At 48.5% G+C, this 503056-nt stretch overlaps 7 protein-coding genes and 1 long non-coding RNA gene across 14 annotated transcripts; all 8 read right to left on the bottom strand.

The window, feature by feature from the left end:
* Window positions 1–4308: 4308 nt before the first annotated feature.
* Window positions 4309–44404, bottom strand: LOC125720535 (storkhead-box protein 2-like). 4 transcript variants are annotated; one of them, XM_048996057.1, is made up of 5 exons: window positions 44090–44404; window positions 43449–43903; window positions 15695–15847; window positions 8850–11136; window positions 4309–6970 (listed from the first exon to the last, which is right to left on the bottom strand). In XM_048996057.1, exons 2-5 carry the CDS (start codon window positions 43771–43773, stop codon window positions 6766–6768), a joined length of 2970 nt encoding a protein of 989 aa, XP_048852014.1. In that variant the 5' UTR covers window positions 43774–43903; window positions 44090–44404; the 3' UTR covers window positions 4309–6765. The 4 variants fall into 4 exon arrangements, with proteins under 4 accessions (XP_048852014.1, XP_048852015.1, XP_048852017.1 ...); XM_048996058.1 differs by lacking the exons at window positions 43449–43903; window positions 44090–44404 and adding an exon at window positions 28729–29497; XM_048996060.1 differs by lacking the exons at window positions 43449–43903; window positions 44090–44404 and adding an exon at window positions 21544–23307.
* Window positions 44405–47566: 3162 nt separating this feature from the next.
* Window positions 47567–67208, bottom strand: LOC125720537 (solute carrier family 22 member 5-like). Its single transcript, XM_048996061.1, has 13 exons — window positions 66990–67208; window positions 66531–66640; window positions 63731–63847; window positions 57710–58998; window positions 57525–57628; window positions 55814–55968; window positions 54425–54596; window positions 53839–53977; window positions 50870–50964; window positions 49743–49957; window positions 49387–49569; window positions 48897–49083; window positions 47567–48760 (listed from the first exon to the last, which is right to left on the bottom strand). Exons 4-13 carry the CDS (start codon window positions 58055–58057, stop codon window positions 48658–48660), a joined length of 1701 nt encoding a protein of 566 aa, XP_048852018.1. The 5' UTR covers window positions 58058–58998; window positions 63731–63847; window positions 66531–66640; window positions 66990–67208; the 3' UTR covers window positions 47567–48657.
* A 3196-nt stretch (window positions 67209–70404) lies between these two features.
* Window positions 70405–79676, bottom strand: LOC125720538 (solute carrier family 22 member 5-like). The gene is made up of 10 exons (XM_048996062.1): window positions 78826–79676; window positions 78643–78746; window positions 76524–76678; window positions 73592–73763; window positions 73275–73413; window positions 72049–72143; window positions 71517–71731; window positions 71161–71343; window positions 70858–71044; window positions 70405–70710 (listed from the first exon to the last, which is right to left on the bottom strand). Exons 1-10 carry the CDS (start codon window positions 79171–79173, stop codon window positions 70635–70637), a joined length of 1674 nt encoding a protein of 557 aa, XP_048852019.1. The 5' UTR covers window positions 79174–79676; the 3' UTR covers window positions 70405–70634.
* A 2908-nt stretch (window positions 79677–82584) lies between these two features.
* trappc11 (trafficking protein particle complex subunit 11) lies at window positions 82585–92875 on the bottom strand. The gene is made up of 30 exons (XM_048996056.1): window positions 92744–92875; window positions 92119–92346; window positions 91865–92034; window positions 91705–91775; window positions 91146–91260; window positions 90954–91053; window positions 90782–90855; window positions 90416–90512; window positions 90092–90225; window positions 89589–89739; window positions 89289–89382; window positions 88894–88973; window positions 88597–88675; window positions 88395–88449; window positions 87718–87863; window positions 87466–87527; window positions 87165–87297; window positions 86890–87020; window positions 86637–86768; window positions 86358–86545; window positions 86115–86263; window positions 85805–85926; window positions 85602–85721; window positions 84971–85036; window positions 84699–84855; window positions 84352–84463; window positions 84052–84137; window positions 83696–83829; window positions 83241–83408; window positions 82585–83006 (listed from the first exon to the last, which is right to left on the bottom strand). The coding sequence occupies exons 2-30, from the start codon at window positions 92320–92322 to the stop codon at window positions 82962–82964; spliced, it is 3375 nt and encodes a 1124-aa protein (XP_048852013.1). The 5' UTR covers window positions 92323–92346; window positions 92744–92875; the 3' UTR covers window positions 82585–82961.
* A 1632-nt stretch (window positions 92876–94507) lies between these two features.
* Window positions 94508–97918, bottom strand: LOC125720541 (inhibitor of growth protein 2-like). The gene is given in 3 exon segments (XM_048996072.1): window positions 94508–95860; window positions 95862–96235; window positions 97573–97918. Coding segments are annotated over 3 exon segments (849 nt in total). The 5' UTR covers window positions 97712–97918; the 3' UTR covers window positions 94508–95524.
* Window positions 97919–110073: 12155 nt separating this feature from the next.
* Window positions 110074–136326, bottom strand: LOC125720544 (protein WWC2-like). The gene is made up of 24 exons (XM_048996074.1): window positions 136192–136326; window positions 126951–127060; window positions 124225–124428; window positions 124067–124143; window positions 123895–123974; window positions 122964–123093; window positions 122561–122701; window positions 121053–121126; window positions 119400–119642; window positions 118767–118856; window positions 118099–118634; window positions 116843–116954; window positions 116459–116539; window positions 115948–116023; window positions 114534–114544; window positions 113805–113997; window positions 113461–113619; window positions 113157–113263; window positions 112785–112971; window positions 112219–112374; window positions 112019–112111; window positions 111579–111821; window positions 111268–111395; window positions 110074–110245 (listed from the first exon to the last, which is right to left on the bottom strand). Exons 1-24 carry the CDS (start codon window positions 136317–136319, stop codon window positions 110179–110181), a joined length of 3426 nt encoding a protein of 1141 aa, XP_048852031.1. The 5' UTR covers window positions 136320–136326; the 3' UTR covers window positions 110074–110178.
* An 18829-nt stretch (window positions 136327–155155) lies between these two features.
* Window positions 155156–157338, bottom strand: LOC125720545 (uncharacterized). Of its 3 annotated transcripts, none has more exons than XR_007385495.1 (3): window positions 156950–157338; window positions 156380–156833; window positions 155156–156181 (listed from the first exon to the last, which is right to left on the bottom strand). It is a non-coding gene; the product is annotated as an uncharacterized LOC125720545 (long non-coding RNA). The 3 variants fall into 3 exon arrangements; XR_007385496.1 differs by having other exon boundaries at window positions 156380–156804; XR_007385497.1 differs by having other exon boundaries at window positions 157008–157338.
* Window positions 157339–168405: 11067 nt separating this feature from the next.
* On the bottom strand, window positions 168406–471762 carry tenm3 (teneurin transmembrane protein 3). 2 transcript variants are annotated; one of them, XM_048996054.1, is made up of 36 exons: window positions 471670–471762; window positions 471495–471538; window positions 438391–438436; window positions 366882–366960; window positions 288649–288973; window positions 283483–283764; window positions 244737–244943; window positions 237746–237968; window positions 229938–230036; window positions 227961–228199; window positions 224265–224381; window positions 218949–219154; window positions 217258–217468; window positions 215233–215334; window positions 214934–215128; window positions 213800–214000; window positions 211719–211904; window positions 207170–207196; window positions 206242–206259; window positions 205188–205334; window positions 203095–203311; window positions 199609–199728; window positions 198197–198458; window positions 195803–196070; window positions 194548–194691; window positions 188407–188656; window positions 186897–186917; window positions 184768–185000; window positions 182891–183045; window positions 180794–181668; window positions 179751–179926; window positions 178685–178920; window positions 177230–177526; window positions 173761–175372; window positions 173439–173569; window positions 168406–172878 (listed from the first exon to the last, which is right to left on the bottom strand). In XM_048996054.1, exons 5-36 carry the CDS (start codon window positions 288878–288880, stop codon window positions 172123–172125), a joined length of 8445 nt encoding a protein of 2814 aa, XP_048852011.1. In that variant the 5' UTR covers window positions 288881–288973; window positions 366882–366960; window positions 438391–438436; window positions 471495–471538; window positions 471670–471762; the 3' UTR covers window positions 168406–172122. The 2 variants fall into 2 exon arrangements, with proteins under 2 accessions (XP_048852011.1, XP_048852012.1); XM_048996055.1 differs by lacking the exons at window positions 229938–230036; window positions 244737–244943; window positions 283483–283764; ... (3 more) ...; window positions 471495–471538; window positions 471670–471762 and adding an exon at window positions 263775–264106.
* Window positions 471763–503056: the final 31294 nt, after the last annotated feature.

Raw genomic sequence — 503056 nt, 5'->3', positions numbered from 1 at the left:
ACTCGCATGGCGTGCTGTGCCTGCGCACCTGCGTCTAAGAGACTGTTGCTGCTCATCTACCCGGTGAATTCTTTCCTGCTCCTTCACCACCTTAGCAACTGCGTGGTGGGTGCTAGAGAGACTGTGGTTTATGCTGGACAGCGAGTTTTTCCATAGTGCAGTAATCAGTCACGTTTCAATGATAAAATTTGAAAGGGTAATACGATCCATCCATCCGTTTTCCAAACCGCTTATCCTACTGGGTTGCGGGGGGTCCGGAGCCTATCCCGGAAGCAATGGGCATGACGCAGGGAACAACCCAGGATGGGGGGCCAGCCCATCGCAGGGCACACTCACACACCATTCACTCACACATGCACTCCTACGGGCAATTTAGCAACTCCAGTTAGCTTCAGCATGTCTTTGGACTGTGGGGGGAATCCGGAGTACCCGGAGGAAACCCCACAACGACATGGGGAGAACATGCCAACTCTACACACGTCACCCAGGTGGAGACTCGAACCCGGGTCCCAGTGTTGTTGTTGAGGCAACAGTGCTAACCACTGCACCACCATGCCGCCCAGGGTAATACTAACTAACTGGAATTACACCATGCTTTACTATGAAACTGGTAACAGTTTCATCCCTACTGTGAATAGTTAAAATAACCCTCCATTTACCACATTTGGGATGTGAAGTATCACCGTAAGTATATAGAAAAAAACTCTTTGCAGATCTTTAGCACTTCAAATAGCAAAACATCTCCCTTTTGAAATATAAGACGTCTGACATTTAATCTTTATCTATTCCAAGTCAGCAGCACCTAGTGCTATTGGAGGATCAGCCATTTTTTTCCCTAGTGGAGGACGAGAGATTTCGTTGGCTCTTTAACCCCTTATGCAACAGTCTAAAAGGTTTAGAATTCATTATTAAATCTGACAGATCAATCTTTCGTTTTCCATAAAATAAAACAGTCATTCTGTTTATCTGTAAGGGCAAGTTTAACCACTTTTTCTAAATAAAAAGGGTCCGGATTTGTTGCGGAAATCATGATGGCAAACATATCATAACTAAATTGTCTTTTTTCATAATTAGTTACCAGTTTTCTACACTATTTTACTAGACAACAGCCCTTGCAAGTCAGTTCTTGAGTTGAGGAAGAATGGTAGCAGTGGGGACTTACAGGTGAACACACAGCTTCTATAAAATTCTGCGCTTACTGCTGTTGGGCAAGGGATGGTCACGGTGAGGATTAGATAAGCCTAGTGAAACGCAGAGTAATTCTGGTTTCATTCAGGACAGGAATATAGGTCAAGTATAACTTCATACCATTCAGGTCATTTTCACTTTTTTTTTCAGGTATGAAAATGTGATTATGCCTCATGTCTGAACTTTCATGGAAAAGCTGAGTCATCGTGTTCGATGCATAGCACTTCCTCCCTGCACACTTCTCGTTTTAGTGGCATGGCATGTGAATTACTCACCTTTCCACGGCAACACAGATCAATATATCAAAAATGCAATTTAGTACAGAGAACATCTTCAGATCATAGGAAGCATCTAGGTAGTGTATTTAAAAGTTTGGTACATATTAAAACTCAATTTTGAAAAATGTCTGACCTTTCCTTTGGGGAATACCTAACTTGATAGCAAATTTCAGGCCACGCCTGGGTCCTGGCTATTGATACAGCCAGATGACCACCTCTTCTGCTATGTGTTGGACATGCCCAGCACTTGAAAATACACATTTGCCTGAAAAAAAAAATCCTTATAGAAACAATAGTGCTCCTTGCAAACTTGGTGCTGGAAACCCACAAATACTTCAATTACATTTATGATGTAAAGTTTCCCATAACAACCAACAATACAGGAATGCATGAAGACCTTTGCTGTGAATCCTCATTCCTGTCCTGGTAACCTTAGCCCAGTTTGAGTAATCAGCCATGTTCCTTAGTACCGGACAGGCATCCAGTTGGGGAGACTCTCACAGTAAAGGACTTCGTGGCCATTATTATATTGATGCCTTTTTAGTATATAGTGCCATATGATTATTCTCTTTTTGAATGTGCTATTTTGTTGCTTTCTCATTTCAGTAAATCTCTGATTCTGGTCAATTGACAGCCTTAACACACTGCAATGTACAATCTTGCAGTACTGAAACTGGTATCCGTGACATAAATAGTATTCAGTTTGCTAAAAGAACGATCAGTGTCACTAAGAAACTAGCAAATGACTAATGTTTTGCCAATGGCTGTAGGTGGATACCTACAGTGCACACGGACATTCCCAAAATAAATGTTTAAATCACAATGACTACCCTTCATTTTCAGTGAACACTTTCATTGACGGAGTTATTTGCTTTGCAGAAACATTTTGCTTTGATGAAGTTGTGTAAGATAGCATTTTGCAAACTGCTCACAGAAATGCACTGATAATAGTAGATACACACAGTAGTTCCATTTTTGACCAGAGGGGGCACACTTCTACACACACTACCTATACACACATTTTTGTCTGGTCAAACAGCCCATAGGGACATTTTGCCATTTTCAGAGAAGCTTCAGTAGGCATGCAAAAATTTAATTTTCTATCATTTGCAATAGTTGTGACGGTGGGCACGGGGGTAGCCCGAAAATGGTCCCCACCAGTTTGTTGTGTAGTCAGGTTGTGGCGAGCGAGCGAGCAAGCGAACGCACGCCTCCTGTGCTCAGCACTCTCATGCACACACCATTTACATCGTGGTGAGTGGCTCAGCCTCTGCGCTCATGATCACCAAAACATAGAGCAGACAAAGAGAATCCCAACGTACCTATACTCATGCTATACTGATTCCAACACATATTTCTTAAAGGTGAAACAGAAACAGCCCAACCTTTCACAGTACCATCATAACATTCAACAACCTGTCAAATTCAGGCTTGCTATACACCAATGGTGCTGGGGTTACCAGTTCACCCTCCACACTCTGTCATGTGCCACATACATGCGTGAAGACAGTGACAGCATCCAGAATGTCTGGCATACTCGCGACTCTTCACTACACCCTGAAAAGACAGGGTGCACGCACTGGGCATTTTCTCTAAGTTTATTAGACAGTGCGACAAGTCAGAGGCTTCACTCTCACAGTCCCCATAGATTTCAGAAGCCTCCTGCTTCCTTCCATCTTCTCTGAAAGGTCTCCGTCGCTCCACCGAGGTCCACCTGTGGAAAATTTACAGCGTCAGACACACGGCTGCAAAGCCAAAGGCAGGTGGGAGGACGCCACAGGAGAGTCACCATCACTGTGCCAAATACAGGATCAGTAGCACAATGTTCTTCTCGCTTAAACATCTATTTTGCCTTAGCCTTATACTCAGACTGCATGTTTATGCTTCTCCATACCCAATTAAAACAGCACTTACATACAAAACCCTTTCTATTTGCCCCCTTGTGGTAACTTTGTTAAAACACTGCTTTTACCACACGGTGCACCGAGGGAACAGACTTTATCTTGCCCTGTAACACTAGCAAAACTGCAGATGTTTCTCTAGTAAAGGCTCTTCGATAGCCCAATAATGCATTCTGACAGGCGATTCTACACCAAGTCCTCAAGTTTCCTGCAATACATACAACAAACACCCACATAAACTTTGACACATTACTGCTCAAACAGCTGTCACATAACACCAATACTGACTACACTTAAAACGATAATTACATCATCTTTACAGCCAAACAGGACTCATTACAGTTAACCCTATAACTCCTGCGGTGTTCTTGATGTTACCCCACGTCTGATGATCCTTAGCCTTTTCCGCTTCCCATTCAGGTCGGATCTCACCTCTGACTCCTAACTGGTCCCCATCCACCCTTCCTGTGGTGACACCACTTTCATGTTCAATTTCATTTTACCAGTAGCACATACCTGACTGAGGACCGGGCCAGCTCTCACTCCCCACATTAGGTGCCCACATTTGCTGGGGTGAACGTCCCCCATAAGCCTTCAAAAGCTCCCAGTACACACATCACTGACGCCAACGTTGGCTTGTTTAGCGCCATCCGGCATGTACGAGATCAATACTGCTGTCACATATGAAGCAGCATGTGTGAACTCACCTGGGATGTTGAAATCCCATAGGGCTTGTTGCCTTTGAGCCCCTGTGCTCCTGTTTAAAAATGAACACCTTTTCACAGAAGAAACACAGTAACAGACATAACATTTTGCCATATGTGCTCACCTCGGAGGTCCCGGCGCCATCGACGACACATCTGCCAATGTAGTCCATGGACAAATGGGAACAGGGCCGGGAGGAGGATGTGCCAACAGGCCACGAAATGACCACGGCCACGTAACCAAACATGTCATTTTATTGTCTTAAAAAGTAAATGACACCATCCCCAGTGGGCTTGTCACATACACTACGAGAACAGGGACCAGCACTACTACACAAATAGGGACCTTCAAATATTATAGACATTACAAAAGAAATCCCCCATTCCCTCGGCAGTTATTATACTAAGCATGACCCAGCGACAGCATTTACAATATGGTACACATTCACAATTAAAAACAATGTTATTGGACGCTGTTAGAAATCGATTATGTTGAGGGAAGACATTTCATGGACCGTCATCATTTCATATGAAATATTTTACATATTCACAGGCCATCCTTCCTGAAGGACGAGAGGGTCACCACCGACCGGACTTTTCAGTGCAAACATGTTTAGTTGAGGCAGTCCTATCTGCGATTCTCCCCTTATATTTCCAAAGAAAAAACAGCAAAAAAAATTTTTTTTTTTTTAAATTCAGGATTCCAAAAAAACAATGCAGACAAAAATAAAGAAGGAACCTGCGATGCCATGGCGTAGGCGTCCTCGGGCCTTCGGTTCTTTGCATTTTTCACGTCGTCAAAAAGACAGGTCATTAATGAGTCCCAACAAAGTGGAGGCGGACAAAACAAAGATGAAACCCACACGGGCTCCCTCGGAGGCCCCTCTGGAGAACACACGCGTGCCGTCACATGCGCCCGCCACTTTCACTCCATCGTATCACATGAACGACCAAGGCTGTACTCCTTGAACCTCTTTCGACTTCACTACGTCTCACAAACTCATTGAATCGTCACACCTTTTTCTTGTGCTTTCCTTGCGTTTCATTGGCACTCATAAACAAGTTAAAAAATGAAGCATCGTCAGGGTAGAATTTCACAGCTTCTCTAGAACCAAAGTACACTGATGGTCACATTCGGTACAGAGAAAACAACACACACACCTTTCGCATCAGGGTCATCGATAGACACTCAGGCCTAGCCAGAGACGACTGGTAGAAACTGAAATCTAAGAAGGTTGCGTGCACCCCCAACGCTTTCAACTCAATTCCGGGACAGATCCCTGAGGCTATCATAGCTGCAAACGTGTGAAGAACAGTCACTAAAAAAACTGGAACCTTCCAAACTGATCTAGGGTAAGTTGGTGACCAAGGAAGTGACATGGATTTTTACCACTAAGACAGGACATTCGTCCCAAGGTGGCCGAGCATGCGTGACATCGATGCTGACAATTGTATGCTTGTTATGTGCTATTTTCTTGACTCGTATGCAAGACTGCACTGGGGAAAAAAAAAAAAAATCGGCCCAGGACTTTGGGGTCCCCTATGAAAAACTGGCTGGTCTACAAACCTCCCACCCACTGGGAAGACGCCCAGTACGCCAGACGGCCAGTCCAGCCCTGCTCGTACATCACTTTGGATGAGAGCATTTCATCCAAATAAAGTTCATGTAAATGTGTCAGCTACACGATTGAGACAAAACCTACACTGCGTCAACACAGACACACCCCCTGATTGGGGGGGCACTGGCACCAGTTGCCTGACTAGTCTGTAACCAGTTCACTGGCTGGGTTATACGGTGATGCCCTTAAATGACAAACTACAAATAAAAGGGACAAAAAAACAACCAGCTTCCCAAACAAACCTTCCAACACGGTTAATGTGCAAATAATGCCGAGCAGTTTCAATCAAGCATTCCCAGCCACATATGACCGTGGGACCCAGGCAAGACACCCTATGCCATGATTAACCATGAGACCCCCTCAACCCCCCACTAAAGGGGCCATTCTTGGTACGGCAGGGATGTTTGAAATATGGTCTGAAATCACAGGGTGCCCCCATCCAGACAGACGAACAGCCTCCAAAGGAGACCCGGAACACTACATTCTTCACTAAGCTTGACTCTGATCAGCTCACAGTTGCAGGACGGACGCGAGTATAAAAAAGCCAAACTTCATGGTGTCGCTTTGTGACGATGGCAGATGATTCCGTCAGGGTCAGATCAAGTGAGACATCCATGCGAAAACTCCTTCGTGCTATGTGATACAAACCACACTGTCACCATGTCCTCAGGCTTCCCTTGTGCATTCACAAAAAAATAAATAAATAAAAAAATGACAAATAGATCAGCTGTGATACTTCACCCAGAGAATATTCCATATTTTAGGGAGATTGTTTTCTTACCTGACTAAGTCGGAAACAAAAATCAGAGGAACAAATCGCTAAAAAATAAGTGAAAATTCTAATTTTTGATTGAAAATGACGGCTCACGTGATGGACATCCCTCCTTTATTACCGTGGTCCAAAATTTCTGGGGGAAAACGTTCTAATAGAAACTAATCCATTTCACTGGTTTTACTTGAGTCTTATGACCGGGGGAGCGACGGGACCGTTTCCAGGGTTGTGGCTGGGGGAGAGGCTAGAGGCGTGGCCTGGGGCATTGCTCGGTCTCCAGTGGGCATGGTCTCCCACCACCTGTCAAACACTCGTGATGGAGGCCAGACAGTTGGGCGACTTCTGCAGTTTCTCCGGCTGCGTGCTAGGTGGCTCCGGGATGGCACGGAAGGTGAAGGGCGGTAGGCCAGCTGCCACGGTACCCATGTGACCGGGGCTCAGCGCTGGATTCTGCCGCCGGTTACTCTCCACGATGCTGGAGGTGTTGGATGCCAGGCTTTCCCGGGTGCTGCCGCACAGACAGCACAGAGCCGGGGTTATGGGCAGACCAAGATGGGGTTAGGGGTGGTAGAAAAAAGGGCAGGGAAAATGAAGGTGGCGGGGATTAGGGTTAGATGGGCCAATGGGGAATGGGTCAGAGGGAGTGTGGCAGAAAAAGGAGACAGAGAAAGGGAGGAAAGCACATTAAAGTGGGCTTGCCACACCAACACATCACTCTACCGAAGACTGAACCGACCAATGTCTGCCCACCCCCCAGCACTGTCCAAGCTACCTGAAAGTGTGATACGAAGAATTTACGCCCAGGTGAGACCTCCGCAGCCAGCTAAAGTAAGTAGCCTCAATACTGACAACCTGATAGGGTCTCAGTCAAGAAACCAGGATAACAGGAAAGAGTAATGGATGACAGATCACGTCACACACCCACACATCAGCATAACCATCAACACAGGACCATAAGAAGTTTCGCTGGCTTACCCAAACAAAGGTGAAAAGCCAAACCCAAAGGAGAGCAGAATACTCTAACGGTGGTGCCCCTGTCCCTCTACCGCAACACAGCATTGGCACTAATGCCCCCCCCCCCCCGGTCTCATGCGCTACAGCACTTTCCATACTGACTGAAGCTGAGGCGGCTGGTGTGTTCTTTCTCCTTCTTCCATGTTGGCTGTTTTAGCACAAGGAATCGACTGCTCACGTTCTCTTGCTGCCTTAAACCGGGACCCGGACACAAATCCAGGCCACAGCCAAAAAGCAGATCGGATGCCTCCATCGTTGGTGGGCTGGTGGGCTGATCACGCCTCCCACCTCATGCACAATCACATCACTGTCCGCTAAGAAATCTTCATCTGCATCACAGCATTTCCAGATACTGGGAAGACTAGGGGGGTGTTGGTTCAGCGGGGACTGACATCATCGCGGACGATGACTCACCCAGGAAACGGTGAGTGAAGTGAACCAGAGGCAGTGAAATTAGCTGCAGTCTGCTGGGGAGCCGGTTTGGGGCCATTAATTTATATATACAGGTCGGCAATTGGCCAGGCATCACCTGCCAGAGTCGTGTCTAAATCTTGCTATCGCAGAGATATGGACAAGTTTAAAAAGATTAGTAAACAGCCAGAGCATCGCTCACACCACCAGAGCTACCATCTGCTGTGAGAAAACAGCACGTAAATTTTATGCACACTACATAAACCATATTCCCATTTAGCCAGCACTTGCCCACACATGAACACACCTACAAAGCTCCCAGTCCAGGGGGTACAGATGATCCTTTGAGTGGGGGTGGGGGGGCACCTGCAAGCCAAGAACAACGGTCGTTTGACCGGATCGGCCAGGTCATCAGTGATCTAAGCATGGGCTCATGGACACACAGGTGAGACAAACACTGCATCTCTTTAATTGGTGACATTTTAAAGATCCACAAACAGGTGTTTCACAAAAGTCACATGACCACAGGGTACCAAAGGACCTTACCCAAATCGCTTATGATTTGTTCCTTTTTAACATACTGTCCATGACACCTGTCCATGGCCCATAAAGGGCGCTCTGCCAAATAAACCACCTCCTCTGGCGATGGCAACACTACTCTTACATGGCAGAGTCACATGGCTCAGCCACTGCCACAGTGTCTGTCTTGTCCCCCCGTAAGACTGGAACCCAGATTCAAATCCACACCACAGCCAGAATCACAAGCCTCCCCCCAGTCACAATCACAAACAATGAAAGGAGGATGGCAAATAACATTGGCACTACACAAGAGCATACAATACAAACAATGGATTAAAAAAATACACAAACAAAAATGACACAATAAACATAGCCAAACTTGCACAAGTGACCTCTGACGAAGCAAATGTGTCCGATAAGCTCCTCCCCCAGGAAGTCCTTACCGTGGGGAGTTAAAACCGCTGTCCACAGTGACACTGCTGCTGTCCATGCTGTCGAGCCGTGCCGAGTGGGCCGATTTCTGGCTGCCGCCCATCTCCGTCTCCCGGGGGCTCAGGAGACTCAGGTTGCTCTCAAACTTGCGCTGCAGGTCTCGCTCTTTCTCACGTTCCAGCAGCCACTGCATGGTGCCACCACCCTCACGTGCCTTCCCGTCCTCTGCCGATGCCTTGCGCGCTGCCTCCTCAGAGTCGTCGTCATCTGACACGTTATAGTAGTCAAATGTCGCCTCGGCGCTGGGGGGCTGCTCCTGGCCTGGTGGCACTGGCACTCCCGTGGAGGCCGCCTGTGGGTCTGGGCAGTCGGGGACCTCCGATGGCTTGGCATGCGGAGACTTGCGCAGTGTGCCCGGCCTAGAGTGGCCGCCATCCGCATAGGCTGCCGCTGGCGTGCCATGCGGGGGCTTGAACAGGGTGTCCTTACTGAATATCTCCTTCCTCTTGTCCACATTGGCCTCCGGCGTTTGGCTCGGCGCTGGTGCCCCTCCGCCGTTTTGCGCCTTGGCAGTGGCATCCTCCTTGTACTCCAGGGGATGTGGCGTCTGCCGCTCACAAGGCGAGCTCTTACGCACGGCATCCGAGGATGTCGGCGTCTCGCGCTCAGGCTTGCCTAGCGGGGATGGTGCTGTGAGCACAGTCTCGTTGGATGTATTGCACTGGAAATAATCATCCGCGGCAATGGCGGCAACTACAAGGGCTTTCGGCGAGCAGGCTTTCGGGTCTCCATATGCTGATGCTGCATCCCTGCTCTTGCTCTTCTCTGACAGGCCACATGGCCTCGGGTCCTCAGGGCCACCCTTGCCTAAGTCGGGCACACACATCTCAGAGCCGAACTTGGTGCCCGACAGCACCATCCGGGAGTAGTGCGGTGTGGTCTGCGAGGCCCGCAGGGTGCCATCGTCCGTGTAGTATCGGCTCCGGTCATCAGTGGTGCGGTCAAAGTCGTCGGTTGCCCCCACTGAGGCTGCACCCAGGGGGCCCTTGGAATTGTCCATAGAGCGCGACCGCTCCTTAGCCTTGTCAGAGCGCTCGTTGCGTGACTTTCTATCCTGCGTGTGGCTGTGGCTCCGGTGCACCTTAGAGTGCGACGTGCCCCTTGATGGCTCAGGGAAGGGCATCTCTGTCCGTCGCTTGGCCAACTCCCCGGAGACGTCCCACTCGGGTGTGACGGGAAAATGTGACTCCACGATGTTGGGGTTGCTGTGCACCAGGCAGTTTCCACGGCCACGCTCCACCGAGAACGTGCCCTCCCGTGGCGAGCGTACGAGTGATGAGCTGTACAGCCGGTAGTCCCGCTCGCCTGCCAGGTCCAGGTTGGAGCCCTCGGATGGGTCGCCCCGAGATGCACGTGTCTTGCTGTGCGACCGGGTCTTACCATGCGCCTTGCGGTGAGCCCGGCTCCGCCGACTGCGTGCACTTTGCTGTGCCGACGAGCTTGCCTTGCTCCTCTGGGCACGCTCCTCCTCCAGGCGCTTCATCACCGCTGTGTGCCGCATCACATTGCCCACCGTCAGGTCCGGGTTGATGCGCCGGATGATCTCCATCTCCACATCACGTGGGATGGCTGTGGGCGTGTCCTCGTCACGGAGCGGCCACTCCTCTGGGGGAAACTGGGCTGAAAATGTGGAGAGGTGTTTCGTCTTGTCCTTCTTGAAACTCAATCTAAAGAGCTTCAGGCCAAACTTCTTTGACTGCTTCTCGCTGCCACCCCCTCCACCACCGCTGCTGCCCCCTCCCCCCTCTTTGCGCTTCGTCAGGGTGTCCGTCTTGTATGACACATTGAGGCTACTCTTGCTCTTCTCTGTGGCAGGGACAGGGTGCGGGGCCGGGTGCGGGGCCGGAGGCTGCGCAGGTGGTGGCGGCGTCGGGTACGACTCCTTGGGCTCCTTGGGCGACTTCCTCTGGATGGTCGAGGCATGCAGGCTGTGCAGGTCATCGCGGTACGAGTTGTATGAGTCGCAGTGGTTTTTGGAGTGCGGCCGTTCCCGGACGCAGCCTGATGTCGATGGTGTGATGGTTCCCGACTGTGGCGAGGTGCACTGCTGCTGTGGCCGCTCAGGGATCCGCTCATCCAGGTGGTACCACTTGCTGTTAGTCCTGATGAGGGAGGGTGTTATGAAATATGTCTGCGGCGTCACAATAAAGTACCCCTCCGGGGTGGGGTAGATCTTCCTCTCCCGCACCAGCATGTTCAGCGTATGCCGGAGGATCTCCGGGCTCGGAGTCGGGACACCTGCGAGGTGGAGAGAGGTAGGAATGTGTAAATGAACCTCAGTTTGGCACTCTTTTGTCATCTGAGATGTTTCACGTGCTTGTGGATGACCCAGCAACAAGGAGCAGGATGCTATAGGGCTATCAAAAGCCTTCCACCTCTCAGCAGACATTCTACACGGGAACTTCCCCACATGAACTTTCTGCTGGCATTCTCTCTGGTTATACACAAAAGACGCCAGGAAACCATCCTGAAAAAATCTTATTTCTTATTATAATATCTAAATCTTCATGTGAGAATGCAGAGCGACAGCAGTTCTTTTTTTCGGGGTGGGGGTAGGGTTTCTGAAGAATCACATGTAACATCTCATTTTCAACCGCCTCCTACAGGCTAGTGACGGATGTGCAACGTTGTCAGAATGGGCCAGAGGAGCATAGGGCTGACGTTAAGAAAAGCAGCCTCTGCGTCACAATGCCCAGTGACGGTGCCCATACCTCAGTGCTGCAAAGCTAAATTTGGCCATTTCATTTTTGTGGTGGCTGTGGGTGCGTGCTAGGAGGGAGGGGTACAGTGTCTCCAAAAGTCACGCCTCCAACCTGCCACACATGTTCAGCTTCCCCCGCCTAATCCCTGCCATGTCGAGACATCGCCATGGTCACCGCAACATTCCAGACGCCTGCCTCTATGCTGGTCAGGAAAGACCATAGTCTGATTTCACCCTCACCGTGGAATTTGCGGTGGGGGGGCATGGTATCCCCAGGTCTCCTTAGGGTTAACATGTCAAATCAGGACGCAGCTATCTTGGCTGTTTAATACAGTAGATTACCCTTAACTAGACAGGTTTAAATGTTGCCTGCCATTACATCATACTGAGTTAGTTGCCATACCAACATGACGCAACTTTTTTTTTTTTTAAATCCCTCCTCCTTTCCAGAGAGCAAGCGCGTCACTCCATGAATGGAGTCCAATTCTATCTCATTGTGAGATGCAGGCATCTATGACACGCAAGTGACAACGAGTGCATTGAGATTCCTGAACACGAGGTGGCGCCCTCCACTACTGAGCAGACCCACTTCTGACGCAGACCACTGCCAGGCCCCTTAGGAGCAACTGTCAGCATCAACATGCTAAGGACTGAAACGCAACCCCGTTGCCTTGTTCCGCAAAGGGTGTCTGGGCTTGGGCTCTTTACTGCATCTTGATGCATCAATGAGAAGATACAGACTGCCATGGCCACCCAGGCTGCACACGGCACCAGCCTTCCCCACACAGGGTTTCCCCTACAGACTAGATGGGGGTTCCAGCCTCCACACTGCCCCCCCCCAAACACCACCGGTGGAGTGCTGTCGTCTGTAAAGTCATATAGCAGAAAAGGAGCAGAGCGACAGAGAGCTGGAAAAGCTGGCATATTTGCATGGAGTGGCACTGAGTAGCAGGTCACATGACCCTTCAACCCATCAACCACAAACATCACAGACAAGGATCAACAGAGATTAAAAGTGCTCAGTGATGACATCCATCCGTCACCAACACCCAGATCAGATGCCCGGGTGCTACACAGCAAAGACTTCAGCAAAAGCATCAACAAGTCAAGACACAGCATTCTGATCCTTGAGTGTAGGGCTACATGATATGATTTCTATTAATATAATTGCAATTACATGGTACATGTGCAATAATCACAAAAATGGCACAAAACATTTGTCCGGACACTGGCTTTTCGGTACTATATGCACGTTTACTTACGCCCACAATTTGGTAAGCAGATAAGTAGTACGCCTATAAATATATTAATGTTTTTGGGTGTATTGTGAATTTGTATAAATTCGGTGCATCCTTATGTTTAATAAATTCAGTTAGTAGAGCACGTCACATAATACTGATTCGGTAGAAGCAATAAGCACTGAAGTGGTGGTGAAGAAAGGGACAGCTCAGCAGCCACAACATTTTTCAAAAGAGGAGACATAGTGGTAAAAAGACGTTGGTCGTGTGGCGGTACTTTTTGCAGTTTAAAATCCGATACATTTACTAAACATAAGAACACACAATTTACTAACTTTTGGGTGTCACAGTATGCCTCTCATTAATATTTCAGGCATACTACTAATCTGATTACCAAGATGTGAGCGTAAGTAAACGTGCATATAGTACCGAAAAGCCAGTGCTTGGACAAATTTTTAAGCCCGTTGTCTAAAGTCCTGGTGATTATTGTGCTGGGCCATATAATCACGATGTAATATGATGCAGCTCTACTTCCCAGTCTGTCTTGTGTATTACTGGGGTGTTGCTGTTGGCACAAGTCTCACTGTCCAGTGGAACAAAGCTCTGTCAACTGGTCAGCCTGTTAGCCCTCTCATAACATTATGTAACAGCCTGTCAGCTAACAGTTTACAAGACAAGAACCAACCACTACTCTCACTGGCCGACCAGAAAAACAGCACTGGCGCAGTGACAAGCTTCTTTGAGGACAGTACGGTGTACTAATTACACTGGAGCAGTGACAGGCTGTTTTGAAGATCCAGTGCACTATCAATACTAGAGCAGTAACAGGCTGCTTTATGGACAGCGTGGTGCAATAATAGCACTGGGGCAGTGACAGGTTGCTTTGAGGACAGTGTGGTGCAGTAACAGGACCGGCACTGTCACAGGCTGCTTAGAGGACAGCACCGTACAATAAAAGCACTGGTGCAGTTACAGGCTACTTCAAGGGCAACCTGGCCTGATAACAGCACTGGAGTAGTGACAGGCTGCTTCAAGGCCAGCACAGTGCAATAACAGCACTAGAGCAATGACACTACTGAGCTGACAACATGGTGGGTTTATTGTGTTGCCAGATACACCCCTCTTAGCTGAGAGCACACTACAATAACAGCACTGACACAAGGATGTCTGTCTTAGCCTGTCTTACCTTAGACAGTACAAAAAGAGCACTGGCCCTGTGATGTGCCTTTTAGCTGAGGGTACGGCACAGTAAGAGCACTGGCCCTGTGATGTGCCTTTTAGCTGAGGGTACAGTACAGTAAGAGCACTGGCCCTGTGATGTGCCTTTTTGCTGAGGGTACGGTACAGTAAGAGCACTGGCCCTGTGATGTGCCTTTTTGCTGAGGGTACGGTACAGTAAGAGCACTGGCCCTGTGATGTGCCTTTTAGCTGAGGGTACGGGACAGTAAGAGCACTGGCCATGTGATATGCCTTTTAGCTGAGGGTACGGGACAGTAAGAGCACTGGCCCTGTGATGTGCCTTTTAGCTGAGGGTACGGCACAGTAAGAGCACTGGCCCTGTGATGTGCCTTTTAGCTGAGGGTACAGTACAGTAAGAGCACTGGCCCTGTGATGTGCCTTTTTGCTGAGGGTACGGTACAGTAAGAGCACTGGCCCTGTGATGTGCCTTTTTGCTGAGGGTACGGTACAGTAAGAGCACTGGCCCTGTGATGTGCCTTTTAGCTGAGGGTACGGGACAGTAAGAGCACTGGCCATGTGATATGCCTTTTAGCTGAGGGTACGGCACAGTAAGAGCACTGGCCCTGTGATGTGCCTTTTAGCTGAGGGTACGGGACAGTAAGAGCACTGGCCCTGTGATGTGCCTTTTAGCTGAGGGTACGGCACAGTAAGAGCACTGGCCCTGTGATGTGCCTTTTGGCTGAGGGTACGGCACAGTAAGAGCACTAGCCGTGTGATATGCCTTTTAGCTGAGGGTACGGGACAGTAAGAGCACTGGCCCTGTGATGTGCCTTTTAGCTGAGGGTACGGCACAGTAAGAGCACTGGCCCTGTGATGTGCCTTTTAGCTGAGGGTACGGTACAGTAAGAGCACTGGCCCTGTGATGTGCCTTTTAGCTGAGGGTACGGCACAGTAAGAGCACTGGCCCTGTGATGTGCCTTTTGGCTGAGGGTACGGTACAGTAAGAGCACTGCCCCACTAGCTCAACATACTGCTGAGTAGACAGCAAGGCAAGATAACTGCACTGGCGCATTGATGTCCTCTCTAGCTGAGGGTGCAGTGATGTCACTGCAAGCTGAGGGTACAACACAACAGCAGTCCTGGTGCAGTGATGTCCCTCCAAGCTGAGGGTATAGTAGAATAACTGCACTGGCGCAGTGACAGACTACTGAGCGGTGACCTCATCCTGCAGCTAAAAATCAAGCCACACGACCAATTCTAAACTGTGTTGAGACGTCCATTGTGAATCGGGGCAGACTCACAGACATGCATTAGGCCCTGTCGCTCATTTGTACATTTCTGCATACTTGACAATATCATGTCCACCGTAAGAAGCTTCTAATTAAAAACCAAAGTTTGACTGTAGAGCTCCAGACTGTGGCTGAGGTTGCAGGAATTTTTGCCTAACCTAATTTTTGGGAAAATGTAAAACAGACCAGGTGAAATGCCCCTGCAAGGCTTAAAAAAACACGTTTTGAAAAGTTGAAAGTCAGATTTGAAGGGGAGGAAAACAACAACGTGTGAAAACGTTCTTTGTTATAGGGTTACAAACATAGGCTACCCAGCATAGTGAGTCCAGAATTTCATTCACACCGTGCAGTTGCTGCCAAATGAGCGCGGCATGCTGGTGTGGGCCCACCTGGGAAGCAGGTGGCCAGGTGCTCCATGAGGGCATCCTGCGTGACCGGCTTGCGTGTTGCATTCATGGCTGAGATGGCCAGGCACAGGATCTCGCCCAGCGGGATGAACTGCGACTGACTGATGGGGGACATGCTGATCGGAGACACATCACCTGCAGGGAAGAGGAGAACAGCAGGGTCACACACACAGAAAACAGGAGGCGAAGGAAACCTCAATACCCTCGGACACTGGATGTTTGGGAAATTCCAGACACCTGACCTGTCATCCACCTTAATCAATGTTCACCGGATTCTCCTTAAAAACAATGAGGAAATGACAGAACACAGTATTTCGTCGTAGTGTCAGCAGCACGCAAAGTTAAAGACAAGGAAGCGAACATAGGGCCCCCAACTCCCGTGTCGTCCCCAGGCCTAGTGAATGAACTCTGTGACCCTCTAACCACTCTGACTGGGATCACCGAATTTCAGCAGAGAAAGCCCCCCCACCCTCTTCAGCCCATCCCACAGTGGTCCATTGAGGTCAAGTGCCAGGAAGGGGTGTAGAAAGGGGCATTCGCAGTGGGAGAGGGACAGACTGGCAGTGACTTCTTGGAGCCCTGGGCACAGACAGCCACACAACCACTGCCAGCAGTCGGCAGGGCTACCAGAAGACTTAGAGAAAAGTTTGACACATAAAAAGGGAAACGTGACTGTGTTTTAATGGGGGTGGGGGGATGGATCGGAACTGGGAACTGCCAAGACATAAGAGGCCTTTTCAGGGTTGAGGCATGTGGCTCTGAGGATGCCAAGAGAACAGGAAGGGTCAGACAGGACCAAGAGGAGGGGGAACTGGGGGGCGCTGAGATAGGCAGGCCAGCAACAGACAACACAGTCAGTGAAAAGCCCAGTGATACAGCTGGAGTTAACATTACACTTAGATGCACGGACATATGCACACTCTCTGGGACCAAGAAGGGGGCACATTCTGACCAGCAGAGCAAGTTACGCAGAAACAGAGGAAAGTCACCATGGGGATATGAGGTGGCAGCGTCAGTAAACAGGCCGTGACTGACTACATTGTCAGGTGCAGAGCATCAGAACGTGTGAGTGGCGGCTCACGACCGCCTCCAGGGCACAGGCCACTCTGTTCCATCCTGGCCAATAAAAACCTGAGAGCGGCAAGAAAGAAACACCTGTAACAGAATGGCCATTCAGAGTTGGGTCATGTGACAGACTGACTGTGGTTATAGGGCACAAATTCAACACAACCCAATGTGCAGCAGAAATCAATGCAAACAACACCACAAAAATGCATTATTCCCGTGCCTAGTGGAACCTCCTGTCCTCAGAGACTAGGGTTGCACACTTAACCGGTACTGAAAAAACCACGGAACTAGAGTCGTGAAAATGGTTCAATACCAGCATTTTGAAAGAAAAAAAAAAACAACACTTATATTATGTACATGGATATTTGATTGGGCTAAAAGGAATCTGTCTCTTCTGTCAGAAGTTCACCTATGACAGCGGTGACATAGCCTTAGCAGTGTGTATGATGTTGCACAAAACAACATAGAGCAATGGCAGAAAGACTGGCGTACTTTTCCTAAGGTTAGACTTGAAGAGATGGCAGTGACTTCAGCAACACATGAACTCATTGAAAAAGGGGGAGGCCCAGGTGAAATGTGGAGATATTTCAGCTATAAAGCTGGAGAAAAATGCAAACCCCCTAAACATGGCATCACCTCTCGAAAACAGAGGCAACACGTCTAACCTGGTCAGACCGACAGGTGATAATTGACTCTCCTATTATGTCCATGAAATGAATCAGAGTGATCTCTGTAGCAGTAATATTCATATTCATACATAGTCTATAAGCTTAGAGCCCGAAGGTCAAAAATGGCTTCGATATCAACACTTGAAAAGCCGGCTTTCCCACTTTGGAACATCTCTCCATCCGGGTTTCAAAGGGCTGTGGCTTAAAGAGTCAGAACTTTAGAGTGTTTCCACAACAGCAACAAATATGCACACCTTCCTTTTGCCATAATGGAACACAAAGAAAGAAAGGAGGATTAAACCCCACAACCACACTGCACCATGCGTACCGGGTGAAATGACTTACATCCTCTGATATACGAGTGACAATGTGGAATAAATAAAAACAGACAATGTGGTAGCACTGGCATGGCAAAAGGTCGCTTCAGTGATGGCACCCAAGAAACAAGTGACCTGGCTGTCGGATCCTTAAAGGTGTTGACACACACCTGGTCCCGCATTCAGAAGTGGACCAGAGAGGCTCAGCCAAAGATGGGGGGCAGGAATCCACACACACAAAAAAAAAAAAAACGGTCGCTCACGAAACTTTGATTATAGATCATTGTGATTTAGGGACAGAGCCTCCCATCCCTAAAAGTGGGAAGGTGCAAGTGTTTGGGGTGCTGCATGTTTCTGCAGAATACGGGGCACACATGCATACAAATGACAACAGATGCAAGTGCATACCCTTTCACACACACATTTTGGAATACATTTAGTTAAATTTGTAACTAGCTAACCCAGATCGGTTTGTTTTACCGAAAGGCTGACATTTAATTAAATCCGTAACTCGCTAACCTGGATCAAGTTGTGTTACCAAAAGACAGGACACCTCACATCAGATCGCCACCTTACAGCCCAAACACACAAACAGAGCCCAATTTTGCCTCAGACCAGCCTTGATATGAGGCACAGAACGAAGAGGACGATGACACAGAGTGTGAGACGTGGCAGACTATCTGTCCTCCTAGCGAGCACTTGGAGCTCAGAATGTATGTTCACGTCCATATTCTTGGATTTAAAGGACGCCACGAGATGCAGATGGGGTGGGGGTGACGTCATGGCTGCCCATGTCCTCAACAGAGAGAGAGAGAGAGAGAAAGAGAGAGAGAGACGAAGGGAAGGTGGTGTGCCATAACACTTGCACCAAGGAGGGAAGCTCAAGCTCATTCAGACAGTCTGAGTGCTGAGGCCAGAATTGCCACCAACAGCCCCTCCCACACAGCCACCCACAATGGGGGGCAGAGAGAGAATCCAAAAACTTGCTGGGGGGGGGGGTTGAGTTTGGGGGGGAAAAAATCAGTCCAAGAGGTTACGGGGGTAAAACAGAAAAACCACAAAGCCTCCCCCCATCCATGTGAGACTGGAGATGGGGCTCTGCTGGACGGCACCCGGAGCTGCCATAAAACGTGGTGGGGGTGAGAGGCGGGGGTGGAGGGAGGAGGACAGTCTCAAACACAGGCAGATGACCTGAGATTCTTGCTGCATTCTTTTTAGTTTCAGCTCCACAGTCATGGATAACAGTACTGACACACGCGAAAAAAAACGCGAGACAGATTCCTCTTCTGACGCTCTGCTAGTAAACAAGTCCTCACTGGCAGCAGTCTTTGTCCACGCACCTTCAATACAACCCCACCCCCATCCTGTTTCATAACTCAGTCGGAGCCTGTGCTCCAAATCGCTGCTAATTAATGCAAACAAAACGAGGAGGGTGCAAAAACAGAGCTGGGGATAGCCAGAGCAGGCGGGGGGGGAGTGGGGGGGGGGGGAAGCGAGCGGGCGGGCGAGCAAGAGCAAGAGCGAGCGATAAGATATTCAGTACCTTGGCCTGCACTGGGCTCCTCTGCCAAATCCCAGCAGACTCTTCAGATTCAGCAGCCCTCAGACAAATGAGCATTCACTCTGGGGTCTTACCCAGCATGCTCCGGTCCACACAAAGACGAGAGAGGTGTGACCAATCCCGTGCAGGATAGGCAGCCACAGCTACTGTGAGCTCCCTCCCCCAGTAATGCCTACTGACACACGCGCACACGCATTTACGCACGCACGCGCTCCCTCACAGAAGCTACGGTAGGCAGCCCGCTAAAACGGTAGTCATGGTGACGCTTCCCGGTCACCGCCCCCCCCCCCACCCCACTTGTTTCCTTAGCTGCCGCTTTCCTCTGTAATAAAAAATGGAGAAGCGCGCTTGGCACGCCGGACTTGACGTCACACGCACACACGTCGCCCCAGCAGGTGACCGCTGGGGGTGACTGCTGCCTCTGCGTGTTTGGGGGGAGGGGGAACCAGATCCTCCTTTGTTATCTAATTAGCTAAGGACAAGAGACCACTGCCCCCCCTCCCCCAGCTCCCCAGGGACAAAAGTGAGAGCAGTTTTAATGACGACAGGGCAGTGGGGGAACAGAAGCTAGATGGGGGCTGATGACATCATCGCTCTACTAAACACGGACGGCAAAACGTTGCCCGAGTGGCTTTGATTTTTTTTTTTAGTTTGTTCCATGCGGCTGTCTCTCGCTCTTCTGGGGATGACATCATCCTGGCTGCGGAGCAGCTGCTGATGTAGGGAGCGAGTTGCAGAGGGGAGGGGGGGGGTCGTGTTTACTTCATCACGGGGAGCCTGCGGGCTGCACCTGGCGTGAAGAGCCCGCCGGACACGGACGCACGCTTTCCCGGTTAACTGCCCTGTGTGTGCAATTCTCATCATTTTACTGAATTTACATGAGAAAATTCTCTGACACAGCAACAATCCTGGCCACTCAAAGAGAGGGTGCCATGACAGCGCACATAAAACAGCCCTGCCTTTAGATGCGCCCCGCGAAATGCCTGTGACCATCAGCAGAATTCCTAAAGGATCTAATGTGGGACACACCCGGAGAGGAAGAAGGCCTCCAGCAGTCACTCAGAGCCCCTGGAGAGACTGTGAAGTTGATAAAGACAGACACTCCCAGGTTTCAGGTGGCTCCAGCCAGCTTGGAAAACAGGAAAAACAAGCCAGGAAACCGGAAGGGAATATGGGGGCTGTTCGTCCGTCATGACCTGGAGACACACCAGCCAGTCTCAGCTTCGGCCACCTTAGGGTTGTCTGTGCTCTCAGACACCCCTTATACCCCCTCAGGTCTTTGGAGGAAATCCGGGGCCTTAACCAACACAATATCTACAGAAACTGGTGGATGTATGTCACAATGGCTCAGAGCCCGTGGCATCATGGGTCAGAGTCTCCGAGCCAGGTGGACCCTCAGTTATCACAATTCCCTCCTCCAAGCTTGCCATCCCTGACACAAGTATCACAAGTGTCACATGGACAATCAAACAGCTGGAAATGAAAGAACAGAACAAAGAAGGTCTGAAGTAGCACCCCCACCCCCACAGCAGAAGATAAACGTTCCGGAGCTGACGTGAACATATATATTTAGCTGCTATACATGAACGTGTGAATGATGTCATCCTAATTATATCCTGCTTCCCGGTGCTATTCCACGTGAAGTACCACTAGGTGGTAGTAGGAGCCCAACCGGCACTCAGAGAGCAGTACTGAAGTGGGGAGGAGGGGTGCACAGTTCACAGGGAGGTGAAGGCTAGCAGCACCATCCTGACACCCTCTTCGGGCACTTCTCTCCGTCCGCCTGGAACATTGTCCGGCAAGAGCGTCGACCATATCACTGGGAAAACAGGTGCAATCATCCCATAGCAAACACCAATGTGAGAGAGGGACTTAATGCATGACACAGCACTCTGCCAATTGCTGATTTATGGCAGCTCCTATCCAACAGGAGAAGCCGGACTGAGGTGACAAAGGATTTTAAGGATGGCACTCAGAATTTTAAATAAAATCCGTTTTTCACAAACCCACAGTCATCATTACAAACTACACAGAATATGGGCTGCGATAGACAAACACACAGCACCTGGGGACACAAACCCACAGCAACGGGACAGACCGGAAAGTCATACACAGGGAAGCGGTCACAGCCCGTATGGGGGAAGCTGACGCTTGAACCCCCCACCCCCCCCACACTGACTTTCCTCAGAGGTACCGCCCTCGCCTTTTTATACTTGCCTGAAAACGGCTGTTCTCGTGCCCCCTCTTCTCATGAGCGCTGCCCACTCCCATCCAGGATTATCACTACGCCCACGATGACGCCTGTGTCACCAGTCAGAACAGTCAGTGTGTACCACACACTATGCCGGGGGGGGGGTTAAGCTGCTCTGTCGACACCCTGATGACGATCCCATCCGGAGTATCAAACTTGCATCCTTTACTCTACCTTAAAACATTTCTGACAACAGCTTTACTTTGATACCAGGTCACGTGGCTAACAAACATCATATGCCAGCCGGATTATAAATGCAGTCTATTTTCAGAAGGGCTGAACCCCAGAGGATATCCAGTGAAATTAAGAAAAAAAGAGAGCAGGCTGTTGACATGGAGGGCTGCAAGTAAGTAGCTCAGGGTACAAGTGTCCCAATCCTAATCTGCCAAGTGTGCGACGGCCCAGGTGCACTCTATACGGCCCCTTTCCTGGATGTAGTTACCCAGAACTCTGTGTGATATCCAGAGCTGGATCAAAAGAATCATTATGATAAAAGATTTTCATATCCAAAACCTCTTCCTGTGAATGGTGTACTTATCTGGCAGAAGGCATGACACAGTTGGTCTGAGATGAGTCTGAAGAGCTTGTGACCCCCCTGTAAACTTCCAAAAAACTTGTCACAAAAGGGATCCTTTCAAAGTTTGTGCAGTCGAGGAATGGAAATGGGACACAGTTAATGGCAGCCCTACATAACCAGTGTTTTAAAAGGGACAGACATCTTTGGGCTGATAAAGGGCCTTAGCCTTAACTTTATGAGACAGAGATCCACAGCAGCACGCAGGGAAAATGCAGATTCCTCCATCCCCTGGTTCTGGATGGTATTTGTTCACAGACATGTTAGACATGCTTTATTCTTGAGGAGAGCTAGCCGGCTTTACCAGGAGACCCACGCACGTAAATTGTGTCCTGGTCAGGCAGAACACAAGACGCCTAAAAAAAATAAAAGATGACAAAGTGGAGAGGAGCAGAGATAAAATATGGGCTGAGCAGTTATTAATCTACCATTACACTATTAAAAATAGTCGTTTTACATGAAACAGGCTAATTTTTCTGTGTCTACATACTACAGGAGAGGAATTAATGGGCAAAATGGGTCTGGAGACTGAGATGGCCGCATTATCCCAAGGGTGTGACCGCAAGCTAGGGCACATGGACATTAAGGAGAGTCAGGAGAGGTTAAATCGAGCAGATCGCTAGGGGGAAGCCAGGATCCCAAGGCTTACGACCATGCAGGTGAAAGCGCAGTGCTGAGGGAGGACAGGAAGGTGTTTGCAGCTGAAAACGAGCCGTGGCGCATGGCGCTGCAGGTAAGGGTATTACGCAGGGGCCAAGAAGGGCGGGGCACCATGCATAAGACCCCTGCCAGGAAAAGAAGCAGGCTACGTAGAGCACAGCAGCGGCATTTCTCTCTGGCATCGCCTTCCCATAGAAACGCCAGCCAGCAGCATTCACACCACCACCCTCCATCTTCACAGGATGCTCAGGTCTGCTACGAGTCCACAAACAAATCCGCTCTCCGCACAGAAAGGCTGCCAGCATTTATGACGGCCGGCTATGAACCAGGGATAGTAAAAGCGTCAAACACATTCAGATTTTCCTTTAACAATATGGAAAACGGACTCTGACTTTCTGCAAAGTCGACGGGGAAGCACAGGTGTGATTAGAACTGAGCCATCAGGCCAGAAGCGCAGGCCTGGCAGGACCCTGGGATGACGGTATCGGATTCTCTGCTGGAGCGCCTGCTCCAGGCACTCAGCTCGCACTGCACTGACGCCAAACTAAGACCCCCAAAACCACCCCCCCCTACTTTTTGAAATTCTGCAGCACCAAAGTGGCGAGGTTACAAAACCCCCTCTCCAACCTCCCACAACATTCTACACTCCTGCTGTGGTCGTCAGGCCCGGCCAGGAATCCTTCCCATCGGAATCGTGCCGGCGCTGTGAGGCCCACCGCAGGCGTCCAAGAGCAACGCCAACGTTCCAAAGAAAACAGGGGCGAAAATCTGGGATTAATCACTGAGATCCACATGACCCGGTAATGCCGACTTGGAAAGCAGAGCAGTAGGAAGACCCGGGAAAACCTGAGGAGCCCAAATCCAGCAGAATGCTAGCGTCTCTCCAAATGTGAAGTTCACAGAATCTACAGAACATGTGGAAGGAAGGAGAGAGGGGAGGAAAAAAAAAATACACCAACAAATGCCCCCTGTCTCCTAAGTCGACAGACAGCACCAAATCCCGCCGCATTTAAATCCCCCCTATTTGGGCGTCTCACACTATTCCTTCAGCTGCTTTCACTTAAGGACGGCACAGTGCCCTTGCCCTTCACAAGTGCCCAACAGAGGGGCGACCTTCCCCGCCCCTGGGCCCGGGCCTGGAGCTCCCGCTCCTACTGGCAGAGAGACAGGCGGCCATTCCCCAGTGGAATTCCTTTCCATTATGGCTTCCGTCCCCGCAATGAGACAAGCCACTCTTAATCTCTCTACTCTCTCGACCCCAGAAAAACAAACACGGCCCCCATGTTGCCCCGCTTTGTGTCAGTGGGGCCACGGAGGCGGTGGGTGGGGCAAAGAAGAACTGCATGGTGCTAGAGACACCTAATATGCCTCATGGTGTAAGGTCACACACACAACAAACAGCTACCCCGTTGTTGCGGGTGACGGGAATAACCATGCTACTCAGGGCTTCGCTAGTACATTCAAAATGCCATTTAATGCCAGTTAGCCATTGACGCATGGGCATTAAACTGGACACTGACAGCATGCAGACCCAAAGGGTACTGGTTGGCGGAACCTAACCTTCCAAACGCTCTAGGGACCCCAGAATCCACAAAAGCATTTTAGAATTAATGAGGAACCCCCCCCCCCAAAGCCCTAAACATAAGCTCAGAAGTCCTCTCATTTTTCACTCCAAAATCATTTCTAACAAAAGAGAAACAATCTGTCTTGAGGGGGAAAAAACTCAGCATGCTCTTTTTCCAATAGATGTACTCTGCCAGAATAAAATGCTCAAGTTTCTCAAAAACAAACATGAGATGTCTATTACGAAAAAGCCTGAGGAGTCACTGACACTCTGTGTACTCTCTACCATCCCACAGTCACTCCAACCTGTGGGCAGCAGCACCACATGAACAGTCTGCCTCAGCAGTGTAAGATGAGGGCCCTTTCTGGGGTGTAGATAGACTGCATATTTACATGGCTCGACAGTTTACTAAAGGGTGCTGCATCTGCAGTCCAACATTGGAGTCACATGCTCTTTCATATCCCAAAAAATCTCTAACACCATAACAAATTGTTCTTCCTTCCCTAAAATTATCATGTAGTTTAGTAATACCATCTATATGTACCATGTAGCTCAGTGATGCTGTCTATATGAAGCATGTAGTTCAACGATGCGAGCATGTAATTTAGCAATGCTGTCTATATGTTGTATCTAGCTTAGCGATGCTAGCTATATGTAGTTTGTCCGAGCTTGACCATGCAGTTGGCTATGTAGCTTAGTATTCGGACCTGCATAACTAACACACCACACCAAAAGACTCAGACCATGACAATTAGCATAGCAGCAGCACCATGTAGGGCAGTGTATGCAAAAGTAGGCCAGCATGGCTTAGTGTGCTGACGGACAGGGCAGTCTGAAGCAAGGCTGCACCGGGACACACTAAGGGGGACACACTAGCTGCATTCTCTCAGCAATCAGCTGTGCATGTCAGAGCAGGGTTGCTGATCTCAGCTTCTGGGATGCCCAAAGCGTAGCAGCTTATTTTTAGCTGGTGTCATGGGCACAGGGGGCAGTGGGGCTGTGACCGTGTACTTTTGTGAGCAAGAAGATGCTCACTGCGCCTGAAAGCACTCCCAGGTAGAATGAACGGAGCCCCATTCCCACACAGCAAAGGGCTGGCTCCACACAACCTGCACACAAATCAGAAGGCGGAGGCACCTGAAGACGGTCTCTTGGCCAGAGTCTGACTGCTTGTGGTTCGAAGTCAGCCTGATTAAGAGGTAAAAGGACAAGCGCCTCAGCCTGCAAGTAATTTGCTGTAATGCATGTAATTTGGTCTCTGTGGAGTAGAAAGGGCTGAAATGCTCCCAGGGAACAGATCATATCACCCTGAGATCTGCAGAGTCACCCCAAACAGTCTGCCCCTCTTACAGCGCTCGGTCAGTCAGCGATACAAGCTCTGCAGAAGACATGGAAACTAACTCCCCATCCTGGAAACAAATCCAACCATAAGCATCAAGCCATCATCAGATGTACCCTTTCCTCTCATCTGGAGCATCTCAGAGCAGTAGTTAACCCGCACTACTAACAATGATTCATGGCTAATTAAATCTCTGTTGGCCTTTCTGATTGCATACAGTTATTTGTTCCAAAGCAGAGAACCAAAGGATGTCTTTGTTTTTTTTTTGGGGGGGGGGGGGGGGGGTTAGGTTTGTGAATAGTACAATGGTAAGACTACAGCCACCTGTGTGACAGTATACAGAAGAAAGGTCAGATAAAGTTGGGGTGAGGACAAAAACGTCCCACTCAAGTGGGATGTCTGATAAGTTTCCTACTCAATGGAAGAGGGCAGAGGTGCCCCTGAGTTGACGTTAATGGGCTAGGGGCCCAGCTGAAATGAGGAGATGTGCTGAAATGGGAAGGACCACATGAGAACTGGAAAATAAAGAGCCGCCGTGGGGACCCTCAGCCTGAGTTGACACGAGTAGATGAGAAAATGTCCTACCTTCTCTACACACTTTAATAGCTCAAGAAGGGCTACCCTGTGAACCTGGTCTGCTATCTCCCCATCCTTCCATTGAGTTCTCAGGTTGGTGCTGCACCCCTCTGATGTTCAGATGGAGCCCTAGTAGGATTTCTTTGCACACCACGATTCTGACTGACTGAATTTTCAGTTTTTCCATCAGGTAGCTGATTTCACGTCAATGGAAAGTGACTATGAACTCCATGGCCTTCTGTACCCTCCCCACAGCCCATCTACTGGACTGCGAGACCTGTCCACCAGTGAATGCGTCTAGCGATGATTCTCCACTAATTAATGTAAAGAAACGCCCACAGATGTCAGAAACAAGCTCTCACAAGCCCTCAAGTTGGCCAGAGACACCACAAATAAAAAAAAAAAACAAAAAAAAACAAAAGCGTGCCAGGAGAGACCTCAACCACTGAGAGAAGGGCTCCCAGAAGTCTACAGAGGGTGAATGCTGTCCCCCAGGTGCTGTAATCCATGATGATGCTTCTCTATGTTGTGGATATTGTCAGGATGAAGCAACACATTCACCAGAGAAAGAAGCTGACAAAAATAATATATTTACAGCCCCCAAATATCCCCCGTGGGGACAAATATTCACGCAATAGGGATCCAGTCCTAGCATGCCTGTGTGCTCAGTGAACACACCCTCACACACCCCATTAGCCTTCCATTCAGGCTGGGTGACGCCACAGAGAAGTGTCTTGAACCAGATCACTAATCACAAGGGAGACCCACATGTTATGAACATCACAGATCTATACAGCAGTAAGAGGTAGTCTGTATCACCACAGAGATCTGTTCCTCAGTCAGAGGCAGTCTGCATCACCAGTCACCAGAGATTTATACCTCAGTCAGAGGTAGTCTGCATCACCAGTCACCAGAGATTTATACCTCAGTGAGAGGTAGTCTGCATCACCACAGAGATCTGTTCCTCAGTCAGAGGTGGTCTGCATCGCCACAGAGATCCATTCCTCAGTCAGTGGCATCTGCATCACCAGAGAGATCTACACACCAGTCAGTGCATCACCACAAAAATCTATACAACAGTTAGTGCCAGTCTACATCACCACAGAGATCTATATGGCAGTCATGGCCAGTCTGTATCACCACAGAGATCTATATGGCAGTCTGCGGCAGTCTGCATTACCAAAGAGATCTATACAGCAATTAATGCCAGTCTGCATCACCACAGAGATCCACACGGCAGTCAGGGCCAGTCTACATCACCAGAGACATCTATATGGCAGTCAGTGGCAGTCTGCATTACCAAAGAGATCTATACCTCAGTCAGCCTGCATCACCAGAGAGATGTATACAGCAGTCAGTTGCAGTCTGCATCATCACAGAGATCCACACAAAAGTCAGTCCCAGTCTGAATCAGCACATAGATCTATATGGCAATCAGAGGCAGTCTGCATCACCAGAGATCTATACGGCAGAGATTGCTACCACAAACCGTGCTACATTTACAGACTCATCAGCCTACTCCAGAAAAAGTGTTACACATCCTGAAGACCTCAGTGTCCCACAGCACCCTGCCCCCACCAGCACCCTAGATACCTCACACCCACTGAGGAGAGCCTGGACTGGACAGATCTGTCAGCATCTGGCACGAACACCATGTCATATTTACCGTCTGGGCCCCATGTGTGTAAATGCACAGTCCGAGAGTTGTAATGTGAAAGAAAACCGTAAATCATGCTCGACCGCAAGATATGCCCCGTTTCTCCATGGCACCTGGACACCCACCACCAAACAATCACAAGATCACACACATATATTGCATACATAATTTTATCTGAGAAATATTGTTTGTTTTCTATTTACTTCCTTCTCCTCAAAAGTCAGGGAAAAGCTACCACCAGGGAGGCTTCTGGCCCTCAAGCAGTGACTATGTCCGAGACCACAGCTCTATCTGTTCTGTCTACATTGCACTGGACATGGAGCCGTCCCCCGCAGAGACATGCTCATCGGAAAAGGAGGCAACAGCATAGGACCGCAAAGCTGCCGCAGGGAACCCCCACAGCAACCAACCCCCCCCTCCCCGGCGGGTCCAGTCCTTGTCCTCGGCCCTCAGCTCTCCCTATCATCTGAGACAGACTCGGGGGTGTGAGTTAGGGTTAGAGATAGTTAGCAGAGGCCAGCTCTCGACCGGTGCGCCTCCTTCCTTGCGCATTAGCATCGAGCAGCTGAGACCCCCCATACCCGTGTCGCACAGCAGGTAATAGTAGGAGATAACAGAGGCCCTCTTCCACAGTCTCTGTGCTGATCACAGCCCATCACTGTTTCAGAGACTACAACCATTTGCAACCCACTGGCAAGAGGTAAGAGTGACTGGAGCTGACATACAAATACAAACAAGCCCCCTCCGCCCCCATCCCACAACCAGACAGAACCACACTGACCTGGCGTCACGAATCCCCGGGGCGACTGTGAGGAGAAGGGCACAGGGTGCTGCCTGTGCACGCGGTAGTCCTTCTCGCTGCGCGAGCGCGTGCGCTCCGAGGTCCGGTCGGAGAAGTCGGAGCTGGGCCAGGCCCGGCGCAGCACGGTGCTGCGGGTCTTCTTCATGGCGCCGGTCGGCCCCCCGCGCGTCGATGGGGCCCGGGAGGGGCCTGGACGGGAGGGGGGTCACGCTGGGGACATGGCGGAGAGGACCGGAACCCGCACTGTCACCGTGTCGCACAAGCACGCACACACACACGCTCACGATCACACCCGTGGCTCCCGCTGGCCGCCACGGAGAAGGCTCGGGTCCCGCTTCCTGCTCAGCGGCCGATCCGCTGCTGCATGCATCCCACAATGCATCAGCCTCACGTCCTCAATCAACGTTATCGCTCCCAGACTCACACGTGAGGTGCTAAAGGTGGTGGTGGTGGTGGAGGGGGGGGGCAGCTCTCTGGCTGGGAAAAAGAAGGTTTGGGGGAGGGGTCAGGGGATCAGGAAAGGACGAAGCAAAAGGTGGCTGGGGGCCCCAGAGAGAGAGCAGCAGAGTCAAAGACCCAAGGACTCCAACAATAGCCTGATGCTACTGACGGTGGGGGGAGCGGGGCTGTGCACCAAGTCGAACGGCAGCTGGAAACACAAAGGGCCAAATCGGGGGTGGGGGGGGCAATCCACAGGCCTGCGCACTGACCTGGAACCGGGTCAGCACAGGTCGCAAGGGGAGAGGGGTGGTCGGATGGGGGTTGGGGGGGGGGAGCTCGCCGCTATCCTTCTGCAATCAGGGACCCGCCTCCGTCGTCCATACACCAGGAGGGTGAGAAAGGAGGAGATGGAGGGAACAAAAAGGAGGGAAAACAACCCCCCCCCCCAAAAAAAAAAAGAAAAAAAAAAAGAGGAAGAAATCCTCGTCTCGACGTGTGTTAATCCAAGCCAGGTGCAGACAGCAGTAAACGGCACGTTCCCCACACGGTGATCTCCAGCGACCCGGTCCTCCGCCGCCGCCGCCTCCTCCTCGCCGCTCCGCGCAGAAGGGTGTGTGCGTGAGCGTGGACGGGGCCGCGCACGACTGTGTGCGTGAGGAAGACGGAGAGAAAAGCACGGAGCGTCGCCAGGAGACACAGAGCAGGAAGGAGGCAAAGAACACAAACAAAAACAGCCGGAATGACAACAAAAGAGCGCCGTTATGGAGATCCTGGAGGACGCTCCTTCCTGCGGAGTCCAGCGTTGCTGAAGACGGGAGCGCTGCCTCTGAGGCTCATGTTGCTTCTCGCTCCCTCGCTCCGTCTCTCTCTCTCGCTCGCTCTTACTCCCCCCTCCCTTCCTGGAGGAGGAGGAGCAGCGGCGGCAAGTCACGGCCCTGTGTCTGTCAGGCAGCCAGGCCGCCTCCCCCGTTCCTGGCTAGCAGAGCAGCGTTAGCCGCGCGAACACGCCGGGCTCACGTTCCAACACAAAACAACCCCGGGGCCAGACTCCACCCCTAGGCTGCCTGCCTGACCAATCAGAAGCTGCAGATACATTTACATACAAAACCGTACTTTTAAAAAGCGGTTGTCCTGCCCGCCAACCCCCCCACCACTACTTAAAGGGTTCTTATTTCCCTTGCCAACACACACAGGCTCAGCTACTCAGCCCTCTTCTTCTCAGACCCTCCCCCTTTCCAGCCCCCCCGTCCCCCCAGGATCAGTGTGAGAAACAGCTGCAAGGGGATAACCCCCACCCCGATCTCCACAGCAACGGGAACACTGCCGGAGGGGGCGGAGTGGGCCTCTCTGGGATCAGATCTCAAGACTTCCTCACTCCCCCTCCCCCCCCCCCCCCCCCCGACCCCACATGCATTCCCGTGGGAACGTAAGGAGCGGTTACTCTCAATGAGGGTCAGAGCCCGACTCCAACTGAAATGCTAAAAGGAAACAGACTAGCAGATCCGAGCCACTCAGGACAGATGGGAAGAGACGCCAACAACACGCAACATGAAGCGGAGCATGGGGAGGGGGCCCCAACCAGCCTGACAGGCACCACAGATGCCGGCGATTAACTTCAGGACTAACCAGCTTGTGGGTCGGGTTTCACTTTTTAGGGAAGGAACAATGTGAATACCACAAACACCATCTGACTTCCCCTGTGGAAGCTTCATGGGAGTCATCAACCGAAGACAAGGCTCTAAATTCACCCTGAAGGTTAGAACCAGACCGATCAGGTTGATCATCTCCTCCCTCGCCACACCCTCCCACACAAACTCATACAGCCCAAAGCCCAGAATCTACTCCCGGAAACTATAAACTCTACCAGGGTGAAATTCAATATTTACGTGTCATATAAAAACCCTCTGGTCCTCCAGGGCACCTGACGTCCGGCAGCCGATACAAAATGTGTCCTAAATTACAGTGAAATTGCAATGCATGTGTGCCCTCAGACCCACCCCTCACGGGGCTCCCAAATGAGCTCGTACTCTGCACTGCACATGATTCTGGTGGCCCTACCCACAAACTGTAGGCTTTGCAGCCAGCGGGATTTCCTTTTGGCACATGCCGGGGTTGTACGGAGACGCCACCTGTAATAACACTGACACCCCGCCCCCCAGGGCAGCAGCCTGGAGAGCTCCAGGGGTAATCATATTACACATTTCTTTACCCTAGCCAAGGCTTACGCATTTCGTTTTTACGTATCAGTTCACTGGAATCTGGTATCTATGTATTGAGGTAAAGTGCACCCCCTTCACAAATACAACAGCAATGCGCATGTCTCTGAAAAACCCCATCACTCCAATCAGTAGAAAGAAAGCCATATGACAAAGCCTTCCTACCGCAAGGAATTTCTGCAAGCCAAGTGTAATTATGTCCCTCAGAAAGCGGACATGCGCCAGACAGCCAGGACGGTGCGGAGGCCCTGATTCCGCTTCCATCCCAGATCCCAGAAACTGCGTGCGCCATATATATATAATCCGCAGCATCCCATAGCAGACATTCGAGTCACGGCACCATATCGCAAGTCAGGGGACTGCTCCCCTTATTACGTGACATGAGTCGGCCTGCAGGAAGGGGCAAACTGTGTTTTTGGGTGTCCAAGGCCATGTTCTACTCCAAACATATATGAGGTGGTGTGTGTGTGTGTGTGTGTGTGTGTGTGTGTGTGTGTGTGTGTGTGTGTGTGGCTTGCCTGCACATGGGTCAGGTCACAGGCTTGTTTTGGCTGCCTGGCGCCCAGAATGCCTAAGTTCCACAGGTGGGATGGCAATGGGATTTCACACGTCTGTCTCCTTTGGCACTGGGCTCAGCCAACTACACAGTGGCTAGCGGGCTCAGGGGAGAGGGGGAGTCACCCCTTCCCTGGCCCAGGGCACCTAATGTGGACCAGGTTTCTGCAGCCCACACTCACAGCACAGAGTCAAAAGGACAGTGTCATCAGCCGACAGCCGATCCAACAGTTTATTTAATGGTGGGGGGCGGGGTATTTAGGAACTCGGATAAGTAGGTCTGATTAGAGCTGGGGGGGATGAGAGTTTAGTCCAAGAGTTCTCATTAAGTCTTGATAAGAATCTTAAAATGGTCACTGTCATCAAAGGAAACCCCTTTACTCATCTTAAACGCTCAGTGCACGACACCACCTACATTTGGCCTGTAGATGGTATGACAACAAAGGAAAGTTACGATTTTAGGAAGGAAATCCTGGTTTTGTGCCATGGACCAAGTTGCTCAACTCAAACTGGCCCAACGTCCACTTGTTTTAAAGGATGAGCTACAGCACACAGGGGAGAGTAACACCATCTCTTTTGAGACAAGCACGTTAAATCAGCACACCGTCATGTCCTTCTTTTCTTCTCTCTGTCAGTCAGTCACATGCGAAGTGAGTGAACCTCACATGCCAGAAGTTGTGGGAAAACCTCTGTTACATTCAGAAAGTTTGCCCCCACCAAAAACCGCAGGTAAAGAATGGCATAAAACAGGGAAATATGATTTAATTTTCATCGGGTTAATAACTTAAAAGTACCAGAGTTAAGAACAATCCACAGTTCACATCACATTTCTAAACACTTGTTCTGAACTCAGTGGGAATGCACCATCACCTTTGACCCCAATCATACATATGGTGCACTGGTGGCACCCATTGGTATATGTGGCAGCACCTCACTCTAATAGTCAAGAGAAAAATTGATCCGGAGGGACCTGCTGCCCGTCATATAGCTGAGCGGCCCAGTGGCACAGGACTGCCACCTACAGGCCAACAAATAAAAATGACAAAATACACAAAATGGTACCAAGGAATAGGACAAAAATTCTCTTCATTTACAAACTGAACACAATAATTTCTTAGTCAAAGACCTTCCAAATATGCTGTTGCACTTCATTTTCTGAAAAATCATACCACCTACAAAAAATGAATCAGACAAACAGAAAGTGGTGTAGAGTCAAATACAGGGTATAAAAATTCATGCAGGGGCCGTGGATGTTGTGTAATTACATAAGATTACACACGTGTGGACACCCGTATGATAAATCTGATCACCCCAAAAGCTGTGCTTCAGCATCAGACACACCACGGCCACTCTGACATCACCCAGCACCACCGTCACAGACAAGGAGCAAGGTCACTTATCCAGTTACCTGCCATTTCAGACATCCACGGTAAAATGAAGCTTCCTGCACAACATAAAAGCTCCAAACGGATCCGCCACTCCAGTCATACAGATTTAACTCCATTTATTCCTGTCACTTAAGACCAGAATGAGCAGTTTTCACACCACAAAGAATGCGTAAAGCATATAAAAACACACGGCCATGAGAGTAACCATTTCATCAGGTGAGTTTTCATACTACCCAGAATCCTCCAAAAATCATGTAGTTATGTAAATATCCAGGACTCTCCCCAACTCTGACCTCTAGTGGTAGCAGGTAGATCTGGAGGGAAGGGGACTGAACACGCCTGTTCAGTTATGACGTCATCGGCTATTTTTACCTGACACCAAACAGACGTTCGATGCCGAGTGGGGCTCACAAAGGGAACCCTTTGACGCCTGTCACCCGTTATGAGTCACTGCTCCTTATCGGCTCCTGCTCAGCTACGTTACCGTGCACAGCATCCCCAAAAAAACCACACAATCCAAGTCAAACAGGCCGATGAGAGGGCAACGGCAACAAAGGGATTCATAATCCACCCAACACCCCCCACATGCTAACTCCACCCCCTGTGTGGCAAGTCGCTGGGAGTCACAACAGAGCATCGGCTCTGTACTGCACGACCACAGATGCCCGGACTTAGGGAGGAGGAGCCAGAGTCCCTCGTGTTCATTCACACAACTCGACAGCCATTTTATCCCTGCGCCACACATGCACGCGCATGCACACACGCGCATACACACACGCGCATACACACACATAGAACCCAGCCTGTTGCCATGACGACAGCAAGGAGCACACCAGACAGGGGTCTTGCAGATATTACGTCGCACTGGAAGAATCAAAATAAAGCCTGATTTGAATGGGCCCAGTCCATTTTGGGATAGTTGTCACAACTACAGTAGCTCAGGTCACCCACCTCCAGCTCCCAACACTGGTAAAATGGCTTAAAATGCAGGAGAAGCATTGTCATAGCAGTACTAAGGAACATGACCTCTTTTCATGGGAGTGTGTGTTTGTAACCCAGTAAGACCATGCTGCCATAGATTTCCTAAACTGGGCCAGGCCAAGGGGATGCAGGACGCTGGTGGATTCTGTGCAGCTCCAACATGTACTCCACCATAAACAGACTTGCTCCACCTTTTCACAAAAAGTCACTTCAGGTCAGCCATGCCACCCGCGACGTCACCCTGTTTATAGTGTCATGCTCGACTTTGCTAGCCTCCCCCCAGCTACGTAACAGGGGGCATTCCCACAACGCACAGCAGAGCGCTCCTACCATACGGCCGTGACAGTGACTAACTGGCTGATTACCAAACCCCATCAAGGCCCATGTGCACCATACACATGGCACCCCCTGCCATGTGTTTTCCAGCTGAGTGAGTTAGGGTCTAGCTCCCCTTTAAATGAAGGAAACACAGCCCAAGCAGAACTGAATCCCAGTGTTCCTCAGGCCCCATGAAGTTCAATCTTCTGCCGCTAGAGGGCAGCAACGGAGCAGCTTCTTCTGCTCAGTCAAAGACCACTGCCTCCACAGAGCAAACCAATCAGATGTCAGCCTGAGAGAACAGGACCAGGATATTTACTATAAAAATGACAAAGCCGACAAACCTGTGAGCCATTCCATGTCAAATCATCACACTTTCAGACCTCATCATCACGGATTTTCACGAAACTTGGCATGCTGATTTAGTTACATGAATAACTCATGAAACTGAAACTGGGCGTGTCTGAGATCAATATTAAGGGAGATTTAAGCAGACAAGGTTATAACTTTTTTTGGGGGGGGCTGACTTTGAATGGCTATATTTACCTTAATGTAAGCTGAACAGAAGTGCTCCTCATATTGTTTTAAAGCTATTGTCCAGCTCTGTAGATTTATATCATGAATACGCCATCCCCATATGAATTACTACGTAATAACTGATTAAAATATTAAACATTCAATAACAAAAATACCAATATTTCAAAATTGATCAATTTTTTACTAAAGCTAGATCATAATGTTATGAACATCTCTTTGGTTTTTGAGTTGTTGCTGCGATATCTTGAAGTGTCTATGTGAAGTGTGTATCAAAACCACAGTTCTTTACAATGCTGTTAGCAGTAGCAGAATAGCAGTTAGTGATCAATGCATTATACAGGGTTATTATTTTTCATGACAACTAAAACTATTGCCAGAACTAGCTGTGGAAATATTATTTAAATTATATTTTTTTAAATAAATTTTTAATAGTAATTTAAGACAATACTGCCAAAGTAACTGAAAAAAAGAGAATTAATGGTACAATCAGTATAGTTTATTTTCCTCTTTAGTTTACACTTTTGACTAGACACTGGCCTACTTAAAAGGGCCTTCATTTGTCAAAAACCTGAAAAACTAGCAAAAATAAACAAACTAGATAGGCTTTTATGCTACTACGGTAAGAAAAGCATTTTAACATTAATGTAGTAATGCATAAGTAATATACAAGCAGTACTATTTAAAGGGAAAGTGGGAATGTAAGATCATAAACAATTGCTATACAGTCAGACCTCGGACATTCGCGAGGTTAGGTTCCAGAACCGGTCACAAATAAGGAGGATTCGCGGATGTTTGGTAGAATCGCTAAAAATGGTAATATGTACTTATTTCTATAGTTTAAACCCCAAATATGACCCCAGTCATGCTCCCAAAACATTTTAATGTAATTTAATAGTTAGCTTAATGCAGTACCTTTAAAAAAAATGTTTGATGTAAAAACAGAGTACAGTATCGCCTAACGGATATTGGTCACATTAATATACTGTGCTGCAAATGTGCTAATGTTACCCCTACTAATTCTTAGAACACAGCATTGGCTGCCGTGTTCGTTCGCATTCACAGTAAGGTAAAAGGAGTAAACGAACGGTATTGTAAACTTATTGACAGAAGTCATATACATAACCAAGGTACAATTCAATATAATACATAAAGGAAACATGTACATGTTATTTTTGTGGATCTGTGAATTTGCGAATCATGAATCGCTTAGGCACAGGGGCTGACTGTACCCTCAATTTATAGTCCATCAGAGCCTTTGATGCAGCTATTGTGTCTTAGCTTGAAAGTGTGTATGTCAACCCTGTTGCTGTCACAGGTTCAACTACTAAAAGCACATCCTGATGATCCATAACAAGTCTATCAGGACGGCATGGGAGTGAATAGGTTGGAGATGGTCCATGAGGATGTAAAAAGTTCAGTCTCAACTCTCCAGTGCTGGGCATAGTTTCTTCAACACATCCCAGGTACCACTCATCATCATATGCAGCCACGACATAATCTTTGGTGCTTGCAAAGTCAAGCGATTCCCTCAGTGTGCACTTACACTGGACCGATTAGCACACCTCACTCACCTCTGATGAATGCGGGGCATTTATTAGCCATATTTACTAGCCAAGTGGGCCTTTTCAATAGTGTGGCAAGTACAGCTGTCTGCAATGACATTAATGAAGCTTTCCTTAAATGTCAGTGTATCATATTTGTAACCTTAATTAATGTTATTACTTACACTTGTGCTTGTTATACTACTGTATACTCATGTAAGTTTGGTTCCCACTAAAAAGGCCCATTAGTGATATGAAACCATGTCTAGATATCTCTTATAACTTAAAAACCAAAGAAAACTTTCTTGGAGATGTTCATAATATTATGATCTAGCTTTAGAAAAATTTGATAAATTTTGAAATTTAGTTTTTTTTGTTATTGAATTTTTCATATGTTAATCAGTTATTACATAGTAATTATTCATATTGGGATGACATATTATTTGTTCAATCTATAGAGTTGGACAATAGCTTTAAAACAATATGAGGACCACTTCTGTGCAGCTTACATTAAGGTGAATACAGTCAGTCAAAGTCCCCCCCCCCAAAAAAAAGTTAAAATTTTGTTCGCTTAAATCTCCCTGAATATTGATCCAAGACTTGCCCAATTTCAGTTTCATGAGATCAAAATCAGCATGGCAGGTTTTGTTAAAATCCATGACAATGAGGTGCGAAAGTGTGATGATTTGACATGGAATCACCCCTGTCAAAAATTTCAAAACAAGCCACATCTCATCACTATGAGTTTACCTATTTGAGGGAAGTTTAGTACAAAAGTTGACCAGCAGAGGCACTAAATTGGGTCATAAAGAGCATGGAAACGGTGAAGAACTCGAACCTACAAACTCAAGCATCGCCCTGGCGGAATCTGCTGGGAGGCTCGACCCTTTGTGTGCTTACTTCAAAGCTGTTTGGCTTAACCAGGGACACAGCCCATCGCATCCCACTGCAGACCAAAGCCCCACATGGTATACAAGGCCTGGTGGACATTCTTAACCAAAGCACAAAAAAGGTCATTCATGACACCACACTTTAAAAGGCAGAGTCAGCTTATTAACTGACAGGTCGTTGCTGTGGAAACAGCATTCCTGTTGCCCCATCGGCGTGGGGACTTCTTAAAAGTTGTTCAGTTGGCCCCCCAACAAGAAAAACAAGTAGATAATGGGAGCACAGTGGATTTCAGTCTCTGCGGTGCCAACAACTTGCCAGTCGCCTTCCCCCTTGTTTAAACGGTGCAACAGGAAATTTGTAATGCACTCGAGAAAGACCAGCCAATAAACATGATACAGATAGGAAGACAACTATGTCAAGATGAATTCAGTTTTTCATTTCAATCCTCAAGCAATAAAATTCCCCATAATAATTTGCTTAGGCTGAGTGAAACATCAAGCCATCTTCAGGTTGTCACTACAGGCCACGGGACAAGCAATAAAGAACATGATGGCTCTAGCTCCACCTCCATAAAGGTGACTTGCTATGATGGAACAAAATAGCACCCAAGACATATAGATAACTTAAGCAGTTAAGTTAAACCACCTTTTCTAACAGTCATGGCACAGTCACCCTCACAGCAGTCATCAGCAGCTATGTGCTTGTTGCTATTAGGAATCACAGATGGGACTGACGAAGGTCCCTATTCATCTCACGGTACAACTAAGCCAGGCAGTCCGCATTCCTGCCTCGTAAAACAAGATAAAACAAAGCTAGCTGGAACAGTACACTCGACCAAGAGCGACTTCAACCAATGCTGGCCCAACAAGGAGGCAGTGGGAATAAGGAAACAGGAGCACTGTAAGAGATCTTGAGGTAGGGGTTGGGATGGGACAGGGTCTGGGTGTTTTTCGGGTAACACCAGGCAGATAGGCACACAGAGATCTTCCATGCCAGCCAATACTATTAGATGATTTATATGAACTTCTATGATATGATATTGATGTTCTAATGCTTCCTTCCTGATTCACTCTGAATACTTATAAAATGCAACCAGGCTATGCACAGATTTCAAATACCCAGTAAAACAGGAAATCCAGAGACATGCTAATACTATAAACCACATCTGAAATGGTGATGACCATGATCCACAGTCCAGGCAGCCCAGCTAAGGAGCTGAGGAGGTGATATATGGGGAGGGCAGAGACCCCAGACCAGCAGATAAGTGGCACATTGGTTGCTTGATAAGCTATGTTGAAAGGTGCAGGTTAACTGCTGTCGGACATGCAGATGCCGGTTTTGGGTGCCGGCAGAGATTTTTCTACATCCTTATCCAACAGTGCTGGAGGGGGAGGCCGTCAGAGCCTGCATGGACAGGGTCCTCACTCACAGCTGAACTGGAACAGGGGGCACAGCAGTCTTTCCTGGTCCCTGACCCTCAGACAATCCTGTTAGGCAGGGTCTTGCCGCATGACACTAAAGTCAAGAGAAGCCCAGTCCACCGTAAAAAAATAATAATAATAATAAAATAAATAAATAAAACAGCTCCAACTAAAATGACCTCAGCAGATAAAAACTTAACATTCAGACTTGAAACAAGAGTTTGACGAGATCAGAAATTAATCATGCTGACTTTTGGGTAGGCAGGGCTTAGTGAAGGCACTTTGGCTGCACTTAGGGCTGTCGCGATCACATCAAAATGTAATCGCAATTATATGGCACAAGCGCAACCGTGCAGGGCTTTAGATGATGGGTGAAACATGTGTCTGGACGCCGGCGTTTCGGTACCATACAGACGTTTACTTACGCCCACAGTGCGGTAAGCAGTTTAATGGTGTGCATAAAATATTAATGAGATGCATAACGTGACACCCAAAAGTTAGTGATCTTTATACATTTAGCATACCCTTACATTTAATAAACATGTCAGATTTTAAACTGCAAAAATAACCACAGTCATCGTTTTACATGCGCCATATAATTGCCATTACATCGAGACATGCATACGACAGTCCTAGGTCCACTTGTGCTGCATAGTGTTCACCTGCAAAGAGGATGCTTCCCTCTGCTCACCCATGACACCATCAAGAGGGACACAGAAGGATCTGTGCTCCTCTTAACCAGACTAATAAACACAGCAGAAAGCTGTCTAATTAAATAAGATCGGGCTATCTGAACAAGGCCCACACTTCTAGCCCCTGGGATACAGGTACCAGGACACCCTCTGGTGAAACACAAAAAAGGCTCTCTAACAAAACAATCAAAGCTTTCCCTCCACCCGTTTCCTGCCATTGAGTAGAAAGTGGCGGGTGGGGTCTCCTTCCTGACAGGCTGTGCTTCCCCTCTCCTTGCCTCCAGCCTTCCTCTGGGCCTTTGTTTAGGTGCTAGAATGGAGGCCACAGCCACGTCGGATTGCCGCACTAGGACAGAGGCTAGCACCTTATGACATGCCTGGACAGGAATGATTCCACGACTGGGGTCACCATTCACTTAGATGTAGCCTTTTCAGATCTGGGGCAGATGATTCTTGCACGTCTTCCCATCTCTTCCTCAAACTGTGCCGGTTCACAGAAAGCAATGGCAGAAGCGTGGTGCAGAAGTCTAAATAGACTGGCATGGAGAGCCAGCATGAATGGAGATGCTTCCCAGGTTATGACCACTACCCTTTCCATTACAAGACAGTCTGGTTAAACTAAAGTCTATCTGAGCTCCCTAGAATACCTAATTACCACTTTGGTTAAAACCCACCAATAGCCAACACCAGAACCGCTGCACACACGGCTTTACGGCTCGATCCGGCCAAAGGTGAGAGAGCCGTGCTTCCTGTTAAGGCAAGTTACCTTGGCAACAAAGAGGCAAACATATCTAAGTTAGGGGATGGGTCGGGGGACTGCTTATTACAGAGGAAGGCAAAGGGATATTATAAGGAATGACGTGAATTGTTTCAGGTTTTGGCTAGATAGTGAGGAATTATTCCCAGTTAAAAGGTACAGCCACTATGGGTTCTCATAACAGGCCTAATAATTATGGCTTTAAGAATTTAAACTATCCAGAGAATTTTAAAGGTGGGGGGCATGTGGCCTTGATCTGAGTGCCAATACCCCCACAAGCCTCCAACTAAACAAAGACCAGCCTGACAACCCTGAGTTATTCTTTCCCAAAACAACTTACATTCATCCATCAGTCAAGCATTTGCCGGCCACCCACATCTCAAAACACCAGCGCACACTTCAGGTAGAATGAATGGAACAGGACTAATACTATGACCACTATAAGGGCTTGGCTCTAAGCCTGGGTTTAGGGGGGTTATGAAAACAATAATGAAATCAAAACGCACAAACCCCAAAAAAAAGGCAGAGCTAAACACACACACACACACATAGTGTTGTACAATCAGCACCACCTACAGGTGGACTGGGATATCAGAATAACTTGTTTTTTCCCCACGGAGGACAGTAATAAAGCATGAGGGGGAACCCTCTGAGATCTCTCACATCCTTATATTAAAGGCATAACAAATTCCTCCACTGATGTCAGCAGAATGTATATATGCAAAATTAAATGGAAAAACAGCAATCTAACAGCCTGATTCCATGGTTAAGTAGTGGAGTCACTTTATTAAAGGAGTGCAGCACCAAGCACGCAATCTGAGTCATGTGATGAACACTCAAATGCAGCATGCAGAGTTCGTACATTGTAGTAACATATTAACCCAATCGTTTGCCCAGCTCATGGGCAGGGTGGGTCCAAGCAGTTCTGACATCCAGCTTAATGTGAAAGAAGCCCTATGAGAGTGCCCGCGCATTCCCCCTATCTGCCGGTTAAACATTATAAGCCTTATCAGTCCACCATTCAGAGCCTCAACACTCCGGAACTCCCAATGCAACGATATCCGCAGACTGGACATAAGTGTAGGCAGACAGTCTCTACACAATGGACAGAACTTTGCGATAAGAGAGCTTGAGAAGTTTGGTGGGTTTTTCTTTTAGCGGAGAGCCGACTGCTCGACACTGCAGCCCTTGACTACACTGTGTTTACTCATCCCTGAGTAAGCAGACAGCTGACGGATCGCCAGAAAAGCCCCCTGGGGTGTTTTTACCCCCTCCCCAGCACACTCTCTAATTCTGTGGAGCTCACCTCCAATCAAACACCACCATCCAGCCTTTTTGGCTGCAATTCTGAGGAATTCCAATTCCTGCTTCACTTGTTCAGAATAAGAGGCACAGAGAGCACCACTGAACCCCAGGGGGGGCCGGCATGGGGGGGGGGGGGGAATGGGACATCCAAACATTGTTCAAGGACACAGGAAGCTGCTCAAGAGAGAGCTATGCTTATCAGATGTGAAGCAGTATGGGATATTGCAGCAGGGATGGCTATAACTGACCAAAAACCTAAAACAGTCCAGACTAAGTAACCACAATTTTAGGGCTGTGCAGCCCTTGAATGAGAAGGTACACAGACACACACACCGCAGACACGCGCACACTGGCCTGGGCCTGTTCAGCAGAGCTGCAGGAGAGCAGGCAAGTATTTCCAAAGAGACTGTGCCTCCAGCCTGCTGTCGAACTCCTCACTGGTGTGTCAAGTCTACACAGGACCATGTCCAAAAAGAATGGGGCAATATGGGACTCAGTGACCTCATAGCTGGGCAAACTGCACGTTGTTGAGTCACATCAAAAAGTTACCTAACCCAGTGTCTTCAACTAACAAGTCTGGCTGTAAACACAGAATTCATTTATTTTGGGTAAAGGTAATCTAAGTGACTATTGCAGCAATTACTATTCCCACGATTATAAGTATTGAGTGGAGGCAAGGACACTGGGATCAAACAGCTGAAAAAGCAGAGACTCTGATGTGTGTAAGAAGAAATCACAAAATAATATCCCGAAAAGAGCAGAATGAGAAAAGTCAGCCCTGGAAAGATTTACTCAAATTATAACCCAAGATCACAAGGATTACGGCAAATGAAAGGTATGGCAGAAAATGTCATCAAAACACTCACCGCATTGGGGGTCTGATTTGAGTGAAAATACCGAAACTTGATTTTAGACAATATTGCACTGAGTTGGACATGCCTGCTACAATACAAGCTTTCTCCCATGATTTCAGGAGTTAGTAGGACCTCTGGATAAAGATGAACCTGATGTAATTATACTGATTTACACTGACCCTTCCATGAACATGCTTGTCCAAAGCAATATGCAGGCAGGCATTTAAACCACGAAGCATACAGCTGTCAAGGAACCAACTTTGGCACAAGAGCTACTGATGATATGCTAAAGATATCCCTAAATCTCTGTTGCTTGCCTTATACCATCTCATCCTCAACACCAAGCAGGCTAACCAGTAATGGAGCAGGCCAGGCAGAATCTGAAGAAATGCTTACATCAGTACCAGGTCAGCTTCAAGGTATTCACCTGAAGATTACAACCACCTCTCAGGAACCTCCAGTCACAAGGAGAAGCTCACAAGATAGAAAAAAAAAACACTCGGGGATGGTGTAAAAGCACCTTTCATAAAAAGCTAGCCAACCAAATCAAATAAAGGAGGACAGGCAGATCAGGTGATCAGCATTGTGCCACCAATAAACTCACACATTGGCAGCTGGGATATGACATGGTAAGATAAACAATAGGATGACCATAGGGAGCGCTCAGACCTCTGGAGATCCCATCACAACTCCAATGCAAGAACGAAGTCAAGGTGCAACATGGATATGTTCAGCAACCAAGGTCCTGCGCAGTTCTCATCAAGTGGATTTACAGCCCCAGAGGAAAGGCATGTTCACTTACCCAGGCACTTGATCTCGAAACCCCGAGGCGGCTTGAGGGATCTCCGCATCCAGCCCTCTCTCAGCACCTCCAGGTGGTCTTCCTTGCCCTGGATGAGCAGCACATGCTCGTCGATCCAGCCCAGGAAGAAGGTCTCTGAAATAGCGTCCGTCACTTTCTTATTCCAGAAGTGCTGCATGTTCTCCGCTTTGAAGTCCGCGAAAATCTCGTAGCCCGTGTGGTGGTGCTGCAACTGTTCGGTGACGGTGGGGGAGCCCTCATCGTCGCCTACCCGACACAGCACTATGGCCAGGGAGTGGGGGGCAATCTGCAGAAACTCATCCATCTCTTAGTGCATCACTCGCCGCGTCCGCCGCTACCCGTCTCACATTCCCGGCTCGATCGCATGGTCCCGACGGCCCGGGGGGCAATTAAAACCGACAGTGATCATTTGGTGTCCGTCCACCGGATCCTATCTGCATAATAAATCAGATGCGTAACCGAATTAGAAAGAAATAAACTGAAGCAAGCTCAGTCTATAGCTGACACGGAGACATGTCTTCAGACGCGGGTGAACGCAAAGGCATAATCCAGCAAAGCCGGGCAGAGACAGCTGTCCAGAAATCACTGGGGCTTGCGGGCGACCGCTGCTCCGCACCTACCCGTCAGGACTCTGTGGTTCTGATCTACTTCACGGTGTCGTCTGCAGTCGCTGGAAGCTCCTCCGGTGAAGTGTATCGATTTGCATTGAGATGAGTCCTGGTTTGGCTCCGTCGGTCTGCAATGACTTCATCGATCCGTTCTCAAGCCGAGGCTGAGCATACCTCTTTCCCGAAACGGAGGTGTCCCTCACGAATGCGGCTCTCACAGCCGCCGATTTAGGTGCCGAGCGGGGTCGGCGGTCACCGCAGGTAGCAGCCCGAGTCTGAGGTGAGACTGCCGGCGAGAGAGACGCGCTGCGTGCTTCCCAGCCGCCGTGTTACGCGAAGGAGACGCGGAGCCGCCAGATGTTTCTCACGACTCCACCTACAGGAGGAGGCCGCCGGAAAACATGGCGAGCGCGAGCCGCCTGGATCCCGGCAGGTGAGCCGGCGCGGGGACTCGCGAGGAGCCGCGAGTTGTTACGGACGTCGGGCGGAGCGCGTTTCCCACACCCCCGGACCTGGCTTAAAGGAGGGGGAGTACATGTCAGCCACTAAAACGTCTGCGGTTTCTGTCATTTCTAACAAAATAAACATTTACTTAAGAGGATTAAATACTAAAAACAGACCCTTTCACGTCAATGTCTTCGGTTATATCAGTATTATTGCTGTATAATTTCATAGTTATTTCTCCTGTGTCAAATTAAAACGTTGACAGACATTGCCCGAGTAAATTATTCAGAACTAAACCTGCTGCGACCGACCCACCGGCCGCGGTTTCCATAAACGTGCGGTCCGTCGTCGCAGTAGATAAACAGTAAGGATCTCAGTAAAACCATTCATTATACACATTTACTGAGGGAATTGTCGGCTCTCACTTTATACCTGAACCGCTTTCGAGGAAAAAGTTTGTAGTGAAGTGAGGGGGAAAGTACACGGGGAAACGGAGCGTTTGGGGGCACTGGAACCAGCCCAAAAACACCAACCGACTTCAGACATGCTGGGACCCGGACCCGCAAAAAAAGATCCAAACCGGACCGACTCTCCGCGAGGAACTATTTACTAGGCCAGATGCGCGCAAGAGCGCCACCACCCGTTGGAAGCCCGGCACCCGAGTTTTCACCAATAAGAGAAATTGATTGTTCGGCAAATAAAAATCATACAACTTTTAACTGTGTTTCTCCTTCATTCACACTTACAAATAGATAGGGGCACATGGTGCGGTTACTTATAGCTGTACCAACGGCTGTGAGGTTCAGCCGTGCTGTGCAATGACGCACACAAAAATGTACAGAAAAGAAGTAAAGCATTTATGGCTTCTTGGAAACCGACTGGACCACCCGCTCATGGCAACAATGCAGCTAGCAGTTATTTGCGGATACTGGGGCAGTTCGTTACTGGTTTTTGCTATTGTAGGCTCATTTCATACAGCACTGTGGCATCTATTTCACCGGAGGCAGGCATACAGGTGGCAGACCTGAGGGCTTAATTCAGTCAAACTGCACTGAGACTGTACCTTACAACCAAGGGTGTAACTATGGGATGAACATTGGGGGGGGAAGGTTAAGTTCTCCACCCATCCAGGGGCAAGCATTGGTTTTAATTCTTGGGGGGGTTACAACCCCCCATCCCCTTCATATTTTATGCGCATTTTTGTAAAGAAATATGCATTTAATCTGTAAAACGGCAATGTATGGTTTGTGGCACACATTATGACAAGCTGGTCTTTGATAAATTTGTATATAATTTTTTTCAGTAGGCAAAAGGAATAATGACTTGCCTTGAAAGTCTGAACTTTGACCTTTGGAGGTAGAGCATTCAGAGGTGAAGTGCTGGCCAGTGACCTTCTCCAGCCCACGACCCCCACTGGAATTTTAACATAGACCTTACAAGACTGTTAGATAACATTTACGCCCCCGACCTGTTTCCATATACTACACTCCCTAGCAGCGTACATAAAAGTGCGTGTGCCTGTTTGTTTTGCTACTGCTTTCTTGTTTTCATCACTGGGTGTGAGGTCCTCCTCTTTTTGATCAGTGCCAGGCCACGCCAGTTAAGGCATCTGGAAAAGTAACAAAGGCCTTTTGTTGTCATTTTCAGTGGGATATCAGTGCTACCCTTGGGACCGCTTGACTGCATGAATCACCATCAAAAATCTACCAGAATCTTCACCATCAAATTCCAGAGTCCAAGCCACTGTGATCTGCTTGCGTAACGGATATACTTGTGTCTCTGAAAAACGAGGAGAGTCGCACCCATTTGGCTGGTATGAAACTATTCTGCGAAGAGCTGGGTGTGATTTACTCTCCTGGGGTGTCTAAACCCCCCCCCCCCAGCTTGGATGTTTCACGAATTCTCACTGGCTCTCTGCCTTGTTTTTAATGAATGATACAAAAGTACGGAACTTTCTGTGTCCATCAGCGACATTTCTGTGGTACCAGAATAAAGATAAAAAAAATTAATGTCTGGAGGGGGGGCAAATGCTGCAGAAACACAACTGCATGTTTAAAGAAGCCATCAGCCTGCAGGGCGGCGCACTCTGCACCGGCCAAGTGACCCCAAATCTCCTGCCGGAATGAGAGACTGCAGCCAAGTGTAAGACATTGTAGTAGAAAATGGGAGAGGTGATGGAATGCGGCTCGGATTATTCGGTGGGACACCTTCTGCTCTGCTGCCCTGCCCCTGCTGGCTGTCGTCCCAGACTCCCAGCATTCCTGCGGGGTTGAGATTAGTGTGTCACCCAGAAAGTGCCGGCCTCTCAGGCAACCTCAACTACCTCGAGGTTACAGCCCAGCGGCAAGGGGAGGAGCCAGTGATGTTGACAGACACATGTGCATACACAAGCTTCCAGGGACAGAGAAAGTTCTTGGGGTTAAAGGTGAGCCTGTTGCATGCTGACAGGTTTGCTCATTGGGCCTGCCGGATAGGCGCCCCAGAGTCACTGTGTCCCCCATCATGGCCGGCACCAACCTAACCCTACCCCCCATGTCATTAGTGATGAAAATGATGCCACTGTCAAGCACCTCTGCTGATCTGTGACTGTGACCTTTGAACCTGCCATTGCGTGGAATAAAGGATTCAGATACAGGACAGATGCCTTTCAAAGGAGACCCCAGACATCAAAGGTGATACTCTAAGACCCTCGGGCGACATGAGAGCAGAATAACACAGAAACACGTATTTTGTCAGTGTCATCATGGGATAAGGGGTCAGTCAGAAAGGTCACACAGAAAGTGAACAAAAAGCAGCACCATCATTCATGTTACATATTTTACGTTGCTGCTAGATTATGTACAGATAGTCTGTCCATGTATGTAATGTGCATGTGTGGTCTGAATACAGCCCCCGTGTTTGCATTTGTGTACTTAATCTGCGTTTTACACCTGTAGTTGTGTACATGTAGCCCCCCCCCCCCCCCCCCCCCATGTGTCTTATGTTGCACCGTGGTCTGGGGTGAACAATGTCTGGCACGACAATAAACTTGACTTGACTTGGTGCTACTGGGCTGATTTTGTTTATTGTTGGTATTATAATTTTGTTGGTAGGGTAGAAGTGTTTTTCCACTTAACAGAATTATCCATAAAATGAGTTAAGGCTGGTAGCCTTTCTGATTGGTTGATGAATCTGCATGGCATTTAACACAGCTTTTGGCTCACAATTACATCCTGCTCAACTTGGTCCCCATGCAAATTAACGCAAAGGGCGCTAAACTCTTTAATTTGCCACAATGTGGTGGTTACGCTCCAGGCAGTCCAGAAAACAGGTGAGTTAATATTTAAAATGCGTGGCTGTAGCCAAATTCCCGACACCTTGTAGCCCTGGTCTATATTTGAGTGTGAGTTTTCACTTATTTATTTATTTATTCATCCCAGACAGCTCCCTCTGCTGGCCATTTGCAGTCATACATAGATGAGAAGTTCTGACTGAAGAATTTATTGACTGTTTGCAGTGGGTTAGGAGATGATGAGCAACAGGACCTTCAGGAGAAAGGCCCATCCAGAGTATGTAATGGTGAGTTCCAGAATGTTCTAAATGCCACACCAGGGTCGATAGATATGACTAAGTCCTGCAAGCGTGACTCTCGCATAGCCACGTGTTATGAGCCAGGCATGCATCTCCATGAGTGCTGCTCAGCAATCCTGACCCTGTCCATACATGGATAAATGTGTTTGTGGCAAAAGGTTCTGATTATGGAAAAAAAAATATTAAAGGTAAGTTTTTAAATAAGTTTTTACCAGGTCTGTGGTAAAAAAAATAACATTTTGTTAATAATGTCCGTAAGAATTGCTCCGGCGATGTTGTAAATTCAGGAACTCGGTGTCATTCGGCACCGAATTTCTCCTCGAAGATGCTCAGCTTTTATGGCTCTCCAGTACGAAGGGATTGGCCTGATCTGGATGAGTCAACAGACACTGAGACTGGACAGACTGAACCATCACTATGACAGACAACCAAAACCAGGCTCTGGTGAGACGTAAGACAGGAAAAATGGAACAGACCAGAACTAAGACACAAAAGCTAGTCTCCAGTCCATAGGAATAATATTGATTGTCAGCATCATTCCAGCGGCTGTTCTGGACCCGTGACATTTAGTCATGTGACTTGCTGTCATCTCGGCCTGTCTCGACCACTCCAGTCTCCAGCTTCGGGATCTCTGTCCAACAGCTGTCTGAGTCTTCTGATACACATTTGCTGGGGGAGAAAGCACACAGGGACCACCATCATATGGAGAATGCATCAGACGTGTCACAGGTTTCCATGGATATCATACATCACTGCATGTTTTAAATTCATCATGCAGGTTCATTTAGAAAAAGCATAATCTGACCTCAATAAAGTCTGCTTATGGAAACACGACGGGCGACTTTCTGAACCGCACCACATGATGGGTTTGACTTGGCTGATGAGCTCTGGAAGCTCACTGTCTTTGGTTTCGGGAAGCAGCAGACTCAGGAAGGCCACCGAGACGGTGACGCTGCCCATCAGGATGTATGGGGCGACCTTGTTGTAATCTCCTAAGGACCGAAAGCAGAACAATCCTTGACTGAATCTGCACAGCATCACTGGTGGATTTGGTTAATTAGCTTCTGGGAGGAGAACGTTCATAATGAACATATTGAAACAATATAAAAAGTTTCAAAATAAACCACAAAACACTGTATAACAACAGCTTACGGGGGATAATCCATTTTAGGACTCAAGAAAGTTCAAACTACCATTATAAATGAGGCTACAATATGGCTGCTGTAAGCTCTTGTCAGGGTGGAAACGAGTTGGGATTGAACCAATCGAAAATAAAAAGACGGCAAGAGACGTACCGATGTAGGCGACGTAAGGGGACAGGATACTGGCAGTGTGTCCGGCGGTGGAGATGAAGCCAACGCCTGTGTTCCGCAGTACAGTGGGGAACATCTCCGTGGAGTAGACGTAGATGAAGCAGTAGGCTGCAGTGATGCCCCCCTTACCCACCATGACCAGAACCAGCACCACTGCGTCCAGCTCTGAACACAACAGTCCACCGGTTACTGGTCGAAACGTAACAACAACACAAACGTACTAGATGGTGCTCTGAGTTCAGTGATCACCGTGTAAATGCGGTCACCAGGACAAACAGCCTGTACTACTTCAGGCTGCAGATTTAAGAGATTCAAAACACAAGGTTCTGAACCGGTACCATCAGGGACGAATTTGATGATGAGAAGCGTCACCCCCGACAACAGGAAGAGGAAGATGAGGGTGAAGCGGCGGGCGGTGTATCTCATGAAGAACCACGTGGCCACGTAGGCCACGATCTCTGACACGGCGGAGATGAAGCAGTTCAGGTAGGGGTCCCCACCCATGTTGGGGGTGTTCAGGGAAAGGCCGTAGTAGGTCATGGACGTGACAATCCTGTGTGTTAGGAGACACAGGAGAGGGAGTCACCTCCAGCAGTGTCAGGGTCAGCTCCTGTTGCCTCAGTCTTTTGTGTCGCTTCCCCACTTGGCCAGCAGGCGTCACTAGCCATCCTGTCCCTCCTGTTACCCTTTCTATTCCCCTGCTCCCTATCGGCAGCTATTTTAGTTTCTGAGATTCTTAAACTAATTAATAATTTAATAATTAGTTTCACCTGTTGCCTGTTTTCTTACATTAGTCCTTGTGTGTTCTCCCTGATTGGTTATTTGTTTCACGGTTCACTCCTGCTGTGTCGTTATCCGGTTTAGTTTCAGTATTTAAATCCCTGCCTCTGTTCAGTTCCCTAGTGGTTCATTGTTTGATGTTTCCTACCTGCCCCATTTGTAGTTAGTCTTTGGTTTTCCCCTTTTACTTTTGACCCCTCGTGTTTGGTTTTTGTTTTATAAGTGTGTCTAGTATTTCTTCCGTTTGTTAATAAATCCCCGTTTGTCCTCTGAGCTGTCAGTGGGTTGTCCACTTTCTGATCCCCACCTGCATGATGCCAGGCCCCCGTGCCAAACCCGCCGGATCCGTGATAAGCAGAAGTGGATAGTTCAGATCCAGAAAGTAAATATCCAGACCAAGATTTTGCTTCAACCAATCAGTTAACTACTCTGTGACTGTGACTCTTTTTTCCCGACTGGCTGGTTAAAGCAAAATCTTGGTCTGGCCTTTTACTTTCTGGATTTGAACTATCAACCTCTGACCTCCAGGGGCCAGATGAAGGACAGCAGCTCAGAACGGATAGCCCAGCATGTAGAATTTCTCATTTTAGAAACTTGATCTAATTGTGAGAATATTTATATACAGGTCATTTCATTATAAGCTTTTTTTTTTAGATATTTATACATATATAAAAACAGTATTTACCAAACAATGGTGTTCAGGATAGTGATGTTCCTGATATTAGCTGTCCTGATGAGGTCGATAATGGTGTACACCCTCTGAGGCTCTGTTTTTCTCAGCTGCAAAAAAGCCCAGCTGATGAGAGTCCTGCAGCACATCAGAATTACATCCAGAAAAGAAACATCAAGCAGTTAAATAATAGCAGTTACCACAAAGTAGGATTTCTTGCTTAGCCGGATAGCTTGCTGGATTTAAGGTAGTCTGGGCTAGACAGACTTCTTTATTCACTTACCTTTAGCCCAGACCACTTTAAATCTGACTAAGCAAGAACTCCTGCTTTGTGGAACACCCCCTGATGTTTTAAGACATCAAAATATTTAAATTATATACACACGTGGACAAAATTGTTGGTACCCTTCAGTCAATGAAAGAAAAACTCACAATGGTCACAGAAATAACTTTAATCTGACAAAAGTAATAATAAATAAAAATTCTATGAAATTTAACTAATAAAAGTCAGACATTGATTTTCAACCATGCTTCAACAAAATTAATAAAAAAAAAAAACTCATGAAACAGGCCTGGACAAAAATGATGGTACCCTTAGAAAAGACTGAAAATAATGTGACCAAAGGGACATGTTAATCCAAGGTGTGTCCACTAATTAGCATCACAGGTGTCTACAATCTTGTAATCAGTCAGTGGACCTATATATAGGGCTCCAGTTAGTCACTGTGTTGTTTGGTGACATGGTGTGTACCACACTCAACATGGACCAGAGGAAGCGAAGGAAAGAGTTGTCTCAGGAGATTAGAAAGAAAATTATAGACAAGCATGTCAAAGGTAAAGGCTATAAGACCATCTCGAAGCAGCTTGATGTTCCTGTGACTACAGTTGCACATATTATTCAGAAATTTAAGATCCATGGGACTGTAGCCAACCTCCCTGGACGTGGCCGCAGGAGGAAAATTGATGACAAATCAAAGAGACGGATAATACGAATGGTAACAAAAGAGCCCAGAAAAACTTCTAAAGAGATCCAAGGTGAACTTCAAGCTCAAGGAACATCAGTGTCAGATCGCACCATCCGTCGTTGTTTGAGCCAAAGTGGACTTCATGGGAGACGACCAAGGAGGACACCATTGTTGAAAACAAGTCATAAAAACTTGCCAAACTACATGTGGACAAGCCACAAAGATTCTGGGAGAATGTCCTATGGACAGATGAGACAAAAATTGAACTTTTTGCCAAGGCACATCAGCTCTATGTTCACAGACGGAAAAATGAAGCATATCAAGAAAAGAACACTGTCCCTTCTGTAAAACATGGAGGAGGTTCTGTTATGTTCTGGGGCTGCTTTGCTGCATCTGGCACAGGGTGTCTTGAATCTGTGCAGGGTACAATGAAATCTCAAGACTATCAAGGGATTCTAGAGAGAAATGTGCTGGCCAGTGTCAGAAAGCTTGGTCTCAGTCGCAGGTCATGGGTCTTGCAACAGGACAATGACCCAAACACACAGCTAAAAACACCCAAGAATGGCTACGAGGAAAACATTGGACTATTCTAAAGTGGCCTTCTATGAGCCCTGACCTCAATCCTATTGAGCATCTTTGGAAAGAGCTGAAACATGCCGTCTGGAAAAGGCACCCTTCAAACCTGAGACAACTGGAGCAGTTTGCTCATGCGGAGTGGGCCAAAATACCTGCTGAGAAGTGCAAAAGTCTCATTGACAGTTACAGGAATCATTTGATTGCAGTGATTGCCTCAAAAGGTTGTGCAACAAAATATTAAGTTAGGGGTACCATCATTTTTGTCCAGGCCTGTTTCATGAGTTTTTTTTTTATTAATTCTGTTGAAGCATGGTTAAAAATCAATGTCTGACTTTTATTAGTTAAATTTCATAGAATTTTTATTTATTATTACTTTTGTCAGATTAAAGTTATTTCTGTGACCATTGTGAGTTTTTCTTTCATTGACTGAAGGGTACCAACAATTTTGTCCACGTGTGTATAATGCCATGCGGTGATGTGATGGTTTTTTATGTTATTGGATATATGTGGCTGCTTAACAGACACATAATTAGCTTAAGGCACAGCAGCTAGACCAGGGCTGCCCAATCCTGCTGCTGCAGAGCTACCACCCTGCAGAGCTTAGGTACAGCCCTGATGCAGATAATCAGGCACTTCAGTATCAACTCAGTATTGGAGTCAGCTAAGTTGAAGTGAAGCTGGTTCTCATACTGAGGACCTGACTATCTGTATCAGGTGTGTTAAGGTGATTTGCATGGGATTACCCTGTCACCCCGCCTTCAAGACTCCGCCCAGTTTAAGGTGATTTGCTTGGGATCGCCCTATCACCCTGCTTTCAAGACTCCGCCCAGTTTAAGATGATTTGCTTGGGATCGCCCTATCACCCTGCTTTCAAGACTCCGCCCAGTTTAAGGTAATTTTCTCAGGATTACCATGTTGCCCTGCCTTTGAGACTCCGCCTAGTTTAAGGTGATTTGCTTGGGATTACCCTATCACCCCACCTTCAAGACTCCGCCCAGTTTAAGGTGATTATTTTGGGATCACCCTGTCACCCTGCTTTCAAGACTCCACCCAGTTTAAGGTGATTTGCTTGGGATCATCCTGTCACCCCCGGCTTTGAGACTCTGCCCAGTGTAAGGTAATTTGCTTGGGATCACCCTGTCACCCCCGGCTTTGAGACTCCGCCCAGTGTAAGTTAATTTGCTTGGGATCACCCTGTCACCCCCGGCTTTGAGACTCCGCCCAGTGTAAGGTAATTTGCTTGGGATCACCCTGTCACCCCCGGCTTTGAGACTCCGCCCAGTGTAAGGTAATTTGCTTGGGATCACCCTGTCACCCCCGGCTTTGAGACTCCGCCCAGTGTAAGTTAATTTGCTTGGGATCACCCTGTCACCCCGCTTCCGACACTCCAGTTTAATATGATTTGCGGCAGTGCCCGCTCCTGCAGGGTCGGTTTCTGCTCACCGGCTGAGAGCAATCTTCCGTCTTGAAGATAACCTCTGGAGCGCTGACACCATTTTTCTTGCCGATGGCTTGGATGATGGCTACAGCCTCCTCCACGTGACCACGAGAGAGCAGCCAGCGAGGGGACTCCGGGATGAGCCTGAAGGAAGCAGCGTTGAGGGGAAAGGACCCCACCTTCTTCCCGGAAAGGAACTTCAGTCTACTAGTTATTCTAGAACATTCTGAGACCAACTTAGTCCTGATCTAAGAATCCTGCTGAAAAACACAGCATAGACCAGTGTGATTTCCATGCTGGTCTAAGGTGGCTATAGTGCTGGTTTGGTGCTGGTGTAGGTGGAAGACCAGCATAGGTGCACATGAAGCTAATCCACCAGCAATATTTCATTAATGTTGCTGGTCCACCAGCACCAAAACACAACCTATGCTGGTATAACCAGCATGAATTATAATAACTAGCTACACGATCCTTACTGTTTTTTTCAGCAAGGAAGAATAAATCTAGGAACCATGGAGCATCAGGGCTGCAACAGTCAGTGTCCAAAACAGAACCTTAATACTGAGTAGGATGAAACCACTCTGAACTCACCACCACAGTGGAATGCAGAAGAACCCAGGAACCGACAGGGCCATCTGCAGCATCCGCCAGTCCCGAATCAAGTAGGCAAAGATGGGGAGACAGGTGTAGCCGAGAGCGTAGCAGATGCAGACCCCCAGGGAAGAGAACAAAACTCGGGTGGACTTACCGAGCAGCTCGGAACCTGTTGGAACATGAGAAGGAAAGTGTGTCTGTGTGTGTTTACTCAAGGCACAAGATAGGCATGTGCTCTGGAATTTCTCTGGCCCTGCCGCCGTTTCTCTGCTCCCTTCTTTGGGTGCTCGTCACTCCGCATCTCCATTGTTGGTTTCTCAGTGTATTTCGGTAGATCTCAAATTCAAGTTTGACTGTATGATGTTTCTAGCACATCACCCGTCTCCATCCTACACTCCTTGCGCTGACCTGAGAGGTTCTAACAAGCCAGCACTCGCAAGTCAGAAGCCTGAATTTCTTTTAGTACTGTTACTAAAGCTGCTTGCTTGACTTTTTTCCCATGTCGTAGTAACCTGGTCTTTCACGCTGAAACAGTTTAGGTTATAAGCCCCAAGGGCAGATTCATAAAGATGTCAACTGTATCTAGGAAATCGGTGCCCTGAACTCCCTCGATCTGATCTAGATTATTCACAAATATTTGTTTGGTGTATCATAGATTCCAGGGAAGTACATGAAAACAATGTGATGAAAGGGTTTCATAGTCTGACGAGCTGTCCTGGAAAAGTAAAACACATGGAACAGGTTGTGCTCTCTGATCAAGTTTACCACTTGACAACCAACTAATTAACCAACAGGAAACATTTTAGGCTGGTGGACAATTGGATATGGTTGTGGCGAGAGCTAAGTAACCTCTTCCTCTCAGTCGTATGATGTGGAGATTATTTAATGCTTAACTTGACTTAGGCTGCATGATTTTACATCACAATTATGTGGCACATGCACAATAATCACTAGGGCTTTAGGTGATGGGCGCAAACATTTGTCCAGAAAGAACTATATGTTCTGTACTACACACTCATTTACTTATGCTCATAGTTTGGTAAGCAGATTAGTTTAGCGGGCCTAAAATATTGATGAGATGTATATTGTGAAACCTGTGTAATCTGTATAAATGCAGTGTTTCCTTATGTTTAATAAATTCAGTTAGCAGAGCAGGCCACATAATATTGGTTTGGTAAGTCATGGAAGCAACAAGCACTGAAGTGGCGTTGAGGAGAGGGACAGCTTTGCAACCACTGCATATTTTGGAAGAGAAGATATTGTGGATAAACAAGGTAAAAAAAAAAAAGATGTTGGTGGTGTGGTGGTACTTTCTTACAGTTTAAAGTCCAACACGTTTATTAAGCCACTGTTGTTATATCAAACACTGGACAGAAAGGAGTTTACCAAGAATGAAGGCAGACATGTAGCTGGAGGTGCATGCCATTCCAACAAAGAAGTAGAAGGTGCAGTACCACTCCCAGCTGCTAGAGAGCGCCTGAAGCACTGCAAATGTGTTCTGCAGCACCAGACTGACAAAAAAAACCAGCTTCCGGCCAAACCTGAGGAAGAGAGGAGTGTGTGCAGCAGAGGTGACTGGGAGAATCACGCATGACAGCAGGTGATCTGGTGGCTTGGACTTGAACAGAACCATGTAGCGCAGGAGTCACCAACATGGCACCAGGATGCCCCCAAGGATCAAATGAGTCGCCCCCCCAACCCAGACCTGTTCTAAAAATAGCACAACTCACCAGTGAGCAGCATCTAAAATTAAATTTTATCCTGCTGCTATTCTTCTTTAATCACATTTGCATTTATATAGATTTGAAAATGACAATATCTAAAAAAAGCATTTAAAACAGGTTTATTATACATGAAATTTGTAAGCAAATTTGTTATCAAAACTGGTAGCCCTTCGTATGGCTCAGTACCACTGAAGTAGCTCTCAGTTTCAAAAAGGCTGGTGACCCCTGATGTAGAGCAATTTTAGTAGGAAGAAACAATATTTCAGTGACAGTAAATTCGAAGTAACATATAGCTGACTTTGGGTTTGGTTTTAATTCAATCATCGTCCATAATTGCTGATGCAGTCCAGGGTGATGGGGAGCACACACTGACTGTCACGCACAGGGAGCACACACTGACTGTCACGCACAGGGAGCACACACTGACTGTCACGCACAGGGAGCACACACTGACTGTCACGCACAGGGAGCACACACTCACTGTCACGCACAGGGAGCACACACTCACTGTCACGCACAGGGAGCACACACTGACTGTCACGCACAGGGAGCACACACTGACTGTCACGCACAGGGAGCACACACTCACTGTCACGCACAGGGAGCACACACTGACTGTCACGCACAGGGAGCACACACTCGCTGTCACGCACAGGGAGCACACACTCCCTGTCACGCACAGGGAGCACACACTCCCTGTCACGCACAGGGAGCACACACTCACTGTCACGCACAGGGAGCACACACTCACTGTCAGACACAGGGACCACGCACTCACTGTGAGTACAATATAAGGAGACCAGCCACAGGCCCAAGCTGTTACATAGTTCAACTAAGGGCAACCTTTGGACTGTGGGAGGGAACCAACTGAAGTATGGGAAAAGCATACACACACACACACACACATGTTTGTAATTACATCTTTGTGGGGACTCTGTTTCCTTTCTATGGGAAAACTCTAATCCCAACATGACAACCTTAACCCCTACCCAGCCATAACCTGAACCATAAGTAACCAAGCAAAGTAAGAGGCATTTTTAGTTTTTTGACTGCATTCAGACCTGAAAATTGGTCCCCACAATGTAATATAAACATAATCCACACACACACACACACACACACATACACATACATACCCCTCTAAATACACCACAATAATTAATTCTCTTCTAAATGATTTGATTACTTTATGCTGTAAAAGGGATTAAAGTTCTTGTAGAATGGCTCAGGTGTCTGGAATGCATATATTTCACACCACTCCCAAGTCCGAGGTTGTAACTCTCGCTCACCACCATGTACTGAACAGGAGAAATGGTGATTTGCCAACATGAAGTGTCTATCATACTGTATGACGTGACGCCACTGTTCCTTACCTGTCAGAGATCGGCCCAGATATCAGCAACCCTGCCACTACCCCAAAAAATGATAGAGAGGTGGCGAAAGGCACTTTCCACGAATCTTCGCACACCAAGCTCCACTGCAGGTTTGCATCAGAGACATAAGAGAGACATGAAGAGCGGTCCCACTAAGACAGCACTGCCCCCCAAAACCCCTGTACCTCCGTCACGATGGTGGACTTGTACGTGTCGGCGCTGAACCTCCATCCGTCCAGGCATCCCTCCGTTTCGTTTGCCCAGCCGGCCGCGGTCCGATTGAGGTGCTTGTATCGCCTGCACCTGCTGAGTACCCGGTCCCTGCTCGTCCCTTCGTGCGGGATGTAGTCGCTGATGTTCTCGCCGTATGTGGAGGACACCTCGCAGTGGTGTTGCGGCGTGGCAGCCAGAAATACCACCGACAAGCTCAAGTAACCCTGAGGGATGAAGGTTAGACTCAGCAGAAAGAAGACGCACATCTGGAAGCGCCCCCACTCCCCTAAAAACGACGTGATTTCTTCGTAATTTTCCATTTCAGTGTTGGAAAAGTGTGCAAACAGGCTGAGACTCTCTCTGTCAGATGAGGTGTAAATAACAGTGTGCAGGCATTTCACATTGTACTCTGCACTTATCTCACTTTATTGCATAACCATATAGATGCCTATGCACCCAGCAACATGCCACCTGAAATGGCTGGGTTTTTTTAAGTCATTAAGAGGTCATCGTTTCCTTTGAAGGCTTCTCAGACTCATTATCTGCACACCTCACTCTGTTTAGTTAGCGTGTCAAAATAAACAACACCAATGCCTTTTCTTTGAAATGGCGTTTTATCTGACCGACATGCCCTGTGTTAAACAAACACCAGGCTTTCAGTGTAAGTAGCTATGTAGCTAAGTGTGGGTAGCTGGGCTCGGCCCAGCAAAACGTTCTGTGGTAGAAAAATTATAAATCAACCTCTCTGATAACACAAAGAATCACTTACAATAAAAGTCTGGACGTCTCAGTTTGGTGAGTAAAGGACATTCCAGCCATCCAGCAAAGCGCTCCCGTCACACTCTCGCAATTTGTACCACGTCACATAGAGCACACAGAGCAACCAGTTGATAAACCATAACTCCCAATTCCCAATAAGGACTTCTAAGTCCTGATTGGTTTGTGACCAATCTCTACTTGCCTAAGGCCTAAGACATAACAGACCCAATATGCCTCCCTCCCGGTCCTACCAATGTCCAATTTTACTTCCACACTCCCCCCTTTTGAACACGCCAGATCCGGGCTGTTCACAAACAAGTGAAGTGCGCAGTGGGTCGAAGCGGGCTGGTGGCGGCTGGATGGAACAGGAGTCACCAGCGGTGTTGGCGTCGCTGGTCACATTGATGACAACCTGGGGCTGAGGGTCGTAGAGCCAGGCGGGAAGAAGAGGATCATCCGCGTAGGGAAGAGGGGGAGCCCGTAGGAACATAACAGAATTTGCCTGGGAAGACAGAATACTAGAACAACACCTAAACAGCAACAAGATTAGTAGTGTTGGAGTATGCCGGAGGTGTGGATGAGTTGTCAAATAACCTGCAGATCGATCTGGGAACTCTGCGACGCGGTGTACCCCCCACAGAGTTCGACTTCCTTGTTGTTCATCGTTTGTCTTATACTCCTTCTACAAGCAGCCCCCGCCCCTCTTCATACTTTTCCACTTTCTGGCAATTTCGGCCTATCTGGTGCACCATGTAATTCTGTACGTTCCTAGTTATTGCGTCAACCCTATATCATTTGCCTAGCGACTGTCACGGCAGCCTCTGTCAATAGATTAACTTTGGTGCGCACAGAGCCTCCCTATATGTCCTTGTTCCCCTGCAGATATCGCTCTCCACATAGCAACACTCAAAGTAAGATCACTACACTAAAAACTAAGGGTCTGAACACCCCAGATAAACCCCGAATCATTGAGGAGAACCAATAGTCCCAGCTGTACTCAAACAGGCCATGTTATTTATGTATTGCAGACATCTGCTTGTGCACCACATCCACTAGATCCTGCACAGCCTGAGATGAATCAGGGATGTACTTGCAACATTCTCTCCCCACAATAGCACAAACTCCACCTTTCTCAGCCAACAGGAGATCCAATGCCATATGGTTTTGCAGAGCTACCTGCTTAACCACAGATAATTCACCCGAGACGACCATCAAGGTGTCAAGCGTTTGATTGGCCACCTTTTCAACTGCAGTCTGCAGGGCAGCTACCTCCGTCTGAATGTGTAACCCTTGAAGGTGTAACAGTGTAACCCTTAAGAGAGTCTTTGTGACCACAGATAAACGCAGAACATGGTGGTGAAACTAGCAGGACATCACCAAGGACAGAGAAGTTATTAATACAGTGTACAGGTGGATGTACAGGCCTTACAGTGTACAGGTGGGGAGGAAAGGGTTCTAGACTGGGCTGAATTAATCAGACAGAAACACACAGTCCCATTTACCCGGATGACAGCTAAGCCATCCTCAGGCGGGGTCACTCCCTTTACCACCATTAGATGGACAGGACACAGCAGAATAAGTACAGTCATCAGGGCTTTGTCGGCATTGCAGTGCAGTTACAGTCACTTCTCGCATCCACGCCCCGCAGCGTGGATCCTCACTTGACAACCAACTCCTCAGCCTCCTCAGGTCCTCAGCCTCCCGTGCCTTACCAACAGCCCGTGTGATAATTACCTGGGCTGAGCAAACCCAGCCCTCTCCTGTTTTATTCATGCCTACTAGCAAATGGACTGTAGCGAATCCCCAGTGATTAGATTGGATAGAGGATTGGACTGTTTTCAGCATACTCGTGTTGTAATCGGTCGTGCGTGGCCACAAGGGCCTCCTCCACTGCCCGCGACTTAACAGCAACACCAGAAACGTGACATATAGATGGTGGTGGAGTCGAGGACAATGACCTCAGTCCAGCCATAACAGACAAAGGGCCGGAGCAGGTGTGATTTAGGACCGCCATGTCATGAGATGTGTACGGAATCCATGCTGCAGAAGTGTGGGGTATATAATGACGAACCCAGCAGTCTGAAACATTTAGCTCAGCAGTCACTGCTCGGGCTAAAAGCTCCACAGCACTGGCATCCATCACTTCCCTTTTCCCTTTCGTTTGGCACTGTTGGAGTACAGTGGGTGACACAGCTGGAAAAAGCAGTTCTCCATCACAATATAGCATCGATCCCACATACAACTGTCACAACAAAAATGGCTATCATGGAAAGAAAACACAGTTTTGACCCTTTCAGGGGCCAATCTCGAAAGAACCACAAGGGTTGGACACGCGTCTGCAGTGGACTTGATGGACCCAGGCGTCGATTCCCTCCACTTTCACTGCGTGAGGGGTCACCATCAAGACCTGGTGTGGTCCCCTCTATTTCGGCGTGTTCCATCTATTCATCCTCAGATCACGAACCAACAACCAGCTCCCTTGTTTAAGCGATGTCACAACTCCTAATGGCTTACCCTCTGGATTCCTCCAATCAGCACAATCCGGGTCCCAGGCTGCACCTATCACTTGCCGCAAATCTGTAAGATAAGTCAGTAAATCCCCATCCACGGTCTCCAGTGGTACATATCGTGAGGGAGACAAAACACGCATCGGCTTTCCTGTCAACACATAAGGAGCTAACCCTGTTTGGTGATGTGTTCTGGCATGCATGAACAATAAAGCCAGGGGCAGGGCATCCAAATTTTTACCAATTTCAGATTAAATGTCTGATTTGCCCTCTCAACTATCCCTCTACTCGAGGGGTGATAAGCACAATAATGCTTCAAATGAATTTGCATCCAATGGCACAATTTAGCCTGTGTCTCTGCAACAAATGCAGGACCATTGTCTGTGGTGATTTTAGATGGAATGCTCCATCGAGGAATCACCTCCTTTAGCAGACATTTTGCCATGCTTAGAGCATCAGGGCGACGACAAGGAAATGCCTCCACCCATCTGGAAAACAGATCTACAATCACTAAGCAATACTTGTATCCCCTGCACAGCGTTAGCTTAATGAAATCCATCTGCAGGTGATTGAATGGGCTTTGGGGACTCGGGGTCACTGCAGGGTCGGTTGGAATGCCCTTTCCCACATTAAATTTCATGCACACCATACACTTCCCGCAGAATTGGGCAGCAGCTGCGGCAAACCCAGGGGCATGCCACACCCGAGTCACAGCTGCCACCAACCCGTCACGAGACACATGATCCAGGCCATGAACGGCTTTGGCCATCCCTGGATACACAGATCTAGGGAGATAAGGTCGGTTAGTCCCAGAATGTCACCACCCAGTGGAGTCCTTAGCTAAACTTTTAGCCCACTGGTCTGCGAGGTCATTCCCCTGACTGATTTCATCAGTCTGCTTTATGTAGGCCTGGCACTTCACTATTGCCACCTGTTCGGGTAGCATGAGAGCGTCCAGCAAATGTTCCACTAACTGATGATGCTGAATGGGTTTTCCAGTGCTGGTGCGAAAACCTCTCTGCTTCCACAATGCACCATGATCATGACACACCCCGAAGGCGTATCTTGAGTCTGTGTAGATAGTGACTTTTTCTCCTTCAGCCAGTTTGCAGGCCTGTTGCAGTGCAAACAGCTCAGCCGTCCGTGTGGACCAATGTCTGGGCAGATGCCCTCCATCTACAAGTGATCCGTCTTGCAGCACCACGGCATAGGAGGTCGCTGGGGATCCGTCCTCCAGCCTCAAAGAACTCCCATCGACAAACACGATATTGCCTCCTTCCAGTGGGATGTCAGTCAGATCCGGCATAAGTCTGCACACACAGTCACCTCTAAACAATCATGTGTCTCCCCGTCCACCTCCGTGGGAAGGAGGGTCGCCGGATTCAAAGCAGAGCATCTTTCCACAGTCACATGTGCCAGTGTTAGCTAAACATTCAGATAATGCACCGATTGCGCAGGCGTCAAATGAGATGCCCTGACCTGTGTCAGGATTGCATGCACTGCATGGGGAACTCAGAGTTTCAGTGGATGCAACTGGACTAGATCTGCACTCGCCATCACTGCCTCTGCTGCTGCAGCCACCGCTCGAAGACAAAGGGGTAATGCTCGAGGCACCGAGTCCAAACGCCTTGAGTAGTATGCAACCGGTTTGAACTTTTCCCCATGATACTGAGTCAGAACTGAAGTCATGAACCCTTTTTTTCGTCCACATACTGCACAAATGGCTTTCTATAGTCAGGCACCCCCTAAGAAGCTGGGGCTGACATTATCGCCTGTTTTAAATCAATCAGGGCATCATCAGCTTCGGACGTCCACGTCAGTCTGTCTGTCAGTCCTAGCCCAACTGTCAAATCAACCAAGGACTGTGACCTCTGTGCATATGGTACGTTCGATTATTTCTCTCCAGCTCGGACGAAAACGTCACGAAATGTCACTTCCCGTCGGAAACATGCCTCTTTTATGACGTTTATGTCGGACGGAATTTTCTAGTCCGAGTTTCCCCTGTGATGTAATTTCAACATGGCGGCTTACACAACCCAACAGTAATTCTATTTTACAAATCTTTAAAAATGTTTATTTTATTAAATGTATTAATAGTTATGAATGTAATTGCACGTGTTCGATTTAGAGAATACCATATCGTGACCGTAAACAGTATCCTAGCATGCTTTGTCAGATTTTTACCAGACTTGTTTTTGGTTTGTTTATATTTTGTTTGCCTCTCGAAAAAAGAATATCACTATGAATATAGTAAAATATTTTATAAAGCTTTTAATGTGGTTTGTCAAACTATGTCTAGTTTGTGTTTCTTGTTTGTTAGTCTCTCTGAAAAAATAATCTTACTCCAAAACTGCTAAAATATAAAGCAGCAACACACAGCAGCGTATTCATGGAGACAGAGATTGTCAGACGTGATGTCACTCAACTGGAAATTTCCTTGAGTTCCAAGAGATGATTGAATGCACCAATAGTCCTGATTTCAAGGCCTGCAATAGCCAATCATGCCTAGGACTGAAAGCAATTGCTGTTTAGTCTCCTGTATGGAGGCCACTCGGTCTGGTCCTAATGACCTTCCCTCACTTGTCAACACATGTCCAACGTATTTAACCCTTTGTGAGACCAGCTGCAGCTTTGTGCCCATTTTTTGCCAGGAAGTCTATCATAGCTCTGGTGTCCTGTTTACAGGACTCGTGAGTGTGAGAGGAAAGCAAAAAATCATCCACATACTGTACCAGTGCGCTGCCCCTGGGCGCAGAAAACCCCTCCAAATTTTTCCCAGCTCCTGCACACGCTAGGTGACTCTGTGTAGCCCTGGGGCGTCACTGTCCAGGTCCATCTCTTCCCCTGAAAGGTGAAAGCGAACCAGTACTGGGAATCTGGATCTACTGGATCTACTGCATTCACCAAGTCAATGACAGAGAACCATTTAGCCTCCGCTGGTATGGAAGCCAGAATCATAACTGGATTGGGTACAATAGGAACCCTGGGGTGTATGGCTGCATTGACACCCCTCAGATCTTGTACAAACCTCCAAGTAAAATTCGCCTTTTTCCTGTGTAAGATAGGAGAATTAACTGGAGAATAGGCTATTTCATTAATAGCCCCCCTTTCACCAGATCTGCATGTACTTCACTCACTCCCTCCTCTGCTTCTCTATATAAGGGATACTGGGCCTTGTGAGGCCGGAAGTCAGACTTGGGGGTGGACCACCAAAGCCTCAGCTGACACCACTCTGCCAAAATCATTTGCCCACAAGCAATCAGGTGCTTCCCCTAACCAGATGGGCAGAGGATCATCACCTTTTTCCTTATTTCCCTCTGCATCCCCCTTTTTCTTTACCTCTACACACTGATCTATTTTGTACCTTTGCACCTGTCCATCTTCTCTCATCCACCTTCCATCCTCCACACAAACACTCAGTCCTTCTCTCACACTCTGTCACCCAGAGTCCTAAGTCCTTCCATTCTAATGACCCCTTTTTCCCATATGATACATGGGGAACCGAACCTCCCACATACCACTGCTCCTGGCCGACTGACAAACAGACAGATGCAGCAGACCTGTCTTCTGCCACATGGACGTAATCAAGCACAACAGTCTCTCCCAGTTTTCCTGCAGCCTCAAAATCCTTTATGCACTCAGCCCCTCCTTTTCCAGCAAACTGAGCAGTGCAATGCAGTCTTTCATGCTGCTCTTGTCCTTCAGGGATGCGGTCTCTGAGAATTGTGTCATCTGCCACCAAGCGGCAAAGTTTTATTTCTCCAATAAGCAAAACAGTCCCAAAGCCTCTGAAGTCACTGTGAAACCGTCTTCCCCCATTTCCACCTTCATCCCCAGCTTCCCCATTAGGTCCCTCCCCAGCAGGTTGACAGGACAATAGGGGGAAACTAGGAACTGGTGCTGACACACAGGGGCTCCTGGGCTCCGTTCCACTAATAAAGGTTCTGTTTCTTCTAGGAATCTGGGGATTCCTGAGGCACCGATTATTTTCACAGTTCTGCCAGTGGTGGGGACTCCCGACACCTCCTCCTCTCTGATTGTTGACCTTGTAGCTCCCATATCCACAAGGAAAGGGATTTCCCTTCCCTCCACTCTCAATTTAAGCATTGGATCATCTGCTAGGCATCGGGTTAAGGCGATGAACCTCCTATTGGGTAGGAGGTATAGGCCACACGGGGCCTTGTGCACTCGGGCTGGGAGACTGGTTGGCGAGATGTCCCTGCTGTTTGCAAACATAACACATCACAGGCCCTGGTCTTACTTCTCCCCCTCCTCCAGCTTGATTCACCTGCACAACCTGAGGCAGAGGGCAGTTCCTGTAGAAATGATTGGGATTCCTGCAGTTCCAGCATTTCTTGTCCCCTCCTCTAGGTGGACCAGGTGGACCCTGTCTTCCCCCCCTTCCTCTGCCTCTGCCTTGGGGTTTCCCTGTAGCCAAATTAGCCACTGCCTGAAAGAGCATTTCATGTTCCTACTCCCATTTTCCTTCCTTCTTCTCTTCATGGATGCTTTTCCTTCTCGGATCTTGGGCCGCATTCCTTCCACGTAGAGCTTATCGTACTGGGTCGCGGGGGGTCCAGAGCCTATCCCAGAAGCAATGGGCACGATGCAGGGAACAACCCAGGATGGGGGGCCAGCCCATCACAGGGCACACTCACACACCATTCACTCACACATGCACACCTACGGGCAATTCAGCAACTCCAATTAGCCTCAGCATGTTTTTGGACTGTGGGGGGAAGCTGGAGTACCCGAAGGAAACCCCACGACGACATGGGGAGAACATGCAAACTCCGCACATATGTAACCCTGGCGGAGACTCGAACCTGGGACGCGGGTACAACAGTGCTAACCACTGCACTACCATGCCGCCCCTTTACCACATACACATTCTCTAAAAACCACACACCCTATCGACATACACCCTTATACTCCCGTGGGACCGAGAGTGGACCAAACCCCAAACAGTCCCTCAGCCTGGTGTTAGGGGTCTGCGACAGTGCCTGTCTTAGGATGTCCCTGTCCACACACTGGAATCTTACCCGTCCTCGGCCTGTTACACAGTGCTGTGCTACTGCATGCAATGCATTCACTGTCCAGCCTCCACCATACAATGCCACACCACGCAGTGCACACATCACCCTGCCCTCTGCCCCGGATGCACCAAGCATTCACCGTCGTGTCTGGCCCACCTGTGGGTGATGGCTTCCCTACCGCCTTGTGCCCCGTCACACAATATACAGTGGAGCCACCAAAATCACAGACTTTCTCAAGGCCTCATGCATCCACCTAACCCACGTAATAGGTCACTCAGGTCTCCACTCGGACCGCACCCTTTCCCTATCACAGGTGGATGAGCGCTCTCCCAACGGCCTTCCTATCCGCGTTCAGCGCTTCCCCATGCTTGGATTCCCACAGTCACGGCGGACTCTCACACACTCAAACGCTACCAAAACATAACCTTCAGCAACAAGCAAAGCAGCAGCAAAAAATAAGAAGGTAAAAGAATAAACAGAGAAGCCTTTACCTCACCAACACAGGTCCGGCCAAATCAGTCTCAGGAATGTTCAGCTCTGGGACAGCGTGATCTCCGTTGTTCCTCAATGAGGGACAGTTCCAGGGGATGGAAGCTGCTGCCTTGATGAGGGAGAATTGGAACTATCACTGGCCCCAGTTATGACAGCTATAAGGTGCCAGTGAAATAGTACCATGAAAGCCTGAGCTCCTTGCTAAAACCCAGCCTGCTTCACGGCAGTGTTTCATCAGGCCTTCAGCAGAGCCTGACGAGGTGAAAGCTCCGCCTTCAGCGCTGGTTCGAGTCCTCGTATCCCATGTGCTCTTAAAAGAACTTACACAGTTGAAAAGGAGTTTTACAGAAGAGAAGGGCTTCAGAGCACTAGAAGCACATACCCTGTGCATTGTGGATATTTTATGTTGCTCACTAAAACCACAGGTGTCTTTTTTATTGCTTGTCTACTGTACTTACATAGACTGGTTGCTGTAAATCCAAAACAAAAATCTGAGCACTAGACAGATGAGCAAGAGGGATAAACTTTCACACAGACTGACACTGGGTACTGAACTCTGGCTTTTAATTATTGCACAATCTGCCAGAGATCTGTGCCAATCTGAGCGCAAACAGGTTATTTCAAGTCATGTGCTCATAAATCCTGATTTTATAAGTAGCATCTTAGTGTGTGGTGAGTGTTTGCCTGAAGGGTTCGTGATAATTGGTATACTTACTCACTTCAGTCTGGAAGCAGTCTGGAAGGAGCACATTTAGCTTCAGAAATGGTTTCACTGCAGACTTCGGACTATTAAGACAAATCTTTATTATACCTTTCCTTAAAACAGTGGTTTTTGAGCTAAACGCTACAGCCCTTGTGATGTGAAGCAGCTGGTTGGACAGTGCGAGGCCTGTCCACAGCAGGGACCTGAGTGCAGAGCGGTTGGTATCCTGACAGCCAAATAAGGAACCTGGCTTAAAAATTCCCTGCTTGCTGGGGGGGCGGAATCTTTGGCCATGTGCCTAGTGTTTTATAATCTAATACTCCAGACTGATGACGACCGCTATGGTTCAAATTTCCTGTGAATTTCAGCAGACAATAACATTTCAGAATGTAATTCATAGAATGCAAAACATTAGTGATATGTAGACCCAGAGCGCCTCCTGGCTGTGATGTAACAGTGGAATGTAGACCCAGAACTTCCCCTGGCTGTAATGTAAAAGTGACATACAGACCCTGAACACCCCCTGACTGTGATGTAATAATGACATGCAGACCCAGAACATCCCCTGGCTGTGATGTAACAATGACATGCAGACCCAGAACAGCCCCTGGCTGTGCTGTAGCAGTGACATGCAGACCCAAAATGCCCCGTCTATGATGTAACAGTGACATACAGACCCAAAATGCCCCGTCTGTGCTGTAGCAGTGACATGCAGACCCAAAATGCCCCGTCTGTGATGTAACAGTGACATACAGACCCAAAATGCCCCGTCTGTGCTGTAGCAGTGACATGCAGACCCAAAATGCCCCGTCTGTGCTGTAGCAGTGACATGCAGACCCAAAATGCCCCGTCTGTGATGTAAGTGACATGCAGACCCAAAATGCCCCATCTGTGATGTAACAGTGACATGCAGACCCAAAATGCCCCGTCTGTGATGTAACAGTGACATGCAGACCCAAAATGCCCTGTCTGTGATGTAACAGTGACATGCAGACCCAAAACGCCCTCTGGCTGTGATGTAATAATGACTTGCAGACCCAAAATGCCCCCTGGCTGCGATGTAATAATGACATGCAGACCCAGAGCGCCTCCTGGCTGTGATGTAATAATGACATGCAGACCCAAAATGCCCCATGGCTGTGATGTAATAATGACATGCAGACCCAAAACGCCCCCTGGCTGTGATGTAATAATGACTTGCAGACCCAAAACGTCCCCTGGCTGCTATGTAATGACATGCAGACCTACAGTGCCCCCTGGCTGTGATGTAATAATGACATGCAGACCTAGAGTGCCCTCTGGCTGTGATGTAATAATGACATGCAGACCCAGAGCACCCCCTGGCTGTGATCGCTTATGCCTCCCTGCTTGAACTGTGGTGTAGGCTCACATTATGAAGGCAGGCATGTACAGAACACTGCAGATGTACAGTATGTTTTGGGGAGTTAACGCAGCTAATCTCCGAGCACTCACCCAAGTGCACCCTGCTGAAAGCCATACTACATCTATCAAGGCTGCTCTTCTGAATGTCCGATCGGTGTCTAACAAAACTTTCATCCTGCAAGACTAAAACTCTCCTCAGTTGTCATGTCGCGGAGGTGGAATAGCAACTGTTTTTAAAGGTACTTTTGTTTGTAGGAGCCTGATAAAGGGACCGTTCAGAAGTTTTGAACTGCGACTTTTTGAAGTATGTAGCCAATCTGGCTTCAGACGCTTCCATGGTGTTGAGACAGCTCTCCTGAAGGTGCTCAATGACATCTCACTCATTGTTGACTCAAGTGGGGCGGCAGTTCTTGTCCATCTAGATCTCATTGCAGCTTTTGATACTGGTGACCATGGCATTCTGTTAAGAAGGCTGGAACTACAGTTTGGACTGTTTGGACAGTTTGGTGCTGCTCTTAACTGGTTTAAATCTCATCTCACTGGTAGACGATTATTGGTGTCATTCAATTCTACTGTCTCATCTTCAGCGCCTGTTAAATGTGATGTTCCTCAGGGATCTATCTATATTGGGCCCTATCTTATTTTCAATTTATCGAAAAGCAATAGGTGCTATCTTCAGGAAGTTCAACATCTCGTTTCACTTTTATGCAGGTGATACACAGGTTTACATTCCTGTCAGTAGCTCAGAAACAAACCAGCTGAAAAATTGTCACTGTAAACTAAGATCCTGGATGGCTGATAATTTTCTCTATCTTAATCACAACAAAACTGAATTGTTAATTATTAGTCCTTCTGCTAAAATTCAAAAAGGTCGTGAACTCCTTGGCTCCTTTTCAGATTCTAGCAAACCACATGTCCGTAACCTGGGGGTTATTTTTTGATAGCCACCTCTCATTTGAGAAGCTGATAAAACCCTGTAGTAAAGAGTTGTTTTTTTTCCCCCAAATTCGTCTTTTAGCTAAGGTGAAACCTTTTTTATCTCATGGGGATTTTGAGAAAGCGACTCGTGCTTTTATTTTATCTTATCTGGATTTCTGCAACTCACTGTACAGTGGAACCAATAAATCCTTCATATGTAGGTTGCAGTTGGTGCAAAGTGCTGCTGCTCACTTTTTAGCTGGAGGCTGGAGCAGGAAAATACGATTCTGTTTCTCCTATTTTAGCTTCACTATATTGGCTGCCTGTCAGTTTTAGAATTGATTTTTAATTTTTTAGTTTTTAAATCCTTACACAGGAATGCGCCTGCCTGCCCGCTTATGTGGATTTGTGTGTTCTGTACCAGTCATCCAGAAATCTAAGACCTTCTGCTCAGGTGTCTCTTATTGAACCCCATACCAAATGTTAAACAAGGGCAGAAGGGGCTTTTGCAGCTGCTGCACCACGACTGTGGAACTTCTTACCACAACTTATTAAGGAGTCTCCTTCAGTTCACATATTTAAGTCCAGATTAAAGACATATTTTTATTTTCTTGCTTTTTGCGATCGCTGATATTCATGTTTCTTTTCTCTTTTGTATTTACGTCTTAACATTATTAGCTGTATTTTGTTTTAGACTTATTTGATTACTTATTGCTAGTAATTTTATTTTGTTTTTTATGGTTGTTTTATGTAAAGCACTTTGAAAATGTTTTAAATGTGCTACATAAATTGACATTGACATTGAAAAATTAAGTGGACTGCACAGCATTCCTTCGCTCTCCAGAACAAGAAGCACATTCCAAAACAAGTCTGTAAACATATTTATATCTGGTTTTGATCTGAATGCCTTTACAGTTCCAGCTAGGTGAACAGTGAGTAGAAAATCAAAGAGGGTACCCAGAACTGGACTAGAACCAGAACCAAAACCCACAAACCCAGCCCAAGAGACACATCCCAAACATCCTAGACATCACACTGAGGGTCAGGTTACGATCCAGGTGTGTCTGTGGGCAGCTCCCTGGTACCGTTAGACGTCCCACTACGATGGTGACACTTCGCTTTCCCTGCTAAGGGAATCGGTGCAGGCCCTTTCCGACTTCTTGGAAGCACATTTGCTGTGGGAAGACAGAAATAAGAACTGGAAAAATACTTCCAACACGAGGCTATCACAGTTCTCATAGAGATCTCACATTATCATTACTTAAATAACTGTTCACACTTCATCTGGCAAGTTGACTTAGTTCAAAGGTTCATAATCTGACCTTAATAAAGTCTGCTTATGGAAACACGACGGGCGACTTTCTGAATCGCACCACATGATGGGTTTGACTTGGCTGATGAGCTCTGGAAGCTCACTGTCTTTGGTTTCGGGAAGCAGCAGACTCAGGAAGGCCACCGAGACGGTGACGCTGCCCATCAGGATGTAGGGGGCGACCTTGTTGTAATCTCCTAAGGACCGAAAGCAGAACATTGGTTGTATCAGGCATGCCTTCATGCACAGATGTTCAACTGACACTTTTAACCAAAGAAACTTCTTGGTGAATAGACTCAGTCAGCTGACTCACCGATGTAGGCAATGTAGGGAGAGAGGATGGTGCCAACACGGGTGGCTGTGGAGATCGCCCCCATGCCTGTGTTCCGCAGTACGGTGGGGAACATCTCCGTGGAGTAGATGTAGATGAAGCAGTAGGCTGCAGTGATGCCCCCCTTACCCACCATGACCAGAACCAGCACCACTGCGTCCAGCTCTGAACACAACAGTCCACCGGTTACTGGTCGAAACGTTACAACAACACAAACGTACTAGATGGTGCTCTGAGTTCAGTGATCACCGTGTAAATGCGGTCACCAGGACAAACAGCCTGTACTACTTCAGGCTGCAGATTTAAGAGATTCAAAACACAAGGTTCTGAACCGGTACCATCAGGGACGAACTTGATGATGAGAAGCGTCACCCCCGACAACAGGAAGAGGAAGATGAGGGTGAAGCGCCGGACGGTGTATCTCATGAAGAGCCACGTGGCCACGTAGGCCACGATCTCTGACACGGCGGAGATGAAGCAGTTCAGGTAGGGGTCCCCACCCATGTTGGGGGTGTTCAGGGAAAGGCCGTAGTAGGTCATGGACGTGACAATCCTGTGTGTTAGGAGACACAGGAGAGAGAGTCACTTCCAGCAGAGGTGGATAGTTCAAATCCAGAAAATAAAAATCCAGCCCATGTACTGTTGGTCCAGTTCAGTACTCTGTGACCGTGACTCTTTATGCTCAACTAGTTGGTTGAAGGAAAATCTTGGTCTGGAATTTTACTTTCTGGATCTGAACTATCAAACTCTGACCTCCAGGGACCAGCTGAAGGACAGCAGCTCAGAACACAGAGCTCAGCATGTAGATTTGTAGATTTTTAGGAATTTTCAATATTTATATACAGGTCATTCATTCTAGACGGTATTTACCAAATAATGGTGTTGAGGATGGTGATGTTCCTGATGTTAGTTGTTCTTATGAGGTCGATAATAGTGTATACTCTCTGAGGCGCTGTTTTTCCTAGCTATATGAAAAACAAAGAAAGTGAAGTTCAGTAACTGACAGCAAGGAATATAATATAATAAATAATAAAATTAACCCTACTGTAACCTAACCAGTGGGGAGCGGGCTTCTGCTAATCTGCTAACTGCTAATCCGTGAAGCTAACTTTTTCGTTTGTGGATTAGTGTTTCTACTAACATTGAAAACCATTAGCAGACCAATTAGCTTCCACTAAATTTAGTTCCACTTGCATGGTCCATCAGCAAAAAAAAAATTCACAGATAAAGTAAATAAATTTTAACCTAATCCTAAAATCCTAAAATCACACATATTTGATGTGACTGGCAAATTCGTTGTCATATTGAATGAAGTCTGTGCTGCATGTAAGTGAATGAAGATAAAGTCCATTTAAATGGGGGTAGCCTGAACTAAGCGGAAAACTGGGGCCTGCATCACAAAGCTCGATTTCTTACTTAGTCGCATAACTTTTCTGATTTCCGGTACTCTAGTTTAAACAGTGACCCAATAGGATAAGCGGTTTGGAAAATGGATGGATGGATGGATAGTTTAAACAGTGCTAAAGACCAAGAAAGAGCTAAGACCCTCCTCCCTAGTTCTGGGTAAACGGCGCCATGTTTGTAGTTCCCAATCGGCCTCACTGAGGGCAAAATATCTGACAAAAACTCCTCTGACAAAAACTAAAACATATATTAAAAATATATTTCAAAACTTATATTTCACAAAAAATATATAATTGAAAGAAAATTTATTCCGGAAGCCAATGATCCCAAATTGGGTAAGTCCTAAAAATGCCCTGGTAAATGCTCCAGCGCTGAAAAACTAATTTGCTAAACTGGTTAGAATTTCAGCCCTCTAGGTTTCACAGCCCAAAGCCAAATCGAAGCTAAATTCATATAATAAAGGTTAGTGGATATCATTAGCTTCCGCTAATTATCTTTGTGATTCTGAGTTAGCGGATTAGTGGATATCAAAGCTAACTTTTCAGTTAGTTGTGCCCACTACTGACCCTATGCCTACCCTTTACATCACCCATCTTTTCCTCCACAGCAACCTCTGTCTCAAATCTCTCCACAGCTTCTCTGTGTGACAGCCACTGCCGATAGTCAGTCACACCATGGTACCTTCTGCTCACCAGCTGAGAGCCGTCCTCCGTCTTGAATATAATCTCAGGGGCATCAACACCATTCTTTCTGGCGATGGCCCGAATGATGGCGTCAGCCTTATCCACGTGTCCGTGAGAGAGCAACCAGCGGGGCGACTCAGGTATGATCCTGAAAAACCATCACTGACATTTAGCCTCAAGGAACCAAATCAGTGAAGAGGAAATGGCCAGCTCCACCTTTCCCTGAAGAGATGGCTGATCTACTACAAAGAATTTTATTCTACTCGTGATTTTAAACGGATGCTAATCTAGAACTATTACTGATCTAGACAGAATCTGAAACTCACCACCACAGTGGGATGCAGAGGAACCCAGGAATCGTCAGGGCCATCAGCAGCATCCGCCAGTCCCGGATGAAGTAGGCAAAGATGGGGAGGCAGGTGTAGCCCAGAGCGTAGCAGATGCAGACCCCCAGGGAAGAGAACAAAACGCGGGTGGACTTACCGAGCAGCTCGGAACCTGTGGGAACATGAGAATGAAAGAGGTCATACAAAAACACACACGAACTCTATGGCTTTAATGATATTCTGATCGTGCCAACATCAGCTCAGAAAGTGCTGGAAAAAAATGGTTTAACATGCAGCTAGCAGCTTGCAAGTGTGTTGACAGGACAGTGTGGTCCTTGTGTAAAGTTCAGCTAAAAAGTAAGTCATGTTCATACAAATAAGAGAGTGAAAGTAATCAGTGTGAAGGTCGGTGTCAGCAGCAGACTGACGGTCATTGGTGTGAAAGTCATTGTCAACAACAGAGCACGCTCTTCCACCGCACCAGGTACTGTACTTTCGGTACTTCCATAAAGTACCAAAAGTATGGTACTTCTTTTGTGTCGGTTTTCCACTGGCGTAAAAGCTGGTACCGGTATGTGTTGGTTTTCCTGCCGGTGCCACTCGTGTTATGATCCTTCACTTTCCTGTAGTCCTGCTTAAGTTTTTTGATTTTCAAGCGCCATTGTTCGGTGTTTCGCGTGTGCCCCATTTCTTCCAAGCGGCTTGCTATTACGGCAAATAAAGAAGTATTTCGAGTCGTGCATCTACATCCCGCTGGATCTGTTTATCCGACTATATGGCGATTAAAGCCTGTGTTTCCTCGTTTGTCCATCCTTCCATTTTACTTTTCTTATATTTTTGTTTCTATTGCTTTTTACCTCGTCTCTCGCAGATGGCGAACAGCGATTGTTTTTCAGCGGCAGGCTATTTGCATAACCCATCGACAGCAAATACGTTTGCAAGTCCCACCCCAAAGTACCGAAGTACCAAATAAGTACCCCAGCTGGTTTGGCACTTTCGGTACTGAAACTTTCAGTACTGGTACTCGAAAGGAAGTCAATGAAAAGTACCAAAATTACCGTACCGTAAGTACCGTACTTTACGCAGTGGAAAAGCACCCAGAGTGAAGGTCATTGGTGTGAAGGTCTATGGTGTGAAGGTCATTGGTGTGAAGGTCTATGGTGTGAAGGTCATTGGTGTGAAGGTCTATGGTGTGAAGGTCGTTGGTGTGAAGGTCATTGGTGTGAAGGTCGTTGGTGTGAAGGTCTACGGTGTGAAGGTCTACGGTGTGAAGGTCTACGGTGTGAAGGTCATTGTCAACAACAGACTTAAGGTAATTGGTGTGAAGGTCATTATCATTATTAGTATTAGTGATGTGTTGCTAGGGGAGCCCCTTTTGCCTGAACCATTGAAAGGGCCTCCCTTTTAAGTCCTGAGTGCCTCAAAACAGGGACCAACCCCCCTCAAGCATCTGCCCCTTGAAAAGTCTCTGGTCATTCTTAGCTCTAACAATCATCAAGTCAACATTCTCATTACGAGGCTGGCGTTTGATAAACTGGCTATCAAAGTCTCGGTACTGGACGCCATGGTTTTCCATTTTCCCAGTTTGCAGGCCCAGGTGATTCACTGATGCAACTCAAGTCAAAGGCCTAACCGTGATCCCAGAAGGACGGGGAATATTCAGGTTATCAAAACACAGGATCAAATCCTACCCTAGCTCTGTGACTGGGGGGGGAGGGGTTCCATCTTCTATGTTGTATAAATTAAACTGGCATTTCTAAAACACTCATCATATGTGAACATGTGACCCCTGTCAGGGTCTAGCATCCAAGTTTGGGGAATACACCTATCATATACACTATGTCTCCTAAAATATCTTCCACTTCCCCAACACAGATACCTGCTTGGAAGAACTGATATCACAATGATATTAACTAATCAACCACTAGATGACACTTCAGTCATCCAAAACAAACGATAAGTGATGAACCTGACAGGGAAACAGCTGAACCTGTTTATTTCACTCCTGAAGCTTCATGACTATGCAGTCTTCTTGGAAGTAGTTTCGAGGCCCGGGATAGACGTCACATGATTTGCCGGCTTAAAGCTTGTGATGGGCAGCTCTCTGTCAGGTATCGCATTACAGGAAAACAGAATGCAACATCTTTCAGGTGAGTTGATAGCTTTGGATAATTGCATCAAGGGCTTTGGTCAAAATGGTTAGGCTGACCAACCATTCATCAACTCAGGAAAAAAAAAGTCTTTTGGAAACCAAGTTAGACATTTCCATTCCAGAAATAAAATGCAGATAATGCTTACAGAAAAATCTATTTCAATAAATAAAAAGACAATTTCAATTAATTAAGTTTCAATTAATTTATCAAGTCTACAAAATATGATGCAATCTTTTATAGACACTCAAAAGATACTGTATGCCAGAGAACAATATTCACACAAAGAACCATGTCAGACTAGCAATAAAACAAGGAATGTGAATGATATACGATCTGCCTACACTAGCAATGGTGGGAGCTTGATTTAATGGTAAAGGGAATTGATGATGAGTGACACTGATGACATTTCTCTCCTCACCAGGACGCTGGGTAAGTATTTCTGGAAAAACAAGTTGTCTGATCAGCATGAGACTGTTCACTTTGCATCGGCGGTGCATCAGTGTTGGATCAGGCTTCACCACAAACATGCCCCCCCGTAACATCATGTGAGCAACGCCATTGCAGCCTGATTGCTAAGGGCTTGATCTGCTCTACAAGACCTGGCATACAAGTCCCTGACCTTAACCAGCAGGACACCCAAAGTACACAGACTTTCCCGGAAACATTCTGATGGGAGGCGTTTTTCTGAAAGATACTTGAATGTTTACTATGGTTGTAAGTTCGGTTAAGACTGAGCAACTACTGCTACATTTTCTAAGATGGCAAACGGGTGACTTTACCGAGGATGAAGCCGGATATGTAGCTGGAGGTGCGCGCCATTCCCACAAAGAAGTAGAAGGTGCAGTACCACTCCCAGCTGCTAGAGAGCGCCTGAAGCACTGCAAATGTGTTCATTAGCACCAGACTGCCAAAAAAAACCAGCTTCCGACCAAACCTGAGGAAGAGAGGAATGCGAGAAGACCTGGTCACCTAGAAAATCACGTGGGACAGCGGGTGGGACCTGGTGGGCAGTAGATCTGGGTTAAAGTCCATAGGTTAAATTCTCATGATGCAAATCAAGTTACACACCCACTACATTCTACGCTCTACACACTAGGGTGCTCATTAGCTAGGATTCAAAATTTAAAATAACAGTTTTTCATGCACTCAGCCTTTAATCCAGGGATGTATTGTATTTTGTAGTTTTATTCATGTTTAAAAGTTGCTCAACAAGGTCAAAGATTGGAGAAATCGTCCTATTAATCAGATTTTAGTCTTGCTTCTAGCACCTTCAGCCATCGCAAATTCAACTAAACTCGTGCATTTAACTGGAAATTATCCAGATATGCAAAATTTCAGCCAAACTTTGCTAAAAACAAAATGGCCGCACCAACAAAGAACTTTTTTTTTTAACTTGCAATATTTTTTTCCACAAATAAGAACAAAAACAAAAGTGCAGTTTGTAATCAGTGATCAATAAATTTACACTACGGTGAAATACTACTGTCAGAAATCACCTACTGTCAGTACTCCTCATTAAACTCTCAGGTCATTTATTCGATTATTAGCAAAAATGTGCTAAACATATTTTTCTTTTTTTTGCAGTTTAGCATGAAGGGTGCTCTCTACCACTCTTCCTCACATTTGGTCAATTTAACCACGGCATGGTGGTGCAGTGGTTAGCACTGTTGCCTCACACCTCTGGGTCCCAGGTTCGAGTCTCCGCCTGGGTTACATGTGTGCGGAGTTTGCATGTTCTCCCCATGTTGTTGTGGGGTTTCCTCCGGGTACTCCGGTTTCCCCCCGCAGTCCAAAGATCTTGTGAGGCTAATTGGAGTTACTAAATTGCCCGTGGGTGTGCATGTGTGAGTGAATGGTGTGTGAGTGTGCCCTGCGATGGGCTCGCCCCCCATCCTGGGTTGTTCCCTGCCTCGTGCCCATTCCTTCTGGGATAGGCTCTGGACCCCCCGCGACCCAGTAGGATAAGCGGTTTGGAAAATGGATGGAAACACCATGTAAAAATACGGAAATATTCTAGATTTAAATTTATGACAAAATTTAAGAACAACTAAAGGTGATATTTTAAAAAGTTCTTATTGCATGGTTGTTACTTGAATTTTTTAAATAACAGTATTTTTCATGGCCGATTTGTATTTAAATGAACCAAACATTAAGAAATATAGTTAAAGCAATCGTGAAAATAAAATAAGTACAGAACAATATGGTAGACGACACCCTTGACGCTAAACTGGAAAATACATGATGCAACACATTTTTTAAAACAATCAGATGAATGCCTTGAGAGATTAACGAGTTTTACTGGCAGAGGGTAAACTAGTCAAACTACTTAAGCAACCTCGAAACATGCTTGTAAAAAATCCTGAGATGTTATCTTATATAACAAAATTAGGAATGAAAACTAGCATTTTAAAATTTTCATTTTTAAGGACCACCCTACTACACACATCACATATGAAATAGCAGAATCAGAACTCGTTTTATTGTCAGTATGTACAAACACACGACAACTGTTTGCGGTCCGGTGTAAGTATATTAACAATATTACGATACATACAGATAAGAGTTCAGAAATGAACAGAATGCGATTATACAAAAGACATAGTGCAAGACATCTTAAGACAGTACTTCAACAGAGTGCAAAAACCATAAATCAAATATTGCAAGATCAAAAAAAGGTTGTTTTTTGTAGTGCAAGTTGAAATTATATTGCGCGTATACAATGTCCGACGATAGGAAGAAGGGAATTTTACCTGGGTGACGGGATTACTTAGTAGGATGCATATAAAGGATAACTTATCGGGACATAGTTTACTATATTTCTGGGGCACAAGCAGGGGTGGAAAAAGTGAATGCACACATAAAAATGAATACATCAGCAGAACAACTTGTTTAACTCACCTGTCAGAGACCTGGCCAGATATTAAGGAGCCTGCCATCACACCGAAGAACAAGACGGAGGAGGCGAAAGGCGCCTTCCACGAATCTTCGCACACCAAGCTCCACTGCAGGTTTGCATCAGAGACGTAACAGACATGAAGAGCGGTCCCACTAACACAGCACTGCCCCCTGAAACCCCTGTACCTCTGTCACGATGGTGGACTTGTACGTGTCGGCGCTGAACCTCCATCCGTCCAGGCATCCCTCCGTTTCGTTTGCCCAGCTAGCCGCGGTCCCATTGAGGTGCTTGTATCGCCTGCACCTGCTGAGTACCCGGTCCCCGCTCGTCCCTTCGTACGGGATGTAGTCGCTGATGTTCTCGCCGTATGTGTAGGACACTTCGCAGTGGTGTTGCGGCGTGGCAGCCAGAAAAACCATCGATAAATTCAAGTAACCGTGAGGGATGAAGGTTAGACTCAGCAGAAAGAAGACGCACTTCTGGAAGCGCCCCCACTCCCCTAAAAACGACGTGATTTCTTCGTAATTTTCCATTTCAATGTTTTAAAAGTAATGTAAAATAATAGTAATAAAGTAAATGTAAAATAATACTCCAAGAGCTACAATTGTAATACTAAGTTCAGGATGGTGCGGTCGCGCTCAGACTCGCTGAGAAGTCCTGTAAAATCCCAAGACGCGCACCATCTTCATAGCCCCAACCATCATCATCCTCATGCTCAAACCGTCTCAGAGACCCTTCATCCGGTAAGATCTGCAGGGGAGTCCTGCTTGGAGCGACTTTTAAGGACCATGACGGGTGGAGTCAGCCACATGGGCGTGTTACTGGCCGGTACTTGGAAGGAATGAGCATCGCTCAGCTATACACGAAAGTGCTAGATTTATTAGACTCATTAAAACGCTCAAAGGTACGGAGTGCCGTTTATCACCGAATTAATACAACTTTGAAAACCAAAAAAGTCATAAACTGAAAATCGGAACGGACACCAGAACATATCGCAGTCCGGGATCAGTTAGGAAGTGGCGTAGTTACAGGACCGGAGGCACACTCAATGGCCCGGGGCCAGAGCCCGTTCTAGGCAGGGCCACGGGAGGGGTAATGCCCCAAACAAATGTACCGCCTGCACCACGAAGATTAAACATAGGCGGAGATTTAGCTTTGCAAACGTCAAACAGGGACATTCTAAAACGCGTAACGTGAAAAAGCTTAATGTGGTTTAATGTACCCAAACAGCGAAGAAAAATCACCAAATTTCTGGCAGACATATCTGTTCATAAAAACTTTCACCTGACAAAAAAAAATCAAAACTTAAATGCTAGGAATTTTGGATTTTATCTTATCTTTGTATTTTTTAATTATTTGCAGAACCCCTCTTCTGAGTACAGGAACCTCTGTTTAGGGAACACCCTTGGGACAAGTCGGTACCCAAATTGACGTCCTCGATTAATTATTGTTCGACTGCATAGGAAGTGGCAGACACCCCCTGGAAACTAACGTGCTTGATAAGCAGTGTTTTAGTAGGCAGAAGGGGCGAATGCTGTTGTACTGTACAAGATTTAGGATTTCAGAAGTCTAGCATACTGTTTCCGGAGTAGTCAGTTACTGCGTCGATCCGGGTAATTTCTTGTGGGTTTTTTTTCCGTATATAATCAGTCTAGCACTTAGCAATGACAGTAATAGGTTTAAATTTACCATTCTCCATTAGAACTTGTCAGTATATTAATTAACGAAGAGATAAATTCACCTCACAAAAAAATATTGATTTCTGGTTGATATCAGTTTTGAAGTAACCGATCATTGAATTCCATCAGTGCCATTGGATGAACTGAACTGTCAGTGACACAAGTGAAATAATAAATCGTGTTTCTGACTTACATTACACTGCAGACCAAATTATTAGTTAATGCTACGATGGGGCCTCAGTTATGAGTGGGATCAGGGGTGGGGTCCAGGCCTTATTGCAACAAAAGATAGGTAAATATATTCCCTATATCCACTGCTATACTTACCAGCTGCACTTAGCAGTGCTTCATGCAATGGAGGCAGAACCATGTGCAAAAACATTTTTGAGCTTTCAAGATCACTACACTCCTTGTTCCATCGTCATTACGTGTCACAAAACTATCAAGTCCCCACCCTTAAATGCCTGCTGGAGATTCGGTGGACAAGTTACCACGGTGCGACAGTGTCTTCTGGAAAATCAGGATGCTATCCTTAGTATCCTTTCAAAGATTTTAGAGGACAGTGTAGCAGATGTGAGTATTTGCACAGAGACATTAGGTTTGTTGATGGGGATGAGGAAACAACTTCTTTGAAATTGGCAGATTCTTTCTGAAAGTGCTTGGCGCCTTGAAGCCTGCAAATGCGATTTAACAGGGTCCTTCTGTTGACCATTGCTTTGCTGGCGAAGTAGTCAGTGCATCTCAACAGGCTTAGGAAGATGAGAGATGATGACTCACTGACTAATTTTGGGATAGACACCCCCGTTCCTGCAACTAAATGAAAAAGACTAATGAGTTCACAGCTTGCAAAGTGTCGTTTTATACACTGTAGGTCACACCGAAACCTCTGAGTCCTAGTCGGGATCTTCTCAACATTTTGGACAGAAACATCGTAGAGATGGAGACCAGGTTCTCCAGAGGCATCTTGATCTGATGATGGCAGTGAATTGCCTTCTCCCTCAATCAAGTCATGTTCGAAAAGAAGTTCACCTCAGCTGTTGCAGACCTCTCCACCATTTGCAGACACCTCCAAGAGTTTAAGGAAGCTTCTTCTCGGCTCCATCATCTCTATGTAGCTGCTATTGGGATTGGAGTTTCATCTGCCACACGTGAGAGTTCTCTCTCCACTTTGTCACGTGTCCCAACACCCTTCCGATGCACGATGTTACATGAGAGAAAGAAAAGCTTGGGGATTCTGGCTCATGAGAAAAGCCATAACTAGATATGGATGAATTTGTTAGGGTCTTTGCACAAAGAAACAGAAGATTGATCCTACAATAGAAAACATATAATTAGATATGATCAATGAGTCATTGAAAATGAAAATGGGAAAAAAAACTCTTAAAAAGGAAAATAAATAAAGATTATGCATCATTGGGTTTAAAAATATTAATTATAACTACGGTTTACTTCAGCTTTGTTAAAAAACAAAAACATAAAACAGACCACTTTATAGCTGAAACATACAAGTATAACACTAGATGTTGGCGACCCACCAACATCTCTTACTGCCCCCCCATTGAATGCAGTCTAGAACCGGGCCTGCCCGGGGCCCCGAGCTGGGAGGGGTCCCCGAGGGCGGACAATGGCGTAGTACATTGCAACGACAAATAAGTATTATTTGTGTATTCTATGTCTCTCTCACGTGAGAAAATAAAGGGCTTGTATTTACTAAAGTATCTTTGTTGATATTAATTTAGACTTCAAGCTAAAATAATGGTGGTAAATCATACCATGGGGGCTGGGGGCAAGTTGCAAGGCCCTGTGGAGTTGTCCTGCCAAGGGCCCCCCAGAGTCCCCCCGCAAAGTCCCTAGAATGTCTCCTGCTATTGGAGTTTTTTTTAGATGTTGTTCACAACATAATATAGACATAAGGTCACTGACCATTTAAACTATGTCTTAATATTTTAATGGTTTTCGTCTCACTATTTATTTATAAAGTCACTCAATGCTAAATGTTTAGGCTGAATCCTACATGGTGTATTCATTTAGAAACAAAAACTAAGTGGCCTGAACGTGTTTTTCCCTACTTTGCATTATCAAACCCAACCACACCGAAGTGTGAAGTGCTCATCACCCATTTCACGACTGACGGGTGCCTCAAACAGACCTATAGAAATGAGCTATAAATCGCTTTAAATTAAAGCAAATTAAAGCTCTTTTCCCTTGGGTGACACATGCTCGTCACTATACACTACAAGTAGTGGAAAAAAAATGGCTGTGGCCTTCAGCTGTATACCTCTATTTATTTGACATATTTCACATACATACACACTTCAGAGTGGATCTGCAAGTAGCTATTTTATACGTTATTACATTTATAAAAACATTTCTTCAGCCGTTTTGTTTAAAGGTTACTCAAAAAGCATGCATGTGATTTTTGAATACTCTAGCAGAGCCAAGGAGTCAGTTACAAAATTGTCCCAAGAATAATGCTTTAATGTATCTCTTAGACACAAGTGCACAGTCACTTGTGCGTCACACTGCCCAGAATCCACAGTAATAAAGGAGCCTCGAGTTCAGCAGCGAGTAACACAGACTGCAAATCCCTGGTTACCATGGGGATGCCACCCAACTTGGGGGCAGCTAACGTGTTCTGTTCTCTAAGCAGCTGCGATGGAGGCGTCGTCGCCAAGTCGTCCCTGCGGCTGCAACAGCAAGAGTGGGTGGGGGAGCGGGGGGGGGACATGATCAACAAGTGAGTATTTACTGCTGATCACCTCAGGTTTTAAACTGCGTACATTGTGTTCGCGCATCACAATAAAGTTTCGAAGCTTTGAATCTTGCGCGAGACAGGCCGCAGGGAGCACGCAGGACCCTGCGTTTGTCCCCCTCCCTGACAGTTTAGAGTGCACATCTCGGGAAGGTGAGGGTGGGCCTACCTTGACGAAGATACGCGAAGGCAGAAAGCGCTGCAGGAGCTGGGTGCTGAGCCTGGGGAGACGCAGCAGCTCGATGCTCAGCAGCGGCAGGCTCTGGTAGCCTGCCGTCAGCGGGTAGAAGTTATACAGCATCTGCTGCTCCTCCCCTGGGAGGATTCGGAAGCGCACCTGAAGGGTAATGGGTCAGGAGCCAGCATGTTTTCACTTCAAACAGATACAGATTGTAGAGTGGGGAGTCTGTAGACTTTCAGCATAATGTAAAACCAGATGAGGCCACATGTTGTCAAAATAAGAATTTCAAACCATGAAGGCGAAGGTGAATGACCGGTGACCTGGCCGACCTACAGGGATGGACGTGATTGGCTGACAGAGCTGTCGGCCACACCCACGCCAAGCGAGATATGAAGCGGGAGAAGGAACACAAGTGAGGGCACCGAGATCCAGGGACATCTCACCTGCTTGAGGCCGGAGAACATGAAGGCGTCACTGGGTTCCACAGACATCTCCACCTCCTGTACAAGCCCCGTGCGGTTCTGGATGTGGTACCGGACCGGAAGAGACTCCCGCACGCGTCCAAACGACGGCAGATCTACACAGACGCAGACACACACAGAGCTTGAAAGTGATCCAGTCTCTAAGGAGCTGTCATCGCTCACACAGGTTTGGGTCGTGTTGCTGTTAAACAGACAAGAAATCACATGCTGCACCGGAAAGTTAGTCAAGCTACTAAATGCATAACAATGAGTGCAAGACCGGAGTCTGGTTCGGTGGCAGTGACAGCAGCCAGGTAGGTGAGTCACATGGGCCCTACCAGCATGAATGTACAGAGGGATGGTCTCCAGTGCAACGTGCGGCAGGGGGATCACCGAGCTGACAACCGGGACGTTCTCAGAATCCCTGGGGGGGGGGGGGGAGAGAGTTCATTCTGAATTTCAGGTAATTTACAGTAGTGGCGGAGAATAAAGTGCTGTAGTTTGTGAGGCTAGAGAGAGACACACACTACTTATACACTGAAATCGCCATGATTGCTGGGAGACCCGAGCGAGTGCCGAGCGTCGGCTTGATAGGCACACGGGGTGAGCACACAGCCCCCACTGAAGGAGACACCGACCTTCTCCAAGATATGATGTACTGTCCAGACGCCGCAGTGCTGCCGCCGTGGGGTGTCGGTGGGCACGTCAAACAGAAGCACTCGCTGGCCGACTCGCCCGTCTGGAGGACCACTGGGAAACGGGAAGAGAAGCACCGCCCAGTAAGAGGCTATGCCTTCCCAAGAGAAGTCTGACTCGCCGCCTACCAGAAACCGCGCTCCACTCCTGGAAGTAGTGTGCACCAATCAGAAGCCAGGCCTGAACATAAGCCCCGCCCTCATATTAGAAATTTCAAAAACGGCAACATTGTAACACTTTAGCTAACAGCTCAGCTGTGGACACAATCTCAGCATTAGCCTCCACCTACCGTGCTCCACCTGGCACTGGGGCTGGTCCACGGCAGCCATGGAGGGGGCCAGCTGCAGCCGGCTGCTCAGCAGGTGCAAGGGCCAGGGAGAGCTGCTGAGGATGTCGGTCATAAGCAGGAAGGGCACGTCCACGAACACACGGTCCAGGTGCTCAAACTGGGCAGGGGCACCATCCGCAGTCACAAGGTCACATTTAGATTAGGATTCAGGACGGTGCGCCATCAACATAAAAACACTGTAAACATTAATACAGCCAAATGCAGGCACAGACCTTCGTGGACACAAACTTCACGGCCACGTCGAACGGAACGACGGTTTCCATGGTAACGGTTTCATCCTTGGGTCAAAGAGAAGCAAAGTGTAACAATCACACCACGTTACCATCATACTTATACAAAGCATGTGACATTTGTGTCGTTTTGGTTCCATTTTGAACTCGAGGCGCCTCCCACTCCCACGAACGGAACCCGGCCACAGAATAATGTACACAAACATTCGCTTTGTTTTGCTTTGCTCTGGAACTCGACTCGATGCGTCACCCACTCGCGTTGACACCGGGCGACAAAGACAAAGATTGTTTTACAAACATTCGTTTTGTTTTGGTTTAATCTGGAACTCAAGGCAGCTTCCAATGTCACGCTCACAGGCGGCACACGGACGCAGAGATGTACGCAAACGTCGATTGCGATTTGTGCCGAGCTTCGATGCACCTCCTACTCTTACGCACACAGGCGGCACACAAACACAGAGCTGTACAAACTTTCGTCTGATTTTAGTTTGATCTGGTGCTCGCGGCGCCTCCCACTCTCAGTCTCATGGGCGGCACATAGACACAACTGAGGTTTTGTATTGTTCTGCGAGTCGAGGTGCTCCCCACGCACACAGGCGGCGCACAGACTCACTTTGTGACACTTGCAGACAATGTCTTTGCCCTCTATACAGGCGTTCATGGTATAGGCGACGTGGACTAGGAAGATTCTGGATCCTGTGGTCGAACAGCGGATGTACAGTGGCTTCTCCACCTGCAGAAAGCAGCCATACACATGAGGCCTTGTGAAACACGGGCGTTAAGACCCAGGGGTGCCTTTGGCCCACAACAGGTCACCTTTTCCTGTGGCTGCAGGTCGCCGATGTCGATATCAGGAAGTAGGGCGGGATGGGAGTCGTCACAGGCCTCGGAGCCATCCAGGGTGACGTGGGTCGTCTGGGTGAGGTTGGCATCCTGACCTGGAGATCAAATGGATGAGAGATCCATGTGGCGTTAAGGACTCTCACGCCTGTATGGATGTCCTGCAGGATCGTATGTCACAAAAACGGACGGTAATGTTACATTTACATATATGGCCGCAAACACACACTGAATGTTTGGACTACAAAGGTACTGATTGGAAATTTCACGGCCAACAGGCAGTGACCTGGTTTGAGTCCGGCTGTGAGCTTGACGTCTTGGGCCACCGTGTCCTCCAGGGACTGGATGGTGATGGTCATGCAGTACATCTCGTTGCTCAGGGCTGGCGGCGAGTGCAGGAGCTGCACGGAGATCCTGGGCACCCGGGAGATGATCCTGGGGTGGACAGGGTTACGGTGTTGACAGAACTTCCCAGCCCGACCGAGCGGCCGGCACAGCAAACGAGCTCCTTCGCGGTGGGGCGACTTACATGGTGCTGGCCTGGACAGTCACTGTGTCCCAGTCCACCTGCTGCTCCGGCAGACGGTCCCTTCGCTTGAAGGACCGGGAGGCCTGCAGTGCCTCGTGGGCTGAGGCCGTGTCGCCCCCTCCACTCCGCCAGTTTAGGAAGACGCAGCGCTCGCTCTCCCGACCCAGGATGAGATCCACGCCTGTGATCTGACAATGGCCCACATAGGCTTTCAGAGACGAACACTACTGGCGCCCTGGACATCACATAAATCCCGTGACGCGACCTACGTCCTCTCACCTCTATCTTCTTGCCCACATCCTCAGTGCGGGCCACGAACCTGAAGGCAAACGTGTGTGTCTGTCCAGGCAGCAGACACAGACCCTGCGACTCAGCGGAGCCCTCAGACACACAGCAGTACTGGTTGTACTCCTGGGGCAGAGACAGAGTTCACATGGTGTGCGTCGCTTAAAGGCCTCCTCATGTCTCTTTCATTTAAATCCATGGACTGTTATTGGATGAGATCTGAACGGGGTGGGGGTTCGAGACCCACCTGGTTACTGAGGCTGACGCACAGCTTGGAGAAGTGGACGGGGTGGGGGCAATCGGCCCGCAGGAAGACGTGCAACTGCACGGGGACGTCCAGGTGGAAGCTGGGATGGAGAAACCTGGCCTTGCACTGCACTGTGAGAGAGGGAGGGGCAAAACCATCAGAACATGCCCACATGACCCTGCGGGTGACCTCACTAAGGAGGCGGAGCCCAGGCCAGTCATTGGGGGACAGGCACCAAAGGGCGGAGTCCAAGCCGGTCATTGAAGGACACTCACCAAAGGGCACGCAGTCCTGCGCCTCCACCATGACTTCATCTTCAGCAGCCTGGGCGGCCCGCTCGCTCCACAGTGCGTGAGCCGCTCGGACCGCAGCAGGGTCACAGTCCGGCTCCGCCTCTGGCACCTCTTTCTGGAAGGAGTCAGCGGGGCCCCTCATCGTCATCCCCATCATCACCATAGGAAAGCAAACTGCAGACATCACTTTGAAAGGGCTTCAGGATGCCCTCGGCTCACTGGACACCTCCATCCAGAGGTAGGTGGCATTTTTGCAAATTTTTCACAAGAAACAGCCACTCACCATCAAAACCTTGAACAGGTTCTTCTCAATCCTTGATTTCTGGTCCTCAGGCAGAGAAGAAGCTGGATGGGCATGGACGAGAGACATGATAAGTCCTCATCTACTGAAAAGGGGCCAACTCAACATATCAAGGTTGTGCTCAAAGCTGCTACGACCACAGTCATAATCAGGTCTGATATTGCTGACCCGGGGAGTAGGAGTGTCACACAGGGGTCGCAAACCCAGGAATTAGATGGTGGCAAAGCAGCATACCTCTGCCCACCAGCTCCATGCCGTACGCCACGTAGTCCTTCACCTGGGCCATGAGGTAGGAGCAGCGGAGGGCGGTGCTGAGGATGGAGGTCAGTAGGTTCCACCACCGCTCTGTCCGGTAGTCACACATCACATAGTCCAGCAGCCTCAGCACGCACAGAGACACACAGTCAGAGCCAAAGCAGGAATACACCAAGATCAACTCGCTCATTCACCACGTGCCAATAACCTGGTGCACGCTACATTTACAGTATTTGGCAGACGCCCTTAGCCAGAGCGACTTACATAAGTGCTTTAAGACGCTGCGATGAATTTTTCTGATACTAGCTCAATAAGGACCCAAGCTATGAATACCATCTATCCGAACACTGTTGAGAACTGTTGAGTGCAACAAATTTATTTTTTTTTGGTACACACACACACACACACACACACACACACACACACACACACACACACACACACACACACACACACACACACACACACACACACACACACACACACACACACACGGAAAAGAGCTGAGTAAGAATACAGAGTACTACTTCAGGTATTTCTGAAAAAGACATGGGTGAGAAATGGGTGAGACACTGCTGCCTGCTGCAGACAGTGCCTGTCAGCACTTGGCCCTTAATTTGCTCCTAAGCCCAATCCTTCAGGGAAGAACAACTCACTTCAGGGCCTTGGCGTAGTCCTTGGTGTGGTAGTACTCCTCACCCATCTGCACCACTGCGGGAAGGGCGGATTCAGGGTGAGAACAGGGCTAAGGGAACGGCCTGCCAGCCGGCGTACAACCGCGCGGAAGACTCGTCTCTGCCCAGTGTGTGAGCGGGTGATGTCAGCAGGGGCGCCTGTGTGTGCGTGACACACACTTACTCAGGTGGCCCTTCATGCGTGGACACTTGTACTTCTTGAACTGAGCCACGGCATTGCTGAGCAGGGCGATGATGAGCTCCTAGAATCACACAGGTCGAACACGGGTCAAGGAGGAAAGCCAGATCCTGTACCGTTGCTGTGAGTGCGGTACATCCATGACACTCCCCAGTCAGCCCCAGGCACCTGTCCATTTACACTCTTACATTTTAACCCTTTCAGCTCCAGCCTAGTCTTTCGTTAACTGCTACGCCCTCTGGTGTCTCCTCGTTTACCCCATGTAAAGAGGGCGGCGCTTACCGAATGAGGCACCTCTTTCTCTTTTCCCTGAAGACCCAGAATGCCTCTCTTCTCCTTCTCTGGATCAGGAGGGTCAATACCTGGACAGAGCGGTGAATAGGGGTCAACGGTGCTCCACCACAATCAAGTCTCCACAGGACAAAGGTGAGTAGCATGAGATCGGTTCAGCAGAGGGAAGAGAGGCATCTCTCTGATACACACAAAGCAAACAACTTGGAGGATGCAATGCAAAGGAGAGGCGTCATCTTCAGACTGATTACAGTAAAACTGAGATGACAGGGGTTACAGCTGATATGTAATGGTGTCATTTGGCTGCTGATAGTGGGTGTTTATGCGTGCGTGTGTGTGTGTGTGTCCATGGTCACACACAGTGGCGGGTCCAGACAAACACTCACTCTGGTGTCCCTGCCTCCAGGCCCGCTGTCCATAGAAGTCGAGGACGGCAGTGGGGGTGTCCAGGGGGTCTGGGGGCGGGCACCCCGTACTCAGCTGCGATAGAAACGAAACAGTGAGGAGCAGCCAGACAACAATTCTCCAGGAGCCCCCCCAGCAGTTATATAGCATAGTAACTTATTAATAATCAAGTGTACAGCGTGTTGCAGCTGGGAGAATAACAGCTGAACCACATGAGCTCAACCAACCATTACGAGACGATCTCCAACTATGCTCAGACCCGCTCGCCCCCACCAACCCACCTCCGGGCTGCCACAGAGCTGCACCGCCTGCCGCTTGCGCTCCTGGGCGTAGTGCGCCGCCTGCTGGTAGTAGAAGCCCGGGTTCTGGGTCTGGATGGCAGTCAGGCCCAGCTTGATAGCCTCGTCGAAGAGGTCGCCGAAGGACTGGAACCTGGGGGTAGGACAGCCAATCAGAAGCACTTTTATGCTTACAAGTTTGTTCCTATAGGTTAGAAACACCGCCACATGCTTTATACATTTGTTCCTATAGGTTAGAAACACCGCCACATGCTTTATACATTTGTTCCTATAGGTTAGAAACACCGCCACATGCTTTATACATTTGTTCCTATAGGTTAGAAACACCGCCACATGCTTTATACATTTGTTCCTATAGGTTAGAAACACCACCACATGCTTTATACATTTGTTCCTATAGGTTAGAAACACCGCCACATGCTTTGGAACAGCAAGCACTGTCAGGCTGCAGAGTAACATTGACTGTATTACTGTGCCACCCTTACTGCTTGGACATCCAGGCCGCGTGCTCGAACGCTAACTCAGCGCTGCCGATCTTCTTCTTGCACAGGTCGATGTGCTTCCTAAACTGTGCGATGGCATCCAAGGGTGTGTTGTGCTGGAAGCAAAGCCGGCAGATCTGGAAGAGAAGGACCCTCACTATCAACACCACCACCACCATCATCATCATCAGTAATTTTTCTGTAGAAGAGAAGGGGAATTTCCCCTAATTACAGTTAAATCAGTCAGCTGACAAGTTACATCCTCTCAGTTATGTGCTGAATAGTTCAATGCAAACAGTTGACAGCTTAGCCATGAACGCAGGTCACCTTGTAGTTGATGAATCCAGCCAATGTCTTGATCTCCAGGATGTTGGTCTCATGGGCTCGCAGCTCGTGCACAAGGCTGTAAGCCGTCTTGTAGTGCCTAAGTCACAGGGACAGAGCATCTCAAAACGGCTAAGGGGGGGCTTGCCGATGACGGCAGTCTTCGTCTCCTTAAGCAGAAACTTGATTTGAAACCTGGATCTTAATTTGGGTATAAATATTACACAACAAATGCATTCAATTTAATCTTAATTAGCTCTGCTCTCATTGTGCGTTTTATAAATTAAGGCCCTTAAATGGAGACATGAGCTAAAATGTGCATGTGTGCACTGCAAAAACACTGGAGAGTACAGTTAATGAAGGTCTTACTTCAGTGCGTTTTGCGTGTCCTGCTTCAGCTCACTAAAGAAAGCAATCTTAAACTGGTGTCGCACAAACAGCAACTGCAACACACAAGAGAGTCGCCCCCAAAGACGAGGCATGAAACCAAGGCCTCGCAGATGCAGCCCCACAGCACTGAAAAGCTGAAATGAACCCCAACCTGATGGGTGGTTTTGTTGAGGAACTCCTTATGAGATTTCACCCTCCGTATCTCAGTGTGGTAGTAAGTCTGAGCGTGCTCATAGAAGGCGTTCTCCAGCCTGCGGTGAGGGTTCACACAAGTGCCGTCAGTAATCATTGCAGCGACCTGCGGGTAGACTGGTGCCAGAGGTCATGCGGGGGTTACGCTAACCTGATGATGTAGCCCACGAGGTGATCAGTGTGGGGGAGGACGAAGAGAAACTTGCCCGAAAGGTCACAAGCGTTACAGAGAGCACTTGCCCGCTCTGAGGCCATGACGTCTTCTCCTTAACATACACGCACAAAGAATGTGCACAAAGGTATATACACCATACAGACACAAGACAATACTAAGCAATGGGATATCCTGCACGGCACCTTCGGATACTCATACTGTACGCATTGCAGTGTCTCCCCTACCGTTATATTAGGGGGGCGCCCCACCCCTCCACCCCTTGAAGGTCGAGTTAATTATATTTTCTATATAGCGCCAGATCACAACAGAAGTCATTTATGGTTACCTTACCTATAGAACAGGTCTATACATTGTCCTTTTATTAAACAAACTAAATAGCCTTATGTTATTTATCTTATTTACACAACAGCTTGTCATTTTTGTCTCTCCACGGTCGCGCGTTTACAGTTCTCCTCTGCTCTCTGTATCGCGCATGGCAGAGCTCTGCCCCAGAATTCTTCAGCACGGACAAAAGACTTCGGCCATCTGCACCTACCAGGGGGAAGAGGAGTTTTCTTTTGAATTAACACCACTGCGACCTTAGTGTTCCGTCCTTGCAGACTTGTCCTGTAGAAACAACCAGTCCAAACGTCTATTTGTGGCAGCAGAGTGAGCCCAGGCGGGCCAAACAGACCCTGCAGAAGCTGGTAGATTACCTGACAATTTCCACCTTGGTAGCACACTCCAGCTGCTTTTCCTTCCACTGAACCTCATCCCAATCCAACTCATAAAACAGCACTACCAGCGCTGGGACCAGGTTCAAATGCTTGTTCATCCAGCTGGTCTTCAGGATGCCTTTGGGGATGTACCACTCATAAGAGGTTCTCTGAAATGAAAAGAGCACACACCCATGTCCATACGACACATAACGTAATGAAAGGCACATCGGGGTGAGAAAAAAGCACCACACCTTGGTCCTACATTTCGGGTACTCATGGTCCCCAGGAAGGACTTTGAAGGAAATGGGCACCCTGTCAGCCCTCCTGTTGGCACAGAAGGCATCCCAGATAGCCCTGTGAACGGCGTTGTAGACCACGTCCAGTCCCGTTAGAGCCACAAAGGCCATTGGCCGGCAGCATAACTCCGGAGGTAGGTCCCACTGTGTTGGGGTCATCTTCTTCTCGGCTACGCAACAGCTCTAAAAAAACATCATCTTTATTTGATGCATGGGTTTTAAAACATGGATCCATAATAATTAACACGGCCCGTGAGAGAAAAAGAAAATGCACGCCATTTAATACCGCTGGTTAATAATTACTGCTTTGATCGTCGGTACGATGTTCAGCATGAAATTCGCCTGGCCGTCACTGACAGTCACGTTTAGGCCAAAGTATGCACTTCAGCCTTTACAGACATGTGTATTAAAACACTGATAAAGTTCAAGAGAATCGGCAAATGTGTTTTCTGGGGCGTATTCTCTTTAAAACAATATCGGTCAGATCATGACTACCAAAAAGCGTGTCAATGCATACATCAAACGACCGTACATCATTTATAAAATAGTAACCTTATTTAAAAAGAAATCGTGCACATACCGAATGAGCTATCCAAAATAAGTCCCCCGCAGCCACCTAATTTATTTACATGAATAACTGACTTTCCTTATGAATAGTTGTGCTATTTCCCCTCCCAAGTAAGTTCCCGGAACAGGAAAAACACGAGACAACGATTGACAGCGCTCTGAGCCAATCAGGCTACGGCAGCTTTAGGGCCCGCCAATCAGCACATTGAGAGGGAGAGCCCGGAAGATGACGTCATACGCACGCACGAAGGGGGAAGACGTCAAACGTCATCAATCATCCATCTTCCAGCCGCTTATCCTGGACTGCAAAATAAAAGTAATGAAAACGGAATTTCTAATTATAATTAGACCCTTTATATCAGAATATTTTAATCATAGCAGTATAAGTCACTGAACAAAACCGTTCGTCAATATTTTCTTATATTTTACACCCAGTCTCCATCTCTACAATTTAAATGAAAATATATTGTTAATTTTGACGAACACAAAATCATCATGTACGTACAAAACTATTTTCAATGAAAAATAAATATTAAGTTTTTACAAATCTAACTATTATTTATCTAGAATACCTGTCACGTCCAGTAAAATAACAGCCTATGTAAAAACGAATATATTTCTCACCGTTGGTCTAGCTTCCGATCCTGGGTTACTCCGTGCCTTGCGCCTGTAGCTTTGGGAGATGCTCCTGATGCCCGCGAGCAGGGCTATTGGAGGGGCACGGATGCCCAGGCAGATTTAGGGGGCCCAGCAATATAGAAAATTAAGTGGGGGGCAAGGAGACATTTTGTCAGGTGGGCCCAGAATTTTTAGGTACACCCCTGTCTGTGATCCTGCGAAGGATTAGAGGGTGTGGAAAATGGGCTGATGGCAATGAGTAACACTGTAGATGTGTGATGTGTGTGAAGCGGCCATTTAAATGAACACCCTACCTTCGGCAAGGATTTCACCATTTTCAGTCAAGGTTACAAAACTAACCCTTAGTTTAAATAAAATCAAGAATTTAGTTATTTTTTCTCCATTGAGGGGTGGGGGGACAGGTACCTTACAGACAATAAAGAAATGAAAGTCCTATGTGAAATCAACACTGGCATGTGGCCGCAGGTTTGCTTCAGGTTCTCCGCTTAATACAGACATTTAACTGAGCGGAGACACAAATTTAACTGCCCTTTCAGTTCCCGACTGATCTCAGACTAAATTACTGAACTACAATTTGAACTGCCAAAAGATGAGAGCCATCAGCAGGCACCATTTACTTCTGCTTCCAAGAGATCTACTTATATCTAATCAAGAAAAATCTGATCACCTTTTCAATAAAAGGAAAAAAAAAAATCAGATTGATGAATGAATTAAAATAACTTGTTACAATGAGTTGAGTGCAGAAAGGATTAACACTTACAGAAAAATAAATTATTACCAAAAAAGCTATTTAAATGCCCTTTTGTCACTTTAAACCAAGCTCTGTTCCTTCCGTTTTCGTTGAACAGCAGACACACATGCATAAGTTCAAAGGAAACCAGTCAACTATCATGGCTGTGGCACAACAGAATGTGTGAAGATCTCTTTGATCACCAATAACCTCTGAGAAATCATGCACCTTTGCCATTTATTGTCTTTGTCAGTTTGCAGGGCACATAAATGCAGCTCGCTTGCTCACCCCCCCGGAAGATGACCTACCTCCCGCACAAAACCCTCGCACCCCATGGGGGAGGGTCTCCGTTTTACTGCACGCAGGGACCACACAGGTGCAGCTGACGTAGTGACAGGAAGACTAACATTTGTTGGGGACACAGATTTTACTTTTAATGTGTATAAAAGAGAGAATAAAACATTGCTTATTACAGGAGAATTTCCAACCACATATGAAATTAACATCACTGGAGGCATCGGGGGCAGAATCTTACCCAGATTCTACTTTTGGGTGTCCCATCCATTCATCTGTCCCATCAAACACTCAGGGCAGGATGCCCACTCATCACACAGCTTACACAACGACAATGACACAGTTTGGGCAATGTAGACATGCCAGTTAGCCTACCTGTGTGACCTGACTGCAAGAGGCAATCTACACGACACAGGGAGAACATGCAAACCGTCCCCAGACACAGAACGTAGCTGAGGCCTAAACGCCCAAAAAGTTTACGACAGTAAACAAAGCTGAAAAGTTCTGGCGACTCCATCTTAGAAGACAGAGACTCCAGTCAACCAGAACATTTTCCATCTTCAACACAATTAGAGAAATCACATTCATAATCCTTCTAATGTGCTAATGCAACCAAATTAAAGTTACACATTCCACTCAAGACAGCAATGAAGAGGGAAAGTTTCACTTCCGATAACACTCATTTCATGAGGAGGGCACCCAGAGAGACAGACGGATAGACCTTTGACCCTGTGCCTTTAACTTCTGGTTTCACATTGTAGTTAGGGAGACCCCGAACATGCCATCCAGCGACATCTGTGATTTGTTTACATTTGACAAAATAGTATAGTGTTAGGCAGCATTTCTGAAATCACCTATGGGTTTCCCAAAGGCAAGAAAAGGTAGTCTGACCATCTGCAAGTTCTGCTTTAATGGACATGACCATTTTAGTGCTTCTTCAGTACACAAATTTTTCAGTCTTTAGGTTGAGTGCAGCCAGAGAGAGATTCACAGTCACGTCCTCCATCATGTTCCAGAGACAGTCCACAAAGTATTTCAGACGTGTACCATTCCCATAAGATTGTTTCAAAAGCCAAAGAACTACTGGACACATAAAAAATAAAATTAAAAAAAAAAGAGCAGCAGAAATCACTACCTCGACCTTCGGTCCTTCTTGGGTTTTTCGAGACTCCTCTCCATCGTTTTTTCACTGTCTCCCCTACACTTTGGGCAGTACCACTTCCCTTTCGGCTTGTAGGTTAGTCCAACACAGGAGAAGTGGAACCATTCAATGGGACACTGTTCATTGTCGCAGCCAATCATCTCGCCATAGGAGACCTGGTCGCACAGGCAGTAGGTGGGCTCGTCGGGGTCGATGGCGTACTCCGCCGGAGAGGCTTCGCGCTCCTGCTTGGCGCGAGAACGCTTCTTCTTCTTAGCTGACTTGGACCGCTTCTCTCGGACAGGCGGGTGGCGGCGGAGGCGGTGGCGGAGGGGGAGATGGTTCCTTGCCTGGCTCGTCTACGCCGTTGGCTGCGTGGCAGGAGTCGCGGCTCTCGCTGTGCCGCTGGCGTCGGGGCCGCCGCGCTGATGATCGTTCAGGGGGCACAGCCTCCTGCCTGAGCCGTTCACTGGTCCGCTCCGTCTCGGTCGGCTCCTGAAAGCAGTGCACGTGGGAGTCCATCTGGCGCGCTCGATTCTCCACCAGCTCCATCATCTGCGTCACCACGTGTATCTTCTCGTCACCCAGCTCCTGGCTGCAGATGAGGGCACGCTGCAGCTGGTTCTGCAGGCGACGCCTCTGGGCCCCATCTGACTCTTTCTTGTACTTCTCATACACATCGTCCAGCTCTTTCAGCACCTCTACAGGGAGAGAATGGGGTCAGAGAAAGAGGAACATGAAATATTAATGAGAATTGCAGCTTAGATTAACACTGCATTTAAAAAAATTTTAGGACACGTCAAGGACAAATCCCGCCGGTTGTTTTTCTTTCCTTTTTTAAAACTCCAGCTAAAATCAAAACTAATAATCTTAAAAGTACATTACATTAAAATCTGAAATACATTTTTTTCCCAAAGTGGCGTACAAGTTAAGGCAACCAGCACATTACAAACATACAGCTGCCACAGAGTCGACTAGGCATAGCAAGTGTCGCACAACATCTTCCAAATAATCAAGAATCTGAAATGTCTACTTTTCAAATAAGCAAAACATTACGGACATTCAGAGAACATGGAATGGTATAAACTAGTATTAATATTCCTCGAAAAGTTGGGTGTTGAAGCGTTTCTTGAAGGTGGAGAGCCCCAATATACCCAACAAGCACATCTTGACAGAAGTCCCTAAAGCGTCAGCTGAGTCCACGCTGCAACACCACTTCCGGGATCCCGCCCCGGAAGCGACGACACAACCACTTCCGGCCCGACAGTACGTTTATATTTAGGCGTCTTGCGTCGCTGCGTTAAAGCGAATAAAATCCATGTGCAGAATGGGTATCGGGTGTTTTCACAGTAGCCGTAGAGCAGTACCGCTCTTAAGTCATTAACCTGTCCCTCGGCCAATATGACAACTTCTACTGCGCACTTTTTGACCCACACCCACCGTTTTCTCCTCCGCGGTGAAAGAGCCAAGGCCAGAAAAAAACGATACTGCTACACCCATTTTCACTGCGCTTAAAAAAAACATACTTCGCATGTTCAACACGACAAGGAAGGGAAGTTTCAACAAAACGGTGCTTCGGACAAAGACCAGTCTCAGCTTAAAAGGGACCAACAGAAACGACTAGGCAACATTATACAAGGTTAATAAAAAATTCCTTGCCATGATATGCTGAAAAAACGTCACCGAGATACAGTAGGAAAAACGAGGCGACCAGCCATTCAGAGGACATCAGCGAATTTTTAATCACTCACCAAAACGACTAATCCTTAACGCCTGCCCTGACTTCAGAAAACTGCAAATTAATACTTTAGATGCACAGTGAAAACGCGTTTACACCCGGGAATGATTATACAGAGGCTTATTACTGAATCCATAACCAGTGGCATTAAAGAACTAACTCATTCCGCCCCAACACTGACAGATATACCGCAGCGTCGCAGTGTAACACACATACGCATGAAATGATTTTCAGCCGCGGCCGATTTTCGTTTCCAATCCCCCGTGGTACGCGGAAGGGCCAGCAGATTTGTTCGCATACCTTGATATTTCGAGTCGATCTCGCGCAAGATTGAAACATTCCTTTGAATGTCCAATGGCAGTGACTCCACACACTCAAGGTAGTCCTCCACATAGCTGAGCAGTTGTGTCTTTTCCACGTTTGGATAGTGTCCCAACATTGTGATCCCGGTGCATTAAATAGCCCAGCCGCACATGCAAAAGAAGAACCGGAATTTTTTACCACACGAGCATTTGGGAACTCTGATAACTAGTCCTTCAGATCCCTTACAACCCGACTCGCGCTACTGCCTTCTATGTAGCCCAATCCTCCACAACGACTGCGACTGCTTCAAACAAAAAACGTCCTTGGTGCGCATGTACGGATGTTTTCCTTATAAGGTCACACACTGCATGTTCGCGTTTCCCGGGGTTTTGAGCCGACCGTAGCCCCATGGGTCAAAGTTAATGTGCGCTACTCTCTTAAAGGCACAACGCACTCGTTGTACCAGTGTCCGTTATGTGCTCCCCCTAGGACTCCCAACATTAGTTAGCTTTAATGATAAATGTGGTGAACGTATACAAAGTTAGAACTGAACTGGCATCGTGTTCTCGCGTGAGAAAAACACAGTTTGATATTTATTATTGTCACCAGTAAAAGCGGCATTCTGGGAATGAGCCCCGTTCTGTTAATGAACAGACATTACCTGCATTACTATTGCATTGACAATGTAGTTTCGCTGTCACCGGGCTCTGCTCTGGTTGAGCGTCTCAGCCCTGAAAGCGGTGACGCGCGAACCGTCGTGGGCGATCACGCCGGGCACTTTCTGCCATGAGTCCGGGGACTTTCCCCTAGGCACGAGTGAGAAACCAGGTCCTCTGCATGTAGCCTAGCGAACAGGTTTTCAGAATGCCTACGCAAACAGCGTAGGTCAATGTGCATATAAGCCCCCCACATGTGACAGAGAGGAGATTCACGGTGGGTTTAAATATGTCAAATGATTTTTAGGTTGCAATAAAGGAATATGGAGTCAGCGGTTACAATGTAATTAAGCCATGTCCTATAAAGCTCTAAAGAACGATTGGGAAAGTTAGAAGGAGCAAGAGTCCTTCGGATTTCCGCAGATGAATAAATTATGCAAATTATGAAAAGGCGGCGTCCCAGAAGTAACAGAGCAATGGACAACAGACAACACTGAAAAATTGTAGAAATTATGTTGACCAACCGTAATTTCAGACTCCTTTTTTATGGCGTCGACAGCATTTTCTACCTGCCGCATTTAATAAAAGGATCATGGGAAAGACTTTAATAGGAGACGGACAGATTTTTTCACTGCTTAAAAAGCCGAGTTGGACGTACCAGTTTAAAGGGTTTAATTCGGTCTTTTAAGGGCGAGTCATGGTCAACCAGTGCCAATGTAATGTACATTCATGGAAAAAATACATTTCACGGTTGGAATTTTATTACCTTTCGTAACATATATACATATGTTCACTGCATATGTATGTAACTTGTATATTTATATCACTGCAATATCCGTACCTGTATTTGGGTTATTCTTCTGTCCAATATGTGTAATTGTGTGCGCTAATTCTTCTTATTTATTTCTATTTTATATATAGTATCCTTTGGTCAGTTTTTTTTATCTGTAGGCTGTTGTGTGGGATCCGTAAAGTACCCCTAAATCGCACTAAAAGTTTTTAACTGAGTTTTTTCCTAAAACGTATTCACAAAGTGGTTGAGAGCAACGTGCAAGTAAAAATTGCATGAACGCAAAATTAAATCGTGTAGGTAAGAATGTGCGTTCAATAGACCATATAATGGATATGTTAATAGAAACATATAATAACGGTGTAATTCTTTATATAGTTCTATACTGAGCTGTCCGGGGTCTTGAACTCCCGAAATTCATAGCGTTTCGCTTCTTTTGCTTAACTTGCTCCATGTCAGCCATATAATTCAGCATGTCAGACAAAACAATGAACCTCTTCGTCAAAATTTTCAGAAATTTTGAGCTTCCTTGGTTATGATTAAAAGCCGAAATATTATCATATGACAACCAAAATAACGGATTGCAGACTGAACCCTGGGGATTGATTGATGAGAGGCCAGTATATACGTGCTGATAAAAATGTATCATCCCATAAACACGAATACGGTGGAAACCGCTTGTAGTGATCATGGTTATATTGATCAAAAGCTTGGGACGGAATGCGTTGAATTGTATGACGTTCCGTTTGTGCCAAAAATGCGTCGATTGCATATGAGTTTTGCAGTTGTGCCAACAACATGTCAATAGCACACAGTCCATGTCGACTGACCATGTAACAAAAGATTCGTCCGTGAGAAATCAATTTTGACAATTAGCTTGTCTATGTCTATTGCTCACCTGATAAAACATTTGTCCGCGTGAATTCAACTTTACACGGTGCATCCGTCGTCTCAGCGCCCCCTGTCTTTTGACCTGTTATATTGCATGTCATTATGATGTGTCGTTCTCTTCGTCTTCTGATTCAGTTGTTATGCTTGCCGTCCTGATGTGTCGTCTTACTGTGTTGTTATGAATGTTGTCTGGATGTGATGTACTGTGATGTAAAAAACTGCACATTCCAGGGTGGCCTTTTATTGTGGGCAGTATAAGGTACACCTGTGCACTACCCATGATGTCAGATCAGCATCTTAATGTGGCACACCTGTGAGGTGGGATGGATTATCTCAGCAAAGCAGAAGTGCTCACTATCACACATTTAGACTGATTTGTGAGAAATGTTTGAGAGAAATGGTAATATTGTGTATCTGGAATGAATTGTAGATCTTTAAGTCCATCTCATGAAAAATGGGAGCAAAAACAAAAGTGTTGCGTTTATATTTTTGTTCAGTGTATATATATATAGACAAAGTCAGCTTAGAAACATCTCCAAAACAGCATCTGTAAACTTTTAGTTAGTAACTATGTCGGAACACCTTCATTATTGTGATAAATGTGTACGAACAAACACAGGTAATGTGATATACATAAAAGCGATTTCATAAATAGATTGTAATAGAAACAAATTAATTTTGAAATGATTACAGTGTATTACAATTTATACATATTACATGAAATTACAGACTATGACACTATAAAATAACTGGTAAGGCTTTACATTAACTGCACCTTCATAATGCATTCATTATACATTCATAGAACATTCAGTGCACCTTTATAATGCATTCAAAGAACGTTCATAAGCTGGACGGAAGTATACTTTAACATCACAACATACTTTATCATGTATACTGCATGTAAATATATTGTAACACTTTAAAATACCTTAAAAGCTTTAATACTCATTAATAAAGGACATTATATGGTGATAATAACAAAAAATATAATCATATAATGTTTGTTATAAATGTACATTAAAGCTGTTAAGGTATGATAGAATGTTAAGGTATACTTACATGCTGCTTATGAATGCATTATGAAGGTGCACGGAATGTTCTACCAATGCATTATAAAGGCATTATGAAAGTGCAGTTAATGTAAAGCATTGGCAAATAATAATTACAACACTGTTATCATACGTTCAGAGTGGGTAGGATGCCATGTGCAGACACATTCAGTTGTACTGACCCTGAGAAAGTAATGCTGTGTAACATGCAGTGCTTGTGGCTGCTCTGGGTGATGAAACACCAAAAAATGCAGCAGACAGTAAACAGGACAGAGTTAATACTAATTTTCTCGTGTTCTTTGCTTCCACTGTGGTTTTTCCCTCCATCTGAATCGTGACTCATTTTTGAAAAGAAGGGCTGGGGTAGGAACATCCAACACCTGTAAAACACACATAACCGTTTTCCTGGCATCATCTGACATATAACTGTTTGCGACCTATAGGCAATAAAATACTTTGGTTTCCTTGGGTGTCTGCTAATAACTCTCCTTCCTCCCAGAATGTTACATTTATGCAGGTACCGAACATAGTGCTGTATGTTATACAACCGGCGTGTATTCATTTATCCCGCCTGCTTCAGTTTGACGATAAAACATATTTTTTCTCAGTGGTTCTACTATAAAGTGCAATGAAAGCCTCCACAGACCATACATTGCATACTGTACCTAGAGGAGGAAAATGAGCTTCTAACCTGGCCAATGTAGCAGATGTATGAGACGAATCTCTTTGAGTAGCTGAGGCAGCAGCAGGTTCCTTGTGCATTTTTCTCATCCAAGGAAAGACGGAAAACTGAAAGAAAATTGGTAATGCTTCACTTGAGGGGGCACAAGCAATGTAGTAGTACACTGTTACTTAATGTATTAATTAACCAGAAACTACATCTTAGTTACATATAGATTCCATGTTAACGGTCCATGTATTTCATGTCATTAAATGTTTAGTTACGTCAGAAACAGTCGGCTACTAGCTTATAACTTCTTTTTTTTTTTTGTAAACTTCACTTTCACCTTTCAAACATTTTTTTTTCTTTTTTTACATTTTCGTTCACTTTTTAGAAGAATACTCTTACCTCTTAATATAACCTATTCACACGAGATATTAACCAGCCACCTGTGTGGGGTGACAACGTTACAGTGTCCATCGTTACGGGAAGCAATTTGAAACTGTCTCACGACATGGTTCCGTTCGTTTAAAGGTGCATTTATTCAACCTCTTTGACTGAATGCGACCCCAGTTGGGATGAAGCGGTTTCAGATAATGGATGGATGGGTTCCAAATGAAAAACGTTTTGAACTCAAAGGTGACAAATAACATCAGAGGGTGTTGTGAGGCTGCTCACGGTGCCAAGAGGAACCGCTAAGTATTAAAAGAGAACCATTAAAACTTTCCAGTTTTAGCAGTGCATGATAGACCAGTGGTCAAATCACCTAGCAAGGAACCGGGTAAGTGTGTGTATCTAGCAGGTAGTAAGAGCAGATGCTGTTTTTACACTATTACTGACTGACTACCATAGATAATGTGATTTAGGAGGGTACTTTCATTTTTAGTAAGCTTTAAGTATAAAAACCGTCTCTTTTACTACTTCAGGGGCAGTGAGTGGCTCAGCCTGTGATCAGATCAGTCACATGACCATGGACCATGGAGCAAGGCCCTTAACGCCCAGCACCCATTCAATTCAATTTATTTTTATATAGCGCCTTTCACACCATCATTAAGACAGACTAATACAAAAATGGGGAAAAGGAAAGACAAAGAGATGAAAGAAATCAGCCAGATGACAATGGAGCACTGGACAGTGACCGAGCCTGTGCTGTAACCCCCAAGCTATGGAGAGCAAGATGGGGTAGACAAAGAGAGGAATTCCAGTGTACCTGTACTCCTTGGCAATGGCAAATAAGGGATTTTTCATTGTTGCATATGTGATACACACACTTACCTATGACTGACTGACTGCATTTAATTTGTGCAGAAAATGACAAATCAGACTGGTCGGTATGAACCTAGGCTGGTCCTTGTGGCTCAGATTTTAGGTTATCTGACCACTGGTCTATCATGTGTAGCCCATATATTGCCATGGAATGTGACCATTGAGGTAAAGTGATAATATGTATGAAAGTATATCTGTGATTATTGTTTCCAAATCCACATGGATATTGTGATTTAGGGGGTATTTTCATTGTTATTTAGCTTTAAGTGCAAAAACAGTGTATTTTCCTGCTATACCCGCCTAATATACACACTGACCAATGACTGACTGACCACCTTTAATTCGTGAAAGAAATCACAAATCAAACTGGCCAGTATGACCCCAGTTTGGACGCGTCAAGTTTTATTTATTATTCACGTTTGAAAATAAAAAGGCAAAGTACAATGACGGCATCCGAATTCATTGTGAATCATTGTCATTTCCCTGTAAATATCGACCCGCCACGTGTTTGCGTGGTACTTGCTTTATACACATACATTTTAGAATAGCTCTATTTTAAAATTGCAGTCGAGGTTGGTTTTTGTTACATTCTCCCAATTCAGAGGAAGACTCGGGGAATAACCCGGTACGGGGCGCCTTCTAATCACAGGAGACTCGTGCAATTTGGCTACTGCTATTCATATTAGCATGTTTTTGGACTTTAGGGAAAAGAACCCGATGAGACGGGGAGAGCATGCAAACTCCACATACGGGCGGAGACATGCAAAAATGGGGTATGCCGTATATGCGGTGCATGTGGGCGCACCGCCAGAGGGGCGCCAAAACAAGGGAGGGAAAAAATATCATTTACATCTATGTTTTAAAACTGTTCTTGTGCTTTTAACTCATAGCCCTAAATATGCTGTTTAAATATTTAAGAAACGTAAGGCCTGGCCACTGGCAGTAGACGTTGTGAGCAGTGATGTTGCTGCGACAGGCACCGTCTCCGTTACTGTCCTCAGTGTTTGGGCGGGGGGGGCGCTGTTGAGTGTCTGTTTAGTAGTAGCCAGAGTGGTAGTTGCCTGTCGCTCATTGACGTGGTGGGGCATCTATTTGCGGCAGGATGGAGGGAGCAAAGACGTTATCAGGTGCTCAAGGCAGAAAGAGAAAAAGAGAAAAGGTGAAGGCGCGCGAGGGGATGCGGCAAAAATGCTGATGTGGGTGAAAGACAGCAACAGGTATGAACTGTGATGGAAACAAATGTCACTTATGTGCAAGATTGTACCCAGCGTCAGGGATTAGGCTATGAACTTCACAGAAAACTCGGCTAGATAGTGCTGCTGCTGGCTATCTTACTTGGGTTAGGCAAGCTGAAATTGTATAGCGATTTCCTGCTGGTGCACACAGGCTATAGACAGGAGTTAAAAACTATTTTGTATACCTTTCTTTGGGGGAGGGGGGGGGCAAATTGATGTTGCGTACACCCCAAAAAGTGAGTAGTTGCTCCCCTGCATGCGGGGACTGAACCCCCGATCCCCAGAGATGTGAAACTACCCATGGTACAACCGTCCAGCGGCGGAAAACGCCGAACTTCATGGAGCACAGCGGAGTATATAAATAATCGTACCAGTAGATGGCAGAATAACACCACTATTGCAGGGTTGTTTGGCACTAAGTATACGCGCTGAGGTAAGAACGGCCGCCAAAAGAAACATAACGTGATTTATGCATCAGTTTAACGGGATGGCTTAATAGGCACCGTGACACGAATAAACTGTTCCTGAAATGACTCCAGATGCTTAACGTTTTAACTGTAAAATATTGTGTAAATTTCGGCGAGGAGTCCGGGAAATCTGCAGTTTACCTGGAATTAAAGTAAATCATAGACAATTGTATGAAAATGGACTTCAGCAGTATACCATACCGAAAAAATACAATTTCAGTCTGGAGTTTTCTGGCGAGACCCACTATTCCTACGCTTCAAGAGCCTGAAATGGCTTTCTGGGTTCAATAAAAACAGAAATTCATGTCACCTATTTTCGCACTGGACTTGCGATATAATAGACTATCATTTTAAAAGAAATGGTAGAGCCAACAGCCAGACAGCTTATCAACCAACGAAATCCCCACCTGGTCTGCCGCTCGGCCGGTCCCACAGCCCCCTGCAAAGTCACGATACCCCGCTTCCTCGCGGAGCATCTCACCAGTACGACGCTAGCCTGTTTGACTGGTATGAATTAAACACAATTTCACTATAGATGCCCAATTTAGAAGAAACATTTCTAAATTATATATATTTTTTTAAATCTCGACATGTAGTGGTTTGGGAATGCGGGTTTAAGTGAATAGCGTAGCTGTTAGAAGTAGTTTTATTTTGAAATTGTGTGGTGGCTCCTTTCATTCTTACCGATTCTTGGCGAATCACCTTAGTTTTTCATGTTTTTCGCTTTGGAGCTAAAACGCATTTATAAATCTGCTCGCGAAGAGCGAAGGCAGCGCGGCGCGTCACCATGGAAACCTCGCCGGCTTCCTTCGGCAGCCGCGCCGCCGGAGGCCCCTGCCTCTCGCCATGCCTCCATCTGCTGCTGATGGCATTTGACGGTGCCATTTCAAACCTCCGCTACCCCAGCATATTGAAACTGCTATCACTTCCATCTGGGCGCCTTAAACAAAGTTTAAGAAAAAAAAGCGGCATCTGAAGTAAGAGCTTAGTGGTTTTATTATTCAAGAGCTGAGACGTCGCTGGAAACAATCGAGTTAGGTTTCTGTTTACAAAGGACCAGATGGATTATATATATATATATATATATATATATATATATATATATATATATATATATATATATATAAATAAAATACCGGTGCAGCATCGTTCATATCTTGCTGTGATTTTGTCTGACATAAACTTCTCTCACAAATAAGAAATCGAAGAGTCGGTGATGAATTGGGGGAAGATATCAACATTAGTTATAGGAAGTTACCTTATCAGACCCTATTTACATGCAGTGTAGTGCAGGTTAAGGCTAAAGGGATCACTGAATAGCAAACTTAAGCTGTAGAGTCTATGTCATTGGACAATTCCTGCTATACTACCCCTGTATAAATGTATAAAACCATAAGGCTCTTTTGGATGAGCGGTGAAACGTCCTCAAGAAATCGAAAAAGAAGTTCAGTTTCCTCCGATTCAACCCCTAAGCATGATCATGTCTTGGACGACGGAGAACATACACAGACATACGGTCCATCCATTTCTCTGCCAACTGCGTATTCTTACAGGATTGTGGGGAAAATGGCAAGATGTAGGATAAAAAAAGATTCAACCCAGCAACAAAATCTTGATAGTATCAGCACATGGGTGTAACAGCGGGTCACCTACAACCCAATATGGCCGAAATCCTGCCGTGCAGATATTTACTCCGTCAAATTTTGTTTTTACTCCCATTTCTCCTCATGAAGACAAAAGCCTGCGGCAAATCCACCAAAGTGCATCCCACAGCAGTCAACTGGGCCGTGGTGGTTTTGGGCTGAGGAACAGATGCCCTGAGGGTCCAAATCGAGGCTTCGGCAAGTTAGTGGGGGATAATCGGAGGACACACAGTGCAGTCAAGACCAATTTTGGGTTAACGCATGAAAGCGGTACCCTGCACGACCCACGGGAGGCGGTTCTGGTCCTGCTGGGTTTTCCAAGAAGCCTACGTCATTTGGACCGTTACCGTCCAGAGTGCAGCTGGGACAGCCGTGTGATGGCGAGAGGCAGAAACGCAGTGTGTCCTATTGTCACCTATGACACAAATCTCAAGGAAGCTGGGTAGAGGAACAGTGGGGTGACCTTACCGTGCGGAGATTCTCTTGGCAGTGACCTCATTAACGTTACGCTTTAAATTTGCTGGGGAATTCACACAAGCTTATTGCACAGCACGGGTATTGGCTGTGTGTGAAAATGCCTGGTTCTGATAACAGAAGGACTAAATCACACAGAATCACAGCAGTTTTGGGGATTTCAGTTGGAGGATCACCTGCGAGAGGCAGACAACCTTGAAGAGAGGGTGATTAGAAGCGGAAATAACAGCACACACGCTGAGAAATGGCTGTCCCACTGGCTTGCCAGTCAAAGCAACTGATTTACAAGTTGTGAAACAGGGACAAGGCAGCTTTGAATAAAGTGTGTGAATTATGGACCCTCGGTCTGGCCATGTTCCAGACCCATTACAAAAGCTTTTGGAATCAAAACACATTTCACAACAGCTGCCCTAATAGATGAGGCTACATGACAACTAACTTTGAATTAATGTTCTCTTCCCCATCACACTTTGTTAGCCTGCTTGTATGGGACTTTGACAATTCCACCCCCCCTCACTGCGACTTCCTAGCAGGATCCGCATTTTCCTGTCAATTACGGGCGCAATTGGCTCAGTTGGACAGCAGGGGGCACTGCCTGCTGGGGGCTTCATGCTGCTGGGTGATTCTGAAACATTAAAGGCTCCTGGCAGTTCCGTTGGGGAAGCCGATTCTAACGGCGGCAATTTCTGTGTGATATAAACCCAGCATGGCACAAATGAGAGGTTGTGATCCGAGTGAGGGATTATTTATATATATTAAAACTAGCGGCCACTTTCTGGGTTTCTTTTCTGCAGTTTGTTTCGTTTTACCCAGTGACTGGAACGAGGAAAAGGGGCACATGGGTTAACTGGCTGCATACTGGCATCCATAAATCATTCTGCACTCCACTCCTAAACAAATGCACTAATCCGCCAGGCTCGTCATGCAGCTCAGTCGCGACTCCATTTATTCTGAGGTTAGAAGACAGCGAGGCATTAATCAAAAGGCCAGGGTTTTATTTCCCTCGAGTCTAAGTGTTTTCGGTGCATTTGACTAGTTCCCTGCGTGATAACGGCCAGCAGATCCTCCAGGGCTACTGACCACTGAAAGAAAACGCGTGACTATGCCCAAGTCAAATGGGCAAATACACATTACAGGCATCGGGCAAATTATGAAGGGACGATTTCATTCACGTCTGTATTTTTCCACACATTCTGCTTTTTTTGAAGTTAGTTAACACATCATGTACTTACCAGTAAGAACTGAACTCAATATTTAAATAGTGGAATGTATTTTTTTGTGCTTTTGTTTAAAGGTTAAAAGATTTGAGGTCAAACACTGATACAAGTGATACCACACTGACACTAGTTTGCACATGAATCCAAAGCAACTTGCTTCCAGCATGTGTGTGTTTCCTGGACAGTGTTATGCTATCAGGAAGGTCTCGCTGCAACTTTCAGCAATAAATCACAGAGGGAAGTACACTTCGCAGAGGATAGCGAGTTTTATTCAGAATCAAAATAAGGTCCATGCCTATTTCCTCAACAAAGATTAAATAAAACGTCATCATGGGGCCAAGCCTGCACACCATTTCCGATGGTGATTTAATTTGGATTTAAATACTGATTTGAAACCACAGCCAAAGTCAGAATTGCCGACCGTGGAGCCAGAAGCACTAAGGAGTATTCGGAGGAGGACGATTCGCATGTGCAACGCAGGCGGAAAAAGTCGGACAGGTCTCTTACAATTAAGTGGAATCCGTGTCACCTTTATGCACCATCGGAGCAAATGAGCACTAACAGCCAAATGAGAAAAAAGGTGGGTAATTTAAACACGAACCGCGCAAAGACGGCAGCGACAATTCTAGTGACAGCACGACATCTAAAAGGGACTGATCTGGTCTAACACCAGTTCCATCACGGAGGACACATTAAACATGAGCGTTGACAATTAAAAAAAAAAAAAAAAAGCTCTAGAAATCAGCTGTACATAACTACACATAAATACACCAAATAAATAAGGGGGAAAGGATAGGAGAGAACAGATGACGCCAAATACCCCCCCCCCCCCCCCCACAAAATAGGCACCCTCACATTGCTGTTAATTAATCCTTACATGATGCTCAAACAATTCCTTTGAATAGCATCAGGGGGCGCTGTGGAGCAGGTTGGCCAAGCTGGATGGGCACAGCGTGGACGAAGAAAGACTTTGACAGGCACTCGGGCCTGCAAGTACACGCAGCGTGAGCACCTCACGTCACTAAGAAACTGTCACCATCTTCTGTTTTTTCTTTAAAAAGAGGGGAGAAACAGGTCCTCGTTGTTCTTTAGTGCTCAGCCTTGCAGGTTAGACCAGCAACGGAAAACAGTGCTTGTTTATTCCAGATGAAACGAACTGAAAAACAGACTTAAAAAAAAAGAGGATTACAGCAATATATGCTCACAGCCAGCCAATCAGATCAGGCCTGCTGTTCAGATGGAGGGAAAAAGGTCTCTGTCAAACAATCAAAAAACGGTTATGTCCTAAAACAAATTTGCAGTGTAAAAATAAATATCTCAATGTTGACAACATAGTACTAATTTGCAGGATTTCTTCTCTTCTCTGGACATCCTTCATGTGGAAAGTTCTAGGCAGGAGGCGGAATTTCAAACAGTCCCCGCCTGCTTCATGTGCCCCCGCTTGTTATTTGGGGGGAAAAAGAAAATTAAAAAAATCTCCATGCGGAACTGTCTGCGACAGAACATCTCTTAAGCGCACAGCTATATGAGTTTTCGCACCCTTTACGAAAAGAACACTGAAGCGTCCATAGGCACAGGACAGGAAATGACTTTTGATTTTAGCTAATGGGGATTTATGCTAATGTGGCATTACGCTAGCAGACAGAATACTGACCAAGTGGAGAGGCTTCTGTAAAATGTGCAACGTCACAAAAAAAAACAAACAGGACGCAGAGATCAGTGCAGTAATAAAAAGACCAAGGGACCATGGTTTACATTCACAAAGTATGTCTTTCGTTTTGATATTTTGATTAAAAAGGGGGAGGGGTTTGGGGCAAGGCTTCAGGATCCAAACAGAAGGCGAGGCAGCCTCACCTCTCCCACATTCGCACCCCAGACTTAACACTGACACGCTCGCCCACACTGCAGTCCTCGTGTCGGACACCAGGGGGCGACACAGAGCGCTGGAGCAGGCTGTAGCTATCTCAGTTTGTTCCGAGCGACTCAACTTTACGAAACACATCATGACATGTGTGCAGAAACCGTACAGACAAGTCATTAGCACACACGTACCAAAATCTACTTTGGTTTTCTCTTAAAAAAAAGAAAGCCTTTTTTACATGATAGCTTCAATTACAACTTATATAAATACATCTATGGTGTAAAACTATTGGAATCTTTTTTTTTTTTTTAATTGAAGGGGCAACACTATTAAAAAATACTCTGCTATAAAGGTGGAAAAAATACTTTGATATTTTCTATAAAGAGAGGTTCATACATCATCTGCAGGTAGTGAGGGTATGAGTATCTTAGCTCTTGTGAAGTAGGCCATCTTCTCCCTGCGGGGGTGGGGGGGGGGGTGGCATACTATTAGGGATGGGCACCCATTTTAATATCACACGTTACGTCTCCATAACAAATAAGTCCCCCCGCCCAGACGAATTTAGCTAGAAAAAAATTAAACATCCCAAGACACATTCACAAAACACAAGTGATACTAAAAATCAGGTGGGTAGGTGGGGGGTGGGTTACATAAACTGTAACTTACAGGAGCAGGAGGTTATTTCCATTGACCCTGGGGGGGTCTCACTGTGAAACGAGCCAGAAACCTTACATTTGGACCTCTTATTCTCCAAATGAGTCCCCGTTTATCTGAGTGATTCCTGAACATGCCCGGGGGGGGGGGGGGGGGGGGGGTTACAGTATGGTGCTAGGGGGGTCTGCTATGCCAGTGTGCAGGAGTGGGCCTTCATTTGTCACATGGGTAAACAGAAGAGAGAGGCTCCTGAAAGTGGGGCGTTCAGACCACTGCTTCTACCCCTAAAAGCACGTCCATTATTGGTGTGCGTGGGGGGGGGGCTAAAGCTTTCACATGCTGTGAGGGGCGGCCATCCGGTGCCCGCCATTCACCGGGCTCCCTGCTGTGCTCGCCAATCCACCCCCCGGCGGCTGCACCAAAGCCAAGCCAGCAGGCGGCTTGCAGTGGCGCAGCGGCACAAAGACGCACGGAACTGGAACGCAGCCTGGACATTCTGGGCTGACCCCCTGCCCCCCGTGGCGAAGGGAGAGATGAGACCAAATGCCAGGTCACTGCTGTTACTATGGTGACGCCACACACTGAGTCTTCACTGGAGGCACCATTTAACCAATCTGTCAGGTCCTGCCCAGAGGTGAGTGGTTACATGGCCTGGCTTCCTATTGACCTTAAAACACACGGCATGCTGGGACATCTGGCCTTTGTGGTACTGAAGCTGTGAGATAATTAATGTTCTATGAAAAAGGCAGATTTTTGAGGGGGGGGGTATGCTCGTGTAATCTGACCCCCAAACTATTTGGTTGGGAAGGAACCAGACGCACTAACCTGAACGACTGCACCTGCAGGGGCACCTTCTGGCTCTGCTCCCGCAGACGACACACATCCTTGGAGGCCTTCCTCAGAAGCTTCTCTGCCTTCAAGCCCTGCTTCTGCTCCTCCTTTGACTGCTCCGCCTAAGGGGTGGTCAGGGAAGGAGACGGATAAGAGGAGGAGTCAAAAACACCACCGGGAAGTGGGAGGCAGCAACCTGGAAACATGAGCAGACAGTAGCAGTAACGGGAAAGGGGTGTGGTCAGACTAAGCATGGTGAGGAAGTGGGAGTGATCAGAGTGGGTGGCACCCAGGGCGGCACTGGCCTGCTTCTCGGCCTGCTGGAGCAGCCTGTGAAATCGCTCGTCCTCCAGCACGGCGGAGGGCAGCTCCGTCTCCCCACGCGCCTTCAGAGCCTCCAGCCGTATCTTGAGCTCGCGCAGCTGCCGCAGCTCCTCTTCCAGGTGGTTCTGACGGGTCCTCACAGCCTGGAGGTCCAGCTCCAGGTCCAGAGAGGTCCGTGTTGGGCGGTCCGCCACTGGCCCTCGCAGCGTGGGCTGTCGGATGGTCTGGGGACAACACGTTACACAATGAGAATCAACGTAGCAGCGGCAGATGCTAATCCACCATCGGCATCCGCTTACGGGACGACACAGGGGTTGGCTGTGTAGATGCACACATTGGAGCTTGACCCTGTCATGGCCAAACTACCGGCGTAAGTCACTTGAGGGATGCAGCCATTGCGTCATAAGAATGCTGCCCGTACCTGCTTGACTCTCAGGCTCCGTCTCTCTGAAGCATTCCGGATGAAAGGAGACTTCCGGGTCAACGTGGAACTGTCGCTGTCACTGCGGCTCAACTGCGACGGAAGAGAGAGACGGATCACACAGCTGGGAGAAAAACATCCGTCGTCCTGTGATGGCACTGCCAGGACAGGGGGAGGGCGATCGCTGGGAGGTCACTCACCCTGCAGATGTACTGGTTGCGCTCCCCAGGGGAGAAGGTGTGGGAGCGCATTACTGAGCTGTTCCGTGCAAAGGCCCTCGGCCTGGGCCCAGCCCCCCCGCGCTCCTTGGGCCGCACCGCTGCCCCTGCCTCCTCCGTGTTTGTTTCCTTGTCCACCTGGGAGGGAGAGATGGATGGATGGACACACACACGCACACCCCATCAGAGAATGTCTGGCTACCCCCACCCTGCAGAGACAGCGGCTCACACTGCCACAAAACCCCACCCTCCCCAGACCACCCCATGGCCCATATGCCCCCGCGGATCTGAGCCGCTGACTCCCAACTGTTGCTGCCCCCTCACTGGGCCCCCGTCAAGGAGACCACCAACTGAGGAATTACCTTGTTTTTCTCCTAATGAAATTTGACCGTTTTTATTGGCCGCAACATGGGAGTTTAATAGTCACTGCCCCCCCCGCAGGCAAAATGATTTCACCCTGGAAGCTCCCAGTGTGGTGTGGCAGAAAAAAAGCAACTTGTGTTTTTCAATTCCCAGCCCCCCTAGCCAGGCAGAGGGTTACTGCTCACCAGTGTTGGTCCTCCAGCACCTGGGGGGTTGCTCTCCTGGCTCACTTCTGCTTCTCTCTCCACAACCTCATCTTCCTCCTTATAGTGTTGGTCGCTGCAGGCATCTCCCAATAGAGCTTCCTCCGCCTCCTCCTGTTCCTCCTCTCCTTCAACCTCTACCTCCCCCTTTTCTCCCAGCAGCTCCAACCTGGAAGAGAAGATGAAACCATGATGTTAGCCAACAAGCAGGAGGACCCAGGCAAGCCCACTGACGGGGGCGGGGCCGTGACAGCGAAGGGACACCATGGTGATCGGGGGGGGGGGGGGGATGGTGATCGGGGGCGACAGACAACAAGGGGACACCGTGATGGATGACGGGGTCGGGGACCATACCATTTCTCCCCCACACCCAGCTGGCTCTCCCTCTCCTCCAGGGCCAGCTCCTGCTCCACTGCCTGCAGCTCTGTGGAGGTCCTCTGCAGGAGGGCCGACACCGCATCCTGGGAGAAGGAGGGATGCGCACACACACACACACACACACATTCAAACACATGCACACAGAGTATTGGGTCAGTGACTCCATACTTTGAACCGCAAGGCTGACCTGTTCAGGTCTGTGGGCACTAAAAAGGGAGTGACACATGACTGCAACACCCGTTCACACCGTGGATAGAAGGAGATGCTGTCTGGAACCTACCAGGTCCACGGCACCCCCACAGGTGTGCTGCCCCCCATCACGGGGGACAGGCCTGTCCTCGCGTAGCTCCTTGCTCCTTCTGTGGGCATGCAACTCGTACCACTGAGTGGACAGGTCCCCGGAGAGCTGCAGGTCTGATAAGCTGACGAGCGCCCCCGCCTGTGACAGACCACCCCGTTAACCGCAAAACTAGGCCATCAGCGGCAGCCACCCCCCATCGGCAACAAATCAAAAGACAGGAACTGAACACTGGGATATGGAGCTGATCTCCAACACTAAAGGAGGCAATCCTTAATCCTTAAATGGGGGGGGGGGGGGGGCGGGGGATGCCCGCCGGCACTCACCAGGCACTCCTCCTGCCGTGACTGGCCCACGCGGCACAGGTCCACCCGCAGAGTCTTACACCAAAGCGCATCCCAGGTGCCAGTTGCCCGGAAGATGTCACTGAAGGCCATGCCCTCCGCCAGGCTCAGCACCCGAGTGCGGAACAGGCAGCTGGTGTCGCTGGAGGAGGGGAGCAGGACGAGCCGCAGATACCTGCCAGAAGGGGGCATGCCAGAGCGCCAGCTTGGATGGAGAGGTACACGGTATCCAGGTATCGGATCCAGTGAGAAGAGCCTTCCTTACGAGTCCCGCTGGGAACCCAAAAAGCCCGTTTCCTGTCCTCACCTGGGTACAGGTGCAGACACCCCGTTATGGCACCATCTCTCACACAAGAAAACTCCGCAGCACACCGACGCCTCGAGAGCCCGTTACGGGAGAGGAGTCACACAGCTGTCCCCCAGAAGCAGACTCCATGCTCGTACAGCTTAGTCAGGAAATCTGCCACACGGCACATTAATCTCTGCCGTCCCTAGTCGTGCTCTGGGATTCCAGTTCTGCCCCCTGTGATTTATGACCCCACTATGTAGGACACCTGGAACTCACCACGCTCAAGGCCAATTCATACTTCACTTTTCTGTTCGCGTTTTCGGTTGCGGATCAGGGGACGTGATGTAAAATCCGTCATCAGGGGCTGGCTGCGGACGGCGCACATGTATCCCAGATTTTTATGTCTAGCAGAAACCATGTGCATCCGTGTGCACTGACAGTGCATGTGCAAGATAATTGATTAGGTGCTTCCAGTAGGTGGCAGCCTGGACTTCAGTAGTCAACCTCTGGAGGAAGAATATTGTAGCAGTTACGGTGAGCAGCTGTATGAGGACTGGAGGAACCTGCATATTTAATTTGTCATACTGCCTAGACATCATATCGTATACTGAAAGGAAGCACCACTGAAATCGTGGAGGTAAAATTCGCCGAGCAGGTTGGGGTCCCAGCTAATTTTGCCTTAAGGATTTCAAAATACCACGTATACCTTATTACCATAACACCGTCCAAGCCTTGACTGGTAACTTTAAATAAAAGTTCATCCGTTTCACTATACTGCTTGTATTTATGTTTGTTACAATTCATCTGCCCTCTTCTGGCCTGGTGGAGTATCACTGCTATATGCAGCACCGACTGCAACCATCCGCAGCCAAGTGTAGTATGACCATAAGCGACCGCGCGCGCACGACCGTCCGCAGCACGAAACCGCAGCTGGAAAAGTGGAGTATGAGCGGCCTTCACACAGGGACGGGCGCCCGGCTGTTACAGCAAGTCACTATTAAATGTACACACACCTGGTACTGCTGGAACAGCTTTATATCACCACAAAAGCTCCTCTGAAATGCTTCCGTTTAATAGCACAAGAACACTGCCCACTGTAGGATTTCAATTAGGAGCTACTTGGCAGCAAATCCAGCCGCTTAATCACAGCGCCACCTGCTGCTCCGGGGGATGCCACTACATCCAGAGTCATTGCACGATCATTAGCCTGGATTACACCATCCCAGCGTCCCACGGCCTGCGCCGGTTTCTCTGGCGACATGCGGCGCGGGCGGGCTTTGGATTACCATTTGAGAAGGTCCTCCCCCGTCAAGTTTTATCTTATTTTCGGAACAGGCTTCAGCACATGTGGAATTCAAAGCACATTCCCCGCTGGCCAATTTGACACGCGTGTCTTCACAAGGAACACCACCAAGAGGACAGTTTAATGTAGCTTCTATTACCCCTTTCAGCCAAGAAGGAAACTCCACAGGTGAGACAGAGTAAAAATTCAAAGAAAAAAGCCAGCATTAGCTCTTCCAAACTGAGCATGACAGGTACCTCTCTAACAACTCCCCCGCCCTGAAGAATGGACTCTCCCAGCAGATGATTGGCATGGGGAATCGACCAATAAGAATCTTGCATGGTGCCTAAGTGGTGGTACTAAGTGGTCCAGCTCAATTTGGGCCACAACCAGGGAGGAATAACATGTACTCCCTGCGCACAATGCAGAGACTCTACAACCACACACACACAGCCTCCTGAATCAATGAAATTCACAGACATACTCCTGATAAAAACCAGGCTGTGGGGCATCCCCAGTGGACGAGAGCGGTCTGCATACTCACACTTTGGTACCGGAGGAACCGGCACGGCGCCCTGACACTGTAGCTGAATGACGACGATGACCAACCCGGAGTTTGCCGCGTCATACCTGCAGAAGAGAATGGAACCCATCACAGGAGGCGCAGTCACGAGGTCGACCAGTCACTTTCCGGGTGAGGGCGTGAGAGCCAATACCCAGGAGGTAGAGAGAAATCAAGCGGAGGGCGACTGTCTGTTCCACTTAAGGAAATAAGGTCATTAAGCATGGTGTGACATGGTCCGCGTGCGGCTGGCCTCCGGGGGACGCTGGTACTCTGTTTTGTTCCAGTGTGATGAGAGCAGGCCGGTCTGAGGCCGATTAAATTCACATCATTACAGAGGGCAGCAAGTGTGCTACCAGAGGCATGGCCTTTTGAGACTCCTCTGACCTCAACAGGGGTGAGAAGGGGGGCGGGGCCTCAAAATGGACAGGGATAAATGGGAAGATTACGTGGGTCGCAAGCATGAAGGGGGCGTGGCAAAAGATTTAAGAGGCGGCCCTTACTTCAGCCCGAGTTGGAGTTGCACTGCCTCCAGGGGGGTGGGTTCATCCTCAGTGTAGGCCGGGTCTTCCAGCTCATTGGACCTGCCAACAAGAGTTCAGCTAGTACAATGACAAACAGAGCTCTCTCAAGACGGATGGTGTTATGGTCAGAATGACACCCCAAAAAACATTTAGCATGAGTAAACTGGTGGCAGAGTGACATTAAAGAGCATGGAAAACCTCGATGGAGCAAAGTCATCTGTGAAAGCTGTCTCAGATCCACAGAGGCTCCATTAAAGAAACACCAGCTGATTCCACACACAGAGCGGGAGATGTTCACGGCTGTGGAAATGTTCTCCGCAAAAGAACTGTGAGGAGCGTCTAGCTAAATGCTAAGCGGCTCACCGTTTGACCGACGCCTCGTAAACGCCACTGTCACCTGCCACAGACTCATCAGAGATGGCAGCCGACACGCAGGCTGGCTGCTCCTGCAGCAGGGGGTTCTGCAGATCCATGCCTGGGGGGGGGGGAAGATTGCATGAGAGGCTTCTTACGAGTCCCGCTGGGAACCTCACCCACTGAGCCACACTTCCTAAAACCTCACCCATAAGTCATTAGCAGGCCATTAACCCTCTGGGGTCTAGGGGTAGGAAACACACTGTCACTGACTGGGCATCAAATATCATAAACTTAACTCACGGCAAATAAATTATTTCTTATATTTGTTTTGCCATTACACTAATCTTAATCTCAGCGTGCTTCGTAAATATGTCAGATTTATGTTAAGTTTGTAATTTGACATCAAAAGTATAGACATTGCAAAATGCAGGTTGGAACACCTGCAGAAACATTATAAAAGTACATAGTAAGGAATGGTGGCAGATTGGGATCAAAACAAATATCTGATCACCAAAGTCTTGTTTACATGAAGGTGACTAAATGATGTAGTTGCAACATTCAGTTGGATAAATAAATAAGGAAAAAACCGAACGTGTCACTATTTCTGGCTCCCTGCATTGAATATGCAGCAACTTTCATGTGTATGAATGAGCCATTGACACCTGGCCACGTCCCCCCCCCCCTTTTATGGCGCTGATGGGGATGTATCTGGATTGTGTGTCACCGTTGCGTTGCTCATCAAATTACCATGTGAATGCGATTTGAATATGCTGTAATGCAGCTATTTAGAATGTGAATAGCGATCTTCAGGTGAGGGCGGCACTACACACACCCGATGCAGGCAAAGCAAAATAAGGTGAGATGGTTCAACTAATTTTAATACTTCTGACAATGGATGTTTTGAAAAGAAGACAGATTACGGATTTAGTCAGTGTTTTTTTCATGATTCTACAGAAAGATTTCAGCGAGATATAAACTGAAATAGACGCGGAAAGTATGCTGCCTCGCCAATGATGCACTCGACCCCAGAGGGTTAACTAGCACCGTTAATGGCCAAGTTTTGATGCTATTTGTAAGACAGCCAGCAGGGGGCAGACCGGTACAGAATTACAGGGGTAGAAGACGATGGAAGACGGTGGCCATTTGGGCCACTCTGCTGTCAGCTGTTAATCTTTTGGAAAAAGCAGAGAATAAGGCTCAATATGTAGGTATGCCAGGTGCCCCCCCCACCCCACCGGCCAGGTGCCCCCTTTCCTCCCCACCTGCCATTCCCTCCTGGAGAGCTGCCAGCGTCCCCCGCCGCGGAGCATCCCCCGACTCCCTGTCCGCACTCTCGACCTCCCGCAGCGGCTGGCTCTCGTAGAAACTCAGGCCAGCGAATTCGCTGCCAGCCGCCATGGCCTCACACTCCCCAAAGTCGATGGGCAGGTCCCGCGCTGACGAGAAGACAGCATCTAGCACCAGGGGTGACCCAGGGGGCGACAGCGAGGACAGCGAGGAGCGCGAGGACAGCGAGGCCAAAGACTTGGGCGGCTGGTCAGGGGCGGGGCCGTCGCGGCTGCCCCGGACCACCTCGTGCTCGTGGATGGTGGTGATGGCGCCGGGCGGCGCGTAGGAGCCGCCGCGCTCCTGCAGCAGCAGCTCGAGGTCCAGAGGAGGCTCCGCAGGGCTGTAGTAGAGCTCGGCCGAGCTCAGCGAGTTCAGCGAGCCGCGGCTGGACGCGTTCAGGGAGCCACGGCTAGAGGCCAGTGAGCCCAGGCTGCTGCCCGACGACACAGACAGAGTGCTGGCAGAAAGGCTGTGGGGGGGGGCACAGACGGGGACAGCCACCTCATCAGGACAAGGACATCATTCGAGACAGAAAGCCCAGAGGGCAGCGTAAATGTGGGCGTGGCGTTTCCCGTAACCCCGCCCATGAGCTTCCAGCCACCTTTTCAGCTGAGACTGCAGCACCGTGGCCAGCCGGGTCGATTCCTCCAGCTTCTGCACCAAGACCCGCCGCCTCTCCTGCACCTTCAGCCTGCCCCATCGCCACGATGGCCAAGGGAGAGCACCAATCAGCATGCAGTACAAGTAGCTTCATCACTTCCTGTTCTACGGCAGGCAGCAGTGCTCCGATGGCGGAGAGGGGAAGAGCTGCGCGTGCTCGTCACTAAAACACGGGCCTCTCCTAATGGAGCTTCTTCGGCATGCGGCAAGGCAGTTACACGGTGATTAATTATGCAAACCGACGGTATAATTATCAGTGCTTACAGTCTAGCTAATATGTAGAATCAGTGCGATCACGACTGTATGTAATTACAAATTACAGACAAAAACAATGCCCCCCCCTTCTAGAGCTGCCGTTATTTTCCCGCCCATACGTCATGGTTAAGATCTACCACATGCTGGACACAATAATTACTGAACAATTAGCATGCAAATTTAGGGCAATTAGAAAAAAAACCTACAGTGTTTACTCCTCAGAATGCTCATTAAATAAGAAGCAGCAAACGATCTGTCTGTGTGCGATTAGCTCCACCAGGCCCCAGAGCATTTCGGCGCAGCGGGGAGGGTAGCTGACCTCTGGGCCAGAGCCTGGCTGGGGCTGGTTCGGGCTGACAGGAGCTCCTCCTCCAGGCGGAGTCTCTCGGCCTCCAGGCGCCGCAGGTCGCCGGCCGAGCGCCTGCGCGGCGTGACGAACTGCAGCTCCTTCAGCAGCTCCTCCTTCTCGTTGAGCAGCAGGAGGCGCTCACGCTCTGCGTCCAGCTCACCCGGCCACGCCTCCCCATCCAGTTTGGCGAGCTCGATCTTCACGTTGGCCATGCTGCACACGCGCGCACGGGAAAGGGGCACACAGACAGACGGGGACGGCTGTTAAGGTATGATTTGTAGTCCAACCAAACAGAATAATCACACAGTGCTACAGACATAGAAAACAAAGACAATGGATGGTGGCAGTGGGGAGGGACTTTGCTGCGTGCCCTGTGTGTTTTCACGTGTTAGCAGCTGGATTGGCGTCTAGGCCAGTGATTTCCAGTCCATGTTTTTACTTCTTCCCAGCTCAACGTTGACCGTCTGGCCAGGACCTGGGAGGGAGCAAAACCAAGGACCAGCTGTGGGTCTCTGAGGACCGGGTTGGGAATCACTGGTCTAGGCCTTCACTAATTTAACATGCAGTCACTCCTAGCTCAAATCGGACCAGAAGCCCCCCCCCCACACCTCCTACTGCCCAGGCAGCTTTCTGGTCACTCTGCCAAACCACCGCACATCCAGCCGGCCGCGACTGACTGAGGCTGCTGGCTGGGCGTGGACTTGCGAGCAGAAACCGGGCATTCGATGAGGACACCGCTGACCACGCCTGCAGGAAGCGCTTAGCGCACAGTGACCCGGGGGGTGTCAGAGGAGCTGCACCGGCTAGCAGATTCACTTAAAAAAAAAATTTACATCTGTGATATGAAAAGCAAAGGCCAAAATGCTTCATGGACAACGGCAAAAACCACAACAGGCCAGCAGAGGGGGCTGTTGATCAAGGCTTCAGCCCTTAAATCAGGGCTGTCCAATCGTGTCTGCAAAGGGCCGGTGTGTATGCGGATTTTTGGGATAACCTTTAGGTCAGCTGCTCACACCCAGGTGTGAGGACTCTTCAGCCAATCAGTCCTCTAATTCACGATCTAATTAGGCAGCGAAAACCTGCACACGCAGCGGACCTTTGCGGATAAGACTGGACACCCCTGCCTTAAATCCTTAGCTGGCAAAGACTTTTGTCCATTTTTTGTCTTTGGTCAGGACCCTCTAATATTTCATTTAGATCCCCGGCTTGAAGCAGCCAAACATATATTTTTGTTATCGAGGTCCTAGTCTGAGAAGCAAGGCAGAGGTACACGAGGATTATTTGGAGGAGGGTCAATTCTAGGAGGACAGGTCAGTTTTAGGTTTGGTGGGGGCATCTGTGAGAAGCCAACTCAGCTGCCATTGTGGAGGTGGAGGAGGAGGAAAAGATAATGCGTGGGAGAGAGAGAGTGAGCACGAAGAGAGTGGCCTCCAGCCTGGTGCCCTGCCGCTGAGCATCCCTGGGCCTGCTTGGGCGTCAGGGACGGACACCGGCCGGAGGTCATCACTGGCTGCAAGGAGTTCATGGCACCTGACTGGGCAGCCTGAGGGTCAGTGTGGAAGGTTGGGGGGGGGGGCAAGAACAGGAAAGCAAGACGAGGAGAGACTAAACGCAGACAGGTACCTTCTCTTGGCTTCTTCATACTGTAGACTGAGTCGCACCTTTTCAGCCAGAGTGGAGCCACCGCACATCCCAGCCTGTGCCGATGGGGGGGGGGGGAGATGACAGCCATTTAGCCAGCAGTCCACTCGCAATGCTGCGGTGATATCTACAGACTTCACTCAGAAGAACGGTGTGAGAAGCCAGGACTCAGAACATCACACCCTCAACACACAGTCCAAGCCAGGCAGCACCTGCATATCACCCAAGGGTCACACAAGCGTTCCGGCATCCTCTCCGCCTTTCCTTGGGTGTCTCCATTGCACTCATCCTGTTCACGCAATAAGCTTGGCTTTTCACAGAGAAATAACATCATATGATCATATGATGCTGCTTCAAGTGAGGGGTTTGATATCATTAGAAGTATTGCACCCCCCCCAAATAAGCATTCCCACGAGGAGCCCAGGTCTAAAGCCTGCCACACTAAGCTGCTTACCCAGGGCCTAACAGCATACCACGGTGAGTGCCAAGTGTCATAGGTTGTCCCGCTAAAGACCCATCAAACGCTTCCTGAACTCCAACCAAAAACCCATCAAACACCTCCCAAAGACCCAAACACCTCTCGAACACCAACCGAAGTACCGTCACACCGCCTGAAGGCCCAAAGACAGTTTGAACACCTCCTAAAGACCCATCAAACACCTCCTAAAGACCCTTTCAAACAACTCCCAAAGACCCGCCGAAGACCCAAAGACCCACCAAAGCAACACCACACAACTCCTAAAGACTTGCCATAGATCTGTCAAACACCTGCTGAAGTCCCATTAAACGTCCTGACAAGATTCCAGAAGAATCATCTCCATCCAGAATTACAAAACTGTCAAACTCTCTCTGGGAGAGTGACAGAAAACAAGGCCGGTGGTTGCATACAGCCCAGCCACCAACCTGCTTTTCCCGTTGCCTTAATTCTCACAGCAGTACTAACTGCTAATAGCAAGCAGTCTTCTGTGTTTGCTTTTGAAGCACATTAAATAAATGATGTTTTCAGATTAGCGTAAACATTTGATCATGGGGGGCGTGGGGGTTCTTGGAGTTTAAAAAAAAAAAATCCCAGAAAAAAACTAAAGCTGTAACCATGACTATCACTGCTGTGCAGAGAGGACAGTTTAGTAATGTTTCACTGAGTGATTTTGACTGTATGGTTTTCACTCCCGGGAACCAGCATGGCCTAGCATTTCTTCCTTATGTGTGATTTCCTATGTTGCAGAGGGGAGGAGCCCCAGGAGGCCAGATGACAATGAGGTCGATTCCCACAAAGAAGCACCAGAGTGGAATCCATTCTGTCCCTATTCTCTGTCCTTGGGTTTCTACACCCCAAGTTCAAAGACAGGATGAGTACTGACTGAGACTGCTGGCGCATTTGTCTCGGGCTTTTGTGTATTCTCAGGCTCCATCACACCAGATAAGCTCCTCAGCTATAAAATCCCCTACGAAACATCACAAAATAAACCCAAAATGACCGCTCCCCTCACCTCTCCAGAGACGTCCGTCTGGGACCCCACGTCCAGGGTGCGTCGGAACAGTATTTGGGAGGTGGGCGGGTGCCGCAGGTCTGGTTCTGAGAGGCCGACGCTCTGGTCCGGGTGGAAGCGACCTTTCAGCTTGGCCAGACACTGGATGGATCCCACAGAAGCCCACAGAGAAGGGAAGCAGAAGTACAAAAGACAGGAAGGGGATGAGAAACAGCAAAAGCACCAAGCTGGTCGACGTCTGCTCAAGTGTTTCCAAAAAAAAAAAAAAAAGTTCCAGAAGCTTCTCATGGCCTGAACGCTAACCTCCCCCACACCCCCCTTCTGCAAACGCCCATGAGAAGCTTGTACTCCAAGGCCAGCAGCGGGCTGTTAGACCCCTTGCATTCGACGGCCACACGGGTACCTGCATGAGGTCCAGCCGCTCCTTCTCTCCCGTGCTGATGGCTCGCCGGATGGACTTCAGCTCGCTCACGATGGCCTTGGCCTCCTTCAGACGGTAACCACTCTGGCCACCGCACATTTTTTGGTCAATTCTACAAAACAACCAGTCACTATTAAAATCCCATGGATTCCAGTCCAGGTTCAGGTCCAATTATTTAATGATTCAGGAGCACACAGACTGCAGGGACTCATAGAGATCTCTGACTGGACGTGTTAATTAGAAGCCCAGCAAACAGCTCTGTGCGTCTGGAGTCTGCTGTGCTGTACATGAAACCGAATAAAATTTTGAAGGATCCGTCTCCATGACTGGACCCAAACCCACGGCGCAAAGCGCCAACTGCTCCCGGCCTGAGTACCTGTCGAAGTGACGGCTCAATCTATGTCTTCACATCAGGACTCCTGGGCCAGAAGTCCTGGCTCTCTCGCCAGCATCTCTCATACTTGGCTAAGCGGCTAATGACTGAGTGCTGAGAGTGTGTTGGGAGGGGTGGGGGGGCGACTGACAGGTCTTAAAAACTCCTTGATAACCACAGGCAATTCCAGTCACCTGGGCATCCCAACAGCCACATCATATAAATTAATACACAAAGTGGGTGGGGGGGCAGAAAAAAACATTAGGGACTGATTTGACTGTAAACGAATGGAGTTTATCTGTAACCAAAGACTCCCCGGATCGACACGGGTCTTCAAAACCCAGCAGGCTCCTCCTCCATCAGCGAGTCGTTCCACCACAGCGGCGGTGTGATGCTATCGACCGCACCCCCCTGCCCCCAGGCGCTACACCACAGGTACAGAGATGCCACTGCCCGCCTTCGGCCATAACAAGCACGGACCGCGCTGACTGATTTCTCAGGAGCCTGTGCCTGTTAGCAAGGGACTGCTGCGATACGTACTGCTGCAGGGTTTCGAAGCCCTGCTCCTTGTAGAAGAGGTCCTGCTTCATCTGCGAGAGCTCGCGCTTCAGGTTGCTCACCTGGAAAAGTGAGCGAGACCCAAGTCACAGTCGTGGTAAATTGGGGGCCGCTGATAGGGCCCAGGAGCGTGGGAGGGGGGGGGGATACTCACTCGCACTTTCGTGGTTGATATTTCTGCTTTTAAGATGTCCGGGTCGTACTTGGTGCTCGAGGAGGAGCCGGAGAACACTGCAGGGAGGGAGGGTTGGGTCAGAGCTCTGCAGGACCTGGGTCAGACCCACCTACAGGGAAAGTCGCTCCCATACTCACGGCTGGTGCGGGAGCTGGACTTCTCCTTGTAGGCATCATTGAGGCGCACGTACTGATCCAGGGCCAGAGCCAGCCTCTGCTCCTTGACCTGGTACAGCTCCTTCTGGGCCTGCAGTGCGTCCTGGGCCACCGCCAGGTAGTCTTTCAGCATGCGCTCCTGCTCTTTGCGCCATTCTTTGCGGGGGTCCTCCAGCTGGGTGGTCTCTGGGGATTGGGGGGGGCACCAGGTCATTCATCTCATAGGTCACCGCTGAAATATCTCTGCGCCCAGGCTGGCTTCATGGCCCATCTCCTCTCTGCATCATTCGCAACGACGTTCAGAACATTTCAGAACAATCACTTGCACTGAACACAGAGGTTAATCATTAATGATGCACAAATAAAGGAAAAGGGGAGTCCTGGTGTCGCAGCAAACCCACGCTGCACAAACACGCACTGCCGTCGGATTAATGCCTTTCCTTATAACCAGGCACTTAACATCCTGCCTTCCTGTAGGTGTCCAGGAGGTGGAAGTATAACAAAGGAGGAAAAGTACCACAGAAACCCACCTGCAGGACCTGTGCCCCCCCCCCCCCCCCCCGCCCCCAGTACCCCCCGACACACTCTGAGCACACCGGCAGCGAGCAGGTTAACCTCAGATAATTCCCAACCCCCAGATCACTATAGTATCCCAGCAATGCAGGGATCGTCTGGTATGAAGACAAACCGGATTTCTGAGGCTCTTGCAGACTCCACACAATTGCCGTCTTCACCTGTGGCTGTTTCAGGCCTCCGCTTAAGTTCAGATCCGTCTTTGGCGAGAACAAAAACAGCGGGCTTAGGGAACGGAGCAAGCGTGGTACCACGGCGAGGTTCTCTCCATACCGCCGGTGTCAAACTCTGGCCAGGATGGCTGAACTCCCGGTGTGGAGTGATCAGCCAGAGTGGCTGGTGCAGACAGGTGGTGCCCGCCTCTCCACCTCTGAACGACCTGCCTCGATCATGTCTAGGCAAGCATGACACCTGTCAGTAACTATTGGTGACCAAATCCACTGACGGCACAACGCATTACTCAGAACCACCAGTCCCACAGCCTATTTCCCAGCACCCTTACAGGGCTCTTCTGCACGCCAGCAGACACCACCTTCAGAACCCCAAGCCAAAAAAATGCACAACCTCCACCGGTACCATTGGAACGCGGTGACACAGGGCGCAGCAAAAACGCTTGACCAACTAGAACTTCCATAAAACTTGTCCAGTTACCAAGTTCAGGACAGTCTGAAGCGGCAACCTCATGTCGAGCCCCCAAAACCTGCCCCAGGAACCATAGGGTTTTGTGTAAACTGGCCCTATCAGCAGGGTCCTGACAAGGAACGGACATGGTACAAGGACATCACTGCGCTACCACTACAACATCGCGGCGGGACAACCAGCGGGCCGGACGACATACAGAGAGAAAGAAATTATATTTCAAACAATTTTTACAGCTCATCTTACTGAAGCAATCCAAGTGAAATAGGTTTGTGTGTGTGTGTGTTTATACCCAGGCAGCCGCCACAGCAGCAGCATTAAGCAGGAATTGGCTAATAAGGGACAGAAATCTATCCTGAAATCCGTTGTTGTAAATACAGGCTCTTCCTATACACCATTTAAATGTGATGTGTTTACCGTATCATGGGAAAATGCAAAATAAACAAAGCTATAGTGTAAATTACTCAAGGCATCCTGGGAATGAAGGGGGGAAAAAAAAAGTCTTCAGCTGTGGAGAATGCATTCGCCTCAGTGCGATCCAATTTCGATAACGGGAAAATAAAACTATTTCTCTCTCCCAACGCGAGTGGAGGCGGGGTGCTGAAGTCCAATATGCAGTTAAAGTTTGTTAGTCATCTGGCTCTCTGGGGTACATGCAGCTCATGAGCAGGGGCACATGTCCGAAACGAGGTAGACGATCTAAAACAATACACGGTAATCAAACGGAAACGACGCGTCTACGCTCTCAGCGGCGCGCCGCTCTAGAGTGTGATAAGGGCGCTGCACATGGGACGGAGGCAACAGCAATTAATCAGACAACACAGGGTCTCAGGCGTGGCATCCTAGCACAAACGGTGATGAGGAGCCTGCCAACCTGCGGCCAAGCCCCCAGCAGCACAGCCCCTGAATATTTCCGTTTGATTATGGAGAGCAGCCGAGGGGGACTTATTGCTGGTGTGCCCCGCCACCCACCCCGTGACTTGAAGTGCGTCAGTGGTGAAAGAGTAGAAGCTGATCGCGTTGATGGGTTTCCATGCATTGTAACGGCGGAAGGCGACACACTCAGTCACTCAGTTCCAGGCACCATGTTAAACCGCTATCGGGGCGCTTAATGAGTGGTCTCCCCCACCAATGACTTCCTTTAAGCCACAAAGGCCGTCCACATACCCAACAAGGTTACTGTATTTTTAAAACCGTTAACTATGAGGTAACATGGCCAGAGGCAGGACACGAGACTGCCATGGAATTCAAGCGTGCATATTTTCCAAGTCTCATAAGAGAACGCTGACACCAACACAACATGCTTCCCAGTAAATCTACATCCAACCCCACCCATTTAGATGTGACCCATCTGTGGGATCTGTCAGCCTCTTTGGGAGAGGGGCGGGGGTTTAATGTTCAGATGACATAATCAAAGAGTGCCATGGATTTGGAATCGTGCAGAATTCAGGGTGAATCCATGTTCCGGTCAACAGGGAAGAAGCAAGCACACTCACTGTTGATGTGGTCGACGTAGTAGATCCCAATCTGGGGGTCGTAGGCAGCTTCCCAGCCCCATGGGAGCTCGTCCCCTACGCAGTCCGCAAACGACAGGGGCTTCGTCAGCCTGCAGGGACGGGGAAGAAAAACAAGAGTTAGTTACACAAAGAACAAAATCATGACCATGCCAAACACTTAGCAGCACACCAATGCTGCAGTACAATCTCAAAATTCAGTAAAGCGGTGCATTGGTGAGGCTATGTCTGACGTCAACCACAGTAACTCAACATGTCCAAAAGAATAATAACGGGCGGGTGAATGATCCGGAGATACGGCCAATCCCCGAGAGCAGGCGAACAAACTGTCGCCTGCTACCGCAAAACCCAGAGAGCAGGCGAACAAACTGTCGCCTGCTACCGCAAAACCCGGAGAGCAGGCGAACAAACTGTCGCCTGCTACCGCAAAACCCGGAGAGCAGGCGAACAAACTGTCGCCTGCTACCGCAAAACCCCGAGAGCAGGCGAACAAACTGTCGCCTGCTACCGCAAAACCCGGAGAGCAGGCGAACAAACTGTCGCCTGCTACCGCAAAACCCGGAGAGCAGGCGAACAAACTGTCGCCTGCTACCGCAAAACCCGGAGAGCAGGCGAACAAACTGTCGCCTGCTACCGCAAAACCCCGAGAGCAGGCGAACAAACTGTCGCCTGCTACCGCTTGGGAGACTTTTCTCTTTGAGAGCCAGAGACTCTTGTTCATCATTCCCCCTGGGTTGAGAATTTGGTTGAGCTCCAGACAGGAGGCAGCTCACTTCAGTGCCCTCTCCAGCATTCAGCTACACTTGAACCTCCATTCATAGGGGCTCTTCGTTCACATGGAGGTTCTGTTAGATAGTATTTACACCTATGAGCTTTCTTCTAGCTGAAAGCCCATCTCAGTGCCTGTCAAGCCTACACGTCGTGTTGATTTGTTCCTGCTGTCACACTGAGGTGCCAGACTTATTAGTGTGAATTGGGCAGATTAAGAACATCCTTCTATTGGGGAGATGGGGGGGGGGGGGTACAAAAATATAAAAGAAAACTGAGGAGGCAACAGAAACAGAAGGAATGGAAAGGAGTATTATTTCGGGGGGGGGGGGGGGCGACATTTAGAATTAGGCATATGGAGTCACAGGCAGGTGGCCAAGGTGTGACACCTGTCAATGGGTCATAGGATAATTCTTGACGTTGCAGCAGATCTGGATTTGTGCGTCTCGGTGAAGGAGATCCCACTGAAAGATTGGCTAATCTACATTTAACCACCTGACCATGTCACTATGCAGGACAGCACATGCTTCACACAAAATGTACGCGAGTGGGCCATGTCAATAATGCCCAACAAACCACATGGGCGCTATCAAGAGAGGATCCCCAACTCCACCCAGCAAAATATGCCTGACAGAACAAACGCTAAACAGCATTTGTCTCATCTATGATTTTTAAGGAGCTGAGTCACAAAAAATGATACAGGGGCCAACCTAGGAAAAATCTGAGGGGTGGATATTGGCAAGGTAAGTTGGGAGCAACGGCGTACACCATAAATGTTAAAGATTAGACAGTGGGAATGCGAGGAATGCTCAATCGACTGGCTACGCGGATGCCGTCGCCATAGTGATGGGAGAGTGTGCGGACTTCGGACTCCATGGGGGAGGAGACTGATGGCTGAACTTGACCAGCAGCGGTGGCCGGCAGAGACCACAGATCCTGCCCTGAAAGCGCAAAGAAACATGGACAAAACACGATAGTAGGAAGCGACTGCGACACCAAAACCCGCACTAAAAGCTAAAAATCCAGATCAGATACGGCGCTCCTCATCTCCCTGGGCATCTCGCAGGAAAGTGACCCCCCACTTGCACAACCAGGCCCGGGCGAACGTCGGCGCTCTCTCCTGTTGTGTGTCCACCACAGGATGATCTCCTTCAACTCAAAAAAGGCAAGTCCCGGCATGGCTATCACCCAGACCCATAAAGGGGGACGACATCCCAGCTCCTCTGGGCACGAGGAGCAAGAACCAGGACAGATCCAGGCCTTATGTGCCATTAAACAGAACCAGCATGCACCAAAGGGCCCAGTACGAGCCCAGCGGGCTGATAAGTTATCTGCTCATAGACAGAGCCCAAACCAGTGGGCTAAAGGGCCCATTTCCACTGCTTCCAGAACGCATGGGAAAGAGAGATAAGTCACATTTGTTGGGGGGGGGGGGGGGGGGCAGGGAGGAGGTTTCACTGTGATTCCCCAAAGCTGCCATGTCTGTATTCCTCAGTTTCGCTCTTAGGGTGCTTTTCCACTGCACCAGGTGCCATACTTTTGGTACTTTCCCTTTCCCATTGACTTCCAGTTGAGTACAAATACCAAAAATTCCAGTATCTAAAGCGCTAAACCAGCAAGGGTACTTTTTTTTGGTACTTCGGCACTTTGGAGCGGGACTTGAAATGCTTTCTTTGTCGACTGGTTATGCAAAAGACATGGGGAAAAAAACTAAGAACTTGGAAAACAGCAGCGAACAAAGTAATAATAATGGATGCGTGGACAAATGAAGAGACTCCGCCCTTAACTGCGATCTGGTCAGAACAACAGATACAACAAGATCAGGAAGGCAGGACAACTAAGTATTTGCTATAAAATACAGGGCAGTCAAAAGTCAAACTATAATAAGATTGTTGCTAGATAAATATTGGGATATTTATATCATGAAAAATTAGTTCAAAATAAAATTTCACAAACCTAGTAATACATATCTAGGAATGATTTAAGCAGCAAGGGTGAAAATGATTATGATTGTCTCGCTTTGACTAACCCTTTAGGCTACAGCGTCACCTCATAGTTGACGAATGCAGCATTCATGTAAAAGCAGCGGAGGTAAACTTTAAAAAGATTTCTAAACATCCATAAAAGGAAAAATAATTTTAAATTGTCATGCGAAGCAAAACCTGGCAAGTTCAGCAAAGTAAAAATGTTTTAGCAAAACTTACTACCCACCCCTAGGCCATATTGTCCGGACAATATTAAGGTATGGAAAAACTCTGATATCAACCCAGCTGACTACTGCAGTCCTTGTGATGTGAGAACTGGATGTGCATAACATGTGACAGCCCGATAATAAACCATAAACCAGTTTTCAGATGAATTTTGTAAAACCGATCTTGAAATAGGGTATGTTTGGTACATTTCTGAAGTACCAAATGTACAGTACCTGGTGTAGTGGGAAAGCACCCTTAAATTCAAAGGGCATACAGACAACCAATGAAATACTCTTTGGCTCACGGGAGTTGTATAGGAGGTGGGTCAAAGCAACTAGAGGAGGTGGGCCCAAGACATCTGATTGGTTGGTCCCACCTCCTCTAATTGCTTAGTCCCACCTTCTCTACAATTTCATTGGTTCTCTCTCGGAACCAATCATTGTTCCTAACGCTCTCAAACCATTTTTGTGTAAATAAAACTCCCATGAGCTAAAAACAGCCAATGAATGGTCTACAGACACCTGGAATGGAGAAATGAGGTTGGTACCAAAGGTACTAGAGTGGTACGAAGTTCACATTTTGTCAAGTTTGTGACACATCTGGTGTCGGCGCCAAGAGGAACCTGGAGGTTTCCAAACACCCTGCAAAACCAAAGCAAGATGGCGTCTGTCATTGGCTACAGCTTCCAGGTGGGGGAGACCCCACCCAGCAGGACCAGCCCAGTACAGCTACACATGCCTCACACTGCAGGGGCTGCCATGCTTGCAGGTCTCTATGGCGACTGTCTGGCCTTGTTTTTGTCCTCCCCTCCCCCCCACCTCCCTAACTCGCTCATTCAGCTTCACCCAGAGATACTGAACTCCTTTCAGACCACATGATTTACATCACTTCTTAAGGGGGAAAAAAAACCTCTACAAATTCTCCCTCATTAAAACCTGTCAAGCACCATTTAACCACACGGGTTAAAGAATGTGAGGGAACCTGGACAGGAATCTTATCCATTTTCCCTTTTTCCCCCCTAAATCAACACGTTTGGCCAAGGCACTGGGTCATTCAGCCAAGGCTATTAAATATTCCCTTTCTCCGCCTCCTGGCAGCGACACGCTGGAATGCACTGGGTCCAGCGCAAACCGTCAGCCGCAGCCTCCCAGGGCTTAAAATCTGGTATTTGGGGCATCAAGACCTCAGACTGTGTGTGTAGAGATAGAGAGAGAGAGAGAGAGTGAGGGAGGGAAAGAGGGATCCCTTGGCAGAATGTCTCCCTCCACTGACTAGGGCACGTCTGCTTCATTGAGCAGGCCCCGGTTGCCATGGGGACCAGAGGTGGAATTCCACATGGGAGAGTCCCCACTTGGGAAACACATACGTCTGAAAACACAAGGCTGGCAGGTGGCAGAGGCGCAAAGGACCGGAGCCTCGCCGCTAAAAGGTCACACGTTCAAGTCCAAGAAGTATTAGGCTTGATCAGTACCGCTTCAATAAAAATGTACCAAAATTTATACATTTATTATTACTGGTAGGAGAGATGAGAGATTCAGCCATGTAGTTTCCATAAGACGTATTTCAGTGAGTGCCAAGGAGATGCAAAATAGGGGGACTGCAGACAACAAAAAGCCTGTCCTTCAAAGGGCACTCACACTACGGACAATCCAGAGGTGCTATTTCTCATAAACATGTTTGCAGACAACGGGAGAAAGCCCACATGAACACGAGAAGAACATGCAAACTCCACCCTCCTGATCCAGGGCAGGGAACCAGCCCCACAACCCTGGGGATACTGGGACACTTGGAAGACAAATTTTAGACCACAGTGGTACTGGACAGCTTAGAGCTCCTGGCAAATATAGTTGAGGTATGTAAACGAAATGAAATTATCCAAATGTCAGGAACACCTAAAAATAGGCATCATAACGCCAAACATCCAAGACAACACACACCGCATCATGGTTCCAGAAGGTTCATTTCTGCCATTGGAAACCATACGGGGGGTTAGATCAGCTTAGGTTTAGAGACTGAAGTGCCATGGCTGGACCCCTGAACCCTCAGCAGTGATTCCGGGACCATGCCTTGCCGGGGGGGGCAACCTTCACAAAGCCTGTTTAACTAGGATCCATGACACAAGCATCCATTGGGTTCTTGGTAGCCAGAGCCAGCCCTGCTAGGCTGTTAGCGCATACCAGAAAACCCGAGAGCTGAAGTTCATATGGACCACAGTCCTCAGTTCTACCGAGCTTTGTGCCTGCCGCACCTGACAGCGGCCGCACACGCCCAGCCCTGCTCTTAGACTTATGCATTCTCATGACTGAGGGATCACGCCATGCAATCGGGGTGAAATATCTGCGAAGTTGAGAAGAACAAGAGGGTCTCAGCCTCGGGTCTGATTAAGGAAGCCTCTCATCAGGACACAACCTTCACCACTGGGTGATTCCTGACAGATTCAGTCAAACAACAGATGGATGGAGGTTCCTTTGGGGAAGAAGCTTATAACTACCATGGTGAAGTTCTCACATCTACACTCCCCCATTCCCCCCCCAAGCGTCAAGGCCTTTTCTAAGCAGCTGTCAGTCCAACAAGACAAACCAGAGTCTTGCTTCTTGGCACCCCTTCAAAGAGAATCTTGTTTCGTCCTGGTCCGACCACACACCTCCTGCTTCAGGTTGTCAGGAGAACCCCATTGGAGCCATCAGGCTTGCTCACGTCCTAGAAGTATGTTTTGTAAACAACTGAGTGATAGTCGCAAATTTATCCTGAACGAGTCTTCATCCATGTTCAATTTGAATCACTGTCATCATTTCGTCACTAGTACCTGCAGCTACCTACGATTTTATTCAGCTGTATTTCTCCCAGAGAAGCTCAGATAAAATACCTGGACAGGCTTAAGGAGACAAAAGCAAACCCCTATCCACAGCCTCGAACCAACAACCATCAATTCAGAAGTCTGTGTCCTTAACTCACCGGCTGCTTTTACCAAATTGATCCTGACTCTCTCGATAGGCATTTGACCGTGTGTTTCTGAGATGACTCCAGCGTTTGGCCGATAGCCTAGCCGGGGCTGGCACCGGCTTCCCCTGACAGCAGGCAGTTCCTGTTACAGGCCCCCTTTCCACTGCTCCCCCAGGATGAAAATCTCCCAGTAGGCACCCCTACAACACTCCAACTGCTGCAAACCCTGCCAGTGAAAAGATTAAGGGCTGCACCTGTACAAGAGACCATTGCAAGCTATCCGACCAACAGCAAAACCGTGACAAATATTTGGTCAACGGCCACAAAATGCCTTTTGGTGACCAGTTCCTGTGCGCTTTTCTCCCCTCAGTCATTCTGGATAGTTTGATACGTTTCTGAGAAAATTATCTAGAGCAAGTCAAACAGAACGAGTGCTCATACAAAAACAGCAGCAGTAAACTTCAGACACTCGGCCATTTTAAAAAGGAAGGGTCATTACCCCATAATGTTGTTTCCTATGACAGAGCAAAAAAAGTTTCAAACTTATTAATGGTCTCAACCCAACTGACTATCATAGTCCTGGCAATAAGACAACTGCGTATGTCTGACATGCCGTAGTAACATTAAACTAAGCCTGTGCAACATGTTGTATTTCAGACACATAAATAGCCGAAGTTGAACAGAAAGCACCAATAACTACATTATTCCAAAGCTGTTCATATGCTCAGTCTCCTAATTCCAAAGAAAGAGAAATTCCTGAGAGTGAGAAGTACAAGGCAACTCCCAGAGGAGTCAGGAGTCCCCAGTTCAAAAGCACAAGGCGAAATTAACAACATTTTAGCCAAACCTAAGCTATTTGTGCATAGCTGCACAGTACTGTTCACAACAAAGAGCAGAGTCCAAGAAATTCTATTTCTGAGGATGCAGATCTTTGGACCTAAATAAGACCCAGGAGCTAGTCTAGAGAAGATTTCAACTGGGAAACACAGTTTCAGCCAATAGCGAACCAAAAACATGTCACGATTCATGTGAGCCTCATTCATAGGTGATGCACAACACGTATAGATACCAAAAGATGAAGAGATGGGGTTTGGGCTACAGAGCATCAAAAATTCCCAGCTACCAGCAGGACCAGCTTGAAGCCAAGCAAACCGGGGTGTCAAAGCAGGAGGGCTGGACCATCATCCCTGAATGAAAAGATGGCACCAGGTGAGAGAGTGCTGGGCCTCCACAGGGGAGCCGTGACCCCAAATCCTGTAAGGTGTGGGTGAAGTCCATAGTCCAGCCTGTAAGAATCAGGGACCGTGCTGGTAAAATAAAAAACTGCACTGCTGCAGATGTCAGCAGAGCTTCTGTGGCTGCATCTGAACTAGCTACACTGTCACGCTCGTTAGGAAGTTTCAGGAAGTTTGGACACCTATAGGACAGAAACGTCTCTTTTGTAGCTGTTAAGGTAACTGACCGAAATTTCAGACTCTCTTTGGAAATCAAGCAGCCCTGCATGAGTGCATCCTTCCCGATGAAAGCTCAGCAGACTCTTCGATGACTGACTACGACGGGAAATCACGCTCCTATACAACACCCGCCAGCCAGCCTCCCCTGTGGTAACCAGAAAAGGCACACATCCAGAACCACACCGCGCGAGCCGCTCCAAACCCACACGGGTCAGGGAATGACCGTAACGGTGCCATGTGCTACACGCTCTTCACCTCCCTTGGAGGCAAGGTCTTCATGCCATAACTGTCTGAAGCGTTTCCAGCCTACTCCATACGACAGACGCCGGCTTTGTTTCAGACAAAGCCATCATCTGTACACATACCTGAATCTCCTTTTTGCTTATTCTACCACACGTTTTACACCTCACGTTTTAAGTGTTCCGTTTGTAGATTAACAGGTTAGAATTAAATTAAATCACTACATCCAAACTAATGAGTTCATTTGTTTCCAGTTTTAAAAGCCCTACTGAAATTGCGAGGGGTTATGTAAAGAAGGCCGTACAGAGGGGGGTTTATATATAGGCCATTTGGAGAAACAAAACTATGGGAAACTTGCGGCGCCAATGACTGACTGAGAGGAGTGTGTAAGTCCGTGTCCCGGAGCGTCCCCGACTGAATGCCACGGTTCTCTCTTATCAAATCGCTGTCAAAATGTCACGACGAGTCACAATCCCGCTAAAGGCGGCTGTTCCCGGCCGGTATTAAACCTACAGCTGCCCGTTTCGCTGTCAATACGCCCCAGAGCTGGCCGTTCATAACGGGCGAAGCAGTACGGAGCAGGCAGCCGCCCTCTTTTCCGGCGCCTACTTCGCCACCGCTCCGCTGCAGGGACACGAGAGGCAGAAAACGACGAAACCAAGCGCCATTTGGTTTGAAAAGGCCGGCGGGGCCTGCGGAGACGTGGCGGCGGGGAGGCCCGGCGTTGGGGGGACACGCAGCCCGGAGCGCCGAACTGCTAGTTAATAAAGTTAGCTTGACGTTAATCAGCGGCGACACCCGCCCGCCCATCTGAAACGCGACGTAGTCTGACTAGTTAGCCACATGCAGTGTACGGGGCTCCGGAGAAAATAAAGTGGCATAAACTTAAGTTTGAAAAGTATTCAAAGAGCCACTAGACATCTTACACCAACGGGAAATAAAGCAAATAAAGTTTATACTAACGTCCTGGAACTAACTATTCGTGCGATCAAGAATTCCATTCAGCACTATGCATTTTCATAACGGTGTGATACTACAACTACTAGTTAGCAGGTTTTATACCAGGTCAGCCTAAGTTTACCAAAAACTCACAGTGCACTAAAGATTAACTAGGTAGACCAGGGTTTTAATGGTAAACTGCGAATCATCACTGATCCAATCTTGCAAAATATGCAGCGAATAGTCCCGGTGAAGCAAAACAAAGTAGTGGTTACGCCAGAGGGGAAAACTGGGGATGTTGCAGCTCACAGCCCGAAACAGAACCGCCGGGCGGAACAATCGGCCCATTGTGTCGGTGAGAAGGGCTCGGGTCCCGTGCGCGTTCCAGCCTCCGCTCCATAACCCCGGCGGCCCCGCTAGCTGCTCACGAGCTCCGGCCGCGGAATGTAACGCAGCAGCGCAACTTGGCGCTCGTTACATTGTTTCAGAGCCGAAACTACGCGGCCGTGCCCCCGCCGATCGCCCAGCTCCGCGTTAAAAACACCCGTGTGTGCCTATTCATCCAAGCAGAGACCCATCGACATATTAACGCGACGTGAAAATCAAAATACCTCCCGCATTCACTTGGACCACTTTACTTCCAGTTTCGCCTCCGAGTTTAGGATATGCTTGGGGAAAAAATCTTACCTGTCCCTTGGGTCAATCCAGCTGGTTTGTTTAGTGTTATGGTCGATATAAAACACTTTGCCATCGTAATCCCTCGCCTCTTCCCAACCGTCGGGTAACGGAAGCTGTCCATTTCCCTTTCTAGGCATGATCAGCTTCTAAAAGTTCCTCCATAAGTACAACGGGAAACACGAAATCTTCGGGTCTGTCTACAAAACTCTGTACAGATCCATATTTCGCTTTCCCCAGTCCTCCATCTTAGTTCCCAACAGCCTGGATAGACACGGCTCCGTTCCCAACCAATAGCTCATTAGCATGTCATTAGCATAAATCTATTTGCATGCACATTCCTGAGCGCCACATTCCTCCGGCTTAACCCTTCGGGGCGTCACCAGCAGCGCATGTGTGTTGACAAGACAACTTGTTGCGCCGACTGCATCTTTCTCAGCATACAAGTCTCTACCGGCTTATATAGTTAAAAACTACTACCGTGTTTCTTAAAAAGCAACATTATTTATCATTAAAACACAGTAATTATTCCGTAGAAGCAAAAAATATGAAGATGACAGTGAATTGTTTAATAGACAACGGCTAATGCGCGCAAATGAAATTATTTAATCAATAAGCCATTATTGTAGAGTGACCTAATATTAATGTCGATCTATGAATAGCAGTAAAGTAGAATTATATTAATATTTTTTGTTGAAAAAAATTGAAAACTATAAAATACCTCGATGTAATTTTCATATTAATATGTTTAATTAAAACTTTGAGTATAAGTGTTTTTGTGGAGCATTTCAACGTAGCAGGAGCAAACAGCGACGCCATCTCCTCCCTGCTTGCGCACTCCGCGGTGACTTGCGGATTGTATTTCCAGTCCGGCTCGCCTCCCGTCGCCATAAAAACACACAGGTGGGGCGCTCATTCCCAAATAATTAGTAAAACGCTGACTGTGTACGTATAATGACTATCTCTCTAATGCTTTTGTGGTTGATGGACTGTGAAACAACCACTTTGGGTTTCGCTCCTGGAGGAAAACACGTATTTAACGGCGTGTGAACCGATAACATCTTATAAGGAAAAAGAAACTTCGCAGTAACTCGGGGAAAATGCCCAGGGGCGTAGGAACCGGGGAGGGGGCGTGTCCCCCCGGTATTTAATTTGGTTTAATTTACCCACCCAATAAACAGACCTCTGTACTTAATTTACATCGTGCACCCCCCGCACCCGAAACTCTCATACGCCCCGAAGTAGGGTGCTAGCTATTTTATTTTATTTATTTATTTTGCTAATTTTGAGCTGGAGTGGAATTGAAGTAGTAGTATTTACACGTCACGGTCCTCTGGCGTTCCATTAACCGACGGCACATTTCGGGTTTAGGGCCACCGTCCTTCCCGGGGACAAACATGATCCACCTGCGCTAGACTGTACAACGTAGCGGTCGTGCAAGCGGCAAAGGCAGCGAACCTAGGTGACATGACAAATGCTACACTTTCTAGCATATGCGGTTCTAGACCCTGTGTAGTAGGGCTTCAGCCCATATAAAAATATGTTTTCTAAAACCCTCCACCACTGCTCGAGAAATGTAATGGTTGTGGGGGGGGTGTCTTGTATTTCTTCAGGGGGCTGAGCGCCCTAAGGGTCAAATCCTAGAATCGCCGCTGCTTTTCTGCACGCAGTTTCGATAGCATTGCACGATATTGCACTACACTTGCAGAGCAGCCGCAACAACCATACAAACTAGCAAACAGAATCAGCGGTCGCGATAGACTGTATCCACGTCTCTACTGCTCTTCTTTGTGTAACGCTCTTAATAATAATAATAATAATAATAATAATAATAATAATAACAATAATAATAATTGCTGTTATTGTTGGTGTTATAATTTTTTAAAAATAACTGCAGTAGTATAGCTCATTTTCTTTTTAATGTTATTTTGTTTTCATTACCCAGAGGGTAAACTTAACATTTAATGATAAAGTCTTCTCGGGGCATATTTCTGGTGTCTGAGAAAACGTCTGAAACCTAAAGTGTTACCAGATCGGTTGCAGTTCTATGTCCCGCCATACCATGTATCTGAGAGTAGTGTTACATCTGCAGTTCATCGCCCATAAGAACCGTATAAGCAGTTGTTCAAACCAGCAGAAACGACCTGGAAGCCAGCTGCCATCGAGTCACGCACACCCAGTCCCCCTACACCAAGCAATGTCCCCAAAAGGCCCCATTAAAATCACACATAGGTACTCAGACTCCTCAGTGAACAGACTGGTGAGGACACCGTACCCAGGTATGCCGCAATGCGAGGTGCAGCGTTGCAGCGTTAACAGCGACAGACCATGTGGTTGAAAAAGTATCAGTACAAGTCACCGGGACTTCTGGATAAACCATGATGCTGTATAATATATATACTCTGGAAGAATCTGCCCTTGTGGACTGCAGTGTAAAAGCAGAGACCATAACAGGAAAGCCGAACACAACACACAACACTGCAGAGGACTCTACCAGTTTACTGCAAGCTAACTGTAATCAGAGAGGACATCTACCAGCACAAACAAGAGGATTTATAGGTGCCAGAGGTGCACAGGCAGTCAGATCCTATTTACTGAGACATCCTGTTACAGATCAATGTGTGTATGTGTGTGTCGGACACCACAGTTTGTTTATAAAGGCACAGTGTCGGCCTGCAGGCCGGGCAGAGCCGTGACCCAGAGAGGGATGGCCAATGAGCTCACAGCAGACACGGATCCAGAGAGGAAACAGGCGCGTGACAGCTCAGGGGGGGGTCCCCAGCGAGGAGTGGTCGAGCATACCTGACACATGCTCTAAAAATGGCCGCAGGTTTTCTGAAGGGGCCATAATTCACAGGATAATATTCCTCCCAGGCCACTGGTGCAGCTTTAGAGCAGACAAAAATGCTTTCCTGTATGACAGGATTACTTTCTTCTAAAAGACAAGCATACAGTTGTGGAAACATACCGGGGGACTTGTTACGGCAGGAGGGCGGTGCTCTGCAGCCGGTGGTGAGGATGGAGAGGATGGGAGTCTTTGAGCCACGCTGACAGGCAGCTTCTCATCATGGAGAACGGCTTTGGCACCTCAGGGGGCTCATGTGCGCGGGGAAGGGCAGGTCAGATGTCCAGGGGTACGTGCCAGTGCCAGGATGGCCTCTTTGAAATTTGGACCTGGCCTGGAGAAGGGGGGGGGGGGGGGTGCGGGGGCGAGAGAGCGAGGAGCGGAAGGCATGATCGAGGGGAAGGGGCAGCGCGGGTCGCAGGGAGAGAGACCCCCCAGAGGAAAGAGACGCGATTCCAGCCCACAGCGGCTGCATGGAGGGAGTCCGCGTCTGGAGCGCGGTTCTCTCCGTTAGAACCTGCCAAGACGATCCATCCTGTCGATCAAATCCGTCATATGCGCCAAACCGATGTTTACTTATGCGATTTGATAAAGCGGAGGGAACGCAGACATTCTGTGGCAGCACAGAGAGGCAGTGACTTTATATTAGAGATGGTCGATTTCGCACGGACTCGGTGTGTGTTGGACAATTTTGTTAGGGATGGGAGGGAGCAGCCCAGCTCGCAGTCAGCGAGAGCGGAGGCTCCTTCAGCCCGGCCGCCGTGCCGCGCACAGGGCGCAAGTCCAGCAGGTTCATCCTGCTGTTTTAATTCCGCACACCTCCAAGGCTTGACTTTATTTTTATTTTTTGAAGGAAGGAAGTAAGATTGGCATCGGGGTTGAAATACTCGGGTGTGGGATTAAAATATACGGGGCTATAACCCTGAGTAACCGGACCGGTGCGTTCGGAAACGCCGAACTACCTCGCCAATAGCCCGCCATTATGGTCACTCCACATGCACGCTGTACGCCGGCTTCGTGGTTGCTCGTTTGATGATCAGCCGGCCACACCGTCAGCGTCAGCAGCTCTCCGAGCTAAAGCCGCAGCCGACTTACATGTCCTGCTGCACGAGTGCAGCTGTTAAACCAGCCTGATCCTACGGGAGTTATCGGGGTGACAGGCGGAGGTCCGGGCCAGCCGATAATGCACACGATTTATGTTGGGTCTTCCTGGGTCTCCTGTATGAAATACTCTGGGCTCATGGAGAAAGGCAATGCCGGGGGAAAATAAAGCAAAATGATCACCAGGAGAGCAGCAAGTCAGGGGCTATGGTGAGCACGCTCAGTGGACAGGGACCACTCTCCTCCAGTGCACGGTACAGCCCGAGTCACTATGGCAACCCTCAGGATCTGCGGGAAGGGGGCCACACTGGAAGCTCGGTCATGCTGGTGCTCTGTCTACGCATCGGTTAACCAATGTCATATAAAATACATCATAGCGGTGGGTCGGGGGGGATTTAAATCACGGTTCCATGTGATTTTTCAAATGTCAGCACAAGTAACCTGAACAAAGCGAAAACAACTCAAATTTAGTGAAACATCCATCCATTCATCCATCTAACTGCTTATTTTGATTAGGGTCGCGGGGGGGCTCGACCCTATCCCAGGCACCATAGGTAGTGAAATATTGCCCGTATAATTCTTACCAGACAGAGACAAGAAAGTGTAGAAAGGAACATATAAAATGATGTGGCGCGGAGGTTTGGGGTGTAAGCGCGGTAAAGGATTAATGCTGCGAGGTGGGCGCTTTAGCGAGCTGCGTAAGTAACCAACAAAAGTCTCGGCTTATATATAATAACCATAAATGTTCAGAACTGTAGCCACCTGTAAAGCCGATTTGGACAAAACACGAAATGATCGACACGTGGTAATGTGCTGTAAAGCTTGTAAAAGCCGATGTACTTGCAGAGCCCGTCACCAAAATGTGATTCTTCTCACGGCGCTGGAGTTATACGTTGCTGCGGGTGACGGGCACTTTATTTCTTTCACTTTAAATTAGCACGGCTCCTTTATTATTATAGGCCTACTTACGTTTTATTTGGGTCTCCAGTCTCTCCTGTTTGTGCACGGAATGATATTAGTGTAAAGGTACAGCGAAATATCTGTCAGCAAACATCCGCCATGTTTAACAAACTTCTCAAAAGATAATTCATAACTTTGGTATTAGAAGGTATGGACGAATGAATCAATTAACCAAGCTAATCCTTTCGCTTTTTCTAACACGGCATCTCACTTTCTTTCAAACCACACCACTGCCCCATAGCGGCAGGGACAGGTATCGCATCTGTTTAAAATCCTCTTGCAAAGTGCTCCGCAATTGTGCCCATTTCGGATTCCTAAGCACGTAATCATAGATTTATACTTGCCAGATATAATTCGCACAAACGTCGATTAAATAAAACACTCGAAGCATTATTATGCTAATTTTATGTGTACACCGTTCATTGTTACACCATTTTTTTTTACAAAGTTAATATGTTGTTCATATACTGTAGACTTTTTGTCTGTTATTGTTGATAGTGTCTGGGAAGTCAGCAGAATTCAGACGCAGAATGTTCTACATTCCTCTCTGGGGTCTTCATGGGTTCCATGAAATTTTACCGAAGGTATCAATAAACCCACCAGCCTCAGACCTCAATGATGCCGCTGGGCTTTGTAAAACAGCCCCAGCACCACCCCCCTCCATTTCCACCCCCCATTCCAGTCTCTGGATCTGTAAGAGTTATACAAAACAAGACCTACGCCTCCTACTCTCTAAGTCCCAACAAGAAAGGTATCTTTTCAGAAACGGCAGATTTACCTGCGTGGGGTGAGAGGGGCCGGACTGCTGCTGGATGACTGGGAGTTGAACGCTGTGTTAGGGGCAGGGTGTGAGATGTGAGACTGGGGGTGGGGGGGTGGGGGGGACAGATTCACCACCCACAGCAGAGCAGGCATAGAGGAGCAGTCCCGAAACGCCTGCGGGGCTGCGAACCACAGCCACGTCTGGCCAGCGCATTTACTGCGATTTGCTGCCAGTAGGACTGCAGTGTGCACGAGCTTGGAATGGAAAGGCGTGTATTTTTAGATGCGATTTGTAGCAGACCTTTGTGCCTAGCCCCGGGAAATGGTCGACAGAATGCAGTGGTTTCATTTCCCTTTTACTCTGGGTATTTCCGTTGTGCTCCATTCGTATCCCAGGGAAATTCATAGCGGAAGCAGCTCTGACACCAGAATCATGCTTAATGTGAGAAAGTTAAAGGTTTTTTCTTTCCCTCCCAGCGTTGTTTTTTGGAATCTCTCCTCCTGTCTGATTTCTTTTCCTGGTCATAGGTCTTTAGTAAACTAGTACATTTTCCTTCTAAACTCACCACGAGGGCCCCCGCGGTCCAGGCCATGGGCTAACGAGGCGGCACACCCCTACGTTAAGCTGCACACAGATCTCCTTCCCCCCCCCCCCTCCGTGGCCCTCAGACATGACCCCAGCCGGCTGCCCATTTGCTGTTTAGGTTGCAGCTCACGGACGGCCGCGCAGGGCATGCCTGAGTGGTCATTATGGCTAAACCCGACCAGCTCCACCCAGCTAACTAGCTGTGAGTTTGGGAGGCTGCGTTCCCAGGTGGCCTGACAGATCAGTGGGTTCATTTAAGCTGACACACACCTGTGCTTTGGACCGCCATCTTACCAACCAGAAAACAGTCCTCCCGCTTACTAAAGAGGCCCATTTTAGGGAAGCTTTTCCTTCAGACAGCAGTAGAGGATCCTTATGTGGTGTGTAGAAATCTGCATACAGTGATCGCCTGCTATATCACGGATTTTTCCCCGATGCATCACAGTTCTCTGCGATGTGTGTATATATATTCATATACATTAAATATTATTATTATTATGTTACTCACATTCTTAGCCCGACATCCACATATCATATGTATTTATTAAGTGTGTTTTAATAAGTTTACATGTGTTTAAAGCATGTGGGAAGGGTATTTTAAGGGTTAAACTATAAAAAAAATGTTTACGTATATGGTCTTTCTGTATCGCGGATTTTCACCTATCGCTGATGGGTCTGGAACGTAACTTCCACGACAGGCGGGGGATCACTGTATTCTGCTGGCTATTTGGAGTGGAATTTGAACCCACACTTTTTAGGCCTGATGACCACTAAACACACCAACAGTACATTTGCAAACGATCGTTCTTTATGCATTTTGATTTACTCGCTTTGCTGGATAATTGAGTGAAGACTCTCAAGGTAAATATTTCACTGAACAGAACCACAGTCCTTCCCCTGGGATTCAAACCTGCAATCTCCTGGTTTTGAATTCTTTGTGTATTATATGTGTATATGTTGTGTTTATTACCTGGGGTCTGTACCTTGCAGGAGATTCTACAGCTGAAACCTCAAACTTTCTCCATTGCTTGTTTTTTCAATTCAAATTCTCTAGTTTAATAGATGGAGAACTCAGGGCCGACAGGGAAAGCTGTATGTATTGAGGATATGTTCGCAGTTGCTTTGGTCTAGATTAGTTTTTCAGGCATCAGGCTGTCAGTCTGTCCTTCCGTATCGGCCCCTTCTGTTTGTCCTTCCATATCGGCACAAACTGGAGAGACCGGACATTCCCAATCTTGCAGTACCGCCACACACATTCTCCCACACTATTCCAGAGGGTGCGAGGGACTCTGAGCCACTTCCCTGGAATAGCATGAAACTGCCGGAGACCCTATGACTGTCTGACGCCTGTTCTACACGCCTTTGTATGTCAGCGGCTGAATTAAGGATGATAGGGGACCCCAGCCAATGTGTGAACACCGCTGCCCAGTTGCGGCAGGGATTCCAGCCAGTGAGAGACCACTGCTGCCTAATGGGGGTGGAGACTCCAGCCAATGAGTGACCACCGCTGCTCAATGGGGGCGGGGACTCCAGCCAGTGAGCGACTTCCGCTGCCCAATGGGGGTAAGGACCCCAGCCAATGCGTGACCACCGCTGCCCAATTGCGGCGGGGATTCCAGCCAGTGAGTGACCACTGCTGCCTAATGAGGGCGGGGAATCCAGCCAGTGAGTGACCACCGTGCCCAATGGGGGCGGGGATTCCAGCCAGTGAGTGACCTCTGCTGCCCAATGGGGGTAAGGACGCCAAGCCCGAAAAAGGGCAACTTTCTGGGTGTGTCTTCCTGGTAGAACTGGGTCCCCATGGTGCCTGGGGAGTCACCATGTATAAGCATGACCAAAACGCAGCCAGAATGCATGGCATCCCGTGTTCCTAGGGAAAGAAGATGAACGGGTCCATCTGGCATCACTGCCGAACTCAGCTGGGGGCCTGGATCCAGTGCCACCCAGGACACTGCCGCCTTCCAAAGCAATACAGGAGAGTACAGGAGTCGAGGGTAGAGGTGTGTTTTTCAGATGGGGCACTTTAACTCTCTGTGAGGTGTGACTCCGCTGCTTAAATCTGCTTTGCATATGAGTCGAATCGTGTGATGGAGCCATGATGAACAGGAGGCTGCACGTTTGGCCCCAGGCTCGTGTCTAGTGTGGGATTGGCAGCGTCCACCATTGCTCAGGACCATGCGGTCCGTCATCTTGCTAACAAGGCTCCCCAACGTGCCTCAGCGACAAGCCTGAGCGTGTGTGTCAGCCAACCCCTGAATCTGGGCAGCCTGCATGCCGGGCGGGACGTCGACCTCAGAGGAGGCAGAAACGTGCACCAAGACGATGCCAGGCCCATTCCACAGCTCAGGCTCCGCCCACAGAGGCCCACGGGACCCTAGCATTCTCGGCTGCCTGCTGCTGGTTACCAGGGAAACTGAAAGCGCAGAGGATTCTGTGTGCGCCCCCGCCGCAGCGGGCCGCATGCTCCCGCGGAGAACACCATTTGCACCCCACATCTCCTGCCGTGTGCAGTGTCATGTTCTCGACACCCCAGCATAAGCGACAGTCCGAAGGCTGGGTAGAAAGGGGACAAAGGATCAAGACCGGTTGGATAATGGCAGGGGGGGCCTGGATGCTGCTACTTACCCACCCTGCCCGTTCCGAACACCCATGGTCCAGAAGACGGAACCCTCAGCCCGGCTGAAGAGCGCCGCCCTCCTGGGGGGGGGGCAGCGATGGCTGTAATGTCATTGAGATGATGGGGAAGCAGCTTCATGCCCATCAAGGAAGAAAATTGCAGCTGTTGTGCTGGTACTGAGAGAAATAATGTAGTTTAAATGGCCTCTGCATTCCAGATCTTCACTCCTGACTAAACACGGGCAGCGATGAGGGAACAAACATTTTCTTTAAATTCAGAAGGTTCTGGTCTGGACGGAAGATCCTTGATCGCTCAGCTAGGAAAAGGATATCTGCTGCCTGAGTCGTTTGGAGAAGTGTCAGCTTTTGTCCTGTAGAGGGCGCTGGTCCCCAAAATATTCCAGCAGAGATCAATAAGCACCGCTTAGTCTGGCTTGTAGTTCTGTCGCTGTCTGCAGTGTGAGTCTTACCCGCATCCCTCCTCCTCCACAAGCGCTTCTGACCTCTCTAGATGTTTCCCATTTGAGTAGGATGTGTGCCAAGGTGACACAGTTGCAGAGAAGCAGCAGCAGACAGGCAGTTTTGGGGGAGGGGGGGGGACATTAGGTTGACATGACGTTAGTTTGTGTTTGTCCAAAGCAACATGCACTGAATGCAGCTGTATACTCAACTCTGTGGATTCCAGGCTCAAAGGTACAACAGATGCGATCCTGAAGGTCTTTGCAGCCACTCCGTGGGATGTCCCCCAGCCCTGTCATCTCCAATCAGAGTCCCGGCTCCCGCAAGGTCACTCCCCAGCTGCCGGTCATGGATAAACCATTAAGTCCGATTCATGTTGGACAGGCGACTTACGGTTAAACAGATAACGAGACTCCTGGATTCCCATGGCAACCTGCAGGTGTCGCTACGAGAAACACACACTTTCACGCACAGATACGTAGTTCAGACTTCAACCAAGACGGCGAAGTGGCGATGCCAGTGGCAATACGCTGTCGTCGGCTGTGCCTGTGCATGTCCAGCAGGGAGATGAGAGGTCAGCCACAACGCACCACACCACGCTGCACCATGCCACACTGCCTAGCTCTCATCCAGTGCTGTAAGGCTGGACCCGGCCCACTCGCTCCTCTGCTGCACAGCGCCCCCTAGAGGAGGATGCAGAAATGCGGGTGAAGGAGCGGACAGCCCGGAGCGTACTTACCTGCCAGCCGCAGCCTGCATTCATGCACTGCCTCAAACGCTGCCTTGCTGGGCTTAAGGCGCTGTAAGTATCGTCACGGTAACCGCAGGCATTTCGTATCATCAGCCCTGGGTCAGGAGCATCGATGGCGGGACCGTGAGCGCAGAAATCCCCTGAAGAAGTGCAGATGATTCAGCGGGCTCTACTTGGGACCTTGTTACTTGGCCGGAATTTTATAAAGGTCTCCTCCGTATGTTTACCGGCTCTCATTCGAATGAATGCTTTTCCAGATGTCCTTCCCGCTCCACCCAGACGGCCCCAGGTTCTCCGGTGGCTGCCAGGGGTGTAGTTTTTGGCGGGATTTCCCAGTTCCCATGTAACTTGGTAACGGCACATTAGCGGCGGATACAGAACCTACGAAAATGTAAAGGCTATCACAGAGCCGGCACCGTGACCTGCTAACCTACCCTAGCTTTGCGCTTTATTGCTCATTGCCCTTGAAATGATTGGACTGGCTCTTTTCAGACTCAACCATTCCTCCTTCTGAGAGAGGTGGGATGAAGTCATGCGAAAGTCCACAGACTGGCCCATGTGGCGGCGTTTTAGGGGCGCCTTCTTACTGTAAGTGCACGTGAATGCCGCTCACCACACACACTGCCCTCGTTAAGGGAGCCACCAAGTCAGTAAAAGGCAGGTGATGATGTCATCAGTCAGCCACTGTCCGGGCCTGAACTGGTGCCAGTTGGCTTCTGGCCAGAACTGGCCGGTTTATATGGGGTGACAAGGCAGTTCATTTTTTGACAATTAGTGGCTTAACAAGCAAAAGTGTTTCTCCTTTAACACAGCTGGTAGCATCTGAAGCGGCTTATTTTGCAGAACGTCAAACATGGCCCCCCGACACAAGAATGTGTGGCTGCTGATTGGCTCGTGCTGGATTGTTTAATGGGTAGGAACCACTGAAATGATCCGGCTCTCACTCCCCTACCCTGCAGCCATGACGGTGCCATATCACCACTTCCTCCTTCCTCCATTGGGTGGGATGATCTTGAGATTTGGATGTTTCTTTGACAGCCTGACCTTGATTGACCGCTGGTCCAAAACAAGCTCTCCATACCAGCAGAAGGACTGCCACCCCAGGCTGTAGGTTGCCATTGACTGGGACTCTCCCCCCCAGGCCCTGTCCCGTGCGCATGGAGCCCCACCCTCATTAAGGTTTGCTGCTCCTTCTCTCCGACACCCCCCTGAATCCCCCCCCCCCCAGCCTCCGCCGTGCGTGCCGCCATTCCAGATGGAGCTCATTATGTGCGCCCTTCAGCTCCCCCACCCAGTACAGTGCCTTTTTTCGGGCCGCCTTGTTGTGGAGACGGCGCCACCACTACTGCCACCCCCCACCCCCCCCAGCTCCAGCGAGGACGCGGTGCGTAGGCCGGCGAGGAAGGAGCGCTCGCTGTCAGCCCTGCTCTCCATCGCTGCCTCGCTCGCCTTCCTCTGCACCTCATCACAAACGAAATTCATCTGAAAAGAAAACAAAGAAGCAGTGGAGAGCCCGCTTAACCGCCGCCTGCTCCCTTCCCAGATGTTCCGCCTGCAAGCCGATGCGAGCCGGCAGCCTGCCAGCAGCCTCTCACTGCGCCATAGTGCGCTCGGACCTGGGGGCAGCTCGCTGGGGGCAGCTCGCTGACTGTGCAGGCCGTGTCCCTGCAGCACAGAGACGCACACTGGACCCTGAGTGCTTTAACAGTGCAAGAGTGGCCTGAAAGCAACCGCTGACAGATGAGTGGACTCTAGGGGGCGCTGTGGCCTCATCCCTGTATTTAAGCTGGACCGCCTGACCCCTCCCATCCACTAGCAACCCTGGGTGCCTTCGATCGACGTTTGACCACATCTCACAAACGATTTGTTTGGAACTGGAGTGAAATGTATTGTGTCCCCCTTCACGAAACCCCCCCCCCCCCCCCCCCCCACACACACGGGACTCTTTATTTTTAATGTTCCCTGTTACAAAATCAGCAGGGTTCACCCTGTCTCCCCTGCCACATGAGGGCGTCACTCGTTCCAGCCCTCCGGCATCGTGCTCCGTTCGCTTCCGAGCAACGGGGCGGACAGTCATAACTTGTCACGATCGTTTAGAGGATAAATCACACCTGATACAACGGCGGTGAGATAATTAGCGCTGCTGCATGATAAATGTTTTCTCTGGCTCTGGCACCCGCGCTGAGCCCGGCCCCCATCTGTGGCGGGTGTCTGTTTGGGTTTCGGTGATCCAAGTGTTTTGGGGGGGCGGGGGGGGTGAGGCTGATGGCATCTAAACACCTTTAGTCCCGCCTCTCAGCTCCAGTCTCCCTTAGAGCTCCTGTTAGCCAGGCGGCTGTCTTTGTGGGTTATTTTTGATAACAAAATGAAAACTATAAGAAAACACGTTTGTAAAATAAAGACAGGGAAATAAAATAACAAACTACAACTAAACGAAAACTATGCATTTTGTTTCCCATTAAATAAACTAACCGAAATAAAATAGATACAAATATTAATACTTTCAATCGCCGTTTTAGATACTATTTAGCTAAAACAAATCATTCCTTATCTTCACATTGCAATTGATAACACCTGGAACATGTTTTGCCCGAGGACGTTAGTTAATAATGTACCCTGATGGATCAGGTAAGATTCTCTAAAGATCAGACATTCAACCTTCAGTCTGAAGCTTTAACTAAATATAAATATATAAAAACTGAATAGAAATGCATTTTAAAAATAAAAACGAATAAAATATTTAAAAAACACAGTGAAGACTAACTAAAACTAAAGTATTTCAAATGAAAATTGGAAATATGAAAATATAAATTAAAAATCTACATTAAGTAAAAAAACAAAACAAAAAAAAAGAATTAAATCTGTAATCCCAGCAGGAAAATGCCCTTTCCTGTTGGGCTGGGAGGTGTGGCTCCCTCCTGTTAGGGCCCCCACCCCCTGGCACTCACATGTACATTCCCACCATGCTGCCCATTTTTGGGAATTGAGTTTGGAACCACTGAGGTTTGCTGGTAAATCCATCCTCTGCTTGGAGCCAGACAGATGTGTCAATGCTGTAATTCTGCCGCCCCCAGCAGGGGGCAGTGCAGTGGGTGATTTTGATATCCCTTGGGGAAGATACTGCACCAATCTTCTGTGCTCAAGGGCAGGGCTGTACTGCAGTGGTACAGTCCGCTCCCCTCAGAAAAAAAGGGGGGGGGCAGTCGTGTGATGGTTTAGCCCATTGTTCCTTTGTGGGTGTGTCAGAAACCACAGTACTATGGGGCAGAGCGATTGGGTAAGGTCATCTACCCCCTAGAGAGGTTTGGAAATTGGCATCTTGGACAGGGCATTAGGAGAAAAGACACAAGGCGGGAACAAGGAGTGGCTGTTGTAGCCTTTGTTCTAGGGAATGGTGGCGGTGGCATTATGTCTCTACATGAATGACTACCTGAGAAGTCACCGCGGTGTGTAGCTGAGAAAACACATTGGCTGGGGTACAAAACGTGACGAACAGCAGCGCATTAAACATCCGTGGAGATAAATAATAATTTCTCACAGGTTTGAATAACAATCCCTTCGGCTCCTTTGTTGTTCTCCCTCCTGGTGCATTTGAAATCTATTAAAAACGGTTCCCTATCTGTGCAAAAAGCGCTGTGAAGATTTCATTAATGGGCTTCATTTCGGATATAATGCTTAATTAACATTTCTGCCTCTGCAAGTAAGGAGTAAAATAAGGAAGCTAATTAGGTCAACAAAAGGGATGCGTCCATTTAAGGCACTCGTGACGCATAATGTGGAAAACAAAAGTGAGCCACAATGGCTCTCGGTGCGTGATAATTCATGCTGATGTGTTCGTTGGTCCCCTCTTTTTCTAATTAAACTGCACCGAAAGGCTCGCTGGAGCGCCGAGCGGGTCGCCTGCCCCCTTGGCCACGGAGTTATGAGCGCTGCACGGAGCAGTTACTCAATGGGGCTGTGATCCTATTGGCGTGCTGGAGAAAGTCGCGGTCCATTATTGGGTGCGGAGGTGCCCCCCGCCAAATCCCCCGCTTCCTCACTTTGTCACCGCCGGGGTCTCTCTCGTCTGTGATGTCACGTGTTCTTCTGTGAATGGGGGGGCAAGTGAGAAGGCCTGACACACACGGTAACGGGATTGACAGACACTGACCCCTACCTGAAAGCTGGACCCTAACCCTAACCCTCAGCCATCAGTGTGTATCAGGGGCACTTATAGCTGCTGGTAAAACATTCACATTCCGGAAATTCTGTGTTCCTTTTGCGGGCGTGTGTGACGGGAGAGTGTGTGGGGGAGCACAGGGCCCACACGGGACTTTCAGGAAGGCGTCTGAAGGAGGCGCCGCTCCACTGTTTGTGTCCAACTTTTCCTGCAGTTTGTAAAACTCAGAGGCCTCAACAGATCAGAGGAAAGATGGGAAAAAAACGTAAGACTGGCTGACACAGACAGACACACAGACAGACAGACAGACAGACAGACTCACACACACAGACAGACAGACAGACACACAGACAGACAGACAGACAGACAGACTCACACAGACAGACAGACTCACACACACAGACAGACTGACAGACAGATAGACAGACAGACTCACACAGACAGACAGACTGACAGACAGACACACACACAGACAGACAGATACACAGACAGAGACAGACACACAGACAGCCAGAAACATAGATATACACACAGACACAGATAGACAGACACACAGACACACACACACACACAGGCAAACACACAGAGACAGACACACAAACAGACACACACACAGACACACACAATCAAAGACAGACAGAGACACAGACAGACAGGCAAACACACAGAGACAGACAGACAGACAGCCAGAGACATAGACATACACACAGACACAGATAGACACACACACACAGACACCACGGCTATCACTGGTGACAGTACCAGGGCTACCGGCAACAGCAGCCTCAGCCTTGAGACTCCTTGGACATGGCTGTTACCCCATGAACAGTGTACGTGCTTGAGAGCATGTGGGCTGTTGACTATCTGCTGTTTACATGCGTGACAGCGCACGGGCTGTTGACTATCTGCTGTGTACGTGCATGAGAGCGTGCGGGCTGTTGACTCTCTGCTGTGTACGTGCGTGAGAGTGTGCGGGCTGTTGACTATCTGCTGTGTACGTGTTGAGAGCGCGGGGGCTATGGACTATCTGCTGTGTACGTGCGTGTGAGTGCGCGGGCTGTGGACTATCTGCTGTGTACGTGTTGAGAGCGCGTGGGCTATGGACTATCTGCTGTGTACGTGCGTGTGAGCGCGCGGGCTGTGGACTATCTGCTGTGTACGTGCGTGTGAGCGCGTGGGCTGTGGAGTATCTGCTGTTTACGTGCGTGAGAGCGTGCGGGCTGTGGACTATCTGCTGTGTGCATGCGTGAGAGCGTGCGGGCTGTTGAATATCTGCTGTGTACGTGCGTGAGAGCGTGCAGGCTGTGGACTATCTGCTGTGTGCGTGCGTGAGAGCGCGCGGGTTGTTGAATATCTGCTGTGTACGTGCGTGTGAGCGCGCGGGCTGTGGACTATCTGCTGTGTGCGTGCGTGAGAGCGTGTGGGCTGTGGACTATCTGCTGTGTACGTGTTGAGAGCGCGGGGGCTATGGACTATCTGCTGTGTACGTGCGTGTGAGCGCGCGGGCTGTTGACTCTCTGCTGTGTACGTGCGTGTGAGCGCGTGGGCTGTGGACTATCTGCTGTTTACGTGCGTGAGAGCGCGCGGGCTGTGGAGTATCTGCTGTGTGCATGCGTGAGAGCGTGCGGGCTGTTGAATATCTGCTGTGTGCGTGCGTGAGAGCGTGCGGGCTGTGGACTATCTGCTGTGTGCGTGCGTGAGAGCGTGCGGGCTGTGGACTATCTGCTGTGTACGTGCGTGTGAGCACGCGGGCTGTGGACTATCTGCTGTGTACGTGCATGAGAGCGTGCGGGCTGTTGACTCTCTGCTGTGTACGTGCGTGTGAGCGCGCGGGCTGTGGACTATCTGCTGTGTACGTGTTGAGAGCGCGGGGGTTATGGACTATCTGCTGTGTACGTGCGTGTGAGCGCACGGGCTGTGGACTATCTGCCGTGTGTGTGCGTGAGAGCGCGCGGGCTGTGGACTATCTGCTGTGTACGTGCGTGAGAGCGCGCGGGCTGTGGACTATCTGCTGTGTGCGTGCGTGAGAGCGCGCGGGCTATGGACTATCTGCCGTGTGCGTGCGTGTGAGCGCGCGGGCTATGGACTATCTGCTGTGTACGTGCGTGTGAGCGCGGGCTATGGACTATCTGCCGTGTGTGTGCGTGTGAGCGCGCGGGCTATGGACTATCTGCTGTGTACGTGCGTGAGAGCGCGCGGGCTGTGGACTATCTGCCGTGTGCGTGCGTGAGAGCGCGCAGGCTGTGGAGTATCTGCTGTGTGCGTGCGTGAGAGCGCGCGGGCTGTGGACTATCTGCTGTGTACGTGCGTGTGAGCACGCGGGCTGTGGACTATCTGCTGTGTACGTGCATGAGAGCGTGCGGGCTGTTGACTCTCTGCTGTGTACGTGCGTGTGAGCACGCGGGCTGTGGACTATCTGCTGTGTACGTGCATGAGAGCGTGCGGGCTGTTGACTCTCTGCTGTGTACATGCGTGTGAGCGCGCGGGCTGTGGACTATCTGCTGTGTATGTGTTGAGAGCGCGGGGGTTATGGACTATCTGCTGTGTACGTGCGTGTGAGCGCGCGGGCTATGGACTATCTGCCGTGTGCGTGCGTGAGAGCGCACGGGCTGTGGACTACCTGCCGTGTGCGTGCGTGTGAGCGCGCAGGCTATGGACTATCTGCCGTGTGCGTGCGTGTGAGCGCGTGGGCTGTGGACTATCTGCCGTGTGCGTGCGTGTGAGCGCGCGGGCTATGGACTATCTGCCGTGTGCGTGCGTGAGAGCGCGCGGGCTGTGGACTATCTGCCGTGTGTATGCGTGTGAGCGCGCGGGCTGTGGACTATCTGCCGTGTGCGTGCGTGTGAGCGCGCGGGCTGTGGACTATCTGCCGTGTACGTGCGTGTGAGCGCGCGGGCTGTCGACTATCTGCTGTGTGGGTTTTTTCTGTCCTTTATTTATGTTTATATATTGGGTATAACTCTATCTGCTGCCATTAGACCTTCTTATCACGCAAATCTCCATGCAGGCCCTTGTACCACAGCACAGATCTACTGAATGAGCTACATTTTATACTGGGGGGCAGGTGTTCCCTCACGCTCTCAAACCCTTGCCTGACCTAGAGACCTTGAGAAGAATATTTGGCTCACCAAGGGTTTGTTGCCTGGTCCTGGATGTTCCTGTGGGTCTGAAGGTGTCGGCTGTTGTACCCTTGAGGGAGATCTGCAGCCTGAAGTTGTGCTATGAAACATCCAGCTCCATGAGGAAGGTTTAAGTCTTTAGGCTGTGCAAGAAATTTTGAATAAAAAACTTTGCTAAGGAACTATGCACAAATTGATCACTGCAGCATCCTAGCTCTGAGTTGTGCATATTTATTCAAAGTTCATAGTATGGGGGATGGAGCTTAATCTGGTTGGCCACACAGCAGCTTATGGTGACCCCCGCCTCCACCCTGCCGCGCACGATCTGACTTCCCCCCCCCCACCGCCACCATTGGGAGAGCGCCAATTTTCAGCCGCAGGGAAGTCATGGTGCTATCAGATGGGGAGAGGCGCTGGAACCCCCCCCAGAGACGGAAAATAGGGTCTCGTGGGCCCCCCCAGCTCACTGTCACCTTGGTAAGATTGAAATCTCATTTTCGCCGATGACTGCCAGGGCCGGGGTTATATATAGGATCCAAACTTTTCATTTCAGACTCTATCTTTAGGCAGCTGGGAGGCGGTCCAAGCCGGTAAGCTCGGATCATGGCGGAGAGGGGGTCTTTGCTGTCCGTGCGAGGAATGCAGAGGCGGCCCCCAGGAGAAGATGCGTCCCGGCCCACCTCTGTGTGACCCTGGCTCCTAAAATCCTTTCCCCTAGCCGTTTCACTCGCGATCAGTGGGCTGAGCTGAGAGGTATCAGAATTCAGCTGCATCGCGACCGAAACACCCTTCCCCCGTCCCCTAAATGTATAGCTGGCTGACAGATTGTTTAATTAACGTGATATTGCAATACTTTTCTTCTTCTTCTTTTATCATCATTTCATTTGCCCACGGTTGGTCTGAAGATGGACAGATGACCCGGGCTCTTCCGAAGACCGGAATTTCATATTTCGAAAAGCTGGAGTGTGGCTGAATGTTAAGCACCGTGAATCCGTCTGAATGCACGTCCCATAAAAATAAAGGTCTAAGACTCCTACTGTGCATGTGGCTTGAAAGCAGCCCATCAGAGCCGCAAGAAGCATGAAAGTAAGAGCAGAGAGAGGCTTTGGAGGAAGGTCACCTCTGAAGACAGAGGCACGCAGGACGGCCGCCTTCACAGTGCCGGTCGCCTGGAGACTTCCCTCCACTGGTGAACCTTCTCAGAACGTCCTGCAAGCATCTGGTGTTTCTGCGGCTCCTGATGCTGGTCTGGTGCCAGGGTTTCGGTTCACATGGATCTCATGGTTGGCTTCATGTTGAAGGGCTACCCTTCATTCCCCCATTTAAGGCCACTCATGAAAAATTTCCTCCGTGGCACGGCTGACGGATACAGTGAATTACATTCGCAGGGATGACCGATCAGGAATAGAATGGTCCAGTACGGCCCAGTGCAGCATCAGATTAAGGGTAGGGTACTCCAGCTCACCACAGTGTGGCGCCATGGAGAGATGCGAATCTAAGTTGCAACTAATGGATAAAATTACCTCGGTCTAGAGCTCCAGCAGATGTTATGACCTAGTCCATATGGTCAAGTTATTAATATAATGTTTATTTAACCAACATGATCTAACCATGTGAGACCGGTTGAGAACAATTCTTACTGGAGGATTACTGAGGACCAGCATGCATTCAGCCAATCAGATGGGAGCAGGGAGAGAGAGTTCATGAGCTCCGGGTGAAGCATATATTAGACACCCAGAGAGCTGGGAGGGGGGGGGGGGGGTTCGGCCTACAACAACAAAAGCCAGCGAGACATCGTGCTCCACAGGGGGATCAGCAGTCAACATGACAAGGATAAATGAAAATGATGTATTACCTTCTGCTCATTGTTCGCAAGCACTTCATCAAAACAAGGCAAAAAGTCTGCATTGAGTTTGAATAAAATAACTAATGATATCAGACAAAACAGGAAGTCCTCATAAGCTTTCTGTACTGTAAACGGAAAGCATGACAGAGAAATCAAAAGTCTTCTTTCATTACAATTGTCATGTTTTTTTTTTCCTGCGTGTTTTTCCTTTCCGTTCTTGTTAAGCAGATTGTTGATCATTTAGAAGGAAATTAAACACTACAAACAGCACCATGTGCGGCCCGACTCTCAGCTTTACATTCCTGCCGCGTCCCCCTGCCAGTCATGCGCTGCCACGGTGGAATCAGGCGAGTCGCTCTGAAGTCCAGCGTCTTAGGATATTAGAGGAGACTTCTGGGGCCGTGTCACGGAATCCTTACATGAGGTCATTCCAAATTAGAATTTCAGAAGGAGTCTGTCTCACAGAAGAGCCAGGACCACATGTGGTGCCGGTGCCTGACATTTCTATCGTCTCCAACCTTGGAAATGAAGATAAAGAATAATTGATCAGCAGAATATTACCTCAGGATTCACAGAGTTTGTTGAAGGCCCAGGAGAGGCGATCTCAGGAAGCTTCTGTTTTCCGTGCCCGTCCTTCCCGATGAGGTTCGAAGGGCCCTTGTGGTTTCTTCAGACGCCATTTATTGTGCACGCGCTCATCCCGACGGACCTGAAAGCCTCTCAAGGCTCTGTGAAGAGTGGCTCTCGTCCAGGTGACCTTTCTCTCGGCCACTGGCTGGATGTCACTGTGAGTCAGGCCTGACAAAGGTGGCAGGACACCGGAATAAAAGCAAGAGTTAGACCAACTGAACAATAAGTCCACCTGTAGCACACAACCTGCACAGTCAGCGTTTGACATCCGCATAATGAACAAACAAACGAATAAATAAATACAACAACAACAACAATTATTACTAAGTCAATAATAATAAATAAGTGAATTAAATAATGACTTACTTATTTACTAGATATTTTGCTAAAGTAATTCAGGAGAAGTGCATTGTTCCAAAGTACAACACAAGGCTCTTAGGGGTTTTGAACTTGTTGCCATGTCCTGAATGCTCCAGACTGCCCTCCTATGAACAGATTGCCCTGATATCGCCCTCTGAACATGCCCAGACCTGAAATCGCCCTCTGAACATGCCCAGACCTCAAATTTCCCTCTGAACATGCCCAGACCTCAAATTGCCCTCGGAACATGCCCAGTCCTCAAATTGCCCTCTGAACATGCCCAGACCTCAAATTGCCCTCTGAACATGCCCAGACCTCAAATTTCCCTCTGAACATGCCCAGACCTGAAATTGCCCTCTGAACATGCCCAGTCCTCAAATTGCCCTCTGAACATGCCCAGACCTCAAATTGCCCTCTGAACATGCCCAGACCTCAAATTGCCCTCTGAACATGCCCAGACCTCAAATTTCCCATTGAACATGGCCAGACCTGAAATTGCCCTCTGAACATGCCCAGACCTCAAATTGCCCTCTGAACATGCCCAGACCTCAAATTGCCCTCTGAACATGGCCAGACCTCAAATTGCCCTCTGAACATGCCCCAACCTTGAACTGTCCTCTGAACATGCCTAGACCTCAAATTGCCCTCTGAACATGCTTGAATCTTGAACTGTCCTCTGAAAATGTCCAGACCTCGAGTCATCCTCTGAGCATGTGCAGACCTTGAGTCATCTGCTGAGCACGTCCAGACCACAAGCTGTGCTCAGAGCGTAACAGACAGTCCATGAAGTTTCAGCAGAAGTTCAGTCACGTCCATATCTTCCACTTTCCTGAGTCCCGGTTGACTCAGTGCCTCTTCTCTTTTCTCCCCTCCTTTGTTGTCTTACTGTATGATCACCGTGCCGACCACCCGGACAGCTTTCCCCGCCACCCTGCCATTCTCGTGGCACATTTCTGTTATGGCAGGAGGCCGGCTCAGTAGCAGCCAGTCCTCCGGACGACTTTAGAACAGGGGGGCAGTCGGGGGGGGGGTTATTAAAGGATATCGTTTGGCTCTGAGAGGCAGCGTGATTTGCGCACAAGCTGCCTGGGCGGGAACGACCTTGAGAACAAACCCGACGGGCCCCTGAGGGTCAGCCTGTCTGGAGGGCCGGGATGTTCCCTGGGCTGACAGGAGCCAAAAGCTCTCATGACTGACACTCTAGGCCCGCCTATCTCGAAATCAGGCTGTCGCCATGCGAAAAAATGGGGGGTGGGGGGAGGCACGCTGCAACTTTCAGAGATCATCAGCGACGTCTCCACCAAACTGCTCGGCTGGAAACTACACTGACTGTCAGCTCTTTATTTGCAGCGCTTGACAGCTGACACGGCTCGCCGCGGACACGCGGGGATAAGTGTGTAATGATGATCATTTCTGCAGCACTTTTCCACTTCCTGTTCTCAGGGAGGGACGCTTATTGAAAATGTCATAAATTGGTAGCCTGCGCCTGCCGGCCTCCCAGCGTGGGGGAGTGTGGCCGAGTGTGCGGATCACCTACGGGCGGGGGCTGCGGCAGGGTGGCCAACAGCAATTGGACACGACGCTTCTCCAGCTTATAATTGTCTAAGATTAAAAAATGTGACAGGTTGTGGACTCGGAAAAGGCACCGTCCTGCTCCGTTGTCATGGCGGGGCAAAGGGCACCAGGCGGTTAGTCAACGCGCTATAATTCTTTTCCCCAAAGAGACCCTGAGGCGACTGCCAAATGGTGCTGGGTAACGGCGAACACAGCGAGTCAGGACTATCTTTACGGGCCTACATCTTCCTTGACAGTTGCGTGTTGCAAGCAGGAGCTAGACAAAGCCGACCCCAGAGATCCTTCCAATGTTTGTGTCCCAAAACCTCTAAAACAAAAAGGTTAGATTCTGTCAAGCCAACGGTGTGTTTCCAACACCCTTTGCAGCATGCGCCCCGGAGCACGCCGCACTGACACATGACGGTGTTAGTGTCATGCCGTCAAGTCACGCCACTCGGATTTACTGTCAGGCGCTTCCCCAGAAGCCGTGATCCCGAGTTCCCCGGCATGCAAGGGGCTTGCAGGCACTCAACCAATTAGGGCAATGACCAAAGTTTCTCAACTAATCAGATTGGTTAAGCTTTCGTCCGTTGACTTCAACGGGGCCCCAATGTGGGCCGTTCGGCCTCGGGCTGTTTTGTGTTCTCCTAGACCGTTGGGCTCCTGCCGATCTTCCATTCCTGATGAACGACAGGGCTGATTTTTGGGAGAAGCAAACAGTGACAGCCAACAAGGACTGGGCTGGACAGAAGATTCAGAGTCTTTTTTTACCAAAAGTTTTTCACCCTTCTAAATGTTTGATTTCAAGGTTCCTGTGCCAAAAACCAACCCAGATTCAGCAGAGGAGCACGTTCCCCTAAACCGGTTTGTTCCGATTCATGAGGCGGCAGCGACGGAAGAAGGGGGTTATGCCTCAAAAAATCGATCCACCTTTGATTCACATGTCCCCTGGGATCTCGCTCAGAGCCTTTGCACAATTGAAATGGAGATGAAAGAAGCTTTGAAATATCTTTAGACTCATGATACTATGCACTCAAGTACATTCCCATACATTGTCAATAATTTATCTGTGTTATAAAAAAATGTCTGCACTGAATATTTTATTGGAGGTTTTAGTGTTTACATTGATACCCGAGAAGGTAAGATGCCCCTGCTTGGACTGCATCAGTAAAGCTGAATATTGGCGGATTGACTGTCATTCTGGACGCCACCTTCTCTTCTTATACCTAGGTTTAGCACATCAGTGGGAACAGACTCACACAATGCTAGTTCAATGTGCGTAACACACACTAGTTGTCGTCGGTTATTTCAGTACTAAAGTGGAAGGCAGCGGCCTCTAGCGTAGTGGAGGTGTCAAGGGTCCACAACACGCTAGGATGAGACTGACAACTACACCGTCGACGCATTTGAGCAGAGAAGGTGACACGCAAATGGCGAGACCTGCTTCACAAATGGGTGGCGGAATGTCTGGAATAGCTACTGTGTGTGGGAGTCTGCGTCAGCAATGAATGTTTGCCTACTGACAGCTTGCATTCAAACGTCAGTGATGAAAAGGCAACCTTTCCCAAAGGTAACAGTTGAAAATTATGGGGATTTAGATGTAGACTGTTTATCGCACCTGTTCATGGCTGAAGTGTTACCAGACCTGAATTTCGTGGTTTGTAAACCTTTAATATTCTTTTTGTGTTCTGTCAAAAGGCTACAAGAAAAGAAAATGAAATGGCTTGTTTCTGATTGATAAATGACTATATATAAGTATCCTCCCAGCTCTATCACCTCAGCTGATGAGAAATAATTTAAAGGATGTTTAAATGTACCGATTGAAAAACAGAATGTGTCACATGACTTTCCTGCAGAAACGTACCAAGGATCCTCGAGGTCTCCGAATCCTGCGTCTAAGCGGGACGCATTTGGCGGCGAGGCGAGCGTGTCAGCGGCTTTGCTTTTTGTGGAGGGGTGGGCAGATGGAGACGGAGGGAGGAGAAGGGTGGTACTGCTGCATCCATGCACGTCACGTTTTCCTGCTGTCTGCCACGCAGCCCTGAGATGCCGCTCATCCCACGAGGACCCTGCAGGCTCTCCTCCAGGCCGCGTTGCCGTGGCGAGAACTCACTGCGCCACTGACAGCTCTGATGTGGTGTCATACTTCATGTAAATGGGATATGACGCCGTCTTGGGGCCCCGCTTGAAGTCGTCGCTGAACCCAGAGAGTCCTGAAAGGTCCTCCCAAGTAGCTGGCAGGGTAGATGGCACACGCCTCGTCTGACTCCAGAAGGGAGCTGGTTACAGGGGCTCGGCAGGCAGCGCAGTGATTAAGGACAGCGAGCGGAAATTACGCTCCCAAGAGGGCTGCTTCTGTTGTACCCTCAAAAAGGTACTTAACCTAAAAATCCAGCTGAAAAATGAGTAAACACTGTGAAACCTTCCAGAAGAGATTGTCAAGAAAGAAGCTACTGCTCTGGAAAAAATGAAGAGGCCAGTATATAAATTTTTTTTTAAAAATCTGTAAAATTCTGGTTTAATCCTGGTTCTGCCGGCAGGATGCTTCATGGCTCAACGTTTCTAAGACAGCAGTACACAAGAAGAAGGAGAGGCAGGGGAGACCACCAATGACCAAAAACCAGTCAGGTAGAGGGCAGAAGCAACTTTTCTATGCTAGAGACGACCGTCAAATTATTTTGGCAGCGCCTCCTAAATTGGAGGATGACCTCAGGTGACCTTCAGAAAGAAAGGGATACATTAAGTGGTGTGAAGTGCACTGCTAGGACAATTCACAACAGGCTCCTAGAAGCAGCACTGAAGTCCCACAAAGTAAGGAAGAAGCCCTTCATTAATGAGAAACAGAGAAGATCCAGGCTGCAGTTTGCAAAAAAAAAAAAAAAAAACGTATTTTATACAGGCGCTTAACCCATCAATTGAGAAATGAGTGAAATTGATCATTTTGCTGTGGTCTCTTATTTTTTTCCAGAGCTGTACATGTAACTGACATAAAATGGTTCAGGATGCAGTCGGGAGCAGACGGTTGCTGGTGCAAGTCTCTGCAAGGGTCCGGCTGTGCCTTTGGCTTAGACCACAGACTACATGCTGGAAAGAACTTGGGAGGCCTTCCCTGGTCTCTTATTTGTTGTGTGTATTTTCCTTTTTGTCCTTTGTTTTGTATTCCTCTGTAGTAAAATATAAGAAACCCAGCTTCAAAGTAGGGGAAGTCTAAATATAAAATTATGAGAAGGGAGAAGATCGTGATAAATTTCATCCATCCGTTTTCCATAACTGCTTGTACTGCACTGGGTTGTGGTGAACTTGGATCCTCCCCCAGGACGACAGGGCAGAGGACCCTGACAGTTAGTCCATCTCAGGGCATATGCACGCTATGCAGACAGTTCAGAGGCACCAATTCATCTGAACTACTTTTGGACAACAGGAGAAACCAGAGGAATGTGGAGGTAACCGGAGCACGTGGAGGGAACCCACATGAACTCCAGGAGGACAGAGACGGGCAGAGAACTGAGCCCGCGGCTCTGGAGGTGTGACACCACAGCCCTGCCCTCATCACAGATGTACAGCTCTAAGGGAAAAAGAAAGAATTAGGAATCTTCGAATAGGTTTCGGGGAGTTGCAGTGGAGATTCCCTAAACCCAAGTGGCTTCCACATGTGGGACATGCTTCTTCAGGGTGACACTTCTCCCATCTCCTCCTGGGCATGGTCTGCCGCTCTCCGGGGAGCACCCTCACACTCTCCACATGCATTGACATTTAGCAGTTCCACTTAGCTGTCAGTTTCGTCTGAAGATTTCGTTCTACATGGCTTCAGCTCACATGCACAGCCAGATCTCCCTATCGGAGCAGCTCTGGCAGAGTGCCGCACTCCAGTGAATGATGATGCCGCTCCTACTGGTCACATGCCTGGCCCTGCATATTTGCTTGGTGTGAAATACGGACTCGCTGGGGTACCTCAGTCTTTTGATGAGAGGAATGGTGAGTGGTGAGGGATTTCACCGGTACAGGCTCCGACTGCATAACTTTGGGCACTGAACGGCCTCGTGTTTGATGGGCACACTCTTTGTCTTTTCCTCTCCTGTCTTAAACGAAACTAAGTTTGCGGGCAAATTCCCAGAAAGAGGCAGCCAGGTTTGATGGTTTTTTTAAACAAAAAAATCTTCTCATCCCTTTGCTCTTTAGCAGTTCGGTCTGCTCCCAGTTACAAAGAGCGCGTCTCGATCACACAGGCTTTGTAGATGTCTGTCTGCTGATTGTGTGTTATTTTGGCGCCCTTCTGATATTTCCTGGAGTATGGCCCATCTGGGTAGATCAAATTGGGGGTCTAGCCTCGCTTTAAGTCCTCAGTTTGGCAGAAGATGTGTGTGTGATACAGACAGAATACCGTGTGTATGAATTTAGGAGATGTTGGGTATTTGAGAGATTTTCTGGATGGCTGTGACATGTCATGTACGAGTGTATGTGTGTGACAGATGTTTCTGGTAAGCCGTGCTTTTTGCTGTGCTCCGTGTGACCTGTCAGGCAGAGACTGGGATATCTCCAGCTCAGTGGTGTGATCGCCCGCCCCCCCAGGAGGCTGGCTGTAGCTGCCTCGCCCCCACCACTACACTCCCGTTCCACGTGTCTGCTCTTGTTGGTTAGTGGGGTGGGTGCTGTCCTGTGTCACCCCCCCCCCCCCCCATTTCAGGCCTTCCCAGTGCTTCCAGTGTCACCGTTGGAATTTCAGATCCGATACATTCACAGGAATTAAGACCCCAGGAAATTTTTTTTACGTGTCTTTTGCCCTCTGTTGGACATGAAAGCGACTGTTAACCAATGCAGACCTTTGCCGCGGACCCCCTGCCCCTGCTGTTTAAATACTCCTCTGACCCAGCTCCACGCACAGGGCCACCCGGCCGGCTTCCTGTCGCGAGCAACTGACACACGTGCGATTCGGGAAGCCGCAGCGGATTATCTGCCCTCAGCGTGCCCTAACGGACAGGCAGCACAGGCTCTCTTTGAGATATGAACTATAAAGGCAAAATGTCGGACGCCACTTTAAAGGATGGCTGTGAACAGGAAGATGTGGAGGACCTGGTGCTACTGATACCAGACCAGCCTAAAACACAGGCAAGTGCAGCTGGGGGAATATCATTTAGTCATAGTAGCTTGGATGATAATAAATAATAATAATAACACAGCATACAGTGTTACGGCGTGGGGCTGGTAAATGCGGGTCGCAAACCCCGCAGCTCACCTTACCCCCTCCCCTGAGTTTCCAAGTGACCCCTGCACCCCCCACCCCACGCCACAGAGCCCCTGCGTCTAAAAGAGCGGGGAGACGCCTTCTTTGTCTCCAACAGAAACGGCCATCAGAATCTCAGCTCGGCAGATCGATAGCGCTGTTGTCCTGGTATCGCCATAGCAACTGCCATCCCTGTTATGAAAAACCCACGTCCGTCATCGCACAATCAGAACGGACCTAAACGCCTCACCGTGAAACTCGCTTCCTGGGCACAGCAGGGTACACCCTCCCCCAGGCTGAGAGAGGTAACGGGATTGGCTGGTTGAGGCCCTCAGGTACGCGCACACGCTGACACCAGAGACGTGGGGTGACACGCCACGGTGCCCCCAGCTTCTCAGACGTGCCACTTCACTGCCACGCCTCTGCAGTCGGTCCTGGGGCAGGTGGCAGAGATCAAACGGAGCAGATGTTCGGGCAGGGGGGGCGGCTTGCTGTGGAGACCTGGGACGTCCAAATCGGGGGGAGGAGCCCCTGCGTCTCCTGGCAGAGGAACGGCGCCAATAAAAGGTGGTTATTCGGTTCAGCGAGCGTGTCACCAAGACGTCCCTACTGTTGACTTGACAACCACTGTTACCGGGGCATGTGAGAGTGTGCAGGGCGGGGGGGTTGGGGAGGGGGGGGGTGCTGGGCAACATCTCAGTACATCCTGTCAAGCTCTGCACACTCTTGAGCGCATGCGATTCATCCATGACGTGGAGCACACCGGCGTTCCGCGGGTTCAGCCTGGATGCGGCCCGCTCCAGTGCCGCGCTCTGACATGGCTTGATGTTCCCGCTCCTACGGTAAACAGCAGGTATCTGGCCAGGCATTAACCTAACTACTGGAGTGACGGCAACTCGCTGACACTGCCGTTCATCCCCTTGTGCCCCAAACATGCCAGAAAAATGCCACAGAAATGTACTGCTGGCCGTCTGGAGACTGCAGAGCTGTGCCCCGAGCAGGACTCTGCAGCGCACAGATAACGAACTGCAGAGCTCCCGTGGACGCCGACCTGTCCTGGCCGTCCACAGTCGAGCTCGCCCCCCCGAGAGGAGAAGGCATGGCTGCAGCCCGAGCCATCCACCCCCCCCCCACGACTCCATGCACCAACATGCCTGCTGGATGGTTCCTGCTACATGGGGGAGATGGTGTCCAGGCCTTAAAGGAACGGGGACGCGGCTGGGAACATGCCGCAGCCAGCGACGCACAGAGCCAACATGCAGAAACGCAGCCTTCGTGGCCTGCAAAGGAGGCTCTGTCCTCCAGGTCTCCAGGCAAGTCAGGGTGCTTGGTTCAGTCCCCAGGCTTACGGAGGCAGTCGGATTCAGGGGTTCAGCCGAGGAGCGGCAGAGGTGCTGGAACACGTAAACGTGGTATTGCTTCCTGCGCTAATGGCTGACGCTCGGCACAGACGGTCCCGGAGTGATATTGCTGCGTGGGCGGCAGTGAGGGCGGATTCCTGACATACATCAGCGGCTCCTTTATGCCATGAGCCACCGCTTACGCTCCACTTTATCCCGGCCGTTCTCTTCCGCTTCGCGCTCCAATGGGAGCAGCAGTCTCAGGAGAGCATCAAATTCCATGGCTGGTTCTGCTTTTCTGCAGAGACTGACCTGCCAGAAGCGGGCAATTTATAAAGGGGGTGGGGGGGGGGGGGGGAGATAAAACCCACCTGCCAAGCTGGGAGGTGAAAGTAAGGCCGGGATACCAAGCTGAACTATTTCTCTTCCTTGATAACTCAGTCCTGTCAAGAGACCTGCGAGCACAGATTGTGTTGAAAAGCCGTAAAAACGCAGCAATCTTGCATGTCAAGGAGAGGCTGTTTTGTTGCGGTTCTCTGTCAGCTCTTCAAACAAATCGCTTCATGCACACCTACAGATCAACACCTTGTTCAAAGTCAATGCTACAGGAATGTGTTGAAAGGATCTGACTTTTTCCTTTTCGGAAGAATCGAATTGCATCTTTTGGTCAGTGAAATAATTATGATGTCACATCTATTGAATGTGAGGGTGAGAAAGTCCCTCAAACGAAGACCAAAGCAAAGCGGCGGCAGCCGGGCTCTCCTCAGGCCTGCACAGGCAGGCCCACCTTTCCCAAACAGGCCTTGGTGAGCATATGGTCATACATGGTCCAGCTTGATGGCGTCTGCAGTTCCTGAATCTTCGAACAGGATTGTGGAGCACCACGTTAACACAGATGCCACATGCGGCTGGTGCTGGACCGCGAGAACGGCACATGGCTCGGTCCGAGTACGGCTGGTGCTTCCGGGGGAGTCCGGGCTCTCGTCCCGAAGTCGGTTAGCTCCCATCTGGGAGTAGAATGATATTCTGCAGCAGAGTCGGCTGGAAGGCGTCCCCCCAGCCCCGCTCGCCCGCCTTCGGGGGGGGGGGGGGGGGGGGGGGGGGTGTTCTTCAGGCATTTTGTGCTGAATGATTGGCTGCCTAAGTGCTGTGAGGACAGGGGCGCTACTGATAAGTGAGAGCATTTACAGGAAGGAGTGCAGCTCGCCAGCACAAATGGGCTGTTACTCAATAAGCCAGAGTCAGTCAGGCGGAGAAAACACTGGAACGAAAGACTTTCAGGTATCCTAACACCATATAAAATGTCTGGCATTCTTCTCTGGCTTAAGCTCTATAAGATTCAGAGTCACAGATTATATACTGACGTCCTTCTTTTCTCCAAAAAAGAGGGATACTGCTGTCCTGTCCACACCACTGAGCTGAGCCAGCCAGCACACTCACCACCATCCTCTGCGTTTCCATAAATTTCCATGAGCCTGTTCTCACCTGCAGGACGGCCTTCCTCGTCTCCGAGGCTTGGCGGCCACGTCCTCTCCCGTCAACGGTCTGACAGAGTCGCAGTCCGGTGCGATCAGGCGGCGATGTCTGCGCGCTGGAGGGTGTCGTCAGGTCTGGGGCCCGTTAGCAAGCAGGTCTTCCAAACGCTTATACATTATTTATCGCTCCCTTCAGTTTCAAATGTAATTAAATGGAAGAGCTGTTTAACTAAGGCATCGGTCAGACAGACGGAGACATAGTGTGAGTACAAGTTAGCTTTCCATGATACCGAAATAAGGTCTGCACAGGTGCAGGGAGAGGCTGCCATCTAATTAATTACAGCTGCGCAGACCTCTGTTATTATAACCACCCACCACTACGGGGAGACAAAAAGATCACATGACCGGGAAGATGCACACATATTCGGCCCTGCAGCAGGCCTATCCTGGGGAATTGTGGAAGGTAAAGAAAGGAAAGTGCCAGCCAATCAGCTGTGTGCCCAAATTCGGGGGGCGGGGAGATGTTGGCCAGATTCTACTAGAAACCAAAGGCCCTCTCCCCCATGATGATCAAAATGAGCCTCATCTGGAGGGGCTGTTTATATCTGGACATGTAAATGGCAGCCAGCTGTAGAAAGTCGGGGGGCGGGGCATGAGCCCCCTCGGAGCACAAGACTTGGAAAAATCTGGGCTGCGGGACCTTCCGTGTCTCGAGGCCACGCAGCCAGCTCTGTGGAGCGCTCCGTCGCTCCAGGGCGACACTGCAAATTCATAGCCGTGAGCCATAAGGCAAACGCCGAGGTTCAAAGCGAGGCTCTGTGCAGCACACGAGATGTAAATAGCCGCCGGTGGCAAGTTCGTCACGCCGGGAGACACGCAACGGCTCGTAATTTGGTTAGAAAAAAAGCTGTCAGCGTTTCAGCACTTCAACAGAGACGACGACCAAGCTTTAATGGCTTTGGGCCAGTTCATGTGCTCAAGGTTCCCTCCACCCTCAAGGCACAGGGAGGGATCCGCAGACACACAGACAGATACACACACACAGCCACACACACGTCGGGTAAACATATCTTTATATGTTTCATTTCTATGGGAAAAATGCTAACGCTAACTATGATAACCTTAACCCCCACCCAGCCCTACCCTTAACCATAAGCAAGCAAGCAAAGTTTATGCATTTTTAGTCTTTTCATTGCAGTCACAGATTTTTATTAAATTTAGTTTTCCTTTCCTGGTTCCCATAAGGGAAAAAACAGGTATTCACGTTGTGGGGACATTGTGTTCCCATGAGGTAAGGTATATCCGCTCACACACACACATACACACACACACATACACACACACACACACACGCATACAAAGACACACACACTGGTAAAAGGCCGAAGTGGACTGTGAACACAGAGGCCCTGTACAAAAAGGGATTGGGATACTTCTACTTCCTGAGGAGACTCCGGTCCTTGGAGTCTGTGGGTCTGTTATAGCAGTTCTGCCAGTCTGTGGTTGCAGCAGCAATCCTCTCTGCTGTGGTGTGTTGTGGCAACAAGAAGGGACTCAAACAAACTCAATAAACTGATTCTGAAGACGGCTTCTGTTCTGGGAATCCACTTTGATTCCTTGTAAATGACCGTCCAAAAGAGAACATTCAAGAAGATTTTCTCCAAACTGGACAATGCCTCACAGCCCCTGCATCATACCCTGGTCAAACAGAGAAGCATTTTCAGCAACAGACTCACACAGCTGTGCAGCTGCAGCGACGCCATCCGAGGTCTTTTCTCCCAGGGGCCATCAAATGCTACAATAAGGGTCCCCCTGACCCCTCTGCCCACTCAGTCACCAGGCCTCTCGAATAGTATTGTACTTAGAGGTTGCACACTTTATTTTGCACAAAGCAAATTAGTACAATATTTTGTCTTTTGTACAGTATTATGTGTTTTGTATATGTACAGTGATGTCACTTTTCTGTGTGCTGCTGTAAGCTTTGGAATTTCCTTTGGGGTCAATAACGTACTACTAATACATACACACACGTGTGAGTGGCTGAGGTGAATGAGTGTGAGGGTAAGCAGTGCCGTCTCACAAAAGATGGGAGGGTCTGCTTAGCCGATGGACGTGTCAGTGTTGGGGGGTTGATACTTAACTGGATAAGTCAGTCCGGAGTGTTTGTGGATACTGGACCTTAGTGTGCACACTCTACGCTTCCCTGCTAGGGGCAGTGTGGGCCAGCGGCTGGAGGAACGAAGCTACATTGGGAGGAGCAGCCCCATGTCATCAATCAGCTGTCTGACCGATCCCAACAGACAGCGATCAGGCAGCCCATGGGAAGCGGATCTGGCCAGCAGGGGCTGGGGGGGGGGGGGGGGCCTATCTGAAGCTACCTCCCCATCTTTAACATAAATCACTCACTGCAGTAAGGAGCAAAAATCAACAGCCAACAGCGTGTTCAGAAAGCTTTACAGTATTACATTTTATTTGTATGATTGATCTCGCTGGACCAATAACACATCGAAGAGTCTCAGAAATGACTGTTTTGAGATTACATTAAATTGCACTTAATTGCACTCTAAACAGCAATGGGTATAGAAAACAACATAATAAACGGGGAGATGCTGGTTGGGAACAAATAAATCTCCGAATAAATTAAGATGAATCTGTAACTTTGTTACAAACAGGACTGACACGTTATTGGCTTACAGTTGAGTCGTTTCCCACGTGAGCCGAGACTCTCAGAAAGATGGAGACCTACGAAGCAAAACAGCATTTTTTTCTCTGATTTTCAGGAAGCAAAAAAAAATATAACATCATTACCAAGTTCCCTTCATAACCAAATAGAAAAGAAAATACCAAAGAAGTCTATAAGCGACATAATCCACACAGGATAGCTATGAACAAGACAAACGGTTCATCGTTAAAATTCTGCTCACCGCCATAGGTGTAGGAGCCCCATTCACGCGGGGCCCTCCAACCTGTCAAGATCTCAACACCTTTGCAACTGATGACGATGGTGACGATGAAGGTTGCGGGTGGTAAACCTGCGTCAGCTGAGTGACGTGTGTCCTGTAGGCCCACTGCTGAAAACGGGCGCCCAGCTCAGGACATGTGATGAATTCTGCCCCCTATTAGTGCCTGCCTGCCTCTGTTACAGGCTACGGGATGCAGGCTTCACTAAGAAACGGAACGATTGCGTAACGCCTTTAACTCCTCCCACAGCCCCGTCGGCCCGGGGTGCCCCGAGCGGGACCCCGTCAGACAGGTCTATTTCCCTGTGCTCCCCCCCCAGTCACGGATGCTGAATGTGACATGTGGCTAGGAGGGGGCACGGTGGGTCGCAGATGCGTTCCCGCTGGGCGGGATCTGCCAGCGCTCGGCGGTGTGGCAGTGAGCATAGCGACTTACTGGCTTCATACACTACAGCACTCATGGTGCTCTGTCACACACAACACAGAGGACTGTTCCTGAAGGGGATTTGCACAGAGAGGGAACAGAGCAAAATGCACATTGTCACATCTCGAGAATGAGTGTAGATGGCCATTACACAGTTTAGGCATGCAAACAACAAAAGTGTCTCTCCTTCACCTTCAGCTTTCACACTCCTGCTATCCCTCCCTCCCTCCTTCCCTCCCTCCTTCCCCCCATGACCAATGGCACCTTTTTCATTCCCATGGCAACCAGAGGGAAACAAAGCACTTTCGTGCAGTGTTGCAAGTTGGTTTTTTTTGTTTTTTTTTTGTGCACATTCTTATAAGTCAATTCCAAAATAAAACAAGCAAAGAAAACCTCTGTTTTCTGCAAAATGGCCTCCTGTCAGTACACACTGAATGATCTCCTTTCCCCCCCCCCGTGACGGTCCATACACAGAGAGCCTTTCCTCCCGAAACTCGCAGGTTGCATCGCCTGGACGGCACAGATACGGGGCACTGAGGTGGGGATCAGTGGCACTTCCTGGTCCCAACGTTTAGCCTACTTCCTGTAGCAGTCGCTGGAAGCTGCTCAGAGAAGCAGGCCAGTGTGGCTAACAGCTACTGGTCGGCTCTGTCAGTGGTAGACCAGTAACACCTCCACCCATTGGGCGCCATAAAAATAGCTAAATACTGTACAATCTGGGAGTGCTGCTGTCACACTCAATCCGATGGTCCGATAGGTATATAAAAATATTCTAAGCAATACAATTCAACAGCTGAAAATAAGCAAAAAACAAACAAAAAAAAAAAATCATAATTCTCAGTCTGTACACACAGTTGCACAATATTTTATAAAGAGTATTTACAAGTATTTCCCTGTGGGTAAATTCACACTGATAAGAAAAACATAGCAGTTAGTAATATGTGTTGCCTTTTCTGCATAAAGCTAAGCTCGCATCTCCTGCACACCCTTGGCACACTGGTGTAACCTCGAATAAGCTCTGCCCCACCCATGGTGTTACTGTCTGCTGGTGTCAGAGTATTGACGGGCCAATTCTCAGCCCCCACCCCCCAGAGGCCCGCCCACCACTTCATCACACGAACAGGTGCTCGCTTTTCTGAACACACCACAACATGAGAGTATATGTGAAAGCTGGAGCTCACATGAAATACATATGTAGCTGACCATGTGTCCTGGATACTGAAATGGCAATGTTAATGGTTAGCAGTAAAAAAAATGCTAATGCTAATAGTTAGCATTTAAAAAACGCTAATGCTAATGGTTAGCAGTAAAAAAAAATGCTAATGCTAATAGTTAGCATTTAAAAAACGCTAATGCTAATGGTTAGCATTAAAAAAATGGTAAGATATTAGACGCATTTGGTTGCTCTGCGAAGCTCTCAGAGATCCTTGTTGATTCTGGGCAGCTGTGGAACTGGCAAGTCTCTCTAATTTGACAAAACGTAGGGGAAGCCAATCACTTCTGAAATGACCAGGAACACTTTCGTCTAAACAAACAGTGGAACCGGCACGCGTGAGTCCTGCACACACAAACGCAAAATGCTTTGAAATGTTTCAATTCTCTTTGTCCAGACAGCAGTTTCTCTGAGGGAAGACCATTTACTCCCTACAATTTAATCAGAGGCAGTGGCTTGGTGCTACCAAACGGCAAAAACATTTGATAAGCTCCTTCGGATATTTTATTCCCCCTGACAGTTATTTAAAAGCCGGATAAAGAAATGATAGAATTATACTTATAGAAACATATTTCTGTAAATTTTAGTTGCAACCATTCAGCTCCACATCCAACATCAGCGATCTGTACACCAGAATTAGCCGCGACGACTGATAATTAATAAAAATGCTGAATAGCAGTACCCCTGTAGAAAGTACCATCGATTGTTTATTTTCATTTTCGTTAACATTACCGTAAATTTTAATAGACTAAAATATTTAAAATTTATGAAGAGTAAAAACAGCAATGTGTGACAGGAAAATCTGTTTTTACCGTATAAACACTTTACAGTAATTACCTTCTCGGAGACTAATATCGAATGTAGGAGTAGGTGGGAATTCATACAAAAACCCGCTACGGATCCTTTCTGGGATGAAAGGGCTTTTCTGAGACTCTGCCGGATACGACGGCCTGTCCTTTACTCCTCCGCCTGGCCAGCTCTGTTCCTGCCCCATGATACCGCTACAAGCACACCGACGCGCTGGGCCACAGGCCCTGGCCACCGCTGACAGCATCCTTAGACAACAGCCAGTGGGATGAAGGGACCGCAGTGGTTCCCAGCATTTACCTGGGTTTGGAGAGCGAGACTACTGGCTTTATAATCGTTTTTTTTTTTTTTTTATATAAGCAAAGGTCAACCATTGGGAATGAGCACAAACAGCTGATTATAGACACCATCTCGTAGCAAAAATCAATAAGCTTTATACGCATCAGTCCGCATGAGTGCCGTGATATGTGTATGTAAACCTTTTCTATTTTATTCTTTACTTCTCTTTTTAAGCGGATCACCAGGGTTATTCTCAAAGACGCCTCACTTGTACAAACTGTTTGCTTCTTATCCGGCAGAGAGTCTGCGCAGTTCGATAGAGGCTGCACTCCGGACAGAAATGTGTGTATCGTGGGCCGCCTTGAGTCCAGAGCGGCCGGTTGTTCTCTGCGTCCAGTGCGTCGCGGCTACGGCCCAAGGCACACGGAGGACTCTCCGAGCCGTGAGCGGTCTCTTTGGCAACTGGTAACAGTCTGTTACCTCCTCCCGATCTCACTTTGCCTAAGGAACTGGATGTTGTTGGCGCTGTCGGCCAGTTCGGGGTACTGCTCCACGGACAGTATGTAGTAGCCGTCATAGCCCAGCACCTTCCCGCTGCTCAGCAGCTGCCTCTTCTCCCCCTCGGTCCACAACCGCGCCCCCTCCTCGCCGTCCCGCACGCGCCGCTGCTCCCGCGCCCACGCGGCTGCCAGTGCCCTCTGCCGGGCCTGCTCCAGCACGCGGGCCTTCTCCTCGTCCAGCGTGACGCCATAGCGGACGTGCAGCGCCAGGGCGCCGTATTGCAGCTCCACGTCCACGAACCTGCGAGTCCTGCCATTGACCACGGTGGTGGACTGTGACACAGTGACATTGACGCCATTCTCCAGCGCCTTGCGCCCGCTGGTCAGCCGCAGCGCCCCAAGGTCGCTCTCTGGCAAGGTGGTCTTGATGAAGTAGTGGGTATCCCGGCCCTCTACTGTGTAGTGCAGGTTCTCCAGGTAGAAGGCGTTGTTAAGCACTGCTGCCACTTTGATGCAGTCCTCGTTGGCGATGTTGAGCGCGTTGGTGGTCACCAGGCCCTGACTGATTGCCAGCATCACGCCTTTGCCGATTAGGGACTTGACCGTGGCGAACCACAACCAGGACTTTTCTCGGCTGGACCGTCGACGGCTCATCTGGATCTCCGGAAGCCTCTCAAAGGACAGGAAGGCCTTGGCCTGCCGGATCACTTCCTGCTGGACCCCTGAGATGGTCTGCGGAATGGAGCAGAGTAGCCATGTGAAAAACAGTAGAGACTGACCGAGGCATGCCAACTGAAGTGGGAGATGGTGATTAGTGCCCAGACGGGCTAAATAATGGCAACCCAAGTGTACTATCTAACATTGGCATCAGGATACAGAGAGAAGCAAAAAAAAATACACACATAAGACATATCTAGGCCAAAAGAACAGATTTAGTGCACAATGATCAGCAAAGAGTACTTTCATTTAAAAATGTGGTGGCCTTTCAGATCGAGAACGAGTGAGCTTTTCATCGACTTCATTTGATAGCAGCCGGATTATCATTATCAAACTGCGTTAATTTGCACTTCAAATACATGGAAAAGATCCAGTGTTGGAGAATAATTGGGCATTTTACTAGCCCAGTAAAGCCATGAAAAATCTAGTGTTTATTCTTAGAAAAACCTACAGGCTGAAATTTACCGAACACTAAGCGCTGGGGCGGTTCATTAGCATTTTATGGATTTCTTTTTTTATAAGAAGCCAAAAAAAAAACATGTATAAAATGAGATGTTAAGTTTGTGAGAGCTTACAGGCAGGTCATCCCAAAGCTGACTCTTCTTCAGTTCCAAGGAGGGCTGCATGAGGTCAAATTTGGGAATGGGGTAGCCGGGAATCACGTTGTGCAGGTGGAATCCAAAAGTCACCAGCCAGGTGTTGATATCTGCCAGGAGTGAGGAAAAGTAACTATTTATCACGTGTGACTAACAGTGAGAACCCATATGGCTCGAGTCAGTAGTGTTTCACACAAATGCTGACCTGGACTTTTTTATTTTAAACAATTAATTAGAAATAGAACATTACTGATGGAAGCTTTGTTGAAGTGAGGTAATGCGTCCAGCACCACTCTCTCACCTGTGACGTACTCCTTTACTTCATGCACCTTGCTCACTGGGTCATTGTTCCGGAACATGTAGAGATTAAAGGGTGTGGGGTCCCTGCCTACTCGTTTCCATGTCGAGATGTCAGGGGTAGTCCACCGACCCGTTAAGATGTCATAGTCCCGCTCTCCAAAGTGGAGCAGCTTGGTCAAGGGGTCGAACAGGCCCCCATGGAAGCCCACCACTAGCTGGAAGTCTGGGTTTGAGTCGAAGTAGACCTCGCCGTATGCCGTATACTGGACCTGCTTCAAGAGGAGTCCATTGCTACTGAAGACGGCCAGTGGGGTGCCGGTGTTGTCACAGGCAATGTAGAACTCCTCGCCGCTGCTGATCTCCATGGCAAAGAGGTGGCCCTGTAAGTCGTAGTACAGCGAGGTGATCTCCGAGCTGGAGTGGTTATACACGTGGGTGATCCTGGTCGGGTAGTTTAGGTCAGCGTAGAAGAACTGTAGATGCTGGCCTAGACTGGTCCGGGTGGCCACACGCCTGCCTAGCCCGTCATAGCGGTACTGGATGGTCCAGCCGTTGCCCTTGCTGTAGACCCGGACCAGAAGACCCTTGGAGTTGTACTCGAAGATCTCAGTGCCTCGCTGCCGCAGGAAACCGTCCTCATCCATGCGGTACTGAATGTCCCCAAGCCGCGTGATCCGATCGCGAAGGTCATAGCGGAGTGGGAGCAGACGAGCGTAGTTACTCGGGTTTAGCAAGTGAAGGTTTCCGTTGAGGTCATAGTTGTACCTCCACACTATCTTCTCGTTGAGGTACACGGTCTGGAGCTGTCCATCCACGTCATACTCATAGCCATACTTGGTCGTGTTGGCAAAGGGCCCAATTTTAACCTCTCTCTTGGTTACTCGGCCCATATTGTCATACTGTATGGTTATCCAGTACATCAGAGAACGGAATATTTCATACTGAATCTCCTTGATCCGGCCATGGGCATCAAAGTGCTTGGTGTAGGTCATGACTGCAGTGGAGATGATCTGGTTGATATCGTAGTAGATGACACCAAACTTGCCAAACTGTTCGACCTTTCCGGAAATGTCATCGAACTGGTAGAGGTCGATAGGCAGCGGCGTTTCATTGATGACGCCTTGCATGCTGGTGACGCGGAAGCTGTTGTCGTACGTGTAGTCGAAGCGGGCATTCACCATGCCGTCCTCGCTGAAGCGGAAGATCTGCCGGTCGACCAGGGGCCCGATCTGCCGGTAGCGGATGGTACAGATGAATCCCTCGCTCTGCAGGTTCACTGTCTTCAGGACACCTGCTGTCTCGTCGTAAGTAAAGCTAACGCGGGTGCTGTCGTACAGAATCTCCGAAAGCTTGTTCTGTCTCCGGTACTTGTATAGGACCCTACGGCCCGTGCCCAGGTGGGCCACCTGTAGCAGCTGGCCATCCTCACTGTAGTCCACCACCACGGATGCATTGCTCTCCGGGGGACTGTAGATGTTCCGGTAATAACCGATGGAGCGGATGGTCTGCATGGTGTGCCGGGCTACGCTGGGCATGGTGATGGCTGACAGGTGGTCCTGCAGGTCGTAGTCAAATATGTACTGACGCTGACTGTGAAGCAGCAGGACCATGGACTGGAGGGAGAGAAGGATGGTAGAGATTATGGCAGGAAAGAAGAATCTGACACCGGAACAGCCACCGATACTCAACGTTGGCAACAAAATCCTTTTTTTAACTCAATTATCCTCAACCTGCACATGGCGTGTTTAATATGCTCGGATGGATAATTCTAAGGCACTCTGCAATTATTAACTCGGACCTCATGGCGTGCCACTACTTATGGCGTAACGCGGGCGGAAATCACAGCCACTTAGCAGAACAGCGGGTTCCCATATTCTCAAAGATGAACGGGATATTATTATAAAATCAAAAGGCAAACGGTTTATTATTACAGAATGTCCCCCCCGTTTAAAAAAAAAAGAAAGAAAGAATGGAGCTGAAACGCAGGAAGGTCAGGGAGTTATCTTTATCGCAGCACGGAGACTCGTATTCTGACGGAGAAGCGGAATAAAACACCGGGAAATAGGCCTGAAGAGAACAGGGGCCGGTGGCCTGCAGCAAGGAAACCCATCCTCGCTGTGGCCTATCTAAACGGGGCTCCGTGCAAAGCTGTACAACATGGTTTGGGCTTTCATTCCCTGTTTGTTATTTTAGAAGTGAGGACTTTTATTGGCCTCTCTAAGTGGGTGCCTGCAACACCGGGGAGTACCGTTCACCTTGTCAGGCCGACTGCGATGGATTTCACCCACCATCCCCAGACGCCCGTGTTGCAGATGTTGCCTCGTCAATATCCCTCTTCCTGGTCACGCTACCCGCATCGGTGGCAGCCGATGAGAAGAGGGGGAAATCTATGTATATTTAATACTTGTGTGGAGACATGCGTGCACACACAGGCACGCTATTGCTCACGTCGGGCGAGATACTGCCTAGATCCTCTGTGGCACCTTCGGGTGAGCAGGAGGAAGGCTTGGAATGTCAGACGTCTAACACGTCCTGTGCCGGATTTGAGGGAGCCCCACTGGGAATGGTGGTCGGTCATTTTCCCCCCGCTGGATGCTGGGAACAGGCCTCAGCTCTGACCCTCATAACACCACCACCCCCGGATTACGTTCCGCTTCCCTGCCCAGGCTGGGCTGATGGCTGGCCGATAATTCTGCTTTCATAATCCCTCAGATTCCTGTCAGTCAGCTTGACGGTAAACCCAACAAAAGCCATGAGTTATTCTTCCGTGGACCCTCGAGGCTGACAGACTGCCTTGACAAGAACAGCCAAATGAAGCCGCTGCTGTTTGCTATTGACTCTCGCAGTGTGTACAGTGCTTTCAGGGCAGCTCTGTGACAATAAAGCCATTTCTGTCCTTTTCATTATGTGGATTTTCACCCTCTTCAACAAAAGCTCCTTCCTTTGATCAAGGCAGGAAACAATCCCAGCCTTTGTGAGCTTTAAATTTTGGTTTCTACACAATCTCATAGCCATAAAACATCTCCGATGTGCTTTCTAATGATGTTCTCCTGTCCTGCATTGTTTTCTTGGGCATCTTTTTCTTCCTAAGTGTTCCATTTCACTTAAGTATTTCATTTTGTCCTTAAAAAAAAGAGACCAATTTTCAGCCCCCGCATGCTGCAGCGCTGGTATACTCACAGATCATGGAAGCGTGAATAAATTTTCCTTTAAGCCACGCTGTTCAATTATGTGATACCTTTGCTGCTGTGTGTGTTTATGTAACACATCTGCTTCGTAAAATGTTTAAAAAATAAGTTTCAGATTTAAACGTAATCAGATAAACAGATCTATACAGCTAGTAAACAGCTACAGTGAATTTAATTGCAGTCATATGACATAGATTAAGGGGTCAAGGGCTGCCAAACACGTTCCGCTGCTGAACACGTCCTAAGTGTTCCTCGCTTACGATGCAGGAGATAACATCTCACCTTCTCCAGGTAGGTGTAGCTCCAGGTCTTGCCGTCAGCGAAGGTGCGGGACACAATGCGGCCCTGGCCGTCGTACTCCACCCTCTCGGTGGTGGGACCCCGTTGGACGCTGGTGACCTGGCCCATGGACGAATAGTTGAGGTTCACCGACATCAGCTTGCTACTGGGCACCCAGAGAGTCGGGTGGCCAGAGGAGTCATAGACAATCTTCAGAAGAAACTTGCGGTGATCGTCGTATATCTTCTCTGTCCGCATCGCCCGGTCGTAGTCGACAGACAGGAGGTTCCTGCCGTTCACCTAATTTTTCAGATGGGGGGCAATGGGGAGTAAAAGTGAGAGAGATCCAGCTGAAGCCTTTGATTTGGTATCGATGACAGTCAGACATTTTGTGTGAAGCCTTTGATTTGGTATCGATGACAGTCAGACATTTTGTGTTGCCCTGAAGCCCCACCAACCATCCAAGGATGCCTTCCCAGCACCCAATACAAGGCCCCCAGAGAAGCTCGAGAAGAATAAAACAAACAAAGGGGCACGAGAGCGGCTCGACGTGAGCCTCCCTTCAGCGGCAGCTATTCATTTGGAGATGACAGGCTTTAGAGGAGCGGATCCTTTCCTGACCTCAGCCCAATTTATTTCCCATAAATCAGAAGCGATGTCACTCTGCAGATGCAGAGGGAGTTACGCCACCGGCCGGCTTCGCAGCCACCGCGGAAAAAGCACCACAAGGCAGCGGTAATGGCCTCATGTTTCTTTAAAGGAGCTGCCGGCCTCTAAGACACTTCAGCATAATGACTCGGATGAAGCGGCTGATTCAGATTCATCTTCTCCCAGGTGAGAGTGAGTGCTTTTTAAATTCTGAGCAATCATCGCGGCCTAATATTAGGCATGCTAAATGCAAATTCATTACAATCCATCCGGCACTGGGGGCAGGCTGCGGGGCTGAGCACCTGCGGGGGGGTGGGGGAGATGGGGTCGTATTTAGCATAAACACGGCAAATTGGAAACAAACCCAGCCCGTGCCCCTTGGCGATGCTGCACCGGTCGGCGTCAGGGTCCTTGACGCGGTTCTCCAATTTATGGGAGACGCCGACGGCGACGCAGAGTGCGGCAGCGCGACTGAGGAACAGAGCGCTAACAACACGCCGCTGCTAGGCTGGGCTCAGCCGGGGTTCAAGCACATCGGAAAACGCTACCGTTACAGCCGCGCCTACATCCCGGGGTCACACATCCATATTTTCGGTCTAATTGGGGGGCCTTAATTGCCGTTAGCTGTCAGAGAGTGGCCTGCCTTTCCCTGCGTACGGAATAACAATCGTCTGGGCGATGTGGCTCCCGCTTGTTTGTGTCTGACAGTTTAATGACCGTCCATAATGAACTCTTTCTATCAACCTGCGGACCAACTAAGGCGGCGCTATAAGCGGCTCGGCGCCCTGGTGGGCTGGAACTGCGGCTCACCCTCAGCTTACGGCCGAAGACTGTCACCCGGCCCCGAGTCTGCTCCTTTCGGAACCGCCACTCCACCAGGTTCTGCCCGCTTTCCCCGGGCAGCGACATGTTGCGGCGGGCCACCGTGGGATTGGCCGTGCCGGCCAGGATGTGCGGCTCCGTCTGGTAGTGCGTGTCCATCCCGTTGGCGTAGATCACCCTCAGCGAGTTGTCATAACCTACCTGGTAGCTGTTCCTAAGCTGGTCTGCGGGGGGGAGGCACACACAGGAGAGGAGGAGTTAACAGCAGGTACGCATTCACTCCTATTTTACCACTGAGGTTTTCTTTGTGCGAAACAGATGAGGAGAGATTTCCTGGCAGCCTTGCTAAAGGGCAAGGTGGAAGCGCAGAGAGCTCTCGGGTACAGAGCCAAGGTCGGCGTCTTTCTCATGCTCATGACAGGAGCCGCAAAACATGCACGGAGTAACAAAAGCTTACAGAGCTTTTTCTTCCCGTCGTCAAACCCGCCTTTGATGGGCGCCTCGCCTGGCAGCCCTGAATTCGCAGCGGCGATGTCAACACCTGAGGTGGCTTACAGCTAATCGGTGTTCCTCCCTCGCCTTCCCCAGTCCCCAGCCACCCGCCTGATGGCTCCTCGCTCTGCTTTTGTCGCCCGTTATGAACTGCCAGCCCGTCCAATTGTTTGGGGGGGGGGGGGCACGTGTAATTACCACCAAATTTCTGCCGCCCGGTTCTCGAAGACCGGAAGACGCATCCTATTGTCTGAGGCCATGTCGTGGAGCAAGGAATGAAATTGAGTTCACTGGCTGGGTTGGGGTGGGGGTGGGCGTGGGGGGGGAGTAGGTCAAAGTCACTGCTGCCGCCTTTATTGAAACAGAAATGACTTTGACTTTGCTGAATGACGTGGGCATCAGTGAGGGAGGAACTGGGCACCCGAAATGTGCTCTGAGTGGACCTGCACCGGAGAGAATTTTGCTGCTGGCTGGAGTATGAATGGCTGGGAGCTGTTTTTCTAGCCCCCTGTACACGCAATTTCGGGCATTTCCGCTTGACTGAACAAGCAACCGGCCCCACCTTGAACCAGAGTATAGAAGGACTCGATGGAGGAAAGATTAGTTGTGATGCTGACGTCGTCGTCCCTGCCGGATGTTTCGATGTCCACCGTGACTGCCTTCTTCATCTCACTGTGGAGGCTGGTGACCACGCCGGTGGGGAAGGTGACGTTGGTTAGTCGGCCTTCGCCATCATAGCTGGGGGGCAGAAGTCACCGTTCACAGATAACAGAGCGACCAAAGGCCACAGCAGCCCAGGGACAGACAACCGAAAGATGAAGGTGATAAAGTGGGAAAAAATCGCAGAAAAGCTATATCTCAGTGGTGGTTGATACCAGCTCAGTTTTGGAGATAAGAAACACTGAACAGAAATGGGCCCTGGATCTGACTCCATCTCATCAACTGCTGCTCTCACTCCTCTACTCACAGGACGGTCTTAGTGCTTTTGACACAGGGACGCTTCTTTGCGGCAAGCGCTCTGCCGTGGAACACGAGCCGCTTCACGCATGCAATACGACTTTATTTAACATCTCAGTACATGACAGAAAATATGACGTTTCGGGATTTAGCCTCGTAATCTTTCTCACAGCCATAGGTTTACAATGGCCGCTTTCAAGATTCAAGATTTCAATGATATGAAATGCAGAGACATAAAGCTGATGTTTATATGTAGGCCTGTATAAGTTGGTCAGGGTGCCTCCACTGAGCACTGTGGGGTCACGTTCCACCCCTGAGCCCCTTTCAGCAGCTCGCCTGCCCACCCCCCAGTGTTGTCCCTGGAGATTCATGACAGCTCCTCTCTCTATCTGCTCTCTCCTCCCAATCCCTGCCAGGGAGGGCAGCAAGACAGCCAGGGGGTCTCACTAACAGTCTCTCCTGCCTGGAGCATCACCACACCGGGCCCCTTACCTCCAGCAGCACTGTGAGGCAGCCTAACCTGGAGTGGAGCCCAGTCAGACCCCCTTTCTGGATGAGTTCCCCTATTGTTTCGAAAATTGCCACTACATGTGCGAAACCAGCCATTCCAAGATGAACAAAAGAAAGCCCCCCCCTCCCCGAACTCACTCGTAGAAGGTGGTCCAGCCGATCTCAATGCTCTTGGTGGCCAGTAGGCCGCTGTTGCCGTGGTAGGTGAACAGCACCAGCTCTTGTCCCTGGGCGGTGAGGGTCTTTAGCCCGCCGTTTGTCCCGATGGTGAGCCATATCACCTGGTTGTCCGGGGAGACGATGCGCACGGGCATGCGGTTGGGGTCCCGGCGGATGCGCAGAGTGTTGCCGCTGCTGTCCGTCACCGCCGTGATGTCGTTCTCGTTGCTGTAGCTGAAGTTGTATTTATAGTCGCCGGTGACCAGGCTGGTGGTGTACTGATGGGTGCCGTTGACATCGAAGATGTAGAGCTCCTGGGAGGCGGGAGAGGCCACCTCGTAGAAGTTCATGGAGTTGAGCTGCGGCCGGTTCCTGTAGATGGCGCGGATGCGGATGTTGCCCAGGTCGGCCACATAGAGCGTGCCATCCGGGGACACCACCAGCGAGGACGGCGAGTTGAGCTTGGCGTCCTTGGCGAAGCCGTCTCCGCTCTGGTAGCAGTCACAGTTGGCGTCGTTCTTGCAGTCGCACTCGGATGGGGCGCCCGCCAGGTGCGAGATCTCGCCATCAGTAGACACCTGGCGGATGCGGTTGATCTTCTTCTCGTCCGTCTCAGCGATGTAGAGCACACCACTGTACGAGATGGCGATGGCGCAGGCGGACTCCAGCGTGGTCTGCACGGCCCGCTTGCCCATGGAGTACTCCACACCGGGCACCTGGCAGTGCATGGGCCGGCCGGCCACGATGTGCACCTGCCGGTTCTCCGTGATCTGCAGCACCACGTTGTTGTCCAGCACATAGATGGAGTTATCCATGGGGTTGATGGCCAGGTCCGTGGGCCACTCCAAACGCACCTGCGGCACAAGCACGGTGAGCACTCGCCGTCGGAAGCCCCCTTATCCCCCCCCCCACCCCGCATGGCTGCCTGACACTGATGAAGAGGGATGCTTCCCCACGATGGTGGAATACGCTTCACCCTGATTCGATTTGCCTGCCTTCATGCCATTCATTTCCTGACCGGGTCCTCGTCTCTGGCTCTACATTAAAACCACAACCAAAATAAATGTGAAAGCAGCCATAAGAATCCTGCGGTGCTTTGGACTAACGGAGACCTCCTTTATTTTGTCTGCAACATCCGTTACATCGTTGCCTTCACAAATCAGCCTCGTAAATCTTATCTCTGTGCAGTGGGGGCTAATTACCTCCCCAGTGATTAGGGACAGTGGCTTGTCTTAACCAATGGCCCAAAGGTTCTAAAAGGGTCACCGTTTGTGAGGCGATGCACTAACTCCCAATAAAGAAGGAAAGCACGACTAATCGGCAAAGTCAGCATGTGATTTTGAATCTGCTTCACGCAAACACAGTATGTTGTAATGTTAAAATGCCAGGGAGCTCGGTTGCAGGTCTGCTGCCTCACAGCCTGTGAAAGGGGCCCTTTTTGGGGCTCCTGCTGTGTCACGTCCCTCAAAGTGGTGGCAGACAACCTGAGCAGAGGTCACTGTGCCTTATGAAGCGTCTAGCTCCGCAAAGGGGGCGCGTGTGTCTGTGTGCGTGTGCAGCGTCCTTATGACGGTGTGAGGTGACATGGCATCGCAGCAGAGAGGCGGCTGGGCGGGGAGGATGCCATGCATCATTGCTTAAACCCCGGTAAGAGAGCGCACTATGGCCTGACTGTAAACGTGCTGCAGGACGGCGGCTGAGGGGCTGAGCGAGGCCTGCGGCGGCTGGCTGCCTTCTGCAAGGCATAAGCACGCTACATTTAAGGCACAGGACACCATTTTTTACAGTCGATTTGCGTTGATTGTTTTCCTTCGCTTATGGCCCGGTGTTACACAGAGCCGTATTTGTGCCGGAGCGGGGTGAGGTCAGAGACGTGCGGTTCATCTGTCATCTTGAGTGATTAATGGGTCACATCACTATGCACCGGCGGTGCCTGACAGGGTTTGTCGCTACAAAGAAGCTGCCACCAGGGGGAGCTGTAACCCTTTCAGGTACTGCTGTCTTAAACTGACGCTGTGGATACAAAAAAAAAAATACCCAAAAAACAGACAAAGGACTACGAGTCCCGAGGCTCACCTGACGGATGTGCATGCTGGTGTCACAGGTCAAAGGTCGGGCAGAGGTGAGGTCATTGGATCCCAGCAGTGTGGAGATGATGCCATTTTGGTCCACCCTTCTGATCATCGTCCCGTCGACAAAGTATATAATTCCATTTTTGTCCACGGCGATACCTGGGGGTGGGGGTTGGGACAGTCAGGGACCGGGTTTGAATCCACACCGGGCTGATTCTAAGAAGAAATGCTTTCAGAATCGACATCCGGCTCCCTAGTATTGAAGGGTCCCGCGGGTCGGCATGCGCAATAAGCTGCGATCGCTTTCAGACCATCTCCTAACCCGAGGTGTTAAAGAAGCGTGATAAGGTTTACACTTAAAAGGATCCTATTCTAGAAGTAATTAAAGACCAGGGGGACCCTTCCACACACTCAGGCAGCTTTCGCTGTTTTACATATGACAGAGAGGCGAGCGGCAGGTTTCCATGGATACAGGCCCAGGTAAAATGCCAAACCATGGCTGACTTTGGGGCCGAACGCTTGCGAGAGCCAGGGAGAGGGCTGCTGGCTGGCGCTCTGGGAAGGGCGACCCACAGCCCGCGGTGACGGGCCTGTTTACGCGGCGCTGGGCTCGACGCCCCGCAGAGACACTCCGCCTCCCTCAGGCTCAGGTTAAACTGGAAACAGGCAGATTGGCAGGGCGGCCCCCTGACCCGCCGGAGGCTGCAGAGGGGCTCGCGTGAGTTACGGTCTCCGCTGAAGCGCGTGCGTCTGGCTAATGGGCGGCTGGACCGGCGCAGAGGGATAATGATGAATTCTAGAGGGCTGGCTTTTCGACAGTTTCTGGAAAAACGGACGGATAAAAAGTGTCATTCTCGAGTCCACAGTCCACTGGCCATCTGGGGGGGGGGGGGAATCTCAGCCATCTGGTACTGACATGTAGACCGCTCTCTCTCTCTCCCTCACAGACCTTCTCTCTCTGCTCGCCACAGTGACTCTCTCCATGTCGATCCAACTCCCAGAAAGTGCTGTTTCAGAGAGCAGGAAGTGGCCTCTTTTTTTAAGGGAATCGGAAGTTCCCTGGGCCCAAATGGACACGGGGCCAGCGCTGCCCGCCCATTCACCCTGTTCCCGAACCTCCCCCCAAATCCCTCCCCCTGGGCTCAGCGAGGTGTATCACAGACGTGCCACAGGGTCTGACCGGGCCTGTGTCGACTGTTTCTGAGGTGGTCTTCTGGTTTTCCGCTGTTCCAGATGCCGATTCTGTAGTTCCAGGATATTAGATCCAACTGCTCAAACTCTGCATGACGTCCGATGCACACGGAAACAGCTACCCTCTGCTGAGCACATTAATTATGGGATGTTGCCTTAGACTCCAAAGGTCAAACCCCACATTACGCGGTCAGAGGTGACTGAAGGGAACAATGTTTGCCAGACACTAAATCTTGGGATGCTACTGAGTTCGACGCAAGGCGGGTAGGAGGCAGGGGGTGTGACCCCCCTGATATTTCACTTGGCTTCATTCATCCCCCCGATAAACACACCTTCATATGTAAATTATTAAATTAGTCCCTCCAATATCAAACTGTCATTTGTTCGATGCTTTTAAACATTCTGAAATGGCTTCGTTTGTCTTCTGGGGCGGGGGGTAAGCAGAGGCATCTCACATATATATTGTGTCTGTACATACTTTATTATCCTATTCAATTTTATGCCTCAGAATCTATTTAATTGTAAATATACTGTGCATCTGGTCGGGTGTTTCAAACTAAGTCTCATTGTACTTACAATGACAATAAAGCATCTGTCTGTCTGTCTATCTATCTATTCTATCTATTGAGGTGACGCTGTGGTGTGGTGTGTGAAATTACAGGCACTGAACGGACAGCCCCGGGGTCCTACCTTTGGGCCCCATGAGCAGGGCTTCGGTGGCCTTGCCGCCGTCGCCGCAGCGCGCCTCGTCGAAGGGTAGGCAGTGCTCGCCCGTGCCCGCCACCACCTCGCTGTTCTGCAGAAGGTCCTTCACGCCCATCAGTAGCTTGGGCCGGTATATCCGCCGCGAGTTGGTGTCAGAGACGTACAGCTGGCCCGTCACGGGGTCTGTGGCCAGGTAGTACCTGTGGGCAGGGTTGTTGCTGGGGGATGGAGGGGGGGGGACTGTCAGTGTCATCCCAGAGAGAAACAATAACTCCTGACTAGCTCACACCTCCCCGCACTGCCTGTCCCAAAACGACGTGTGACAAACAAACAAAAAAAAAAGGAAAAGAAGGAAAAAAAAAAATGATGAAGACCACAGAGTAATGATGAGCGACACCACGCTCAGCAGGCGATGGGAGTCCCTCATCGGCATGGTGAAAGAAGCCAAGATAAGAGACGAAAGGCTGCAGTATGACAGGGCATTAAAGAGGTCCTCCGACGTGCCACACGCTGGCCACCAGCACCACCTTTGGTGGGACTGCGCCGCGATCGGCACGGCTGAGTGATAACAACGCCAGCGGACCGTCGTCCTGGGTCCGTCTGCGTCGGTTATGGCTGTATGACGTGCCGAGGGCCGGGCTCGGGCAGGTGGGCGCCCGCGGTTTTTTATTCTTACGGGGTGTAAAAAGGAGCCACAAATAACAGCCACACCAGCGAGGATCCCTTACCTATTATGACGGCTCATTAACTCCTTATTTATTATTGTTATCTTAGCAGAAAAAGCAGATGGCGAGAATGGGGAGCGTGAAAAGAGAATAAAATAAGGTGAGTAGAACGCGACGTGCGTACAGACGGGGCTATAAGCGGCTGTCACGAAACGGCCACCCAGCCCAGGGATAAACAGTGATCATTAGGGAAGCAGGGGGATGGGGGTCGACGTGGCTGGACGGTGAGGGGCCCCTCGGCGGGCGGATCAGGCCGTAGTGGCGCCCAGTAGCACACGCGCAGATGGAGCAGGGTGACAGCAACGCCGCGGCGGTCGCATGCGTCCCAGTGACGCCGCATTAGGCATTCAGCGGCCATGCAGCTCCCGTGCGAAAGCTTGCTCCGCTCTGTTGATAATTCATTACAATTAATATCGCATGAGGAATTATCTCCACAGCCAACGCCTTAGGAAAATGAGCCCAAGAAGCTTTCTAAAAATACATTCCTCCCTGACACCTACACTCACACCGCCAAGTGATTGGTTAATTTTTCTTAATCCGTGGGGGGGGGGTGGGGTGCCGTGGGGTGCTGTGGGGGCAGGCAGGCCTGCAGTGAGACGGACATTCCCCGGTGACTCAGTGCAGGCCTCAGCAACACTCACAAAAAGAAAGACACCCTCCCTCCCCCCATTAAAACACCCCCTTTCCAAAAAAAGCCAATCAGTTGGGCAGGGCTGCTGCACATCAGGCTGCCGTAGCGAGGGGGGGGGGTGAGGGGGCACGCACTGAAGACCTTTGATTAGATCGCTCCCCTGTCGCGTAACCAACATGTCCACTTCACCCTGACAGCGGCTTCCCGCGGCCAATTAAACCGAAAACACTGTGCTGAAATAACAGCACTGTTACCACCACTAATGAAAATAATGATATAGATTGTAAAAATTATGAAATAATAATCCATCATAATTACTAGTTAAATCGAAAATGGAACGTGATGGGAAAACTATTTTCACAAAATGTCACCCAGGATTGCAGTGCGTTTTTTTTTTTTTTTTAAACAGAATATCTGTAGAATTTTGCTAAAAAATACAATCTGTTAAATTACTGTTGGATTGTAATGCATTACCAATTACATCAATTTATTCTGCGACCCTAAGGGAATCTGTCCATTTTGACAGATTGACCAAACTAATTGTAAAAATGATGACTGATTTACTGTCAGGCCAGATTCTATGTGAACGTGGGCCCTACAGTAATCAATTCTGGAAAAGTAATGGATGCTATTGAATTTCGCTGAACGCTGAGGTTACCTGCTAGATGAATGGGACATTTTTGTGAGGGGAAACCACAGTAAATACTGACCCCACTTAACAGACACTGAAGGCACAGATACGCACATGTGGTTCTTACCTGTGCCTGAAATCTTTATTTCTTGCCGGAGAAGAAGTGGAGAGAGGGAGAGGCAGATGGAGAGAAGACACACTTTAGTGTAAAGTTTAAAGATTCGTGTGGACAAAACGATGAAGAAGGCTGTTAGCAAAGATGTTCCCTTTAGTCCCAGAGCAGCTGAGAATTATTTCAGCAATAATTCTTTGCTGGAGAGAACGGCATGAATTTTACACCCGGGAGATGACTGCCATGTTAGATCACAGCTTCCGCTAAGGTTAACAGGCTCATAATAGCTTATTGATTATGTCAGAGACAATAAAAATACACTTCTAAATCACTTTTTTAACATGCGTGCAGAATGCCGGCCGTCTGAGTGCAGGAATGGCCGCCTAATCTCTATACGATGAGCACATCAGAAGGGAACGGTTTTGCTGTCCAGGTCACTGTGTTTCCTAAATAACATTTAGCAGACGAGCGGATAACCATCCCTGCGTCGCTTCCTGGTAAATACAGTGTAAAGCAGGGATGACCAACCTCATCCGCAAAGGGCCGGCATGAATGCAGGGTTTTTGGGATAATCTTTAGCTCAGCTGTACAAACCCAGGTGTGAGGACTCTTCAGCCAGTCAGTCCTGTAATTAGTGATCTAATTAGGGAGTTTGCAGCAAAAACCCACACACGCAGCGGCCCATTTCCGGATAAGATTGCCCACCCCTAGTGTAATGGCTAAATGACACAGCGCCCTTATATTCCAGCCCGACTAAATTACACGTGTATCAACAGTCAGTTGGTAAATAGGTGGTAGAGTAAAGCACTGTTTAGTTTATCATCTATTTCTTCAGCTGTCTACTCTGACCTGTGCCTCACCAGAGTTGATTTAATAGGCCATTTAAAAATCATTCTGGATCAGATGGACTGTATGCATGTAGTCCGGGAAAGATATTTAGGTCTGGATATGCACACTAGCATATCTATATAATAATAATAATAATAATAATAATAATAATAATAATAATACACTCTGTTGTTATAAATATATATATATTAATATTGACCCAGCATAAATATACCAGGTGGCTCTATAATTTAAACAGCATACATATTATTTGAATTAAACTCCAAGAAAGATGCACATTGTAATGAAATCACATTTAATAAGCTGGCTGTGTGAAAACCCAGTTAGGTACGTAACAAATGTATTTTTAATCCCCGTCTTTGACGGGACGGCCATTCCCTGCCGCAGTCCCCGTGCCGTCGGCCCAGATGTGCGGCCCCCTGCACCCCGCCGCCGCATTGAAGTGGACCGACTCTACTCTGGCTGGCCGGGCGGGGCCCACAGGGATAGCTGGCAAACAGGGCCGGCGGCCTTTTGATGCGGCCAAGACGCGACACTGGGCCATCCGCCGGACACAGCCCGTCGGGAAATCAGAGGCGGGACACGCCACGTGGCATATCCGGCAGAACAAACCAAATTCATCATAGGGGGAGGCCAGGCTGAGCCGGGGGTGGTGGCCCGCTACCATGGGACCTACCTCAGTTCCATGACGCTGGTGACGTTCCCGGAGGGGAAGATGCGGCGGATGTAGTTGAAGTCACCCACGAAGAGGCTGCCGTCGCCGCCGGAGGCCAGGGCCACGGGTGCCAGCAGCTTGTTGCCGTCTGCTTGGCCGTTGCAGCTGGGGCATGAGATGCTGCGGCGGCGGCCGTTGCCCATGATGGTGCTGATCACGGCGGGCTGCTGGGAAATGAACTGGTTCTCGCCGTCGCCCTTGTAGAGGATGCCTGCAGGGTGGCAAACGACCGATTTCAGCTGCATTGCTGTGGCGGGAAGGCCCTCAGGCTGCACCCGCACCATTCAAATTCCCAGCGTGAGACAGAGGCAGACTGGGAAAAAAAATCTATTTCCGAAAGCTGAGGAAAACTTAATTTTGACACCAGTAGAAGTACAAGCTCATCTCAGAGTAATTTCACTTTGATATCGCAGCCTTAGCCACATTCTGAGTGCGCAGGAACGTGACCGAAATGCTGCAAGACTGAATCAATTTAAACACCATAGTTCTTTTTTCAATCAGGGGTATTAATAATGCTAATTTATTCGTTTTTCCTTTTAAAGAGTTTATCTTGAAAAGCAAAGTCATTCGTTAAAATCGATAAGCCCTTTTACAATGGGTAATTGTTTTCATATTTACACTGCTGAGTGAATCCTTTAAAAACTAGCAGAACATAAATTTCACTGCAGGATTTACTTGTAATCTGAATATCAGGGTATTAAAAAAAAAAGAAGTTGTTTTATGTCCTGGATTTTAACAATGTAAAAAACAATAGAAGACATAGCAATTCTAATAAGTTCGTCCATGGTAGCACTAGTCGCAGTCATATTTAAATGATGTTTAATTTTTAAATATGCTTACATGAAGCTTTACGTGAAAGCTAATGCAGGAAACGCTGAGCATTACTAAAGTGTGAAGACAAAGCGAGCGCCGCTGTGTTTCCGAGTCGGCTGTGGCTGCGGAGACCGCCGCCTCACTGCGATCACAGCCAGCGTCACCTTCCAGGGTGAATGAGGCACACCGGGGCGTTTCCGCTCCCAGGAGGTCATGCGCTCTTATCCTCAAGACCACGGAAACAATCATGTACTGTTACAATGTAACATCAAGCCGCTCGAGCGTGTTAAGATTCTTTACGTCTCCAGTCCGCAGGAGTCGCTTCGAATAACTTGCACAGCAGAATAATAATCTAATGTTTTTACTTATTACATTCATAGAATGGGATTCCCGCAGTGATCTACAGACCTTATTTGTCCAAAGTGACCCACTAATAGGTTCAAAAAGCCGGATGATTCACGGGCTAAATAAACGAAAGAAACCTTTTCGGTGGGTCCCGAGCTCGCAACCTTAGGGCCGCGACTCCGCTCTGCGAATTAATAGGCCGGAGTTTCAGCGACAATCATGTGTCACGGAGTCCCAAATCAAATTAACTCGCATCCCCCGCATAATCCGAGCCGCGACCTCCTCGCTTTCGCGGGGGCCGCCGGCTGCCGCGAGCCACGGGTTTTCGGGGGGACGGCGAGCGCGAGTGAGGGAGACACGCGCCCTGAACACAGCCCGCTCGAGGACACGGTGGCAGGACTTCACTACATCATAAATAACAGTAATTAAAAGGGTGTACTTTCCCGCAAATCCTTAACACGCATTTTTATAGCAAATTCCTGGCGTCGGGCTGTTTATGGCTCTGGTTTTTCTTATCTCCCGAAGCACACAGAACAATCCAGAAATGGCGAGAAAAAAAGTGGCGCGCGAGTGAACAATGGGAGCGATAAGGCGACTGATGCCTGTTCTTACTCAGGTGTCGATAAGCTGCGTTCACCGCGATAGAAAAAGCCCACAGGCGCCAATATGCGGTGCCTTTTAGTAATTCAGAACAAAAACAGCATAATGTTAAAATTGCATTTGTAATTATATCTAGGCTCAAGTGTAATTATCAATTACAGTAAAATCGCTGTCTTATTATCCAGATAATTCAGATCTGTTGGTAAGTGTGGTGGATACTATTTTTTGTAATTTCTTTATAATGATCTAGACATGATTTCGCATGTGTGAGCTTTTCTTTAAAAATAATAATTTCACATTTACATCACATTAATTCTGTTTTTATCCCTTTGAGTTGGAGGCAATACCGCATAATATTAATATACAATATGGGACCGCGTGTGTGTACACACGTATTCTTTCTATATTTATTTATGTATTCCGGTAGATTCCACTAAGAAATCGAACGCAGGAACAGAGAAAAAAACAGCATCCGAACGTGTCTCACTTTTCCCCCACAGAGGGAAACTGTGAATAAAAATGAAAGCTTAAATTTCAGCTGCGCAGCTCTAAGATATAAAAAATCTATTCTCCCAATAAACATTCATTTTAAGCAAAACTAAGAAACGAATCACTGACAACTAAACATTTTTGAATGTTAAATATTTAATAAGAATAATAATTAAAATATTTTTTGTCACAATAAAAACATATATGTTTCTACCCATTTAAACTACAGCTAAAAGCCAAAAATAATTTTAATAATTAAGCTTAAATGAAACATTAAAAATATATTATAGTATTAGAAATATAAACCAGAAAATACAAACTGTAAACAGGAGAAACTATTTACAGCATAAACTGCATATTTTCAACTTTTTTTCCAAAATAATTTTCCACATCAGTCCACTGGTTTGCACAGAAATCAGAGCCCCTGTACAATCAGATTATTTCCCACTGGTGTGGAAATAAAAATTTTTATTTTCTCTTTTGTGCAGAAACGCCAGGGACAGAATATTTCACAAATGACAGCTCTCACAACAGCCGTCACCCAAAACCCCCAAAAACAGCCTGACAGTCACAGGCAGCAGCAGATGGTACCTGAGCGCATTCATTTTTTAGCACACCTACGAAAAAAAGGTGTTTTTTTTTTTGTTTTGATATCTGGGTCGCAGCGGCGGCCTTGTGAGCCATTCCCACCCCCTCCGATGACCGTCCCTTTCGTGGGGCGGTCCGAACAGCCAAAGTCATTACAGATAAACACTAAAATACCACCGCAAAAAGGAAGTGTATTTTTTATTTTTTTTTGGGTGGGGCGGGAGTGCGGGTGGGGGCATCAAAGAGGGGACTTCAAAGGACAGCTACATGCTGAGAGTGTTAAATTATTCACACTGAGCAACATGTTGGTATCCGAGACGCTAACTCCGTGCTAATTACTACCTAGATCAATGTCGGCACTGACGCCGGCAAACCTGCCCTATCACCTCATCCCCCTCCACTTCCTGTGCGGCACCTCTGCCTTGTCTGATCGATTCCCTGTTTGAGGGTATCTTCCATGTGACGCCAGGGGCGGGAGTGTGCCACCGCGTCCAGCCCGTGTTAGGGAGTACACCAGCGCAGCGAGAATGAAGCGACAGCAGTGTGGGCTGCCGGGACGGGATGGCGCACCCCTTCACGTGTCACTGGGGGACGTGTGTGTTTTGAAGGGGGAGGGAGCTGCCATTTTGGAGCTGAGATAGTGTGCAGGGAAAGAATTTAAATAAAGCAAAGATGGCGGAAGGGAAGAGGCTCACAGGCTCAGCAGGCGCCTTGAGCCTCCGGGATTCCCTCCTACTCCTCCGGGCCGTAGCTGGTGTGCAGGGGGCTCATGTGACCCTACAAGAGCGTCGATATGTGTGTGCCGCTGTTGTGGGGTGACAGTGAGGCCCGCTTAACCCCCTTGCAACCCCCCCTTTCCCTTCCCTTATCATACCTAACGTTGCTCTAAGTACATCTGCCATAAATATTTCATGAAATAGCGAGCACTTTCTTAAATCTGATTTAAATAATGAACAAACACTCCCCCTGGGGGCCCGAGTAAAAAGCCGGAACTGGAGTTTGAAGGAGCCTCACGCAAATATCGACCCCCCCCCCCCCCCCCCTGCCCACCCCTAAGTCTCGGATAATCTCTGGGACGCAGGACGCAGCAGCCCGGTGTCTGCTAACTGCACCTTTTCCACCGCAAAGAAGGATGGGGAAGGAATGAAAGGAACGCAGGCATGGAGGGGGCTTGAGGGGTCGGGCGGAGAAAAGCAGGCGGATCGGGGCTCCTTCAGAGGCCTGTCTCTCAGGGACTCCGCTTGGGGCGTCTGGGGACACCTGCTGCGTTTGCCATTATCGGAGCCTTCTGCCGATGGCACGCTGTCTCTGAGCCCCTCTGATAAGGGGACATGAAAGGGGCGGGGGCTGCGCTGACATCAGAATGCTTGGGAGGAGTTCAGTTGCATGGTGGGGTGTGGGGGGGTTGATACCGAGAGGCGGGTTCTGGGAGTTTCAGAGGCTGGACGTGCATCGAAGACTCAGCTGAAGGTTTGACATGAGAATGGCCACCCCTGGCGGGTGATAGGCGGGAAGACAGCGGCTTTTTCCTGCCCTAGTGCCCCCCGGAGGACAGCAGGTGTGTCGCATGAGGCTGGCACTGACCACAAGCTTGGCATCTACTCCAAGGGAGGGATCAACGGGGAAAAAAAAACCCCACCAGGAGGCCTGCTGGCAAAGATCGCGGAACGTGTGTCCATTGGCCCCAGCCAAAGGACAGAGAGCTGGGATCAGGTGACGGCTCTCCGATGAAGGTCATGTGATGCAAATGAACAGGTGCTCATTAGCATACAAACGAGCAGGCCAGCCGGCCGCTGCCGTGGGCCTGACGACGATGCCGCCGACCTGTGCCGGTCCCGCGACGCCCGAATACGGACACTCCCGCAGACCCACCACGGCACGCAGCCGCCAGCCAGCGAGCGGCTCCCACAATTAACGCTCCCACAGAGGGAATCTTCAGGGCTGGCTTTTTAGGTCAGCTCCGCGGCGCTCTCACCGCACGCTCACCATAATTACCATGACATTAACCCTATCAGCCACTCATTCATTCCAATTTCCTATTTCGCCTTTTTCCCACGGGGGCCCCGGTTTCATGTATCCGGTGAATTTCAAATCGTATTTGGATTTTTCTTTTTTTAACAGATAACATAAAATGACCCAGATATTAATAATAAAATTAATAACTTTATTTTATGGGCAGGATTTCAGTGTTCCTAATGAAAACTTTTTCACCACTATACATATGGTAGAAAATACATTATGATAAAATGATAAAATATATATAGAAAGGAAATATATATTCAGCCCTGCGGTCCTGGGTCCGAGCAGGAGAGCAGCAGGGAGCTGGCAGTGAGGAGCGATTACTGGCGTTACGCGCTGCCTGCTGGGAGACTGCAGGCTGAGGGATGGGCCTGCTCTGAGGGCCGCAGATGTCACTGAGGTGTAGCTCCGTGAGAGTTATTTATTGTGGGGGGGGGGGGGGGGCTCTGGAGATTAAAGGATCCCAAAATCCCGGAGACAACTGGCACTAAGCCAGGGAGGTCCGGGTGTGGGGGGGTCTGCTTGAGGACCTCCGCGGCTGACCGCGTAGATTTATGTCTCTGTTAGTTCGGTCAGGTTGCGGCTTCTAGAAGAAAAGTAGAACAAAAATGGGGGGAGGAACAGTCACGCGACGGACGTGTTGGGGATCCCACCGATCGGCACGTGCGGTACAGCCCAGCCTTATGCCCCCCGCATACCCACGGAAACCAAATTCCTCGGAAGCTGCCGATTAGGATATTTCTGGGCTTCAGTCAGGGCTTCTGCTGCTGCCACCGGTCAGTGGTGCTGTCACCCGTTACCAATCCGTTTGTACCGCCTCACACGGTCTGTCATTAAGCACCAATCATTTTGTTTATTCAATTAGACACCCGTGGCTTTGACGAGCTCCCACCTGTCACAACTCCGTCACAGTGGCGTCCTGAACGCAGTGTTCCCGTGGCAACTGGCTGTCCACAGATTGCGGGTGGCCAGTCTGCTGACACCCTCTCTACACGCCGTGCATGACGCACTGTGATCATGGTGCAGTGAGGGCGTTACGGCACGCCCCATTCTGTCAGCCACTCAGCATTCAATTATTAATGCTTATTCATTCAATAAAGATGAAATATGCCTGCAGACCACATTTTTCTTACCATCTTATTTTTAAATCTGGTATAGACATTGGTGCCGTTTGTCATTTCCGCTGGTGTTTTTATTGCTGTTATTATAATTTTAATCGAGATGAATATTTGCGAGCGCCCCGCTCACCGTTCTGCACGTCCAGCATGTGGTGCTTGTCCAGGGTCCACCCGCCCATGCTGGAGGCGTCCAGTTCGTAGCCCTGCAGGACGGCTGTCCGCTTCTCCCAGAGGATCAGATCCAGGCAGGACTCGTACTCGAAGCCGACCGACACTGCAATGGCACGGGGGGGGGGGGGGGGGGGCGAGGTGCCTGTGTGTTTATCCCATCGAAACTCCGCACGCTGACACAGGGGTGACTTTGGCCCCCCTTTCGCCGGCGGCGATTCGTTTTTTTAAAGCGCGTCGGCAGCATTAGCAGGACACCCCGACGCGCCAGGACAATCAATATCCTCGCTGGGATTTGGCGGGATTGAGAATTCCTGATGTAAGGCATCCGGAAATAACACGGGGCAAAGGCCACGGGAAGAGCTACGCGCTCACCTTGCCTGAAGACGAGGCCGCTTCCAATCAGCGCACACAATCTGGCATCTTAAAAAGCTGCTTTCCACAGCTATTTTCTCTCCGGGTGGGAGTGAGTAAAAGGACCCCACCGTGCGGCCCTCATGCTCGCCTACTCCGCGTTTATTTTAAAGGGGGGAGCACACAGGCATTGTCTTCCTGACGACCCCCCGAGTAAAAATACCACCTTCGGCTGTCTGCTGTCAGAAACGTTTAGCCGAGACAACCTTGGGTTAGGAGCGAAACGGCCGTCAGATTGCTGAACCGGGTGCATTGCATTCTGGGAAAAACGTGGGGTTCGGAATTAGTGAGAGTGCTCTGTCAGCGAGGGGACGGGGGCCATGAAGATATGGGAACAAACAGAGCCGACTGCTCCTCGCTGAGGCCCATTAGCGTCGCAGGCTGCCAGCAGCGACTCGCAAGGCGTCAGGAATAGGCCGTTTGGTGGGGGGGGGGCTTCGTGAAAAATACCCACAAGCCACCTCTCTGACAGCTCTGAATGTGTGTCCAGCTAACCTGCATGGCGTGACAGTATGGACTGAGAGAGGCATCAGCTTGTACGGGATCCGTCTCTGTCTCCTTCTGTACTAATTACACTTTCGCTGGGTTTGTTTACGCGTCTCCGTGCCGGACCTGACTGATGACATTTTCCTGCACCTCCTGCTCCTCTCTGCTCCTATCCTGAAAGTCACTCTGGACATAAGCATCTGTCCAATGAATTATAAGAAAAATAAATGCAAATATATCATAATTCTGGGGTTTTTCTGGCTGGCACCTGTGCTAACGGCCGCCTGGGAGGACTGCGGGACGACATGGGGACTCACCCACGGCCTCCGACAGGCCGTAGACCTTCTGGTTGTAAGCATCAGTCTTGTCCCAGATGTACGTGTAGGACAGATTGGGGGAGGCGGGAAACCACTTCTGGAAAAGCCTGCCCACCACAGCCACCAGCAGATGCACCTTCATCAAGTTGAAGGGGATGGTGGCCTGGGTCATGGTCACCTTCAGGACGGCCTTGTAGCCCGCCGCCCGTGAGCTCAGGTAGAAGAGGTGGAGGTCGCTGCCCGGGATGGCTGTCTCCTCCTGCAGGACCTGTCCGCAAGACACGGCAAGGTGATTCAGGCCGGAGCAGTGACCGCCCATCGAGCACAGGGAAATCAGCATCTGAACCCCCCCCCAGCTCACATCAGTGTGACACACCTGGGGGCCCCTGCTCTAATTTACATTATTTCAGTGTGAAAATTAAATAAAATAAGCAGTGTACCACGGCTCTTAATGCCAGGGAATATTACCATGCCTCCAACACACATATTTAAATATAAATAATGTCCCACAGACATCAGTCTCTCATTTTCTCTTTTAAAGAAAAAAGAATGTAAAAATATATATTTAAAATAGCAAATGTATATTAGGTTTCCAAGGGAGTTTTGGGTTAGTAGTAGCAGTTCACACACCCCCCTGAACCGGCGCCCCCCCCCGGAGGGCGACACACTTGGGATGGCACACTCCTGCCGACGGGTGACATGCCCGGGATGGCACACTCCCCCAACAGGTGATGCGTTTGGGACAGCCTACCCCTACCGACAGGCAACACACTCGGCATAGCACATCCCTGCCGGCGGGTGACATGCCCGGGATGGCACACTCCCCCGATGGGTGATGCACTTGGGACAGCACACTCCCCCGATGGGTGATGCACTTGGGACAGCACACCCCCCGACGGGTGATGCACTTGGGAGAGCACACCCCCCCTGATGGGCTACATGCTGTGGATGACTCCCCCCTTGCCAATGGGTGACAATGCTCGGGACAGCACACCCCTGCCAATGGATGGCGCGCTCGGGACAGCACACACACCCCCGTCGGGTGACGTACATTGGATGGCTCCGGCGGAGCCCCAGGGGTCAGTCCCCTTTAGAGGTGCATGTATAGCCATATGATCAGGCAAAGCTGCACCATGGCAGCACAGTTAAATGCACCGTTTGTCTCTTTCCATCTATTCCTGAAGAAAAAAAAATACACCCCAGTGGCTGCTAAATAGCCCATAACCCCACCCCCTCCCACACCGGGCAAAACACCCTGTGGCAAGGGGACATGTGATTCTACAGGAGGAGGAGGAGGCGGGCTGGGGCGGGGGTGTCCGTGACTGCAGCAGAAGGCCGTGCGCTTGCAGGCATTCCCTGACAAACCCCGATGTTTATCTTACTCTGACAGAGGAGGCGGGGGTGGGGGCAGCTTTCCAATTAAAGAACCATTCAGCGGAGCGGGAGACCCTCACAATCAAATGTGGTGCAGCGCCCTCGTCTTGTGGGCACACCTATCACTCCTGCACCTCTCTCCCCCTGAGGGCGGCACGTGGTCCGACAGGCCCCAGACCCCTTCGCATGCTCTGGTCTGCTTTTACAGAAGTACCATTACCTTTAACGTCCAGACATAGACTTCCATACGTGCTCCATCCTCCTTTGTCTAATGGGCGCCACAAAAAAATGGGGAACCCAGACACCCGAGAGCAGGGAGGGCCGGCAGGAGGGCGGGGGGGCAGGCAGGCGGGTGGGAGGGCCGGCAGGCGGGTCCACGGCTCACATCCGCATCCGCCCACCAGGTAGAGAGGATTCTGAATATTTATGAGCAGCGACTGTGGGGGCTGTGAAATCCTGACAGGCCGCCCCAGGTAGTAAAATCCCGAGCCGCACCAGCCTGCCGACGTGCCGCAGGACGGCAGCGACACCTCGAAATAAACGTGAAGACGGTGCATTCCAGGCCTTTCTGTGACATGAACCCGACCCAAACACAGTGGCGGTTATGCTTGCTCTGACGTACTGCAAGCCCACATTACAGAGACGACCAAACTGCTGTCACCTGGGAATTATGCAAACATTTCATGCACGAAAAAAGAAATGAAACAAGATCGGATTACTTCGGCTTTACAGGAAAGCAGCGGGGATATTTTTGTAATTTTGACAGAAGCACAGTGTTGATGATGTTGACGGTACTGGTTTGGCTGGTGGCGGCCAGATAACAACAATGAAACCACTTCCCACATGCTTGAGATTAATCACTGAAATATGAATGGGTACTCGAGAGGTGCCTGTTCATGAGTTGACCTGAAGGGGGCACCATTCTGGACACCACAGTCATCCAAGGGAATTTATCAGGGAATTTACGGTTGAACTTCCCAAATCCTGGGGTTTGTGCGCTGTAATCGATGCCGTTCTTACCTGCGTCTCCGGGATGAAGGGGTTTTCCTCGGGAGAGGACCTGTGGAAGGTGGAGAGGGGCGAGGCCACGACGAGGGGGCTGGACGTGACGAAGCCACTCAGGTCGCAGCTGGGGATGTCGTTCTCCTCACGCTTCATCACCAGGGTGTCCATGACATGGAAGACGCCCCAAGGGATCCACACGGTGCGCCTCTGTGGCAGGAAGGGGGCGCGCTCGAAACTCAGCGTCAGCGAGGCGCCGCCATTGGCCAGCAGGTCGAACCTGCCAGGGTGCGAACGCTCGGTCTGAGAGATCGACGACGCGCAGACCGGAATTCTGCGAGATGTCCTGAGAGGCTTAGTTCTGTTTAGTGTGATTCTGTTTGTTTTCCTGTCCAGCCAGAAGTACACATCTGTAATTCTCAGGCTCTGAGAGCGAGCCAGCTGCCCCCCTCACCCCCACCCGCCCCATGCTGGACACAGGATGTGGCTTGGGGACGGTTATCCGGACTCATTCCCTACATCTTCCATCAAAGAAAGCCTTTTGGGGATGGAACATCTGGACGGCTCGGCGTAAGCTCGGACATGACACGCCTCTGCACCCGCACGCTCACGCCGGACTGGATGCCAGTCCATCTCGCCATCTGCTCAGCCGCCGCTGCGGTACTCCCGCGCCAAGGCAATTAGGCACCAGTTGCCGGGCAATGGGCCGCAGCGCGTGCGGAGCGCAGGTCAGCACGCACCCCACGCACCCTTGTTTACCTTCTCCACACCCCCACCCACCACTGCAGGACCGCCGGCAGCTCCACTTACACTCTGCAGGAATGTTCTGGAGCCCTGTGGTCCAAATGAGGCTCTGTGCGAAACCACAGCGCAGCTTCCGCAACAAGAACCAAGCGCCTCGTCTGCTGATTGATGTCGTCCTTGTAAATTCAATGAATTTTTAAACGGGTCATTTTAAGCCTGCATTTCTCTCGGCCGAAATGCGACGGTTGCGGGGGCGGGGGGGGGGGGGGGAGGCGTGGCGGCGGCGGCGGCACCGCGTCCGTGCATTAAGCACGCTGATAATGAAGGAATCGGGTTACCCCATTTTGGGAGCACCTGCAACTGGGCCGCGGGATACGCGCGTTTCGGGATGCCATGTGGGCAGGGACAGCCCCCTGGCGTCGTGGAGACCGCGGGGAGGAGGGGGTGGATGCCAGATTCAGCCTAAAGGCGGCAGATACGATAAGGCGTGGAAGAGGGATGGGGGCCATAGTGTTTGTCCGGTGAGGTCAGTATCAGCAGAATGTGGGGATACCATGTGGGAATGTACCCACAGTCGTGTATGTGTGTGTGTGTGTGTGTGTGTGTGTGTGTGTGTGTGTGTGTGTGTATGTGTGTGTGTGTGTGTGTGTGTGTGTGTGTGTGTGTGTGCGCGGTGGGGTACATACATGCCGTCCTGTCGCGTGATACTGTATCCGTGCTCCGGATAATGCAGGAAGGAGACATTCACTCCGATGAGTGGAGTCCCATCTGCTGTCAGCACCTGACCTCGGATGATGGACACCAGGCTGAAGAAAGAGTAGAGACATTGAACCCACCCCAACTGTCAGTATCCGCTCCCTGTAGGTCAGCAGGGGCATAACACACAGCCGCTTCTGCGGAAACAGCTCCAGCGCGTACGGGAATCATGCGGACTCACACACAGGCATGCAGAAACAGCCACCGGCACACACAAGGACAAATTCCTTCGGCTACCTTGGTGCTCCGAGCCCCCATCTTTAAACCACACACGGTGCACCGAGAACGATAGCACTCTCAGATGACATCGGCCGCCGGCTCCCTGCTGACTTGCGATTGATCTTTGGCTGGCGAGATACTGTAACATACATCAGTCCTCGGCTTCGCCGGATGCACGTGCCTCAGCTCGCCCACTGACACCCAAAGGGAGACTTCACCTGCTAATGAACTTACTGTAAAGCAAGGAGCAAAGCCATCGACGGTTGTCTTTCGGAAAGTGGCCTTCCCCCTACCTGCCACAGACTGCCTGTGCCATTTCAGTTTACATCCGTCACTGTCAGCAAACCGGAGGCTCTGTATGGACACTCTCAGCCACCATAGCATGTGACCCAGCTTGGCCTTAAAGGACCCTCAGCGTGTTACCATCACTGTGCCCCCCAATCCTCTGCGGATTGTGCTTTCAGGGCTTTCAAGGCCTCAGAGAAACTCACAGCCGTGATCTGCTGATCCCCGCGTACAGCCAGAAAAACGAAAACATGCCGCTAACAAAATAAATTTGTGCTCTGAAAGGACGGCCGTTTGTTGTCGGCCTAGCCTGCGGGCGATGGCGCTCCGGAGGAAGATGTAAAGGCACACGCTGTGCTGGCTGGCCCGTCTACGCCCACCGCGAGAGGAAGAAAAACAAGAACCGCCGATGAATCAAGAGGCGCTGGAGAGAGAGGAGAAGAAAAACTCCAGCAGAGGCGTGCAGCCATTTACAGCTCCTGAGAGAGACAGCGGTGTGAGGCTCCGTACCATTGCACGCCGCATACAGCTGGGGGGGGGGGGGGGGTCACACAGCACTCCAGGCCGAACAGACGGGTTGCCATTTCAGGAAGGAGCATTGTTCATCCATTCAGAAGAAGAAATTCTGGTCCAAAGAACAGATCCTCCATGTGACTGATGTATATTTTGCTCTGAAGGACCATACATGTCATTTTTTCAGGTTTGTCTTGACGGCACCAGAATAAACAGGGTGTGCAACCTAAAACTCATTTAGACCCCTAAATAAAAGGATTCCTGGCTGTTCAACATGTTTCTGCGTGAATTTGCACATCAGGACAGACAGAAAATGTCCTGTCGCAATGTTGATCCAGGATAGGACAGACAGAGAGTCACCTCTAGTAATGCTGATCCGGGACAGGACAGACAGAGAGCATCCTGTAGTCATACTGATCCAGGGCAGGACAGACAGAAAACGTCCCTTCGCAATGCTGATCCTGGACAGGACAGCCAGAGAGCATCCTGTAGTCATACTGATCCTGGACAGGACAAAGGCCCTGTTCAGAGACCGTTTCAGGGCCGCAGGGCCCAGCGGTGCCTCATATCTCAGGATGCATGGCCCAGTTTTATATGAATGTTTCAGCCCCGCGGTCTCCTGCTCTGGTGTGACGGGGGTGTCTTTGCCCCACAGCCGCTGGTCTCCGTCTCAACGTGGCTACTTGGGCCAAGCGGACGCTCCCAAAAGACGCCCTTTGCAGGCCTCAAGCCCCAGGAACGGGGGGTTAACAGTGCAAAGAGGCGAGTGGCAGCTTGTTTAGGCCTTTACGGTGGAGGCTGATGCTTAGCATCAGATTATGGCATGTTGTTCGGTGGGCTGTGGGGGTCAGAGGTGGCTGACCCTCCTGCCTTCTGCTATCTCCCCGACAGGCTCTGCACGGCGAATAACACATACGTGGCCATGTCTCATGTTTCTGATGTGAAACGTTTTCTTTTTCAACGCAAAATCATGCACTTAGGCCAAGGTGTTAATTACACACTCATTACTGCTTCTGTTTGAAGATAAGCAGAATCATGCTCCTGAAGAAGCAAAGCAGTGGGGGGGGAGGGGGGGGGGGCTTGGATACAGCTGGCTTACAGCGCTGCTGCAAAAGCTTTTTAAGTTGGGGGAAGATTTTACAACTGCCCTGTGAATCTGCTCACTGAGCATAGCGTTGGAGGTTGGTGCTGATTAGGGAGACGAGTGTCTAAACAAACAGCAAAAAGAGCCGGCTGGTGTGTTGGTACCACCGCTGCGTCGATACACCATCACACAGAATGATTATGTCCATTTTTCCACGGGGTGAAACCGAGCTCTCAAGGCAGCCACAGAAAAGAACACAAGCAGCAGACAGCAATGAGGTCAGCCTGCAAACAGCTAACAAAAACGAAAATCAAACAGACGAGTCCACAAACAGCTAACAAAAACAAAAACCGAATGGACGTGAGTCCACAAACAGCTAGCAAAAACAAGAGGGGCCAGCTGGTGAGCACTGAGCGAAAACCAAAGCAAAACAGACGTCCGCAAGAAAACAAAACAAAGATGAGATTGTGCACAGCTAGAAAAACAAGACGAAGATGAATCTGGCGAACGGACTGACGAAAACAAGACGAGCCTAATACAAAGCATGGTGGAGATGAGTCTGTGGAGTTCTAAGGAAACGCAGTGCAGCGACAAGGTAAGATGCGGGTGTAGTGGCACTGGCATTTTCTGACCTTGTCGGTGGAACATTACACTGCATAACGACCAGAAAAAGCCTGCCACATTTCCCCGGTGTCTACAATACTATTAGATGACCACTTTTCCCAAGTCCCACTCTCAAAAATAGCGAGAGAATGACCTCTGATTGGATTACAGGAAGGACGTGACTGGGGTGCTCACACACTCCTACACTTACCATTTCATCACAGAACCGCACCACATTGTCTGCAAACTTATAATTCTGGCTTTCTCGACCCTACCACACAGCGGCCCCTATATAACATCAAGTTCTCTGACATACAGAGAACAAGACTGAACGGAAACGTATCGGTGTCCAGTGAAATACACCGAAGAAAGTGTTTCTTATTGCAGTGGTTCCCAACCTGGTCCTCAAGGATTCTCAGATGGTTCATGTTTTTTGTGGAGCTGGGAGGAAACAAAAACGTGGACCGTCTGCGGGTCCCCGGGGACCAGGTTGGGAAACACAGTCCTATTGACTTCACTGGATTTTACAGAACTGGTTTGGATTTAAAACCACATGGTTAGGAATAGACCACAGAACTGTAACCTGAAAGCTCACAATGCAAGTCCTGGGATCGTCCTTCTGTCGAACCCTTAAGTATTTAAATTTATGGTGTGCGAACCGGTACAACAGCATGTTAGCCATGCATAATCAGGTGGGAGCTGTAGTCCGTACCTCTGGTTGAAGGGGTTCTCCCCGGGGATCACATGACTGCCGTCAGGCCCCAGTAGGAAGCTGACACGCTGATAGAAGGAGCGGGCGGCCTGCGGAGTCAGCGAGGGCTGGGCCTGGGCGAGCAGCTCGGCGGGTTCAGGAGACCCCTGGCAGTAGGTCTGGCTGCGACACGAGCTCTGCAGGCAACAGTCGGGATCCATGCAGTCTACCAGGCCGTCTGCAACAGTGAGGACACCTGCTGGTGAGGACGCGCCCTTGCACCTGGCGTGAAACCTTCTCAAATAGCTGTCAGTCTGATTACTGCGGGACTTTGAATGGGCAGCGGGACGAAGAACATCAGGTTTGTTTCAGAGCAGCTGACATCCAGCATGGAGATGCCCGATGTTCAGCCGGTCTGCCTCAGCGTCCGATGCTACCCTCACTGCCTCCGGCAGTGCCATCTAAAATCATCTAAGCGCCCATCGTGAAAAGATATTTTCGGTCACTTAAATGAAATGTAGGCCCGTAAAAAATAAAAATAAAAAACTCAGAACAGATTACAAAATCATTTATTTATGATGCTGTTCACTGGAAAAAAAGTGCTAATGTAGCAAATGTTTCGACCACCTACAGACTTTCATCACCGGAGAAATTTTTGTGGTAGAATCATTTTGCTCCCCCCCCCAGTAAAAATCCATTGGATACCTCGTAAAATGGAGCCTTTCGTCTTGGTTAGTTTATAAAAACGCAGCGCTTGTCTGGGAGGAAGGTTTATAAAGCAACATGCGAATGACATCCCCATCTGCGGGACACGGGGTTTTTACAGGGCTGTTCCATTTGCGTCGAGGAGTACTGCAAATCTAATTTTCACTGCTTGTGATGGGGGAGGGGGCTAAATCTGTACCCTTTACACAAACTTGGTTGAATCATCTCTGTAACACGGGGAGACTGGGATTAGGTTTCTGGGTACGTCTTTGGTAGGACGGAGCAGTCTGCGAAGGATGGCTGCTCTCACACGAGCGCTGCTTGCCTGGGTGTGCCTCACGTTTGCGTGCGGGGAGTGCAATCCCAGCATCCTTCAGGAAAATGTACGGCGGGGCCCACCGCAGCCAAAACAGATACTAGAGCTGACATCTCCTTCAGAGCAGAACGCTGCTTCAGAAATACCCCCTCCCCCCGCTTTCTGCCCCCAACATCCATCATGCCACTGAGCACCACGGTGCCACCAGACAAGCGAGAACTGGAGTGTAATGTGGAAGGACAGGGCGTGAGTGCGTTTGTGCTGGGGGGGGGGTCGCTACCACAAAAGGGTCCGAATTGGTGGAAGATGACAGGGGAAAATTCAACACCACTGGATGCAATATGAGAGTGGTGGGTTTTTTCATTATTTTGGGGTGGAAATAATTCATAGCAGGGGTGTCCCAGCCTACCCTGACCCTGCTAGAGTTTAGACATCAGACCATGACCTAACAGTCTCTCATAGGCTAACACTGTTCCATGCTCTATCGCTCTCCCATAGGCTAACGCTGTTCCATCCTCTATCGCTCTCCCGTGGGCTAACACTGTTCCATCCGCTAACGGTCTCCCGTGGGCTAACACTGTTCCATCCTCTATCGCTCTCTCGTGGGCTAACACTGTTCCATCCTCTATCGCTCTCCCGTGGGCTAACGCTGTTCCATCCTCTATCGCTCTCCCGTGGGCTAACACTGTTCCATCCGCTAACGCTCTCCCGTGGGCTAATGCTGTTCCATTCTCTATCGCTCTCCCATGGGCTAACGCTGTTCCATTCTCTATCGCTCTCCCGTGGGCTAACACTGTTCCATCCGCTAACACTCTCCCGTGGGCTAACACTGTTCCATCCGCTAATGCTCTCCTGTGGGCTAACACTGTTCCATCCGCTAACGTTCTCCTGTGGGCTAACACTGTTCCATCCGCTAATGCTCTCCCGTGGGCTAACACTGTTCCATCTGCTAACGTTCTCCTGTGGGCTAACACTGTTCCATCCGCTAATGCTCTCCCATGGGCTAACATTGTTCCATCAAACATTCACCAGCATAGTGGAACCAAGCTGCACTTCAGCCCTGCCCCCCAGAGGAACACTCCCTCCATCTCACCTCCCTCATTGTCCTTGCCGTCCGTACAGAGGGTCTCCATGGCGACATCGCACCCTGCCCCCCGCCACCCAGACTGGCAGAGGCAGTGCCAGCCATTCTGGTCCAAGGTGCACCTCCCATTGTTGTTGCACAAACCGGGGCAGCCCTCTGTCGAGACAAATAAGTCAGTCAAATGTGGGAACCAATAAGAAAGAGGCAAAGCAAAAAGGGAGGGGTTTCAAAGAATACCATTCTCATTCAAACGAAACAACAAAACGAAAACCAAAAGCATATATCAAAAATAACAGTCTTTGGTGAACATATACTGACAGAACAACTGACAGGCCTTGAGAAATGCACGGATACTGCAAGTTCACATGAATGTGGACCACTTTCAACAAGCCTGTTTTTATTTCTAACTGAAATAATTTGCCTCACTGTCACTGTGGTCAAATTTAAAATAAACAGGTAAGTCTCGTTCCTTTCCAGAACTTTCCAGTTCTTCGGCTGGGTCAGACTGTTGACAGGCCTCATTGTGTCGTACCGAGGGAGACACGTAAGCATTCAGCTCCAGATGATCAAATAAATAAGGAGAAGCGAAAAGGCCCCTTTCTGGGCTCGAAGCAGCCACACATCCATGTGGAGTCGCAGCACATTTCAGATACGAGCACAAAGTATAGGATGGGTTTCTGCTTGCCTCCAGCTCTATACTTTATGCAGAAAAGAGAGACATTCCTCTTTACAACATAAGCCAAGCCCAAGAAATAACTACAGCAGCCCAACATCTAGCCTAACATACATCAGGATTCAGGCCGCAAGTGCATGGGCCAAGACCAACAGGATTCCCAAAGACTAAACGAAAGCAAATGAAATGAAATCAAAACAAAAAGCAAGAAAGTAAGAAACAAAGAGCCGTGTGTGTCTGATTAGTCTGGACGGACAAGAATGAGGTACCAGGAAAGAACCACAACAAAACATTGAGAGACTGAACAGACACGTTCACGCCGTGCTTCAAGACAGAGAGCGGAGAGAGCGGCTGCTACTGACGGTCTCCCTGGGGCCCGGGCGCCGTTACCTTTATATCCTATCCTCTCTGCGATTACAGCCCCGGAGGAGGGAGATTTGGGAAAGAAAATTAAAATGCTCAGAACTCATCTTTGTGAAGGACGCGGCAGAGCGAGCGAGCGACAAACACGGAGGGCGGGGAGCGGGGAGGGAATGAGGCGCGGCAAACGGTGTCGAACGAAACCCCGGTAAAGCAAGATCCTTTAAATTACTGCAAACGTAGATCCCATTTCTGCCTGGGCTAGTGCAGACGATGCATCTGGGCAATGAGATAATGCTGTGATATCACTTACAATACAACACAAGACTCTAATGTATGTTCTAATTTAGCAGGCATATTAAAAAGTATCAGTAAGGAATGACATGCAGTTTTAAAAAGGGTGATTGAAATATACTACTTAATTAAAAAGATTAACTGTGTTAATAATTGCTTTTTAAATCTAATTCGGGGAATTAAAGACAGTATAAAGAGACATTAATTGGGACAAAAACACTGTATATATCATAACCACAGTACTGTCCAGCTGAGAAACATTAATATTCAATTTATGTGCTGGATTTACATACACACTGGAGAAAAATCTAGTCACATGTCAAGAACACTGCATGCTGGGAAATTATACTTGCGATCAATCATTTGAAAAGTTCACAGTCCTGCAGCCTTACAGGGGTTTGTGGATCCTCCTGTTTTGCACGCTGACTTGTGCCCCTCCTCCCCCTATATTATGTACTATGGAGTTTGTCTCTTTCTATGTGCAAGCTTCAAGATCAGAGAGGTGAGCAATGCTGTCAGAGAGGTTAAGCAGTGAGATGGCTTTCTGGGTCTGACAGATGGGCAGCAAAGGAAAGGGAGGTGGGGGGGGGGCACTGTCTGGAGGGGAGGGGTAGTGCAAGGATGATGTGAGGCACAGCACGAATAAAGTACGGAAGCACAGTACCTGGTACTATCCTCTCCAGGTTTTGATCTTGAGAGAATGAGAAGGGGAAAAGAAGAGAGAGGGAGAGAGAGAGAGAGAGAGAAAGAGAGAGAAGCAGAAGTTTCAGAGCAGGGAATAGAAATTCGCTGACATGACAGACAAACGCGAGAGAGGCAGCCTGTGCAGTGAGGGACCTGGTGAAACCTTCATGATGGAAATGACACCGGCACTTTCATTTTACCGGGCCCTTCTGCCGCTGTTGACCCAACTGCAATGGGCCGCCGTCCTCCAGGATGTCCCCCACGGACACCTCGGAGAGTGCTGGGGCTTGTCCGCTTCAAATTAAAAGGCCCAATGAGACGGCCTCTCTCACTCTCTCTCACTCTCTCTCTCTTGGTAATGCCGTTATCTGGCAGTCGGCTGCCTTGTATTCACTTAAGCGGGGCCTGTGGAAGTCTGTCATATCCAATCTAACGCCTGCGATCTGCACCGTGACTCTGTAATCTGGGCCGAGATCAGCACGGCACAGCGGAATCGGGGCTGTCAGCCCTGTAACCTTAAAGAGCGTAAGCCTGGCCTGCTCACAGAAGCGTTCTCATTGGATGATTTCAGCATGCAGCCAAAAATAAGATTTAATGGCACTGATGGTAATGCGACCACTCTAAGGCCACATCGGTGTGTGTGCATAGCTCAACAGATTAGTCAGCCTCTAACGGAAGTGCCCAGAATGTATCAGTCTATGTCTGAGACCAAACAAATGGCTTCAGCTCCCGGCAGCATGCCTCCCCTCCCCCCCCGAGCATTAAATACGGTGCACAGACACAATACGACCCGCCTCTTAATCAGGTGGAGAAGCTGCCCCCATTTACAGGTAGAGGAGCACAGGTGAAGCGCAGCTTCATGCACTGCGGTACCAGGCTCTGTCTGCTGACTAAATGACATTACTCTTTGACCAGATACACCCGACACTCAAACAGCCTCCCTCCGCGGAGACGCCCTGGGCCCCAGATTCATTTTATCTTAATTACCGGCTAGACCACCAGGCCTTCACCGCTCCTCAGCTGCACACAGAGCCATGACAATCCAGGGCTCCGCGTCAGGAGGGGCATCGATCAGCACGAGCCAGCGTTAGCATTTAGCCAGTTAGCATCCTGCGACCGAGCCGCGGGACACCAGTTCAGGGACGATTTGGACAGAGACTGGAATATTCGTTTTGTTTTAGCTTCTAGGTTATGATTCTTTTATTCAGAATGCGTAGAAAACCCAAGTGTGAGATACGTCACTATTAAAAACGACATTATTAAATAAAAAAATGCAGGTCTTTCTCTCCACCAGCTCGTTTGGAAACCTGCAGTCATTGTTTGTGGGTACGGTATGACGTGTGTGAGCCGTCTGAGGGAGGGTAAAGGTTAGGGAAGACAGGAGGACCGGTGATGGGGGCGGGACGGCGGCTCAGGATGCAGTGTAGGAGCCTCCTGCAACCTGACACGCTGGACCTTACTGAACACCCCCGTTCGTTGTCCCTGAATGGCCTGCAAGAAGCTCTGTGATTAATACCCTTCACACATCTACGTCCCGCCACGAAAGCGCGTGCCAAAGGAAATAAACAAACACAAAGCCTCTCACAGAGTGAACAGCGGAAACATGCGACACGCAGCTCAAAGTGGCCCATCAGCGATTATGCTGCCCATATTTTTTTGTTGTCCTCTTGTGCTGCGACTCTCCCGCTTCCTTCCTATTCCACTGTCAAGGGGAGAGTTCCCCGCGCCGCTTAGCGTAACCCTGGCCATCGAGCTGTTTTACATCGGCAAAGAACGCAACAAAGGTTTTCCGGCTGAAGTCACCGCGCTTAAACACGTCATGCTCCTGATAGACGCCGCTGTCTGAGGCCCGTAATCTTTACAGGAGGAGATGAAAGCGGCTGTTTGGGCCCCGGAAACGAACAGCCGTGTCTAAGCCGTGTAACTGTCGCTCTGTGGCATCAACGCAATGCCGGTATACAAAAATAAAAAAAAAAAAACCACGCCAGGGAGGCAGTGAAAGGAGCCTTTAGAGATTACCACGGCGATGCGGCCCAAAGCGTTGTCATATAATTGGATTAAGGGCGCTTTGTTGGGGCAGAAGCTATTCAGAGCTTGAAGGGGAAACGCTGTTCAGGTTCAGTGTGGAAAAGCCCCTCATCAGCAGCACATCTGATGCAACATGGAGTTTCGTTACTTGGCACAGCGGAGATCATTTCTTACCAGGGCACTGCTACCTGGAGGGGGGGGGGAGTGATGTAGCTCATAATGAACCCCCCCCACGCCCTCACAACTCGCCCCCAGCTGCTTCTACTTACAGGGCAGTCGGGTGCTCGGTGTACTCCCCGTACCCCCGATCTGACCGGGGGCTACGTTAATACTTGATTAATTGGGGGGGGGGGGGGGGTGCAGCTATGTTTTGAGTGGAGTGCATCACAGTGCAGTGGGAGGGCAGTGCTGAATGTGGGACACTGAGGGGGGGGCTAGTGAGTAGTGCGGGGGTCAGCAGCGGATCTCCCCAGGACCAGTGCCAATTTCGGTGCGGTTGCGGGGCAAGACGGCGGGTTGCGAAGTCAAAGCGCGCGAGGAGACCTCATTAACCCGGCGAGTGCGCTGGACCCGGACCGGTCGCTCTCATGCAGGCCGGAAGATTACCCCCCCTAACGTTTACCGGGCCAGCAGCTGACCGCCTACCCCCCCACCACACACACACATACACACACACTGAAGAAGAAGAAAAAAAAAACGCCCGCTGTCCATTGGGGAGATGCATGACACACGGTGACGAAGGGTCCAACGTGTCCAGAGAAAAAAAAACATATATTAAAAGTATATTTCAAGGACGCGCAGGAGGGAGGGGAAGGACAGGCATCTATTCTGGGGGCTCCTGAGGCAGGAGGCCTGGCGAGGCAGCCGCTGTCCCTTTACACTGCGCCTTCCGTCCCACATACTCGTGTGCGACACCATGCCAAGGCCAAATCCGAGTGGCCTGACACACTACCCCCGCTGCCCCCCCCCTGGACCAGCACGTCTCCTGCCCAGTGTTTTATGTTAATGATTCCGCCTGTTTAAGCAAAGAGCGTAATCCTGATGAATTTCAACGACCCTAACTATTCAAATTTAATTTAACCGGTTTACAAGGGGGGCTGATTATAAATGAGCAGCGCCGCCTCCGCCGCCTCGCCCCCGCCGCCTCGCCCCCCGCCGCCGCCTCGCCCCCGCCGCCGCCTCGCCTCCGCCGCCGCCTCGCCTCCGCCGCCTCGCCCCCGCCGCCTCCGCCGCCTCGCCCCCGCCGCCTCCGCCGCCTCGCCCCCCGCCGCCGCCTCGCCTCCGCCGCCTCGCCCCCGCCGCCGCCTCGCCTCCGCCGCCTCGCCCCCCGCCGCCGCCTCGCCCCCGCCGCCGCCTCGCCCCCGCCGCCTCCGCCGCCTCGCCCCCAGAGGCCTGGACACGTCCACTAAGCTGACGGGGATTTCTCCCTGACGAGGTGCTCCCCCCCCCCAGCCTGGTATCGAGTCCCACACTGTGAAATGTCACCAGGCTCCGCAAGTACTTTGCCGCGCCGGTCCGGTTCCAGTCTAGCTTCCTAACAGGCTGTACGGGCTTCACCGAACCAGCTGCAGTGAAAATAAGCAGCTTAAGTTAAGACTCGGTGTCGAGCTCCGCAGGTCTCTGGGCGACTCCAGGGCTTATCCGCCGGGAAGGACTCGTGACTCTCGCCCCGGCTAACAGGCGGCGGCGCCGCTACGGTTAACGATCCCGATCCCACATCTCGGCCTTCAAGGTGCCTCGCGAGTGGCGAAGAGCCACCCATAACCCACCCGGTGCAGCCGCGAAAATCCGGAGCGCGGCGCGCGTGAGAGCCTGCGCTCGGAAACACCGCGAGGTAATACCACCCGTCCAGCCTAACGGACCCAATTAGCTGTACGGTGATGAAGAAATTCTCAAGATGCTCGATGAAACAAAGCGCTCTTTTCTGTTTTGAAGGGTTTACAATTATTCCTGATGACTAATTGGACACAGCTGAAACCTGCCTGCTGTTAAATGGGGGCCGAACTAAATGAGCGCTAGTGAAATATGGTGAGTACAGTAGGGCAGTGGGGGGTGGAGGGGGGGGGGCAATAAAGGAGGTTTGTTTGTGCGGCATGGGTCCATGTTTGGCACAGAAATTCAGACCCCCCCCCCAAGATGTCCTAATTGGACAACATTCCTCTGTGGGATTCACAAATCCACCTCAGTCCTGTGGTCAGACATCCACAGAGATTTCAGGAGCCCGGAACGAAACTATGACCAGGACGAGGTCCCATAAAAACCAGCTCAAGGACCTGAACCTGGGAAGCTAGGAATAAAGTCCATCCAGCAGACCTGCTCTGTGGCAGGGGGGAGGGGCACCGTCTTTGGAAGCCAGTAAAGTAGCTGAGGTAGTTGATTAAAAGGTCCCTGGTTCAAATCCCGGGGGGCTGTCGTCACGCTGGGAGATACGTACCATGCTTTGCACAAAGAAGGCCCGGTTCTGACACAGTGTGAGAGGCGACGCCAGCAGTGAGACCTACCCATGGTGCAGTGCTCTCCCGTCCAGCCCTGGTTGCACTCGCACTTGCCATCCCTGCAGGTGCCGTGCTCGGTGCAGCGCGGGTGGCATGTCCGCTGGTCGCACACTGGGCCGCCCCAGCCCTCCTCGCAGCGACAACTGCCGCCGATGCAGACGCCGTGGGAGCCGCAGTCCACCTCGCACACCTCTGTCACATGGGACACAAACGAGGGGGGGGGGGCAGTGTGCTTAATCAGAAACACTCATACAGGGCCAGATGAGACACAAAAACCCCCCAAAAAGTCATCAAAATCGACTTGCAAATCCCACAGCCTTTCGCCACGGCATGCAGACCCCCGAAGTCTGCAGTGAATCTCGGGGAGTGGCCTGGTCATCATAGAATAAGGAGACTTCCTGGGTGTGGCCTAACGTGGGCGGGGTGCGGGGTGGGCAGTACAGATCCGGAAAACAGCAAACATATGTGCCGGAATCAATTAATAAAAGCACAATGTGAGTTGGGCTGTGCATGTGTCAGAGTTTGATTCATCTCCAAAGAATCTGACAAAGATCTGACAAAGAAAAGCGCGCAGGCCTAGCAGAGGTGTCCATAAATCACTGCAGCTCCCAACTGCAGGAGGAAATTACACTTCTGTCCACAAAAAGCCTCTATTACTGTAACTGAAAGTAAACAAGAAAAACAAATTAAAATAGAAAAAAAAAACGACATCCATTTTGAAAAGATGAAAGAGGATTCCTCTCGCCAGCTCGAGCGCAGGATTACAGAGCACAGCCGGCTGCAATGTCGCCGGACAGGACAGACTCTGACTTAATTTAGTGCGAGTGTCTAACATCAGCTTTAGGGGGAGCTGGGGTTGGGATCATAAGGTAAAAAAAAAAAACATGAATTGGCCTGTAAGGAGACTTTCAGCTGTGTGGTCATTGAGGAACACGCTGCATCTTACAGAAGGGCATCAACAGAACAAAGTGGGACCGTGAGCATTTGTGAGCAGACAAAGCAACTAAATAGTCATGTGACCCAGTTAACGAAGGCTGAAGCAATTAAGAATGCTTATGTAGCATTATACATGCGGTAAGGCGTCCCGCTTCTTGTGCAAGGTGACCGAAACAGTCATAAAGTACACCCTGGGGAGTTACATAAGGGCCGCGGAAACAAATGCTTTTCATTCCTTGTTTCCATCAGCGCACCAGTGAGGAAAATCGATGGCAGCCCCAAGTGCTTTGAGTCATGTGCCTCGGCGGAGGACTGATGACGCTCCCACGGAGCATGACTACATCCTGCTTATTTGTGCTTAGTGTGTTCTCTCCCTGCCTCTTTGTCCGGTTCCCCACATCACTATCAATCTCCCTTCTCCCGCCTCCATCTCCTTTGCAGGGGATCTCGGACTTTTCTCATTCGCACTGGCTTTTGTCAAAGGTTGCAGTTCCTTGGAAGGGGGCCTTGTGCGAAGCGATGTCATCAATATTCCATTAGTGTGGGAGGTGTTTACCAGAGCTGGGGCGGGGGGGGGGGCGAGGCACACCACGCTGTTTATTAATTAAAGTGCGGTTAACGGGAGGCTGAATCACAGCGTTTAATTAATAGGAGTCTCTCCACCCAGCGACTAGGAGGGGCCAGCGGGGGCTGGCTTTCACATTGTCTCAGTAGCTGTGGCAGTAGCTAAAGGGGGTGTGGCCTCAGTGTGTCACCCTGTGTGAAAAATGGCCTCGTTATGGTGCGGCATCATGGAGAAGACGAGCGTTCCCGTTGAGTTCTCCATGTACTATGCCCATGCCACAAGCCCCAGCCCGATTCACATTACCGCCCCCCCCCCCCCCAGCCCACATACTTAACGTTTTATGGCCCACTTGTTGAAGAGAGAACGAATAAAGGATTTTTATAGCCTCCAGAAAATATGACAAACGCCTGAAAATATCTGATGCAATACGATCGCAGCCGCTTAACGCTGGGACGAGCAGAAGGGCCTTCCAGGAACAGAGGGGGAGAGGGTGTAAAAAAAGAGCCACAAGTGATTAGCAGCTGTGCGGTTCACCGAAAAATGGACCAGTATGGGTGCTACAATTCGGTAGGGGGGGAGCTCTTACCGACGGAGCAGTCGGACCCGGTCCAGTTGGCGTCGCAGATGCAGGTGCTGCTCTCAGCCTGGTAGGTACCGTGGCCTGAGCACTGGTCCGGACACATGGTCTTCAGTATCTCGCAGTTAGAGCCGCCCCAGCCTGGGCTGCAGTGGCACTCGCCGTGGAGGCAGACGCCATGTGCTGAGCAGGACGGGTCCAGGCAGTCCACTGTGGGAGAACCAGGAGGAGACGGAATGGGCGGAGCTGGAGGGTAAGGCTGGAACGAGGGCCTTGGCTCCTGAGCGAGGTTAAGGTGATGTTCAAAGACCTGCCCAGCAGGGAGCGCACACCAAGCCTCCTGTCCTGTACTCTTAGTCTGAATGAGAGTGGCGGCACCCCTGTTAAAGCGTGACTGGGCTCCTGACAGACGCTCCATTAGGGACAGAGACCCAGAAAGGGCAGGCCTAATCGCTCAGCTGAACTCATAACTTTATATCTGGAAGAAGCACAGTTCCAAGGACCAAATTGTATTACTCTCTTAATGAAGCAGATCAATAAAATCTGCTTTACTGAGGACCAAAGGTAAGGGATTCCCAGATTGGGAAGAATGCCAAAAATGTGGAAAATCTTCAACAATGAGAGAATGATCTCAGCAGTTAAAAAAAAATAAATAAACAAAAAAAACGGATGTTAACTAATCGCACAGAAAATCCATTCTGGTCCGAAACTTGTGATCCTGACGAAAACAGGACTTTGGGTTGAGAGGAACCAGTATATCAATATGGACATCGATGCAATTATTTGCTCTGCTAAGTAGAAAACTGCGACTGTTTCTGGAATATTGAGCCATTAACTGGAAGTGAATGACTGTAACGGAGCCAGCGAGCGCGGAGTAATCCCGGAGAAAGTGGGTGGCGTGGCAGCAGGTGCGGCACGTTAGCTCCTCATTAGGCTGCGGGGGAGGCCTTCAACACCCCCCCACGCCCCCCAGAAGGTGGGGGGGGGGGGGGGGGGCTGTCAGGAGCAACACCTGAAGCTCTCCAGACGGCAGAGTTAGGAAGCAATTCAGTCGGTAAATATACAGAAAATGCATGGTACTGGGGGGGTAAATGTGTCTGTCGAATGAGGGGGGTTAGGAAGCAGAGATGGGGCGGGGCTCACCCTCATCGCAGTTGTCCCCTTTGTAGCCCGTGTTGCAGACGCAAGCCCCCATGATGCAGAGCCCGTGGCCCCCGCAGTGGACGTCGATGCACTGGTTACTGGGCACGTCGCACTCCGTCCCCTTCCAGCCACTGAAGCAGAGACAACGGCCCCTGGAGTACTGCCCGTTCCCACTGCACAACACGGGACAGGCTGCTGCGGCGGGGATGGGGAGAAGGGCGACGATGTCATCAGCATGAAGTGGGCGGAGCACGTCCAAGCCGGGCAACTGGGAGAGTGAGAGCCAGGGAAACACGTACCTCTGGAACAGTCGGGGCCCAGGAATCCTGGGAAACAGTGACACGCCCCAGAAAGGCAGTCGCCATTTCCATGGCAATTGTGAGGACACTCCATGACGGACTCTGAGGGGGAAAACACACACACACACACACACGTCAGGTAAACAAATCTTTATGGAGACCGCTCATTCATTTCTATGGGAAAAATGCTAACTATGACAACCTTAACCCCCACCCAGCCCTAACCATAATCCATCCATCCATCCATTTTCCAAACCGCTTATCCTACTGGGTCGCGGGGGGTCCGGAGCCTATCCCGGAAGCAATGGGCATGAGGCAGGGAACAACCCAGGATGGGGGGCCAGCCCATCGCAGGGCACACTCACACACCATTCACTCACACATGCGCACCTATGGGCAATTTAGCAACTCCAATCAGCCTCAGCATGTCTTTGGACTCTGGGAGGAAACCGGAGTACCCGGAGGAAACCCCACGACGACATGGGGAGAACATGCAAACTCCACACACATGTGACCCAGGCGGAGACTCAAACCCGGGTCCCAGAGGTGTGAGGCAACAGTGCTAACCACTGCACCACCATGCCTCCCCTAACCATAATCATAAGTAACTAAACAAAATACAAGAGTTTCTGCATTTTTAGTTTTTTATTGCAGTCACAGATTTTTATTAAATTGAGTTTTCCCATATGGGGACATTTTGTCCCCATAAGGTAAGGTATACCTGCTCACACAGACATACACAGACATACACAGGCACAGACACACACACAGACACACACACACACACACACACACGAGTGAATGCAGCACTAATGGGGAGACTGATTTAACGCCCCCCGCTTTGCTTTTTGAGATCCCGCTCCCCTATCTTTAATTAAGCTGGTGCCAGATGCTTGATTAAGGCGAGCGTGCGCCTCTCGGCTCCCCGTAATGAACCAATCAACAAATTGTTATGACCAATTATCAGCTGGCAGCCTGACTAAACCTCTCTTTCTCACATGGCTAGATGGTCATTAATCGTCGGCAAAATGGGGCTATTTTCCTTTTCTTTGTTTTTTTTTTTCCAGGCTTGAGCGAAAGGAGTGACGTGTGACACCATCGGCGTGGTAAATATCATCCATGCCCCACCTCCCGACAAACCCACCCGCGCGCTCATTTTTCATTTACACTGTTGATCAAAATCGATGTCGTAGAGGGGGTAAAGGGGGCGCTTCGGTGAGAGAGAGGGCAGAAGGTCCGCTTTGTTATTGCCCCCCTAGCCCCCTGCCCCCCGGACATATCGGATGTTTCAGCGGGTGTTTAAAGTTGGCCGATTATGACATCACCCATCAATAATTTCATTAGCAGGCAGACAAAGGGAGTAGCGGAGCCCCGCAGTCCTGGCATGGCAATAAAGCGAGGTGGTAGCTGGCGGTCTTACCGGCAGCACCGCTCGATGCTTATGAGGCCGTGGGGCCCCGAGGGGCCACTAATCAATTCTAATTTCTAAAGTTAAAGCCTAACAAGTCAGCCCACAGAGCAGACACTTTCTGATGTACCATCTAAGGTTCTTCCGTAAAACTGCTTGTTTTGCAAAGTTTAATGTTTCAACTGGGAGGGGTGTGCGGGTTGGCGGGATGGTTCATGGCTAAGGGGGTCTCACTAGCCTGGGGGAGACCAGCGCTGGATGGGGGCTCTGGGTGGGGGTACGGTGCTTTGACAGTGAGAGCCGAAGACGAGGCCGTGGTGGGAGCCTGTCTTGCTTTGATGTCAGATCTGAAAGACCTCACTGGAACGCCCCCAAAACTCAAACTCAAACTCAGATTTTGGTATTTTGCTTGCTCAAACAAAACTCTGAACAGGATGGAAAATTTCAACGAAGTGTAACTGAGGTAATGCACATTGAGAGGGCTTCATCAAGCCCAATCACGCGATTCCCCTGCCCCCAGCTGGAGCCTGCAAAGCCTAGCCCATTACTCTACCTCCGTCTGGAGCTGTAATCCGCCCCCTCCCACCGCCCCCGTCTGAGAGACCGTCGGCGCTCACCGATGACGATGGTGCTGTAGGACACTTGCTCCACATTCTTGCCATCGTTGTAGAAGGCCAGGTGCCAGGTGCCCGAGTCCAGGTACTGAATGAATCCGGCCTCGTGCATGTTGACGGAGCGTGCCCTGCGGCCCCTGCCCCCTGGCTCTGCCAGACCCCGTTTCTCCTTCGCGATCAGCCGGCTGCCATCCAGGAGCTCCACGAAGTCGTACTGTGAGGTCAGCGGGTTGGTCCATTAGTCCACACAGCTGACTGTACTGTGCAAAGTGGGTCCACCCCTGGGCGGTACTTGTGTGGGTTTGTCTCCTAACAGCAAGGCATCACAAAGCCAACGCTACCCCTCCAGCCTGTCCCGCTAAAGGTCGAGGCCGTGTATCGAACAAGAAGCCACCCGGCAGAAAATGGGCACCACTACCCAGAAACAAGAGGAGAGGCAGTCTCTGAAAGGGACATGACAGCATTACCATCTGGGATAGCATGATCTCCAGGCTGGAGCCCTCGGACCCCCATCAGACTCCCGACAGCAAGCCTTTGTGGGGAATGAGCAAGGGGGGCCTGGCCCTGCAGGCTGGGTCATGTTCTCCTGGAGATCTCCCTGCCTCTAATCCTACAATATTCAATCGCTCTCAAATGAGGTTTTTAGACAGCTGCTGCTCCAGCCTGCCTTTGTGCCTGGATATTTGTTGGTGTGCGACAGAAGAGGGAGCCTGTACCGATCAATCAGCTAAACCAGTGAATTTACTGGTAAGAAAGCCAGACCTGCTCAGCCGTCCAAGTGCCCATTTGGAGCCGCTCGATACGACTGGTATTTACAGAGCGGATAGTCTATGCCAGCTTCCAAATTGGAGCCTTGAAGAAAACTGGCGTCTACCTCAGAGGTCAACAAAATCCTTCCCTGTCTGTGAGACCGGGGCTGCTGAGGGTGATGTCTCTGATGGCCAGCGTTGAGGCGTGCTCAGAAAGAAAACGGGAATTTACTCCGATATCGCCCACATGGTGCTGCTGTCGATGCCCCCACGGTGCTCCCTGTGCTTCCTCAAAGATGTGCATTGATTCATCCGCCGATATTAAAGGCACGATTCTCTGCTTTACCATCACGTATTGACCTGCGTCATGCTGATGCTTGTCACCAATTAATTCCGTTAAATGAAGCTGCCGCCCTGTGAAACGCCAGTTCTGCGTGTGACCTTGTCACGGCGACCTTGCCAGCTGCCAGATAAACATGCTGGATCTGTGATCCTGGAAGGCACTTGTTCAGAGCCCAGACTCCCTCACACTGCCACCATTTATGTATAATATTTCACATGCACTACCTGATTCAGCTGCTAATGGGTTTGAAGGCCAGCTGATTGGATGGCTGAGGTCCTTCAGTAGAAATTTAGGAGCCACTGGCTAACTTCACTTAACGTTTATTTATTTATGAGATGCACAAAGAAGGATCGGCGAACAGGGTCAGCCAGCATCCCCAAAGCAGTTTGGGTTAAGGGAGCAATATAGACAAATGGTCTAAAAGGCTAATGTTTACTGTGCTGGATCTGAACACACAACCTTCTGATGGCATGCAGCTCCATAATACGTGATACTACACACCTCCGACGCTTAATATGCAGTTTTTTGTTTAATGTAAATATCAACATACAGTCTCCATGGTAACCCTTACCCTTGACACATGCCCTCCTGCCACCGCGTACCTGCGTATGTGATGGCGGCAGGCCCTTCCTCCCATAGACGCCCACCAATGCATCCCTCTGCACGGAGATGTTGAACTTGAGGAACTGCGGCTGGTCGATGAAGAGCTGCGAGCGCCAGAAGACCCCGGGGGGCACGTCCTGCACTGCCCTGCGGCCCACGTCCACTTCACCCGTGTCGATCGTGTTGTTCTCCTGCTGGGGCTTGCCTGGGAGCGGAAGAAGTAGAGGCCAGGGAGAGGTCAGAGGGCAGCAGTAAGTGGGGGGGGGGGGGGGGCAGGCAGACACCTTAAATATCTCAGCGATACAACCAGGAAGTGAATAGGGGCAGTTTTCTGTGCATAACTCCAGAAATAAGCTGAAGAAGAAGGAGGGGGAGCGCACAGGTGGTGGCAGGACACATGAATCAGCCAGAGCCTTCTGGGGAGCCTGCATGGTTGATCACTGCTGACCTGGCTGAGGAATATGCCTTTCAGGAAACCCCACATTTCACAGATCAGAGGCTGCTTTATTTCATCTAGAATTGTCTGTGTTGACACGGAGCCATTTCGCCTTTCTTTTAAACCAGCTGCTCTCACCCTCTTGCACAGCCAGCCCTTTAAACCAACCACTTTCACCCTCTCACACCGCTGGCCCTTTAAACGAGCCACTTTCACCCTCTCGCACCACTGACCCTTTAAAACGCCGATTTCACCCTCTCGCACTACAGGCCCTTTAAAACGCCACTTTCACCCTCTCGCACCACTGACCCTTTAAAACGCCACTTTCACCCTCTCGCACCACTGACCCTTTAAAACGCCACTTTCATCCTCTCGCGCCGCCATCCCTTTAAACCAGCCGCTCTCACCTTCTCAAAGCCATCCCTTTAAACAGGCTGCTCTCACCCTCTCACACGGCCATCCCTTTAAACCAGCCGCTCTCACCTTCTCGCGCCGCCATCCCGTTAAACCAGCAGCTCTCACCTTCTCGTGCCGCCATCCCTTTAAACCAGCCGCTCTCACCTTCTCGAAGCCATCCCTTTAAACCAGCCGCTCTCAGCCTCTCGTGCCGACATCCCTTTAAACCAGCCGCTCTCAGCCTCTCGTGCCGCCATCCCTTTAAACCAGCCGCTCTCAGCCTCTCGTGCCGCCATCCCGTTAAACCAGCCACTCTCACCTTCTCGAAGCCATCCCTTTAAACAGGCCGCTCTCAGCCTCTCGTGCCGCCATCCCTTTAAACCAGCCGCTCTCACCTTCTCGAAGCCATCCCTTTAAACAGGCTGCTCTCAGCCTCTCATGCCGCCATCCCTTTAAACCAGCCGCTCTCACCTTCTCGAAGCCATCCCTTTAAACAGGCCGCTCTCAGCCTCTCGCGCCGCCATCCCTTTAAACCAGCCGCTCTCACCTTCTCGCGCCGCCATCCCTTTAAACCAGCCGCTCTCAGCCTCTCGTGCCGCCATCCCGTTAAACCAGCCACTCTCACCCTCTTGCGTCGCCATCCCTTTAAACCAGCCACTCTCACCTTCTCGCGCCGCCATCCCTTTAAACCAGCCGCTCTCAGCCTCTCGTGCCGCCATCCCTGTAAACCAGCCGCTCTCACCTTCTCGCGCTGCCATCCCTTTAAACTAGCCGCTCTCAGCCTCTCGTGCCGCCATCCCTGTAAACCAGCCGCTCTCACCTTCTCACGCCGCCATCCCTTTAAACCAGCCGCTCTCAGCCTCTCGTGCCGCCATCCCTTTAAACCAGCCGCTCTCAGCCTCTCGTGCCGCCATCCCGTTAAACCAGCCACTCTCACCCTCTCGCGCCGCCATCCCTTTAAACCAGCCGCTCTCACCTTCACGCGCCGCCATCCCTTTAAACCAGCCGCTCTCAGCCTCTCGTGCCGCCATCCCGTTAAACCAGCCACTCTCACCCTCTCGCGTCGCCATCCCTTTAAACCAGCCACTCTCACCTTCTCGCGCCGCCATCCCGTTAAACCAGCCACTCTCACCCTCTCGCGCCGCCATCCCTTTAAACCAGCCGCTCTCACCTTCTCGCGCCGCCATCCCGTTAAACCAGCAGCTCTCACCTTCTCGTGCCGCCATCCCTTTAAACCAGCCGCTCTCACCTTCTCGAAGCCATCCCTTTAAACAGGCTGCTTTCACCCTCTCATACCGCCATCCCTTTAAACCAGCCTCTCTCACCTTCTCGCGCCGCCATCCCGTTAAACCAGCCTCTCTCACCTTCTCGTGCCGCCATTCCTTTAAACCAGCCGCTCTCACCTTCTCGAAGCCATCCCTTTAAACAGGCTGCTTTCACCCTCTCACACCGCCATCCCTTTAAACCAGCCGCTCTCACCTTCTCGTGCCGCCATTCCTTTAAACCAGCCGCTCTCACCTTCTCGAAGCCATCCCTTTAAACAGGCTGCTTTCACCCTCTCACACCGCCATCCCTTTAAACCAGCCGCTCTCACCTTCTCGCATTGCGGACCCGTTCAGGTCAAACAAGCAGCTCAGACCGTTTCCAAGGGCACCAGGTTGTGGATCAGGCCGCATTCATCCTCCATGGAGGACCCACCCATGCCCTCTACCCGCCTTCCTTTTTTACAGCTCTTTAATGAAGCCTCAGCAGTCAGGTCTGCCGCACAGCCCCTCTGTCCCTGGCACAGTTTCCCAGACGACCCCGTCGGCCCGCAGCCGAGTCACACGTTGCGATGGTAGCAGACAGAAATAAATGGAAAAATAAGAGCAGATCAGGAAATAACTGCAGCCAAGAAGAGAAAAGGCTCCCAGTTCAGCCTTTAGCCTCGTTAGTGAGTGGCTGGCAAGCACCAATTAAACGGCCGACACATTCACACCACAAAATATGCTGACAGCTACCAGCCGGCCCGTGCAATTGGGCCCCGATGTCGCGTCATGCCTGCACCACCTGCTTTTCTGGGGCGATGCAGTTTGTGCGCCTATGTGTCTGCCCTGGTCAGAAAAGATCAGGAAGTGGCGGTCCAGCCCTAATCAGGCACTTGACAGAATAACAGGGAATTTCACTAATATCCTGATGCTGGTTGCTTGTGGAAGGCAGCAGCATCTTCAGGTCCTTCCCATAATGCTCTGTTCTGAAAATGGGTACAGAGGCACGATCGGGAATAAAAACTAGGGATTTATGAAATGAGCAGTGAAAGCAGGGGTGCATCAGTCAGAGACCGAGCCCACACCATGACGGTTGAACCATCCAGGGTGAGCCACGTGCTATCCCACAATGCCCTGCAGCTTGGCAATGGAATGGTAGAGCTTGACAGATCCCACGCATCTGAAACTTGGGAGGCCGGTTCCCTTGTTCTGTCAGGCCTAGGCTCACGGACGGAGCAGTGAGAAAACGCGCAGTTTACTAAGCCTGCCTGACTGTCTGGAAGGAGACTCGGTGCCCATCAACAACTGAGAGCCCCGTTAAGCACATCCCTATTGATAGAGGAGATGATTGGCAGTCCATATGCGGGGAATATTATGGCTAAAATATGAATTATATTTTTAATATGAATGACACCTGACTCATGTTTAGCACACAAAAGGCAGGATAAAAACATGAGGGCAGTCCTGGTGACACTGAATGGTGATGCACTGCCAGACCGTCACCTAACGGGCACTGCCCCGACCCCTCGGCCCGGGCACTAGGAGCGAGGCCAGGGCCAGCTATCGGGTCTCTGGCACAGGCAGTGAACCCAGGGGGAGAGAAACGGGGGGGGGGACAGAGAGCTTAAACATGACAAATAACCTCATTAGAAAACCAAACAAGTTGGCGGAGCAGATGCCGGGGATGATAATGTTGCAGCCCTCAGAGCCTCAGCGCCAAAATGGCGCGTTACGCTGCGTGCGTGAGCACGACACATTCCGGCACCATTTGGCTCATCCCTATGACTAACAAAACATAACTTCAACTGTTCTGATCCATTAGGTCTGAAATTGCAGCCTGAATTACATGAGAAGCACGCTCATTTGACTGCTGAAAAACATCAAGCTCCATAATCTCCAGGGGAAACACCGTAATTGCGGCTTTAGGACCACGCAGAGCCGGCCCACCCAGCACGCAGGTGAGGTAACGGCCTTGGCTACTCTCGTTCCGGATGTTTCTCTCTGATGAGGTGGCTGCAGCTCTGCGATGGGTCGGCGGTGTCACCCTGGGAAGGCTGCAAGCCTAATGTTGCACGGCTAACGTGGTGCAGACCACATCACGGTGACCCCACACGTCCACCGAGTGAGGAAGCGAAACATCACTGCGCTGTAAACAGAAGGACAGCTGCGGTGTGACGGCTGCCTTCTGGCAGGTTCTGAACAGCAAATGACAAGCTGACAATGGGAGGCCCCCCCCCACCACTCTGCTGAATTAGGGACTGTGTGCGTGCACAGTCATGTTACAGGGAGCGGAGATATCCGGGGATATTGGGGGATCAGTGCAGGGTGGGGGTAGTAGGCCATCTATTCTCTCTCGATCCTCTGCCACTGCACCGGCAACACCCCCATCAAGACGGGGAGCCCCAACTTAACCACCCGCAAAGAACCTTTGCAGCGTAAATCCTACTCAAGAACATGTCGATGTGAGCGTGTGCCTGTGTGTCGGGCCTGGGTCACTGCAGCATTCCCCTCGCTTCTGTTTTACATATATCATCATCAGGCAGGTGCAGGAGAATGCAAACCACATCTGCGGACAGGGAGCTCACGCAGGGTCCATCGGACGCCACTGCTGTCACCTTAGTGCCGGGCGCGCTGCCGTGTTCGGACCAAAGCCCTGTTTTAAAGGTCAACCCACGCTGGCCAATGGAAACGGCACTGAAGGGATGGTGGGGTGGCTGACTGACAAGGGGGGCGAGACGGGCTCATTAAAACAGCCGAATGTGCAAATGCTGGAGCATGCTGTCCACCTAACAAAATGCGGGGATAAGATAGCAAACACGGGGGAAAGTGATTGGTTGGACAACATCTGTCACAAAACGGTAAACCATCATCGAACAGTGAATCAAACTTCAGGCTACAACAGAAATGGCATGGGGTACACCTTTTAACCACATGTTGAGGAGACATGTCTTCCTCATTAGAGAGGAAGCTGACAGTCCTTGTTTGGCTTGATTCATTGCCACCCCCCGCTCCTGGGGCACACACACATACATCAGTGTTGTGCTTTGACAGCCTGCGGGTGAGTATGCGCTACGTGTTTCTACACCATTTTTCCATTTGTTTACATTTTGTTGCACTGTCACCCCCTAAAACCGAACCCCCCCTCCCTCCCCAAACACAGACAGAGAATGCTCTGAAGCCCAAACCGATTCACCTAGTTCCCCCCCCCCCCCCCCCACTTTGTCCCCGTCTCTTACCACCGTCGAGCACGGTGACAGCGTTCGTGGGTGCGGTGTCCGACTTGGGCTGTCCGTTCTCAAAGGCGACGTTCTCTGCTTCCTGGAGTTGCCAGTTCAAGCCGAGGAGGTGCATGGCTATGGGAGAGAGGGAGGACGGGAGTGTGCAGATGAAAGCAGTAACTTAGCAGAGCCATAAAACTCAGTTGCTCTTCTGCTGGGAGAATTAATTCAACAGCTCATCAGCGACGTTTCGTAAACGACATTAAACTATGTCTTGCTGAGTATGATTTCATTACAAGTTTACTGTTAGAGTAGATTACATTAAAAGGTCGGCCTTTTGGGCTGGTGTCGGTGTGTAACTCAGTGTATAATGCTGCCCCAGCCTTTAACTCTTACAGCATTACATTCCGGCATGCTTAGGAATGTTCCGGAAGGTGGTGGAAGGTTTCGGATTTGGGGCCGTGAAGGCAAACGGCATCTCAGGTACGTACGGAGTAGGACAGACTGTGGGATGAACAGGACAACCCTCGGTGATGATAATTGTGATCTGCATGTGTCCCAGGAGTGGCGGGAAACAGGCTATTAATCAAAGCTGTGTGTGCGGTAGCACATGGAGACCATGCACTCTTCAGACCCTGACGACAACACCACTAAGGGAGGATGTGGACACTCTGTCAGGATAGTGGGGGGGGGGGGGTTGGTGGCCCAATTATCGTGGGTTTGGTGGCCCCCCCCATGAAAGCAGAGAGACACAGACTCTCACACATGGCAAAGCAGGCCGCAGGGGAGGGGCTGGGCCAGGCAATTCGGACATCCATCAAACCCGGATTGCCAGGAGCTCAAATCGCAATGAGACTGACCAGTGAGAGAGCTGATGTGGAGCTCCCCCCAGGAGGGACATGTGACAGCTGTAAGCTTCATAATTACTCAAACAGTACCAACAATTCATATGTTTTTAGCAAGAACATCAGCAGACTCACCAGATGCTTTTATTCAGCACGGTTACTAAACACAGGTACCAAACGGAACGGCTATACCGCCGCCGCGGACGCAGAGCCCCACCCTCTCGCATGGGGAGGGACTCTCATCACATTTGATAAGAAGCAGATGCTTCCCAGAGAAATGAATGAGCACGTTAACGCCCCTGGCGTGCAGAGCCCAGGGAGGGGGGATAATCAGCCGGTTTGTAACAAAGACTCTGGAAAGTTTGGCTTAGGCTGCCCCCCCCGATGGGGCCCTTAGACTGCTCCCCGGATGACTAATGCGAGGGGGGGGCTCTGAGGAAGACAGATTCGGTGAGGCTGAGAGAGCACGTGGGAGAGAGAGGAGTCGGCTTGCTCGGAGCGGGATTCCTGGAACAGGAATAGCGATTCCGCATTCCTGTTCTACGGCACAAAGCCGGTAAACGCGTGTCTGCCAGGGGGGGCTGGGCGCGAGCCCTCACTCGGGGAAGATGGCACCGTCAGCCTTCGGATTGGCTGCGGAGATGGCGAGCGAGCGGCAGCATCTAGGTGAGCAGGCCAGAGCAGCACTGAAAAATACGACAAGGAAGCACAATGAGCGGCGGGAGAGCGGTAATGCGCCGGTTAGTCCTGACAGATTGTCTTGAGCTTCCCCCACCCTGCCTCACAGGGTATGGAAGACTGACTTTCTCTGTGGTGCAGGAAGAAGAACGATCTCCAAATGAGAGCGGACAAAACCCAGTGGAGACATCGCTTCAGAGGAGGAGAAACATAGGAGTCACCACGGTGCAGTGTGGCGCTCCGCGACCACGGGTTTGTGCACGAGGGCCGCAGTGACACTCGTGACGAAATGCTTACGTTTAATTAATGCTGTGCTTTTGCACACGACTTGCAGTGTTTTTAATCCCATCGCTAACCTCTGCAGCAGTGCAAAAGACAGTGAGTGAAGACAGCACGGATACAGCGCCCCCCGGCGCATCCTCGGAGAAGTACGCCCCCTACACCATACGTTTTCCCTCCACCATGCAGCTTAGTGTCATGTGAGTGGGAGATTTCGGCAGAGGATCACTGGGACGACAGACAGCAAGGAGAGAAAACGATGCAAAAATCATCAAAATTGCCAGGCGCCGCTCTCTGATTGGTAAAAAAGAAAAGGGCGTGGAGGGAGGCGACCGACCAATAGAACGAGCAGAACATGTGGCTCATCACCCCAAACGCCAGCTAGGGTGAGCAGTACACAGAGCTACTGCTGGGCTGTGGCATTCAGTGAGACCCAGAGAACACCCCCGGAGGGGGCCATTTTTATTGTGTTAAATGAATCACCAGCTTCACAGCTGCTCCCCCTTCATTCGCTGTTTTTTTCATACAATAAGCCAGCTGCACATCGCACCAGAGCGAATCAGGTTAAGTACTTTGCCCAAGGGTACAACAGCATGGTCCCTTGAGATGTGACCTAGTAACCTCCTGGTGAGAAAGTTGCCCTCCTAACCGACACAGATTCCCGGGCTTTTAATTCAGCCACACGAGTCAGAGAATCATGCCCCTCCCCTCCTCTACGGCAGAGTCCGCGTGACACCGGAAGGTGATGAAGTCTCGTAATAAAAGCTGGACTGGTACCAAAAAGAGAGCTGCCAGATGAGAGCTGCTGAATGCGTTGTGTTTGTCCCCCGCAGGCCTCTGTTGTGATTAGGAATCCATATTTTTCCATAAATTATCCCTCCTCCCCATTGTGCTACTGTTCAAGTCAATGGTGCTCAATCAGTGCTTCCCCCAGACCCCCCTGTGACTGCGATGCACTAACCTTGGGCGTCCAATGGTGAGGCGGGCATTGGCAGGAGGGGCCGATGTGCCCCCCCAACCCCGTCCTCCGCCCGGTCCCTTTAAGCATCCCGTCCCCATTAATTACGGCAGCCATGTGATTCCTGTGTCAATATCCGAAACCTTATAGCTCACACTTTCAATTAGTTATCGACCAGCCGCTGGGCGATAAATCTCCTCTATTCTGGGAAGATCTCTGTTATTCCCGTCGTATCACGTATCCCGCGCAGGTCGGTTTATCTGAACGCGCATCCCGAGTAATGGGAGCCGTTCAGAGGACGCCTTCGCAAAGATAGTGGCCGGGGGCGGCGCTGGATGAGGGTGCCGTGGCCGGCCGGTCCCCGGTGACGCCACAACACGGTCAGGCCTGTTGCCAATCTGGAGCTTCCCCCTTCGTACTCTACTGAGGTCTATTTACATTGATTTCCTTTCCTCTGGTCAGGACCCACTGTCTTTAACCACTTACACAGGACACACTCATCCAAAGTCCCCAATCCCAGTCTCTCTGCGATCACTTAGCCCCGACGCACCGGACTTCTTGACTGAGGCATTTGGACAAACCATCCACACAGACATTTCAAAGCGAGCGATGGTAGGACTCAGCCAGTGGCGTTTTTCCTGGCCCTGAAACATGAGCCATATTGACAGCGTGTCCGTAAGTCTGCACTCGGACAGCACTAGGATTATAGTGTTCACGTGGGTGCTGAGCTGACAGTCCTCGGAATGCACAAGGGAAATCTAATTTGTTCAGCCCGGTGTGATCACACAAGGGAAGTAGTGGTATTAAATGAAGGGGCGGGGCCAGGGAAGGGGTGGGGTCTTTCGAAGGGGCGGGGCCAGGGAAGGGGTGGGGTCTTTCGAAGGGGCGGGGCCAGGGAAGGGGTCTTTTGAAGGGGCGGGGCCATTTGAAGGGGCGTGGCACGTGGATGGTTACCTATGCAGTAGCAGAGCACGACGGACAGCAGCACGGACACGGCCACGGCGCTCAGGGCGGTACACCTCCAGGAGCACATCTTGGAGGACTTCTTGAACTTGAAGGCACTCCTGGAGAGTGTGTTGCGGGGCAGGGGCCGGGTGGGCGGGGAGTACACGGCCCCGGTCGCCATGGTGTAGCCTGGGGTTGCCGTGCTGAAGAGAGGAGTCGTGCCGGTACCTGTCTTGAAGAGAAAGTGCCTGAGAGAAAAAGGAGAAACGAAAGAAATTCACATCGATTAAGGCATTCGGATGACAAGGATGACACTTTCATTATAAAATACATCCATGGGGACACAAACAACGTGTCTCAGAGTGACGGCGACGTGCCCCCCCCCGTTCTCCATTCCTACCTCTCTTACAAATTATATAGTAATAAAACAACAGAAGGCTTATTCCTAAATCCCCCACTGCCCTCCAGTAAAACTATGATTGACTAATAGACCATGGGGCCTATGGTAATTAACGAGGTCAGCTATTTTAATCAAATTCATTAGTTGGCTGCTTTCTATTAACTTCTGCACCCCTGTGAGAGGCGCCGTCGCTGATGGAGGGGAGGGGAGGTTTAAAAAAAAAAAAACCTTGGCACCAGTTGGGCGTTGTGCTCCCGCACGCGCGGCTAGCGGCCCAATGCGGGACTTAGTGGCCAGGCCCGGCGACGAACAGCATCCCGTTGCGGAGCAGGAATGGCCCAGGCGGGGGCGCTGGGGACAAGAGCGTCTGCATGAGCTGCCGCCCTTGTTAAAAGCACTCTGATTGCTTGCCGCTTCACGCTGTTTGGATATGTACTCTCATTTCTTCCTTTTAATTGTTTAAAATCGTTCCCATATGAAAGCGAAAAGAGCTCTTTGCACACACTCAGCTAGTTTTGGCTTTGTTTATGTGCCAAGCTGAGGGCCAGCAGATGCCCCCACACGGCACGTGGCACTAAGGGCCGGGAATGAGGGCCCGTCACCGCCGCGCCGTCAAAGACGAATTAAACGCAATTAAACGTGCGGCTCCTTATATTACGGAACAGGCTGACGTCTTAATGAGGCTGTTTGCGGCGTGTTAAATAAGACGGCACCCGGATTCTGAATTACTTATTGAAGACAAAGCATTTCAATCAATAAGACAATTTGTGAGACAAGGATGAAATATGCGGCTTTACGATAATTAGAAAAAAAGCCATCAGGCTGTCATTAGTATCTGTAAGCCATTTAAGTAATTAAACTTTTGAAATGGTTTATCTCCAGTACAATGCTTACCACTCTTACGCTGTTAACTTTATCTTGCCCTGTGATCACTGAGGAATGATTTAAATTTCCACATAGTGTAACATGAAACTGGCAGCTTCTTCTGTGAAAATTCAATTAGTTGTCAGTCAATAAGGTTTAATTATCAGATTCTATTCCTGCATCCCGTCACTGCAGGCTGGGTGGGTGTAGCACCGGGAGGTTCCAGTAGGGGGGGGGGCGCTCTGTTCCCTGAATGCCCTTTTTGGAATGTTCTAGGTATAAGTTGTACACACTCTGTGTGTTTGAGTTGCTCATCTGCAGCCAGTAGAACGTCTCACCCGGGGTCAGGTGACTAATCAGAGAAATGTACTGAATTGAATGCCTTTTTGAATATGTAGTTGTCAACTTTCTGAATCGAATGAACCAAAATAAGGACCCAAAAACTGCATGGAGTGAAACTCTTAACACTGAAGCGTCGCCTCTTAAGATTCACAGGAAACGTGCGAGTTTACAGCCGCTCCACTCGCCCACCTAAAATCCCGGCTGAAACACAAAGGGTATTATGTAAGCCCCCCCCCCCCCCACCCACTACCCCCCCCGCCCAGCCGAACAAACAAAGCAAACAAAACCAAGAACAATGGGAAGAGAAGGGGGATCTGCAGCGCCGCGTGTGCCGGGTTGGCACCGACACCGGCCTCATGCAGACGCTCAGCAGAACGTACCCGTCCTCACAGCCGCCATCGTGGCACGCCGGAGTGAATACGTCCATCTCTATAAGGCTCTCGTGCCCGTTTTCGAACACTGCTTGCTTTGCTAATTTTCTACATGTGGGGGGGAATGAGATATAGAGACAAAAAGTTAGGGGGTTTGTCATCTAGGTCATCAACCCCCCTCCCTCCCCCACCCAACCCTCCCCTCCCCCACCCCACAATTCCATGCCATAGTACATCCTGAGTCCAGGCTCACAGTGCAGTCCCTATTAACAGAACCCGATTTCACAGACATTACCAGCAGCACCAATTCACACCACTGTTACCACACATGAGATCAATAACAAGCTTCATCAATATCTGGAGGTCTGGGATGCTGGAAACTCTGTAGCCTGTTATTTGCTGTTATTGGGTTATGTTCAGATCATTGCAGGAATCATCGGGCAAAAGATTCTGAAGACAAAACGATGGCCCGGTGGAGCAGGCGTGAACCGGTGCCGCGCACCACAGCACTTCTCTGGTGTCCTGTTGCTGTCATCGGTTGTGGACCCAGCTGTGGGGATGCTTGCGAATGTTCACGTGCTACGATCGCTGAGGATGGTTTTAAAGTACAAAGCGCCTGTGGAAAGGTCCGGGGGTATAAATGACAGGATGAAATTCTGCACGGGCGCTGAACGGTTTGGGCTACGCTTACAGGAAAAACAGGATGCAGAGCTTACGCTCTGGCTGACCACAGCGCTTACGGTCAGGCTCAGGCACAGTGAGGACCCAAATGACCCGGCAGACCGCTGTCTCCCCGATTACAAAGGCCCAGTCCATCGGGGTTAAGCCTGAAGTTCTGCTTGGACCGGAGTTTCTGCCTGCAGACAGCCTGCGCCGGATCACGAGATCCCGCCGGGCCGATACCGTGAGATACCTCTGTTATCCAGTGAAAAGAGCGAAGAGAATCCATCGATTTTGTTTCTAATCCTCGGCTCACGCCTCTCTCAGTACAATTCAACACCCTTTCCATGGCTGGAACTCCAGAGCCCCTCAGACGCTGCACGGCCAACAGGCAGCCTGACCTCAACGCCCTTGCCAACCCGATACTGGATCTTGGCGCCTCTGGTATCACTGTAGACATACCCCCAGGCTCAGGGCAGGGCTGAGGAAACAAGTCAGACACTCAGACCAAATGATAAACAGTTCATCCAACGGTACCTGCGAATGCCGGAATCGCTAAATGAGAAACTGGAAAAAGTGGGACGCTGGAAGGTAAACGGGACGGGTCAGCGGCTGGGAAAGCTGCAGCGGGATGCCGGGTGTAGTGGGGAGCGGGTGAATGCTGAACAGCTTCCAGTAACAGTTCGGTAACACAAACATGCTGATGCGACGGGATTTTCATAGAGCCGCCCCCAAAGGGCCCGAGCCTGGAGCGGCATGCCGACCATTAGCCCATACTCCCCCCCATCAGATGATAAAAAGGTAATATTGCGCTTGGAGACATTAGATTTGGTGGGTATGAATCACATTTATCTGTGTTCATCTGCCATAATAGGGTAATAAGTGATAGAGCTGCACTGTATGTATGTTCCCAAAATTACTCCAGGACCTGGCCGCTGCTCTGTGGCCCTCAGGATGCGACGGAACGCCGGTGCAGAAACAAGCAGCACTTCTGTGGCCAAACTGACTGCAAGGCCTCTGTGGGCTGATTAGAGATGGCGTGAGGCTCAACAGGAAATTACTGTTCTAATCCGTGGTGCCTCTTTTCATGCTGGTTCGCGTGGAGCAGCGCCTCTAGAACTGCCCCCATACGAAAAGTCCAGATCTTCCCTTGGCATCGCATGAGGAAGAAACCCAAAGAGATTATGGGCTGTTAGCAATAAGCATTAAAATGCAACCCTTGCGAAGGGGACAGCTGCATCCCGGGCCGCTGCCGCGGGCAATGAACACGTCTCAGAGACACCAGCTTCTCCAAATGCTCCATGTACGAACATGTGTGCAATCTGTCACTTCAGTGTCTGGCATTGTGCTATTTACATACCCAGAGTGATTAATGATGGTTGTTTGTTGGTGTTTTTACTTTCTACCAATTAAAGTGAAGTTTCTGTGCTCAAAGCAGAGAGATGCTGTAGCACCTATGGGACACCACATCTCTCTCAGTTTAAAGCAAAGCTGGGAAGCCAGAAAATGCAATAGTCCAAACTTCCACGAATACAATCTTCTATAGCTGTACACAAAACAATCCAGGCTTCCATGACTAGTATTCCCATGCTGTCCAAACAACAATCTAAGTCTCCATGGCTACAATGTTCTCATGCTGTCCAAACAACAATCTAAGTCTCCATGGCTACAGTGTTCTCATGCTGTCCAAATAACAATACAAGATTCTATGGCTACAGTGTTCTCATGCTGTCCAAACAACAATCCAAGTCTCCATAACTACAGTGTTCTCATGCTGTCCAAACAACAATCCAAGTCTCCATGGCTACAGTGTTCTCATGCTGTCCAAACAACAATCCAAGTCTCCATAGCTACAGTGTTCTCATGCTGTCCAAACAACAATCCAAGTCTCCATAGCTACAGTGTTCTCACGCTGTCCAAACAACAATCCAAGTCTCCATAGCTACAGTGTTCTCATGCTGTCCAAATAACAATCCAAGTCTCCATGACTATAGTGTTCTCATGCTGTCCAAATAACTATCCAAGTCTCCATAACTACAGTGTTCTCATGCTGTCCAAACAACAATCCAAGTCTCCATGGCTACAGTGTTCTCATGCTGTCCAAACAACAATCCAAGTCTCCATAGCTACAGTGTTCTCATGCTGTCCAAACAACAATCCAAGTCTCCATAGCTACAGTGTTCTCATGCTGTCCAAACAACAATCCAAGTCTCCATAGCTACAGTGTTCTCATGCTGTCCAAATAACAATCCAAGTCTCCATGACTATAGTGTTCTCATGCTGTCCAAATAACTATCCAAGTCTCCATAGCTACAGTGTTCTCATGCTGTCCAAACAACAATCCAAGTCTCCATAGCTACAGTGTTCTCATGCTGTCCAAACAACAATCCAAGTCTCCATAACTACAGTGTTCTCATGCTGTCCAAACAACAATACAAGTCTCCATAGCTACAGTGTTCTCATGCTGTCCAAACAACAATCCAAGTCTCCATAGCTACAGTGTTCTCATGCTGTCCAAATAACAATCCAAGTCTCCATGACTACAGTGTTCTCATGCTGTCCAAATAACAATCCAAGTCTCCATAGCTACAGTGTTCTCATGCTGTCCAAACAACAATACAAGTCTCCATAACTACAGTGTTCTCATGCTGTCCAAACAACAATCCAAGTCTCCATAACTACAGTGTTCTCATGCTGTCCAAACAACAATCCAAGTCTCCATAACTACAGTGTTCTCATGCTGTCCAAACAACAATCCAAGACTCTATGACAACAGAGTTCTCATGCTGTCCGCACAATATTACAGTGTCCCGTCGCTCTCCATGAAATGATTTACATCTCCACAAGCTTGTTTATGCTTCTGGCTTAAAAAAACCTAAACAATGATAATGACTGCTTCCCCCTTGGAAAGACACCTTGTTAGGGTAAAGTCAGGTAAACACTTGAAGTAGCAGTGCTTATTTATTTTGCATGTATATATTTCACTATTATGCAGTTTTACAGCTGTTTAACAAGGTGGACAAGAACGAAAAGCTTCAGTGTACCCAAGAGTCACAGCTGTTGACATGTTATGGTGGGTAGCCACAGCAGCAGACTGCACTGCAGATTTCATAATTCAGCCCATCTATTCCAGGCACTGTGAGCAAGGCTAAATGTGCCACCTGTCTGGAGCCATGAGAGAGCATGGGGGAGGCGGGGCTGACGTGGGTTTCAGGAAGGTCACCAGACCCCCCCCCCTCCTCCCCACATCCCCCACTCCAGAGCTCACCCAAACAGCAGAGTTCATTAATCTGCACTTGCCTTGGATTATCGCTCTTAACTTTAACACCTTTAATTGAAGCCTTCAGGGACCCACATTCCTGATATGTTGAAAACAAAAAAGGATATTTCAAGATCAGCCCCGTCTGGGGGGGTGGAAACCATATGCAGAGAAGCTGAAGTGCAAACAGGCGCTGTTTGAACAGCCCCAATGACAAAAGGAAAGCCGGCATGATAAACCTGGCATGGGGACGAGAAGCTAACGCTCGTCATTGTCATTCAGCGGCCGCCGCTGGCCGTCACGTCGCACTCTCTTCGCCACCCACGATGGCCTAATATTTGCCTGTCCTCTATCCCTGTCAACCTTTAAAACTTTTACACGTGTCTGATGACTCTTTTGTTATACATGGCATTATTTAAGTGTCTAGCTGGTATCATAACTCCAAACCTGCTCCTTGCTTTATGTTTATTTACAGATGTTCTTATCGGGGATCGGGGGAGGCAGCTGAAGACCTTCTGGGCCCTAAACCATAAACCCCACAGTCCATTTCCTGCTACGTCTCCTGAAGAACAAACGCTAAACACCTACTACCACAGCACAGTGTAATGATTACATGAGGTACATGTACACACGGTGAAAGACAATGCAACGCTGCTCTCTAATGGGTCCCTCGACTGGTTCTCCTAACCTTGGTTAAACCCAACAACACCGGTCCTGTCTATGATACTATACGAGGCTAGAAAGACAGAGGCAGTGAAGAACTAGCATGGACCTCACAAGTAAAGGTGAGCCTGTCAAACGAGCGGGCAGGGAGAGTTTCCAAGCACAGGGAGATAGTCAGAAATAGGAGTAGCGTAGACTTTAATTTGCCACTTGTCAAAAACCTCTCCCTCTATCTCTCTATCTGTATCTAGAGTATGACATTTCTGTGTGCGGAGTGAAAAATCATTTGCAGGAGTGGAAGAGACTGGGTGGTCATTACGATTCTCTGGCTGCCTATCTGCCGGCCTCCCCCTATTTTCCATTGAGGCATTAGGGTGCCATTATTCCACTTCTTAGTAGTAATGCGACTCCTAAACATCCACACCTTCCGCATTCTGTTTCAGCAAAATCTCCTGAATTGTGAATGTTTTATTGCACCTCTCCACATGCCTGCAGCTACTCCCGAGGAAACAAAGCGGAAGCAATGTCCAGCTAATCCTTCCAGAATGCCAGGGGTCTAGTTTTGGCCAACAGCTACTAGAGCTTTGAAAAACAGGCTCTGATAAAAATGCATCTTCTAAATTTGTCTCTCCTATTAAAAATCATCAGTGAATCCCTGTTAATCATCTCATCCTGTCTGGGGGGTGGGGTGATAGGGCGGGGGTGGGAGGGGGGGTTGGAAAAGTGCCGGAAGGAGGCTAAGTTTAGCCATTGCGGTTGTGAGAGCCGGCGACCGACTTGGAAGCTTAAGACAAGTGTGAATCACAGATGTCGGCGTGTGTGAGCCGTCATCCACAGGGAATGGGGGGGGGGGGGGGGGGGGGTGGAGGCAGGGTCGTACGTAGCACCACGTGTGATCTGCCTGCTTCCTGTAAGCATGGGCCATCAGTGAGCGTGTTCGGGATGCTGTGACCCACGCAGGTCCTGAGATGATGTCCCTACTTAAGGAGATTCCCCAGGGAAGCCAAGAGGTGATGTAATTTGCTCAATCTCAGGGACAAAGTGAAGTTTGGGACCTCTCCTATTAAGCAAGCAGCACGCAAGGTTGCCATCACGCTCCCTGCAGGACCAATGGACCAATGTGAGCGGTACATGAAGGCGTTGGAGGTGAGATGGCGAACTGGCTACTGCAGACTTCGGCATGGAAAACTCTGGTAGAAAGAGGGAGGAGGGGTTGTAAGGCAAAACATCCGTCTGCCCTATCCAAGGCTAGGGTATCCTTCCTCACAGATACCTCTCTGCCCCTTCCGAGGCCGCTGGTCTCCTTTCTCACAAAACCATGTTTGCCCCATCCAAGGCTGCGGGTGTCCTTGCTCACAAACACCTGCCTGCCCCATTTGAGTCCACAGATCTCCTTTCTCACAAACACCTGTCTGCCCCATCCGAGACTGCAGGTCTCCTTTCTCACAAACACCTGTCTGCCCCATCTGTGGCAAAAGGTCTCCTTTCTCTCAAACACCTGTCTGCCCCATCTGTGGCAAAAGGTCTCCTTTCTCACAAACACCTGTCTGCCCCATCTGTGGCAAAAGGTCTCCTTTCTCTCAAACACCTGTCTGCCCCATCTGTGGCAAAAGGTCTCCATTCTCACAAACACCCGTCTGCCCCATCTGTGGCAAAAGGTCTCCTTTCTCTCAAACACCTGTCTGCCCCATCTGTGGCAACAGGTCTCCTTTCTCACAAACACCTGTCTGCCCCATCTGTGGCAAAAAGTCTCCTTTCTCACAAACACCTGTCTGCCCCATCCGAGGCCGCAGGTCTCCTTTCTCACAAACACCTGTCTGTCCCATCTGTGGCAACACGTCTCCTTTCTCTCAAACACCTGTCTGCCCCATCTGAGGCCGCAGATCTCCTTCCTCAAAAAACAAATTATCTGACTGAGATCATTTCGCTAAAGTGAGCTGCAGGACGATTTCTGCCCTACGGTGTGTAAGCACATGGTGACTTGAATGTGGGGGCTTTCTGAGTGACTGCTGTCACACCAGTGGCGTGATAGAATGTGGGGGCTTTCTGAGTGACTGCTCTCACACCAGTAGCGTGATAGAATGTGGGGGCTTTCTGAGTGACTGCACTCACACCAGTGGCGTGATGTGCTGGGTTACTGTGTGTGTCAGTGCTCACATGGAGAGGAAAGGACGGATCGATTAGGAGAGAGAGACAATCAGCTTGTAGTAGGGTTTGTGCGGCTGGTGGCCCCCCCACCTAAAAAGCCATTGTTTTTTATCCGCTGCCTCAACAGCCCTGCTTGTTTTATTTTGTTTTGTTTTTTTCTTATATTCAGACTCTCGTTAATAATGGATGTTTAAAAATTGCTCCATCGATGGTATTTAGGAGAGTCAAGGTCAGGGAGGAGGGAAAGGGCCAGACATTGCAGAGGGGACATGCGGGTGGGTAGGCAGTAATTAAGTAGCTGTTTGTCCTGAACCTGCTCCTATATGGCCATAACCACCGTGGCTCCCACATTCCCGCCCTGTCAAACACCTCCTCTAGGCTTCTTTTTCTGCTCTTTTCCCCAAAAACAGCCTCTTAGCGGCGAGGGGAAGGTCCCTGGGATGTAAAGGAGAGCACAAATTAGAGCGCGCTCACTCACTTCCCAAGGTTAATGCTGCCCGGGCTGAGAGGCACGTGGGTGCTGTCCAATGGGCTAAACCAAGACGATTTCAGTCAGGGAGGGGCGTCAGCTGCGGCCAAAATCACACAGCGTTTCTCCCAAAGCCACAGAGCACCTGGCCTCTGATTCGTCCCTAAAAAGAGGAAACCTCTGCAGGTAGCTGGATGATGAGATCATCCAGAGAGCAGCCAAAACATCAGCAAGGAGCAGCCTCTGAATCCAGCGCCCCACCTCCACTTCGTCACATGCATGTATCAGAAAGGACTGTCTTGTCTTACACACCGATCTGGCTCACTGTTGGCATACGGCATCCGCCACGGGCCCTCAAACTGCCCGATGGGGTTCTGGGTGTCTCCTGCCCCTGCCCCCCCCATCCCGGGTCCTCAGACTGCCTGATCGGGTTCTGGGTGTCTCCTGCCCCCCCGGGCCCTCAGACTGCCTGATCGGGTTCTGGGTGTCTCCTGCCCCCCCGGGCCCTCAGACTGCCTGATCGGGTTCTGGGTGTCTCCTGCCCCCCCGGGCCCTCAGACTGCCTGATGGGGTTCTGGGTGTTTCCGGCCGCCCTCCATGACGCCCCCCCCCCCACACCTGCTCTCCAGCGGCGCATTGCTGCCCAGGACCCAGCTGTCCTGCAGCGGGACGGACTCCGGCGTGGTTTGCAGCTCGGCGGGCAGTGCGGCCGGCGGCGCCGGGCTGTGGTTCCTGCGGCGGGTCAGCGAGTTGTGGTTCAACGCGGTGACGGAGGGTGGCGGCTTGTGGGGCGGCGGCACCGGGGGCAGCGGGGGCTGGCCCTGGTGGATGGGAGGCTGCTCTGGAGACAGAAGAAGAGAAGGAGGAACATTACAAAATGGCAAGGAGAGAAAGAGAGGGAGAGAGAGAAAACGAGAGAGGGAGGGGGAGAGAGAGAGCATGGCAACGCCCTGAGGAGGCGGGTAACCATCAGTCTGGGTCATTAGCAGCCCTGGCTCCTGCTTGGACAGAACGCAGCGTTACGGTGTGATGCCTGCATGCTGCAGTCAGTGAGCGGCCATCGCTGCCACCGTAATCCAAACAGCAGACAGGCCCCAAAAAGGCAGGGGTGACACTCCTCTATGCCCCTGCCTTCCGCCATTTCTGGGGTATAATTATGCCTCCAGTCTTAAGTGACTAATGATCTTAATGTCCAACAGGATGTGGAGAACAAACAGTGCACCCCCCCCTTCCGAACCCCCCATTTACCACTACAGGCTGTGGCCACCCTTCTGCTCCACGTCGATAGCGGGGACCCGGCACGCAGGAGACGCAAAGTGCTCCGAGATTGATGCTAACGATCAGGATGTTTTACATTTAAAATTTAATCAGCGGCGGTGGAATCAAGTGACTTGCAGCTTTTTCTGTAGCCCCTGTCTATTTCCATTTGGGGGGGGTGGACGGATCGGTTTACCCATCCCTGCATGGTCACCTGAGCCGAGTTTATCTGACCCCATATCGCTGAACAGGCCGTAAAAATGTGCATGAGTAACACGGCCGATAGCCGCAGCATCGGGGGCCGGACGCGGCACAAACAGCATTAGTGGGGGGGCAGCAGCTATTACATCAGTGGTGCTTTGCTTTTCAGACAGGCCCCTGCCCTGGTTTAAAAAAAAAAACTCGTAAAATAAAAATAATAATGAACAGTAAGACAGTGATGGCTAAAAGGAGCTTCTGTCCTCTTCATCCAGCTCAGCACGTACACACTGGTCAGGTGAGCAGCAGAGGCCAGAACCCAACCAACTGAAATCCACTGGCATGTCGGTGCGTCTGAAGAGGCTTCAAGGTGCCTCGGCCGGGATCCGGCCTCACCGAAGACACCAGCTGTCCCAGGGCACGGTGACGAGCTTCACCCGTAATCACCGGAGCGTTAGAGGCCCAGAAGATAATTGGTCCTGGTTAAAACCCTTTAAGACTTTTAACTGTGGCTCTGAATTATTTAGCTACATCACTTAAGGGCCAGAAGATGTAAACAAAGCCAGAGCAATTCCGCCCAGCGCAGCTCTCAAGTGCATGTGGTACATTTCTATCGATCAGTCATCTTACGTATATCTTTGGTCAATTTTGCTCCGGCTGATTCCCTCAACAGGCGTGCTGGGGAGCGGAGACGTTTCATCCCTGGATCACTCCTCCGCATTACCGCGTCCATGTCGGAGACAGACGGACGCCCCGCAACTGGAGACTTGGGTAGGGCCCCCAAAGGAGACAGGCAGAACTGCAGAGGCCGCTCCGAAACCTGCGCCAAATGGACGACCCCCCCCCGCTCAGTGCTTTTAACCCAGCCAATGAAACGTCTTTCTTTTTTTCTTGTTTTTTTGACTGGCCTTGATTTGATCCTGGCTGTCGTGTGAGACCCAAAGCCATTTCCCAGGGCTGTGGCAGGTGTTTAGGTGAGGAAAGGGCAGGGAGGTGGAGCCCAACATGATCCCTGATGCCCCACCCACCATCACCACGCGGGATTCAGTCCCGTAACCCCGGTGTGCGTAGCAGAGGGACAGGTCACCTCCCCGTGTCATGGGCTCACCGCTGATCTGGCATAGAGGCCCCTCATTCGATGATTCTTTAATATGAATCCAAGGCCATAAAATCGTCTCGGCTGCTCCAGAGCTCTGTGGGTGTCTGGCCTCCATCCACCAGCTATTAAATTAGCCATGGATGCCCGACCCCCCTATCCTGGACAAGGCAAACGACGAGCATGGAGCGTAAGACGTCATACAGGCTGCATTTTATTGGTCTGTGTGCGTGTGTCTGTGTGTATTTGTTTGTGTGTGTATCTGTATGTCTGTGTGGCTACGTGTCTGTGAATGAAGAGAGGCAATATAACATTTTTCAAACGGGCCCTCAGTGAAGTGTGTGAGCTCACATCTGTCTCTCTCAGTGTGTTTCTCTCTCGCTCACGCACGCACACGCACACACACACACACACACACACACACACACACACACACACACAAGGCGTGCCCTACACCCACGCGCTCATGCGGCTGGCACATAAAACCGAACCCCAGCTGTAAAAAGCAAGGCCGCGTGTGACTCAGCGAGCTGTAAATTGTGCAAACCCGCGTAAAACAGTGCAGAATGCAGCTGGGTGCATAGGAGCCACGCTGAGTGTGAGCGCGGCCGTGCGGTGGGCGTGGCAAACCCAGCGGGCAGCGGGTGCAGACGGAGGCCTCCGTCGGGACCCAGTCATCGCTCTGACTTTGTGGGAGTTGCTGGCATTCTGCACTTGGGTCGAGTTCAAACATCCTGCAATCAGCATCACAGTCCCCTCTCCAGGGGCAAACGTGTCACCTGCCGATCCCTCCCCCCTGCACTGCTCAGTGCTATTCCAGGACAGGCTCCTCAGCCCCCCTTTCCAGAACACCGCCCCCAGCCTCAAACAACCCCCAAAGTACACAAACCTGGCCCCTGGCTGGTGGGGAAGGGGTGTGATGTCATTGTAGCTTCTCCAGCTGCTGTTAATGCTGGACCTCACTATTAAACCTCAAAAGGGACCGACCAGCGCTCCTGTGAGAAAATAATCAAACCCTGTCAAAAATGATGAAAACCTTTACTTACCCCCCCCCCCAACCCGAGTCACGACTGACTAATCAAACCCGCCGCTCGGCCACAGATGGTCCCCCTGGAAGTCGGGAGCGATCAGAGGCAGCGGCGGAGGATCACACAGAGTCTCCGAGACGCATGACGTGTGCTGCGTGATGGACTGCGGACGTCTCCACCTGGCCTGGCCTTTTTAAAGGCAGGCAGTAATTACCCAAAGCTGGCATCAAGCAAACCTCTGCGATCTTAATATGCCTCCCAACGGGCTGCAATTCCATAATAGCAGACCTGGCGCTGTGGATACGAAGACCGCCCCCAGCCCTGGGAACGCCGCAGCCTTCCATCAGGATGGCGTTTCTCCCGGATGGAGCAAAGCCACCTTCTTCCCTAAAGGTATGGCCTTTATCTGCAGCGAGATTAATGTCAGTGATCCTCAGGCTGCAGGTTCGAGCCCCCCCTCCAACCCCCGCAGGTGGAGATCCTAACTTCACTCGATCTGCAGTCAGCAGCCATGTTACCTAAGGGAGTGATGAGCTGTCTAGATATGTGGTGACTGTCTTTGGTCAGTCCTGTGATCCACGTGTCCCCCAAGCGTGTCCCCCAAGCTGGGCGGACAGGATGCCGCCACCTGCTGGCTGCAGAGGGCCTCTGTGCTGCCGGACCACCCTGCCATACTCCGGGAGTCTCAGGCAGCCCCCCCCACTCCACTCCCCAAACTCAACAGCTAATTGAGTTTCCAGTTTCGGCAGAAAATGACCTTTTGAGCAGAAGAAAAACAGAAACCCCGGGTCATGTGACCAGGGGAGGTGGGACGTGATAGGTGCGGGGGCGCCCCCCAGAGGCGGCCTGCACGTCTGCATTTCGCAGAACAAACCTAGTACCTTTCAGAGCCACCAGAAACATTTATAAAAAATAAATTAAAATATATAAAATATGACATTGGAAGAGGAGAGAGAGCCATGGGCCTAAGTCACATGAACAGCCCGCTTGGCATGGAGGGTAAATATCAGCGGTTATGACATTTATAATGGAAGCGGTGGGCGATTCCCTGGCAGGGAGGCATTTTTAAATATTGACGAAGTAAAAGCAGAGTACTGGGGCGGTCGATGGGGGCCAGGCAGGGACGGGGCGGCACACTTGGCCCCTCCGGAGGCTTCCGCCAATTAGCGGACAGTGGCCTAATCAAACAGCGTCAGGGCAACCGCTGAGTGGCGTGCATGTTCTTTTCTGTTTGCTCTTCCATAACCGCGGGAAAGCGAGTGGCGTGTTGAATACAGTGTATAAAAATCACCTCGGCTCAAGCAGGGTTGTCCTTTACACTTCATTCTAAGGCAGCTGCAGATTTTGCAGCCCAAACTTTCGATGTGATATTTTTTTCACTGGAAGCCGAGCCCTCGTTTCTCTCCCACCCGGTGTGCAGTGGTCAGCTTGGGGGGGGGGCTGGGGGGGGGTGATGAGATCAGACGGCACAATCAGACAGCGGCGTCAGGAGGCACCGGCGGGGCTTGTCTGATGGGGCTGGTTGGCTGGGCATGACAGACACCTGCTCCTCGTGTGGAAGCGGAAAGCAGGCGGCTGTCGTGTCGTCCCCCCCCCCCCCCGAATCCAAGCAGCCCTCCAGTTATTACTGTAATTATCCAAAATCTCAGGAAAGACTGCACTTATCTTGCACTTTATGTAGCGCGATGACACAGACAGATAAGCACAGGCACACAGACGCACACACAGAGACACAGAGACACACACAGGCAGACACAGAGACACACACACAGACATACACAGGCAGACACAGAGACACACACACAGACAAACACAGGCAGACACAGAGACACACACACAGACAAACACAGGCAGACACAGAGACACACACACAGACAAACACAGGCAGACACACACACAGACAAACACAGGCAGACACAGAGATACACAGACATGCACAGAGAAACACACCAACACAAACGGGCACATAAATGCAGACACAGAGACACAGACATAGACAGGCACACAGACAGGCACACAGACACACACACAGGCACACACAGGCTCTCACACAGGTGATGGGAGGCAGGCTCCATGTGTGGCTAATCAGTAATTACTCACTTTTACTGGATTCTTACACGTCCAAAAATACAGACTGCCTGAATACCCCTGGCAGCGAGCTGGTCCAGGCCCCCCCCTAGCCGGCCGCACAGTGTACAGGCTGCGGGGGCCTTCACCCCACCGTCTGGCCTGTCTGTGATACACCATTAAGGGGGCGGGGGGCGTCGCAGATGGTTTTATCTGATGTTCTGACTAGAATCAGTGCTGGTTTGATCACACGGACCCCCGGAGACACTGGCGCTGTGTTTCTGGTTCAGAAAAACCAGCCGAACCCCCCCCCCCACCCATCGGCCAGATTGCTCACACTCTGGACCGCGTGGTTGTAGATGCATACAGCCAGGGTTGTGCCTCAGTGGGGCCTACCACTGCAGCAGATGGGGCCAGGCCTGAGAACCTGGGGGATCTCACCCCCCCAACCCCCACACGCCTGGCAGCATCACTTTGAGCCCCCAGATCATGTCACCAGAGCCACTGTGCAGTCATGTGATTTTAGGACGGGGGAGGGGCTCTCATCAATTCCAAAGTTTTTGAGCAGGATGACTGCGGCTGTATAAGTCTGGCTCTCAGAGAGAGGGCTGGTGTTATGGGAATCCCAGGCATCTATCGCCACATTCCGCCGCTCTAAATAGGATACGGCTGCAGATAACTGGGCCCCCCTTACAGATGTGTGGCCCCCTGGGACTGGTCCTGCCCCCCCCGTGGAATCAGAGAGCGGCTGAGGGGCCTGGATCACTTCCCCCGCTAATTGGCCTCTGATTGCATGTTTGATTACAGGTCATGCATGGAACTGAATGGAAACCAGCCGCATATGCAGGCCTTTAAGGAACGAGCCAACTTCTTAACGAGCCAAATCCTTAACGAGCAAACCCTCAAGGAGGGGAGACTGGCGGGCACGAGCATCGCCTCACAGGCCGTTATCTCTCTCTCTCTGGCAGGACTGACTCTCCGCTGCTGGCCAGGCTGGTGGAGGGATCTATTCTGCCAAAATGTCCACTCCACCCACATCCCACAGTATGTGGGGACAAAGCTTGCTGCGGAAGCTCCAGTAAGTCCAGCAGGCGGCACAGCCTTCAAGGATCCAGACGGTGGGCAAAGTGTAGCCAGATCCCAGCTGCCACTTCAGACGACTCCGTCTGAAGCTTAAATGAGGCGACAACGCGTCAGGAAGGGCACTCTGCCTGTGAGAGCCTGCTAATCAGGGCCATAACCTGCACAGGCGGCAGCCGAGAGATGCACTGTGGGTGAGACGCGCTCTGGGTGAGACGTGCTCTGGGTGAGACGCTGTCTGGGTGAGACGCTGTCTGGGTGAGACGTGCTCTGGGTGAGACGCTGTCTGGGTGAAACACGCTGCTTTCCTCACGTTTGCTCGTCCAGCTGCAGCCTGTACAGACGTTTGTGTGCCACCATGCCGATCTACATCACAGCAAAGCTGAAAGTCAAACTACTACTTAAAGTGCCCTTTCAGCAGCCAGCTACGTCCCATTAAGGTGTACTTAAAAGGCCCATTTCCTAAAAAAAAGCTCTCTCTCTGTACTATTTGACAACAGTGTAAACATTACCGTCACGTTCTATGTCTCTATCATATGCTTAGAGTACAGGAACAAGCAGACTTCCTGAAGAGCTACACCATGCGCTCTGTGATGCAGGTGTGTTCCATGTTCAGTAGTGTGACACGGCGGATTTGTGTAGCTGTTACCAGCCACATTACAGCTCACCGGAACCTCCATGGCTCGTTAATCCACATGACAGTGATCGCTGCGACGCAGAATCGTGATCATCCTGCTAATTGTAATGCACTTGCCCGTCCGTACAGAATAGGCTGAGTGCCCAAGGTATAATCCTCATGCAGCGAGCATGGGTCCTCCGATAAGGGGTCATGCAGCGCGTGCACAATCGCACCCTAAAAGAAAGAGATTGAAAGCAGCCTTACCATCAGCGGCAGAGCCCCGGCCCGCCTGTGCTACCGGGATAAACGCACGGGCAGCGAACTCTTCATCCGAATCTGAGCCTCGAACCGGCTGGGTGCTGTCATTACTTAGCAACGGCCTCTGGTTGTCATGGAGATTGGGTGATGGAGGTTGGGAAAGTGAATGCCTGGCAGCTGATGGGCTGGATAGGGGGGATGGCATGGAAGAACCTAAAGGAAAGAAAATAACTGTAAACAGGGCAACGGAAAGGGGGCCGAGGCAGGGCAACAAAAAACGGACTGTAATGATGAGGAGGCGGGGAAAGGGCCCGGCATGGGGGAGCAACCCGTGACGCTGCGACTGACTGTACAAAGCCGTCTCACAAGAAATCAGAGCTGCGTCTTTAAGGAGTGACGAAAAGTAAATAAAAGTGGCAAATGGATCGCCGCAATCTACAGCAACAACTGGAGCACGCGGTCCGGAACGTGGATTTGCGGTCGTCTGTTCATGTCAGTTTTGTTGGATTTTTGGGTAAAATCATACCTCAAACTATATACTGCATAGATTCCTTAGCAATTAAATATTTACCTTAATTGATTTATATTCTATGTAACCGCAAAGTTTTTAGCATTTATTAAAAAATCCATGCATGATGATGGGCCTTGTGTTCTACAAACAAAGTGGGCAATGTTCCGGTGAGACAAACAGGCAGATAACCTTAGAAGTTTCGACAAAATATGTCAGGAATTTGTCCGGAAACCCGATTCATGGTTACATCTCAATGTCCATGGTGTGTTGGACGGATTCCACTTGAATCTGGCTTTAATTTAAGCAGAGCACTGCTTGTTTTGCAGTTTCCCTGACTAAAATCAGCCATATGTTGCAGTGTGTTTTGCCACTCAGTGTTCCGGTGGGAAAGTGACGTCACTGCAAACCCTGCATGCAGGCACAGGCAGACTGGCGGGAAAATGACTTGGAAATGAATGAAAATGGTCCAATGTTCAACTGCGCTAGTGAGTGCTGGTGGGGACGGGGGTGGGGTGCTGGCTGGATGAGGGTGGGGTCCTGGCTGGATGAGGGTGGGGTGCTGGTGGGGTCCTGGCTGGATGAGGGTGGGGTCCTGGCTGGATGAGGGTGGGGTGCTGGCTGGATGAGGGTGGGGTGCTGGCTGGAAGAGAGTGGGGTGCTGGTGGGGTCCTGGCTGGATGAGGGTGGGGTGCTGGCTGGAAGAGGGTGGGGTGCTGGCTGGATGAGGGTGGGGTGCTGGCTGGATGAGGGTGGGGTGCTGGCTGGATGAGGGTGGGGTGCTGACTCGTAGCAGGTCACAGATGAGAAAAAATGCATGGAACTTGTACATGCGTGTCCCCATGTCAGGATTAATCAGCTAAAATCCACACAAACCCGCCGTTAAATGAGCTCTGGGGTCATCACAGAGGATAAGGCGGGAAAAAGGGTGGCTTGCTGACAGAACTCCCCCCCACCCCACCTGCTCAGTGACTACATGACATCACAGTGGTCAAATGTTCCTCCAGTCTGGATCTCAGGGTGGTGTAATTACTTTTCCCATTTGCATCAGCTACACTGTGAAAAGGCAGACAGACACCCTCCTCCAGGAGTTTACAGGAGGAGCGTGTTAATAATTCAGCACATATACACAAGCACAGAGATTACTGGGTGGGGGCAGCAGATTTCAGGAAATGACCAATGAGGAATCAGTTAGTATTTTGTTGTGGGCGGCTGTGACCCCTGGGTGCCACCTGACACTGGGGTGCAGCTCGGGACCCGAGCCGGAGCTTTGATCAGTCGCTCTCTCTCCTTTTCTGACATTGAAACTGGATGAAAATAAGAGCCCAATAGCAAACAGTAAGGAAAACAAGATGGGCTGTCATGTGACCTGTCATGTGACCTTTTCGTCCTCCTTGGATGTCTCGCCGCTCGGTGCCAAGGTAACATTGTTGGGAGGCTGTTCCACACCTACAAAAATATCAGTTTGTGCCTTTTCCTGTACGCCGCTGAGAACACACACACACAAACAGACACACAAGGAGGCACACACACACACACACACACACACACACGACATTGATCCCCCTCTCCCCGTGTATGATTCTCTGTGAATCATAGGCAGCTGTCTTGTCCTGTTCTAGGTCAAAACAAATCAACACTTTCCTTGCAAGTGCTGCAGAGAAACATGATACAAAACGGACGGGAGATTAGCAACACCCTTCTCCTGATCGAGCTCAGACACCAGGCTTATGTTTGTTTTTTGTTTTTTTTTTTAAACATGTAAATCCATCCCAAGTAACGGCTGCAGCAGTGACCTGTGTTTTTCCTGAAATGCAAACACACATTTCCATTACACTTTCATATTTGTTCAGCTTCCGACTCTATCAGAATTCGAAAAGCGTCACTCGGCGATGTCTCTCAGCCGCAGTCACCAAATGAGGAAGGTATTGATCGTCTTCATATTAGGGAGGCTGAGAAGGGGTATTAGACAACTGTATAATCCAACGCTGGTTTTGGTACCCAGGCAATACAGTAGAAAAGGCTTCTATACGAAAACTAACAGTGAGCTTCCCATCTTTGACCGTCTCCTACTATTTTATCAATCATTCCTGCACGACAGAGAATGCCAGGAATAATAGTAGTAACGGGAGGTCGGGCATTTCTGAAGGTTACCTTTTCATGCTTGCCAGATCTACGTAGCTTCACCCTGCTCCACAGCGCCCCTGTCTTCAAGGGGGAACACGACACCCCCATGCCCAAGGGCCCCCTTGGTCTCTGACAGCTCTGTCGAGCGACCCGAATACACAGACCCTATCCCGGAGGAGATAGATAGATCGATGATGAGACTAAAGAGAGCAAGATAAGAGAGAGACAGCGAGATGAAGTGGAGAGATAAATGGGCCGTAATGTTACTGCGCAACTGTGAAGCAGACAGAGAGCGAGGGCTGGCCTCTGAGGCGACCTGTCAGCACAAGCATCGTGGCCAAGGTGTGTGTGGCTGGGGGGCTCAAGGCCCTCCCTTGGCTAACCCATCTGGGGTGGCTGAATGGTACCCCCCAAGGGGAGAAGTCCCGTCACAACGTGTTAGTGCCACGTGGCTGTGTGCAGTCTCCTTTGACAGCATGCCCCCAGACTGAAGAGAGGCATGAAGGCCCCACTCCAGAAGAAGTAGAGGGCTTCTGCTCCCAAAGGGCTACTGAGGGCTAATGCACTGGGGTGGGGGATGCAGAGGTGGGGTAGAGGGTGAAAAATCCCACACAAATACAGTTTCTATGAAGAGATGGTCAGACAAAAGGTTCCACCAAAAGTGTTCCCACCCCCACTGCAGGGCAGGGCAGGAGCCAATAGCGGGGTAGGGGCTCAGCGACCCTCGCATCAGTCATGCTGGCCAGCCATGGACCATGCACCCCTTACCTTGGGTCAAATACGTGGAAGGTGCCATGGAAGCCATGGAAAGAGGGGCCTCACTGTATTACTGAGCTACCCTGAGGTCCCTGCTGACCTGGGACAAGTGGCCCTACGCATTCCCAGATGAACTTAGGTAGCCAAGACCCACCGCCTATTAACCAAAACGCTGTTAACCAGCTGACAACATGGGCTGCTGTTAACCAGAACTGCGTTGACTAGCTGCTAACACAGGTGGCTGTGTTACCACTGCTGGACACCAGTTACTGACGCGTTGAAAGCAGATGTTTCAGGAAATCGCCTCCTCGCCCCCCCTGCCAGGCGAGACTCTGTGGTTGCTGATGACAACCATGGCCGAAGCGGTCCGGAAGATGCACTGTAGAGCTTCAGCCTTGCCCTGCATCTGTGCTGAGGGCTTCACTCAGATCTACTCTGAGATCTCCTTCATTTCAGGATCTCCTATCCTTCATTGCGGCTTTCACCAAACTAATCACGCAAGCTGCCAGAAAGTCTACATCTTTTCCACCACACTCACAGAATTTTCTCCCCCCCTCTAAGAGTGACTAGCTCCATGCTGTCTGAATCTGCAACACCAGCCTTTCTCTGATTCCAGAGAAACCACACGCCGGACAGTTATTGGGCACTAGGAAAACCCAGTGAGGGCACCACTGTGCCAGGATACCGAGCAAGGCCACAGGGGTCCAGAGAAACTGCACGCCGGACAGTTACTGGGCACTGGGAAAACCCAGTGAGGGCACCACTGTGTCAGGATACCGAGCAAGGCCACAGCAATCCAGAGAAACCGCACGCCGGATAGTTACTGGGCACTGGGAAAACCCAGTGAGGGCAGCACTGTCAAAAAATAATTCCTATTCTGACGTTTCACAACCAAAAGGCTGTGTGATTCATATGTGAGGCCCACAAAGCAGAAAAGCACCCCAGAAGCAGGATGGCTGTGTGACAGGACAGGGGAATTACAGACTCAGTGTGTCATTAATGCGTGAAGAAGTCAACTGCAAAAGAAAGCAGCTTATTTGTCTCTGAGCTTGTGAACAAAGGTAAATACCCACAGCTCAGTGCAGGGTGCCATTTTGTGCAGGTTTCACATACCAATAAACCAGAACCACGTTTCCAATCCATCCACAGCATGGTCCAATGTAAAAGATCTGTGTGCACCTACATGGCTAAAATAAATATAATTCTTTCATAATAACTGCTTTATTAAGGAAATCTACCCTAAAATATCTATGTGGAATATATTTAGCAGAGTAATCCATAATGGATCGTCACGTCCCAGTTTCTGAAGGAATCGTGCAAAAGGAGATGGTGAATTAGGCCATGTCACTCAGCAGTAGGAGAGGCCAGGCAGAGGCGGGTCCCCGCGACGCGGCACCAGGCATGATCGCGACCCGCCATTGGGGTTTGGGGAAGACGGCGTGACGAGCAGGGGCACAGCGAGGGACGCAGGCCCAGCATGGGAGGGGAGGCCAGGCAGAGGCGGGTCCCCGCGACGCAGTACCAGGCATGATCGCGACCCGCCATTGGGGTTTGGGGAAGACGGCGTGACGAGCAGGGGCACAGCGAGGGACGCAGGCCCAGCATGTGAGGAGAGGCCAGGCAGAGGCGGGTCCCCGCGACGCGGCACCAGGCATGATCGCGACCCGCCACTGGGGTTTGGGGAAGACGGCGTGACGAGCAGGGGCACAGCGAGGGACGCAAGCCCAGCATGGGAGGGGAGGCCAGGCAGAGGCGGGTCCCCGCGACGCAGTACCAGGCATGATCGCGACCCGCCATTGGGGTTTGGGGAAGACGGCGTGACGAGCAGGGGCACAGCGAGGGACGCAGGCCCAGCATGGGAGGGGAGGCCAGGCAGAGGCAGGTTCCTGGATCGGCCGTGCCGGTTTACAGCAGTTAAAGAGTTCCTATTAACAGCCGCACAATCTTCCTCTGTCTGTCTGACTAAATGCAAAGCAGATGGCAGCGTGTGGACTGTCCCCGTACTGCCGGACATGGATACACACAAACACATGTACAGAAAAATACATTCCCCCAGTGATTCTCTATCTGAAAGTCACTATCAGCGATATCATGCTGCTTTTTTGCTTGGATAAGGCGACATAAAGAAAAAACTGTCAGACGCTTCTCCATTGGCAATTAATTCTTTGTCAAAGGATAACTGAGTGTTAAAAAAAAACCCCAAACACAAAGGCCGTATGCTAAGAATCAGTGCCGCGCGCATTCGAAACAAAACAAACATGAAAGTCAGCCGCACGGCTCTTCCAGCTGATTAGAATAATGATTATATTACGGCAGGAAATTCACTGGAACAGGCAACGCTGTGTGAAAACATCGGCTGCAGACACAAAGCAAGCCGCTGTTAATCCCCGCTCTGATGACACCGTAAATTACAGCCCTTTCAGAGCCAGCGTGGCGGTAACAGAAATGGCTTTTAATTGTGTTCTAGTGTCATGGTAACAGCAATGACACTTAATGAGCCCCATTCAGACGGGACTGCATCAGGAACGACACTGAACTGATTACCTAACTGACTGGACTGTAACAGGAGTGATACTAAACAAGTATTGATTATACTGTAACAGTACTGTACTAATTCGACTGCAACAGGAGTGATACTAAAGAAGTACTGATTGGATTGTAATGAGTACTGTGTGGATTGCAACAGACAGGTGTGTGTGTGGGGGGGGGGGGGGTCCTCGGTCTTCAAGCGGGGACACGAGAACATTTAGTGATTTCATTTACATTGTCCAGGTGTGCCTGGCTTGGGGTCTGACTGCTGCAACTCTAGGATCCTTTAATGAACCGTATGCAGTGAACAGCACAGAGTTCCTGCAGGGTCTCTCTCTGGATGGGGATCGATAGAAGACGCACAGAAATAACCACAAGGAAACATTCAGGTGAGACAAACAGGATGGGAGACAAAAGATGCAGAATCTCCAGCAAATGGCGTCACCCTCGCATACAGCAGAACCTTTTAACACTCCAAACGGTAAGGGATCGATCCCCCCAACCCCACACCCATCTCTCCCCGCCCCCCCCCCCCCCCCCAGCTGCCCCTAAAAAATCTCTGTTCTCACTCACTCTCTCTGCACCACAAAAATCAATGGGAAGGAAAAAAAAAAAAACAAATTCCCAAAGTATTTCTTCAGTTTTACAGCCCGGACTGAAAGCGGTTTGGAGACTTACTTAGTCAATGAATAAAGGATCCTTTGCGGTCGTGTATTATGGGATGGTATTTTTATGATCTCTTCTGAGAAACGTGAGCCATCACGGAGTGGCCCCAAGGGAATGAGGACGCGTTGCCCCCCCCCCCCCCCCCCCGCGACGGCACTGACGGGGAGAACAGGCGACAAACTGCAAAGGGTCTGTGTGTGAGAGAAACGACATGAGCTGCACCTCTGAAAATCAAACCGAACCTTCATTTAATCCAGTGTTAATGTGCTGTGACCAGTGTCTGCCTCCTCCATGGGCAAAGTGAGCCTCGCAAGAAATAAGAATTAAAGGGGTCGGCTGTTGGCGGGCAGGCGGCGGTAATCGGCAGTGCGGATGGCACTTAGACGCGCTCTGGAGCGAGCGTGGGATGAGGCACAAATAAACAGCCACGTTCCGCCACGTACAGCCGGAGGGGCGTGGGGGCACATGCCCACGAGAGGGGAGTGCCGGCATGTAATAATTATGCCCACCCCTCCCCCCCACAGTACAAAGGTATAATGGCTGCAAAAGGTATCGCCGCCTTGCCTGCTCCCCCAGCAAGCTCTCGCCGGCCATCCATCTCCACGTCGCCACCAAGTGCAGGGAGACCAATCAGAGAAAGCCACTCACTGTGAGGCGAAGTGCACGGCAAGGGGAGCCATGCAGCAGTGTGGGAGGCCATTAATCATGGATCAACACCCCACCCCCCATCAACCACCGGCAGTGGATGCTCCCCGCAATGCCAACAGGTAAAAATAAATTGGAGTAAAAAGGAAACAAAGACAGGAAAGGAGAGACCAGGGAAGGGGACCCTGCTGCCTGCATGATGGAGCCACTCAAGCCCCCCTGCGTGACACGCGTACCATCGGAATGGGAACTCAGACATCTGTTCCGCCATGGGGCTGGGCTGGGAGGTTACCACGTGGCAGGGAGGGCACATTCTCAAAGGCCCGCTAGGTGAAGATGCACCTGCCCCCTCCCCATAGGTGTCAGATGATGAGAGCCAGTCCCAGAACCCGCGAACGCAGCTCTAGTTGTCATAGCTAATTAAAGTACTAAGAAAAAGTGCAAAAGGAGAATGGACTAAATGAACACAGAACAGACAAAACAAAAAGCTACAAACAAAATGAGAACAGACAAAACAAAAAGCTACAAACAAAATGAGAACAGACAAAACAAAAAGCTACAAACAAAATGAGAACAGACAAAACAAAAAGAGAATAGATGAAACAGCAAGTAAAGCTACAAACAAAAGAACAGACAAACCAAAAAGAATAGACAAAATACAAGAGAAAGCTACAAATTAAAGGAGAACAGACAAAACCAAAAGAGAACAGACAAATAGGAGGGAAAGCTACAAACAAAATATTAAAGCCATCAACAAAAGGTTTCTTTATAATCAGGTACTTCATGAAAATCATGTAAAAGTTTTAGTCTTACTGACCCTAAACCATCCTCAGTGACACCGGTCAGATGCCCCCTTGGTGCTGCTCTGGACTCTACGGGAGAACCTGAGGGATGTTATGGTGTCCAAGTGTGTGTCAGCATTTCTGTAAGGCTATAGGAGTTTTTCACGATGTTGGGTCTGGACAATCCGACCCTGCCAATGACTCCACAGTGCTTCCTTTATTGGTCATGAATCCCTTTCATGGCCAGGAAGCACTCATCTTGCTTTCAGGATAGATTTTTGGGGTATTTTTTTAATCAGATAACTTCCTCCTCTTTCAGCACAGATGCTCACTTACTGCCCTGACTCACCTTTCTCCCCCTCCTTGTTTCATCTCCCATCCTTTTCCGAGCTGTGATAGGCCAACTCAGCTCGGGATTCAGGAAGTGGGGAAAAACAAGCTGTTTTTTTTCCTGTCCTGGCCAATCGGGACAGGTCACTCTCGCTCGCTAACGCTCTTCCTCTGACCGCTTACTGGGATTCTGTCACCACGGTTTGCTTTGCGCTCCCTCTGCTTGCATTCCAGGGGTTAATGGATCGCAACAAAAATAATCCATGTGATCCAGGCCTGGATGGTCCTTTTGCAGTGAATGTGGCAGCTTTCCCCAAGTAGGGAGTTATGCTGTCAGTGTCACCAATTACTGCAAACACACATGGACATGATCACCTTGCCGTCGGGTATCATGCTTCTTTGGCTGTTTTGTTTTACGACAAATATGCATCGGATTACGTCTGTTTAGGTCTGTTACTGCACTTAGCCAGAGCAATGTCGGCCGTAAGCGGGCCCTATACTTCAAAGGACATCCAGAGAAAACTAAATTAAAGGTGCCGGCGAAAATCTGTCGCATGTTTAAAATGGCTCCTCCATTCGTTTTATGTCATCCTACAACTCTAGAGGGCATGGAGTGTTTTCGGTGCAGCAGACCCACAATCAGAGCGCAAACAAACGTATTCTAGCAAGTGCGTGACTCATTTTAATAAAGGAGATGACAGCTCTTTTAAAACGGAAGTTGCTCTCTTTATTAACAGCCACGGCGTGATGCTAGCAGCGGCGCAGAGAGGGACGCCGAAACGTACACGACGCTCAGGGTTACAGGCTAATGAAACACATGCATACCACAACAAACATTACGCGCTTAGGACATTTACTATTTACAGAAATAAAACTAATATAAATATTAATTTACAAGATTAAGTGCAGTGCAGAGCGGTGCCAAGCATGTTGGTAGCTGCATAATTAGCCCTGCTGACCAATCCCACGGTCACATTTATGTCAGCTGAACGTGGACAGTGGGTGTGATCAAAACAGACAAAAAAAGTTTGCCTCGGGGACCCTACAGTGATTGCATGTCATATTGCCAAAACAACATCGATTCTGTTGATTTCATCTGAAATATGCAGCCAACTTCAGTCTATGGTCCAACAGAAGATCTCTCCCATGATCTGAAGCAGGCACTCGATCACAGCGCCACCCATTGTCTCATCATGCTCTTGCAGGGCCAACCAGGCCATCTGTGGTGGGGAAGAGTGAGAGATAGAGGAGGAGGAGTGCACTTCGATCACACCTCTCCCCATGGACTAGAGGTCCCTTTTATCTGTGGACCCGAATATCTGTCATCGAGACCAGATGACCTCAGTATGAAATATATATCTCACCAGGGGTACATTCCAGAGATAATCTATAGCATACTCCCAAGGTTAAACCGCCACGGAATACAATTAAACGTATTCAAGAAACAAATCTGTGTACTCCCTCTCTGCCGCCCTTGATAAATACGAGCGTAATCGCTGTCTGCCTGCACTACAGAGGAGGTCCAGTATGGGACAGAGGCAGCATCACTACTCGACTCCTCGGTCCAATTAGAAGAGCAGCACCCGGCCCCTGCCTGGGTCAGAGTGCATGGGACGGTTCAGAACATCCCAGTTCTCCCGAAATGTCATCTGGTTCGATGCCCACTCCACCACTGCTGTAACTCCGTCACTGGCCCAGCTAAGCTGTCCAGTCCGCCTAGAGCCTCAAACAAAAACCCGACCTTTTCATCGAAGAGATACGGAGCCCCGCTAGAGCAACGCAAGCGAATCCCTCCTGAGATATGAGCCGACCACGCTCAGGTTACACGTATTGGGGGTGTTCTGGAAGGCTCCGCTTCCTACGAATGTTAACGGTGACAGCTCAGCGAGGAGTCACTCTGTGAAGCCAAATGATTTATTACACAGCCAGGACAGGCGCGTGTTTTTGGGGAGGGCATATTTCAGTGCGCGTTTGGGGATTTCGTTATATATATTTATTCACATATCCCCCCCCTGCAGAATGGCAGGAGCTCTCAGTAAGCAAACAGTCAAAGTTATAATTCCAAAAAAAGCGTAAATAAATGGTAATTAGGCATCACTGTCAGATGTGGCACATCTCCATGTTCCTTATCGGTTGTTTTGTAGGACAATGTGTGTTAAATGAAGTATTGAAACAGACGGTAATTAAAACGCCGGCAAAGGAAGGCAAACACGACACGGCGACTCGCTAATGAGACTGGCCGTGGTGGGGAGGATTGACACATACAAACGAGCATCGAGCATACCTCAAGTATGATCTCATAACGCAATTCAAGACTCATAAGGACCCTGTTGGCAGGTACAGGCAGCCTGACCTCCATCCACTCAGCCCTACGCTATGCCCAGTGACGTGAAGGACGTGAAACTCCTGCTGACCAGCCAGGTGTGTGGCAGTGTGCGCCCACTGAGCGCAGCGCCCCCTTTGGGAGCTCAGAGAATTACAGCAGCCAGGCCCAAATCCAGCCCTGAGTTTGGATAAAGGTGGCACTCTTTTGGTGTCTGACAACAGGTACCTTCTAAAAATACTGTGCATCACCCAAGCAGCATTTCTGTGATGGCACGCGTCCTCTTCTCTCCATCCCATAATAAGCCTTCAAATGCATCTGGGGACTGAAGGGCATATGGATTCATGGGTAATCACTGTCACGGAGGCGGCACACGAAGAAACGTCCTGGCGGTGCCGATTACGCGTGAGCATGAGTGGCAGCGAGTATGCAGAGTGACGTGGAAAGGCAGGGCATCACGGGAAGGAGCAGGACCCCAATTCAAAGTTCGGATCCCCCAGGTTTCGATTAAATGCAGCCTTCCGGCCCGCAAAAAAGAGCAGGGCCTCTTTGACTGCAGACACCCCCCTCATCACGACACCGGCATTGGGAGAGTGCCGGGGGCGTGGCTGCTATCAGGCACACGCCACGTCTGATACAGAGGGCACAGAAAATGACTGGCTGGCATTCTGTGAAACGGAAAGGCTGCAAAGCGACTCGAGATAAAAGGCGAGCAGCTTCATACCCACAGCTTATTTGAATAGCTGTGCGACTTTGCACGCGGCCCGGAGCAGGTTGCTGTCGGCAGGCTGTGTGTCAACTGGCCCTTTTTCCATGTATTTTTATCAGTTTAATCAGTGGCCATTCAGCTCTCTGCCAAGGCGAGAATGTGACTAAAAATAACCCGAATCTCACATTCCTCTGCTCCGGTGTTGTGACTCACCCCCGTCCCATGGCTATCGCCCTAAAAGGACAGCATCGGGCCATCTTTTATCAGACTGCGCCCCCAATCGGGTGGGACGAGGACCCCACAGTACAGTGTCACCTGTGGGGCAGGGGGGCATGTGGGAACGCTTACGCAGGAGCTCCGGCTGACTTCAAAGGGTCCCGGAGCGCCGCTACGCACCCCGAGGCGTGATCTCCCCCTCATCCCGCTTTGCCCCCCCATCCTTAATTTTTTTGCTTAGATTGCAAAAACCGAGAAAAGTCCTTTCTGTTCCAGATTCCAGCCTTTTCATACATTCAAATCAAGTGCCCCAACCCCCCCCAAAACCCCACCACCGAGCAGACACATCACAGACCCGTCTAAAAGCAGGACCTGCCCCCTCCCCAGATCCTGGGGACCGCAGGGTCGTCACCCGCGGTTCCTGCGGAGTGCTGCTCCGTCACACAGTAGTGCCCGCCCCCCGCAGCCGGCTCACGCGCAGGGCCTGCATGCCGCTTTATTGCGGTGGCCAGCCCCCGCTCGCATTGTGCGCCCTCGTCTTTATTCTGCCTCGACGTCTATGAAAATTAATGGAGTGTTTATTTATTGGGCCATATGTATTTTGTGTCAGCCTTGCAAAATTACAGCACACACTTCAGTATCTCATTATAAATGTGACTCTCAGAAAGTTAATTTGCTGACTTGAAAATAACATGGAAGTATGCATTAAGGGCAGGAGTTTGGAGGAAAGGCAGGACTAACGGGGACGCGTTGGGTGAACACTGTGAATGTAGACGCCTGATTACTGCCAGGTCTGAGGCAACCTGAGCCCGATCCCCTGACCGGCCAGCGGGGGCCGCCCTCCGCTCTCAACGTGCAGGATTCTGGGAAAAAATACCAAACAGCAGGCCTACGACTATGGAACCACCGTGCTTGATTTGGCGAGTACTGGCACACATGACCCGGGCATGGCCGGGTGGGGTGGGTTACGGGAACCCCCCCACTGTGAGGAGAAGGGGGCTGGGGCCACCAGCACCCTTGGGTCGTCACGCTTCTCGGTGTCACTCGCCGCAGCTGCCCCCATCACCAGTGTAAGGTGTCTGTGCCGTTTGGCTCCCGCTGATCCAGAGCGGGCCCGGGGCAGCGACACAGCTGTCTGCTTCATTCTCCCCCCTCCATTTTTTGTGTTTCTTGAAGATCCAGCTGTGCCCTACCCCCATAACCCCAAAATCGCAGAGGCTCCTTCTCTCCCCCTAACCTGCAGCCCCCACTCTCCTCTTCATGACTGCTGACATGCCATACATGTCTTCGCTCATCATTAAAGCCCAGGTTATTTCGATTTCAATTTCATATATAATACTACAAATAAGCTGATTGAAACAGCGCCTCCTACTGCGTGAGGTCAGCTACCCCAGGTTTTTCCTGAGCAGACATATCCATAAATATCTTTTTGGAAGCCCTCTATGTGTTCTTTTCTCCACCCTCCTCCTCCTGCTCTCTTCCTTCCTGCCCCCCTGTCTTTAACATGAGGCACGGATTACTTGTCCCCCCGCTTGTGTTTCACTTTAACAACCTAAAACACGACACCGCATGTGCGCTGTAACACGCTAATCCCGGTCCCGGCTCTTCCCCTGCGCTTCGGGAATCGGCAAAGCGGCTCTCGTATCAGATGACGCGTGTGTAATTATCCAGGCCTGTAACACGGTGCTGTGTTCTGTTACGTGGGGATCCAGGATCGGTCTTGCGGCATCGATCCGCCAGCCTGAGAGCGAGCGCGCACCCTGGGGGGGGTGGGGAGGGGGGGGGCTCCATCGCCAGGCAGCGCTGAAAAGCTGCTGACATTTGCTTGGCGGGCAGACTCCACCCCCCGAATGGCTGGGTGTTTCCTCCATGTCTGATTCCTAAGGCGTAGTCCTAGATTAAGGTAAAAACAGCAAATTGAACTCCTAAAATCATGGGCACCAGGCATAAAGGGAACATTTGCGAGGGCATGTAACTGGGAATGATCCAGACTAAACCGCCTCACACCCTCGCAGCTCATGGCCAGAGTGTGGCACCTCCATTGGAATCGCTCCTTCATCTCAGGACACCTTTAAATAAAACCCAGGGTAACGTTCTCAGCCGGCCGGCGTGGGGCTGCGTCCCGGGTTCACGCTGGGCGTGCGGGGCGGCCTGCGGCTCTCGCCTGCCGTTGCCGTCGCTTTCCGCAGTCTCTGTGCGCTCAGGCTCCGCCGCACAAACTTCCCGCTAATTAAAACAAGGTAAAGAAGCAGCCCCATGTGCCCAAATCCCCGGCAGCGCTTCCCAGAATGTTCCTCAGAAGTGGCTCCCATGAAAGAGCCACCTTCGGGCCTTTTAAGAGGAGAATAAGGAGCAGCTTGTTGAGCAGGCGCCTTGTGCTGCTGACACACGCGGACTCATTAGAATGTGGCCTCTTCCTCTAATAACAACAAACTAAAAGCAGGAAAGGCATTGGGCAGGGGGGGGGGGGGCACATGGACGTGTCCCCTAAACGGTGATAAATCAGAAACACAGGCAGAGACTGGGACACCCCCCGACCTGGGGACCTCCAAAGGACACTGCGACTGAGAGGGAGGGGGGATCTCCACCATGTGGTATGGGGAGAGGCTTTGATACTGTAGTAAAACCCCTTTTTCAGTAACATTAAAGTCCCCCCTCCCCGCACAGTCAGTGGTGTGTGAAAAACACAATAGCCACATCAACATGGGCTCTGTGCTGACCCACCCACCCCCCATCTGCCTGAGGTCCCACCTACACCCCCCGAAAATCTGTGTGGGTGTGATTCTTTAAAGTGGCTGTCATTCCCACAATGCATTGCTCCTCACCCGCTGACAGCAATGCGCATACGGATGGCTGGGGTCTATTCTTCCAGTCCCCGGTTGACATGGGGGGGCTCCTGCAAGAATGGGCTCAGGAATGATGGTGTCCTGATGTGCTGCACGATCAGAAGCGCTTTCCTGGGTCCAAGACTGCTTTGGGGCCACTCGGCGCTGCCCTGGGTCCTGGGCTCAGCCTCGCGGCTCAGACTATCTGCGTCGTCAAGCCAGACGCCCTTCCCTGCTTTGCAGAAATGACTACGCTCACCTCTATAAATTATTTACCGTCGCTACTGGCTGCTCAGAAACACTGATGGACATCACTGAAATCAGAATAATCTAACCCAGAGCCCCCCGAGCCCATCCCGACCTGCGCCCACAGCGGGACAGGGGGACAGGGCCATGTGGCCCTCAAGTGTCCCTCGCCCACCTCCTGCTTTTACCTATAAATTCTTCCCATCATTTGGGGGAGTGGCGCGGTGAGGATCCACTGTAGCTTTACTCACAGACACATGGATAGACAGACAGATCTAAGGGGGAGATCCCACGGCCAGCAGTGAGCTTCCCCACTTAAGAGCAGGAAAAACGGCTTGTTTTTTCGCTAAGAGCAGCATGGAGCCCAGGCTCCCTGTAAACAAGTGGCCCAGGTTTTATGGGCTTAGCCCGCAGTCATGGGCGGGGCGAGCGAGTGCCACCTCACTGTAAATCACACGGGCTTAACGTCGAGCGGGACGGACCGATGCTCCTGCCCAGGATTTATGTCTACAGACAAAAGGCCGCGGCTCACACATATTTATGCGGGCTGGTGTACTGGACGGGCCGCCGTGAGCCACCGGCTTATCCTCGTGTGATGGATCGGTTCCGCTTCTCCCCAGCCCGCCCAGTCGAACGCAGCCATTACTCTCCAAGCCGGCACGCCACTGAGACGGTCAGTCCGTCAGCGTCTCCGGGGCGGGGGGGCGGCAGGGTGACCCTCCATGAGGCACGAGGAGAGCAGGCCAGCCGAAAAATAAATAAACCGAAAGTGCGGTAAGTTAGAGAAGAGGGTGAGGCCCTGAGCGTCATGAAAATGATTAAAATCATGGACGTAATGAACACCCAGAACGAAGAGAAAACCAGTGAGCAGCTAAGACCGCGGTGCGGGACAGGAGGCGTACAGCGTACAGCTGCCTGCTTCATAGGCTGCTCGGAAATAAGCTGCACAGAACTAATTAATTCATAATTACTTTAAACATGGACTCCTGGGCAGTCAGGAATTATGACATCAAGTAACTATTAATATAAAACAAACTGTATTTTATGTTACGCATTGACTGGAAAACGGGACTGGTATAAAAAACGAATAAGTAAAATAAATTAAAACAAATTAAACAAATAAAATACATAAAATTTAAATAAAATTATAAATAAGCTACAGAGAAGCAAAATATTTTTAAATATTAAAATATTAAATAAAAATAAAAATTCTAAATTAAAAGTTATTAAAACAATTATCTATGATTTATTTATTGGGCTTTTGCTCCGATTCAGTTGCAACAATGACTAGAAAAAAATAATTTCCATACTTCTATAAAATCGCCTACATAATTAATCTTCCATTGTTTAAAATACATCCACAGTTAATGAAATAACGACAAATGCATTTTTAAAATAAAAGCCCTTCATTAAGCTGGTCGACTGCAATTTTTTTTAATGGTTTATAGTTTTTTTTATAGCTTGATTTTAGAATTTGGCATTTCACAAGTAACATTAAAATGACACACTAGTTCCTGATTTAATACACACATATATATACAGATCTAACATGTTCATTAGTCTTAGAAATACAACCAACATAATTCTTTATATTCCTTATATATAACGCAAAAGGTCTTCATATTTTCCATTCGATTTTATATACGGAAAAAAATTCCTCTTATGGCCCCCGATTTACAACGGCAGTAAACCGCCATGACCAGGACCAAGAAAGATGCCATTCAGAGGGTTATCGGAGGGCTGAGCCTGCGACGACTGGCATAAGAACACCCACCCACACTCTGCTACAGCGTATCGCTGCCGCTGCCGGCGAGTGTGTTACGGTGCGTACGTGCTACACACAGGCCTGACCGGCGACGCACACCCAGGCCGTGCCGGCAGACCTGGTCCCGTCCGAAAGTGAGCACGAGGCCCTCAGCGCTGTGCCGGATCGCAGGACCTGCTCGCTGCGAGCTTCCACCTGCAGAAGTGCCGGCAGACCTTTATTCTGAGTTTATTTAAATAACGAATTCCTCACCGTCTTGCTCCTTCCTAAAGGACAAGCAGCTTCGTTTAGTATGCGCATAAATAATGAAGAGAGAAACAAAATGAGATTCAGAGTAGATATTAACTTTAATCGGCGACAGAAAACGGACCCCCCCCCCCCCCCGCCGCATCTGCCCCCCCCCCAGTCTGTGGAGGCCTCGCGGATCAGCAGAACTTCCAAGCTTTCCATCCTCTTTCATGTAGATTCCCACGGAGCTCCGGCGGGATTTACAGTGGACGCGCGTTGCGTAACGGACTCTCGGCGCTCACAGCACCGCGGCCCAAACCGACAGGGCCAGCGGAACTGATCGATTCTCACGTTGATGGAAACAAAAGTATGACCTGACGTGCTGGTGTTCACTGCTCCTCTAGGAGGCGCTCACACTTACAGCAACCGAGGAGGCCTGTTTGTAAAGAAAGGAACAGGAAATGCCATCACTGCGGCAAAGATGACGGGCCTATCATTATAATAAATTATTCTAATTAATAAGGATACCAACTTGCACAGGTACACAATTCAGACTGCCATTCCATAATGCCTGATGTTAAGTGAAACTGAAAAACTTCCCCCAAATTTTCCACGACAGCCCCAGTCCTGGACAGCGACTCACATAGGATCGACCGGCATGTATGTCACCGTCTACAGGGTTCGGTTGCTAGGCGATATCCCACTGACATCCCCTTTTGTGTGCCTCTCACCCCCTCTCAGACGCATCCTGGGCCATTATCTTGGTCTCCCCCAAGCTGATATTTGTGTGAGGGCATTCGGGGTGGGAGTGAGTGGGGTAAAACAGCAAAAAATGGAGGGGGGGGGGTGCTATAAATCAGAAGGGGCTTTTAGAGATGGGCGGTGGAGCTGGGCCACGCATCTCACTGCATGCGTCGACAGCCGCAGCCGTTTGGCTCCGCCGAAGACGTCTGGGGTAATGATCCGACACGCTGATGCTGACCTGCATAAATACCAGTACTGAGTAAATACCTAACGGACTACTCAAACTTCTGCTCTGCTTTGTAAGGCCCCCACACATTGTTATGTTGAATATTATTATTATATTATATTAATACTGTACAAACATATTTCAAATTCTTCCATAAAAATAAACACCCATTCATCCATGCAGCCATCTTCCGATTGGTTATCCCGATCAGGGTCACAGGGCTGGGGGGGTCCGGGCCAGCTCGCCAGCAACAATAAGCATTTCAGCTTATATATACATACACACTTATATCTGTTATATATGTGTGTGTGAGAAGACATTTATGTGGTATTTATTTATATAAGTGTACACACACACACACACACACATACACTCACACAGACACGGGGGGGGGGGGGGTGTTCCCTCAATATTTAATTGGGCTTCATTAACCCCCCCAATACACAGACTTTTGTGGTTGTGTCTCCCAAACTCTGTACCTACGCCATTGCACATACACATACATAAATATGCACGCACGCATCTATTGTATATATAATGTATATATTGTTCAGGCTGTATTAATATTATAGATACACACATGTGCAAACGAATATAATTCTAAATTCATTACATAAGATTTAAATGCTAATTATTCAAATAAAAAAAAGGTATTTGACACTCTGAATCCCGTACAAAGAAAAAAAATCTGACGACACCAAATTGTTCTGACGAGGAAACAAACAAAAGCGTTTAACAAACTATGAAAAGAAGGACTTGATATTTCCGTTTGGGAAGCGGCTGATTTGCGGGTAATGCGATACACAGGGTTCCCATTATCAGCCTGCTCCTACTCACTAGTGCCTGACATCGTCTGCAGTCGTGCGAGAGCCTGGATCCTGAAGATCCCTCCGTCTGACTAACCCACCATCTCCAAAACCCCAACAGCAAAGCCATTACGCCTCTTTATTGTGTCAAAGGCTACTTTTATAATCAATAATTATTATCACTTCATTTTTATATGACCAACATGTTTTTTGCTAATTAAGAAATGCATGCAAAAAAAATTCCATTTTGTTCAAAGACATTTGGGCACATATTCGCCCCCACGTTGCGATTTGCAGCGAGATATTCCGACTGCATTCGACCCTGCGAGATGATTCGGACCATCGATTTCCTGCGACATCTCAGTGACTCAATGTGTTTCTCATTTTTGTTACTTTTAAATTACATGCATGCAACTTGCAACATGCAGCCACTGCCAGACCATCTGTCATCCGCCAATCGCTCATTTGCCATGACAACGGCTCGCCGTGTGCGACGCTTCACGTGAATGAAGTCGGGTCTGTGCTGGCATTTCTGCAGGCAGGCGTTTGCCTTTTTCTCCTGCTTTTTTCCCGGGTGACGAGCCGGCGGTATTTGGACCCCGGGGAGTTTTACCTGGGCCAGATCTGGGCGCTGCTCCTCAAAGGGTTAAAGGGAGACGGGCTGCTCTTGTGCTGGAAGCCGCTGAGGCTCCAAGCCGCTGGAAAGACGCTTGCAGCTCTCCTCACGCACACAGCGAGTTGCGGACGCGCGCCGCAGGGGACCACGACCCAGTCGCCGCCGCCGCTGCCAGCCTCCGATGGGACTTCACACGCCGCCCGCCGGGGGCCCGTTTCATCCCCCACACCCCCGGGGGGCAGGACTGGAAGGTCAAAGTGGGGGGGGGGAGCACCGCCTTGTGCCTCGGGTGGGGTGAAGAGCGATCTCTCCCTCCTAAGTGAGCGCTGGCGAGCTGTAGCCACTCTGCCGTGCTTCGCCCAGCCTCACACGGATCCTCGCACGGCGGCGAGCGGCAGCTCGCCTGATAGGCTGAGCCTTGCTCTGTTTACACCCAGCAGGGGAGGGACGTTGGAGGGGGGGGTTGGGGGGAGGTGGGTCCTGCCTCCATTTAACCATTGAGGATCTTTGTGTTTGTCTTTGAAACACGCCCCCAGCCGCTTAACTCTCCTTCCCACCCCCGCCGGAGCCGCCTGCCCCTCTTCCCCTTTCACCCCCAGCCCCCTCCTGCCCCCAACCCCAAACAGCGCCTAGAGGCAGCTGGTTCACGGGGTAACAAAAGCTCACCTTCACATTAGCTCACCCCAGGACGCCGGGGAGTGGGGGGCTGGGCCTCCGGTTACACAGGTGTCAGCTTACAGCCATGTTCCCCGCAGTTCTGAGTTCTACTCCTGCGTGGTCCGTTTCCAGGCAGAACCGAGAACATGCACGCACACACACACACACACACACACACACACACACACACACACACACACACACATGCGCACGCACAAGCACACACACACACACACACGCATGCACACACACGCACACACACACACACATGCGCACGCACAAGCACACACACACACACACACACATGCGCACGCACAAGCACACACACACACACACACACACACACACACACACACGCGCGCGCACGCACACACATGCACACCATTTGGCTACACTCACTTTCAGATAAAATCTTAATCTCAAACACACTGATTTACATATAAAATCAGTACCGTCATGCAGAAATTTTACAACGACTGGAAAAGTCTGATTATTCATTAAAACAATAAATATCCAAAAAAAAAAACACAATTATGCTTCATGGAGAATTGTCCTGACTAGCAGCCAGGTTAAAAGCACAGCAAATGAATGCATGAGGAAGGTCGGCCATTTCTTGTCAGCGATATCAGCGATGAACCGCATTCCACACCGCGGCCTCTGTCCGGCGAGCCATCTCGCCTGCTTCCGGACTTTCCGTCCGACCCAAGCAACAAAATACCGATTCTCATTATAATTCTTCGGCTCCTTTGGTAAGTAAAACGGCTCCTACGGTCATCTTCTTTCGCCAGACCACGAAGGCGTCCCCTTTATGGTCTATCTGACTCCTGGGAGCAGCTGCCTAAATCAAACCCAGGCAGCGTATGCTATCGCTCCCCCCCGATAAAAGCACATGGAGCGGGGGCCAGAGATGGATGCGAAGATGGGGGAGGGACGCCTACGACAGATAAATGAAGAACAGCCAGATAAGGTGGAGAAATGCCACTGGGGGGGGGGAGTGGGGGGGGCATGGCAGACAGGGCCATCTTTGGGGAGTTAGTCCGCTGCTCCATTTTCCTGCGGAATTTAACAGGCCGGTGACCCGCTGCTGTTTCCTTCGCAGCCACGAGCAGACATTACGAGAGGAGCACAGAGATGGCGCGAACGGGATCGACTAGAGCAGAATAAGCATAGACACCAGAGGTGCACAATGGTGTACGGAGCCGATGCGCGGTGACCTTCATGGCCACGGCGTGCCGATTCAGAGTCCCTCCTGGCTACACTTCCGTCACCGTTCAGAGGCCATTCACTAATGCTCCTCGAGGCCTTTCCCAAGGATGATGGGAAAATGGCAACAATAAAACAAGCAAACAAACAAGTAATGAAACAAAGGCGGCGTGCCCCCGACTGGCTCTGAGCGGGTTGGTTCTCCCGTGCTGGAATCTGTGGCCGCACTCGTCCCGCGTGGAGGCTACCCACCCAGGTGGCGTAACTCCGATCCGCTTCTAACAACACCCTCCCAGAATGTAGCACTTAACAGGTGTATTATGTACTTTTCCATGTTTAATTAATTGGATGCGCCATCTGTCCACACCTCTCCCTGGGGGGCGGGGGGGGGGGACTTCCGTGCCAAGCAGACAGTGAGAGGGACGCCGAGGGAACTGCCATGGTGTTGTGCCATCATCGCGCGCCATGCCGGCTATGTGCACGCTTACATAGCTACCACCTGATCTGCGCTGCGGAGGAGCAGGGGGAGACTGCCTCGTTCCGGAATTTCAGGCCCCGCCTTCTCCCCCTGTACTGCCACCTGCTGGTCAGAGAGCAAAGTGCAGTCAGCTTTAGAGCTTGATGCTGGTTGCATCAAGTCAGACTGACGCCCTTGTTCTACTCGGGGTGGTGGAGAGCGACACAGTTGAACTACAGAGTTTCAGAATGTATCGGGTGACTATGCCAGACTGCGGTCTTTTCCAAAACGTCTCCTATTGCGGTTTGTTCAGAATGTGAAATGTTCCCTGCCAGCTCGTATCGTAACAGCCCGTTGGACACGGACTTTACACTCAGCCTTCAATGGCCTTTTACCTGTTTTTATCATGCATTTAACTGTCCAGCAAACAAACGGTGAGACAAAACAGACCCAGATTTTGACTATGAGAGGCGACTCGACACAGGCAAGAACTCTGACCACGGTAATTCCACACGGTTTTCGGGACAATAATTCACCTTTAAACAATGAAAGCTCCATCAACTTTAAACAACAATGAAGCCATCAAATTATTCAAGAGACGTCCAGTAAAGCGTAATGTGTGTATCGATTCATTCAGGAAATGGCCAGAGAATTAACATGACAAATCGACTTTGATACAGCGAAACATCAATCAAATCCTGAATTTGAAAACTGTGTAACGCTAAAGTGAAAACGCTAAAACGTAAGAGCCTGTCCAACTTCCATGAGTCAACTGGCAGCTGTCAGAGATCCAAGAGCACAGATATGTGGCACATTCAGCGAGAGCAGGAGCAGGAGTCAGAGCGTCACAGAGAAGCAGAATTAATTTCCTCTCCAAACGAACAGAAGCATGTGTTCTCACGGCCCAGGTTTCATATTCAGTACAAAAATATATGCATCCAATGACCAGGAGGTGGCTAGTGCAGACGTGTTATCCCAACATCCTCAACTCAATGATTTAACCATCAGAAAGTAGCAGTCAATCACCATCAAGCCAAAGGAGGACGTCATTACTGGTAAACGGGGGGGATGGGAGGCGGCTTGCATCTCAGCCAGATCTCAGGTGTTTATGGAGAAGTAATCTGCCATGTCTGATGCCACGGAGAATCTCTAATCACTATGAATTAGCAGGTTGGTGTGTCACCAGCCAGGTGAGAGGGGCCCGGGGGTGTGCCGTGGCGGCTGAAGATCCGAGGAGGAGCTGCTGGGGACATCCTGGAATGGTCTGGCACACAGGGACACGCCGCTGCCGACGCACAGTCAGCAGGGGGCGCCTCGTCCCCCGTGTTCTCAGCGCGCTGCCTGGTCCGACATGTGAGCCCTGCTTCTTTGCAAATGGTTGTTTCTGTAACCATGTGGCAAAGCTCTCCAAGCCTGGCAACTCCAAACGCAGCACGTGGTCCAGGGTTTGTGGGCCCCCAGTGCCCACCCCAGCCCCCCCCCCCTCCCCCAACATGAATCTGCTCAAAGCGCGCACTCTCACACGCCCGGCGTCCGTCATACAAGCCTGGATTTATAGAGAGGTTTAATGGCCCCATCTCTCCGGGCGACCCGCTGATGTAATGTTTACAGAAATACCTCTGCAGTCGCAGAGAGATGGGCTCGTTTGGCGCCCCCGTCCGCGAGATTATAATTGGGGGGGGAGGGGAGATCAGCCTGGGGAATAACCAGGAAAGAGAGGCGACCCGGCACAGTCGATCTATTTTCCCGATCAGGCACACTGTGCCCCCACATTGGCGAAAAGACGGCCTCCCCATGACTGGAGCCTCATTTCTCCGCGCACCAGTCGGGTACCATAAGGAGCTCATGGGGAGCAAAAGAAGACAAAAGAAACCCCAGCATGTTCCCGGGGCTCTGTGCATCGGGCACTGGGGGGGTTTTAAATAAAGGGTTTTGTTTTAAAATCGTCCGCGCTGTTACCCTCCGGGTGGGCTGGGCCAGGCAGGGGGGTGTCCGACCCAGGACTCCTCTGTAAACTACGCATGTCTAATGGACGCCTGTGTTTACACAAGGTGACGTTCACAGGAGGAGATGTTTATGTTGAAGGAACGCTTAGCTCTCAGGTGATGGGGGAGGTGGGGGGCACCATATATCCCCCAGCTGCTATCTGACACTACAGGGTCATCTCTGCATTGGGCTTTAAGCTGCCTTTTCCCAGGGAGAGACCCTCCATTCTGAGGGATGCTGGGAGCCCCCCAGGGGGCAACCAAGCCAAGTGGCGCCCAGAACCAGCAGCAGAGGCGGGGGGCTGCAGAGGGGAACAAGAGATCTTTTAGGGGACAAAGACTGAGACTGCTGAGGCCGGGCCCCCTCACTCCGCTCTGCATGGAGTCACATGATGGCGGGAGACCCTCCACCCTGTCATAACGATTTCCACCCAGAGAGAGATCTGAATTTAATGTCTGAGGGCGTTCAAATATGGCGGGGGCTCAGCAGAGGCGCGGATGGGGGGGTCCTTGCTGGAATCAGGTCAGAGGGGCCTTCCAATTGCTACCGGAGGAGCATGAGGCAGCCTGCAGGTCTGGGGGCCCAAGCTAATCAGCAACAGAGCAAACATGGGGCACTGATCAGGAACCACCACAAATCCAGGTAACTATCAGCAGTCAATGAAGTCTGAAGATGCATGCATGGATACACCGGAAAATCCACATGAATTTAAATATGCCTAAATACACCTAAATACACACATACTGCTATTGATTATTAATTCAATACTTGTATTTAGAAGAGAAATTTCCAGAAAATTCTCACGACTTCCCACATGCAGCTAAAACTCGAGAAGATGACAATCTGCTTGCCATCTGCCACACCAATAATTGTTATTCCTTCTCGGGACGCGAGCAGCCAATGTGCAAGCTCCAGAAAGCGTGCGAGACGGTCAATTAAAAGCCCATTAGAGAGTGCGGATGAGTAACACCGCGACCCTCCTCGACACAGCCCCATCCCCAGGGCACGAACTGGCGAGCGGAGTCAGCGGGAAATCAAAAAAAGAGAAACCGCCTTAGAGGCGCTTAAGAAACACCACATTCTCTAGAATGTGACACAATCTGATTACAGAGACCTGAGCCCTTTGGATGGAGGTGAATCACTGAGCTTAAATTCACTCTTTAATACAGAGTGACACGTTCACACACTTCCTGAGGATACTACTGTATGTGCTCGCTATACTCAGGAGCTGCGGCCTCCTCCCTGGGATTTGAACCCACAACAATACGTCCAAGCAGTCTGGCAGTCCTCTGTTGTTTAATGGCACAGTCAGGCTACTTGGCGAGGGACCCCCACAGCCCCCAGAGGATGAGTGATTTGACAGCCTCTGTCTTAAAGTCAGCCAAATGTTTTACATTTCAGATTAGCAGGAAGTGACCAGGATCACTCCCAAGGTTTCGCCTGTGTCTCCGCAGGGTGCAATTGATGTGCTGGCCATGCTGGGAGATCGAGGCCCGGCACGTCACACTGCCGGCTAACTGTTCCACTGATTGATCAAGAAATCAAAGCGCTGATTGGGGCTAATCATTGCTTAGTGTGTGTGTGTGGTTGTGTGTATGCATGAGGACGTCGGGGGGAAGGGGGGGACACATCTCTCACGGACAGCCGTCTTTGACAGACAGAACCAGGACCAGACCTGGGGCAGGGGCAGCTGAAGGGGTGCAGAATGACAGCCCTGCCTGTCCCTGTCACAGCCCAGCAACCCAGCCACAAAGACCCCCGGCGCATTATCGTCTGTTACACTCATCATTTGCTTTAGTTCCACACGGCTGATATAAGGTGCAGAGTCTCACCCAATTTACAGCTGGGGATCATTTTCAGTGTCTTGTACATCGACAAATGGCTCTTGTGGGAGCAGACCTTGCGACCCTGCGTCTGCCTTCTCACTGCTGGATGGGGAGTGATTCTCTGGCTGTGCGGGCAGCAAGAAATGACGTCCCCCTGACGGCGTCCCCACGGCAGCCCCGAGCCGTCCATGTAGTGGGGAGTCTTTGCTCCCTCTCGAGGGCCGTGAATTCGATTGCCGGGAAGAGAAAAACATGACCTGTTTGGTGCGCATCTCCAGCTGCCCGGCTTGGCAGCACTTTGAGAATGTACCGGAAGCTGCCATCATGCATTAATGATGCGTTAATTATGTTTGTGACTCATCTTGCAGAGACCAGGAGCCCTGACAAGAGGAAAGCCCCGAATGAGGACGCAGGTAGATGTGCCTGCATCCTGTCTTCTGTGCTGCTGTCCGCAGAGACATACACCTGGATCTATTCTTCCTTCTGACAAAGGCGGAGGAAGCTCCTGACAGATGCCTGCTTTGCCTTGTAAAATGTGGGGCCCTGTGCAGATGCGGGAGGGTGTATTTTAGTGTGTGTGTGTGTGTTTTGCGTGCCCGTGCCTGTGTGTGTTTGAGTCAGAGACGGCCCCCAAATGGCGTCTGAGTGACAGCTAAGAGGCAACAAGCGATGCACGATTCTCAACAGCAGATAAAACCAGTCCTTGACGCTAAAAGGCGTTAAAAGGATAACCTCTGTATTGGCAGGAGTCGCCCTTCGAAGAGATAATATCGCACTCGGCAATCCAAAGCCAAATAAGCTAGCTGTGAGAGTCTCGCTATCGTGTCCTGAAGCTAAACAAGATGAGCGAGCTGTGAGTCGCAGGAGAGACACATTTCCCTGTTCTGAAGCTGAGATGAGCAAGCTGTGAGACTCACAGGAGAGTTGTATTTCCCTGTCCTGATGCTGAGAGGAGCTAGCCATGAGAGTCGCATGTGCCTCTCCTGAAGCTGAGATGAGCTATACTTGAGAGTCGCAGGAGAGTCGCATTTCCCTGTCCTTAGGCTGAGTTGAGCTAGCCATGACAGTCTCAGGAGACACTCTTTTCCCTGACCTGAAGCTGAGATGAGCTAGCCAGGAGAGTCACAGGAGAGACTCTTTTCCTTGTCCTGAAATTGAGATGAGCTAGCCAGGAGAGTCACAGGAGAGATGCATTTCCCTGTCCTGAAGCTGAGATGAGCTAGCCATGAGAGTTAGAGTTGCAGGAGAGTCACATTTCCATGTCCTGCTTCTACAGTAGAAGAGTCACATTTCCCTGTCCTGCTTCTACAGTAGAAGAGTCACATTTCCCTGTCCTGCTTCTACAGTAGAAGAGTCACATTTCCCTGTCCTGCTTCTACAGTAGAAGAGTCACATTTCCCTGTCCCGCTTCTTCAGCAGTTGAGCAAACTGTGAGAGTCGCATGAGAGTCACATTTCCCTTTTCAGACACTAATGGAATTACAGAAGCTTTCTGAGAAATGGGCCACTAAAGGATGCTAAAGAAACTTAAAACAAAACAGCCTGACTGGGTTAGATGTCTGAAGACCACCAGTGGATACCAGCAGAAAGCTGATTTACAGTTACTGTGAAGCCTGTTATTATTACTGCCATTTCTAACTGAATTTCAGATGGAAGACAATTTGTTTCCCTTTTCCAAATCCTACTCAGTTGTCACATGAGAAGAGTGAGACGGGAGAGTGCAAGCAAACAGGATAAACACACAAATGCACAGAGGTTCCCCAACCTGCCGGCCTCGCGTCAGTCTCACTGCACCACCACTGAACTACAGCAAAAGTCAGAAAACAATCTACAAGTGGGACGACTTTCATATCCTTAAATGGAGAGAGACAGATGCAGAGAAGGAAGAACAGGAGGGATGACTGTAACAATAACAATGATGATGATGATAATAATAATAAAAACATGTATCCAGCTCTGAGTGTGTTTGTTTATTTTAATGTCATGTCTTTCTGCATTTAAAGTGAAACATGTGTGCTGACGAGGGGGCCTGTTCAGCGTCACTTTGAGAGATGGCTGGCAGACCTGCTAGACCATGCGTATGCATGGTGATGTAATAACTGCATGCAGGCACACACGCACGTGCACATGCACACGCTCAGACTGGAAACTGAGTGCTTCTGCACCAGAGATGGACTGCAGGCACCAGAGTGGTTAATGCCTTTCCCTCTGGCCTGTGCCCAACAGGAAGAGGGAATATGATGCTGTCACACTCCACGTTTCCTCCTCACAGAGCTTCTCACTTCCTGGCTGTTCGCCTGGCTCTGGGTCTGGCCTGTGATGTCACCTCAGACCTCACCTCAGATGTGCCCCCCTTCCCAAAATGCCAACATGCCAGAAAGGTTAGCACCTCTGTCCCCCACCCGCCCAATCCCCCCCATCTGTGTGAAGTCTCCCCCATCCGCCAAAACTGCCGCGGACCCTACTTCTCTGCATGTGTCCATCAGTCCTTCTTACCAGCGATTCTGCGTTATGGCAGCGGTAGGATCTGGGCCCAGTCCTCTAGAGGGACAATGCTGTTGTACCCAAGAGAAAACTCACTCCGGCTAAATCCCTCCAGTTGAAGCAGTAACGGCAACACTGGAGCAGAAGATGAAAAGCTAAAGAGGAATAAATGAATATTTAAAAGTAAATATAAAAAACAAGCATGAGTGCCTGCCGCTGGCGCAGATGGACGGTTCAGCATCGCTCAGGCACGTGAGGGTGGGCACTGCGGCCGGGACCAGGTTCACTGGCCCATCTGCCGGGCCACCGTCTGGCCTTAATAAGGTAAACAAACGAAGATCATGCAGGGGGGGAGCGCAGGCGGCCTGTTTGGGGGGGTGAGGGTGCCACCAGGAGCCTCGCTCTAAACGAACACATGCACATGAGTAACCGCGGCCCCCAGCCCATCTGCGAGCGGGAGCCCGGCCCGCCAGCCCGATGGTGCGGCATCTGCGCCGCCTCTCCCTGCGCCTCCCCCCCACCCCCCTGCAAAGCCACCCGAAGTCAGCAGTGGGGGGTGTGTCCATTAAGGGAGCAGGCGGGCAGACCACACAGCACCGAAGTACCAGAACCTGCATAGAGTAATAGTACCTGCATCAGGACACCAGAACCTGCACAGAGTAATAGTACCTGCATCAGGACACCAGAACCTGCATAGAGTAATAGTACCTGCTCAGGACACCAGAACCTGCATAGAGTAATAGTACCTGCTCAGGACACCAGAACCTGCACAGAGTAATAGTACCTGCATCAGGACACCAGAACCTGCATAGAGTAATAGTACCTGCTCAGGACACCAGAACCTGCATAGAGTAATAGTACATGCATCAGGACACCAGAACCTGCATAGAGTAATAGTACCTGCTCAGGACACCGGAACCTGCACAGAGTAATAGTACCTGCATCAGAACCTGCTCAAAGTACCAGAATGTCACTTCAACAACATGAGGGCCAGAGATGGGGATGGTCCGTAAGTTGTATGGGGCCCCCCACACCTCAGATGGTGGGGTGGAGTGGGGGGGCCATAGGCCCTGATAAAAAAGGAATGCAGATATTCAGGGGAGGACTGGGGATGCGGGGGGGGGGGGCAAGTCTCTCACTGCGTGTTTCTGTGTGGTGTACGCCCAGTGTGGATAACAAAAATCTCCGCCACTTTGCTTAAAAGCCAGGGAGGGGTTCCGCAACGTTATAGCGCCAGAGTCTTCATGGATTCTCCACTCTCAGTGGTCTGTCGTGTTCAGCCCACCACACTGAGCTGGATGTGGGGCAGTGATATGGGCCCCACTGCGTTCAGCCTGGCATGGGCCAATGATACGGGCTCCACTGCGTTCAGCTTGGCACAGGGTAGCAATATGGGCCCCACTGCGTTCAGCTCCATGCACAGCAGCGATACAAGTCCCACTGTGTTCAGCCCAGTGTGGGCAGTGATACAGGATCCAGTGCTGCAGCTCCATGCAGAGCAGCGAAATGGGCCCCACTGCTTCAATCTGGCCTGGGACAGCAATTCGGGGCCAGGTGTGTTAAGTGCGGCGCCGGGCAGTGAAACGAGCCACTGGGTGCCTGTCTTACCAAGGCAGCTTGCACAGCCTCATCATCGCCCTGTGCTGCGATGTCAGCCACTGTCATCCCCCCCCATCCCCCAGTGAGGACGAAGCGCTCACAGCACAGCGGCTCAGTGCAAATCCCTCACCATCGGCATGGCGGGTGTAACGGTAGAGCATAAAACACCCACCAGCTGTATCCAGGAGACTTCACACGGGGGGCTGAGATCACGGAGAAGCACTGGATCATCACTGCTGACGCATACTTGGCACTGGAAAGGTCACTCCGTCTCCTCGGCTCCGAGTCCCGCCACGAGACTTTTCCGTACGCATCCCTACTGGAGCTCTGATGGGAACACTGTCTTTTTTCCACCCGGTAATGACACCCAGGAGGAACTGGAGAACACGGGTAATGTATGCAGGGGGCCCGTTCCGTAACGCCGCCAGCTGAGATTCGCTCCACTTTCGTCCTCTTTACAAACTGCTCCACTCCACCCCGCCCTGCTCCGCCCGCCCCCCCCGCAGCCACGCTATACTGAGCAGCTCCACCCCCTCGCTAATGCCACAATACCATCCAGAGGAAGGAGAGGCAAACACTAACCCTAAGACCGATAGCGCCGCGGCACTGTTCTGTTCAGCGTGCCACACCGGCCTGATTTTCGGGTCAATATTTGGGAGGGCGGCACACTTTTATCCAAACACTTCGTGTGTTATTTCTGGTGCTGCAGCAGTGTCATAACCTGTTTGGGATGCAAACCCACACCCTCTGGTCAGGGAACTCATTCGTGTAACCTCTGTGACTCACGAGCCCTCACGTGCACAGCCTGTGCCTCATCATAGGTGGGCGGGGGCCCCGGGCCTGCTGGGGCTGTGTAGCGGGTGCGCGAGGCCGTGGGCGTTCGGCCTATATAACGTTTCAGTGGCGAGGTCTGCTCCAGCTGCACACGGCTCAGAGCGTTGCTGGTGACCTCTCATCTCCAGAGTACCGCTGTGACCGAATGACGCTCACGTTCAGGAATAAATCTCAGCTGTGGAGCCATGGGGGAGGGAAGTAGTCGGCACACTCAAGTGAAGTCATGTCATGTCCCCCAGGCGTTATTAAAACAAGATGAGCGTGGATGCACTGCCCCCCCCCTCCCCCCAAGCTCCTGGTCCGGCCCACGTCGGGCCCAAACTCTCGCCCTTGTAAATTTCTCAGGGCTGTAAATCAGCCAAGACGATGGCTGGTGACAAGCTGAAAACCACAGCGAGACCGCGGCCTGCTGCCCTCAAGCCTGTACCCCCTCCGTATCCATCTCCCTGATGTCTTCCGTTTCCACGGCGACTGTGGCATGACCTGCTACTGGATAGGCCCCTGAGGAGCCATGATCCTGCCATGGAGTGGGCATACCTGAACAGTCCTGGAGAACCCGGGGGCTCCTCCTTTGTCTACCACTAAGGACAATGCAAATGTGTGGGGGGGGTTTGTATCTTGTCATCATGGTCTCTGACGGCACCCTCTGTCAGGCACCCCCCCCCACCTCCCCATGAACACCTGCTGTGATGATAACAATGGGTGTGTGTCTGTCTGTCTGTGTGTCTCTCGGTGTGTCTGCGTCTCTGTAGATCTGTGTCTGTCTGTCTGTGTTTGCGTGTTTCTGTGTCTGTATGTGTGTGTGTGCGTTTCTGTGTGTGTATGGGTCTCTCGATGTGTGTGTATCTGTGCATATAGCTGAATGGCTAGATAAGCCAGTGGGTGTAATTCCGCCTGAAGTCTGAAGCCTGCCCTCAGCAAACTCTCTGTTCTTATCTTGCTACTTGCCATGATCTCTGCATCTATGCAGCCTCCTTGTACCCCCTCGGCCCCGATTTCCGCCAATCAGCCTAGGTGTGATCATGCCGCCCTTAACTCATTGTTCGCCATCACATTCTCTGCCTGCAGTGCACACTGCTAACGAGCTACACCCACGCAGGACAGCAATACGCTCAGGGTGGCGCGTTAGCTAAGGGCTGTACCTGGTAAAACGCAGATTCACTAAACGCTAATTGGTTCTTAGAAACCGTTAGGTGAAAAAGCCACAGATTCTTGCAGCAGAACTGCATGGCCGTGAGTGACTGGGTCTGTTTGACAAACATATCACTGCCACGTGCTAATCGACCTTCATTAGCGGCTGGCTAATGCCACACTACGGCACCGCTGGGCACGAACCGTTTCCAAGCTCACTTCACTTTGACGAGTTGCACAAACACCTCACACACTGCTTGTCCCCGCAGAAAGGAAAAGACATTCGACAGAAGAGCTATTTGTCAAACAAAAGCTCGTTTTAAATAGCTATGGCAATGTCCACCAAGCCGGCCACACCCCCCGCATTCAAGATGAACCGGCAAGTTTAAGGAGAGGTTGTTGCTCTGCGGATTGAGGATGAGACCGTCGTGGGAGCAGCCATATGGGGGCGCGGCGGCTCGGGGGCTAGCCTTGTGACACGCTTGCTGTGGCTCCAGCTCCCAGGAATGATGTTGCTGCCCCCCTGGGTGAGGTAAATAACAGTAACAGCAAACGCATGCAGTGTTAGAAGCAGCAGAATCCACCGGCTTCACCCCCTCGGAGGGCTGTAGAGCAGTAACAAGACAGAATAAATCCTCGCATCGCAATTCACTAGTGGCTGCGTGAGCATTGCTTTCTGCCCCCCCCGGCCCTCGGCATGCGCCTGCCTGCTGGATCAGAAACGCGGGGTGGGGGGGGGGGGGAGTGGGCCTAGTGAGGCCCTCTCATTGTGGCCCCGTCGGGCCGCGTGCCCAGGTGCAGATCTGGCTCCGTGTTATGAAGACGCATGAAAATTTGATTGGCTGGCCCTTCTCGGCTTTAAGGAATGTTATTAATCTCAGCCTTAAGTGACATGCATTTATTTTGACAATGCAGGCTATATAAGAATCCATTAGCGCAGGGAGCGGCTGGCTCGGCAGGCTCCTGACACTCCGGGGCCAGCCGGGCCGCCCTGCAGAGCCAGGATTCAGTTTCACCAGCAGCCATGGGGAAGGCAATGGGATCCAGCAGCCCGATAAGCCCAGAATCATTTTTCACAGAAATGAATATCTGTACTGTGATGTTACACTCCATCATTTTCTCACTCTGAACGCTAATGCAACCACAAGGACCTGTGTTCAGGTCACACAGGAGGTGAGGACACAAATCCAGGCAGCGGTGAGGGGGCAATATGACTGAAGTATGGCTAAAGGAAAAGGGAGGGAACTGGAGAGGAATAATTTGACGTGAAGACGGATATTTTTGGGATCCTGTGTGATCCGATACGGAATTCGACAGAAAATGTTACTTCAAGACACTGAAAATTACCAAAATTCAGTCCGTTTTCATTCACGTGTGAGGGTTCCTGCCCATTTAATTACGGCCACTGGCGTACGAGCCAAACACGCCCAAAGTGCATTAGAGAGAATGGCAGTGTGTAATCTGCCTGTCACGCAGCAACATCATCTGATCGATAAGCGATGATATAAAGGGAGCAGCAATAAAAAAACCCAATAAAAGAGCAATGGACACTGTTTTACAATGTAAGCTGCGTCTTGAGCTGTAAATGATTTTTTTTAGGGTGGTACTGTAGTCAACAGGGCTCTAATTAGTCCCAGCAGGCAGGACGCGAGCTCAGGACTGCTGACGATCTGCGAGTCGCTGCTCTAATTTGTGTCATGGAGATGGCGGTATCGCTGGGGACCTCTCAGACAGCAGGCGTCTCCCTTCCCAGCTGCCGCGTGGATCTGCTGCGAGCCGACGCTGCCGCTGACTGCTCTCTGAGCCGCGGCTGGGAAACGCCACGAGCGGCCGCTGGCGGGGAGAGAGGATGCACGTGGGTCCGCTGCTCACCGCGCTGCCCGTAACCCGGAAGGTCTACAGTTGGACGGCTTGTCCGGCTGTCCTTCCCAGTCAGGTGTCTACATCACATTGCTCCTTCACTCTGTGCGCTCCTTGTTTTGGTTGCCATGTCGACGAAACTACCTCGTTCAAGGGCACGAGCTCCAGCCCCTCCCCCATCACTCCCAGACGGCCCGAGCTCGAGGGCTTGGGTGCCTGCAGACGTTATTCCGCTGCAACTAATGACGCTTTCGAGCTGAGCCGAAGAGACGTGGCGAGAGTGACTGATAGAGACACCAGCATGTGTCTGGGTGACAGTACGAGTCATACGCCTGTTACAGGGGCACCCAGAGCCACCAAGAAATGCACACAAGATGATCAGACTGGAAAATTCATCCCAAGCTCTTTGTTTTAACAGGTAGGCGTGTTTGAAAGAGCGCTTCATTATTGTGCCAAAAAATTGTAACTCAACACTCCACATAAAACACAAGCAATATTTATTTGACTTTGATGAAGACGCCCGTATACCTCTGTAATAAAGACCACACCTACTTGACCACAAATAATTAAAACACTGTCTCTATTATTAGCTTAAGTCAGCAAAATATCCCAAAATAAAGAGAGACTTGAAAATGTTTCAATTCCAAAAAGTGTTAGGGGAGAAAAGTGGAATGAGATTATTAAAGGCGGAATTTCATGGCATGTTTAAGAAGGCAGCACAGGGCTGTCCTTTGAAAGGGGCCACGTCCGCTTTCCAGAAAAGCCTTGGGTTTCGCTGACCCCCCCCCCCCCCCCCCCCCCAGCGGAACAAAGTTCCTCTACAAACGGGCGCAGAAATAAACAGCGATGAGCAGCCGTTTGAAAGCAAACAGTGTCCCATAAAAATATAGGGATAAACCTGCAGAATAATTCAGTTTGCTTACACATCAGCACTGACGATGGGGCTGCATGGCTGAGAAATCTGTGTTCTCTTAAGTAATTAATGCACAGCCGGCCAATTAGCATCGCTGCTGAGGCAGAGGCCGTTCTCGGGAAAGGATCGTAAAAGTCCATTATTGTAGATGTTGGCCTACATCGTGAGGCAAACCTCCTGGGCTCCTCAGTCACCCACCCCCCCCGAAGAAGCCCAAGCCACATTTCTACATGTGAGACCAATTTGAGTGGGATGTGACCCGCCGGTGAGGCCAGTGCCCCCCTCCCTCGGGCTGGCCAAACAGCTACGATGCTGACAGGGGGAGCCAGACACGTTCTTGGCTAAACAGTTGGCTGCCCCAATGCCTCGAAAAGCAGTCAGATAGGAGAAAAAGAGCAAAGGAATGAAAAGCGAGAGATACAAGGTCCTGACGTGAGACACCGAAGAGTCTCCCAGCTTCTTGCTGAAAATGATAAGAGTGACAGAGAAGGGAGGCTTTCCAGGGAGATAAACGGCGACTTGTACCCCGGCCAATTTCTCTTCTCCTAAAACATCTCACACACACACACTGGCTCCGCCCCCTTCTCTGGACTTCATAAATCAGCCCCTAAACAGAATATCAGGAGCCCGGGATGCTTGTGACTGGGATGATGGGTAGGCTGAATTCACTGTCTGCCAGTGAGATCCCCGGGTTGGGGCCCGCATGGATCCATTTGGACTAAGAGCCGCTCCCATGGCGTACCAGCGGCTGGCCCTGGATGATAATGACCTGCCCTCCTCCACATCCTGGGTTTTATAAAATGCAATAAATTGGCCTCCTTTGTTTTCCATCAGGCCACTTTTTTTAAGGAGTAAAACATCACGTGGCTCATTCCGTTAGCAGCTTCGTAAAACCTCACAAGGTACTCCAGTGGGCTTCCCACAGACCCACAGGACGGGGGTTCCAAGAGGAACCAGGACGTGATGTAATCACTACACAGGCCAAGCCTACGTTGCCTCTCAGCTTTCGGCATGTGTGTCTCTTAAACCTCAGATTTTATTCAAGCTGCACCCCCTCCCCCACCCCCGACAAACATACACATCTGCATTGCACGTGGAACCCCGTTCAGAAAGCGCTGTAACCGCAAGCCGTGTTCCCGAGGTCCCTCCCCGCGGGCCCCTGGTCTGTGATTGGCCGTGGGGACTCACCACCACCCGCCTGCTGACCCGGTGAGCTTTGGGCTCCCGTCTGGTTTCCATTTACTGGGAGTGCGGCGCGGCGAAGCCAACATCGCCGGCATTTATATGGGGCTGCGTTTTTGTCCATGACCCCTGACCTCCACCGGCATGCAGGAGGCGTAACAGGAGGCGTAGCAGGAGGCAGCGGTGATGCCACCCCTGCCCTGATGCCCACATGATCTCCCAGCATAGGACACGACGTGGAGTGCCAGGAAAACGACCAGGAAACAAGCAGCCTTTCACTGCGGCAACACCGACAGGTTTACGCTCCCCGGTAACAGGCCGGCTCCCAGGAGCCCCGGCAGGACCATTTCCATACCGGTTCCTTGTCAGAGGATCGACTGCGAGCTGCGGGCTCCCTGTTACAAGGCAGCCGGCCTGCACAGCAAAGCCACACGTGATCCTGCTCGCCGACCCCATAAATCGGTGATTCAATTAGAGCGACGGACGCTTCCCCTCTGGAGTGGGAGAAGCCAGAGCCGCCAGCCCCACGCGATGGCTGTGGGGCCGTCCCACTCGCTGAGCGGCCCGCGGCCATATGACGAGCGCGGGCGTGTGCGTGCGCGGAATGGAAGAGAGTCGGCACTCTGTGGACAGAAAGGCAGCTAAGGGAGCTAACAAATTGGGGATTCCTATGGGAATTGGTGCATGTCGCACAGCGTGGCACTCAGAGCGATGCAAGATGGGAAGCCCTTATCCTTCTTAAAGGAAACCACATACCCAGAAAACTCCACACCATGAAACAGATCAGGAGCCGAGGCTGTCCGTATTTATCCTCCCCCAGGACAAACCATCCAGAACGCCCTGGAGCCTCATCACCAAAGCCTGATGCAAGAGGCCCACTGCAAACTGCAGAAGGGACCAGAAGGTGAAGTGGTGGCAAGGAAATTCCCAAGAGAGACCCTGCGATGGTGCCCTTCCATGGCGGAAACATGTGTGTCAGCGGGTACAATGTAAGCCTTTTAAATCGCTGAAATACAAGACCAGCACGGCGGTCTCCATAGTTAAGGCGATGCATTGGTCTCCATGACAACATAATACCATTTTTGAACTTAATGTGATTGGAGCACATTGATATTAGCTTTGCGGACTAAACCCTATGTGTTTAATGAAATTTAGGGAACCTAAAGTTTCAGGCTTTTCCCTGCAGAGAAGAAGAGGCTTAGCTACGTAAAAGACAGCGGGGGCAAGGCGGGGGAGGGTTACCGGGCAGTGGTAGATTATTTTTCAGCAGACTGTGCAGACCTTCTGCTCTCGCGGGTTTAAAGGCTGCAGGTGAGTATCAGGCACCCAGCCTGCGAACGTCCTTGAGGAGATGCCAGCGAGGGGCCCGCCCAGCATGACATCACGGGGCTCCACCCCGCCGTTCGAGAATCGAGGGAGGTTTCCGGAGGTGTGTTCAAACACCGGCTCGGCAGTAGTGGAGGGTGTAGACACAAACGCCCAGGCGGGTGAGAGGAAGAGTGAAAGCAACCGTCACAGTACAATGAGGCTGGAGTAGAGGCCTGCAGCTTGTGCTGACAAGCAAGCGAGAGACTCCACTGGGGGGGGGGGGGGGGGGGGCACTGTGCGAGCAGATCCCTGCACGTCTGACAGACCCGTGCCAGACACCAGAGATACAATGTACGTTAGAAAATACTTAAACAGAAATTACAGTCACCCAAGCGCAGCCTTTTAACCGTTATAATCGCATTCAATAATCTCACTGGCCCCACCCCCCAGAAGCCTGGTCCAGTTAGGGTGTTCACTCTGTCTCAGCAGGGAGTGGAAGGAAGCACCATTAAGGCCCCCGCCCGCCCGGTTTCCATCCCGCTGGACACGGCCCGTCGTTGCCGTGGAGGAGCGATGGCACGACAGGATGCTGGGCCCTTTAAGTGCGACCCCTTTGTGCATGACGGGGTTGCCCCCCAGCACACAAAAGGCCAGCAAAGAAGGGTGGGGCCCCCACCAGCCTTAACCTGTGCTCTGACCTGCAGAACAGTTTCCGGAAGCTCCTATATCGAGACCCAGCTTACGTTACTGTTTACGCTTCCTGATAAACAAAAGGAAAAGCTGCGGAAGGGTTTCAAAGAGGAGCCGGCTGGTGCCTCAGTGCTGGCTCGCGTTTAGAAAAGACGGGCCGCCTGCCGGGCGACCCCGCACGCACCTCTCTCCTAACCCACAGTCCAGTGACGGTTACATTCGATAAGAGGAAAAATGGATTTTCAGGTCGATTCTCATGACTTCACACATCCTAAGAAATCAGAGAGATATTTAAAAGGAGCCTGCGGACTCCGGTCAAGTCGAAACAGTTGACCTCGACATGCCGCTGAGCGAGGAGACCCAAAGCGCAGGGCTCGTGTCAGATGAGGGCTGCTGCCATTTTGAGGGCTGGCAGATTAACCAATCAGCCGGGAGAACATAACTTCGCACACGAAGTGCTGATTAGCTGCCGCGGGCTCTCAAGGTCAGACAATGGCCGTCTTGCCCCCCTCCGCTAAAGGCACTTCTCTTTAAAGAACATCTCTTCATTTATTCTTGGGACAGCTTTAAGCAAGAGGCGAAAAACCACAGTCAGAAAATAAGAAGATAATAAACAATATTCATCTGCATTTGCAAAGCGCAGCCTCCCCCCCCCCACCCCCCATGGGTGATGTCGGCTAACGATTCAGAACATACACTGACTTCCAGGCACCTAAAGCTCAGCGTTTAGCAAAATTTGAATTTAAAAAACCAGCAAATTCAGCACTTCATCCTTCTCAAACAGAATTAATTAAGAAAAATATCTCTTGCTGTTAGTGATAAGAATTCCCCCCCCACACTGTGTTACTTAATTTACACTGAACATCGGGACAGGGGTCTGCCTGGCTGGATGCAGCAGGACAAAGGCATTCTGAGGAAAGCCGAAAGGACACAAATTTGGCATCTTTGAAAACAATCGATTTTTTTTTCACTGCTGGAATTCAATCTTAAAAAAAATGTTTGAAAAAGTCCAAAACATTATAAATGTAGACTAAGGCTGTCCAGTCCACTGCACTAAAAACACAAAATACACTCCCCCCCAATCCCTTAAAAACGGTTCAAATCCAGAGCTGTGTTTCTCAGTGTCTGGCTTTCAGGCCTGATCAGATTTGCACTTCAGACCAGGAGAGCTTGAGTAATCAGCCATTGTGTGGGGCTGCTCAGCCGTACGACGCCTCCCCAGCACCTGCGAGGACTTGCTATACCAGCACTTGCTCACCATTCTCCGGTTACACTGTGGCCCAGGGGAGCCTTCATCAGAACCGGCTTTACATCGTCCTGGAGCCCCGCTACCCCTGTCCCACACACTTTTCCCCAGTTTCTTCATCAAACGGGGATTAATCTCCACTGCCCATAAACGCAGTCAGCAGCTGCCTGTCAGGGCCAATCACCTCCACAATCAAAGGCCTCCTTTAAGCTCAGACTTTCGAACACGCCCACCACCTATATATTTGGTTTGGAGATGAGGCTCATCTGATGGGGCATTCCGGAAAGCCGCACCACGCCCAGCGACCCGGACCCGCAACAGGACACTCACCGTTCTCGCTGTCGGACTTGTTCTCGTGCTCCGTGTCGGTCAGGGTGAGCGCGGAGTTGGAGCGGCTGGACAGGCAGGAGCTGCGGCCTGGCTTCACTCCCCGACCCCACAGCCGCATGGCGCGCTCCGGCGACATGGGGCGCTCTCCCTCGACGTCGGCGTCCGAGCCTGGGCCCACAGAATACCCGCGGTGCGGCAGGCCGATGTCCGTGCAGAAGGCGGGGGCCCGGCGGGGGGGCGGCGGCTCACAGAGGCTCAGCTGTCGCAGGCTGAAGTTCTGCCCTGCAAGGGGGGGAGGATAAGGGAGGGGGGGGGCAGAGAGACAGACAGAGGATCTGGTCACCGGTGCCGAATCACACCGAGCAGCGGTGCTCCTACCCACGCTGGCGACCCAAGTCTTTTAACAGCTGTGCCACAGCATGGATGAGCGAGCGAGAGAGGGCTGGCATAAGACGTCACGACGACCCAACAGTGACATCAGCGCCGCCCCAGTAACCAGGCTGACAATCCAAGCAACTGCCTTCATCATGGAGCCGAAGCATTCAGCACATTTACAGTGATATTATAACCTTCACACTTCCTTTGCTTGGGATGGGTGCCCATTCCCGCACACGTCCGTGTGTCACTACGCTGCACATTGCTCTGCCCACTGTAACCCCCCCAGGCCCCAGGCTCCTCCTCATCTGCCAGTCCCCGCGCCTGCTTTCTTCGCTCAGTGCCAGTGACTCTGAAAGCCCTTCCAGTAATAAAACACGAAACGGCCTGACAGAAAAATAGGCTGAGTGAGGGGGGCGGGGGTCCCGGCTGCCGGCAGATAGCGTAGATGTCTTATGGGTGGCAGAAGGCGGGCTGAAGGCGAGAGCGTAAACTGCTGCTCTGCAAACACCATTTGCACGCAGTGACCCCCTTGCAGAACCTAAGGGCTGCTGCCCACTATGTGAAGCCCGAGGCTGTCAGGGAGGACCTCACTTTGGGTCAAACAGCCACAAACGCCCTGGTATCTGGGGAAGAGAGGCAGGCTAAGACCCAGCAAACACGCTGACACCTAGGAGTAGGCAGTGTGGCTCAAACACTAAATACAACTTCTTAGAATCACGCTCTATGATACAGATCACAAGTTTTTGTTTGTTCGTTCACAAACCAACCAAACTGGAATGCAAGTAGTAATGTCAAATAACCATTTAGACCCAAATACTTACCCAGCGATTCTATACCCTTACAAGAAACACTGCTTGTGGCACAACAACAATAAACTTAATTAATAAGGTATATAAAATACTGTACATATATGAGAAACTACTTTATACTGAAATTCTATACTGAAATAGTTTGGCGTACAGTTTAACATTTATTATTCAGGTCAATAACTATGCCCTTCTCGACAACAAATACAAAAAGATAATAATAGATCTAACTGGATTAGTTGCTACCTGTTGTACGAACGGCAGATTACAGTAGATTGGTCCACGTCCATTTCGCAAATCCAAATCTTTTGCACATAATCGAAGCAGAACCCCATTTTGCGAAGCGATTCGTCCTCACCAACCATGCCGCACACTTTTTTTATGAACGGTGCATCCGACCCGTCTATGGACCGTTTGCTGGTAATGGCGTTACACGAGTGCAATTGTTTTTTAGTAGTCCGATAGCACATAAAGGTTTTTTTTTTTTAAAATAAAACATTTAAATAACGGTTTAGAAAACACAATTAAGTTTTTACTAAAAGGTCTAGTCATCTGAGAAAGCTGAGATGCACTTAAGCGGGCTGAAATCGCGTAGTTTCACATCGGTCTGTTTAGTTGTCGTTTTGCTGCGGACGCCGGACACGCAAGAATCCGTGACAGTCGCGCGCCGGTTTGCCCTGTCCGTATAATAGGCCTAATAGTGTTAAGTGGGGCACTTGCACATGGTCATTCACTGGAAGATCAGCTCAGCCGCACTTACGGCTAGTTGACTCCTCGACAGCACCTATGTTTGTAATGTGCCATTTGCCTCACTAGAAAATCACTTTGGACAAACGGGTCTGCAAAATAAAATTAACAGTAGAAATTTCGCTGACTGGGATAAATTTTGAGGTAGATTTGACACTCGTGATTTTGCTGTCTGGCTTCATGGTTGATAGGTAACAAACAACACAAAACTGGTCATTTTTTTTTTTAAATCAGGGTTGGTGGTGTTAAAACTCTTTAATACGCAGCTACCTGAAATTATAATCGCCGACGATAAATTAATGTTAGGTTGCCGACCACTACGAGACAGGTCTAATAGGCTATGCTGAGATTCGTCAAAAATAAATTTAATCTGAGGTGCGAGGATCTACAATTTTCTCATGCGAAACTCACTTTCGGAATAAACACAATTTACAACGTCTGCCGGGAAATAGGCTATCTTCCTATTAACGTTTTTGTTTTTTTGTGTTTTTTTTGTTAAAAAAAGGCCCAATGATTTTTTTGATAATGTGCTACTGATATAATTTATGACGGCCCGGATTAAATCACACTGTAACAAACTCAGATTAGCGATCTGAGAATTTCGGCATAGCCTTTTCAATGGTGGACAATTTCATCAGAATCGGAGAAAAAATATTTACTAAGTTTTTTTTCTGTCGAACCTGTTTTACGAGCCCCGACACGGAGGCTGCAGACAGACTGACTCCCGGCTGTTATCCGAGACGCAGCGGCCCGGCAAAAAGACAGCGGTCCGGCCAACGCGTCACGGAAGCTCGCGGGCACGCAAGGTTAACAATCGGCTTAAAGTATAGAAACCTGCCCTTCTGGGTCATTAAAGTCTGTAAAGCGAACACCGGGAACACAGCGTCCGAAACTACTCTACAGCAAGATTTCATTACATGTTATTAAAGGTTTTATATAGATATAATTTAATAGTACATCCACTATTAATTTAACAGTAGAACAACAAAATCATATAATTATATTCCTACACATAGTTTACTAATTACTGGTTAGTATGTGTGTAGTGTGTATGTGTGCATACTGTCTCACACACTCTGTCACACACACACACACACACACACACACACACACACACACACAATCCATTGCATTAAAAACTAGATTTAACCTGCAGCTGTAAAGATAATTAAAACTGTTAATATAAAACAAAACAAATTTGATTATTATATTGAGTTTGAATATACAACGGAAAAGGAAAAAAACCGAACTATTAAAAATGTTTAATGTTCATCTGGTATTCCGCTAGACAATATTACTTAAATATTCACACACAGAGCCGAAAATAAAAATAATTTTTTAAAGAATCATTTGTGATAATCTTAGTCTGTAGCTATGGTTGTCATTTGCGTCCCAGATATAAAATAAAGTTATAAAATAAGGTAGGAGGAGAGCCTTTCACCGCGGCGGAGAGGGAAGCTCGTCTTAATCACTATAAATCTCTCGGAGAGATTTAGCTAAATATTCCATGCAGAGTCAAATGTGTACTATTCTTCATGTGGAGAATAATAATAAAAAAATTAATCCTCAGATGCATAATTCATTCACTTGCATTCCCACAGCCCAAAGTTAATGCTTTTGCGCAAACTATTTCCATTTCCTTAAATACCAGTGATACCTCTTCGCTTTGAGACAGGGGACTGAGTCTCCCTGACACAGAAACGGGGGTTTTCACATGCTGCAGGTTAGAAACAGAGGTCTCTCTAAATCTAAGGCGTAAAGTGTCGCCCCTGCCAGATGTACATAGCTCCATAAAATTAACCGTATTGTTACGCGTGAGCACAGTTCTGCCTAAAAAGCAGAGGGGATAATAGGGGAATGTGAGAAGAATAGGTCTCCGCGTGCGCACAGGGCGGCCAGGCTCCCTGACAAATAGTCCCCATTTCAGTTAGCGGTGCGGGATCATTTTTCAGGTAGACTGCTAATAGCTGGCAGGTCCGACAGCTGCCCGCAGTCGCCGATTCAGTCAGCCCATTCCCCAGTCTCGGCCAACATTTCAAATGAGTTCAATTATTATTTCAACTAATGATAAAATTTGTAATTAAACAATAAAAAACAAGCGAATGCATTACGTTAGAGTTTTGCCCGACGGTGCGGCGTTCATAACAATCAAATTACCGCAGAATACAGTTGCAATTACACGGAAATAAATTACCTCTTACTATCGATATTTCAAGGTGAAAAGGTTCTTCAATTTGGGTTTAATCATTTTCCCCTGCTTTTGCACATTCGGGGAATGTAGATTATTACAATGTATAAATACTAATCTAAATACTAATAATCACATTAGGCGTGGAGCAGATCTGGGAGTCTGTCTCCGCTACTTTTCGGGGTGTAAAATAAGCCGGACTCCGTAAAGGGAGAGCGGCTATCCCGCTGCGTGAAAGCGGAGCATCTCCGTCGTAGGAGGCGACATAGCGGGACAGAACCGCCCCGCAAGAGAGGCAATTACTAAGATACTGAGTGTAGTTCAATTAAAATTCTATTAATTTTAAATGAACACCAATTTACATACAATGAAAAAATAAAGATAAGACAATTAAGTAATTATGCTCTTTCTCTGAAATATTTATGAAGTGTTAACTGGCATTGGTGCTCAACTCATAAACTGGTGACGGACCGAGGGTGCAATTTTTACCCCTTTTAAAATGGGGACCTTGCTAATCACTTCTCGTCATTTTAATCATAATAATATTAGTTTTTAATAGTTTTAACTTCACAGTAGATATGGTTTTATACTTCGTTGATAATTACCTAACCTCAGCCTATGTTATTTAATTGCTAATTGCAGTAAATTAGTTTAGGCAGGTTAATTAATTCTCCTTTTTAATTCGCTGGGCAATTCAATTCGCTGGGAAGTGGATCGCTACCGAAAGAATGACGCAATCGGGCCTCGCGCGTTTTCTTGTTTATTTATTAGTCAGCTAATTCGCCTTTAATCGGTGTCAGTGTTTCGGCTGCCCAGAGTCCGCACTCAGGGCACTGCTGTGGGAGTCACTGCGTCACATACCCCAAACCCCCTCTCCCCCCCACGTTACCGCCCTTCTGAGGCAGCCACGAACCCAGATGATGCCAGAAACCCCTTATGTAATACTACAAATGCCGTCAGATCAACACAGAGTGTCACAAGGACGCCACTCCCGGAAGAATGACCTCGTTGTCTGCTTTTGGGGCTGGGATGGGGGCCTACACCGACCTGGGCGTGCGTACTCGTCGGCCTGGCGGTGCACCAGCTCCTTGATGCGGCTGCCGTAAAGCAGTCTTGAGGAATCCTGCTCGAAGGCCTTCAGGGTCTCGCTGGAGCTGTATGACTGCTGGGTGGCCACGCGGCAGTCCTCGGCCTCGTCCGGCGTGCCGCCGTACCGCCGCTCCTTATCTCTCCGGCTCTTGGTCAGTGAGCAATAAGGCCTTCGCTCCTTCACTTCCATGCTGCTGGCATGCTTTATCCACACACACAGACACGGGGGGCGGGGGGAGGGGGGTCACCAGTGGCTCCGCCCAGCTGTCGGCTCAGGGACTACCTGGTCGGGAGAGAGGACAGCATTCAGACATCACTAAATCCGGACACTTCATCTTCAAGGACTCACAAAGATGCCCCAGCCCGTGTGTCTCCCCCTTCCTGAGGAGGTGTGTGCTCACCTGTATTCAGCTGGCTAAAACCTATAACTGATGAGTGCTGTTTGGCTCCTAAACCAAGAACTGGGGGAGTTGTGGGAGTTTGGGGGGGGGGGGGGCAGGGGTCTTAATTGATTGTTGCTCCACCCCTCCACTTGCCTGTCATATATCCGTCACAGCTGATAATTTGGACACATCCATTAAGCGATCTTCTGAAATTAATCAGAACATCTGATGAGGAATGAGGAAGGAGGGGGCAGGAGAAAACTTTCATTAAGCTCTGCCAGGGAGAATTAATAAAACCTACCTACAACATCCTGGGAACAAAAAAAAACATTAATCCAGGAGAGCGCAGTAATAAGCACTCAGAGGCCCCGGGGTGCATTTCAGATGTTTATTAGCAAAACTTTCTCTGTCTCTAATTCTCCCTTCCGATAATTGCCGTGCTTTAATTTATTTTTTGGCTGGTCGTATTTTTGGACATCTCCCAGAGAGCATGTTTGCTGCCCCGTCCTGGGATTTAATGGATACACACATTTTTCCGGACCCCCCTCCCCCCCCCCCACCTTGAGCCAAGACGTCTCCCCCAGATATGTTGTTTCTTTGGTAATGATGCTACTATACTCTAATGACATCTGGCAGCCCTCTCTGTCCCACCATGGAGCACAGCAGGTGATGCTGGGACATGGCAGCATGATTCTCAGTGTGGAACAGGCCCAGAGCGTCTCCATGCCACCCCGCTCCTACACGCCTCCCCGTCACCCTGGACACGCAGCTCACACACACACACGTGCGTAGGGAACACAAACATTTTCATTTTTCAGTGTCTCCATAAAACAGTGATCCTCTGCACACTTACACTATAATCCAATTTTAAGCACACTAAAGCTCATTTAGGACAGAAACTGGCCATTTGACAATAATTATCAATAGTGATATTAAATATTAGGAGTGACACTGAAAAACTGCAGTAAACTACAGTGTAGTTCGTTTAGTGAGCAGGTAAGAAAAAATGTTTAACTGATGGTGACATTATTTCATGGCGATAAAACTACGTAATTTACACTGAATGTTGTTAATCAGGTTGCATTTCTACGACCCGGATTTCCACTTTTTAGTGGAAGCATTTTTGCAGCTTTAGTTTTGTTAAGGGGGACGGCAGGACCCTCTTCTTCTGCTCTCCATCCTGCATGCGGTTAGAAACTCTCCCGTCATTTACAAGATCACTACATGTACCTCCTTTTAACTAGTACTCTGTCAGAGGGTTAACAAGTGGGTCACCCGAGACAAGCATTAAGAAACACATATGAGCGAAACGTTAAATCCTGCCAACTTTCCCCTCGTTCTCTGAGTGAGGCTAACATCTTAAAAAATGTAATTTGGGCGGGGTGGGGGGGGGGTGAGGGTGTCTAAATCCAGGATACACACAGATTTTTATTTAAGCTGTTCAGGACCTTGTGCAGATGTTGCTCGATTGCTGAGTGCTGGGGTGTGAACGTGACACTGATCCAGCAGGCTTCAGCCCCCCTGGCAGTGGAGCGTGCTCGCGGTGACGTCCAATGAAAAACTGGGAATCATGTTCAAAACTCGAGCCAGGTTCCTCCACATACGTGTAACATGCCAGGAGTTCTGAATGTGAGCAAAGAGCCTAAATAATGGAACAGCATCTAGAGTAATGTGCAGTGCGGAGCGCAGCCCCCGCCTCACTGGCGTGCATAAAAAACCAAACAAACGAACAGAAAGCCCTCGGTGCCTCGCTCCGCCTTTGATTCGCTTGTTTTCCGCGGCTTTCTGCCTTTTCCCTCTGAGGATCCGGGCCCGGATTCCAGCTCGGGAGGAGAGCCGAAGCCCGTTGGCTGTGACCTTGCCAAGGCCCAGCGCCGAGTTAGATTTTAGGCCGTTTGCGGGAGCAGGGGGCCTGTCTGCACAAAGGCCCTGCCGCATAGCTTTGGAAACCCTGTGCTTTCACGGGACGCCCGCAACGGCGACGCCATCGATCCCGCGAATCCCGTGGTGGGTCCCGGCCATGACAAAAGGCAGGGAGATCCGTTTAGGGCAGCTCGTGCTTAAAAGCCCAGGCGCCCCATAGACGGTGTCGACACGATAACAACAATGGTGACGGTCACGCGGCCCTGATGAGGAGAATTACGTGGGATTATGGAGCAGCGGACAAGCGGCGCCGCTGATTAGCATGTGAAAACACAAGAGCGGGAGCAGTAGAAAATTGCCGAGGTCCTCCCTCCGCAACGCAAACAAACGGCGGTCCCCCCCCCCCGCACGGCCACAGTACCAGCGGCTCCCCGCCAGTCATGCGGCAACCAGAGTGGCCCAGATTTGCTGGGAAGTGACGCACGGCCGACCTCGGCCCTGTGACGCCGGGGTCGGAGCCGCCCGTGGTGATGGCAGCTGATTGGATATGACCTTGGCGATCTGGCTGTACCCCAGCAGCCAATGACTGCGTCTTCCTTGTCTCTGCCCAGGTGTCGGGACTGCCCACCACCAGCTCCCCGTCCACTCCCTGTGTGAACCTCCCCTCATATCTTTGACCATTTGGTGAGCAGGGATCTAACAAACCAGCCAGAATTAATGCTTGATGGAGGCTTTTCGGCGAGAAGATCGACCCCATGGGCCATGAAAAGAGTCACGTGCAAACAGTTACAGGTACATAAAGATTCACAGAAATTTTTGGGAATTTTATATGTATATATTTTAGGCCATTTTTATTTTTAAATTAACAATAAAGAAGCTTTAGGACAGAAATAAAGAGAAAGTAATCAGTGTTTTCAATTTGTCTGAAGCACTGTGGGCTTTTCACGTCGCAGGTCTGTTTTTAGTGTTTCCATCGCAATTTCCTCTAAATGAAAGCGCTCGTTAGCAATTTAGAATAACAATTATGTCTCTCCCCAGAAAATGCAATTTAAAGAGGGAATGCTCCCGTTATTTATCACATGCTGAAAGTTTTATGTATCGGCTGGAAGGAAGCGCTTCCCCAGCGCCGGCCCGCTTCTCGCCTGCATGGCGCCGGCCCGGTGGACAGAGCGGGGCAAACAAAACAAGCGGCTTTCTCGCCTGAAGCGAGGCCTCCTCACGGGCGCCGCTCGTCCCGCGGGCCACAGCCTGCTGAAACAGCAGGCCTCCTCACGGGCTGAAACAGCAGGCCTCCCGCACGCAGCTCTTTTGTCTCTAATTACACTGCGGGGGCATCGGTGCTAAATATTAACCTGCCCTCCCCCACCCTCACCCGACCTGACCCCGCCCTTTGACACTCCTGCAGACAAGGGGCCTGGGGGGGTGGGGAATTGTCACTTCTAATTTGACACAAATCCAGATGCGGGGAGCGACAGCTGGTGGGGAAACCCACCGGAACATTTGTGTACCCTCCATCACCCCCCCCCCCCATTCTTGATAATCCCACACATCGGGGAGTCGGACTGAGCTGTCTTTGGCCCCCTGGCCTCCCCATGCAGATCCCGGCGTAGGCGTCATGCAGGCGGAGGGGGTCGCCGCCCGCCCAGCTGCCCCGTGCCGATTCCCACTGATTTTCCCTCCTTGCGGTATTTGCTGCCTTTTATTTTTATTGCACACTAGGCTCAGAACCAATAACGGAACCAAGGTTCCCTAAATCCCTGTACGTGACGCCGGGATCATTTTAGCCAATGAGACACTAAAGCCACGGAATCTGGATGAATGTTTGTTTAGTGCGAGACGCCTCCTGATGCCACTCTGATCCATCATCGGACACCTGCTCATCCTTTACTGCATGCTCACGTCGCCCGTGGAACATCCAGCTGCTTAAAAATAGGACAGGGGAGCAGATCGGAATCAGAACACTGATCTAAGAATGCAGTAATTTGCTGTCTGAAAGCGGAACGTGTTGATCCGTGATGCGAGGATGACACGCCTGACCTACAGTTCGACACAAGCCTGTGACATACATGTTTAGGCCGTGTGGTCCAGCCCAGAGGCAGCACAAACACTAAAGGACAGCAGGACAACCAATCAACTGTCGGCTGATAAAAGAGGGAGGGGAGCCTGCTTCCTAAAAGGGGCGCGTGGCCCGGCCCTGTAACGACGCCACATAGGAGGCACACTGGGAGGCTGCTGTGCTGCCCCCTGATCACGCCACGGGATGCCGCATCACTACCTTCCTCTGCCTGTCTCATGAAATTCAGCCAATAAGCAAATATGTGAAGAACACCCCTGACCCACTGTGTGCGATGCTGTTTTTGGCAAGGTGCCTATCTGTGTGTGTTCAGGCAAGCAAAGAGAGCAGCCATTCCCAATAAACTGACCCTCCTTGGCTTTCCTTTAACACTGTACCCGGCTTCCCCTTTAACGCTGTACCCAGCCTCCCCTTTAACACTGTACCCGGCTTCCCCTTTAACGCTGTACCCAGCCTCCCCTTTAACACTGTACCCGGCTTCCCCTTTAACGCTGTACCCAGCCTCCCCTTTAACACTGTACCCGGCCTCCCCTTTAACGCTGTACCCGGCTTCCCCTTTAACGCTGTACCCAGCCTCCTCTTTAACATGGCCGCCAGCTTCCCCTTTAACGCTGTTCCCGGCCTCCCCTTTAACGCTGTACCCGGCTTCCCCTTTAACGCTGTACCCAGCCTCCCCTTTAACGCTGTACCCAGCCTCTCCTTTAATGCTGTTCCCGACCTCCTCTTTAACACTGTACCCAATCTCCCCTTTAACGCTGTACCCAGCCTCCTCTTTAACATGGCCGCCAGCTTCCCCTTTAACGCTGTGCCCAGCCTCCCCTTTAACGCTGTTCCCGGCCTCCCCTTTAACGCTGTCCCCGCCAGTGGGAGATGATGCCGGGCCAGCCACAGTTTATCTAGAAACCTGAGACTCATAGACCAGCTCCTAATAAATCGGGTTCCGCTCTTCTAATTTATGCCTGGTTTATTTTGTGAGGCCGGGAAGTTGTTTCCAGATGGACTGGACACACTCACTCACATACACACACAGACACACAGACACACACACACACACACACACACAGGCCCGTGGAGGCACAAGGATATGTTAACAGGACACACAGACTGGCAGCAGCTTAAACTTGGCACCCGCCCTCCTGGGGGCCCCTCTGAAGCCGGCCTCCGTTCAAAAGCTGTACAACATCCTAGTGGAAACTGTACACACTCTGATGGCGCAGTGATGGATCCATCCCTGGCTCTCTTAGACACCGTGGTGGGAACCTGCTCCTCTCAGCATTTTATCCCAGCATGCTCCCTGTTCATGAGGCACTGAAGGCAGCTCCCTTCTTGGAGTGAGGGGGGGGCAGCAGGTTGCCCTCCCAGACCCACCTAACTGTTGGCCTCCCCCCCCCGACAAAACTATATGATTAGCTGAGTGGATATAGACTTTTATGGCCTGATGCCACTTGAGTTAATGTCACAGAGCCACTGAGAAAGTCACTGAGAGTCACTGAGAGAGTCACTGAGAGAGTCACTGAGAGTCACAGACGGCCACAAGGAACCAAGAGAGTCACAGAGGACAGCAGATTTAACCTTCAAACGGCCCTTTCATTCATGCTTAACAAAATCTGACGCAATAAGGCTTCAACAATCTCCATGGAAATGCACTTTTTGGAGTGTTTGGAGTTGAAAATATCCCTATGACAAGCATGATTAGTACGCAGTGGATGGTGAGACGCCCTCCTCCTCAGTACACAGCGCAGCCAGCGCAGCAGGAGGATGTGCTTGTAGGGAGGACTGGAACAATTTCACGGCCGGAGGCACGGACTCAATCCAAAGGTGCCTTGGAGATGCTCTCAGATTTAACTCCTCTTCCGTAATGGGCGACATGTTTACAATTTTCCCCTGATTTTAGTGATCACTGGCTAATGCCTGTATTAATGAGAAAAAGACTCGTTTGTTAAATTTGTTTACTTTGCTCCCCCAGCCCCCCCCCCGACTTGAGTGCTCTCCCTGCCCGCCTTACGATTTCTCCCCTTTTCACAAAGACCTCATAACTCTCCTCACATGGCATGTGCTGATGCTACTGTGATAACGATGACCCCCGCTGGTCTGTTTTCATTGGGGGGTGGGGGGGCCTAACAATCAGCTCAGTAAATATCCAGCCCTGTAAAGGGTGAAGGAGTCACATATACGACACAGGGGGGAGCGCTGTGACTCAGCGGCGGACAGCACTCGGCTCAGTAAATATCCAGCCCTGTAAAGGGTGAAGGAGTCACATATACGACACAGGGGGGAGCGCTGTGACTCAGCGGCGGACAGCACTCGGCTCAGTAAATATCCAGCCCTGTAAAGGGTGAAGGAGTCACATATACAACACAGGGGGGAGCGCTGTGACTCAGCGGCGGACAGCACTTGGCTCAGTAAATATCCAACCCTGTAAAGAGAAAAAAGAGGGTCTGGCGAACAAATAAAGGAGGGAAGGACACTGACAATCAAGCATGACAGATAATAAAGCAGCAGCCCAGTGGATTTGTCAAAGAGTAATAATAAACTATTATCCAGCCTGTCTGGCAGGTCATCTCAGAGTTTCAAACGAAAATGCATGTTCCTTTGTGCATTTCTACCTCGTAAATTAAACCCCCCGATTAGTTTTCGTTCCCCTTTAATTATACTTCACTGAGCTCTCAGAACTAGCATGTAATACTTAGATGATCAAGTGTAACTATCAATTGGATGATGGGTCACCATTACCCATAAGCATGTGACCTATGGGGGGTGGGGCAGAGCCCAACAAAGGGAGGCATTGATCAGGCAGCCCTGCCATGCTTCCCCAGATAATGACAGGCAGTAGCTCCCTGTTATGTGCCAGGTCGGACTGTCAGGACAATGAGCCCCATTATAGCCACCAGGGTTTGGATCACTATCCCCTGAGAGAGGCCCCACCACCTGATATGTCAGCAGAAGACACCAGGGCAAGGGGGGCAGACCCTCCCCTTATCGGGGTCGGGACAAGTGACTCTGAGAGGTCCTGGAAGTGGGGATGCAGACCACCTGCTGCCAGAAACTGTGCTGGACACACAGTTAGCCGAGCTGGATTCAGGTCCCGTCCATGCTTACAGTATGGAGCGTAATCAGTGGTGTGTTTCAATGACCAGCACATTCTCCATTATCAGCAGGTAGAGGAGGTCTCGCTAACAAAGAAAGGGGGAGAGCAGGACGGTGGGGGGGGGGCACCCATATCCAGATTAGTGCTCATTACCAGACTCAGCTGTTCTCAGAATCGTCAAATTAATAATTCATGCGATTTGCCAGGTTTTGACGCCGGCGCATTTGGAGCAGAGTCCACAGCGCATTCCTGGCACCCTTCAAGGACATACCTGAGCAGGGACAGGGACAAATGTAAGGGTCTCCCTTAGATGGAAGGGTCATATAACCCCCCCCCCATAGCTGCCTGATACCTGCAAGGTATCCTGTCCTGCGAGTGGCGGCAGCACAGTCACTCCACACACCCGCAGGCCCCTCTGTGTTTATCTCTGTCTTTTAATGCCATGCCCAGGCCATGTGGCTCACACAGTCTCCCGGGGGCCATGGACGGTCGCCCGGGGTAACGGTGGCCAGGCAGCCGCGATGCTTTGCGAGCCAGTATGGTAGCCGCACTGCGAGGGCACTGAGCCGGGAGAAAGGTTTTATCACTGGAAGGCTGAACCGCGGCACGACCAGACGGCAGCAGAGCGCGATCGGCGGCTAAATGCCGGCGTGTGTTTCCCATGAGGGCTAGAGAGAGGTAAAGTGAGGGGGGAGCGGCTGGTTGTGGCAGCAGGAGCAGTGACCCCCACCGCAATCAGAGAATGTCACCAGGCAGGTCAGTCATGAAACATCACAAAAAAAGAAAACCCACATCAGATCCAAAGCACTGTGCTCAAAATAGTTAAAAAATTATTTGCTTCAAGTCTCGGCATAATTATCAGAAAAGAAATAAATATATTTCAGTCAGAAAAATTCATTGTGTGTGCAAGAAAGCAAGCTATAATTACGAGCAAAGCGCATGAACGCAAATCCCAAAAACACATGTTCTGTGATTCTTCAATCACCAATTCTGCATTTTCTTCCCAACAACACGGCTGATGCCACCTGCCTTGCGTGCAAAGAGGTTTGGGCATGACCCAGAGCCCACGCAGGTACGGGCACACGAGCGTGCAGCTCTGCACATGTGATGTTTAACCAGACAGGGCCCCTCAGCTGAGGAAAACCACCTCAGGGAAACAGGGAGCTCCCTCGAGGACCACTGGTGTGACAGCGAGGACCACTCGCACTTCAGGTGTGCCTGGGACGCTCGGGGCCGTTTAGCGATGAGGCGATGCCCCGCCTCCCTCCCAACAAGAACCGGGCACCATCTGCCATCAAAGAGGCTTTTAAAATATAGGCATAAAGACATGGATTTTTTACTTGGACTTTATGCTACATATTACAGCACGTGGGTGACATTCTCCCAACACAGAGATACACACTCATGACCGATGGATTAAGTGACACATGTTTAATGCCTCAGGTTCACAGTGTCACACAGCCGAAGACATCAAACTGACCTTTTCACACCAGTGTGTCGAAGCACACCTTTAAAGACAAGCCAATGTATTTCCCCAAGCCCATATATATTTCTTATTTTGTGTGTGAAGAATAAGAGAAGTGAGTGAATGTGGGAAATATTTTGTTCTTTTGAAATCCACACACCAATCACTAGCAGAATCACATCGATCACTGCGCAGAAGAAACCCGCCAGGGTGCTTGTGATCTTCTGCGCAGTGATACAATCAGTGTGTGGAGTTCGGTAGAAGAAAATAGTTCCCACATTGAACTGCTTGCTACAAAGTCTGTGGCTTATCTTCATAACCGGGTCATGATTTCTGGTAATAGACATTGCTGTTGAATCATTCAAATGTATTTTAATCACCACAGAAATAATGCCATTCGCTTCCATTATATTCTAAAGAAGCTCAACTTTTCTATGGCTGATTTCTCCAAAACTAAACAACAGAATAGCCCAGATGAATAAGTAGCACTATAGCCCCCCTGAAAAACATCTTTTCCAGTTTTGTAAACTGCCCCTTTACAGAAAAAACCCTCCAATTACATACAGTCTGATCACGACTGCTGGAAAAATAAAACTAAAAAATTATGCTCATGCTAACTAAAGATTTTTTTTAAATTCATCAGTAAAAAAAAAAAAAACACACATCTGGCACCTTGAAGAAGGTCAGCGGATGTTACTTATGGTGAGAGAGCTCTGCTCTCAGGGGGATAAATGAACATGAAGCAGCATGTAGTGAAATGAGAAGGTGTTGATCACATACACACATTATTCTGAACTGAGCTGGGTCATAGGGATAGAGATGGGGTTCGGCTACGCTCTGGGCCCATCCCTGGACCTGGTCCTGCTGGGAATACAGCAAGAAGGACGTGGGAGGGTTGGGTTGCCAAAGCCGAGCCTTTAGCCTGAAATAGGCCGGTCCAAATGGTCCATTTGTTCTGGATGTTAACAGAGCAGCCAATGTGATGGAGACCATCGGCACACTCGTCCCCCCAGCCAAGCCTGGGTTAGACCATGAGAGACCCCCGTCACAGTGGAGCCAGGGCCACGGGCATCACAGAGGCAACATCACCTGCCTTATTTATGCGGGGGGGGTCGAGACTGCTGTTCTGTTGCCTCGCTCTCTTTATTGTCATAGGACAGGTCAGCTTCATTCAATGCACCTTTAATTGCATTGCGTACGGGAGGGAAGAGGTGAAAACAAGGGCAGGTGTGTGTGTGTGTCCTGTGTGTGCAGGGGGGTCACAGGTGGCTGGACATCAGAGATGACCCCAGCATGCCGTGTAACAAAAAAGGGAGTCCATCCTGTTCAGAGACAGGAGCCAAACACATGGAGGGTGTAGTCATGCCCAGGGCCTGGCACTTCTCCGGCTGTCTGGCCTTGCATGGGGGGCAGGGGGGTTAAACGCAATTACAGCACCAATAAGGGACCCAGACACATTGCAGAGGGCGTCAGTGAGAGACAGTGGCAATCTGGGCAAAGCAACCAAACTGGTTTGATGGCTAGGAGGGGCGATTCGATGGGGGCAGTTAGGTTGCTCTGACAGCAGACATGACTCCTCCTCTGTCAAATTACACCCCCCCCACAAAGGATTACCAACGTTACACTACAGAAATGGGGGCAGGCGTTGTACTTGGAATGTACTGCGTTACAGCCAGGTTTGATGAAAGACCAAAGCACAAGGCTACATGTTTACAATGTCAAAAAACTAACAACCAAAACAAACATCAGAATTATAACAATATCAACATCTAATTTAGGAAATTAAAGGGATATCAAACAAAGTCTGGTTATGTTCACAGAAATCCCCCTGTATGTACATTACTACCTGGGTAGAGACTTGTCTTTGTTTTGGAGTATTAATCCACCGAAAACGTCAGCTGGGCGATAAAATGACATCAGCGAGAGGCTGCCGAAGGGGACACTAGATGCCCAATCGACAGGCACCTGGGGAACGGCACAGAACGGAATTGAATCTGTTCATCGGTTTGTACATCTGTGCGTGGGAGTCCTCACCCCAGTGCTGGGCTGACTCGGGAGGGGGAGGGGAGGGGGGCGGGAGGAGCCCCACCCGAGTCCCTGGCATCGATTCATCCCACACTTACGGCAGCACGTGGCGGCGAGGAACCTGCAGCGATTACATCGAAACCCGGGGAGGCATCTCTTAATGAAGGACTCTGAAAGCACATTTCATGACGGGGGAGGGGCGGCACCTTGGGTGACTTTCAGAGGCCAGGGGGTCCAAGTGTGACTCGCACCAGAGGGCCCTGACCACCGGCAAGAGGTAAAGCACCTAAAAATAAAAGCAGGCAGGAGGTGTATGCTGGCGGATGGCACCAGCGACGGCGTCGCCTGCGTCAAGCAGCGAAATGCTCATTATCAACACAGATGCGGCGCGTAAGTAAATAAATAAATAAAAATTAGCCCTAAATCGAAATAATTGCAATCTGTGTACTGGACTCCATCCACAAGCCATAAGGATTGTTGTCCATAGTTAATTAACACAGTGAAAGAGAGCCTGCTGTGAAAAATACAGGGATTACAAAACATGCATGTGCGCACATTTTTATATATATGTGTATATATATATATATATATATATATATATATATAGAGAGAGAGAGAAATTGAGTTCTTTGTTGGTTTGCAAACTTATTAGAAGACGCATGTGACTGAGGTGCTCCAGCTGGTATGTTGCCTTAATCCGGTATGTTACGGTCTGTGCAATTGGCCCAAAAAAAGAAAACAACACGAACGGTAACAAGGTAAAACTGGCCCACAAACACAGCCACAGAGCACTGGGAGCACAGCTGTACAGGAAATGGCGGAGGAGCTGCACGATCAGTGTGTTTTTAATGGGGGAAGCGGGAGCGCACAGGCCGTAGCCGTAGTGTTACGTTCCCTGCTGCCAGGCAGGTGTGCACTACACACTGCAAATGAGCACTGCCCGGCCGACAGACGTGTGCTTCAGCGGGGAATGTGTGGCCCTATGAGCACACAGGCTGATCGGCTTTTATATGTACTACGGTGGTTAGACAGCAATGCTTTCTGATGAAGTCATGAGGTTAACTGTGTGTGTGTGTTATCTGTGTTGCCATGGATTTCAGCTCGCGGCCATCGTCCAGAGAAATCGCGAATGCTTTAGAATGACTGCCCCCGGTGTGTGGGAGGCCACCCAGGGCGCCGTCACGCAGCACATGTTCCAGTTAACTGCCACGCTGAGCGCACAGGCAGGTCTTGAAAACAGATCAGCGTTTAAACCTCTGAGACAGCTCATCCCCAGGTTCACAGCCACACACAGCCCAATGATGCACACTGCCATTGCTCATATCCTCTGTATGACATCACTAAAGCATCATTGGTTGTACAGGTAGTTCTCAACTTTACGAGCTAATTCATTTAAAATTCTCGTTAATAGAGAACTCGTAAAGTGGGAGGTATTTTACCCTAAGCACGTTATAAAAGTGTTGACTTTGGTTCGGGCCCAAAAATATTTTTCATCAATATGACAAATAAACAAAGGAAACACAAACATACTACAACAATTAACATTTAATTTAAAATATACGCACATTTAAACAAAAAGCACTTCTTTGCGATAATTGCGACATTTACAGTCAATTTTGGTCACTTTGATTTTCAGCAGATGGGCTGGTTTTTTTCTTCATGTATCCCATCCTGAGCAGGTGCAGATCGCTCACAAACAGTACGTAAAAGGAACTTGGTGTATTAGCGGGATCGTAAAAGTAAATGGCACAAATCGGGCACCATCGGAAAAAAATGCGCCGTGAAGTGTAATGCTGTGCATGTGCAGATGTGCATGGTACTAGTCGGGCATGCAGACTCAGATATTTTGCAAAGCAAAGTTATTTGAGAACTTAGTCGGGCAGTGCCACAGAAAATTCTCGTAAAGATATGAACTCGTAAATCAGGAGCTCAGAAAGCGAGAACTACCTGTACATTATTCTATTCCCGGGAAAGCACCAAGTATTTGTCTATAACAGACAAATTCTTCTGACTTAAGGGTGTGAAAAACACGTAAAGTAGACTAAAATCATAAACATGCTCATTATTCTTTATAGCTGCTATCTAAAGAACAGCTGAGTAAGAGGGACGCCAAGCCAACTGTCGGTGTAAACAGGCATCATTGTATCCAAGACAACACGTTCCTGACTGCGGGTGATCCTCAGTGGTTCTGTGGATCGGTTCGATTCGGCTCTGTCCCAGCTTACGGAGGCTGCCGCGCTAAGCTGGTGAAAACAGCAGGTTGTCTACTTATCTCCTGGGCTCAGCGCTGGCCCAGTCCAGAACATCAGAACGATCCCACACAGCCCTGCCGCCTGGTGTCCTCAGGGATTTCATGTGGACAGACAGTCTTAATGCAGACAGAGCCCAGGACCCTAAACTACTCTGTAAAGACACTTATGTCGCATTATGCTCTATAGTACAGATCTACTAAATAATGCCCCCATCACTCTCACAACTACCCTGGGGTCAAATTGACCCCAAAGGCAATATGTTAGGTGACTTTTCTCATAGTAACAATTATTGAAGGAGCGTGTAAGAGTTCATTTGCATGCAGACACCTTAATGTAAAGTGCACCTCATTACGCTCCTGTAATCAGGTTAAAAGTCAACATTGGTTGACCAGAGTCGGTGTAACTTGAGGCTTGTAACCACTCCAGAGGAGAGCAGGTTATTTTCACACAGGAATCTAGTGGCTCATATGATCCAATCATCAATGAAAAACTCTTTTGGTTCCTCTTCGCTCAAGGCTTTTGATGCAGCCACTGTCGGATTTCTTGCGCCTGTAGCTATCCTGGCCATGAAGACCACAGCCTGGCAATCGACAACATGTCTGACGGAAAGAGGAAATGACTTGCTCCATGTTTGCAATGTGACCCAGCACCTTTGAACATCGTTAGGGGGTGTTATATGGTGGGGAGGTGGGGCTTTCAGACTTTGGAAACATCGCAGTGACTCACTGAACATACAGCGTCAGGCAGGTCAGGTGGGGGGCGTGCTCCCCGTGATGCCCGGATTATCCCCATTTTTGGACGCCCGTTTACAGAGGTCCAGTGGATCTCAAAAATGCAGCGTCCCCCTCCAGCCCAGATGCTTCGGACAGAAGCGCCTTCCCCCCACTGCCATGGTGTCCAGCGATGCTGTCCCCACTCCCCCCGCACTAAGCTGTGAAAACAATGCCCCCTTGCTTTCCTAAAGTAGGAGCGGGGTATTAAAGAGCAGGAAAATGCTGCCGTGATGATTTTATAGCCTTCGGGGGCCATCAAACTCCAGACTATGTGGATTCAGTGGGACTTTGCCGGAATCCCAAAGGTCAGTGCACCAGAGGCGTCACCAAACCCAAATGGCAGGATATTTAATAGGAAATTAATCTTTCGCTGCGCTCCAGAGGTGCTCAGCCCCACCAAAGTGTACCAGGAAGTACCAGGAAGTCTCTTACATTCTGCCCCAGCAGTGGGAAAGCACCAATTACAGATGTAAAGAGAAAACTTTTGCCTGGAACAGCTCCCCCCCCCAATCGCAGCCCGCGAGGCAAAGCTTTTGCACCTTTTGGGGGATCATTTGCGGTTCCGTGAACATGTGTAGCTAATATACCCAACAGCATCGCCATGCCCGAATACAACAGGGCCGCATGTGAGACGGCTATATTCCACACAGCCACCAGACCATTTTGATTGGCGTTCCTTTCAAGCCATTACTGTACTGCGGGTGTCAGTGGCATGTAAGAGGGCACTGCGGAGAGCCCCGACTTTATATACACTACAGTAAGCAATTCATCATATAAGCCTCACTGCAGACTTCGCTCACCCATAAGTTAAAGTTCCTATTTAAAAATTTGTCATGAATCTGCACCCCTTTAATGTCACAGTAACATGAATTAATCAGTAAATATGGCTTTTGCTCCCCAGCTAAAAGCACTTAACGGATTGTGAGAATATTTTCTAAGTCTCATATAGACTCAAAACTGCACAGACCAATTGACTACATACAAGTGGGACCGTCTTTCCAAACCATTTTCAGAAAATAAATCCGATTAAACAACTGGTCTGCAAACATATGAAATTAAGAGCATGGGGCTGTGTGACCGTGTCAAATTATTAATCTTTACCCTGGAAATGAAACAAAGCACGACTGAAGACTATAAGCAGACAGGATAAGTAACTTCACAGGCTGCATACACCTAAAAAAAAAGCACATGTATGGGGAAGCATGCGCCGCAGGTGCATCCCTCATCATGCAGACTGTGAAATGCGATTTCTTTACCCACTAGCTGGGTGTGACTCACTGCATGAACGAAACAGCAGAAACATGTGAAGTGGAGATTGCATTAAAATTCCCGTGTTTTTTTAAGAGCGCGTGACACAGGGTTCCGCCTCGTCGTCCCGTGAGCGTAAACACACTGCTTTAGCTGCCAGGCAAGGCTGGCCTGGGGTGACTGGGCACTGTCCGGGTCATTGCTCACACCCGGCTCTCTTTCAGCGTATATCTCCAAGGTGAAATCACTCATAAAACCGTGTGCCTCTCATTGATAATTAATATGCGGAGACGGATGTGATATATCTTCTCACAAGGTCGGCTAGTGGCCACGCATGATTAATTAAGCATTCATCTCTGATGTAGTGGTCATTACCTCAAAAAAATGTCTGATTGCTGCAAGTCTTACTGGAGATCAACCTCATGGCTGCTGGAGTCTTGGGGGGGGGGGGGCAAAAACATTAAGTCAAAGAGAAATCTTAAATTGTTATTCATTTAATTAGGTATCCAGCGTACGAGCCAGACTTAGGAGCAAATATTGTCACAGAAATTATTTTATGTGGCAGCGCCAGAGAGCTTCTCCTCCAAATGCTGAAACGCTCATTTAAGATATAACTTTCAGGCTGTGCGACGTCACGCCGATGCTAATGACTCATTCTCAGCAGATCTTTGCTTTTCTGGCCCTCACAGAAGGATGTATTTACACACTCACGCTGCTCATTTTCAGCCGGCGACCATCTTGGAAGCCGCCCAAATGGCGCATCAAGCCTCAGTGGATGACCGGGGGCCCCCACGTATAGAGCAGGCGTGCGACGGGCCGTGCACGGCCAAGCCGGGCTGCTCCGCCGCAGGGATCCCCGGCGGAGGCTCTGTGTTCTCCGCACAGGCCCCTTCCTGCTGATGAAATAAAGCCTCTGCACTCTCCTCCCTCCTCTGAATGGTTCCCAGCGCTGACATCTATCAAGGCCGGGCAGGAGTCCGTTACATTTTCATAACAGCCCATTTATAAGCCACCCAGCTGAACGCAAACAACAGGCCGCTCCCGTTCACCTGGAAGCGAGACAGAAGAGTGCTGTCCTGGGGAAAGCGAGCCCCTCCCCTTCATAATGAATCTTACCACAATGAAATAAGCACCTCTTCCAGCGCTCCTCCCGGTTCCTGTGCCCCTGTGCTCAGCTTCCGGCCACATAACTGCAGGCAATGCAGCGGTAAGATAAACTCCGCTCACACTGAGGCCGCAGGAGAAAACAACTGGGGGGGCTCAATTGGGTCGTAAGGACCAGAGAAACATGGAGAATGGAGTGAATGCCAGAATATCCTCACCAACGTAAAGAACGCGCATGTGGATCCGAGCCCCACGGCAACCTCACCCGGGATGCTGACCTGGAAAACGGCCCTTAATTCCCCGAAACCTCAGACAGATTAATCGCCTTTTAATTTCAGGAACAATGGGGTGAGCTGATGAAGAGATTATGAGGCCGTCTGCATTTTCAATAGTTCGTAAGCGACTCTAAACGTGCACAGATGTTGTTGGATGCCGTGTGGTTGGGAATCTCCAATGTCAGCCACTTGCTTCCTGAGTCACTCGGAGCTTCTCCTCCTTACAGAGCAAAACGCAAGGTGACTATAGAGATACAGACACTGCATCGCATAAAACACTATGAGATTACTATGAGGAACTGGTTCATCCTGATTAAGGTGAGAGATAGAGTCAGTCCAAAGGTCTGTAATGCCTCAGCTGAGCTGATCGGAAATCTCTCAGGGTTACTGTCTACAGGAACTTGCCTGTTAATCTGAGCATGTTCATGCGTTAAAACCTAAATCAGCAGCTGCAAAGTGCCAAATATTTACGGAAGTGCAAAACGGCACCTTCACCAAGTCTGCGCCCCCATCCAGAGTGTCCATCTGTTGTCGGGAGAGCTTACAGCGGCCCCTTGGAATGTGATCCAGCGCGACACCCGGCAGCTCCCCTTTCAGCCCGACGTCTCGGGGGCAGCGATGAGCTGTGCTCTGTATCAGGGTTTCCTCTCAACCTGCACTCGCTCCCCATGTCAGGCGTGTGTTTGAATGAATAACCTTAAGGAAGAAACACACACTCCACCCTCTGATAGTTATGGCTGACCGCACTGTGTTTTACCAGGGTAAGACCATGACTGAGTGACACACCTCAGCTCAGAGACAGCAAATGGCCGCTTTCCGCGCTTTCTGCCACGGTCGGGATATCCACCAAAAGAAAGACCGCATGGCTCAGACATCTGCTACGGCGGGTTATTCACGGGAAGAGAAACCGCGCGCGCCTCGTGTCAGCAGGGAGGGAACCGGCAGACGACCGAATGGCCGCGGTAACAGTGGCATTTGCTCGCCGGTTTATGTTGACCTGCACCTGCAGGGGCACCTTCACGCTCACCTTCCAGCACTTTCCCACGGCCCGGGGACCCTGAACCCACAAACCACCTGTGGAAGGAATACTTTCATTAATGAGGCAGAGGCCTGCTGAAGTCAAGGCGGCAGCAGCGGCAGGAAATCAGAGCGAAGGGTAACTGCCCGTACTTAGCGCTCACAAGGAAACGGACGCGGCGATTTCAGGGGAGGGGCGGCGCTCATAGCTACAGATAGATTTCCTGTCCAGAGATGGCCTCCTTGTAAGGAGAACCCTGAGGAGGCTCTCTGCGCACTTCAGTGCCGGTTACTGCGCTCTCAGGATTTTCAGAGGAATGAGAAAGCTCCATTTCCCCAGCATTAGGCGCCTGAACCTGGAAGGGTCAGCTGAGGAGCGGGCTGCCAGTCCCAGTACTGCAGCAGCGTGCTTGCGCTCGTGATCCAGGTGTCATCATGCCATTGTTTTTAAATTGCCCCCCGTGGCAGATGGTGCCACCCGGCAGTTATGAAGACTCTGCCAGCAACGGGAAAGTGGGATCCGTCCACCGGGGGTAAGAGTGAATATCGCCTTGGGAAATTAGCGGCCCGCTACACCTCAACACCTCGACAAAGCTCCTATTGCCGAGACTGACCCCGAACTGAAATTCCCTCACCAGGGTGCCGAGGAGACCTGTTGGAGTGACAGAGGTGGTTTTGGGTCCATGGTTGCCTCTGTTTGTCCTGGTTTAACCAGTTTGAATCCCATGGTCTCTTGATCTGTCTAGTCATCTATAACACAAGATTAAAGATTAAGATTAAATGCTTTATTTGCCATTTGGAAAAAGTATGAGGACAGGTACATTGGCATTCTTCTCTTCATCTACTCCAACTTGCTCTCCATAGCTCAGGGGTCACAGTGCAGGGTCAGCCAGCGTGCAGCACCCCTGGAGCTGAGGGCTAAGGGCCATGCTCAGGGGTCTATGGACAAGTGAGTATTCTGCAGAGGCACAGAGACTGAGCCTGCCGAGCCACTCACTGCCCCTAAAAAAATGCAGAAAACATACACAGAAAAAAAAATCAAGCATGAAGGTGATGGCAGAGGGCTGATAGTGCCTCTAATTCTCACCCTAATGACAAGAGGCCCTGACCAGGAGCTGAGAAACACAAGCCCTGCCCAAGGCTCACTCTCCTGGCTGCAGAGCAGCAACAGAGCTCCGCTTCCTCAATCAAGCGCCAACATCACCTTTCATAGCAGACTTTTTCATCCAGCCCCTCCAACTCCAAGCCCAGTGTGTCTCCCAAGGTGTGGTGAGCTCCATCAAGCCCCTTTAAAGAAGCACTGGCCAACGGAAACGGAGCCTGGCTTTAGTACGGTGCAGTACTGTATTCTGGGACATGGTTGCTGGTTTTAATTGTGGTGACTCTACTGCCTGACCCATTGCTGCGGAGGCGACTGGCTGACTGATTGAAGCAGCGAGCAAAGGGGCAATTATACCCTAAATGACATCATAAATCACGGCTCCTGACGCTGGGAGTGGATGAGCCAACGGCGGGCTGCGCTCAGAGGTGATGTCACATGGCGGCTGACACTGGAAAAATGTGTAAATAACCAGAGACGGAAGAAAACGCGGCTCAATCAGTCATTCAAATTACAAGGCGCCATCTGGCGGAACTCGCCGAGGACAATGGCTGTCGGAAGAGCCTCTGGGTCAGAAGGTACAGGGCGAGGCGTCCCTTACACACAATCCAATTCACACGTTGCGGGGAATAACAGGAGAACAAGCTAATTCCGGGCCGGCGGCTGAAGCGGAACGAGCTCCGCTAAGCTGAGGCGATAACGTGTGGTTTGGAGTAAAGAGGCAGGCGGGACGCAGGAGACGTGGGAACATGTCTGGCATAACGAAGCCGCACATGTGAGCTGTTCCCACGCCTCCCGGAGCCCCAGCGACAGATGATGACTCGCGACGCATCAGCGCGCGGCCCGCTAACGACGGGGCCGCTAACGATGTGCCTTCGTTGAGCTGCTTATGCCGCTTAGCAGATGGTTCTGAGCGCCGCACCGCCATCGCCTCGTCTGCACCCATCTTTCCGACCTGCGTGTTTGCCTGGGTAGCTAAGCTTTTGCTCCCTGATTCCGCTGCCAAGTGAACGCCGGTGATGGTGGAAATGTGAAACCACGGCCTGCTCGGCTCCTTATGTGCTACTCTAGACAAAATATGCACAATAAAGAAAGTCAGCCTTAGCAGGACCTAATGACCAGAATGACCCCAGATGAGACCAGGATTTAGCCAGCAAAATGTGACACATTCAAACCAAACACTAGCACCCGTCTTGTGACTCTACACTCAGAAGGACACACTTCATTGTGACAAGCCAAGTGCACTTTTCAAGTGCGTTTTATTAACTTGTTGACGCTGCGTTATTCTGACAGACAATCCGGATGTGTGTGGGAGCCCCCCCCCCCCCCCAAAAAAAAAAAAGGATATCATGTGATTGTAAGTAAGACCGAATTCATTACAGAGGTGAGCAATTTCTGAATGTGCCCTTGTGTGGATCTGATAAGCTAACCACAGCGGGAGGAGAGTGCGCGGAGCAGAGGCAGGTGGGCGGGGGAGCGTCGTGCGGGCGGTATCTGTGCCTCGGAATTGTGGGTACGCTGAACGACCTCCGGGACTGAGCTGATGGACTAGGCCGAACCAATCAGGATCAACTTCTGCCGTGGAAACGGGCAGCCGGAGGGGAAGGACACGATGATTTCCTGGGAAATTTCCAATGTAAAACAGCGGGGTCGTCAAGCGGGTATCACGGCGCGCCGGCATCCGCAGCACCCGAACGGCAAGCAAATTTGCCGCTCCGTCACGCCGGGCGCGGGTGGGTGACACGCTCGAATACGGCCAGCGTTACGATGAAGGCGAGGATGGGAAAATGGGGTCGCTGGGAGCGGAGAGGGATGGGCTCAGGCGGAAAGTGGAAAAAGGAGAACAATAACTGCGAAAGTCATTTTCATTAAACGACCAAACACATTATCAACTAATTAATTTTGGGGATATTTATTCAAAAACAAGAGTGTCCCGCTGTCTGGAAAAGTGGATCTAAAACAGAAGTGTGCAGGGAAAGGCCTGGCAGCAAGTGTTCATTAAAGATAATGGGCTAGGGAAGGCCATCCATCAGTCAGGCGGATGGGGCCAATGGTACCTGGGCGGGACCACATTAAAGCCGCATCACGTGATGGAAGCCATCGTCAACGCCGGGGCTGTGAAACACGGACCGGCAGCTCAGTGGCAAACGGAAGGCACCTGCCATAATGCACTCATGTGTGGACGGGGGGAAAAAAAGCGTTGTATTGGGTGGCAATCACAAAGTTTCCCAGGCTGGGGAGATGTATTGAAATAGTGAAAAGGGTGGGAGGCCATTTGGCGAGGAGGGGGGCCGTGTTATTCAGGGGTAACCTATGAGGGGTCGGCTGAGGAGCGAGCCCCTGCTCCAGCAGAGGGCTAATAAAACGGCGGAATGGACTTGGCCAGTGGGAAAGAAAGGCCCTGGGCGGCCGGGAGCTCGTTAGGGACGGACGGAGTGCAGGGCGGCTGCAGACAATGCCAGGCACCTGGCCTCTGTGGGACCACCGGGAAGCACGTGGGGGGGGGGCACCAAAAGCACTCAGAAAAATTAAACTCAGAGCTTACAAGGAGCACTTAACGTGAGCGACCTCGGCCCCAGGGCCACTGGGAAAGTTGGGGGGCCGCTCTAATCTGATACTAATTTTGTTTTTTTTTTCCTTTCTTTTACAGGGAGAGCCAAGTGCCTCCCAGAAACCCCACCATCCCCCGAAGCACGGCCGCTCCACCTGGACCCTCAGACCAGAATGGTGGGGTGGAGGGGGGGGGCAGTGCAAAGACACACAAAGGGGGGTCCTCACAATGAGCTTCGTTGATTAAAAGAAAAAAAAAAAAACAGGGAGGAATCAGGTTACCGTTGCCCTTGGCTCTGGAGCAGCCAGCGTTTCGGTCTCCTGTCTTTAAGTGTGGCCGCTTCTCTGGCAGCGACAAGGAATCCAGAGGATGAAACAGGGGAGCCTGGAGCACAGGAAGCTGCCTTATCGGTTCAGATAATCAGGTGGAGAAAGCGATGCTGTGTCAAACAGGCAGCCGCACTCCCGCGGCCCCTCCCACTACCAGCCCGGCGGCTGTCTTTGTTCTGCTGCGTAAGAAAATATGCAAAAGAGAAACACGAACACGAACTCATTTGTCTGGGAAAAAAAATCGAAGCCATTTGACCAACAAAGTGCACGGCAGCTCGCGGATGGATATAGCTGACGTTCGGCGGTTCTATATATATATAGAACCACGCGTGCCTATGTGCGCACACACCGACACACAGGCGGAAAAATGCAAGATAGGCCAAAGCCGTCTCCCCAACGGATGACGGATGAGCCAAGCAGAGTTTTGGACGGGAAAAATCGCTAAACGCGCTGGAGTTTCGGCATTCCGTCGCCGCCACGGCGTTGTACCCGCTTAGTCATGGGGCCTGGATGAGCGACGGGTCTCTGGCCGGGCAGAGCTTGGGGGGTTAGTGAGTCACGTGACAAGGCGCCAAGAGGTGAAGGTGGGAGGAGGTGGGGTCCACAGAGGCGGCTGGTCTGAGCCTCCGGCAGGGCCATTCGGACCTAAAGTAGAGCGGGGTGCCATCAAGCCGAAGACGGACCGAGGAGCGGCGTCCCTCTGCCAGCGTCATTCATGTGCAGATCCTCTGCACGCTGTGGCCCACTCCAGCCATTGATGGCTTGAAGAGCCTGCGGGGCCCTTTGTCAGGGGTTAGCAAAGCTCTCGAGGGACGGCCGCTCCGAGGACAGGCCACATTGCACTGGCCGCCTCGCACCCTCATTTATTCGGCTCGGCATTCAGCTGAAGCTCTGCGGCCGTCCGGAAGGCCCCTCTCAGGATGCAGACGCTCACCTACAGCACTATCAGATTTGAACACCCCCACCCACCCGGGTTTGTCATGTTTAATTTTTCTTCCTGCTCGTTCTCCCCCCCCCCCCCCAACTTTAGAATACAGCGTTTAGTCACACTATAAATATAACGGGTAATTAATCGCCAGTTTGGACAGCAAGCCACAGGACTCACATGCTGTTGAAGTTGCATGGAAGGTGGGGTGGTGCTGGAGCTGGACCAGGCTCCTATCATCTGTCAGGTGGGCGGAGGGCAGAGGACAGGGGGGGCTGGCATCACGGGAGACAGAAATGCACGAACCGCTCTATCAGAGATGCTGCTAGTCTGAGAGGGGAGTAGGATATGTGCAGGAACTCCCCCCCCCCCCCCATAAAACCGATGACTGAGGTGTCTGTGAAATGGAGGGCTGCACTGTGCGGCCTCACAGTCATGGGAGGGCCTAAGTAATGTAAAGGGGCTTCCCTGCTGCTACGGCGAAGGGGGTGGGGCTCCATGACACCACAAGCACGTAACCATAGGGAAACTGAAGCCACGTCGCACGCACACTCGCCCATGTGAACACACGTGGCTGTCGCCACCCCTCAGTAACTGATGGAATGTAGGTCAGGAGCAACCAAGATCCACAGCGGAGACCAAGGTGAGCCGTTTGCTCGCATGGAGCGCACACAGGTCACAACATGTGCAAGTATTACAGGATGCTTCAGACATGCTGCTTCGTGGGGAACATGACAAATGTGCCCGTTCCCTTTACATTACAAAGAAACCATCAATTATGGCACACATTAAATATAGCAATAAACTGTATAATTACAAAACAATATTCTAATGAGATTTTCTATTAATTACTTTGCATCTCATTACTGAGAGTGTGGTTCCTTTGAATATTCTGTGGTCTGAATTTTACAATGTATTACAGTGCCCACTTGTCTTTTTAATTAGAAACGCACTGTATGGTTTTACTGGAAAAGGCTGCAATTATGTTCCTGACAAGGGCACCATTTCATCCAGATTTCGAGAAATCAATATTTACTTTATAATTCCTGCTATTTACTGATTTATCTGTGCACTATTATCTTATACGTCAGTCAATCATTGCTTTTAATTACTTTTAAAAAATACTTAAGACCAAATGGACATTTTTCTTTTTGGATCAACATTAAATTTGGATGAACTTTAAAGGCCATTTTTTACACCTGATGAAAACATCCCATCCACACCCATCCAAACCTACCAGCACTCACAATAATTTACCATGATCTGTATGTGAAGTAACTTTACACACAGTTTCCCTGCTGATTTATGCTGCTGGATGTTTACTGAAGACACAAAGGCTGAGCGCCTCGCCTGAAAGGTGGCTTCTCCCTGGGCTAATATTCAGGCAAAAATTCACCCGTAGTCACATACCTAAACACCCCATAACTTCCTGACCGAGTTCATCGGAGGCTCAGAGCAGGGTGGGGCTGGTCAACCAAATATTAATATACAACACTATTTAGTGCGCTTGGCTTAACATCAGCTATTGGCCTGGGGCTTCCATGATCCATGTTAAAACTCTGGAATATCTGGTGCGTATTTTAAAATTCTGTAATGTTGTTGTTAAGATTCCAGAATGTTCCTCTGCCTTAGTTAGAATTCTAAAATGTTCTGGGGTCTTTCTTTAAATTCCAGAATGTTCCTGTACTAATGTTAAAATTCTGAAATGTCCAGGTGTGAATATTAAAATTCCAAAATATTACAGTGCAAATGTTAAAATTCTGAAATGTCCAGGTGTCTATATTAAAATTCCAAAAATGTTACAGTGCAAATGTTAAAATTCTGAAATGTCCAGGTGTCTATATTAGAATTCCAAAATGTTACAGTGCAAATGTTAAAATTCTGAAATGTCCAGGTGTGAATATTAAAATTCCAAAATGTTACAGTGCAAATGTTAAAATTCTGAAATGTCCAGGTGTCTATTAAAATTCCAAAATGTTACAGTGTAAATGTTAACATTCTGAAATGTCCAGGTGTGAATATTAGATTTCCAAAATGTTACAGTGCAAATGTTAAAATTCTGAAATGTCCAGGTGTGAATATTAAAATTCCAAAATGTTACAGTGCAAATGTTAAAATTCTGAAATGTCCAGGTGTCTATATTAAAATTCCAAAATGTTACAGTGTAAATGTTAAAATTCTGAAATGTCCAGGTGTGAATATTAGATTTCCAAAATGTTACAGTGCAAATGTTAAAATTCTGAAATGTCCAGGTGTGAATATTAAAATTCCAAAATGTTACAGTGCAAATGTTAAGATTCTGAAATGTCCAGGTGTCTGTATTAAAATTCCAAAATGTTCCAGTAACAATATTAAAATTCTAAAATGTTCAGGTATCTGTGTTAAAATTCCAGAATGTTCCCGGGTCTTTGTTAAATCTCCGAAACGCTGTCCTGTATTAAATCTCCAGAACACCCTTGTCAAGTCGTTCTCATCGTTGTTGCTGATTGTTGTTTTGTTGCCGCGTTGCTTTGTTTTTTTTTCCTGGCACTTTAAATTAGTTTTATTTTCCTCCAGATGGTGGGATTAAATTACATAAATGCTGTCAGCAAGACTAATTCTCAGCTGCATTCGCCTTCATCCACGGAAGCCCCCTCAGCTCTCCCCTAATTTGGTTACTGGTGCCACACAGCTGTGCGGCCCACCGTCTAACACAGCATGTGTTTGATCCCCTGAAAAATAAACGGGGCCCTGAAACGTAAGAGGTAAGTTAAGGCGAAATGCTCTGCCTTGGCAGAACTCCAACCATTGCGATTATAATAAGTGAGCAACTGTGTACAATTACAGCATTTAATTATGTGCCTTAATCCCGAGACAGAAGATTTGGCTACATTCTTTCTGGCTTTCCATTGGTATATAGCTAGACGTATATACCATATTGAAGTAAATTCTATGTACGTCTCATAAAGAAATACAGCTGAGGGTATTTCATGCGCACACGATTGATGCCGAATTAAATAGGCTTAGATATACATTTAATAAAACACTGAATAAAGACTTAGTGTACTCATAGAAATACACACAGTAAATTGTAATTACATGTCCTCTGATGGCTTCCAGTTACAGTCCAGTACACAGACCCCGTTCATAAGGCTCACGGTCGGCCCTGCCACTGCGGAGCAGCGAGCTCAGCTGACAGCCGAGAAAGCTCCCAGAGCTCCGAGGCAGGCATGAGGCGGAGCACCTACGTTAATGCTAACAGGAGATCGGCATTATGGTCCAACAAAGTGCAGGCTCAAGTCTGCTCTTAACCAACGTAAAAAACGCTTTTTAGAACAGTTAACCTGATAAACAGGAAACATAAACCAGCCCCTAATCTGAGCCTCACCATTACAGTCCGGAGAAACTGCAGAGTCCAAAGCGAACAGTGAAAATAACAGTGAGGCCCTGTCAATCCCTCGGTTCTCCACAATTTATACATTTCAGTCGTGCGGATTTGTTTATCACAAGTGTCTTAAATCTATAAAGATCTATCCTTTTTTTTCCCTCATACACAGATGGAGGCCCTTGTCAGCGCATGCGAACCCGATCAGGGACACGGCGGTTGATGAGCGCGGCATGATTTACACCACGCACTGGCTCATGCTGGAGCGCGGTTATTAGCCCCCGTTTAGCTGCTAGCCGTCAATCAGCAGCGCGAAACCTTAAAAAAGACACTGTGCCACTTCGCCACGTAACATCAGAACGGCATGCCGATGCACCCCGATTACCAATGGAGGACAGCCAGAGAACAGGCTACAAAGATGTTTTGATCATATCTACCCCCCCCCCCCCCCCCCACTGAGAGCGATGAGGTCTTAGCTTCCTGTAATTCATGCAAACGTATTGTACACAGCCACTATGGTCAAGGGAACAGCAGGCTGGCACCATGCAGCTTTTGGGGGAAAAATATCCCCTTTTGCTGGGGGGCTAGGTAGCCTGTAATCAGCTGAAATTACAGGTGGAGGGGTGCGGATGCCAGAGGAGGGGGCCTCTTTAATGCAGACGAGGAGTCAGTGCTTCCGCCATGCCGTAATGCTCAGTCCCAGTCCCGCTTATTCTCATTATTCCAGAGATGCATTTAAAAAGTTTAACTTACGACCATAAGACAGTAAGTTCAAATTTCCGCATCAAACGGACACCCTGAAGACCCCAGTTACACATATAATAAAAAATAACAGGTTCTGCATAAACAGATCAACCATAAAGCCACATTCTCATCCACCAGGCACATAAATAATAATTATGAGTTATTTTTTCCTGTTTCTCTCACAAGTCGCCATTAGGGTTTTCACCTGAGCGCCTCAATGCCACCAGTGACTCAATGCGGCGGAAAACTACAGCATTTCAGTTAATAGGCATCAAAGAGATGGCAATTACTGCAATTATTTAAATAGTGATGACTGGCAGATCCGGGGTTAGAAGCCATAAACGCACAGGGATGCCTCGATCGGAACGGGAGGCTGCATCCGGTCACGGGCCGCTCCGCATTCCCATCACGGAGCCCAATGGAAGGCAGCTGTAGCTCCTGCTCCTCGCGGAGGCCACGGATACGAGGCGAGGCATCGGATCTGGCAAACAGAACCACATCCTTTCCAGAGTTTGACAGGCAGCATAATTTAGGACACTGGAAGAGATTTTAAGGTTTTTTAAAACCCAGGACGATATTTTGAGGATACTGTCACTGACGGAAAAATGGAATATATAAACATACAAAAGTTAAACAGGGATTATCTTTATTTATAATAATGCTAAACACCGTTCTTTTGAGAAACTGGATCTCATGCATGGACAACCACTCCTGCAAAATGGAGAAACATCACTGCGAAGGTCTTGCAGATCACTAAAGTGGCGGCGGAAAACAAAATCCCAGGAAATGGGCTGACGATTCAGGCCACTTAATCACCTGTCCTAATTACCTGTGCTGCAGGGCAGACTTGTTACGTTCAAGTCATCGGTGCTTCCAATCAGAACAAGAGAAAATAAAAACACTGGGATTCGCTGTGTTGCAGGAGCTACTGTATTTAGAGAAGCGAGGGCCGGTCGCACGGAGTAACAAAAACATGGATCGTGCCACCGCGGTTTCTGGCTTTTAACCGTACCAGACATTTATGTTATTTCAGCAGAACATAAGAAAGCAGAGCAGCGGAAATATAACGTAAGAGTGTGGCTGGGGCAGCGTTGCAGTCGGGCCAAATATAAGACTCTCAGTCAGAGGAATCCTCTTCAAATGCGTCGAGAAACACAAATAAAATGCAGCAGGGTTTCTTTGTCCGGTTGGTTTCTTTTTGTTGTTCAACAAAAAAAAAATCAAGATCAATACTGTTCAAAAATTCACATGGACAAGCATGCATACACACCGGTCACACAGAAAGGGCATGATATCAATTTGTTTGTTATATATGCTGGGTTGTAATGATCATATATAGCATTAGTAGGATTACTTATATAAATTGAACATTTTGTTTATAGGTTTAACACAGTTGCTCCTATTTGCATGACATGGAATATTATACAAATAATACGCAGTCTAGAAGCGTTCGGCTAATCTGCCGTCACCCATCAGTAGCATCTCTTAATGATCCCTCAGACTTGGCGGGTCCCCATATTTCCATACGGCACCATTTCATGGGAAACCGGCGAGGTGAAACTTCCCCGATGAAGTGTTCGTCAAAGAGGGGTGCTGGGCTGCCGGCACCTCACCTCCAAGAGGAGCGCGCGCCCATAATTAGGTGGGCTGGCGAGGGCTAGCAGGGCGTGGAAAGGTGAGGGAGACCAGGACCAGAGGGCGGACCGGCCCCATGCTGTGGTCGGCCGCAGTGTCGCTGCGTAGTTCAGAGCGTGATGGCCATGTCGCCTTGGCCTGATCTTATAAGGATCGGAAAAGACAGAAATCAGCGCTACCACTCTGCCAGCTGGCCAGTCAGGGTCCCCAGGAAAAGCAGCAAGGTTATGGGTACTGCAAAGCTGCCATTGCTAGGCCAAGTTCATCAGGCTCGGGAGTGGAGACCCTCCGTCAGCTGGGTTCCGCATGTTGCCACGGTCTCCGCCTTAAACGGCCGCATGGCGCCCTAGTGTCGCGAATCCCAAAAACAATTAGCCACAAATTTAATTATTGGCGCTACAATCTGTTTGACGTGTTCATTTAAGAGAAACGAAACGCCCTTGGAGAAGTGACAGGCCCGCAACGAGCTTCAGGAGTATCTGTCGCTCAGAACGGACAGTCATCTTAATATCCGCGCATGGCGGTAACTCTCCTCACGGACGCATCCTGGCCAGCGCTGTTAGCCCCAACAGCTGGACAGGGTCAAACCCACGGGCTGGGGATCCCGGAATATGGTGACACCACTAGCCTCCCAAAAACAGACCCTGGGGGGTTCCCACAATACCTTGCGACAACGGTCACGGTCCCAACACGGGAGATCTGCTTGCTGGCGCACAAATAAGCGAGAGTGAAAGTAATTGGCTGCTCTGGGTGCAGGTGCTGGCAGTCACATGATGGCCGCTGCAGTCTTAATTACGTGGGAATAACGCGAGCCCAGGACGCGTAGTGGTTTATTCATTAGAGCAGCAACCGTCCTTGGGCCGCCGTCTTGGAAGGCACCGGGGACGAGGCACCGTTAATGGGGACGGTATCGGCAGCGATGGCACAGCGTGCCGCTCGATCAAATTATCTCACGCCGTAGTTGGTCTCTGCCCGCGAATCGCTGAGGCGTCAGGTGGGAAAGACGCCACCCGGCCTCAAAGGCTGACCGGATCGCACAAAAGAGCGCCGAGGAAGACAGAAGCAGAGTGCCACACCGGAAAATAATAAAGAAGCAGGAGCATGCTGAGGGCAGATCATTCTGCCGATGCAGGAAGCCCACGGGACACTGCGTTACACCTGTTTACACACACGCACCTGGGAGAGCTGCGTTTCCCACCCTGACAGGCAGCTGAACCAATCACAGCTGACTTTGATGCGGGCATAAAATCATGTGTATGGTTTTCATAAAAAACAAACACTAATTAATTAGCTACGCCATATCTATGGGGTGAATGAGGTCATGTGACAGTCAGGAGAAGCTTTACAGAGTGTGAAAACCTGAGCCGCCCTGCTCAAACCTTAACTGTCTTTTATCTTGCCCCAGACCTGTGTGTTTCCTAACTGCTGAAAGATTACTCTCAGAAAGAAGGGGAGATGTTGCCCTGATTGTCTTCATGGAGAAAAAGGCGTAAAAAGCAGAACAACTTAGAATAATGTGAAAGACACAGAAAGACAGAGTTCTCACTCAGTACAGCACGAAAAGTATTTTCTGTTAACCCTGAGTCCAGGATAATCATACTATTTTCCACTTAGGCAAAATTATTTTTCTTCTCAGCAAACAGTGACCTCTTCATGTTCACTAGGTAGCTAAAAAAGCACTTACTGTACTTAGACAAAGTTAAGCATGCTGAAAATAGGGGGCAGATTAGGCAGTTTGAAAGGGTGTTGGTAAGCACCGGACCGCCTTTTCCCCCCCTGACTGGCTGTTGATGTGCCACTCCTCGCACGCTCCCATGGAAACCACGTCTAAGTCGAGAGCCACCTGTTGGCTCCTGTAGGTGCGTCGGCTGCAGACTGCAAAGCCTCCTCACAGCCAGAACAGCACGTCCCTCTAACTCCACCTAATGCCGCAGTTAACCTCAAGAAATAAGGACAACAGACACCATCTGTTGGTGACACCACGGTGCCCCGGTGCTGGGGTCCGGCCGGCTGGTTACCGTGGTGAAACACAGATCCCCGACGGTCGTGAGCCGCACGGAAGGCACCAAACCAGGCACTGAAAGTGCAGCCGCCCCCGAAAACAGAGGTGAGAGGGCGGTCGGCAGGGCGGTGCCGATCCTCCATAATCCTGCCACCACGCCTGCTCCCTGGCAGAGCTCCCCTGACTCCCTGAAGACACATCGCACATTATGTAGCCGACACTTTATGGTTGGGGGGGGGGGGGGGGTGATTGACATCATGGGAGGCCTAAACTGCTCTCTATGGATTCTCCCATGAAGCTCTTGGTGCCTGGGATGGGCTAGGGGGTGACAGGGCACCTCAGAGGTACCTCCCAAATGTTTGAGAAGAAAATCTAAACAGATGGTGCCGAAAACTGTGTTGGGCTGACGGCCACCTCCCTCTGACGAAAGCGGGGGGAGAGCCGGTGCCCAGCTGTGTGTCCGCTGACGCCCGCCGCGGCACGGTTCACAGAGGTACCGGGAGGCCGGGATTAACCACTACAGGACCAAAGCGGCTCTGAAACCCACTGCTGGATTGCTAGTTTCTGTTTGATCCTGTTTCAGGGAGCATTATGTAGAAGCTGGATTTTGCTCTAGATACTTCTCTTCTCTAATTATCACCCCCCCATAGCACCTCCGCCCCATCTCCTACACTGCACAGGATCCGTATCCCACTCCAAGATAAATGTCAGCAGCCCAGGAAGGTCCACATCGACCTGCGCCAAAAGCCACATCCCAGTGCTGAAACCCAAAGAGCCTGGAAGATGCCACCTTCCCATACAATCGCTATATCAGCCTCCTTTCAAGCGGCTGATGCGCCCGGCCGTGTTTGTGAGAAAACACCAACCGTCGCAGAATCTCTCCCTAATTTTCACTCCTACGTTTAAACAAAAAAATGCGCAAACATCTCCTCGACCGTCACTAAATACTTCGCCCATTTAATTCTTCATTTCTTACATTACGCCTTCATAACATCGTAGGTGCAAAGCGAGTAAATTGCCCCGGTAACTAACGTGCCAGGCAAGCTGGATTCGAAGCGGCGTCCCTAAAGCATGCTCCTGATGCGCTACCAACACCCGGCAAATTTGTGAGTTTATTTACTAAGCCGAACGAGCAGACAGGGAAGCTGGAGAGCTCTCGGAAGGCCATTAAAGGCTGAGAAAGGCTCCGATGCCGAATGCGCTCAGCACAGGCCGCTGCCCGCTCGACGGGCTCGGCGACGCTCACATGACACGACCACCAGGTGCACCGCCCGCCTCAAGCCTCGCTTCGGGCTGCGCGACCAGCCGTTTCCACAGCAACCCACACCGAGAAAACATTTTGCTCCATTCAGAACATTGAACTGAATTCAAAGACGATGTGCATAAATGGCGAAGGGTGGTGATGGGGGGGGGGGGGGGGGGGGGAGCGGTCCTTAGGATCCACAATTCAGAGGAAAGAAGGGGGGCCCCTGTAATATACGGGCTAATACATCAAAAACAGGCCAAACACAGCCCCCTTGTACGTTCGGCACACGTTTCATAATTCAGCGCCTTCTAAGCAATGAAACCTGGATAAATTATTGTTTTGATTTTACAACTTAAACGAGCACAAATACCATCTATCAAATAAATCTTTTTTTTTTTTTGTTTAGCCTGTTATTTTAAAGCAATAGATGGAAATGCAGCATGATATTTATAACAACCAACCACCACAGGAATTATCTGCACTGTATATGGATGAGCGGGACTTTGTTCTTAGTGTAGGAACTCCCAAAATAAATCCCAAAATAAAACTGAACACCGACATTGGTCAATGCCAGCAGCGACTAACGAATCATATACCCAAGTTCATCAGGAAGCCCAGAGCTCACCGTCTCATGTGGATACCTGCGTTAGCGATGGCTTCTTAACATTTCGCCAGGGCAATTAGACAGCCTGTCCTTTAACTCCAAGTATTAACGTCCAATTAGCCGAAATCAGATATAGTTCTTCGGGGCCCGACAGCAGACATTTCCTTGACACCGTGGGTGTCAGTCTGTTATCACCAAGACTCTCTCACGTCATGTTTTTTTTAAGGTGACATTTGGTGAAAATATACAGCATTAAATGCGTACTGGATGCAGAAAAGCCTCACTGCACAGACAAACTCATCAAGCCCATCATCACTTTCTAATGTGTCACTATTGAAAAATGACCCCAGATATCCATTGACAAAATTTGATATGCGGCACATACTTTTATCACGGTAAAACGGCACCGACTCTGAGCTAAATAAAAGGATACTGGGCATCCCTCTTTATTAGACACTTGCATTCTCACCCCCTGGTTTGCCTCTTAGCTGAGCTCTTGCCTCTTATCCCTTTTTTTTCACTCTCAGGGAACGGGGGCTGCACTTTGGTATCGAGCTTAACCTGTAAATAAAAAACGCGTTAACAATCCCCGCGCGACTGCGGGAGTAACAGTGACGGGGAGTTACGAGGCCCGCCTGGGCCGAACGGCTGCAACGGCGGGGGGGGGTTCTGACCTTTCGGGGGGGGGAGATGGCCAAGTCAGCTGGAAATATGCGCTCGACAACAAAGGGAAGAATGGCAATGGGGGTCACACGAGAGTAACACTGTCAGCCTCACCTTTGGGTGAACCACTAAATGGCATCGAGCAAACACCCCCCCATCGAGAAAAGGTTGAGGTAATGGAATATGAATGCACCGCGAGGGCGTACAGAATTCCAGGCGCGGACATGCGGAGCCCCCAAAATGAGCCGACGAGATCGACGCACTATAAAAATCCCATCCGGTCAAAAACTAATCTCAAAATCACAAAAATAAATGTACTCTATACCTACGATACCTAGTAAGTAATACTACATCTTTTTTTTTCGTTTTGTTAAGTATGTTAAAATACTTGACATTTAATTATTTACTACTCAAACAGTTTTTTAATGTCTAAATCATGGAATCCGATCGCAGCATCCGGAAGAAAGGCACCTACTCGGGCTTTATGTAGCGGCTGACCTGCGTGTTAAACTGGTACCACAGGGGCAAAATATTTTTTACCCGTTTGATGGTGGTCGTGGCAGATTCTCGGAGATACGCTCTTTATTTATTTATTTTTTTCTATTGACATTAAAACTTTGCCATCACTGCTAATGGGCCATTTTATTTCATTTTATTTAAGTGTGCTGCATTGTCCTAAATTAGTTTTAAATGCATTGTATAGGCTTAAATGGGCATCCCCCCCCCCTACTGCTTAAGTGAATTAGACACGTCTGCAGCTCCCCAGCTTATTCCTGCCCCCCATTCCCCGGTCGCATTGAAATTCACCTGCTAATGTTGGGGGGGGGAGGAATTAAAGAGACCAGATGGGGGGGAAAGTTCTGGGGAGGGTGGTTTTCTCTAAATTATGCGGCCCTACATTTTATAAGATGTGGTGTCACTAAATTTACAGCATGATGAGAGAGAGGAGTGTTTAAAAACATAAATAAAAGTGAGTGCCAGTAATTAGAGCACATTTTAGTGGAGGAGATTTAGAATGAATAGGAATATTATTTAAATTAATAATATTAAATTATTAAATGAATCATTCTTTGGAGAGAAAAAAATTAGGAGATTGCCGAAAAGAACGGAAAACATCGGTGTGTTTCTTTGGTGGGTCATTTGTAAAATGACCGACCAAAATCCCCCCCAAAAAAAACAGAATTAATTACCTAGAAATAAGAAGAATGCGATTCAAAAATTCAAAAGGAAATTTTCACAGCAAAAAGTGAATTTAGCTGAATTATGTGAAAAACAATAGTGGGGGCTGGGATTCTCTCTTGCCGAACAAAGTCGTGTGTGTGTGAGTGAGCACTCTGCCTGCACGGATTACTCCACCAGCGTTTCGCCACTTAACCTCCCAGGAGCCGAGGAGTGTGAGGCTCACACACGGCCCGGCAGAAGGCCTGCCTTTCATCACTGCCATTTGCCACCGTGGCACTGGCCTGTTTCGGCATGTGAGGCTCTCCTGGAGGCAGCCGCGTCTCTCCTACTCGACACATCACCCCGGATCGGGGGGAAGGGTCCAGTCCGGCTGTTTGCCTCTGACCCTTCTCGCCCCCACCTTGACTAATATGTCTTCATGTTGACAGTAATGACAGGATCCCCCCACCCACCATTAGTGTGCCGTGTGACTGTGCTTTGAAGCAGATTACAGTAAGATAGATGCCACACCCGTCCTCTATCGACCCGCAATGTGGAAGGAGCAGCGTCGGAGCAGCCTTGGTGTCAGTATAGGCTCACAACAAACTCCGCGGCTAACAGCGCAGAGCCGGCCACCTGCACACCACGCAGTGTGCAGTTCATACAGTCCTTGTCTCTTTATAAAAGGACTGACACTGCATGTGTGTCAAAGCCGGAGGAAGACCCTGCTACTTCACAGCCTCCTTTGCTACTCGGCTCCCGACGAAAGGGAGACAGTGAGAGGCTGTATTTCCGCCATGGCAATGAGAAGGTCACACCCGCTACTGGTTTCCATGGCGGGGGGTGCACACGCGGACAACTTTATTACCATTGACACAAAATTTTAAAGTCAACAACGCCTTTCCGTCTTTGGCGGTGACATGTCCCGCTGCCCCCCCCCCATGACCGAGCAGCCCACATGGCTGGCCCTCGAAGCCGTCGAGCCAGGCTGAACCCCCCGTGTGAACAGCGGGCACAGACTGAGCAGACGAGCTCAGCCCTCGTGTTTCTTCCTCCATACAGAAACATTCGTCTCAATTACAAGCACTGATTCATTAAGCCTGTGACACGTACTGAAGGTGAAATAAATGACTCATTTCACCCAAAACTATTTCAATACATATAAAATAAGCAAGACACGATTCTTCATTGTTCTGAAAGTAGGCTGAGAAATTGAACACTTTAGTAGTGATCCTTTTGAAATATGCCACAGTGACACATATATCAAAATGCACGGTATTAAAAGGTAAAAATAAATCAGGCAGGTGGCAAAATAATCTTTGGTGAAACACAAGGTCCACAAAGCCAGGTGAGGCAGGACAGCCCCTGGAGGAGTGCAAAGAAAGCTAGAGCGTTCCCTGCCAGCAGCGAACAGCCCGGAATGAGCAGAACGTGTCTGTCCACCTGAGAGGTCCAACAGAGACGTCTGGGACATGTGAAGCTCCTCTCTGCTGAATTGGGGGGGGGGGGCACACAGCTGACTCAGTCTAACCAAAATTTATAAAGTTTTTTTTACAGCCAAATAAACAAAAAAAAACTATCAATAACAGTTTTTAACTGAACCAAGAAACAGCGGTAAATGATGGAACAAAAGGTACACTTTCTCTTTTTTCCCAGTTTCCCTATAAATATGAAAAAATTTTACAGGTAAATTCTTTTGAAAAACTTTGCGTTTTCCCCCTTTTTTGTTCCATGGTTTAACAAAAGGTTATCTGTTACTTTCGATTAAGCTTTCGTCCCTAGTGTCAGTTTTCAGGACAATTAGACAGCGATAATATCTTCTCCGTATAATGTAGAACACAATATGCAATCCGCGAGTACTGATTTCGGCAATTAGACGAACACCGTTTGGTGTCTGGCGGCTTCGGCCGCCCTAGCACTGCTGCCGACTGCAGGTCCCTGCAGGGGCTCTGGTGACAACAAGCGGGGCCGTTCTTCGGGGAAATCGCGTTAAATAAAAGTGCGAGTGTCTGAGAGAACGGACTCCGCGGCCGATTTAACTGCACCAGCTTTACTTCCATTCAGATGAAATTCTCTTACAAAGCACAGCCAGTCACCTAGTCGCACATCCAGATTTTAAAAGGACACTTTTAAGCGATTAATTTCTAATCTATTCGCGCGATTTCGTACAAACTTTACACTAAACACGCACAAGGCGCTGCAAAGCATACAGCGTCTGAAATGTATTTTTTTAATTGAACTGACAGTCCTCCGACCGCGGCGCCGGGGTCCCTAAAGCAGAGTTACACAGCCGGTGCTCAGCACCACGCCGCGCCGAGAGATGCCCGGCCGACCTGCGAACCGCTGCCTTTTCATTAAGGAAAGCGCCGTTTGTAACCTTTCTGCGGCTCGGATCTATCATCGTGCGTCGAGCGCAGATTGCATATAAATATAAAAATCCTCAAACTCCCCGCGTCCGCCGCCTGACAGTTACCCGAATTTAACCATTTCCAATGACTCCGCTGTGTCTTTACGGCACAACCGTCTGTTGAATTTATTACTCAAAGTCTGGCGGCGAGCAAAATACAAGGTCTTCCATAAAACGAACGCCTGGCACATGCTTTTATATATGTTTTATTCAGAAAGATAAGCAGCAGGCGGTGTTGCTGCGAGGCCGCCTCTGATCGGTCTCCCGACAGCCGCTTTCTCAGCCCCGGTACCGCACGCGTCCGTCAGACACCAGCCTGCCCCTCAAATCATCGGCGGCCGAACACAATCTCAGTGCAACCATGTTGTCACAACATGTAATTTGCTTTTTATCAAAAGAATATAATAGTAATAATAATGTCATATTCTTATTATTAACAATAATAATAAACGGACTGTTACAGCGTCTGCTAGCAGTCGATAAGAGATATCGAGTAAAACTGCCATCAACTAGAACATGAATTGGTGTAAAATATATTGATTACCGAGGTGTATAAAACGGACAATTTGCTCAACAAAATAGCCTTTCTATGAAATATTGGTAAACTTCCGCTACATTTGTTAATTAATTTGCAGAATCGCATTGCTTTTACTGCACTATTTTCCAATTATTATAAGCTAGGTTACTTATGTTATTGGCCGTATACAATTCTCTCTAATCTATTAAACGTAATATATAAAAACAAATACGACTAATCACCTTAGTAAATAACATGCAGTAGAATAAAATACGCTCTTAAATGAGCTGCACGTATTTAACACAGCAATGGATTATTTTCCAAGTTATTTCGATACGCCAAACATATTTTTAGGAAAAAGTGTAACGAAAGTACACATCCAACGTCTGGCACGGGACAGGGGATAATTTCTCTGCTTAACGTCAAATGAAATACGTTATAATGTTATCTCGCATTAAAAAAATGTACTCGAGGAAAAATTAAGTGGGAAATCGCTGGATTTTGATTTGCAAAACAGGCCCTTACCTGCGGAAATCTCATTAGCATCCCATTGTCCCAGTCCGTGGCAAAACTTCACCAAAAGATGTCCCAACTTCTCCTAGGTGCGCCGCTGCTCCTCGGTGAAAGACGGGGCAGCAAAGCAAGCCTCCCTCGTCGGTTTTATTTCAGATCGTCCCGGTTACTCTCTCTGTATATGTATTTATATATATATATATATTAAAAAAAAATCCGGGAAGGAAAAAAACAGAGATGTTTGAATTGCACTGAAAGCGAATTGGCCGGACACAAGGCTTCCGCGCTGGAGATGCGGCTGGGGAGGGGGCACCGGCGTGGAGAGAGCGGAGATTCCTCGAGATGAAGGATGTGGAGGTGACAGGCGCACATGTGTAAGTGCCGAGGAGCCGACCGGGGAACAAGGGGAGGTCGGAGCGCCGCGGCGCCTTCGCTGCAAACCGATCGGCGATGAACTGAAGCGCGCCTGATTTGTCACAGCACGCCACGGCGAATATCTCCCTCCCTTCCTTGAGGGGGGGGGGGCAAGCTTTGTGCTAACCTTTATCACACTAAAAATGGGAACCAACTTGCAGGCAGGCAGGGGAGGGGGCCTCGCCATAGACTATGGTGCATTTGAAAAAGCATAAGGTGTATTACCAGAGTCACGGTGACATTATGCTTATGCTTGACCTACTGGGTCTAACAAGGGAAGGGGTCGCTGACGCTACAAAAAGATAAGACAAAAGGGTGGGTGTGGGTAATAACGAACAGCAAATGTCGAAATAGAGTTGTATGTCACGTATGCCACGGGAGTGGAAAATAACAACAAGACCAGCAAATGCCCCAGACGGGCTATATAAGCCAGACACAGACAAGAGTTTGAGCTTCCTTGGGTATGTACTGTTGTGCATATAGGCTGGCTCCCGGATCGATCTGAGTAACGAATAAACAGAGAGCTAACTTACAACCATCCTTCGCCTCCAGTGTGCATCTCTTTCCTCATCAACGGACTCGGCGGAGTTTAACTCCAACACCCTCCATCCATCCCACTCCCGCCCGTGCATTCGTGGAAAGGTTTTTTATTTAGGGTGAACGGCTGGGGGACGGTATTTTCGTCCCTTCGCCGCTTTGAAAAACCCTCCCCCCACCCGTTTTTTTTATTTGTTTTGTTTTTATTTTTTTTTGGCGGCGCGAAGCGTCAGGGTCCCCCGGTCTGTCAACGCCGCACCGGCAATGACTGGAGGGTCACTCGTGATGAACGGTGACCTGATGGGGATGCCGGCGTGCTTCTGATTGCAAAAGTTAATGAATTTACGGGTTCATTAGGCTTTCATTTGAGGTCTTCATACTCTGCTGTTTTATTTCCATGCAGTACAGCGATATTTATTGATTAAACTCGCACCCCCCAGCACACACACCAGTTGGCACGGCGTTAATATGAATTAGAGTCATTATCGGCGGTCCGGCGCTAACCATATTTGACTTTCTGTCACAGATGTTGATATTATTCAACTTCCCAAGTGTCCCGGGTGCCTGTAATCCAGTAACAGGCGAAAATGGGGATTTTGCGATTTTGTCTTTCCGACATAAAACGAACTCCTCGTTTTGAACCAAATACAGCACACATCTTTCAGCCGATTAGCGTCAAACTTTAAGATGTTTATGACTTTTTGGCAGTGATATAGTGAGATAAAGTATTTATGAAGGCATATTAACACACTCCAGACAGCTGTTTTCCTGCGGGAATTTAGTATGTTATTAAACAAGTGCGAATTTAGAGCCACATGAAACTGAAATATGAACTGCTAAAAAAAAAAAAAAAAGAGGGAAAACTATAAAAATGCAGTGTTCGTCGCATCCCAGATTTAGCAAGGATCCGGTGTATATCAATTCGTCGCTGAAATAAGATCTCTCTGCATCTGAAGGGCTCAGAGCTGCTGGTTCAGTGACAGTGTCTTGCCTGGGTGTTTGACCATACAAACCTCTCAGAGATGGGTATGGTTTTAAATGACTCACCTTGGCACTACTGATGGGGGCCCCAACAAATGCAAGCAGCATTATAACATGTCCCCCCATCCGACACTATGCCGCTAGTCGTCTTGTACAGTGCATTCTGTGCGATCCGTGTTTCTCTCTCACCATCCGGCACAGCATCCATCTGTTGGTAAATATGACCAGTCCTCACATCTCGCCATTTCGCATGTGGCATCCGCAGTAAGAGGACAGGGGCCGTAGCGCGGCTCACCGCCCACTCGCCGATGTTGCTTTAGGGAACGTAAGTCGTGTTTTGGGGGGCCACATAACTTGAGCCACGCGGGTTTATTCTGCCTTCTTGCGACTTTTGAACACGGGGTGACTTTGAGGTGGAAGGTGATTGGACTCACGGCACAAAATGGGGCATGCTGGGGAGGGGGGGGGGCATTTGCTGGAATAGGGCGTGAGGCATTCAGTCAAACGGTCCCCGGAAATAAAAGGCCTTTTTGTGATTGTGCTTCGAGTTGGAAAACTCTCTTGGAACGAGGATCATTTTGGCACCTGCAGATCGCCAGCAACATAAACCAGGAACGAGTCCCATGGAGAGGGTGTGCTGGCCTTGTCAAATTATTAATATCAAACAGACAGCATACGGAGCACAGACGAGCTGAAGGAGCGGGATTCCAGCACGTTGCGGCGTGATCAAAAACAGTGGTGCTGAAGTTGCATCGCAGGCAGTGTGAATAGTCTGAGGAAGCATTAGAGTTACGGGATCCCTGGCGTTGGCCACCATACACAGGTGGAGAGAAAGCCACGTACACCATCTGTGCGATACGACCTAAAAGAATGTAATCAAAGCATTCAGCTTTGACACACACCTCACAGACGCACTCACAGGAGCTCTCACAGATGCATGCACAGACGTGTCCACAGATGCTCTCACAAACAGACTCACAAACACTCCCACAGACCCAAGCACAAACACACGGACAGATGCTCTCACAGACACTCTCACAAATGTGCTTACAGACGCTTTCACAGGCACATGCACAGACGCGCACACAGACGCTCTCAAAGATGCACTCACAGACGCACCCACAGATGCTACCACTGACCCACTCATAGACGCTTTAACAGACGCTCTCACAGACATGTGCACAGACATGCTCAGACACACGCATCCACAGACACTCTCACAGACACCCCTCATAGATGCACGCAGATGCTCTCACAGACACGCTCACAGACGCTCTCACAGACACCCACACAGAGGCTCTCACAGACGTGTCCACAGACGCTCTCACTGATGCTCTCACAGACACACTCACAGCCTTCTGGGTGGAGGGACATGCAGACAGATGCCTCGATTACAAGAGGTGGCACAAAGAGCCTGGAAGAGAAAAGTGTGCCTGGAAGAGGGTCTAACCATGAATATGGGAGAAGATGGGCCACGATGAAATCGGGGGACCCTCAGCATCATCCTCAACCCCTCTGGGGCTTACACCACACTGAGAGAGCAACCTGTGCCAGTCAGTGGTGGCCCTCCTGACATGGTTGGGCTGCGGGGGCGCTATGTGCGCTCTGCTCTCAGTCACGTTCACACTGCCACCCTATTCTCCCCTAGGGGGCAGCGCTGCAGCTCGTCACCGTCTGTCTCGGTCTCGCCCTCTCTCTCCGTGTGACGCCCGCTTCCCAGCAGGGTGGCACAAGCGGGAGGGTAGCTGGTGGCATTTAATGCGCGACAGTGCCGTGTCTGTATTTTACGCCACGGTGCCAGGTAGCGACTGCGCGTGTCCGTGTGAACATCCTCCACAGGGCTGAGGCAGCCGGGGCAGGGGTCAGCATAGCCGCAGGACACGGACTCGGCACAGGTACACGGGACCGTGGCAGGGATCCATGGCAGGGAGAGGTCAACATACCGTCAAGAAGTGTGGCAGGAGGAGTTAGTATCACAAAAGGAAGAGCAATAGGACGAGTTAATGTGATAGTGGAAGGAGTCGGTAAAATAACTGCAACAGGCTGATGTAGTGCGGTGACCAGCGCTATGACTCACAGAGCATTAGGAAGGACTCCGTTCTCTAAGACAACCTCACCAGCAGAGCTGGAACCAAATCACTGCAATCCAAACAAGAGAGAAACACCACTGATTTTGAACCTGTGGATACATTTCACCACAAACAGGGAGCGCAGAGACCGAATGTTTTATTCACAGAATATTAAAGTGCGACCCACAACGGTGAACTCACCCTTTCAAAATGCGTATAGTTAAGTACCAACAGGAAGGTCTGGACTAAGCGCGTGGACGCACACATCCAGTACTGGCCAACAAGCTGTTCCTGACACACAGTGTGATGTAACAACAAGCTCTGATGATTAATTCAGCCTACTTGGAATCCTCGACCATGCTAGTTTTCAAAGTCAGGTCTTGTTAATACAAACTTTGCTACGTGCTTTAGCTGAACACCATAACTACGGACACGGGTGACTTACACCGTGGCCGTACTTGAAGATGTGCTGTGATGATCACTCTACAATACTCCTTAAATTCCCTAAAAATTAATTATTTAAAAACAAAAAAGCATTATGTTAATTTATATTCTTTCAACTGTTCAACTGTTATTCTAAAGTTGGGCAATAAACATAAAATACATGCTAAATCAATATAAATTTTTCTTGGAAGTATATTTATAAAACATTAATATTTTCTGTGAAGAAATGGAGGAGGATGCAGAAAGTCCTCAGTGTCAAATCAGCTGATGGTTTTCATGCTGAAATCTCCCTCCTGGTAGCTAAAATTCTGCCGCTGATTCTCCAGGTCTGGATGAGCTGTTCGCAAAGCCGCAGAGCAGCTCCAACCCATTACCGTATCACTGGTTTAAACTTGAAGGGGGAGAGCAGGCAGATAAACACGTAGGGCTTCGAAGACCCCTTTCTCGGAGCTTTCATGAAGTGTTGTAACGAAAACAGCTAGCTCTCCCGGCACAACGCGGACTTCACCAGAAAGAGGAAATGAAAGCATTTCATGCCTCTGATGTAGCGATCTATGCCGTGCCAGGAACACGGACTAAACATGGAAACTAAACAGGAAAGGCTCCATGCTGTCCGCAACACCCAGCTATCACTAAAGAAGCTTTTCTGAAGCAGCCTGCTCACCAGGCCCAGCTTCCAGAAAGCTGTCCAGGGGGCAGGTCAAACTGCCACCTCCCAGTGAGCCCACTCACCAAGCCTCGCTTCCGGAACATTCGGGACGGATATCCCGGGCCATGCATCCTCCAGAAAATTTTTATTATATACAAAATATATAAGAATAAGACATCCTGATGCATGTATATAAAAATGCTATGAGGTAAGAAAATGTAAAACTGCAAAGTCCAAAAGCAAAACACGAACACGCACTTGCCTGTACCGTAATGCAGCTCAAAGCGCTCGACACGGAGACCCTGGAGATAAGCTAGGCCTCTGGCCGCCATCGTGCCCCAGAGAGGCTTCTGCGGTGCGAACCACACTGACACAGACCACCGGCACAAGCCCATCGTCGGTGCCACTAGATTACTGTTTAACAACAGTTTAACCTCTTTCCTCTACTACACACCAGCCGTGTAGTGAAAACATCTTGCAATATTTCACAAGTAAGCCTCAGTTTGGGATGCATGCTTTATCCAGCATTAATACTAATATTATTATGTAATGATATGTAATTTGTGCCCAATTGGCACCCATGGAGTAACCGCACATCACAAGCATGTACACGCTCTTGAAATGCCGCTAACCTGGAAGGGCTGTCTTTGGAGAACATGCAAAGGTTGACTGTCATCTCCGCCATAGGCCGACTCATAACGTCGCCTGACAAGCTTTCCCGTGCCGCGCTTCGCGACGTACGGGCCTGCCAGCTCCCCGCACGATGTTTATTTCTGAAAATAACCCCGGAGTAGCGAGTCTGCGTGCCCGCTGTGTGATAATGTGTGGGAGACAGGGCGGCCCAGCCCCACAAAGCGGGATTAGCGCCAGTCTGTCGACCCTGTTGCCTCCACGTCTCAATAATGTCTCATGTTCCGACCCTTCGCTCCCCCGTCCGCATCTGTGAAAACAAACCAGTGAGGCTCAGACGGAGGGCCCGCAGCCAGGAGGCCCCGGCGAGGAGGAGCGGGCCGTTAATCAGGGGGGGCCGCTGCCGTCCTGACACACTCTGACGAGTCGCTGGGTATTTGACAGCCCTGGGCAGCTGGGCTCGCGCCACACCCAAGCACAGCCCTGGTGGAAAGGTCACCTTTCACAGGTTCGGTTTACACTGCTAAGGCTCCGTCACCCCCAGACTTAGGGTCATGTGACTTCTGGGAACACAGATGGGGTTATGAGAGAACACGAAAAAACATATAAATTAAAAGTGGACAGCTGTCACCTTGACAGTCCTGTCACATGTCACACGCTGTCTCCACCGAGGACATTACCACGCACACAGCACTTTACACTGCATGTGTTATGACATACTCTGAAAAAAAAAACATTTAAATGTACATAAGAAACATACTATGCAGATACATATTAAATCAATAAAATACTTAAAGTTCTTCTGTGAAGATTTACAACCTTCAGCTCAGAAGTAGGGTTGACAAAGTGCAAGAAATTTAGTAATCAAACAAAAACAAGACAATTTCATGATTCTCGATACACAATTTGATATTATGGTAAAAAAAAAAAAATATCCCATGTGCATGAACGTAAACTGCTTTAAAACCATTTTAACATTATAAAAATGGCATTTCTGTTAATTAAAGCAACAACAGTAGAGAACAGATTACAGTACTATGATTCATGCGCTAGTAGTGCAACAGTTTTTTATAGATGCTGCAATGATTCCAACGAGCATTTTAAATGCTTTATGAGCAGTAGTTTTGAACCCTTTATTAGCACTTACATCTTATTTGTGGTTCATTAAGTCAGTCATACACAGTGCTGTCCAACCGCTATCTGTGGACTACGGTGGTTTCATGACCAAAATATCGCTTAATGGCTAACAAGTAACCGGGCCAGAACTGTCATTCCAAATCTCTTCATCCGTCCGAATTCCTTCCCCCGTGACGTATCGCTATGTGGCCGATGATATAATCGTGATGGCGCAGTTTCAAGGCACCCCGTAAGTTCACATCAATGAAATACGTACAGAGATGTTTTTTTTAAAGTATGTTTTGATTATTATTATCATCAAGAAATCGTTTGCATTTAACTTGAAAGTACAACTGACGAACTTATTAGATACGAGACGGGATAAGACGTATCGCTATTGAGCTAAATGCACATTAACAATATAATAAAACGCAGGTAAACAAATGTAAACAATTAGCCATGTGTGGTTTTTCCTTTGCTTGTGGGTGTCCTTCTTCTTCAGTCCGTCAGAATAGACTAGAGCACCTGCAGGCGTATATGCTGCCCCCGTCAGTTATGGAAGAATTGCAGCCTCGGTATGTACTGCCTACGGTACTCCAAAGAAAATAAAAGTACCGTCGCGTTTTCAGAATTTTGGCATAGAATGGTATCGGTTCTGGTGGCATCCCTAGTCAGAAGGTCAGTTACTCAACCGGAAGAGTTGGTTAAAAAGCAGTTTCATTAAGACAAACTGTGTAATTTCTGAAAAAGCCTCCAGCCACAGATCACGGTAAAAAACGGCTTCTTCATGGGGGGGAGCAAGCAGACGTGACAGAAACCTTGACTGAGATCACAACAGTGGAGAGAGACCCCATCCTGAACGCATGTCTGTGGGGTTCTGTGAGGATGGATAGGTCACTGTCCACTCCTATCTACTCCTGGAAGAACACAGCATAGAGACTGTAGATGCTAAACCGGCAGCGCATGGAGCAAACAAAGCACGGGGCACCAAGACGAGGGGGCTGTCACACTGCCTGCCACCTGCGGCCCGCTGTCCATCTGACGCCCCTCCGCACAGCGTGAGGCCGCAGTGAGGCCTCCTCCCCCACACCTGTCTGAGGACGGTCTAAGTGGAGCGGGCATCGGTCGACCAGGCGGGTCCTGACCCTCGGCAGCCCGACCGCATCACTGTGGGCCGTCATCAGTGGTGATCGGCAGCCACACCCGCCTGCTGCTGACATCACCATGACGGCTCACTTTTCCTGTTTTTTTTTTTCTTTTACCATCCAAGTCCATTCGCCTTTGTGGACATGCCACAGGTTCGAAATACGAACCCAACAGGGACCACAGCAGCGTATGGAGGATGCCCCACCCCCGGCTCCCCGCCACACGCCCATCTCCTTGTGGCCTTTCACGCTAGTCGGCTAATTAGGCTATTGTCAGTCCCGGCAAACGGCAGCAAAGCGGGCCCATAAAGCGAGGGTGATTACCGGCGGAGGTCCCGTCTTGCGCGGATGCGAGCTGCCTGCGCCTGACAGCAGCCTCGCAGGCTGAAGCTCCTCTTCCCTCAGTAATGGTAATTCCCCGCGCAGTTAGCAGTTAGCATGCCGTCAAATGAAATAAAGCATCGTCCCCGAAACTTTTCCCCCCACCAAGTTGGAAAGTTTACAGCACCTTTGTGGCACCTTTCTGAATTAGGTGCCGATTGCATCATTTCCCCCAGCCCCACGCCCCATACCCCCCCACCTCCCGCTGGGTCTCTCAGCGTAAAATGGGGTGTCGGGATTTCAAGGGGGGGGGGATGAAGGGGGAGGGGTATGAAGGGGGGGGATGAAAAATACACATGTCATAGCGGTTCATGGTCCTTAAACGGCGCTCTTTATAGGATTGGGCAGAAAAGGGGAACTCTGGGTAATTATGAATATGGCAGCCGTCTAATCCTATCGCGAAGCTGAAGCGACTCCTTAGCTGAGCTTTTGGGAGAGAGAGAGAGACACAGAGATCAGGCAGTGGGTTAGACAATGCCCTTATGGATCAGAAATGCCGGCTATAGTCCATCGCCCGAAAGCCCGGCAGGTGGTCCCAAACCTCGCTTTGCTTGTGTAATTTTTTTAATCCCCTTCCCCAATGATCCCGGAGCCCGACCTCACGCTGGGATGAAGTTATCACAGAATACAGCTTTACTCCCCCCACTGAAGCTGGCCAAGATGCCCATTATTCCAAGGCAGATCAAAAACACACACACATGGCATTCATCGGCCATTCCTACATGCATAAAAGGCAGCCAGTCCCCCAGTAATTTCTGCTCCCGAAAAGCGTCATTCAGTGGAGGGAATCGTTTGGGCCCCTTCATTCGTCCAGTACACAATGAGTGTCAAATCGTTAGAGTAAGGCTGCAGAGATGGTGTCCTTTCACCCCCAGGCCCCTCCTGCCCCGCCCCCCCTTTGGAGGACACAATGTCAAGGTTGGGGAGCCCCAAGACCAATTCAGAGACGTACACACGTGCACACACACACACAGGCAGACAGACACACAGGCAGACAGACAGACACACATACAGACAGACACGCACTAGCCCTCCTGTTTACCACCAGGCTAAAATTCTAAATTAAAGCAAAATATGGTCACGTACCAAAAAATTGGAGCACCCCACACCCTCAGGGGCAGGGTTCTCTCACGGGCCGCCCGTCACAGGGTTCCAAGAGCTCTGAGTGTTTTTACCCCCCCACTCTGAAGAGGCTGTGCACACAGCCTGGACAACAGAATGGGTTTCCATCACGCCGGCATGGCATGCCTTTGATTTCGGACACCTACTGTCAGGTCTCTCCTGATTCGCCCATTTGGAATAGATCGGCCTCTTGGTTTTTCAAGGGTCTACGATCCAAAGAGGATGTGCAAGCACATTCTCTCTCTCTCTCTCTCTCTCTCTCTCTCTCACACACACACACACTCTCTCTTTCACACACACGGACACACACACATGGACACACACACACACACACTTTTACTTGGACTCTTTTACTTTTTTTGACTGGATTCACACATTTTTATAAAATTGGGGTTTCTATTGTGGTGGCCTGATAAATGTCCTCACAAGCTAAAACATAGGAGGTTTTACCACATTGTGGGGACATTTGGTGGTAAATATAAGTAAATATAAGTGCAGACACACACACACAGACACTCACAAGGATAGAAGCACGGATATAAAAACACACACGAACACACGCACATGCCTATTTTACACTAAACGTCAAGGTCAAATTATCGTTCCTGTGGTTTGCATTTTACAGATTACAATTTAAGTCAGTTGTGTCCTATACAACATGGTAAAATGCACGTGACACATGCATGATTCATTCTGCCTTATTCTCGTTCCTGCGTATTTCACCTGCTACCAACTTCGGCAGCTTTTATTCCTTCGCTCATTTCTTCGCTGATGAAACAGCTTGTGTGAGCATGTCAAGGTTCAGTTTTGGGAAAGTTCTCTTCCAAGTCTTCTGTCACGTCTCTGGTCTGCTAACCACCTGTTACAACTTGGTGCTGAAAAGCTTCCCAGAAGCGAGATTCGGACGGTGTGGTGACGCTTGGCCGCCCCACTGAGCCTGGGTCGCTTTTCCAGGCTCGCCCAAAATGGGTCACGTGATCGAGAGGATCTGTGGCCTTTGGGAAGTCGAAGTGGCAAGCAAAACTAATTCACTGGCATGGCTCACTCCCACGGTGTACTCAAATCCATTGTGTGGGGTTAAACTGAGAGGAAACGGACAAACAAGACAAAAAGGGCTAGGAAAGAAAGAGATGGAGGGAGAACGACAGAGAGAGAGAGAAAGAGTGATATAATCAGCTCTGTCCTGTCTGAGATCGGAAACCAAATATCTTCCATGTCCTCTTTCATATTTGTTTTGGATTTATTTATTAATTTCTTTTTTTTGCTTTTTTTTCAGCGCAATCAAGGAAACGCAGCCTGTGATTATCTCCCCTCCACATCCCACGAGGACTCGCTCGTTAGCAAGGATGCACAAGACTTTTTGTTTGGCATAATTAACTAAGAGGAAATTCTAATTTGGCGGAAAGCGGCCACCATACCTTAATCAAAGGCACCGGTGTGGCTCCCGGCGTGACTGAGCTCTTGGCCCTGGTGGAAATAAGCCGCTGCATCTCCTCGGCACTCCCTGTCTGACCTCCACGCACATGACCAATGACACTGCTTACGCTACCCTGAACTCACACTCAATACGCAATATACACATACATACATAAACGGGCTCTCAGACTGAATGGGCTGGTTCATTTTTCTCACTTTCCTGCATGGCGAATGGGCCCAGCTCACTCTGTCCATTTATCCCAAAACAAATGTGGCCTTGAGGGAGCAGCCGTGCGGGTCGCGGGGAGCACGCAGTGAGGAAGCCGCAACGAGTGGGTTGGCCGGGGGCTCGGAATAGCAGTTGCCCATGGCGACAAGATTAAGGCGGCCGGGAAGAGCAGGTGGAGGATTTGGGGTTGGAGTGGGAGTAGGGGACCCCCTGCCAGGTCATGGTGGGTGGGGGGGAGAGTCAGCCTGCCATATAACCAAGGAAAAAGTGTCTTAGACGCAGAAAAACACGAGCTTCCTGTGCTCCGTTTAGTGACTAGAGCCAAAGGGCAACCCTTTAGGGTTTGGGATTCCAATCGAGCACCGACAGCCAGCATGGCACAGGACTGTCACACAGCTCTTGCCTACTACATCACTCTGACCACAAGTTCACGCTCCCTCATACGCAGACATACAAACTCCATGTTTCTAAGCAAGATCCAGACTTTTGGGTCGTGTTTTGGCTAAATGAGATCCAGCTTTTCCACCCTTCGTTCCACAGCATCTGCGATTCGGGACGACACATTGGGCCCTTTGCTGCTTTATCCGACCTTGATCCAGGGAAGCTTACGAGAGCAGTACCAGCCACCGCTGTATAATTATAACAATTTCAAATGCTGACAGATGTTGTAGGGTTAAATCCCCACACTGACAGTGAAGGCACACGGAGTCCAGTTTATTTCAGACACATCCCAGTTGCTCATCAAAGCAGCTAAATGCAACCCAGCAGAGTAAGCAGAAATCAAGCTGGTTGGAGGGAGCCTGCTCTTGGAGAAAGCATGATGATCACATGTGGGTTAGGCATGACATACCACCTCAGCTAAATCCAGACTCTCCGCAGTGCAGAATTGGGTAATTCAAGTCCAGAGAGTAAAAGTCCAGACCGGAATTTTGTTTCAACCAAAAGGTTGAATACTCTGTGACTGTGACTCTTTATGCTCAACTGGTTGGTTGAAACAAAATCTTGGTCTGGACTTTTACTCTCTGGGCCTGAGTTACCCAACTCTGCTGCAGTGTGTGCTCAGCCATGCCTGGGGGTGTCCAATATCAACTGCTGTCTCTTGTCCATCTCGCACTTTGTATACTCAGGGACGCCAGGCCGCCCAGAACGCGCTGGGGGCACGATGCGACTGTTTGTGGTTTACTCCTAATGCTTGGCCGGCCTGCTTAAGCTGTACTTGCACGGCACAGTCGTCCAGCTCCTCAAACAGGCTCTAAGAGCCTCTGAACATGGATGTGTGTGGACACGCGAAGCGCCTCTTATCGCCAGTGAGGCAGACTGCCGCCCGGCGTGCTAAAATCACATTTGCTCAGAACGCCGCTCCGTGAAACGCCTCTAATATTTGGCCGCCCACCTCCGGAATAATTCCTGTTCACTCTCAATTGTCGAGATGTAGCCTTTATTGCGTTTTCGCGGGAGGCAAAAGGGATGTTCCATTCGGTACAGCGGTCACGGTATTATACAGAGCATCCTGCATATTTATCAGGAAAATCACATCTGAAAAGAAGTACTTCAGGCCGCCCAGAGTCAAATCCAATGGGAGAGCCTGGAATCCCAGGAAACCGTGGGACCCGTGTCAATCACGTAGCTAAACAAACACGCAACCCCCCCCCCCCAATCCGCTCCTGCTTTTATTAAAGGGCCTCTCCATCTTTAAATAAACCAACGCTTGTCAGAGGTAGGAAACACACCCCGGGGGAAATGGCAGGCCGGTTCAGGAGCCTTACAGAAACACGGGCATCGACTGAGATAATCTGTAAGGCACGCAGCCCCCCTCATCTGTCACCAAATGCAGGGAACCCCCACCCCTTTCCAAATAAAAACTGTTTCCATGTCCACCCAATCCTCTCAGAGAACGTCTGGGTGGTCAGATACATCTCACAGCCTAACCAGCTCAACTTAATGAATGAAAATAATGCTACGAGGGACTGCTCCGCGCATCACACAATATTTCCTGTGGATACTTTCATTTCATTTCGGCACGCAGGTATATTTGCCGCGAGGGTGTGAGGTATACAGGCCGCGGACTGTAACTGTACCTGTCTAAATTTCATGACAAATGCCTGTTCACTTAGATGTCTAATTAGAAAATGTGAAACAGAAAATAAACCATTAGAGGACTCTCCACTGTAGCACTGCCAAGGTTACCAAGTCCATATATAAGAATACATATGATATATCTCAAGCTCACAATAATGGTTTCTTTAAAACACTCTGTCTTGTGTAAAATTCCCATTAACCACAACCACTCTTTTTTCATATGTAATGTCATAAAAATGGTTTTATAATGTCCATTCCATAACTTTTAAGAAAATTTTAATTACATATGTGATTATCCTGCCATTTAATTACTGTCTACTAGCAGAGCACATTCTCTTTACCAGTATAAATATTCTGAAATGAGCTTTGCAGCCTTTCTGGAAATTTATCTGCTAATACCTTTAGGACAGTCAGAAAGATCAATTCCTCAAATAAATGGACTTAACGGTGAACTCATTATCCTCCCTGAAAACACGCTTTTTCATTAAAATAAAATAAAATGCAATAAAATAAGTGGTCTGACAGCAGTAGGCTGCCCAGCTTTGTCTTGTGAAGTGTGGAGTTGAGATAAACACACTCATGTGTCAAGTTCCCTGTCCTGAAGACAGAGGTGACTATTCACTTGCTCACGTTTAACATGGAGGTATCATTACATGTCAAGAAGGAACAGAGAGAGACCAAGTCCAGAAATCAAAGTGGAGACGGTGTGAGGTGTAGAGGAGGGGAAGGATGGCAGCCAAGTGCCCAGGTAACATCAAACCAAAGCATGATGTGGGGGGGGGGGGGGGGGGGGGCCTGTGACACCATCCTGTCACAGCGTCCTCTGGAATTATGCAAGATTACTGCCCGCTGCCCTCCACCCAGCCCCCTACACCACCCTCTGCCCCCCCGCTCCCTGTACCACACCCTTCCATCATCCTCTGCCCCACCCTCTGTTCCACTCACTTCTACTACCCTCTGCCCCAGAAAACAGAGCAAAGTACAGATATAGGAAAAGAACAGGGTGTTTATGTGGGGGGATGGAGGGGTTCTAGCTAATATGAACCCCCCACGTGCAAGCAGGTTGTCCCAGAGGTCCACTTTCCTGGGACGGGGGGTAATCGTGTGTGTGTGGGGGGGGAGGGGGGGTTGAAAGTGACCAAAAGCTTTTCCAAGGACAATAAAAGCAAAAGGAAAAGGTAAGCCGTCAATTTGTCAGCAATTTGTGGATTCAAGTGTCTCCTGGGGGGAGGAGTGCGGCGTAAAGCAAGAGCGTCTGTGCGGGGCTCTCAGTGAGTGTGTATCTATTCTGTGTGAGTGTGCTGCTGTATGTAGGTAAGCAGGTGCGTCTGTGTGGGGCCCTCAGTGAGTGTGTATCTATTCTGTGTGAGTGTGCTGCTGTATGTAGGTAAGCAGGTGCGTCTGTGTGGGGCCCTCAGTGAGTGTGTATCTATTCTGTGTGAGTGTGCTGCTCTATGTAGGTAAGCAAGAGCGTCCGTGTGGGGCCCTCAGTGAGTGTGTATCTATTCTGTGTGAGTGTGCTGCTGTATGTAGGTAAGCAGGTGCGTCTGTGTGGGGCCCTCAGTGAGTGTGTATCTATTCTGTGTGAGTGTGCTGCTCTATGTAGGTAAGCAAGAGCGTCCGTGTGGGGCCCTCAGTGAGTGTGTATCTATTCTGTGTGAGTGTGCTGCTGTATGTAGGTAAGCAGGTGCGTCTGTGTGGGGCCCTCAGTGAGTGTGTATCTATTCTGTGTGAGTGTGCTGCTGTATGTAGGTAAGCAGGTGCGTCTGTGTGGGGCCCTCAGTGAGTGTGTATCTATTCTGTGTGAGTGTGCTGCTCTATGTAGGTAAGCAAGAGCGTCCGTGTGGGGCCCTCAGTGAGTGTGTATCTATTCTGTGTGAGTGTGCTGCTGTATGTAGGTAAGCAGGTGCGTCTGTGTGGGGCCCTCAGTGAGTGTGTATCTATTCTGTGTGAGTGTGCTGCTGTATGTAGGTAAGCAGGTGCGTCTGTGTGGGGCTCTCAGTGAGTGTGTATCTATTCTGTGTGAGTGTGCTGCTGTATGTAGGTAAGCAGGTGCGTCTGTGTGGGGCCCTCAGTGAGTGTGTATCTATTCTGTGTGAGTGTGCTGCTGTATGTAGGTAAGCAGGTGCGTCTGTGTGGGGCCCTCAGTGAGTGTGTATCTATTCTGTGTGAGTGTGCTGCTGTATGTAGGTAAGCAGGTGCGTCTGTGTGGGGCTCTCAGTGAGTGTGTATCTATTCTGTGTGAGTGTGCTGCTGTATGTAGGTAAGCAGGTGCGTCTGTGTGGGGCTCTCAGTGAGTGTGTATCTATTCTGTGTGAGTGTGCTGCTCTATGTAGGTAAGCAGGTGCGTCTGTGTGGGGCTCTCAGTGAGTGTGTATCTATTCTGTGTGAGTGTGCTGCTGTATGTAGGTAAGCAGGTGCGTCTGTGTGGGGCTCTCAGTGAGTGTGTATCTATTCTGTGTGAGTGTGCTGCTGTATGTAGGTAAGCACGTGCGTATGTGCGGGGCTCTCAGTGAGTGTGTATCTATTCTGTGTGAGTGTGCTGCTGTATGTAGGTAAACATGTGCGTCTGTGCGGGGCTCTCAGTGAGTGTGTATCTATTCTGTGTGAGTGTGCTGCTCTATGTAGGTAAGCAAGAGCGTCCGTGTGGGGCTCTCAGTGAGTGTGTATCTATTCTGTGTGAGTGTGCTGCTGTATGTAGGTAAGCAAGAGCGTCTGTGTGGGGCTCTCAGTGAGTGTGTATCTATTCTGTGTGAGTGTGCTGCTGTATGTAGGTAAACATGTGCGTATGTGCGGGGCTCTCAGTGAGTGTGTATCTATTCTGTGTGAGTGTGCTGCTCTATGTAGGTAAGCAAGAGCGTCCGTGTGGGGCTCTCAGTGAGTGTGTATCTATTCTGTGTGAGTGTGCTGCTGTATGTAGGTAAGCAAGAGCGTCTGTGTGGGGCTCTCAGTGAGTGTGTATCTATTCTGTGTGAGTGTGCTGCTGTATGTAGGTAAGCACGTGCGTCTGTGTGGGGCTCTCAGTGAGTGTGTATCTATTCTGTGTGAGTGTGCTGCTGTATGTAGGTAAGCACGTGCGTCTGTGCGGGGCTCTCAGTGAGTGTGTATCTATTCTGTGTGAGTGTGCTGCTGTATGTAGGTAAGCAGGTGCGTATGTGCGGGGCTCTCAGTGAGTGTGTATCTATTCTGTGTGAGTGTGCTGCTGTATGTAGGTAAGCAGGTGCGTATGTGCGGGGCTCTCAGTGAGTGTGTATCTATTCTGTGTGAGTGTGCTGCTGTATGTAGGTAAGCACGTGCGTATGTGCGGGGCTCTCAGTGAGTGTGTATCTATTCTGTGTGAGTGTGCTGCTGTATGTAGGTAAGCAGGTGCGTATGTGCGGGGCTCTCAGTGAGTGTGTATCTATTCTGTGTGAGTGTGCTGCTGTATGTAGGTAAGCACGTGCGTATGTGCGGGGCTCTCAGTGAGTGTGTATCTATTCTGTGTGAGTGTGCTGCTGTATGTAGGTAAGCAGGTGCGTATGTGCGGGGCTCTCAGTGAGTGTGTATCTATTCTGTGTGAGTGTGCTGCTGTATGTAGGTAAGCAGGTGCGTATGTGCGGGGCTCTCAGTGAGTGTGTATCTATTCTGTGTGAGTGTGCTGCTGTATGTAGGTAAGCACGTGCGTATGTGCGGGGCTCTCAGTGAGTGTGTATCTATTCTGTGTGAGTGTGCTGCTGTATGTAGGTAAACATGTGCGTCTGTGCGGGGCTCTCAGTGAGTGTGTATCTATTCTGTGTGAGTGTGCTGCTCTATGTAGGTAAGCAAGAGCGTCCGTGTGGGGCTCTCAGTGAGTGTGTATCTATTCTGTGTGAGTGTGCTGCTGTATGTAGGTAAGCAAGAGCGTCTGTGTGGGGCTCTCAGTGAGTGTGTATCTATTCTGTGTGAGTGTGCTGCTGTATGTAGGTAAGCAAGAGCGTCCGTGTGGGGCTCTCAGTGAGTGTGTATCTATTCTGTGTGAGTGTGCTGCTGTATGTAGGTAAGCAAGAGCGTCTGTGTGGGGCTCTCAGTGAGTGTGTATCTATTCTGTGTGAGTGTGCTGCTGTATGTAGGTAAACATGTGCGTATGTGCGGGGCTCTCAGTGAGTGTGTATCTATTCTGTGTGAGTGTGCTGCTCTATGTAGGTAAGCAAGAGCGTCCGTGTGGGGCTCTCAGTGAGTGTGTATCTATTCTGTGTGAGTGTGCTGCTGTATGTAGGTAAGCAAGAGCGTCTGTGTGGGGCTCTCAGTGAGTGTGTATCTATTCTGTGTGAGTGTGCTGCTGTATGTAGGTAAGCACGTGCGTCTGTGTGGGGCTCTCAGTGAGTGTGTATCTATTCTGTGTGAGTGTGCTGCTGTATGTAGGTAAGCACGTGCGTCTGTGCGGGGCCCTCAGTGAGTGTGTATCTATTCTGCGTGAGTGTGCTGCTGTATGTAGGTAAGCACGTGCGTATGTGCGGGGCTCTCAGTGAGTGTGTATCTATTCTGTGTGAGTGTGCTGCTGTATGTAGGCAAGCAGGTGCGTATGTGCGGGGCTCTCAGTGAGTGTGTATCTATTCTGTGTGAGTGTGCTGCTGTATGTAGGTAAGCAGGTGCGTATGTGCGGGGCTCTCAGTGAGTGTGTATCTATTCTGTGTGAGTGTGTTGCTGTATGTAGGTAAGCACGTGCGTATGTGCGGGGCTCTCAGTGAGTGTGTATCTATTCTGTGTGAGTGTGCTGCTGTATGTAGGTAAGCAGGTGCGTATGTGCGGGGCTCTCAGTGAGTGTGTATCTATTCTGTGTGAGTGTGCTGCTGTATGTAGGTAAGCAGGTGCATCTGTGTGGGGCCCTCAGTGAGTGTGTATCTATTCTGTGTGAGTGTGCTGCTGTATGTAGGTAAGCAGGTGCGTCTGTGTGGGGCTCTCAGTGAGTGTGTATCTATTCTGTGTGAGTGTGCTGCTGAATGTAGGTAAGCAGGTGTGTCTGTGTGGGGCTCTCAGTGAGTGTGTATCTATTCTGTGTGAGTGTGCTGCTGAATGTAGGTAAGCAGGTGTGTCTGTGTGGGGCGCTCAGTGAGTGTGTATCTATTCTGCGTGAGTGTGCTGCTGAATGTAGGTAAGCAGGTGCGTCTGTGTGGGGCCCTCAGTTGGTGTGTATCTATTCTGCGTGAGTGTGCTGCTGAATGTAGGTAAGCAGGTGCGTCTGTGTGGGGCTCTCAGTGAGTGTGTATCTATTCTTTGTGAGTGTGCTGCTGTATGTAGGTAAGCAGGTGCGTCTTTGCGGGGCTCTCAGTGAGTGTGTATCTATTCTGTGTGAGTGTGCTGCTGTATGTAGGTAAGCAGGTGCGTATGTGCGGTGCTCTCAGTGAGTGTGTATCTATTCTGTGTGAGTGTGCTGCTGTATGTAGGTAAGCAGGTGCGTCTGTGTGGGGCCCTCAGTTGGTGTGTATCTATTCTGCGTGAGTGTGCTGCTGAATGTAGGTAAGCAGGTGCGTCTGTGTGGGGCTCTCAGTGAGTGTGTATCTATTCTTTGTGAGTGTGCTGCTGTATGTAGGTAAGCAGGTGCGTCTTTGCGGGGCTCTCAGTGAGTGTGTATCTATTCTGTGTGAGTGTGCTGCTGTATGTAGGTAAGCACGTGTGTCTGTGTGGGGCCCTCAGTGAGTGTGTATCTATTCTGTGTGAGTGTGCCGCTGTATGTAGGTAAGCAGGTGCGTCTTTGCGGGGCTCTCAGTGAGTGTGTATCTATTCTGTGTGAGTGTGCTGCTGTATGTAGGTAAGTAGGTGCGTATGTGCGGGGCTCTCAGTGAGTGTGTATCTATTCTGTGTGAGTGTGCTGTTGAATGTAGGTAAGCAGGTGTGTCTGTGTGGGGCCCTCAGTGAGTGTGTATCTATTCTGTGTGAGTGTGCTGCTGTATGTAGGTAAGCACGTGCGTCTGTGTGGGGCTCTCAGTGAGTGTGTATCTATTCTGTGTGAGTGTGCTGCTGAATGTAGGTAAGTAGGTGCGTCTGTGTGGGGCTCTCAGTGAGTGTGTATCTATTCTTTGTGAGTGTGCTGCTGTATGTAGGTAAGCAGGTGCGTCTTTGCGGGGCTCTCAGTGAGTGTGTATCTATTCTGTGTGAGTGTGCTGCTGTATGTAGGTAAGCAGGTGCGTATGTGCGGGGCTCTCAGTGAGTGTGTATCTATTCTGTGTGAGTGTGCTGCTGTATGTAGGTAAGCAGGTGCGTATGTGCGGGGCTCTCAGTGAGTGTGTATCTATTCTGTGTGAGTGTGCTGCTGTATGTAGGTAAGCACGTGCGTATGTGCGGGGCTCTCAGTGAGTGTGTATCTATTCTGTGTGAGTGTGCTGCTGTATGTAGGTAAACATGTGCGTCTGTGCGGGGCTCTCAGTGAGTGTGTATCTATTCTGTGTGAGTGTGCTGCTCTATGTAGGTAAGCAAGAGCGTCCGTGTGGGGCTCTCAGTGAGTGTGTATCTATTCTGTGTGAGTGTGCTGCTGTATGTAGGTAAGCAAGAGCGTCTGTGTGGGGCTCTCAGTGAGTGTGTATCTATTCTGTGTGAGTGTGCTGCTGTATGTAGGTAAGCAAGAGCGTCCGTGTGGGGCTCTCAGTGAGTGTGTATCTATTCTGTGTGAGTGTGCTGCTGTATGTAGGTAAGCAAGAGCGTCTGTGTGGGGCTCTCAGTGAGTGTGTATCTATTCTGTGTGAGTGTGCTGCTGTATGTAGGTAAACATGTGCGTATGTGCGGGGCTCTCAGTGAGTGTGTATCTATTCTGTGTGAGTGTGCTGCTCTATGTAGGTAAGCAAGAGCGTCCGTGTGGGGCTCTCAGTGAGTGTGTATCTATTCTGTGTGAGTGTGCTGCTGTATGTAGGTAAGCAAGAGCGTCTGTGTGGGGCTCTCAGTGAGTGTGTATCTATTCTGTGTGAGTGTGCTGCTGTATGTAGGTAAGCACGTGCGTCTGTGTGGGGCTCTCAGTGAGTGTGTATCTATTCTGTGTGAGTGTGCTGCTGTATGTAGGTAAGCACGTGCGTCTGTGCGGGGCCCTCAGTGAGTGTGTATCTATTCTGCGTGAGTGTGCTGCTGTATGTAGGTAAGCACGTGCGTATGTGCGGGGCTCTCAGTGAGTGTGTATCTATTCTGTGTGAGTGTGCTGCTGTATGTAGGTAAGCAGGTGCGTATGTGCGGGGCTCTCAGTGAGTGTGTATCTATTCTGTGTGAGTGTGCTGCTGTATGTAGGTAAGCAGGTGCGTATGTGCGGGGCTCTCAGTGAGTGTGTATCTATTCTGTGTGAGTGTGTTGCTGTATGTAGGTAAGCACGTGCGTATGTGCGGGGCTCTCAGTGAGTGTGTATCTATTCTGTGTGAGTGTGCTGCTGTATGTAGGTAAGCAGGTGCGTATGTGCGGGGCTCTCAGTGAGTGTGTATCTATTCTGTGTGAGTGTGCTGCTGTATGTAGGTAAGCAGGTGCATCTGTGTGGGGCCCTCAGTGAGTGTGTATCTATTCTGTGTGAGTGTGCTGCTGTATGTAGGTAAGCAGGTGCGTCTGTGTGGGGCTCTCAGTGAGTGTGTATCTATTCTGTGTGAGTGTGCTGCTGAATGTAGGTAAGCAGGTGTGTCTGTGTGGGGCTCTCAGTGAGTGTGTATCTATTCTGTGTGAGTGTGCTGCTGAATGTAGGTAAGCAGGTGTGTCTGTGTGGGGCGCTCAGTGAGTGTGTATCTATTCTGCGTGAGTGTGCTGCTGAATGTAGGTAAGCAGGTGCGTCTGTGTGGGGCCCTCAGTTGGTGTGTATCTATTCTGCGTGAGTGTGCTGCTGAATGTAGGTAAGCAGGTGCGTCTGTGTGGGGCTCTCAGTGAGTGTGTATCTATTCTTTGTGAGTGTGCTGCTGTATGTAGGTAAGCAGGTGCGTCTTTGCGGGGCTCTCAGTGAGTGTGTATCTATTCTGTGTGAGTGTGCTGCTGTATGTAGGTAAGCAGGTGCGTATGTGCGGTGCTCTCAGTGAGTGTGTATCTATTCTGTGTGAGTGTGCTGCTGTATGTAGGTAAGCAGGTGCGTCTGTGTGGGGCCCTCAGTTGGTGTGTATCTATTCTGCGTGAGTGTGCTGCTGAATGTAGGTAAGCAGGTGCGTCTGTGTGGGGCTCTCAGTGAGTGTGTATCTATTCTTTGTGAGTGTGCTGCTGTATGTAGGTAAGCAGGTGCGTCTTTGCGGGGCTCTCAGTGAGTGTGTATCTATTCTGTGTGAGTGTGCTGCTGTATGTAGGTAAGCACGTGTGTCTGTGTGGGGCCCTCAGTGAGTGTGTATCTATTCTGTGTGAGTGTGCCGCTGTATGTAGGTAAGCAGGTGCGTCTTTGCGGGGCTCTCAGTGAGTGTGTATCTATTCTGTGTGAGTGTGCTGCTGTATGTAGGTAAGTAGGTGCGTATGTGCGGGGCTCTCAGTGAGTGTGTATCTATTCTGTGTGAGTGTGCTGTTGAATGTAGGTAAGCAGGTGTGTCTGTGTGGGGCCCTCAGTGAGTGTGTATCTATTCTGTGTGAGTGTGCTGCTGTATGTAGGTAAGCACGTGCGTCTGTGTGGGGCTCTCAGTGAGTGTGTATCTATTCTGTGTGAGTGTGCTGCTGAATGTAGGTAAGTAGGTGCGTCTGTGTGGGGCTCTCAGTGAGTGTGTATCTATTCTTTGTGAGTGTGCTGCTGTATGTAGGTAAGCAGGTGCGTCTTTGCGGGGCTCTCAGTGAGTGTGTATCTATTCTGTGTGAGTGTGCTGCTGTATGTCGGTAAGCAGGTGCGTCTGTGTGGGGCTCTCAGTGAGTGTGTATCTATTCTGTGTGAGTGTGCTGCTGTATGTCGGTAAGCAGGTGCGTCTGTGTGGGGCCCTCAGTGAGTGTGTATCTATTCTGTGTGAGTGTGCTGCTGTATGTAGGTAAGCAGGTGCGTCTGTGTGGGGCCCTCAGTGAGTGTGTATCTATTCTGTGTGAGTGTGCTGCTGTATGTAGGTGAGCAGGTGCGTCTGTGTGGGGCCCTCAGTGAGTGTGTATCTATTCTGTGTGAGTGTGCTGCTGTATGTCGGTAAGCAGGTGCGTCTGTGTGGGGCTCTCAGTGAGTGTGTATCTATTCTGTGTGAGTGTGCTGCTGTATGTCGGTAAGCAGGTGCGTCTGTGTGGGGCTCTCAGTGAGTGTGTATCTATTCTGTGTGAGTGTGCTGCTGTATGTCGGTAAGCAGGTGCGTCTGTGTGGGGCTCTCAGTGAGTGTGTATCTATTCTGTGTGAGTGTGCTGCTGTATGTCGGTAAGCAGGTGCGTCTGTGTGGGGCTCTCAGTGAGTGTGTATCTATTCTGTGTGAGTGTGCTGCTGTATGTAGGTAAGCAGGTGCGTCTGTGTGGGGCTCTCAGTGAGTGTGTATCTATTCTTTGTGAGTGTGCTGCTGTATGTAGGTAAGCACGTGCGTCTGTGTGGGGCTCTCAGTGAGTGTGTATCTATTCTTTGTGAGTGTGCTGCTGTATGTAGGTAAGCAAGTGTGTCTGTGTGGGGCCCTCAGTGAGTGTGTATATATTCTGTGTGAGTGTGCTGCTGTATGTAGGTAAGCACGTGTGTCTGTGTGGGGCCCTCAGTGAGTGTGTATCTATTCTGTGTGAGTGTGCTGCTGTATGTCGGTAAGCAGGTGCGTCTCTGTGGGGCTCTCAGTGAGTGTGTATCTATTCTGTGTGAGTGTGCTGCTGTATGTAGGTAAGCAGGTGCGTCTGTGTGGGGCCCTCAGTGAGTGTGTATCTATTCTGTGTGAGTGTGCTGCTGTATGTAGGTAAGCAGGTGCGTATGTGTGGGGCCCTCAGTGAGTGTGTATCCATTCTGTGTGAGTGTGCTGCTGTATGTAGGTAAGCAGGTGCGTCTGTGTGGGGCCCTCAGTGAGTGTCTATCTATTCTGTGTGAGTGTGCTGCTGTATGTAGGTAAGCAGGTGCGTCTTTGCGGGGCTCTCAGTGAGTGTGTATCTATTCTGTGTGAGTGTGCTGCTGTATGTAGGTAAGCAGGTGCGTCTTTGCGGGGCTCTCAGTGAGTGTGTATCTATTCTGTGTGAGTGTGCTGCTCTATGTAGGTAAGCAGGTGCGTCTGTGTGGGGCTCTCAGTGAGTGTGTATCTATTCTGTGTGAGTGTGCTGCTGTATGTAGGTAAGCAGGTGCGTCTTCGCGGGGCTCTCAGTGAGTGTGTATCTATTCTGTGTGAGTGTGCTGTTGTATGTAGGTAAGCAGGTGCGTCTGTGTGGGGCTCTCAGTGAGTGTGTATCTAATCTGTGTGAGTGTGCTGCTGTATGTAGGTAAGCAGGTGCGTCTGTGTGGGGCTCTCAGTGAGTGTGTATCTATTCTGTGTGAGTGTGCTGCTGTATGTAGGTAAACACGTGTGTCTGTGCGGGGCTCTCAGTGAGTGTGTATCTATTCTGCGTGAGTGTGCTGCTGAATGTAGGTAAGCAGGTGCATCTGTGTGGGGCTCTCAGTGAGTGTGTATATATTCTTTGTGAGTGTGGTGCTGAATGTAGGTAAGCAGGTGCGTCTGTGTGGGGCTCTCAGTGAGTGTGTATATATTCTTTGTGAGTGTGCTGCTGTATGTAGGTAAGCAGGTGCGTATGTGCGGGGCTCTCAGTGAGTGTGTATCTATTCTGTGTGAGTGTGCTGCTGTATGTAGGTAAGCACGTGCGTCTGTGTGGGGCCCTCAGTGAGTGTGTATCTATTCTGTGTGAGTGTGCTGCTGTATGTAGGTAAGCACGTGCGTATGTGCGGGGCTCTCAGTGAGTGTGTATCTATTCTGTGTGAGTGTGCTGCTGTATGTAGGTAAGCAGAAGCGTCTGTGTGGGGCTCTCAGTGAGTGTGTATCTATTCTGTGTGAGTGTGTTGCTGTATGTAGGTAAACACGTGCGTCTGTGCGGGGCTCTCAGTGAGTGTGTATTCTGTGTGAGTGTGCTGCTGTATGTGGTTAAGCACGTGCGTATGTGCGGGGCTCTATGAGGAATACTCTAATCCCGACATGACGACCTTAACCCCCACCCAGCCCTAATTTTAAGCATAAGTAACCAAACTAAATACAATTTTTAGTTTTTTGATTGCAGTCACAGATATTTGCGGGGACCTGAAAAATGGTCCCCACAACGTCAAAATAACACGTTTTTATCATCATCAAAAAAACATTTGGTCCCCACAACCTAATATAAATATAATCCACACACACACACACACACACACACAGGCTCTCTCAGCCTGCAAACCAACTGTGCCCTCTAATGGCTGTATCTCTGTACCTTGCCTGTTAAACAGCCGCCTGTGTGTCTGAAGCAGTCAGGCACTCACTAAAGATTCCAGCGCCTCTGTTCTTTCTGCAGAAAGAATGTACTGATCAGCTGACCTGGACCTCCCAGGTTATGGCACCTCCTATCCATTCTTTAAGGCAAGTAAGACCAACAGCTTTTTCAGAGTCAATATGAGGCAGAATGGATGGGGGGGGGGAGCTTACTGGAGGGAACCAGAGGGGGGCGTGCAAAGACGACACAAAAAATAAGCTATAGCTAAACAGACTTTGCCAGTGTGTTCCAAGAGCCTGTCAAATTAGTTGGAGGTGTTGCCGCAGGTTGAGCACTTCTTGTTTGCTTTTCTCCCCCTCAATATTCTCACAAACAAACAGCAAAGACAAAGTAAATGATTACAACTTGCTCAGAGAGCGCGTGCAGAGCTCACGCAAAAGTAGCGGCCGTGACCCGGACTTTTTAACATAAACTAGAGAATCTTGAAAAGGAACGATCATCGAAATTGCGAAGGTTGCTAAGTTTTGTTTTCTATGACAGAGTGAACATGTTTCAGTGAAACTTATTGATGGTATCCAGAGGCGTTGGAGGGGCTTGGAAAGCATGGCAGATTCAGGGGGTACAGCACATGACTGGGGGGGCCAAAGTGACATTTTTCCAGGGGGTCCATAATTTCTAGGTATGCCCCTGATGGTCTTAACCCAGCTATTGCGGTCCTTACAGTGTGACACCGGCCCATGCAGAACTTGTGACGTGCATATTAACATCACACTGTGCAGGCCTAATAGCTGTCCTCCGGCTGCAGAAACTGTGTAATAACAGCTTCTGGGGCGCAGACTCCTTTGTAAAACAGAGCAACTGTATGCTCTGCTGTAGATCTATGCCACCTTCTTCATGACCATGTAGCTATTTTTGTGCTTCTACATCCTCGGCAGTCGAGCCTTGGGGCTCCTCTGTGTTAACAGCCTCGATGGGGGACACCGGGCATCTGGCCCTCTGCAGTGGTGGGAAATACCCGCCCTCCCCCCGGCTACCACCATTCTGCCCTCACTGCTGCCCCCTGCTGGCAACCACAGCCACCCATGACAAACTGCCTATTGACGGCCAAAGCTGAAGTGCGTGTGAAGGCCTTCCGACCTCTGCCGAGACCAGCCAAGCTCTGCCAAACTCCACCCATAAAGCAGATCTCTCCAGAAGATCCCTAAGCTTCATGCAGCCCTCTGCCTTTTTAGAACTTACCTGAATTTCCAATATTTATTGTGCAAATGCACAGTGACACGGATAAGTCTCCAGTGCCCCCTAAGTCACAGGGGCAGCCCTGGTTTTCAGCTGGTCGCTTTAAGAGGGGGATGCCTCTCTCCTCAGGACCTGCACACCCCCGGCAGGAGACAGCAGGGCAGGACTTTCCAGACCCCCCCGCCCTGGGGTTATTGTCACTTTGCCGTACGTTTCTGCCTGTCCCCCCCCCCACTGCCCCATCCCAAGCAAATAAATCATTAATGTTGTCCTTCCCTAAGGGTTAGTACCATCAGTTCAGTATTTTCCTGTGAAGGACTATGGGCAAATCTAAATCTATTATACAACTGTTAAAAAAATTGCTAAATATTTCAGTCTAATGAGTTCTGTCTGCATTGGAAATAGTCAACGTTACACAAAATGACAACATTTTCATGAAATAAATAAGCTTTGCTATACTAGAGAGAGTTTTAGCGTAGTGCATGTGCGCTATTATTCCACAGTATGAAATGATGAATTTGTCCCAAATTAGCATCCTTTTTTCATGATGCAAACCACCTGGGGCTGCAGCAGCGAGCCCATGGACAGCGTGTCCACAGCGTGTGGAGTCATGCAGGGCGGCGACAGAGTGTGGGTGCAGAGCGGGCCGCATGTCCACGGGGGAATGAAGGAGCCCCTCCAGCAGAACCAGGGCAAACATACCACAAGTACACAGCGCTAAATGAAACGACAAACCAAAGCGCCCAAACAAAAGGGAAATATGTTTCGTCTTCCTGCCCCAGGGAGAAAACTATCCTTCAGCAGCACGGCTGGCCCTTACGCTCCTGGCATCTCATCATGGAGACGGAAGCCAGCTGGGCCTAATCAGGGAGAGGTTTCCCATCTGCAGGTCATGGGTGTGGCGAGGGCCGGGGGGCCCCACCCGCCCAGGCGCTGTTGCCCAGCCATATGTAAAGTGGCTTTATAATGCCTGATGCAGGCTGCTGGCTTCAGAGGTCCCTGCGACGTCCAAAGCTGCAGCAGTGAGAGCCAAATCGCTCAGAGGCAGTTACTGTCAAAGATGCCGAAATCTGACATGATGAAGAAGGCTAGGCATGCACTAGGGTGAATTGCGCTTCAAATAAAGGGCTGGAATCCTAATGAGGACCAGGTTAGTGGTGAAGAAGATCCCATGATGGGGGGACCACAGTTATTCTGTGAGATAAGAATGGGGCCAAGGCTGTCATCTGGACTTCAGCAATCAGTGTCAGATGGGCTGCCGGGGGTTTGGTTGGTAATCAAAGACAACAGACATGTCTGTGGGACAGGCGACATTCTGAAAGGTTCTACCGTTGCTTGGATGTTCATAATTGGAAACTAAAACACAGAGCGGAGCTTCTGCCCACACTGGCCAACTGGCCTGCAGACAGGAAGACATGGCTCCCTCTCAAAGGCAACCTCACAGGGGCTTTGCAGATCTTTCTAAATGCTGCGTGTTCCGGGCCCTGTCTGTTGAAGCCCCCATTCCTGTCCTTCCTCTCCCAGTATCAATGTGGTTGTTCCACAGTCCCATACACACACCCCCCACCTCCTATTCATTGAAAGTCACAGTTAGAGCTACTAAGCTCAAAGTCAAAGAAAGATGTGGAATGCTGCGATTCACGGAAGCTCTCCGACCCGCACGTCTCCATGCAGCAGCATCTCCCTGGTTATGCCCCACAGGAACGTTTGTTTAGACCAGGACCCAAGATTTTTAAAATATTGGATATATTCCAAAAAGAATTAATGTGCAAGATTCCAGTTTTTTTTTGTTTTGAATGGTCAATAACAGGAAAAGCACTAGAAATAATGACCTAAACATTATTTTTTAAATTAAATATTATACAACAATAATAGTCACATCAACAAAATCACTATTATTTAGAACAAAACAACAAATTAAATATTATTACAGGAAATGTGGTTGGAAGATGGATCATTATTATGATTATTAACATTATAAGAACAGCTGGCACACATCTGGCTCCCTGGCCGCACTGCCCTCCAAGGCCGCGAGCTACCAGGCAGCGTGAGCCACTACCAGGCAGCGAGAGCCACTACCAGGCAGCGTGAGCCACTACCAGGCAGCGTGAGCCACTACCAACCCCACCAAAAAGCAGTGACATCAGAACCTCATCAACATAAATGTGAATTAATAACAGACGGGGTCATCAAGGGATTTGTGGCTACTGGCTGCTGTGGGAGGAGCATCCGCAGCAATGACGGTCGTTATCCCAGGGGGGCCCCGCTTAGTATTGTTGCATGTCACTGACACAGATAATTAATCTCATCACTGTTTGTTTTTGCAGGAGTTCGGAGTGGTGGCCCAGAGGACAGCTCTCGGCACGCTGCGTAATCGAAACGCAGGTCGCTCCACAGGGTGGGCTTCTTGGGAGGTTGGGGGGTGGTCTGGAATTTGAGGATGACGGACCCCCCCCATTCTGATGGGTTGTTGTCTGATCATTGGTCCTTACAGGTGACCCTGCTGTCCCCCAGCAATCGTGGCGAGCACATTCCTCACTTCAGAAGGCTTTATTCCAGCAGCGGATGAACTTTCTGCAAAGGCTGAACTCACGAGGATAAACATGTTTATCCAACAGGCAGGCTTTCCCACATACGTATAAATCTGGCAAACTGCGCACTCCCATTCCTTCTACACGGTTCCCCATCACACCGTAAATGGGGCCCAAAGACATGGAGAAAAGGGATCACCGACAGTAAGGGTCGCTATACGCTCGCGCTGTCTTTGCAGAGGACCGCACATCCAGCCGGGCCCAAAACAGCAGTTCCACGTTGTAAACCCAAACACCAGAAAGCGGTGGCACATGATCCAGCTGGACCGCGGACGAGAGGTGAACTGACATGAAGTGGAGAAAGGTGAAGATCAGCCAGGAGACAGGGCAAAAGATGGTGGTCGGCGGGACGTTCTCCCTCACCACAAGCAAACAGACAGCCCACAAATTACAGCCGTCTAAACCTCAGTCAAGGCTTCAAAGAAGTCAAAACTCACAAATCAGTCACATCACCCATATCACATGGGGTGACACAATCAGTCCCAGTGTTGAGTAATTCTTGCATGTGTGGGCTCCCCTTCACACACTGTTAGGGTAATGAGCCTTTTATTACATATTTGCCTAGCAGACGTCGTTATCCAAAGTGACGTAAATAACATAAGTTTTAACAACATTAAATCGCACTTGCACGTCCAGCCTTCTATCCGCCCTGCCAGCAGACACTAAATGGTTTCCAAATTGCAGGCCGTGTGAATTCATTACATTTCCATGTGCTGGGTATTAAAAATGATTAGCGTCTGCTCAGGATGGAATTTTTTTCATTTTAAATTTCAAACGAGCACAACAATGACCCAAAATGCAATAACGTGAGATAAAACTTCATCAACAGTGACTAAATAAATTTTTAAAAACCTGAAAATTAAGGGGCTAGTTACACATAAGCACATAAACAAGATCTGATATCCATAACGTGCCGAGTGCTGCGAGACAGTAACTAGCCGCCGTTACCTTTTTTTGTTACCAGAAAGCCACTCAAACCCCGAAGAGAACCACAGTTAAACAGCATGTTCACTGTTCACACCAGGATCACTGATGCTTCCTGTCATTGCCACACACAAGGCCCTCCATGCTGTGTGTTTACCAGGATAAATGGTAATGGGTTTCAAGGACTGAGCAGCTTGTTCACTTCATTGTGAGGGGAAAAATCTCATCTTTGATGGCATAAAGACATAATAATTGCTCCAGGCAGTCTTTTGTGTCTATAAATGAATCCCTCAGATTCCTCATTGCACAATGTAAATTGTAATAACTTTTTTTTTTTTTTTTTTTTTAGTTTCGCATCGTTCCAGCCCTAAAGCAGCGGAAGACAGGAAATTTTGCAGATGCCTCAAATGTGTGTTTCTGTTTCCTCCTAAATCACTAGCAAATCTTCCGATGGCAGAGGAATAGCGTTTTGGGAACACTTTCCTTTCACTTCTGACTGATCCGATATGAGATCGAGTTGATCCTGTTCAGACATTATGGAGGGACTATCAAGGAGACAAACAGCTTTATTAATCACAGGGAGTGTGGGGCCTAAGGTGGGGACCTGGGGGGAATGGCAGCCCAACACAGGGCACTCACACACACACACACACACACACACACACACACACACACGCACACACACACACACACACTGACACATACACACACACACACACACATTGACACATACACACACACACACTGACACACACACACACACACACTGACACATATACACACTGGCACATACACACACACACACACACACTGACACATACACACACACACACACTCACACACACACACTGACACATACACACACACACACTGACACATACACACACACTCACACACACACACATACACACACTGATAGACACACACACACACTCACACATACCCACACACACACAAACACATACACACACACATACACACACATACACACACACACATATACACACTGACACACACATACATACACACACATGCACACACACACTGACACATACACACACACACACTGACACACACACATACACTGACACATACACACACACACACACTGACACATACACACACACACACTGACACACACACACATACACTGACACATACACACACTGACACATACACACACTGACACACACACTGACACATACACTCACACATACACACACTGACACATACACACACACACACACACACTCACACACACACACACTGACACATACACACACACTCACACACACACATACACACACTGACAGACACACACACACACTCACACACACATACACACACACACTCACACATACCCACACACACAAACACATACACACACAAACACACACACACATACACACTGACACACACATACACACACACACACATGCACACACACACTGACACATACACACACACACACACACTGACACACACACATACTGACACATACACACACACTCACACATACACACACTCACACATACACACAAACACACATACACACACTGACAGACACACACTCACACACACATACACACACACACTCACACATACCCACACACACACACACATACATACACACACACACACATGCACACTCACACATACACACACTCACATACACACACATACACACACTGACACACACACACACACACACACACACACTCACACATACACACACTCACATACACACACTGACACACGCATACATACACACACACACACACTCACACACACACACACACACAGGTTTGTAATTATATCTTTGTGAGGACTCTCCATTAATTTCTATGGGGAAACTCTAATCCAGATTGACGACCTTAACCCCAACTCAGCCGTAACCTTTAATCAAACTAAATACAATACATGTGCCATTTTTAGTTTTTTTAGTTGCACTCACAGATTTTTGTGGGGACCTGAAAAATGGCCCCCACAATATCAAAACAACAGGCATTGTTCTTTTATCACATTGCGGGGGATATTCGGTTCCCACAATGTAATATAAAAATAACCCACACACACATACATAGATACACACACTGCATGGAGGAACCATCATGCATGTATACAGACGGGTTCTCGCTGGAGCCTGGGACACAGGAGCCAGCAAAGTGACACGCTGGAGCCCTGTGTCACACACGGTGCTTCCGCAGCTGGGAGGTCTAGCCCCAGAGGGAGGGCACCCCTTAACATGAATGCTTCTCTTGAATGCAAGATGATGTTTAACTTGAACCAACTACGTAAAATATTATTTGCAGAGCAGAGTGCTACAATTAAAGTTTATATTTCTGTTTTACTGAAATGATATTTTAAAATAGCTGATATTACAATATCCCCAGTTGGACGTCTCTGTACTTCTGAACGATACACAGGCGCAGGCTGAGCTGAAACTCGGCTAATGAGACTTGAGGCAGCCGAGTGCTTTAATAAAAGAAGAGAGACACGACAGCAGCACCATCGGCAGCGAAGGGACGCTCCGAAAAAAGCCACTTGGAAAGCAGGCGTCCAAGAACAAGCCATAGGCACGACTTGAGAAGAAAAGCCGCTTCTGTCCAGGCAGCAAACAAACCAAGGGGAATTAGAGGATTCTGCCCCTAGCATTCAGCACACAAATGATCCGAGCTGGGATTAAAGTGCTCCGAAGCTGGTTTAATTTCAGTCAATGATGAAAACACACATACTCCCCGCAAGGAACGTGCAGCCATTCGGCAAAGTTCATGGCCCTGCCCACTGAACAAGGTTGTAGCTGAATTGGTGACAGGGAAATACATGGACTCAAGAGGAATTACACTATATTTAACATCAATGACCAGTATGACTAACAGCATCAAAATAGGAGGCTGTAAGTAGAGAGGGACGGAATATTACATCTGAAGAAAATGAGCAAGTAGACAGTGATTGATTCCTAGATATGAAGAATAAGTGATTTGCTTAATTTCATTGTCACAAAGAGCGACACAGTATGTTCAGCCGGTCTGACAATGTCACTGGCTATAGGGCCTCATTACCTGGAGAAAACGGCCACCGCGCGAGAGGAAGTTCATATACAATGACTGGTGCTGCTTGCCAAAATCCAAGCGCATTCAGGTGTGGTCCAGTCCCAATGCATCAGGTTCCAAACATCAGCGCCCTCTAATGGCCGTGAATGATGTGGACATCCCTTAATCATCTTATTAACACTCTTTAGGATCATCAGATGCATACACGACCTCGAGGAGCATTCCAGAGGGCCGCATCTTCTGAGCCTGAGACCATATGGAGGTCCAACAGAGGGCTATTCTGTTCAGTCATGTGACAAAAGGAAACGCAAAAGCAAGGTTCTTTTTCAGCAAGTTAAAGTCAGCAGCCGTACCACCAGAAGTTCACCTGTGTGGTCATGTGGTCACGTACAAATCAGGAAGCGTGGTCATATGGTCACGTACCAATCAGGAAGTATGGTCGTATGGTCACATGCAAATCAGGAAGCGCGGTCGTATGGTCACGTGCCAATCAGGAAGCGCGGTCATATGGTCACGTGCCAATCAGGAAGCATGGTCGTTTGGTCACGTGCCAATCAGGAAGCATGGTCGTTTGGTCACGTGCCAATCAGGAAGCATGGTCGTTTGGTCACGTGCCAATCAGGAAGCGCGGTCGTATGGTCACGTACCAAATAGGAAGCATGGTCGTATGGTCATGTTGCAATCAGGAAGCGTGCTCGTATGGGGTCATATGGTCAAATGCCAATCAGGAAGCATGGTCATATGGCGTTGTATGGTCACGTGTCAATCTGGAAGCATGGTCGTTTGGTCACGTGCCAATCCGGCAGCGCGGTCGTTTGGGGTCATATGGTCACCTCCCAATAAGGAAGCGCGGTCATATGGTCACGTGCCGATCCAGCAGTGCAATCGTATGGTCATGTCTCGATCAGGAAGCGCAGTTGTATGGTCACGTACGGATCAGGAAGCACAGTCGTTTGGTCACGTGCCAATCCGGCAGCGCGGTCATATATGGTCATATGGTTACGTCCTAATAAGAAAGCGCGTCATATGGGCATGTGCCTGAGCATGGTCGTATGGTTATGTGCCAATCTGGAAGTGTGGTCGTACGGTCACATGCTAATCAGGAAGCGCGCTCTTATAGTCACATGCTGATCCGGCAGTACAGTCGTATATTAACATGCCGATCCGGCAGTGCGGTCATATGGTCACGTGCCAATCAGGAAGCGTGGTTGTATGGTCATGTGCCAATCTGGAAGTGTGGTCGTACGGTCACATGCTAATCAGGAAGCGCGGTCTTATAGTCACATGCCGATCCGGCAGTGCAGTCATATGTTAACATGCCGATCCGGCAGTGCGGTCGTATGGTCACGTGCCAATCAGGAAGCGTGGTTGTATGGTCATGTGCCAATCTGAAAGTGCGGTCGTATGGTCACATCCTGATCAGGAAGCGCGTTCGTATGATCATGTGCCAATCCAGAAGCACGGTTGTATGGTCAAATGCTCATCAGGAAGCGCAGTCGTATAGTTATGTGCTGATCAGGAATTGTGGTCGCATGGTCATGTGCTGCTCAGGAATTGCGGTTGCATGGTCACGTGCAGTAAAACCACTGTTTCCCCCTTTTGTAATTCTTAACGGTTCTATAGGCACTGATTGGTCCTGCAAAACTTCCAAAAAAAATCTGCTGTTTTTAGCCTTTCCGCTCAAAGCACTTTTCTAACTCACTAATCGTTGTTCATAATCTTGGATAAAACATAAGGATGATTATAATAATATCATGATAATAAAATGTATAAATAAGGGTTTAATAATTATATTAATAATAATGAAATGGCCAGCGCTCCTGTATTAGGGATATATTTCACATATACTGCACAGTTATGTTTTACTTATAAGGACATGGCTAAAATATGGGCAGACCAGCCAGCCACCTTCCGTTACAGTAAGATCTTAACACGGGCCAGGAGAGACCGGCGCCAGATCGCAGGTCTCAAAGGCTCGGCGGGTTTCACCAGCCATTCTGGCGTCACCTGCACTGGTGGCCGACATGAGAAACCCCAACCTCCCGCATCAATACACGTTAAAAATCATAATAATAAATAAAGTTCGCATATACATTTTTTATTTAAACATTTTCCGAGAACTATCCCAACATATTCCCGGCACGAAAACGGCAAGATCTCTTAGAAGATGATGCACCGAGAAGCTCAGGTCCTTAACTAGCAGGGCACCGTGGCCTTTCTGTTCATGGCGGAGAACTTGCCCCTTCTTAAGACTGAAAGATTTTGGGAAAATATCTAACCGTGATTTGTCCTGGCAGATATTGCGATTGCGATTTGATTGGCCATATAATTTTTATATGTCAAGCTTCAGTTAAATATTCAGTGTGTAATAGATTAAAAACACATGACAGACCATTATATTCTAATGCAAGGATGAGAACTTAAAGATATGAATTACTTCCAACATGTATTTATTAACTTTTTTTTTTAATTAACAGAGAACAATAAAACATAAAATAAACACAAAAGCTGTGATAAGTTAAATAAAGTAATACTGATAAAAATAAAACAATTACAGTAAGATCAAATCAATAGGAATCCTGCTGCTTGGACCCCTAATACTAGGACCTTTCTATAAGTATCTTTGACCATGAAATAGGTAGGTAATTCACTCATACTGTAGCTCAGCAGCGGAATGAATGTTTTTTTTGCACTGTGAATGTGACGCTTTCCTTGGGATTCACGAGTTTGCTGTTTGTGGGTGTAGACGCTGGGCTACGTCTGATTGGTCAGAATGACTGTCACACAAAGAGGACGGCATGAATTTGTAAAATTATTCTCACAGTTTTAAACCCGGGGTCACATGTGTTGTATAATGCATATTCTAAATCGTAGCCTTTACAATTTGCCAATCGCATTGTTTAAAATTGTGATTTCGATTTAAAATCAATAAATCGTTCAGCCTAACCCCGTCTTTTTGAATCCGTTTCCAGTAAGACCTCCTACAAATGTATCCGTCACTCTACACGTCGTTTCTGTCAGCCTATAAAGGCCTGAACTGTTTACTGAGACTCAGGCAAGAGGACAGCAGATGGCAAATTTGCGGAGCTGGACCTGGAACCAATACCATGCTGGATCAGAATGGAGAGGGTCTCGCCATGAGACTCTTACCCGCGAAACACGATACTCGCACAGCTGAGTAAATGGAAGTAAGAGCAAACAAACAACAAACAAATGAAAAACATGCCAAAACATGCAAGGGACTGGACCCGGCCATTCAAGATGCAGCACAGCCGCATTTAGGGAGCGCCAACATCGGTCGAACATACCAGCAGAAACTAACACATTTACACGGATGTCGTACTGGACAGCAAAGCCCTGGACATTCAGCAAGGATCAGCACCTGGCTCAAGTGACGATACCCTGGTCATGCTTTGCCTCGATGCTGGGCCTTCCTGACGGGTGCCAGACGTCTGTCTTCCTCAAGCCCGGAAGGCCGGATTACATACAAAGGGAAAGAAAGCAAATGCCTCTCATCAGGATGCCGACTGAAAACCGGAGTGGCCATGGGCAAACCCAGCAGCCTGGGCCTGGCGCTGGGGTTCAGCCTGAAAGACCGTCTGGGCGGAAACCGGTGAGAAGCAGGTCTGGCATCGCAAGGTCAGCCACACAAGCGAGAGAAACTCGCCGGAAAGCCACGTGCAGGTGGGCGGGAACGTGCGGAGGGGGCCTGATAACAGCAGTTTCATTACACGACCCCCGTTCACTGCCAGATTGGCTTCCTAATAAATTTCCCTGAGGCGTGCTTGATGTATGTGTTTAATATTAAGCGCCTCTTATCCGCATGTCACTCAGTGGACAAAGGGGCGACAGCAGCAGAATGATTATTTTACACATTCCTCCATCATTTACATGGCCCTTCACGTTGCTCCCAGACAGCAGCGTGAAACACACCGCTAGCCAGAAGCGGCGACCTGCGCCGGCCTCTGATGCCTGAAGACTGCGAAGCATCAGAGATCATCCAGCACTTCAGCCCCTAATTATACTCATTACGCGTGTAGGGCTGCCACAAGAGCAGGAGCGTCACTGCTGATCTCCTGTAGGGTCTCCTGGACAGTCTGAAGCTAGGGTACAAGGAGGAGGATGACGAGGACCCAGTCGATGGCATTTTGGAGAGCAGAGAGCAGGCGTCTCTGGGGGAAAACGCCGTTCAGTTACGAGCCCTGCTGCCGGACCATTTACACTCACGTTTCGCGGACTGCATGACAGCTGTATTCCCCCCCTCCCATTAAATGCATCAGACACAAACACCAAGTCACAGCTGGGACTGCGCCCCATCTCTGTGTCCAACAGGGCACTCCCAGCGTACCAGGACAGCATTGCGAGCCTCACCACACAAGCTGCCTACCTCGTTAAGTTATGAAGGTGTCGTGTCTTTACAACCCAGAGGGGTCCGAGGACACACCAATAAAGCAGCCCTACATCCGGCAGTGAAGGTAATTTATGGAGCTTATACGGATTTACACGGATACAGACAGCCACACTGCCGGCTCAATCTCCCGCATGTTCCTGACCCCGCCGTGATTTTTTCCTGTATCTCGGCTACAAGACGTTCCCGAAGGGGAGGGACGGCGGCTAGATAACAAAGGTAACGGGATCGTTGTTTGACAGCATGAAGATATATGAACCTCGGGATGGCGGAGGGAACAGCGGAACGCATCGCAGGGCTGATTGATGCGAGCCGATGGCACGTTGTAAAAACACAGCGGATTAGCACTGCCCACCCCCTCCCACCAACCGGCAAGGACAGCATTCCACGTTATACTGCCAAAATATGCCATACGTCACATATGAATGAGACGCACTTCAGGAATTATTACCAGATGTATGCTTCTCATAAATATGAATTACTTTAAAACACAGAATTTTCATCTAAACTTTGAATGTACAACAGCTCATTCCTGACACGGAGACTGACGGCTGGACACGCATCTTTCCTTATTGAAGAAAGCAGGTTGGAAAGGATTATTACATTTATTAATTAAAAAGTTTTCATGAATGTTAGGGATACACTTGGACAAAGTATTTGCCCCACATAAAGGCATCACCTGCTAAAGTGTGAAATGTTCACGGTGTGTTACACAAGACTGCACGTACACTGACCAGCTGTGCACACGTGTGTGTGTGCACGTGTGCGAGTGTTTGCTCTGGAGAAACGATCACGCGATATGGGGGGGGTGGGTTACCATTAGGGAAAAGTTAGAGAGTGACAACATTTCCTGAACACTAATATGCTAATGGAGTGCCCCCCCTAAAATATGAAAGTCAGCAGTGCTGTCAGGACATGGAAAGGGCGACCAAAGGGTAAAAAGTTGACTTTTCCCCGGATATGTTAACACCCAAATGCTGTCAGCACTTCGAGAAGCAGCAAGATAATCCCAGGCTGGCAGTGGAGCTCTCCGTCCGGGAGGAATAGAGATGCAGGCCCATTTGTTATGAGGAGAAACACAAACACAGCCCTGCACTTTACTAATGAAACGTTTAAAAATAAATATATGTAAAAATAAGTAAAAGGTTGTGTTGAAAGTGGAGCTGAGGCGGGGTGGGGGCCGATGTGCTCGACACCCCCACGTGGCTCGTTTCCAGGTGTTGTGCGCCGTTCCTGAGAGAGTGCCTTGTCAGGAAAGTCGCTCTTTACGCGGCTCCTCGGGGGCTGGACGCGCCGGCTAGGAAAAGCCGCGAGGCAAATGAGAGCGGCGTGGCTCTGGGGAGGCGCCCCCTGCAGGTCAGACACAGGTCACAAGCCTGTTTTTAGAGCCTCACTTTAATACTTTAAAACACTGGAGTGCATGAATTAGGCTAGTGTCGTTATCTCCCCCCCAAAAATATATGACATATAAACGAGATCTACTCCTTCATGACCTCTGGCTGACCTCTGTCACTAGATGTGTCTGACCGCCATGGAACATCTCCGCCTTCCCCCTCCAAACTTGATGGTGTGCCACCATCCGACCGATCTGTAACCAGCACCCCCAGCTGACTAATTAAATAAGTGCAGTGATAACAACCCCCACCTGACAGACTCTCGCAGGCCACAAACCCCGGACACGTTCTGTTCACAGGCTGCCATTGCGCAATCGACCTAGGGTTCACGGTGGATCGATGCTGCTCATGGCCAATGGCACTCTAGGAGAAGATGAAGATTGCTTATCCCCCATCTCACATCATGGATCTCTGATCTCCATGGGTTACTGAGACCAGGATCACGTGACCAACCTGAGCACAGGCACCGCTCAAGTGGGGAGGCCACATCGCCTCCGAAATCGCCATTTGTCACAGCCTGTTACACAGGGCACAGACAGAGTTGAGCCCCCCCCCCCCCCCCATGGCCAATAGAAACGCCCGGTTGCTATGCGAGGAGAGGAAGATGGTGCCACTGGACCTCCCGGGGCAGGTCGCAGTGCAACGACAGCAGCGATTTCCAGCCTCAGCAGGAGGGGGCGTCGCCGAGCACGGGGTAACACACAATTGGACTTGGAAGATGGGGGAATCAGCCCCCACACCCGCACAGAGGTGTACAATTGCCATCGGCCTTTCACCCACAGCCCCTTTCAACAGCACATCACTCTATTCTGCTCTCACCAGTCTGATTTCTGCAGAGCAGGCTCTAGGCTCAGGGTCCCCACCAGCGCCCCAGCTGCCCCATAATCACTCTCCTATTTATCATCACCATTTAATGTTCTCCCTATGATGATAAACTGAACGCAACACAATCCTAAAAGACATAAGAAAACTACATCTGGGAATGTCATTCTATAGAGAGACATGGCAAAGTCTTCCCATAACACAAAGGGAACCATCTACAGCCCAGCTCATCCAGAAGCTTCCTTTCTGAAGGGAGGCCGGAGATCGATGTAATAATTACCAATCCGACCCTCTCGGATGACTGGCACGTGGCGTGGCGGCCGCATGCTGCGGCCAACAGTGAGGCGCTTTGCTTTAGGTGATGCATACTTCTGGGCAAGTCTGAGAACTGCCGGGCAGCCATAAAAGACAGCCTGGGACTCCAGAGCCATAAAAGCAATTACAGCTTCTAGACACTGTAAAAGTATAACTTTAATTGCCATTAATTGCGTTGAGGTGACTGGTTCTAAATGTCTAATGCTATTTCTGTCAGAGAGGGCGATTTATTCAAAGCTATTATCCCCAGAAGCTGAAAATGGGGAATCTATAGACTGTTTCTGGACCCTGAGAGACTTCAGACTGTAAATATACAGTATAGGGGCTACATGGCGGCACAGGAGATTTTACTGTTTATTCTAACTTGACTGAAAACTCGGGGCGGCATGGTGGTGCAGTGGTTAGCACTGTTGCCTCACACCTCCAGGACCCTGGTTCGAGTCTCCGCCTGGGTCACATGTGTGTGGAGTTTGCATGTTCTCCCCATGTCGTCGTGGGGTTTCCTCTGGGTACTCCGTTTTCTCCCCACAGTCCCAAAACATGCTGAGGCTAATTGGACTTGCTAAATTGCCCATTTGCTTCCGGGATAGGCTCCGGACCCCCCGCGACCCGGTAGGATAAGCGGTTTGGAAAATGGATGGATGGATGGACTAAAAACTCTTTTCTGCTCAGGAAGCACAATGTAATCGGAGTTTGCAGCAAAGACTTTCGCTTTAAGCTCTATATTAAGCTCAAGCCAACATTAACGATGGCATTGTTTGGGATGAAGCTCTTCTGTGCTATGCCTCTCCCTCGGCTGTCCTCACAGTCCCACCAGAAACTGTCCCCAGGGACTGTTAGCCACGTCTTCCCGAATGTCCATGTGAATGGCAGAGGTGTTTAAAGCAGAGCCACACGGACCCTCCCCGGGCCACGATCCTGCCCACGTCCCTGCCAGTGCATGTACACACAAAGCCGATGCGAGGCATCTCCGGAGGGGCGGGCTGATCTGCGCCTCCACGCGCACGGCTCCCTGCGGCTGGCCGTCGTCCGGCAGGGAGCGTACGATTACAGAGAAAACAGGCCAGAGTCACGCGGCGAGCACGGAGGAATGCGCTGACTGTGCGCGAAGCCCGTGGCGAGGCGCAGATGTGGGTACGCCTTACGACAAATTAAACTGCTCAGGAAGTGGAGGCTGTGAGCAGAGGCTCCGCCCAGGCGGGCCCCGTCGCCGAGCCCGTCCCGCCGCGTCGCAGCCGTTCACTTGGAAGCCAAGCCTTCCGCGCGCCTCGGAAACGCCGCGGCCTGCCGCGAGGCCTTACGGAGGGATGCGCATCGGCAGCTAATTGTGCTACGGGACAGAATGGCGCCGGACGGGCTCACAGGAGCTGAGCAAGGAGAGAAGAACCTTCAAGAAACTCCAGAGAAGCCTGCACGAGCCGATGGGCGTTATTCCATTTCCGTAGCCAGAATGACACAGAACACACCAACTTATATTTTATGTGTGGAGGCCTGGGCTAGACAACAGAGAGAGCAGACGTCTCAAAAGAAACACACACACACACACACACATGCTGAAGCTAGGAAGAACAGAACAAGGCCTGGATCTCCACGCAGTCCAAAGCATTACAGAAAGAGTTCTAACAGTAAACATTGTCATACCTGTTGGGGTCTATCCCTCTGCTCTCTGTCCATCGGATGAAACTGTTCAGTGGGTTGGCATCAGAGACATCTACAGCTCCTTTAAACAGCAGAGATATGGGGGGGGGGACAGGAGAAAGACACCAATTAAAACATTCATTTCCATGAACACGACGCGCACACAGCCTCTGAGCCGGGTGGGATTCTCACTGGAGCACGCAGTTTGATGATTTTGGCAACCGCGTCCTGCCTGTGGGGGGCAGAATCCCAGAGGGTGGACATAACTCTTGTGGAACATGGGGGGTGGCGGGGGGCGTATTCTGCAGAAAACAGATGTTTGCTGTTTAGGACGGAGGAGATAATCTCCATCGGATCACATACATCAGCCTCCATAAGAACATCTTTATAACCGTGCCCGGAGAAATCAAGAAGATAAGAGGATGAGAACATAAGAAATTTACAAACAAGAGGCGGCCATTCGGCCCATCAAGCTCGTTTGGGGAGAACTTAACTAATAGCTTAAAAGATGCCGGAAGGGCCTGGGTGCAGCCTTACCCTCATGTGCTAATAGGAGGTGGGGCTCTCCACAGCCCAGGCTCCTAATCTTGAATTGTTAATGCTGTGGCAAGACTGTTTTCTGCCTCCTCGTGGAAGGGGCATCTCTGGTTGTTTCTCAATATCAAGAACGCAAAGCAACTGATGTATCCTTGATATTTGGGATAGGGCAAGAACCACATCCAGAGATCCTTACCCTCCTCTGTACTTCTGTTCTGAAGTACTTTAACCGGCCTTTAACCGACCAGTAGAAGAAGACGTAAAATGGGTACACGAGAACACAAGTGCGGACAAGTATGTATGCTGAGAAACACCCTCCGTGTCCAAGGGCTGGAGCCCCTTGGATGATGCCGTCTCCAGGACACGACACGTTGTGGAGGGTTTCATCTACTCCCCTGTGATGCCTCCCGGGGTGGTTCCAGCTTATCTGGGCTGTGTCCCGAATCGCATGGGCGCTGGGGGGGGGACAAGCATGTGAACATCGCAGGTCCCCTGAGCGTGTTGGCGGATGACAGACCCACCTCCCCCCACGTGTGTCCCACCTAGGATATCCTCCTGTTTTACTGCTGAAATGTATTCCATGATCCCCTGGACAGGGGTGGAGATGACAGCCAGGAAGCAGGGCCGAAAACAATGCGGCATGCGCATGGGCTCTGCTCGCAGGACAGGCCGCACTGCGGCTCTCGCTCTCCAAAAGAAGAGGAAAAAGACAAAGAAGACAAAGAAACACCCAACTCTATAAATTAGTAAAATGCAAGGAAAATGTGAGTTTGCTTTGGAGAGAAGTTAACTAACTAATTAAATAAGAAATAAAGTCACGGGTGGCAGCGGTGGGGGTGCCCTGACGTCTGCATGAAGATGGAGTGCAGTGAAAATATGCCAACCTTTCAGGTGAGGATATTGCACTTCGCATATTATCTTGGCTAATGTTCCGTTTTCATGCTGATGTTTATGGTCTGTACTTGGACCTGTGATTATCACCACCGGAGCCCTGTGCCTGGGAAGGAGCAGGAGGAGGGAGAGGGGAAGGAGGAAACGCAGCGCCGGAGCTGGGCAGTCCTTTAACGGCGAGGCCCCACAAGGAGCCATGAAGGGCGCTACCACAAATGACCAGCGCTGGGTGGGGCAGCAGTGTAACCAAGCTGTTTGGGAAGAAACAGCAGGATTTTACCTGGAAGCTGGGGCACAGGTTGTGGGGTCACCAGGAGCTCCGGTCCTGGCAGTCTGCATCAAAGCTTGCTACTGCTCTTAAAGATGATTTGGGATGGAAAGGCAAACGAGAGCAACGTGTCACTGGGGATGGGTGCCCTGCATACAGCGATAATAACCCGATCCATTAGGACGCTGTCCTAGAAGGAGCCTCCTAGTTAAGAACAAAGCTGAAACCAAAGGACTGCCGTGGCCCTGAGCAGATAAGCAGTTAGAAGTTGGATGGATAGTTGGACAGATAGATGGCTGGATGAAGGGATGGATGAATGGATCAAACCAAAGGATGGTTTTGCAGGGATGTCCTGACTAACCTGGTTTTTGATGACTGGAACTATAATCATCACCTCATGCCGCCTGAACATGACTAATGTGCATCCAGAGTGATTAATTTATACACTTAGAAATATAAAAATGATCAAAACACATGAACAGATTGGGCATATGAATGCATGTCAGTTTGCTGACAGGCTAGAAATTTAACTACCAAGAGTGAAAGAGGGTTATACGTATAACAAGTAACGAAATAAATCCTTTCACTAACATGAGTCTTTCACAGACAGCGATTAAAATATTTATGAATGTATTCAAGTGCTCCTTTTTAACCTTCCCCTGACCCCATTTAAGCGTCAGATGCCTTTTAGAATGTTTTGGAGGTCAGGATGAAGAAAACAGATTTAAACGATGATGACAGCTGGCCCCCATCATGCCGCCACCCGCCCCAGCACAGCCTCCTTCGGTGCGGGTTAAATCGCTCGGAGACCTTGCAGGCAGGAGCCCAGGAGCACACCACGCCGCGTGACACAGCGACCAGACCGAACAGAGCGGCCGGGCAGAAAACACCAGCCAGAGAATAAAGTCGTCGTGCGCATTTACACCTGGTTTCTTCTCAGAAATACATGTCACAGGATACACTGGATGTGACTGGATGTGACTGGATGTGGAAGGACAGAGAAAAGTGCCGGAAAACAGCACGTGAAAGTGAATGCAGGGGCCCACATTTCCACTTCTGCGGTCTCTCTTGTTTGGTCGTAAGACAAAGAGCGTGCAGGCGGTTTTATTCACTGAAAATATCACACTTTTCACATTCAAAGGGAATTCGGTGCCACGAAACACAAAAACACAATTACTCTGAGAAGCAATATGCTAATATCTGTTGTTTATGAATGCCGGGAGGGTGGGGTGCGAGGCCGACGTGGAGGATGGCCGTTCCGTACCAATGCTCGCACGTAGGAGGTTGAGGCGCGAGGACACCAACGCCAGCAGAAGAATTCAAAACGACTCTCCGGGATTTAATTCCCTTTTCTTTAATAAATGACGGCCATTCAGAAGCGGAGCTGATATCCATCTTAAGCACATGCGCATCTATATCGCCTCAGAAGTTCCCTGGAATTTCTTATCGCACATCGCACTCCCCGAGAACATGTCCACGGAGGTCTGCGCAGACGTTTGCCGAGGCCGTGCAGTTAACCTTCGCAGGCCCTTCCAAACGGGGGCATGTTTCACACACACAGAAGGCGAGGGACATGTCAGTGCATCAGAGCCGCCCCCTGCACATGTCTCACTAGAGTGCCCCACGAAGGGATGACCGGCGTGGGTGCAGCAGCAGGGTGACAGGTGGCCGAAAGCCCACGCGGGAACATTAAGATCAGGCAGAGATTAGAACACGGAGGACAAAGACGGGCGGATTCCTACCACAGCAACCCGCAAGCTTTTCCTGCAAGCTATCAACTTGCACCAAAAACTACAATTAAATCTTGGTGATTAGAGCCAGAACACTAACAGTGGCACACACTGGTGACAAGTGCTCCAAAAAAAAACTGCACCACCTGTCAAATCGCATCCATTAAGATGCCCCAGAAAATACCAGTGTTCTTTCCACTGAAGCCCCCCCGGGCAGCTAGCCCGTGATCATGGCGGCGGTCAGCACACAGCTCCGCAGCCCAGAACAGAACCGCTGCGCTCTGGCCCCTGACGGCAGCAGTGTGGCTCTGGTCGGCACAGAGCTCAGAGGGTTTTGACTCCAGGTGCCCCGGAAAGGTGCCGCCTTTTTCGGAACGCTGGCCGAACGCCGAAGGCCCGAGACCCCAGGCTTTTAATAATGGATCGCGGACGGCGGAGTGCGCTTCCAGGCTGGGCCGGCGGGAATGCGGGGATGAGGACAGGAACGTGACAGGCCGCTGGCCTGAGGCTGTCTTTTGTTGTTTTGGAGTACAGCTGTCTGTCAGGCCCGTGCTCGCACCTCGCAGCCGGCCGCGCCGCACGCACTCCCCAGCTCATGAAACATGCATGCGGGCCGCTGCCTCTCTCTCAATCCCCATCTTCACAGTGATCATTTCATTCGCTTCCAAATGGCTACGGTTAATTCATAAACATTCCTGTTCAGGTTTGACACCTTTCGGTTGTTTTAGTAACTAAAAATGCATTTTTGTGGATGTAGAAGGAGCAGAGATGTTTGCGGCATTAAGCCCTGCTGTTGAACCCTTGAGCGAGCAATGAATTTTTTATCGAATTGCTTCGGCAAAACATCCAAACAGACGGCTTTAAATCGGCACAGAAAAAAAAAGAATTAGGCTGCAATGTTGTTCTGGGTGTCCAAGCTTAACGTGATGATCAATATTAAAAGGCTGCCAGTAAAAGCTATTATTGAGGAGGTGTCCTGTTCACCTGGGAGGACGCAACCAGAGGTGATTCCTGCCATCCTGTACCTGTTCCTGATACACAGTCGCCTGTCTCTACTGCTGAGACATCCTAAGAATAAATCCGCCTTGAGTCTGATGGTTCTAGCACCAGTGCCAGGTATCCATCATGCTGCCTGTTCAGACACTCCTTTCCAAGATCCATGCGACATAGGCGGCCCTCCGGCAGCCCAGGTGTTGGGCAAACCGCCATGTGGCAAAGACACTAGACTAGCCTCACCCTCATTATTCAGGCAGGGCTCCAAGCGGGGGCTCACCCCCACCCCCCAATCCTCCCAAGTGACATGCTGAGCAGCCTGAGAGGCTGAGGAGTGACTCTTTAGCACGGCGCAAGCATGACCTCTGCCAGGCAGGACACACCCAGCCTACTGGGAGCTTAAGGTCTTCATGAGGGCGTGGGGGGGGGCAAAAGGACGATCAGTGTGCGGGTAAACAGCACATGGTGGCACTTTGGGAGGACATCTCGGCATATCTGACGAGGACCATCCTCACTGGGCCTGGAGGGCCACTCGTAGCCTTGTCAGGACGGAGCCGTACTTGGGCACATGAAGCCCCTGGTACAGAAAGTAGTGAAAGGGAGGAACTCAATATAACGACCGTCGAAATTATGCATCTTCACTTTAGCCTGACACACCCCCCCCCCCCCCACCTCCAAGCTATGATCAACCCACAACGAAATGTAACATTTCCCAGGTGCTGCGAGGCACCGGTGATGAGGTGGGGGGCTGAAACGCGTGATGGCGGCGGAGCCCCGGCCTGGCGCCGAGGTGGGGGTGGGGGATGGGGTGGGCACATGTCAGTCGCGTCCCGAGGAGATATCCTGGGCAGTTTAATAGCTGAAAAGTGCCACGGAGGAGCTCTTAAAGCTGATTCTCTTCAATTATGCAGCAGAGTTTTTGACCCGGTGCTGAGATCTCTCCTCTCCTGAATAATGAAGGAGGCAGCTTGATTGACTTGGGTTTCCCCACACTCAATTTCAGAGACACGCCGCCTCGTCGGGACAGTGCGGCGAGGCTGCTGGCTGCAGCCCCCAAAGGCTTCTCCTAAACCCATATATTATATATACACCGCATGTATAAACTTTTATAGTTCAGCGTTTTTAGATAAGCTAAATTTTTAAGCATGCCACTGAACAGAAATGAAAGGGCCATAAATCCAAATGGAAAAAAAGAAAATATTAAGAAGAATGACACTTTGTGGGAATGATATTGATACAGATGACGCAGCGCTGAATGACATTAGGCTGGTACACTCAGCAAATCCGCAACAACGAAACATTTTTATATTTAAACTCTCTACTTTTTAAGTAATGATGTGAGAATGCAATGCAGTTCATAATTTTCCTTAAATTTACTGAAGAATACTGAAGAAACAAAATGGACCAATACAGAGTACCGTGCTAAAGTCTTGGGCAGTCAAAGGAAAAGGCTCATTATCTGGGCTGCAAGTGTATGTTTGCTCGGGGAACAGAGAAGGCAATTTAACATCAAAACATATGCAAATTAAAAGTAACACAATAAAAAAGTCAACAAGAATGTCTTCTGTTCTCCAAAGGTTACTGACAGCTTCTGGTTGGAGAGCTAGATGAGCACCGCTTCAGTTCCCAAACCCCCTCTTCGGGGCGCCCCAGCCATTCCAAGTATTTGTAAAATTTCACCGCCAGTTCACTTTATTCATTTATTAAATTAGTTTAAAAAGTCAATAAGGTATTGATTAGCTATACAAGATGTGCTCCTGGTCGAGTGAAAAAAAAAAAATCATGAATGTGTTGGACAGTCGCTGCGAGTGCTGGGGTGACTTTAGGGGAGGTTTTGAAACTACAAAGCTGACATACTTTGACAGACACAATATCATACTTTAAGACCAACATGAATATCCTTTAAACATTGTTAACTCTGACTGCCTGAGGTTTTTGCACAATACTGTATATAAATATAAAAAATTATTACTCTAACAATTATATAGTATTTTTATTTCTATAAATTAGTAACAACAATAATGAGAATAGCAATGACAGTATATTGGCTATGATTCCATATTCCATAGCAATTAATAACAGGCACGGCTACCAAATTTTCTCCGGTAAAAAACACCAGGTTAACCAAGTGACCCAGGCGGAGCGGGCACCCCGAGGGGAGGCAGTGATTCCCGGCTGGCTGCGCCGAGCTTCGGGGGGAGGAGCGGGACCTCACATGCCACCAGCCACACAGGTGGGCTTCACCACCTGCCTATTTTTAGCTGCTTGTGAGCCTCCTCCAAGACCCCAACCTTTGATTACTGACAAGTCTCACATTTACGTGGCGTAAACGCTGCTCTCCCAGGGCCAGGTGAGCAAACGCTGTGCGCTGATTTATAGGGCCATTCCCCTTGTGATTTATCGGTCGGCTGCCTCGCGGGCCCTCGCCCATAATCGCAGGCAGTGGCATTAATTGGGTCAATTGGCTTATTTTCATTTAAAAGACTTTGCAGCAACAAAATCCAGTGACCTACATGATTGCGTTCTCAGGTGTGCCAGCCTTCAGAGGGATAAGCTAGTTATAAAGATCAAGCCAGGTGAGTGGGACTTGCAGGAAGGAAGCCGGCGACTTAGTGAAGGAACCCACAGTAATACCTTACTCACTGCCAGCTGCGGGTCTGAGGGAGCTTCACAGAAAGCACTAGGGCATGGACCCAGAAAACGGCCTGCAGCACGGAATGAGAACCTCCTGGGCACATCAAACAAAACATGCATGAACAGAGACACACACAAGATACTTGGAGAGGTGTAGGTACTAGAATCGTCACCTGTCCCATCGGTAAAACTGGATGCGATTTTGCCATTTTTTCTTACTTATTGTGAAATACAATTTAATATTAGAATAATATTAGGGGGGGGGGGGGGCTTGCCTTATTTCTTCAGACTGAAAGTGGGAACATTAGCAAGTAAACAAAATACATAATAGACATATACACACACATGAAAAGACAGGGTGGGGCAGAATATTTTTATTAATAATAATTCAGAAGGGAGTGCATGGAAGCCGAGATGCAGACCAGACCATTTAAAAAGGCATCTCACTCTCAGGTCATTCTCAGCGGTGGGGGGCTATGGTCTCCGGATTTATCTCCTGGCATTTTCTCCTTCTTATTCATTTTTTAAAATGTGAGACACGTGTATAAAGAGCCCCCCCCCCCAACACGTGTGCAGGCGTGTGAGCCTCCGTTTCCATGTGGGTTCACCTTATACTATACACATGACAGCCCACACCTATCCCCAGCCCCCACCTCAGATAGGATCCAGGGCCCAGGAGATGCAACATACAGCTGAACCTCTGATAAGATTGTTGTTGGGGCTACGAACTCTCGACATTGATTCAAAATAAATTGAGACTGATGATCAGTCGATGACAATTCCCATGATCATTAAGCCTTGAGTGATTCATCAAGGTAACGATATCCGTGGCCCTAATGTCACATTCATCCCATTCGAGGGGAGCAGAGTGCATGCTGGGACTTTTAAAAGGATTGATTACACACTTTCCGCATTTGCCTCGGCCCCTAAGTGTGGGATAATCAGGTATTTAGCGGAGGAAAAACGGAAGGCAGAAGGGGGGAAACGGGAGGGAAAACATCATTTCTTGGGTAAAAGTTTGCTTCTCTGCAGCTTTTATGTAAGACGCTATATCGGCAGAAAATGGTTTTTCAGAATTGCATTTTCCTCCTAACCGCCCCCCAGCACAGCGGGGGATGCTTTCAGCCAGAAGATTCTTTCCAGATTTTCCCAAACTCACATGGCAACGATGGTTTGGCTGTCGCGACTAACTAATGATTCATTTGGATGAAAACTAAAGACATATGATGAAAATGGTCAAAGTCTGGGTGTGTGTTTGTGTGTGTGTGTGAGAGAGAGAGAGATCAAATGTCTCCACAATGTGATAAAAACCTGTTATTTCCCCACAAGAGAAAATGCTCTCTTAAAGAAATCTGTGACTGCAATCAAAAACCTAAAAATGGCAAAAGACTTATATTTGTTTGGCTACATATGCTATATGGTTAAGGTTAGGGCTGGATTAGGGTTAAGGTCGTCATTGCCGGATTAGAGTTTTGCCCATAGAAATTAATGGACGGCTCCCACAATATTAATACAGATGTGTATGTGTGTGTGTAGAAATATACACTGAAATATTTGCAGCGTTATACAAATATTTGTTGAAATTTTTGGTAAAAAAAATTCTAAGTATGCAGGAAATGCAAAGCGAAGGGAAGCGCTTTCTCTGAGAGGCTATTAGACTACAGGATAACTTGGCTCTCCCTCATTTCAGACGACAGTCCTCATGTAATCGACAGTAGGGCTCACAATTAAGCAGCGTAATCTGAAAGTGTCATTTACAAACTCGCAACGCGATATGCAACCACAGTAAAACCACCATCCTTGGAATGTAATTATCCAGCTTGCTTAGAATTATAATTATGAAACTGGCATAATGGGGAAACACCTCTGCCTGTCATTGCCTCTAATTGTATTTATAAGTAGCATGCTTGTGCTGAGACAGGCAGAAGCTGTTGCATTAAAATAACACAGGAAAGGGCAATGTGCAAACACCCAAAGGGGCAACTTCGTCTGTCTCTATCAGGGCCTCCCCTGTGTCGGCAGCTGAGCATTTTCGGGTATTTATCAAGGGAGACCCTTCTCTCTGCACCCTGGAGCTGAGGATCGCAGCACAAAAAAGCCAAGAGCAACAGGATAACACTTATAACATTTTTCGGTCTTTCTCTGAATTCCTTAAATGTCACCTGGTGTTGTGTCTGGTGTAAAACAGAGCGATCAGATGTTGCCCTCCCTGACCACGTACTGTAGTATGCCAGCCAAAGGTGCACACTGGAAACACACATTCAGTTCAGCTGTTTGAACCATTTAAACAATCTACTCTTATAGATATCCAGTCTCCACCAAAAACTGGAAATAAGCCACTGCTGTGCTGATTGTGCCGCTACTGACTGGATAAGTTGATCATTTCACATTTGACCACAATCTGCAGGAAGTTCATTCTCCTGACACTCCCTTGAGCATGTCTGCTGAATGTCCAGGAGCTGCTCCTTTGCCCCAGTGTGAGCTTCGCTTTGCTCCCTCCGGTCCCAAATTTCATCACAGAAGTGCACACTTTCTCAAAGCAGCGTGAATGGCGTGTCCCACCCCGCCAGGCTTCTCCCTGCTCTGAAGCATGGCGATTTGTGTGTTAACACCCCACCACTACTGGAAGCACTTAAATCCCAGTTTCCCCATTTACTGGGTCAGAGTGGGGACTGATAGAAATGGTGCACATAGCACACACTGGCCCTCTCTTACAGGCACACGTACATAGACACCAGGTCCACTCAGAATCCGGGGACGAGGTGTGAGCTGATTTCAGGGCACGTCCTGCACTCCCACCGAAAGGATCTCACGCTCTTTCCCTTAAATGACACTTGTCACGTGGTCAAGGGTGATGAGCACAACAGGCCAAAAGGTTTATTAAAACATGCAGAAATGCTATGTAGAGCTCGACTCCTCACATAAGGGGCTCATATCATTACCCTCGTTTACGAAGAGCTAATAGGATCCAGATTTATGCAAAGGTGTGAGCTGATAAAACAGCATAAACCAGTCATCAGATTCTCAGTCACTTCACACGCACGCTAAGACACATGTTTTTGGGGAACAGAGTCACAAGATATCTTTCAGTTTATGTTTTTAATTACATTTTTGCTGTAAAAACAACAGGGAGAATCAAAGCGAAGGAAACGAGGGCTGCCTGCCACCGGGTTTTCAAGAAGGGAAGCGGAACAGAGCACGGTCCGGCCCGAGGACGACGCCGACCTGACTCCGGAAGCAATGGGGAGTCAGAAAGCTGCGCAGCTGTCCTCAGGGTCACCCGCTAACTAGTGTGACACAAAGACCGTAACACAAGGAGCAGCTGGCAAAGGGCCACGGATCTCGCTGTGCCATTTCTCTGACCATCAGTGCGCAGTCTGAGGTCTTTCATAAGCACAAAGCACCTTTGCTTTATTACACATCTTGTTCTCTTTGATGCCTCAGATCCAGCTTGTTTCATTTGCAAACATGTGTTTTAGATGGATAAGGCAGGCTCATCGTAATGGCTGATCATACTGAATTTATATATTATTTGTATCAGGCAGGCACATCGGCTTCCACGCTCTCTAACGTCCAGGCCTTTTTAGCTGTTCTGGTGTCACTTGGCCACCATCTCATTGGCCTTTTGCATATACAAAACCTGAGACTTGTTTTCCTAATTGGGTCCTCATTTCATCTAGGAAAGCCACTTGACTCTGTACAACAGTGTGCTGCTGTTCACATAGGGACACATGGGTCCTGCCGGCCTGTCTGCAGCCGATCTTCAATATAAACCTGCTTTTACCGTGAGCTACACAGCAGCTCCTGGGTTCTGGGAACAGACATGCCTGTTCCTCCTTCTGGAGTCAAATGAATAACAGCACATCAGGAAACTACCATTTGGCCTATTACTTATACTGCACCAAAAAGGCACCACTGGGTGCAAAGGCCAGAAGCTCTGCTACTTTCATTTGCATGTCAAATTCTCCGCCCACCCTTCAGTTACCCACCTGCACACCTCACAGTTCATCAGCAACAGGCCTAACAGGTCACTGAAAGCATCCCACTGCTCAGAAAGCAAACGGAAGCAGCAGAAGAGGCCCCCACACAGCCCATTCACAGGCTCAGGCTCAAGCTGGACATGACTAACCATTACAATCGTCAATTTTCTTAGCAAACGGCTGTTTGGAGGACCCCCCCCCCCCCCAACCCTGAAACTAAAACATCAAATAAAACAGGTCAGGTGACCGTTGACATCCAAGTATCACCTAAAGGATCCGTCACTGGATGGGTCCGTCACCAGATAGGTCTGTTGCGGAAATCCGCCAGATGTTTCCTGATATAATTTCTGTAGGAATCCAAGGACTCTGTAACCCTAACGGTTCTGCGTATGGCTTTCACAAGATCTATTTTGAGGTTTTAAGCTTGACTTCCAAACCATCATGCCTGTTGCGAGTCAGACTCCTTCCTTACAGTCTTTCACCCTCAGCATAGATGTTCCAAGCTACCATTTCAAGGTCGTAAACAGCTCAACATTAAAGTGAACATCTCATTTAGCCAAGATTCCCCCCAGTCTAATTCTCAACAGCTGCCTGCAAGATCAGCTCCCCAAGATATTTGTTTTGCTTGACTTTTGAGGGAAATACCTCCAGCAATTAAACACTGAGCTTAGGAGAGTGTGTAGAGAAAGCACCATTCTCAGCAAGCTTCACACGCATTTATACTCACTGTCTTTAAAAGATGCTTAAACCTTTACTATGAACTGTGAAAAGTTCAACCTGAAGAAATAAAAAATACAATGGCTTCATATGGGTGTAAAAAACACTTCGATGTTTTTCACCATTTACATTTACTGGTGCCTACGTACATTAAAAAACCTGCATGCAAAATCCAATGAACATTACTTTGATTTGGAATATCACCAAAACCAAAGATGACTACCTCTTCAATTTTTCATTAAGTAGAAGCTTTCTGTAAATTTCATGAGTGGGGGGTAACCCATAAAAAAGACATTAAGCCCCACCCACATTTGTAAGTCCCACACCATAATCGGTGGAGGGCAGTGGTTGTTATTCTGTCAACTTTACTTGGCAAGCACTTCATTACTAACGGCCCTATATGGACATGTTACCCAGAATGCATCTGCTCAGTGGGACCCCATACCATTGTTGTGCCACTGATCCACTAAGCCCTCCACCTCTGCCTTTCTTCTGTCAGCTTCTCCTTAAAGGGGGTGAGGGGTACCATGTGCCATTAAACGAAGGCTCCACCTCCACATCCCATTGGACTGCACCCCCGAGGTGGACGACCAAAAGCCCCCCCACCCCTAGTCAAACATCAACATCTAAAGTCAACAAGCTCCACAAAGCAGGAGGAAATCCCTTGGGGGGGACAGAGGAACTAAATTCCAGAAGATTCTACCAGAACCAAACACTAGGAGGTCCCCACACCCAGAGAGCACCTGCAGCACCATTACACAACTATACGCCATGTATCTCACTAAGTATAAAATTGTAAAATAATATTGTATACCATATGTCACACATTACACACAAAATATAATCTACACATTCCACGCGGGACAGGTGTATTAATAAACATGGTTTAAAAAATCAGTTTGTACCTAAACATTTAACAAATGTAATTGTCTTCTTTATATTAACGCAGTCTGACCAGCATCATGTGTCACTTTGCCTAATTATGTTTTATTTTACCTAATTAGGTTTCATTTCTCTTTTTGCTACCTGAGACCCATCTATTATTTCAAAGTATCACATATAAAATTTTCTAAGTGATTTACACTTAGAAACCCTGCAAAGTTCTTATACCGTAACATTCATTCAACCCAAATATAAATTTTGGTATTATTTATTAGGACTGACTGCAATATTTCACAATAAAGCAATAAAATTGTGCGATTTCCCTTGTCTAAAAGGAAAAGGGGATAATGTTAGCTATTGTGCACATGGTGGAGAGTGCAGATGACCCCCCATCTCCTTAAAGATAAATACAAGCAGCACTGAGCACATGGCAGCAAGGTGTCTCCCTTGGAAAGCTGTGAAGGACCCACAGTTGAGCCAATATCCGCACAGGGCACCAGAGAAAGCAGCCTCCTCACCGGGACACCTGCCTTTATGAGCCACAAGCCCCAGAACAGCGCGGCTTGCAGATGGAGAAGAGGAGCAGCCCCGATCTCAAGGCTCCACGGAGGCTTTACGGTACCAGGATAATTATATCTCTGAGACGTGCAGGATTAAGGGGGGCGTGTAATGGTGCTTAGCATCATTAGTAAGTGTACAAAACAGGAATTATAGCAATACAATAGCAAATTCCATTGAAGCAAGTGGCTACCTTGAGGAATATTTCATATTTTGTTCCATAGCTGGTACATTTTCGAGTACGTTAGCAACTCGTGAAACATTATGGTACATAGTCATAGCAAAGACAAGACTGATGAGCGGCTTTACCGCAGTCTGGCTGCTCATTAAAATGTAAAATGTTTTAATTCTGTAAAAATATTATATACAGTTAAAATAATTCAAAATAAAAGAAAACATACAAACATGAAAAAACAAATTACTGACAACTGAGAATTAGTAACAGCGTTTTATACTTTATGTTAGGATATCACGATCGGGGTCTCCAACACACATCTCGCTATAGCATGTCAAAACATGCCCGTCATTTTTATACATAAAAGTGATCAACGGTAAAATGACAAAAGGACAATGTAATAAGGAATATTACATCTGTTTGACATTCAAAAGCCGCCTGGATTTCCCCCTCAATTCCTGTTGCTCCTTCTTTAAAAATGTAATTTAATTAAAATGGAATGGCTGCCTTCATTAAAATTGCTCACCGCATTGGAAATAAATATGACAAGGCCTTAAGAGACTGATCTCGGGGAGTAATTTATATGTTCCGTCTTCCTCCTAATGTCTGAGGAAGCGTACCTTTGTATTACCCTAATAGCAGCTCTGTGCTGCTTCGTGCGCTGCGCTCCAGAGCCGGACCCCCACCATTCCAAACCAACTCCCATACCAACTGGGTCAGACGCAAAAGTCACTGCGAAAAAGTAATATTTAAGGCAGAATCTACTGTATATACACAGGCAATTTACATAAGAACCATGTACATTAAATTAAGGAATAATTGTTTTCCTATACGCATTTTCTGGTAGTCTTCTTGATTATTTATTAAATTAATTATGAAAATTCCACAGCAAGTATTTTTAAGACTTTGAGCTAACCTATTAGTTGAGTTCTGCCCAAACGAGCTCGATGGACCGAATGGCCTTCTCTCCTTTGTAAATTTCTTATGTTCTTTTTTAAAAAAAGGTTGCTTCAAATGCTTTTTAGTTCGCATTTGTTCGGATCCCATCACGCGCACCGGCCACTGGCGGTTCGGGAGCTCTGGGGCCCCGGCAATACGCAACGCCCGTACAGGTGGTCCGCGGAAGGGGAGGCCAACACGCTACACTGGGAATTTATGGAGCGCCAGTCAGCCAGGTTACCGCCGCTACGGTGATGGAAACCGCTGATCCATGTAAAAATAATGATGATAATTATCGACGCATGGCGCTGAAAGGCTGGTAAAATGTGAGTCAGACGCAGCCCCTCTGTTCCCCGGCCCGCTCGGTGCGGAGGCTGAACGAGGCGGCGGCTGCGTCGCTTCCCCTCCCTGTGCGCAATATGGTTTGCGAGCCTGAACAAAGGGATGCTGGGCTCCGCTTCACACCCACGTCCGTTTTGAAGGAAAACAAAACGGGAGGGGGGAGGCAACATGACGCCACCGCTTAATAAACGACTTTGAGAATGAAGGGATTTATTTTAAGACGGAGCCCATTTTTGAACCGGGAGTGGAGACGCACCGGGAGGCGCACTGCCTTCACTTTCCACCCGGCGCAGGAGGTACTCCGACGAGCGGCTGTGGGAGCAGACAGGCGGGCTTCCCGCTGTTCGGCTAACCGGTAATCAGCGCCTTCACCGGCTCTGAGAAACTTTCTCCCGGATGTGTCTTAATTTGCCTTAAGGTCTGGGCCTTTCGTTATAATTTATATATTTATTCATATTATTATTATTCATATTATTTTTTATTATTACCAACATTAATTATATTCATAATAATAATTATGAAAATAATCCTCTTTGTTGGAGTCTAGAACTAAACTCCCCAAGTGGGCTATATTACCGGAAAAAAAATCGGTGAAAAAGTGTCGTTGACCTTTTGATCATTAAAGTGCATATGAATTAATGTCATAATAAACCCTAACAAAGCTCACCCTGCTCTGTATCCTCTGTGTACAACCAATTGTTTTCACAATAACTGAATTGTATTAATTAACAAAAACACACACACATGCAAACACACAATGTGTGTCCAATTTAGCAATATATTAGTCTGAAAGCCTGGTAACCTTCATTCATTCACCTTTTTCCAAAGAGAAAATCCGCCATTTTAACCTTGAACACGGATGACATTTTTTCAGTTACTGAAAGAATAACCCACAATTTTATTCCCACTCACAATTTTAATCCCACTTATAAAATAACCTACAACTTTATTTCCATTCATAACATAAATAATTTAATAAAAGACACGTCTTTTGATAATATATACTGCCAATCCCTTTAAAATATTAACTGCATTTACCGAATACATGAAATATTTCAGAGGAACTTTCCCTTCCTGTTTGTACAGTGCAAGATGAGGAATTTTACCAGGACAATGTGATGCAGAGACTCTGGAATGAATTGAATTTTAGCTTTTGAAACAGTTCACAAATAAATCTGACAAGAATTCACGTGGATTATCTATGCAGCTTCTCTCAGCACAGTTATGGGACTTCCTGCTGGGAAACCCAATCTGGACCATGTCTCGCTCCCTTCAAAACAGCACCTATTTGTTGGATGTTGGTTTTTGTGTGTGGGGTGTAAATATTGTGTTACGCAAACACGCTGGGCAATGCCTTAGGGCAAACCATGCGTGTGCGGCCCCCACCCCCTTGTGGGTGCAGTAGCCGGACCGGGGACGGCCTTAGAAGCCACGTTCCTGAGGCCTCTTGGCGCGCACCTCAATTTAGCTTCCCAGTCATTAGAGGAGCTCCGACCTTGAGAAAGGGGCTGGCGGTGTGCAGGGACTCACACAGGTGTGGAGGGGGAGAGAATACTTGGGGGGGTTAAATGCCTAAAGCGCTGTGCCTGCCCCCTCTGTGGCCGCAATGGGTGAAGTGGCATTCCTCAGGTCAGACCGATTAATGTGTAGTGACTAACAAAGTTGGCTCGGCAGCCAGGTTGCCAGGGTGATTGCGTCTCCATGGCGGTGCGGCCTGTCCGGGTCCCCATTGTCTCCCATGATGCGAATCGCCGCTCCAGCGTAGCGTGGCTAGAAGCCCCCCTCAGGAAGCCTAACAAAAACAGCATTAGGAGGCTCCTGGTTCCTCTGAACACAGAAATTAACAGTGCAACGGTTTACCAAAGGGTGTCGATGCCGAGAAAACAAAGCGAAAATGTCAAATGTCGCTAATAGTTGGTAAAGTCAGAAAGTTCAGGCCTGCAAGTTTATAAACCAGCATGGGGCATACTTTTAAAACGCACATCAGAGTGTGTCTGGAATTTTCCCTTTTAATTCTGATTAAAAACAAGCCCTTAATGAAGCATGAACAGACTAATTGGTGCTGTCATCAAGGCGACAGGAGACAAAGCACTTGACATTTGGAACAAACTACGAAGGGGTGACATCAGAGAGAAGCACAAAAACGGGGGACATTTTGGGGACTTCCCCCTGCTGCTGGGCCAAGGGCGATCAGAGCTTGGTGAGAACATCTCCGAAGGAGGAGATGCCACAACTGCCAGCTGAGCGGTACCCGTGACCTATCACGAACTGAAGGCACGCGTCAGGTGCACGCTCTGCTGTGTTTATCACCTGTGTGTGTGGTTATAGATACAATAAGTGCTTTACAACATATAAATGCAATACGCACATGCATGGCATATTTCCGTTGTGTGGCACATGCGAGCAGAAGCTTTCTGCAGACTAATGAGGGAAGCACACTGAAACGTATCAGCATGATCACTAAACTCCATCAGATTACATCGTTATTATTCTGTCTAATGTTGAAAGCTACCCGAGTCCTCCACTGTTATCCAGTGTTATTTTCTAAGCAAACATAAGACCTCGGTACGTACATTTCTAAGGTACTCAGAACTTGGTGGAGTGGGGGTGGTGGTACTCCTGCGTTCTTCATTAACAAAACCATCCCTGCAGTTCCCTTCTAAGTGGCTTTCGGACACGGGCGGCAGAAAGGCTCTACTGCCTAATGGCACATCTGAAGAAGACATACTTCATTATTTCTTGTTTTCGCCACTTGCAGCGTGGAAAACATACGGTGCTTCCAGGACCCCATGCTGCAAGCTGACATTCTTCATATAGCCCACTTCAAATCCTATGCCTGACTTTCCCCGAGCCAAAGCTCTCCCTAAACAGCTCAATACGTTTCTTCGATATTAAGGATATAAATAAGTTACACATCCAGATTAATGGAACAAGGAGTTTGTTTTCTTCATCTAGTGATCAGACATTCAATTTAGGCTAAATTGTTAGACAATTTACCATTGTCTTGTGTAGATTAAGACGACACTGATTAACACTTATGAAAGTACATACTGTGCCATAGAAATATGCCCTACACTGGTTGAGCAGGAGAGCACTTCAATGTGGTAAGGATGGGGCCTGGCCCTACGCCTTCTGGTAGCTGAGCAGGTCTGCACATTGCATACACGGTAACCATCACAAGTGCCCCTCCTACTTTATGGGACAATGGGGACCTCAATGTGAGTGACACCCGTTTCATGCATGTGATCATGTGGGTTGTTTTTGGCTTAAACAGCTAAAACTCCACGCTGGTTTGCACATTAATCAGGTGCGGCTTTTCCCAGTAAGGAGATCGCCAGGAGTGAGAAAGCTCTTGATAAGCAGGATTTGACTGTCATGTTGAGCTCCACCTGCTTTTTTTGGCTGTTGTAAACTTTGCATGATTGTTGTGATAAAGTACATATTTACACATTGTGGGGTCTGATTTATAGTAATGTGCCGAACCTGAGGTCAAGGTGGTTTCTGCCCCAAATAAATGTAAATGTAAATTTCTTTCTGCTGGACACATAAGCAGGGCGGACAAGGGGCCCGCGAGCTGGCAGTTCTAGTCAAAATCTTTATTGTCAATCCTGCCGTATGTACAGGACTTACAGAGGATTGAAATTACGTTACTCTCAGACCCCACCGTCAGTGCACTAACAACGACAAGCAAGACAGACACACAAGACAGATGCAAGTTTGTCTTGTCTCCATGAACGTTGTCTCCATGAACGTTATGCAGAAGGGTGGGCTGGAACCAGTGGGCATCAGCTGGGAAGAAGTAAGTGGCATCTCCTTGTTCTTCAGCGGGAGATATGGTACACGTCTCACATCTGAATAAAGCACTGCCCTCACCTTCACAGAGGGACAGCCATCTAGGTGCCTCACTGATGAGACACCTGGCATCCTGCCGCTCCCAGTCAGCCTGGGCGCTATGTGACACGGCACGACATCCGGTAAGCAGGGAGCGATACGCGGAGCCCCACCAGCGAGATCCCCCCTCTCTCGTTAGAAATGCCTCCAAGACCTGATTAAATTGCTGTAAGTGGTCTTAATTAAGTGGACATTCCAAAACAGCGAGACGTGCTTTGCTCTTATTGGAATGTGGCCGTTCACGATCTCCTTATCCTGCAAGGCTCATTGCAGTTAATGGGAAAAGCTGGGGAAATGTTTTAACGCCTTATCTCACTCCCACACAGAAACAATACCCCCCCGGCCGGCATAGCAGGAGCAGACAGCCCAGGAGGGTGCGGGTAAAGACTGAATCGCACAGTCTACGCATGTGAAAACGGGAGACCTGCCTGAATCGGCAAGAACTGCCATGAAGTTATAGCAGCCAAAGCAAAGCAAGACCTGAGGTGGAGGCCGTTTTGAAGTTTCTACGCTGAGGGATAGACATTCCTCTCTTAAAAAAAACAAGCATTAGGGAGGCAGCTTCTTTGCTCTCCAAAAACTCTGAGATGATGTCACCCATTACAGACTGGGCCACTTCATTATTCAGTGATGAGACAGAAGGAACGAGCTCTCCATTGCACACACTATCTCCCATCTCAATCTGCTTGGAGAGGGTGGGGGAGGGAGTGAGTGAAATCTACCCCCTTCCCTAAATAAAATGTAATATTTCACGCTAGGTGATTATTTGTTGATCTTATTGAGGTTCACTGAGTCGCTCCTTAATCAGGGGCTACAGCGCAAATTATAAAATTAAATAAACCAGGGATTCTTACTGTAAGAGAGAAGACAGATACCCTGCTTTCTAACAAAAAGTCACATCTATAACATCAGCATCATTAAGGATATTGTGGACTATAGACACAGTCAGAAACAAGGCCTGCATCACACCACACAGTGTCGCCCGTCCAGGCCTGTGGCGCAGTGAAGTGTGCTGGACCCGTCTCCCCACATCACAACGAGTCCACCTGATTGAACAAATTACCCTGATTAAGTCCGCACCCGTCAGCCGGGAAGGAGGCCCCCACGGGCATGGAAATGGCACTCCACAGCGAGGCCCAACCGTGCCCTCGCACAGTCTGTTGCATTTGATCGCACTTGAGGCTCTGGTTATATTCCCTACAATGGCTCTTACCACTGCCTGGATGAGGCCCTGTTACGATGGCAGAGTGGTGCATTCTGGGATGGGTAATTTTAAACACTGGTTTTCAAATTTAATTGGAAGTTGTTTGTTCGGATGCGACGAAGAAGAATAGCGTGGGTTAATTTTTATCACTGAGGACTACTTTATCAGTACCTGCAGGCTTTAAGACCTTTTAACAGGTAGTACGTACTGACAATTTACGCCTGGCACGGCAGGTCGAAGGTCACACAGAACAGCCACCTTTGACCTGGACCTTCTTTCTACAGTCTCCATTAATTTCCTGTTTCAGGTATCAATCCAACAGAACAAGCGTCCCTGTGCGATGAGCATGGATCTGCTGTTACCCACGTCTGTCTCTCCGGCCCGGACAAGCTTTGCAAGACACGTTAGAGAATTCAACTCTATAAATCACAGCATCACTATAAAAATACAGTATGGATCTTAAAAGAATATAGCTTGCTTATGATCACTGTGTTTCTTTCTCTTACCATTTGCAAGTAAAAGTAAAAGCCGCATATGAGGACTGATGCACAGACTTAATGTATAATATAATGGAAAACCACTGTGACATTTGTACACAAAACACCATCACCACAGAGACCACCACCACCATCATCATCATCATCAGGCCCAGCTAATATCCCTTAATTCACTGCAGCTGAAATGTAATTTCAGCACAAATAAGACGGTAAAATAGCTCACATTTTAAAGTTTGCTGCTATAAATCATGCCAAAATGTATGACTTAATTGACCGTGGTAATTGGCTGATTGCTTGACAAAAAAGATAAAAAAAAACACACTGTATTACAGTATGTTAAAGTGAGATCGGCATCTACGTGTGACAGGATGACAAAGACTCAGGACGAAGTTGGACCCTGAAAATTGATGGAGCGCAATTAATGATGTATGCAAAATTAAACAGCCGTTCCGTTATTCAGAGAAAGGTCAAAGAAAGATGGTAATGATTTTTTAATGGAATTTTCAAAGGATCCTATTTACACTGTTTGGCTGTTATCAGTTATATTATGGGTATAGGTTCATGAAGCCTGTGCAGTCTTCATGAGGAATAAATGATGCTTTCGCTTTTTTTCTGTTGGTAAGGACCCGCTGTGTCATGCTCAATCAAACTCCAGAGATAAGACAGATGTTTTTCATATTCATGGTTTAATCTCAGGGAATCTAAAAAGCTTGTTATGCCTCAGATAGAGTTACACATTTCAGACAGAATCGCTGTTTTACACGTGTCATTGAAGGAATCACAGAAGTTGTACATAGGAACTGATGGCCATTTCGCAAAGCTGCTCGTATTACTGCAAATTAATGATCATTTTGTTTTAAGTAAATGCCTTAGAAGAGAAAAGAAATGGCTACGAACTCATAGTGCTGAATTAGATCCGATTAAGTGGAATTCAATTCCTACCAGCTAGGTGTGAGATTTTTCAGCAGTCCTGACTGTTCCTTTTCAAAGCCTATTTGTTTTACTGATGTAATTGCTTAGTCAGAAGAGTGCATCACCTGGCATTTAGATGTAAACCGGCCATTAATTGAAAGGCAAACCACAGACATGCAGAATTTCTCTCCCCCATTCTACAACACGGTACAGCCCTAGAATCATGTAGCCACTAAGTAAAATTGCAGGTCTGAACCCCCTGGTCAGTCAGCAAAATCTTCCAAGGGGGACCTATGCTGGACACCCCGTAAAATATATTCCTGGATATGGGCCTGCCTGTAATTGCTGAATTTGATTGGTAAAAGCTGACCTATTGACTCCAGAATGAATGTTTCACACTCCAGATGTATGGGATCAGGAATCCATCACCCCGAATGACCCACAGCATTCCTGCCAAAAAAAAAGAACACAATGCAGGAATAGCGACAGCGAAGGCGTGAAGTGCTACAAGCGTAGTTTCGGGGGCTGGTGATACACCAGGCGCCAGCTGTGTCCATCTTGGTGCCCGGAGGCCCCTCCCCCCGGTCCTTCAGCACCCAACGGCCGGGCCCCGTGATAAAGTGCTTCACCACACCCATATAATTGAAGGTGACACAGCGTCTGCGTGTTCAGCAGAGCATCTTAATAAGAGTTTCCTTCCGCTAATCTGTCCGTTATATCGGATTATCGCACATCGCCGAGGCCTTAACGCACCGAGCGGACTCCTTAAAAAGAGGAGGCAGAGGAGGAGTGCAAGAAAAAAAAACTAAGTTCCATTCAACGCCAACCATGCAGAAACACTCCAGCTGCTGTCCTTGGCGGGAGGTGCAGTTACTGCTACCTAGAGAGCTTCCCAGAAAATATTAAAATAATTAAAACAAACACATTTAGATAAATACAAGGATAAAGACACACGCTCCTTAGCAGACAAGGTGACCCAGAAGAGGCTGGGTCAGAGCATGCACACCTCCAAACAAACAGGCCCTGTGCTGCCACTTCTCGAGCGTACAGAGTGGCACTTTAGTTTTCCTCATCTATCCTTTCTATAATTAGAGGCTGTTTTTGGGTTAAAAGGGCTGAATGCAAAGAAACATTTTAAATGCTCCCGTCCCACATCTTCTGCCTCCCCCAGGTGATAAACTGCAGCCCCTGCCTACAGTAAGTAACCCCCCCATTTACTATCCCCACCTGTCACAGGCCAATGGACGAGGCTGGGAGTGTGCGATCATCCCAGGAAGTGTCAGCTTTTGGACCTTTGTGAAAGAATCTTAACATAAAAAGCTACAAGCTGCAGCTGTGTAGCCAGAGAAACTGGCTTTGGGATTTCTGCACCAGAGTATTTTAACATAAATTAATGGGTTATGAATAATAATAACGACCAATAATAATAGTGACCTCTGCATTCATCCAACCTCGTAGCGCTTGCGAACATCGGCCGGCTCTTTGTCATCTTGCCAGCGCCCCTGAGGCCACTGCAGGTGTATTGCGGGCCCTCCCCGAGGAGGCTGCGCCAGGGGTGGCCGCTGCAGCCGAATCCATGGCACAATAAAGGTGAGTTAAAACAATAGATTTGAAAGGGAGAACTGCATTATTGATGCGGATGGAGACAGCCCCAGGGTAACAGAGGCAACCGCGTCGCATTTAAATGCAATATCGTCCACACCACGGCTCCTGCCAGCCTTAGTACTGTGACGGCACTTCATTCAGGCCCTACTTATTTACTGGGTCAAGGGTGAATGGGCAAAAACGGAGGCTTTCTGGGTTTTCTGGATTTTAAGGGGGTAAGGTGATCTGGTATCGTTATTAGATCGGCCGTGTACAGCTGGGGAGCAGAATGCGCTGATATCGTGGGCATTGCGGTCGTCGCCTCCCGCAGCTGACACTCCTTCATTAAATGAAAATTAATCAAAGCAAGGGATCATTTGTATGATAAGTCTATTTGAAATTAGTCTGCTGCATTATTTACCATAGTGTCATAAAAACCAAAAATGAAATTGGAGCAAAAAATACTATTTTCTATATTTTTTCCTAGGAAAAGAATAAGTTATAAACTTTTGGCTCTGCAATAAGCAAACTGGCGGCCTCAGGTCTGGCTGGGCTGTAAATATCTATGGGTGGCAAGTTGGCCGGCCGTCTTTCTGCGGTGACCCTGGCCCCCTGCACACGTGCTGGGTCTGTCTCCCGGGCCCTTCCCCTGGCTCAGCCGTGGTAATGCAGAGCTGGTGTACAATCAGGGGGTGGTAGGGCGTGTCACTGAGGCACCTGAGAGCACCAGCTCTGAATGGCCGGTGTGTGTTGGGGGGGGGGGGGGGGGAGTGTCCGCATGCACAAAAGCCAGAACCTTTTTATTTTCCTTCACTGAGGGGCAGCAGAACGCTGTGCTGCTTACAGTCTGTCCACCATCCCGCTCCCCCTTTTCTTTTCCCGCTCCTGGCAAATCACAGCAGACGTCTGTGAATAACATGGGACATCTTTAGGCCCTAAAGGTGTGGCTGAGGGGGCGGCTGGAAGGTGGGGAGCCATTTGCATCCATCAATCCCGGTTACGTCTCCAAACAGCGGAGGCCACAGACGCCAGCACAGAAATCATCCAAAGCCCACAGTAATGTCCTCGCCCAAAACGGCGGCTATGGCCAATCAATCAATCCCATCATGACGTGGGGGGGTGTCCCCTGAGCAAGCCACTTCCTGACGCTGTGGGCTTCCTGTTCACTCGGGGGGCAAGCAGACCTGATCCGACATCCAGCATTAAAATAAGAACATCTGCATCAGCACTAAATAAGCTTAAATACATCAATCATACAAATTATACCCATTATATTTCATGTCCACATAAATAAATTTAATATAATACGCATAATTTGTGACCTGAATAAGACTCATCATATGTCAAAGAATAGCAGTATAATTTCCTGAGAGCTAAGTATATATTTCATAACAAAGGTATAATACTGGGAACTCATCAAAGTTTGTACATTAAGCAATGCAAACAGAATTTCCTTACATTTAATTTTTCCGTTATTAAGAACTTCAAAGCAATGCAAACATTCTACATTATAGAATAAAACATCTGCTATAAAATAAAAATACATCCTGCAGATTAGCAATCAAAACACTATCAGTCTCAAACCACTGAGCAATTAGACACGCTATACAGCTCTTTAATAAGACCAACCGGCTTTACGGCTGGAACAGGCGGGACAACCGCAGATTGTTTTCCGTACGGCTGCTGTTGATATGGCTGCGTGGCGAATGAAGCCACGAATGAAGTTTACCACGGTAAGAAAAGCTCTTGCCAGTAATTGCGTTTGTCCCAGGCCAAGTGGTTAAGTACAAATAACGGTGCAGGAAAAGCCTTACAGTGACATCTTCTAATGACTACTTAGCCAGACGTTACAAGAACACTGATAACTAAAACATGGTAAAAAAAAAAAAAAAAAAAAAAAAAACAAGAGTCACAAAACAAGTAAATAACAACACAGAACAGCTTCACTGGAGAAGATTTCAGATGAGAGAACACAGGCTGCCCTCTGTGGTATCAGTCATTTTTTTTCCAAACAAAGATATCATCAAGCGTAATCCGGCATTAGGTCTGGCGCATTATGGATCCACGCCACTGTTCAATCAGTGAAAAACAAACAGAAAGGGGGGAAAAACAAAGCACTTCACAGGAGGACGGATACCCCACGATGAATAATGCATTTAAAGCACTCTTCTGTAATAATGTTCACCATCTGTTATTTTAATTCACTCTGGAACAATTAAGAAAGCATGACTTGAGCCCCCTGACCTTTAGCTGCCTGCTTTTTTTTTTGAGAGGAAACATCAGCTTTTCCTCAAAAACAAAAATGTCTGCCTAACCTTTCGCCAGCTATGAGCATGTGACTGGCAGGCGGCATCGATCCGAGCCTCCGAATCGAAGCGGGCCCTCACTAGCATCTCCAAATGACACCAGCCAGTCGTGGGTGTTGGAGATGCACGTAGCAATGAATGGGGAACGGGGGGGGCAGGGGGCGCCTGAATCTAGGACATGCCATAGACGACAAATATTTTCTTTAAACACACACGATTTACATTTTTTAGATGAAAGGCGCCTTGTGGGTCTACTTGATGGACTGCAGGGCATTAGCAGCGGGGAGCCGCCATAATTGAGTAAAAATTGCTTCCCCATCACAATGAAACTTTGTTCCCGAGAAGGTTCACTACGGTCTGAAAGGCACTTTGCATCTCGTGCCAAACGAAAGGCCTGCTCGTTTGGCTTCCTACCATTACAGCTTTGCCACGGCTTGAGCTCATTCCCGCGGACGCGGAGGTTCGGCTCCCTTCTCCCTGACGGAGTGTTTCAAGCCGCTTCGTTACCTCCCAGCTGGTGCCGGTTATAAACATCTCTTTCCCTGACTACTAATCTTGTTATTCTCTGCTCATCCTTTAAAATAATAAGCGGCAGAACAGTGCATATTTTTAATGCCAGTGTAATCAATTTTTAAAGGTACAAATTCATAGAATTGCACATTCGCTGACACTTGAGAAAGGCTCACCCTGGAGCTCGCCAGTGCTGTAGCTGGCCCACCTGGCCGTGACGAGTCTCAACACCTTTGCAGAGTCGGCCAGATGTGACACGCCCGGATCACAGGGCACAAACGAACCATTCAGATATATATATAATAAATATTTGAAATACGACAGTAATGAAACTCGTCTAATTGGCAGGTTTCTACAAGGCACTTTAAGTGGCAGGAATATGTTACTAAGACCAGATGGGTAGAAGCTGGCAATACAGGGAATAAACAATAATCTATTAACCATTATTATTCACAACAATGCTGCTGATCATTAATAAGGATGGTAATATATGTGTTATTTAGTGGTACCGATTTGGTTATTGCCATAAAACACACAGTCCGCAAGGGTTACAGCAATTAAAGTAAGAGAACATAACTAACAGGGAGTACCTATGATGTTCTGGCAGAGTGTAGCAAAGCAGGAAATAAAGATGAAGAGAAGACCAAAAACAGCTGCTTGGACACAGTTTAGGTGCTCCTTCCCAAAGGTTACATTTTAATGTGAGTACATCAGCCTGCCATCTTATTTCTAAATGCGTTGCTGCACATTTCTCAGCCCGGACTGCCTGCCCTGTGTATAATCTGCACTTTAAGCTACGGCATTGTTCACATTTTATGCAGGCATCGCCTCCACATAACCAATCAGTACAGCTCCGGTCCTGTTGCTAGGAGAGAGGGGAAAGCAGGAAGGGGTACTATGTGGGAACAGCGGATAGGCCATGCGTGGCTGGGCGGGACTTCCTGTGGTACCCAGATGAGAGAATGCACAATGCTCCCGGCAGCATCACTCGAACATGATGCAAGTTTGACGCTGGTCATGGATCTGGACCAGTCTGACACACCCCAAGTCTCTTGGGTTCCTTGGTGGATGGTGACCGATCGATTTCTTTTATGGTATTTAAACAAAATGCAGAATCAAATGTACAAACGTCGCAAAGGAATACAGGGACACGCAGATAGCTAAAGAGCACAAAGAGAAGCATGAGAAACAGGGGTGTGGCTACCTGCGCGTTGCACCCCGCACCACAATCAGGTTACTGATACAACTGATGCCCCCTTCCCAACGCAATCGCCTGACCCAATTTTAAACGTTTCTGAAATAGGAGTAATATTAACATAATTGATTTTTTATGCATTCCTCATTAATTAATATCACATCTGCACACGTTGAGGGAGAGTCACTGTGCCACTCTAGGGGGTCCAATCAGACCTACAACAATAGGCGGAGAGAGAGAAAGAGAGAGAGAGAGAGAGAGAGAGAGATGTGCAAAGAGTCAACAATAGTAATGAAAACAAGGACCCTGGCATGTTTCTGGGTGAGTCGCTCTTTGGTGTGATGGGTTCAGTCGGAGCCCAGAGAGGCCTGCTGGTCTCTCAGATGCCCGCAGGCCTCCAGCTCCACCGTTCTCATGTCTCACCACTGTGACGCCATGTTTGTCTCTGTACTTGCCTGGAAAGACAGCTTCGCACAAAAAGCAAAGACCACAATTACTCTGGATTCCCTGACGGGAGTCAAGCATGCAATCGAATAATGGATCCCTCTCCAGCTATATCTGCATGGTCATAATAATATCACTTCCTTACATGAGCTGCCGAGGAGGCCGTCTCCCTCCAGTACTGATGATGGGCTCCATAGCTGACTGCTGCGTCGCACCACCGTGTCCGGGGAGCTGTAAGCCCTGTCCCCAGCCACATGCCTTGCAGAAAGCCCGCTCCATACAGCGGTTCTCTGATAATTACGGTTCCTATTCAGAGGGAGGCATTATGGTCTGGAAATAGCGTCTCCGCCCCCATCCACGTACACACCCGTCTCCTGAGTGTCGGGGGAGTTTGCGAAAGCAAACCAGGGGTTTAGGAACTGATCTTGTGACCTGGCACATGTTGGTTCTAGACATATGCTGGATCTGCTTATGGGGGAGGGGGGCATACTGTGAACTGGATCAGTGGAAGAAAAAACAGCCCCAGTGTAAAACAGAACATCGGGCAAATTGTGTCCAAATAACCAAATACGGCTGAAGACAGGAAAGCCCAAGAGACGGGAGGCATCGGCATTGGGAGGCACGGAGCACATCTTCTTTTTCCCACCGTGATGGATGAGGCTGCGAAGAGGCTCTCATGAGGGACCAGCTGACTGATTGGACGGACAGGTATCCCCTGGAAACAGGGTGAAGTTCTTATGGTGGCCTCCTCCAACTAGGGCTCCCACCCCGCAGGTGCGTCTCAGATATACCTGTGAGCCCGACGCCTGCCACACTTGGACCAGGGCTGGACTGGACATGAGGCATATTGGGCATTTTCCTTGTAGGCAAAATCGTATCGGCAAAATTCATTGTACCCCACCCCCCCCCCCCGCACAATTTTATTGTAGCTGTTTATTCGTGGTGGGCCTATAAGGGTGACAGTGCAGGGCCAATTTTTTTACCCAGTCCGGCCCTGCTTTGGGCTCAGGTCTCACACACAGGACGTGAAACATTAAGAACACGTTCAATACTGGATACTCACCGCAAATAGACATCAGGAAGTCCATTTATGAACACTGATATTTACATTATTTGCAGTATGTGTAAAAATAATCAACTTTAATAATGTCATTATAGTGCAATTATGTATCATAATGCAGTAAGTAAAGCCCACAGGCAAGCTGGTCACATGATTCCCTCCACTTTAAACGTGTAAATGGACAGCTAGTTAACAGACTGAACACCTGGCCAGCTAAAGCCTTCAACGGAAACTATTCAACGGAAACTCAAAAGACTAGATCTGAATTAAAAGACTTTAAGAGTGGTACTGCTGCTTTTCCTCAGGCTGCTCACTTCCCATTTACCTAAAAGTCAACCCTGTGACATTTGATGAAGGCAGTAATGTTCCTCACATGAAAAAAAAAGCCTTCAGTTCCTATCCAGCCACCACGTTGGTTCGTAATGCCTTTGGGACAGAGGTCGCTGGGCGTGTATGCGGGGGCACATGACTCTCCCAGAGGGACTCTGAATGAGTCAGTACTCACGACTATGTGGCGATAACAGGAGATTCCACACACTCTACATATTCTATACACCCTGCTGCACACTCTGCTCCCGGTGAGCAGCACCACTTCCACTTCCTTTGTGTTTACCATGTCATCCTGCAAGACGTGACAGCTGCTCAGGGACCCGGAACTGGACCCCTGGTGGCATCCTGCTGCACTGGAGCCAAGCATGAGCAAGTACAGAAGCTCACCTGGATCCAGGCAGTGAGACCTCCAGCTGTTGCTCCGGACAAAAGGTTTAGGGGCTGATTGTACACGCGACGTGGCGAGCTGTACCGACATACAACTGATCTGCTAATGTCTGGAACATTAACCCTAATAACTGTAGACGCAACCTTGTCCCGGTCAACAGACCCAGACACGAGGACAGCCATGATTTCCGCCACCCCCCTCCCCATCTCTACTCTCTGGAGAGCTGCTGTTGTGATCCCTGGGGTCCCGAAAGCCCAAAGCTGCCCATTTCTCCCTCGTGCCTCCGGGATCTTTAAAATGCTAACGAGATAATGACTTCAAAGGCCGGAGAGCTTGGTCCACAGCTCCAGCTTCACGCTTCAAACGGTTGAAATAATCCCGGTAATGAACCGGCCGCACCTGCTTCACTGCAAAAGGCCCCTGTTTGATCTGCCAGCAGGAGGGGAGGCCCCCAAAGTGTGGATGTTAGCGACGTGCGTCGCCGTCTCACTGCTGATGCTTTGCATTAAAGAGCCATTACAATGAACATCCAGAGTCTGGATGGACTCCTCAGGAGAAGATAACGGGCAGGGGGGTGGAAGGAAAAACAAAAACCTGTTATTCAGAGCATCAGGCCAAGGCAGTGCATCATGGGAACTAGGATCGCTAATCAGGAGAGAGTAACAAAAAGGAAGGAAGGCTAGGAGCACATGGCAGCGGATGCTAAGAACTGAGGTTCAGGCAAACCTGACGACCCGACAACCTGCTCATGTTAGAGCAGCTCCCTTTTCCTGGAAAGGGGAGGACTAGACCCAATGGGGAAAGTCGATGGGAAAGTGCATGTCACTCCCAATGTGTCTGATACCAACAAACAGGAGGCAGAGTGGTTAAGGACAGAGACCAGGAGGATGGTGCACCAGCGAGTGAGGTACCTCACCTCATTATCTTTAAATCTGCACTAAACGAAAGACGATTAGTATTGGCAGTTGAACCAACCAATGGAAATATCAAGCTCAAAAATGTTATAGGGAAGAATTTTGAGAAACAGAAATTTGCTTATTGCATCTTCACACTCCCATCATCAGACCCTAGCATTGATTCAATGCCACGAGGCAGCTGCCGGCAACTCAAATCAGGATATATATGGTAAGATGTCAGGTAGCTTTCCTGTCCTCTGAAGCCCCTTTTCTCTAAGAAAATACATCTATAAAACATAAATGCTAATCCATGGGAACTACATCGCATGACGTGTTTATCTGCACTGTTGACAATGTGTGTCATTTGGTCTGAATATTTCAAAGATGATTTGTCTCACAGCCAATTACCATTTTGGTTACAAATAAGACGATGGGCCCCGGTCGACAGCCCGGTCCAGGAATTACACAAATGGGAACAAATGGGGACACGCGATTTCGCTGCTTCTAACAAGAATTAGAAATGATTACACTGCATTGTCATCCCGGGTGTCAGCCAGCTGCAGTGCATCGTGGGAAGCGGGGACACACAAGAGAGCGGAGAGCGCATCACGCTATGCCGCCTGCCAGGAGCCAAAGGAGTTGGTGGCCGTAATTTTATTTTCACTCTGACTCGGAGCTGCCAAATCACCCCCCTCCTCCATTCCAGATGAAACCGTTAAGATGTCATGCTTTCCAATTCACACTCCAGCCGCAAAGGGACAATTACACCCAGGCTAACATGTGATTTAGCCCACCTATACTGGGCAGAGAGCTGCAACACCAAGAATGCAGTTCTTTTCATCGAGCATTAAGACCATGTAGGTGCACAAGTCAGACAAAGGCGCGCAGCCTGCACTCACACTCCAGTCCGCGAGCTGTTTGGGAAGGGCACCTTCCACCCTATTATGTCACTCAGGGCTCACACGCACTCAGAAAGATGATGATAGTGCAAGAGAGTGAGCAAGAAGAAGAGACACAGAGTGACTGTTGGGGGGGGGGGGTCACCCCATGGCAAAATCCTAGTGGTGGTCAGACCAATCCTGCTGATTAGCCTTTTGGTGTCACCCACAAAGTGACAAAGGTCACCTGACCCTTTTATCATCAATCCACCTCAATCTGGGAAAGGCGGCGAGCAAGAGACGCAGTTAAAGCAGTTCAGGATGCATGTATCATTAAATTTCCTAGGCGCTTGTGGAGGGGTGGGGGGGCGGAAGACTCACTCCAACTCACAGGTATGAAGGGGCTGCTGGGAAGACGTGTGCAACCCGGGCGGGAGAGAGGGCTATGCCACTCCCACTTGACTGTAGTCAGCTATTTTAGCTGCTAAGAGACACTTTTTTCTGGGAGGACGGTTTACACACCGCCCACTATGTAACATGTAGTAAAACTGGTGCGATTTCAGCCATATCTCCTGAGGGTGACCTCGAGGACATCCTCTTACCACTGAATGACTGCCTGCCGCCTTGTGCTAAACGTGATGGAAACACAAGGAAACAGAACAAGCGCAGGTCGTGGAGAAGGATCCAGTACGGTACAGCGGGAATGAGACACGGGTGATGAGAGTGAACGGGCTGGTCACCTGACTCGGAAAGCCACACCCCCATCTTACCACACCTTCTCTGGCCTAACAGATGACATGTCCAGCTGCTCACAATGCCCTTCAAGGCTATAACTTAGACACATGGAATGTCAGGAAAAGCGACTTAGACTTATACAACATTCAAGATGACAAGTCAAATTCCACATGGTGCTTACAGCCAACCGATGGGTCAAACTACATAACATGCCTGAATCCTTTGGAAATCAATGCTGGGTAACTGAATTCCTCTACTACATTTTGGACTCAAAAAGAGCTTGTAGGATGGAGCAGTCCTGCGCGTCACCCACACGGGAAACTTATCCGCCTTTGTGGGCGATTAAGAACGCGTGTGAAAATACTGACAGAGCAGGGCAAAAAACAGCAGGATTTATCTGGCCGAAGAAATGGGGCTTTAAAACACCCCGGCTGAGACGATGCATGAGGATCCCCACCCAGGGCAGGTTATGTAGTGCAGATCAAAATGCTCATCGTTTGCATCGGACAGAGCCCCTGATTCAAAGGGCAGTGACCTGGGGGGGGGCAGTTAACCTAAAACAGATCCAGCTCCTACACACAAATACAGAATACTTTTAACACTGCAAAATAAGTAAAGCAGCCCCCTGAACTCGACCTCCCATTTCCAACCAGCCACGATGACCTGAATGCAGCAGACACGCCTTCCTGAGGATGCAGCCTCCCTAGAGGAGATTGTAGGCTCTGCTGGGACATGGCCGGCAGACAGGTCTGCATGGGATGCGGTGGAGCAGCTGAGGGAAGTGTGATGCCTCCTGTGATAAATGATCGGGAGGAGTGACAGCCCCAGGTCGCCCAGGGTGATGGGTGCATGCTGACCGGGGGGGAGGGTGCAGGGGGGGCAAGTCATGAAATTTTCATGCGACTACGGTCGTAGGGCAGGCCAGCGTGACACGGTGCCTTGCCATTCACCATGGCGGGGAGGGTCCTGGGGGCTGTCAAGCACAGAAATGCCAGGAGACCCTCCCTTACAAGAATGCTGGGACGAGTGGCATGGATAGCCAGGGGCGGGGACACAGGGCCGTATCTGTCTCCCGCCACTAAATAGTAACAGCAATAAGAATAACCACAATTTGTACATCAAGAAAAAGATTGTAAATGAATTCATAATGAGCACTAAATCTCTAAGGTAAACAAGGTCAGATGGCTTCTCAAACCACGTGGCGTGCATTTCCAGCAGCGTGCAGTCCTGAGATCTCAGACACTCTGCATTTCACAGAGCCCCCATGTCGCGAACGCACCCCGTTTACTGAAGCAATACTCTCTAATGGAGCTGGGAGAGAAGGACTTTAACGATATTGTGCACAGGGGGTGGTGGTGGGAGAATTAATCAAGGCATCTGCTAACACTGCATTTTCAATTAAACAGATTGATCAATAATTGAGTAGGAGTACGAGCCAGAACGCAGAGGGATGCCCGGGTCCCAGGCTGGGGGCCGAGCCTGGCAGCCGGCTCCCCAACACGCATGTTTACCCAGATGACTTTCCGAGTCTCTCCTGATCGCTCTCGTGCCCCCACTCGTCATGCTTGACACTTACAGGTTCACAAATGCGATCTTCTGCAACAATGCAGCGTCTCTGAATCAAAGTAAGATGGCAGGCCAGAGAGCCAGAGGTCTTCAGTTGTGGTCATGGGTTGGTAGCAATGGGGCACGCATGCGCAGATTTGCATCACTGATTGCATTTTCACAACAAACTCTGAGAGGTACACTACAGAAGTCGAGAAAGGCCATTAAATATTTTTTACATAGTTGTCTCGAAATACTGGAATGATTTTCTCGTTATCACAAGAAAACAAACTATTTTCTGATGATAATCATTTTCTCTTAATCTTGAGAAAATGAACAGTGTTTTCGCATGACAATGGAATAATTTAGTAGCGTGTCAACATAGGCTATGTGTTTGCAAAATCACTGTAACTTCTATACAGTTTAAATTTACATTGAAGAATAAAGCTAACATTTGACATCTTAACATCAAAGCCATTATTTAATTTCAGATCCATTTTGGTGGGATACAGAAAATAAAACACAAAAACATGATTCCATGTCCAGATTTGAATGTGAATGAGGAGGTTTGTTTGTTTATAACAAATAACTGAATTTTATTGTTATATCATCTATACATATCATGTATACAGTGATATGAAATGAAGTGCTTTCCAGGACCATGGTGCAACATAGAGAAAGCATATATTTTCTAATGCAAGGCATAAAGCTATTTTAGCCTGCATCAGCCCTTGATTAAATAAAAATGTGACAAGCTGATCAATACCTTCCTGCTCTCCTGCCATTTCTAACAGGACACCTCCATCAATGACACGTTGTGGCAGTGATATACTAAATGATATGTTACAGGCTATGTGTTCATCCTTGCAATTATTCTGTTATCTTGTTATCACAAGAAAATGACACAATAGAATAATAATATCTCACGGCCTTCCTCGGCTTCCGTAGAATAGGAGAATTCACTCTGTTTTTGCTGATCCCACATGACCACACATACACATGCAGGTACACACATGTGCACATACATACATAGACACACACATATGTGACGATACAGGGAGTGGTAAAGTGCCAAAATCTCTCTCTCCTGCTGTTTTCCTGCCATTTCACAGAGAGCTGGAATGACAATGGAGGCAGATCACACACACACACCTGACAATCAGTAGAAGCACCTCGCACTCGAGCCTCACTGACAGACAGGCCTGGAACAAGCAAACACACACACATGCGCTACAACACAGGGGATAAAATAAAGACCACATATGCCATCATGCCACCGTCCAACACGGGGGGCTCTGGAGTCGATAATGAGTATAAGGAACTGAGCTGGGACCTTGTGGAGCGAGAGAGTGCCAAGCAGAGCACGGCCAGCACATGCTCACGTTAAAGGCCTATACGGAAACGGGTGTGTAACTTTGCCAGGGGAGAACCAGCTCAAGCCGGATGTATCTATGCCTTTTCAAGTTAAAAAGGGAAAAAAAACATAGAGCCTGGGTTCCCCGTGGGGCAGGTGACCTACATTTACACAAACACGCTGGCTAATGAGGAGGAGGAGAGCAGGGTCAAGCCAGAGCGACCAGCACCGCTGAGACAGTGACCTCAAAACATAGGTCAAATGTTACACACGCTGCCTCCTCCCTACAGCCATGATACAGACACACAGAATCACATGCAGCTCATTGGATGACTCCCTGGGGGGGGGGGGGGTATTTATCTCAGATTGAAATAAATCCCTGATACTCTAAGGCATAGAAAAGGGTGGCTAACAGCTGTTAGCGCTCACTAACCACACTGGCAGGCCCATGGTGTACACGTTAGCGTCGAGACCTCGCACCAGTGCACACTGACGGTTCCCAAGACAAAAGGGGGTGACGTCACAGTCAGCAAGGGTGGCAGGGGCATTACCACAGCACGTCTCTCTGAGATGGCCATTATCCCAGGCTAAGCAGCAAAGGCAGAGCAGGCCGGTACCAGCGGACAAGTCACTAGGGAACATTCCGGCAGCTGCTGCAGGATCTGCATCCAGCCATATGGCAGCCAAGGGGCCTCACGGGAAGAACACGGTGCAAATTGCAGACATTCTGGGGAGCGCGAGAGAGGATGCGAGGGGGATCTGCCCTGAGATCAAATCATTTACCTCAGGGCTATCAGCATCTACAACATGAGGGGTCTAAGGAACGCCTGCCAAAATGGTGCTGAAGTTAGGGAGACCCAATCATCAAGCTCCTCGGTGAACAGACACACAGCATGTCAGGGGCGTGTCACGGATGTCATCTCTTTGGTAATCAGCGACTAAATTCACTATATCTACGTGCCATGTCTGCACTGTCTTTAAATCGATATGAAGATCGTACGACCGAAGCGATGACAGACAGACCTACGGAGAGAGATAGATCGATATCCTATTTTAGGTTACTGTTCCAAATCCTAACAGATTTCGGAACGAGTTGGATTCGATACCTTCCGCCTGAAGGTGACGGCCCATACTGGGAGTACAGAACATGGGATGCATAACTGAGGATTCTCTCTACCTGTTTGATTACACATTGTTCAGAAAGACTGAAGATTATATTGATCCTTCTGCCCAATGGTCTTCACAGCAGTCTGGACCAGAGACATTAACTTTGATTTTTAAGGTAGCAGGAAGATTCCTAAATCATGCAGTCATTCCATGCCTAATAACACTAAAACAGCCTGATAAAAACAGAAACATGATTTTTTTTTAACTCCATAATCTGCATAAGAACATACCTAGTCAACATGAACATTCCAGGTCAAAGTGCTGTCATTGTGCACACAGAGATACTTACAGGACTGAACTTGTGTGATTGGTTGGATAAGTATGATCACAGGACTATGATCACCCACTTCCTTAGGATCAAATATGATCTCCTCAGTTTATTTAACATTTAGGACAAGGTGATATGTGTCACACCCATCAACAAATTCCCATACTTCTAAATGATAAGTGCATGTATCATCATGCCTGTAGAGCATACTTAACATAGCAGACTCATCAAAATATTGAAAAATATAATTCTGTGAGTGCCTGGATGAGGACTCATTGGTGTACAGAGTACAGAGAATTGGTGAGCTGACACAGCCTTGTGGGATACCAGTACAAAACTGTCACTGACTTTAACCCACTGTGTTCTGTTTGTGAAAAATGAGAGATAGCACTTGATGACTGAAGAGTTGACATCCAGCTAAGATTCTGAATTTAAAAATATGGCTGAAGAGTATTAAAAGCAGAGCTAAAATCAATAAAAATCAGTGGAACATAAGCTGTACTGTCCTCAAGGTGTTTTACAATCAAATGCAAAATGGCAGCAACAGCATCATCTGTACTCCGTCCCTGTCTGTAAGCAAACCGGCGTGGGTCTAATTAGTTATTTATGTCAGCTTTCAACATAGGGACCTTGTGAGTGCTGGTTCTTCAGCACATGTCTTTAAAAGGAAAGGTAAAATGCCACTGAGTCCTGCAGCCTTCCTTAAAGAAAAATGCTTATAAAGATACCGGACATATCGTGGATCAATCCATGGCCTGAACTCAGCATGCTCAATTGGGCGTAAGGAGACTAACCCCTTCATACAGTGAGCTGTACAATCATGAGACTCAAATCTCATAAAAATTATTTGGATCATCAGCCGTTTTCAGATCATCAGTTGTAAGCACACACTTCTTGGACTCCCATAGTTTCTTCAAATTAAAAGCTATCCTTTTCCGGCTAATGCAGTCTTTTATCTGTTTTGTAATGTAACGTTTGTTATTTGGATAGATAACATCTTTTTTGTGACCACATTGTATTTACAAACGGTATCTGTGTCATTGCCCCAGTTGCTGTGTCTATAAGCTAGCTATGGAATACATTCCAATCAGCGCAAAGGAAACAACCTTTCAGAGATTCCACGCTGTCATTAGACCATGCAACTACCGTTTCATTCTTCAGTTTACAGCTTTTCAAAACTGTCTTATAAGTTGGAATTAAGTGCACCATACTGTGATCTGAAGTTGCAACAGGCGGCCTCGTTCTAGCACCACAGCCTCCTTCTACATTCCCATACCACTTGTCCAGAATTCTATTATTCCGTGTGCAACATTTAACATGTTGTTCATAGCCAGGTAGTTCTAGCTTACAGTGATTAAAATCTCTGAGTATAAAACCCAGGACTCATGTGCATTGTGGTTGATCATGGGTACAGTCAGTTACGTGTCCAGCAGCTCTTAAAGCATTTGCACGGGGAGGTACATAGGCTGCACAGAGGATTATATTCCCAAACTCTCTTTGCAGATAAAAGGCTCTTAAAGATAAGCAAAGAAGTTCAGCGTCAGGGTTACATACAGTCGCTCTTCCTATAACCTACTGGCACCATTTGTCGTTTATAAAGACCCAGACGGCACCACCTCAGTTCTTCCCCGACGTCTGCCCAGGTAAGGGAAAAACCTTGCACTTCCACCAAAGAGTTGACAATATTCAAGTGAAGCCAGGTCTCAGTAAGCACCAAGATGATGCCTGTTTCCTGGTACTCGTTGCAGACCAGCACCCCCTGATTTTATTTTGTAGCGATCTGATGTCGCTCAATATCATTACTGACCAGGGAGGCCAATGTCTGCACCATTGGGCTCGGAGTCTGATCCCCCCTCTCAGACCTCTTCTCGGCCAGCATCTACACTGGGCCTGCTCCGCTCTGATGGATTCCAACAGGTTTGCAGAAGCTGTAGAACCAGCTGCAAAACGGAGCAACAAACGTGCGACTCGTGTATGACAATGACGAGCCTTCAATGGTGCCTTGAATTATCCAGAGGGGTCGTAACCAAATCTGCTACCAGCAGTACCAGGAAAAAGAATTTCAAACAAGAGTCTACTGTCTTATCATTGCTATAACACATAAACATTATGAAGGGACAACATATAAGATTAAGGAAAAATTAAAAGAAGAAGAATCCCCACTGGGTCACAGCAGCAACAGTCGGAAGCATGGCATTCTACTGAAATTCATGAATTAAAGACACAATACTTAAGTGTGATAGGCTGTGATTTTTAGATGAAAAACCTGGGTCAAACTCAAGAGAGTAAGAATGTACCACATTAAGACTGAACTGCCAGGGTCAAGAGGGGTGAAGAACTACAGCCCAATGATACGGCTGCCCTCCCCGAGGAAAGGGCAACATGTTAAATGTTAATGTTTATTTATTTATAGAGCACTTTTAAAAAACAGGAGTTGAACCCAAAGTGCTGTACAGACAACATACCATTAAAAACAATGCAAAATGACAAAATAATGCAACAAAGGGAGTGAAGCCAGGTCTCAGTAAGCACCAAGATGATGCCTGCTTCCTGCCCCTTGGAGCAGACCAAGCCATTGCTGTGGAGTTCCTTTATTTTATTCTGTAGCAATCCGATATCGCTCAATATCATTGCTGGCCAGGGGGGGCTATGTCCGTGCTGTTGGGCTCACTGTCAGATCCCCCCTCTCCGACATGCGTTTATTTCATCTTCGGCTTGATTACTGTAACGCCCTGTATTCAGGGGTCTGCCAAGCTTCCCCCTCCCGCCTATAGCTGGTACAGAATGCTGCAGTATGTCTCTTAACAGGCACTAAAAAGCGTGACCACACCACAGCAGTACTTGGATCCCTCCATTGGCTTCCTATACAGTTTAGGATAAACTACATGGTACTCCTGTTTACCTTTAAAGCTATAAGAGGACTTGCTACCTACCTTACTGACCTGATTACTCCTTATACCCAACTAGGCCTCTCAGGCATGCTGATCTGTTTTTGTTTACTCCCAGAAAGTCTAGGCTAAACCAGAGAGGTGACGGGCCTTTTCTGTCCAGGCCCCTAAACTGTGGAATAGTTTCCCCCTGAACGTTAGAATGGCTCCCTAACTGCCTGTTTTTAATTCTACTCTAAAAACATACTTTTATTCCTTAGCTTCTAATTCAGTTTGAGAGTTGCTTGATTATCAGTTGTCACTAAGTCTCTTAGTGTTTTTGTTTAATCAGTTGTTTCTTTTATCGTCTTTTAAATTTCTCTTGTGTTTTAAATGGTAATGGTAGGACCAGCTGGCATTCCAGCTATGACCATGGTGGAGGCTAAATGAAGGTCTGTATTCATACCATGAGTGGTACCCCTCTCTCCATCTCCTATTCAGCCATTTGCTAACTGCCGGACACAGACAGAGATGGAGTCGAACGACCACAACCTACAGCGGAGACAGTGGGCTGTTCCATCGACGGCGCGGCAGGGGGCATTAATGGGTGTCCTTGCCTTAATACACAAACCAATCGATACATGCATTTTATAGCAGAAGAGCTCATTTCATAATTGAACCCCCCCCCACCCCATCTAAATTTGGTCGCAGTAAGCTGCAGTGTGAATATGGCTGAGATGATTGGCTACAGCAGGACGACTCGTTTTTCAGATGAAAGGCACATGGGGGAGCCATAGGTAAGCTGGGGGCTTTGGTCTAATCCTTCGCTTAGGATGGAAGGCGCGCATGGAGACTGCTGCCACCACGCACACGGCGGCCGGTAAGCACCGAGCCGCACGATCATTGGCTCCTGCTCTGTGTTTTAAAATGCATGCAATGATGTGAGTGCAGGGATAGAGGACAGATGGGCAATGAGGGATGTTCGAGCTACGGCATCCCCTGCCTGGGTCAGGATGTCACCTGAGTTCTCTGCACGCCGTCAACTGGACAAATAAAAAAGAATTGGGGGAAAAAATGAAGGGAGAGATATGAGAGCATTACCCAGCCAGTCTGCGCATCATCCCTCCCAACGGGGCATGGAATTGAGGCGGAGAACATTAAAAATATGGCTTGATGGGGCCCCCTGCGTGCGGCACTCCGCCACATCAAGCTGTCCTCAGCAGGTCTCGTGCAACCTCTTTCCTGGCCACTCCCACAGCAGCACCTCATCCGCAGTCGCCAAGGAGATGCACACTCAAGCCTCCACCGTGTGCACGTTCCCCTTCCGCAGATTTGGCTCGCTCCTAATTAAAGCCGCTCCTCCTTTCACTTGTGAAGATAATTAGACTTTCATCTCTCCAGGAAGCTTCAGCCAAATCCATTCCTCTTCAACAGGGGGGCTACATTTTTAAAAAATAGCCTTTCTTTAGGGCAGAAGTCAATAATTAAAGATATCTTGGGTTACGAAAATCTCTTCGAGAAGATTTTTTTGTTTCATTCATTCTTGAAGATGACACAACACGGAAATAGGTTGGACTGGAGGGTGGCTTTGTGGTCATCAGAGGAAAGGTTTAATTAGGTGTTAAACCCCATGAGAAATAACAGGAAACCTAGAGAGATTAGTGTCATTGTACTCAAATCTTCAGGTTGCCCAACTCAACAAATACCTGAATAATAAATCAGTTTCTTATTTTATTCAAATAGGTTTTTACATAGTATGTTTCACGTTGAGGACATCACATGCCTTATCACCAGGGAATTGTGGGTAGGCTCAGACTGCTTCACTCATTCTAAAAATATGCATGGCTCTGGGTCTCCTCTCCTTAGCTATGCTGAATGTTACTCTATTACAGTTCAGTGCCAGTCGCCATTGGGACACAGATTAATCTGGATCCCTGCAAAGCAGACGGCTTGGTGGAGCGATACTTTCAATGACTTTAAATGAGATTTTCTTGTTCTTCATGTAGTTACACATATTATACATAATTATTTTAACTGGGCTGCGTCTTAGGAACGTTTAGAGAGGCTCAGCTTAGTATTCCTTAAGTGACGTTCTTGAGATATACTTTCCCCATTTCCATCTGCCTTTGCCCAAAGATCAGGCCAGATTTCCAGCTCCCCAGATCCCCTAGGAGCTGAAAGCAGAAAATAAGACCATGTTGCAAATACAAGCACCAGTGCAACAGAGAAGCCAAACAGAAGCTGAGTAAAACATCACATAAGGTATACAGGCGAACCAACCACATGGATATATGTAGACAGAGCTGTGGGTGGCAATCCACAACACTTAAGAGGGGCGGGGGCTTGCAATGTCCAAGGAGCAATCTCATGAGAGAGCCCTGTCCTGCCCTACAGGGGGCGTATGTTCCCAATCTGCACCAAGCTCTCATCTTTTAATGGGGCCTTTACACAGACCCGCCAGCGGAGCTTCTGGGTATTGTAGGCCTAAATCATTGCCTAATTGGAGAGTGGCAGTAAAATCTGCAGGTGTCCAGACTCTTAGCGACTATAACGTGCTGCCCACAGTGAGAGGGGAACCGGTGCTCTTTTAATAAGGCTGCGCCAACAGGTGGCAGAGTCGAGCCAGTAAGCTCTGTGCTCGTAATAAAACCGAAACGAACCACAAGCAACAGACGAGTGGCAATCCGGGGCATTACAGTTCAAAAATCCACCTTATCAACTGCCACCCATTCCATTCTGTCCATTGGATGGAATCTCACAATGCACCATATTAACCAATCAGATAATCAGTCAAATCTACCCCAGCAGTCTAATGGCTCAGCCTCTCATGACAATCCCAGCCCCCAAGTTTTACCTGTTCCCTGTTTAACTTATAATAATGAGGAAACTAACTGCTTTTGCCAACAGCCAACACAAACACAATGGGCTAACATGGACAATGATCACTAGACAATGTAAAGGTTAAAACCGGTGCAGCTCATCAGTCATGTGATGGGAGTCAGAAAATGGCCATTTGACTGCCCTTGGTGGCTTCATAGGTTTTTCAGAAGGAGATAACCAAAATCTAGGATGCTGTTTTACCAGATGTGAACACTGTGTCAGTTTCACATTTGAGCTCAAAACCTTTTCACCATCACGAGGACCGTAAGCAAACATTTGACAAACAAGGGTTACCAGAGAGATTCTGAGTTTTCTAAGGATTAATTCACAGTTAAGAAGCTCCATTCATATTATGACTGCTCCCCCCCCACCGCCGAGGAGCCTGTAGACACCTTCTCATTCAGTGGTCGGCCATGTTCAAAGTCCTGAGGTTTCCATGAATAAATTGCGAGCACAGGAACATCGATTGGCATGATAAAAGCTGTCCGTTCTCAGATTCCTCCCAACTTGGCAACACCTGTGGCTTCGGTGGAGGCTTAAAGATCAATACAGTACTCAATTAAAGGCGTAATGTTTTCATCAATGCACCACTAAAGCATGATGACATGCTGTCCTTACAGTGTTGGGAATTCATGAGCAGACTAATGTATAAACACCATATATGATGAAAAAAGAGGGATTTGAATCAATAGCATTGACTGAGAAGTGCATTAAACAAACCACCAAGAGTATTTAAAAAATATAACACCTACTGTACAGTAACATCCACGTGATTTCTGACAAAGATGAAAAGTAATTTATGGGATTATCTTCACGGTAAACAATTCACCACATAGAAACTATTTAATATAAACGCCAATGATTGCAATTAATGTTTAATATCGTTCATGATGTTAATCATCACGTATATACAGAAGGCATCAGTAGCATGACAGTTAGTTGTGAACATTATATGATTAGTGGGTACACCGGCCACTCGACATTGTGCAATGTATAGGCCATGGGATGGGGGGATGGACAAAACCCATGCTGGGACAACAGCAGCCCAGCAGGGGGCAGCGTGTGAACAGAAAGCATGCAATCTGAATCAGGGCTGGGCTCTAGGTAATTCTTTGAAAGACCCATGGTGACACGGTAGCAAAAAGCCCTAGTGGTGGCATGAAAGAGACCATTGGATGGCCCTGTTATTGTTTCCTGCCCCTGCCCTTTATGAATCAGGAAAAAATACAAACAAAAATACTTCAGGTCTTAATGAATTCTACTTAACATATCCCTGTCAGAAGTCACCTTAAGGTGCACGGGACACCAAAATGCCTGGGAAGGACACAGCAGAGAGTAGATGGGCGAGACACCTCTCAGTCCAGTGCATCAACCCAATCAATCAAGACCAGGTCAAAGAGGTGGGCACCCCCCTGGGGGGGGGGGGGGGTTCATGCGAAGGGTGTCACTGTCGCTCAGTGTAAAGCCCTGCCGCCCCACACCTCCAGTGCTGTGGGTTAATTACTCACTCCCCAGGGCCGTGTGTCTGGTGCACATTCTATCTGCATTCATAAAGGTTCCCTCCAGGTTCTCTGGAAGGAGTTCAGAGTAAGCCCAGTGCTCATGGACACCCCCACGGGATCCTACTTGGAGGCCTGTGTACTGAGAGTCCCTGGCCGCTGTGCTTGCCTGGATTTTAACAAGATATTTATTCATTGCTACAACCCATTAAATATGAAAAGGACTGAAATATGAACTTTTCCAAAATCTACATTTAATAATCACTTATATTGTACACTTAATTCATACTTATACATTTAATATCTGGTCTGTACATTTAGTAGAAAATTCTACATTATTAAAGATTCAAACATTTAACAAAAAGTTCTGTGTTTAATAAATAATTGATTGATTTGAATAGTCTAATAGGTAACTGGCAGAAAAAGGCATTATTTCACCAGCTGCTTTTAACAGTTGATCAATACAGTGGATTTCTCAAATAATTCAGCACAATAACGTTTATTTAAACCATACCAGACACAATGAGCAGGTCAAGTGGAACATGCATCTGTGGGATGGCAGAAAACGTAGTCAGCATAGTCAGTTTCAGGTGCTCCTGGAACCCCTTAGTTTATTATTTAATATGCATGCTGGTCTTCAGCCTAACTGCAATTACAAGCGTCTCAATGTAAGCATCGTCATCATCATTATCTTGTAAAAAGGAGTACGCAGGTTGATACACTGATGGAGAAACCAGGTGCTAATTCACTCTGATGGGAAGGATATCCACTCAGATTCCTAAACAAACCTTGTCGCTACTCCAAAAAGTGACTGATTTCCATAGGAATGGAACATTTTTAGGAAGGTAATACCTCACAGAAGTGCAGGTTTTCACAGAACACCTAACGTGAGACACTTTAAAACAAAGCAGCTGTTCAAGTGACGGCATTTTCATTTCCCACAGCAATGGCATTGCAGGAATGAAACGGACCGGCGAAGTCTCAGCAAACGGCAAACTAAAGGTTTAAGAACAAAAGCGATAGCTATCCACCGATTTCTGGAGTCAGCAACTGCATCCCAAGTTCCGGATCACCGCCTAATCCTAGGGACAGCAATCATCAATGGGTTTCCTGTGCCAACTTTATGCTCAGCCCCCTCCAGATAAAACCCCACATTTAAAGATCTGCGAGGTGGGAAAATCTGAGGCTAAAAAGCCGCTTCATCTTATTTCTGGCTTGAGGGTAAGAAATTAACTCCTGCAGTTAAACTCAGCGTGGCTCCCTGGTCGCTCAGGCTGTAAGACTGCAAAACAAAATTCAAAGTTAAAAAAAGTACATGCAAAAAGGGGAAACATTAAGCTTTTTCCCTCTTTTGGCCTCAGAGCTTGCACTTAAACCTCTCAAGAGTTTTGAGCCATTAAGATAAGCCGTCCTCTCACTGAAGTGGACACTCACACAGCAGTCATTAAAGACCCAAGGAAATAACCCGCTGCCGAGTGGACATCTCTGAAAGCATCTCCATCAGCACCCTCCATCGTATTGATTTCTACTCCGCTCCAGGCTCCACCATGTCTCCTCGCATGACCCTGTCCACCAGCACGTGACTTACCCCCCCCGGCCCAGCCCCAATCCCACCCCAACCCCCACCCACCGGCAACCCCCCGACAGTCCATCCAGTCCAGTAAAAAAAATTGGGTCCAGTAAGTTCTGCTCTCGATTAACTAGTCACACATCCAGATAATCTGTGGTTAGCTGCAGGAGTTCAGGCATAGAAGCAGAAATCCATGGCTTTCACGCCCCCGTACACGCGAGTCCTCGGCAGGACAGGAGGAGGGAGGGTTTGCGTCAGTCGGTCATCACCAAGCGAACCGTCCGGCAAATTATTCCGCTTAATACTCTCACTGCTGCTGCCACCATCCCTGCACCTCCCTCGTCTCGCTTGTTTCAAGTGTCACTCCTTCTGTTGGTTGCTCTTGTCGTCGAGGACAGAGATGGCGGCATTCCGCCAGCGGCTCCAGTGAGCTGGCAGGACGTGTCAGGAACAGGCTGAGGAGAACGACGCGGCAGGAGGGCCGAGGCTGACCTTCCCTGTTGGCACTGATGTGTGGGCTGTGGGCAGCTTGCAGGAGAGTGGAGGCCCCGACTTTGTTCTCACCTCCAGAAAAGGGTGTGCTTACATATCACTGAGATTGCGGGATGCTTCATAACACGAACAGGCATGATGCGTGACAAGAGACCGCAGGACCGAGACCACCTGGTTACTGCATAACGGCATCAAGGGCCTGAGCAGGAACTCTGTCCCTCTGAACGAACAAGACTACAGGTAACAAAAAAACAGTAAGCTATGAAATCTGAAACATCCCAGGGCAGCAGGAATGTACGAGTCACACACCCTGTCAGACAAAAGGGAAAGAGGGTTCACTCTTCAGGGTTCATTTCCATACCTCTAATTTAAATGCCAACAAAAGGGACATGAAAGGGGAACCCATGGTAGCCTTTGCTCTCCTCATGCTGGGGGTGTGGGACAGAAAATGAGACAAATAAGAAAGATACACATTTTACGGCGCATGGGGCTTTTCGGCAGAACCTGTGGAGAATGATCAAAGCTCTCCATAATTAGTACCAACACCCTGTAGTATGGATTTGGATCAGATACACTTCATGGAATAACCTCCATTGGTATGGAGTAGTCAAGCACGAAGGCTAAGCAGCCATTTCAACATGAGTTCCTGTGGCTAAACGCCATCCACTTGAGCAGCACACAGTAGCCAACTTCTTGCTTCCCCCACCATATCCAAGACATTCCTTGGATCTGGAAAAGCAGGCGTCTAAATTCCAGAGGACCGTGACACAAAGCGAATGGGGAAACCGGCAGTGGGCCTGAAGACGGGCCGCTTTCCTGCACGCCTGTCGACAACCAATGAGGAGCATCTTTAGATGTGATAAAAGATATCTGTATCTTCTGTGGATTGGGGTGGGGGTGTGGGGCTTTACTGGACAGGCAGCTATGCACCTCCAGACCTGCGTAATGGTCACATCAGATTATTGGTTAAGTGACTCAGCCTTCAGCATCCAGCACCAGTTCATAACAAACCTGGTTACTCATAAACCCATATTATACTTACTAGCTGTAACCTCTTGATAAAAAGCACCCGTCAGCTCAGCAGAAATTTAAATGCCTATGGCTCCATTTACAGATGGGCACTGAAATAAGGAAAAATATTTTCTGCATCCTTTGTAGGTGGCATGTACAGAGGAGATGAATCACAACCAGCTGACTTCACCGTTCTGGAACCAAAGCAAAAATGCAAGACAACAACAGAAGCTGCCGTTGGGAAACTTTAACAAATACGGCCCTCGGATCTATGCAATCACACTTGTACTTTCCTAGCATTGCTAACATACCACCCCCCCCCCCCCCCCCCCTCGTAGAGACATCACTTTCCTGATGTGCCATTATCCACAGATTCGATGTGGAGCTGTGGCTGCCGGAATGATGAGGAATCCCATTCAGCTCTCTTTTGCTGCTGGCATAAAACGGGCACCTACACAGCCCCCCCCCCCCTCGCTATTTATAAAATCAGCACTTCTTCACATCCCTGGTGACAGGGGGATGACAAGCCGTTACCTCTTTGTCAACGAAATGAATCCGAGAGCCGACGTTGTACGGAGCGGGTGTCAGTGACTGTCACTGCCACATCACGCCCACCACCCAAGATGGTGGCTTCCAAGAAGTGGCTTAATTCACAGGAGTGTTACTTCTGCCACCGCTGCCCCCCCAACACCCCCCTCCCTAGATAAATGCACCCTGTAACACAGTATGAACCTTGAAGCTCATACTGTCTGTGTTTTTGAAAGAAAGAAGAAAACATGGGGGGCAGGGAGAAAAATTAGACTTTACAGCGCCGGCCCCAGAACGTGTGTGTGTGTGTGTGTGTGTATGGGGGGGGCGGGGGCTACCAATTGGTACAAAGGCTCAGAGGTGAAAGATACGATTTTGCCACATTACAAACCGACTGCTGATGAGCCTAACAACCAAACTGTTTTACCAAATCAAATGCAGATCCCATATGAAAGCCAAAAAGGGACACTGACCCCCCCCCACCCCCCCCACCCCCACCGAGTGAAGACAGCAGCCAAAATGGCCACTGTAACTCCTATGCGGGGAGATGGTCAGATAGTCCAAACATGGGCTTCCAAACACAGACCTGATGGAAGCAGCTGCAGCTCCTCCAGAAGGTTAGGGCACCAACTCCCTCTCTCAAAAAACTCCTCAACAAAAGTTCAACAGCTCTGCCCTATGGAGGGGTGATGGGGGCAGAAGATAGTTTGTAAGAAGCAGTCAATATATTATCACGCAGTTCGAGACTGGCATTCACAACTGGGACTTGGCTCAATCGCAAGCTGTCCCCCTGTCCACATCTTCAGAAACACTGCCCAGAAGAAGAGGAAAACAACCTTCAGCATGTTCACACTCATCAGTTCTGGGTTCATAGGACGACATACACATGGCTCTTGTCATGAAACTAGAAAGCACTGGAGTGAAATAGTCAATCGTTAGAGGTTCATTAAAACAGTACCCAGCCCTTCACCCACCCATGTCATGACCTGTAAACACAAACAATGTAAGCAACTGAGGAAGGGTTACAGCTTAACACAAATCCAGTGGCACAAATCCAGTCCCTCATTCGCTAGACCACCTGTTGCCTACGGCTACTGCAGTGTTGTCCCCTGTTACCGCTGTGTTGCCCCATGCAATCAGCACCGCGTGCAAGTGATCCGCCGTGGGCGGGAGTATAACAGTAAATTTCATTTGAAATTGTAGCAGGTAAAATTAACTCCTTCGTAGTGGACTTAACTCTGTGTGCTTCACTGCCAGGGAGGCTTATAAATTTTAACACAAGAAGTGACAAATGCAGGAGCTCCTACATTAGCTAGTTGATGTTTACTTCATCATCTACATAGAAGTTACACAGAAATGTCAGAGCTCATTCCACAAACAGCTGAAACGCATGGACACGCACTAGCACCGCCTTCATAAATAACTCGTAAATCGACTCTAAATGTCAGCTATAACGTCGCCGACTCAGTAAACGATGCGCTTCTGGATGAGAGGACAAAATGGAGACCTTCGCATGAACTACATAATTTGCAGATGGATTTCAGCAGTTAGGAGCAAAATCAAAGTGACAGATTCACGAAGGCCAGGCGAAGCCGATTCAATGATTCACAACGCAGACAAATTAATTGCATCTGCAGTGATAAACGCAGGTAAATAAAGCCTCACTCAAATTTTCTCACCTCCAACCCATAACAGACAGCGAACCACACAGATAAGAAAATTATTTTAATGCAAAATGATTTATTATAATTGTTCTTTCTCAATGAGAGAAAAAAAAAACTTCATCAAGCTGAAACTCCAAACAATAACAAACTACTTACACAGAGAGTTTTCTAAGCATGGTGAGAACAATACAATACATCTAAATAGGGATGCAAAAGTGCCCAAAGGGTATAAGTACTGATGTATAAGTAGAGCCAGGAAACGTCTAAAAAAAGGTGATATTTTAATTGCAAAATATTGAGATAAATGAAAATATCGACACAGAACCACACACTTCTGCACTGATATATGTGTAATTTAGGAAGGGTGTTCTGGACATGTCTGCAGACAATGAAGGATCGGCATGCTAGTTAAGGTTTTAAAATTCTGCTTGCCACTAGCAGTAGTTTACACGCTTTTTACATTGCTTAACACCTCACAGAAGGGTTGGGTGATACACAACAAAATATTGTATCGTGATTACAAATTGATATTGTTATTAATTTGAATATCATGAGTATCATGATATAGCTTAAACACTTGTTTTCTTGCACAATTGGCAGCTAAAATGCACTATTTTTACACAAATTACACCACAGTACGAGTCTGCTGTTGGCGTATGCACCATAAATATTAGTAAAACAATTTGGTCATCATAATGAGAAAAACTAAAACTCCTGTCATATTTTATGGTTTTCTACACTTTCGAATATTGTGGTAAATTCTCTGAAATGGTTGTGATGCAATTTGTAGTCAAATCCAATCCCAGGACTGAACGGCAATCAGAAAAACCCTGGTAACAAAATGTACTGTTGCCATTTTCCTGTGTTACACCCTGTAACAAGAGTTTATTTTCAGATGATTTATTTATTAAAATTAGATTTCAGTTTGCAGTCCCTTCAGTTTGTCACCTTTTCATGTTCTGAATCTGCTTAAGGGCGGTTCTAAGGGAATTTTAAGCAAAAAAGGAGTATTTAAGTAGAGAAATAATGACTTGAGTTACATCATGATAATTGTTAATATCGTATGGTATGAAAAAATTTTTATATTTTGCCTTGTCGCCCCACTCTACCGCACATTATAACATTCTCTGTGGACCACCATTATGATATTTGGTTTTTAAATGTTTAATTAGCTTACATGTGTTTCTGAACTTGCTTTCTTATCTCCTGTTGATATTTTAGCAGTCTGCAGTCTGCTACAATATGCTTTGGTTTTTAGGAAATCCACGGTCATAAGTGCTGCAGGTATCATACCTTTTGTCCGGTATAATTCACCTCTCTGTGTCCTGCTGTGTTGTGTTCACCAGACACCCGCGTTTTCCCAACATAGGTTGCTTATGCAAATGGCATCACTCTTCTGTTTACACCACTGAGGTTAAATGGCTTTTCATGAGGTCGAGGGATGGAGACCGCTGGTTTGGGGGAGTGGCATCAGATCCCAAGAGTCAGACAGTGGGATGTCACAACAGACGTGACGGGCACAATTGCATTAGGACTAACACTGGAGGCTGCTCCATTTTGATTGACTTATTTATTTTATTAAGGAAAACACAGGCCCTAAGCTCGCGGCCTTGTGCTGCAGCACGGTGTCTGTGAGAAACATGACATTCAAAGTCAATCCAAGCCATGAGAGATTGCAGAAAGTCTCCAGCTCGGAATAATTGAATCTGAGGCTTAGGTGATTAGACGACCCTTTCAGACGTTGTCTTCGAAGAACGAAGGCCCTACTCTGCCAGGTGCTCTGAAATCCAGTTCCGAAGCCCGGCGAGAACATGGTTTTGCAGTCCTATTAATGCAATTTAAATGCCAATTTACATAACACAAAAATATGTAAACTGTTGTTCTGCTGAATAACAAAGACGGTGGCAGAATGGAGCCAAGAATGACTCTCAGGGAGCTGACCGCCTTCCAGAGGAATCTGATTTACACCAGAGAAGTAATTCATCAGCACACGCTGTGAGTGCATGCATCCCGATGGTACCTGGGCGCTCACGCACACACACAGACAAAGAAACACACACATACGCATGTATGGACACAGAAACGTGCACACACACCAAGTGGTTTGGTCACTATTCCCAACCTATACATATTACAATGCTGTCAACAGAGAGGCCATATTTCAAAAGGAGTTGGAGATGTGAATGATGTTTTCTTCATGTGTGTAGGATTACAGGACTAAAGCAGTCATTCACAATAGAAGATCCATCCCTGTAATGCCCACAGCAACATGACGAAAGCCTCCGACACCATGGGCATCACCTCAGTTAAATGATAGGCTTTAATTAAACTGAGACCAGCAGTTAGTCTCAGACAACCCATGTGTAAAAAAATCGCTTTCAGAAAATATCAAAAATACTGATAAAAATGTTTAATTTGTTGAAAAAAAAGAAGAAAGAAAGAAGAAAAACTGGGAAGTGAAATATCTAAAATAACTAAAATCGTTAAATATTTAAATGTACTTTTACCTGTTAAATTAACAGAAATAATTCATCATCATAAAACAGCGTAGCGATAAAACTAACAGTGATCATCTTAAGACATCGACACAGTCCAGAAAACCTTCTTTCACAAAAAAAATTGGGAAAACATGAATTTTACACACACACACACACACACACACACACACACACACATATATATATATATATATATATATATATATATATATATATATATATTTTATATATACACATATACACACACACACACATACATACATACACACACACACACAAACATTCAATATAAATAAGCACTTACAGTATCTTATTCAGAAACATTCCTTTTTTCCAGAGGGGAATATTAAATATTGCATTTCAGCATAGATATTGAACAGTTGAAAATTAAGAACCTTTTGGTAATCTATGCATTTGTAGTTATTCACAGAAAGTGTAAAAATACAGGCTGATCAGTTGTTTTGTATATAGTCTTCTGAAAAGGGTACCAAACATGCAGGGATGTACGATAACCATTTCAGGTGGTGACCAAGGTGACCAATGCTGGTCATTTCAGATTTTAGTCAGACCACAGTTAATATTTGAAACACTTTGAACAAAATTAAATTGGATATGAACTGGGGAGGGTGCTAAGCAGCTTTTATACATTAATAATTATTTCTTTTATAAATATTTCACCTTCTATCATTAAGTTTTACATACAGGATGTACAAGCTCTATATTATGTTTTTTTAATACAAGTATGACCAGAGATCTGCATTTAGATTTCATAAAAATTATTTGGCTAGTTAAACCCTATTAGTACACAGAATTGGCATATTCAAATTGTCTTTTATGTAAATGCGTTCTTCTGCGTTTGTAAAGCACTTTGAATTGCCGTGTGTCAGAATTGTGCCGTATAAATAAACTTGCCTTGCCTTGCCTAGAAGAAACTGAGCCATTTTTGAACAGACCTATTGAATAGATGATTTTAGATGATATTCATGTGCTGAAGCCATGAATAGCTTTAGAAAACCACTCACTCGCCAGTTAACAAGCGGGTCAATCCAAGCTGACGAGTGTGTTGGACGAGTCGGAGGCAGATTCCTCCATCTGCTGGAGCGGTCACAGATGTCATCGCAGCTCTGCAGGCCCTCGACGTGACGTGGCCTGTCGGCCATTTTGTTAGCATGTATATCACACCCATGCACTTAATATGGAAGCTCTGGCACAATGACTTAATTGTTATATTGCCATTTTTTCCAATGTTCAAGGACTCTTTTGCTGATTTGAATTATATCTACACAAATCATGGAGGAAATAACCAGAAGTACATACAAGCATAACCTCAGTAATTATAAGGAAAAGAGAAAGCAGATATCCACAGTAATGTCCCTTAGATAAACACAGCCAATGATATACTAAGAAACTAAGTCATTACACCTGCAAGAGCAGAGATATTTAGCATTAACTGATGGGTCACTCAAACATGAACAGCTGCGGGTGAAAAGTACATATGGACGCAGAGCCACGATTTACAGTCACCCGGTAACTTTGCTGAGACACGAGCAGGGATGCCATGCTACCAGATTGATGCCACCGCCTCACAGATATAGCAGGTCCTTATGCCACCCCCCATTAAGTCTTCTTTTAATTGTCACTACATCAGACCTGATATGAAAGACAGAGTTTGCTGTATGAAGTAACAGTATGAATCACTCGAGATGGCGTGCAGACTTCCAGCTCTCACATCACCCCTCCACAAGTAATGCAGATCTGTCCTGGTTCGTTTTTTTTCCATCCTACTTCAGTCCTGATCATTTAGCCCAACCTAGTGGTATATAATTACCACCGTAAGAAGTACAGGCCGCTTGGGCAGATTAGACATGGCTCTCTTCGGGAATTTACTGTATGTAGGCCAGGCACGCCAACCTGAGGCCGCGGCCTGTTATCACACTGCCTCTGAGACACCATACTGTAACCATGGTGCTGAGCGTAAGATTCTGGTCTGGGGTTCTGCTTTAAGCGATGTCATCGGGAAACACAGATTCCCCTTATAAAATAAAAGCTCCAAATGATATAGGTAGCTCTGAGTAGCATTAAGCCCTTTAAGTATTAAGCCCCACAAACACAAAGGAACTGAAATCACGGGATACTGTCCATCCTGAAGAAAAGGCCACTGTGGGCATTGTCTGACTGTCCCTGCGCACTTGTTCCATGACTCTATCGATCTGACAGGCGTGTTTAAAGCGTTTAGCTGCATCTTCTTCACCCTCCACGCTATTGTGGTGCGTGACAGAGTCTTTGTGTCCGTTACAGCTAACGTCCCACAAAAGGCAGTGGACGGGGAGGGATGGATTATCAGCCCTGATATTAATTGCAGGACCAGGCCGGATGAGATCTACCTCAAAGACCAAAGAGCAGGGGGAATGCAGGGTGTTGGCATCTGAAGCATAAACGAGATGGGAGGCTGAGGGCATGGCCACTGTGGCAGAATGTCGCTGTGCACCAAGATGGACACAACCTTAGAGGGTAAATCGAGGAATCACTCCTGTTTCGTGACTGTTTTGTTATGGAAGACACCCTGGATCAAAATGGACAAAATGCAATTTTGTGTAGCTCTTACGCCAGACGCAGTCAACACTCGCCCAGCATTAGCAGGAGAGGTGTCAGAGCACAGCATTCCCGGCCAGCCAGATGTCAAAAGCCATCGCAGCAAGCCCTCGCCAGTTGGCCACAGCTCTGTGCCGCCTCCGTTTGCCCGGATCCCGTCTGCTCTGCTCAGCACAGCAGGTCAGCCCATCTGACGAGGATCTTTGAACTGTGAACTCTGAACCATTAAATAAATAGGAATTTGGTTCTCTGTGAACCTTTAACCTACATTGCAATACAAAGAACCATAAACAGACACACAAACAAATGTAAACTGATGTATTTTTGGAAAGTTTTCTGTAAAAAAAACTTCTTTGAACAACATTTTCAATTAAGACTGAATCCCAAAGTATTAAATAAATGTACAGAGTAATGAACCTGAGAGTGTAAAGGTGTGAATGAACGGCACGCCACTGAAACGAGTCAGTAATTAACACGTTCGAGACAAACATGATGGTCGGCTGAAGGACACGACAACACAAAGAGGCTGGTTTTGATTTCCACCTCAGAAGAGCTTCAGTGGAATGGCAAACGCCTGGAGACGTGGGGACACGCGGCCCGCTGTGAGCCTTCGCATCGGTTTGATGTCAGAGGCAGAAAGAGGAGTTTACTCATTTCTGAGAAATCGCCCGCTTCCTTGGGGAGCAGCCTGCCAATGTACACACAAAGAGAGAGAGAACTTTCCGTCCTTCTTAACAGCATTTGCTTGCTGGACCCTTTCATGAGAAATGACTTGCTGTGCTCTTCACTCTTTTAAACATATGGATACCTGCTGAAAAATAGGTACAGCTCCTCTGAGAAACACAATGGTGGCCCGCTCCCTGGGGTTTCAATCTGCAGCCCTCTAGTCACATGACAAGCGCCCTGACCTGTGGGTCACCTGCGGACCGGGATCTGCCGTTAAATTTTGCCTCGGCTGAATAGCCTTTTAAAAAAAGAGGTCGTCATAAAAGCCCCCCAGCCACAATTAATCGTTTTAAAGTCTGAACATCTCACACGGGCCGTCCTGGCATGTCACACGCAAATGAAGTGACAAACACAGGGTTATAAGACTGCAGCTGCTGAGTCGCGTCTATACACATCATTCTGCCAGTTTACAGGGCTGTGTATGCCGTATGGTGTGGGAGACGTTTAGACATTATGTGACAGGGTAACGGGCTGAGGAGCTCATTAAACAATGTATCTCAACAGGCAAGAATGAAACATGATTCAGTGAAAAGGCATCCTTCAGACATCACTGATCACTGCTGTGCCAATACACAAAATAACATACATGTTCAACCGTTCATTTAAATAGGATTAATGGGAAACAACGTGCAGGTCGCCATGGACGTGGTTTGCTACCATCGACATCGCACCTGACCCCACCCACTGTCGCCTGTTTAAATGCTTCGCACTGGAACGAGCTCAACAAGTTAGCGGAGTGCAATTCCTGGCATTTCAGTGCAATCAAAGCACAGGGGAACAGACATGCAACGCTCATCACCTAAGAATAAAGTGTGTCCGGGTGCTAGTGTTTCCCGTGAAGCTAGCAATGCATCTATCAGCAGCACCTGCTGTAAGGGCGGGGGGGGGGGGGGGGGGGGGGGGGGGCTGTTTCTGGGCACCGTCCATCAACCAGCAAAGTAATAACACGCTCCATACTTTCTCCTTCAAGCAATGCAAGAAGTTTCTGGATTCAGGCCTTGTATCCACTCACGTTTGTGCTGAATCTTTGAATTGTTCCGGCAACATGTGAAATTTCGTGAACGCAGTTATATCTATGGGATTTTACTGCTCGACTCTGACAGAGAAGGGGAACACTCAGGTGTTATAAAACCTCTCTACAGTGACGCCACGGACAACGCGGCACATTCCCACAGCCACATCTGACGCAGCGCACACTCCGAGAAGGGGTAAACTGGATGAATTGGGGCAGAGTGCGTACCTCAGTGTGTCACCTTTTAATTTACAGCCAGATGTAGGGTTTTACCTCCTGGTTGTACCGCAAGATCGATTCAGAAAATTGCCCCTGCGAAGCAGAAAGTTCAGAGTCTCACTGAATGACATTTTGAAGCTTTCTTTTGGTCCCACAACGGGGAAGTCGTTCGGCGTTTGACTCTGTCCGCTATCAAGCTTTTCTCCATGTGTCCCCACATATGACCCCTGAAAGGCCCAATTTCTTACTGATAACAGGAAATCCTATTTCAAGACATAAAAAAGATCTGCGCGCTCCATTTTTTTTCCTGTCGGCTCAAGGCATTAAGTTGAGAATTTCATAAACATCGCCGTCTGGGAACAGTGCAGGCGCCTCAGCAGTGGTTCTGCAAATATGTTTAAACACGGCGATTATGTTCTGCTGTCTTGTGTAGTACTACTCGTTTGCGGAGAAGAAACCAGATTGCGAAGGTCCCAGGGAGACGCAAAGCGAGAGAACATGAAAAAGGAACAGACAAAGGATACCGAAATGAGAGACAGGAACCAGGCCCGGTTCACGAATCAACTCCGATAACGTTAAGCTCAGATACCTAATAGTGCAACAGCATCTTTCCACACAACTCATGCATTGAACTACAAGGTTGTAAGCTACATTTTTGAATTACTGTGCTTGTCTTACACACACCTGATATCAGTCCACAATCTGTCACGTTTAGGGTTAGCAGCACACCTGACAACAAATTGGCTTGTTTATCTTTTAATTATTCTATTTCACATTTTCAAGAGGTTTAAGACGTTTGCCTTTGCTTTGTAATAGAGTGGAAGATGAAAAAGACTGTGCGGTGTGAATCCATCTGCACTGGAAAAGATGGAACCCGGTGACATACAAAGACTTAGATATGTATCCAGGCATGTATAACTAGCAGTGTGGATAGAAAACACCATGTATTTGCTCTTCTTATCTCATCATGAGCTCTGACAGAGAATAAATGGAGGAAGTAGAGGATAAATACGTCTAAGCATTTTAATTCAAATGAACATAACTTGGTAAAGTTTTATATACCTTTGCAGAATAGTCAAGACAAAAAAAAATGTTCTATTAAAGAAAATGGACCTGAATCTATCTTGCGCGCGCACACACACACACATACACACACACACACACACACACACACACACACGCACTGTAATGTGTATTATCCGCCTCATTTATATGTCATTTTGAACAAATATACCATCTAAAAATAAACATAAGGGATACATACACACTAGGGATAGGCTGATCCACATTTTTTCAGTCCCAATACAATTCAGATACACTACTGCCGATACTGATACAAGAACTCTTTTTACTTTACTATTATCATTAGAGGTGCATCAATCGCACATTTTCAGTGCCAATACGATCCTGATACCTGAACAGAGGGTATCGGCCAATATAAGTACTGAAAAAGCAGTTAGTTAGGCTACTAGAAAAAACATAACATTTCACGTCAGTTGTACGTCTTGTTTTAAGCATTTTTGAGGCATTTGCAATTCAATTTGACTATCTTCCAAGAGAGGATACGCAAGTGCCGAATGCTTAAAATGCCCCACAATTTTTCTCCCTCTGGCAACAGCATCACTTACACTTCGTTGTGATAGCAGCCCCTCATGTATCACAATCTGTAGCGAGTGCGCTAAACAGCTCAAGCTAGTGACTCCCAAGTCATCAATAGCTTTTTTCATATCACTCACGCTGTCTCACACAATTGTGTGTGCTTTGTTTAGTGGGACTTTCCACTAAACGCTACCTCCACCTCTCAAGTTTTTACAAATATTGCAAATTGTGCTACTAAGTTGTTGTTTCAACAATAAAATACTTCTATATCGTCACCATCTCATGTGATGTTCTTACACTCCACCTACTGCAAAGGGTATGCACATGATGTCACAGTAGGCAGAAGTCACTGCGCTGACATCCACTGAGTGGCAAAAAACTGAGTGGCAGTGTTAGCATTCAGCTTGCGTGCAGCAAAAAACACATCTAAAATGGGAAAGAGCTGACGTGCAACTGATGGTACAAATCGATGTTACAAGAAATAGGAGCTCTCTTATTACAGACTGGTGAAAACTAAATGTGCACCTCTGAGTCCTGGGTTCAAATCTCTGCCAGGGTTCCATGTGTGTGCATGTTCTCCCCATGTTGTCGTGGGGTTTCCTCTTGGTACTCCGGTTTCCCCCCACAGTCCAAAAACATGCTGAGGCTAATTGTAATGTGCGTCTGTGAGTGTGCCCTGTGATGGGTTGGTGCCCCATCCTAGGTTGTTCCCCGCCAGATCCCCTGCGACCCTGAATACACCACAGTTTCAGAAAAAATAAAAAAATTATATATCACACACACCCCAAATACACTGTTTATGTACACATATACTGTAGGTATATACTCAAATATATTTATACATTCATACAAAAAAAAAGGTTGAGCTGGACTACTGTGTTGTAAATTCCTGCACCACAAATACATTTGCACTAACACTTTAGTTCATATTTGCTAACATCAGTCTAATATTCAGTCATTGTAAACATATCCAGCCTAACCTTCACATTTAAGCACCATGACAGGCAAAATCATTATGATCAACCATGTATATATAAAAAGTAGTATTTTGTACTAAAAAACGCTCTACAGCATACATTATATCACATATAAAATAATCAGACATTTAAGAAGACTTACGTTCACAAATGAATATTTTATTTTAACCTGCTTAACTAGTAGACGTTCTAAGTTAATTGTCGAATCACATTTTATACCGGCTTTACGACGAACATAAAAAGCAAATTACAGTTAACGGCTACCAGGCAGATATCTGATACAACGCATATATTTTGTTAAACCAAAAATACTTCATGTTTACTGGAACAACGTTCCCCTTTTTTAAAGTAATGAAATGGGAGAAATCCGATTTTTTTTTTGAGTGCTGCACATACAAAATCCTGTTTTGCTCTAATGAAATATTTCATTTCGCCTTTCTTAAATCTAACACGACGTCACGTTGGAATGACATCTCATCGTACTTTGCTCTTGAACGGTCAGCTTAGGGTGTGTGCACGACGCGTGGGCACGGCGAGCCCACCTAACATCTGGGCACGTGCACGGACCATGAGCGGGCGGACGCACGCCTCACAGAATGGGGATTTTACCTTTTATGGTCACTCGTTTATTTCCCATCATCCTATACACACTCGCGTTTTCGCGCTTATTCGGATTTCAAGTAAGACAGCAGAGCCAAACGAAGCTTTTCAGTATTGCACATACGCGTGGATGGAGGAGCTATATGCATGTATTTATGGGGGGCCACAATCCACTGGTCACTTTTATGAATCAACAATAAAACTGATCCTTGGTGCCTATTAGGGGACTCGCAGTAAGCTATCTGGGGAGGGCGGGGGGCCCACTTCTTAAGGCTGACAATGTACCACTGTATGAATACACGGTCGTATATTTAGAAGGTTGCGCTCCAATGAAGCAAAAATCGCTTGATAAGCTAAAAAAAAAAAAAAAAAAAAAAGGAAAAGGTGAAGATTCTGCAATTTCCAGCATCCCCTCCTCCCGTCCTTTGATAAACTACCTTCAAGATTTCTGATATATCCAGATATAACAAGGACGAATAAATAAACGGCTCTAGAAATGTTCTGTGGGATGCGGTACCTCGTAGGGCACGTTATCCCAGGCTTTTGATAGCAGATCGGCTATGGGGAGAGATTTTCAAAGCTTGCAGTGCAGAGGACGCTGCCAAGCTCTCAAAGACCCCCCGCCGCGCGTGTCAAACTAAAAAATCTCTCTGAACTGGCAGAATTAAATTCATCTCCCAGACTCCTCGCTCTCTCCTTGTGGTGGGAAGCTTCGCCCTTGTTTCTTAAGAGCCCTGATGATGGGGGCAAAAAGGGGTCGGGGAAAAAGGCAAAACAATACCGCACATCCATCTTCACCTAGAACCTAATTAGATTCAGTACGGTATATTTATGCAACGCACAAATATATTCATATAAATAACGGTGGACATTTGAATGCTGGGACCCTTTCCCCATCTTAAGCGCTAAAAAAGATATCACGTCTTCTCTGGATCGGGTGTTGCGTTTTGAATTATTTTGCATTATTTGTACAAAAAGATCTGCACTCGTACTTTACATAAACAGATCTACAGCGGTCTCTAGATACATCGCTTCTACTGTAAGCAAAATAAAAAATGATTATGCAGCGAAATTACAACAAAATGTTTAGATGAGGTAGATTCAAAACAATAAATGATAGGCCTATCGTTATTAATAATAAACTTGATCACCTAATGAGAGGTTAAATTCAACTTAGTCCCTCATCATTCTCTCCCCCCCCCACACACACATATATATATATATATATATATATATATATATATATATATATATATATATATATATATATTCTCTCTCTTTCTCTCTCTCTCTCTCTCTCTCTCTCTCTCTCTCTCTCTCTCTCTCAAAAATTACAGCATGGGCAAATCGCTTAGTATTGATAAATTATGCATTTCATAAAAGAGTTGTGGTGGCGGAAAACGGACACAGCCCTGACCTGGGTAGTTTCACCTCCCGCTTCTGGCTACCGTCCTCCGCGGGCCAAATACGCTGAGCGCAAGGCGGGGCGACCACCTTAGGAGATGCGGAAAAATTCGCATAACAAGCAAGAGGAAAACTTCGGTATTACTTTGACGGACACCCACTATCACTAAACATTAACTTCTTATAAATACAACTGCGCAAATACTATTCGAATTACTAATGCATTATCAAGGTTATACGACATATACGGTTTAAAATATATACATCTGAGATTTTATCATGAATTTCATTACAGCACTTACATCCTACATAAAGAAGTGTAAGTTCCGCAGAAGGTCGTTACTCTTTGCATATAAAACCACACATATTTGATGTCAACAGCAAGGATTTACTGCTGAATGCAGGTTACACAAATGTAAAATTGAAAAAAGAAAGCACATCCACATAATCAAACAATGGATTTAGCCAAACAGACAATATTGTATTAACTAAATATCGAAGTTCTTTCCGTTATTTATTCATAAAGTGTTTAACTGCTAAACACTATACGTTGGTAAAACCAACAAAACTTCTGCTATATAATAGCATAATTATTGGACAGAGAATTGCACCCGGTTCGCGTCATTCTTTTTAATTATTCATTGTCGTTATTGAGAAAGTAAAGCATTACTATGCTTGCGGATTTATTAAATTACCCTGTATATATGGAGGTCCTGACTCATTCTACAGAGCTGGCTCTCGCATATTTTTTTATATGGGGCTCATAAGACTGAACCCTTCACCGGTCCCTTTAGCGCATCAATTTGCTCCTCTGAAGTACAAACTTTACGCGTCAAAGCGAAGCGTGCGCAGTTCAAATACAGCTAATACTTGGGCAAATTGAGCTCCTAGATAATCAAGTTTGTTGAGACCGTGAATAATTGTAATAATCCTACTATGTCAATATCAGAAAACAACATTATCTAGTGCTGTAAATATTTAAAAGCTACGGTCCATTATAAAAAAATCTGGTCTAAGAGAAACAGAAATGCATTACACTTTTAAACGTTAAAATCAGTATTAGCTTCATGACTAACAAATTATGTCTGTCTCTAGCGACCTCTATAATGCAGACAAATGAGATTTAACACGGCATCAATTATGTTTGTCATTATTAGACTTGATAAAACAGTGACTTTCGGCCTTTCAGATCAACTTCTTTACTTTCAAAAAGACCAATTTAAGCTGGAGTCAATAGCGCTTGCTTTCCACTCTTAAAGAAAAAAACAAAACCCATTTAAAGCCCCCTTTTTGTCATTACCATGGGAGAAATTGTCTTTTAATTGGATTCCAGAAGCTGTATCTTAATTGGCTTTTCGATCTCAGTAATGTACGTGTGCATTTTTTCGTGTGTTCACTGCTTTCCAAATTGACCCCAGAGGTCCGAGCTCGACTCTCCCAACAGGACTCGCTGGGAGATATCGCCTGCTAAAAATTCAATTTAGGTTTGGAGATTGACTGTCTAATTCCGTCGCACCTATAATGGGTTTCTACCCTTCGTTTAATTAAGTTTTCACATTAACGCACTGGACGCGCTCCTAAAACCCCTCGCATTTCCCCTGTGGTCAGCGTTCGAGGTGGGGAAGAAGAAATTAAAATTTCTTCTGCTGATGGCCTAAGTAAAACAGCCCCTTGGAAATGCACCTGACAACACAAAAAAAAGCGGGTTTCGGCTTCCACACCTGAGGTCGCATCCCCCCAGCTTTGAAAACGGCTCGGGATAGTACTGGCCATTCCGACAAATTATTCACCGAAACTCCGATCAAAGGGGGCCCGCAGCGGAGAAACGCAGCACATTCGCGGGTTTTCACCAGTTAATCACATAATCAATTAGCTCAGATCATTTGGCGCTTTATAAGCCCCGCCACCGCGCACCTCTGTCATGCGCTTATTGATTAAAACAAAGCACGATTTCAAAGACAGCTGATTTTGTTAAAATAATCATGCTCAAAATAGCTAGGTTTCGATATAAACCAACGTCCCCAATAGCGTTTTGCTTTACTCTGATGCATTTTATAGGCATATTATTTGCACTAAATTCAAGTGAAAAAGTGTCTATACATTTTGGCATAATTATTCCTCAAGTACAAGAGGTATAGGAAGAACCGATTCCCTATACAGGCCATTTAATTAATATATTAAAACATGTCAGCGGAAATTACATTTTGATTTACTAATTAATATCTATTGAGGAAAAAATTAAGATGCCGACCCTACACCGTATGTGCTGTTCTCTGTATGGAGTAAATTATGACATCACGAGTCACATGGGTAGAGGTGTGTGTGGTTGTGTGTGTGTGTGTGTGTGTGTGTGTGTGCGTGCGTGTGTCTGGGGGGGAGGGTGGTCCTCCCATTGACCTACTTTTACGGGCTCGCAGGGTGTTCCGGACCGGCTCACTATTGTAAAAAATGATGCCGCTCCGTTCCTTGCCCATCAAATTCTGAAATCCAAATCTTTATAGCTACAGTGTTCCATGGAAATGTGGGGCGTTTTTTCGTAAGAAAAAGCACTGTGAGGATACTCATTTTTCCCTACTTAACCTCAGGAAAAATGGTACAAACGGAAACCTGCTTTCCCCTAAATAACTGACGTCTCTTTTAAAAAACGAACAAACCTATGAATGTGCCTTGGGAAAAATAACACATATGTAATTGATCAGCATATAGTTAACTGGGCTATTTGGTTACACCCCCCCCCCCAAAAAAAAAAAATGGCTGCAAGTTAATGAATCCCAGATTTAATTTAATTCTTTTTCATGTATCATAACTTGAGAATTCACCCATTTTAAGCTGTAATAAGTAAACCTGGTGAGGGATAATTTATATCTATATGTGGCATACACGTTGATAACTAAATATCCGAATAAAAACGAACACTACTTTCTGACATGTACGGATAAATATTTTGAAAACACTGAAATAAATATTTAAAAAGAAATGAAAGATTCCAGGACATTTGCAAAGAAATGTCGCATAATTTAATTTCGCATTGTTATTCTCCTTCATAGACTCATTAATTACAGTTTCAAAATATCTTCAAATTTACATTTAGTGGGAATTTATGCATTTTTAAAATGACAGTGTTTAACACTTTAAAAAGATCTCCCAGCTTATAATTGTTTTCTTTGCAGACTTCTTTAAAAGCACCACAGAAATACAAGGGGGGGGGGAGGGGGGGCTAAAGTTTAAAAACTTTCAGAGGAATAAGGACTCAAATGATGAGGCACCTGCCGGCCTCTTAAAGTGACGGCGACACGTAAAAACTCACTGACAGTCCTGTCCAGGTACACGTCAAGAAATGCATGCCTGCTACACCGAAGGAGGTAGCCAAGCCTTCAGAGAGCACTATCCAGGGCTCGGGCACGGACTGAACACACATTAAATACAAGGAACTGGCAGCAGAGCTCATGCATCAAGCTAGCTTGCAAGCAGACGTTTGTCTCACAGGGTAACATTTGTTTCAATTTTGTCCATTTAAAAGAAATATATAAAACTGTTATTGTTAAACATATGTGTCTCAAGTAAATATACTGCAGTGAGTTCATTATATAATAATTATATAGCAGTTTCATGCAATTATTTATTGTTCTGAGATGAAGCTGTATTTCAGAAAGATGTTATAATGATAAGCTGCCATTCAGGTCCAAATCGCTCACTATGGCAACGGGTTAAGCGTGGGGGCCGAGGGTTGGAGGGGGGGGGGGGGCACTGGGCCACCAGTGTCATTACACAAAGTGCTAGAATAAAGCGCACAGATAGCAAGAATATAAGATTTATTCCAGCGCAAGAGTAGGAACAAAACCATATAGTAATACAGAGTAATTATAAGAGAGCCGTTCCTGTTTCCATTCCTTTTACAAGGCTTTTGTCATTTCTAAAATGTCAGGTTCTGTCTAAAATATCATTTCCTCCGGTTTACAAGTCCGTCACCCAATGGAGGATGAACAAATCCACCCTGGTGTGTTTTATAAGGTTAAAACAGTGCCTCCAGGCAAGAGGGTCTTCGGTCCAGGTGTAAGCTGACAAGACCACCTGAACAAAGACTATATTTTAAAATGCGACCCCAGATTTCACACTGCTGGACATGGCCCCCAATCCGCTGTCAAGCCCCATCTCCCCATCATGGGTGGGATTCGGTGCAGATACCAGGCACGGCCGCAGCGGTTTGTGGTGTCAGTCACCAGCAGGTTACCTGGCTGCAGACGAGGGGGACTGTCATGGTTAAACAGTAATCAAGAGCTCTCTGCGACATGGTTGCTTACGTTTCATTTTGGGCAAAGTTTCTCTCTTTTTCTCTCACAGCGACTGTAGAGAATGATGGATGGACCTGCACGCCCATCAAAAACTCGGACGCCTGTCAGGGGCCTCAACAAATTATGGAAAAGGTGAAGGACACGAGTGTGACAGACACACTGTGTAAAGACCCCACCCCCCCCATTCACACCACTGTTTCATCACAGCGTTTCCGGCCCCAGAGATCGAAAATGTGTCCAGTCACAAACGTTTTGAAATACAAACATTATAATGAGCGCTGTGACACTCCAAAAGCATACTACTCAGCAAGTACACTGACACACGCATGACACGCTAGCCAGATGTGGCTGGATGCCCCTGTACACGTTTCTCCTGCCTGTAAATGGTCACTCTGTATTTATGGCGATCTCCTGCAGTAGGGATGATTAAAGCAGTGCATGGCTCCTGTCCGGTCCGGCATGCCAAACCAAGATCAGTGTCCAAGCGCAGCTTCTCTATCTAAACTGATCCCTAGAGCATTCTGCAATCTGCCAGCCCCAAAAGCTGTGCTCGTGGGTTTAAAAAGCCACTGGAAAGAGTGTGAAGTTGGCTTGGGGCCGATGGAACAGTGTATGTGGGCATTTGGGGCATTTGCTGTGACAGGGTTCCACCGTTATGAGTGCAAGGACCAGAAAGACCAGCCTACACACATGGTGATAGGAGTCTGAATATCAATATCAGCGTCATTTTCAGGCTCAACAATTTTTTTATTTTTTTTTAATCGAAGATTACAGAAGAAGTTACTCTCATCATGTGAGTGAAGGAGAATGTGTGGCCTAGGATAGGCTGTGGTGGATATGTGATTGGGAAATGGTTACTGGAAATAATAATTAAAATGGACTTCAAAGGTTCAAAGATTTTATACATTGTGTTTTTAAAAAAGTTACTAATTAAAGTCTGTACAGAACTTAATTCTGTTTAATATTCAGGCGGCATTTCTGATGAGTGTTATGAATATACAGTGGTACCTCGACCCACGAACTATCCTGTTCACGAACAAATCGGGTTACGAACCAGATGTTAGAAAATTTTTTGTACCGGTTGGCGAACCTTGTTTCAGACTGCAAAAACACAAACATCCCCCAAAAGGGTCCATTGAAAGCGTCCCAAAGAACCACCCGAAACACAAGGAAGTGTAGCCTACATTATGCCCAAGAACGGCTGTGAAATGTATAAAAAACTTGTTGTAGATGATGTATTTACTATATCTCTTCAGAGGTCGAATATCTGAAAAAAGAAAAAAAAAATAGAGAGAGAGAACGTTCTGTTATAGCGGTACCTTTCAGTGACTGATAAACATGTTTGTGATGGAATTTAAAAGTCACATACTGTATCTATACATAAAATTACAGTACTTCATTAATAAATAGGAGTTACTTAATAATTTGTTAAGTGTCATATTCTCCATTCACGCATACTGGCAACTATGAATTGTTTGTTTACAGTACAGACAAAGAAGTTCATCGCCATACAACATGTGGCATCACGAAATGTACATAAAATTTTAGGCATATGAAAATAATGTACAGTATAATAATAAAAACATTTTTGAAATTGCTGTATTGTTTTTGACTGTTACTCAGTCTGTTAATGTTAATTGTTTTGTTTTTTTTGGGGGGATTTTCCGTGTTTTGGTGTCTTTCAAGCGACCAGCCCACCAACAAGCGTATGCTCAGTTGTGTATTGGTTCGCCTTCCATAAACATATGTTCCCTCTTTACATTTTTTGCTCTTTAAGGTTATTTTAATTTAACTCTATATTCTCGGTCACAGAAAAACATAAAAAAGTGAAAAAATTCAATGTTTCTGAGGTTTGGATGAATTATTTGTATTTATATTATTTTAAATGGGAAAAATTGATTTGGGTCGCAAACTGAGTCCTCGAACAAATTAAACTCGTGAGCCGAGTTATGACTGTATTTTTAAATCCTTTGTCTAGAGAGGGGGCAGGAATCAGCTAAGAGATTCGGACTCCTGGCTGAATGGTGGCCAGCTGTAATCCCAGGGGGGGGGACACTGCTGTTGTACCACTGAATGTGGAATTTAAATGGAAAATCCCAAGCAAATATCTGCCTGTATAAACACAACACTCTCTCAACATGAACGTGAGCACAATGATGAAATCTGAATGTAACTGACAACAATCCAGAAAGATCCTTAGAAACTGTTTGTTTCCACACACATATGATGTCAAAAGTACAGACCCAAGATTGAATGGCATTTATAAACATGGAGTATGCAGGTAAATAGCCAACAACAGCTATCGACAGCCAGCAACATGCATGCGGAAAGCTTCACAGTACATGACCTACACACAGCTTCTCCATAAATCACCAAATGGTGCAACTGTCAGTTATCCACTATGCATAGCGCCAACTACTGGTATCCCCCAAAACTAACGTCACGTAAAAGACCTAAAATATTTTTAAGTCAGGACACTTTTTAAACAAAGCAGCACACAGTATCATCAAGTGACCACAGGGAATGACCACTGGTCGCCCACGTTCAGAGTATATTGGTCATGCTGATTATGAACAAAATCATTAGTTGCCTTTAACCAGGTTGACCTCAGAATCTAATCAACACGAGATCCCAAGTGACAACATAAAGGTCAGCAGGGCTCTTTATGGTTTTAATCTTAGAAGGGGGTGACTGAGAATAAAGTACACAGTCCCTGACATGACCAGTTGTCTGAAAGTTAAAGACCAGTGAGCTGCAAAATCATCTTTTTACCCTGTACACCGATTGTGAAGTGTTTTCCTGACATTGTAGTGTACTTACAAATAAAAACAATAGTTTTGTTCAGATAACTATTTGTCCTCTGCATGATTAAGGTGTTTACTATTAGATGGATTTTCAGCACAGATGTGATTCTGGGAGAACGGGAAGACTAAATTTGGTCCAAAACTCACATTGCCAAGAGAAGCCCGGCATCGTGGTTTTCAAGAGACTGTCAATGACCGGTGAAAAGGAGCTTTATTGACTGTGTCTGACCCCCAGCCCCCCATCTCTTCCGCACCGTGTTTAGATTTTGAGGTCATAAATCTATGGGAAACAAGTTTCACTAGATTAACTGCAGACACAATCAGGATGAGGGGGAGAATGATTAGGCCAGATCTACGCGGCACGGACCCAGGACACACATCCTGTGTGAGGCATCTGTGTTTCATTAAGTAAACTCAGTGTCGTATGATGGCGAGGCCAGCGAGTCCAGAAAACAGACAGCCTACAATAACCATGAAGCAAGCTTCAGTAACCTAACAATTTCCTAGCTTACAGCTGCCTGCGCTGTAATTTACATCCTGTAACTGCAACAGTCTGGAGACTGGGCGAGCGTGTTGACCGGTCGCTTCCAGTGTGGCGTCGTATCCAGCCACCACTGCTTGCTGGATAACTTCCATAGCTGGTTGACTCAGGACAGCAAAATCTGGGCTGGCCCACCTCTAGGCCACTTCAAAAAGAATATTAAGCATTTCAAAGGTCCGAGTGACTATGGAACATTAGATGGCTGGCGAGCAGGCATCACAAATGGTATTCTGGATAACCATGATGTCCAGCTCAGGGTCCTGCAAGCCTTTAGGGGTGGGATCAAAACCAAAGCTCAACACTTTCGTAGGGTGTGCAGCAGGACACACAAGCGAGGTGAAAACATCCCCTGAGCGACGGTATCAGAGCCCCTCCTCAGCTACTTAAGGTGCATCACCGCTCTCCTTACACGCCACAGCCTTATCTACGCAGCTCAGGCCTCTCGTCAGGAGGGACAGGGCACGACATGCCACGTAGCTGCCAGCACTCAAAGCCCTTACAAAGAAAGCCACACACGCATCTGATAACTGGAGCGCGAGCCCTGAGCCAGGGGCCTGGAAAAGCACCCTCCAGCTCACAGTGCTCATCTTATTAACAAGACAGCCGGTTCTGTGGGGATTAAGAACCTGCGACCGCAAGGTTGCAGGTTCAAATCCCAAGAGGGGTTCCAACGTTGTGAGTGAAGTGCTTAACCGAAATCGTCGTAGTAACAATATCCAGTTCCATAAATGACTGAAGTATAATCAGGGATTAAGCTGAAGTGAGTCCACTCTTTTTCCACGTTGAAAAGCCACATACGCTAACAGGGCCATACAGGCTCCTTTATTGCTGTGATTTTTCTAAAGGGATCGGCCTGGCCTTTCCATCTATTGGAGGACCCAACCCTTTTGTGAATTTACAGAGAACAAATAAGAAATTAAAAAAGCATGAATATAAATGAAATATAAAATATGAAAATAAAATGTCAAATAGAGGATAAATAATTGCTTGCAGCTGGCAGTTTTTCCCATTCAGACTAATGAATGTAAACACACACCGAACAAAACATACAGAAACTTGTTTTGTTTGTTATAACCTGATGAAAAAGCGCAATCAAATTTATTTCAGACTAAATATTTATACCTTTATGAATAACATGATGGTATTAGTTTATAATTTTACTCCACCGTGGTGAATTTGATAAAGAAACACATAAGGAATATATACTTAATTTCGATCCTGGCAAATCCATTTTAATTAAAAAAAAATCTTTGTAAACTACTCAGCCTTTACATCTACTTATGATTCAAAATAATTAAGTTGGTAATTAATATGACGGTTAACAATATTTTCTTATGAAGTCAGCCACTTTGCAGTCTTGAAAACATAGTAATTCTAATTAATAACGAAAGAGGTTAATGAGGATGTTGGGAAAGTACTTTGGTGATTGCTTTTCTCCCTTAAGTTTTCTTTTTTTAATTAGAGGACACTATAATACTTTAATTTTTCTCCTAATAAAACTAGCGTGGACAGTATTTAGCAGACAATTAGATAAGGCCCAAATAAATTGGACATTCTCTTACCCATAAGCCCAGAATATTCCCACGAGCTCTTCTGAGAAAGTCACCCTCAGACACCCTCCACCACCCGCGCACTCAGTTTGTTTTATGTATATCAGGTAAGGAACGCGCGCTGATGTATATGCCTGTCATAATATAAACCATAGTCCAGATTTCCAAATGCAGTATGATAATATATACACTTCTTACTCTACGAAAGCACCACGCACATTACAGACAGGAACCGGTGAATTTGAAATTTTGGGTTTCTTCCAAATTTGACATATGTACATAATCATTTTCATGACTTCGATACAGCTATTTCAGGGGAGCATTATGGGAGTAAAACCAGTAACATTTTGATCACAGATACATTCCAACACTGCTATTGTTTACTTTTGCGTGTTGCCAAATCATCCACATTTTCACATAAAAAGACCAACCTCACTCCAATTTGGAGTAAAAAGCTTCGCATGTGAAAATCCAACATCCCTACTTCCCAGGGTTTTTACAGTCAATAACTGCCTGAAATATTGCACTACACACAGCTTAAGAGTTCGGTCCTTACCCCAAATTTTTTTTTATCTCAGAACGGAATTCGGAAACAGATTTATCTAGAGAACTACGTTGTACATCCTTGGAGGGATATAATAAAGTAACATCTCTCCAAAGCTCCATGTCAAGATGTTTATGTTTTACCTGGCCAATCAAATCAGACGCACACCAGGAAAGTTGGCAACGTGCTGGAATTATCGCACTCTCATAGCACTGATTTCACACACCTTGCCTACTTTTATCTCCCTAAACTATTCACACAGGGCTGCTCAGGTGCATTGGACTGTCATAAAAACAGACTGAGACTTTATCACTCCAATTACGTTTTTTTTTTTTTTTTTCCCCCAGCATTTTCTGTGAAAAGGAGGAGGTACAGTTGTAAATGTCAGGACAGGCTCCCTGTCATAACGCACTGCTAAATTTGGAAGATCTTCCAAAATAACAGCAAAAACTGATCACCCACGTAGCCCTCCCTCAGGCACCGTGGAGATTAAAAGCCACCGTACACTGTGCTCATGTTTAAAAAGAACACACACGAAACCCTGCTCTTTCATAAACATATACAGCATATCGACAGATCACAAATCACAAACCATCAGTTAACACGGTGTCTGCATCACATCCACCAATACCACAGACACAGTCTTGCTGTTTGGCTTTCCTTATGTAATCTGTTTCACTGACAATTAATACAAGTATAGCTGAGAAACTAATCAATACTCAAGCCCCTGGAACAGATCAGTATTACAGTTATGTAACCTACCTACTGTAATTTACAGCACTAAGAAGCCAAAAATCCTGTTTTTATTAAGCTAGCACTGAAATTTAGATGCTATTTCGGGATCCGCTGAGGTACGTTTCACCAAAATGACCATTCAAATCCATTTCAACTGGCACTAGCTACCACACCGCCGCCATTTCATGAAACAAAAAATCTTAAGGGTCACAGCAGCGCACAGAAATAAAATGGCCCGATTAAGTGTTTATGTCGCATATTAAGGCAGCTCTAGGACAAGACCAAGCTGACCTTGTTGACGCCACTCCTGCGTGTGTGGAGATGTTTCTCAGGCAATGAAGTCGGTCAGTCCTCCTCAAAAGCTTCAACTCAGAGATGATCCAAGGACATGCAGCCAGTGTGCTGGGCTGACCATACTGGTCCCAAAGCAGTAAAGAATGCCCCCAGCATACCCCCCTTTCACCATCTCTGTTATGTGTTTAATCCTTACACTCATGGTTAGCGCCTGTCCATCCCCCGTTACGTCTTTGAGAAGGGAAATGACACCATCACCCTATGTTGCCGTCCTATCTTAAAGAAAAATTAGGCAAGAGTTGCGGGGGGGGGGGGGGGGGGGGGGGCAGATATATAGAGGAGGCCCCTCACTAGAAAAATCCCAACCTTGAGAACTTCAAGGCAGGTGTGTGTATGGGGGGGGGTCATCTGTTCATCTGAGTCGTGTCGGACGGAGCTGGTGGGAGGGTTATGGTGCCGTTCATGTTTATATGCATGAATTAACAGATGGGCGAGATTCATCGCGAGACCCCGCAGGGCACCGATCAGACGCCGCTGGCCTGGTGTCTTACAGCTCCGTTCTCTCTGTTCTCACTCACAGCGCAACACCTAAATTGTTCTAGACCCGTCTTCTCTTTGTGGGCAAAACACCCCACGCTTGCGAAGGCAGATCGCGACAATGGGAACAAATGCCATTCCTTTTACAACTTATTATTAGAATTACTGGCATAAAACACGCAGAGCTGTATAATGGCCAGGTATAATGAAATAAAACAGGATAATGAGGGACTGGGTGTGTGAATGGGAAGTAAAGGGCTTACTCACGTTTCATTGGCTGATTTCTCTTTCTCCTGTCGGTCGGCCTGGCAACCTGCACAGAAGAATAAAAATGGAGGGTCATCATCCAGCTCAAATACATACTGATGGCCACCAACCTATCCTCACAACAGTGCTGGAGTTGCGTTCAAACAAAGACAAAAGTGCAACAAACAATGTAAAGATAGTATATTTTTTCATATCCTTTGACTGCAAAGGATTGCAATGACAAGTAACAGAGCAAAGGCGAAGGGCCGCAGACTATTTCATCATATGTCACTCATTTCCGACATAAAAAGCTGTTCCACGATAATGTCCAATTCATATGTAAAATGTCAGCCGCTGCACCGCTTGTAGTCTAATTGCTCTCAAGTCCGCTCCAGGCAAAATGGCTTTTCTAGCGCCCGAGCGCATCAACAAGAAGTGAGACTCGAGCGCCATCTACCGGCCTCACCGGAAAAGTCGCATTGCATATTCGATCTGCAGGAACAACGAAACATTTATTATTAAAAAATGGACGAAACTACGGAAAATTATATGAAATAACGAAATATTCGGTAGCATTAATTCCAAACCACTCTCCACGTTTTGCAATTCACCTACAGTGAGGACTGACTTGGGAGAGTTCCAGCGATGCACAGATACACACAGGTCCGGGCTCTGAGAAAGCAGGTTTACCGCTCCAAAAAGCCCGCTCCCGCCGCATCATTTCAGAAATCACCACCATGATCGTCGTGTCTGTTTGACTTGGATCAGCTTTAAACAAACGAGTTGAATAAATGATCCACCGGGCAGATTGGCTAAGAGTATAGTAACGCTATTTAAAACGGCGGTCGATCCTGACATACACTTCAACACACGTTACACTTTCTTTCGATCAGAGCATATCATCACACAAAACATATTCCTTTTGTTTAAATGTAATTCATACAGAAAACGAGTCTTTGTTATTATTATTTACTTTTTTTTGAGGGGGGGCGGTTACGAAGTATTTTTTTCAGGTCGGATACTCGGAGAGACTAGAGTACAGGTCTCTGGGGAGGGAAGCTGATTCTTCCACCTCACACAGGCAGACAATTTATAACATTCCTTACAAATCCTGCCTGAAAGACAGAGCAATCCATACAAACACAAGTAGACACATAAACTCAGCGTGGAAGAAAAATATACATATAGTAACACCAGAGCAGGAGTTACAAGCATCAGCAATTCCTAAAAGAGATGGTAGGGGGATGTAGTGGATACAGCTGGGGGTCCCAAGTCAGCCAATCAGGGCCCTTAGTCTGACCTGGCTGGTTTAACTACCAGGATGAACAAAGAACTTGAAAGGCTGCAACATGTTAACAAACGAGTTCAAGGAAATTGAAAAAAAATATTTCCAGTATTACTTATGTAAATTATCCGTCTGACACAGGGTTTCTAGGGACAGAAAAGGATGAGAGAAGGATTTTGCACACCCAGAGAGCCCAGGATCACAGTGCCGCACTCATCACCCTGCCAGCAGGTAATATCACCCGCTGGTCTGAGGCCACGTGTCTGTCTTGCCATCAGCTCTTATTGTGGATGAAAATGGAATACTGTGTAGCCTGACGGAAGCCTGCACTCCAAAAACAAGCAGATTAACTTCGAAACCACACAAATCAGGAGGTGAAGAACTTACGAAAAATCCCAGAGGTGTGCACCCTCCACTGTGCAGGGGAGTCCGGCTACATGCACAAGTGACATGTACCATAAACCTCCCCACTAACGCATACAGTGCTTTATAGAGACACAGTAACATGTATGGATACTACAGTTACACGTGTATCAGGAAGAGGCTAAATGTCAGTTTGAAAGAAAAGAGGAAGTATCGCCGACAAGTTCCATGCTTGCACAATGCAGCAGGGTCCATCCATCTGCCATTCACCACTGATACCGTACAGTCTGGTCTGCCTCTCTAACATTCTTCCACTCACACTATACAGTAAAGTAATCCATCTCAACGTTACCCGTTCACGGCGCAGAGTTGGGTCTGTTCCCAACCCGTTAGACTGATGCACTAATGGAGACCTGTCTTCCCTGGAAAGGCAAATAGCTCTGCTCTCCATACCCTCTTAATGATGTTGTTTAGAAGGTTCAAGTGTGCAGTACAATCCCTCAACACTCAGCTAGTTCTCCAGACTGCACGTCCTGGATTTTTCTTTCTTTTTTTTTTTCCTCCTGACGTGGGGGCGCCATATTATAAATGCTTTATAAATTATTAACGAACACAGAGAGCCGTACTAAAATTTTTTGCCCGCCCGATGATGGAATTAAGATGTGGTGAAGATCGGTGTCTCTGATAAACTGCTGGATGAATATTTCATTCGTCTCCAGAGGACTTGATTTACTACCCAGGTCTGCCGCTTGCAAAAGCCATCTTTGCACAGCACCAAATTACTTGGGCTGTTTCGGTTTTTGTACGTCCCCCTCCCCCCCGCCTGACTCAGACCACCACAGCCCCTCCCCCAAACTACTGCACGTATTACTTTAGTTTATCATTTCCTCTGCAGTCATATTCGCATTAGAATGAGACTTTTTGACTAACTCACAGGCTTGCAGGATTTGGCCGGCTGGTGGAGGCCAACACGCCCTTGTCGAGTCACCCAAGACTACATGATAACAAAGGAACATCTAAGTAGACAAATTGTTCTGGGCTTTAAATTCCATGAGGTTTTAGAAACTGCACATCAATCTCTCAGGTGACTGGTCTCCTAAAGGCAGCACAAGAACCTGGATCTTCTGGAAGCTGGGGCAGATACCTTGGTAGATTGGCCATTTTGGGGTAAATGGGGGGGGGGGGCAGCAGACCCTTGGTCATCCCAAAGGATGCCCATCCTGACCAGGAGGTCAAGGGAGGACCGCAGTGAGAGCACTGAGCATTGCTTTTGACGAACTGGGTGGGGGGGGGGATCCCTACTCTTCCTGTCGACCGTGACGGTGAATCTTAGCCTCTGCCTCACGTGGCTAATGAGGGTTTCCTCAGTCCAACACTTAAAGAAAGCTTTTGGAACTGGGTGTGCCACACACACATACAGCAGTCTAATAAAGCAGACAGATGAGCCAGAGAGACCTGTGGTGAAGACTCACCGAACATTAAACATCTGAAATGGAATATGTTCCACTTGGATGTGGGCTGCCGTTTTGGGAACACGGGAAAAACAGATTTGCGAGGTCATCTGCCTCAGGTACGGATGAGTTCTTCCTCCTGAGCGAAGGCAAATAACCCATTTTCCGTGTCAATCTGGGAAGCAAAATGAAAATCCATGGAGGAGACCAGGCCATCCGAGAGACTCAAACCGCATCAGGAGCAGCAAAACGAGATTTATCACGAGCCCCCACCCCGGCAGGAACCCATGGCTGCAGTGGCTCGATCTTGGTGCCAGCACGCCGCACATCACACAGCACGGCAGAGTACCATGGATGCCCAATGCCCTGGCTTAGTCACTATCGGAGCAGAGCTGAATCAAAGGCCATTCCACCACAGCAGGAGAGGCATTTCACCCATCCGGGAAGGGGGTACGCAGCGGTAAAAGATAAAAACCACTTCAAACACATGTAAACATATACGTGTAAAAAAAAAAAAAAAAACAACAGAAGAAGAGTGCACTATTTACCTCATACCCAGAATGTGGCGAGGGGGAGTTCACACAGAGGAACTTCAATTTAACCATTGATCATCAGTGCCAATTCTAATGCTAATAATCAGTACTTCACAGGTGGTTGTTAACCAAGCATCTCTTGATGTTACTGTGTTTATTTGTCTCCTCCGGAACCAGAAGTTAAACCTCAGATCCAGTTTCTAAAGCAAGACACAACCCGCCATCCAGAAGCAAAAATATAGGGGGAGCAGCCAAGCCAACACACACGTCGGTAGACTTCCCCTTTTTCTAGCCAGGGACGACGGAATCAAGGCACGAGATGAAAAGAGATCCTATCTGAACTCCCCAGGACCCTGTCTGGTAAAACACGAGCAAGGAGAAAACAGCATGGTGGTGACATGTGCAGATGAAGAATGACGATGATGACTGATGAACGATGATTACCTTAACGGGCTCTTTTGCAACATCTCACAGAGGCAGGTGGAACATTCTTCAGTGTGTGGCCATGGCAGGAGTCATCTCATACACAGACATTACTGACGCAAAACAGTCAATTATTTACAGACGGTAATAGTTGATTTTCTGTCCAATAACAAAGAAAAAAAAAAATCAACCATGCATTTCTGTCAGGAGCTTGTTTACTCATCAGAAGTTCATTGGGTTATTCGTTATACTTATAGCAGGAGAGTGAAACCATCGCCATTAGCCACAGACATACTCCAAGGACCATCAAAGTGGGTTTATTTCCTTGATGGGTTATCATTTAGCGTTCCACATACTACATTCATCAGTTGGGAAAATAATAGTCCATAGCTCATTGTTCCCACTACTGTAGTGATTTCAAAATGGAGTACATTTCACGAAGATCCCTGTTAAAGACAAATACAGCCACCACTTCCCACCTGGTCCAGACAGTTTAAACCCACCCCCCTTTCCACAACACTATGACCTTTTTAAAACCGATAAGCTTCCCCCCTCATTTCAAGAGAGGCTGGTGTGACATATAAAAGTCAGTCTTATTCATTCCGCTTGTGGGGAAAAACACACTGAGGTCCTCTTTCCTTTGTCGCTCCCAGCATGCCGTGGCTGACAGTCCCTGGATGTCTGACAGACCGCGCCCCCCCAGCTCCGGCCCCGGTCAAGCTCCTGTCAGCTCCCGGCCCCGCGGCGGGCTGGGTAATGGAGCAGAGATGGAGGAGCGTGCCGAACGGGTCTGGCAGTGCCAGGGGAGAGTGAGGAGTCCGGCCGGCCACCATGCCTGCAGACACCCTGTTTCATGCTTACAGCCCCTGAGACAGAGGGAAGGACCGGGCTTTCACTTTCTCCACTGGAGTGACCATCAGGTAAAAGCACCACACACACTCACAAATTCTCTCTCTCACTCTCTCTCTCACACACACACACACACACACACACACACACACACACACACCAATGTTCAGTTTGCTCAAGCTGAGAATTCTTCCTCTTATGTGACCCACTTAGTGCCTTCATAACAAACACACACAAAATCGGGACGGTGAGCCCTGCTGAGGTATTTCCAGGATCACGAGGTCAGCATCCACATCTGGGCACACTTGGGAGAGATGGGCATGGCAAATGGCAAGCTGACCAGATCCACATGAGAATGTGCAGTGTGTGCTCTGTTCCAGGAAGGGGGTCCTTGTCAAGTTGATCCCTCCACCTCAGTCTTCCCCATTGCCTAAGTGACTTTCGTAGTAACTGGCAGCCTGTTTCTACACCAGCTTTTAAAATCTTCCCATTCTCATTCTGCAGCCATGACTACAAATCAGGAGCAGGCTGTAGGGAGTGAGGGCAGGGCTACAAGGTCCTCCTCCATCAAGGAAACCCTCTCCATAACTAGGACATGCAAACATAAAGCTGAAACCTTCCTATTTAGCATCTGCATTGTGGGTATTTACATGAGGAAAACTGGTTCTCCCTTAGTCACGCACTTCATGTAAAAATGCCAACAGAATATCTTTCCCACTTAACACTTTAGTAGTATCACATGTAACCTTGCTGGTATTCAATTCCTAATCCAGAGTTGTTATATTACTAAAATAAAAAAGGTCAAATTTAATTATATGTGGCTGGTATGAATAGTAGAGGTACGTATAATATACAAGGTGGCTTTGATATTAGCCCCCCAGATAAAACACACAAGTTCAGCATGCAGGACCTTCTACCATCTCATTCCTGCGAGACTGAAAGGTCACTGTGCAGTGAAGAGGTGCAGGATACAGGTGCAATGAGCTCACAAGCCCCTCCTACAGGCTGGGGTTTGTGGTTAATCATCAGCTACAACAGCTTTCAAGCAACCACATCGCCTACACATGGATGAATGCCATTTCAGGCCTGCATAACCGGCAGCACTAGAAAACATGAAGGGGCCAAACCTCTTGCTCTCTGCTAACTGGCTCCAGCCGTTCGTTGCCATTCGTCGGCTCGAGGTAGGTAATGATGATCCATTTATGAGAAATGGATAGCACCTCCCCCTCAGAAAGCCAGCTTTCTGCGAATAAGCGCCAAATTCCTTCTTTGCGCAGCTGTCAGAGGAGAGTACAGTAAGTACTTCAGAGCAAATTAAAGCAATTTAACATGGCTAGTAGAGGGATGACAAGGAATACGCATCATAAATTAATTGTCCAAATGGCCTTGAATATGTTAAGAAGGCCTTCAGTGCAACTGTATGGAGTATGGTTGATTTATGATGGGGTTCAGTGCCATTGTAATGGAATCATCAAGCTGTCAATTTTAGGTGTTTTATGGCACACATGTTCATAGCAAGAGTGGAATAGTGAACACGTTTCCCAACTTAATATTCACATGGCAGATTCATGGCATATTTGACACTACAGGAGCATGTTGCAAGTCCCCATCACTGTGTTGTAAACAGCATTCTCAGTCTTAATTTTCATACTCAGTCCTATACTTTTGCAGTGGAGTATTTAGGCAATTTATTAAACCAGGTTAGTATCCAATTTAACTCATTTATCCTGTTCTTGCAGCAAACAAACATTTAAAAAAGAGGTGGAGCACTCTTTCACGATGAGACCTGCCAAAAATTTAGTTCTCTGGTGTTAACATTTATGGTGTCTTTATTTAAGCATTTTCAGTGAGCTCAAAAATCCTCTGAGCTCAAATCCTTCAGGAATAGGATTTCTTGGTGTTAACATCTATGGTAAATTCTGGAGAACATTTAGGCATTTTCAGAGAGTTGGACAATCCTCTGAGCTCAGGTCCTCCAGGAATAGGACTGCATGGGGGTAATGTCTACGGTATATTTTGCAGCGCCTTTGGGCATCTTCAGAGAGCTGGACAACCCTCCAAGCTCCTGTCCTCTGGGTCAAGTTGGTGTCTATGGTTGTCTGCTTGGAGAGGGACAGCTGAAGAAAACCAGGCCTGTACATTCAATATGTTTTGATAAATGAGGTTTTTAAAAACCAGACACTGAGGGATGAAGATTGAAAGCTGCTGCAGATCAGGTACAGTATGTGTTTATTTCTGCTCAGGTAACAATCTACTAAATGGCTTCCCATTCCTACATCTCATATCATCTCCACAACGGGTTGTCTTTCTAGTCAGACACCCTGCTCAGGAATAGTCCAAACCTCGCATATCTCAGTGTGATGCTCTACTGGAGCAACAGATTGTGTGCAGGTAAACGCACCTGTGTTCAGCATCACCCTCTATCTCTTAAACAGAAACACAATTTCCTCAAAATACATTTGTTTAGGCAGGCTTTTTGGTAGCTTTACTGTGGTCAACTTACATTGCTTGGATATCTGTGTTATTTGTATATGCCGATATACTTATACTATATATACAGACATAGACGCACACACACAAATATCTGCATATGTTTATCTGCCTGTTTTGCGTTTTTGTTTTGCATTTGATTTGTTTCAGTTTCTTACTTCAATCTTGGTTTTTGTTCTGGTGTTACACTTGTACAGTTTGTATTCAAATTGTTCAGCACCTTGTGACCGCTGTCTGTGACAGAGTGAATTTTGACTTACTTACTCTGACACACAGACGCACACACAGAGGTTTGTGTTATATCTTTGTGAGGACTCTCCATTTCTATGGGGAAAACTTTAATCCCAGCACGACGACCTCAACCCCCACCCAGCCCTAACCTTAACCGTAAGTAACCAAATAAAATACGAGACTTTTGGCATTTTTAGCTTTTTGATTGCATTCAGAGATTTTTGGGGTCCTGAAAAATGGTCCCCACTACATCAAAATAACACATTTTTATCACATTGTGGGGGCCATTTGGTCCCCACAATGTAATATAAATATAATCCACACACGCACACACACTGTGTGTCATGTACCCATAGAGCAGTAATAATTACACACTATAGGTGGACTCAGTCCTCTAACAACCAGGATACTCCTGCTCAGTCCCTAAAACAGCGACTGTGTTTTCCCCTACAGACACCCACTCTGCCCTGAACACCAGGGTATAAACTGTTAAAGAAAATAAGCAAATAAAAAATAATATTACTTAAATCACACTAGCAGAAGAAACTTTTATACAGCCTGACTTACAGTTTGATTTATCGGTTCAGCTGGATACTGCTCTATTCAGGTTAAGTGACCCACTCTAAGATATAAAAGCAAGCCCCCCCCCCCCCAAAAAAAAGAAAAAAAAAGTCTGTTTACCTCTTTCACCTCCACGCTACCCGCTGCCCTTTTTTGCCCCTCTGCCCACATTGAGGCCTGTTTCTGATAACCCCCCTCCCATCAGCATCAAAAGAAATACAGATTACAGGCTGCAGAGTCAGCCTATTCATTTTTGACAGGGGCAATCAAAAGCAGAAAGTGAAAGCGGTCTGACAAACTGACACCTTTCAAAGTGCAGACGTCATCTTTAAGGTGAGAAGGGAGGGCCAGCAGATCCCACATCCTCAGTTGCTCTCACAGGGCAAAGGCGAGCTGCGTGCTTTGCCGCGATCCGTGACATTTCGCACATCATTATGGTTTATTGAGTCAATTTGTGTTGCCATATGTGTGTGCTAGATTTCTGATAGTTTGTAGGCTGATCTCATTAGCACCATTCATTAGTTAAACTATTAGAACTATCTGGGAGCGTCAAACAGATGGATCTGTTGTCTACAAAAGAACGTCCAGCTGTAGGGAACTAAACCATAATTAATATTACAAGGCTGCATTACTGTGTTAAAGGATTTGATTAATGATAGGTCAATTAAACACAAAGCAGTTAACCCATATTTAGCTTATGCCCACCCCCCCACCCCCCCACACACACCCTTTCGAAGACCTCAGCTGACTCAAAATCATGTTGGAGTAGTTATCAGATAAAGGAATAAGGGCATTAATGAAAAGCCAGAATGCTCTATGGTTTCATCGAATTGTCCCCGCAGAAAGATTAATTTAAAAATCCATTAAAACAATCACTGAGGTATATCGGACAGTCGTCTTTTTCCTTGGCCGACCTCATAAACGTACTGACGTATAAACCGAAACTCAGAGCCCTGTTCATTACCTTCATCATTGAATTATTCCTATTCCCACTCTCACAAGCAGCAGTCAAACCTCACAGAACCCCCCACCCCCAACAGAGGCAGGACTGCTCTGGGGGAGGAGCAAGCAGCCAGACTGTGACACAGGCTCGACCCTCTCAGTACCACTGCCACCACTGTAACTGATGCCCCCGTTTCACACCACGAACTAGCAAAGGGCTCAGAGGAAATCAATCCAGGGACAGGCTGATAATACCCACTGGGCAGGCGATTGGTGAAAACGGCCCCATTAAGAGGTGGAGTCTGTTTGGCTGACTGGAACAACATGTGTTAAATAAAACAGGGACACAGTGCTCATGACTGAGCCACATTCCGGGACTAGGAAACTGATTGCACAGCACAAGTGACTCCCCCTTGCTAGAGGTCCTTAAAAAAAACCCAAAAAGTTCAACACCATCGGTAACAGCTGTGTGCTCTTAGGGGGAGGAAAAAACTGATGAGAAATTGCCTGTTTGGTGGAAAGTTAGCAAGCACTGCAGCAGCTTCTAACAACTTCACATAGAAAATGCAAAACATCCGCTTGCATTTTTCAGGGGGAAGTTCATCAGGAAACAGATTGTCCTAATGAGACGAGGATGAGAACTTAACAGGCATCAATGTAATGTACAGCTGCGTTTCGGGGTCACGTGTCCCCATGCTAACCTAGCTCCCTCTGGTGGCCACTACTGAGTATTGCTCCACCAGCTAGCCCCCCGTAACGGTTCTGCTAGCTGGCCAGCAACTACATCTGAGATCAAAGTGGCTCAGACGGGGGTGCCAATGACGTCTCTGCTTCCCAGTTCCTCAAGGTACAATACATGCCGGCAGGCTGGCTGGTAAACTACAAGCCGCCAGGTTGAACACAGGATGACACTGCAGGCTCATGGATACACTAACGAGTCACAAATTACAGAATGAAACACAAGCTACAGGTGTGAGAACAGCAGTCGGGCTTCTTTTGTGTCATGGGACCTTAACAAGTAGGTCGGCTCGTGAAGCTCAAGAAGCCAGGACTCAGGATAACATCTGAGCTCTCCAAGCTATAAGAGGTCCAGCTGGCTTCTTCAGGCACAGCGACTGGACATCACATCAATAGCAAGGTTGAGTATGGAAAACAGTACAATTGGCTATATTTACCAGAGTCTCCAACTCCCTGATTATCATCTTCAAATAACACACATTTATCGCCTGGCTGCAGGGCAGGGTGTTAGGGGCTGAGGAGGCAGCACCCTCCCCTAAGACCCTGGGAACCAGGCATAAGCTCACACAAACTGGTGAGAAGGCCTCTAATTAGATGCTCCTCTGCAAAAAGCCTTTCTTCCAGTCTTAATTACGTGGGCTCATTACCAACTACAGCCTTGCTTAAAGAGGGATGGGAGAGAATGGCTGAGTTGACGCAGAGCGTTTCTCAAATGCCATACGGTCACGGATGAGCGTTAAAACTGGGCAGCCTGCAATGTGAGTTTGGGAGGAAACGGTAAACTGGATGGAGGGTGGGGAAGAAAGAGGGAAATAGGCAGGGAGAGAGGGAAAGCGAGGGAAAGGAGGGAAGAGGGGAGAGGAAGGGGAAGGAGGAGAAAATGGGAAAAGGTAGGGGATGGAGGGGGAAAGAGGGAAAGTTGGAGAAATGAAGGGTAACGAGAGGGAAAGGAAAAGTGGGAGAAAAAAAGGGGGAAGCTAGGAGATGGGATGAGGGGGAAGGAATGGAAGGGGGGAATCAAGGGAAAGTGGGGACAAAAGGAGGGAGAGGGGGGAGAAAGGGAAAGGAGGGGGAAAAGAAAGAGGCAATAAATGGGGAAAGAGGGGTAGGAAGAAAAAAGAGGAGGGAAGAGAGGAAAAGCAAGGAATAAGGGGGAAGGAGACCGCCAATCAAAACAAACAAGTCACAGTTGAACTCAACATCAAAAGCATAATTTTTCAGATAAATCTCAATTAATTATTCATTTATGTAATTAAGCTTCCCAGCTCCTTTGTACAAGTACCTGCCCACTAAAGAGCTTTAATTAGAAAAAGACTAACCACAGCTCTTCATATTGGACTCATTTATTAACCAATGTAACCTGTAGATTATCCAGCTCCACACCTTGTGGGCAACCCAACAGTAAGAAACCAGACAGATGTTCAAATAGCCAAGTATCATCAGGGCCCAAGAGCAAGGCACCACCAGGGGGATAAAATGTAACACTGATAACAAAAAAAAAAATTAACCACGTTTAACCTTCACACCGAATCACTGATAACCAGCAATAAAATGCCATAAATAAAAAGGCATCATGAATGTGTAAACGTGTCTGTTTAAAAGTACCTTTTAGCTGCATAGGTGATGTGAAGCACAGGGCATCGTTTGCTCATGCAAAGGCCGCCTGCCACCTCGGCTCCTCCCCACCAGCCCCACGCCTCTCACTTTATTCTAATTGGCCCGGTGTTGTCACACTGCGTGAAAAATAAACATGCCGGGGACATTTCCGCAGATCCAAAGGTTAATTCCTCAACCAGAATTTTAATTGCACCCGGAGCTGCAGCCAGAGGCCGGCTGCTTTATCTATAAACTTCATCTGTGCTTGAAATTGATTTAATGGGATTTGTTTACACTCAGGATTGCCCTCCCAGTATGTAATTATTACATTTTAAATGAAACAAATGCTATTCTCGTACTCACACCAGAGGGAATTCTAGTATAGGCTAGGCTAAACTGAGAAAGCACAGGGCCAGCTGGACCACGTTGTGTCCTGTGAAGGGGATCCATGTCCAATTGCCCCCCCCCCCCAACCCATCCCCACTGTAGATGGAAGCTGGAGAAGCTGCTGCATCACTCGATGGGGAGTGCATGTACACACATCAGAGCCACCGGTGTGGACATCACTGGCCACCAAGAAGCCAAGAAGGGAAAATGGGTCACTGACAATTTTGATCAGAGATGGGAGTGTCTCTCCTCATATTAGTTCAGGTATTTCACTGCCCGTACAGAGTCCATTGAATGTGAATGAATTGGGCCCAACAAACCCACAGCAGGACTGTCAAAAGGTGTTTCACTTCGATAACTTCTGGAGACATTTCATTCATAAAAATTATTAATATGTTAGTAACAGTAAGTATGCAGGATCACTGTATTCTCATCAGATCCAGGTCCCCCAGCCCGCTATTCAAGCCCACCTGCCTTTTTCCGTCTGCTCTCTCACACTCGTGTGAAAGCAGCAGTCCATCACTGTTTATTGTTATTATATCTCACCATAAAACCGCTCTTTCTAATTAGTTTAGCTTGAGCATCAAGGGTAATCCCGTGAAGGCCCCTACTGACCCCGAGGTGAAGGCGACAACTCAGACAAGCTAGACGATGACATTTTAACTGCCTGTCCACATGTAACCCTTTCAACAAGCAGGGACCAAGAGCAGTACTTGGACAACAAAGACCTTCGAATAAAAAATAAATTAATAATAAAAAATAAAAAATTTAATAGGACCACAGGTCTTCATTTGATTCAAACATTTCCACCCTGCAAAGCACAGAAATCCATCACCATAATCATAAAAATCAGTGTAATAACTGAATACAAATGCCAGGATGGTTAATATAACAAGTGATTTTTTAAAAGATAGCACTCATATGATCACTGACCATGTGAAAGATATTGGAAATTATCCATGTAAAGTGTGAAAAGTGAATACGAGATAGATTCCAGCAATGTTGTGGAACATATGGATGTATCAGGAATAGTCAGTGACCCCAGTGGCGATGCATAAAAATCCTGGAAGCTTCTACTTCATCATAATGCCAGAATCGGTGCAGAAGCACGTACAAACAGGACCTGAGGAACCAAAAAGAAGGGAAAAAAAACAGTGAATGAACAAAGCAATGAATGAATAATTAAGCAGCTCACCTCAATGTCCATACTACAAATGTGGAATTTCTGGAGAAGGAGGCCAAAGCAGCCTGGATGCAAGAAGGAGATCGACTCCTCTCCTATGATTAATGCAGGACGGCTGGGCCATGCATGGTCAATGTTTAAGTTTCTAAGTGGGATGGTCAACACACCAAGGGCAGAATACATCATGATGACATCTAGGCGCGCATTTCATCACATTACTGCGGGATTGCGTGTTCTACTGGAGTGAACCTAAGCAGTGTTTTCATTGGTCTTGTGAAATATAGCAATAGCATCTGGATGGAGCAAGAATTCTCTGACAAGCACAGAAAACACAGACGGGAAGGATGCCACATTCCTCTGCATAACCACCAGCCATCACACTTACACTCTGTGTACTCAAAACACAAAAATCACGTATTCTGGGGTCACTCACTGTGTCATTCCACTAGGGACACCCTCAAGGCCAACCCTCTGGGGTCAGCCACTGAATTTTATTTTAAAACATGGCTCCCAGTGACTAAAATAGCCCATTTGTTTAGTGAAGACTGCTGAACACCCTCCAAAACCAGCTTATCTTTCGTCTTGAAAACCTGCTTTCTCTCCAAGGGACTGCGTGAATACATCAATAGTAGGTACGTGTTTATTGATAAATACCCACAGCATATTAACACAGAGCGCGTATCAATACATCTGAATCACCTTTATTTCACCCATCAAAGCACTGCCAGAAGTCATTAAATTAAAGCTTTAAATAGGCTGATGAAATTATCGTCACTACTCTCATTAAAATGCTAATGGAGACTGTAATTAATAAATTAGGTGATGAACATTCATCGGAGACGAACGACAAAAATAATAATTATGCACATGAGAAACAGGGGCCTGAAGCGACCGTTTAGCATATGGATTTGTCGGTGGACGTTTCCAAAGCACAGATATGACGTTCTTCTCTAGCTTTCAAAGACAGAGTTTGGAGACACCACAGACTGGCCCACACGCCCTCTGCTGTCCAAACTGGAAATGACATCAGGATACAGCTAATCGAAGCATGAAACGATACTATAAACATTTTGAAAAATGACTGGAATCCACTCTTCTTCTGAGCAGACTAATTCTGAGAATGGGGTTAAGACAAGTCACTTTAAAAGAAAGCTGTTTAAACAATTAAAGACAGTTAAAGTACACCTAGGGTGACCAGATATCCATGTCAGGGAGGACACATTGGGCTAGGACAGGATTTTTAAAATACCATTTTAATTAAGAGAACCTCGATATCAGTTAAGCACCGAGTTCCTGCTGCGTGCTGATTGGTCGGTCTCCTATAATCATGCATATGCCACTAATGTTAATGTGTAACAGCTGGATGAGTTTTTCAATCAAAGCAGTCAAAGCACAAGAAGTGAGCTATTTAGCCAAGCACAGGTGCTCTTTAGTTTTAAGGTTTTTTGTAAAAACCTGGAGTAGCTTGAAGTGTCCTCCCTGACATGGATTATCTGGTCAGCCTACGTTTATATGCACACTAAGAAAATGGAATTATTGTGTTAGTCCGATTAAAACCGGACCCTTAAAGTGTATGCAAACGCGTTAGTTCTACTGAAATCTAATTTATTCAAGTCGGGCTAAGACACCCAGATAATGTGATTAGGAATCAATTTACTCCTGCATGTATATATTCAATCGGACTCAAACTGGCCTAGGCCTTCTGCGAATGCTCTACAGTCCCACCGTCCCACCCGGGCTTAGACCCGGAAGGAACAGCAGAAGCCAGTACATAGAAAAAGAGGATCTTGGAGCGTAGCAGAGGACGTACAGCACGAACAAATAGTACACTGCTAAAAAGCTGTCCAATTTACTGCTCCACTAAAGAACCTTTTTCTATTGCACCAGGTAGTCGTACTTTTGGTACTTCAAGAAAGTACCAAAACTACAGTACTTCAAGGTGTTTGCTTTCCAATGGCATAAAAACTGGTATCAGCGCCGAATGACATCACAACGCGAAGCAGGATATTTTGTACAGAATGCACTGGTAGGAGGATTGGACAACGTGCAATATTAATACCAACATATATTTTAACGTCTGTGACGTAATGGGTCAACCAGAAAAAGCCTGATACTAATAAGCTGAAAGGAGCCATATCAACACCAATTGTAGCGGAATCGGACATACTTTGGGCAGTAAATCGATTCCCCTCCCATGCATGTATATTGGGACAAGGACGATAGTCCTGTTAAAAGGCGTAGTCGAGCTATAACTGTAGCTTGATTAAGCTGTGCATGTAAATGTACTGAATGTTATGGTTCTACTAACCGGCACGGTTAGAAAACTCTTCATATTCGCAAAAGGATGTTCAATTACACTTTGGTTTGCATAACAGCATTACATAAAACTGCACTGCTGATTTAGTTTAGTTGTAGAGCCACTGACAATATAAGCAAATGATACCACCCAAGTCCATTGTTCATTTGAAAAACACAATTTTTTTTTAAAGAACTTAAAATCCCAGAATTCTTATCGCCTTCCATTCCCAACCGTCCGCATACCACCTAAAGCTAATATTTCATTCACGGCACATTTGTTTAATGTCTTGCCTGCCTTCTCAGTCACAATGCACTGATACTGACACTCTCTGCCATTTAAGATGTTTGAACCATACTTTGACGGTGTCCTCATTTGTGCTTGAGTACCAGACAGAGACTGCCTACCTACAGATGACAACATCTGCTTAAAAAGCCACTGTGGTAGTAAATATGGTTAATGTCAAAGATGGCTCACTTTCCTGGGGTCAACAACAAAACTGATAAATAATGGGCATAAAGATATGAATAATAAATGCTGTCTGCAATGCACAGAATAGACTATTGCTGTAGAACCTTTGAACAGAGACCTTTCCTAATACTGTATTATTGTGATTATTTACACTGATTAGCTGTGTAACATGTGATGATCGCCTCTGTTAATATTAGCTTTGCATACCAGTCATGAGAAAGTGAGTCAGCCCTCCATTTGGTGATGTGAAGAGCTTCTCCAAAGGAAACAGAACTATGACAAAGATGAAGGACAAAACAATTTGCAGTCAATCACGATCTGACCTTTAAACATCTGAACGTTTATGAGAGACATGAATTTGACAACAAAAACGGCCCAATACAAATAAGACACATGCAAAGTGCCTTGCAGCCCTGACTGGGATAAGTGCTTAGAAGATGGATGGAGACTGAAAACACACATAGTACAAATATAGCTGCTAGGCCTTCTTCAGAATTAACACATCAAACACGGGGACCCTGGACTTAAGACTGATTATGCTTCCAATCAACATCCCACTAAATTATAAAGTATTAAGCCATGATGGTCAGTCATTAAGGCCTGACGACAGCCACTTGTGCTATGATAACATGGCTCCCTCGCCAGACTGGCAGCTGTCTGGCAGCTTTGTTAGTGCCCTTCATTTCAGGGTATCAGTGGATGTACACAAACAAAAGTGTCCACTGTGCTTATTTCTGTGTGTGTTCAGTACTGCACCGTCACATTGAAAAGAGCAAGCCTGGGATAAACTTTAAATTCTGCTGGCAGAACATGCCTCTACTTCATTACTTTATAACTTTCGACTTACGAGTTGGATGCCAAAAAACTTCTTCATAAGTGAAGGAGTATGTGAATGCATTATATAAACATAGCAAAAGCATACAGCCATATATATTAGCAGCCCCTGCTTATTTCACAAGCAGATCGCATTGATTGTAAATTCAACACAGTGACCTTGGGAGCTACAATCAGCATACGAGGACACAAAAAAGCTTGCAACATTTTAATTTTTCCTTCTGTAGGATTTGATAGTGTACTCAGATGGTCTCACTGCTCATATAACACCAGAAAAGTAATGTGCTTCATAGCATTAGCCATTAGCCTAGCAGTCTGAGAAGTGCAGGCTGAAATCTTATACTGTAATCACCCATACAGATCATACATTGCCAGTGAAATCATTATTTTTTTTCCCCTATTTTATCCCCTTTTTAAGTGGCTGGTTCCCTCCAGGGTAACCTCACCATATCTTGCTATCAGCTTAAGTACCTAGATTCATTCTCAAAAGGACATGGGTTCAGATCTCAAAGAGAAAGTCTGCTGGACCTTTGAGAAATGAGAAAGCGCAACTTGGCTTTCTTTAGTTAACATAAAGATATACCAGCAGTCCACTTCCACTTCACATCTCTGCCTAAAATATCACTAATAAACAACAATAATAACAATATAATAAATAAATAATAATAATAATCGCATTGTTGTTTATTGACAGCATTATAATCATTATTGCCAGCCGCAGGACCGTCTCCACAAGCGCTTCCAATCACAGCCCTAAAAGGGGTCGGACAGCTTTGACATCCTATTATGGCCCGGTGGTGCAGCTGGGGCTGCCATCGGCAGAGTGACAGGACTAAAGGCTTGGTGAGGAGGATCCCGACAGCTCTGGGGCCGTCTCAACAGGCTGTCACGGCAAGCTCCCGGTTCCCCACTCGCGGCTGACACGGGCCGGGGCTCTCAATTAAAGCAATCTCCGGGGCCAGGGACGAAGCGATGGGGGGTGGGATGGGACTCCGAAACCTGCAGAGGCCGGATTAATTAAGATGCTGTTGCCCCCCCACCAGTCCCGGATGCAAGTACAACAGTGTTCAAGATACTAAACAGTTAAGAGGCTTGTACCGTATCCCCCACCTTGCGATCGTGCCCCTGACCTCTCACATCCATTACACTCCTGTCTGCGGTCACACCCCCCCCGTCCCACCCCATTTTCACTTTGGGCCGAACAAGAGAGAGCACGGCCCATTAGACGCTGGCGACGCACAGTCTGTCCTGATGCATTACGCACCAGGCCGGTGTGCGCAGCACAGCGCAGGAAAACCTCATTAATACTGAAGGAAGCCGCCCCTCAGCGGCTGTTAATGAAGCCCGTCTTTCCCGGATGATATCATGCTGAGAGCGCCCCCCACTGACTCTATTAATCCCATCTTAATATTAGAACATTGCGTGGGCTGAAGACGAACGACATTGATTCCGGAGTCCACGGAAATTCATATGCCCTGTACCGGTGTTTGAATTACTGAACTAGAGAAGTGGGGACCTGACATAACAGAAAAAAGGTAGAAAAAAAAAACGTTAATAACTACAGTGAGACAAACAGGACCACAAGCAGGGGGACATGGTCGACGGAGACTGGCGGCCCATGGCACATTTAATAGGGACTCTTGAGCAATGACACCCTTCTTAGAATTACCAGATGTTCTTTAAACGAAACATCAACCAAATTAAAGGGGTCTGATTCTTGTTAAAAACAATTCAATAGACCTCAGGCTGCCACTACCTTAAAGAGCATTATGGGTAATTCTTACATGGCTTATGACTACACAATAGACTGCTACTCCAGCGCCGATGGTTGCTTGCAGCTGATGTATTTGTCTGGTAAATGCGACGGGTGTATAAATGCGACTTCCGCTGGAACGCAGATAAATCACCATGGAAATGAACTCTGTTCATTTGGAGCACTTTAGAGACATTGCAGAGGGCCGCTCTTAGCTTCAACTAACCCATGGAGGGGTACAGCCGGTCGTTATAGCAACACGCTGTCAGGACTATTTCATATTACTGTCACCGTATGTCTCGAAATGGGAGCGGTTTTAATGGGAGATGGGTTTCCAGTCAGCACAGCACCTGCACACCATGACCACATTAAGTGGTCAGATTCAGTCATTTTTTTGTAATAAAAGTAAGCACCCAGGGATATCAAAAAGGAAACGAGTTCAGGCAGCTTTGTGGTCAATGAGGAGCAATGGGGATTCTGCCTTTCTGTATCCCTGGGGTGCAGAGCAGCTGTTAAATCTTAGAGGGAAGGCTCACCTGCATCACTCTAGTCAAAATGTATAGACTCTGCTCGTCTCCATGGACAAAAGTCTTTGAGGAGCATCAGAATGTTTTTCTTCTGTAGTACTGCAGAGGAGCAGCACCTGGCACACACAGACACTGTCCGCACACATCCAAAACCGGTCGCTGAGCTGCGCATGCAGCGGTGAGGAGATAAACAAGGCTCACCAATGTTTGCCAAAGTGAGCACCCCTCTGCGTGGATCACCCGCATAGTGACAAGTACGTTTCACATGTCCTTTTCATGATCACCCCACCAATGCCCCCTTGTGGATGGCCAGAGCAGTAACTTGAAGCACTTCTGCACCCTTACGCTATGACCCCCAGCTAATGACAGCACTCCTTCGATAATCCAGCCAAGAAAGTGCGGAAAGCACGGCCACTACGCAAGGTGGGGAAACAGCTCCACCAGGCCAAAATATATACCGGACGCCAAATATAGACATGGCCCGAAAGCTGCCGCAATTAGGACAGGGCGGCTGCTCGTCTTCTGTCTTCTGTTGGTCCCATGGGAAGCCGAAAAAGTAGGTCCTGCAGAAACACACGGTTGACTATAAATAATACTAAACAGGCAGTGGAGGGGGCTCAGGAACGCCGGCTATCTGGCACACGCTGTCAGGCTCTGCCGGCAAGAGGAAGGGGGCCCACCGGTACATTTGACTCCTTTACCCTCCACTTGTTAACTTGCATGAAAAGGCTAAACTAGATTTAAGTAATATCCTCGTAGGCACAGATGACAGCGAGCAGCCTAGCTGACGCAGATCGCAGCATACAGGGGCATGCAGTACAGTATCATGGGGAAAACAAGGTGCTTCAGTAAGCCCAAGCCCCCCCAACACACACACCGTCTCCACTCACTCCCCCATCCCCCCCACGCAGAAAAAAAATACTTTAGAGGAATTATTTCTAACCTTTCAAACACAGCTATGCCTTGCAGAAACTGTTTCCATTTTTCCTGTTTTTTTTTTTTCTCAAGATTTTAAATGTTGCCCAGTCTATGTCCCCCCCCCCCCCCTCGCTTTCTTTGGGGGATTTTTTTTTTTAATTTGCTTACGTTACAGAAAGATCGCTCAGTTATGTACCACCATATAATATTGCCATGATCCAGTAGTATTAGTTAAATACATACACACTGTTAATAACATGAACATGATTAATAATGTGAACATGGTCATCCTGCTCAGCGCGTTCAGCTTCTGAGGGCCGACGACAAGGTTGGCTGTGAGCTCACTCTGCATGTTCCTTGGTCAACAAGCATGACCACCAAATGACCATTTTTGTCAAACTGAACCCACCCCCCACCCCTTCACACTCCAGGGGTGACAGCTGAGACAGGCCCCTCTTCAGTTTAATCAACATGCCCTTTTAGAGCTGGGGGGGGGGGGGGGCTGTGCCTCACAAAGCTATCCACTGCCAACCCCACTGTCTTACTTAAGCATTTGCTTGGAGTTCATTAGTCATCTTCGGGAATATGGAGACCAAACAAAATTTTTATATAAACAAAAAAAAAAACTGAATTTGGCAATTACTCAGAATCATAACAAGAGCTGGCCAGAGTCTGTCACTCTGGCCGGTCCCAGTGGGGTAGAGGTGTACGCTGCTGTAAGGCTCCTTTCAAAGCCACATTCATGCTCCTGAATTTATTACAGATTATCCCAATACAGGCCATTAAATCAGTCCTCACAACGAACTCCTAACACACGAAATGAGTCTGACCACTGAGGAGGGGGGGTGTCCCCATGGGACCTCTGGTCTGGAACCATCATCTCGGTGGAAATGCGAGCGTCCCGGGTTCAGGATCTGAGGCGCCCCTGTCAGGGTGGGGGGCTAATCTCTGTGACCAGCAGCTCCCCGTGGAGACGTACTTCTGTGTGACAGCCTGTCCGGAGCCCACAGGGTGGGCAAAGCCGACAGCGTGATCCACGGTCAGACGTAGCTGCTGATGCATGTGTGATCAGCGTCCTCAGGGCTCCACCAAGCTACCTATAAATATGTAACACAGCAGCACCATGTCTCCCTCCCCACACAAGTCGCATAAATACACAAAACATATTCCTAAAGCCTTAAAAATGTGTTTAAGGCTGTTAAAGATTTTTTGAATATAAAAAAATGGTTGTCAGGTATTGAGAGGTGGTCCTGTCCAGGTGTTCGGCCACTGAGATGCAAGGCAGAATTAGAAGGTGAAGAAAAGGACATACAATGCCAAAGACCATCCTGATACACAGAGAGGTCAAAGTGCACAGCATGAGTTGCAAACCAGAAAGCAGGAGAAAATGGCTAACAACAATGGCCAATGGGAAAAGCTGCTCAGGTGGTTCCCATAGAAACAACCAAAAAAAAAAAACTTGTGGCACCAGGTACTCATGGACAATCACAACAGGGGTGGGTTTGGGGCAGGTTTTAAAATCAACTGCCAGGGAGGGAAGAACAGAGCAGCAGAGGGACAGATTTCCAGATGTCACCAGTATGACGCATCAATAAAAATAATTCAAGAATTTCCATTGAAAAAGTGTGTGCGGGGGGGAGGCAAAGCTTTCCTTCTGAATACTGCAAAGGCTCCCAATGACAGCGTTGTGCGTGCAAAGGCCATTGGTTTTTGTGCCTAAACTCATGTCTTGGGCCACGGGTTAGAATTGCGGAGCCAGTAATGGCATTGAAGACTGCTGCCAACCACTGTGCATTCTAGGAGACTTGCAAGGAAAGAAGTGCACGTTCAGAAATCTCTCCTGCTGCACCCACCTCTCTCTTTCATACGCAGCGCTGATGAAAGTGCTATGAAAAAATCAGTTAAGCAGAAAGCATGAGATGATTGCACTTGCTCGGGAGGGACAGGGCCCTTACAGAAATGGCCCCCAGGATGCTCTCTCTGCCTCCATGGTTCCCCGTACCTCGTCAAAACCAGCGAGACCATGTAGACACTTTCAATGAGCTCCACTGGCCAGCTCACCGTCCTTCATTAGCTCCGGTGATGGAGAACCCGGGCCGTCACCATCCGAAAGGCTCAACTTCACATCAGGGGGGATGGACAAGACAAGGCGGGGAGGAACATACACGGCCTATTGAGCTAGCTGAAGTGTGACATTTTTGTTTTCATACATTCGGACGCACACGAGATTGCTAGATGGAGGCAAAGGACACTACAGTGCCCACAAAGAGCCCGCGTCCACCCCCGGAGCTCATCTCTCCAAGTGATCATCTGACCCATGCAGCACCACTCACACATGTCGTTTGCACTAGCGGTGTTTTCAGTGTTCCCCAAAGTGGAAGCGGCGTACACCCCGCTTCTACTCATAATGGATGGAAACCGACATGGAAACAGAGGCCGAAGCAAAGCGAACCCTGAGGCAGGTGGTCGGTTAAGTTTCAGAGAGCAGTGCCAGGGCAGTAACGTTATTCAAAGCCTTAAGCCTATTGACTGGGTTTGTATTTCAGGTGGAATAATCCCGATATAGTTACACCCAGCCTTGAGTTGGTTTTTACATAATCTATTCAGGGGCAGTGTCCAGGAGCAATCGAATCTTTCAGGGAGGGGAAGAGGATGGCTAGGGACCGGAGGGTGACGCCACCATAATGACAGGACTGACGATGTCCTGGAGGCGCCTGTCTCCGGGTCTCTGCTCTCGTTACTCATAGGGCAGCCAAGGAGTCACACCAGTCGCATCACAAGCTCCTTTTTGCAATTATTAACACAGGTAGCAATTGCATCGAAAAGCTGTCCTGTGTCTAAATGGAATTGAGTGCAGGTGCCAGTGATGGCATCCGGTGCTGATGTCAACATATTCGACAACCGGAAAGTGTCGGGAACATACCATCAAGACAAAAGGGACCTGGTCCAGTTATTATAGCCATCACTGGAGTTTTGCTCCATGATCTCATTTGTGCGTAGAATTAAGAGCTGGAACACAGTCATCATATACGTTTTGTAGGGGTGGGAAGTATACCGGTATCATAGTTATTACCAGAGTGATCGTGCGCTATGATGTGGATTTGCACTCTGTTAACACCACGATAAGTCAACAGTCCAATTATACAACAGCCTATTAATAAAAAATAAAGCATTTTATTTTCTTCCAAGCTTCAATTGTAATCAGAATATTTGTTCTTATATAGTACCAACACTGGAGTGAGAGCAGCTCATAAGACTAAAACTTCGTCGATTCTGTTATGCCGAACTTGGATATATTCCTTGAAGCACATCCAACATGCTAACTCATTTGAGATGACACCATCAGAGTGTGTGTATGACCAAAGCAAGGCAGAAACAGCCTCTGAAAGCTAGTCTTCCTGTGGCATTTAAAGTGCTTTTACCAGGAAACTCAGATAACTATGGCTATAGGGGTGTTTATCCCTAGATATATAACCACACTTGGTAGAAGAGAATGCAAGATATAACAGGATTTAGTTCATTAAGATTGTTATGGCGCAGTCTTATTTTTGAATTTTTCATTATACATATTTATTTGTATAATATAAATAAGCTTCTCTTCATTTTTTGTTTTAGGTTATTCACCGGAACGTAAACCTAAAACCAAAGTTTGTACCAAACCGTGAATTTCATGTACTATTACACCTCTGGTAGCATGCCATACATACTTACACAGGTCTTCTCCTTTTACCTGCCCCCTGCGCAGCCCACAGTATTCACTCCAGTTGCATTATGAGCACAGATGGACCTGGCTCCTCCAATCTGCTGCCCAGATCAATTTATGTTAGTGGCAAGACTTGTACCTACCAGAGAGAATCATTTCATCTCCCAGACACCTAGAAGTCTGCTCTAATAAGCCTCCACCAACTGTTCACATTTATTTGTTAAAAGGTTAGCCGTGGACACTGAGGGGGTCGCAGATCGGAGTGCAACACCTACGTAATTATTTGCCGTTGATATTCGGCCATGGAAATCTTAGTGGCCTTTTTAATAAAAGTCTGATATGAAGAAAAAAAAGAATGCAATGACATGCAAACGGCAGGCCAGCACCTGCTTTTCGATATTATAACCCAAAACAGCCAGGGGTACCCTACTGGAAAACAAACATTAATATTAAACACTAACGCTACCCAGAGAGCAGCTGGCTTAATTAGCAGCCCTCTTCGATCGTCTCTACATTTATTGCTTCTGTTGTTATTGTATTTTTTTTTGTCAATACGGCTTGCATGTTTTTCCATTTACAGCTAAACACAGACACCGCCCTCAAAAGTTTGCTTTACTACATTTCGCTTTTATGCAAGTCCTGAATCAGCATCTGTTTTTAGCTAACCAAAAGAAATTTCAGGATTTTCACTTTTATGGAAAAAAAGGAAAAAAGAGAAAATAGCATTTAACATTAGATATACAGTCATGCAACACATAATGACATTTCTGTTAACGATGGACTGCATATACAACGGTGGTCCCTTACGATAATGAGTCGTAGAAGTCCACACTGACAATGGGTCGACGTCAATATTTGAAATTGACTTTTAAAAAATTATTATTTTCATAGAATTACCTTTGATTCCTAAAACGCAGCAATTCATTATAACAAATGTTTTCCTTTAATATCACTAAAATAATTATGGTAGTAGTTCAAATTATCATAAAACAAAAAAGTGGTTTTACACCGTGCAAAGTTTCGATTGTATACCTGCAGTGGTATACCATCGAACAAGCACCTGAAGAGGAAAGGCACAGGTGCTATTCTGGATGATGGACAGCCAGAAAAGGCAAAAGGCTTCTAAATATCTTTTGTCCTTCTAACTGCTAAATACACTCATTATTAAAGCCATGAAGTCTGAGCTTATTCTATGTTGATTAATGATGCCAGGGTGTGTGTTCGGCTTGTTGGAACTAGTGTTGTCATCGTAAGCTAAAACTGAAACAAACTATCCATCAATCCATCCATTTTCCAAGCCCTAGGGGGTCGCGGGGGGTCCGGAGCCTGTCCCGGAAGCTATGGACACGAGGCAGGGAACAACCCAGGATGGGGGGCCAGCCCATCACAGGGCACATGTACACACCATTCACACACACATGCACTCTGATGGGCAATTTAGTAACTCCAAATAGCCTCCGCATGTCTTTGGTCTGTGGGGGGAAGCTGGAGTACCCGGAGGAAACCCCACGACGACATGGGGAGAACATGCAAACTCCACACACATGTAACCGAGGAGACTCGAATCCGGGTCCCAGAGGTATGAACTAAAATTAAATGAAAATTATATTTACGGGGCGGCATGGTGGTGCAGTGGTTAGCACTGTTGCCTCACACCTCTGGGACCCGGGTTCAAGTCTCCGCCTGGGTCACACGTGAGTGGAGTTTGCATGTTCTCCCCATGTCATACTCCGGTTTCCCCCCACAGTCCAAAAACATGCTGAGGCTAATTGGACTTGCTAAATTGCCTGTTGAAATGCATGTAAGAGTGAAAGGTGTGTGAGTGTGCCCTGCGATGGGCTGGCCCCCCATCCTGGGTTGTTCCCTGCCTCATGTCCATAGCTTCCGGGATAGGCTCCGGACCCCCCGCAACCCAGTAGGATAAGCGGTTTGGAAAATGGATGGATGGATGGATTATATTTACAAAAAAAAGTATTGCCACATGCCTTTTACCTTGTTCAACCAAGTATCTTTTAAAAGTTATCGCTGCTGAGCTGTCTGTTTCTTCATCACCACTTCAGTGCTTATCGTTTCCATGATTCACCAAACAATTGCATACGGCCGGCTCTGCTAACTAAATTTAATAAGCATAAGGATATGCTGAATATATGCATATAACTAACTTTTAGGCATCACAATACGCATCTCATTATTATTTTAGGCAGACAGTCTGCTTATCAAACTGTGGGCAAAAATAATGTCTGTATAGTGTCGAAAAGCTGTCGGCCGTTATCTAAAGCCTTGCAATGACATACAGTATTTTCTTGTTAAAATAAAATTAAATTAAATGGTCAAGTTTATTTTCAGGAGGAAAATTGTCTACATTAATCGACCAATCGGTAAAATACTTGATAGATTAATCTATAGAAAAATAGTTGTTAGTGGCAGCCCTAATGTATTTACTATTCTGTACATTTTATCATTGATTAGATTAACCATTTAGATTGGTGTGTAGTAGTCCGATACTATTTAGGTTTGTGTAAGTACACTCTATGATGTTCTCACAATAGTGAAATTGCTTAACGACGTATTTCTTAGAATGTATACCTGTCAGTCATTAAATGACACATGATTTTTACTCTTAGTGTCATTTTAAATATTATGTGCTATTCAGTAGGTTATTTTTTCAATCTGAAAATGCTCAAAAAAATTTCCCATATAAATTAATAATTGCTTCTTCACTATACGCCATTTCAGCTTTCGAAAGGTTTCACAGGAACGCTCTTCTTTTGGATAGCAGGGAAGACCTGTATAGCGTTAGAAGGTACCCTCCCTCACTAGGACTGGCATCCCTTCAGGTTACAACTCCACACCCTAACCTAAAGTACCTAAAATGCCAATCCAGCAAAGAGTTTTGGCTCCGACTTAAGACAGGCAGCCAACATGAGGCTCTGTAGTGGCCAGGCGACACGAAGGGGAGCATCTCTTTGACATCTGCATACCAGAACAGGAACCCAGACTGCTTTCTCAAAGAGCCATTGGAAGTTTCTCAGCTTCTTCATAAAGCCAATTTAGGGTTTCTCCCATTCGTCAAGTCCCCCTGGAAATTGAGAGAAACTTCATGGAAACCTCCACTGACAGATTCACACTCCCAAATCTAATGTCAAGTGTTACTCTGAATGGGAAAGTCCAAAACCTATCTGCCTCTTCCCTGTAATGGATTTTTAGTACTTTAATGCAGATTTATGAAAACTCAGCCACTCAAGGAGTACAATCACATGACTTAACTATGGGTTTTTTATTAATTCGATTAGGGCTGCCCGATTATGACGCTAAAAATGCGTCGACATCAATATTTTAAATCGAGCCATCTTTTTAAAATTACTTCTAATAAAATTACCTTTATGAATTCTAAAATGTTTCATTTTATTATAACAAATGTTTTCCCTTAATATCCCTACGTAATTATGGGATTAGTTCAAATTACCATAAAACAAAAAGGTGATTTTACACTGTGCAAGGTGCGATGGCATACCACGTCGGTACGAGTCGAAGAGATAACACACAGGCGCTATTCTATACCGCCAGAATAGGCAAAACCACCGTGTTACCTATTCATGTTTATTAAATTACCATTGGTACGGAGAGCTTTTTAATATCTTTTGTCATTGTAGCTACTAAATACGCTCATTATTAAAGCCATAAAGTTGTCTGCCTGCTACATGAGAATATCCATTGAATAAGTGTTTGTAAAAATGTTCTGGCTAAAACCTGGGCTGTGTGCGCGTTCATGCGCGTTGGAACCAAAACGGACACTAAAGAAGAGATTAATTCGAGAACATAAATAAAAAGGAATTTTTATATTTAAAAAAAAAAAAAAAAAAAAAAACACGTGTCGGAATTTAATCTACAAAAAGTACCACCACACCACCAACATCGTTTTACCCTGTTTATCCACAGTATCTCCTCTTTTAAAAGATGTTGGTGCTGCTGGTCTGTCCCTATCTTCATCGCGACTTCAATGCTTATCGCGTGTCACATGTGGCATGCTCCGCTAACCGAACAAACCACGAGGATACACCAAATTTATCCATATTACTAACTTGTGGGCATCACAATACGCATCTCATTAATATTTTAGGAATACTACTAATCTGTTTATCGAATTGTGGGCGAAAATAATGTTCATATAGTTCCGAAAAGTTGGCGTACATACAAGTTTAAAACTAAAAAATTAAACGGTCAAATTGATTTTATGGAGGAAGATCAATTCGTTTAGATTAATAGACCAATTTATAAATTGAATACAATAAAAAAGTCGACTGATTAATCTAAAAAAATAATCATTAGTTGTAGTCCATCACTTGATGAATGAGGGGGGTTATTTTGTAGGACGACTTTCACTATAACTAAAGGAATCACTGCTGTCTGTTGGTTCACTGGAATCTTTTTCTTTTTGTGCGACTTTAGCAAGCAACCTATGAAATGACAACCGCTTTTGCCTCGTCAAACATTCATCGCTGGCACTGCTACGCCCTTATTCGGGTGGTGCTTTTCTACTAAATTTTGAATATACGAGTGAGGCACGCCGACCGAGACCGAGCATGGGAGACGATTACCCACAATCCCGCAGCGAGAGAGAGAAGAACCATTGGCTCAGTTGTGCTCACGTGATGCTAGGCAGACAAAGCCTATACGTAATACTCCTATTGCAAGACTCGCTCGTGTATCGAGTTAAAATTTCTTCTTTTTTTTTGCTCGTCTTGTAAAACACTCGCAGATCCAAGGTTTTACTGTAATGTGTCCGTGCAGAGACGACCCTGCTGAGAACTGCGCAGCCGCTACTCTGGCTCACGCCTTGTGCAGCCTGACAATTACGCAGTCCAACGACCTCTGCATTTTCATTTGATTAACAGAGGGACAGCTCCACAAATACATATAGACCTCTCTGAGGCATGCAGGAATGTTACTTGAAGAAAAGTTCAGGATGTGGATGAGGCATGATATCCAGATATCAAACATTTTATGTCCCTGCAAGGACCCAGCAAGTAGCCAGCCTGACCTGTGTTGCTATAATAAAGAACAAAATTTCAGCATTGCATCCTCACAGAGGTCCAGGTAAAAAATATTGACGTTTTCACACAGTGAATGTTTATAATCACCATAATTACCATCATCATCGTCATACAAAGCACAAAAACACTTATGATTTTAACTAATAGGGTAGAACCCTAGGTTCCCTCACAAACTGAACCAGACTTTAGCCAGCAGGCTACACTGTGCTCCCCCTATATCCCTAAATCTTCCAATATCACTCTCAATATAATCAAATTAGAATTACAAAGAACTGCAAAAAAGACATTAATTAGCAACACACCAAACTGCAAGAATAAACCATATATTCTCCAAAAAAATCCTATTTGTAAAGACTCATTCAGAAAATGCAGGTACCACCTCAGAAAATATATATCTAGACAGCAAGTGGGTGATGGTTTTCATTCTTTCCACTCCAGGAATACAAAAATTCTTAAGGGTGGGATAAATTTATAATAAACATCAGAAGAGCATAATCAAATTGGCTCCACTGTGTTCAGTGCGGGCCTGTCCAATTATCTGAGATAAAGCTCAAGCCCGTATTCACGCCGTAATGCCAAGTGCATCCTCAGCAGTGGCCCCAAATGGAAATGACTGACAAAATCCATGTTTAAGCCATGGACTTATGGAGAAGCATCAGTAGATTTTGTTTCAAAGCGCTCATCTATAAGAGAGCCTAAAGAAGCCTTTGTTTACCACACAACAACAACATGACATATTCACACGGGATGCCTGATGACAGGCGGACGGATATTGACAAGAAAGAGGGGCAAGACTCAGCCTGCTGTGAAATCAACAGATAAGACCAATGGCAGTAGCAAGTCGGACCTCTTTGTCAGAGATTCATTATCAGAAACATGTTTGGATCAAGAATTTCCACTGTCAACATTGCTGGGTTCAATGACAGGAAGCCATGGCTTTTGAGGGGCTGGTTGCATATATTTCATGCAAACTTTCACCTCAATAACCAATAAACAAATCACTTAAATGATGGTGGCCTCACAGATCCTTCTTTTTGGGCCTCCCTGTATAACTCTGTAGTACTAACAAAGGTCATTCAGTGATTTGATCTGTTAAAGCTTAAATCACAAAAACCTTCAGCAACATATCTAACCTGATGGGGGTGCTGAAAAGGACATTATGAGAGGCACGTGCACGGTCTGTCCGGATCGATATGGTGGGCTGGGTGGCGTTGGCTCACAGAGGCAGCATCTGCCCGCTCGCCTTTCATCTTCTGCGGAAGCAGCAGTAACGCTGATACCATCGCCGCAGCCACGCATCGATCAGGTCGCCGTGACTACAGTTACACATGGCAACGCGGAACAAAAAAAAAAATGTAAAATTTGCACACACATCAGTGCGCCCATAAATGCAGGAAATCGAAAGTCTGGTTTTTCTGACAGCGGTTTCGATTCTTTGGTCACAGTGCTTGGCTTTGACCGGTGCCCAGATGGATGCGACCATAAAATCTGATCCGTAGTGCCTCACATTTCGAATTCTGGAAGTTAAATGACACAAATTAAGGCTTGCCTGGCCAAAAATGGCAGCGAAAGGAGGGAAAATGCAAGATGCAATGGTTCTGCTAATTAGGGACGTTCCACGGGGACACTGCTCTGGGTCTCTCTCCCAACACCAGCTATGGACCAAGATGGCAGCAAGTTTAAAATCTGAAGGGGCCGCACACATGCAACACTAATCAGCTTATCTAGCATCCAGACAGGTGCCTGCACACTTTCTCTTCATAGTGAGTTTTTTTCTGACGAGTCCTTTATAAGCATTTTAACTTCCTTATTAGTTGAGGGCCAGGCCACTAACATAGACTATGAGCAATTTCTCAACCTGTCCACTTTTGGTCACAAGTCCAGAACCATAACAGCTTTAACATCAGCTGACAAGCTACCATAATGTTGTGTTTGTACTGGACTCAAAATACCAGGAATTGATATAAGGGAATCGCTGCACAGTACCCTACAGACTGTGAAACACACAAAGCACATGGAAATGGGGCCAAAACACAATCTAATTTAACGCTACATGGCCATAACTTAATTTATAACAACATCACTATAGCTTACTAGTTGACATGCCAAAGCTTAATTCATTTTCCAAGAAGAGCGCCCCCTGCTACCTGAGCTCAGGCACAGTGCCGTCAAATTTCGCACTGTCCAAGTTATTCCCGAGGCATCGTTCTTCAGTTTTCAGCCTCCTTCGTGACAGACCAGCAACCTGCCCTATTTCATAAACCCCCTCCTCCACCCCCGGCAACCGACCACCGGTCAGGAACTCATTTGTCTAGCCCGATCTGACAAAAAGGCGGAATTGCCCGGTGTCTCTGGTTGTCAGAATGTTCTTTTTTCCTATTGCCCCCCCCCCCCCCAACGATTCTGCCACATTGCTATAGAACCCACAATCTCCTTCACCCCAGTACCGGGGGGTACAGTACCTGCAAGAGCTGCAAAGCCAAGGTGGAGGGAAAATGAGCCAAATAGCAAAGATTCTACCTTATTTATTCATCAACAGGCCTTGTACATGATACCTAGCACAATGCATAAGCACAATTCAAGAAAAACCCAGAACAGGTAGGAATTCCAAAAGAATGAGCTTAGTCATCACCATGAACATTATCAAAAAACGCGTGCAGAACAAGAACCAACCACCACTTCAAATATGAGCTCCAAATACCTGATGTATTTTTTAATTTAGTATGTGTGCCGTCTGTTACTGTCAATTGGGTTTTAGGTACCATTCTTTCTAGATATGAAGATTATGTCTCCAGAAGTGCCATTTTCTTGTCCTGAAAAATACCACCGTGATGAAACTGCAAGCAGGTTTAAAAGCTGTAATTTAGATGCATTTAGCCTACAATGTTTAATAAGGTGGGCCGTTTTAATGATATCCCAGAGAAGTCACAGGGCCGTTTCAGGTTTGAGGTGCTGGCAGTAAGCACCAGCAGGATGCCACTAATTGCTTCTCACTGAGATTCAAAGGCAAGTCTTCCCGTTCGATGAAAACGGCCAAGTAAAGCTGCGTGTCATCAGCCGGAAGCAGAGTTTCATGGGAAATAATGAAACAGCGGCTTCCCAGGGGCCACAGTAGAATATCAACCCATCCGCCCCCCCATCCCCACACATCCTTATTCTGAGCATCCTTTTCATTTTGCCTGGACATGGCCTGATCCACCACTACGTCTCTCCAATCCAGCCCCACAGTATCATGGAATAAGTTAATGCTCGCAAAACAAACCAATTGCTACTATTAAAGTGGTTTCAATGCCAATGCTCATCCTTCAGTATTTTCTGTTTTTTTATAATAATTCCAGTAGGTATGAGTTTAGCCACAAACACTCCCAGTGAGCTTTGAAACATACTTCTCAGAGTGCATCCCCTTTCCAGGGTTCAGTCTGTATTTTCAATGTGACAGACCACCCCATTTGCCATGTGCAGTTTACACACTCATTAAAAAAGGTTTTTTCCAATCTAAACAAATATGCAAGCCAAATATGTCACATGTCCAGCTGTTTCATTTTATAGAAATACAAAGAGGTTACATGACAGCAGTCTGGTGTACAGCAGGTGACTCTTTGACGCAAGCACCTCAATATCAACACACATTACGTAGTAACGTTTGTGTGAAAGCAAAGCAGGACTCATGGCAAAACTGGCCCACGCGGCCACCGTGCTCCAGATTAATGTCACATAATTCTTAAGTGCAGGACTGAGCACCAGCATCAGGGATTCACTGTCACGTCCAGGAGAAGAACCTCCAAAAATGAACAAGTATCTAGCAATGTTCTGTGGAATGCTGTCCATGCTATGAGTTAAGCTGACCTTCCTTCACGTGTTGTTTGGGAAGAATGTTCATGAAATCCTGCAGAAAGCCATAGGAAGGATAGATGCCCCAGGCACCTCCCCAGCTAACGGAAGGCCAGCTAATTAAATTATTTTAACAACCTGCTAACAAAAACCATCTAAATAATTTTCATTGTATCATGCGACTTGTGGGTTTTTGGGCCCCCCAGTTGACTGTGCAGTGGGAAGGTTCTGTAATCTGTCTGCAATTTCAGCAGAACACACGGAATGGCCTGAGTATGTCATCCCTGCACCCAGAAATTCGGATACTTCTCCCAGACCATACATTGCAGTTGGAGTTTAACACTTGCACGCCTCTCTATTACATATCCATCCGTTAATTAATAACCTGCTATTTCTGACCTGAGGGCAGCATCACCATGGCAATAAAAATCACTGTATCCCGGGGGTGATGGGGGATGATTACTGCATCAGTTTGCATTTTTCCCCTTTAAAATATACACGGGCCTTTCTTCCCTAAATGTTAACAAGGATACCGAAGTGAAAAATTCAGGTAAACTATGTTTTGGAGCATGACTATACCATGCACACAATCACAGTGGATGAAGGAGGGCAGCATTTGTACTGCAGAAAAGGCGCATTTCCCACAGCATCCAAGTTTTCAATAAACGACAAGGGAAAAATACACGTGAAACTTTATACGTTTTACCTCTAAAGCGGATTTCCTGGATCTTGGGCCGAATGCATTTGTGTCTGTGAGAAACACATAACCCCAGGTCTCATTGCTACAGCCGGGCGACCCGCCACACACATCACTTCCCTCACCAAGCAAACCGGCCCTGGGATGTGGGGAGCCGAGGCGGCGAATGGGAAGGGCGGGTTACCGTGACCTGGTGAAGGCGACACCAGCTTAGCGACAAGCCGGCGGTCGTGTAGACATGGCGTAACGTCTCTCGCACCGACAGCAAGTGACATAGGCCAGCGCGTGACTGAAATCCGTTTCCCGCCTAAGCGAATGCGTGTCTCCAGTTCCCCGCGCGCCGATCTCGTTTTAAATGACCGTGTCCGCTTCAAAAGACACCGCGGTAGAAAGACTGACGGCACCCAGGAACGGTGTGAGTCGCCAATCAGAGGGCGTGCAATAACTTCAAAACTGTTTACGAACAAGAAAAACTCATAAACACGGGCTTTAAAACTTATAAAATGCCACATGAAACGCCTGACTCACTAAAGATGAGCAGCGCGTACTGTAACGGGGACAAGCCGTAAACGCACAAAGGTTAATAATGGAGTTACACACCTCTGTCACCGCCTCATTCCATTGTGTGGAGAGGAAGACAGAGAACAAATGGCACACATTCAGCCTGTCATTTAAAGCAGTCAGCCAGACGAGAACAAAACACGCACCCCCAGCTAAGAGAGAGAGCGCAGGTACCCAAAAAGTGCGTCTGTAGCGGACCACTGAGCCGGAGATTTTCAGGTGTAATAACCGAATCCATACAAACCCATAAAAGGATCACAGTGCGCTGACACTAGACAAGCAGCTATAATGCAAATGCACAGACTCTCTCACCCAGAATTGCCGGTTAGTTAATCTGCGATGTTTTCCAGCCACTCTAAGCTTTCAGCATTGAACATACTACGGCCACGCTCATTTCAGGGCGGACTGACGTTTTCGTTTCCCATCTTTACTTTTTTAAAACTTGATTTAAAAGCGCTTTGGCTCAGATACCCCACCTTAACGTCGTCTGCGCCAAGTCCCAAGACGCAGCATGACAGGACCCGCGTCGAGCCGCGACATACTCGGCTTTTTACACGGTATAACAGGGATGCAGTATGAATTTTAAAACGGCGTTTTGTTCTCGGTGTCTCTCCCCGACAATTCAACTGTATCCACACACGAACGCGTTAGAAATAAATAATACCAATTATTAACACGTGATTTAAAATAATAAAATTACAATGAAAATCAAATGGCAGCTGGGTAAAACAGACGCCATGTGTATGTATCCTAAACAGCAATCCTTTTTTGAACCTTTCCATATTCCGAGGTTCATAAAAAAAAGACAGGGCCTGCAGATCTGAGCCAGGTATCATAGCTCCCCAAGACACACTTTTGAGTTTTTAAGAGAGAAAACTATGCATTGGGTAAAGAGTCCGTTACAGAGGGGCATCATGACAGATTCTGGCAGGCTTTGTTACAGCCCGTTTTGTGGTGTAGTTGAACACACTAAGAGCAAACTTTTAATAAAGAGGCACACATGCTGTCAAGACCACGCCCCCTCATCATCCACGTGTGCTTCCCTGATTGTGCCCACCTGTTTCCTGTTATTTCGCTTTGTCTCACATATACAAGTCCACGTCTTCCTCTGTTGGGTGTCCGTCGTTGATGTTAGTGGATGTATCATCGTGATGTTTGCCCTGTCTACCCCGCTCAAACCCCGGCTATCCTGTATTCCACCTGCCTGCCTCGCCCTTCGCCGCTTCCTGCCTGCCCGTTCACCGCGATAATCACATTTGCAAGGTCATCAAGTAAACTCAAGGTCACAGAGACCGTAATTATGACTAATCATTAAAAACAGAAAGAATGAGGCTTTATTACTCACTTGTGAGTAAGATTTTTAAAGAGTGCCAATTGCAGGCTGCTGTCCATTTTTTATTCGGTTGAATCCCATCGAGTCAAACTGAACTGCATGGTAATCGTTCTCATGGGCTTCAGCGATGGGTTTCAGCGATGGGTTTGTCCAATCAGTAGTAGTAATTTAAAATAGCTGTTGGCTTATACATGTCATTCCCTTCAGACAATCACACAGTATAAATGTGTTCAGAGACAGAAACTTCCTTAAAACCATACCTGCATCCTTCAAGACAAACATAAAACCACTGTCAGAGTACAGTACATATTACTACATATCGCCACCCTGTAGGACAGGAAAACACCGCTCCCCTCATGCATCAAGCCAGGTTCAGAGCTGGGGCTGGACATGAGGCTGGCAAATCAATTCTGTCAGGATGAAGACACCCAGTGAACGGCATGCCGATACCGGTCAACACAACAAATCGATCTAATTGCACCCCGGCGTCATCGCTGGATTCGGCTCTCTCCGTGTTTCAGAGTTATATTTTCTAGCTCTGCGGTGGAAATGACACTTCCTCTCTGACGGGGATCACGGCGAGATCCCACCCCCCCCCCCCCCCTACACACCTACCTCATTTTTATTCATTAAACACGAGCGACTGTCTGCACCCAGGATAAGTGTCCCAGGGTCACTGTGCCGAAGGGCGTTTTTTTTTTTCTCTCCCCACTTTCGCGGGGAGATGGCTCTGTGATCAAGCTATTCCATGGAAACACGGTTATGAAATATGAGCGGACATATAGGGCTCCCCTCTGTGCCTCCCTGCTGGCAGAGAGCAATCATTAACACGAATCAAACTAGGCGCACCATGAAGGCAAGTTTAAGTATTCAAAAATAATCCACTGTTAACCTACATGTTAAATGCCCTCAGTAATCTTGGGTAAACATCCATGCCACCAATATGAAAACAAACACATCAGTTCTAATAAAGCGGAACAGAATATGGGGTTCTCTTAAATTTATAGGTATCGTCTTAGGAGGTATTTCCCTTTTATTAAAAAATATAACAGTGGTCCCGGGTGGCCGATTTGACCCACACCATGCTCCAGGAACCTTGTGACAGCACAGAACCTTGTCTCTTTCGCTCCTGGGCTTTGAAGAGGTAGATGCAGGGATTGGCTCCTCTGAGGCTCAGACGGGCTTCATCTCAGGCTCCGGAGCTTGCTGGGACCACGGCAGGCTGGGTGTTTCTCTGAGGAGGAGGGTCATGGAGCAGCGGGGGGGGAGCAGGTGAGCTGGAACAGGCCCCACTCCTCAGGAAGGGCGAGCATTTAAAAAGAAATTGAACTAACATTACCCCCTCCTCACGCTTCAGATTTCCTCCTGAGCCAAAGTCGTCAAAGGTTATTGTTTGACGGGCTTAATTAAATGAGGGAGGAGACCTGATATTTGCATAACGGGGAGGAATGCAGCCCGACAAACTTTTAATTATTCATAGGTGAGACAGGACCCCAGAAACGGCGTCGGGAGAGCGCGTGTAGAGAGGCGAGCAGCACGGCCGCACCAGACTTGCCGCCGTTTGCTTTGCGGGTCGTCGGGTTCCTCCCTCATTAACATACAGGGACACCAGCCTCACATGAGGCAGGGTCCGCAAATCAGTTTCCCAAAACGTGACACCCCTCTCATTTTCACCACTTGCAACAGAGGCACAGTGTGACTGGCTTGCTTAAGCAGCGTCAGAGAGGCCAGCCAGCAACACATCAAAATGCCACAGCTGTAGGAAATACACGGTGAGCAAGAGTGACCCCATATTCCTGCTAAAACACAGGCACATTTAGATTTTGCACCACAATTACAGGGCTGCTCTAACAGCCCTTCCAAAGGCTCAACTACTGGGCTGCTCACTGACAGAGTCAAGCGGTTTCTTAAGGGAATAAATATTCCTAAATAGCTAACGGTCACCAGACGCTGTAATGGCGATGATGATAAGTAGGACGGTAGGGGAATGGGCGGCTGGCGGGTCTTATTACCGCTAAAAGCCATGGGATTCGGATTACATCACCCTGCTCGCAGCCGTGGCCAGCGCAGCCTGATGGTCAATGCTAGGCGGAGCGGGGAAGTCATTACGTGCGTCTCAAAGCTGCCGGTCTGACAGGGGGAGGCAGAGGTGTGGAGCGCCTTACAGGAGAAGAGGAGAGGAGGAGGATTCCCCGTGCGCTCACGAGGGCCACGTTAACAAACCCCAGCCCTGGGTCATGCAAGCTGGGAGGGCAGACCATAGATGATGCCGTTTGATTTCTGTGAGCGTGTGTTTCACCATAAAGGGCCTTTTAACCAGAACTAAGGCAGCATATCTATACACATTTCAAGCTTTCTAAGCTTGCAAAAAAAAATTCAAATTTTTTTTAATATATATAGTTTAGTTCTTAAACAGTGAAGGGTGGGGACTGGCAAGGTATTTTTTAAGATCGTTGTTAAACATTTATTTCCGTTGCTTAATATTACAGAGACAAAATGGGGGGGATTTCAAAATCAATTGCCACGGACCAACCGGAGTCATTATGTGGCATTTAGGAAAGATTGTTTTTAACCCTAGCAGCACCATGCAAGTGGGAATTCACCCCTAATGCTGATCAATAAAACAACCCTGCAATTTGTTAAGTAATCTAAACGTCCTTGGGGAACACTGACCCACACAGACTAGAGAAAAAACAAAACAGGGAAAATAATGAAGTTCAAACAGTTGTACAGGGTGTCAAATTCAGTACGTTCGTGCTCTTTGGGATTTTTATCATTCTGTTTTGACAGAAACAAAGGCGAGAAAATCTCACAATATCTGTCAAATAAATGTGAAATAAACTGTCAGATAAATTCCATTTATAGACAGGGCACGTTGTGGCAGGTGAGAGCCAAATGGGTGTTTACTCAAACCCTCCTTTTGTAATATCGATCGAGGCCCCTATATGAGCAGCTAAGCAACATGCACATTTCATGCATGGCAAGCAGGCAAGGGCCTACGCCAGGAGTCTGCGGGCGACGCTGTGTCCCACCCGCCGCGAAGACTTGCCACCAAACCTGAGGCGCTGTTTCACAAGCGAGCCATGCGGCTGCCACACCTCATAAAACATTTGTCTTGTTTAAACGTGGCCGTGATATGAACTGAGATGTCACACCATGTACAACAAGTCAGGCTCTGAGTCTCCCCTCGTATCGCTGGTTCTACTGGTCCATTGCGATCCTTCTGACACTCGCTAGGCATCGTTTCCTGATTCAGCTCCTTTCCCTACCACAAGTTTCTGGGAAACGTCTCCCCTCAGGAACACTGCCGGAAGTATGCGGATAGCTTTGTGACAGATTTCTAACTGCAATGCCTGAGGTCAGCCACATAGCACTGACTGCATTGTAAGTGACGTCTGTGACCTTTGACCTCATACATATACCCCACCCCTTCACATGATGTTAAAGAGCGGCACTTGGGGGGGGGGGGGGGGGGGGGGCTGCATTTGTGGAGAAAGGCCAGCTTTCTTTAAAGGGAGTGACTCCTTGGTTGTAGGAAGAAAAAAAAACGGGAGGAGGGAATTAATGAAATGACCCCTAAGAATATCAAGCCTGGCTTCTGAGAATTAAATGCATCTCTTAAAGACTTTTCCACCCCTCTCGTCTGTTCTCCCGCCGACCTTTCTGAGGTATTTACCCGTGGATTAGGGATGCGTTCGAGCCAATCCTTTGTGTCAACTAAAATATAGCGAACAGAGGAAAGCAAACAAGGCCCAAGAATTATTCAAACAGAAAGGTCATAGTGGGGCAGACAATGAGCTCTCAATATCACATCAGCACTAAATCAATTTGCCATTATTACTAATTCATGCCTTTTTTTTTTAATCCAGCTTTAAAAAAAAGTGACTTCGTGTCTAAAGAGATGTGGGGAGTGACCCCGCCAGCCGGCGTTCCCTGCATAACAAACATCGGTCAGCCTGGGGAATGCCACCACACACAACCCTGTCATGTGACTCAAGAGCACAGGCGCGAGCTCACGGGCCCCTGCATGGAGTCGCCTTCAGCAGAACAAACACACCTCCCACATGTCCAATAACCACCAAACCGACAATGCGGCAGCCAGAAATATTACCTCCCGTTTTTAGGCTATTTTTTTCCCACACGTACTGAATGTTGGCTACTTTATCAAACCAGTCCTTCAGAACTAGATGATGCTATTTTTCTTCTGTTTATCTATAATTTTAGCTATAAACTCCCCCCCCTTCCCTATTTCACCGACGAATTCTTTTCAGTAAAAGCTTGCAGCAAACACGCGATTTGTTCCAACTCGGTTACGCAAGATGGATGCTCATGAACATCCACAGTCTCCCATCTTAAACTGGCCTTGCGCCATATACAGTCCCTGCACACGTTGTCCACAGCCTCTGACCCCCATAACGGGCCCTGGACCCTGTCACAAAAGCGGCTAATTAAACAGTGCTACATTAAGAACTTTGTTGAGTTTGGTGCCAAGTTCTACTCCTCGCTTCCAAGGCTGGGGGTGTCACGGGAACGCACACACAGTCACTCTATGAACCTGTAGCGGAAAAAAAACACCTTCCCATCCGCCACAGAACTAAAAGCTCAGCACTAATGACCCAATGATGGCGACCGGCCCCAGGATCACGCCTCCAGCCCACGTCCCACAAAAACAGCACTGGCCTGATGTGCTACCATGCCCCGGAGTAACCCTGCCGAAGGGCGAGTGTGTGTCGTTTACATGGAAACAGCGACGGGCATTAATCACTGAGAAAGCATGACGGCTGCTCGCTTTCACCGCGTAATGCATCTTTAACGCGCCTACAAAAACAATATGTTTTGATTTATTCCTATCTGGCTGAAAAATTACACACAAAAAAAGGGACAGAAGAGGATCGTCATTAAGCGTGAGCATTTACGGGGCTCCAAGAGGAACACGCCAGGACTAATATGCACTTTAGTTTGGGAACTAACAGAGTTAGACCAGTGATGGGGTCATGTAAGCTGATACCAGAGAACAAATGGTTGCTTTCAGAGTCGTGGAAATTTAGCAAATGGAATTATATACAGATTTAAAAACAATTTATCTTCGGCAGTAATGCCACTAATTTACGTATTATCTTCCATAACATTAATAACAAACGGCCTGTTTTATAATCACCCCCCCCCCCCCGAAGTGGAGGGGGAACCCTCCAACCCCTCCAATGTACAGGCCCACGCACTTCCACACCACGGCCTGCCTTTTTTGCAGATATGCAATCTTAAAATAAAGGGGGGGGGGGGATTTCTTCATCTTCTAATCATTAATTTTGCCATTTGTTTTATATGCGTTAAGTACTCCCAAACACCGGGGGGAGTCGACAAAAAAGCAAATACCTGCCACAAGGGCTAATAAACTGCAGCTATTTCTGTATGATACTTCCTTGTGCGCTGTTGAGGCAGAATTCGGCTTGTACACGTGATGCCCAAAAATAAAACCTTACAATCCCTTTGCTAACAAATTTAGTTAGTAACCAAAACAGGCTTTTCCATGACCCTGATTCTGTTTCACACTCTCACATTTATTTGCTTAGCTGAAGCTCACAAGCTGCATTATAGCTATAACCTATTTGGCAAAACGACACAGCCACGTATTTTCTCAAGCAATTTGCGTTAAGTAGTTCTGTGAGGGATTCATTTTGGCCTCGAACTCTGTTCCATGTAGGTCATCTAGCTCTATCAATACAGAATCCCCCCCTCCCCAACAGAAACAGGCCTGCGTGACAATTCTGACCCCCGAGGGTGTGAATGCAACTTGAATGTTATGCTGTATTTACAGTATGCCACGAACTGTGTCATCTGCAGGTTTTAACTTCATCTTCCACGTAACTTGGATCGCACGGACTCTCACAAACAGAAGAAAAGCACAGAACAGTGCCAGAACAAACTAATAAAAACATTGATCTCTGACGTCTAATTAAATGAGTCCAGCTTATAGTGGGCCACGTGTTACCATATAAAGCGGTCGACAGTCCGTTCACTAATTGCTCTCCATGACTGAACACACAATCCATTTCCCGTGTTTTAACACACACTACATATTCCTCCTGAGCCACCCATAGAAATAAACAAGGCGATAGACGGAAATGGAGCTGCAGATACACAACCGAGTTAGCATGTGCAGCGAGTGAAAAACTGCCCAACTGCGTGGAGCATATTATGACTGTTTTTAAAATTAAAATGCCGCTGGTCCGTCTCAGGCGACATTTACCCGGCACATATTCCAGTACCCAGACGGCGCGAGGCAAAAAAGGGCCCATGTCTCCAAAGTAAATAGCAACGGGTTTTGCACCATTTTACGGTTTAGAGAAACGGATGGCTTTTATTTAACGCGGGGCATGACAGAAAACGGGGGCGTCATTAATATCGGGCATCACGCTCTATATACATATAACAACTATTTTAGAGAAGAGCAATTTAACACTGAACGCCGCGCTTGATAGCGACTTCATTTATACTCTCGAATCTCCAAAAGCACATTTGGGTCAGTATTTCCGGAGAAGAAAACTGTAATTATTCACGCTTAATCGGGAAATGCAGGGAGCAGGGGAAGGCGTTACTCTGGAGGAAACAAGCACTAACAAGTTATTAGCGGCGGCCGAGCGTCCTTGCGCTCGCAGGGGATACTGGAGCCGCGGCGCGGCTGCGAGATGCTGTTCGCGGTGCTGCGGGTTACAGTGAGACTGTAGCCGTTTGCAGACGCATCGGTACAAATGTGAGCCGCTCCCATTTACAGCAAGGAAAATACATAATGATAATTGATAACATTTCGGGGGGAAGAGTGCTGCAGGGTGTCATTTGTGCCTATTTAAGCTGAAATGCCAGCGTAAATTCATCTGACAATCTGCTAATGGATATTTTTACCCCGGAATATTAAAGTTAATAAATCACTGCCTGCCTTTGACGACCGAACCATTTCCGAATGACAACCTATATTTAACACTGTAAATACAATAGCTGTCTCACTTATACACATTTACATTTTTACATATACATTTTATCTGTCCAATTGCTTCAATTGACTTGAATGGCTAACCTTGCTTTCTGACTTTTTTTTGAATAGTCAGTCTATTTCGCATTTACGCTATCCTGTCCGTAGACCTTAAGGTAGGCTAATTTCCAATCGAGATAGTTTTGACGGTATCGGGGAAATTAAAGAGCGATTCATTTAAAACTTGAAATTGGAAAAGCTCTGAAGTGAGGTGTAATTGCGTTACGGGGCTCGGTAAACCGACACACTGCCCACGCCGGCTGGGGGACACCGGGGAGGGACGGGGGTGTGGGCTGCCATTAACTCGGGCTGCGCTAATTAGCGGCCAGGGGTCCCGTTACCGGACTGCACACCAATTTAAAAAAGATGTCCTGTGTAGTGATTGCAGTCTAAAAGTTAATATCTTTCGGAGATTTCTGCTTTCCACACAGTTTAAATGTGAATTAGGCCGATATCGACCCTGTTACAATAGGGAGGTTTTCTTCAGTTTAAGCTGCTTTGTAAAGGGGGTTTTGTCGCTCCCCAAAATCTCACTATATACTGTCACCAGAGACTCCGGGGCCAAAAACTTGTTCCTGCTCCTGTCTGAGGTTTTTAAATCAAAGCGTCGATATAAGCTTTCATGGAAGGAAATATCACTGACCACAGAGCAGTCGGAATTATGCAGTGGGAATGGTATCAAAGGGCACGTTTGGAAAGCCAAGGTTATACCATGGACAGAAATGATATTTATATGGCAAAGAGGGTTATCAGAAATCAGTTCGAGAGGAAGGTGTCCAGAATTGGGGGGGGGGCGGCATTAGGAATATGGGCATTCACTGATTAATAGATATGCTTAAAGTGAAACTTAACATAATAATCAATATCAACTCTCCTATGCCCGTATGACACACCGAATAGAAAAATTCATTTTTAACCATGTCTAAAAAATGATCACAGATATTACTTTTCAATTTGAAGTCAAACCTTTTATATTCAATGATACTATCTGCACTTCCCAGAACCATTTAAATATTTTTCCCTCCAGCATCAGGATCAATATACATATACATTACAGTATTTTTTATTTAAACCTGTCTGCTGACCTCCATGGCGTTACAACACAGGCCTTTGACTGAACAATTTCCTGACTGTCATGTAAAATTAAAATCCCCCCACAAACCCTGTCAGTTTGGCCAACCTGGATGCACATCTTCTGATTTACTGCCCTTATTGGGGGGTCGGGGGCAATCTTGGGCACTTAAATGGAATCCCATTAAAGCACCAAACGTTTTTTTTTATTGTTTGTAATTTTAGGTGCATACACTGGATTTACAAACCAATGGATGTTTTAAAATGAGTGAGCGCGCACAACTGGATGGGCTCAGCAGCGACAGTGAATTTCAACTCACACCTGTGGATGTGAGACTGGCAGCAGGGGTGCCAGGGAAGCAAACATCTTTACGGACGGAACACGCATCTCCCTGCTCATCAGCCTCGACCGGCTTCTTATCTCCACAAACGCTGGCAAGAAATTGGAGGAAAAGGGAAAATTAAAAAGCAAACACCTTAATATGAAGGTGTCACAGGCGGCGGTGATGCTGAGCGCAGCTGCCGCATGTGACCCCAGGTTGGATCACAGTGCTGGACACAGGCCGGCCCAGACACAGACTGCGCATTACTGTGACCGCCGGGGACCACGCCGAACCTCCCTTAAGTACCGGCCTGCCGCTCAAAGACTGTCCTTGAGTCTGGCCGTCAGGCTGTTTCACGGTCATTAAAAGGACAAAATAATGCTACATAAACATTCAATTCATTTACGACATATTACCAGCGAACAGAGTTAAGGTAAAATGAAATCTGCACACAGCCTAGAGTTTTAACACACTTCAAACTGAGATCACTGCTGGAGAACTGAGCCCCCCCCCCCCACATATTTATCCTGATCCATTTAGGAGTCATTAGGGAGACCCCTTCACAGCACATCCCAACCCCATACAATCCCACAGCACAGGCCAGACTGCAGCTCCCCCCCATCATCGGGGGCCAATTACACAGACACGCTCCTAACTTATTGGATTAGGAGGCTGGAAGTTCTGGCAGCGAGACCCGTCACTGATGGCCAGCGTGGGGTGTTGCTTTTCCTGGCGGTTATTGTGGCGGATCCAAGGACGAGGCTGGTGTTGGCTCATTGTGTTATACCTGACCAATCAGCCGCTTAGCACATGCCGCAGTCACATGACTCCGGCCCTCATTTACAACGATGCAGTGCAGCGTTTCACCGAACACAATCGAGTTAGGTGCTCTGCTAAAGGGGGAAACGGCCTAGTGCATTAGCCGCTTCGCCCCCTGCTGGTCATACCACAATTGACAAGGTTTATTTTGAGCTGCAGCCATGAAAGCTACGTACATTAACTGCGAGAGTAACATCAGTACATTGTAAGGGAACACAATGGTTTTTATTATATTAATACTCACAATTCATATGTTATTCCTGTCACGTTCAGCTGATGGGGAGGGGAGCAGCCAGATTCCATCTGCCTTGCAGAGACCAGCCGGCTTGGCCCACACACCCACAGACTAGATCCTGGATTAACCTGTAATTTTTGTCAGTTTTTCAGCTTCAAGTTACAATTGCAGCCAGCAGACCGGGCTGCGCGCAGGCGTTCAGGTTCCAGCTTTGGTACCCTTAACTGAGCCGCTCCAGCTTCACGCACAGCTCAGACAGGTACGAAAAGTTTGCTGGACTATTTCACAGAAAAACAGCAGCGGCATGAACAGCAATGACCCAGTCAAAGACAATAAAAACTTTGGATTGAGCTAAAACATATTTATCGATACTGGGCTTTAGCATTTCATATAACTATGTAACAGGCATGTACCTTTTGAGGCAGCTCAGACACATAGATAACATACGAAGCATTAATTACACTTTGTAAACAAATGACACAACACAGCGTGTTTCGTCATCAGAGACTGTGTCAAACTGAAGTCCACGATTAGAGGGCTTTACAACTGCAAAAGGCTGGAGAGAGACCAGCTGTTCCACCTTATTGCCTGAGCTCTGGGGAAATTCAACTTCCCCAGCTGAGGGTCCAAAGAGGAAATCAGTCTGAGGACATTACAACGGAACAGCGAGACGGCTAGTTCTGGCCGGACACCTTTACATTCGCTGCTGCCGGAGGACGGCATTTGCTCCTTACAGAAGAGGAAGGTAATTAATTTAGACGCTAATCAATTTGTCATGTTGGCCAGCCTCGGAAAGGCAAATAAGCGGCACGCTAGTGTCACCTTGAAGAGCCGTCCTTGCCCACACAGTCCCCGCATCCAGGCCGGTATCAGAAGCCCAGCATACAGTACGATCGATTTGTCTTTGTAGGGCTGCCTGTCACTCCGCCGAGTGCAGATGCTCCCAGACTGTTTACAGCGAGTACACACTCCCAGCACCAATCTCTTAATAAAGCACCTTCTAGTCACCCTCCACAACAACACAACGCCTTGTTTTCACTGTGCCTACCACCGTTTAATTAAACACAGTTTGATTTGTTGTGAAATATATCGATGGTTTTGTTTACATTAGCACATCAAACAAGCGCGCTACCATTTTTAATTGCGATTAAATTAAAACAAGTTATCACGTTTTTTATTAACATGCTTCAATGTATCCTTTTCTGGCATTGAGTGGGAATCCACAGAGAATCCTGTGCCTTATAAAAAATGTCTTTTATGATTTTTTTCGTTCCTCGCATGAAGCTTTTCCTGATGTTGCCGCCCCCGCAGGTTACTGGATTTCTTCTACTAGGATTCGAACCCACACCCTTTCGGTGACAGCCGATGGTCCTCCGAAAGTGTGTGACAGCACTCAGGAGTTCACACACACACACACACACACACACACACACACATCCCAGACTCAAGGCTGAGAGGAATGACGGATCGGTCTGCCTGTGTATATCCCCGGGATCGATTTCAGCTTCAGTTTGCAATCAGCTTCACGGCTGAGAGTCACAGCGAACGTACGCAGGCTGCCACGATTTCCCCAACTCCTGTCACCTCAGTCAGAGTTCAAAAGAGAGCATGCACACCCAAATGTCCCTGCATCTCCACCGCCCATGGGACAAATTACTTATGTGGCAAACGGTTTGTCCTGCGGTACCGTAACGCAGGTCAGACTGACCAAACAGTACCCTGAAAAGGCTCCTTTACAGCTGTCCATATTCAGTGAGAGGTCCAGGTGGTTCTCCAAAGAACCCTGACCACCTCCTTCACTGCCCTTCCCAGGATTCCAATGCGGAACCTTCTGGCGACGTGTCCACCTCACCCCTACGCAAGCTGCTAGACCTCAGCATAAAAGGATTCCCAGGATCTATGAACACAGGGACGGCATGAGGTAAACTAAAAGCTCCCCAAAACACATCAGTCACCAGTCTGAGCTGCTGGGGCAGAGTTCCCCCCCCCCCCCACTGAGCTGGGTGTCAAGCCAGCGTCTGGAGCCACAGATAAATTAGATTCTGCTCTATCTGCTCGAGCAAGTGGGAACTACAACATCTTAAAAACCTCGAACATGACATTTATTTTCTTTGAAGGAGAATCAAAATGGCTAAAATGACAGAACTCCTTCCTTCCTTTCAAGTCGTCTCAAAAAGTTTTCTTTCGTAAAAAAAAAATCGTCCAATTCTCCGAGTACCTGAGTATCAACTCATCCAATGACTCACAATGTCTTCAAAATTTACTCTTAAAAACATTATTTTAACAAGCTCAATTAAGGCCATTTAACAAAATTGTCATCTCAACAGACTTCTGCTTGGCAGCAATAATAAGGTCATGTGCTTTTATTGTTAAATTTAGAACAGAGAACTTGTGATTTTAGTTGTTAAAGTGAAAACGTGGTGCAAGAAACCACATTTCTTCTAATAAGGTAGCAGATGTTAAATGGAGATTGTCTTTCACGCAACAGAAAACAGATGTCAGAACCATTTCATGAAATGCGAGAGGACAGAACTAATTAAAAAAGGATTTTTTTCTTCAACAGAACTACATGCCATTTAGCAGGAGTGTGGGGTAGAGTTAAATGAGCGAATCATAGTTTGTTTTGAAGTCAACCACCAGTGACACTGCAGGAAAATGGGGGCCGTAGACTAGGGTGGGGGCATGGTTCATGCACACAGGTCTACAGCTCACGAGCCTCTAAGCTGCGCCGGGACAGCAAGCCGTGTCACACTGGTGTGGATGCAGGCAAATGCTATCCCCCCCCCCCCAAGACAGGTACTCCTAACCACGTAAATCACCTACATTCCCACAATGCACTGCTCCGGTGCAGAAAGAGCCTGAAGCACACTGGAATGCTGTCACTGTCATTTTCTATTTATATAACTATTAATATATAATTAAATATTAATTTCCTCGGCAGGCCCTTCTACACAAAGTGTAATATCTGGACTGCGCATTTGCACGCGAGCCATCTGTACCGCTCCATATTTACCGTGTTCTGGAATGAATCTGCAAGCTTCTGGTCCAGCTGGGAAACCTAAACACAACCAGGTCACAGCCCGGTTTGTTTACATAGACAGACATCTGGATAGAAAATATCAGCGCCTATCTGCTATAGTTTTATTCATTTCATGTAACTGGGCCTACCTTATTTTCATTATCAGCAATTGAAGTTAATTTTTGGTGTTTTTTTACTGCTTGTGCCAATTAGTAATTTACAAATATTACAGCCTATATTGCCATAAATCAGGTTGCTGTGATGGTGTCTGGTATTTTAAATATCCTGATGGTGCAGCTTCGTCATTTTTGTAATTAAACGGATTTCTAATGCATTGTTATAGTTTCTCCAGGGCACGGCGTGCATTCCTTAGTGGTTCCCAAACGTCGCTCACCCGCATTACCTCCCCAAGACTTCAGCATCCGGCTGTAACTCTCCCGCACCTCAGACGTGCCGAGATGCTGTCCACCCATCTTATCGGAAATAACGCAAACAAATGATGTTCCCCAATAATCGATATTAATGAACGACTGCAGCCGGGATCAATTTTGCCGGGTCATACACCCCCGGGGGGCACACCTGCTTTAGGTGATTCCGGCCTATTGAATTTGTGCGAAGAGAGCGCCGTAGCCGAGGTAAGTTTCATTTTCGGAAAGTCAATTAATGTTGATAAATATATTCAATAAAAAACAAATTACATCGGGGAAGCGAACCCCGGCGGATCGCTGCCCTCATTTATCCCTAATTACAACATCCCTCTCTGCCCCTGCGCCGGCTCTTCACGTGTCTTGCCGTCTTATTGATCCCCTAATTGTGTTGTCTGGCACCTGCTTTCGGCCTCATAACTAACATTTCAGCTTCTATAAAAGGTAATTATCTGTAATAAACCTCCTGATACTACAACATAGCGAAAAACACGCACAAGAACGTGGAATATATGAAGGCTGTCAGTGGTTTATCCAATACAAATGATATGGTATTACGTGGTATAACCTGGCCCTAACATCCTATTACATCGTTTGGCGACCTAATGCGGTTTTGCTCTTGATTTATTATACCCGGGGATATTATGCATAACTAGTACAAAAATGTGAATAATTGCTGAACGTACGTTTAGGCTACTTTGTGTTAAGTCAGAGGTCTCGGCGAAGCAAGTTGCCCTAAGGACGTAATTAAAGGAATGAATAAAAGCCCCGGACGCATTATTTGGTGGGACCTTGCATTCACCGAGGTGGCTCGGTCCACATTTGGGATAAAAGACGAAGGGCTAGCTTTCGGTGCCGGCCGGGTACCTGAACACCCGATGCGCTCATTCACCGTACTTCAATCTTCCTTTATTCGAGCTGTCATTCATTGCTCTATAGGACGCCTACAAAAAGCATGCAAGATTAACATTTCATTAGTAAAGTACGGTGCAGTTTATTTTTCCCTACTTAAGTAATCTTTAGGTGGGGGATAAATCGGTAGGTCTGTTAAATTTTATAGGAAGGCACCCTGATATATGATTACATGGAGAATTAAAGTTTCCAGCAGTGGAATATTATCATTTGAAACCAAACTGCCTGAATTACTGCTGCTGTTGTTTAAGTCACCCCCGCCTAGCAGACAAGAGCCGTAATGAGTTAATCCGTCCCCTCACCCCTCAGATTTGAGAGTGACAGCCGAGAGCCAAAGCGCGGGTACCTTCCTGACTCCGGGCGGGGTGCTGCAGCCTTTCATCTGACACCCGAAGGCGCACGATCACTAAACTGCAGGAGGACCATGGCTGTCTGCTCGTCTGTCATAACTCAACAGGTTCACTGTTTCCATACCTGACTTCTCCGGATAGAAAAGCAACATTTCATCGAGGAGTGAACACACACTGCATTCTTAAAAAATTAACGCACTAAGGAATAATTTGTTTATATCTGAATAAATTTACTCCCCATAACGTTTTCCGCCTTTGCAAAAACAAAATGAATTCTGCATTTTATAGGTTAGGCCTATATTTTAAACGCTTTTAAATTATCTAAATTATACACCTATTTCTAAATTTGACCATATAATTAAATGAGTTTTACGCTTACAGCATTAAAAAAGTGAAAGAAAACTAAATCGCCACATATGGCAACACGACAGGCACCTTCCAGGAAAGTTTTCCTAAGTTGCAAAGCGTAAGGGATGGTAGTAAGAGCTGGAGCCCGAGCGCGGTGAGAGTCCAGTGAGATGCGTACCTCTCCGGGCGGCGCTCCCGTCCTCCGCGACGGCGCGGCGTGTGCGCGCTTCACGGTCACGCAAAGTTGGCTCGGAGACCGGCGCTCTGCTCAGGGTGCTTTCGGCTGGGAGTATGCACGGAGGATTTAGCAGTCACTGAAACTGACAAGAGATGCCTTCTCTCCGTAACACACTCAGTCGGTCTTGTCGGGGCCGTCAAAGGAGACATGCCGTATCTTCGCGTCCTCCTCCTAATCCCCCGGCGCAAAGCATGACTGCGCCCCGGGACATCGGACCGAGGTTTGCTGGCGGGGCGTCCGATGAGCGACGAAGCCGGCGTGGGCAGAGAGGGACGGCGAGACGCGTCCCCGGGGCGGCCGGGGCTGCGAAGCGGTGCGCGGAAGGGCTGGGAGGCTGGGATCTAATGACGGTGCGGGCTGAAGTCCGGCAACGGCGAGCGAGCGCACCGCATGCGGCAGCTCGGGGGGATCTAAAGGGAAACAGCGACTCTCTCCAGCGTGTCTTTGCTTTAACCCGTGAAGATCAGAGGCAGGGGGCTCATGAGAGTTTAACCCTGACAGCACCTCCCCGGCACCGTCACACGGCAGGCATCCGTCCCGATCTGCCAGCGTTTGCGGGTTCAGTGGCGGGGAATCGGGAGACTTTAGATCACCACGTCTGCCTGTTTTTAAGCGTGCTGTTTATTATAGATAGTAAATCGTAAGTTTTCCTGATGAATGTGGTACAATTAATAATCAAACATTTTAAAATGATCCAGTTTCAGACAGGCAGCACACAGTTTATAAACAAGCACGTGTGCAATTAATCATCCACACACATCTAAGCAAAAGTATAAGGGTCATGGTGCAAAGGTGACTAAAACGCTAAAACTGACTGTTCCAGGTTTTTAATTTGCTCGTGCTTTATCGAGTTCGTTTTACGACAGTCGCAGCGCTGAATGGCACCTTGGCACACAGCCGGCCGACCGACCGACCCACGCCGGCCTGGCTCCAACGACTGGCATCTGCGTGGCCACTGCCAGCCGGACCTCTGCTGGTACCGGACCAGCACCACTGTGTGTTGGACTCAACCCCATTCACGCTTGATGATGGCGGTGACTGGGGGTCAAATATCCACAATCGTCATTTAAAAGAGAACAAATCTATTTGTGGCAGCACACACTCATATTCCTGGTGCCAGTCATTATGGGCAGTATCCTTTAAATGGGTTTGACATGCGCTGGAACAGCCCTAATGTCACAGCGAGTGTCACACTGCGCAGGGTGACAGTCCCTCCTGTGTCACCGTTCATCACTTCACCTGCAGCAGCATTTCGGCTTAAGTCACCACGTTTAAATGGTTATGGCAGGAAGTGTGTGGATTCTCCCAGAGGGGGTACGCTGTGCGGAATCCCCAGGAGCAGGCACTGGGAAATGGCAACCAATATGCTAAAAATGCTGCAATAATGGGTCAAAGGAGCTTAAAAGTGGAAATATCCCAACGGCAGAATTAAAATCAATGTATAAAACTTTATTTACCAAAGTATTTTATAAGCAAAATGCCCCAAAATGGTTTACCAAAGAATTTTTGGGTGGTGAAAACCAAAATATTATGCATATATCGTCTCAATCCAAGTGGAAAGAAAGCATGGACAAGCTCAGTGTGAAAATCACATTTCGGGAGGTGGTTAAAAACTGGGTATTACCCCTACTGTGGAACTGAAGGGAAATACTTTAAGAATTTCAAGCGGTGCGGAGTGATTACGTGAAGAGCAAACATCGGGTTCAGTGTTACATTCCTGTAACGGAACCCGCACCCTTTTGCAGGTTTCTGTTTGTTTGTTTGTTTTTAAGAACCCGCTCACCCCCTCCTTCCCAGCCCCGCCCCCACCCTCCCGCCCCTGGCCTGCTGTGAATATTAAAAAAAATAAAATTGTTTATTATCCATCCATGCTGCTTTATGGCACGTTTGGGAATATTTGACCAAGGTTCTCATAAACTCCGCCGTAACAAGGAAGGGGAGAAATGGGCAGGATAACAGCGGCGGAGCCTCTGAAGGATCCCGGGGGGGGCCATCGCGGCTCTGCTCCTCGCCGAGAAAATAAAGTATTCTTTAGCTTTATTGAAATTCCCGCTTCTTTCCTGCCCAAATGAGCGTCGCTTATGACAGGAAAATCAACATCATTTCTACTTCACCTGTCTGGAGACAAGTGGGAGTGGTTACACCCACACATTTAAAAGGCTCACGCCACAATATACATGTTGCCCCCCCTCCCAATATGCCCCCCTCCATTTCCAGCAGACAGAGCTGCCCTCAGACTCTTTGTTAGTTCTGCTCGGCGGATTTCCTCCAAGACCTGCACTTCGTGAAGTTTCTACTGCAGTGAGATTGGGCAAGCACTGGATCCTCACTGTAATACGCACGACATATATATGACATTCTCATGCCTCGTACATTCATTCATTTATATTCGTAAGATATCAATAGTGTGGCTGTAAGATCTTTGCACTAAGGATAGGCCTGCTAGTCACAGACGAGCAGGCCGTCTGTGTCCTGTCACGGCACCCACTGTGCTGGGCTGTAATCAGGCCCTGCCTCGTCTTCCCTCTGCTTATCCCCGCGCCCGACGGATGCAGGGAGACCGCACGTCATTCAGGATCAGTCCCAATGGATTATATCAGACGCCATGAAGGTTCCCTCGCGTGCACGGCAGGCCACGGGATGAAGTCGGTCCGTCGTTGCAGATTCAGGTATAAAAGTAGTTTTCTGTTTCTCCTCTCGAACCCTTTTCTTCAGCAGTACAGAAGAAACCTGACCACTTGGCCTCAGTACTTTAACTCGTGTGTGTGTGTGTGTGTGTGTATATATATATATATATATATATATACACGACATATATGTATTTTTTTCCCTGACTTCGAAACCCAGTGGACTGCAGACAGGCAGGTTGTTAAAAATGCATGTGCAACATGCCTGCTGCGTCGATGCTTTCGTGACTTTTGTATTTTTCGACAGATACACACAGGGAATGTCCACCAGATGGAAAGCGCAACCACGTTAAATTCATACAGACAATGAGGAAAGCCATATCGGAGGTGTACAAGATGGCTGGAGGAGCACAACCAATCAGAGCCGGGGGTTAAGTCTCACATATAATGGGAGGGGCTCGTGTTGACGGGGGTGCTGTCTGCCGGGGTGCATCCACATCAAATAGACAAATGCCACCATGCGCCCCCTTTCCACCTCGCACTGACCCAACAGCACTCCCCATATCAAACCTTTTGAGTCGGCGCTGAGGTCACCCTGCTTCAGGGTGACAGACATGCTTCTGAAGGAGCCTCTTGGCTGTCCTGAGAGTTGCTGTGTACTGCGGCATCTGTGTCACTGCCACTCGAGTGCCTCGCCAGTGTCCGAGGTTGGGCTTCTGAGCACCGAGAGGCCTTTACGGGTTTCACACTCCACATATTTTTAAATAGCCCTCTTTTGGTAAAGCATGTAAACAGCAATCAAGCACAAACCAATCAAATATGACATTTTTAGTGTTACTCAAACCCAAATAATAAACCGCAGCTAAAAATTTGCACTTTTCATCCGGCACATTTTTTTGTTGTGTCTTTTGTTCCTAAAGACCCGTGGAAGAGAGGAAGGTTCCTGTGCGTCTTCCTCAGCTTTTGTCTGCGGACCATTCAGCACATCAAAGCCTCCAGGACAAATAAAAGATTTGGCAAATGGCCAGGGCAGCCCTTCCAAATCGCAGTGAGAACTGGGATGGGGGCACTGCCACAAGCCCTTCACCTTGTCTGACCTCGTGAGATCCCACCTCACCTCCAAGAGCACGAACGACAGACTTATTTTAGCCAGAAGAGGATCTGAGAGGAAACCTCTTCTTTCCGACGTCACCAAGCAATATTTTCACCCTTTTCTCTTTCAGAAATTCCAGGTTGGACCCTGAGCTCTGCATCGCCAAGTGCAGCTGCACCATCTCGCAGCTGCCCCCGCCTCCCTGCAGATAGATCACCCCCCTTCATCACAGAGCATCACTGCGGACTGTGTTGCAGTTCCTGCAGTCCTGTAAGTCAGTCGTCGAAAACTCGGCACCATCTCTGGTGAGACAGACAGCCCGACCAGGTCTGTTCGGAGCTGCTTCTAGCAGCAAATGCCGAGCGACTTTGTGTTAAATTACAATCCCTTCACTAGAGAACAGTTACACTTTCAGCTGACCCAGTGATTAATAGCTTTGGCTTTAACTGTGTGATGCAGTCAGCCTGCGTGCTGTATAGCCAGGGAGGGAGAAGGCAGAGGAGCCTCACGCTCGCCTCTTAGGCTCCGCCGAAAGTCCCCTGCAAATTAACACCTGTGTGTGACCTGCAGGTCCAGACAAAGCTGGCCCATTGTCAGCTCCATCAGGGTGAGCCCAGTGCCGCTCTGCGTCTCCATGGAAACCCCAACGCACAAGTCCAGAGGAGCTGCAAACTGCAGAGAGGTCAAAAAGAAAAAACAACCAGAGAAAGGAGTGGATCTGAGGATTCAACACTGTAGGAACCTTTACATGAACTCCTAATTAAGCTTTTAACCAATTACATTCTTGATTAAAGCTTCACTATTGAGATGCGGAGAATTTAATTTGACACATATTGAGAAGTTGGCAGATATGAAACAGGCTCTCCAAGCCTGCGTTTGGTAGCAGGCGGGCTAATCCTCAGAGCACAGGACGCATCATGCGTCTGTGCCGTCTCCCAAAACCGTGCGCGGCACCATGTCCGGATACGCACCTCAGAGACGGCATCTGCTATTCAGAAATGTCACGTTATGCAGCAGAAATCTAAAGTTGACAAGCATGATTCCCCGCCATTGTCCCCTTTATGTCTAGAATGTCACCTGTCTGCACATTCATTAGGAAATTAGCAGCTGTTCACAGAACACAATGTTAGTGTTTTAGGCTGCGTGACACAGAGTAATGAGCTGTGTATGTAATTTCTGACTGCTGACATTTTATTTACCTAACAGGGACAGTGTCCGGTGCCATTTTCTAAAGGTGTGTTTTGTATAGTCGCTTTGCAATCTTGTTGGGTGTGTCAGGTTTTACAGCCCCTCCCCCGACTGTCATACAGCCGAGCCAAACCCCGGGGGCATGATTGGCTATTAAATGGTCGGATGCACTACACCCCCCCCCCCCATCCCCCCGGCTCCTCGTCCCAGGTTCACGTCCCTCCCGTAAATTGCCTGCAAGCAAATACAAATCCATTTGGCATTTTGCCTTTACATTTTACGCCAAAACCTGCAACTCTAAAACGTAAACAAATGGATTTTTTTTTCCCTGAATGTCTCGTATCATCGCATACTCCAGAATGACAAGTAATTGCAATCAGAGAAGTTATTTTGGATATGAAGAGAAACTTTATCCTACGGGGGGTGGGGGCGGCAGGCCAGAGGATGACATCAACATGCCGCGGAGTGTTTGTTTGTCGCTAATTTAAAAACTCACACACATATGGTTTGGGGTCTAAAGGGCCTTTTGCCCCAGGACAGTTAACAGGAATTATGCTGTGTGGAATTAGAGATATTTTCCCTTATACAGCTTGTTAACAAACACAACTTTGGCTGCACGTGACATTCCTTTCAATGACTTTACTTTAACTTCGCACATGTCGCCTTGGGGCCTGAACATCACCATTCCTCTGCCTGTATGACCCACCGCTCAGCTAGCATGCTAAGCTAAGGCCCGCGAGTCGCCAGTTATCAGGGCTTAAGAAGTGCAACCGGCCAGCTTCCGCGAACTCATTCCGAGCCCGCCGCGATGCTCCCAGTCTCCGTCTCCTTTCCCAGTTATCCTCTGACGCCGAAATCTACTCACACGCAACACTAAGAAGACAAAATGCTGTGAGACACCCAAGCTCAGCTTTGACTGATAAGCCAGGCTGTTCGCAGCGAGGCAGCTTCGCCATCAACAGCGCGTCTGTGAGGGTAACCCTGCAGCTTTCTGCATGCGGCAGCCTGATTTATCACAGACAGACAGAGGGCTATTTCTGCGTTTGCCAAAAAAAAAAATCTAAGGGCGTCGAACGACTATGCAGTGAGCAAGCCGGCTGGTGCGGGCAGAGTCTTCACACTGCCGGCAAGCAAGCGTCTGCGTGACTGAGTTTCGGCTTGCAGTACGCCAGAAGCCCGTGGATCTTAATTTGGTATATAACCTTCAGCTCAGATCCGAGGCCAGCAGACCTTTCAATGGTGTCTATGGATTAATGTAATCAGATTTCCATTAAAAACAAATTAACACGTAAGGAACTACCAGCAGCTGAATGACTCAGTTTTGCAACACAGATATATACAAATACTGGTGAAAGTGCTTTTCTGTGTGTGTGTGTGTGACGGAGAAAGCACTTTTCATGACTGCACACAATTTAAGACAGTTCTCACGGGGCAATTACAGCACTTTACCACCGATTTGGTAACTTCGTTTTGCTAAGACCGTGACCCCGATGATTAAAGATGTATATCCGACAAAAGAAAGCCTAGAGACTTACGTAACTGGACCGTCCAGAAATCACAGCTGTTGTCCGTCCGTGTCAGTCTGGCATAATTACACGCAGTTTTCAGCCAGTGTTCACAAATTTCCCAAATGAATATGCTTTTATCAAGGGTGGGGGAGGGGGGCGCAGTAGATGAATATAAATAAGTTTGTTCATTAAGTTACAATTAGTATACGTACAATAACAACAACAATACCAGTATTATTATCATTGTTATTATTATTATTATTATTATTATTATTATTATAAGAAGGAGGGGGAGAGGGAGGCTGTGAACCTGCAGGAAGCCCCAGGCTGCCCCAGACCCCCCTCCACGCCCAGGCAGCCTGTAATTGGTGGAAACGTCCCCTGATTGATGGTAAATACATGCAGCCTGGTAAGTGAATAGCAGGCTGATATCAAGTGACACATCAGTGACCCAGATCAGGGGTTATCATTCAAAACCTGGGCAATATACAGCAATTAAATAGAAAGGTCAGGTTTTATTGGAATCTGTCAGAGGTTAAGATTGATAAGAACAATACTTGTCTAATTCTATCTGTATTTTGCAATATTCTTAATGAATAATTGTATTTCTCCCCCATCCTCTGAGTTCCTCAGCCATGTTAGTGTGATAAAGTGATTCTTACCGCGCTTTGACACTATTTAAACGGGTGTAATGTCTGTTTTTAATGCGTTTTTCTTTTTAACTACTTGAAACTGGCAACAAAAAGTTCTGCATTGTGTACAAGACGACAGGAAAGGCTTAATTGTTTTCGGGTTAGTATCCTCTGGCTGGGGTTCAGCGCATCCAGCCTGGCGACATACGGCGAGAGCGCTCGAGTCTAAATCAAATCTGATTTCCCCTCATCACAGGGCGACTCGTGTGTCGGCAGACGCTCAGCATGTCGTCCAAAGGAGGCGCCCCCATACCTCGCCAGCCGGGGGGGGACGATTTGTCTCAATCAGAGTTTCCCCCCACGTAATATTGCCATAACACGGAGCGTGCAGGAATGTGGTGCTGCACAGAGGTCAGACAGGGGTGAGATGAATAATATCGCTTCGTTACGCTGTGATGAAACTTCCCACCGGCTCCTTGGAAGTTGAGCTGCCACCCCCCGCCCCCCCAACAGACGACATCTGTTTATCGGTTTCACTTGGGCAAAGTCTCCATATTGCCTTTAAAAAATTGATGCTCTAGTTATTTCCCGTCGATATTAGAATTTTCCTCCTTGGTTTTTTGGTCCCCGCCTCTCTATCCATTCTCTGTTTAAGGAGGAAATATTGCGTAATTCGTCATAAAATGATCCCGCTTTGTTTCTGTCTGCGTTGCTGTGGCTCGTTGTTACAGGAGAGGCAGAGCGAGGTGAGGCGCCCATTCAGAACGACAGGGGTCCGGCCTTTGGTGTGATGGCGTGCTCTCTAACAAACCGGAATTCATTTCAGTTTCACACCTGAAACAGGCAGCCCTCAGCCTCTCTTGCCCTGGCGACCAGTGGTGGGAATGCTTCCGCACATTAGCGCCTCCTACTGGCTGGGGATTGGCGCGCACATGGTCACGGCTGGCTGCTGAGCATGACCTTCAACTTAACTTCATCTGGTAAAGAAGCACTTCTGCGGGGGTGTAAATTGGGGGGGGGGGGGGGGGGGTCTTGTTCCAGAGGAGCTCTCACTTGATTCAGCTTGATTTCAGTATTAAAGTTCAGTATAACACTTATGGTTTTAAAACAAATTTGTAAATAATAAGTGGACGATACAACAATAAAAAACCAAACCAAGAATAATCTGTCCTGGGTCCCTAGTGACACAGATAATAATTAATACAGTATTTCACATAGCAAAGTATTTTATAACCGATCCATTATTGAAGGGCAACCTAATTAATGACATTAATTAGGAACTGTGCTCATTCATGATGTATCAAATGTGCAGATAGGAATATTCTCACTGACCCTGTCAGCAGGACCCAGGGCACCATGAGCGGGGAAAAGCCAGCAGGCAATGGCCAGCCAGAGGGCGGAGGGGTGCAGAGGTGGGGGTACGGAGGTGGGGGTACGGAGGTGGGGGTACGGACGATGGCGCAGGGAGGACCCGGTCCTCAGTTACCCTGGAGACTTTGGTACCGGGAGCCACTGTCACTGTGGATAGCTGTGCAAATAACTCCCCCACCACCCCACCCCACACACGCACACACAGGTGAGCGGTCCTGCAGGGAACCCATAATATGATGAATATCAAGCGCTGGAAAAAGCCAAACTCAGCAGGCGAGCTGTTTAGCACCGTGGTGTGAGCCGGGCCGTCTGTGGTGGTGGCGGGCGGGAGACAGGCGGGCGGCGACGGCGCTCCCCGCAGGAAGAAAGGGAGCGGTGCGGTAGGAAGCGGGGAGGCTGGCCAAGAAAGGTGACACAAATAGGAGATAAGAGCACGACGAGCACCTCCCCCCACACCCAGAGACGCCGCTCCGAGGGCCTGTGAAGCGGAACTAAGCACCCGGCAGCACTGGCATATGCCTCACATCACCCCCTCCCGCACGGCCCCCCACACCGGCGGGCGCAGATGACAAAGGTAATTTGGCAGTGACGGTAGATTATGCAGATTATCCATATAAACAGGCCGGCAGTCACTCCTGCCACCTCGACTCAAAGAGCAATTACCGCTGCTCGGGGTCCGGACCTGGGGCTCAGCGGGTCCCGCACCCCTCCTCGAGCCAGATCAAGGCGGCTCCCCCCCAACTGCGGCTCGGGTGGCAGTCCACGTGATTAAACATGCACGGAGAGCGTGGAGCTCGTGACAAAGCGCAGCGGCGGACGCAAGCGGAGCCGGGGCCCGGTCATTAGCGGGTGGGTGGGCTGGGTCCCCGGGACACGACTGATGAGCGCGCGGCTTCTGAGGGCCGGGGGAAACTCATTTTATACAAATGGCGTCCCGGCAAAGAGCGCCTGCACTTCCAGCCAGAGAGATGCACTTCGCATTTTGGGATTTTATTAGAATATCATAAATCGAGTGTTAAACTTCAGGCTTAAACTGATCCAGGAAGTTTGTGGACTGGAGGAATGCAGACCAGTAAAGCCATCTGGCTCCCGCACCTTGGCGTGGAGTGACATGGGCGCGCTGGCACGCTCTGGCGCCCCCAGCAGGAGAGCGCGGGCGCAGCACCCTGACCGGCCTCTCTTAATGAGGCCCTGCAGCCCCCGTGCCAATTTGCAGCACATTCTGGCATTAGCTCATGGCTCCAGGTAAAACACAAGCCGCCCCCCAGGCCCCGCTACGGCCACCTCAGAAGGCAGGGGCTTCCGAGGCACAGCAGCGGCCAGATGGGGCTGGCCAGGGTGGGAGAGCTGCTTAAATGGTTACTTGACCAAGTCAAACCACAGGCGCTAAATTATTAATAGACAGGGAGGCCAAGGCGAGTTCCCGCTAATTACAGGCACCACGCCAGCGCGGCCCGTGCTAAGCCTTCTAATCAATATTCAGCAATAAGGACCCAATTACAAGCTGCTGTGTCGATAATTTAATACAGTTTTGGGTTGGAATGGGACTTTTTTTTCGTTTAAATTTGCACAAAAACGACGACTGATTGCTGGGAAAAATGCCAGTCAGTTTGTCAGTTTGAGGTCCGCTGGTTCCTCCACCCGTGTCATGTGACCACAGACCTTTCCGGATGGCAGCACAGTCTACAGAACACGGAGAAGTCGGATATCCATGCTTTTATGGGACAAAACAGAATTTGAATAACGCGTGATGCTTGCCCCACCCTAGGAAGTACGGAACACAGAAAAAGCAAAGATACTCAGTGCGACAAGCTGCTGAAGCAATTACAATTACAATCACTGAGGTCCTTTCCTGCCTGTAACACACTGTGCTTCAGAACAGAGCTCTTAGCCAGGGAGGGGGCAGCTACAGCTAAGTGGGTTTGCAAGGCAGCGTGGGGGAATGTGGGGTGGATTTGGCAGCCCCCTTTCAGGCACCGCTGTTGGCCAGAGATGGCTGGGCGATTTCGCCGGGCGGCCACCGGGGGCAGCAGGGCTCCGATGGAGACCTGATTCACATATTATTAATGTGTTTTTATTGATCACACCAGAGGCGATGTCGAAGCAAAGGCGTCGGTACCCTGCAGCCATTCCTTGGGGCCATACGCTATGCTGTTTGAGCACATCGTGTTTTCTGTTTGAGTCAGGGGTGGGGGGGCCGGGGGATGGGGGGTGGTGGAGGTGTGTACAGCTGAGCCCTCTCAAAACGAAGGAACTTAGGAGGATTATTCCTCGAGCAGGAGATCCCGCAGAGCGCAAATTATTTACAAGACGGGCGGCCGCCTGAGCCAGCAGATCAATGCCGGCGGCGAGGAGGACGGACGCGATGGCAGGGAGCGAGAGCCACGCGATTAGAGAATGCCGTGCATTCCGCTAAACACACCAGCCGCGTGCATCGGGTCGGCCTGGACCGCGGTTAAAACACACCTGGACCAGAGGTCAGGAAAATGGACAAAACAGACGAGTGGTAGTCTGGGATCTAGATACTTAAATATGGATCACATGCTCCTATATTGTGTTTTAATATTTAATATAGTTACTCAGTCCTATATGGTAAGATTTTTGTCTATCAGAATTTGTGCGTTGTTTGCCCCCCCCAAATACTAGGGAACTATACTGAAACTACACAAAACCCCAACCCAGATAAGCATTTAGAAAATGTATGAACAGAAACATTCAAAAAAAAAATTCTGTTTTAAAAACTCACAATGACAGACACAATGAACGAGCACCATGCACTCTATCAATCATCGGCAGCCTTAAGAAACAAAAGGCAATTCTGATAAATATCACGACATAATAAAAGGGCAATAAGATCTGCATGCATGTGCGCATTGCAGAATTGTAATTATGCAGCGGGCGGCACGACAGGGGGCACCTTTTCGGTAAACGTCGGAGTGGCTTTTCCCGGACAGGGAGCAATAAACAGGCCGGAGTCGCCGGGATCGGAAGTGAAAGTGACAATAGCGTCCCGCAGGCGTCTGCCGGCATCTCGCCACTCTCCCAGTCTGCACGGGAACTTTATTCCGCTGGTCATTTAGACTGTGCGCCTTGACTTGCTATGCCCTTTGTTGATTTTTATTTGTGACACATTCAAGATCAACTCTGGCAGTCCTGCCCCCTCCAATGCTTATAGCTGTCACACCTGCGACTGAAGTTGTCTGATTGCCACGGCTCGAGACGGCAATCTGCCCGCGCTGTGCCCAGCCGTTAACTCTGCCGACGAGGCCCCCTCCGACAGGCCGAGCTTGACTCCCGGCGAGGTCCTGTCAGCGTGACGGGGGCCAGAGCCTGTGAACCGCGGCCCTCGTCAACCCCCTTCCCCCACCCCCCCCGGTCCCCTGAAACCGACCCCCCCCTTCTGTTCTCCAAAGTCCTCCAGCTATAGATGTCACCCCCGAGAGCAACGGAAGTCTGGAGATCTCCAGCTGTTGTCACTGGTTCTCCCCTGTCATCCGACGGTGTCATTTCCAAAGCCCCCCCCCCCCAAAAAAAACCCAGGATCTGTCAGTCTTGGCCCCCACCCCCCTGCCATTTCGTTACCTGGAGTTCTGATGTGGATCCTGACAGCCGACTTAGACCCGGCTGGAAAATTGGGAAGCGTGCATTCATTGACGACCCGGCCTGCACTCTGCACACTCCCTAACTATCGGGCTCGGAATAACCCGGAAAGCCCTTCCAGGCACCAGCACAAACACAGGCCATGTGTACCGGTTAATTACAGCTGACACGTTCCTCAACTTCCAAAACTCAGCGCGTAAATCTTCCCGGGGACAGAGAGCACCAGGTCGCCGTGGCGACTCCTCTGCACCGGACCAATAAGTTCTGGAACCAACCCGTCACTGAGTGGCCACGGCATTCTGCAGCTCCTCCATGCGCATGAGAATTATTTCATGTCGCCTATAAATATTTCATCCATTTCACTGTGGCATTAATTCAAAGAGCATCTTCCATGTGTCACACTTCAATCTGCATGTGGGATGGCCATTTGCACAGCACCCCTGACCACCGTGTCCTGCACGGATGCCAGCAAAGGCAGTCCGGCTTAAATCCCATCGCCCAGCATCACTGACTAACGTACAATTTACTCTGCAGAAGTGAGGGGGTGGCAGGTGTCACGGTAAGTCTGAAAGCCTATTCCACTTCCACTGTTCACTTTTTGAACTTTACACATTAGGAGGTGTGTCCTCTTTTGGTTCCCCGCCACTCATTAATCGATCTTAATGTCCCCTGATTCCAGACAGGTCCAACACCACCCTCATCCCCTATGACCAAAGGGACACACCAACGAGGCCATAGCCCTGCCCCTCCCACTCCGGCCCCTTCCACCTCACCCCCTCATGCTTGCGATCCTCGCATAGACTCGCTGCTCGGTGTCGAGGTGCCAGCAGAACTATTAAATCCAAGTAATTCCAGAAAAATGTGGCATGACCAATAAAGAGGTCCGGATTTATTGGTTTTGCGAGGCAGCTGTCAGGCCGCGGTGCCGGGAGGTAGCGACACTGCAGTTAGCAATCTGCCACAAGCCCTCAGCTGTCCGTGATTATCATTATAAGCTACTTCATTTCTGCGATTGTCCTGCACCCCTGACACCGTCAGAAAGCAAAACTACAGCCAATCGATCCCCCTGCATTATTTAACACATTACAAAACAGTTTTAGTTTAATCAATACCAATCATTTCCAGTCACAGGGTCCACGACATTCTGCCCTTCACTTGTTTCACTGACACTTCACAGTTTGCCAGCAGGGTGTGTGGAGGTTAAGGGTACAGGTGTGTCTTAGCCTGCTCGAAATAGGAGCAGCCTTCCGAAAGTGTCTCCAAACATCCTGCAGGATGCTTTATGGAGCTTTATGGAGCTATCAGCCGGAATGCAATCAGTTCAAACGAGCACCTGTCCCGCACGAAGCCCAAACAAACTGCTGCTTTTTTCTCAGTGAGATCGCACTCTGAACATGCCACAGCACCTGTCCCGCACGAAGCCCAAACAAACTGCTGCTTTTTTCTCAGTGAGATCGCACTCTGAACATGCCACTCATCACATAAAACCTCCTGCTGACAACACAGACAATCCACGGGAGTCATTCTGCCCCCCCCCCACCCCTCTTCTGCAGGTTGCAGGAAGGTTGCTTCTCACAAATTTTCCACACGACCTCTCTATTAGCCACCGTGCACCTCTCTGCACCCCCCAGACCTTACAGATGAACACTCGTCACATATTCCAGATTTCCCAGTAAGCATGAACAAGGCATGCCACACTGTCCGAATCAATATATACCAATAAACAGCATTAAAAAGGGCTATTTTCGTAAGTGACACCAACATAACAGGTGTCGTCACTGTTTGCTCTCAATTAGTGTCGAAATTGAATTTGGGGGGACATCACAGCTCTATCTACGAAGGTAATGACGCGAAAGACCACCCCCCAAGCCTGTTAACCTGCCCAAATCCTTCATCCCACCCCCCCAATTTAGGATAAAATAGTTAAACTGTTTAAAAATAATAACAATAATAATAATAAATACAGACGCTGACATGGGATGTCATTTTGCCATGGGGGAAGAGGCTTGGAGAGCTGGGCAGAGACGTCCTCCCCAGCTAATTATAACTGCCAGCGGAATGTGCTGAATATATTTTAAGGTTCAGTGGAAAGGAAGAATAAGATTTGCATAGCTTTATCTGCACGCCTCCCGCGGGCGGCATTGTTTGCGATGCGCCCGTTTAGTGCGTGCGCTAAACACCAGGGGAGCCTTTCAAGGGGCTGCCACGGCCCATGCCTCCAGCCGGGCCTTTTCACAGGCCGTGTCAGCGCCGCCGTTTCACACCGCCGCCCGATTACTCCGGCGCTCAAAGGCCGATCGATTGTCAGGTCCTTCCCAGGGTGGACCGCACTCCTCTGGCTGTTCCCCGGCTGCACGCAGGACATTTTCCAAATGCATGGCCTTAATTTCCAGCCTTCGAGTCTCACAAAAGCATTTTTCCTCCTTTAAACTGTCAGAAATATTCTTTTGCTGAGCTTCTGTCGCCTGTAAAGCATCTCTGCTGGAAGTTTGTGAGACTTGCAATTTAATTCCAACCCTAAATGGGGGTTATGGGGGTTCCCATCACAGTCTCAGGCAGGACAAAAGGAATTCATTGAAGCTACGGCCCAACATCTACAAGTTCATCAAACTCTATGCGCCTGTGAAGCCAGCCATAGCTCTTACATCCGGCCATACCTCTTACATCTGACTGTAGCTCCTACATCCGGTTGTACCTCTTACATCCGACTGTAGCTCTTACATCTGGCTATACCTCTTGCATCCGACTATAGCTCCTATATCCGGTTGTACCTCTTACTGTACATCTGACTGTAGGTCTTACAACCAGCAGAACCTCTTACATCCGACTGTAGCTCCTACATCCGGTCGTACCTCTTACATCCGACTGTAGCTCTTACATCTGGCTATACC

The sequence above is a fragment of the Brienomyrus brachyistius genome, chromosome 25 (assembly GCF_023856365.1).
Source record: "Brienomyrus brachyistius isolate T26 chromosome 25, BBRACH_0.4, whole genome shotgun sequence".
Lineage (NCBI taxonomy): Eukaryota > Metazoa > Chordata > Actinopteri > Osteoglossiformes > Mormyridae > Brienomyrus > Brienomyrus brachyistius.
Note: the sequence above shows the minus strand (reverse complement) of the source record. Positions and strands in the feature narration are given on the sequence as shown.

Coding starts and splice junctions, on each gene's coding strand:
- LOC125720537 (XM_048996061.1), bottom strand. CDS start 58,057: ATGGAAAATTACGAAGAAATCACGTCGTTTTTAGGGGAGTGGGGGCGC. Junction 54,597..55,813: donor CATGTCTGCCTTCATTCTTG/GTAAACTCCTTT, acceptor ATGTTCCAACAG/GTTCCGAGCTGCTCGGTAAG. Junction 53,978..54,424: donor TTCTGCATTCCACTGTGGTG/GTGAGTTCAGAG, acceptor TGCTTCCTTCAG/GCTCATCCCGGAGTCCCCTC.
- LOC125720544 (XM_048996074.1), bottom strand. CDS start 136,319: ATGCCTAGAAAGGGAAATGGACAGCTTCCGTTACCCGACGGTTGGGAA. Junction 116,955..118,098: donor TCTCCAGGAGGGAATGGCAG/GTGGGGAGGAAA, acceptor CCCCCCCCCCAG/GCATGGATCTGCAGAACCCC. Junction 113,620..113,804: donor CACGGCAGGAGGAGTGCCTG/GTGAGTGCCGGC, acceptor GGTCTGTCACAG/GCGGGGGCGCTCGTCAGCTT.
- trappc11 (XM_048996056.1), bottom strand. CDS start 92,322: ATGACCCCAACACAGTGGGACCTACCTCCGGAGTTATGCTGCCGGCCA. Junction 87,021..87,164: donor GCAGGACTGCGTGCCCTTTG/GTGAGTGTCCTT, acceptor CCTCTCTCACAG/TGCAGTGCAAGGCCAGGTTT. Junction 85,037..85,601: donor TTGTCTGCAAGTGTCACAAA/GTGAGTCTGTGC, acceptor CTTTGACCCAAG/GATGAAACCGTTACCATGGA.
- LOC125720538 (XM_048996062.1), bottom strand. CDS start 79,173: ATGGAAAATTACGAAGAAATCACGTCGTTTTTAGGGGAGTGGGGGCGC. Junction 76,679..78,642: donor TCTGGCCAGGTCTCTGACAG/GTGAGTTAAACA, acceptor TCTCTTCCTCAG/GTTTGGTCGGAAGCTGGTTT. Junction 71,732..72,048: donor ATCCTCAACACCATTATTTG/GTAAATACCGTC, acceptor CCTAACACACAG/GATTGTCACGTCCATGACCT.
- tenm3 (XM_048996054.1), bottom strand. CDS start 288,880: ATGGAAGTGAAGGAGCGAAGGCCTTATTGCTCACTGACCAAGAGCCGG. Junction 217,469..218,948: donor TGCCGCCATCACATACGCAG/GTACGCGGTGGC, acceptor CTGACCTCACAG/TACGACTTCGTGGAGCTCCT. Junction 181,669..182,890: donor CCAGCATGCACATCCGTCAG/GTGAGCCTCGGG, acceptor CTTGTGCCGCAG/GTGCGTTTGGAGTGGCCCAC.
- LOC125720535 (XM_048996057.1), bottom strand. CDS start 43,773: ATGGATGAGTTTCTGCAGATTGCCCCCCACTCCCTGGCCATAGTGCTG. Junction 15,848..43,448: donor TTTCGAGATCAAGTGCCTGG/GTAAGTGAACAT, acceptor TCTTCCCTGCAG/GTGATGTGTCTCCGATCAGC. Junction 11,137..15,694: donor CCTGGCCACCTGCTTCCCAG/GTGGGCCCACAC, acceptor TCCACCTCGCAG/GTGTCCCGACTCCGAGCCCG.